Below are 512,172 nucleotides of genomic sequence, written 5' to 3'. Positions count from 1 at the left end.
TGAGGATGAGGGGGTGGAAAACTGTAGCTTAAGAGACGTTTTCAGAAGTCACCAAAGGCCAGCACAGTGGCTCACGCCTGTAATTCCAGCACTTTGATCACTTGAGGTCAGGAGTTTGAGACCTGCCTGGCCAACATGGCAAAACTTCATCTCTATTAAAAATGCCAAAATTAGCTGGGCGTAGTGGCACACACCTGTAATCCGAGCTACTCCGGAGGCTGAGGCAGGAGAATCTCTTGAACCCAGGAGGCAGAGGTTGCGGTGAGCCAAGATCATGCTACTGCACTCCACCCTGGGCAACAAAGCAAGACTGCCTTTTTAAAAAAAAAAAAGTCACCAAAGAGTTTAATACAAACTGATTTCTTCCTATGGTAATAACACAGAAGTGCTTATAAAGTGGTCACATTAAAATAAAAGCCAATTTCAGTTCCAAATCACCATTTATCTTATCTGCTTCTTAGATTTATAACATCCATTCTTTAAGGTTTTCTGCTGGTACAGATACATTCCCTAAGCTATCCATCTGTGACATTGAGCAGTAGCAATTATGTCTTTTTAGCCAGGCGCAGTGGCTCATGCCTTGGGAGGCCAAGGCTGAAGGATCGTCTGAGGCTGGGAGTTCAAGACCAGCCTGGGCCAACATAGGGAGATCCCGTCTCTTAAAAAAAGTAAAAATAAAAAACTAGCTGGGCGTGGTGGCACACGCCTATAGTCCCACCTACCCTGGAGGCTAAGGTGGGAGAATCGCTTGAGCCCAGTTCAAGGCTGCAGTGAACTATGATCGCACCACTGCGCTCCAGCCTGGGCAACAGAGCAAGACCCTGTCTCTTAAAAAAAAAAAAAAAAAAAAAAAAAAAGTATCTTCTGAGTGTAAGGAAAGTTGAAGAGTTCACCAAGCACTTCTCCACCCCTGTTCCCCTGTGACAGACACAGTCTGGTGTACAGGGCTTTAATTTCCACCACTTTCAGGATAAAACCACTCAAAGTCAGGATGAAGCTCAAAATGGACAGTTTAGTTCTGTTAATTGAGAAACAGAGCTGAGTGCACCATACATCTTTCTCCTTCCTTTCAGACATTCCATACCAAAGCTGCCCGTTCCACATAAACATCTCTGATTATCAAGAAGTGAACAAAAAGGAGCAAGGAGAAATCTCTTATTTCTATCTAAACACTTTTCAGAGGGTCACTAGGAACAGAGAGGTCACGTTTTTCCTGAGCCAGTAGGTCAAAGGGTGCTCTTTAAAAAAAAAATTTTTTTTTTAATAAATAGAGACAGGAGTTTGCTATGTTGGCCAAGTTGGTCTTGGAACTCCCGGCCTCAAGCAATCCTCCTGCCTTGGCCTCCCAAAGTGCTAGGATTACAGGCGTGAGTCTCCACCTGTCTCAAAGGGCATTCTTTGGAAGCACAGGTCTAGAGGGCCCCAGTAGCTACCTCCGCTACCCCCATGTTTGTACCTAACTCTGTCTCTTCTAACCTCTGCAGAAATTCATGTAGCTTCAGAAATCCATTAGAGACCCCGCCAGAAAGCTGTATAGTGTGCTACAACCCTTCTGAAACTCAGTGTCTAGGTATTCATTCAATACATAATTGAGCATCTACTCTGCCAGTGCAGGATACAAACATGACCCCTCCTTCCAGAGCCTCTAGTCTGCTGCGAGGCCTTCACCTCAAACCAGCATGAACAAATATATTGTCTCAAACACTGCAAAGTGCCATGAAGCAAGCAACAGGATAGGCTTAGCGTAGACAGCCAGGGGGCTGAGACAGAGAGGGAACTTGTTAGTGAAAAGCCAGAGGAGATGCTTCATTCCAGACAGAAGGAGCTGTCCCAGGAAGGGCAGAAAAGAGCTTGGAAAAGCCCTAGAGCCGAAGTAGAGTGACACAGGAGGATGGAGGGAAATTAAGTTGATGAGGGGAAACGCCACGACACAAGGAGACTGAGTCTCACCCCGGGTGCAATGGGGAGCAACAGATGGTTCTGGAGAGCAGGCAGTGACGCTGCCATCCAGGAACACCAACGAGGAGCCAGTCACCAAGTCCAGGCAAGCGAAGAGGATGGCTCTGCATGGGGGTCGGGGTGGGTGAAGCAGACAGGTACCGGAGCTCCATTTAGAAGGTGGAAGTGAAAGGTGGCGATGTGGAAGCGCATCTGGTTTTAACAGCTTCTTTACAGGGAGGGACAAGAGGTGGCGTTTGGGCTGCAAAAAGTGTAACGCGTGACTGTTTCACTGACAATCCTATTCCTTTTCCAAGTCCAATTCTATAACCCCCATTTCTCTAGATGCCTCTATACAGCTTTCAGGCCTAGAGCTCTGTGAGGAGTGGGATACTGCAGTAAAAGAATACCTAGGCAATGGTGTTCTCTGAATGTATGTAAAACTGTAAAACGCTTATGAACTCTCTGGCTAGGCACAGGCAGTGGATGAGCTGGTCTAAAAGTGCTTTTGTCAGAAAAAGACCGGCCCCCCTCACAAAGATGTCATCACTCGGTAAAATTCCCCAAGACACGTTATTGGATTCTAAATCACAACTAATTCAAAAAAGTGAAACGGGCCACACTTCCCATAGAAATAATTCCTGACCTCCACTTTTCATTAAGATGCAGCAAGCAGAGATTTATTTCCCAAGACATGAAAATAATTGAGGCATCAGAGAAGAAAAGCATTTAAATGGCATTCCCTTGAAATATTCAATTCACATCAGCTCCCTGGACTCAACAGTTTATGAAATCAGCAAATTCATCTCTACAGACACTCTATGACGTAAATGAGGACAGTGTCCACATGTACTACAAAACTCCAGATGGGGAAAGGCCTTACTTTAAATTCTTGACTATCTATCTCGAAACATAAGAATTTCTTCCCTCTCTAAATGGAAACCATGTTCTGAGACACTAGGTGATTAAGCGGGAACCCATTTATTCAGTTATTCCTTTCCCTATTCTGGTATAATTTTTAGTTTAGACCAAGTGACTAAAAATATAACTAAAGATGTATCCCATGTTCAGAGAAAACTATTTTCCTATCCACTAAGGGCAAACGGGGAGATCTAGACTTGGACACAAATACCTCTGCCTGTCTCCCCACTTTCCCCACCCCTACCCCCAGCCGTCCAGTGTGGGAACAGGAAAGACAGCAAGGCACCTGCCTGGGCTTCCCAGCTGTTTAACATCTGGACTGCTTTTTGGTATCTAATATAAAGAAAGCCACGATGAAAGACAAGTCATTGTTCCAAAGTTGTTTTTTATTTTATATTTGTTGAAAGAAATAAAATTATATTTAAAAAAAATAGAGAAATCTCACAAACTGATGAAAGCCAGGAACAAAAAGAACAAGTTAGTACTTTTTCCTGAGAGGCAGATCTAACAGCTGCAGAATGGACTTCTTCCTTCCCAGCTTTTGTGAAACAAAACAATTCTCCTAAGGCATCAGAAAGCACTGAGTGCAAAATGGGTTGTTCAGGTACAAGGTCTCAAGCCCTCTAATGGGGACTGGGAAACGTGAAAAGCTGCTACAATTTCCTCTCCTTTAATACCAAATGTTAAACTGTCTATACTTCTACTTTTTATGTAAATTTGAGAATTTCACACTCATGACCTGCATTTCGGACCTGGTCGTGTTTGATTAAAATCTTACTACTTAGTGATCTGCACTGGCATCCCAACAACTGATTGCAGGGGCCAGCAGCAGGAAGAGCTGCTCTGATCTCACCATCCGCAGCCAAAACCAGCCAAAGAGCACCCATCCCAGGAGACTCAGATGCAGCTAGAAATTTATGCTAAAGCCTAACTCCTAACTATGCTGGACCTGCCCACAAGGGCAGATCACATCCTAGTGGTTCACAGGTCACACACAGAACAAAAGTTACAAAAGTCACCTCACAATTCCCGAAGCTCTAAATTGATTCATTCCCCACACGTGGTTTCCCTAATTTTATACTGATAAATCTATCAAATTAAAAGCTTTCATTTCCAACCACTTCAATAAGATAGACAACACCATGCTTAACATTTTTGTTCTCTGCCTAATTGCTTGCTTCTGCTAAACTTTGCATTTCCATGGCTAATAGGAAAGCTTGAACCCATTTTTCCAAAAGTTCCAATCTTGTGTTCTGATTTGAAATACTGAGTACACACCCCTGATGCTTTCTCTAAAGTTTCTTTTTCAAGATACTTAAGTCAATTCATATAACTGGTATAAATTCCATGGGAGCATCGAATTCCCAAGAGATTTAAATGTCTGTAGCGCCTACCATAGGTGCTTGCTTATACATTCAAGTGACCTAATGCATCTCCAATTAAGTTAATTATGTAACACCAATCAGCTGCTAAGGAGCCAGTAGGATCCTGTGGGTGTGTCCTGGCTAGTTTTTCAAAACATCTCTCATCCTTCATGGGTAGATTCATACTCCAAGGTAAGCTGGTGTTGGACCCTAGAAACCCCTATCCTGTCTCCTGGCTCTATAGGGAGTTAACAGCCCTCCTGGGACAGCTTCTCCTGGGCTCCAGTTTTACATTCAGAAGGACCTCACGACTCTTAAGAATGGCTTTGCTGAGTTGCTGGACACCATGATGTCTTCTCCTGCCCAGAAACGGCACGGTCAGCAATCTTCCACCAACCGGAGGGTGCAACTTGAGTTTTATTCTGGCTACATCATCCCAAGTCCTAGTATGAAACAGCAATGTGGCCAAAAATGACCATGTTCAAATAAGATACCTGATAACACAAACTTTTAAATCAGTTATGACTCAGTCTCTCATCTCCAGCCCAGGCACACAAAAAATACACAAATTTGAGCTAGAACTGTGCTAAGAAAAAAAGAGAAAGAAAAGAAAGCAAAAGAGAGAAGAAAAAACGTTGACAAAGACAATCTAAACTACCAACACTGACGTAAGCCAGACTCTAGAGTCCCTACTTTAGCGACTGCCATTTTTTAGTCTCAACAAAAATGTCAATATCCTGAGTTTTATCAGCATTTTCTGAAATAATTTATGGGACACAAAAGCATATAAATGAATAAACAGAAGCAGTGGTACAAAGTCTGGAAAGCCCACTAACCAGAAAAAGAAATGTCACAACAACAATATCAAAAGATGTATTTAAGAGAAATAAATTAAAGGTTAAAACCTTACACTTTCAAGTTTTCTTAGACAATTATTTTGGGAGATGGCATGGAGTTGATACATTTCTCTAATAATCACTTGGTTAAGATCAAATACCAAAATGAGCCTTCAGAAGAAAATTTTGACTTTAAAAGTAACAGCCCCATGGCAGCTATTTTGAACACAAGAGAAACTACCTTCTGAATTAATATTCCAAACCCTCATCAGTAGCTTGTGTCATCAAACTGTTAAGATATTTTGTTTACTAACTTGGTTGTCAAAATTGTATCCAAAAAAACACTAGCATCTGCAGAAACTAAAATTTTGGTACACAAGTTTCTCTACACCACTGAGTTGGGTTTTTAGAATAAAACAATGCCAATCTAAGCCCAAAGGTATCTCAAAAACATAATTCCTATGCTTTAGTTTTATTTTTGTGTTTAATCTATTTGCTTCCTAAATGTTATTTGTATTTTTTAAGTCAATTGGCCACACACTACCTATAAGATGTGATGAAGTTTCTTTACTTAACCTGACATTGCTACTCAAAAACTTGTACTTTTGGGGGAAAACAGTACTAATTATGTTAAAACAAAGTTTATGCCATATATAAAATCACTCCAAATTACACACTCATTGCTTTCTATAGCTCTACGAATTTATAATACATAATTTAGAAGAAAATCACAAATAGATTACCATAGGTGGCATTCAACTTTTCTTAATCCAATTCAGCCTATCCATTAAAACCAAGAACCTTCTGCGCGGCCTGCCAGTTCCCCATTCCTTTTGTCAACTTAAAAAAGAAGCATTTCTTGGGAAGTCAGGATTTATTAAGAACATCGGGATCCCAGATATTTCTTTTTTTACCATATACCTTAACATTTGGGGGATTTTGATTCCCACAAAAACCTCTATCATTTAAAACCAGATATTCGAATTACAAGGCTAACATTTTTAGCTAATCAACTCTTCAGTGCTGATCCCAGAAAATAGCCTCCAATGGGTCTTTGAGTCATGGAAATGGACAACTTTCAGCCATTGACATGAGTGGTGTCGGTGGTCACACCTTTAACATTCAAGCCACAAGCTCTAAAGTCTGGAAAGGGTGAGGTCTACTGTCCTGCATTGTCGCCATCTGCTGTCGTATTTTCAGTGCTAATGGACTGTACGTTGTCTGCAAGGTTGTGTGCATGCTCAAGAAACAAATCTTTGAGTACACTTAATTCCTTGGTCAGCAATTTGATTTTTGCTTCCAACCGTTCATTCTCTTCTTTGAGCTGATTGACTCTCTGCAGTGTGTCTTGTGCTTTCTGCTTGCTTTTCAACCGGCTCTTTTTCACAGCCATGTTGTTCCTCTCTCGGCGTTGCCGATACTCGTCACTGTTTCGATCCATGGGCGAACTCTTTTTGCTCTGCTTGCTGGGAGCCACAGCTTTGCCTCCTCCCCCAGGGCCAGCAGGCACCAGCTGAGGAACCTGCTGTAAGCCGCTGGCATGTGCCTGGGTATGGATAACACTAATTCCGTTCACCCCTGGAGTGCTGTTTTGCTGCGATATCTTGCTCATTTGGGCACTCTCCCTTGCCAACACAGAACAGGTAGAAATGAGAGCAGGGTGATCAATGGTTTCCACGCTAAGCTGCCAAAAAATCTTCACATGTACCTAGTTAAAAAATAAATTGCATTAAAATATTTGAAATGACAGGATCAAATGAGATCAAACTTGTACGTACCTAACATCAGGCCAACATTAATTGATTCTGCTGAGAAAAGTCTACAGCAACTGCCAACTGTTCCAATGTTTCTGAAGTCTAAATCATTTCACTTAGAAAGGTAAGTAAGCACAGAAGCACCATCAGGCGAAACTCAGCCCACCTGGATCCCTGAGGGCACTGCCCCTCTGCGATTGTTATCAAAAATGGGAGGAAAACAAAAGACTTCCACTAATTAGGTGGCGCATGTGAACTAACAGCACTTGACAATCTCCCAGGGAGGAGCTGCAGCTGACTGTAGTAGGAGAGACACCTGCAATGAAAGGGGGGAAAAGTTTCCATTGTTGGTTCAAGTCAAAACAGAAGGCTGGGGTTGCGCACCCTGTCTCCAGCGCTCTCATGCTATCACCCCTGCGGGTTCCATGTTCTAATATGCAGAGAGGGAGTCATCGAGGACTTGAGTTCTCTCCCAGAGCTCTCTTCATCGGATATTTTGAAAAGGTAGTTTTTTGCTTTATTTTTTTAATGACCTCAAATGATAATTCCACAGTTTAACCAAATTTACTGAGTCAGTTTCTTGAATTTAGGAGCTCTGACACTCAATTTGCTCCCCATCCCACCAAGCTTGTAAAAAGTGTGTTTTTTCTTCTTGACATAATTAGTAAAACTCAAAACACACTCAACCTGAAACCACAAGGAAAGAAACAGAAGCCCTCATGATGCATCCAAGGAAGTGCGGGTCCTGGGACCCAGGCTGGACAAAGGAGCTGAGCAGCTGCCGTGCCTGTGGCCACTTCGTGCTACCAAATGAGCTCGTGTGAGCTCGGAGGACGCACCAGCTCTGAAGCATCCCTGTGCTGCTGCCTGCAGAAATGAAGGCACGGTTTCGAAAAGCAGTCACATGTGGATTACTCTGAATCCAATTAAGTCCCTACAGCTGCCCCAAGAAGTGTAAAAGTGTGACTATCCTATCAACATGAGGCCACTTCAAGACAAACTAAGTTCAGTGAACGGTGTCCACCAAGGAATCAGGGCACTCTTAGAAATTTAGAAAGCAGTGTTAGGAACATAAAACTATCCTGTTCTCTTTTCACAAAACTGCTAAAATCACATCAGTGGAAAAAATCTGGAGTCAGATTTATGCAGTGATCCCACAATGAGGGAAAGCTCAGTTAGCAAACACCAGTAGCTACACCCAAACCTTCAGCCAGGCAATTCTGTACACTGTTTATTGGTCTCTTTTTAAAAAACATCTTTGCTTTGAAAAGTCCATGTGTCATTACTTTCCATTGTTTTCAAAGCCACACAGCCGACTCTGAGCTAGTAGGTCATCTGTTCTCACGCCAACACTAAGGCAAGACAAAAAGCATCCCTCCAAACCATGAGGGCGATCCACTCCAAGCCTATCTTCAGTAATGGACAGTTCACAATTTCCCTTGGTCATCATTAGGTTGCCTCATTTTTCTTCCAGTAGAAAAGTGGCTGTTTAGTATTAATCTGAGCCACATTTAGTGCCACCTAACATTATTATTATCCATTTGGTGTCAAGTGAGAGGTGCTTTACTCAATTTTTAAGAACTTGTTTAACACCTCCCCTGAGACTGTCTTAACAATCATAATCATGTTCACCTTATTTCTCTACTTTTTTTTTAATATACCAATTATATTTTTAGCCTTTAAAGCTCTCTACAGTCAACTTGTCCATGCTCAGAGATAGCAATGATCCAAAGCGGTAGAGACCAGTGACCAGGCCAGTTCTTGTCTTGGCTGTGGCTCCCCCTATTTTAGTTTGGGCAAATCTCTTTTCTTCCATGGCTGTCTGTTCCCCACATGCAAATGAGGGATGTGGAATAGTAAGACACTTTCCTACAGACAACACACCACGACCTTCAGTCACTAACAAACAGCTCTTACTCACTACAGGGTCCACGTTCAGCAACGTTCACGCCTGTTTCCGTATCCAAAGATACAGGAACAGGGAAGGGCTTTTTCACCTCTGCCTGACTCATCTTGCAAGGTACTAGGCTGAACGTGTGTGGTAGGTGAGGTTTTAAAGGTAAGCCCTTTGGCCTGAAAAGAGTATTCACTGAACCTACAAACTGGTGAAAATGTAAGAAAGAGAAACTTGGAGATAATCAAAATAACTCCAAGAATGTTTTGTTTAGTAAGTTCTTTAACCATATAAATAGCTCTTAAAGTGAAGATTAACCAAGTAAAAGGGGATCAAAGAGCTAAGTGATTTTACACTGAAAAGGCCACTCTCATTTACGCTTTGTTCCTCCACACACATTTACTGAACACCTACAACAGGCAAAAAGTGTTTATTTGAAAGCTGGACACTCAGTCCTAAATTCAAGTCTGGCTCCTCTGTGGACAAACACTATTCCAAAGTTCAGGCTACAGGATGCAGGGCGGCGCCTGGCTTCCTTCCATGTGAATCACTCAAGGAGGAAACAGCAGGAAAGCTGAAGAGCAGTGGTTCTCAAAGTGTGGTCCCTGGACCAGCATCATCATCATCCAGGAACTCTTTAGAAATGTAACTTCTCAGGCTGCCCCAGACTTAGAATCAGGAGTTCTAAGAACAGAGCTGAGTAATCTTTTCATAAGGAGACCTCCAAGTAACTCTGAATACACTGAAGTCTGAGGGCCTCTGCTGCTGATTCCCAATGAATATTGAGAATGGTGGACTAAGTGGGTAATAGGCTTTGTTTTAATTCAAACTTAATTCAAGTAATGTTCATTCACGTCAGTCACACTGAAAGCGCAGAATGTTAGAATGAGTAAAACAAAATCAAATTTTTCTCAAGTTTCACCTGGGAAAATAAACCTATCAAGAATTTTCCTAACCCTTTTGTCCCTTTTCTCCACAGACCTAGAACCCAATATTCCTCCCCTTGCCCACCAAAATAAATTTTTCACTCGATTTCCTCAATGAAGGTCAACATTTCAAAATAGTCACAGATGTTTCTCCTTGGTCCTAACTCTGTTTAGTCTCTGGGATTTGACAATTCCACCTAAAACAAACAAAAAAAAAACTTCCCATCTACTCTTCCTCTCCATCCCAATCCCATCGAAATCACCTTAGGCCACTATCATCTCTCAGGGACACTGGTCTCTGGTCTAGCCTGCTTCCTCCAACCTCTGTCTCCAGAGCAATTGAACACTCAAACCTGAGTGAGTCATTCTCCTGGTGAAAATTCATCTCTGGCTCCAGTCTACAGGATCAAATCCAAGGTCCTGACCCTCTCTCCTCCCTCACACCACATCTTGACAGTACTAAACCACTATCTGTATCCTAAATGGTCTGTGCTTTCTCTTTTCTTTGGGCATCTGGGAAAATTTGTTCCCTAGGTCTGTCAACTCCAGCCGCATCGTGTCTCCCTGCAGATCTTCACAAGCATCTAGCGCAGGGTCCATGAGGAAGGGGACGTCCCCTTTCTGGGAGTACAGAAGTGGGTCACTGGAGCATTAGAAGAACATCAACATCATCTTTCTAACCCAATCCTTTTGAAGTGATTTACAACACACAAAACAAATAGACTATTTGTAAATGAACATCCATTAGGAGGTCATGCTCATTTTTGTCTTTTTTTTACTGATAGAGCTAGAAAGCCACAAACGCAGGAGGCCAGTGTACCTATCAATATAACAACCCATGGAACCAACCCTCCCAAGAACGCACAATACAGCTGGAATCGTGGCTACCTGTATTTACCATTACTGTGACCAAGTGAGGCAATCTTAGACCACGAGACCAAATTCAGCCCCACGAGGTCCTATTTGTCTTTACCAGGGGCTCAGCACATAGTGTTTAATTTCCCAGGGATGAAACCATCTCTCCAAGATCAGACAGCCTTGCAGACAGACATGATGTGATCTTGAGAATTTAAAGGATATTCTCAATGAAGTTTTGTTTCCATCTACTTTTTTTAAAAGCAGGTATTAAAAATAACTGAACCAGCCAAGTGTGCCCACCAAAAGCAGGAATCAAGAAGCTGAAATATGCTTCAGCTCCCTTGTACCCTGTAATTATTTAGCCTTGTTTACAGCAACTTTTTCCAGAAGCAGAATCGACCTTATGAACAGCTTATCCCAAATACTACTCAAGGGCTAACAGATGACCACATCTTAAATATCAAGAGCTTCTAGGTGTAGAATGTCTTCGTAAAGCAAGCCCTTATAGGATTTTCTTTTAAAATTTTCTCTGGGAGTCACATTTCTTTGGGAGAAGTCTGCCTTAAGTGACAACCTATTCATATAAGCAGTCAATTCTGACACAACTACCAATTTTGGTGTCACCCATCAACATTGAGACCTTTCTAAATCTTATACATTTCAGGATGCCAGATTACAGTATAAACTTCAAACAAGAGGAAAACCCAACACGTAAACCTGCGGAAGAGAAGCAACACACCAGCTGCCCTGGAAAACACTCTCCTCCCCCCGCGACACATGCATTTCCATCCTTCGCATCTGGTCACCTCCGCTGGCTGTCGGCCCTGCTCCGCTCCCTCCAACTATGCCTGCGAAGTGCTTCATTTCTTCTCTATTCGACCCGTAGGTGTTGCGTGTTCTTCTAAACTACGTTCAACAGTAAAGTGCAGGACATTCCAACAGCTCCACAAAGAAGCAAAATATTATCTCTGCAAAGTCATGCATTTAAAAACCAGTTGCTTTCCCTATTTTATTGATCAGTCTTTGAACTTCTGAACAGATTTTCGATCACCGCAAGCTGAGCCCTTCTAGAAGATCAGGATTCTAAAGCTCGACTCGGTCCACCTTCTGCTATTCTGGGAACACCCTTCATCCCCAGGGGCCAATGCGAGCCTGGCGGGTCACAGCGCCCGTTTCACCGAGAGGGGGCCGGGCTCCGCAGGGGGCATTCCCCGGCCGTTCGCGCGCTCCCGGCCCGCCGCGAGGGGCGCCCCGGGCAGCGCGGGGGTCGACGGGCGGCGCCGCAGCGCTGGGCCGCGGCCAGGAATGAGCTCAGCGTCCCCGCCGGGTGTTGCCGGCAGGTTGCATCAGACGCCGCGCGGCGCCGCCGCCCGCGCCTCCAGCCTCGCGTGGCCTTCCCGGGCCAGCGGGCCGTCTGGGGCCGGGGCTGGGTTTCCCCGAGCCGGGCCCGCACCCAGTCGAGCGGCCGGCGTCGCCGCGGCCTCCTCCTCCCCGTTCTCAGGGCGCCCGCCGCAGCCTCCTTACCTGCTCCTCTAGCCCGCCTGCCCCCAGGCGGCCTCCACTCCGAGCGGCCCCGCGCGGTGCGGCCCGAGCCGACCCAGGCCTCACAGCCCGCGAGTCAGCGAGGAGGAGCGACGGTTACGAAACCGGCAGCCTCCGCCCGTTCCGCAGCCGCGGCCACCGGCTTCCCCTGCTCGCCGGGGCCGCGCGCGCCGCCGCCGCCATCCCGGCCAATGGGAGCGCCGGCCTGCCGGAGGCACCGCCTTCTCTCGCGACGGGCAGCCCAGTCGACCAATCGTGGGCAGGCTGGCGGCGGGAGGCGGGCCCACGGTGGGGGAGTGGGTTCCGCGCGGCTGGCTCGGCGGGTGTGGCGGGAGCAGGGAGCTGCTTGCTGCGGCGTCCGCGGTCCCTAGGCAGCTCGCCCGGGCTGGCGGCGGCCTAGTGCTGTGGACGACTCAAGTTCGAGTCGGAGGCTGAAAAGCCGTCACCTTGTGGAGGCCAGACGTGCCTTTGGAAGCATTTTCTGAGGTGGTTTTGTGAACCACCGGCGACTGTTTTGGTTTCGCCGCGTCCCTTGGAAGCCCCCGCGGCGTCCCTCACAGAGTTTCTGCGAACGGAACGCCCCGCAGGCGGGCGGGCTTTGTCGCCGCAAAAAGAGTGGAGGCTGACGCGGTGGCTCCCGCCTATAATCTCAGCGCCGAGGGAGGCCGAGGCGGGAGAATGGCTTGAGCCCAGGCGTTGGAGAACCAGCCTGGACAACATAGCGAGACCCCATCTCAGTTACTAATTTTTAAAAAATCGAATGAACCCAGATGTTTCACACATAGGATTAGCATTGATGTCACATGGGTGAAATCCATGTGCTGCAGGCTGTGCTTTGTTGTTAGGGTGAGATGAAGTGAATTTCTTAAAATGATTCTCTTTGGGTGCCTTCCAGGTGCATGGGTGCGAGGTGATCTCTGAAAATAAGCAGCGATCCAGTGTGACTTAAAACTCGCCAGGAGAACCCGAAAGCGTTTTTTTTTTTTTTTTTTTTGAGACGGAGTCTCGCTCTGTCGCCCAGGCTGGAGTGCAGTGGCGCAATCTCGGCTCACTGCAAGCTCCGCCTCCCGGGTTCACGCCATTCTCCTGCCTCAGCCTCCCAAGTAGCTGGGACTACAGGCGCCCGCCACTACGCCCGGCTAATTTTTTGTATTTTTTTAGTAGAGACGGGGTTTCACCGTTTTAGCCGGGATGGTCTCGATCTTCTGACCTCGTGATCCGCCCGCCTCGGCCTCCCAAAGTGCTGGGATTACAGGCGTGAGCCACCGCGCCTGGCCCCGAAAGCGTTTTAACACCAGGAAGCAGCAGCTCGCTGGGCGGAGGGCAGAACTCGCCTGATAGGTTTAATTGCTTCCTCTTTAGCAACGCGTATCGTTCAAACAATTGAGGCTTTGAAAGAGGAAATGTTTCTTCAGCGCCCATGGAACCGGCTCGCCCCGTAAGATTGTTTCGAGGAATCAGTAAGATGATAAAGCAATAAATAAAAATTAAAAGGGGTCACAACGGTGAACAATGGGCTGGGCGCGGTGGCTCAGGTCTGTAATCCCAGCACTCTGCGAGGCCGAGGCAGGCTGATCACTTCAGGTCGGGAATTAGAGACCAGCCTGGGCAACATGGAAAAACCCCATCTCTACCAAAAATACAGAAGATTAGCCGGGTGTGGTGGCGCTGTGCCTGTGGTCCCAGCTACTCTGGAGTCTGAGATGGGAGGATGGCTTGAGCCTGAGAGGCGGAGGTTGCAGTGAGCTGAGATTGAGCCACTGCACTCCAGCCTGAGCCACAGAATGAGATCCCTGTCTCCAAAAAAAAAAAAACAGGTAATAATGCTCACAGATGCACACTTAGGAGAATAAGTGTCATTGAAACAAGTGTGTTTCTTCACGTTGGCTCTCAGTATTCTCAGCTTAAATTTCTTTTCTTCTTTTTTTTTGAGACGATCTTGCTGTGTTGCCCCAGCTGGAGTGCAATGGCACTGCCACAGCTTGATCACAGCTCACTGCAGCCTCGACTTCCTGGGCTCAAGCCATCCTCCCACCTCAGCCTCCCAAGTAGGTGGGATTACAGGCATGCACCACCACACCTAGCTAATTTTTTAAAAATGTTTTGTAGAGACAAGGTCTCACCATATTGTCCACTCTGGTCTCAAACTCCTGGGCTCAAGTGATCTTTCTGTCTCGGCCTCCCAGATTGCTGGGATTAAGGGTGTGAGTAACCAAGTCCTGCCTGAACTTGCTTTGATCAAGATTTTAGTACTATTAAAATAGGATTGTGATTTATTGCTCACAAAATCATAATTTTACCCTGAATATTTCCTAATCACTTAAAAAATGTGTAAGGGGGCCAGACACAGTGGCTCACGCCTGTAATCCCAGCACTTTGGGAGGCCGAGGCAGGCGGATCACCTGAGGTCAGGAGTTTGAGACCACCCTGGCCAACATGGTGGAACCCTGTCTCTACTAAAAATATAAAAATTAGCCAGGCGTGGTGGCGGGTGCCTGTAATCCCAGCCACTCGGGAGCCTGAGGCAGAAGAATTGCTTGAACTCGGGAGGCAAATGTTGGCAGTGAGCTGAGATCACGCCACTGCACTCCAGCCTGGGTGACAGCAAGACTCCATCTCAAAAATAAAAAAATAAAAATAAAAAAGGAAAGAAAAGAAAAAAGAAAAATGTGTAAGGGGAAAAAAAAGAACTTGCATAGGTATATTCAGTTATCCTTTGGTTTGCAAACCGCCCTGCCAAGCTGTTCCAGCATTCTTTGTATCTGTGTCTGGGCAGGCCTTCTTACACACCCAGCAAGTCTAGTCAGTGCCCAGGACACTCGGGTATTTATTTTCTTTTCAGCTGGTAGCTGGTAGTTTTTCTTCTACTCAGTTTACAAGTATGCATTTGGTGCCAACTATGTACTAAGCCGTAGGCTAAGTGTTGGAGATTCAGCAATGAGCAAGACAAACACACAGTCACTGCCCACATGGAACTTACACTTACAGCCAGGCAGACAGGCGTTTGGTAATTACACAATTTTTCTTTCTGTCACCTATGCTGGAGTGCAGTGGGGCAAGCATGGCTCACTGCAGCCTGGACCTCCTGGGCTCAGGTGATCCTCCCACCTCAGCCTCCCAAGCAACTGGGACTACAAGGCATGCGCCACCATGCTTGGCTAATTTTTGTATTTTTTGTAGCAATAGGGTTTCACCATGTTGCCCAGGCTGGTTTCGAACAGCTGAGGTCAAGTGATGCACCCACCTCGGCCTTTTAAAGTGCTAGGATTACAGGCATGAGCTACCTCCCCTGGTCCACAATTTTTCAATTACCATTTTCATAGATACTACAAGAAAGCAGTACAAGACGCTGTGAGAAATCAGAAGCGAACCAGACCTAGTCTGATGGGTCCGGGGAAGCCTGAAAAATTGACAGGATTTGGCTAGGCAATACAGAGGACGTGGGTGCAGCAGTCACAGGGAATTCTTGTCCGGGGCCCTGTGATGGGAGAAATTTAAGGCTAAAGTGGCTGAAAGTAAAGTGGAGACCAACAAGATAGGCAGGGCCATGTGGGCCCAAGAAACATTCAGATTTTTACCCTAAGAGATAGAAGCTTCCGAAAGATTTGTTCTCCATAAGGAAACGAGAGCCTGGTGAAGCCTTGGAGGTCTACTATGTAGCTTTTTTTACAAGTCACAGGGATCCAAGCCATCACAGTAAAAGAAAAATTTCCTGCATATCTCTCTGCCTTACAGTAATCAATATATATTCTACAAATCCAAAGACTGAGTAGCCTCTATAGCACTTTGGGAGGCCGAGGTGAGAGGATCACTTGAAGCCAGGAGTTCAAGACCAGCTTGGGCAACATAGTGAGACCCCTCATCTCTATTTAATTTAAAAAAATTTAAAATAAAAAAACCCTCCAAAGGACTTGGGAAGTAGGCTGTTGTATTCATTGAATATTGTAGTTACCTGACAGCCACTATGATTAACTACATTAGTTACCTAAGAGATATGAACACTAGTGTCCACAGCTTCACCGCTTGCTAGATGTGCAGCCTTGGCCAAATTACTTAACCTCTCTGTCATCTGTAAATGGAGAAGACAACAGTGTCGCTCTGAGGATTAAAGGAATTAGTGTGCTAGACCCCTAAAACAGTGCCTGCTTGGTACCTCAAAAGTATTAGCTACATGGCTGGCTAGAGTGGCTCACTCCTGTAATCCCACCACTTTGGGAGGCTAAAGCTGGAGTGCAATGGCATGAGCATAGCTCACTGCAGCCTTGAACTCCTGGGCTCATGCAGTCCTCCCACCTCAGCCTCCCAAGTAGTTAGGACTACAGACGTGCATCACCACACCTGGTTTATTTTTAAAATTTTTTGAGAGATGAAATATTTTTAGAGATGGAGTCTCACTATGTTGTCCCGGCCAGTCTCAAACTCCTGGGCTTATGATTCTCCCACCTCGGTCTCCCAAAGTACTGGGTGTGATGGGTGGCATGTGCCTATGGTCCCAGCTACTCAGGAGGCTGAGGTGGGAGGATCACATGAGCCCGGGAGGCAGAGATTGCAGTGAGCCTAGATCGGCCTGGGAAACCAAGCGAGACTCAGTCTCAAAAAATAAAAAAAGTATTAGCTATTATTACCACGATGCTCATACATGAATTATAAACAAATTGCATCCATAGAATCATAGTAGACTAAAACACACTGCAAAATGAGGCCAAGCTGTGCTTATACTGCTTTGCTGATTCAGGCACTAAACACACAAAATATTGAAGGTCATGATGTTGACCCTATGTTGTATCCTAAAAGGTGTTATTTTTAGAGCAGTTCCTTAGTTACCACACCTTATTTCATTTGTTTCCACAAGGTAGAGTGGAGGAACAATTTAGTAATTTGATTTTTTTGTATTTGAAAGCCAGATCAATAGAAGTTTACTATGCAAACTGAAATAAATTAATGTATATTTGGAAAGTTTCTGAAAAACTAAACAGCCAAGTTAACCACCTTTGACAGGAGATCCAGACTGTATCTGTAATATTTGAGAGCTGGGAAAATGTCCGTCAGATTTGAGTTTCAGTTGATGTCTTGCAGTATGTTGGTGATAATATGATTATCAATCATTCTGCATTGGTAAAGGCTCTTTGGTTGGAAGTAAGTGAAAACCATCCCTGACTAGCCTAAGCATTAAGCAAGCCCTTGGTGAAAGATGCTAGGCCACTCCATGAAATACCCAGGTCATGTCAGAACCAAGAACAGATGTCTTTGTCTCTCTCTCTCTCTCTCTCTCTGTGTGTATGTGTGTGTGTGTAAGTGTGTATGTGTCTTCCTGTTGATTTCATTATGCTTTCTGCTGGCACATAAACCTTCTTCACACGGCCAATGACAATCTCAGTGTTCACAGCTTCAGTCCCTAAAGAAGGGCCAACTCTCATTTTAAGTTCCTGTTCCAACAGTCCTAGGCAAGGACTCTTGGATTGGCACAGCTGGGTCACGTGCTCATCTAGGAATGATCAAGTGTTAAAAGCAGGTCATGATGGATGAACATGGCTGCTCTGGAGAGGTTGGCAGGGGCTGATCTCGGAGGAAAAAGAAGTGCTGGGCAGACAAACCCATCAATAGGCATTTCAAGTGGCAGATCACACTGTGGTCGCTCTGATGGAAGCCTTACTCACCCTGGCTGACTAATCTGTTCTTTCTTGTGTGATATGATCCCCATGCTTGAGGGCAAAATGTAAACCTCCAGTTTTATCTCTGGAAGCACTGTTTGAAATCCTAACAGCTGTGATGCTAAGTGTTTGTCTTAGAACATACCCACATCTCATAAGGGAGTCCTATGGATGATAGCAAAAAATCTGACACGGTCTAAGCTTGAGCAGTTGGCAAGTACTGTGAATGTCCATTCTAAAGCACTTTTCAGTTTGTCAGATTTCATTATTCCATGAGTTGAGACACATCATCTGTCTTAAGGATAAGTACATGTCATCTCTGCACACAAAGGTATGTGAGCACATGCAAATAGGTACATATCACCTGCACACATGAGGAGAGCTGCATGCATCTGTGCACACACAGGTGGCTGTCATCTTTGCACATAAGGAGAGATGTGTGCCATCTGGGATCACTTGAGGCCAGGAATTCGAGACCAGCCTGGGCAACATGGCAAAACCCCATCTCTACTAAAAATACAAAAATTAGCCCGGCATGGTGACACACGCCTGTAATCCCAGCTACTTGGGAGGCTGAGGCAGGAGAATGGCGTGAACCCAGGAGGCAGAGGTTGCAGTGAGCTGAGATAGCGCCACTGCACTCCAGCCTGGGTGACAGAGCGAGAATCTGTCTCAAAAAAAAAAAAAAAAAAAAAACATGGTGTTTGTGAGGTATGTGACACCAGTCTTTATCAAGGCAGTGTGATGGGCTTTGGAGACAGAACAGAGTGGTGTTGGCTAGCACTCAACCCAGCTACACCTCCAGTCCTCATCTGGGGAGGATTGACAGTAAATATTTCATAGAATTGTTATGAGGATTAAGTAAACCAACATGAAAAGGAGCTAGCATAGTGCCTGGCACATAGGAGGCACAAAATAACTGTTTTCTAGTGTGTCCATCCAAGAATAATTTGCTACCTAGGAGCCTGTTGTTGGTTTCCAATACTATTCTCCAATAACAGGAGCCGGCTCCTTACAGAAGTGGCTGATTCTAGGGCTGGGGCAGGAAATATACAAGGTGAGCCTGGAACATCTTGCAGTGCCAGAAAGTAAGGAAGTCCTCAGAAAGTGAAGCAATTGGGGAGGTGTGTCTCAGTCAGCTGAGGCTGCCATGACAAAATACCATAGACTTGAGGGCGTAAACAACACAACTTTGTTTCTCATGGTCCGGAGGCTGGGAAGTCCAAGATCAAGGTGCTGGCGAGGTAAATTTTACTCTGAAGCCTCTTTTCTTGGCATGGAGGTAGCTGCAATATCCCCGTGTGCTCACATGATCTCTTCTTTGTGCACTTGTTGGGGAGTCTGTGTGGGGAGAGACCGAATTCTCCAGCATGTCTTCATATAAGGGTACTAATCCCATCCCGAGTGCCCCACCCCATGACCTCATCTTAACCTTGATTACCTCCCAAAGACCCCATCTCCAAATATCATCACATGTGGGGCAGGGCTTCAACATATGAATTTGGGGAGACATAAACATTCCATCCATAAGACTATATCAAAGGGCCACAGGAGCCAAATGAAAGTGCCCCCAGTGCCCAAAGCTGGAACTATTTGAGTGGCAAAACAAATAACGTAGTATTGGATTATAACCCAAAGTATGAGATGAATATCCATGAGTCCCTACGGATGTTAATAAATGATGGAATAAATGTATAAATGACAGAGAAGAGGCAAATCTCCCATGCAGAACTCAAAATAATTGATAGTCTGCCCTCAGGCTGGAGAGCTACACTCCCTGATTCTTAACTGTGGGCTACACAGTGACTTCCTTTCGAAGCGTAGAATATGGAGGAGAAGAAAGAGTAACTTTATGGTGCAGAAACCTGACAAAGACTAGCAGGTGATCGAAGTCCACATCAGCAGTCATAAACCGTGTTGATAGCAAGTATCCTTGATAAGATAAGATGAAAATGGCCCTTTACCCTTTGGTCTTCCTCCTGAGAACTCATAACCCCAGTCTAAGAAAAACACCAAATTCCAATAGAGCAGCATTTTGTAAAATACCTACCTAAGACTTCGCAAAACCGTCAAGATCATCAAAACAAGGAAAGTCAGACAAAGTATCACAGTCTAGAGCAGCAGTCCCCAATCTTTTTGGCAAGAGGGACCAATTTCATGGACGACAGTTTTTCCACAGATAGGGAGCAGGAGGGGAGGAGAGATCATTTCGGGATGCAACTGTCCTACCTCAGATCATCAGGCATTAGAGTCTTATAAGGAGCGTGCAACCTGGATCCCTTGTATGCACAGTTCACGATAGGGTTTGTGCTCCTGTGCGAGTCTAATGCCGCTGCTGATAAGACAGGAGGCAGAGTTCAGGCAGTAACTTTTGCTCACCTGCCACTCATCTCCTGCTGGGCAGCCCGGTTGCTAATGGGTCTGTGGCTCAGGAAATAGGGACACCTGGTCTAGAGGATCCTAAAGAGACATGATGACTAAATGTGATGTGGTATCCTAGATGGGATCCTGAAACAGAAAGAGGATATTAGAAACTAAGGAAATCCAGATTTGAAGTACGGGCAATATTTAATAATGGACTTCAATTAATGATAATGTATCAATATATCTTCGTTAACTATAACAAATATATGAATGTAAGGTGTTAGTAATAGGTGAAACTGGGAAATCTATACCTCCTTCTCAATTTTTTATAAATCTTAAGTTGTTTTGAGTCATGCACAGTGCCTGTAATCCTAGCACTTTGGGAGGCTGAGGTGGGAGGATTGCTTGAGGTCAAGTTTGAGACCAGCCTGGCCAACATAGTGAGGCCCCATCTCTACAAAAAAAAATTAAAAATTAGCCGAGCATGGGCGTGTGCCTGTGGTCCCAGCTACTTGGAAGACTGAGGCGGGAGGGTGGCTTGAGCCTAGAAGGTCGAGGCTACAGTGAGCTGCGATAGTGCCATCCCACTCCAACCTGGGCAACAGACCGAGACCCTATCTCTTACAATAATTAATTAAAAATAAAATAGTTCTGAGAAATTTTTTTAAGTATTTGGGATGCATTGCAGTCTTAACATTAACCTAAAACAGTACTGTTTTAAAACATTAACAACCCAGGCCAGATTTTAGCCAAATGGGTAAAGAAGAAAGCAGCAGAAGAGCCTCAGGCCCCACTCCCTCCCTCAGTCCACGAGCGGTGACTGTGCTTCTGCCAGGCAAACCCAAATCATGCAGAGAAATGGAGCAGAGAGGGAGAGTAGATCTACAGGAGCTCCTCCAGGAGGAGAGAGGGATAGAAAGAAGGAAGGGGAGGTGGAGGGGTCCACTTTGAGACTGCAGGGTGACGGAGAAGCCCAGGACACCATTTTTGGGTCTAGTGGGGAAGCCCCATCCTCCGCTGAAGGTCCAAACACCAGGTCAACCCCTGGAAGCCACAAGACTGAGCTGAGAAGGAAATGAGAAGCTTCCCAGACAGAGGGACATGGTTGTCCCTGGCACTCATTCTCCTATTCTCTTTCATCTGTCTCAGTCAATAGATGTTGATTGAATTCCTGCTCTGAGCCAGGCCCTGTCCCAAGTTCTGGGAGTCCTGTGAGGACCAAGCCAAGGGGCTGGAGAAGGGGGCAGGGGGGAGCTGGTGCCCAACAGATGAGACAGGGCCAAGGAGACACAGCCAGGCCAGGTGGGCTTGTGGCCTAGAATCCCTGTGCTTAGCGTCAGGAATCTGCGTCCACTCCTAGGCCGCCGTGACTGCTCCTTTTTCATCTTATTTTTCGTTTAGATTCCCACGGTAATAATCAGTTCCTGTGTCAGCCTCAACTGGGATTCATATTGACTTGGGTTTAGCAGGTGGAGTCGCCAGTCTATTTGCATAAATGTTGGGGTTTTGGCTGGAAGAGGAAGGTGGGGTTGTTGTCTTTCCTTTGCAGAGGTTTCTGGGGGGGAACTGAGGTGCAGAAGAAACTGGGATTTGGGGAGAGACAAGTGCTGTTTTGTAGTCCTTACAAAGAGAGTGACTTTCCCCCCGACCTCCGTGAACGATCCCCTGTGCCTTCAGCCAAGTGGGAACTGGAGTGAATGCAGAAACCACTTTGATGCCTCTAGGAAGTGATTCTTGTAAAAATCAGGAATCCGTGCCCTTGGCATAGGGGTATCAACTTTGTGAAGAAGAAGAAGAAGGAGCTGAAGCAGAGGCTCCACTGAAGCCCTCAGGAGACTTTGGGGGCCTTAAATATGAATGGCCTGGGTACATTATGGGGGGTGCCCAGGAACTCACTAAGGCCGGGCACCCTCAGAAACACTTTGTGGTGGAGGTCAGAGCATTTGTTCTGTTACAGTGAAAAAGATCCAACTGCACCCATAGGTGGGAAGCCCTGAGCCTACTTGAGAGCCAAAAGAGCAAATGGAACATTCCAGTTTAATCTCAGCTAGACGACGGATAAAACTAAAAGTCGCAGCAGCCAGAATGGCTTGTGAGATCGGAGTGTGTCTAGGGCAGAGGGAAGTGGGAGAGGGAAGGAGGAGGATTCTTCCTTCTAGGGAGAGGGAGGTGGAGGATGATCAAGAAAAGCTGGAAATGCCCGCCTCATTCTGATATGCCATCTGGTGGGCCATTTCCTCCCAATTCCATATATCCAAATCCTTCCCATTCCCCAAACTCCAGTCTCAGTCCTGGCCTGTGTGTATACTTTGTTCTTATAGAGAAGATTGTCTCTCTTTCTCTCTCTCTCTCTGTGTGTGTGTGTGTGTGTGTGTGTGTGTGTGTGTGTGTGTGTGCTTTAGAGACAGGGTCTTGCTCTGTCACTCAGGCTGGAGTGCAGTGACACCATCATGGCCTGCTACTACAGCTTTGACCTCCTGGGCTGAAGAGTTAAGAGAGACTCCTGTTTCAGTCTCCTGAGTAGCTGGGACTACAGTTGTGGACCACCATGCCTGGCTAATTTTTCAATTTTTTGTAAAGACAGGGTCTCAATATGTTGCCAAGCTGGTCCTGAATTCCTAGGCTCAAGTGATCCTCCCACCTAAGCCCCACAAATGGGGATTACAGGCATGAGCCCCTGTGCTTGGCAAGACTCTGTTGTATATACATATTACTGTGCTATGTACCTATGAGACTTTAGAAAACACAGCTGGGGAAATGGGTCCCTCCAACCTGAATGTGGGATCTGGGAGGCACACAATGACCTCCACTGCAATCCACTTCTTGCGTCACTCGGATCCACTTCTTACTTACACGTAGTAAGTTAATCCCATCAGTGAACAGCTTCTCTGGGATTCTGGATGGCCTCCTTTCCTGGAGAAGCCTCCAAGAGGACAGCTAGTGGGATGAAGGATGAACAGCAGCTCCTACTGCTACAGCTGACCTCAAGGCTATAGCTGGTTTTCATCATCTGCCTCCCCTACTACCCATTCGAGATTCCCTCACCCTTGGCTAGCACACCTCTCCTGGTCTAAGTAGTTCACCTGTGGGGTGACCCACACCTTCATGTCTGAGAAATCTGCATGCTCTATTACCATGTCCTTCTCAAGTCTTGGCTGCTGCACCTGTTGATTTACCATCAAACTTGGGCAGGGGATCATATCTGCAAAAGAAGTACAGGAAGAATAAATCAGAGGCTAATGAGATGGTTACCTACAAGAGGTATATGGGAACTGGGTAGAAACAGTGAGAGAGTTGCCGGATGATGGCTCAGATCTGTAATCCCAGCACTTTGGGAGGCCGAGGCAAGAGGATCACTTGATGCCAGGAGTTTGAGACCAGCCTGGCCAACATAGCAAGACCTTTTCTCTACAAAACGTATTTAAAAATTAGCTGGGCGCAGTGGTGCACCTGGAAGACACCATCTTAGCCTAAGTGATCACAGTTCACATCACCAGCAATAAAACACGGAGACATCACGGACCCCCTGCTGCAATGCACCAAGAAGTGCACAGTCTCACTCCCATGTGGCATTCTTGCCAAATACACAGTCTCAATCCGATCATGAGGAAATATCATAGAAACTCAAGCTGAGGAACATTCTATGAAATAGCTGCCAGTACTGTTCAAAAATATCATCATGAAAAATGAAGAAAGGCTGAGAAACTGCTCTGTAGTGGAGGAGATGAAGGGGACATGACAACAATGTCCCATAGGCTGCTAGAATGGATTCTGGAACAGAAAGGACATCAGTGGGAAAACGAGAAAATAATCAGATTGGATCTGTAAGTCTGTTAATAGTATTATGTCAATGTTATTTTCCTTAATTTTTTTTTGTCTTTTTTTTTTTGGTGGGTTTGGGTTTTTTGGTTTTGTTTGTTTGTTTGTTTGAGCCAGGGTCCTGCTCTGTTGCCCAGGCTGGAGTGCAGTGGGGCAATCTTGGCTCTCCTGGGCTCAAGGGATCCTCTCACCTCCACCACCCAAGTAGCTGGGGCTACAGGCATGTGCCACCACACCTGGCTAATTTTTAAATTTTTTGTAGAGACGGGGTTTTGCTATGTTGCCCAGGCTGGTCTCAAACTCCCAGGCTCAAACAGTCCTCCTGCCTCGGCCTTCCAAAGTGCTGGGATTACAGGTATGAGCCACTGCACCTGGCCAATGTTATTTTCCTACTTTTGATCATTGTTCCGGTCAGATCAGCTTTTGCTGGGAGTGGGGAGTGGAAGTAGCCTTGTGCTGAAGAGACAGGCACCCCTCCCTCACCACCCTGTACTAGGCAGGGTTATACATAGCACTGGTTAGCATGGCAGAGAACAGGAGATAAGTCTTCCAAGGCACACAAGACAGTATGAAACAATTCCAGGGAGCGCAGCAGCCATGGCCAGCCACCTTGTGCTCAACAATGGCACCAAGATGCCCATCCTGGGGCTGGGCACCTGGAAGTCCCCTCCAGGCCGGGTGACTGAGGCCGTGAATGTGGCCATCAATGTCGGGTACTGCCACATTGACTGTGCCCACGTGTACTAGCATGAGAATGAGGTGGGGGTGGCCATTCAGGAGAAGCTCAGGGAGCAGGTGGTAAAGCGTGAGGAGCTCTTCATCGTTAGTAAGCTGTGGTGCACATACCATGGGAAGGGCCTGGTGAAGGGAGCCTGCCAGAAGACCCTCAGCAGCCTGAAGCTGGACTACCTGGACCTCTACCTTATTCATTGGCCGACTGGCTTTAAGCCTGGGAGGGAATTTTTCCATTGAATGAGTTGGGTAATGTGGTTCCCAGTGACACCAACATTCTGGACACATGGGCAGCCATGGAAGAGCTGGTGGATGAATGGCTGATGAAAGCTATTGGCATCTCCAACTTCAACCACCTCCAAGTGGAGAGGCTCTTAAACAAACCTGGCTTAAAGTATAAGCCTGTGGTTAACCAGATTGAGTGCCACCCTTACCTCACTCAGGAGAAGTTAATCCAGTACTGCCAGTCCAAAGGCATCGTGGTGACCGCCTATAGCCCCGTTGGCACTCCCAGCAGGCCCTGGGTCAACCCCGAGGACCCTTCCCTCCTGAGGGATCCCAGGATCAAGGCGATTGCAGCCAAGCACAATAAAACTACAGCCCAGGTCCTGATCCGGTTCCCCATGCAGAGGAATTTGGGTGTGATCCCCAAGTCTGTGACACCAGAACTCATTGCTGACAACTTTAAGGTTTTTGACTTTGAACTGAACAGCCAGGATATGACCGCCTTACTCAGCTACAACAGGAATTGGAGAGTCTGTGCCTTGGTGAGCTGTGCCTCCCACAAGGATTACCCCTTCCATGAAGAGTTTTGAAGCTGTGGATGCCTGCTCATCCCTAAGTGACCTATACCTGTGTTTCCTGTCTCATTTTTTTCCTTGCAAATGTAGCATGGCCTGTGTCACTCAGCAGTGGGACAGCAACCTGTAGAGTGGCCAGCAAGGGCATGTCTAGCTTGATGTTGGATCTGAAGAGCCCTGTCAATAGAGTAGAAGTCTCTTCCAGTTTGCTTTGCCCTCCTTTTTGCCCCACTGGGGAAAGTACAACCTGAATACCCTTTTCTGACCAAAGAGAAGCAACATCTACCAGGTCAAAATAGTGCCACTAACAGTTGAGTTTTGGCTGCTTGGAACTGTAATCCCTTCAGCAAGACTTCTCTTTGCCTCAAATAAAAAGTGTTTTTGTGGAGAAAAAAAAAAGGACTGATACAGTGAAATATATGTTAAAATATAAAACATTTGAACAAAAAGAGCTTCTTATTTCAAAAAGTGTGAACAACTTTATGATAGTAACAAAAGCTTCTATTTTAAAAAGCCCTTTGTATTTATAGAAAGCATATATTTGCATGTATTCTTTGTAATAGTATATTTGAATGTTGTGGAATCAGAAACTTGCAAAAAATCCAAAATTCTAAATACTATAGAAAATCATCATAAAAAGTCACAGACAGGTAAAAATATGATGTTCACGGATGTTCACAGGTGAACAGATAAAATATAGTATATACACACAATGGAATACTATGCAGCCTTAAAAAGGAAGGAAATCCCATCACTTGCCACAACCTGGATAAACGTTGAATAAAATAAGCCAGGCATAAAAGGACAAATACCAAATGATTTCAGTATAGGAGGTATTAACACAGTCAAATTCGTAGAGGCAGCAGAATGGGGGTTACCAGGGCCTGGGAGCAGGAGAGAGATGGGGAATCATTTAGTGGGTGCAGAGTTTCAGTTCCGCAAGATGAAAACGTTCTGGAGTTCTGCTTCACAACAATGTAAATACACTTAACACTACTGAGCTGTATACTTAAAAATGGCTAAGATGGTACATTTTATGATATGTGTTTTTACCGCAATAAGATGAACGAATGAGTGAATAGCTTTAGTTAAAACAAAAGGTCACAGGTGATGCTGAGTTCTGTGGCTAATAGAGGAGCTATTCGTTCATTTCGGATAGCCATAATCCATCTTCTGTGCGATAGGCACTTGGCTAAATGTTGGAGTTAAATAATAATTAAGAAATGACCCCGTTTGTCAGAGTGTCTTCCATCTAGTTGGAGAGAGAGAGAAGTAAACAGTGTAAGGAATGTTCCACGTAGTGGGAATAAGCGCTGGGTGCCGGGAGAATACAAAGTAGGGGTGTTTCATGTGGTCTTGGGGTGGGGGAAGGAGTGGTAGGGTGGTCACTCGCGTCTTCTTGCTGGAGTACTGAAGGTGAGTAGGAGCTAGCCAGGCAAACGTGCGGAATGAAAGACCAGGTGATCGCATAGTGAGGAAGCCAGGGGCAGGGAAAGGCTTGGTGTGGCCAGGATTTAGGATTGGAAAGGGCTCATGGGATTGAGAAGACTGGAGGCGGAGGCCTTGTCAAGGAGTCTGGATCTTGAGATCAATAAGAAGTCATGAAAGCTTTTAAGGAGGGGAATCATATATCCAAATTTGCATCTTAAAAGGATTATTCTGGCTTCTATGGTGAGAAACAGTTTAGAGGAGAGCAAGACTGGAGACAGGAATATTAGTAAAGATTTAACAGTAAGGAAGTGACCAGCGGCCCTTGCAGTAGGCTGAGAAATGAATGAGAGAAGAAACAATGAGTTAGACAACTTTTTCTAGAAGTGTAGCTTTGAACGAGAGGAGATAGCAAGATGGCTGCAGGAGAATCTGGAGCCTAAAGATGTGTGCGTGAACATGTGTGTGTTCGAGTGGGAGGGACGGGCATGTTTAAACACAGACAGGGAGGACAGAGCCGAGCTGTATCCTAAGGGTATGGGAGGAAACCAGATCTCACTCAATAGAGCTTACTTTAGCTTAGGAGGAAGAGAGAGGGCAGGACTCTACTCTTATTTTAATAATAGGGAAAGAAACAGATGGATCTAAGTGTAAGTTTTTAGGTTTGCCATTAGAAAGTTAAGGGGTTTCTATATCATGGGTTTTGCTCTGTAAAATAGAAGGAAAGTTCATCCTGGAGGAGGAAATGGAGAGATGGTGATTTACAGAGAGAGTTAAGTGTGAAATGAGAGCTAAGAAGAATAGTAGAAAGAATGAGCTGACCCTGGGCCAGTCATGGTGGCTTATACCTGTAATCCCAGGACTTCGACAGGCCGAGGCCAGCAGATCACTTGAGGTCAGGAGTTCGAGACCAGCCTGGCCAACTTGGTGAAACCCTGTCTCTACTAAAAATACAAAATTTATCCCAGTGTGGTGGCAGGCACCTGTAATCCCAGCTACTCGGGAGGCTGAGGCAGGAGAACCATTTGAACCCAGGAGGCGGAGTTTGCAGTGAGCAGAGATCATGCCACTGCACTCCAGCCTGGGTGAAAAAGTGAGACTCCATCTAAAAAAAAAAAAAAAGAGCTGACCACGAAAAAGTGAGACTTCAGGGCAGCATGGGGCTGGAGATAGAATTATGTCCAGTGTATTTGTGTGGTTGTTTCTAGGAACACTACCATCAAAGATATTTCTTGGAATCTGACTTAGGAGCTTTGCCTGGCCTAGGCCAGTGCATCTGGATTTGAAAGGCTTGGGGAAAAAAACTATGAAGAGACACTGTTCTAGCACAACTCTAAATATAGTAGTAAGTTATATTTATTAAAAGAATGTGATATTGGCCCAAGAGTTGGCAAATAAACCAGTGGAACAGAACAGACAGCCCCAAAGCACAGACAGTTACATGTGGGAATGTACAGGATAAAAATTTGGCCCTCTAAGTTACTGGGGGAAGAAAGGCTTAGTCAATAAATGGTAAAGTGACAATTTGCTGTTGTTAGACACCTACCATGCATTGTGCATGAAAATAAGTTCTGAATGAAAATTAAGATCTAAGTATTTAAAAAGCCCTTTTTGTATCATTAGAGGGAAATATTTTTATAAACTTGGGTTAGAGAAAGTTCTAGTAATGATCTCATGAGACCTAGGATCCAAAAAAGAACAAGCAACATATTTGACCACCTAAAATTAAAAAGTAGGCCGGGCACGGTGGCTCCTGCCTGTAATCCCAGCACTTTGGGAGGCCAAGGCAGGCAGATCACTTGAGCCCAGGAGTTCAAGAACAGCCTGGCCAAAATAGTAAAACCCTGTCTATACAAAAAAATACAAAAAGTAGCCAGGGATAGTGGCGTGTGCCTGTAGTCCCCACTACTCAGAAGGCTGGGGTGGGAGGATAACCTGACCCTGGGGAGGTCGAGGCTGTAGTGAGCGGTAATCCCACCAATGAATTCCAGCCTGAGTGACAGAGTGAGACCCAGTCTCAAAAAAATAAAATAAAAATAATAAATAAATAAACTCTGTGTGACCAAAAGAAAAAAGAGTTTTTTTTCTTTGTTATTACACTCTACAGCTATTAAGAAAAAAGTAGAGGTTTAAGTTAAAGGGTTAAAGAATAAACTACCAAATGGGAGAAAACATTTGTAACATGTATAACACGTACGGGGTTACTATTAATATATGAGCTTCTATACATCAAGTCTACCACTCTGCATTTGTCTCCTTAATTATAAATTAAGTGGCCATATATGTGTGGATTTATTTCTAGACTCTCTGTTTTGTTACAATGGTCTGTCTACACTAGTGCTAATATCACAGTCTTTTATGATAGCATAATAATATGCTATGGTAAACATAATAATAAGGTTTGACATCTGGTAGTATAAATCCTCCAAATTCATTTTTCAAAATAAAAAGGGAAAAAATTTGTGATAATGTGTTTTCTCAAATGCAATGGGTAGAAACTCAGATATTTGTTATGCCATTAATATTTAACTCCTATTTTATGAATGTTAATTTATACCTGCTCAATATTTAATAATACCATAATAGAAAACTATACACCTACTAACATCAACAAAATTTTTTAAATGCAAGTTAGGAACCTGAAGAAAAAAATGTACAAAACACATTTTTAGTGGGATACCTTAATATACCTCTCATTCTTTGACAGGCCAGGGAGAAAAATACTTAAAAATACATGAAATTGAGGGAGCCCAGATGGTGAAATAGCATAAAAACCTTCAAAGCAGCTACTATAAACATCCTTAAAGAACTAAAGGAAACCATGCTTAAAGAACTAAAAGAAAGGATGATAACAACATATCATCAAACAGAGAACATCAAGAAAAAGACAAAATTATTTAAACAGAAACCCATAGAAATTCTAGAATTGAAAAGCAAAATTTAAAAAAATTAAAACTTCACTAGAGAGATTCAACAGCAGGTTTGAGCTGGCCGGAGCAAATCAGTGAAATTGAGGCTAGATCAATATAGATTATCCAATCATAAGTACAGGGAATTAAAAAAATGAAGAGCAGAAAGAAAAATTATCAAAGCCTCAGGAAGATGTGAGATGCCATTATATGCACCAAAATACACACAGAAGAATTAGCAGGTAAAGAGGAAAGGCAGAAGCATCAATGTACTCAAAGAAACAAAGGTTGAAACTTCTCATATTTGATGAAAAACATTAATCTACACAGCCAAGAAGCTCAACAAATTCCAAGTATGCCAAACAAAGAGATCCACATCCAGATATATTACGGTAAAGATGCTGCAAGACAAAGAAAAATCTTAGAAGCAACAGGAGCAAACAACATGTCACATGTAAAGAGTTCCCAGTAAGATTAACAGCAGTCTTTTCATCAGAAACAATGGAAGCCAGAGGCAGTGGGTTGATACAGTCAAAGTGCTGAAAATAAAATTTCATCTAGCAAGCATCTTATATCCAGCAAAATTCTCTCTTAAAAACGAAGGCAAGATAAAGATATTCCCAGATAAACAAAACCTGAATTTGTTGATAGCACACCTGCTTGACAAGAAGTGTTCAGGCAGAAAGCAAGTGACTCCAGACAGTAATGTGAACATGCACACACACACAACATACACAAACACACAATACACACATACAAAGAACATTGGTAAAGGAAATTATGTAGAAATTACAAAAGACAGTATATAATTGTATATTTCTTCTCTCTTTTTTTTGAGACAGGGTCTAACCCTGTCACCTAAGCAGAAGTGTGGTGGTGCAAACACGGCTCACTGCAGTCTCAACCTCCTGGGCTCAAGCAATCCTCCCACCTCACCCTTCCAAATAGCTGGGACCACAGATGCGCACCACCACACCTGGCTAATTTTTTAAAAAAATTTTGTAGAGGCCGGGTGTGGTGGCTCACACCTGTAATCCCAGCACTCTGGGAGGCCGAGGTGGGTGGATCAAGAGATCCAGACCATCCTGGTTAATACGGTGAAACCAGTCTCTTCTAAAAATACAAAAAATGAGCCAGGCGTGGTGGCAGGCGCCTATAGTCCCAGCTACTTGGGAGGCTGAGGCAGGAGAATGGCATGAACCTGAGAGGCGGAGCTTGCAGTGAGCCAAGATCACGCCACTGCACTCCAGCCTGGGTGACAGAGCGAGACTCCATCTCAAAAAAAAAAAAATTTGTAGAGATGGGGTCTCACCATGTTGCCCAGGCTGGTCTCGAATTCTTGACCTCAAGTGAACCTCTTGCCTTAGCCTCCCAAAGTGCAGGGATTACCGGTTTGAGCCACCATGTCTGACCTTCTTCTCCTTTCTTATTTTAACTGATTTATAAAGTAATTTCATAGAACAATGTGTATATAATTGTGTTGTTGGGGCTATAATCTACTGAAATACAGTGTACTTGACACTGATGCTACATGGAAGGTGAGAGCAAAGCTATACTGGGAAAAGGAAAGGACATGAGATGGTAGCTGAAACTATAGCAATAAACAAAGACAACCGGAATGGGTAAATTAAAAGGTAGTGGCCGGGCATGGTGGCTCACACTGTAATCCCATTACTTTGGGAGGCCGAGGCGGGTGGATCACCTGAGGTCAGGTGTTCGAGATCAGCCTGGCCAACAAGGTGAAACCCCACCTTTACTAAAAACACAAAAATTAGCCAGGCGAGATGGTGGGTGCCTGTAATCCCAGCTACTTGGGAGGCTGAGGCATGAGAATCTCTTGAATCCAGGAGGCAGAGGTTGCAGTGAGCCGAGATCCCACCACTGCACTGCAGCCTGGGCGTCAAGAGCAAAACTCCATCTCAATAAATAAATAAATAAATAAATAAATAAATAAATAAATAAAATTTTAAAACTCTATAGATATACTTTTGAGACAGGGTCTTGCTCTGTCACCAGACAGGAGTGCAGTGGTACAATCACAGCTCAGTGCAGCCTTGACCTCCTGGGCTCAAGCGATCCTCCAACCTCAGTCTCCCAAGTAGCTGGGACTATAGACGTACGTGCCACCACACCTGGCTAATTTTCATATTTTTCGTAGAGACAGGGTTTCACTATGTTGCCCAGGCTGATCTCCAACTCCTGGACTCAAGCCATCCACTCTCCTTGGCCTCCCAAAGTGCTGGGATTACAGGCATGTGCCACCGTGCCCAACTGTGTAGATATACTTTTTCTCCTTTCTTCTCTCAGTTTCTTTAAAAGACTTCAGACTACCTAATGCATTAATGATACCAAAGAATTGTTGGGTTTTTAACATATAGAAACATAATATGTATAATAATATGTATAACATATTAGCATAAACAATAATAATGCAGGAATGCTATTAAAAATGCATAAATACTATTATACTATAATGCATAATAATAGCATTAGAAGGGAGTATAATGGAGCTATTCAGGATTCTATATTTCACTGGAACTAAGTCGTTATAAATCTGCAAAGACTTTGGTAAGTTAGGCTAAATTACAATACAGTGATTGCTACATGACTCTGTGAATGCACCAAAAAACATTGAACTGCATACCTTAAATCATTGAATTGTATATAAATTATATCTTCATAAGTCTGTTTTTTAAAATAGACAAGGAAGATCTGAATAACAACATACAACATGATTTAATAGAGAAAATACATTAATGCTGTATAGGTCAAATAATATACATTCTTTTTAAGTATCGATAGAACATTCACACACAAAAGAATTTTACCTTAAGCAATAAAGAAAAGTTAATATATTCCAAAAAAGTAGGACTTTCATTGTCCAAAATGCAATAAAAAGGATCTTTTAAATAATCAAATAACTTGCCAATCAAAAGAGAAATCATCTTTTAAAAATCTTTTGGAGGTCGGACACAGTGGCTTACGTCTGTAACCCCAGAACTTTGGGAGGCTGAGGCAGGCGGATCATCTGAGGTCAGGAGCTCGAGACCAGCCTGGCCAACATGGTGAAACCCCGTCTCTACTAAAAATACAAAAATTAGCCCAGCGTGGTGGCATGTGCCTGTAATCTCAGCTACTCAGCAGGCTGAGGCAGGATAATCTGGGAGGCAGAGGTTGCAGTGAGCTGAGACCATGCCATTGCACTCCAGCCTGGGCAATAAAAGCAAAACTCCGTCTAAAAAAGAAAATTATTTGGAGTATAATAAATCTTTCAGATATAATATGGCAATTTCAATTATGTTTAGAAAAGAATGATGAGGGCCGGGCACAGTGGCTCATACCTATAATCCCAGAACTTTGGGAGGCCAAGGTGAGTGGACGGCTTGAGCCCAGGAGGTGAAGATCAGCCTGGGCAACATAGCAAGACCCCATCTCTATAAAAAAATAAAAAATAAAAAAGACAAAAGAATGATGTGAACAGGCCGGGTGTGGTGGCTCACGCCTGTAATCCCAACACTTTGGGAGGCCGAGGCAGGCAGATCACGAGGTCAAAAGATTGAGACCATCCTGGCTAACACGGTGAAACCCTGTCTATACTAAAAATACAAAAAAATTAGCCGGGTGTGGTGGCGGGCACCTGTAGTCCCAGCTACTCGGGAGGCTGAGGCAGGAGAATGGCGTGAACCCGGGAGGCGGAGCTTGCAGTGAGCTGAGACTGCGCCTCTGCACTCCAGCCTGGGCGACGGAGCGAGACTCCGTCTCAAAAAAAAAAAAAAAAAAGAGTGATGTGAACAGTATATATTACAATTTGAGGTTATAGTCAAAGCTTTATTTGTACCTGACCCAATAGGGGAGCCATTTTGCCTACCATGTGACCATTCTGAGGGCTCAGTCTCTTCCTAGCAATGGAGTGGGATGCAAGACACATAAGATAGGTCTACCATAAGTGAAATTGCAGAAGAAGCCAGATTATACACAGCCTGTGAAAGCCATATTGATTGCTTGTATCAGGAGCAAAGCCATTGACAGGTGAATGAGACAAGATTCAGACAGGTTAACAACTGTAGAAGAGAAATCGGTGGATACAGGATACTGACATGAAAGAGAATGAGTTTAATAGCAGAGGATTCGGATGCTCTTCGGAAAATTAATAAAGTGGCTGTCTTTGTGATTACACTGTGACAGTCCAACGGGAAATCCATAGAATATCATCACATGCCTTCATCACGTGCCTTCATCAGAGCTTTCCCCCATCAACACTTGACTCATTCGTCACTGATTTTTAAGAACAATGCATAATTGCAGCTATAACCTAGTTTTCTGAAATATAAAATAAAACTGACTTTTTGTAATGCTTGTTTAATTCTCAAGGCAAAGCTCCAATCATATCTTCTTTCACTGTATATGCAATATGGGTTCCTGTTTTAAGTGGATTCACTCCAATTCCTTTTTTGTTATCGCCATTCTATCTGTTCTAGGATAATGAGGACCTTTGGCAAATGAACTTTTCATCAGCAATTGGTTTCGTCACATGAATTTCTGTATCTGATCACTGAAAAGGTGAAGGCGAAAAGTCGAGGGCCTTTCGGAACAAGTTGGGCAACTGAGATACGGAGTTAGCGGCGGCCCTGCTCCCTGCCCATCCTCAGAAAGATGAGGTGCTGCCAGAGGTTTCAGAGTAGGGGGCACACACAGAGTAGGGGGCACACACTGGCAACTTCAGTTTAAAGCCATTTGTAGCCAAGTCATAGCCCCTGTTGGCAGTATTATACTTGCTCTCAGGCATTCGGGTCCAAATACCACTTCTCCCAGATTCAACAACAATGATCAAGTAGAACTCAGTCTTTTGGCCTGCCGTGTCCAACTTTTTCTTTTTCTTTTTCTTTTTTTTTTAAGTCCAGGTCTCCCTTTGCTGCCCAGGCTGGAATGCAGTGGCGTGATCTCAGCTCATTGCAGCCTTGACATCCTGGGCTCAAGTGATCCTCCCACCTCTCAGCCTCCTGAGTAGCTGTGACTACAGGTGTGCACCACCACACCCAACTACTTTTTGTATTTTTTTTGTAGAGACAGGGTCTCACTATGTTGCCCAGGCTGGCCTTGGACTCCTGGGCTCAAGCGATCTGTCCCCCGGGCCTCCCAAAGTGCTGGGATTACAGGCATGAGCCCCCACCCCCCTCCCCAGTCTGGCCAGTGTGTCCAGCTTTTCTGTCCATTCACCTTCCTTCAGCTGCTCACCCCTCTCTTCCCTCACACAGGGCATCCTCCTCTGAAAAAAACAGATTCTCTTGACTGCAACTGATCCCTGTGGGAAATGGTGTTGGAAGATTCAGCACTGGTCACCGTATGCCTCACGGGGATGGCTTCTTGCCTTTTAGAAACCACTTGAGTCACACAGGAACGTCATCACTGAGCCGCCCACCAGTATCGGCATCCAAGGTTTGGATTGACAAACAGTTGTTTCCTTGGAGCCGTGAATTCCAGACTCCTCTGCCAAAGAAAAGATGCAGTTGACGGTGTGTGGGCATGTTGTGACCTGCTCAAACACTTATTTTTGTATTTGTACCGTAGACCTACATACCACTACTCAACTGTGACTCTGATAAGACATATGGCAGCTTTAAAAAACTGGCGTAATATGTCTTCTTCTGGAGTCAATAGAAAGAATTTGGCTTTCAGCAATGACGGAGGTGTGGCTGCTCCATTCTCTCCTTTGCCTTATTACAGATGACCTCTGCAGCTTTTCCAATAGAGGTTTCAAAGTCAAGTATTTTTTCTCTTATCCTATTTTTATTTATGTATTTAGAGTCTAGGTCTTGATCTATTGCCCAGCTGGAGTGCAGTGCCACGATCACGGCTCACTGCAGCCTCAAACTCCTGGGCTCAAGTGATCTTCCCACCTCCGCTTCCCAAGTAGCTGAGACTACAGGTGCAAATCATCATGTCTGGCTAAGTTTTTAAAAAAATTTTTGTAGACACAGGATCTTGCTGTGTTGCCCAGGCTAGTCTTGAACTCCAAGTCTCAAGGATCTCCCCACCTCAACCTTCCAAAGTGTTGGGACTACAAGCATACACCATTACGCCCAACGAAGTTATTTTAATTTTTTGAAGATAGGGTCTTGCTATGTTGCCCAGGCTGGTCTCGAACTCCCACCCACAAGTGATCCTCCTGCCCAGCTCTTATCCTCTTTCGAAATTTACCAATGCATGGTAAACTAAAAACAATAGTTTGTTTTTTTTTTTTAACTCAAATGCAAGTTTCAGTCAAACTATGTGCTTATTTTTAGAGCATACCGTAGTGCAGTAAATCAACTCCAGTGAACTCTGGTTGGCATGGGTATGTCTCTCCAATGGTCAAAGGTTACCTGCCTTCAGTTTCCTATTGATCCTAAACCAAAACAGACCCCTATCCAGCCTCATGAAGTTTGCTCACCACTGATTTTTCGGAGCCACATCATTCCCTGGGATCTTTCCACCCTGGCTTTTCCCAGCTGTGGGATTTCTAATCTAATTTATGGTATAAAAATATTAATGTGATTGGTTAACCCAGCCTGTGTGTTTTTTGCTTCAAGGTACCACCTCAGGATTTTAAATCTCTTGCATCAGATATTGAATATTTAATGCACGACTAAATCGTTGAGTCACAAACAAACAAAACTTGATTTCCCTGCAGAGGTGCACCTTGAGTTCCTATAACGCATCCTGTACTTGTATCTGTCATGGCCCCAGAGGGTGGGTACAGTTATCCCAGTGTGGGAGAATCTCAGATGATTAGCTGTAACCTCAGTGTTTTGAAGGTGTGACTTTTGTGGGCGCAGCCAGATAATTAATTAGATTTGAACAGCCCGTGTGCCCAACTTCTGTCCTTGAAAATAATTGAAGCCCTTCCAAAAACCAAAAAAGGATTATTTATGTCCTTTAGAACTTTAATCAAAAAACTTTAAAAAAGTTTCAATAATTCTTAAAATGTCAGTAATTGCCCTAGTTCTCCGTGCATAAAGGGATTTATTAAGACTTACTTTCCCATGACGACTTGAAATGGAAAAATCCAAGCTGAAAAAGAAGAACTGGAATAATTGGCTTTGATGAACTGAAGTTACTGCTCCCCATTGGAACTGTGGGTGCAGAGAGTTTAGGGCAGTGGATGGACTCTGAAAATACAGTCAGCGAATTAACACATCATACTGTGGAAGCAACGAGCAGTCCTGGAGCTGGACAGCATTGTCCAGTAACTGGGTCATCGAGGCTTAATTCTCTCATGGTTTCAGCACCAGGCACAGTGCTGCGGTTTTGCAGATAAGATCATGTGCTCTGGGCCAAAATACAGGAAAGCCTCTCCCTGCATCAGTCCACAGATCAAACCCAGCAGGGAGCCCAGGGCCTTGATGCCCAGCTCCTGATGCCTCAGCCAGAACCCCAGCCCAACCCGGAAAGCCTGAGCTCTCCCATGGCAAATTGATGGGCTCTCTCTCTTGTCCTGGTGTGTGATTCCCTAGCTTCGGAAGAATGAAGAAAACACTGAAACCTCCTAGCGTTTTATTATGATAACTATTTTTGGAGACAGGGTCTTGCTCTGTCGGCCAGGCTGGAGTGCAGTGGTGCAATGGTAGCTCACTGTAACCTTGAACTCCTGGGTTTCACCGATCCTCTCACCTCATGCCTGACTAATTTTTAAAGTTGTATTTATTTTCTTTTCGTAGAGACAGGGCCTCACTATATTGCCCAGGCTGATGAAATTTCCCAGCTTTGTTAAGTAAGAATCAGGCAGCCTTCATCAGCCTGTGGAGAAAGCATCAGAGTAGGTAAAGAAAAACTCCTTAAAAGCAGATTTCACCTTCTGATTCTGTGATTGTCCGCAGAACGTCTTTTCATGACCTATATCCATCCATGTTGAATTTCGGATAAAGGGTAAAGGAAAAAGCTTACTTTTCCAGTATAGGCTGGACAACAGGTTTAAGATTGTATTAATTCAAAAGGAGTTGATTGGGAAGCTATTGTAGGCTCACACATTTGGTGGGAGCTGGAAGACAATCCTGTTCTCAGGGAACTTGGTCACCGCCTCATCTTAGGAACAGCCAGTTGGAGATACAGCCAGATATCTTCCGTTATGGCCTCTTCCCGCCATGGCCATCACTGCCTATGGATGCCCCGCCATCCTTGTGAGCAGATGCTCCACCATCTTTAAGATCCAAGGTCTGGGCAGTGGACTGGACCTGAAATTGTCTGAGTATGGGTCACAGGCCCCGGTCCCCAGCATCCCAGAGAAGGAGGATTGGCCTCTCCAGCTTCCACAGAGGCCAGGGGGGCAGCGGGGGACAGTGGGAGACATGGATCTGAAGTTACCTCTCTGCCAAGACCACATGGTACGGGACAGGTCACTGCTCCTGAGGACTGAGGTGCCCCTGCAAGGGGATGCAGCAGCCAGGCAGCCAGACCCAACAATGGCCCCTGCCTGGCTGGGAAGGCCAAGGGACACCATGATTAGGCTTCAAGAGCCCAGCCCATGAGGATCCCTCCCTCTTCCGAACTCCCCAGGCATCTACAATGGCTCTCACTCAGCTGTCACATCCCGAAATGTGCCCAGGGTTCCCGAGTACCTCCCAGCGAGATGCCAAGCTTCCTACAGTGATCTCCAAGAAAGGCTGCACGGTGCCAGGAACATAACAATTACTCAAAACATGTGTGTTGACTGCGAATATGAAACCAATGACACATGTGAAATTGCATTGCACTGTGCTCTGAAAAACCCAGAACGCTGTTTGGGGAGAAATCCGGGAGTGGAGCGAACCCACGTCCTCATCTGAGATCCATGTGACCTTGGCCAGTTTCTTCTTTCTGGGTCCCAACTTTTTCATCTGAGGATGGTAATATTTACCTTGAAGTGTTGTTGGCAAAATTGGAGATAATTTAGGCAAAAATGCCTGGCACATACCAAGCGTTTAATACACAGTTTAATAATTATAATCAGATGTGGACTTTTTCGTATGATCTTCCTCTATCAGACACTTCATGCCATGATTAAAGACAAATGTGTCTTTAAGTTCTTTAGAGAAACTGATTAACCCCAAATTTGCTTTATATCATAGGCTATGTAAATATTGCAGACATAATTTTTTAATGTCCAGGATTTGTATAATTTCATATTAGAAAACTTATTTCTTAATAATTTGTTTTAAATGATATTATGGAAAAAGATAGCACAACTTGACCCTCTGTCTGGAAAATCTGTTTTATCCTTTTGGATAACAGCAAAGACTTTGTTTTTTCTTTAGAGGTGGGGTCTTGCTCTGTTGCCCAGGCTGCTGGAGAGCAGTTGTGCAATCACAGCTCTTCTGGGTCTCAGAGATCCTCCCACCTCAGCCTCCTGAGTAACTGGTATTACAGGCAGGTGCCACCATGCCCAGCTAATTTTTTAAAAATTATTTTGTAGAGACAGGGTAAGACTTTTTAATCAAGGTTTTTAGTTTGATTTGAGGCAAAAAGATTAAAAGCCTTGATACTTGGTTAATTAAGGTACTGACTTTTTAAACTGCCAACAAGTATCTATTGAGTGCTCACTGTATGCAAGGCACAGTCCTAAGCATTTAGTATGAACCAGGGGATAAAAGAGAGGAAACTCCCTGCCTTCCTGGGGTCCCATTCTAGCAGGGGAAACAGACCACAAACAATAGAAAACAGAGGTAAGCTGGACACCGTGTTATTTTTTTTGCGTTAATTAACATATAATAATTGCACATATGTACGAGGAACAGTGTGATATTTCAGTACATGTATGCATCGTACAATAATCAAATTAGGATATTTAGCATATTTGTCACCTCATATATTTATCATTTCTTTGTGGTGACAGCATTCAAAATTCTCTTTTCTAGCTATTTGGAAATATGCAATACAATGTTGCTAAACAAACATAATCATCCTACTGTGCAATGGATCACCAATAGATAGGAGAACTTATTCCTCCTATCTAACTGTAACTTCGTATCAGTCTCTTCCTATCTCCCCCACCCCCTGCCCCCTGCTTCTCTGATAATCACTATTCTACTCTCTACTTCTATGAGATCAGCTTTTTTTTTGAGACAGAGTCTAGCTCTGTCGCCCAGGCTGGAGTGCAGTGGTGTGATCTCAGCTCACTGCAACCTCCACCTCCCAGATTGAAGCAATTCTCCTGCCTCAGCCTCCTGAGCAGCTGGGACTACGGGCGCACTCCACTGCAGCTGGCTAATTTTTGTATTTTTTTGTAGATACGGGTTTCACCATGTTGTCCCGGCTGGTCTCAAACTCCTGTGCTCAGGTGATATGCCTGCCTTGGCCTCCCAAAATGCTGGGATTACAGGCATGAGCCAGAGTGCCCAGCCACATCAACTTTTTTAGGCTCCACATATGAGTAAGGTCACATAGACTTTGTCTTTCTGTGCCTGGCTTATTTCATTTAACATAAGGTCCTCAAAGTTCATCCATGTTGCTGCAAATGACAAGATTTCATTCTTTTTTAAGGCTGAATAGTATTCCACTGTGTATATATACCACATTTTCTTCATCCATCCATTGATGGACACTTAGGTTGATTCCATATCTCGGCCATTGTGAATAATGCTGTAATAAACATAAGAGTACAGAAATCTCTTTGACATGCCGATTTCATTTCCTTTGGATCTGTACCCTCTGGTGGGATTGTTGGATCTTATGGTAGTGCTATTTTTAATTTGTTGAGGAACCTCCATGCTGTTTTCTATTATTTCTGACTAATTTACACTCCCACTAGCAGTGCATGCTGTATTAAAAGGTGGTAAGTATCGTGGGGGTGGAAAGCGGAGGAGGCTAAAGAGGAACAGGCGTGGGATAAAGTACATTTTAAATAGCACAGCCGAGGCCACAGTGAGAAGGCCATGTGGAACCAAAGACTTACACAGTCCCATCAATAGGATCAAAGCCCCCAAAATGGGCCATGAGATTGGACTATCTAGAATGGCTTTCTAGAGATGTCGTATTACTCTGAAAACTGCCAAATTCACTTTTTCTCCTACCACCTGCTATCGTAGGTATAATCACAGCCACTCCCTTGGGAAATGTCTCCTCCCCTCCTCTCCACCTTCTCTTCAAGGATTATATATATAGGATTTGTGCTCACAGAGGCAGCTAGACTCCTACAAAGGAAAATGTTAAGTTCCTTTCTCTTGACAAGAGATGTGTTCCTGCGGGGAGAATTTTACTGTAACTGAAATTTAAGTAAAACTCACCGAAATGACATGCTTAGTGAATTATCTTTTAAAAGGGGCCTCTCCATCCAAAACACGTGCAAACAAGAGCCAGTGGGATCCACCCGAGAGTAGAATGTGTTCTCCTGTGCATGGATTTAGTAACAGCCACACTTATTTCCAAAAACTCACATGAGATCTGCCAGGAGTTTGCTCTCCTTAGAGGGAAGGGAAAAAGAGGCACCGGCATATGAGGAAAACCTCACCTTCGATTACTGGGATATTCATCAAGTCAAGATTGTCATTAAAACACACACACACACACACACACACATACACACACAAAACTGTTTTTGATACAGAATTCTCCCAGAATCACATGAGGTACACAGATGCCAAATCTTGTTAAGAGTTGCAAGGGTGAATCTCCAGCGAGCTCAGTTTCTTTTCTTTCTTTTTTTTTTTTCTCATTTTTCATCCAAAGCTGCATCTCTGAGCGCTCAGCTCTGCCCCGTGGGAGAAGGAAGAGGAGTTGTTGGCGTTGCCTTTGATTATGGGTTTCCATGGTATCCGGGAAGAGAGAGGAGAAGGGAGGGGCTTGGGAATGGCAACTGTAGACTCGGCCAGCTCTGGGGACACCTCATACCGAAATTCTCCTAAAAATCAGCTGGGAATAAGAGAACCATATCCTTAAGAAGAATCCGTGGTATAAATTAGTTTTGGATTCCTAAGGGATCAAGACCACATCTGGGTACGTTTGTTGGGTCTATTTCTGTCTCGTTTACCCAGGTTTTCTGTCCTAATTCTTTCTTCTCAATTCCATAATGAAAAGTAGTCTCTTATCAAAGCTCCTTTTTCTAAAAATAGTCAATTTAATGTTTCTCTGACCATGGAAAATGTAGTCCCTTAGGGGAAATTTTCAGAACTGTTGATGAGCAGCTGAATTAGAAACGCTGTCAGCAGCAAGGAGAGAATCACGCTGATTTGACCTCTTGGCCACCTGCCTGGCAAGGACCTAAGAAGATGGATACTTGCATTGTACTGACAAAAGTGTTTGTTGTTTAATGAGTTGCAAATCAGTATCAGGCTTGTTTGAGGTGCTTTCTTTTTCTTTTTCTTTCTTTCCTTCTCTTTTTTTGAGACAGGATTTTGCTCTATAGCCCAGTGTGGACTACAGGGGCATGATCATAGCTCACTGCAGCCTCAAACTCCTGGGCTCAAGTGATCCTCCTGCCTCAGCCTCCGGAGTAGCTGAGACTACAGGTGTGCACCACTGTGCCTGGCTATTTTTTTTTTCATTTTTTTTATAGAGACAGGGGTCTCACTATATTGCCCAGGCTCATCTTGAACTCCTGGCTCAAGCAATCCTCCCACCTCAGCCTCCCAAAGTGCTGGGATTATAGGCATGAGCCACTGCACCCGGCCTTGCTTTACTTTTCTTTCAAGGAACTAATAAGGGCACAGCTCTGAAATTTCACAAGACTAGCACGCAGATCAAGGAACAGAAGTCCCCTTGTGATTCTTATCCCAGTCTCCACCCTCCCTCCCCCTCAAACACCATGAAGTAGTTTTGCCTGTTTGATAGAAAACTTGATATAAATGCAATTCCATGGAATGTGCAGATGGTCCTCTTTCATATCTGGCTCTTGTCATTCCACATTATGTTCATGAGATTCACCTATGTTGGCAGTAGCAAAAGATAACTCATTTTTGCTACTCCATAAAATTCTACTGTGTGAATATTCCAAGATTTATCCATTGGAGAAGTGGTTAGTTTCCAGTTTGGGGCTATTATGAACACCTCCATGAACATTGTCCTACGTCTTCTGATGTGCACATGTGCATTTGTGTTGCGTATACACCTAGGAATTGAATCCGTGGGTTACAGAATGTGTGTCTGTTCAGCTTTCGTGTTGTCCAATCATTTCCCAAAGTGGTTCTATCAACTTACACTCAAAGCATATGAGACATTCAGTCACCCCATGTTCTGGGCTGAATTGTGGCCCCCCAAATTCATATCCTGAAGCCCTAACCTCTACTACCTTAGAATGTGACTATATGTGGAAATAGGGCCTTTAAAAAGATAATTAAGATTAAATGAGGTTATCAGGGTGGACCCTAATCCAATATGACTAGTGTCCATATAAGAAGAGATCAGGACACAGACACACACAGAGGGATGACTCTGTGAAGACATTGGAAGAAGATGGCCATCTTCAAGCCAAGGAGAGAGGCCGTCAGAAGAGACCAACCCTGCTGACACCCTGATGGACTTCCAGCCTCCAGGACTGTGAAGAAATACATTTCCATTGTTTAAGCCACCCAATCTGTGGTACTTTGTTATGCCCGCAGATCTTACAAACATTAAAAAGAAGAGGATATGATAAACAATGACTCTCTTATGCCAATGAATTTGAAAATTCGGATGAAACTTAGAAAAAAAACACAACCTACCAAAGTAGAAAAATCTGAATGATCTCATTACTCAATTTACTCAATTGAGTAAATTGAATTTATGATTTAACACCTTCCCACGAAGAAAACTCAAGTCCAGGTGGCTTCACTGATGGATTCTATCCAATATTCCAGGAGGATAAATATTTGCTGTTCCAGGGACCACTAAAAGAGGGAGCACCTTTCAACTTGTATGAGGACAGAATGACCTTTATCCCCAAACTAAGAAGGATATCGTAAGAAGAGAAAATTATTAGCCCATCTCTCCCATGAATATAGATGTAAAAATTCTAAAAAAAAAAAAAAGCCAGCAAAAAACAAAACACACACACACACACACACACACACACACACACACACACACAAAATTAGCCAGGCATGGTTGTACACACCTGTAGTCCCAGCTACTTGGGAGGCTGAGGAAGGAGGAGCCCAGGAGTTTGAGGCTGCAGTGAGCTATGATTGGGCCACTGCACTCCAGCCTGAGCAGCAGAGTGAGAGAGTGAGACCCTGTCTCAAAAAAAAAAAAAAAGTCTGAATTTTAAACAGATTATTGGACCGGTGGTTCCTATCCATCAGCTCATTCAACTTTAGCACCGGCCTCATCCCCAGTAGCTTTTCCAGAATTCCTGCCTTCCCCATGAAGCTCCATGTGTTTTCCCAATTCAAACTTGGGCTTTTCCGCATTTTTACTTTACTGATGAAGACATCACAAGGAATATACACAGATTGGCAAGTCTTTCCTATGTCTTTTTCTAACACCATCCGGAATCCATTTATTGACCACTTCTTTCAAGCCACTCGTCTGCACCTCTTGGGTCATGATTTCCATCATCTTCTTCCAGACTTGGCAAACCTGTTGGTACTGAGTATAAGAGGGCTTCCGTATCTGATTGTTGCATTTTTTAAGTAAAACCACACAAAACAGACAAAGCAAATAATCACTGATAGTCTTGACATCAACATAAGCTTCAATCATGGTCTGCCACTTTTTGGCCATTGAACACATCTTGTCACAGGTAAGATCCATGCCATGGAAGTTAGGCAGGCAGTTTTTGCCCTCAACATCTTCAGTAATCAGCTTCAATTTTCTAAGTGCAACTTCATCATTCTGCAGATCAACAGGGCTCGCTTCAAACACATGACGCTTAAGGCCAACTGATGCAATTTTGGTTCCTTGAGTTCTGGTGACTAGTGTCTGTCAAATATTTCTTATATTGAATATAACAGGAGCTTTCACACTTCCACATCATACCAATCTTTCTTTCTCTCTTTCTTTTTCTTTCTTTCTTCTTTCTTTCTCCTTCCTTCCTTCTTTCCTTTCTCTCTTCCTTCCTTCCTTTTCCTTTCCTTTCCCTCCCTCTCTCCCTCCCCTCCTTCTTTCCTTCCTTCCTGCCTTCCTGCCTTCCTTCTTGCCTTCCTTCCTTTTCTCAGAGTCTCCCTGTATCACTCAGACTGGAGTGCAACGTTGTGATCATAGCTCACTGCAGCCTTGACCTTCTGGGCTTGAGAGGTCCTCCCACCTCAGTCTCCCAAGTAGCTGGGACCACAGGCATGCACCACCACACCCTGCTATTTATTTGTCTGCTTGTTTGTCTGTTTGTTTATGTATGTATTTACTTATTTTTTGAAAAGACGGGGTCTCACTTTGTTGCCCAGGCTGGTCTCGAACTCCTTGCCTTAGACTATCCTCCTGCCTTGGCCACCCAAAGTGCTTGGATTACAGGTATGAGCCACCACACCCAGCCCACCAATCTTTCTTAGAAAGTGGATGAGCCAATTTCTTCTTGGCTTCCTTTTTGCTGCCTTTCAAAAGACGCTTGTTCTTGCCAACCACCATGGCGCTGCTCAGAGAGCCAAAAGTCAGACAAGTTTAGAATTATCGTATCTTCCTGGTGATTGATTCTTTTCTCATTACCCCTCTTTAGCCCTAGTCATAACTTCTTAATGCTTTCTGCCTTAGCCTTGTTTTGTCCTATCTGACTATAACTGCGCATCCACTGTGTTTTGGTTGATGTCTACAGTGTCTACATTTTCCTATAGTTTTATATTTAGTTTTTCTATATCTTTATATTTAATGTGTGTCTCTTGTAAGCAATGTTTAGTTGGATTGTGTTTTTTATTCAATCTGATAATTGTATTTTAATTGGAATATTTGATCTTTTTATATTTAATGCAATTAGTGACACATAAGATTAAAATCTATCATCAGTCCTTCTTCTCTCTTCATTGTTTTAACTCTCTTATCTTCATTTTGATTATTCAAGTCATTTTTTTTTAATTCCTCATCTGTAGCCCAGGCTGGAGTGCAGTGGTGTGATCATAGCTCACTGCAGTCTCAAACTCCTAGGCTCAAGGGATTCTCTCTCCTCAGCCACCCGAATAACTGAGACTACAAACATGTGCCACAGTGCTAGGTTAATTTTTAAAATTTTTTATAGAGATGAAGTCTCATCATGTTGCCCAGGCTGGTCTCAAACTCCTAGACTCAAGTGATCCTCCTGCTTCGGCCTCCCAAAGCATTAGAATTACAGGCATGAGTCACTGTGCCCAGCTGTTTTTAATTAACTCTTATTTTTTTTGTAGAGGCAGGGTCTTTCTATGTTGCCCAGTCTGGTCTCAAACGCCTGGCCTCAAGCAATCCTCTGACCTCAGCCTCCCAAGTAGCTGGGATTACAGGCACATGTCACTGCACCTGGCTGAGTCATTTTTATTACTCCATTTCACCACTCTACTAGCTTCTCAAATACATATTATTTTACTATTTGAAATCTGCAGATTGCAATATGCATCCTGTATTTACTAGCGCCAGTATGAGTTGGTACATTTATTTCTTCCCGGATGATTAAGAATACATTTAGAATATTTTAACTTCCTCTTTTCCTGCAGTAGATGCCTTCTATGCCCCCATCTAAATCCCCTGGCACTCCCATTCCTGCACATCCTGGCTCAGTTTACAACTCCCAGCATCTGTGACTCACCTCCGCCCAAGGGCTTCTGTGGAGGCTGAGTATAGCGCTGGCTAGAAGTGCCGGGACATTAAAATTTCCCTGGAGTAGTTTTCAACCCATCACTGGCCACAGTTGCTGCATAACTCGCCCATCTTCTATGTGCTTCAGGTGCTATTAACTCTGAGCTGCATTTTCCACCTTTGTTCCCAGGGTTTCCAAGCAGAATTAAGCTTCAGTTAGCCAGAGCGATACTTTGTGGGATTATGCACAATTTATTGGTTCCCTTCCCTTCCCTACCTCACTTCCCATGTCCCATACTGATGTGATCTGGGTTAACTTCCCAAATAAATCATTTGGACTCAGATCTTTGTTTCAAAGGTTGCTTCTGGTAAAGTCCCTTCCCTTGTTTTGTGATGTTATTGACATATATTCTGATTCTAGGTGTTTATAAAACCCAGAAGTCATTATTATTTTTGTTTGATGTGGCCAGTGTTCACTTAGATTTACCCACATATTTTATGCTTTCTCTTACTCTTTATTCCTTCCTGAATTTCTGCCCTTAACTCTGGAATGGTTTTTCTCATGCTTGAAGAACTCCTTTGGGGCACATTGGCTCACACCTGCAAATCCACATTTTAGGAGGCCAAGGCGGGAGGATTGCTTGAGTCCAGGAGTTCAAGATCAGCCTGGGCAACAAAGCAAGACCTCAACAAAAAAAATACAAAAAGTAGCCAAGCATGGTGGTGCACACCTGTAGTCCCAGCTACTTGGAAGGCTGAGGTGGGAGGATCTTTTGAGCAGAGGAGGTCGAGGCTGCTGTGAGCCATGATCACGCCACTGCACTCCAGCCTGGGCAACAGAGTAAGACCCTGTCTCAAAAAAACAAAAAGAAAAACAAAAAACTCCTTTAGCATTTCTTCTAGTGTGGGTATACAAGTAAATAATTCTCTCAGTTGTTTGCTTAAACATTTATTCATTTCGCCTTCCTTTCTGAAGCATAGGTCACTGAACATAGAGTTCTAGGTTGGCAATTATCTTCTTTTTTACTCTTTTTTTTATTACTCTTTTGATTATTAAAGTCATTTTTGACTTGAAGTCAAAAATTATGTCTTAATATCACATTGAAGACATTATTCCATTTTCACCTGGCTTCTATCCTTTCTATCAAAAACTCAGCTGTCATTTATATTGTTCATTTTTAAGATAATGTGATTTTTTTTCCTCTAGATACTTTTAAGATTTCTCTTTGATTTTTAGTGTATTTGTGAGGATGTGCTTGAGTATGGCTTTCTTTGTATATATGCAGCTTAGGATTCATTCTATTGCTCTCTTTTTTTTTTTTTTTTTTGAGTCAGAGTCTCATTCTGTCACCCATGCTGAAGTGCAGTGGCATGATCTCAGCTCACCACAATCTCTGACTTCCAGATTCAAGTGATTCTCATGCGCCAGCCTCCCGAGTAGCTGAGGCTACAGGCATGTGCCACCAGGCCCAACTAATTTTTTGTGTGTGTATTTTTTTTTTTTTTTAGTAGAGATGGGGTTTCGCCAGGTTGGCCAGGCTGGTCTCAAACTCCTGGCCTCAAGTGATCCGCCCACCTTGGCCTCCCAAAGTTCTGGGACTACAGGCATGAGCCATCATGCCCGGCCTCCTTCTCTCTTTCCTCTTTTGGGAACCCCAATGATAGGACATTAAACATTTTTAACATACCTCTTAAATTACTGTCTATAGTTTCCATGTTCTTCCTCTCACCGTACTTCAGTCTGGACCTATCCTCCAGTTCACTGACCTTCTCATCTCTCCATTCAGCTTTTCAATCCACCTGCCTTCCAGTTTAGTGACCTCTCTTCAATGTGCATTGACTGTTAACTCCATCTATTGAGGTCTTAATTTTGGCTATTGCCCTTTTCACACTAGATTTTCCATTTGATGATATTTTTATAGATCTTAGTCACTGGAGAAATTTTTTTTTTTTGAGATGGAGTCTCGCTGTGTCGCCCAGGCTGGAATGTAGTGGCATGATCTCAGCTCACTGCAACTCCACCTCCCAGGTTCAAGTGATTCTCCTGCCTCAGCCTCCCAAGTAGCTAGGATTACAGGCGTATGCCACCATATCCGGCTAATTTTTGTATTTTTAGTAGAGACGGGGTTTCACCATGTTGGCCAGGCTGGTCTTGAACTCCTGACCTAAGGTCATCCACCCACCTTAGCCTCCCAAACTGCTGGGATTACAGGCATGAGCCATCATGCCAGGCCAGATTTTTTATTCACATATTTTCTTAAACAGTTAAAAAATTATTTGTCAAAGTATAACATACTATATTAGGGCTATCCAGAAAAACAGACCAATAGAATGTGTGTGTCTGTCTGTGTGTTTATAAAGAGATTAATTACAAGGAATTGGCTCACCTAATTACAGAGTCTGAGAAGTCCAAACTCAGGAGAGCTGACGGTTTAAGTTCCATGCAGGAGAAGACCCATGTCCCAGTTTGGAGACAACCACACAGAGAGAAAGAATTTTTTCTTACACAGCCTTTTGTTCTATTCAGGCCTTCAGTGGATTGGATGAGGCCCATCCACATAGGATAGGGCAGCATGACCCACTATTATTTCCATCATTTATCAAAGATAATCTCTCTCTCTCTCTCTTTTTTTTTTTAAGAGATGGGGTCTCACTGTTGCCCAGGCTGGTCTCAAACTCCCGGGCTCAGGGGATCCTCCTGCCTCAGCCTTCTGAGTAGCTGGGATTACAGGTGCATATCACTGTGCCTGGCTGAAGAGTTCATCCTTTCTTTCCTCATTGCAATACAGGTGGCTGTGGTCATAAATCAGTTGACTGTATGTATCTGTACGTGCTTTTCCACTGGTCAGTTTGTCTGTCCTTGTGCTAATACTGATGCAGGGCAGGTGAGCCCCAGATAAGGGCTTAGCCCAAGAAAGTTCTTTGCTTTGCCCGGGAAAGAATTCAAGGGCGAGCCAAAGGTAGAAGAAAACAGCTTTACTGAAGCAGCAGTGTTACAGGATCTCACATGGAGTAGTCTTTGAACAGAGCATCACTTAATTCATAAGACAGTCCCATAGTCATGGCCAGTATTTACTGAAGAACAGTCAAAAATGAAGAGGACAAAACCTTAATATTGTAAATAACTTAATAGGAAAATAGAACTTGACTTGCCACAAGAAAGTGTCTTGCATAGACAGTCCAGGTATTTATCAATTTCATAAACTGGAATTGGGGTCAAAATGGATGGGGTAGATTTGTGCTCTCCTGGACCTTGTCCATTCTCTGTGTGGACAGAGAGGTGATGTCACGGAGGGTGACAGTATTTTAGGGACTGGTTAAAAATTACTTAACATTTAAAAAATTAAAGCCATACCTGAGTCTATATAAGCCAAGTAACGTCCATAAGATGCTAGGTTGGGGCCGGGTGCAGTGGCTCACGCCTGTAATCCCAGCACTTTGGGAGGCCGAAGGGGGGCAGATCATCTGAGGTTGGGAGTTCTTGATCAGCCTGACAAACAGGGAGAAACCCCATCTCTACTAGAAATACAAAAATTAGCTGGACATAGTGGCGCATGCCTGTAATCCCAGCTACTCGGGAGGCTGAGGCAGGAGAATCACTTGAACCTGGGAGGCGGAGGTTGCAGTGAGCCGAGATCACACCATTGTGCTCCTGCCTGGGCAAAAAAAAAAAAAAAAAAAAAAAAAAAAAAAGAAGATGCTTGGTTGGAAGGCACTGCCAAGGAGAAAGGCTCATGAGTCTTTGGGGTGGACACAGCTCGTCCTTGTCATCACCCACTGATTCTTTTGATAATGGCACAAATTCTTCTTTGAGCAGCCAGCCTGGCCGGGCCACAACAGAGTCACTGTGATTGGTTGGTTAAGCAGGCTAGAGCAATATCAGATGTTCCTCTTGCGAATTCCAATGATGACAGCAGGGACAAAGAAAATGGCTGGGCTGGTTCTTCTCAGCAGCAGCGGCACCATAGTAGATGCTGGTCCGTTCCTGCCATCTGGATTCCTGGAGTTGCTCTAGTGACTGTCATTTGTGCAGTTGTTCCAGGTTTTTTCTTGGTTTCTATGAGCTTCTCCATATTTTTTCCATAGATTATTTGGTTTAAGTTAACTAGACTCAGTTCCTCTTGCTTGTAAGTCAGTAAGACCTATAAAACCCTGATGGATTCTGGACTTAACCAATGGGAAAACACGTTAAGAGGCAATTTAGCATATTCCTAAATTGTTATTAAGCAGAATTAGATTTAAATAACCTCAGAGGCCAGGTGCCGTGGCTCATGCCTGTAATCCCAGCACTTTGAGAGGCCAAAGCAGGCAGATCACTTAAGGCCAGGAGTTCAAGACCAGCCTAGGAAATGTAGCGAGACCCCCATCTCTACAAAAAATACAAAAATTAGCTGGGTGTGGTGGCATGCACCTGTAGTCTCAGCTACTTGAGAGGCTGAGGTGGGAGGATTGCTTGAGGAAGTTGAAGTTGCAGTGAGCTGTGCTTTCACCACTGTACTCCACCCTGGGCAACAGTGAGACCCTGTCTCAAAAAAAAATTTCCTTTAATAATAAATGACCTCAGAAAGGCATAATATAGCATAGATATGTACAAATAGTGTATGCCACAATGTCACCTATTAGGAAATGGAGTGGGCCAGGCATGGTGGCTCATGCCCATAATCCCAGCACTTTGGAAGGCTGTGGCAGGAGGATCACTTGAGGCCAGGCCATCCTGAGCAACATAGCAAGACTCTGTCTCTACAAAAAACAAAAAAATTAGCCAGGTGTGGTGGTGCATGCCTATAGTCACAACTACTCAGGAGGCCGAGGTGGGAGGATCACTTCAAGAGTTCAAGGCTGCAGTGAGCCGTGATTGTACCACTGCACTCCAGCCTGGATGACAGAGCAAGCCCTTATCGCTTTAAAGAAAAAAAAAAGAAAGAAAAAAAGAAAAAGAATAAAAGAAATAAAGTGGACCTACCAAGAAGTTATTTCTTACATCCAATTTTAAATTCTCAATTTTTGTCTATATTCATTTAATGCTATTACTTATTACATATTAATTAAATGCTTATTAATAACCAGATGGTGATTATTAATTACCAACAATTAATTAATAATTTATTAAATTATTAATTAATGTGTGTTCACCACTCACTAGGCTCCAGATTTTTTTTTTTTGAGACAAGGTCTTGCTCTGTTGCCCAGGCTGAAATGCAGTGGCTCAGATCATGGCTTACTGCGGCCTTGACCTCCCAGGCTCAAGCGATCCTCCAGCCTCAACCTCCCAAGTAGCTGAGACTACAGGTGCATACCACCATACCTGGCTAGTTTTTTAAATTTTTTTGTAGTGACGAGGGTCTCACTATGTTACCTAAGCTGGTCTCGAACTCCTGGGCTAAAGCAATCCTCCTGCCTCAGCCTCCCAAAGTGCTGGGATTATAGGCGTGAGCCACCACGCTTGGCCCAGGCTCCAGCTTTATAGGTGATAGAGGATGTGCTGCTTTTGTTGTGTGTGATTGAGGGTGGCTGCTAAGACACCAGTCATGAGAGAATTAATGAAGACACAGAAATGAGTTTACCAGAACCCAGCTGGACAGAGGTGGGGTGGGTGGAGGGGCAGTGCCCTGAATGTACATATAAGGAATCCATTGATAAGCTGCTTGGGCTGGGGAGTGAGACCGCCAGGGTGCACGCTCTGGCAGGAGTGGGAACATGAACTGCCTTCTAATGTGTGTGGGTCCTCTTACCTGCAGGACTAGCATAGCCTACTGTTCAGAGTTAGCACTGCCACCAGATGATGGGGTTTGGATCCCAGCTCCAAGCCTTTTTTTTTTTATTTAAGAAAAAGTTTAAATCCTGGTAAAATATGCATAAGATAAAATTCACCACCTTAACCAATTTTAAGTGTATGTTTCAGTCGTATTAAATGCATTCATTTGTTGTGCAACCAATCTCCAGAACTCTTTTAATCTTGCAAAACTGAAACTGTACCCACTGAACAACTCCACTCCCCCCAGCCCCAGCCCCTGGCAACCACCATTTTGCTTTCTGTTTCTATAAGTTTGACTACCCTAGGTACCTCATATAGTATTTGCTTAGAATATACAGTATTTGCTTTTTGCGACTGGCTTATTTCATTTAGCATAATATCCTCAAGGTTTATCCATATTGTAGCACGCACCAGAATTTCCTTCCTTTATAAGGCTGAATAATATTCCATTGTATGGACGTACCATCTTTTGTTTATCCATTGATGCATTGATAGGCCCTTGGGGTGCTTCTACTTTTTGGCTATTGAGAATAATGCTGCTATGAACACGGATGTGCAAATACCTTGTTGAGACCCTGCTTCCAGTTCTTTCAGGTCTGTACTCAGAAGTGAAATTGCTGGATCATATAGGAATTCTATTGTTAATGTTTGGAGGAACCACCATATTGTTTTCTGCAGTGACTGCAACTTTTCACTGTTTTTTTGAGACGGAGTCTTGCTCTGTAGCCCAGGCTGGAGTGCAGTGGCACAATCTCAGCTCACTGCAACCTCCACCTCCCAGGTTCAAGCGAGTCTCCTGCCTCAGCCTCCTGAGTACCTGGGACTACAGGTGCACGTCACCACGCCGGGCTAATTTTTGTATTTTTAGTAGAGAGGGGGTTTCCCCATATTGGCCAGGTTGGTCTCGAACTCCTGACCCCAGGTGTTCTACCCGCCTCAGCCTCCCAAAGTGCTGGGATTACAGGCATGAGCCACCATGCTTGGCCACCCTTTGACATTTCTACCAGCAATATATGAATGTTCAATTTCTCTACATCCTCACCAACACTTGTCATTCTCCTTTTAAAAATGATAACAGTCATCATAGTAAGTGAGCTTGGACATGTTAACGCTCACATGTGATTGGGAAAGTATAGATCTATTTAGTGGAGTCTATAAGTGGCAGAGAGTATGAGTGATAGAGACTGTGGCCGTAGTTGGTGGTAGCACAGTCACATAGAGACACTGAAGAGGCCCTCTCAGGAGAAGGTCACAGACCAGCTAGTGCCAGAGAACCCAAAAAGGCCAGCGAGAGCCATGGCTGCTCAGATGAGGGAAGTACGGTAGAGCCACACCCAGAAAACTGTGCTTAGCTAGGGCAGCTTTCTACCACAAGCATGTAGAGTTTTCTGGCTGGCAGCGTGCAAAGAGGAACCAAAGCTATTAAAAGAATGGAGGAATTGGTCCATCACGAAAGACTAAAGCTCCAAGGGGTAGTTTGGGTCATCTGTGTCCACTGTTTACAATTATATAATGGGCAAAACCAACCAAGCAATTGTTTTTTTAGAAGGAAGAGGATGTCTTCAGTAGGGAAAATATACTAGCTGTATTGCAAAAACTTTGAAAAAGCGGTTGAGTTCAATATTAAACCAAAAAATATTAGTATAAAGCAATACAAAATGAGGAATAGTTTCACCAGAAAGTGAGGAAGTACTATTTTTGGAAATCTCTCTGATGAAAGTAGTTTGTCTTATTGAAAGCAAAGTTTAATTTCTCTACAGATCCATCAAGTAACAGAAGAATGCTCAGTTATGGCTTCTTTGTGGGTTTTTTTTTTTATTATTTGCCATTCATGGCCAGGCACAGTGGCTCACTATGTAATCCCAGCACTTTGGGAGGCCGAGGAGGGAGGATTGCTTGAGGCTGAGAGTTCAAGACCAGCCTGGTCAACATAGCAAGACCCCCCACCTCTATAAATAAATATGCCAATAAGTAGATAAATAAATAAATAAATAAGGCAGGCGTGGTGGCGCACACTTGTGGTCCAGCTACTCAGGAGGCTAAAGCAGGAGGATCACTTGAGCCCACGGGTTTAAGGCTGCAGTGAGCTATGATCGCAGCACTGTACTCCAGGCTGGGGGATAGACTAAAACTGTCTCAAAAAAGTTAAAATACACGTCTGTAATCCCACACTTTGGGAGGCCGAGGCAGGGTGATCACTTGAGGTCAGGAGTTTGAGACCAGCCTGACCAACCTGGCGAAATCCCATCTCTACTAAAAATACAAAAATTAGCCGGGCATGGTGGTACACGCCTGTAATCCCAGCTGCTTGGGAGGCTGAGACAAGAGAATCTCTTGAATCTGGGAGGTGGAGGTTGCAGTGAGCCAAGATGGCACCACTGCATTCCAGCCTCGGTGACAGAGCAAGACTCCATCTCAAAAAAAATAAATAAATAAAAATAAAATAAAATAAAATAAAATAAAATAATTTTTTAAAAAATTATTTACATAATTGGCAAAACAATATTACAATTCAAACAAAACTCCCCCACAGTTCCACGAGCTGTTTAAATCAATATTTCTGTAGATACATGGCACCCTCTACCCTTTGTCCACATACTTAGTCAATGTTTACAGATTTGGAGTAATAGTGATAGAAGTTTGTTTCTTCCTATCTTACTTAACATGACATCATGAGTGATTTTCTGTTTTGGTAGAATCTTTTCCTACCCTCTCCTCTGACTTCTGCCATTGCAAACAGTGCTAAAATGCCATCTTGGTGTAAATATACTTGTAGGCTGGTAATTTTAGAAGATAGATTCTCAAGAATTGTCATTTCTGGGTCAAAGGGAACTTTTTTCCTTTTTTTTTTTTTTTTTTTGGAGACAGCGTCTCACTCTGTCACTCAGGCTGGAGTGCAGTGGCGCAATCTTGGCTCACTGCAACCTCTGCCTCCCAGGCTCAAGCAATCCTCCCACCTCAGACTCCTGAGTAGCTGGGACTACAGGCCTGTGCCACCATGTCCAGCTAATTTTTTGTGTTTTTTGTAGGGACAAGGTTTTGCCATGTTGCCTAGACTGGTCTCAAACTCCTGGGCTCAAGCGATCCACCAGCCTCAGCCTCCCAAAGTGCTGGGATTATAGGCGTGAGCCTCCTTGCCCGGCCACGTGTATGTTTTTTTTATCTGAATGACATTGCCGAATTATTTCCCCAAAGCATTGCTGCAATTCTACCCACAAGGTACAGTGTCTGATTTCATGTATTCTTACCAGCCAGCCACTCTTTAATTTTTGCCAATCTGATGAGTTTTTTCTTTAAAAACCTGCTCTAGTTTCTTTAATTGGCATTTCCCTGATTACTAATGAAACTGATCTTTTCACTTATTTATTGGCTATTTAAATTTCTCTTCCTGTGGAAAACCTATTAAATTCCTCCCCCTCCTTTTCCCATTGAATTTTTTGTGCTTTTCTTCTCAAGGATGTCTGTGCGTGTAGGATATTAACCCTTCCTCTGCCATATGTATTGCAAGTACTTTTCCCAGCATGGGCCTCTCAGCCCCCTTTAGTCCTGAGTCAGAAAAATAAATATCCTTCGTCACTGGAAGGGAGAATGAGTCCAATTTGCTGTCTCTGTGGGCAACTTGCTCTATCATCCACCCGCTCCTCAACTGGTTGATTCTCTTCAAAATGGAAGGGGTCTTTGCTGACACAGAGGCTGAAACTGAAAGACCGAAGTTCCTGCATGAATGAAGGTGTGAAGCTGGGTGGGGCTGGAGAAGGACATAGGTGTTGCTGGAGAGAGAGAAGCAGGGGCTGGATCATGCTGGGCCTTGTAGGGTTTATTTTAAGCGCAAAGGGAAGTTATGCACTGGATTATGTTTTTGCAACAGTGCCTCTGGTTGGAGAATGTATGGTAAGGGAACAGGAAGGCAGGCATGGAGCCCAGTTAGGGTTAGCCCATCGTTGTGGTCCAGGTGGGAGACAGCAGTGGTTTGTACTAGGGTATTGGCAGCGGGGATAAGAAGTTGATAGGTCTATTTTGAGCCAAAGAGGAGAGAATAGATTATAAGAGATTAGGCATGGAACGGTGGGGAAGAAGGAGAGGTAGAGATTGGCTCCTCAAATTCTGGCTTAAGTAGCTGGAAAGAAGGGGCAGATTAGGGGCAGGAGGTAAGTTCACAGGGAAACCAAGATTTCATCTTAGACTTGTTAATTCCGAGATACCTGTGAAATAGACAGATAGAGAGATCAGATGTTAGAGGGTGATGCTCAGGCTTGGCCTCTGGGCTGAAGACATGAATTTGGTACTAAACAACAAGGCGATCAACAAGGTGCCCTTAGAGAGGATTAGAGTCCCCAGAAGAACAGTGCAGATAGAGGAGACAAGTGAGGCTGCCCCTGGGAGAGGAGGAGCTGACGCCGGAGACTGGAAGCAGCAGGTAGACAGCAAGAGAGGAAGCACTTCACCAACGGGAGGCTGCAGCACGCTGCTGAGGACCAGGGGAGGGGCCACTGCTGGGCCTTAAAACAGGGAGGGCGCCTTTCCAACAACAACCTCAGTAAAGTGTAGGGAGCAGATGAAACCGCATTGGGAAATCAATGAAAGGTGAATAGGCAGAGATAGTGTTTACAGAGAACTCTGTCAGGAAGTTTAGTTATGAGTGAAGAGTCAAGAAGTAAGGGCCAGGTGTGGTGGCTCACGCCTGTAACCCCAGCACTTTGGGAAACCAAGGCAGGAAGATCGTTGAGGCCAGGAGTTCAAGAGCAGCCCTGGGCAACATAGCTAGACCCTGTCTCTACAAATAATTAAAAAAAAAAAATTAGCCGGGCGCAGTGGTGCACACCTGTGGTCCCAGCTACCCAGGAGGCTGCCGTGAGAGTATGGCTTGAGCCCCGGAGGTCAAGGCTGCCGTAAGCTGTGATTGTACCACTGCACTCCAGCCTGGGAGAAGAGCTAGACTCTGTCTCAAAAAAAAAAAAGAAAGAAAGAAATAGGGAGATGGGTGGAAAGGTGCGTAGTCAGAGAGAGGCGTTTTGTTTTCTTAAGTGGGGGACCCTAGAGCATAGTTCAATGCAGGTGGGGTGGCACCCCTGAGAACGTGAAAGAAAATGCGTCCAGAGCATGAGAACAGGGCTTGACTGGGGGCAGAAGGAGGGTCACCTCCCTTGTTACAATAGAAGGAACAAAAGAGAAGATGGGTGAAGACTGATGAAGGGAGAAGAATGAAGAGGAAGTTCATCTCATGAAATTTCAGCATGAGAAAGAGAAAATCCTGCCAAACAGAGATGGGAAATCAGGCCCCCACAGAAGAATGACAATCATATTAGCATCATGTCTGTCACTGGCAACACTGGGTGCTGAGATGATAGAACACACTATAGATAGTTCTGAAATAAATACCATTTTTAAGCCGGGTGCGGTGGCTCATCCCTGTAATCCCAACAGGCATTGGGAGGCTGAGGTGGGCTGATCGCTTGAGGTCAGGAGTTTGAGACCAGCCTGGCCAACATGGTGAAACCCCGTCTCTACTAAAAATACAAAAATTTAGCTGTGTGTGGTGGTGCACATTTGTAATTCCAGCTACTCAGGAGGCCTAGGCATGAGAATTGCTTGAACCTGGGAGGCAGAGGTTGCAGTGAGTCGAGATCATGCCACTGCACTCCAGCTTGGGTGACAGAGCATGACTCTCTCTCAAAAAAAAAAAAAAAAAGAAAAGAAAAGAAATACAATTTTTAAACCCAGAGCTCTACACCAAGTCAAACCATCATTCAAATGGAAAGCACAGGCCGGGCGCGGTGGCTCACGCCTATAATCCCAGCACTTTGGGAGGCCGATGTGGGCAGATCATGAGGTCAGGAGATCGAGACCATCCTGGCTAACATGGTGAAACCCTGTGTCTACTAAAAACACACAAAAAAAATTAGCCAGGCGTGGTGGCGGGTGCCTGTAGTCCCCAGTACTCGGGAGGCTGAGGCAGGAGGATGGTGTGAACCCAGGAGGTGGAGCTTGCAGTGAGCCGAGATCGCGCCACTGCACTCCAGCCTGGGCAACAGAGCAAGATTCTGTCTCAAAAAAAAAAAAAAAAAAAAAAATGGAAAGCACAAAATAAAGACATTTTCAGTCATCTAAAGACTCATAAAATTTACCCTCAAAGAATTCCCTGAAAATTTTATTATAAGACAAATTCCAACAAGTCAGAAAATGAATCCATGAGAAAGATAAGTGATACTAAAAACAGTGACAAGCAAAAAAAAAAAAAATGGGGTGGGGACATGAACTTATAATTAAAGATAAATAATTGCTTTTTTTTTAAAGGTAGTCTAAAACTCAAGTTCAGATGACGTAAACATGAGAGATGGAGGGGCAGAGAAGAAGGAGAGGCGTGAAATCCTACTAAGTTCTTTGTCTTGTTCAGGACAGGAAAGATACTGGGCACCACTAAATATTGGTAGAAAAAATATCTTTTAAAAATGTGACTGTAGGCTGGGCACGGTGGCTCACGCCTGTAATCCGAGCACTTTGGGAGGCCAAGGTGGGTGGATCACCTGAGATCAGGAGTTTGAGACCAGCATGGTCAACATGGTGAAACCTCGTCTCTACTAAAAATACAAAATTAGCCGGGCGTGATGGTGCATGCCTGTAATCCCAGCTACTTGGGAGGGTGAGGCAGGAGAATTGCTTGAACCTAAGAGGTGGAGATTCCAGTGAGCCGAGATCACACCATTGCACTCCAGCCTAGACAACAAGAGTGAAACTCCATCTCAAAAAAAAAAAAAAAAAAAAAAAAAAGATTGTAATCCTAGAAGAATAAAAGATGCATAAATTCTATATATCCTAATTCCCAGAGGGAAAAAGAATGGAAGAAAGAAAATCCTATTCTTCAATGAAGGAAACGATTTTTTTTAATGAAAAAAGAAAGACAAAAAAAGAAAAATATTTCTATTTAGAAATAAAAATAGGAAACCTAAAATAAGATGGTATAAACAGTTTCAAACATATCTCACCGAGGACAGTGGAGAAGTGATTTACTAGAATAACATAATTACATTTCTAGGCAAGATTGTCTTCTTTTTTTCACCCCACCTGGAAGGTGTTGAGAAACACCTCTAAAACTGTCTCTCTTTTTTTAAAGAGAGAGATTCTGTCTCTCTCTGTTGCCCAGGCTGGAGTGCAGTGGCACAACCATAGCTCACTGCAACTTGTCCTCCTGGGCTGGACCACAGGCATGTCCCACCACACTCAGCTATTTTTTTTTTTTTTAAGAGAGGATCTCACTATGTTGCCCGGGCTGGTCTTACATATTTGGCCTCAGGTGATTCTCCCACCTCAGCCTCCAAAAGCATTGGGGTTATAAGTGTGAGCCACCATGCCTGGCTAACTCTCTTTATCAATAAATATGCTAGTTACTGTGGCCGCATAATAAATTACCCCAAAATTTAATGGCATCAACCATTTATTTTGCTCACGGATTCTATGGATAGGTAATTTGGGCAGGGTACAACGAAGATGGCCTGTTTTTGCTTTAGGGTGTTTGGGGCCTTGGTTGGAAGACTTATAAGCTGGGAGTTGCAGTCATCCCAGGGCTGGTTCATTTATGTGTCTGGCAGTTGATACTGGCTGTTGGCTGGGAGCCTCCTTTCCTCTCCACGTGGCTTGGGCTTCCTCACAACATGGTGGCTAGGTTCCAAGGACATGGATTTCAATAGGAAAAGAGCCAGCTGGAAGCTGGAAGGGAACACAGCACCAGAGCTACATTCTGCTTGTTAGAAGTGCGTCACTAAGGCCAGCTCACATTCGAGGGCAGGGGAATTAGACTCCACGTTTAGTGAGAGAAGTGGCAAACAATTTGTGGACATGTTTTAAAATCATCATAATGACCAAGTGGAATTCTTTTTGGTCAAACTTAAAATGGGCTGGGCGCAGTGGCTCACACCTGCAATCCCAGCGTTTGGAGAGGCCAAGGGGGGCGGATCACTTGAGGTCAGGAGTTCAAGACCAACCTAGCCAAAATGGTGAAACCCCATCTCTACTAAAAATACAAAAAATTATCCAGGCATGGTAGTGCACACCTGTAATCCCAGCTTCTCAGGAGGCTGAAGCACAGGAATTGCTTGAGCCCGGGAGGCAGAGGTTGCAGTGATCTGAGACTGTGCCGCTGCACTCCAGCCTGGGCGACAGAGCAAGACTGTCTCAAAACAAACAAACAAACAAAAACGTAAAATGTACTATATAAATAAACTTTAATTCTACAGCACATGATAATATGCTAAACTAAGACAATACATGGCCAAATAGACAACTTTTAAACAATTTTAGTGATTTGTCATTAACAAACTGTTAAATTTTGCAAGTTCCCTTTTTTTCAGCTGCCAGATCAGGTAAATTTATAAGAACTTCAACCAAGAAAATCAGCTACTTGCTGTTTACAAGAGCTATGGGTAAAACAAACTAAAAATAAAGCCCTTGAAATAAAAAGATGTAAAAAATACACCAGACAGCCTAAGAAAAATAACTCAGAGTGAAAACATTAGGGAATTTCATATTCATTAACCTTATAAGTAATCAGGAAAATAGAAGTTAAAGCAACAATGAGCTATCAAACAAACAAAATTTAAAAGTATTAATATCCATTATTTGATATTACAAAATGTTATTGAAAGATGTATGTATTTACTGCTGGTGAGTGTGTGAAACTGTGTAGCCTTTCTAAAAAACAATGTGTAGTATCTGTTACATTTTATTTTTCTTTTCTTTTTTTTTTTTTTTTAAGAGACAGGGTCTTGCTCTGTCACCCCTCCAGGAGTGCAGTGGTGTGATCATAGCTCACTGCAGCTTTGAACTCTCGGGCTCAAGCAATCCTCCCACCTCAGCCTCCAAAGCAGCTGGGACCACAGGTGTGTGCCACCACACCCAGCCAAGTTTTTAGACGTAGGGTCTTACTATGTTGCCCAGGCTGGTTTCCAACTCCTGGCTTTAAGTGATCCTTCCACCTTGGCCTCTCAAAGTGCTGGGATTACAGGTGTGAGCCACTGCTCCCGGCCTCTGTTAAATTTTAAACCCCACACCCTTTGACCCAACAATTTCACTACTAAGTATTAAGCCTACACACATCTTTGCTATATAATATTATACCATGCAGTATTTTTTAAAGCAAAGGAAGATCTCTATGTAATAACACAGAGGGATCTCCAAAACACAATGTTAAGTGAAAAAGCAAGCAGCAGAGCAATACATACCACACGAACCCTTTTATTTTTAAAGTCAGAAAACTAAATGATGTATCTACATCTTCTTATTTACGTTCATACCTATACATCACAAAAAAAGGTGAAGAAAGATTTGCATTAAACTGATGACAGTGGCTTCCTCTTAGAACTGCGGTAGGATTCAAAATTTGGGATAAGGGGGTAATTTAAAATGTTTTCCTCTACGCCTTGCTATACTTTGATTTTCTTAAAAATAAAATACACATATATCATCTGTACAACTTAAAAATTAAAAATTAAAAGGGCTGGGCCCACTGGCTCCCACCTGTGATCTTAGCACTTTGGGAGGCCAAGGCAGGAGAATTGCTTGTGGCCAGGAGTTTGAGACCAGCGCGGGCAACAAAGCAAGACTCCATCTACAAAAAAAAAATTTTTTTAATAGCTGGGCATGGTGGTACATGCCTGTAGTCCCAGCTTCTCAGGAAGCTGAGGTGGGAGGCTCGCTTGAGGCCAGGAGTTTGAGGCAGCTTAGGAGTTCGAGGTTGCAGTGAACTAAGAAGGTGCCATTGCACTCCAGCCTGAGTGACAGGGTGAAGCCCCACCTCTCAATAAAATAAAATAAACTCTTTTTCTTGTTTTGTAATGTTATTGGTAACTTCTTTACTGAGATATAATTCCCACACCATACAATTCACCCATTTTAAGTGTACAATTTAATGATTTTTTTGTATATTCACAGAGTTGTGCAACTATCAGTACAATTTTAGAACATTTTCTTCACTCTCCAAACCAGCTGTGTCCCCTTTAGCTATCATGTGCCACCCCCAATCACCCCCTCCTCACAGCCCTAGGCAGCCATTAATCTCCTCTATGTCTCCATAGATTTGCATGTTCAGGACACTTCATATAAATGGACTCATAGACTGTGTCATCTTTTGTAACTGTCTCTGCCACTTTGCATAATATGTTCAAGGTCCATCTGTGTGGTAGCACATATCAGCATGTTATTCCTTTTCACAGCTAAGTAATATTCCATCATGTGGATATACCACATTTTGTTTATCCTTTCAGCAGTGGGTGAGCATTTAGATTGGTTCCACCTTTTACCTGTTATTAATAATACTACTATAAGTATTCATGTATGAGATTGTGTGTGGACATATGATATGGTTTGACTGTGTCCCCACCCAAATCACATCTTGAATTGTAGGTCCCATGATTCCCACGTGTTGTGGGAGGGACTCAGGAGATAACTGAATCATGGATGCAGGTCTTTCCCGTGCTGTTCTCGTGATAATGAGTAAGTCTCACGCGATCTGATGGTTTTATAGAGGAGAGTTTCCCTGCAAGAGCCCTCTCTTCCCTGCCAGCATGTAAGACATGCCTTTTGCCTTCTGTCATGATTATGAAGCCTCCCCAGCCACGTAGAACTGTGAGTCCATTAAACCTCTTCTTTTCTTTATAAATTACCCAGTCTCAGGTATGTCTTTATCAGCAGCATGAAAACAGACTAATACAACATATTTTCATTTCTCTTGCCTATATACCTAGGCATGGAATTGCTGGGTCAAATGGCAGCTCTTTTTGAGAAATTGCCAGAGTGCTTTCCTAAGTGGCCACACCATTTTACATCCCCACCAGCAGGGTATGAGGGTATCAGTCTCCCCACGCTAACACTTACTAGCCGTCTTTTTTATTACAGGCTTCCTAGTGGCTGTGAAGTGAGTAGCCCATTGTGTTTTTACTTGCATTTCCTTGAGGAATAATGATGTTGAGCGCCCTTTCATGTGCTTATTGGCCAGGTGTAGAACTTTTTTGGAGAAATGTTTATTCAAATCCTTTGTCCACTTTTTTTTTTTTTTTTTTTTTTTTTTGAGACGGAGTCTCGCTGTGTCACCCCAGGCTGGAGTACAGTGGCGCAGCCTCGGCTCACTGCAAGCTCCGCCTCCCGGGTTCACGCCATTCTCCTGCCTCAGCCTCTCCGAGTAGCTGGGACTACAGGCGCCTGCCACCACGCCCGGCTAATTTTTTTTTATTTTTAGTAGAGACGGGGTTTCACCGTGGTCTCGATCTCCTGACCTCGTGATCCACCCGCCTCGGCCTCCCAAAGTGCTGGGATTACAAGCGTGAGCCACCGCGCCCGGCCTTTGTCCACTTTTTAATTGGGATAATTTTATTCTTGGGTTGTAAGAGTTCTTTATGTATTCTAGATATAAGTCCCTTATTAGAGGTACAATTTGCACGTATTTTCTGCCATTGTTTAGTCGTTTCACTTTCTTGTTTGTTTTGTTTTGTTTTTTGTTTTTGAGACAGCATCTCCCTCTGTCACCCATGCTGGAGTGCAGTGGCACAATCATGGCTCCCTGCAGCTTCAAACTCCTAGGCTCAAGTGATTCTCCCACATTAGCTCCAGGGTAGTTGGGACTATAGGTATGCACCACACACCTGGCTAATTTTTTTTTTTTTGAGAGACAGGGTCTTGCTATGTTGTCCAGGCTGGTCTCAAACTCTCAGCCTCAAGCAGTCCTTCCACCTCAGCCCCCCCAAAGTGCTGGGACTACAGCATGGGCCACCAAGCCTAGCCAACTTTCTTATTAGTGTCATTTGAAGCATACAAATTTTTAATTTTGATGAAGTCCAATTTATCTATATTTATTTTGTTGCTTATGCTTTGGGTGTCATATCTGAGAAACCATTTTGCCTAACCAAGGTCATAAAGAATTACTTATTTGTTTTCTTCTAAGAATCTCATAGTTTTTGCTCTTACATTTAGGTCTTTGATCCATTTTGAATTAATTTTTGTATATGGTGTGAGGTAGGGGTCCAGCTTCATTCTTTCACATATAGATATCCAGTTGTCCCAGCACCATATATTGAAGAGACTATTTTTTTCTGCCACTGAATGCTTTTGGCACCCTTGTTGAAAAATCAATTTACCATTAATATATGGATTTATTTCTGGACTCTCAATTCTTTTCCATTGATCTATATGTCTAACCTCATGCCAGTACCACACTGTCTTGAATACCTTTGCTTTGTAGTAAGTTTTGGAATCAGGAAGTTTAAGTCCTCCAAACATTTTTCTTCTATTCAAGATTATGTTGGCTATTTTAAGTCCCTTGATTTTCACATGAATTTTAGGATCAGCAGTGTGTCCATTTCTATTACATAAAGAAACCAGTTGAGATTCTTATAGGGATTGCATTGAATAAAATAAACTTTTTAAATGGTAGATATCATTATGTCAATATTGTTTTATGGAAATGGGAATAAAGTATCGTGTCACTAAGTGGTTTCATGAGACTAAACTTGCAGGAGTTAATAGATGTCAATGTCTCTCATCACTTAGATCCAGAATTGCAAAATTCTCATTATTTTGCTTACTATGTACCTTTATTTTTCTTTCTTTCCTTTTTTTTTTTTTTTTTTTGAGATGGAGTTTCACTCTTGTCACCCAGGCTGGAGTGCAAAGGCATGATCTCGGCTGACTGCAACCTCTGCCTCTTGAGGTTCAAGTGATGATTCTCCTGCCTCAGCCTCCTGAGTGGCTGGGATTACAGGCATGCACCACCATGTCTGGCTAATTTTTGTATTTTTAGTAGAGGCGGAGTTTCACCATGTTGGCTGGGCTGGTCTCAAACTCCTGACCTCAGGTGATCCACTTGGCTTGGCCTCCCAAAGTGCTGGAGTTACAGGCATGAGCCACTGTGCCTGGTCCCTACATACCTTTCAAAACCACACTTGTTTTTTCTCCATCTCTGCTCTACTTTCCTGGTTTAGGCCCCCAGCATTTCTAATCTGCATTACTACAGCATCTCCCAGAAGTTACTCTGCCTTCACTCTGGTCTCCTCTAAACCATTCTCTAAGCTGCAGTCAGAATTGTCTCTCTAAAGCCCAGAGAAAATCCTGTATCCTCCCTTTGAAAAACACATTAGTGACTATCCATGACTGTCAAGATAAAGTTCAAATGAGCACACTGATAAGCCCCTTCCACATCTGGCTTCTACTTGTCTGTTGCTCATCTCCCATTCCTCCTCAGTAATACCAACCCAATCCTATATTTCAGACTTGCCAAAAAACTGCAGGACCAGAACACATCAGGCAATTTCATGCCTCCCTGTGCTGGCACACATATGACCTTTGCCTGGAATGCCCTCCCTTACCACCTTTCTGAAAAATTCTTAGTCATCTTTTAAGACTTGGCTCAAATATTATTTTCACTCTTTTGATGATGATGATGATGATGGCAGAATACACATTTGGTGTTAAAATTTAAACCATATGAAGTATAAAATTGAAATTTAAAAAAAAGTCTTCCACCCTCAACCTCCAGTCACACCCTTTTTTTCTGTCCATTTTTACTTTATGTGTTTTGGGGCTCTGTTATTAGGTATATACACATTTACAATGATCACAACTTCATAATGTATTGACCTTTTATCATTATAAAAGATTCCTTTTTCTGGTAATATTGTTTGTCTTGAAAACTATTAATGTTTGTAAAGCCAATTAAGCCTTCTTATGCTTAAGGTTTACATGATATATCTTTTCCTATCAATTTTCAACCCATTTGTGTCTTTATATTTAAAGTAGGTTGCTTATAGGCCAGGCACGGTGGCTCACACCTCTAATCCCAACACTTTGGGAGGCCAAGGCAGGCAAATCACTTGAGCCCAGGAGTTTGAGACCAGCCTGGTCAACAAAGGGAGACCCTGTCTCTAAAAAAAAATACAAAAGTTAGCCAGACATGGTGGTGCATGCCTGTGGTCCCAGCTACTTAGGAGATTGAGAAATGAGGGCCTGGGAGGTGGAGACTGCAGTAAACTGTGTTGGTGTCACTGCACTCCAGCCTGGGTGACAGAACGAAACCCTGTCTTAAAAGAAAAAAAAAAAAAGAAAAAAAAGAAAAAAAAAAGGCAGGTTGCTTATAGACAGCATATAATTGGGCCTTGGAATTTTTTTTTTTTTTTTTTTTTTTTTGAGATGGAGTCTTGCTCTGTCACCCAGGCTGGAGTGCAGTGGCATGATCTCAGCTCACTGCAACCTCCATCTCCCAGGTTTAAGCAATTCTCCTGCCTCAGCCTCCCAAGTAGCTGGGACTACAGGCACGCACCACCACGCCAGGCTAATTTTTGTGTTTCTAGTAGAGACAGGGTTTCATCATGTTGACCAGGGTGGTCTCAAACTCCTGACCTTGTGATCCACCTGCCTCGGCCTCCCAAACATTTTTATCTATTCTGACAATCTCTGCCTTTTAACTACAATGCTATTCCTTCTTATTTAATATAATTATTGATATAATTAGATTTAAGCCTGTAATTTTACTGTTTTGTTTGTCTTCTATTTTTTAATTCTGTTTCTCTTCCTTCCTTTTGATTACCTGAATATATTTTTGAATTCCATTTTAACCTGTCCATTGCTTTACAGCTACACCTTTTTGGCTTATTTTTAAGTTACTGCCCTAGGGTTAGAATATACACCCTTAACTTTTTATAGCCTGCCAAAAGTTTATATTGCACCACTTTGCATAAAATGCAGAAAGCTTGCAACTATATAGGCTCATGTACACCCCCTGTTATTTATGTTATAGTTGTCATAATTACTACACCTACAGAAATTATAAACCCCATAACACAATATAATTTTTGCTTTAAACAATTATCTGTTTTAAAGAAATTAAGAGGACAAAAGTAATCTTTTCTACTTATCCACATATTTACCATTTCTGACGAGCTTCATTCTGTCCTGTAGATCCAGGTTTCCATCTGGTTTCATTTCCCTTCAGCCTGCAGAACTCTTCCTTTAGCATTTTTTTCAACAGAGATGGGATCTCACTATGTTGCCCAGGCTGGTCTTGAACTCCTGGCCTCAAACGATCCTTCCACCTTGGCCTCCTAAAGTACCCTTAGCATTCCTTGTAGCTCAGGTTTGCTGCTAACAAATTCCCCTAGTTTTTTTAAAAACTAAAAACATTTTTATTTCACCTTTTTATATATATATATATAGTTTTACTTTGGATTTGGAGGGTACGTGTGCAGGTTTGTCATGTGGGTGCATTGTGTGATGCTGAGGTTTGGGGTTCGGATGATCCCATCACCCAGGTAGTGAGCACAGTACCCAACGGGTAGTTTTTCAGCCCACACCCCCTTTCCTCTCCCCCCAGTAGTCCCCAGTGTCTATCGTTCCCATCTTTATGTCCACGTTATTTCACCTTTATTCTTTTTTCTTTTTCTTTTCTTTTTTTTTTCTTTTTTTTTTTTTGAGACAGGGTCTCGCACTGTCACCCAGGCTGGAGTGCAGTGGCAGGATGATCTTGATTCACTTCATATTCTGCCTTCCAGGCTCAAACAATCCTCCCACCTAAGCCTCCTGAGCAGCTGGGACTGCAGGCACACACCGCCACACCTGGCTAATTTTTGTATTTTTTTGTAGAGACAGGGTTTCACCTTTTTCCCCTGGCTGATCTCAAACTCCTGACCTCAGTTGATCCTCCAGCCTCAGCCTCCCAAAGTGCTGGGACTACAGGCGTAAGCCACCACACCCAGCCTCACCTTTATCCTTTATTCTTTTTTTTTTTTTTTTTTTTTTTTGCAACAGGGTCTCGCTCTATCACCCAGGCTGGAGTGCAATGGCACAATCTCAGCTCACTGCAACCTCTGCTTTCCTGGTTCAAGCAATTCTTGTGCCTCAACCTCCCAAGAAGCTGGGATTACAGGCGCGCGCCACTACACCCAGCTAATTTTTGTATTTTTAATAGAGATGGGGTTTCACCATGTTGGCCAGGCTGGTCTCAAACTCCTGAGGTCAAGTGATCCCCCACCGCCTCAGCCTCCCAAAGCACTGGGACTACAGGCATGAGCCACCACACCCAGCCTCACCTTTATTCTTAAAAGATATCTTCACTAGATACAGAATTCTGGATTGACTGGTTTTTTTTCCCAGTGCTTTCAAGATGTTGTTTCACTGTCTTCTGGCCTCATTTATTTCTGATATAAGTCCACGGTCATTTGAATATTTGCACCCCTGTATGCAAGGTCTTGTTTTTTCTGACCATGTTCAACATTGTATTTTTATTTAGTTTTATCAATTTGACTCCAATGTCCCTAGGTGTATCGTTGTTGCTGCTGCTGTTTTTCAAATTCTACTTAAGAGTTCCCTGGCCGAGCGACATGGCTCACACCTGTAATCCCAGCACTTTGGGAGGCTGAGGCGGGCAGATCACTTGAGGCTGGGAGTTCAGACCAGCCTGGCCAACATGGTGAAACCCCGTCTCTATTAAAAATATAAAAATTATCCAGACATGGTGGCGGGTGCCTGTAATCCCAGCTATGGGGTGGCTGAGGCATAAGAGTCTCTTGAACCCAGAAGGCAAAGGTTGCAGTGAGCCAAAATCACACCACTGCACTCCAGCCTGGGCAACAGAGTGAGACCCAAGAACTCCATCAATGTCCACCCAGTGTGTGCATTCCATGTCAGTGTCAGATTCCACGTGAGCTGCTTGTCTTATGATGAGTTCCCCTAGAAAAGTAAGAGGCCAGAATAACCCCGTTCTATGCTGACTGCCGGCAAATGTTCCTGCTCTAGAAAAATGCTGAACTCTGAGAGCAGACAGTTTTATAGGAACCTGACTCATGCTGGTTTTCGTTTAACTGTTATTGCACCTTGACTAAGATTAAGAAAAGAAAAAAAAAGAGTGCATTTGGAATGTAAGCTAGATTTTCTAATCAATTATAACAAAAATTGGGTTCTAAAGATATGCTGGTTGAAACTCAATTTGTTCATTGTTACCTCTCCCTGTTGGCTAAGCAGATGAGGATTGGAAACAGCATGCCCCTGGTTCCCAGGGCTCTGCACTGGAATCTGGGCTGTGGAGGGTTATTTGGCCAAAAGGGAGTGTCTGGACAGTTTCGTGGGCTATGTGCCTTCCAAGTGACCTTTGGAATTTTGACTGAAAATGGTAGAGACGAGACTAATTAGAGAGGTGGGATGGGACAATCCTGCCGCACCTACAGTCCCCGAACTGCTAAATCAACACGACAGGAAACCCCAGTCCATGTTTGAGAGAAATGAGCTCGTGTTGTATGAAAAACTTTACTGTATCTGAGTACTGTATAGGTTTCTTCAGGGCCAGCAATAAAAATAAGGTACTGTTGGCCAGGTGCAGTGCTCATGCCTGTAATCCCAGCACTTTGGGAGGCCGAGGTGGGTGGATCACGTGAGGTCAGGAGTTCGAGACCAGCCTGGTCAACATGGCGAAACCCATCTCTACTAAAAACACAAAAATTAGCCAGACATGGTGGTGTGTGCCTGTAATCCTAGCTACTCGGGAGGCTGAGGCAGGAGAATCGCTTGAACCTGGGAGGCAGAGGTTGCAGTGAGCCGAGATCGGCTACTTCACTGCACTCCAGCCTGGGCGACAGAGTGAGACTCCATCTAACAACAACAACAAAAAAGTGATTTAGTGTCTATAACTGTGTATGTTCTTCATATGCAAAAACTCACAAATCACTAAACAATCCAGTTTTAGAGCATATTTCCAGGTCCACGTAGGCAAATCTGTGTAACGATGAATGAATATATCAGAGGTTTTTTTGTTTTAGTTTTTGAGACACGGTTTCACTCTGTCACCCAGGAGTGTGGAGTGCAGTGGTACAATCATAGCTCACTGCAGCCCCGACCTCCCAGGCTCAAGCAATCATCCCACCGCAGCTCTGAGTACCTGGTACTACTGGCGCATGCCAGCATGCCTGGCTATATATATCTTATTAATCTTTTTGTCGAGATAGGGTCTCACTATGTTGCCCAAGCTGGCCTCAAATTCCCGGACTCAAGTGATCTCTCTTGGCCTCCCAATATGCTAGGCATGAGCCACCACACCCAGCCCAGAGATATTTCTTTAAGTGTTCATACAGCCTTTTTCTCCTCCTTTTTAACAGACACAGGGATTATTAACCAGTTAGCCCATGGTCACTTAACCACTCTTCTATTTTACAATTATAAACAATGTTGGCCGGGCGCGGTGGCTCATGCCTGTAATCCCAGCACTTTGGGAAGCCAAGGCAGGTGGATCACCTAAGGTCAGGAGTTTGAGACCAGCCTGGCCAACATGGCGAAACCCCATCTCTAAAAATACAAAAATTAGCCGGGCATGGTGGCAGATGCCTGTAATCCCAGCTACTCAGGAGGCTGAGGCAGGAGAATTGCTTGAACCTGGGAGGCGGAGGTTGCAGTGAGCCGAGATCATGCCGCTGCACTCCAGCCTGAGCAACAGTGCAAGACCCCATCTCAAACAAACAAACAAAAACAATGTTGCAGTCAATATCCCTTGTACCCCAGTTAATATCCAACATGCACCCCTTTGTGTATACATAAGACTTTATGGGATTCAATTTCTATAAGTGGAATTGCAAGTTGAAAGGAAAATGACACTTTAAAATTAGGTAAGTATTGCTAAATTATCCTCCAAAGAGGTTGTATCAATATAGAATTCTACCTATTTGCTCTATTCATTGACCAGTCCAGCATATTATTATACGTTTTCAACTTCACCTGTCCAATGGTGTAGTTTGTATATCATTTAGTATATCATTTTGTATATCAATTTGTATATCATTTTCAGAGAATTAGCATTTTTAAGCATGTTTAAAATCTATTTGCATTTCCCTTGTTTTGATAGACAGAGTCTCACTTTGTCACCCAGGCTGGAGTACAGTGGCACAATCATAGCTCACTGCAGTCTTGAACTCCTGAGTTCAAGGGATCCTCTTTCCTCAGCCTCCCAAGTAGCTGGGATTACAGGGATGCAACACCATGCCTGGCTAAGCTTTTATTTTTAGTAGAGACAAGGTCTCACTATGTTGCCCGGGCTGGTCTTGAACTCCTAGCCTCAAGCAATCCTCCTACCTTGGCATCCCAAAGTCCTGGGATTACAGGTGTGAGCCCCGACACCTGGCCTGTGTTTACTTTTTAAAATAAACTCTCTCTATATTTCAGTTTTCTTTTGGATTGTAATTCCTTTTCATACTGATTTTTAGAAGGTCTTTTTGTTGCTGTTGTTGTTGTTTTGAGACAGAGTCTTGCTCTGTTGCCCAGGCTGCAGTGCAGTGGCATGATCTTGGCTCACTGCAACCTCCGCCTCCAAGATTCAAGCGATTCTCATGCCTCAGCCTCCCAAGTAGCTGGGATTACAGGTGCGTGCCACCACACCTGGCCAATTTTTGTATTATTGGTAGAGACAGGGTTTCGCCATGTTGGCCAGGCTGGCCTCGAACTCCTGACCTCAAGTGATCTGCCAGACTCGGCCTCCCAAAGTGCTGGGATTACAAATGTGAGCCACTGCGCCTGGCCAGAAGTTCTTTATATATAAATAAATGAGCTTTTTTCTTTTAAAATAAAGATGACTTGTTAAATGTAGAATTAAATGTGACTTATTATCTATAACTGCATATGATTCTTCATATGAGAAAATCCACAAATCAGTTTTTAAAAAATCTATTTTAGAGCATGTTTCCAGATTTTTGTTTGTTTTGTTTTGTTTTGTTTTTTTGAGATGGAGTCTCACTCTGTCACCCAGGCTGGAGTGCAGTGGCATGATCTCAGCTCATTGCAACCTCCACCCTCCGGGTTCAAGTGATTCTCCTGACTCAGCCTCCCGAGTAGATGGGATTACAAGCACGTGCGCCCATACCCAGCTAATTTTTTTTGTATTTTTAGTAGAGACGGGGTTTCACCATCTTGGCCAGGCTGGTCTTGAACTCCTGACCTCATGATCCACCCATCTTGGCCTCCCAAAGTGTTGGGATTACAGGCGTGAGCCACTACGCCAGCCTCCAGATTTTTTTATTTGGAAAATACGGTCACTGAAAAGCATTTTGAAGTTATTATAAAAATATGTCATCCATTATAGCATTATATAATTTGTAGAGTAAATTCAAGTGACTTAAAACAATTTACAGTTTATAAAACTATAAAATTGAAGTGACAACATATTTTTATAATTTAAAAACTATAAAATTAATAAATATATACTCATCTCTTTAAAAAGTCCAAAATACAAGAGTATATAAATTAAAAAGTGCAAATTATCCCCCTTCCCACAAAGTGAGAACCCACCATTAACAGTTTGATGTGAAGTCCTCCTAACTTCTTTCTATACACCTAACAAATGTATATTTAAAGAGGTTTATTTTTCCCCCCAGAAAAGTGGAAGCTGCAAGCTATTCTGCAGCTTGCTTTGTTTCAGTTAAGGTTTTATCTTGGATGTCAAGAATGGTAACCTTTGCAATTCGGTTTCTTTTTTTTTTTTTTTTAATCTTTTATTTTCAGTTCAGGGGTACATGTGGTTTGTTACATAGGTAAACTCGTGTCACAGGGGTTTGGTGTCCAGATATTTCATCACCCGGTATTAAGCCCAGTACCCAAAGCTTATATTTTCTGTTCCTCTCCCTCCTCCCACCCCCCACCTTCAAGTAAACCCCAGTTTCTGATGTTCCCTTCTTTGTGCTCATGAGTTCTCATCATTTAGCTCCCATTTATAAGTGAGAACATGGTTTTCTGTCCTTGTGTTAGTTTGCTAAGGATAACAGCCCCTGTAAAAGACAGAATCTCATTCTTTTTCATGGCTGCATAGTATTCCACGGTATATACGTACCACATTTTGTTTATCCAGCCTGTCATTGATGGGCATTTAGGTTGATTCCATGTCTTTGCTATTGTGAATAGTGCTGCAGTGAACATTCGCATGCATGTGTCTTTATGATAGAATGCTTTAATTCCTCTGGGTATATACTTAGTAACGGGATTGCTGGTCCAAATGGTAGTTCTGCTTTTAACTCTTTGAGGAATTGCCACACTGCTTTCAATGTGAACCATTAGTTCAACGGTTGAACTAATTTACACTCTAAAATTCGGTTTCTTAACCTGTAAGTTGACAGTGTGTTTCCACAGGCCACAGCAGGACCTGATACTAGCTTCCTTTGGGAAAAATCGAGTTCCAACTACTGTGCTAGAGCAGATGCAGCCTTTGGAAATGTTCCAAGTAGCCCACTGTGTGCAGCTCGTTCCTCCCGTAGCTTCATTGTCTGCACTTTGGGGCTACTTTACACAGTGTTGAGGGGCTTAGACTTGAGGCAGCTGAGTAGAATCACAAGGAAAAAAGGCTGGAACTGGGGCTGTCATGCAGTCAGCCCCTAGACACTCTTATTTTGATTTTTCAAAAGATTTGGCTTCTCACCTTATTAGGATTTTTTTTTTTTAATTTTAGAGACAAAGTCTTGCTCTGTCACCCAAGTTAGAGTGCAGTGGCACAATCATAGCTCACTGTAACCGCGACTTCCTGGGCTCAGATAATCCTCTGTCTTAGCCTCCTGAGTAGCTGGGACTACAGGCATGCACCGTCACACCTGGCTAATTTTTTTTTTTTAGACAGTGTCTCACTCTGTTACCCAGGCCAGAGTGCAGTGGCGCCATCTCAGCTCACTGCAACCTCCACCTCCCGGGTTCAAGCGAATCTCCTGCCTCAGCCTCCTGAGTAGCTGGGATTACAGGTGCCCGCCACCACACCTGGCTAATTTTTGTATTTTTAGTAAAGATAGGATTTCACCATGTTAGCCAGGCTGGTCTCAAACTCCTGACCTCAGGTGATCTGCCCACCTCAGCCTTCCAAAGTGCTGGGATTACAGGCTTGAGCCACCGCGCCTGGCCCCACCTAGTTAATTTTTAAAATTTTTCGTAGAGACGAAGTTTCACTATGTTGCCCAGGCTAGTCTCAAACTCTGGCCTCAAGAGATCCTCTCACCTTGGCCTCCCAAAGTGCTGAGATTACAGGTGTGAGCTGAGGCATCAAGCTAAAATTTTTTTAAAAGATGCCTCTTGAGGCACAAATCCTTGGAATTCAGCAAAGAGAAGAAATGGGGTCAGAACGGTGGGTGCACAAGAATGGGCTCCAAGGACTCCACCCTATCTCTGGAGCAGTGGGGCCTGCCAAGTCGGCAGGATAGAGCAGTCCCTGTGGCCCCTATGAGCCAGCTGGGAGACAGGCCCATTTCCCTAGGTGGGTCTGATACTCAGCCATGTCCATGCTTCCCTGGGCGCCCCTCCTGGCAGTGCCCTACAGGTAGGGGGAGCTCTGGAGCCATGGTGGAGGGGGCGCTTCAGGTAGGGCCCAACTCAGGTGACCTCTGCTCACAAAGCCTTGTGTCCTGGCTGGACTGCAGCTACCCCGAAAAAAGGCCCCATTTTCCTCCCTACAAAGGTTCTTCTTGCTTAGCCAAGCCCCTGGGGGCCATAACTGCCTGTCAGTGGCCTCTTTGGAGTTACCCTAAAGGCACTGAGCAGGTCCTCCAGGCCCTGGCAGCCTTGCCTGAAACTGCTTCAGGAAGCTCCGGACTGAGTCAGATGTAGTGATCCCTGACCCGGGGGTCAGTCGGGTCTTCTCCAGCATCCTTCAGGGCCACCCTTGAACAACTCTAGGCTTAGGAACAGACTCAGTTCCAGGAGGGTGGCGGGGTAGCAGTTTTCTGCAGTCAAATCCATCTGTGTTCGTTCAACAAATATTTGAGGCTCTCGCATAGGCTGAGGCTGGCCCTAGCTCTGGGAATGGGCAGAACAGGACAGACAAGGTTCCTGCGTTTGTGGAGTTGGCACTCTAGTGGGGAGAAGCTGATAAGGAACACATAAAATACCATTTTTAGAGGGTGCTATGAGGAAAATAAAACACACAGTGGCCTACGGAACAATGGGGGAGGGGTGACGAGTGTGCAGCAGGTCCCTGCGAGGAACCTGAGAGCCCCTTCTCAAATGACAGGAAGGAAGGAGTCGTGCCAACCTGGGAAGAGCATTCCAGGGAACCAAAAGTGCAAAGCGCAGCACCTTGCGGCTGGGAGACGCTCTGCTTGGCAAAGCCAGCTAGGGAGTCAAGGAGCGGATGGGGCATGAGCAGAGACGAGTGCCAATTTAGGCAGGGTCTGTGGCCAGCTGGATGTACACGGGTTTTCTCCCATGCGCAATGGGTGGTGACAGGAGGGTTTAAGTTGGTGAGTGGTGTGATCTGAGTGCATGTTTCACTTTGTTTTTTTAAAAAAACTTTTTTTTGTAGAGAGGGAGGTCTTGCTATGTTGCCAAGGCTGGTCTCCAACTCGTGGCCCCGAGTGATCCTCCTACCTCAGCCTCCCAAAGCACTGGGATTACAGGCTGAGTGCATGTTTAAGGGATAACTCGGGCTACTTTGTGGAGAGAGTGGGGGGCATGGCAGCAGGGAAAGCCACAGGGAGGCCAGTCAGAGGCTGGTGCAGTGGTCCAGGTGAGAAAGCCCCGGGGCTGGAAGCAGGATGTGCATGGTGAGGTGGAGGGAAGGGAAGAAGCAGGATGTGAATGGTGAGGTGGAGGGAAGGGAAGAACTGGGGACACAGGTGTGGAATTATTGCCAACTGTCGTGTCCTCCTACAGAAGCAGGGCCAGGGGCCCCCAGACAAGGCGAGGACCAGTGGGGTCCCTGCTCTCCTGCTTGCCCTGTGAGTGCCGGCCTAGTCCCACCCTTAGACTCAGGCAGGAGGGCCCCTGTGCTGGACCCTCACAGGAGAGGGCGCCCGCTAGTCCCGCTCTGGCTGCTCCTGCCCACGGGCGAAGGAGTTTCCTGCCCTAGCAGCCCAGGGCCAGCTGCCTGGACCTGCGTGGTCCTCTTCACCAGGCCCCCAAGCCCCAGGATGTGGGAAGGAAGAAGGTGTGGCATTTTTCAAGGGGCACAGGCGGCATTTGTGCCCTGTGTTGGGAATCCACACCCCTGACTCAGGACCTTTCTGGCGGGGAATGGAATAGAGGATGGGATGGGAAGAGAATTGGTATGGCTGGGTATCCCCACACCACCATGTTCCCAAACCAGATTCTATCCGGTCTTCTAGGACATGATAAAGATGTATGTGTTAAGACAAGAAGGTAGAACATATTTTCTCTAACGGTTTCTCAGTTTGATTGGTAACTTTTCATATTTAAACAGATGCTATGGGGGCTGCCATTTGTACTCTTGTCTCGGATCTCACAGAAGCATGGGCGACCTGCCACATCCAATGCTTGCCTTCTGCAGTGCTCCCCAAATGCTAGATGCAGAGTTTGGGGACCCATCATTTACCAAAGAAGTTTTCCACCAAAATAGAATGAAGGGCTTTTCCCAATTTGCTCAACAAAATTACTAGATAGAATTTTCTGAATGTTTATTTTTTTTTTAATTATTTTCTTAGAGACAGGATCTTGCTTTATCACCCAGGATGGAGTGCAGTGGTGCCATCATAGCTCACCTCAGCCTCAAACGCCAAGGTTCAAGCAATTCTCCTGCCTCAGCCTCCCGAGTAGCTGGGACTACAGGCTCACATCACCATGCCCGCTAATTTTTTTCATTTTTTTTATAGACGGGGTCTCACTATGTTGCTCGGGCTGGTCTCAAATTCCTGGCCTCCAGACATCCTCCCACTTTGGCCTCCCAAAGTGCTGCCATTACAGGCATGAACTAGTGTGCCCAGCCCTGATTTTTAAATTTTGACTCAATTTTCTTTTTCTAGAATGTTTGGTGCCAGCTACTGCTTACCTGCTAGCAGTTGCAAGCAAATAAAATCAACAAACTGTATTAGTCCTTTCTCATACTGCTGTAAAGAACTGCCTGAGACTGGGTAATTTAAGAAAAGAGGTTTAATTGACTCACAGTTCAGCATGGCTGGGGAGGCCTCAGGAAACTTACAATCATGGCAGAAGATGAAGGGGAAGAAAGGCACCTTCTTCACAAGGCGGCAGGAAGGAGAAGTGCCGAGAGAAGAGGGAAGAGCCCCTTATGAAACCATGAGATCTCATGAGAACTCACTATCATGAGAACAACGTTGGGGGGAAACTGCCCCCATGAATCAATTACCTCTACCTGGTCTCTCCCTTGACACATGGGGATTGTGGGGAATACAGGGATTATAATTCAAGATGACATTTGGGCAGGGACACAAAGCCTAACTATATTATAAACATGAAAAATGACAAAAGAAATCACACACATGGTATAGTAGATGAATATTAAGAAAAAACTGGAGGTTGGGCACGGTGGCTCACGCCTGTAATCCCAGCACTTTGGGAGGCTGAGGCTGGTGAATCACCTGAGGTCAGGAGTTCAAGACCAGCCTGGCCAACATGGTGAAACCCCGTCTCTACTAAAAATACAAAAATTAGCCAGGCATGGTGGCACTCACCTGTAATCTCAGCTACTTGAAAGGCTGAGGCAGGAGAATTGCTTGAACCGGGGAGGCAGAGGTTGCAGTGAGCCGAGATCATGCCACTGCACTCCAGCCTGGGTGACAGAGGAAGAGTCCATCTCAAAAAAAAATAAAAAAAGACAGGACAGAGAGAGAGAGAGAGAAAACTGGAAACAGCTGATTTTTGTGAATTTGACAGTATGGACTCGTTATAGACTTGAGTACTTATGGTTGTGATTTTATGTGGTATACATACAATATAGTTACACTTCCTAATGGTTAAATGATCTCTACCTTATGAAGACAGAATTTGTTATGCCTTGGAACGTTCTGCATAGAGTACCATGCCTTCTAGGTACTTTTCCGCAGAACACACAGAGAACCTCAGCCTAATACACTGCCAGAATATTCCATAACTATGTGTTGAAATGAGTTGCTTAGGCCTGGTGTGGTGGCTCACACCTGTAATCCCAGCATTTTGGGAGGCCGAGGCAGGCAGATCACCTGAGGTCAGGAGTTTGAGACCAGCCTGGCCAACATGGTGAAACCCTGTCTCTACGAAAAATACAAAAGTTAGCCGAGCATGGTGGTGCATGCCTGTAGTCCCAGCTACTCCAGAGGCTGAGGTTGGAGAATCGCTTGAACCTGGGAGACAGAGGTTGCAGTGATCTGAGATTGCATGACTGTACTGTAGCCTGGGTGACACAGCAAGACCCCATGTCAGAAAGAAAAAAAAGAAGGAAGGAAGGAAGGAAGGAAAGAAAGAAAGAAAAGAAAGAAAGAAAGAGAGAGAGAGAGAGAAAGAAAAGAAAGAAGGGAGGGAGGGAAGGAAGGAAGGAAGGAAGGGAAAAGAAAAGAAAAAGAAAAAAAGAAATGAGTTGCTTAATATTCAAAGTTTTGGGGGAAACTAGAACCTCAAAAGTGCACTTATGGAGAGACAAGGAGAGTAGGGAAGCGTATGCCAAGCTCTTATTTACTGAGCAAGTGTGTCCTGCATGCCAGGAACTGGCCTTGGCACAACATTCTCCCTAATCCTCCCAGCAGCTCCCTACACCACCTGCCTCCTGGGGAGACAGGATAAGTAATCTCATGGGTAGAGCTGGGCGCCTGTGGATAAAAAACACTAGGCCGGACACAGTGGCTTACACCTGTAAATCCCAGCACTTTGGAAAGCCGAGGTGGGAGGATCACTTGAGCTCAGGAGTTCGAGACCAGCCTGGGCTGCGTGGTGAAACCCCATCTATACAAAAAATTAGCCAGGCATGGTGGTGCATGCCTGTAGTCCCAGCTACCCAGGAGGCCGATGTGGGAGGATCACTTGAGCCTGGGAGGCGGAGGTTGCATTGAGCTGAGATCCAACCACTGCTCTCCAGCCTGGGCAACAGAGTGAGACCCTGTCTCGAAAAAAAAAAGAAGAAAGAAAAAGAAACACTGGACTTTGGGTTGATTATGCGTTGAGTTCATATGCTTTACATGTCAAGATCTAAAGCCTAAAATGAATCAGTATAAAACCGTTTATGAATCCATTTGTAACAAAAAGTAACTAGTGTTTTTATTTTGTTTTGTTTGTCTAGTTGGAGGAAGGCCTTTGAGAGTATCTTATTGAATGATTGAGACATTATTAGCTATACCATATTAGATACTTGTACCCCTAGCCAGAGCTCAGCTGAGCCTGAAATCATAGTTCTGGACTTTTATCTTATCTGAATTGGTCCTGTTTGGAGCGACCAATCTTACACACACATTTCAGCTTCAGATAAAGTCAGAAAACTACATCAGAAGGGTTAGTTCCGTTTTTGCTCTTCAGAATTTGATTGATTTCCAAACTTACGTACTAATTCTCTCGTGGGCCTTGCATTAGGAAGGTTAAACCAAAGTAAAATAAAACATTTCTAGGGCTCTGTTTGTCTTCTCAAAATGGTTAGTGCTGTGATTGACTCCAGAATCAGGCTTCATCCTGGAGCATCCAAAACTCAGGACCACCGTTTCCCGGGGACTCACGCTCAACCCCCCACACTGGGCCTGTGTACACCCCCATCCACAGCCTCAGGAAGAAGGACCTTAAAGGTGGTCACAGAAGAATTTACAAGCTGCTCTTAGGACTGGCTTTGTCTCAGTTGCACATGAGCCAGAGCCACTTCTCCCAATCAAAGGTGATTTCTCCTTTGCTCCCACTTCTCCAGCCACAAGCCAACTGTCTATGAGACTGTCAGACATCAGCCCCCTCTCCCTTACCCTGTGGGACTCTCCCATGGAAAGTGCCTCCATCGACCCCAGGGTCTCACCCCAACTCCCCAGCTAATTTCCTGCTTTAGGGCTTGGGCAGGACACTTCTATCTAGGGCCCTAGACACCCCCTGTCCTCTGAGAACCCCGCCAGGCCTAGCCAGAGACCTACCACTTGCCCTCAAAACCATTTCCTCCTCATCCCGAGGTACACTTTTAGGCTTCCAAGGAAAAACCAGAACATGGTAGATGGATCTTCGCAACTGCTCCAAGGTCTTCCCCTCCAAAACCACAAAGCAGGCAGGTGAGTATCCTGGAATGAGTCCCCAGTGGCCTCCTGGGGGCTTGGAGAGGGGCCTCCAATTTCCTGGGCATTATATGTGTCAGGGGGTGGTAATCCCAGCCAGAAGCCTGGCATTCAGCCCCCAAGTCCTGACATCTTGTTCTAATCTACCCTGCCCGCTCATTACTGGGGCAATACAAGTCTCCATCCTTTCCCATCTGGTCAACACCCCCTCTCCGTCTTGGCCAGAGTAGATTCTCAGGAACCCAAATCCGACAACGAAGCTCCCCTGCTAAAATCTGGAGGTCAAAAGCCTGGGAGATAAGGGTTCCCCCTTCACCTGCAGTGGCCTTGGCCATCAGCCCAGCCCTGTCTGCGGATCCAGCCTTATCTAGGCCCCACCCTCCCTCACCCCACTCTCCAGCCGGCCAACCATCTCGTTCTTTGTTACCAGAACACATGCACTGGCAGGCTCTCCACCTTTGCACTTACCATTCCCTCCTCCTAGAAGAGCCTTCCTCCCTTATCCTTCCAGCAAATTCCTGCTCAACTTTCAAGGCCCAGCTCAAAGGTCTGCTCCTGCATGAAGCCCTGTCTCACCGCCGGTTCAGTCCAAGCAGGCTGCCATCATAGACCTACCATAAACATTTATTTCTCATGGTTCTGGAGGCTGGATGCCCAAGGCCAAAGCCAAGCTGCCAGCACCCTCAGGTTCTGGTGAGGGGCCTCTTCCCTGCTTGCAGACGGCCACCTCCTTTCTGTGCATGCCCATGACATTGTTCTTCTGATAAGGCCACCAATCCTATCAAATTAGGACCCTACCCATATGACATCATCTCACTTTAATGACTTCCTAAAAGCCTTATCTCCAAATACAGTCACATGGGGGTTAGGCCTTCAACATAGGAATTTGGGGCAGGGACACAGTTCAGTCCATAACACCTCCGCAGACAAATCTGATCTCTGCCTCCTCCACAGCGCCACCTTGTTCAGGGCAGGACTTCTCTTCATCACAGCACATCCACCCTTGATTCCCATTTGTGCCTCGTGTGCATTTGATGAATGAATGAAGTCCCATCCCCTACTCCTTCTGTCTCCTCCTTCCTCCCAGCAGCCTCTGTGTGACAACTTATCCGTCTCTCCCACTGTCCCAGTTCCCAGAGGCAGGAGCCACCCTCTCATGCATCCCTGGGCTCTCGGCACCCTGCACAGGGCAGGCCCGGGTGGGTGAATTCTGGTTCAATTGTAGGAGGACCTGTGGCCCCTGGGGTTGGCGAACCCCGGGCCGGGAGTCCCACTCCTTGCCATTGTCGCCCCCACACATTCATCAGCCCCCTATTGGACAAAGTCTTATTCCCATTACTGAGGTTTCTTCCAGTCCTACGGGGCAGAGTTCCCGATCTCTGGGCAGGCAACAGCAGCTGTGCAAAAAAGGCCAGACATCGCCTTCCTCCCACAACTCCACAGGCCGGGAACCGTGCATGTACAGTGGCGTTTCTTTGTTCCTAGGTAGGAAAAGCCATTAGTTTTAGCACCGCAGAAAAAAACGCAAATCGCTCTTGGTGCTTTTTGATTTCCGTCCAGGTCTCCCTCCACAGGTGAATGCTATATGAATGGGTCCTGCATTTGGCTCAGCAAGCAGCTCTCCGGCTCACATCGGGATATTTATTTAACGTATCTGGTTTTTACTCCCTCCCGTCCAAAAGCGTCAAGCTAAAAATATCTTGTTTATGAGCTCTGGACCGAAAACGAAGCAGTTGGGCTATTAATCACTGGGACTATGTTGAATAGGAACTTGATTAAAGCGCAGTGTGCGTTGCCCAGATGAAACTGCTTCTTTACTGCGATCGTCGTGGAAGCTCGGGGCTCTCCAGCGGTGTTTTTAGCTGTGCCCCCTCCGGGGCTCCTGGGCGGGTCGTGGCGCCTTGCCAGGCCTAAGGCCACTGTCGGTGAAGGGGGTCTTCCCTCACCTGTAGGCAAGCGCGCCTCTAGCCGGGACGCAGGCGGCGTCAGGCCTCAGCGCCAGTGGCGAGGGGCGGCGCGGGCAAGGACAGGAGACACTTGAGGGCTCCCAAGACTCCATCTGGGCCCAGCTGACGGTCCGTAGCCGCCACCCCGGCCCCGGTAAAGAATGCGAGGGACGCACGTGGCTGGGGGTCTCGGTGGCAAGCTCCTTCCCCCGCCGCGGTGAGAGCATTAGCTGCCGCACTCAAGGGGCCCCAGGGCCTGGCCGCCTCGGTCCCTAGGATCCCGGGGACTACAGCGCCCGGCGAACCACTGGGCAGAGTTCTCCCTGTGCGTGCTCGGACCTGGCAGCCCGGCGGCCTGGACACCCTCGCTCCCGCCGTTGGCGCCCACCTGAATGGGGAGGCGGGGGAGGAAGCGGTGGCTTCGGGCCTCGAGGGCTGCGGCCCCCGCCTCGGAATCCCGGCCCCAGAGTTAAGTTTGTCTCCTCCCTCGGTGCGCCCCTCCCCGTGCTCGCCCCGGCGTCCAGCTCCGCTAGTCTGGGGGGCCCCGCGGTCCCGCAGGAAAAAAAATCGGCGACTCCACGCCGGGTAACAGCGCCGGCCCCGCGCGCCTAGCAAGCCGCGCGCTCCGACCTGGAGAAGTAATTATAAAGAAAGTTTTCCAGCCCGGGCGGATCGACCGGCCAGGTCCTCCAGGCTCCCGGGCCGAGGCCGCCTCCGCTCCCCGCGGGGTCCTAGCGCCCTGCGCGGCGCCGCCCATGGGACCCCGGCGTCCTCCGAGAGGTACCTCTGCGCGGAATCACAGGGGTAGCCTGGAGATCAGAGCTAGGAGACGCAGAGCCACCGCGCTCAGGACCTCTCCGCGCGTCCCAAACGGCCCCCCACCGGCCCCAGCCCCGCTGCTCTGCGCTGCAGCCTCCCCGGGACGCGGGTCCGGGACAGGCCTGGTTCTGGCTTTGAAAGAGAATCCGCGCCCCAGCAGCTCAAGACCAAGACTCGCCCTCCGCCCCCCACCCCTACCCCGTGCAGCCTCGGGATACTCCTGGGCTCCCGGCCGTGGCTGGATACGGGCGCCTAGGGCAGGCAGGAGGAGGGGGCCCCCGCTACCGACCACGTGGGCGCGGGGGCGACGGCCGGGCCGGGGGCGGAGCTTGGAGCGAGCGCCGCGGCTCTGCTGGGCGCGCTGGAGGCGGTGGGCGTTGCGCCGCGGCCTGCCTGGGGAGCGCGGCGCTGTGCCGCGCTGGTTCGCCGCCCCATGCCGGCCGCGCGCTAGGACCCAGCAGGCGCCGCGCCGCCGCAGCCCGGGGACAGAGGCCGCCTCGGACTCTAGGGGGCGACGCGGCCTGCCGGGTATAAAAGCTGGGCCGGCGCGGGCCGGGCCATTCGCGACCCGGAGGTGCGCGGGCGCGGGCGAGCAGGGTCTCCGGGTGGGCGGCGGCGACGCCCCGCGCAGGCTGGAGGCCGCCGAGGCTCGCCATGCCGGGAGAACTCTAACTCCCCCATGGAGTCGGCCGACTTCTACGAGGCGGAGCCGCGGCCCCCGATGAGCAGCCACCTGCAGAGCCCCCCGCACGCGCCCAGCAGCGCCGCCTTCGGCTTTCCCCGGGGCGCGGGCCCCGCGCAGCCTCCCGCCCCACCTGCCGCCCCGGAGCCGCTGGGCGGCATCTGCGAGCACGAGACGTCCATCGACATCAGCGCCTACATCGACCCGGCCGCCTTCAACGACGAGTTCCTGGCCGACCTGTTCCAGCACAGCCGGCAGCAGGAGAAGGCCAAGGCGGCCGTGGGCCCCACGGGCGGCGGCGGCGGCGGCGACTTTGACTACCCGGGCGCGCCCGCGGGCCCCGGCGGCGCCGTCATGCCCGGGGGAGCGCACGGGCCCCCGCCCGGCTACGGCTGCGCGGCCGCCGGCTACCTGGACGGCAGGCTGGAGCCCCTGTACGAGCGCGTCGGGGCGCCGGCGCTGCGGCCGCTGGTGATCAAGCAGGAGCCCCGCGAGGAGGATGAAGCCAAGCAGCTGGCGCTGGCCGGCCTCTTCCCTTACCAGCCGCCGCCGCCGCCGCCGCCCTCGCACCCGCACCCGCACCCGCCGCCCGCGCACCTGGCCGCCCCGCACCTGCAGTTCCAGATCGCGCACTGCGGCCAGACCACCATGCACCTGCAGCCCGGTCACCCCACGCCGCCGCCCACGCCCGTGCCCAGCCCGCACCCCGCGCCCGCGCTCGGTGCCGCCGGCCTGCCGGGCCCTGGCAGCGCGCTCAAGGGGCTGGGCGCCGCGCACCCCGACCTCCGCGCGAGTGGCGGCAGCGGCGCGGGCAAGGCCAAGAAGTCGGTGGACAAGAACAGCAACGAGTACCGGGTGCGGCGCGAGCGCAACAACATCGCGGTGCGCAAGAGCCGCGACAAGGCCAAGCAGCGCAACGTGGAGACGCAGCAGAAGGTGCTGGAGCTGACCAGTGACAATGACCGCCTGCGCAAGCGGGTGGAACAGCTGAGCCGCGAACTGGACACGCTGCGGGGCATCTTCCGCCAGCTGCCAGAGAGCTCCTTGGTCAAGGCCATGGGCAACTGCGCGTGAGGCGCGCGGCTGTGGGACCGCCCTGGGCCAGCCTCCGGCGGGGACCCAGGGAGTGGTTTGGGGTCGCCGGATCTCGAGGCTTGCCCGAGCCGTGCGAGCCAGGACTAGGAGATTCCGGTGCCTCCTGAAAGCCTGGCCTGCTCCGCGTGTCCCCTCCCTTCCTCTGCGCCGGACTTGGTGCGTCTAAGATGAGGGGGCCAGGCGGTGGCTTCTCCCTGCGAGGAGGGGAGAATTCTTGGGGCTGAGCTGGGAGCCCGGCAACTCTAGTATTTAGGATAACCTTGTGCCTTGGAAATGCAAACTCACCGCTCCAATGCCTACTGAGTAGGGGGAGCAAATCGTGCCTTGTCATTTTATTTGGAGGTTTCCTGCCTCCTTCCCGAGGCTACAGCAGACCCCCATGAGAGAAGGAGGGGAGCAGGCCCGTGGCAGGAGGAGGGCTCAGGGAGCTGAGATCCCGACAAGCCCGCCAGCCCCAGCCGCTCCTCCACGCCTGTCCTTAGAAAGGGGTGGAAACATAGGGACTTGGGGCTTGGAACCTAAGGTTGTTCCCCTAGTTCTACATGAAGGTGGAGGGTCTCTAGTTCCACGCCTCTCCCACCTCCCTCCGCACACACCCCACCCCAGCCTGCTATAGGCTGGGCTTCCCCTTGGGGCGGAACTCACTGCGATGGGGGTCACCAGGTGACCAGTGGGAGCCCCCACCCCGAGTCACACCAGAAAGCTAGGTCGTGGGTCAGCTCTGAGGATGTATACCCCTGGTGGGAGAGGGAGACCTAGAGATCTGGCTGTGGGGCGGGCATGGGGGGTGAAGGGCCACTGGGACCCTCAGCCTTGTTTGTACTGTATGCCTTCAGCATTGCCTAGGAACACGAAGCACGATCAGTCCATCCCAGAGGGACCGGAGTTATGACAAGCTTTCCAAATATTTTGCTTTATCAGCCGATATCAACACTTGTATCTGGCCTCTGTGCCCCAGCAGTGCCTTGTGCAATGTGAATGTGCGCGTCTCTGCTAAACCACCATTTTATTTGGTTTTTGTTTTGTTTTGGTTTTGCTCGGATACTTGCCAAAATGAGACTCTCCGTCGGCAGCTGGGGGAAGGGTCTGAGACTCCCTTTCCTTTTGGTTTTGGGATTACTTTTGATCCTGGGGGACCAATGAGGTGAGGGGGGTTCTCCTTTGCCCTCAGCTTTCCCCAGCCCCTCCGGCCTGGGCTGCCCACAAGGCTTGTCCCCCAGAGGCCCTGGCTCCTGGTCGGGAAGGGAGGTGGCCTCCCGCCAACGCATCACTGGGGCTGGGAGCAGGGAAGGACGGCTTGGTTCTCTTCTTTTGGGGAGAACGTAGAGTCTCACTCTAGATGTTTTATGTATTATATCTATAATATAAACATATCAAAGTCAATGTCGGTGTCTTTTTAAAACCAGAAAGAAGCTACTTCCAAGGTTGTCTGTGGGCCAGGTCACATTTGTAAATAATACAGCATTTTCCCTGGCGGCAATCCTGACTTTCATGAGCTCTCCATCCATCCTGAGCCCCTCTTACCCTAAGGGGGTGACTTACTTCCCCCAGGCAAGACAAATAAATAGCAGAGGACAAGGCTCCAAATGGAGTATGTCCAGAGCCTGAAGGCAGTCTCTTGGGGTCAGGGGAGGGGGCTGAAGGGGTTACTGGGCTGAGGCCTTGGCGAGGCTTCTTATCTGCCCCGGGGAGGAGGAGAGGGAGTCCTCTGCCTGAGGGGTAGGCCTGGCTAAGCAGCCCTAGGCTCAAGGAGCCCTTTGTGCAGACTTCCTTGCAAATCACCTACAGCTGCAGCCCTGGCCACTCACACACACCGCAGCTCCAGATTCCAGCAGGACCCTCGGCCAGCAGGAAGAGGCCTCCAGTGGTAGGACCCTCCAACCCTCTCCTCTTTCCCTAGACCATGTGGCTACACCCTACCCCTGCGAGGCCCGAAGGCAGCCTGAAGAGAGAGACCCCTCCATCCAGCCCTCCACACCTGCCCAGCCCCAGCCCTCACAAGAAAGGGGGCTGAGGCAGGCCTGCAACAGGGGTCTGGTCCTGCCCCACACACTGGCTGTTCAAGAACCCACCCAGCATCCACACTCCCCACTGCATTCATCCCAGACCCAGCAGGGGACTGAGTGCTGGTGTGCCCCCAACTCCAATGAGCACCCTGTAAGGTCAGGCACTCCGGCACCCCCTTAGCAGCAGTGACAGCCAAGCAAGGGAGGGCAGCCCTTATCCCTGAACTAACAAGGCCCGGGAGAAAGAGGCCCAGGAGGCTGATGGTGCTTTTCAGATTTTACCCTCACGGAGGGTAAAAGATAAATTGCACTTTTCTTTTTTTTTTAACTCTGTACCGAGAGAATGTTCACTGAGTGGCTTACTGTGTGTACCAATGCGGGCTGGGGCATTTTCGAGAAATTACACATTCCTTTTACACTCTGGAAGCTTAGCTTTACCTGCCTGCGTGGTTAGCTGGCACCCCTTCCGGCCCCCCACTCTGTCCTGTGTCTGGCCGCCTCCTCACCCACGGCCGCCCTTGGCAGAGGAGAGGCCACGAGCCCAGTGAGGAGGCGGCGCCTGCCCCGCCACCCTGGGAACAGAGGAGGCAGAGCCCCGCCGCGTGCCCCGAGGCCTGGGGCAGGTCGCAGCTTGCTAAGCCCCAGCAAACCCTCTGAGTTCAGTGCTAATTCCAGTTTTTCTTGTTTGAGGGGGCTGATCCCTGGCTTCCCCCTTTCCCCCCAGAACAGGTCCTAGGACGGGAGGGGGTGGGGCGACCCTCCTGCCCTCACTCCTTCCCCTCCTCTCTGCTGTGCCAGCCCGCTAGGGGCTTCCTCTTTTAAAGCTGATGGCTCCCGGAAGGGATCCCTCCTACCCCGAGTCCTCCTCCTGGTCCTGAGTTCCAGGGTGGGCTTTGTTAGGGACAAGAAGGATCCAATCACATCCAGCCCCAGGAAAGGGATGAGGAGGGCGAGGCCCCCGGGGGGGGCCAAAGTAGAGGGGAGGAAGGTCTTTTGGGCGGCATGGGGTGAACCTGCCCAGCATGTACCCCGTGTCCAGCTGTAGGGGCTTCCCGGGAACAGAGTCACCCTTGGCCACCCACCGCTTCCTGCAGGGTTCCTCACAGTTCCCCTCCTGACTACAGCCTTCAGGAAGAACCATTCCAAGAGCCCAGCACTGAACACACCTCAAGTATTTATCAGATGCCTACTGTATGCCAGGGCCTGCGCCAAAGATGGGGCACTGGGCTGGGAACAAGCCGACTCTGCTCTGGCTCTTGGGGAGCTCACACCCTTGAGGCCCTAAGCTGTGGTTTAAGGTTGCCAAGTGCAATGAAGGGGATCTCAGAGTGTGAACAGGGTCCACCAGGGAGGGCTTTATGGAGGCAGCAGCTTTGATGAAATACCTGGGGAGGGTGGCCTCCTGCTGGCCCCAGTCCCAAGATGCCTGGATGCTTCTCCTTTGCCCTGATCGATCTCCCCTTGACATGTAGCACCTGACTGCAGGGACCTCGCCCCCCTTGCTGCGCCACTCCTGAGCCCTGTGTCCCGTGACAGCGCTGTTCAGGGTTAGCTGGCCTTCAAGGAAAGGGCAAGGGTAGAAGGGAGGGAGGCATCTCCTCTGCTGCCAGATGCGTCCTGATGGCTTAGTGCTGTCACGGATATTACTGTTATCTCCTGGATCTCCTGGGAATCTGTGAACGTGGGGTTTGGCCCTGACACCTGCGATGAGCCACTGGGCCTGGTGAGGAGTGTCTGCCCCTCCCAGCTCTCCCACCTGCTCCTTCCCAGGCAGGAACCTGCCAGGCCTCCTCCAGGAGCTGCTGGTCTCACAGGAGGGGAAGGGGCCACTCATGGGGAAGGACAAGGGATAGCAGAAACCCCTGACTTTGTTTAGCCAAGAGGGGCCTCCAAGGCACCCACAGGCCTTCTCCAGGCATGGGGCAGAGTCCTTGCCTAGATGGTGTTGATATTCCAGCTGTTTCTTTCCTATACTAGTGAGGACGGGAAGGCTTTTCTGTTCTTTTCTTTTTTTAGAGACAGGGTCTCACTTTGTCACCCAGGATGGTGTACAGTGGTGCAGTCACCACTCCCACAACCTCAAACTCCTGAACTCATACAATCCTCGTGCCTCAGCCTCCTACTCAGCCTTTAAGTAGCTGCTGGGATTAATTTTATTTTTCGTAGAGGTGGGGGTCTCACTGTGTTTCCCAGGCTGGTTCAGAATTGCCGGCCTCAAGTGATCTTCCCTCCTCAGCCTCCCAAAGTGCTGGGATTACAAGCGTGAGCCACCCTGCCAGGCCTCTTTTTCCTTTCTTTAGATAAAACTAACCCACTAGCACCTTTGAAAGCTTTCTTGATTCTGTGAAAGACTCTTGCTATCTCTTCTCTCTGGACAACCCCACCTCTCCCCCTCCCCCACGCCCCTCTCTGCCGATGGAGTGTTTGACGTAAGCTGAGGCCCAGGGAAGATACCGATTCACTATCAAAGCATCCTAGCCCCATCCCAGAGCAATTAAAAAGCCAGATGGAATCTCTGGGAAAACGGCATTAATAACACGAACAATCTGTGTTGGCCGGGGGAACCCAGGAGCCCCAGGCAGGGGTGGGGCTGTGAGGGGAGGGAAGCTGGGGTGCCGAAGTGGAAGCTCGCAGCGACATCTCCACCCTGTTGTGGCGGCCGGGGATGGGGCCGCCGTAAGGGTATGCTAGGTCCAGCTGCAGCTGCACTGTCCCCTCCAGCCCTTGCAAGGCCCACAGTGCACCCTGGATCCTGGTGGCTGCAGACCAAGCCAGACAAATGTGGAACCCATTACTCAGACAGCTGCAGCCCTGGCCAGCCCCGTTCTGGCACCCAAGAGCTTTGCTTCCCTTCGGTTTGTTTTTATTTATATTTTTCTAGCCTTCTGGCCCCACCCACTAGGAACAGGCCTCTCCGGGTTTGGCTGGCATAGACACCCTTTCTCTCCATTTGCTGTGCCCACATCCGCTGCCTGTGCTTGACAATAGCAGAAGACAGTGTTGGGGAACTCCAGTAGGCCTGAAGTCCAGAAACTCCCCTTAGAATGCAAAGGCTGGGTGCAGTGGTTCATACCTGTAATTCCAGCACTTTGAGAGACTGAGGTGGGAGGATTGCTTGAGCCCAGGAGTTCAAGAACAGTCTGGGCAACATAGTGAGACCCTTTGTCTCCAAAAACATTATCCAAGTGTGGTGTCACATGCTTGTAGTCTCAGCTACTCGGGAGGCTGAGGTGGGAGGATCGTTTGAGCCTAGGAGTTGGAGGCTGTAGATCACACCACTGTACTCCAGCCTGGACAACAGAGCAAGACCCTGTCTCAAAAATAAGAAAAAACAGAATGCAAAGTGGTAGACACTTTGAGCAAGACCAGCTGAGCTCTCAAAAGCCAGCATGATTTCTGGGGCAGCGGGGCACAGGGTTCACACTGCCCAGCTACCTCGAGGGGCCCAGAAGAGGCTGGACCAGGGCGACAGGCAAAGAATCCTCTACGAATTCAAAGCCTTTTCTAGGCAGAGCCAAGAAGTGAGACTCTTCTATAGCAGCCCCGTTTTTCAGACTTGTCTGCAGGCTCACCCGACTTAAAGACGTAGTTCTCCTGCAGCCATCAAGCTGGGGTGGGAAACTAGCTTGTTTAAGAAACATCCTTTGTGGTTGTCACATAGCCAGAGAGCCATTTTCTGACACTCATCCTCACTGTCCCCTCATCCTCATCCTCCACCTTTATCCTCCCTGGAAACTCTTCTCCTCAAGGTCACACCAGCCCCTAAAGCCAAATCAAATGACCACTCCTGGGGTCCTTCCTGCCTGTCTTGGCCTCCTACTGAACTTGGCCGCAGCAGATTTTCAGTGTCTGGCTATGCAGATCTTGAACATACGTGTTTGAATGCAAGGATCTCTCTCCTTCTTTACAAGACATCCTCACCCTCTCCTTTCTATCCAAGGGTCCATTGGGTTGGCCCAAGGTCCGCCAAGCAAGCCGCACCATTGTCAGAGGCAACGCAAGAGCACAGTAAATAAGGCTCCCCCGTGGTGGCCCACTGAGTTGCAGCTTCTACAGTTACTTTGTTGTTTGGTTTTGTTTGACAAAGTCTCACTCTGTTGCCCAGGCTGGAGTGCAGTGGCGCAATTTCAGCTCACTGCAACCTCTGCTTCCCAGATTCAAGTGATTCTCCTGCCTCAGCCTCCTAAGTAGCTGAGATTACAAGCATGCACCACCAAGCCTGGCTAAATTTTTTTTTTTATATTTTTAGTAGCGATGGGGTTTCACCATGTTGGCTAGGCTGGCCTCGAACTCCTGACCTCTAGTGATTCGCCTACCTTGGCCTCCAAAAGTGCTGGGATTACAGGTGTGAGCCAACACGCCTGGCTTTTTTTTTTTTTTTTTTGAGATGGGATTTCACTCTTGTCGCCCGGGCTGGAATGCAATGGTGCATTCTCAGCTCACTGCAACCTCCACCTCCCGGGTTCAAGTGATTCTCCTGCCTTGGCCTCCTGAGTAGCTGGGATTACAGGCACACACCACCACACCCAGGTACTTTTTGTATTTTTAGTAGAGACAGGGGTTTCACCATGTTGGCCAGGCTGGTCTCGAACCCCTGACTTCAGGTGATCCACCCTCCTGGGCCTCCCAGAGTGTTGGGATTACAGGCGTGAGCCACCATGACTGGCCTGTTTTGTTCTTTTGAGTCAGGGTCTCTCTCTGTTGCCCAGGCGGGAGTACAACCTCCACCTCCTGGACTCAAGAGGTCAAGTAGCTGGGACTATAGGCACATTCCACTACACCAGGCTAATTTTCAAATATTTTTGTAGAGAAGGGATTTCACTTTGTTGCCCAGGCTGGTCTGGAACTCCTGGGCTCAAGCGACCCTCTCTCTTCGGCTTCCCAAAGCACTGGGATTACAGGCATGAGCCACAGCACCCGGCCCCTGAAGTTACTTTTAACATTCAAGAATCCTAAGAAAGGTAACCCATCCGGTCCTAGATAATCTTCCCTGCCTTCATGTGATTAGTTTATCACCAGAATCAGAGGTCTGGCCAGGCCCCAGAGAGACAGTCATGCTCTGCAGGAGACTGTGCGGGGAGGAGGTAAGATTTCCAAAAGAGAGGACAGGGTAGGGGAGAAGCAGCCCTGTCTGCCCCCAAGCTGCAGGAGCCGCAGGTGAGCACGGGGGAACGAGAACGGCCACATTTCTGCTTTAAAAGCTATTTCAAGGCTTCATGTCTCTCCTCTTATCTCCACTCTAGGACGACTGGCAAGGTTGTTATTGAGGGACTACAGCCTGAGGGTGGGGAGGCTAGGGACCAAATGTGGTGGCCTAGAGCCAGGGCATGTCACACAGGGACCCGGACGGGGCTTGAGGGAGCCCTCACCGCCTGTCCCAAGCCCTCTTGGATCTGAAGATCTTTTCTTCAGCCAAATGGCAGCCCAACCTTTCACCAGAAACACAGCCTCTCTTCCCTGAGCCACCGCCGCCATTTCTTCTCTGCCTCGGCCATGGTGGCCTCGGAGACTCCCTCACCTCCCTCCAGCCAACCAGAGCACCCTCCCCAGCACCCCCCAAGAATGCCATGCCCTCCCGCAGATGCGGAAATGTGGCTGATTTACAGCGGCCTTTCCCGTGCACATGTTGGGCAATGGTCTCAGCCGGCTCAACCCCTGCTCAGAGAAAGGGGGTGGGGATGGGTCAAGGGGGCGTCAGGGCTGGGTGTCTGCTCCAAAGGGAGCCGCCGTGACCTTCAGCATCAGGTTAGGACCCGTCTGAAGTAGCCTCCTGGAGCGATTTACAATTTGCAAACACGTTTTATTTGATTCCTGAGTTTTGCTAGAGCAATTACCGTGACTAAGCATGACAGATCACTCCCAGCACGGTGTCTACTCGCTGTTAGGAAATGTGTGTTTGCTTCACTCTTTTGCCTGGTGCGGCAGTGTTTTAAAAATAGACTCATTCACTGTACTTGAAGGCAATTTGTTCCAAATTTTCCCACTAATTTGATTTTAATCTGATATTTAAAATTCATGTGGCCACATTCCCACTGATTTATAGGGAATAAGCCCTACCTGGCAGCTGTTTAATTGGCCTTAGCCCAGGAGGCCACAGGACAAAGGATTTATCCCGGAACAATCTGAAGGCACTGTGGTCTGTCATGCTGAAATATATGCCTCATTCAGCATCACAAGTGCTACTTGCCTGGAGCCAGGACCACTGGGCATGGAGCTGAAGGCTACAGAACCCTGGCTCACAGTGGGCCTTCAGTCTCGTACCGGACACGTAAGTGAAGCCCGGGCACCCTGACAGAGTGCACACTCGAGGTGTGTGCTGAGTCGGTTTCTGGAGCAAAGCAGTTTGTTCACGGGTGACAAGGAGGCGTTTCCCGTTTCTCCCATCCCGTGATGAGGATGGCCCATGGGAAGAGGGCCGTGCCATCCTGGCATCAAACCAAATCCTGGCCTTGCCTCCTGCTGACTGGGTGGCCCCGCACTGAGTCTGTCAGTTTCTCCGAGCTTCAGTTTCCTTTTATGCAAAATGTATGCAAAACAAGTAGCATGTCATGGAGTTGTGAAAGATAAACAGGGAAAGCTTATGAGACACTTGGCTCCAGCTAATGATTCCCACGTGCTGGGGCAGAAGGCAGAGTGGGAGGCTAGGGCACACCTTGGTCCCTGAAAAACGCAGTGGAAGGAGACAGCCTTCTTAAGAATTTAGGGCAAAATGCTTGTTCCAAATAACCAAACAACTGAAGTCATTTTAATGTTGCTTAGATTTCCACACCCCCTCCCCCCCACAAAGGATGCCTTTCATTTGCTTAGAAAACACTTAATGAGCTCATTCTGGGGGCAGAGCCCCCTTGCCAGTGACTTTGAAGGCTAAGCACAGTGGTCAAAGCCTGTACGACACTCAGATGAGCAGGCACAGGTGCCCCGTGTGCTTGTCGAAGTAAAATGCTCTTCGTGGGCCAGGCGCAGTGGCTCATGCCTGTAATCCCAGCGCTTTGGGAGGCCGAAGTGGGAGGATGGCTTGAAGCCAGGAGTTTGAGATAAGACTGGGCAGCATAGCCAGACCCCCATCTCTACAAGATTTGTTTTAATGTCCTTCATACAAGTGCAGAATCCCAGGTGACGACCCATGGGGAGTTCAAGAGAGAACAAGTATTCTCACTGGGGTGGCAGCCTCCCCAGGTACTGAGAGAGTCCTCGGCCCCAAGGGCCTCCCAGTTAACTTCTGTTTGGAAGGCTGTGACCTCAGCAAGTAAAGGGGTGAGGGTGGGGGTCCTGCCTTCCCCTTGCTGGTGAGAAGGGAGCCAGAGACATGTGCTGTGTGTGTCAGGGGTGGGGGACACATCCTGCTCCCTTGCCCCCTCACTTCTCAACTGTGTCATCTCAGCACTTGGCATCACAGCTGGTTTCCATTTGCCCAACCCAGCTCGGGCCCAGGAGGTCAGCGTGAGCCCTGCAGGAGAGCCACCCAGGCAGGGCTTCCAACAACCAGGGAAGCTTCTGGGGTCCTGGGGTGTCCTGGAGGAGGGGCAAGAAGGCAGGTAGGAGGAGGCCTCAGCCAAGCTTCCCTAGCGCCGGGGCCGCCAACAGGAAAAGGTTCTAGAAACCAACCCTGCTCTTCCCTGCCCTGCCAGGAATGCTACCACGAGGGTAATTCAAGTTAATAAGCAAACTCCTCAGGCAAGGAAGGCAGGCAGCTCTTGGGCCCCTTCGTCTCCCTGTTCAAGCACAGGAAGCTGTTGGATTCCACTTGCCAAGGCAAAGGAGGGCCACAATTATGAAGAGGGGCTGGGAGGCCTTAAATCATTGGCTTCTTCACCCTGCAGATCAGCTGGGCTCGGTGCAGGGCAGCAGAAAGGACAGAGGAGAGGCTGGGGTGTGGGTGACTCCCAGAGCAACCGGGGAGAGGGGCGATGTGGGGGTGCTGGTGCGGGTGCAGCCACGTGCCACCTGCATGTGATCTCAAGGCCGATGCAGGGCTGGAGGGGTCAGACCCAGGGGCTCAGGGTCCCCTCAAGTGCAATTCCCAAGTTCACCAAGGCCTGTGCTCCTTTGTTCAAGGAGCAATCTTGTCTGGGAGAGGTGGAGGCATGAGTCACAGGCCAGGCCCCTGAGCCGAGGGGAGGTGGGGACGATGGCTCCAAGCCTGAAATGTGTCAGAGGTGAGGTGAGCATCTTGAGTGAGGCAGTGATGTTGCTATATGGGGCAGCGCTGCCTGGGGGCGGTGCGTGAGCCACGCTGGAGGGACAGCAGCCTGCTCTGGGTTCCTCTGCCTCCCTGGGAAGCATCAGACTCCTCAGGGTCCCAGCCGCTCACCCAGGAGCCAGGCATCCTAGGAGATGCCCCAGCCAGGTGCCCAGTGCCATAGAGCCTAGGCCCCTCAGGGACCCTTCTCACCGGAAGCAGTGATAAGACCAGGGCTGGAACACAGGCAGGAGCGGCACCTGAGCTCCTAGACTCCCCATCCAGTGGGGTAGTTTAACCCTCTGTACCCCCAAATCCACCCAGGGGAGTGAAATGCTCCTGTTTCCCCAATGCCCTCATGATTGGCTCAATTCCATCACACCTCCCGCCACTGCCTCCACTCAACATTCTTCAACTCAATTTCCTTTAGTTTTCAATTTAAAAAATTAAATCAACTGCATGCTGTTTGGAACATCTTTGAGAATTTCAAAATCGAACGGCATGTCTGAGACATTGCAGAGCCAGATCTGGGAGACCACATGACACCCCAGGCTTTGCTCATTAGGGGCTGAGAGATCAACCACCACTTGGCCACCCCTCTCTGCTTTTGCCCTGGGACTGGTGTCCTGCCCAGCACAGGGGCCTGGAGGGACCTGCTGCTGGGGGTGGGGGAATCTGGCACATGCCTGAGGACAAGGGTGGGACCAGGGCCTCCCTGAGCTCCACCATGAAGCTGCTCACAGTGCCCAGGCCCTGACGCTGGTTACACAAGGGCTGGGCCTGCCTTCCCGCCCACTGGGGGTGTGGGACTGTGTGTGCGCCCTGGCCTCATCACACACCTGCTGTGTGACCCGGCACAGGTTTGGCAGCCTCTCTGTTTGAGCATGTCTGAGAGGCGTGCCGAGATTCCCAGAGGCAAGATGATGAATGGTGTCCCTCCAGAACAGAGCAACTGCAGGAACCTGATTCCAGGACGAGTCACCATGAGGAGGCCAGGGACCAGGCCACCTGGCCACCAAGGTGGGGAGCGTGAGTCACAAACAAGCTACCCACCTGCCAGCCAGATCACTCGCCTGTCCAAGAAAGCACAAGGCTGGGAGGTAGAGGATGGTAGGACCCAGGGTTGGGTAATACCCTGCCTGCCCCTGGAGCCCAGCTCCTAGGTCTTTGACAGCCAGGTCCCAGGTGATGCTGGTGTGCTGGGAAGCGAGGGACAAAGCTCCTTTGGACCAATTCATATCAGTCAGCTAGTGAATGAGTCTCCACCAAGCACCCTTAAGGGCCCAGGCACAGAATGGGGAGACAAAGGTCGGTGGACAGAAGAGGAACAGTGTCTAGGAGGAAGATATCAGCATCAGCACTGAATCAGGGTGGGAGAGAGGCATTCCTCACCCACCCACTCATGCCACTGGACCCCCAGTTGCCTGTGGAATGTTGTCTTGCTATCTCCTAGTGCTGGTCAGCAAGGCCCATGGGAGGGAAGAAGGAACAGGAGGACACAGCTGTGGTCATCTCAGAGTGGCCCAAATAGTTCCTAAGAAGGCAGGGGTGAACCACAGAGGCAGGAGACAGGCAAGAGTTGATTTCTCACTCCTGATCTTGTTTTCATGTGTCATTTGCTATATTTTACTTGGTATTGTACAACACTGTGGCCTTTGACCAAGAGTAGACTAGGTCCAGAATCTCCCATTAGTATGTTTTGAATTCTAGGTTGTCTGAAACATGGGAGATGGATTGATTGTCACCAAGGCACAATGACTCAGTTTTTCTTCTCACACAGTCATGTATCAGTTCCAGAAAATGTTTACCCATATTCATCCTTAAAACAATGGCTCCACTCCATTTCCTCTCTCCTCACCTTCAAGGACAATATGAAATATATTAGGTCTTATTCTTTATCTCATATCTTCTCTTTTGTATTTTCTTTTTGTCTTTATGTACTACAATTGTGATAATTTCTTCTGACATCCTTTCTAGTTTACTAATTCTCTTCTCAGCTGTGTTTAATCTGTTAAACCTGTCCATTGATGTTCTTGGTCTTGGTTATTGTAGTTTTCATTTCTAGAGATCCTACTTGATTCTTTTGCAGATCTGATATTTCACTTTTTATAGATTCCCATTTCTGCAGTTATTTTTAAGCATGTCTTATTTCTTTAAACATCATAGGCACAATTACTTTATAGTCAATAATTTGAAGTCTGTGTATCAGTTCTTCCAATTTTTACTCACAGTGTCTTGTGTGTGTGTCTGATTATCTTTGACTATGTGCTGGTCATTGTTTTGATAAATCGTTTATAAGAAAGATTTAGGACAAAGGTGCCTTCCACTGGAGATCATTTTCATTTTCTCCTGCCAAACACCAAGGAATACTGACATTCCAGGGACACCTTAATCAACTATTAAGGTTTAGTGGTCCCTATCCCATCCAGGAGATGAGAACTTAGATTGGAAGTTCATATGAGGGCTGGTTTACTTCTGGTTTACTTCTGGTTCACCTTTATCCCGAGGGTGTAGCCCTTTGAAGTTCTGCATCAACATGGGATGGGTGTCCTATTATATGCCCCACCTTGTATGAGCCCCAAAGTCTGATTTCTGTCTCTTTCATTCCATGAAGCTATCAAAACAAGATTTGCATTTTTGGGGTGCAGAATGTGTCCCAGGGAAAAAGTGGCTTCTTCTCTTGCTCACCTGTCTGGATTCCTTTTCTCCTCAATTTTGGCCTGGTGGTCCCCTTCCTTCCTTTTAATACATTTTAATTTTTTTTAATCCAGCTGTTTACAGCAAGAGGATAAGCCCAAATAATCAAGTGTGCCTGTACTGGGAACTGGAAGTCCTCCTTTCATTCATTCATCAAGTGTTGGTGGAGTGCCTCCTATGTGCCAGGCACTATGCTGTGAACACAGCAGTGAAACAGACAGACAGACCAGGATCTTGGGGAGCTCCTAGTTTCTCTGGGGAGACAGACAGTAAACAGAGAGTGACACAATTTATTAGCTAATTGCAGTTGTGACACATATTGTGAAGTAAGGAAATTCAGGGGTGGTGAGAGTGTCTGCCCAGAGTCCTCACCTGCTTTGTAGACTCAGGGAAGTCACTCTTAGGGGTGTGTTTTCTTAAGCTGAGATCTGAAGATCTGAAGTGGTATTTATAAGTAGCTGGGGTTGGAGCAAAAGAATCCCAGCAGAGGGAACAGCATATACAAAACTCAGAATTGAGAAGGAGCATGACATTCTTAGGTCCTGAAAAATATCCAGTGTGGCCACAGTGCACAGAGCAGGGAGTGGGGCGTAAGGGAGGTGGAGGACAAGAGGCGAGGTCAGAGGGTCAGCTGGGTCAGACTACACAGGCTCTCACACGCAGGGGTTCAGATTTAGTCAATATCCCAAGAGCAACAGGAGCCATACAGAACATGGAGGACAGGTTTGCTTTCTGTTTGTTTGTTGTTGTTGTTGTTGTTGTTGAGACAGGGTCTTACTCTGTTGCCCAGGCTAGAGTGCAGTGGTGTGATCATAGCTCATTGCAGCCTTGACCTTCCATGCCCAGGCTATCCTCTTGCCTCAGCCTCCCAAGTAGCTGAGACTACAGGCATGTCCAACCATACCCAGCTAACTTTTTAATTTTTTGTAGAGACGGAGTCTTGCTGTGCTTCCCAAGCTGGTCTCAAACTCCTGGGCTCAAACGATCCACTCCCCTCAGCCTCCCACAGTGCTGGGATGACTGGCCTTAGCCACCGTACCAGGCCAGGTTTGCTTATTAAGATCACTCTGCTGGTGTGTGGAGCATGGGTTGTAACCAGCAAAAGGACCTCTGTCAGCCCAGTGAGGAAGCTCTGTGGCCAGAGGTGGATGGAGCCACAGAAAAGGAGGATTTGCACCAAGACTGAGCATAGACTTGTTCCCGGTTGCCTTACCCGCCTGTGCTGGTTTTCTGCCCCCATCCCCTCTACATCCTGCCCTGGGCCCTGGAGTCTGCTCTGTGTGGGCCGCACTCAGGGCCTCCCAGGCCGTCTGGCTTCCTGTTGGGTTTGGCCAATGGGCGGCACCAGCAGGAAATCAGACGGAGGAAGGAGAGAGAGGCTGCGGTGTTTCTTCTCTGCTCTCTTCTGCGTCCATGCCCCATCTGCACCCGCAAGACTACAACCCCTGTCAGGTGGCCTGTTCTCCGCCCTCCACGAGGATCCAGTAGCATCGATTCCTCCCCTCGCCCCTTCAGCCTGATAGGTGGTGATGATGGTTGCCATGGCCAGCTTCTGGGGCCTCAGCATCCCATCCTCATTCCCTTACCCCTGCTCACACCTCCATAAACTGGCCCCCTGGTTAAATAAAGGGATCTTTATTGGAATCATCAGGGTTGAGTTTGGTTTCAGCCAGGACCCTGAGGGATCCCTGCTACTCCAGTCCTTTTGCTTTAAAGAAGGCAGAGAAGGCCGGGTGCGGTGGCTTACCTCTGCAATCCCCACACTTTGGGAGGCTGAGGTGGGCGGATCACTTGAGGCGAGGAGTTCAAGACCAGCCTGGGCAACATGGTGAAATCCTGTCTCTACTAAAAATACAAAAATTAGCTGGGCGTGGTGGTGCATGCCTGTAGTCCCAGCTACTTGGGAGGCTGAGGTTGGAGGATTGTTTCAGCCCAGGAGGCAGAGGTTGCAGTGAGCCTGGGCAACAGAGCAAGATCCTGTCTTGAAAAGAAAAAAAAATTAGAAGGCAGAGAAGCAAATCTGTCTGGGGATCCTGGAGGCCAGTCCCCAGGGCCAGTCCCTCGTGGCAGCCAAAGGGGTGGTGTCTGCATTCTATAAACAAACACCCACAGGTGTGCATGGAAAGCCAGAGCCAAATGACAAACACAGCTGGGACAATGTTACAGAGCCCCAATAGCAGCAAGGACAGAGGAAATCGGGAAAATGAGGAACGTATGTGGTGGCCTCTGTGGCTGCACAATTCCTGCATGTGTCTACAGGAATTCCAGCCATGGGGCGGGGCAGGGGGAATCTGCATTCAAATGCCGCTTCCAAACACATCTTAAAAGAGGTGCCCCAGGCCGGGTGTGGTGGCTCATGCCTGTAATCCCAGCACTTTGGGAGGCCGAGGAGGGTGGATCACCTGAGTCCTGGAGTTCAAGACCAGCCTGAACAGCATGGCGAAACCCCCTCTGTACTAAAAATACAAAAATTAGCCGGGTGTGGTGGCAGGCACTTGGAATCCCAGCTTCTTGGGGGGCTAAGGCGGGAGAATCACTTGAACTCCGGAGGCAGGGGTTGCAGTGAGCCGAGATGGCTCTATTGCACTCCAGCCTGGGCGACAAGAGTGCAAAACAAAACAAAAAAAAGAGGTGCCGCAGTGATTGAGGTCAAAGTGCATCTGATTTCTGGAGTGGACTCACTGGTTTTGAAGCTGTGCATAGAGCCGTGACTTGGCCTCTCTGCCACAGGCTTCATTTCTTCTTGCCTTTCCTTTGTCTTTCCTCCCCTTCCACCCCACTTCTGCGCTGACACTGGCTTCACTTCACTTTCCCTTTGAAGACACGTGCTGGGCACACAAGCACCTACTCGGAGGATGACAGAAGCTTGGGAGCTGTGCCCTGAAATTCAGTGCTCACTCCCTGCCTGCCTGCATAGAGTCCAGGGCAATGAGGAACAGGAAACACAGCCTATTGGTAGAGGCTGCCTGGGTGAGGATGGGTGTCAGAAAAGAGTTCTTTGGGTAGGTTCTTTGAGTAGGTGGTGTGCAGTGGAAACCGAGGTGCCAGAAAAGACTGAGCCACTCAAAGGACTTCTCCAGATAGAGAAACAGACAGTGCGAAGTTCTGATGGAGGGTCGGTGTGGCCCGTGACTCGGAGGGCAGAAAATGAGGCTGACGCCTGGGACAGAAACCAGCATCCCGGGGGGCCTTGGATCTGGGGAAGGCATGCATCCCACTTTGCCTGGAATAATTCTGGCTTGCTCCCATTGTTCCAGCCTAATTGGTAGCATTCCCTTTGACCTGCAAAAAAAATGCCCCTGCTTGTTCAACAAATGACACAGTCACTCTACTTAGAGGGCAGAGCAAAAAGTATAGCTTTTATATATTTTAGCTGCAATAGGAAGGCATTTGAGTGTTTCGAGAAAGAGAGTGACAGCATCACGCCTTTTCCTCATTCACCAAGTATTCACTGAGTGCCGAGAGCTCTCCTAAGCCGCAGACACAGCAGTGAGCCACTTTTTGCAGGAGTTCTGCCATCGGGAGCTTACATTCCAGTGTCAGGAAGGCTGACATCTGACAAAATTAACCGGTTCTCCACAGCTCAGTGCCCTGGACGTGTCAAGGTACCCATTGGAAAGACAGAAAGATGAAGGCAAAGAGAATGTTCTGCTGGTTCTTTTTCTAGGTTTAATAATTGGAAAATCATGAGCTACTTCCCATGAAGTCTTCTCCCAAACTCACCCCCGAGGACAGGCCTTTGCAGGGAGCTACCTGACTCCCATTCTCACCCACGTATCCAGCTCCTGTAGTTGGTGAGCCCAGCTGTGTGCTGGTTGCCCTGACAGGCCCCTCACCCCACGCAGGTTCTAGCTCTCAGTAACCGGCTTATGCACACAGGATCCCAGCTCGAGTGGCCTGATCAGAAAAGGGCACACGACACTGACACATCTCACCAAAAATTCTGCCTCTAGATGGAGATTCAGGAACAGAGCCGGGCACAATGAGGAAAACAATCAGGATTCATCTTCAGGCGTGGCTGGATCCAGCAGCCCAAATTATGTCATCTAGAGTCCTTTCCCATTCCATCTCCTGCTTTTGCCATCCTTTGCGCTGGCTTCAGCCACTTGTTGGGGATTCCCAGTAACTAAGGCTTCCAAACAGACACCCAACAACTTGGACTAAAGCTTCCATTTCTTTCTTTCTTTTGAGACAGGGTCTCACTCTCTCGCCCTGGCTGGAGTGCATGATGCGATCTTGGCTCAACTGCAACCTCGACCTCCTGAGTTCAAGCGATTCTCGTGCCTCAGCCTCCCGAGTAGCTGTGATTACAAGTGTGTGCCACCATGCCGGGCTAATTTTTGTATTTTTAGTAAAGATAGGGTTTCGGCATGTTGGCCAGGCTGGTTTTGAACTCCTGGCCTCAAGTGATCCGCCCAACTTGGCCTCCCAAAGTGCTGAGATTACAGGCTTGAGCCACTGCGCCCGGCCGTAGAGCTTCCATTTCTAAATAATTCCATTAGAAATTCCAGAATTGGATGCTGTTGGACCATGGGCTCATCACTGAACCAGCCACTGTATCCAGGAGCATAGAAGACGCTGATTGGCCAGTCCTGAGTCACGTCCTTACCCCACACTTCCAACACACACACACACACACACACAGTTTGGGGGCTCAGCCCCACCCACACTGCAAGGAATGAGCGTGGGGGAGGGAGGTTCTCCAAGGAAAATCCATGTGTTGGTTGGAAGGAGAGAAATGGATGCTGAGACAGGCAAAACAGTGGGTGTCCACTGTGCCTGGCCTTGGTCCCAGGAAGAAGCAGAGCCCATGGTCAGTGGGGATGGCTCAGGGAGACCCCTTTACTGCAGCTTCAAGAGAAGGGTGGAGGGTTTCTGGAATCAGCCAGTGTGGTTTGGGCCCCAGATTTCTTCCCCATTTCTGCCGGCCTCAGGCTACCAGGGGTCTCCCTTCACAGGCAGCGTGGGCTCTTGGACCCCAAGCTGTTCATGGGGCCTGTGACTCCAGCCCAGGGAAGGCAGGGTTCAGGGGATATGCATGGCAGTGGACAGCAGCCCCCAGCGAGGCAGAGGGCATGGGAGGCTCCAGGCGGAGCCCTCCCTACGGGTCCCACCCAGTCCCTGCCTTGGGTGGTGGGACCTGTACCCTGAGGCCTCTGAAGCCACCAGGTCCTGTCCTGATGGGCATCTGGAGTCCCTGACCCTAGCCCCTCTGAGGTCTCTGGTCGCTGAGGTGGGGACTCAGCGTCCTCTTCCCTGGGAAGACTCACTTCCCACAAAGCTAGGTCCGCCGCCAACCCCCAGCCCCAACATTTAGAGCTTTTATTTTGAAAAATAAAAAAATATGTTGAACATTTCAAGATGACTTTTCCCCTGAGCCACCACTGCCCCGCTGTGGTCCCAGGGAAGATGCCGTTGATAGCGGAGATTAGGGGAGGACCCCTGCGCCTCTGGCTTTAGGAAGGGTCTCCAAAGAGCCTAGTTGCCCCTTTTGCCCTTCATTCATTCACCTGCACTCAAGGATGTTCTTGGAGGTGGGAGGGCACCCACTTGCCGAGCCCTGACGGCCTGCAAATGAGTTCTCAAATCCCTCCTTTCATGCTGGTGGCTGTTCTGGGAGGTGGTCCCGCCATCAGCCTATCCATCAGACGAGGGGTTGGGGAGGGTCCCCAAGGCATACTTTACCCAGATTCTCTGGCATGGCACAGCCAGTACGAGGCCCCACCATGAAGCCACGACCTTCCCAGCCTCACTCTTGCCTAAAAGAACGGGATGTGAGGTCAGGGAGGGAGAGGGCTGATGAGGGGTCCTGGAAGGGCAGGAGCCCCCATCTCAAGAAGAGAGATCAGTGCTGAGGCCCAGCAGCAGGCAGCCCCACCAGGGACCAGGAGGAGGGCTTCCTCCTGGCGTCTCCATGCCACAAGATGTAAAATAATCCCCTCGGCTCAGAAAAACACATTTTATGGCCATCTGACTCACTTCCCACAAAGCTAGGTCCACCGCCACCCCCCAGCCCCAACATTTAGAGCTTTTGTTTTGAAAAATAAAAAAATATGTTGAAAATTTCAAGATGACTTTTGAACATAAATTGTTCCTTTCCTCACCCTCGTCCCAGGCCCCCCTCACCTAATTTCCCAAACCTTGGCTGCCAGAGCCACGGGAGGACCCAGTCCAAGTGGGTGTGGGAGGACTCTGGAGTCACCGGGCAGCACAGCCCGCAGGGCCCAGCTGGCGGATGCCTGACGGCCGCTGAGACGGGTCAGGGGCCCTCCAGGGAAGTCCAGGCTTTGGTGAACCTGATCCTTTGGGTTCCGGGTCCCACATGGACCCCTCTAGTGCCCGGCAGTCTCTTCAGGTCACTTCCAGGGATGCAGATAAAGTCTGCCTGGTGGCTCTCCAAGCACTGGGACAAGGGCGGCTGCAAGCGTGGCCTTATTCACTGAGCCCCAGACCTTGCTAGCCACTGGCCTCCCCAGCAAAGAGCAGGCCTGACCCCCATCATCCCGAGACCCCACAAGTGATGCGTGGCGGTCCTTTGATCCCCCAAATCCAGCAGGGCTTTCGATGCCCCCGCACACACCGAGACATGGCCTCCCAACTCCCTCTGACTCTTCCATTCCTTGAATTTCCCCAACAGCCCTGACAATGGCTGTCCGCATCCCCATTTCTCAGGCCCCAGGCAAGCCCAGACAGCACGTGACCCCTGTCAGCTGACAGAAGGCCGAGCTCAGATGAGCCGTCTGCCCGGGCTCCTGCTGCCTCCCCAGTAGCCCAGGGCTCAGATGGAGGGCCAGGGTGGAACGCACAGCCAGGGGGTCTCTCGTTCCTGGCACACGGTGTGGCCGCAGGGGAAGGACCCAGCGCCCACAGAGCTGGCCTCCACGCCCCACCTGCAACTGGCACCACTTGGCACCTTCAAGGCTCTCCCCACGGCACTCAGGTGGCCCGCCCCGTCATCTCTCCGCCTTCCCCCACAACAGCCTCTGGCACCTTCCAAAAGGTCTCCCGGGGAGGAGGCAGCCACCTGCAGCCAGGGTGGGGCACCCACCAGCACCAGCCTCCCTCCAGCCAGAGCCCCGACTGGGCAAGGCTCTGCCACACCTGGGCCAGGTGCCTTGGCCTGCAGGCTCAGACTCCTAGGATCCAGAATGAAACAGGTTCCATCCCTGGTTGCCATGAGCCCAACTGGGTCTGAGATCTAAGCAGGGCCTGGCACCCAGCCCCTCCACTGCCCATCCACTAGGAACTCATTCCAAGCTACCGGCTCCTTGGGGGATCTGTGAGCTGCTGAATGCTGGGAGACTGGGCTCCTGATACCGACCTCGTGCTAAGAGCTGCCCAAGCTGGGGACACAGGAGCAGAGTGTCAATCCACAGGAGGCCTCTATCCTCAAGGGGCCACCATCCCCGACAGGAAGCGCAGGCAGACCCCAGGCCTGTAGGAGCTGCCCCTGGTGACCTGGTGATCAGTGACCCTGGATCCTGGTTCTTGGGGGTCTGGACTCCCACTTCAGCACAGGAAACAGTGGTGAGAAGCAGCCCGGGGTGAGTGGGGTGACTTACAATCAAGGGCCCTGCAGGTTTGCCGGGATGGGCATGCCCCCTGCCAGGGCGGGAGTGTGGACTGGGGTCCCCCAAGCTGGCTAGGCCATGGGCATCAGGGGAAGGGCCAGAGGTAACCCGGACTTCCTTAACCACAAGAAAATGACTCAGCTAAATTGAGGAAGACTTCCGTTTCGGCAGAATATTTTTTCCACTATGGTAAGAGCTTTTCGCCCACAGGCTCCAGAGGAGCTGGGTACCCCAGAGGAGGGTTTGGAGTTTCAGTTTGAGTAGTCAAGGCTGGTTCTTAATCATCCTTTTCAAGAGACAGCTCTTGGTTTTCCAGCAGGTGGCTGGGTAATGGGAAGCCAAGCCAGGTGTGTGTGTGTGTATGTGTGTGTGTGTATGTGTATGTATGTGTGTATGTGTGTGTGTGTGTGTGTGTGTGTGTATGTGTATGTGTGTGTGTGTATGTGTATGTGTGTGTGTGTATGTGTGTGTGTATGTGTGTTGGGGGGGGCGTGCAAGTGCACATTTGTGCCTTGTGGACTCTGGGGGCCAGGAAGGCAGAGATTTAGTCCCAAGCCTTCCCCTTGTCCAGCAGTAGGCCTTGCCCTGGTCTGCAGAGATGACCTGGATCCTCCAGTCCTCACAACCCTGCCAGCCTGAGCAGGGCTGATGGCTGCATTCATTGAGGGTTCAGTGTGCGCCAAGCAGCAGGCCAGGCACTTGCCCACATTGTCTCATTTGAGTGCTCACAACCCCTGGAGGTGGCCTCCTCCCAGATATCAGTGGAAGTGCCCAGAGAGGAAGGCAGCAGGTGGACACAGCCACAGTGAACCGCACACCGAGGCAGCCGACACCGCTGGAGCCCTCTTTGTGGCTGCCCCACCTGCCCGTTCTCCAGCTTCCGGAGACGTTGCCCCAGGTTGTCTGCTGTAGCAACAGCGGCAGCACTGGGCTCAGTAAGGCCTGAGGACTTTTTCCCAGGGGCCTTGCTCAAACATCAGCCCAGGGGTTATCAGAAGCTGTGCCTTGCCCTGGACTCTGGGGTGGAAAGTCAGGCATTTTCAATGCAGCCCTGAGCCCCAGGCAGGCTGGGTGCAGGTGGGGTCTTCCAGAAGTGGGAAGCTGGAAGCCCCCCACTTCCAGCCTAATCAGTGTGGCGAGGGGAAGCCCCGGTCCCGGTGTGTGGTGGGGAGGAAGGCCGGCTGCTTCAGGCTCCTGCCTCTTCTGGTCCAGCCCAGGTGGGCTTCCTGGAGGAGGGCACTGGCAGACTCTGACCTGGACAGCAGCAGTGAATGCTCTGAGAGCATGGGAAGTGCCGGACGTGATGCCCCACACCTGTAATCCCAGCACTTTGGGAGGTCAAGGCAGGTGGATCACCAGGAATTCGAGAATCAACAGGAATTCGAGACCAGCCTGGCCAACATGGGGAACCCCCATCTCTACTAAAAATACAAAAAATTAGCTGGGTGTGGTGGCACACGCCTGTAATCCTAGCTACTTGGGAGGCTGAGGCTGGAGAATTGCTTGAACCCAGGAGGTGGAAGTTGCAGCGAGCCGAGGTCGTGCCACTGCACTCCAGCCTGGGTGACAAAGTGAGACTCTGTCTCAAAAAAAAAAAAGAGAGTGTGGGAAGTGCTGGCCCCCAGAAAGTGACTGCCTAGGCAAGGAGGGGCTGCTCCCCACCCCCAGAGACGCCCCGTGCCTGCTCCCACCCAGCATGCTCCAGAGCTGGGAAACTGCTCCTGCTTCTCAGTCCCCTGCCAGGGCAGGTTATTCCCTGGGGCCTCACACTGTGAGGGGAATGACAGGGTACAGGGTCGTCCTTCCCCCGACATGGCCGGCTGGACCTCAGCTCTGCTAGAGGCCCTTCCACATCCTGCCTCCTGCCCTGGGCTGGGGGTCAGTTTTCCCAACCTGGAGGTGAGTGGGAGTCCGAAGCTGCCCCAGGGAGTGGGTGGGGGGGGCTTGCCCTGGTCTCCAGGGATTTCAGAGGACAGAGTTGACCTGGCTGGTGTGGCTCTGTGGCCAGGGCAAGGGTTCTGCCTGGGGCCAGGACATGTGTCCTGGCTGTGTGGCCTCCCCAGGGCCCAACTCTCTGGCCAGACTCCTGTGGGGAGGAGCAGGGGCTGCAGGGGGTGGGGGAGGTGAGGCCATCAGTTCCCCCAACCCCGAGGTGCCGCAGCTCCAGGGCAAAGGGCAAGTCGGCTCTGGCCAGAGTAAGGAAGCAGGGCAGGGGACAGACAGCAGAAAGAGGAAGGCCTGGCCCAGCAGCCAAGGGGCTTAAGCCCTGAGGCCTGAACCTTGCCCCTCTCCTGGGATGCCCCCCTAGAGAGACAGAAACTGGGACCAACAGAGACAGGAGGAAGCAGAGAAAGAGTCAGAGTCATCCCAGCACTTTAGAAGGCTGAGGCAGGAGGATCCCTTGAGGCCAGGGGTTGGAGGTCAGCCTGGGCAACATAGCAAGACCCCATCTCTACAAAAAAAAGAAAAAAAGAAAGAAAAAAAGAAAAGAAAAGAAAAAGGAATGTGATGTGGCCTGAAAGTCCAAAAGCAAGGCACGGAGAGGAAGAGGAGCAGGAGGGGAAGACAGAGCTTTGGGGGAAGGGCTTTTAGCCAGCAGCAGGGAGCCAGGGTTATCTCCAGACACCTGATCCAGCTATTCCTGCTGCTGGCTGAGAGCCCTTCCCCAGGCTAGAGCCCAAGGGGCCTGGCAAGAGCCAAGCTGTGGGGTGGGGCCTTCCCAGGAGGGCCAAGGGGTTCCTCTGTCGCCATTGTTCCCTGTCCACAGAAAGCTTCTCCTTTTCCATCCGCAGAGCTCACACAAGATAGCTGTGCCTGCGTGTGCCCATATGCATCTGTGTGCGTGTCTGCGTGTGCATGTGGTATGTGCAATATGCCTGAAGCCATCTGCATCTAGGACCCTGGACTACCCAGTGTCATAAAGGCAGCCTGGGCTCCAGAACAAAGCCTCTCCCCCAGTATAGCCCCATGAGGCCAGCACTCCTTGGAGAACTGGGGAGGCCCAAATGAGGCGGATTCTCTGCTCCTGCAGAAGGCCCTGGTGATCCTTCTATCCCACAGTGGAGCAGAAGAGGCAGTCCCTTCTCCTCGGGTTGCCCCCACCCAGGTGGCCCTTGAGCTCCCAGGAACCACACAGTCCCAGGGTGGAGGAGGGCCCGACTGACCAGAGACCCCTCCCCGACTCACTGAGCTTCAGGCCTCTGCAGTGGGGAGGGACTGAAAGTGCTCCCCGAGTGGGCCACAGCATGTTTCTTGCATGCAAAGCTCAGCGTGCATGTGAACACACGCACACGTGCAAACAGGAGCATTCACCTCTGTCCCTGGCCAATCAGCTTCAGCCTGCCCACCTCAGCCGCCATTCGCCCATCATCCACAATGGCCGGCTGAGGGTTCTGGACGTGGGGATGATGGGCAAATGGCGGGTGAAGTGACAGGGAGAGAGCTTGGGTCGGCACCCTGGGCCCACATTCTCCCACCCCCTGCCACCCTTGCTCACTGCGGCCAGCCGGGTTCCCTCCCCAGCCCTGTTTGTCACGCACATTTTCTCCACAGATGTTTCGCGGTGCGTGTGTAACGGTGACAACTGTGCATTTGTAGCCTCTGTGCCTGCATGGTGTGAGTCCAGTGTGTGAATGTGTGAATCAGGGAAGAGACCCAACTCTCACTGGTTTGAGCAGAAAAGGAATCCACTGGTTCTTGCCATGGAAAAGTCCACAAGGTGCCGGTTCGGGCACAGCTGGGGCTCCGTCGTCAAAACCCGTGTCGGGTCCTCAGCTCTCCTTTCCTTTGTGCCCAGCAAGATAACCATGGGGCTCACATTCTCCTGCTTTGCTAGGGAAGAAAAAATGATTTTTTTTTCTCAGTATTTCCAGCAAAAGTCTCAGGGCAGACACCCATTGGCCAGGCCCAGGTCATATGACCCACTTCCAGAGCCCCAGGCAGGGGCTGCCCTGCCTGAAGCCCCTGGTCTGAGAGCTTGAGGGCTGGTCCTCCAAGGGAACACAAGGGGCTGCCCCAGAAGAAGGAAGTGAGTGTGGGCAGCCAGGAACTTGGAGGTCCACCCCAGTGACTCTTCGGGAAGGGGTCCTCTGGGGCGGGGTGGGGACATATGTTTTTCCTATCCTCAGTCTCACTCCAAACCAGACTGGCATCTAGAATTCTGGGATTAGAAAGCCCTGGGATTCCTGCTCTATTTTTTATTGTGCAGATGGGGAAACTGAGGCCCAGAGAGACAGGGCATGGTCTAGGGGTCACACAGCCAGTGAGACCAGAGCTGGAGCTAGAACACAGGTCTTCTGACAGCCGGTCCTGACTGTCTACACAGCATGCTCCACGCGGCCAGTCTCAACAAGCCCCAGCAGTGTGGACGCAAGGGGCTGAGGTCAGGGCTTGAGACACCCCAGTGGGCAAGCCCCAGTCCAAGAAGAAAAGCCCACCTCAAAGGCTCCAAAGAGAATGGGCTGGGGCCAGGGGCAGGAATCAGCGGTAGGCTGATCCAGGGTGGGGGTGAGAAAGGCCAGCGCCTCTAGACCGCCTGCCACTGCTCCACCTCAGCAGCAAAGGTGGGTGAGGGAGGCCAGGACCAGGAGGGCAGGAGAGGTCAGGGGGTGGAGAGGCCATGAGGGGCCCGGCAGGCTCCAGCAGGCCTGTTTACTCAGAGGCCCACGAGGTCAAGGCCCAGGCCCCAAGTTAATCATTAATGGCGGCCCGGCCAGCCCTGCTCGTGGCCGCTCAGCGTGGTGGGGGCCAGCACCCAAAGCCCAGGCACTGCCCCCTGCTGCCACCCTGATCAGGGGGACCCAGGCATGCTTCGGAGGACACCGCGTTCTCTGCAGTCCCAGGGACTCTGACATCGTCTTTCCCCACTCAGGGCAGGCCTATGCCAGGATCCCGGGGTCCCCAAGGCAAGAAAGGGGGTCTAAAGCTCTCCAAGCCAGCTCCATGTTTGCCTCCCACAGCCCGGTTTCTGGGTGTCACACCCAGCAGGGAGGGGACAGGGCAGAAGCAGCAGTGGGGACAGGGACCTTGTGCAGGAGAAGAGTCCCAGTGGGTGCAAGGGGTCAGGGGTGCCCACATCACTGGCAGGGGACAGGTTTGGTGGCAGCACGCAGGGCTGGGGTGGTGTCTACAGTGGGACAGGCACCTAGGCCTGAGTCCAGGGGTCTGGGCTAGAGGTTCTCGGGGGCCCCCTTGGGGTTCCTGCTTGGGCTGACCCAGCTCAAGGATAGCTGAGCTCCATGCCACCCAGCTGTGTCTCCATCATCCCTAGAACCAGCTGAGACCAGCGGCTCCCAACGCCCCAGGGACAGTGTCTTTCCTCTACGATAAGCGGGCACTGACAGAGGAGCAGCACCCGCATTAGCAGCTTTTAGGATGCAAATCCCTGTTTTGTCCTGGGGATTAGGCCTGAACCTCCAGCTGGAGAAGGCAGCCCCTGTGGGGCAGGGGGACAAGGACATGGTGGCTGTGCTGGCTGCCCACCCCACTCAGCCTCCCTGCCTGACCCAAGACCCAGGGCCACCCCGGGAGGAATCCAGGTGGTGGGGACAGGGAAGGTCCGGCATTTGCACAGTAAGTGGCTGCTGTCCTTGGGCCCTGGGCTCACTCAGCGTCTCTCAGGGACAGTGGCGCCTCTGGGGGACCTTGGTACAGCCCAGATGTGGACGCGGCAGATGGGTGCCGACTAAGATGCTGCATCTCTCAGGCGTACCCAGTGAGGCCAGCCCTCCCAGCCCCTGAGAGAAGCAGCGCTTCTAGAAGGCTCCTCCCAACATGGCAGAGAGCTCTTGGAGCTTGAATAGACTCTTAGCCTCAAAGAGCTTCATTTTTATTTGTTAAGGCTTTGGGGGATGGGGCGGTGCAGGGGTAAAGCTGCCCACTGTGGAAGGGAACCTGGGACAGCTAGTGCCTGGGGACATTGGGGGCCCCCATTTCTCTTGGGGTACCTCTTGTGGGGGTGCTGTCCCTGCCTCCACAGCAGTCAGAGGAGTGTCCAGCTCCAGAGCCCCCACCCCGGGCAGCCCAGATCAGGAAGCATTTAGAAAAAGCCTGAGGGCACATCCTATGGGCCACCCTAGGGGCAAAGCTTTCTGGGACCCCCACTGTAAACCCAGGCAAGGAAGGCACAAGGTCTCTCGGCCTTGGGCACCCTAGAGCACTGCACTGTGTGGACCCTCAGCGTCCACTTTAGCACGAGATTGTTCCCTTTTCAAGGCACCACTTCTGCCTGACCAGGAAATCCTGAACCAAGGCTGCCTATCCCTCCCTGAGTCAACACTTGCCGAGGAGGGAGGTGGAGCAGGAAAACAGGCTCCAGGAGTGCAGGCCAGAGAGGGCTGTGTCCACACACACACACGTGCACACACACAGTCACACACACTACAGTCACATGCGTACCCACAGACACACTCATAACCACATGCACACACGCTCACAGACATGCACACACATGTGCACAGACACATAGGTACACCTGCACCAACTGTGTGCACTCATACACATGCTTGTAGTCACACGGGTACACACACACATGCACACACAGACAGACACAGACTCACACAGACCTTCCTGCTCCCAAGAGACATCATGAAGCCCAGGCCTGTGTGAGTCACACCCCACACCCACACAGACACACGCACGCACACACACACACACACACACACAGACTCAGCCACTGCACACTCTGCTATGCTTTCCCAGTGGTCTTCACGTTATTCAGTGGCCTCCCTGGCAGACACCAGCCACACAGCGCCCAGGAAATCTGACACGCCCAGGAAATCCGAGCCTGGGACTGAGCCCTTGAACCTCACACCATCTTCTGTCTTTGGGGCCACCCGGGAAACAGGAACCTGGAGGAGGAGAGGCAGCCTCAGGCTCCCTCAGAGCCTGGCTGGGCTGGGGCTGGAGCCGGAAGGTGCCCGTGGCCCTGCTGCAGGAGAGGACACCCACCTTGAGGTTGGCCCCGGACCAGAGACAGACACTCGTTTCCCCATGGCCCCTGGGGCAGGGCTGTGTCTGGCTCCCAGTGGTCTCACCATACAAAGGGGGGGGATGAATGAACAAGGACCTGGCAAGGGAGTCCTCTGTCCCCCGGGCTGGCCTTGGGGCCCTGTAGGTCCCTGCCACCCTGCGACCCGCCTCGTCATCCCTGATCACCTCCACCACGTGTGAGCCAGGCCCAGGGGAGCCAGCCTGCCTATGGCTGTGTCTCTGGGGCAGCGGGGGCGGCAGCACAGGGACGTGCCCACACACGGCTCCCCCGCGGCTGCACGCTAAGCCAACGCCAGAGCCAGGCCAAGAGCAGCAGTCCTGGGGCCTGCCCACCGCCCACGTCCGGCCCAGCCTTCCATGCTGCTCCAGCGGGAGACTTGGCCCCCGACTCTTATCCACACGGCAGCCTCCCAGGAGCACCGGCCTCCCGCCCTGCAGGTCCTGCCCTCCACCTCTCAACAGCAGCCAGGGATCCTTGCAAAAGTCAATCAGATCGTGTTCCTGGCCCAGCCCCCAAAGCCTTTCCAGCCTCTTCTGCTTGCAGCCACCCCATGAATTCTGTGAGGCCCTCCTGGCCACCCACCTGCCACAGACCTCCGTACTCTGCACCTCCCTTGGCTGTGGCGGTTCCTTTCTGTCCCTCAAACAGCTGCCTCCTGCCCCCAGGACATCACATGGCAGCTCCTGCTGAGTCTTCCTTGGCTGGTCTTTTTCCTCATCGGGGAGGCCTTCCTGAAGCCACCCCTGGTCACTGCCCAGATGCATAGTATTGCGGGCACCTCTCGTGCTCTGAAATGGCACTGTACCTGTCAGTCATCCCTGCTGGATTGTCAGTTCCACAAGGGCAAGGACCGTGTCTGTCTCATTCGCATCCTGGAAGGGGTTTATCTGGCAGGTTGTTGGCACCAAGGACCAGTGTTTGTAGAGTGAATGAATGACCGAGAGAGGGCAATGCTGAAGAACCCAAATGCAGGTCGGAAATAGGAATGGCCACATGTCCGGCCTGCCCATCATCCATGCCCTGCCCAGATTTTTTGGAAAAAATAATCTGAAGAATAATAGTGTTTTGTGACACATGAAAATCATATGAAATTCATGTTTCGGCAATCTAGGAGGGGGATGTGGGGGCCTCCTGGCGTCCTCCTGACCCATACCACATAGGCAGGTCCAGTTGCATGGGTCAGTGCTAGGATAGGGATGTAGGGCCACAGCCTTTGCTCCTGGTGGGCTTAGCTCTGCCCTGGCTTTTGGCCCTACAAGGCGAGAAGCCCCTTGCGTTTAGTGTCCTGGATTTACAGGGACCCCGCACTCCGCCAGCTCCCGCTTCCGCACCTTTGTCTAGGACATTCCACTGCCTGGAATGTCTCCTCTGTCTGCCTGGCCATTCCCTCCCCTTCTCCAGGTGCAGCCAGACACCCCTCCCAGTCCCAAAGCCCCCTTCCCCATCACACACAGCCCTGAGGCTGTACACATCTCCTCTGCTAGCCTGTACCAGGCTGTAGGCCAGGCCACACCACATCAGTAGTGAGTGGTCGTCGGCAGCTTTCAGGCGCTCAATGGGCTTCTCTTGAGGTTCCCACCACCTTGGGCAGGTTGAGGGGGTGAAAAGATACCTGGCCAGGGGTCAAAGAGATAGGTCAGACAACAAGGGGTCAGTCGGGTCTAAAGAAGCCCACAGGACTGGGCACAGTGTCTCATGCCTGTAATCCCACCTTTCTGGGAGGCCGAGGCAGGAGGATCACATGAGCTCAGGGTGTAGTAAGCCATGATCGTGCCACTGCACTCCAGCCTCAGCAACACAGTTAGACCCCGTCTTCAAAAACAAACAAACAAACAAACAAAAAAAAAAACAGAAAAACAGAGAGGAGGCGGGGGTAACTCTGAATCCAGGAGATAAGGGCTTAGTTAACTGGTTAGTTGGTTAGATAGTAGGTGAGTTTGTTCACTCATTTGTGTCCTCCACTTGGGCTGGAGATGGAGTGACTCTGCTTCCTCCTCCGAGCAGCTGCTGGGCCCTGAGGGAGGACTGACCAGGCTGGCCCTGAACCAGGTGGGAAAACATATTTAATTCTCACCCTGCACCAGGAATCAGCCCATTACAGTCCCCAGGCCAAATACAGCCTGCCACCAGATTGGAAAACAATCTAAAGAAGATTTCATGACACATGAAAATGATATGAAATTCACGTTTCAGTGTCTATAAATAAAGTTTTATTGGAACACAGCCACACCCATTCATTTATGGCTGATTTTGCCCTGCAAAAGCAGTTGAAAAGCTATAGCAGTGACTGTCCGGTCCACAAAGCCTAAAATGTTTACCATCTGGCCCTTTGCAGAAAAGGTTTGTTGCCTGGTATCCTAGGCTCTCCAGCCACCATGCACCCAGCTGTCGCCTCTGCTCCAGCGCTGTTTCCGGTTTATGATGTGGAGTGAACAGAACCTCCCTCAGAGCATGGCGGTGAGGACTCCAGGTTTACCGTCGGCTGCTGGGCGGCATGGGTATCCCCAGGTCATGCTTTCTTAACTCCAATACACAGAAGCTGAGCACTTGTAGAGGCTGCTCTGGGCCTGGTAGAGGGCTGGCCTGATACCCAAGGTCTGCCCCCCAAGGGACACACACGGAGTTGGGGCATGGAGACCATGAAGTTGGAGGGGCACAGAGGAGAGACAGGAGCCTGACCTGGAATGCACAGATGGCTCCCAGAGGGAGTGATACTCAAACTAAGTCTTCTTTTAATTTTTAAAAGACAGAGTCTCTCTCTGTTGGCCAGGCTGGAGTGCAGTGGCTCACTGCAGCCTTGAACCCCTGGGCTCAAACAGTCCTCCCACCTCCACCTCCCTAGTAGCTAGGACTACAGGCATGCACCACCATACCCAGCTTATTTTTTAATTTTTTGTAGAGATAGGGTCTCACTATGTTGCCCAGGCCAGTCTTGAACTCCTGGGCTCCAGCAATCCTCCCAATGCAGCCTCCCAAAATTCTGGGATTACAGGCATGAACCGCCACATCTGGAAGCTAAGTCTTAAAATATAAGCAGAAATTATCCAGGAGGAAGGAGCAGGGACAAGCCTTGCAAGTGGAGAGAACAGCTTCAGCAAAGCTCAGAGGCTGAGAGTGGCAGGTCTGGACCTGGTTGGTGGGGAACTTGTAGAACCAGGTGATGGGGGGCTGTGGGCAATGAGAGCTCACCCTTCATCACCAGCCCCACCCACCACCTGGGTTTGGCCCAGGCTGGCAAGGGTGCCTGCCGAAGGCAGATATTGGCATCTGGCAGGGTGAGGTGGGGCATTGAGGGCAGAAGAGGGGGTGCCTTCAGGACCCCACCGCTGGCCAGCAGGGACACTGCAATTGGAGGAGCCAGATGGTGGGCAGGGCCTGGGGGCTCATCCCAGCAGGGCTGGGGTGCCAGGGCTGGGGCCGCCTGGTCCTGCCCCTGCCCCTGGGGCAGCCGGCAGAGTCCAGAGATGAGGCAGGCTGCCACAGGCGGGTAGCTGGCAACAGAGGCCTATTCTTCAGGATTTAAAAAGTCTCAAAAGGCGTCCAACTTTCCTTCGTTAGATGCTCCGGGATGTTTCCCCGTCAGAGGCTGCTCAAGATACCGGGCTGATAAGGGCCCGATTGAAGGAAGCTTAATTATGGCCCCGAGATGTTGGGGTAAACAGTCGGGAGTGTTTGTTTTACCGCCTCCTCTCTGTGCTAATGGGGGCACAAGCTAGGTGCCAGCTAGGGGGACCCAGTGACCCCAGGCTTTGTGGGTTCCCCTCACTGTCTCCCCATGGAGCGGGCCTTGGGGAGGGAGGCCGCTGGCCAGAGTTCGGCATCTCTGCAGTGTGGGTGCCAGGCTCCACAACCTCCTGCCCATTTGGCCACAGGGTACTCACCTGTCCGTGACAAGGATGGACATCGGGCATTAAAGGAGCTGTCCGTGTTGGTGCCTGGCATGGAGTGAACGCTGGGTGAATTCTGGACAGCAGCGGCAGCCTGGGGCTAGGGGCAGCTGGTAGCAGGAGTTTCCCTGGCGCTGTCCTGACCTTGACCCAGGCCACAACCCCCCAGAGGATGCATCTGGCTCCTCAACTCCATCCCGGGACCCCTGGATGGGCAGGGAGGTAGACCGGGGCTCGGCCTCTCAGCACCGTCCCCCATTTACCCCCACACCCCATCCCAAGGCCAGGATGTTCCTGGGGTGCCCAAGCCTGGTAAAGCACCCCTCCTGTGGGCATCACAACTCCAGGGGATCAGGGGCCACCATCCTGTGTGCCCTCCCTGGCGTGTGCCCACCTCCTACGCCCTCCCCCAACACCCACCACAGGCTCCCCCTGAGTGAGGAGTCCCAGGAGTAAGGGGAGCCCACTCTGTCACCCTGCACTCCCTCGAGGGCCCAGGGGCTCCAAAGGGCACAGCTCAGCTTTATTTAAGGGAGCAGCTCTGCTCAGGGGAAGGGGGCAGGGGGAGTGGGAGGAAAAGGATGGTGCCCCCTAGACATGCGTAGAGGCACACTCACCCAGACACACACACACACACACACACACACACACACACCCTCACCATGTACTGCCCAGGCCGGGCCAGGCCTTCTATTCCCTCGGCATCCAGGAATCTGCAGCTCTGCTCCCTGGCAGGCAGGGGTCACCGGCTCAGGGGGTCACAGGCTCAGGGCACCCCCCTACCCCGTGTGTGTGTATTTGCTCATCCACACACATAGGCCAACACGGTGCCCGTAAGTGTCTGCACCATGTGCCTGGGAGGGAGCAGGAGGAAGGGGAGACCAGGCAATCCATATTTTGGGTCCCTTGCGTGAGGCGGGAAGGGCACAAGGGGGCCGTTTAGGGTCACTCCAGCAGGACCCAGGCCCTCCGTGGCCTGGGCAGGTGCTCACATGACAGGCTCCATCGGAGGAGCTGTGGGAGTCTCTTGGGAAAGGGCCACAGTTCACCCTTTGGCAGATGTCACCGCCCCCAGAGGCTCGGAGCCCCCCTCGCTCTGTGGCTGTCCTTCAGGCTGGGGTGACCAGCCCCCCGCCAGGCCTTCAGCTGAGACCAAGAAGCCATTTTGGTCCGTGATGAGAAGAGGAAGTTCCTGCAGCCCCAAAACAGAAACAGGAAGCTGGGAGGGGGGCACAGGGATAGGGAACGGGAAGGGGACGCAGGCACCCGGCAGATGCACCCCAAATATGGGGCCTTCCTGGGGCCCACAGCAGCAGCCATGTCTGGGTGTCTCTGCCCAGTCCCAATGCTGTGGGCCTCATCTGGGCCCAGCTGTGCCCACCAGGAGGGCAGACTCCCTGGGGACCTCAGATGCCCGCCCGCTCCCTGCCTGAGTGGCTCAGTTGCCCAGGCTTATCTGGCTCTGACTGAGAGGGCTCTGTGAGTGGCTGGAACCCCTCTGTCCACCCAGATGTGCCTGGCCACGTGCCTCTCCTTGGCCCCCAAGCGTAGCCCTGTGGGATTCTCCGCAGCGCTGGCCTGACTCCTTGACTCAGCAAGTCCAGGTCACCCTCTGTCCCCACCTCTGACCGAGCCCCCTGGTCGTGAGTCTGTGCGGCCGCCTGTTGGGTTCTGCTGTTCGCCACTGAGTCCCAGCCCTGGCCGTTTCCCCAGCTGTGATGTGACAGGGTCCCAGGCCCTCACCCAAACTTGGTAACAACACTCAGGACTGCCTGCTCAGCAGAGGTGGAGCCTGGACTCTGTTCCCCGGGGCCCCCTGCCTCACACTGTGTCCTGACCAGCCTGCCCTTTGCAGACCCCTCCTGCTCTGTGAGATGAGAGATGGAGTGTCTGAGAAACGTGCATGGGTCCCAGCCCGTTGTGCCCCCAAGCGGAGGGACGACAGGATCTAGAACCACGCACCAACCTCCGGAAGTGGGGCAGCTCCCAGTTCACGCAAGGGCGAGCTAGGCTGGGGCCACGTGGAAGGCAGGACAGCAGCTCCCACTCAGGGTGGGCATTGCCTGTGGCTCCTCGCTGGGTCTGGAGGCTCCTTCAGGAAGACTCTGGGGGTGAGGGAGCGGGGGCGGGAGTCAAGGGACCAGAGAGGCACATGTCACCAATTTCAGTTCTGCCCCAGCTGGCCTGAGGCAGCTCGGGACTTCCCAGGGTGGAAGGATAGGTCCGGGGGCCAGGCTACTTGGAGGCAGGGCCAGGTCTTGAGGACCCCCTCCCCAGCCCAGCTGTCTGCCGGGGAGGCAGCTCTGGGTTCCTGGAGTGGGCTGGCTACGGAGGTGTGTGCCTCCCTGGCGGCCCTCATCTCTCCCGGAGCCCTAGAGCAGGTCTTTCTAAGACTTCCCACTCATCAGCCCCGGCCCAAGATTATCACTACAAAAGACGTCCTTGGCCCACTGTCCCCTCAAAATGAAAGCTTTAAGAACAGCTGCCCAGAGGTGTCTGAGAAAAACTCCAGGATGAGAGTGAGGGGTACCAGGCCGTCAGCTCTCCCCAGGCTGAAGGATGAGGTGGAAACCACGAAAGCCCCCAAAACAAAGCCATCTTCTCCACACCTCCAGGCTGTTCCCTAAAGAAGGAAAGCGGGGAATGGGGTGGGGAGGGCGAGTGGAGCCCCCGCCTCGGGCGGTCAGCACCGGCGTCAGCAGGGAAGCAGGCCCCTGGCCAGGGAGCGCATCTGACCGGACCGACCGTGTTCTTGGGAGATCAGTTGTGAAACTTGCATCAAACCCCCAAACCACAAAAACGGCCAGTTTTCCCAGCTCTGTTCTCATGCTTCTCAGACCAGCCGAGGAGTCTTCAGCATCTCCAGCCGAGAGAAGCCAGGCCAGCTGCCAGCGCCGGGGGAGGAGAAAACCCCAAGTGCCTGGAGACCCGAGCCCCAAGTTTGCCTGAAGCACCCTGCTCCCTTCAACGAGCCTGGGAATGTGAGGTCTGGAGAAAGGGTGAGGCCTGGGCCGGCTCCACTGCACCTGGAGCCGGGTGCAGTGGCTCACGCCTGTAATCCCAACACTTTGGGAGGCCAAGGTGGGAGGATCGCTTGAGCCCAGGAGTTCAAGCACAACGTGGGCAACATAGCAAGACCCTGTCTCTACAAAAAATACAAATACTAGCCCAGTATGGTGACACATGCCTGTAATTCCAGCTACTCAGGAGGCTGAGGTGGGAGGATCACTTGATCCCACTAGTCTGAGGCCAGCTTGGGCAACATAGTGAGACCCTATCTCTATAAAAAATTAGCCAGGCATAATGGTGCTCACCTGTGGTCCCAGCTACTCAGAAAGCTGAGGCAGGAGAATCACTGAGTCTGCTAGTTTGAGACCAGCTTGGGCAACATAGTGAGACCCCATCTCTATAAAAAGTTAGCCAGGCATGGTGGTGCATGCCCGTAGTCCCAGCTACACAGGAGGCTGGGGCGGGAGGATCACTGGAGCCCAGGAGTTTGAGGCTGCAGTGAGCTGTGTTCGTGCCACTGCACTCCAGCCTGGGCAACAAAGCAAGACCCTATAATTAATAAATAAATAAATAAATAAATAAATAAATAAATAAATGGAAAAAGAAAACTGGAAATCAGAATAGAAGGACCCAGAAGCTGCCAGGGCCACCTCAGAAAGAATTCTGGAACACTGTTGCCTTGGGAAGATAACATCTGGCTGATGGAAGGTCAGAGGCAGGTTACCAGGGAAAGACTCCTGTTTGAAAAGAAGGTCACCGAGGCATCCCTCGTGTCTTCCCACTGCATTTGGTGCACAGCACATGACTCTGGTTCTCTCTCATTCAGGGCCTGGTTATAGCAGAAAGTCTGGCTCTCACTGAGCAAGGACCCAGATGGGGACACTCAGAGAGGTGGGAAAGAATCTCCCCCACCCCGCCAAGGAGGGATGCAGCTGTGCTGTAAGTGATGGTTAAAGCCATCTTTAAGAGAGGCAGGGCGCCATGGCTCACTCTTCTAATACCAGTGCTTTAAGAGGCTGAGGCAGGAGAATTGCTTAAGGCCAGGACTTTGAGACTAGCCTGGGCAACACAGCCATCTCTACAAAAAATACAGAAATTGGCTGGGCATGGTGGTGCCCACCTGTAGTCTCAGCTACTCAGGAGGCTGAGGTGGGAGGATCACTTGAGCCCGGCAGTTTGCAGCTGCGGTGAGCTATGATCGCACCCCAGCACTCCAGCCTGGGAGACAGAGTGAGACACTGTCTCTAAAAAGAAAGAGGGAAGAGAGAAGATGCCCGTAGCTGCTTTAGGTGACAAACGGCCTTGAAGCCGTGAAGGCCCACTCCCTTCCACAGGGAATGCAGCCCCATCTCCGCAAGCCAGTCTCTGAGGCCACCCCTTCTTGCTTCCTCCGCCAGATACCCTGCCCAGCCCCCTCCCCCAAAATGAAGCCAGGTGGGGACCCTCTGTGCTGCTGGCCTCCAGGCCCTGCCCTGCTGCCCCTGCCTTCAGCCCCTACCACCCACACCACCCTGAAACCCTTCCTCTCCCTGGCCACTGTACCTCTCCCAGACCGGCGGTTTGCCTCCAGCTGGAGCCTCCTGGAGGCTGGGAGAGAACCCCTCGCCTGGGTTAACTTTAGTGGTGATTCTAGAAGCAGGACGCTGCTGAGGAAAAGGCCAAACTGTAGCTTTGTCCGCTCCACCCCAAGCCTTTGCCTGAGCTGGAACTTTCCTCTAACAAGCCCTGTAAGAGGAGCTTCACACCATGCTCCCTGTGTGAACCATGGTACCTGTGAGTATTGGCAATGATATTATGCCAATGTGCTATTATGTGCATTTAGCATAAAAGCCACTTGTAAGTAGTCACGTGGCAAGACCACGGCTGGGGCCCAGAGAATCCTGCTGGGGGCCCATAACATGGGATTGGCCCCCTGGAGCTAAGGCCAGGGCTGCAGTGCAGGAGGCCCACACCCGCAGGGGATCCTGCCCGAGGGGCAGGGCTGGATGAGAGGCAGTGAGCCCAGAGCATAGACAGAAGACAGTGGGCGTGTGTGTGTCTTGGTCACTGCGTGCGTCTCTAGGTAACTTTGGTTTGCACGTTTGTGAGGTTGAGCGTCTGTCAATGTGAGTTTCCGTGCATGGCTGGTGACTGCATTTGTGTGTCTGTGCATGGGCCTGGGTACATCCGTGTCTCTCGGTGTGTTTATGGATCTGTTCATTCAATCACTGCCTGGTGCGGCCAGGCCCTAGACAGACTGGAGGGCTCGGTCCCTGCCCCATCAGGCCCACAGTCTGGCAGGAGGTGAGCAGGAAGTAGGAATTACACCCATAATCCCTAGGCAGGATGGTGACAGGGGGAGCTCACGCCTCGAGGGTGGAAGCCCCGAGACAAGGGACCTGCTGCAGCTTGGCACTCGGGGACCCTGGATGCTTTCATGAAGGACAGGAAAGCCGAGTGCCATAGGAGGCATGGGAGTTGTCATGGGGAGGAGAGTTTTCCAGGCAGAGGGGAGAGCATTTGCAAAAGCCGGGGCACTGAGGAGGGGTCGAGGCAGAACTGCAGGTGCTAGGAAGCCAAGGGGTGTGGGAGGTGAGGGCAGGAAGGACAGGAGCTAGACACGCAAGCCTGGAGGCCACCATGATAATGGTGGCTGCTTCCTAGAACCGTGGGAAGGTGAAGTTCGGAAAGCAGCCCGATCATGTGGTCATTTAATAATACGACCATTCTGGGCCGGGCACGGTGGCTCACGCCTGTAATCCCAGCACTTTGGGAGGCCAAGGCGGGCAGATCACGAGGTCAGGAGATCGAGACCATCCCGGCTAACACAGTGAAACCCCATCTCCACTAAAAATACAAAAAATTAGCCGGGGGTGGTGGCGGGCACCTGTAGTCCCAGCTACTCGGGAGGCTGAGGCAGGAGAATGGCGTGAACCTGGGAGGCGGAGCTTGCAGTGAGCTGACACTGCACCACTGCACTCCAGCCTGGGCGACAGAGCAAGACTCCATCTCAAAAAAATAAAATAAAATAAAATAATAATAATAATATGGCCACTCTGTTGGCTAAGAGCCTGGATGAGGCCAGAGCTGCCATCCCATGAAGAGAGATGGTGGCTGGGGACGTGGGGCGGCAGGGGAAGACGTGGACAGGTGCGGGCATGCAGAGGCAATGGAAGGGTGACAGGCAAGGCCTGGCGACGGCTCAGGTGTCAAGGGCCAGGAGGTGTACATGCTGTGTGTGCACACGTGTGCACGTGAGCCTGTACAAACGCCTGCCAGGAGCTCAGGCCAGGCCCTCTCTCCTCTCCCTCTCCCCTCTCCAATCTCTTGCCCGTGTCCCCCACAGCCTCGCCGCGGACATGACAGTGACGGTAAGAAGGACTCAGTGTTGCAACTGCATTTCCTCTCGAACCCAGGGCCGCCAGAGATTAGCTGAGAGCCCCGTGTGCACTGGGCGATAACACCCCCACCACTCCCCCCGCTTCCTAATCTCTGATTCATTTCCAACTGATAACAGCATGAGGGCCCATGGGCGACGAAGAAACACCCCAGTGGGTCCTACCAAGGCCACTGTCAAGCCACGTGCAGGGACTCCGGGGAGCAGAGACAGGGAGGGCGAAGACCAGGGGTGATTGCAGAGGCAGAGACAGAGAGAGGAAGAAAGAGAATGAGAAGAGAGAGAGAAAATGAAAATGGGGAGAGAATGAGAGAGGGGGAGAAAGAGAGGGAGGGGAGGGCAGCGGGAATGGTCGACGGGTGCAAAAATATGGTTAGGTAGAATGACTAAGATCCAGGATTGATGCATGCAGGCCTTAATACCCAGGTGATGGGTTGATCTGTGCAGCAAACCACCATGGCACGCGTTGACCTATGTAACAAATCTGCACGTCCTGCACATGTATCCCAGAACTTAAAATAATTTTTTTAAAAAAAAGATTCAGTATTTAATAGCACAACAGGGTGATGACAGTCACCAAGAATTTACTGTACATTTAAAAATAATTAAAAGAGCATGATGAGAATGTTTGTAACACAGAGAAAAGATAAATGCTTGAGGGACGGAGACCCCATTAACCCTGATGGATCATGACACATTGCATGCCTGTATTAAAGTATGTCATGTACCCCGTAGATATATGCACCTGCTATGGACCCATACAAATAAAATAAAAAGAAAGAGGAAAGGAAAGAGAATGAAAATGAGAGACAGACAGAGAGAGAGTGAGGATAAGGGGGAGATGGAGACAGGCGGAGAGAGACAGAGAGACACAAACCCCCCAGGTCAGGGCAGGGTGACGAGGAAGAGAGAGGAAACAAGGACAGTGGTGGAGGGACAGACTGACAAATGTGTGCAGATACAGAGAGGGGCTGGGGGGTCCTGGGGGCTAGAAGGACTTACTAAAGTGATAGAGAAACAGAAAAACAGGCCAGGCACAGTGGCTCATGCCTGTAATCCCAGCACTTTGGGAGGCTGAGGCAGGCAGATTACTTGAGGTCAGGAGTTCAAGACCAGCCTGGTCAACATGGCAAAACCCCATCTCTACTAAAAATACAAAATTAGCCAGGCGTGGTGGCGCACACCTGTAATCCCAGCTACTCGGGAGGCTGAGGCAGGAGAATCGCTTGAGCCCAAGAGGTGGAGGTTGCAGTGAGCCAAGATCGTGCCACTGCACTCCAGCCTGGGCAACAGAGTGAGATTTTGTCTCAAAATAAGAAACAGAAAAACAGAGAGAAGGGACTGAGTGAGAGCAAGAAAGGGAAGAGGTGACCCAAGGTCAGGAGACAGAGGGAGTGAAAAGGAGAGAGCAAGACGGTGAGTGGTGGGGTGCGAGGCTGGATGGGCCCTCCCTGGCCCTGCCCATACTGCCTAGACACCATGGGTTAGGGCAGGACAATGATTTTACTGGCTCGACCCCTGCCAGGTACAGGCCTCAGCTGGGGCAGGGTGGCAGGGACAGCACACACCCCTGACCAGTCCAGAGAGCCCCAACCCTCAGGTGGGGCAGGCAGGGCTGTGGGCTGCACAGAGCTGAGCGGGGCGGATGGAGCCATGCTCCTTGTCCATGGACTCGGCCAGAGCCAAGGAGACAGAGCAACCCATCGGGTCTATGTGGATCCTGACGGGGTCTGGCAGGGCTGGACAGTCAAGGTTCGGGGGTCTGGGCTCAACCCCAGGGCTGTGATGGCGTGGCAGCCATCTGTGCTTTCCCAGAGCAGGCAGGAAGTGCCTGCAGGGAGCTGGAACCGCAGTGCTGGTGCTCAGGGCTGGGACAGGAGGGAGCCGGTTTCCCTCCACTCCCCTCCCCAACCGAGCACTCCCCTGGGTTCACAGTCTGGGTCATGTGGTGATGCTGAGAGTTTAGTGGAAGAGGAAATGGGAGCTCCAGGAACTACAGAGGCCCGGCCACCTCCCTTGCTCCTAAGCCCCTGCACCAGATCCCCCCTAAGTATAGAAGAGGGGTACAGACAGCTGCCCACCAGAGGGGCGCCAGGGCCTGGGAAGGATCTCACAGGCTCCTGGGCTCAGGCCTTCCTTTGGGGATGAAGAGGGTTCCCAGAGCAGCCAAGCCAGGGGCTCCGGGCTTAGCAGAGGGGAAGGGGCAGGGGGTGCCCCCTCCACCGACCCCAGTGCTCAGAGCTGGTGGGAGAAGGGGGCCCTATGCAGAGGGAACTTGACGAGCAGGTGCCAGAGAAGCAGAGGCTGAGGAGCAAATCACGAAGCCCAGGGGGACTTCACTCTGAGTGCAGAGAGGAGCCCAGGGGCACTCCCAAGCAGGGGAGCTTCAGTGCTGTTGGTGTTCTAGTATGTTCCTCCATCCCCCCCAGGCCTTCAGCCCAATGCATGAAGGCTGGCAGCACATGGGGCCCAGCCAGGGACCCCAGCTCCTTGCCCCTCCAAGCTAGGGCAGTCACCCCTCTGATTTGCCGTGCCCGCCCTGATGCCCTGCCTGCCGCGACCACAGGAAGCACTGCCCCAGCTCAGCACTTCCCTTTTCTGAAATCTGCCCCCAGCAGCCCGGTGGCCAGGGAAGACAGACTTCCCGCTGCCCCCCCGGGCTCTTCCCACCGGTCACAAGTGGTTTGTTCCTGAGCTTCCCTGGGCAGAGGTGACCTTCTTGCCTCAACCACAGATCAGTTATTTATCAGAACAGGAAAGATGGCACCAGAGATATGTCCTCACCGCCCCCAGGAGGGCCTGGCCTGCTCCAACGACCACACGCCCGTTCCCCACATCATACGGGGCCTGCTCACCACATCACACAGGCGTGCGTGTGGCTGGCGCGTGTGTGCAGGGCTGCACCAGGGAGGGGCCGGGTGGGAGGCCTCGTGGGCAGATCGGGTGGGATGTGGGATGCACCCTGGCTCGTGGGCTCAGATGAGGCTCCCTGTGCCAGCCGGGAGCAGTCAGGATATCTGGCGTCCTCCAGATCTGATGAAAGACATCCTTCCTCCAGTCCCAGCCTCAGCTCCAAGCTTCCCCACAGGGAATACCCTGGGATAGGGCCTTAGCCAGCTTCTCTATCCCTCTACCCAGAGCGGACAGAGGGCTCACCCCCTCGGGATTCAGGACTCACTGTGGGTGTTTGGGGTTGGATACTTCTGTGTTGTTAGGGCCATTCCGTGCATTATAAGATATTTAGCTGCATCTCTGGCCTATATCCACTAGACACCAGGAACAATTTTCCCATCACCACCACCAATTGCAATGATCAAAAATGTCTCCAGGGCACGGTGGTTCATGCTTGTAATCTTAGCACTTTGGGAGGCAGAGACGGGAGGATCTCTTGAGCCCAGGAGTTCGAGACCAGCCTGGGCAACATAGCAAGACCCCTCTCTCTTCAAAAAATATAAGTATTAGCCAGGTATGGCGGGGCACACCTGGAGTTCCAGCTACTCAAGAGGCTGAGGCAGGAGGATCGCTTAAGCCCAGGAGGTTCAGGCTGCAGTGAGCTAGGATCATACCACTGCACTCCAGCGTGGGTGACATAGTGAGACCCCTTCTCTTAAAAGAAATGTCTGCAGACATGTCAAATGTCTCCTGAGAGTACAAGACTATCCTAGGTCAAGAATCAGTGATCCAGGTGCACCAAAAGACCCTGGCTTCCATGACTAAAAAGTTCTAGGTCTCAGTTGGCCTGCGTCACAATTTTTTTTTTTGCTAGAAAGCTATGGACTAAGTTGACTAATGAGTCAGAGCCTGGAGTTCTTGGGAGGTGGAGGCTGTGCCCGTCTGCAGGATCTGTGCTGTAGGGCCTGCTCTGGGGCTCTGAGCACAACTGCCTTGCAGAGCCTGGAGCCGGAAAGAGCACCCTTGTGACCGGAAGGGAGATGGTGAAACTGGGAGGTTTTATTCAAGAGCAGATCCAGGAGCTGTATCATGGAACGTAAGTGAGGCACCTTGGAGCCACAAGGCCCAGGGTTGGGGGCTTAGGCTAGAAAGAACGGGAAAAACTTCAGAATCAGGGCAGAACACAGGGCCAGGATATGAGTCCTGGACTCCCCGAGGTGGCGAGCTGGAACCGACCCCCTTCAATAAACTGCAGGGCTGGAAGGGCTGCTCTGTACAAAAGGGATGTGTAAAGCTGATCCGAAAAAAGTAGTAGCAAGGCCAACGTAGTGGCTCATGCCTGTAATCCCAGCACTCTGGGAGGCTGAGGCAGGTGGATCATTTGAGGTCAGGAGTTCAAGACCAGCCTGGGCAACATGGCAAAACCCCATCTCTACAAAAAATACAAAAATTAGCTGGGAGTGGTGGCACATACCTGTAGTCCCAGCTACTCAGGAGACAGAGGTGGAAGGATCTTGCTTGAGCTTGGGAGGTGGAGGTTGCCATGAGCCAAGATCACATCACTGCACTCCAGCCTGGACAACAGAGCAACACTCAATCTCAAAAAAAAATAATAAAAAATTAAAAAAAAGAAGTGCTAGTGAAGCTTTCTATCCTCCTGAGGCAATGGCAGGAAAAAGTTAAGTGTGGATTCAAATGTACACAGTCCAATAGTTCTAAAACTCCAAATCCAGAAATTAACATAAAAATGTATATACAGCCATGGCTGGGTGTAGTAGCTCACACCCATAATCCCAGCACTTTAGGAGGCCGTGGTAGGCAGATCATGAGGTCAGGAGTTCAAGGCCAGCCTGGTCAACGTGGTGAAACCCTGTCTCTACTAAAAATACAAAAATTAGCCGTGCGTGGTGGCACACACCTGTGGTCCCAGCTACTTGGGAGGCTGAGGCAGAAGAATCGCTTGAACACGGGAGGTGGAGGTTGCAGTGAGCAGAGATGGCACCACTGCACTCCACCCTGGGGGACAGAGCGAGACTCCATCTCAAAAAAAAAGAAAAATGTATATACAGCCATGAAAGAAACTTACTTCCAAGCTACTTTGCATGGACACTTTCACAGCCCAGACACAGATCCACAGGAAAATTAACCCCGATGAAGATGAGCTCACAATAAAAAGTAATCATGAATGACGCAAAAAAGCAAGCAACTATGTCAGTGGGAGATCTTAGATCTAGAGATATTAGAACAATTTGTAAAAGACTACATAATAATAAGTATACTTACATAATAAGTATACTTACATAATAATAAGTATACTTAAAATAATTAAGATAGAAAAGAGAGTGGAAGACATAATAAAAATATTATTTTAAAATAACAAGTAGATTTCAAAAGAAATCAAAGAGTCCTTCAAAAAATACTCATTGCAGTATAATATAGAAGCTCAGCGAATATAGCAAATTAGTTGCAGCTCAAAGGGGAATAAGAAAAATATAAAGCATATCTGAGGAAATTTCATGACATGCAGCACACAGATATGAAAACAAGGAATATATGAGAGTCTAAGATTCTTGGAGATATGAATGAGAAGGGCCAAGAAGGGCTAACACACATATAATAGGAATTGCAGAAGGTGAAAACTGGAAAACCTCAAAACCTAATTAATAGTTGAGAAATTTCCAGAACTAGGGAATGAAGTCCTCACATTGAAGATGCACACTGAGTCCTAAGAAGGATAAATTAAGAACAAACACACCACAGTAAAACTAAAGACCACTGACAATTAGCCAGGCGTGGTGGCGCACACCTGTTGTCCCAGCTACTTTGGAGGCTGAGGTGGGAGGATCTCTTGAGCCCAGGAGGTGGAGGCTGCAGTGAGCTATGATTGTGCCACTGCACTCCAGCCTGGGTGACAGAGCAAGACCTTGTCAATACATAAATAAGCAAACAAATAAATAAATAAGTAATTTTTAAAAAGCATTAAAGACAAAAATACTACCTTGAAAGTACCAGGAGGAAATGCATACTACAAAGGAATGCATACTACAAAGGAATTTGCCTCACAATAGACATGTCAGCTCAGCAACTGGTCAGAAGACTAGTGGGTAACACCTTCTAGGTGCAAAGGAAAAATTTCCACCAAGAATCCTATGTAGCCAGGCACTGTGGCTCACGCCTATAATCCCAGCACTTTGAAAGGCCAAGGCAGGTGGATCACCTGAGGTCAGGAGTTCCAGACCAGCCTGACCAACATGGTGAAACCTTGTCTCTACTAAAAATACAAAAATTAGCTGGGCGTGGTGGTAGACGCCTGTAATCCCAGTTACTGGGGAGGCTGAGGCAGGAGAATCTCTTGAACCTGGGGGATGGAGGTTGCAGTGAGCCAAGATCACACCGTTGCACTCCAGCCTGGGCGACAGAGCGAGACTTCGTCTCAAAAAAAAAAAAAAAAAAAAAAAGAATCCTTTGCGATGCTTGCAGATGCTTTCTTTTGGAAAAAACCAAAAAGAATACTATCTGTACCTAAACTACACAGTTTATACAGAAATAAAGAATTGAGGCTGGGCAAGGTGGCTCATGCCTATAATCCCAGCAAGTTGGAAAGCTGAGATGGGAGGATAACTTGAGGTCAGGAGTTCGAGACCAACCTGGGCAACATAGGGAGACCCTGCCTCTACAAAAACATGTTTAAAAAAAAAAAAAAAGAATTGGGATACAAAGACATGTGCTTGAAGCAGAGTGTGCAGTGAGAAGACTGGGGTCTTTACAAAAAGTCATGGGTGGTGAGACAGATGTCAAGGTGTGTTCATCTGGGCTTTTGGAGGATGGCTTCGCTTTGGATGGACACTTCAGATAGGAAAGTGCTGAAGGCCAAGGTCAGACTCTGAGCTACGTTCCTGAGAAGAATGAGATAAAGTAGCAAGAGAGTCCCAGCCAGCCAGCCCTGTGTCTGCTCCCGGCAAGGTGGTGAGAGTGTGTCAGAGGCTGCGAGGGACCCCTTTAGCCTTGGACCCGCTCTGGCTTGACACAGCCACGCTGTCCCTGCATCTCTGCCTGGGCCGTCGCCTGCCCTCAGGGCTTCTTTCCAGGGCTTCCCCGGCCTCCTCACCCACTGCAACTTCTCTCCTCTATGCCAGCTCAGATTGTTTTCCTCTGGGCCTCTATATTCCCTTCCCCTCTGAAACACCCACCCCTGGCTCAGTGGAAACTCGTCAGTGCTTTCCACCCAAGCCTCCCATGGCTCACTTTCCCTGGGGAGAGTGCCAGAAAGGGTGGATTTCTCAGTCCTCAGAGGCTGTTAACAGGCTTGGCTGCATCCAGTCAGGGCAGGCTGCAATGGGTCCTGAGAGCTGGCGTGCCTCCCACTGCCCCAGGACCACCCTCCATGCCTCACACAGAGGGTCAGAAGGCCCTGTGGGTCGGCCTGGGGCACAGCGGGGAATGAGTGAGCCATCTGCTACGGTCGTGTCAAGCTGCCATCAGTGCCTGTATTCCCCCGGCCCGTCCTCCCAGGAAAAGTCACAGGCCTCCATCTATTGGTCCGTGGCAGCAGGAACCCTCCACACACTTCAAGATCCAGGGCATCCTCCGTTGACCGGAGCTAGACAGAACCCAACCCCACTCAGATCCGGGGCAAAATTCAGGTCATCTGCATGGTGGGGGTGGCTGCATCTGAGAACCACATCATCTGGTCCCTGTCTGTTCCTGAAATACACCAAACCCATTCCCGCCACAGGGCCTTGGCACTGGTGGCTCCCTCTGCCTGGTACACTCTTCCCCTTCTAGACTCTTGGTCAGCTCCTTCTTGTCCTTTACATCTTCGCTGAAGTATCACCCCACCCCACCCCCACCAGGGATCCTTTTCCTGACCTCCTTACCTACAGTCTTCACCCTTACAGTCACTCACTCACTCATCACGCTGATTTATGTCTCTTGTGGCCTTTATTAAAAGCTAAACTGGCCAGATGTAGAGGCTCATGCTTATAATTGCAGTGCTTTGGGAGGCCAGGGTGGGAGAATCACTTGAGGCCAGGAGTTCAAAACCAGCCTAGGCAACACAGCAAGACACTGTCTCTAAAAAAAAAAAGTAAAATGAAATGGTAGCTGGATATAGGGTGCACACCTGTAGTCCCAGCTACTTGGGAGGCTGAGGCAGGAGGCTCGTTTGAGCCCAGGAGGTTGAGGCTGCAGTGAACTGTGATTGTAGCACTGCACTCCAGCCTGGGTGACAAAGTGAGACCCTGTAACCAAAAAAAGCTGCAATAGATACCAGAGCTAACGCCAGCCTCCGGTGCCCCTGATGCCAAGCCCTGCCCCACTCTGGTGACCCCTCCCCACAGAGCTCCCTGGCCTCATTTTCCCGCTTCTCCCTGCACCAGACCTTGGATGGCTGGGCCTCACTCTCCTCACACTTTGATCCTGGGCTCAGATAGACCCAAGTTCAAGTCTCAATACCACTCGTTCCTGGCCATGGACCCTGGGCAGGTCACCTCTTCTCCCTGGGCCTTGCCTTCCTCTTCTGCAACACAGGCTTGCCTTGCAGAGGTCCTGGGAAGATGAGCTGGAATAACGAACTCACGCTTTCAGGACGTGCTGGCTTCTAGCAGTTGCCCCAGCAGGGCTGAGGGCTGGGGCTGCAGTGGACAGACCTGCGACCTCGGGCAGTCAAGGTCTTCTCCAGCCCAGCAAGCTGTGTTTGAGGGTGGGGACATTCAGCAGAGTCTGGGGGCAATGACAGGGATGGAAACCCAGAGCCTGGCCCCCATGCCTCTGCCCTTTCCCTCTTAGGGCCTCAGTTTCCCCATCTGTGAAATGGAGCACTCAACACCTGTTTGGCGTGGTGGCTGCATCCTGCGGTGTCTGGGGAGGTGTGAGCAGTCAGCATAAAGGGGCTGCTATCTACATCCCCTTATGGGGTTAGAGAAGGAGTCCCCTGTGCTGGGGAGCTGGGAGCCACAGCCCCAAGCTAGGAATGGGGAGGACTCCAGGCCCTGGTCTGGCCTTGTCCTCACACCAAGGACTGTGGGTACTGACTGGGCTGAGCCTTGGTGCCCTGTCTTCAGCATTGCGACTGCAGAAGAAGGGGCTGGGCTGAGCTGCACGTGACCTGCAGAATTTGGCTCGGCCCAACCCTGAGCCCAGCCTCTCTCTACCAGCACAGACTAACTGTTTTGGGGCCTGGCCACTCCCTCACACCAACGGCTCCTGCTGCTCCCCACGGCCCCCACCCCGCTGCCTGTGGGAGCTTGGGCTCCTGAGTCTCCCTTTACCAGGCTCGCTGCGCAGATCCTCCACAGTGGGGGTCTGCAGGGTTCTCGTGGGGGCCGAGGTCAGGGAACAGAGGTGGAGACCTTGTGCAAGGGAGAGTGGGGCTCTGGAGTCAGACACACGTGCTTCTGGCTGTAGATGTATCCAGGTGAGAAGGCCGCGTGGGGAGAGGGGACAGGGCCACAGGCTGCATGGCACCCTTGGCTAGAAGTGCCTCTCACGGAGGGTGCCCAGCCCCGGCCTGATTCCTCTTCCCACATGGGGAAGCTGGCTCTCCTGGACCCCTCTCCCAGCCACCGCTGCTGGCCAGGGAGGAGTGAGAACACAAAGATAGCATTGGGCTAGACTGCAATAGTAGCCATGACAGTAGCTAGCACAGACGGAGCACCTGCTATCTACCCAACACTGTTCCAGGCCCCTTGCATACGAACCGATGTCACTGCTGTATGGTGTGTGCACAAACACGATCCCCATTAGGTGCAGACAATGAAAGGGGGACACAGGCGGGCTCTCAGGGCTGCTGGGACCAGACGAGCTGGGAATCAAAGTCAGGTCATCGGCCTCCAGGGCCAGCCCCCTACCCACCCCACAGGGAGGCGCAGCGGCCAGGGAGTGCCTGAAGAGGGATGGCGGGCTTCAGAGCTGCGGGGAGGGACTCCTGCCAGCCTGGGCTTCAGTGAGCCCCCAGTTCTCAGTGGATGAACAGGACTAGACAGGAGATCTACAATCTTCCAGTCTTCCAGGGAGTGTGCTATGCGCTGGTGGGATGGCCGCCCCTCACCCAGATGTTTGGGGCACCCTAGAGAGACAGGACAGCCATGGGACCTGCAGGCTAGGGAGGGGTGGGTGGGGCTGACTCTGTTGATGTCTCGGGGGTAGGACAGAGGGAGGAATATCCAGGACCGCTTGGCTGAGGCAGGGGCCAGGAACGGAGGGGGGTGGTGACAGAAGTCGGCAGCATGGAGGTGGCAAAAACCCCGAGTGTCAGGCCTTATCCTGGGTTCTTGGGAGCCAAGAAGGGCTCTGGAGCCAGGCAAGTGCAGGTCAAAGCTCTGTGCCCCACACGAAGGGTAGGCAGAGGCGGTGGGTAGCTTGGCAGTCAGCCTGGGGGCAGCAGGGACCCTGGAGAGCCAGCCTGGCCCGTTCCCAGCAGGTGTCTGCACCGTGGTCCTTGGGGTCCACCCCAGGGCAGGGTGGGGGGGTCCCGCTGGAAAAACCTGTGATGTTTCCCAGAGACTGGGCACCGGGTTCCCGGAAGCCGCTGCTGGGTGACTAAGGCCCTTCCCAGAGGCAGCCGCCCCCACAGCCAAGAAGAATGGCTGGCACCCACCAGGCACTGGGGGCCACTTCCCATTTTCAACCCATCCTGGCCATGAGTGTGACTCCTGCCCAGACAGCCCAGCCCACTGTCCTCTAGAAGGATCAGAGCCAAGGGTTGGGGACTGTGGCCTGCAGCTGACCAGAAGGAGGGCCAGGGTTCAAAAGGAACCAACTATGGGCACTGTGCCCTCACCCTCAATACCTGCCAAGGCTGCATCCTCCCCTAGACCCTGTGCTGGGCAGGGGAAGCCTCTCAGGAATCTGGGCGCCTTTGCTGTCTTTATCCAGGTCATTACTCTAAAGACCTAGTGGCCACTACCACTGCCAATGCCAACCTTCTTCTGCCAGTAAAGCCCAGTAGGCAATGATTGGCACTGGCAGTTGTGAGTCTGAATGGGCAGTGATGCCCAGTCAGGAGTGCTGGCCACTAGGCCAGGTGTGGTGGCTCATGCCTGTAATCCCACTGCCTTGGGAGGCCGAGGTGGGAGGATCACTGGAGGCCAGGAGTTCGAGACCAACCTGGGCAACATAGCAAGACCCCATCTCTACAAAAAATAAAAAATTAGCTGGGGACATGGTGGCACGTGCCTGTAACCCCAGCTACTGGGGAGGCACTTGAGCCCAGGAGTTTGAGTCTGCAGTGAGCTGTGGTGGCACCACTGCTCTCCAGGCTGTGACAGAGTGAGACTCCCATCTCTAAAAAGTAATAATAATAATTAACAAAGAGTTGGCCAGGTGCGGTGGCTCACGCCTGTAATCCCAGCACTTTGGGAGGCCGAGGTAGGTAGATCACCTGAGGTCAGGAGTTCAAGACCAGCCTGGCCAACATGGCGAAACTCCGTCTCTACTAAAATACAAAACTTAGCTGGGCATGGTGGCAGGCGCCTGTAGTCCCAAGCTACTCAGGAGGCTGAGGCAGGAGAATTGCTTGAACCTGGGAGGGGAGGTTGCAGTGAGCCGAGATCGTGCCACTGCACTCCAGCCTGGGTGACAGAGCGAGACTCTGTCTAAAATAATAATAATAATTAAAAAAGAGTGATGGTGAATGACAGTGGTGACCTTGGTGAGCAGGGACGCCCCTAGGCAGCGACTGCCCTGCTCTGCCCAGGAGGGCAGGGCATCCACCCTAAAAATGCCTCAGGAGATGGAGCCCAGCACCTGCGCATTTGCAAGCCTGTTCCTGCCGTTCTGGGCCACCTCCCGGGAGGGAGGACAGCACTGGGGCTTCAGAACCCCACTGCCTAATCTCTGCAGCCTCAGGGAAGAGCCCCACCGGACTAGGGAGAAGCGGCTCCTTCCAGGACCGTGCCCCACCCCCTCCAATCCCATCACAAGTAGCCCAGGAGTATTCATATCTTCACGTCTTCATGGCGCCTTGGGCACTTTGCAGAGGAAGAATCCGGCTGGAGTGGTGGAATGTCACACGGAGGCAGCAGGTCAGAGGTCCCCGGCGCCCTGATGGCCAAGATGGGGCTTCTGCCCTGACCAGCTCAGAGTCAGAGAACTGGGTCTGGCCTGGACGAAGAGCCTGGGGAAGGCGTCTCCATGGCCTGGAGCAGATGGTGGGTCTTGGCCCAGGCCAGGGCAGCCCCGATGGGCCAGGCCCCACACGGTGTGGGGGCCCCTTCATCTGAACTCCCTCATTCCAATCCAGGACATCAGTGAGGTGGGGCCCGCAGGCCACCCTAGGCCAGCGTGAGGGGAATATGGAGAGTCAAAGACGAGGGCCCCCTTCGTGCCCACCCAGACCCCAGAGGGTGCAGAGGGGGACTTGGCTCTAGAGGGGGCAGGAGGTTCCTCAGGGCAGCCCCAAGGAGGTGACAAGCCCCATGCTGGAGGCTTCAGGGGGCCGGCATCCAGCTCCCCGTCCATGAAGCCACCGCAGCCCTGCCCCCCGGGAATCCCCTGGAAGTGCTCGTTTGCCCTGCACATCTCCTAGGGCAAAGGGAGGGGCACCCAGCCCAGGAAGCCTGCCTGGAGCTCCAGCCTTGGCCAGCGGGGGCTGACGGGGCTGAGGGGTGGGGGAGGGGACGCATGGCTGAGGACCCTTGCAGGGTGGCTGACTGCGAGTCTATGTGGGTTTGTGCAGCCAACGAGGAGGCATGGTCCGTGAGTATAGGTGGACAGGGTCAGGGTGGCGTGTGTGTCTGCCTGTGTGTGTCTGTGTGTGTGGTGTGTGTTTGCTTGGTGTGTCTATTGAGTGTGGTGTGTGTGTTTATCTCTGTCTGTGAGTGTGGTGTGTGTGTCTGTATCTGTGTGTGTGGTGTGAGTGTGGTGTCTGTGTGTGGGGTGTGGGTGTGTGGTGTGTATCAGTCTCTGTGTGTGGCCTGTGTCTATCTGTGTCTGTGTGGTGTCTGTGTGAGGTGTGTGTCTATGAGTGTAGTGTGTGTTTATATGTGTGTGTTGTGTGTATGTGTGGTGTGTTTGTGTGTTTGGTGTCTGTATGCTGTGTGTGTGTCTGATGTGTATCTGTGTGTCTGTGTGTGTCTATGTCTATGTGTATCTGTCTACATCTGTCTGTGTGTGCCTCTGTGTGTGGTATGTGTGGTGTGTGTATCTGTGTCTGTGTGTGTGGTGTGTGTGTCTGCGTCTGTGTATGGTATGTATGTGGTGTGTATCTGTGTATCTGTGTGTGTGGTGTGTGATGTATGCATGTGTGTCTGTGTCTGTGTATGGTATGTATGTGGTGTGTATCTGTGTATCTGTGTGTGTGGTGTGTGATGTATGCATGTGTGTCTATGTGTATCTGTCTATGCATGTCTGTGTGTGCCTCTGTGTGTGTGGTGTGTGTGTCTATGTCTGTGTGTGTCTATGTCTGTGTGTGTTGTGTGTCTGTGTGTGGTATGTATGTGGTGTGTATCTGTGTGTGTGTGGTGTGTGTTATGTATCTGTGTGTCTGTGTGATATGTGTGTGAGGTACATATCTGTGTGTCTATGTCTGGTGTGTGTGTGGTGTGTATTTGTGTGGTTTGTGTGGTGTTTGGTGTGTGTGTTGTGCATCTGTGTGTCTGTGTGATATATGTGTGAGGTGTGTATCTGTGTCTCTGTGTGTGGTGTGTGCGTGTGGTGTGTATCTATGTGTGTGTGTGTGGTGTATGTGTGAGGTGTGTATCTGTGTGTCTGTGTGTGGTGTGTGCATGTGGTGTGTATCTGTGTGTGTGTGAGATGTGTGTGTGAGGTGTGTATCTGTGTGTCTGTGTGTGGTGTGTGCGTGTGGTGTGTATCTATGTGTGTGTGTGGTGTGTGTGTGAGGTGTGTATCTGTGTGTCTGTGTGTGGTGTGTGCATGTGGTGTGTATCTGTGTGTGTGTGTGATGTGTGTGTGAGGTGTGTATCTGTGTGTCTGTGTGTGGTGTGTATCTGTGTGTATCTGTGCGTGTCTGTGTGTGCCTGTGTGTTGGAGCATGGGTCTTCAGGAGCCCCCATCTGGGGCGGGGGTGTGGTGTGTTGTGCACAGCCCAGACCCCCTAGGACAGAGCCCAGACCCCCCAGGGCACAGCGAGGGGGACTAGGAAGTCCTCTAGGGCTCGTGGGACTAGAAGGAGGCTGAGACCCCCGGGTGGCACCGGGCCCCAGCCCTCGTGGGTGCCGGGCAGCGCGGGCACACGTCAGGACCCAGCTCCACGCCCTCTGCTCCTCACCTCCTCCTTCCCTCCAGATGTTGCCCAACAGCTGCGGGCTGGCCGCCCGGGGCGCACTTCCCCTCTCTGGCCAGCCAGGCAGGGGTCCTGGGCACCGGGTCGGAGGAGCTGGGTGCAGACCCGCAGCCTCCTGGGCACCCGCACAGTGCACTCTTCCGGCAGGATTTTCCTGGCAGCGGCTGGAATGTCCAGCCCCAGCTCCCAATGCGGTTCCATCTCCTGGGTCACCTCTGTGAGTCACCTCCCCTCTCCGAGGCTCAGTTCCCCGTCAGTGGCATGGTTGTCACACAGGCCCGGGTGGGGTCATCAAGTGCAAGGCTGAGCCCAAGGTAGGCAGAGAGGCTCCTTGGGCGCCCCCCGCCTGCTGCTTCTCCCACCTCCTCCTCTGCACCAGGCCCCCCGTGGCTGCTGGCTTTTCCCACCTGACTGGCCCAGGTCTCAAGTGGAGAAGAAACCAAGGCTCCCAGAAAGCCCAGAGGACTGCTTAGGGGAGAAGGGACGGCCAAGGTCATACCCGAGGCCAGTGTGAAATGTAGCCTTAGAATGACGTGTTGCTCTGTAGGGGCCTCCTGGACAATCCCCACCCCTGACACACACCCAGTGACCTCAGGGCCGGCTGCCCACACCTCCACCTGGCCTGGACTCGTCCAAACAGTCCCCTACCTGGGTTGGTCCCTCCTGGCTCCTGAGAAGGCCCCCGTAAGCAGAGAGGCGGGGCCCGAGGGGCTCTGCAGTGCGTCAGCACTCTGCCCTGACCCAGCATACCCAGAGGTCAAGGTCGAGTCTGATGCAGTCAGGAGAAGCGAGGACCCTGGAGTCAGGCGCACTGGAGCACACATGCGTGGCTCTGCCTCTGACTACCTTCTCTCAGCCTCAGTTTCCAGCATAGTCTCCACTCCAAGCACCCCTCACCTGCCTGTCCCATTTTAGTGGGGGGCCCTGACCATCCTCCCTCCTCTCCCTCTCCTTCCTCCTCCTGCTCCTCTTCTTCCCCTCCTCCTGGGACAGGGAAGTGTCTCACTGCTGGAGTCTCTGAGCCACTGCCCCTTGTCCTACCGCAGACCCAGTTGGTGCCAGCACAGGACTGCTGGAACCCATGGCCTTCAGAATGCCCCATGGGGGAGTGGAGGTGGAGGCATCTCTTCCTAGGAGCAGGAGCAAGGGAAGGCGGGCCAGGAAAGGGCCACATGGTGAGCTGACCTGGACACCAGAGGGGCAGGTCCTGTTGTCCTGGCCGGATTTCCTGAAGGCAGGGTCCCTGGTCAGTGGTGTCTGCCAGGGAGCGCAGGACTCCCGAGGCTGTATCCCAGGGTGGTTCGGGATGTGGGGCTCCCAACAGCACCACTGGGGTCCACCACGGTTTCTGCGAGACAGTGGGCTAGACCCTTATCTGGGGCAGGATGGGTGGGCAGGACAGGGACCCTCCCAGCTGAGCTGCAAGGAACAGGGCTCAGGAAGCAATCTGTACAGGCCCCTTTGCATTCTCAGGTCAGGGCTGCAAGGCTGCTGGGTCCCAGATCGATCCGGAGGGCCCAGAGCAGAAAGGGGTGGGCACCTTTGTGGGCCTTGGAGAGAGGATGGGAAGCCATCCTCTTCGCTGCTGGCTCTTCACTCATGGCTGGAGCTCCCAGGGCCCCTGGGCTCCAGAAGGAATCCCCGAATCCTTCATCACAGCCTGCTTGGCATAGGTGGCACATCCCCCACTGCATCCATCCCCCCCCCAACAACACCAACCACTGTGGCCCTGAGTGTGGAGTGAAGGGAAGAGGCCGGGCTGGTGGGGACTGATGGCCTCACCCTCTCCCTGCCCCTAACAGCCCAGGCCAGAGCCAGGGTGTCAGCCCCTCACCCACCCCAGAGACTAGAGCAAGGGTTGGTGGAAAGACCAACAGGTTCAGGGGTCACTGTGTGTGGCCAGGTCAGAGGTCAAAGATTTGCTGACAGCAGTCTTGGAGGTATTGATCTGGTGGGGGAGGGGGCAGAACTGTGTCCCCTGCCAGGGACTGTGGGCATGGGCTGGTGGTTAGCAAGCTGGATTCAGCAGAACCCACCACAGCTGGCCTCCTGGGCTGAGGGGATGGGGGTGTCAGCTGAGGACCAGTTGTCATGCTGAAAATGAGCTCAGGGCCAGCCCCGGGCTGACACTCCAGGATGGCCAGGGGACAACAGGGATCAGGAGGCCTCTGAGGCTCTCACAGGGTCGAGATGACTGAGGAATGAGGGGTTCAGAAACCCCAGCCTGCCAGCAGGGACAGAAGCCAGGAGGGAGCATCTTCAAAAGGGCAGGAGGCTATGGCTGGGCTGGCTTCCTGTGGGGGGGGGTGCCGACTGCAGCAAGCCTGGAAGGCCTCTCCCAGGCTGACCTGCTTCAGGGATGACCCCGGGTCCCTTCAATGCCTGACAGTGACCACAGCACCCACCTCGGCCCTCTGCCCAGTTTGCTTCTATGGGATACAGGAACCATCCCAGTGCCCCCCACCCAGAAAGATGCAGCCAGGGAGTCCAGCAAAGGCGCCATCCCCTGCCTCTGCCCAGAGCAGCTCCTGGGGGTGGTAGGACATTCCTGCTGCCCCTTCCTCCTCCCATACACATATGCCAACCAGTCCAGACAGGGGAGAAGCCTGGCCCAGAAGGGAGGAGCTGCCAGGACTGGGGAGGCAGGGAAGAGGCCCCTCCCCCAGCTGATCTCACCCCAAACACATTGGATGCAAAGGCGTTTCTCCATTCCTGGAGCCTGCCTGGGGAGGCAGAGTGGGGAGTGTTTGTCTGTGTGAGTGTGTGCACATATGTGATTTGTGCACACATCCCTGTGCATTTGCACGTGTGTGCATTCATGCGCTTGTTAGTGCATGTGCTTGCATGTGCATGTTATTTGTGTGTGTGTTCCTTTGTGCATGGAGTACATGTGTGAACATGTGTTCATGCACATGTGTATTTGTGTGTGCCTGTGGACACGTGTGTGCACGTTTGCACATACTCACATGTGTTTGGCCCCAGGTCTGAGGCTGGGCTGGCCCCCTTCCAGGTGCTGACTGGAGAGACACTGCAGCTGTCCCTTGGAATGGCTTGGCCAGGACTTAGCCAGAAACTCTTACCAGTCCCCATGGTCCACACCCTGGCAGCTGTCCTGAAACTGAAGGCTTCTGATCAGCCCTAGCCAGCTGGCGGCGTGGCCAGAGGGCAGCTCTGTCCACTGGGGGGGCATGTAGTGGCGCCTGGCTCAGAGCAGACTCAAGCTTGAAGTCACTGGCACTGAGGCACAGACACAGGCACATGGGCCCACTTGGGCCTGGAGCCCTCCTTGATTACACCAGGGCCTGGCAGAGGCTTCCTCCTAGAAGTGACCCCTACTGGGGACATCAGGTACTGCAGACTGGCTCTACTAGCCATTGTCATAAAAATAGGCCTCAGAATGTGGTTCCTCCCTGCAATGAGGATATCTTGAGTTTAATCTGTGGTTTTCAAATTATGCTCCAAGAAATCCCTGGGGTTCCTTCAGGTCCCTTCAAGGGCTCCCAAAATTTGAGGCTCCCCACCTCTCACCTTAAAAAGAGCATTGAGCTTTTCGAATACATTTCTCTAAAAATGTTTTTCAATATCTAGGCTAGATTTTGACCTTTCAGCTCTAGGAGTCGCTTTATAAGTATGTCTCAATCAGATCTTTTTTTAGAATGATTAATTGGGCTCTAATGCATTACTGACCCCATCTTCTCCTAAAAGGCACACAAAATTAATTTAGGGAAACTGGATAAGCCAAAAGCAAGAGGAGGCTGGTCCTGGTGGCTTACACCTGTAATCCCAGCACTTTGGGAGGCTGAGGCAGGAGGATAGCTTGAGCCCAGGAGTTCGAGGCTGCAGCCAGCTGTGATCATGCCACTGCCCTCTAGCCTGGGTGACAGAGTGAGAACTTTTCTCAAAAATAAGTAAAAAGCAAGTAGAGATCCGCTTTAAATACCTCTTGAGAATCAGAAGAGGCAATTCAGAGAGACAGGGTCCATCTCAGAGCTGCGCAGCCTTGGGCTGGAGTAGATTTCATGCCCTCTAGTGAAGGGGCAGGTATGTGAGAGGCTCCCAGGGGAGGCCCTGCCTTGCCACTAGAAACTTGGCACGAGGGGACCCTGATAGCAGGACATCTTCACTCAGTAGTCCACTGACACCTCCCCCAGGGGAGGCAGGACAGTTGAGGCCTGTCTCTCCCCAAGGCATCACCTCTTCCCTGCGATGCAGTTTCCTTCATCCTCCTACATGTCCCCAGTGCCTCCATGTAACATGTGTGGCACAGCACATTGCCCACGTTTCACGCCTTGCAGTGTTTGCCTGAGGTGACTGAATGTGATTTGCTGCAGGTAAAACGCAGTTCCCAGGACCATCAAGCAGGAGCAGATGTGCTGTGGTCAGTGGCTCGGCCGTCTTGAGGCACACGACACCTTGCTTAGGCCTTGGCCTCTGCTGGAGATGGGTGGATGCTAAGGCCCAAATCCTGGTCCTACTGTGGCCAGATGAGGTCAGGAAGGATGGGGGAGCCTTGTCCTATTCAATCCCATTCATTCATTCAAGTATTTGTTGCTGTGTTTGCGGGCACTGTGCTAGGTGGTGTGGATGCCTTGGTAAACAAAACAGACCATTCAGCTTGCAGCCTAGTGTGGGTAGTGGGAGAGATGGGCCATAAAAATAAACAAGTAAAAGATCTAGAAGTTCACATGGTGGTCAGGGGAGAAGCAGGGCAAAGAGGATAGAAAATACCAAGGTGGTTGGCCGGGCGCAGTGACTCACACCTGTAATCCCAGCACTATTGGAGGCCAAGGTGGGAGGATCCTTTGAGGCCAGGAGTCCGAGTCCAGCCTGGGCAACATAGTGAGACCCTGTCTCTACAAAAAAGAAAAAAAAATCTTAAGAAATGTTAGTCAGCCATGGTGGTGCTCACCTGTGATCCTAGCTACTCAGGAGGCTGAGGCGGGAAGATTGCTTGAGCCCAGGAGTTTGAGACTGCAGTGAGCTCTGATGGCACCACTGCACTCCAGCCTGGATGAGAGAGTGAGACTTTCTCTAAAAAATAAAAAAGAAAGAAAGAGAGAAAGACAGAAAGAGAGAAACAGAGAAAAGAAAGAAAGAGAAGGAGGGAAGGAAGGAAGGAGAGAGAAAGAAAGAAAGAAAAGAAAGAGAGGAAAGAAAGAAAGAAAGAAAGAAAGAAAGAAAGAAAGAAAGAAAGAAAGAAAGAAAGAAAGAAAGAAAGAAAGAAAGAGAAAGAAAGAGAGAGAAAGAAAGAGGGAGGGAGGAAAAAAGAAAAGAAAAGGAAAGGAAAGAAAGTGCTGAGGTGGGGAATGTGCTTTTCAATGGAACGGGCAGAGAAAGCTTCCTGGGAAGGTGGCATTTGGCAGAGTCCTGCAGTGGGGTGAAGGGGTGAGGAGCTCTGAGGGTTTTGGGGAAAGGGCATTCCAGGCAGAGGTGCCACCAGCACAAAAGCCCTGGGGCAGGAGCGTCCCTACTTAAGGAGTAGTGTGGTGGTGCCAGCTGGGTGACAGGGAGAGTTGATGAGGTGAACGAGCTTCTGGGGCTGCGTGTAGGGTCACTGCTGTGGCAAGGTCTTTGGTTTTACTCTGGGGTGTGCAGATACTGCAAAGAGCTGAGCAGCAGAGGGGTGCTGGGACAGGACCTCTGCCGCCCTTCCCTCTGCCCTACCTCAGCCAACCTTGCCCCCCAGCCAAGAAGACCCTGTCTAGGAGCCTGGCAGCTGGGACAGACCAGCCATGCCCTGCCTTGGGGACCGCTCAGCCAGTGAGGAAAGGGCCCCTCCATGATTTTTTTTTTTAAGCAGGGTCTCACTCTGTCACTAGCGTGCAGTGGTATGATCACAGCTCACTGCAGCCTCAAACTCCTGGGCTCAAGCGATCCTCCCACCTCAGCCTCCTGAGTAACTGGGACTACAGGCACACACCACCATGCCTGGCTAAGTATTTGGGGGGGTTTTCTTGTTTTTCTTTCCACCTGTTGAGACAGGGTCGTGCTACGTTGCCCAGGCTGGACTCAAGAAATCCTCCCACACTGGCTTCCCCAGGTGCTGGGATTACAGGCGAGAGCTACCTTACCCAGCCTCTCTTGGGATTGTATCTGCTCCTCAGCCTACAGGGATGTGAGGGTTGGATCCCGTTTGACCCCCTGAGCCATGGCATCTTCTCCTCACCAGCCAGGACCAGCCTCGGCTAGGACAGCCTCATGTGCCAGCCAAAAGGCTCCACTGTGGCAGGGATGGTCCCTGAGGGCCTGGGGAGAAGGCAACACGGTCCAAGACCCTCTGTTTCCTCCCACCTCCCACCTGCATCACCGCCCCAGTCCACACAGGTCCTGGTGTTTCACTGACAGGTTTGGCTCGTTCCTGCCTTGGGGCCTTAGCACGGACTGTTCCAGCTGCCCTAATGCCTTTCCCTGGGGTGCTCACCTCACTGATGCTCTTCCTCACTTTCTCACAAGTCCCTCCCTGGGGGTGCTCCCCTCCCCCAAGCCCCACCAAAGCTGCCACCTCACCCACGGCCCTTCCAGTTCCTCCATGATGTTTTCCTGTGTGTCACTGTCTCCATTACAAATTCTCTGGTTTAGGCCAGGCACAGTGGCTCACACCTGTAATCCCAGCACTTTGGGAGGCCAAGGCGGGCGATCACCTGAGGTCTGGAGTTCGAGACCATCCTGGCCAGTATGGTGAAACCCTGTACAAAAAATATAAGTGTTAGCCGGGCACGGTGGCTCATGCCTGTATTGGGAGGCTGAGGCAGATGGATCACTTGAGGTCAGAGTTTGAGACCAGCCTGACCAACATGGTGAAACCCTGTCTCTACTAAAACTACAAAAATTAGCAGGTCATGGTGGCACATGCCTGTAGTCCCAGCTACTCAAGAGGCTGAGGCAGGAGAATCACTTGAACCCAGGAGGCGGAGGTTGCAGTGAGCCCAGATAGTGCCACCGCACTCCAGCCTGGGCAACAGAGCAAGACTCTGTCTCATAAATAAATGAATAAAAACAAATTTTCTGGTTTCTATATTTGGCGGCTGACATCCCATCACACGTGAGCTCCGCCGGGCAGGGCCCTCCCAGCACACAGTAGGTCCTTGCTGTGCTTTGGATGAGTGGATGCACAGCAGGAGGGTGGGGACCAGCTCTGAAAGGCTGCAAAAGGCCCCCAGTGGTCTGGGCAGGGCTTTGGGACCCTAATTTGCTGAGCTGGACCTAAGGGGGATGGGGGGTGGTTGTGAACGAGGACCCTTCCCTCCTCCATCCTGAGGCCGGCAAGCACGGCAGGCATAGGTCCAAGCTGCTCCCTTGGAGGGGCTGGCACGAGGGGGCCCCTGCCGCAGGCACCCGGGCATCAGAGGGGCTGGGTGGGCTGGGAGGGATGCTGCATCCCCACCTGTCACTGGCTCCGTCCTCAGTCTGGGTCTGTATGGGCAGGAGGTGGGGACGGGGTGCTTCCATAGAGCATATGGCCTCCTGCACAGGGCAACGCCGTGCCACCAGCTCCCCACTGCGAGTGGACCCTCAGACACCGTGACAGACCAGGGATTCCCCCCAGCTGCGGGAGTGGGCATACCTGGGAGGTAAGGGGCTCCGACCCCTCCCCGGGGGCGGTGGGGGGGACCTGCTTCTGTCCCATGGGCTCCGGGTGACACCTAGTGGCCAGGATTTCCTCTTGCACTGTGGGCCCCCAAGCCCCCAAACTCCTTGGCCTGGGACATCCCAGAAAGGAAGGGCACCCCTGCCCTAGGTCTCCACCCACAGACTGGTTCTCACGGTCCCCCGCCCCCGTGCCGGCTCTCCGGGCCTCACCCACAGGCGCACTCACACCCGCTGTGACACTCATCCCTCCCTCCCTCCCACGCACACGGCCACAGAGCCGTGTGGGCCTATGGGAAGGGGTGTCCTGGGGCCCTCTGGGCAGAGGGTCTTCTCCAGTGCCCTACCGGACCACATGCACCCCCCAACCACCCCTCACCCCCAGGAGTGCCTGCCCAGGAGCACCCCCCGTGATCAGCTAGTCCCCCCGGGGAGGGAGGCCTAGAGGAGGAGCCTTGGACTTTCCACCCACCTCCTCCCAGCCAGGCCTCACGGTTGCTGCTGTGAAAGCCAACCTGGGACAGAGCCAGGAGCCCCAGGTGAACACCCAGCCAGAACCCAGTGGGGAAGGAGGTCACCAACCCAGCCAGAAGCCCAGGAGGGACCAGCCCCAAGGCGACGTCTGCCCCAACCAGGGCCCGTCTCCTGGTGGCCCTCGAGGACATGGGCATGGGAGAGGGCCCAGGAGCCAGGCCAGGCCCAGGAGTGGGCATGTGAGCATCAGCCAAGAGCGGCCTCCCTTCCGGGCCAGGGCCAGGCCGCCTGCATCACACAGGGGAGCCCGAAGAACGGGGGGAAAGGCCTGTAGGCGGGGCTGCCCAGAACCCTGCCAACCAAGGCACGGGGGCACACGTGGCCAGCAGCACCGGGCAGCACCAGGCATCTGAGACCCCAGACCCAGCCTGCCTAAAGGGGCTGCCTTCAGGTGACACCACTGGCTTTTTCCTTCCAGAGCCACCAAGAGAGGAAGGAGAAGGTGACTTGCCCCATTTCCCAGTTGTAGGCACTGGGACTTGGCAGGAACTGACAGAAACAGAAGATGTGGGCACTTTGCTTCCCAGGCTTGCGCGGGGAAGCTGGCAGGGCCTCGGGGTCTCTACCTCCTGTGCCTTCCCAGGACCCAGGCGTCCCTCACTGCCATGCACTCAGCCCTGCCAGCTGGGAGGTGGCCTCATCCACTAGAGAGCCCCCTCCCCTGCAGCCTTCACCTGACCTCTAGTCCCCGCTTATGCAACGGAGGTGTCACAGAAGCCGGGCACCCACAGGGCAGGCTGGGGTCTCAGCCAGGGTTGGGCTAGGGGCCTAGTGGGCTGAGGACCTGCCCGGGGGGCCAGCTGCAGCCTCTGTGTGCTCTTCCCCACAGCACTCACCTGTGTGCATGGTATGGACCTTGGCTAGAGATGGGCAGGCATGGGCAGGATGAAGAGTGAGTGGGCACCCCAGTGTGCCTGCAGCTGCTGCCCAGGCTGTGCTCAAAGCCCGGAGGCTTAGGGGCTGGAAGTTCATACTCCACAAGTGGTGTGTGCCAGGGAGCTGGCCTGGAGGCCTGGGCCCCTAAAAGGGTTCTATGGGTGGAGTTAGAGGGTCCTTGCATCCCCAGTGCCCTCCCTCAGCCCCAGTGCCCATCGGGATTGGCGCAGTTCTTCCCTGGTGGGCACTTTCAGATGGAGAAACTCCTATGTCCACCTGAAGGGACTCCCATTCCTGTAGAAGGGGCAGAAGCCTTGGGCAGGCAGATGAGATTCCAGGTGGCTCACAGATGGGTCTCCTCCAGCGCTGGGACCCTGTCCACCCCGCCTCCACTGCTCCTCCCTCTGGTCTGCCCCACTTTAGATGGGGGAGGGGCATTGGAATCTTCAGTGAATGAACACAGAATTGAAGGGCCAATTGAATTGAATTGAAGTTCACACTCGTAATCCCAACACTTTGGGAGGCTGAGGCGGGACAGTTGCTTGAGGCCAGAAGTTCAAGACCAGCCTGGGCAACATGGTGAGACCCTGTCTCTACAAAAAAACTTTTTTTCTTTTTAATTAGCTAGGCACGGTGGTTCACACCTGTAACCCCAGCTACTCAGGATGCTGAGCCGGAAGATTGCTAGAGCCCAGAGGTTTGAGGCTGCAGTGAGCTATGACTGCACCACTGCACTCCAGCCTGGGTGACAGAGTAAGTAAGACCTTGTCTCTTTAAAAAAAAAAAAAAAAAATTGAACTGAGTGTCACAGCCTCAACTTTGCCACCAATATTTATAGTGCCTTTTAGGAGCCAGACTCTGGGCCAGGACTGGGATGCTACAAAGAGGAATGACTCTGGCTGGGTTAAGGGATGGTATGGGGGAGCAGGAGGCAGGGAAGGAGGAACACAATGAGTGGATGCTGCCTCCCATGGGCTAAAGAAGCCGGGGAGGGAGTGCTGGCCCCAGCCTATCAAGGGAGGGACATTTCCGGAGGGCTCCCTGGAGGAGGAGGATACCTGGGCTAAGAAGGTTCCACCAACCCAAGCACTCCCCTGGAATTCCAGGGTAACTGCAGAGGAAAAGCACTGAGGACATTCCAAGCAGCTGGAACAGGGAAGGTGGAATTAAGGGAGGCAGAAAGGCCCAGCACACCGGGGCCGCTGGGAGCCACGGCAGGGACACGTCCCATGTCCCCACAGGGCCAGTAAGGATGCAGCTGTTACAGAGTAGCCAGGCCTGGGAGAAATGAGGACCGCAGATCTTGCAGTGTGTGCTGGGAAGGGAAGGAGCTTCTTGGCATCACTGCCCCCACACCCACCCAGATTAGAGAATCAGGGAGGTCAGAGGCCCACAACAGTGGTTTTGCTTCTCCCCTGGGGTAGTTTAGAAGTGTGAGGGGGTTCACTGGCTGCAGTAATGGGGTGCTGTAGTCATGGGGTGGCAGGGACCTGCTGTGTGAGGGGCATCCCGCCTGGTGGCAAGTTGCCCCGCACCCCACACAAGAGAGGAGGGAGTTCTGTGTGGGCAGGAGGTGGGGATGGGGCGCCAACTGGGAACAATTTTGCCCCTCAGGGGACATTTCTCAGTGTCTGGAGCCACTTCTGATTGTCATGACCTAGGGGTACTGCTGGCATTTAGAGGGTAGAGGCCAGGGCTGCTGCCGAGCATACCCCACTGCACAGCAGTTATTCTGCTCAACATATCCACAGCGCGGGGCATGAGGAACTCTGATGTAGGATTGCTAATAAACCCTATCGGTAATGACCCTATCGGGAATGACTACTTCTGTTCGGCGTCTTTTCCAGATGCACAATTTCTAGGGATGCAATGAGCATGAAAGCTGAGGGGAGATGGAGCTTTGTTTTGTTTGGAAATTTACCAAGAAGCATTTGCCATTTTGGAGAAACACATCCCCAAGATCACAGGGTGGCCCCAGCAGGCACCTGAGCCCTGAGGGTAACCCTGCTCCCGTCTGTGTCTGCAGCAGTGACAGCCTCTGCCATTCTGTGCAACCCACATCTGAGTCCACTGTAGGTCACACCCAGGCCTCTTTCCAGTTGAATATACATAATGAAATTATAAATTACTTTCCTTTTATTTCTTCCTTATTTTATTTATTTATTGTTTTTAGAGACAGGGTCTTGCTCTGTCACCCCAGCTGGAGTGCAGTGGCGCAGTCGTGGCTCACCGCAGCCTTGAACTCCTGGCCTCGTGTGATCCTCCTCAGCCTCCCAAAGTGCTGGGACTACAGCATGAGCCACTGTGCCTGGCCTATTTCTTCCTTATTTTAAAGCTACGACATTAGATGGATTTTGAAAGTCTGGCTGGGATTCTATGATCTATGAATTTTACTTTGGGGTGGTAAGGAGATACAATAAGATTCTTTACAGCAGGAGAAGGAGTCTGGTTAGATGAACCAGGTTTAGATGCTCACGGGGGGCAGGGGATAGGGAGGACCACCCCAGGGTTCTTGTCTGCAGAAGGAGGATGTCCCATGGCTAAGGGAAGGGAGGTGAGACCTGGGAGTGAAGGAAGATCAATGTCTGGACCCTCAGCTTGAGCGAGGCCGGGTGCAAAGGTCTGAGGCCAGGAGGAACATCTGGGTGTGGGCAGCAAGGAGTGAAGATGGCAGGCCCATAAAGTGTCAAGAGTGAGGGAGGCCAGGCACAGTGGCTCATGCCTATAATCCCAGCACTTTGGGAGGCCGAGGCGGGGAGGATCATTTGAGGTCAGTAGTTCGAGACCAGCCTGGCCAACATGGTGAAACCCCATCTGTACTAAAAATACAAAAATTAGCCAGGCGTGGTTCTGCATGCCTGTAATCCCAGCTACTCAGGAGGCTGAGGCAGGAGAATCGCTTGAACCCGGGAGGCGGAGGTTGCAGTGAGCCAAAATCCCACCACTGCACTCCCGCCTGGGCAAGACAGTGAGACTCTATCTCAAAAAAAAAAACCAAAAAGTGAGGAGATGGGAGCGCTGGAGGGAGCCCCAGGGCACTGCAGGGGCAGGTGGAGGACGAGGGGCTGTGGAAGGGACTGAGAGCAACCAGGTAGTTTGGTCCAGGGAGGCTCAAGAGAGGTTTCAGTGGTCCTGGGGCATGGGGTTAGCACAGCAGCGCCCACATCGGGTCTCACCTATGGGGGTAGCCTACTTTTGAGATCAAAGGCAGCTCTGGGCAGAAGCCACCGGGCCCCGCTCAGTTCACGAGGCTGGCCACACCCAGCCATTGGCAGGTCTGGGTCTCTGCCCATCAAATCAACGGGGCTGGGATGAGTGCCTCAGGCCAGGAGGGGGCCAGGAAGCCCCAGGACCACGTGGCCAAGCCTCCCAGGATCACGGTTACCAGACCCCCAGGATTCAGGGTCTGGTTACTCCAGCTCCCCGCTTACCAGATGTGAGGCCTTGGGCCGATGATTCCCTCTCTCTGTGCCGGGTTTTTCCTTCTTTGAAAAGGGGAGATAACATAGGGCTGGCCCCACTCCCCTCTCCCCCAGACAATGTCCCATTTCCATCCCATGGTCAGGCCAGGCTAGTGCGCCCCTTCTGGCAGGGCCCAGCCCCAGCTAGGTTGATTGGGGTCCCAACCCATGGTCAGGGCAGAGCCGGCTGGTCAGCCTGGAGAGTCCTCATCCACAGTTCTCCATCCCTGTGACATGTCGCTGTGAAAGTGCTTCCACAGACATCCGTCTGCAGGGCCTGAGTGGTGGCGCTGGGTAGCCCACTGGTGACTCACATAAGCACAGGACTGGGGGCCAGTTTTGAACCCTCCTCCAGCAGATAGCTCAGTCCCCTGCAAGTGGCTGGTACCCTGCTCTCAGAGAGGCACTCTGCAGGGAGGGTCACCCAGGCCCGAGCTGGGGTGGAGGTCTTCTGACCCTGAGACTGCTTTGCCTTAGACCAAGGGGGCCTAATCTTCTGGCTTCCCTGGACCACATTGGAAGAAGAATTGTCTTGGGCCACACATAAAATACACTAACACTAACGATAGCTAATGAGCAAAAAAAAAAACAAAACCAAAAATGTTGTTTTTCTTTTGAGATGGAGTCTCCCTCTGTCGTCAGGGCTACAGTGCAGTGGTACAATCTCAGCTCACTGCAACCTCCGCCTTTGGCTGTTAGACTTTTTTCTGGGGTCCCTCACCGACCTTCCACGCACAGTCCCCCAGCCACCGGCAGAGCTGAGGATGCCGCCACCCAGGGGCCACATCCAGCTGGGCCTCCACCCACAGGGTCCCGTGAACCCATGCGTTCTCGGATCCGAACAGCCCCGGTGGTGTGCAAAGTCTTGTTTTTACGTTACAAGCATTCATTTGTTAGAAGTAAACACGTAGATTGCCCCAATTTTTTGTACCCGGTTTTGACGTGTCTTGGAGCCTGTGGGGGGAGCCCGCCGCAGCGCGCAGCCCCACGGTGCCCGCTCCCCTCCAGCAGTGGCCGCCCGCGCCTTTCCCAGGCTCAAGGCCTCCCTGCCCACCAGGCAGGTGGGGAGGCTGAGCCCACGGGGCCTGCGGAGCCCCGACCCACCGGCCAAGATGGGCCTGGCAGGGCGGCTCCACCGAGCTGTGAGAAAGGCCAGGCCCATCAGATAAGCGCCGGTCCCTCCCGCAGCCACCGCCACCACATGGGCTCTATCGCCTCCCCGTGCCTCCCAGCCCTGCCCCGAGGCAGGTGCGCTGCACGAAATGAATCTCACTGCAAGATCTCTCTGGTTTCACTATGAATGTCCTGACCCAGGCCAGCACCCACAGTCCCTGGGGCCTCCCCTGCATCTCTTCTCTCGGGCTACAGCAGAAAAGAGCCTGAGCCGCTCTCAGGAAGGACTTCCCTGGCTCCCAGCTGACTCTAGTGGTCCCCGGAGAAGCCCAGGAATCCTAGCCTGTTCTCCCCAGCCCTCTAATACAAGATCCAGCAGAGGCCCGGACTCTGACATCGGGAGAGTCAGGCCACTAGGTCCAGCTCAGGCACCTGGTCTCAAGGACCAACGCGGAGGCTGCCCTCTGGTGGCACGTTTTGGAATGGCGGGTGTCCTTAAATGGAAGGATATGGGTAAAGGTCCCACGGAGAGGGTACCCTGGTCCCGGAGGCTGGCCCCACAGGATGCAGGGCTGGGAACCCCTGGAAGGAGAGGAGATCCCGGTTCCAGATCAGAAGTCCAAGCCCTACCTTCTCGTGTTCCCTACTGGGCTGCACAGGGCCGTGAATGCAGTGGCTTCAGGGGAGGACATGGGATAATAGGAAGATACAAGAAACCTGGCCTCCCTGACAGGTCACCCCCTCCTCCATGCCCCTTTTAGGACCCCAGGACCTGGGGAGCAAGAAAGGCGAGTTCAGGCAAACTGCCCGTCCAACAGCTGTGGGCAGCGAGGGATCACATGCTGCCCTTTTCCTCTCCACCTCACAGGGAAAAACTGAGACGCTCCATGTCCAGTCTGTAAGTCAATGGCAGAGCCGGGACCAGAACCTGCATCTCGCAGCTCGTGAGGCAGACACTTGGAACCTCCATGGAGAACCTGTGATGTGCTGGGGGCAAGGCCAGGTCTCTGCCTTTGAGCCTGGGGAGGTGGCAATGTGGACACAGAATGGGCACGTCTTCCATTCTGGGGACCAGGAGGCTTCCTGGCCAAGGTGATGCCTGGCCTGACTCATGAGGGACAAGCATGAAGGTGTGACAAGGTACGGCCAAGGAGGCAGCAGGAGCAGGCAAGGTGTGACAAGTTACGGCCAAGGAGGCAGCAGGAGCAGGCAAGGTGTGACCAATGCCTGCTGTATTTGGGCACACAGAGTCGGAGTTATTGGCTTGAAAGAGAGTGACCATCCATCCAGTTTGCTGGGACGTCCTGGTTTATATCTGTCAGTTGTACTCTGCTGTGATTATAAATAGTGCCTCCTTTCACTTGCAAACCTGTCTCAGTTTGGACCATGAATTAAATGATCTCCCTCCTGACACCTGCCTGTGGGGTCATTCACAGCCTGTGGCTGCGCTGAAAGAAGAGGATCCGAGACAGGGAGGGTTCCATTTGTACCTCGGAGCAGCAGCCCTGGGTTGGGGAGGAGCTGTTTCAGCCCCCAGGACAGGGTGGGGGTGCAGTGCACGGGGGAGTGGGGAGGTGGTGAAAGGCCCAGGTGGGGTGGTCGGAGCTCTGGGCGTGGCAACTGGGATCCCGACCCCACTCACAGGAGGGATGGGTTGGGGCTGGGTGGGATGTCACAGCCTGAAAATTACAGGGAACAACACCCTGTGGTCATTCTAGAAGCCCCACCAGCTATGCAGGCCAGGCCAACCTTAGACCTGGGCAAGGGGGTCTCTGCTGTGGACCCCGTGCCCTGGAGAGCCAGGACGTCACCAGCAGCAAATGCAAAGAATTTTTTTTTTAATTTCAGTCTCGTAAGAGTGTTTTAAAGGTTGATAACTGAACAACAGTGAGTTGTCGGAGAGGACAGATGCGAAAAAAAGACCCCACAGGCCCAAAGATGTGGGGCTGAGTGTTGAGTGCGTGTGTGGATGAGTGTGTGAGTGGTTGTGTGTGATTGCAAATGTGTGGTGGTGTGAGAGGTTCTGTATGGTTGTGTGTAGTTGTGAATGTGCGGTTGTGTGTGTGGTTGTGTGTATGAGTGTGTGAGAGTGTGTGAGTATGCAGTTGTGTGTGTGGTTGTGAGTGTGTAGTTGTGTGTGGTTGTGTGTATGTCACTGTGTGAGAGTGAATATGAGTGGCCGTGTAGGTGGTTCTGTGTGGTTGAGTGCATATGGTTGTGTGTGTGGTTGAGTGTGTGGTTGTGAGCATGAGTGTTTAGGAGTGTGTGGGGTTGTATGTGGTTGTATGTAGTGTGTGGTTGTGTGCATGTGTGTGACAGTGAGTGTATATGTGGTCATGCATCTGGGTATGTGAGTGAATGTGGTTGTGCAGGTGTGTGAGTGTGTGGTTGTGTGTGTGGTTGTATGTAATTGTGTGCATGTGAGTGTGTGAGACTGTGTCTGTGATTATGTATGTGTGGTTGTGCATGTCAGCGTGTGAGAGTGTGTGAGGTATGAGTGTGTGGGTGTGTGCATGTCAGTGAGAATGTGTGGTTGTGCATGTGTGTGTGGTTGTGTACGTGTGAGTGTGTGAGAGTATGCGGTTGCACGTGTGTGTGATAGTGTGTGGTTGTGTGCATGTGAGAGCGAGTGTGTGGTTGTTCGTGTAAGACAGTGTGTGAGATATGAGTGTGTGGTTGGGTGCATGTGAGTGTGTGAGAGTGTGTATGTGGTCATGCATGTGGGTGTGTAAGTGTATGGCTGTGCATGTGTGTGAGTGTGTGGTTGTGTGTGGTTGTACGTAGTTGTGTGTGGTTGTGTGTGTGTGTGTCTGGGCAGCCTGGTGTCCTGGTACCTGTCTGCGCTCCTTCCCTGTCCTGCTCCTTGGTGAGATTTTGGGGAGGAGATTAGAATGCCCTGGAAATGCCAGGTTGGAAAAGCGAGGTGGCGAAAGGGTGCCCAGGCCAGCCCCCAGTCAGGAGCGTGCTCACACCCAGGGTTCTCGGGCACTGTCTTAGCTCCCACCCCAGTGGATGACGGCCATGAGAACCAGGGGAGACCACGCCCCAGGGGCGGGCTGCAGGGCCGGGTGTGAATGAGGGCTGCATCGTGGGTGCAGTTTCATCTCTAACTTGGAAATATGTAGGCCTCCCGGGTGAGGGGCTTGCATGTGTGTTTGCGCCCTTGGCCCACCAGTGCAAGGGTTGAACATGGTTGTTGTTGGGGAGGTCCAGGGAGGGTGCAGAGAGGAGGCAGGAAATGCAGGGCAAGGCCAGAGAAGGTGGGGAGAGAGAAGGAGGCAAGCACGACAGAAACAATGTCCAGGGCTGAGAATCCATGAGACAGAAGCAGAAAGGAGGCCATAAACTAGCAGGTGCTTGCAGCTTGGAGAGGGAGTGGTTTGGGGTCAGGATGGTAGAAACCAAGGAAAGACTGGGGCTGCCTGAGGAGATACCTGGGCTGGACGTGGGAGTGTCAAAGAGAATGGAAGTGGCGTAGGAGTGCTGAGTGAGTTTAACACCCACGAGGGAGTCAGAGCAGGCCGCAGACCCCCTCCCAGCATGCAGATCCTGACCCTCCCAGGACCCTGCCCAGGCCATGTGTAATGTCCCATGTTTGTCAGAGTGTAACCTACACACACAAACATGCACCAATCATCTAGTGTTCCCCTTAATGAATTTTCATAAACTGAACATACTCGTGAAACCAGCACCCCGATCAATAAGTCAGACATGATCTGCACTCCAGGGCCCCTCCTCAGTTCCTATCCCCAAATTGCTGCCCAGTTCCTACCCCCAAGAAGGTAAGGATAAACCTCTATCTTGACTTCTAACATCAGCATTCATTTTGCCTATTCTAGAACTATAAATGCAATCATCCCAGAACTGGATCTCTTGAGCCCAAGAATTCAAGACCAGCCTGGGCAACAGAGCCAGACCCTGTCTCTACAAAAAAATTTTAAAAATTAGTCAGGCGTGGGGGTGCATGCCTGTAGCTGTAGCTGCTCAGGAGGCTGAGATGGGAGGATCACTTGAGCCCAGATGTTGGAGGCTGCAGTGAACTACGATGGTGCCATTGCACTCCAGCCTGGGCGACAGAGTCTCCGTCTCTTAAAAAAAATTAATGGAATCATCCCAAAATGTAATCTTGTGTCCAGCTTCTGTTGCTCAACATTGTTTATGAGATTCACCATGTTGCAACATAGTAGTAATTTGTTCATTTCCTTTGTAGCACAGAACTCCGGAATTTACATGTACTCTAAACATGTTCATCCATTCTACTGTTAATGGCTATCTGGGTTGTTTCCAGTTTGGGGCTACTAGGAAGACTGCTATGAATGATATCGTAAATGCCTTTTAGTACATTTATATATTTATTTCTGTTGGAGACATACCTAGGGGTGTATCTTAGTTCGTCCTCTCCAGAAAGCAGTGCCTGGGGCAAAAGCTTAGAAGGTACTTCTGTTTCGTTTTGTGTTTTTAGAGATAGGATCTGGCTCTGTCATCCAGGCTGGACTACAGTGGTACCATCATAGCTCATCACTGCAGCCTCAAACTTCTGGGCTCAAAGGATCCTCCTACCTCAGCCTCCTGAGCAGCTGGGACTACAAGCATGCACTACCACGCCCAGCTAATTTTTAAATTCTTTGCAGAGATGGGGTCTCACTATGTTCCCCAGGCTGGTCTCAAACTCCTGGCCTCAAACGATTCTCCCCCATCAACCTCCCAAGGTACTGGGATTACAGGCATGAGCCAGGGTGCCTGGCCTTAGGTAGAACTTAACTGGGGGATGCAATTGCAGGGAAGCAAGAGTAAGGGGGAAAGGAAGTGAACAGGGATGGCATGAGAGCCAATATGAGGGTGAGTTTCAGAGTTGGCCACCACTTGGTGCCAAAGGCAGCTGATGCTGAATCTTGTAGTAACATCTTCCAAGAGGTTTTTATAAGGAATATGATTCATAAGGGTCCATCTGGGATGAGGTAGAGGGAAGAATTTATCCACTGACTCCCATCTGCCATTTATCCATCTGCCATTGTCCAAGTGAGATAGGAGAACAGGGAAAATGAGGCAGGAAAGTAGCAAAGGGAATTGAAAGTTGGATAAAGGGCAGAATAAGTAAAAGCAGAGAGCAGAAGAAGCAAGGTGAAGGGGCAGGTGAGCAAGAAGCCAGACAAAAAGCAGAGGTTCAGCAGCCAAAACAAAAGTAAGATAAAAAAGTGAGCAGGGCCGGGTGCCGTGGCTCATGCCTGTAATCCCAGCACTTTGGGAGGCTGAAGCGGGAGGATTACCTGAGGTCAGGGGTTCAAGACCAGCCTGGCCAACATGGTGAAACCCACTGTCTACTAAAAATACAAAAATTAGCCGGGCGTGGTGGTGGGCGCCTCTAATTACCAGCTACTCAGGAGGCTGAGGCAGGAAAATTGCTTGAACCGGGAGGCAGAGGTTGCAGTGAGCCACCGAGATTGCGCTACCGCACTCCAGCCTGGATGACAAGAGTGAGACTCCGTCTCAAAAAAAAAAAAAAAAGCGAGCAGTATCCCATGGCCGGCAGGATCCTGACCAAACCAGTAAGGGGCTGCGCTTCAGAGATGGGCATGTGCATTGGAGAGAAAAGGTATCCTTAACATAACCCCGTTATGATAATCAGCTACTTAAGGTTCATGCATATGAGCTGCATATCATGTATGTACTTAGGATTATGGGATGGAGGCAAGGTGCAAGCGCACGGGGGCCAAAGTAACTAAGCAACACACCTGTCAATCAAAAAGATAGACACTGGCTAGAGATTAGGCAGCCTTGGGAAGAGGGGGAAAAAAACAACATATAGAAAGACCCAAAGTACACCAAACTAATGCCGATCTCATCTCACAAAGATCAGTCCACTCTTCCTCTCCAAGAGTGGAATACTGCACTTAATACACTTTTTGCTATCTGTATATGTCTCTTCCAATTCTTTGTTCAAGTCGCCCAGATCCTGGAACTGTGTGGCACCATTCAGTAACACAAGGATAGGCCCGAGTGTGCTAACTCTCCTGCATTTCTGATTGCAAGTTTGTGGGTGCCAGATTGGTCCCTTATTATCTCATTCCTCAGGGGCATCAGAGAATCCCTGAGGGTGATGGGGGGTGCTGGCAGGTTGTACCTGCACCTGAAGTGGGAGGAAAGGTGGCAAAGCCTTGACACCAAGGTGAGGCTAGGGGCTGGGGAGGTGGCGTGATATCCAAGAGGCATCTAATACAGAGTGGAGATGCTGGATTTGGAGGTACTGCCAAATGGTTTTCCAAACTGGTGGTACCAACTCCACATCCTTGCCAACATTGGGTGTGTAATTTTCACCATTTTGGTGGCTACTCAGTGGTATCTTATTCTCGTTTTAATTTGCATTTCCCTGATGGCCCATGAGGTTTGAGTGCCTGTTCAGGAGTTTAACAGTCATTGGACATCCTCTTTTGGGAAGCACCTATTTAAAGTCCTTTGTTTTTTTTTTTTTTTTTTTTTTTTTTGAGATGGAGTCTCGCTCTGTTGCCCAGGCTAGAGTGCAGTGGCATGATCTCAGCTCACTTCAACCTCCGCCTCGCAGGTTCAAGCGATTCTCCTGCCTCGGCCTCCTGACTAGCTGGGACCACAGGCACTCACCACCACCCCCGGCCAATCTCTGCATTTTTAGTAGAGACAGGGTTTCACCATGTTGGCCAGGCTGGTCTCGAACTCCTGACCTCAAGTGATTCACCTGCCTTGCCCTTCCCAAGTGCTGGGGTTACAGGCATGAACCACCATGCCCGGCCTATTTTAAAACTTTTTCCTATTGATTTGATACATATTTTTCAATACAACTCATATGCTTATATTTTTAGATAGAAGTCCTTTATCGGCCATATGTATGGAAATAACTTCTCTCATATGTGGCTTACTCTTTCCTCTTTAATCATGTCTTTTGACTGACAGAAGTTTCTAATCTTAATGTAGTCCAATCTGTCACTTTCTTACTGTGTTTCTTATGTCTGTTTAAGAAAATGTATCTATTCTCTCCCCTGAGTTTTCTTCTAGCAGCTTTGATGTTTCACCTTTCACACGTACATTTCACATGTACATCACCTGGGACTGGTTTTAGGGTATAATGGAAGGGTGACATTAAAAGGGTTTTGGTTTTTTTCTTCAATATATAGATCCACCACCACTTATTGAAAAGCCCGTCCTTTCTCCACTGTTCTGCAATATCAACTTTGTCATAATAAACCAGGATGGGTCTGTTTCTGGATTTCTGTTTTCTTCCACCAGTAGATTTGTTTATCTTTGCATCAATGCCACACTGTCTTCCTTACTGTAGTATAAGTCCTCCAGATTTGTTCTTCTTCACATACTCTTTAGAATCAGCTTGTTGAGTTTCATCCCTCCAAAAAAGCCTTGTAATCAACAACAAAGTTGTCTGGTGCTTTGATCAAAATTACATTGGATGTATTTATCAATTCTATAAATCAATGTGGAGACCAACATTTTAAATTCCAATCCATGAACATGGTATATCCCTCCATTAGCTTATGTCTTTAACAATTTCTCTCAGAAATGTTTTGTAGTTTCTTGCATAAAAATTGTACACATCATTCACTAGAATTATTTTTAGGTATTTGATTTTATGCTATTATTAATTTCATTTTCTAATTATTTCTAGTATATAGAATACAATTAGTTTCTGTATATTAAACTTCTGTCTAGCGACTTTGCTAAATGAACTTATCTTCCTTAAATTAACCTGTAATTTTTTTTCTACATACTGAATCACATCATATGTGAATGGCAGCTTTATCTTTCCCTTTACTATCTTCATACCTTTTTACTTATTTTTCTTGTCTTATTGCTCTGGCTAGGACCTCCAGTACACTATTGTATAGAATATTGACAAGTGCCAACATCCCTTCTCATTTTCAATCTCAGTAGAAAAGCATTCACACTTTCACCACTAAACATGATGTCAGCTGTAGGGTTTTTGTTTGTTTCTTGGTTTCTTGGAGATTTGTTTTTAGGTAGATACTTTTATCAGATTAAGGAGGTTCTCTTCTGTTTCTATTTGCTAAGAGTTGTTTGTTTACATCACGGATGACTGTTTTTTGCATCTGTTGAGGTTTTCCTTTTTTCTCTCTATTAATGTGGAGAATCATGCTGATTGGTTTTTGGATGGTAAACCAATCCTACTAACCTTTTGTTCCCATTGAAATTTGCAGGTTCTAGTTCAATTCCACGAAAAGGACCTCCTGAGCTATGGGGCCTGGCTGACAACATACAAACTCCATCCTGTGCAAAGCCCTAGGCCGACCTTTCCCCCACAAACGCATACTCCACATTCCAGGTCCCAGAGAGACACCCTCGAAAACCACAGGCTTCAGAGCTGCGAGGCTTGCGCCAGCCCCTGCCCCTTGGCAAGCTGCCCCTGATTGCACCAGCCCTGGCTAGACCCTCTCCCAGCAGACCCTAGAATTGCGAGGGCAACTGGGGGGCTGGGGAGAGTCAAACCAGAAGGTCGAGGCCTCTGGCCCCTAACACCCGCGACAATCAGGGGTCTCCGGAGCCAGGGCTGCCCCTACCCTGCGCGAGGCTCCTTTAAGAGAGTCGGCCTCTGAATGGTCTCTGGGGCTGGAGGTGGAGGGCGCCAAGAATGCCGGTCTCCGACGACAGAAGCGAGAGGGATGCAGCTTCGCCGGGTGGCCTCCCCCTCGGCGTCCCACCAGCACGTCCACCCTGGATCCTCCCGCTCCTACTCCTACCCCAAGTCCCCGCCCCCAACTTCGAAGCTCCTGTGTGCCTGCAAACGCCGGCCCCGCCCCGCTCCCACCTCCAGGCCCTGCCGCTGCCAGGGACCCGCCCCTGCCAGGGACCCGCCCCCGCCCCGTCCCACCCCGGTCCACCCTGCAGCCGTCGGACCCCTGGCAGGGCCCCAGCAAACCCGGAGGCCGCCACTGGGGGGAAGGACGGGGCGCCCGGCGAGGCCTCATCCACATGCAGGGGACGGCGCGTCGCGGCGGCCGCCAGGAAGAAACAAAGGCTGTTCCGCCGCCGGCCGCACAGTGCCAGGCTCGCCCCGCCCGCCGCCCCGGTGGCCCCGACGCGGCCCCCCTGGATCTTTTCCGCCGGCCTCGGCTGCACAGTCCGGACGGCTTCCGGGAGGAGGCAGCCTCCCTCGGATCCCCGCACTCCCGACCCTCTCCCGCGACCACAGCCTCCTTCTCCGTGTCTCCCGGGCATTCCAGGTCGCCTGGCCTTCTTGAGCCGGGCTGGATCGCGCGGGACCTGCACCAGAGACCCGAGTTCTAGTCCGCTGAGCCCTCACTCTGACCTGGGACGAGGAGCCTGTAGTGAAGATCTCAGGCCAGAGGTGGCCCAGAGCCTGGTAGGGTGGGCGAGCCGTGTCCAGGACTCGTCACAGGTCTTGGGTCCCCGTGATGAGGATGAGAGCCCCCGGGATCTTCACCTCGACCCTCAGGCCTTTGATCCAGGGTGCATAGGACACCCAGACCCCTCAGAGGAGTTCCAGACCTCAACCCCCACCCCTCCTGAGGTTGTCCGCCTGGGAGCCTCAGGAGGCACGAGAAAGGGTTTGGTCTCAGCCCTGCACTTGCTCGGCGATCGCTACTGATCTCTGGGCTTCAACTTCCACCTGTAGAATGGACTCACCCTGGGAGCTGTCTCCTACACACACACACACACACACACACACACACACACACACACACACATCGTGCAGGCATAGAGTACTAAAGGGAGCACACACTGCATCCCCACACGCGGCCAGCTGTTATTCTTGCCGTCCCCCTCGGCCTCCCTGAGAGCAGGGATTGTCTTGTCTCGGAGCTCTGCTCCCCAACCCGGCCCCAAGAATGGATGTAACTCAGGCAACTGGAGGGTCCCTTCCTTCGCCCAACTGGGAAGTCCTTCCTAGATCTGCCCCAAGTCCTCTCCTTCCTTCCCAGGCCGGGACTGGGGGAGGGGGCGTTCCCTTTAAGGGAGGTGGGGGAGGGGGCTGTGGGCCGGCCCTCCTTCCGCCCCTCCCGGGCCCCCGCCGCCCGGGGCCCCCAGTCCCGGGCCCGGAGCCAGCGCATGCGCCCGCCTGTGGGCGCTGTCCCGGCTGCGAGGGCCGTGAGCTCACGGACCGACGGACCGACGGGCGGCCGGCCGGACAGACGGGGCAGCGCAGGGAGCGGGGACGCGGCGGGACAGCGACATGGCCGGCCACACGCAGCAGCCGAGCGGGCGCGGGAACCCCAGGCCTGCGCCCTCGCCCTCCCCAGTCCCAGGGACCGTCCCCGGCGCCTCGGAGCGGGTGGCGCTCAAGAAGGAGATCGGGCTGCTGAGCGCCTGCACCATCATCATCGGTGAGCGGGACCCAGGCGGGCGGGCGCCGGGCGGAGGCCGAATGAGGGGCGCAGCCGCTCCGAACGAGGGGCGTCCCCTCTCCGGGCGCTCGGACGGGTCTGCCTGGGGAACCTGCAGTCTGGCCTCAGAGAGCGCTATGACCGCGGGGAGGTCAGGGGCTGCTGGCCCAGGGTGCCAAAGCTCCGTGTTCCCACCTCCCGGCCGCCTGCACCTGGGGGAGTTTTGGGTCCCCTCCACCGCTGGACTCTTCCTCCTGACTCGATTTTGCTGCGGGGCTTTTGCAAGGCAGTTACCCTCAGTTTCCTCATCTGTGAAATGGCCATGACTGCAGTCCTGCGATTAGCGCAGGAACTTGACCAGTGTAGGGGCTGGTCAGGCTGCGGCAGGCTGAGCTCCCCAAGTTCTGTACTGTGGGTCAGTCTGAGTACCTACTGTGTGCAGGGTCCAGGTGCCACGCAGTGCAGTGACTTTATTCTTGGAAAGCAGGAGGGCCTATGAGCAGAGTGAGCAAGCGCAGCCTGCGCAGAAGGGACGGAGGTTCAGAGCAGGCAATGACTGCAGGGTTTGGCAGCAGGACCCAGGAGAGGGGGCGGGTTAGCCAGCAATTGGGGGCAGCAGTGGGCAGACCCAGCCTGCAGAAGGCCAGCTGCTCCCTGAGCTGGGATCCTGGTGGGCACTGGACACTCGCCTGGTCTGGAGGCCCTGGACTCCAAAGTCCCCACCTGAGAATGGGTCCATGTCCTGCCCCCACATAGGGGTTTCTGGGCAGGCAGAGAGCTCAGAGGTCATGGGAATGGCAGTGGTATTTTTCCACTCTCTGTCCCAAGTCATGGATACTGACTTGTTTCTTTGTCTACACAGAGTGCCTCTGAGCCCCTCCAGGGAGGGACAGGAGAAGTGGTTTGGGGGGTGAGTGACTGGGGCCTCGACTGTTCTCACCTTACCGCCAGCCAGTCTTCCCGGTCCCCTGCCAGTGAGAGCCACTTGTGTCTTCACTGCCTTCCCACCCTCAGACCCCTGGAGATGGAGAAAGTTTGGGGGCTCAGTAGGGCAGACCCAGGGTCTTCACCTCGTCCTCTCCCACCCCCACATTAGCAGCTCTTCACATCCAGAGTTGCCCCTGAACACAGCCCCTGGCCAGGTCACTCCGCCATCTCACCCCCTCCCCTTAGAATGCTGTCTCCCAGAGCCTGGTCCTGACCTGGCCCTGGGAGCTTCTTGGCCTAGGATGCCCCTGCCTGATGGACGGTCTGCTGGAAGGAAGGGCTGGTTCCAGGGATTTGGCCAGGGTGCTGGTTAGAGCTTTTTCTTGGCCCACACCCTCTCCAGGAACTGTCCTCCAGGGAAGGGGAAGCTCACACCATGAGTGGGTCATAGGATTGAGACCATGCCTAGAACCAGCTACAGTGCCAGGCAGGTGCAGAAAGACACAGCTCTGCCTGGGCTCCTCAGCTAAGCCCAGCATCCTTGACCTGTCTTCCTACTCTATCCCCTCCCCACATCCCATCCTCCCCAGGCCACAGGGAGGCTGCCTGGCTCCTTTCTCCCCAGAAAGGGGCCCTGGTGGTGGTGGTGGTGGTGGTGGTGGTGGTGGTGGTGGTGGTGGTGATGGTAGAGGTGGTGGTGGTGGGAGTGGAGAAGGCCAACTCCACTATCACCCTCCTTTTCCAGGACAGACTCTGTAAGTTTCCCATGCAGCCCAGGTCTGCCCTGACAGCTCCCCTACCCTTCAGTTCCTTCCTGCTGTGCCAGGTCCACTACCTTGGCCTCCAAACCTTGAACACTGAGCCAGGGTGAAGGGCCACTTAGCTAACCAAGGATGCTGGATTCAGCTACAGAACCCAAGCCCGGGGCACTCAGTGGTGGTCTTGGGGAGCCTTGATCTTGGCCTGGCCCGGGGAGCCTTTGAGGATTACAGCAGGCAGGAGGCTGGACGAGGCAGGAAAAAACAAGGAGATCAACCTCAACCAGAAGGTGATAGGAGGTGGGGACTGGGCAGGTGAGGACTGAGCTGGGGTCTGCACTGCCTTCCCCACCTGATGTACTAAGGGTCTCCCCTCCCCAGCCCACCCCACCTTTCTGCCCCAGGTGGGCTCACTCTCTCTCCACCAATACCCTGGGGAGCCTGGTCAGAATCAAAAATGTCTGCAAAGTGTCATATTTTAGCTCTAAAAGTCAAGAACTTGACGTCCTGCTTCCTTTCCTTTCCTTTCTTTTTCTTTCTTTTTTTTTTTTTTTTTTTCTGAGACAGAGTCTGGCTGTGTCCCCTAGGCTGGAGTGCAGTGGCACAATCTCAGCTCATTGCAACCTCCACCTCCGGGGTTCAAGTAATTCTCCTGCGTCAGCCTCCCAAGTAGCTAGGATTACAGGCACACACCACCATGTCCAGCTAATTTTTGTATTTTCAGTAGAGACAGAGTTTCACCATGTTGGCCAGGCTGGTCTCGAACTCCTAACCTCAAGTGATCTGCCTGCCTTGGCCTCCCAAAGTGCTGGGATTACAGGTGTGAGCCACCCTGCCCAGCCAACGTCCTGCTTCATAATCTACCTTGGTTTGTTATTGTTATTGAACATGTTATTTCCAAAACTTCCACAGCGACCCTCCTAGGAGATCCTGTCACTCTCTCCCTCGTGTATACCCTCTGCTCCAGCTCAGACTGGGAATTGAGGCTTTTGAGAATGGGAAGACCTGGAAGGGTGGGCTATGGGCTGGCGTGAGACTCATGTATAGTGTGTTTAGGGCAGTGCCCGCCGGCCACTGCAAGCACAGATGGAAGGGAATCGGCCAGGCTGGAGGAAATAGAACTGGCTGGGGCAGGGGCTCTGCAGGACATCATCACATCCAATATCTGTTCAGAAAAACACCTCTTACTGCCTTATGAAAACATGTTCTTCCTTTATCTCATTTGAATCTCATGCCCACCTTGCAAGGTAGGAATTTTTATACCCATTTTACAGAGTGGAAACTAAGGTTGGAAGTGAAATGATACTGCTCCAAGGGGTAGGCTCAGGATTTGGAACCAGATTTGGGCTCTGTTCCCAGTCCAGTGCCTATTTTATTTTATTTTATTTTATTTTATTTTATTTATTTTATTTTATTTTATTTATTTTATTTTATTTTATTTTATATTTTATTTTATATTTTATTTTATTAAAACAAACTCTTGCTCCATAGCACAAACTATAGTGCAGTGGCATGATCATAGCTCACTGCAGCCTCGACCTCCCAGGCTCAAGCAATCCTCCCACCTCAGCCTTCCAAACACCTGGAACCACAGGTGCCCGCCACCACACCTGGCTAATTTTTGTATTTTTTGTAGAGACTGGGTTTTGCCATGTTGCCCAGGCTGATCTCAAATTCCTAGGCTCAAGTGATCCTCCCACCTCAGCCTCCCAGAGTGTTAGGGTTACAGGCGGGAGCCATCATGCCCGGTCCCAGTGCCCTTTATACTGTTCTGATGCTGGGCAAATTGGGGCCAGAGTCAGAGCCCTGACGGGGGAGGGTTGGGGACCAAGCTGGGAGCTTGTCCAACTAGGCTTCACTGAGCTCCTGCTCCACTATGGGTGGACAAACAGACAGACGGCCAGGGAAGTCTGCCTCCCCATCGGCGGCTGGACTCACAGGGCCTCTCATACTGACCCAGGAACCTCGGCCAGCTCCCTTGCCGGATCCACAACCCAAGGAACACACCCAGATCCTCCAAAGTGGGAGTCCCCCCTGGGTCTGCTGACCAGGCCCTTCCTCTGCTCTCTCTTTGACTTGAGAGTCCGGCTCCTGCAGGGGTTTGTGGGCCAGATGTGTGTTCAGTGACTCAGGAGTTGACATCATGAACCTCAACTCCTCAGGAACCAATCCCTGCTCACCCAGCCTCAGCCAGGACCCTCCCTGGTCTCCAGGGCTGCAGGTGGCTGGGCTTCCCAGAGGGGTGGACCTCTGCAGAACCCCAGCCCCTCCTCACCGGGGCCCTGAGGAGCCATACAACTGTGCAGGGGCTTAGCTGTTCCCCACTACAGTTCCATTTACAGGTGAGGAAACTGAGGCAACCTGCCCTGGGGTCAGATGCCCTCGGTGTGCTCCAGGACCCCAAGGGAAGCCCCAACTATAATTTCGGGGACCTGTCAGTCCTGGGCACACTCATCCATTTATTCAACCACTACATACTGAACGGTGTCAGGCACTGGCTTACATGCCAGAGACACCATGGGGGGGTCAAGACAGACAAAATCCATCTTCTGGTGTGGGAGTCCCGCAACAAGATGAACAAGCTGAATGTGTGTATTGTTAAGTGCTAAGACCAGACAGTCCAGCCAGGAAGGAGGATGGAGAGAGCCAGGGTCGGGGATTGCAGCTTGGAAATGAGCTGAGATCTGGGGTGGGGTTCAGTGTGAGCAAGGCATTGCAAGCTATGTTAAGGGCATTGCCTTTTGCTCTCTGTGAAGCAGGAGCCCTGGGCTTTGAGCAGAGGGATGATGGGATGGGGCTTACAGGGCCCACTATGGAGAAGAGGCAGTGGGGGAAGAAGTGGGAGGAGGAAGGCCGGTCAGGAGGCTACCTGGGTCTCCCCGGGCAAGAGACCACGGTGGCTCAGGGCAGGGCGGTGGCCATGGTGGTGTCAGAGGAGGTTCCATTCCGGATGAGTTTGGAAGATGAGAGCCGAAGGATTTGTGATGGAATAGAGGTCCTGGGGGAGAAAGAGAGGAACCATGGGTGACTCAAGGTTGTGGCCCAAGCAATTGGGAGGACGTTTTGCCATTTATTCATCAGGGAAGATCGAGAGGAGCATTCTGGGGGCAAGGAGGTAAAAGTCGGGAATTCCGTTTTGAACACGGAAAGTCTGTGATGTCCGCGGCTGAGTGGTTCGTTGCATATACAGATTTCATTTAGCAGAGCAGTCTATGCTAGGGATATAAATTTAGGAGTTGCCAGCAGAAGTCAAGGTAATAGATGAGGTCTATCTATCTATCAAGAAAGCATAGAAAGAAAAGAGAAGAAGCCCCAGGACTGAGCCCTGGGCACCCAGTGTCTGGAAGTCAAGCAAGATAAGGGATTCTGAAAAGGAGAAGCCGGTAAGGCCGAGGGGAGGCCAGGAGGCCGAGTGAGGAGGAAGCAATCCACTTGCCACATGTTGCTGATGCGTCAATAACGTGGCCTAGGGCTCGACTGTTGCGTTTGGCAACGTGGAACTCACCGGTGACCATGAGAAGCCTCAGCCAGGAGACAGGGCCCTGGGCGAGGTTTGCTTGGCTGGGCTGGCTGAGCCGAACGAGCCGGAGAGGGCCGCACACTTCCGCTCATCTCCTGTCTCCAAAGGAAAGTGGGTTAGGCTGGAGTCGGGTGCCGGCCAAGTGGCAGTTCCAGGCACATCCTGGATGTCCCCACTCACCTCCTTGGGGTGCTGCCCAGACCTCAGTAGTCACAGTCAGCATCCCGGAGAGGTACCTGACACAGGCTTACCGTGAGGATGTGAGGACACCCGTGCGCTTGAGGCGAGTAGGCTTCACCCAGGCCGCAGCCGATCACCCCGGGGTGTTGGGGTCCCGGGTGGCTCAGGTCTCAGAGGAAAGATGGGGCTGCCTAGGGGGTCTCCAAGGCAGATGGCAGTGCGTAGGGAGATCCAAAAGCACTTCCCATGGCCTCTGATGTGCCAGACGGGATCAAGAGAATGCCTGCATCAAATAAAAGCATCCCTTCCCAGCCATCATCCAGGTACCGTGGCCGTGGGGCGATGTCCAGATTGCAGGGGCCAGGGTGGCTGGTCAGGAAGAGCTTCCTGGAGGTGGTGCTGCTTCAGGGAGACCAGTGAGCTGGGCAGAGGCCTGCCACAGTGAGGGACATGTTCCCTGAGCAGACTGTTTCCTTGGCCCAGCACAGATATGCAGGGTGCATCCCCTCTGCTGAAGTCACGGTTGGACTAGCCCTCTGCTGCCCCCTAGCCCAGTGGCCCCACCTGGCAGATGGGGAAACTGGGGCTCGGAAGGGCAGCACTGGCCTGAGTCACACAGTCGGGTCCAGAATGTGCTTCAAGGCATGAGGACTGGTGCCAGTGTCCTGGCCTGACAGGCCCTCCCTGCCCCCTCCCCAAATCAGACTGCACATTCCCCACACACCACAGGAGGTGGCTCACTCTGCGACTCGACCTCCGTGGGCCGCCCCTGTGACCTCAGTGGTCTGCCGCTGCCTCCAGAAATAGGTCAGCATGCACCGCAGCGGCCACGGGGAACAATGGCCCTTTCTTCGTTCCTCCAAGAAGCTGAGTAAGCCCCATCAGGCCAAACATCTTAATGTGATAAAAGCTACCCAGCGAAGGCTCAGGGAAGAGGGGCGGGTGGTGGAGACTCTGGGAAGGCCGACTTGGGGGGCAGTCACTTCCTCGCCTACCTGCCCGGAGCTCTGGCCCACGGAGGACCTGCAGGGACCACTGAGCTGTCATCCCACCGGGTGGACAGGAACGTGGAGGCCTCAGAACCTACATCTCTCTGGTCAGCCATGGGTCAGACACCCAACAGGGGCTCAGCGGTATCTCCAGGCCCATCCCGTGCCCCCTCATCCTGTTCCACTCTGAGTTCCTGCCCCTCTAAACCAGGTTCCCCCAACGGCTGGGCTTCTTCATTGCTGCTCCCCGAATCAGGTAGATCTGCTTGGCTGAAATACAGAGTCTGGGAAGGGAGACCCTCCGACCTTCCCACACCACTGGGAGGAACCCAGGGCAGCCCCCTTCCAGCTCCACTAATCTGGCCAGGTGTGGTGGCTCATGCCTGTAATCCCAGCACTTTGGGAGGCTGAGGTGGGTGGATCACTTGAGGTCAGGAGTTCGAGACCAGCCTGGCCAACATGGTGAAACCCCATCTCTACTAAAAAAAAAAAAAAAAGAAAGAAAGAAAGAAAGAAATCCACCGGTCCCTCCCATACCCCTCCTATAATCATTAGAGCATTGGAGGCCCCCATCCCTGTCCACAGCCCCCTCCCTCCTCCGTGCCCAAGCCCGCAGCCCCGGCTGCTCCATGCAGTGCCCCACCCATCCTTCATGGTGCCGGGAGCAGCCAGTGTGCGGAGTGCGTGATGCGATTTTCTGCCACCTTCAAACATGATCCTGAGGGAGATGCTGCGAGTGGTCTAGGCCCAGAGGGAGAAACCCCTGAGGACCTCAGAGACACTGGCTAACGCCTGTGGTCCTTTGAGCCACAAGGGAGAAAGTCCTGAACTGTGGCCTGAGGCCACGTGTTCCAAACAATAGTGGCCTCTCCACCCCTGGCAAGCCCAGTATCTGAGTCTTCAGCCACTGGGCACAAGGCTAGTGATACAGCCCTGGAAGATAGGGTGCCAGATGTGGCTTACCCCGGAGCTCCACCCAGGAGGCCCCACCAAGCAGAAGCATGGTGGGCTCTCTGCAGGGTGGGTGGCTCAGGGCCTGGGATGCTCCCAGCGTGAACATGCTCAGCTCCTTCCAAGGCCACCCAGCCCCCGCTGGCTTCCAACCTCCCTGGCTTTCGGCAAATCCCAGTCCGCCAGGTCCTGAGAACAGAGGCCCTGCTGCCGGATGGAGGGAACTCAAAGGCTCTTTAGAAACCTTACAGCCCACCCAGGCCTGGGCCCCTCTGCTAGATGAGAGAGGCGCTTCTCTCTCTCCCCCGAGAAGTAGACTAAGGGTACAGCTTACCTCTGGGGGCTGGGGCACAGGAATTAGTTCGTCCTTATCTGGATGTATTTAGGGCTCCTGGGATGTGACTGGAAAACTGAGTGGGGCGTCGTAGCTGTCCAGACTGGAAATCTGTGTCGGCTGGGGGTGGGGGCAGTGGGGGAGCACCGTGGACAAGGAGTGAATACAAATTGGCAGCTACAACCGTGTCCTTATCCAGCCCCCTGCGGGCCCGGCAGGTGGAGGAGGCGGGCTCCCGCTCTGAGGGAGATGGACCCGTCCTCTCAGGACCCGGTCTGGTGTGGCCATTGCATAGAGAACGATGTTGGTCCTACCAGGACCTACAGGTTCTACCAGGGCTGTTTGTTCATATGGTCTGAGGTTCTGGGTTTATTTCTTCTTGGACAGGCCCTAGTGCAGATCTCTGGTGAAGTTACCGGATTCATGTGCACAGATGGTGAGACCCATATAACCCAGAACATTGTCCCTCTTTGCGGAGCTCAGGGCTCAGCAGGCACTCAGAGTCTTGCTCATCCTGGGAACCTACTCTACAGACCATAGTTGGCCCCCCTGAATGTTTCCCATCATGTCAGAAAGCAGAGGGGCTGGGCACAGTGGCTCTCGCCTGTAATCCCAGCACTTCGGGAGGCCGAAGTGGGTGGTCAATTGAGCCCAGGAGTTCGAGACCAGCCTCAGCAACATAGTGGGACCCCTCAACTCTACAATTTTTTTTTGATTAGCCGGGTGTGGTGGCACTCACCTGTAATCCTAGCACTTTGGGAATCCAAGCAGGGAGGGTCACTTGAGCCCAGGAGTTGGAGACCAGCCTAGGCAATATAGTGAGAACCTGTCTCTACAAAAAGTAAAAAAAAAAAAAACCTGGGTGTGGTAATACACCTGGAGTCCCAGCTACTAGGGAGACTGACGTGGGAGAATCTCTTGAGCCCAGGAGTCCCAGGCTGCAGTAAGCTATGATCGCACCACTGCACTCCAGCCAGGGTGGCAGAGCGAGACCCTGTCTAAATGAAAGAAAGAAGCTGGGCACAGTGACTCATGCCTGTAATCCCAGCACTTTGGGAGGCCGAGGCGGGTGGATCACTTGCAGTCAGGAGTTCGAGACCAGCCTGATCCACAGGGTGAAACCCCATCTCTACTAAAAAAGTACAAAAAATATTAGCCAGGCGTGGTGGCTCATGCCTGTAATTCTAACTACTTGGAAGGCTGAGGCAGGAGAATTGCTTGAATCCAGGAAGCGGAGGGAAGGAAAGGGAAGGGAAGGGGAAAAGAGAAAGGAAAGGAAAGGAGAAAGGAAAGGAAAGGAAATTGAAGTAGGAAGAGAAGCCCAAACCTGATGTGGTCAAGGAGGGCTTCATGGAGGAGATGCTATTTCCTGAGCCACTCCATGAGTCTGGACTTTGGCCGGTGGGAAAGTGGCAGGAGAGTGGTTGAAGTCCTGTGTTAGGGGCCAGCTCTGGCCAGTGGGCTGGATGGAGGCAGGACAAGTGGCTGCATGCTGATATGCCTGGGGCTCTGAGGTAGACGGGAGGGCTGAGCATGGGCCTTGTGGGGTGCCTGAGGAGCCACCGTCTGCCGTCGCTCAGGTGGTTCAGCCTCCTCACTTTGCTGGCCCCGCCTCACGGGGGCAATGGAGGGCTGAGAAAGTCAAACAGGGCCTGTCTCTGGCAGAGGGGCCTGGCCAGCTGAACGAGGTGCCATTTCCTATGTGAGGGACTGAGGAAGGGGCAGATGATGAGCCCAGAATGGCACTTGCTGGGCTTGGGGGCCAGTGGCATTCAACACCTCCAGCCCACCTCCTGCCTCCTCCTCCTCCGGGAAGCACCCCGGGCTGTCTTCCTCCTGGCAGCAGGCAGATCCCCACACAGAAGGCCGGGCTGCGAAGGGGACCCCAGGCCTGATGCCTCCCCATCTCTCCCCCTGCAGGGAACATCATCGGCTCGGGCATCTTCATCTCGCCCAAGGGGGTCCTGGAGCACTCAGGCTCCGTGGGTCTGGCCCTGTTCGTCTGGGTCCTGGGTGGGGGCGTGACGGCTCTGGGCTCCCTCTGCTATGCAGAGCTGGGAGTCGCCATCCCCAAGTCTGGCGGGGACTACGCCTACGTCACAGAGATCTTCGGGGGCCTGGCTGGGTGAGTGTGGGGCACCAGCGGGCAGGGGGACACCCTCTTGGGAATGGGATGGCCAAATGAGCCCTGGCATCAGTTTCCACTCCTGCTTCCGGCTTCCTAGGGAGGTCGTGGGGGTGGATGGAGAGAAGGTGTGGGGGGTGGATGGAGAGAAGGTGTGGGGGCTGGATGGAGAGAAGGTGTGGGGGTGCTGGACAGCCTTCTGAGGACAGGGCAGGTGGAACTGAGGCCCACTCCACCCCACTGATGTGTGCTGGGCACTCCTGCAGGCCCCTGGGCCTCTCTGGATCTCCTTTTAAATAGAGGTCCCTCTGAACCCCACCCCCTGCCTTGTACTTAAGGAGGGGGGATTCTTACTGTCTGAAAACCCTAGGTAATGTGAGTGCCCAGGCGAGGAGGGGCCTCAATTTTGGTAAACCCATATGTTGCATGAGGAGCAAGGAAGGAAGTGTGATATTCTTACCATATACCCTGCATAAGGTCCTTTTTTTTTTTTTTTTTTTTGAGACAGAGTCTCGCTCTGTTGCCCAGGCTGGAGTGCAATGGCGTGATCTCAGCTCACTGCAACCTCTGCCTCCCAGGTTCAAGTGATTCTCCTGCCTCAGACTCCCGAGTAGCTGGGATTATAGGCGCCCGCCACCACGCCTGGCTAATTTTTTTGTATTTTTAGTAGAGACGGGGTTTCACCATGTTGGCCAGGCTGGTCTTGAACTCCTGACCTCAGGTGATCCACCCGCCTCAGCCTCCCAAGTGCTAGGATTACAGGAGTGAGGCACTGCACCCAGCCAGAGGTCTCCTTTCCTTAGCACCCTGCTATCCTTCCTTCGTTCACCAGGGAATATTTGCTGAGCACCTACCGTGAGCCTGGGGGTGGGGAGGCAGTGATAGAAAGGTCTGTCCCTGTACTCAAGCTGCTCACAGAACAGAGAGGAAGCAGCCCCTTAAATGGGATTAAGGCCTGGATGAGCCTTGCTTTGAGAGTGTGTACAAGAGGCAGCAGCTACACAGCAAAGAGAACGGTGTGCGCCATCTAGGGAGGACTCCCAGGAAAGCAATGCTTGCCCTAAGGCTGGGAGGAAGAAGATTTTCCCCACCGGGCCTAGCTGACCAGTGAGGAAAGCATCCCAGGATGGGGGAAGTGTGAACAGAGGGTGTGGTGGCCCAGGTGAGCGCAGGGAGTCTGCTGTAGCTAGAGGTGAGGTCAGGTTGGGTTTACGGCAGGTGCCGGGGCTTGGAGAGCATCAGGGGATTGAAGCTGTTGTATTTGTCCAGCTGCGTTGTGCCAAGAGCTGCAAAGGTACAGGCAGATTCTAAAATCGTTTAGGAGCCTGATTCGAGAGGATAGGGCAGCCAGCATAGCAGAGGGAGAGGTGGGTGCAGCGGAGGTGGCACCCACTTCCCTACTGAGAGGCTCCTAGATGGTCTGGGGCTCAGAGGAAAAGTCTGGGCTGAAATTTACAAAGTTTGGTTCTGAGGGATATGGGCCGGGGACCCTTAACTGGGCAGCCTTGGATGGGGAGACGTGCCAGGGCTTGCACGCTGCTGTGGGTGCATCTGTGGCAGTCTCCTCTGGGGAGAGGGTCCTCAAAGGGGCTGGGACCCAAGAAAGCAGAATAATCATGCTTCGGGCCTGGAGAGGACGTTCGGGAGGGAGAAGAGGGCCAGGACCTCATCCCTGGGCACGGAACATGCGGGGATGGGCAGAGGGGATGCCTGGCAGGGGAGGAGGGCCATGGAGCTAGGATGTCCCAGAAGCCCAGCAGGGATGGTTGTGCAGAGCAAGGGGCAGGTGATCCAGAGATGGCTGATGTCCCCGATGAGGCAGTCCTCTCCCTGGAGGGCTGGCCAGGGGCTAGGACCACCCCCAAGGGCAGACCCACCCCTGGGTGCAGGAAAGCCCCTGAGAACAGGTCAGACTCACAGTCTGGGTGCCCTGCAGAGGCAAGATTTAGGTAGAAGGGGCATCCATCACTCTCCACCCCCAGCTAGGGCTCTTGGTAAGGTCTAGTCTCTGCACCCCATAGGTCTCCCTCAGGGGGAACACAGCTCAGAGTCACCCATCTTCAGCCACAGTACTCTGCGAGAGCCAGGGCTGAAGCCGAGAGGTCTGGGGACAGGGACCCTGGCTCAGGAGACAGCCTCCGTCCAATGGGGGGCCTAGTTGTTATTAGAAAAGCATTTGGTGACTGGGCGCAGTGGCTCACGCCTGTAATCCCAACACTTTGGGAGGCCGAGGCGGGTGGATCACGAGGTCAGGAGATCAAGACCATCCTGGCTAACACGGTGAAACTCCGTCTCTACTAAAAATACAAAAAATTTGCCAGGCATGGTGGCAGGCGCCTGTAGTCCCAGCTACTTGGGAGACTGAGGCAGAAGAATGGCATGAACCCGAGAGGTGGAGGTTGCAGTGAGCCGAGATCATGCCACTGCACTCCAGCCTGGGTGACAGAGCAAGACTCCGTCTCAAAAAAAAAAAAAGAAAAAAGAAAAGAAAAGCGTTTGGTGCCTATGTTGTTCCCAGCGCCTGCCCCACAGCAGCCTTGTCAATGTTTAAGTACGGGTAACACCTTCTCTGTTAAAACAGTCTATCAATGCAGCCGCAAGACCTCAACAAGGTCAACCCTGCCTCCCTGGACCGGTGCTGGCCTCTGGCAGCCTCGCCAGCCCCCGGGCGCCAGGCCCAGGGCAGCCCTGCTGCACACATCAGGGCCAGGTTGGCCGGGAAGGGCTCTGGGCAGCTTGAGCCACTCCCGCCCCTGCTCCTTCCAGCTTTCTGCTGCTCTGGAGCGCCGTCCTCATCATGTACCCCACCAGCCTTGCTGTCATCTCCATGACCTTCTCCAACTACGTGCTGCAGCCCGTGTTCCCCAACTGCATCCCCCCCACCACAGCCTCCCGGGTGCTGTCCATGGCCTGCCTGAGTAAGCATCCCCTTTGGCCCACTGTCCCCAGATCAGCCACCTGCCCGGGCTCCATCCTGCCCTGAGCAGGAGGACAGAGGGGTGAAATTTCCCTTCAGAAAATTCCAGCTGCTATAGGGGATGCCATTCTCGGGCCGCCTGGGCTGGACTTGGCCATGGTCCACTGTGAAAGGTCCCGGCCTCGGCGCCCACCCCCGCCTTCCCTCCGCAGTGCTCCTGACATGGGTGAACAGCTCCAGTGTGCGCTGGGCCACGCGCATCCAGGACATGTTCACAGGCGGGAAGCTGCTGGCCTTGTCCCTCATCATCGGCGTGGGCCTTCTCCAGATCTTCCAAGGTAGGGCCGAGTCGGGGTAAGGGCCGGGCTGGGGAGATGGTGCTGACCCCCGACTTCTGGGCCTCCAGGACACTTCGAGGAGCTGAGGCCCAGCAATGCCTTTGCTTTCTGGATGACGCCCTCCGTGGGACACCTGGCCCTGGCCTTCCTCCAGGGCTCCTTCGCCTTCAGTGGCTGGAACTTCCTCAACTATGTCACCGAGGAGATGGTTGACGCCCGAAAGTGAGTGGGGCCCCCAACTGGGCCCTGGGAAGCAGCCAGGCCCTCTGGTGGGACAGGCAGCCTCTCCGCCCAGCCCCACTGCCACCCAAGGCTCGGGCTGGTCCTCGGTGGCCCACGCCTGTTGCCCTGCAAAAATGGCCCTGGGAAGAAAGCCGGGGGGCTTGCATTCTAGCCTGGCCCTGTTCTCTCTGGCTATGGACACGTCACAGCCCCTTGCAGGGCCTCAGAAAGGCTGAATATCATCATCCTGCTGTAAATAGATCCAGAGATTTGCATTTGGCCTAAAATTATGCATATACACACAATATGGTCCCTACAAATGAAGCCAATGACTGCGTCTGATGCTCGGCCAGGGATCTCGACAGTAAACCTTTGCAGCTGAGCGAGCTGGGACTGGAAAGTTCCAGGAAGACTCTGGGTCTGTGGACTGGGCTCTGGGGCCATTTTGGGGAATTTTCCAGGCTGATTTTGGCTGTATGCGATTTTATCTTTCTGCACAGACATCAGACCCTGTCCTCAGGATGTGATGGGGCCCCTCCCCCATCTCCCATCCTACCAGCCTGTGTCCAGGTGGGGGTGGGGCAGGGCAGACAACAGGGTCCCTGTGTCTCGGGCAGCAATGCTGCCCCCTTTCCTGCCCCAACATCCCCAGCAGACACAAGAGATGGAGACTATGAGCTGCTCTCGTGGCTGGGTCTCGGGGGTCCTGCACCCTCAGGAGCTGACGCTGACGCACTCCACTGCCTGTCACCAGGAACCTACCTCGCGCCATCTTCATCTCCATCCCACTGGTGACCTTCGTGTACACGTTCACCAACATTGCCTACTTCACGGCCATGTCCCCCCAGGAGCTGCTCTCCTCCAATGCGGTGGCTGTGGTGAGTGGGCCCCTGCTCGGTCCCTGGCTCCTGCCCAGGCCCCTGCCCCGGCCTTACACATGGCCTCTCTACTGTGCCCACCCAGACCTTCGGGGAGAAGCTGCTGGGCTACTTTTCTTGGGTCATGCCTGTCTCCGTGGCTCTGTCAACCTTCGGAGGGATCAATGGTTACCTGTTCACCTACTCCAGGTGACTGCACTGGGGAGACGTGGGCATGGGGAGGGAAGGCTGGGGTGCAGGTGTGCACCAGTCATGCCGTGGGCCAGAGGAAGGGACACCTGCCGGGGGAGGGGTCTGCCTGAAGCTGGGATGATGATCCCACACGGTAACAAGTGTCTGATCACAACTGGGAGGCAAAGAAAGCAAGAGGCAGGCAGGCTGGATGAGGGGGAGAACTGTCCAGTGGGGCTGCTGGGCCCGGAGCAGGAGGTCAGAGGCGACAGCTTAAGAGGGACATCAGGTCCAAAGCTGAGACCCAGGATGTGGCCAGTGCCCATATCTGTCCCCAACGCTAGGCTGTGCTTCTCTGGAGCCCGCGAGGGGCACCTGCCCAGCCTGCTGGCCATGATCCACGTCAGACACTGCACCCCCATCCCCGCCCTCCTCGTCTGTGTAAGTTGGGGGACCTGGGCCAGGCAGGGCGTGGAGGCAGGGCTACCCGGCAATGCAGGACCTTCCGGGTAATGGCAGGGGTGAGCCATTCCAGGGTGGGGGTTGGGGGTGGGGCCAGGGCTCATCCTGCAGGGGCGTCAGGAGGCAGGCTAGGGGCCAGCCGTCAGCCCCAGGTCCTCTCCCAGTGCGGGGCCACAGCCGTCATCATGCTCGTGGGCGACACGTACACGCTCATCAACTATGTGTCCTTCATCAACTACCTCTGCTACGGCGTCACCATCCTGGGCCTGCTGCTGCTGCGCTGGAGGCGGCCTGCACTCCACAGGCCCATCAAGGTGAGGCCCTGGGACAGCTGGCCCTGTGCCGGGTGCTGCCAGAGCCACCCCTGCATCCACAGTGGGCACCAGGGGCAGGTGGGATGGGAGGTGCCAGCTTTTGTGGAGTGTTGGGCCCTGCTCAGGGCTCTCTGTGCACTGAGGCAGCCATTCCTCATAGCAGCCCCATGAGGACAGAGCTTTGAATGCTCCCAGTGTACAGATGGCGAAAATGAGGCTCAGGACTGGGCACAGGGGCTCATGCCTATTCCAGCACTTTGGGAGGCCGAGGTGGGAGGATTGCTGGAGCCCAGGAGTTTGAGACCAGCCTGGGCAACATAACGAGACTTCCTCTCTGCAAAAAGTTAAAAATAAAAGGGTTAGCCTGGTGTGGTGGTGCGCACCTGTGGTCCCAGCTACTTGAGAGGCTGAAATGGGAGGATCGCTTGAGCCCGGGAGGTTGAGGCTGCAGTGAGCGGTGCTAGGGCCACCGTACTCCAACCTGGGTGACAGAGGGAGACCCTGTCTCAAAAAAAAAAAAAAATTAAAGAAAATGAGACTCAGGAACTGTTCAAGGTCACAAAGGCTGCCAGGATTTCATGAGCCCACACAAAAACAGAAGACCATAGCCTGAGCTAAAAGCAAAGCCCCCCATGTGTGTATAAATCCTTAAGTGGAGAAGTGCTCAGTGCCTGAAATGTGAAACACCAAAAAATCACTGACCTCCAGCCAAGTGCAAGCCTCAAGTCCACACGCAACCGCTGTGTGGAGCTCGGTGCCGCTGAGACTTTGAAAAATCCTCAGCAAAACTGGCCAACGGCCTGACCCATGAATTGGCCTCCAACACACTGGGCTGTCGCCAAGAGGGGGTGTAGTGGGTGCAATTGCCCTTCAGGCCTCAGCTCCCAGGGAAGGGAGGAAAATTCCCCAGACCCCCAGGGGTCGGGGGTACAGACAGCTGGAGGCCCTGCACCATCGGTGTTTCTGCTCCCCCTTCCCCAGGTGAACCTTCTCATCCCCGTGGCGTACTTGGTCTTCTGGGCCTTCCTGCTGGTCTTCAGCTTCATCTCAGAGCCTATGGTCTGTGGGGTCGGCGTCATCATCATCCTTACGGGGGTGCCCATTTTCTTTCTGGGAGTGTTCTGGAGAAGCAAACCAAAGTGTGTGCACAGACTCACAGGTGAGCCGGGCAGCTGCAGGTCACCCAGCACAGGGGGCCGGGGCCTGGAGACCAGACCTCCCTCTTAGAGGCTCACCCCAGAGCAGGGTGTCCTAGCAGCTGAGGTGGGAACACAGGGCCCAGCCGCCACCAAATGTCTCTTCCCAAGATGTACCCAAAGTTTCCAGAACCACGGGTACCGACGGAGCAACTCCCTGAAGACCCCTGCCCAAGGGGAGGTGTCCGGAGCTGGGGGTCACCCCTATCCCGAGAGGTCAGGCCCCAAGGTCCATCTGTCTGTCCTCAGAGTCCATGACACACTGGGGCCAGGAGCTGTGTTTCGTGGTCTACCCCCAGGACGCCCCCGAAGAGGAGGAGAATGGCCCCTGCCCACCCTCCCTGCTGCCTGCCACAGACAAGCCCTCGAAGCCACAATGAGATTTTTGTAGAGACTGAAGCAGTTGTTTCTGTTTACATGTTGTTTATTGAGGAGGTGTTTTGGCAAAAAAGTTTTGTTTTGTTTTTTTCTGGAAAAAAAAGAAAAAAGATACGACTCTCAGAAGCCTGTTTAAGGAAGCCCTAAAATGTGGACTGGGTTTCCTGTCTTAGCACTGCCCTGCTAGCTCTTCCTGAAAAGGCCTATAAATAAACAGGGCTGGCTGTTCGCTCGTGCTATGGGGAGTCCCTGATGGGCACAGATGGGAGTGGCTGGGGCGTACCTCGGTGGGTGCACACATGTTGCTGGCCAGGAAGATGCCGTGGCAGGCCCTGGAGGAGGCTCTTGACATTAGGGGGCTTTGCTGCTTGACACAGGCGCTCCCTACCATGGCACCCAGAGTCCCCCTGCCCTAAAGGGATGTCGAGGATGGGGTAGCAGCTCAGTCCGCCCCTACCCCAGGCCCCTCGATGCCAGTCTGAGCTCGGCCACCCAGGAGAGCTCAGGGGCTCCAGGCTGGGATTGTCTTTCTTCCCGTAAATCACCACAGAGTGAAGGTCAGGACTTCAGAGCCCACAGTCTCACCCTGGCTTACAGGTGGGGAAACCGAGGCCCTGAGATAGGATGGAACAGACGTGGCCACTGCTGTTGGTGCCTCGGCCTCTCTGTCCCCAGAAAGCACAGAGCAGCATGTCCTGGGGGCTTTGAGGCCTGCAGGGAACTCCAGGGGCTTCATGTACAGCAGGCACACACCCCAGCCCTTCCACGGTGCCCAGGAGATTGGACCTTCAGGGAGGGCAAAGGGCGCCTGCCTGGCCAGGGGCATGAGGGTTTGGCAGGAGCCACCCAACCCAGGTCCTCCAGAGGCCTTGCTGGACAGGAAGAGGGTGAGGCGTGAGCAAAATAGTCACCACGGATGAGACCCAGCGTCCCCATGGCCCGGCCCCATCCTCATGACAACTCCCAGCTCTAGGGGCAGCTGTTGCCACTGCAGGGCAGATGAAGCAAAAAGGCTCTGGTCCCCTGCTTCTCTGGAAATGGGTTCCCAGAATGGAGTGGGGGGAGAGAAGTGAGACCCCAGGGTGCTTGTGTACAATGGGACCCTGCAGACGGGCTCACCACTCCACTCTTCTCCCCCCCGCCGTTCAGTCCCACAGCTCCCGCCCACCAGTGCAGCCAGCTGGCTTAGGGGCCAGCCCCTCCGCTGGGGTCCCCGGAGGGCCTCTCCATAAGAAAGGACGCAGAGGCAGGGTAGAAATGACTGTGTATTCCCTGGTTACAAAGCGGGGCTGTGGCGGTCACCAGCGAGCCCAGCGGTCAACAGACCAACAGGGCCTCATCATCGCTGGCCTCCAGCATTGGGGAGCAGGGGGGCGGGGGGTTCCTGCAGACCCCCAGTGGCTCTGGCGAGTGGGGGCCCAGGGTGCTGCTGGCAGTGGAGACCTGGGGGTGCGGGTCCTGGGCTGAGCAGGGCTCCCGAGGTGCATCTGCAGGAGCTGGGCCGTCTACCAGTGGCTCCCTGCAGACCTTTCTGTCCTTGTCCACGGGCCTGCACTCTGGGTCTCGCAGGCCCGAGGGCAAGGGTGGCCCTGAAGGTCCCACCTCCGGTGCACGGCCGGGGGCACTGGGGGGCCTGTCTCCGGCCGCCCTGGTGCTGCCTGTGTCCATGAGCGGTGCTGGGGGGTCGGGGGCAGCCCCTGGAGCAGGCTGGAGGAAGCCATCGCCCAGCACGGTCTGTGAGGGGCGTGCTGCGGTCAGCAGTGGGATCTGGCCTCGGGGCGCCCGCGGCCGGTGAAAGAGCCGGTTCCAGAGGCGGCCGAGGCGGCGGCGGGAGGGCCCCCGGCGGGAGGCGTGCCGACGCATCTGTCTCCGCATGGCTGTGCGAAGATTCTGCAGCACAGAGGCCTGTGGGGTGGAGCAGGGTAGGGGCGGGGGGATGCGGCTGAGGGGGCAGACAGGCTGCTCAGGGGCAGGAGACAGCACACCCCCAAGGGACCTGAGACCCGAGAGACCACCTTGTCCACCCCCCCCACCTGGCCATGGGCCCTCAGGTCACCCTGCGCAGGCCTTGCCTCCTGCTCCTGTGACCCCTGGACCAGCCTCCTCCGCACACTGTCCCAAGTGGCCCCGGAGGGGCCTCACGCCCTCCGGGGGCTCACCTGGGACGCACTGTAGACAGGAAAGTCCTCCACGGGTGGAATGAGGCCCTGGGCGATGAGCTGACCATAGGATGGGGGTGCCTCCCGCCGCACGAACTCAGCCTCCAGGCGCGTCATCTGGGTCTCGAAGGCCCTAGAAGCAGTGGGCGGAGGGCGACATGACTGGGCTGCCCGGGACCTGCAGCAGGAACAACAACAGGATTCCAGGACGACCCTCCACCCAGACACCCCAAGATATAGGGACCCCAGTGTGCACCAGGGCAGCCTCCATGTAGCTAGTCCAGGCCCCCGTTTGCAAACCCACAGCTACGGGGACAGCAAGCCTGGGTGATGAAGAAGCCCGGTCCCCTGGCTGCGGGCACAGCGCCCACCTGTATTCCTGCGTGCGCAGTGAGTAGAGCTTGAAGGCGCAGCCCAGCGCGATGACCAGCAGCAGGCCACACACCAGGCTGCCAATGAGCGCCGCCGTGATGACCTTGCGGGGCACGGCGGCCAGGCACCCATGCTCATCGCTGCCGTCCTGGCAGTCTTCCTGGCCGTCACAGCGCCACGTCTCGAAGATGCACAGGTTGGTACCGCAGTGGAAGGTGCCGGGCTGGCAGGAGAAGCAGTTCTTCTCGTCGGCGCCGTCGGGACAGCTTTTCTGGTTGTTGCAGCGGTCGGCAGGCGTGTAGCACAGACCACTGCCACCCTCGCAGGGGTACTGGTCGGGCGGGCAGGCAGGGCAGCCCTGCTCGTCTCGGCCGCTGGCACAATGCCACCAGCCATCACAGCGCTGTGGCTCTGAGAAGCAGCCCTGGTCGCCCAGGCTGCCCCCGTCACTGTCACTACTGCTCCCGCACGGCTGCTCCCAGGGGAGGCAATAGCCCTTCACCTGGTAGGTGGCATTGAAGCCGTGGCCGGCGCTGCGGGCGCGCGCGTGGTAGGCCACAGTGAGGCGGCCCTGGGCGGCCTCCAGGCTCACGGGCCGGTGGTTGCTGCGGTAGGACAGCGTCTGCAGCAGGCGGTCCCCGCGCTCGCCCAGGCCCTCGTATACCTGCACGTAGTCGTCATAGCCCAGCCGCAGTTCCAGCTGCAGCAGCACCCGCCGGGAGTCCTGTGTGTCCACCAGCCACGTGCAGTGAAGGTCTGAGGGCCCGCGAGCGGCGCCGAACAGGTCTGGGGAGGCAAAGGAGCCGTAGAAGCTGCCCAGCCGCCGGCCGCACGCCAGGTCGGGGCAGCCCGCCTCATCCGAGCCGTCGCCGCAGTCCTGCAAGCCGTCACAGCGCCGCTCCACAGGCAGGCAGCGCGTGGAGCGCGCCCCGCTGCATGGGAAGGTCCCCCCGGGGCACAGGCTGCCTGGAGGCTCGGAGGCGGGCGCCGAGCAGTTGCCCTCATCAGAGCCGTCTCCACACTCGTCCACCGTGTTGCACTGCCACGGGCCGGGCAGGCACTTGCCGTTGTCACAGCGGAACTCATCTGCCTGGCAGGATGCCTGGCCCAGCTTCCCTGTGGGGTGGAGACGTAGCAGGGGACAGTCAGGAGACAGAAGAGCCTCCCTTCGGCCAGGGGGCCTGGGGCCAAAAGCGGGCAGGTGGTTCCCCATCACTGTGGCAGCAGAGACCCCTCCAACACCAGGGTGGGCTCTGTCCCTGACCTGAGCCTGGGGTTAGGGGTGAGTTCCCAGGACTAGCCAAGACTGGGAAGTGGGGCCAGTGACCTTGAGAGGTCCAAGGCATCCGCATGCCCAGTCCTGCCACTGTCCTGAGATTGACAGGGCGGTCAGGGGACATCCCACAGGGAGCCGGGGCCCTGTGGAGGGTGCCGCCCCTGTGGGCCGGGAGCCTGTGGGCATGCACGGTGTGCTCCGTGGTGTCCTGCCTGCCCTGCAGCCTCCATCACCTCGGATGTAAGACAGACGGAAGCCCTGGGCCTGGCCGGAGCTGGAGGCGTCTGAGTGGAAGAAAATCCAGACATGGTCGCGGGCAGAGATGAAGGCAGGTGGGATGGCGGAGCCACAGAGGCGGAAGGCCTCCTGGCGGGGTGGGGCTGCTGGGCCCAGCAGGAGCCAGTCCAGGGAGCACTGGTGGGACTCCTCCACGTCAAAGTTGCGGAAGCTGCGGGGGGGCGGAGAGGACCCAGACATGAGGCAGTAGGTGGGATCTCCATGGCCGAGGACCAGCAGGGAGTGGTCAGGCTGGAGCCACGGCCAGGACAGCCAGCCCTGTCCCGGCCGGCTGCCCCCACTCCTCATGTTCCAGACTGCCTGGTTCCTCCACTCCCAGCCACTCTGTCCCCACACTGTCCCCATCCAGGTGTGCACGGGAGGCTCCATGAAGAATTGCGACATCCACGCAGGTCATTTCCAGCTCTGCTGCGGCTCCCCTTCCCTCCATCAGTGCACACAGTACCCCCAGCCCGAAGCCGAAGTGGAGCAGGAAGTCAAGAGCCCCCTGCCCCGACACCCTCCCCAAAAGGGCAGTGGCCCAAGGGCCCAGAACCCTCCACCTCGGGACCACTGGGATGGGCCCAGCACAAAGTCCCAGGCATGGGAAGTGAGGGTGAGACTGCCCACGGGGCTGGCTAAGGCTGCAGCAGGTTGACAGCTTGTCATCTCCGGAGATACACTGGCCCTGAACCACCTGGCCCTTGGGGAAACTGAGGCACAGAGACTAGGATAGACCCTGCCCATGCCCATCACATCCTCACGCATTGCAGCTATGGAGTAAGTCAGGGGTTGCGCTTTTTGGGCTCTGGCATTTAGGAAAACTATGGCAGATGGAACCTATAGTGACTCCCCAGCCAAATGTCCCTGTGACCACCCCTGGCCAGGACCACCGCTCACTGCCTGGCCCCCTTTCCCTCTGCATGTCCCTGCAGCTCAAGCACCCGGGCTTTGCCTGATTCACTCCCCTCCCCAAGGCCCCCTCCAGAAACCATGCTCTGGGCTCAGTGCCAGCCTGGCCCCCAGCCACCCCTGCAGGACAGAGAGGACACCTCTGCCACCTCAGAGACATCAGACCATGCCCACCAGTCCCAGGCTGTGTTCCCAGTGGCCTGTGTGCTGGCCCTGCCTTCCTGGCAGAGCTGAGTGACTGAGACCCCCCACACCCCATGAACGAGGCTCAAACCAGGAAGAGGTCCAGCTTGGGCACCTCGCCACAGAGGCCCGTGGAGACCCAGAGCACTGGACACACTTGCGTGCATGCATTCACATGTGCACATACATGCTTACGGTTCACACATGGTTACACCTGTTATCTTACATGCATGCGCACATACACGCTCTCTGCACCTTTGCAGGCATGGCTCGTGCACATACATGTGCTCACACATGCAGTCTCTCACATGTGTCCTTTATGTCTTCTCCGACATGGGCTTTTCCATGTACACAAGCACACATGTGTTCACATACATGCACACACACACATATGCACACACACCTACTTACATGTGTTCACATGCATGCACACACCACATACCTGCTCAAATACCTACACACGCCTACCTCACACACACACATCTGCATGCACACACACCTACTCACAAATGCTCACACACATGCACACACCCATACACCTGTTCACACGAGTGCTCACACACGCCTCACTCATATGCTCACACACATGCACATGATCCCACACCTGCTCACACACATGTACACCCTCAGGCGTGTGCCCTCCACACCTGCTCACACACACACATTCTCACCCACCCCATGCACGTGGGCCCACATTGATTCCTTCCGACACCCCCGGGTGCCCCTACCTGATGGTAATCATGTCACCACGGTCGCCCTGGATGTACCAGCTGCAGTTGGTGCCTGGCGGGTAGTTGAGGGGCCAGGCCGGGCTGTAGATGACCCCACGCCGCTCCGTGTGCTGCTCCAGCTTCCCACTGCAGGCCGCTGTCGGGAGAGGAGGCCGAGAAAGGCCGGCCCATCTTTGGTTGGGATGCGGGTTGCAGTGGGGGGAAGGGGGCTTCAGCACAGGCCTCCCCCATGGTGGGATCGAGTCCAGCCAAGGGTGGCCATGGCCAAGGGCAAGGCCACAACTTGTGACTTCATGGAGGTGGTGTGTACGGGAGGCCAAGGAGGGCCCCCTAGACTTGAGGCAGCTGTAGCCCCCAACCCTATGCAGTGGACTACAGCCTAGGTCCTGTCCCCCGCATCTCTGGCAGAGCTGGGAGAAAACCCACCAACAACCCGTCCTGCCAGCCGGCACCTCCAAGGTGTAGCCTCGTGGCCTCGGGTCAGTGGAGAATCCCACACCCCTAGGCCTGCCCAGCCGGCATAGCCCATCCTGCGATGGCCCCCTGCCTGCCTTCCCTGAGGCTTTGCTCACTCAACAAGTATTTACTGAGCACCTACTACATGCCAAGCATGCATGGTAGGCACACTGAGTAAGGTGGGAATAAGGCCTGCTCTATGGAACTCATAGGCTGGGGGTGGGAGCAGACGAACTTTACGCAGAACCCCTCAGTGGAATGAAGATACTACAACAGGCCTGAAGAGAGGTGGCAAAGTCCAGCTGTGGCTGGAAACGCCACCTGGATCTGATCACACCTTGTGCAGAATTTGAGTTTTATCCTGAGTACAAGTGCAAAGCCGCCAAAGGTAGATCTCGGAACCAGGTGAGGAAACAGGCTCAGAGAGGGTCAGCGACTTGCCTGGGGCCACACAGTTAGGGAGGGGCAGAGTCAGGAATCACTGTAGGCCTCTGGGGGCCTCAGCTTCTTGCTGCAGCACTGAGCCAGCATGCACTCATGGAGTGCCAACTGTATACCGCTCAGGTTGAGCAAAGCATCACGCCCGCCAGCTCAAAGGAGGAGCCCTCCATGCCCAGCCCCATGGGCCTCGCTTTAATCCATCCATTCTCCATGCTCTCTGCTTCTAAACCATCCAGGGCAGTGTGGTGAGCCTGCCCTGCCCCGCTGTGCCCTGACCCTCCCAGGACCAGGCGGCTGGCCCCTGCACTTGACCACACCTCCCACCCCACAGCACCCTGACCCTTCCCCACGCTGGTCCATCTGATTCTCACAACAGCCTGAGATGAAGGCAGGGCCCATTTTGCAGATGGAAAAACTGAGGTGAGGGACGACCCCTTTCCCGAGCCCAGTGACACTCTCTCCTCACTCTCCCATGGCTGGCCCCTGGCACCGTGACCTTGCAAGCCAAGTTCTCTCTGGTTCTCAGCAAGACTCTCTGGCACCCAGCTGCAGGAAAGGAAGGAGAGCCCTCTGGCTGCCTCCCATGCTCTTAGGACAAAACCACAATTCACTACAGCAGCGCCAGCCCCCTCCCTGCCCCACACTCTGCCTCATCCCTCCCATAACCCCTAGCCCCCCGGACCTCTCCGATCTCTCACATTGGAGGGGACTTTGCCCTGGAGGCCCTGGTGGTCCCTAGTGGGTGCTATCCCCACCTTCTTATCCCATTCACGGACTCCTCAGCTTCCACCCCTAGCTCCAAGGTCCCTTCCCAGGGAAGCCCTCCGGGATAGCCCCCACAGAGCTCCAACCCTCCATCCCTCCCCCCAGCCTCGGCCACAGAGCATTTCCCTTTTGTTGTTGGGACTGATGGATGAACATCACACAGGCAGGTAGGGCCGTGCCATGTCCCAGGGCCCTGCACAGTGCCTAATGCATGGCAGGTGCTCCAGAGATGTGGGTCCCTGAGTGGACGGGTCCATCTGAGGACCTGCTGGGCAGCTGGAGCCATGAGCTGAGAGCTGAAGCCCCTTCCCCTGGGGGCCTACTAGGACCATGAAGGCCCAGGTGAGTCGGGACTGTGACAAATAGGGAGCCAGTAACCCCCACGGACAGCTCGTGAGAGCATCAAGGATAAGAACAGAACTCTTGGTCCTAAAGCAAGGCTGGCCACCACTGCGTCACCATCAGACCCTTGACAGTCCCAGGTCAGTGAGGTGCAAGCCAGCACCTCTCCACCTGGAACTCATGCATGGCCCTGGGAGGCAGCCCCCACAATGAGCCTCTGATCCTGCCCCAGAAATAGGGCACTGTACACCCTGCTCCCAGCCAGGAAGGGCAGGAGATAAACTATCAGAAAGGAGTCTCAGGGTGCAGCCACCCAAACATGCAAAGTGGCCCCGGCCCCAGCCTGGTTCCCTTTGCCGGGTGAGGCTACTGGCCATGAGGACCTCACAGAGCCCTGAGGTCCTGAACTGGGATTCCTTGGGAGGTGTAGGGTGAAGAAATCCAAAAGAGACCGGGTGCAGTGGCTCACACCTGCAGTCTCAGCACTTTGGGAGGCCAAGGCGGGGGGATAATTTGAGGTCAGGAGTTTGAGATCAGCCTGACCAACATGGCAAAACCCTGTCTCTACTAAAAGTATAAAATTAGCCAGGCGTGGTACTGGGCGTCTGTGATCCCAGCTACTCAGGAGGCCGAGGCAGGAGAATCGCTTGAACCCAGGAGGCGGATGTTGTGGTGAACCAAGATCACACCACTGCACTCCAGCCTGGGTGACACAGCAAGACTTTTTCTCCAAAAAAAATTAAAAAAAAGAAGGAAATCCAAAAGAAGAGATCTTTCCCATTGGAGGGGGCCGAACAGGAGGTTCCACAGAAGGGAAGGCCCAGTGAGGCTGAAGTGGTATGGTCCCCCACATTGCATCTCTAAAGCGCATGCTAAGCTGAAGTGTCAGCCTCTGAGTCAGCGTGGCTGGGAACCTCCCATGTTCACCTTTTTGCTGAGGGGTAAAAACCTGTGAGGTCCCCTGTCCTGGAGGACAAGGCCAGGGGCAGGGCAAGGCGCTGTCCATTCCTACTCAGCCCCAGAGGCCTCCCCTAGGGGACAGACATAGACCTGCCCCTCTCCTTGGGGCCCTTGGGGGCCAGGTGTCTCACCCACGCTTTCTGGGAAAAGCCAGGTGTCACCTGCCACCTTTCTCTCTTCCCACTCACTTCAGCCAGAACCCTTCTCCCTCATAGACCTATGTCTGACCCCTTCATCAGGGGTTGGGAGGCCACCAGCCACATCAGGAGCAGAGGAAGGGACAACTGCCAGCTGCCCTGCCTCTCAGCAAAACCCTGACAACGGGTGCCTCCAAACAGCCTCACCCCTGGGGGCCCCCCGGAAATTTCCACATCAGGGAAACTTGGTTAAACTGTTTGCTCTTCTCCAAAGCGGGTTGGCAGAGACCATGGTGGGTGCAGCAGCAGCCCAGCCTCATGCAGAGGGGATGGGAGGCAGGAGGGAGGCTGGGCTCTGTGCAGGGAGCTGCAAGTTCTAGGCAGGGACTCCTTTTTTTTTTTTTTTTTCTGAGACAAGATCTTGCTCTGTCTCCCAGGCTGGAGTGCAGTGGTGCGATCACAGCTCACTGCAGCCTTAACTTCCAGGCTCAAGTGATCCTCCCACCTCAGCCTCCCAAAGTGCTGAGACTACAGGTGTGCCCCACCATGCCCAGCCTAGGCAAGAACCCTGCTTGACCTGAGGCAGACGTGCATGTGGTAGGGCACAGGGTCAGGGGTTGCCAATGAGGAGGGGGATCTCCAGGAATGCTCCATGGAGGTGAGGTTCATGACAGGCTGTGTAGCAGCGGGCAGGCAGTGAGGGCAGATGGGAGGACTGCATGATTTGCGGGATAATGGGGAAGAGGGAGGGGTTCGGAGGTGTTGGGGGCTGTCAAGAGGTCTGTCTGAGCTTCAGCTGGAGGTGACCTGACTTCTCTCAGGCAGAAGATGGCCTGGGCCCTCGGAGCCATGGTGGCCCACACAAGTAGGGAAGGAATGACCAGGTACTTTCGGGCCAGTGTCCTTTCCTGGTCCAAAGAGTCATCAAATATTCCTGAGAGGACACTGCAAGGCCTGAGAAAGCACAATTTGCAGATCCAATTTCCAAAGTTGATCAATACCCCCGCCAACCTGCCTGGTGTAATCCGACGACGGGGAGCTGGGAGTCCCACCCCAGACGTGCCGGGGAAGCTGCCAGCTGCCTGCAAACTGCATGAAGCCCCTGCCCAGGCCCTCCCCGTTGGAGCCACAGTAGCTTCAGGGCTGAGCCCAGAGGCTGGGGGGATGCAGGAGGTGTTCTGACCAGTCAGGGCCCAACATACCTGGGCTTAGGATGGGGTTTGCTGAGGGGTAAAAACCTGTGAGGTCCCCAGGTAGCCCTGCTAGACCCTCTGGAGCAACTGAGCCTAGTTAGGGTGGAGAAGGGGCTGGGGGAATGTTTCCCAATCCAGGGTCCCACACAGCAGGAATCCCAGGGAAAGCTCTGGAAATGCAGAGTCATGGAGCTGTGGTGGGAGGTGGGTACCTTGGGCCACCTGCAGGTGGTCAGTAATGCTGGAGGTGTCAGAAGTGGACTCTAGGACAGCTAGGGTCCCAGATCACCACCCATGGCCTTGCGCGCTGGGCGTGCAGCTCCCATCACAGAGGGCACCAGGGGTGAACAGCAGCCGTTGGAGTTTGGCAACGTGGACCCTGCTGGGGCCTGAGGTCTTGACAGCTAAGGACAACCAAACGCAAGGACCTGGACAGTGTCCTCCTCGCCCAAGCTCCATGACTGGCCCTAGTCCCCAGGGAAGCACTTTTCTGAAAGTGGAGTATATACACATTTGGGGTGACACACCCACCAGCAGGAGGGTGTCCTGGGGCTCACATTCATAAGCTGTGACACCCTCATTCCCCCTTCCCCTGACTCTACCATGGCCACAGACATCTGACCCAGGCTGGGCCAGTCAGCCTTTTCCTGGAAATTGGGATGGGAGACTGGGCCTCCATCAGTTGTGTGGACCAGGACAGCAGACAGGGCTGGGGCTAGGTCAGCGCTGAGCAAGGCCCGGCCTTGAGCCAGCCCGAAGCATCAGAGGAGGCCGGGCTCCTGAGAGCACAGCTCAGGGCAGAGAGAGAGGGAAAGAGGCCCAAGCCTGCCAGAGGAGCCAGTGAGCACAGCTTCTGTGCACCCTGGGCCTCCCCTTTGACCACAGCAGGGGTCCCGCTGCCTGACAGCTCCGGGTCCTTTCTCCAGCAAGCCGGGCCCTGCACAGAACTAGAAACCCAGGCACCTCCTGCCCCACCGAGCAGAGCAGCAGGCAACGAACAAGTCAGAGGCCCCCATTGTTCTCCCGGGCTGCACCTTGACCTCAGGTTTTGGTTTTGGTTTTACAGACAGGGTCTCGCTCTGTCACCCAGGCTGGAGCACGGTGGAGCCGTCATAGCCCACTACAATCTCAAACTCCTGGGCTCAAGCAATCATCCTGCCTCAGTCTCCCGAGTAGCTAAGACTACAGGCACATGCCACCGTGCCCAGCTAATTTTCAGATTTTTTTTGTAGAGATGGAGTTTCACTATGTTGCTCAGGCTGGTCTCAAACTCCAGGGCTCAAGCATTCTCTTGCCTCAGCCTCCCAAATGCTGGGATCACAGGCGTGAGCCACAGCACCTGGATGTCGAGACTTTCCCACGGAAGCTGTGATGCAGCTTCTAACTTACACCTTTCTTCCACCCCTGCTCCTGCTTGTCCAAATCTAGTAATTCCCAGGTGGCCCTGCATGGCGTGGCATGTCCCCTCCTTTCAAGAAAATTAATAAAGCCTTCTTTCCCTGGCATGGGCCTCTCTGTGTCACCCCTCAGTCATACTCCTATAAATTAAATCCTAGGAAGCTCATGGCCTGCAATGAGGCACAAGATGTCAATTCCACGGGACCCTCGGCAGCTTGCCGGTGGTATAAAGCCACCACGTGCCAGGCACCACACTAAGAGCTTGCCTCACTGGCTCATGGAATACTAAGAGACAGGTTTTGAGTAGACCTTGTTATTTCACCCACTTTACAGATGAGGAAACTGAGGCTCAGACAAGTTGAAGCCTGTCCAAAGCCAAACAGCTCCTTTGTGATGTAGAAAAGATGCACACAGGAACTCGGGGTAGTGCCAGGACCCTGAAGGCCTGTCTTCAGGGACCACTCACCCAAAAGGGACTGAAGGAGTGGAGGAAGGAGAGAAAGTGCTTACTTACCTAAGGCAGGAACCGCACTGCTGAGTCTCCCGGTGAGAAAGATGTTCACTGTGGGAGATACAAAGAAAGGGTCAGGGGTCCCACATACCTGCTGGGGACCAGCAGCAGCCCATGAGGGACACCACAGCTAAACCCAAGGCTGGCCCGCTGGTCCCCTTCCTCTTACAGGGCAAGGCCCAGAGCGCAGCCCAAGACTGCCCATCAAGAGGGTCCCTACCACCTCACCCCCACCTCCCTGCCTCCATGTTCTGTTATCCAGGCTGGAGTGCATAGCTCACTGCAGCTTCAAACTCCCGAGCTCAAGCAATCCTCCCACCTGAGCCTCCCAAGTAGCTGGAACTACAGGTGTGCACCACTATGCCTGGTTATTTTTTTATTTTTTATTTTTGTAGAGATGAGGTCTCACTGTGTTGCTCAGGCTGGTCTTAAACTCCTGGCCTCCAGCAATTCTCTTGCCTTGGTCTCCCAAAGTGCTGGGATTACAGGCACCTGCCACCGCACCCTGGCCTGCTCCTACAACTTTGAAGGGCTTCCCCCTACCAAGGGGCTTTGCTCGCCCAGCAGCAGCAGAGGCAGGAGGGGAGGCAGTTCTGATAATCCCCATTTACAGGGCACGCAGCTAGTGACGGAACCATCCTCTTCCCCCGTGCCAAGCTGACTTTGAGGAGGAAAGCAGAACTCCCCAGCCACCCCTCAAGCACCCACCTCCGTGGGGTTTGGCCCTTACTTTCACCTTCTGCTCTGGCCCGGGGGGTTACGGGCCCAGAGTCGGGGGGTGGGGGGAAACCCAACTTCCCGGGGTTCAGGATGTGTGTCAGATCCCGCCTGGCCAGGAAGCAGGAACCGCTGCCCCCACCCAGGACACCCAGGCCCCCTGGACAGAGCCAGGCCAAAGCTCCTAAGCATGGAGCGCCTGTCCCCCTGCTCTGCTCACCAGGGATGCCAGCACCCAGCAGCTCAGAGCCCAGCACACATGACCCCGCACTGAGGTTGGGGTGGGCGCGCTGGGGTTACACCCTCAATGCTCCCCAATGGCACATTCCCACTGAGCCAGGCTCACACAGCTGGGGCAAGGGCCTGCCAGAGCCTCGGAGCTCCCTGAGGCCTGGGGGTGATTACTTTGTCATTTCAGTGGCTTCAGCAAACCTGTCAGGTTACAGAGCCCTCACTGGTGACATCACAGGGTGTCCCCTAATGACCCCCAGTTCTTATAATGGCCTCCCTCCTTCATCACAGTAAATAAAGGAGCCATGTGGGTTGGGGATTTAACTCCTCCTCTCGCCTACACAGAGCGCTGGAAAGCTGGACAGAAAAACTCCCGGACAGGGCGGGAGCCCCTCCCACCCCATGCCTGGCCTTGACCGGTCCCTGGCCCAACCCAAGCACCCTCCTAAACTGAACAGGCCTGCCTGGGGGCTGAGAGACACAAAGGGAAAACAGGAGTCCCCTGGAAGCCGCCTCCACACTGGCACCCTCCTCCAGCCCTGCCCCGCACCCCGAGTCCCCATCTGCGGCTTACACCAGCCCCCACCCCAACTCCGGGCCGGAAACAGTTTCTTCTTCAGGGGACAGCCGGCCTGGCCTTTGTCCCCAGCTCCCGGGGCCCCCTCGTCTCCAGGCTCAGCGCGGGCGGGCCGGGTTGAAGGCTGCCGCCTGCACGAAGGGCCTCCTGCCAGCGCTCAGCCCGGGCTCCGGGCGCTACTCCGAGCGGGGCGGGAGCCGGGGCTGCGCCACCAGAGTCGCCCTCCCAGGCCCGGGGCCAGGCGGGCAAGCGGTGCTGGCCCCTCTCTGGGTCTCCGCGCGGGAGCCACCGCGGTGGGGGGCTCGGGATGCCGCGGCCGGAGAGGAGGTCGGTCAGGGCGCGGCGCGGACTGCCATGCGGGGGACCCGGACCTGCCCGGCCCGCGCGGCCCACTCACCCAGACAGACGACGGCCAGCTGCGCCCGGGCGCCCGGCGCGCCCTCCAGCCCCGCGGCCGCGCGCTTCTCCATGCCGGGCCCGGCCGCCCGCGGGCGCCGCCTCCTGCCCCGCGGCTCCGGCTCCGGTTCCGGCTGCGGCTCCGGCTCTGGCTCTGGCTGCGGCTCGGGCTCGGGCTCGGGCTAGGGCTCGGGCTCCGGCTGGCGTGGCTGCTGCGGCCCGGGTGCAGGCGGCGGCTCCCGAGGCGTCTTTGTGCGGTGGCGGTGCAGGCCCGTAGGGCGCGCGCGGCCACATCGGCCGCGGCGTCACGGGCCCTGCGGGGGCTCAGCGGCGGCCGCCAGGGAAGACCCCCGCCCGCCGCTGCCCCCGCGCCCCGGGAGCCCCGCCGCGGCCGGCCTGGGCCCGGGGACCCCCGGCGCGCCCATGCCCCGCGGCGCGCAGCCCGCCCGGCCCCGGCGTCCCCGGGCCGCCCCGCGCTGCGCCCAGCCCGCCCGGCCGGGTGCCGCCGGTAGAGCGTCCGTGGGTCTGTCAGTCCTCCCGCCCGGCCCCTCGCCCGCGCCCGGAGCCTGGAGGCCGCGCTGCGCCAGCCACGTGACGCGCCCGCCGAGCCGCAGTGGCGCTGGCTGGGCGGGCGGAGGCGGCTGGGGCGGGCCGGGGGCGCACGCCCCGCCTCGGGGTGCTGGACAGCTCTGCGCACCAGCCCCGCCCCGCCCGCGCCCCCCGCCGCGCTCCCCGCGCTCCAGCCCAGTGCTCCAGGCAGCCGGTGCTCGCCTGGCCTCCTCCCGGGCCCACGAATTGATCCCTCCTGGAGCCGGCTGTGCTGAGGAGGACCGGGGAGCGAGGACTGGGAAAAGGTGGGAGAGAGAGGACGGCTTAGGGACCTCATAGGGGTGGCACAAGGCTAAGGCCTGTCTTCTTCGCAAGGTGTCCCTGTTCCTGCCCCTCCGCTTCTTTCATTTGCCACAGTCCAAGTGCCCTGTCACGTCTCTAAGAGGAACCCCCTGTGCCAAGCAAGACCTGTCAGGGGACATTGGTGAACACACCAGAGGCCTCTGGAGATCTCCCAGGGCCCCCTGAGCCCACCCTGTTACCCACTATCCTCGTGAGGCTGGGGACTTGGGAGGAGGCCTGCTTCTTAGGCTGGGGGTGCCCTCTGGAGAGCTGCCCACCAAGAGGTTGAGTCCAATGAGGCAAGAACCAGGAGAGACAGGGGGAAGGTTTGAGAAGGCCATTTAGGGCCAAGACGGATGTGAAATCAGAGGTCCCCAAAGGCTCCATGGCACAGCGGGCCCACCAACCTGAGCTGAGGCTCCCAACCCTTTTCTAACACCCCCAGACCCTCATTTGATATTCTCCGTTTATGGAGAGAAGGTTGAGAGAAACTGATGGTCCGTTAGTGAAAGCGTAGACAGTCACTCACTCACTCGCACTGTGCAGGTTGATTGGATTTTAATAAAAAATGGGGGGAAGAAAAATCCTTTTAGTTTTTCTGGGTTTTCTTATTCTCTCTCTTCTAATTCCTTTGGTGATTTTTCCAAAGCAGACTTCTTAGGAAATGTATTAAAGGACGTAAAAATCAAATAACAAGATACATTACAGATTGATGGCATAGAGCACTAGCCTATGTGTAATTTGGTTTCAGAATTTCCTCAGACTGCTGACTGCGGATGAGCAGGCATTTATTTACGCATGGCAAAAATGCTCAACAGAGGCAGGGGCAATGGTAGGGTGGATCTGCGGTTTGTTCGTTTGTTGTTGTTGTTGTTGTTGTTGCTGCTGCTGCTGCTGCTTCTTAGTTTTTTTAGAGACAGTCTCACTTTTTCACCCAGGCTAGAGTGCAGAGCTGCAACCATAGCTCACTGTACCCTCAAACTCCTGGGCTCAAGCAATCCTCCCACCTCAGCCTCCCAAGTAGGTGGGATGACAGGTGTGCACCACCATGTCAGGCTAATTTTTTCATTTTTTTGTAGAGACAAGGTCTTGCTCTGTTGCCCAGGCTGGAGTGCAGTGGTGTGATCACGGCTCACTGCAACCTCAAACTCCTGGACTCAAGGGATCCTCTTGCCTCAGCCTCCCAAAGTGCTGGAGTTACAGACAGGACCCACCACACCTGGCCAAAATATGCGGTTTTGTTGAAGATGCTGCCTGCTTCAATGCATGTTTTGCACGTTATGTAAGGAATCTAGGGTCCAGACCAATGACCAATATGGGAATCATGTTGGAGCCTGAAGCAAAAGAAAAATGTGAGCCCCTAGACACACTTATCAAAATATCCTCCCATATTTTGAACCAAGTGGAAAGGCTAAGAAAAGCTCTACAATCACATGACTATATCTAAATCTCCATGCTCCCCAATCTATGCACATCCCATTGTGAACCCTCATAAACCCATAAGGCAAGAAACGGCCAAGGTACCCAGGAACCTTGGGCTGATTGGAAACAACTGTCCCCATTGCACACACACAAAAAATTTGCATTAAAGTTGATTTATCTTCATTATTGAGTTTTTTGGCACTTCCTTCAATTCTGTGCCCAAGGTGAGTGCCTCACTGCCCTATCCTACTCCCGGCCCATATTGAGACCCCGGCCCATAACTGACACCCCATTTCCCGTTTGTCTCATGATGGTCTAGTGCCCCCTAGAGGTTGCTGTGCCAGGCAAGACCCTTGCTGGGGGTCCCCAATGCAGCTCTGGCCCAGTCCTCTCCCCCACCGCCCTCTCACCACATCTGGAAAGGTTCCTGGTATTCCTGTCTCTGCTTCAACACTCTTCCACGCTAGCTGCAATCGCCTGGGTCTCTCCACCTCTGAAACCTTTTCGTAAACCTCCCTCATTGACTCAAGCTATATCCAGAACGTGTCTATTCATCACAACCCAAAAGCTTCTAACCATTGGAGAATTCAGTACTGGGAAGGAGATGGTGGGCATGGACCCAGAATATGGGAACTGACTGGCTGGGGCAGGTGAGGGAGCAGTGGTGGGGCAGAGGGCTCAGACATGAGAGCAGGGGCTTCCTGGCAAGAAGCTGGCCTTCCCAGTTAGGAGGAAGCAAAGCTGCTGTCACAGTCACTGTGGGCCAGTGACGCCTTCAGGAATCTGCTGCAGGAGTGAGGAGCCACAGGACATGCAGAGAGGAGACGGAAGGGACACAGAGGCATCCCATGTAAGTCCCCACTCCATCCCATACGAGAGGGCCACCACCATTGCCCACTCATCAGCCACATACCCCGAGCCCTCGTGGGACACAGAAGAAACCAATGACACAGGAGAGTCCCACATCCTCCCCCAACATTCACCCACAGGCAGATGCAAACTCAAGCGCTCTCTTATCCAGTTGCTTACCAGACACTAATGAAGAGGACTCTGTGTTGAATGGTCAGTGTCTTTCCTGATTTCAAATAACTAGAACCAGCCAGGCACAGTGGCTTACACTTGTAATCCCAGCACTTTGGGAGGCCGAGGTGGGCAGATCACTTGAGGCCAGGATTCGAGACCAGCCTGGGCAACACAGCAAGACCCTGGCTCTACAAAAAAAAAAATTTTAATGTGCTGGGTGTGGTGGTATGCATCTGTAGTCTGAGCTACTCAGGAAGCTGAGGTGGGAGGATTGCTTGAGCCCAGGAGTTTGAGGCTGCGATGAGCCATGATCGCACACTGCACTCCAGCCTGGGCAACAGAGTGAGATTCTGTCTCAAAAACAACAACAACAAAAATCCTACAATCTATTTGAAGGTCAAAGGCCAAAAGTGGCTTTGGCAAATAAAACTGAAAAAAATTGTTTTATGATCACCTTTATGCCCAAGTTTATCACAGGTGACTTCCAAGAGGGCAAACCTCTCATTATTCTAGCTGAGCCATAGACCAGACACCCCTCACCCCCACATCTGCCCCTTCTCTACTGTGCCCTACTCAGTTCATGGCCACGTCCATTACTGAGTTGATCATTTTTACTCCAATCTCCCTACATCCAATCCATCACTACAACCTGCTGGTCCCCATGATGTATCTCAAATCTACCCACCTTTCTCCATCACCGTGACCACCTCCCTGGTCCCAGCCACCATCTCCTGTCTCCTGGACCTCCACAGAGGCCTCCCTCCATGTGGTCCCTTGCCTCTCAATTCATTGCTCACGTTTTTAACATGCAAATTGGTTCATCCCCACTGCTGAAAATGCTCCAGAACAGACTTCAAAGTTTTTAGCTCAAGCTGCATGATCCTGTGAACAGCCCTGCCTGCCACCTTCTCCAAGCCCCACTCATCACCAGCTTGCTCTGGCCTCAGAATGTTTCCGCTCCCCCCAGAGCTAATTTCTATCCTTCTGCCTGTTCCATCAGGCGAATAGTCAAGCCAGAGAGCGTTTGGAGGGAAGTTCTTGATCCTGCCAGCAGCCGCTCCAGCACATGGACATACTGATGGACCCCCAGGTCTCCAGGGCCCCCTTGGAGAGAACTGCAAGCACCTGGGGCCAGCAGTGAAAGAGGAAGGTCTGTCTGCCCAGTCTCTCCTTGGGCAGAAACTGTCCTGAAATGCTTTGCGCAGTGGTGTGATCATGGTTTGTTGTAGCCTTGATCCCTCCCGGAACCCTAGCAGAGGTGCCTCACAGGATGATGTCTTCTAAATGGCTATTTTGCTCTCGTATACATTTTTTTATTATTGTTTGTTTGTTTGAGACAGAGTCTCATTCTGTCACCCAGGCTGGAGTGCAATGGCGTGATCTTGGCTCACTGCAACTTCTGCCTCCTGGGTTCAAATGATTCTCCTGCCTCAGCCTGCTGAGTAGCTGGGATTACAGGCATGCACCACCATGCCCAGCTAATTTTTGTATTTTTAGTAGAGACGAGGTTTCACCATGTTGACCAGGCTGGTCTTGAACTCCTGACCTCAAATGATCCACCCGCCTTGGCCTCCCAATGTGCTGGGATTACAGGAGTGAGCCACCGCACCCGGCCATCGTATACATTAAAATCCATGTTTCTCCAATGACATTTGAAAAGCTCAGCCATTTGGGTAGAAATTAACATGAGGGCCTGTGACTGTGGGATTTCTGAACAGAAGTTAATGTCCAACTTTGGAGTAAGATGGTGAAAGGACAAGAAAGAAAAGAAGAGAAAAAATGGAGCTTTTGAGAAAGGGTGTTGATATGGTTTGGCTGTGTTCCCATCCAAATCTCATCTTGAACTGTAACTCCCACAATTCCCAAGTGTTGTGGGAGGGACCTGGTGGGAGGTAATTGGATGATGCGGGTGGGTCTTTCCCATGCTGTTCTTGTGATAGTGAATGAATCTGATGAGATGTGATGGTCTTATAAAGAGGAGTTCCCCTGCACAAGTCCTCTCTTGCCTGCTGACATGTAGGAAGTCTCTTTGCTTTTCCTTCATCTTCCACCATGACTGTGAGGACTCCCCAGCCGTATGCAACTGTGAGTCCATTAAACCTCTTTCCTTTATAAATTACCCAGTCTCGGGTATGTCTTTAACAGCAGTGTGAAAACGGACTAATACAGGTGCTAAGGTTTATTTGAATTAAAAATATCAAAATCACAGAGAGATACCACTTTGCCTCCATTAGGATGGCTACGGTGGGGGGCAGGGGTGGAATACACAGAAAACAACACATGTTGGCAAGGATGTGGAGAAATTGACATTTTTGTGCATTGCTGGTGGGAGTGTAAAATGGTGCGGCTACTGTGGAAACCAGTATACGGGTTCCTTAAAAAATTAAAAATGGAATTACCATGTAATCCAGCCATTCCACTTCAGGGTATATACCCAGAAGAATTGAAAGCAGGGACTCAGACAGATCCTTGTACACCCATGTTCATTGCGTCATCATTCACAATGACCACAAGGTGGGAGTAACCAAGTGTTCCTTGATGGATGATGAATGAATAAGCAAAATGTGGTCCATCCATACAGTGGAATATTATTCCGTTTTTTGTTTCTTTGTTTTTTTGGGTTTCTTTTTTTAGACAGAATCTCCCTCTGTCGCCCAGGCTGGAGTGCAGTTGTGCAATCTCAGCTCACTGCAACCTCCACCTCCCAGGTTCAAGCGATTCTCCTGCCTCAGCCTCCTGAGTAGCTGGGATTACCGGCACGGGCCACCACACCTGGCTAATTTTTGTATTTTTAGTAGAGACAGTGTTTCGCCACATTGGCCAGGCTGTTCTCAAACTCCTGTCCTCAGGTGATCCACCTGCCTCGGCCTCCCAAAGTGCTGGGATTACAGGTGTGAGCCACCTATTCAGTCTTAACAGAAGGAAATTCTGACACATACTATGACATGGATGAAACTTGAGGACATTATGCTAAGAGAAATAAGCCAGTCACAAAAGGACAAATATTGTCTGATTCCGCTTACAGGGGCATCTTGCATAGTCAAATTCATACGGACAATAAACAGAATGATGGTTGCCAGGGGCTGAGAGGAGGGGCAAATAGAGAGTTATTTAATGGGTAAGGAGTTTCAGTTTGGGAAAATTAAAAGTTCTTGAGATGGATATGTGGATGGTTGTACAACAATGTGAATGTATTTAATGCCACTAAACTGTACAGCTACAAAGGGTTAAAATAGTAAATTCCATGTGTCTTTTACCATAAAAAACAAACAAACAAACAAAACAAAATCAAACAAAAATACAAGGCCAGAAGAAGTGGCTCGTGCCTGTAATCCTAGCACTTTGGGAGGCCAAGGTGGGCAGACCACTTCAGGCCAGGAGTTCGAGACCAGCCTGGTCATCATGGCGAAACCCCATCTCTACTAAAAATACAAAAATTAGCTGGGTCTGGAGGCACAGGCCTGTAATCCCAGCTACTCAGGAGGCTAAGGCAGGAGAATCACTTGAACCTGGGAGGCAGAGGTTGCAGTGAGCCGAGATCGTGCCACTGCATTCCAGCCTGGCAACAGAGCAAGACTCTCTCTCTCAAAAAAAAAAAAAATGATAATAATAATAATAAAAATAAATTTAAGGCCAGGCGCGGTGGCTCACGCCTGTAATCCCAGCACTTTGGGAGGCCCAAGCGGGCGGATCACAAGGTCTGGAGTTTGAGACCATCCTGACCAACATGGTGAAACCCCATCTCTACTAAAACTACATAAAATGAGCCAGGCCTGGTGGCGCGCGCCTGTAGTCCCAGCTACGCGGGAGGCTGAGGCAGGAGAATCACTTGAACCCGGGAGGTGGAGGTTACAGTGAGTCCAGATCGCGCCACTGCACTCCAGCCTGGCGACAGAGCAAGACTCCGTCTCAATAAATAAATAAATAAATAAATAATAAAAATAAAAATAAATTTAAAATACTACAAATAAACTGGCAACATATATGGTAGCAATCACAGCATTTCCTCCTGAGTTCAGTGGGGTGGGACAGCTGGCCGGGGTTGCTGCTTTGACTTCAGTGCAGCTTCCTAGCATTTCTGCAATCCCGGGGCAGTGGCGGGGGGGCAGGGGGCAGGAGGGCTGGTAGAGTTTGGTCAGTCCAGGTGGGAACTGCAAAGCTCAGAGCTGAATGCCTGCTCGCCTGTGGGAGTGCCCAGACACACCCAGCCACAGTGCACCCATCCAGCCTGCTGTGTCTGCAGGCACGTCCAGGGCAGTCGGCACGGTGTGTCCAAGTGCATCCAGCCATAGACACTCTCCAAGCTGCAGCCAGTTCCTAGAACCTTAATAGACCAGCGGCAGTAAAATCATTTCACCTTCAATATTGTGCAGTAATTTTAAAATTATAGGCCTGAAACGGTGATAGTAAGTATGTCATAAAAGCACCATTCCAAAAAAAAAGTGTTTTATTGCAATGAAAATGTTAGCAGCAGGTCGCCCCTTGGTTTACATAACCTTCTCTGCAGGAACTTCCAGTGCTGAGTGCAGTTCCCATTTTCAACCAAAAAGCTCCCTCGGTCTTGCTGAAGCACTCAGAAGTACCCTCAAGCAATAATCATTTGTGTATTGATTTGGGGGAAGAGTCAGTCCAATCTCGTCCACCTCACTAAATTATTAATGAAGCCAAGCACATCAGAAACCCCAAGATGGGCTAACAGGTAAGGTTTGTTATTTAACCCTGTTGGTGCCTGATATGGTTTGGATATTTGTCGCTTTCAAACCTCATATCGAAATGTGGCCCTCCAGTGTTGGAGGTGGGGCCTCGTGGGAGGTGTCTGGGTCTTGGGGTGGATTCCTCACGAATGCCTTGGTGCCCCCCACACAGTAATGAATGAGTGAGAGCTGATTGCTTAAAACAGCCTGGCACTTCCTCCCACTTCCTTCCTCTCTTGCCACATGGCACTGGCTCCCCCTTTGCCTTCCGCCTTCATTGGATTTTTTTTTTTTTTTTTTTTGAGACCCAGTCTCACTCTGTCGCTCAGGCTGGAGGGCAGTGGTGCAATCTTGGCTCACTGCAACCTCCACCTCCCAGGTTCAAGCAATTCTCCCGCCTCAGCCTCCAAAGTAGCTGAAACTACAGGCACCTGCCACCACGCCCAGCTAATTTTTGTATTTTTTAGTAGAGATGAGGTTTCGCTATGTTAGCCAGGCTGGTCTCGAACTCCTGGCCTCAAGTGATCTGCTTGCCTCGGCCTCCCAAAGTGTTGGGATTACAGACATGAGCCACCATGTCTGGCCTTGATTGGAAGCCTCCTGAGGCCCTTGCCAGAAGCAGATGCTAGTGCCAAGCTTCTTGTACAGTCTGCAGAACTGTGAGCCAAATAAACCTATTTTCTTTATAAATGACCCAGCCTCAGGCATTCCTTTACAGCAACACAAAACAGGTTACTACAGAGCCACAGGAATAAAGGTGACACCCTGAGACAGCCTGAGTCTCGAGGCCTAAGTACAGATTGTGGGAATGCAAGGCTGGAGGGGTGGATGAAGAAAGCCATGGACAAGCCCCTCCGTCCCAAGGAGTGGCCCCTCCTTAATCATAGCAGGTGAGAGGAGCAGACCAAGCTCACTTTCAGCCAAGCTCAAAGCAGCTGGCAGAGGGGCTCCAGGTGTCTGGTAGCAAGACCACCAGCCCTGAGAGAGAGAGAGAGAGAAAGACACACACACACACACACACACACACACACACACACACACACACACACACACCCTGGAATTCCCTGGGGGATGCAATAGGAAGCAGGCAGTGCTACCCACTTGCTGGAGCTCCGTGGGCCCCTCCACCACCACAGACAGCCCATCTTTATTATGAACTTAATCACTGTATTTAAATCCATTCATTTTTATATTATTTAAGAACAGTGTTATGTTGGCCCAAACCAAATGAAACAACATTACAAAGGGGGAAAGGGCTGGGCATGGTGGCTCACGCCTGTAGTCCCAGCACTTTAGAGGGCCAAGGCAGGAGGATCACTTCAGCTCAGGAGTTTGAGACCAGCCTGGGCAACTTAGTGAGACCCCCATCTCTATAAAAAAAAAAAAATAGCCAGGCACAGTGGTGCATGTCTGTAGTCCCAGCTACTCAGGAGGCTGAGGTAGGAGGATAGCTTGAGCCCAGGAGTTCAATGCTGTAGTGAGCCATGATTGCACCACTGCAGTCCAGCCTGAGGGACAGAGTAAGACCCTGTCTCTAAAAGTGGGGAGGGAGAGGATTATTATGAAACATGAATTAAATTTTTTAAAAAGAAAATAAAGTAGGCTGGGCACGGTGGCTCACACCTGTAATCCCAGCACTTTGGGAGGTCAGGGTGGGCAGGTCACTTGAGGTCAGGAGTTCGAGATCAGCCTGGCCAACATGGTGAAATCCCATCTCTACTAAAAATACAAAAATTAGCCTAGCATGGTGGTGCACGCCTGTAGTCCCAGCTACTCAGGAGGCTGAGGCAGGAGAATCGCCTGAATCTGCAAGGCAGAGGTTGTAGTGAGCCGAGGGATCACACCACTGCACTCTAGCCTGAGTGACAGAGCGAGACTCCGTCACACACACACAAAAAGGAATTCAATTTCCCACAAATGAAGTGCGGCGATGTTTATGGAATTCACTGGTGTTGCCATGTTCCCCACCAATCTGAAGCAGCTGGCTTGATAGAACAGTGGAATGGCTTTTTTCTTTTTTCTTTTTTTTTTTTTTTTTTTTGCACTCTGTCGCCCAGGCTGGAGTGCAATGGTGCGATCTCAGCTCACTGCAACCTCTGTCTCCTGGGATCAAGCGATTCTCATGCCTCAGCCTCCCGAGGAGCGCACGCCACCACGCCTTGCTAATTTTTGTATTTTTAGTAGAGACGGGGTTTCACCATGTTGGTCAGGCTGGTCTCGAACTCCTGACCTCGTGATCCGCCTGCCTCGGCCTCCCAAAGTGCTGAGTATACTGGCGTGAGCCACTGCGCCCGGCCTGGAATGGCCTTTTGAAGACGCAGTTACAGCATCAGCTCAGAGGCGATACCTTGCAGGGTTGGAGCAAGGTTGTTCAGAAGGCGGCATAAGCTCCGAATTAGCGTCCGATAGATGGCGCTGCTGCTTCTAGCCAGGATTCGAGGGTCCAGGAATCAAGGAATGGAAAAGGAATGGCACCGTTCACTATTACCCTTAGTGAGCCACTAGGTAATTTTGTTTCCTGTTCCTCCCATCTCATGGTCTGCTGGCCTAGAGGTCTTAGCTCCTAAGGAAGGAATGATTCCGCCAGGAGTCACAGCACTGATTCCACCGAACTGGAAGTTGAGACTGACTCCTGGCCACTCTGAGCTCCCCATGCCTCTGAATCAATGAGCAAAGAAGGGAGGGACTGGGCTGGCTGGGGTGATGGACCCTGCCTGCCAAGGGGAAATTGGAACACCACTCACGCTGGAAGTGAGTAAGACTATTTGGAACTCCGGAGATCCCTTAGAGGGATCTCGGTGTACGTATTCCAAATTTCTCTCCCCATCTATGGCTTCCTTTTTTTTTTTTTTTTTTTTTTTTTGAGACAGAGTCTTGCTCTGTCGCCCAGGCTGGAGTGCAGCGGCACAATCTCGACTCACTGCAACCTCTGCCTCCTGGGTTCAAGTGTTTCTCCTGCCTCAGCCTCCCGAGTAGCTGGGATTACAGGCACCCACCACCATGCCCGGCTAATTTTTGTATTTTGGGTAGAGACGGGGTTTCACCATGTTGGCCAGGCTGGTCTCAAACTCCTGACCTCAAGTGCTCTGCCTGCCTCGGCCTCCCAGAGTGCTGGGATTACAGGCATGAGCCACCACACCTGGCCCTATGGTTTACATTTTTACTTTCTCTTTTAAAAAATGTAGGCTGGGTGTGGTGGCTCACACCTGTAATCCCAGCACTCTGGGAAGTCAAGGCCGGCGGATCAGTTGAGCTCAGGAGTTCAAGACCAGCCTGGCCAACATCGTGAAACCCCATCTCTACTAAAAATACAAAAAAATTAGCCGGGTGTGGTGGTGGGCGCCTGTAATCCCAGCTACTGGGGCGGCTGACGCAGGAGAATCACTTGAACCTGGGAGGCAGAGATTGCAGATCGTGCCACTGCACTCCAGCCTGGGCGACAGAGTGAGACTTCATCTAAAAAAAAAAAAAAAGAGCTTTGGGATTCACTGAAAGAGGGAAATCAGAGGTGCGCACTCCAGCATCAGAGGAATCTGATCAGCCTGGCCGTCTCCAGGGCTTGATTCTCCTAGGTGTGGATTTACTGAACATCACCTGCTGGGCAGCCATCCCAGATGTCCACCCCGAAGCCTGCAGTCACCCTTAGCTGTGTGCCTGTGGGACTGAGCCAGAGAAGCTCTGCTGAGGAATTCAAGAGCAGACAGGCTCCTGGAGCATCAGCTGGCCTCCAACCCATCCTTAAAGCAAGGCTCCCAACCTGCTTATGCAATTCAATCCCAGATACGCACACGTGCCCCAGGTGATCTGCCATACACAGCATAGTAAGCCCAGCCAGTGTCCAGTTTGGCATCATTTTATTTTTTTAAATAACTGATCACAACTGCTTCTTAGGAGCCACTCTAAATTCAGAAGAAGGTGTTACATTATCTCAGAGGCACAGATCAGTGAAGAACAAAACAATGCTGAAAGTCAGTCCACACTAATTCCAACACCACCCTTCTCTCCCCGCCTGCCTGAATTTGCCTATCCTAGGCATTCTTTTCAGGGGCGGACGTGCGGCAGGGAGAGACCGCTTCTGGTAGAAACCAAAAGCACGCTCCTGTTCAGCCCCCAGAACATGTAGTAAATTGTCTTACACTTCATAGACATCCCATGTTTGCTAAAGTTCGATTAAATTTTAATTAGTTTTTTGTATTAAAGTATAATCTAATTGACTGTAGGAAATAAAATGTGGTGCGAAATGATGTTTCTGTTTCCACACCAGTCAACCTTTTAAATTAAATGATAGAATCTTGTAAATATAGTTTGTACAAATACATTCACCATTACATTTTGATTTATAAAACTCACCCATCACTGGCCAGGCGCAGTGGCTGATGACTGCAATCCCAGTGCTTTGGGAGGCCCAAGCGGGAGGATCACTTGAGCCCAGGAGTTTAAGACCAGCCTGAACAACATAGCAGTACCCTGTCTCTACAAAAAAATTAGAAATTACCCTGGCATGGTGGCTCATGCCTGTAGTCTCCACTACTCGGAAGGCTAAGGCAGGAGGATGGCTTGAGCCCTGGAGTTAGAGGCCGCAGTGAGCCGTGATTGAATCACCACACTCCAGACTGGACGACAAAGTGAGTGAAACCCTGTCTTTAAAAAAGCAAAAAATTGGCCTGTCGCTGTGGCTCACACCTGTAATCCCAGCACTTTGGGAGGCTGAGGCGGGCAGAGCACTTGAGGTCAGGAGTTTGAGACCAGCCTGGCCAACATGGTGAAACCCTGTCTCTACTAAAAATACAAAAATTAGCCAGGCAGTAGTGGCACATGCCCATAGTCCAAGCTACTTGGGAGGCTGAGGCAGGAGAATTGCTTGAACCCGGGAGGCAGAGGTTGCAGTAAGCTGAGATTGTGCCACTGCACTCCAGCCTGGGCAATAGAGCAAAACTCCATTTCAAAAAGAAAAGGAAAGATCACCATCATTGAACAGAGGTGGGTGAGGGAAATGGATGAGTGATTCTGCCTCCTGCAGCTGAGAACTCAGCATACTGGAGACCACACTCTCAGCCTTCCCCGGCAGTGAGGAGGCCCTGCTCCTCCGGAGAGGCTGTAGGAGGGTTCTTCCCCAAGGCTGAGGCCACCTCTCAGTCATTAAAGCTGAAACCCTCTCCTGGAAGCAGCTGATGGTATGTGCGTATCTCTGCCCTCCTAGCGCAGATGAAACCTCTCTTTCCCTGTCTGGAGCCCTTCAGGCCACAGTTGCATGGGAGGTAGAAACAGAGGGAAATGGGACAGTCCACCGCCCAACAAATGCAGGCTCTGCCCTACTGGAAGAGCACAGGCCATGTGCAAGAAATAGTTAAATCCACGTGGAGCTGGTGGGGACAGGCTGGGAAGACGAACCAGACTGCTGTCAACATGACTTTTATTATTTTAAGTTTTTTTTAGAGAGAGGAAGTCTTGCTATGTTGACTAGGCCAGTCTTGAACTCTTTTTATTCATTTATTTTATTTTTTATTTTATTTTATTTTGAGTTAGAGTCTCGCTCTTTCACCCAGGCTGGAGTGCAGTGGCGCAATCTCAGTTCACTGCAACCTCCACCTCCCAGGTTCAGGCGATTCTTGTGCCTCGGACTCCCAAGTAGCCGGGACTACAGGTGTGCACCATCATGCCTGGCTACTTTTGTATTTCTAGTAGAGACAGGGTTTTGCCATGTTGGCCAGGCTGGTCTTGAACTCCTGAGCTCAAGTGATCCACCCGCCTTGGCCTCCCAAACTGCTGGGATGACTGGTATGAGCCGCTGTGCCCGGCCTTTAATATTTTTATTTAGATTAGATTGACTTTTGTGCTGTGAAATGCATAGATCTTAAGCATACAATTTAATGAGTTTTGATAAACACACACCCAAACTCCTACAAAATAAAGAGCATTTCCATCAACCCCTCGAAGGTCTTTTTGTACCCATTTTCAAGAAATCAATCTCTGCCACCTATGCAACCATTGCTCTGCTGTCACTATAGATTAATTTGCATTTCCTAGAGCTTTATGTAAGTGAAATCATAAATGATGTACTGTTTCACTGTACACGACGTGAGATTCCACCCACGTCTGTGTAAGTGTCAGCATCCCATCCCTTTCTCTTGCTGTGTAGTGGTCCATTGCCTGGATAACCCACAGTTTATTCATCTCCTGTGGACACCTGGGCTGTTCCTAGTTTTTTACTATTGTATTGAGAGCATCTGTGGCATTTTCTTATGGACGTTGTTTTCATTTATTTTGGATAAATACTGAAGGCTGGGATTGTTCATAACCCAGCTTTTCAGATTCTGATAGAATGCGGTAATTTTCACTGCTTTGCTATACCCCTTGGGCCCTTCCTCTGCTAAAAATTATTTTGTCACTTATATGTGTTGTAGATATCTTTTTCTTGTTTGTAAGTTGTCCTTTTTTTCCCTTTAAGATCAAAGTTATCATTCACCATCCCAATTTGCACAATTCAGAATCTGCCCAAAAATCAAACAAGCAATCAGCAGTAATAAGACAGTCAAGACAGTCAGGCAAGAGGGCTGCTTTAAGGAGCCACATTTAAACATCAAAGGCATTCCTATTTAGCAGGAGCATGCAATTTTTAAAAAATGGAATTATCCCATTCACAGTATCTAGAAATAACCCCAGCAAGAAATATATGGGACCCAGGCTGGGCACAGTGTCTCTTGCATGTAATCCCAGCATTTTGGGAGGCCGAGGCAGGCAGATCTCTTGATGCGAGGAGTCGGAGACCAACCTGGGCAACATGGTGAAACCCTGCCTCTACTAAAAATACAAAAATTAGCCAGGCGTGGTAGCACACGCCTGTAATCCCAGCTACCTGGGTGGCTGAGGCAGGAGAATTGCTTGAACCTGGGAGGTGGAGGTTGCAGTGAGTCAAGATCGCACCACTGCACTCCAGTCTGGGCAATAAGAGTGAAACTGCTTCTCAAAAAAAAAAAAAATCTACTTATAATGGTATCAAAAAAAGAAAATACTTAGAAATGTGCTTAACAAAAGAGGTGTAAAACTTATGCTCTGAAAACTAAAAACCTTGTTGAAAGAAATTAAAGAAGACCTAAATAAATTGAAAGCCATTCCATGTTCATGGATTAGAAAACTTAACATTATTAAGATAACAATATCCCCCCAAATGATTTATTTCTATCAAATGCAATTTCTATCAAAATCCCAACTGGATTGTTTGCAGAAATTTACAGGCTGATTCTAAAACTCATGGAAATTCAACAGACCCAGAATAGCCAGAACAATCTTGAAAATAACAACTTTGAAGTCCTCATACGTCCCAATTTGAAAATTTAGTACACAGCTATAGTTATCAAGAGTGTGGCACAGGCATAAAGCTAGACATGTAGATTAAGGTACTAGAATTAGAAAACCACAAATAAGCCCTCATATTTATGGTCAATTGATTTTCCACAAGGGTGCCAAGACCTTTGGGAACAGAATAGTCTTTTCAACAAATGGCGTTTGGATGAATGAAAATCCACATGCAAAAGAATGAAGCTGGACCCCTCCTTCACATCATATACAAAATTGACTCAAAGTAGATCCAAAACTTAAATGTAAGAGCAAAAGCTATAAAACCCTTATAAGAAAACATTAGTGTAAATCTTTATGACCTTGAACTTGGCAATGGAGTCTTGAATATGACATCAAAAGCATAAGCAAAAAGGAAAAGTAGATACATTAGACTTGATCAATATTGAAACGTTTGCACTTCTAATGACAGTATTAAGAAAGCAAAGAAGGCCGGGCACGGTGGTTCACACCTGTAATCCCAGCACTTTGGGAGGCCAAGGCAGGCGGATCAAGAGGTCAAGAGATCGAGACCATCCTGGCCAACATGGTGAAACCCCGTCTCTACCAAAAATACAAAAATTAGTTGGGCGTGGTGGCACGCGCCTGTAGTCCCAGCTACTTGGGAGGCTGAGGCAGGAGAATCGCTTGAACCCGGGAGGTGGAGGTTGCCGTGGGCAGAGATCACACCACTGCACTCCATCCTGGTGACACAGTGAGACTCTGTCTCAAAAAAAAAAAAATGCGGTGGCTCACACCTGTAATCCCCACACTTTGGGAGGCTGAGGTGGGCGGGGCGGATCACCTGAGGTCAGGAATTCGAGACCAGCCTGGCCAACATGATGAAACCTCGTCTCTACTAAAAATGCAAAAATTAGCCGGGCGTGGTGATGTGCACCTGTAATCCCAGCTACTCGGGAGGCTGAGACAGGAGAATCGCTTGAACCGGGGAGGCGGAGGTTGCAGTGAGCAGAGATCACACCACTGCACTCCAGCCTGGGCGACAAAGACTCCATCTCAGTAAATAAATAAATAAATAAATAAATAAATAGCAAAGAGAAAAGGAAACGGAGAAAAGATTTCAAACCCTGTATCCAATGAGGGACTTTTTAATTTTTATTTTTTCTTCGAGATGGAATCTCGCTCTGTCGCCCAGGCTGGATTGCAGTGGCGTAAGTATGAGCCAGAAATAAACCAGCTCCACAATGACGCAAGCCCAGTTTCCAATAAATTCATCCCTAATTGGATCCAGGTGAACGCTCCTATCAGCACTGCAAAACGTCAAAGTCTCCTTACAAGCTTTCCTAGGCAATGTCAGTCAAAAACAACCAAGATACAAAAGCGCGAGAATTGACTAGAAAACGACAGAAATAAACAAACAAACAAAAACAATAAACCCAGATCCATAGAAGAGGCAGGAAGAGGAACTGCTTCTGGGGCAGGTGAATTTGACTACACAGCCTATGCCATGACTGCAATTTCTGCACTGGGACTGTCCTGTCGGGTTTGACATGTGAATCCCTGGAGAATGTTTGTAAAAACTCCAATGCCTCACCCCACCCTACCCCACCACCCCCAAAGCCTCGAATGCACTTGCTCAGGAATAGGTTCCCACATACAAATGTGGGTAGAACCCCAGCGCTGAGCAACCAACCCCAGCCCAGGCAGCTGGCTTCAGCCCACACCCGGCCGTCTGCAGCTGGGGCAGAGTCCCCTGCCTGGCCTGGAGTTTCCACGCAGTCATCGGACTGAGGATCACGCTAACCGGACTCAGTCCCGCATCCCTCCACACGGGGTCCCCTTGGCCTCGCCGCCGGTCCAGGTCTTGCATTTGTGAAAAGGCTGCACCCACTGCGCGGCTGCAGGGAGACGGGCAATCTTCAGGCCTTTGCGAGGCTCAGCTAAGCCCGGCGAACGTCGAGGATCGGCACCCGCGTGGGCTCCCCCAAGTGGCAGCTTGGAGCCAGGAAGACTAGCGCGAGGAACCCACGCCACAGAAGGCGGCGTGGGAGAGCGCGTCCACCGCCCGCCCTGAGGAAGCAGCCTCGGGGCGAACACCGGCTCCTCGCTGGACTCGCACAGCTGCTTCCCAGCCCGCCGCTCGCCTCCCACGGCCAGCCAGCACCATGGCAACCGCGGTCGCCTGGGTCCCCGCGCCGCCTACGCCCCACAGAGCCTGAGACCCGAGAAGGTGGAGTCCGAAGCCCGCCTGCACCCGCCCCCGTGGCCGAGGCCACGCCCCGTTGGGGGGCCCGTCTACCTAGGCCTCTCGGGATCCCGCTCACACCCTCATAGTATCGGGCAGCCGGGTACAGAGCACAAAAGTGCAGGAGCAAAAATGGAAAGAGCTTGGACGCTCGGTTGAGGCACCGCTGGGATTCGAACCCAGGATCTCCTGTTTACTAGACAGGCGCTTTAACCAACTAAGCCACGGCGCCACCCGTACAGGTACTTTCCTAAACTATTCTTCATTACTATTTACCATATGGGCCGCGCGCATGCGCACACATTCGGCCTGTTGTGGCGCACGCGTAGTGTAGCTTCCGATTCACACAGGCAGCTGAGACTGAGACCGGAAGCTTGGGCTGCACGGAGCGGGCGGAGCCTGGGAAGGCCAGACTTCCTGGTCACGGTAATGTCTCTTCCAACGTGGAGCCAGGACGCTCCGCCTTTGGGGAACGCTGGTGCAGGGCTTGGGACTCAGGGCAGTGCGGTCGAGCCCCTACCCACTCCGGAGAACCCCCGGCCCCGCCAGCGCGGCCGGGCTGCTGGCTCCCCTGGCGTCCGGTCGAGGCGCACACCCGCCTCGGTCCGACTGTGACCCCGGTGAGCTTCGGACCATTCTGCCCCGCGACCTCAGCCTGAGAAGACCCGGGGCCCTGCCAGCTCCCGGGACTATAACTTCAGTTGAGTCGCTACTTCCGCGGATCCTGAGCTGGGGGAAAGTCGAGGGGTCCGGAAGGCTCAGGAGGGATCGTGGACTTCAGGGTTCCCAGGCTGCTGGCGTGGAGCACCAACACCTTACATGGAGGGGTTTCTGCTGCCAGAGCAGGCAAGGCCCTCCCCTCCCTAGTTTCTCACTGACCCCTTCTGGGTGTCCTCACGCAACTACACCAGCCACTGGTCTCCGCACTTTCCAGAGGGCCTGTGGGCAACTACGAAGCCGAACACTGCCAACCCATCCACCCAGCATCCCTGCAGCATGCACAGAAAGGTTCACCCAGCATGGTGTGCAATAGGAAACTAAGCTCCTATCTCAGCCTATTTCTGGATTGATGCACGCTGTGCAAAATGCCGTGGCAGCAGGAAGAGGGCTGCACATAAGCAAGGGGTTCTGGAAATTAAGACGTCTAGAGGAGAAAGCGTGAGACATCCCGTGATGGCAATGCCACCGCCACCCCCTTGCCTAACCAAACCGTCCTCTGCTCCGGGCAAGTGGCCATCTGGGAGCATTAGCCAGGGAGGCACTCATTGTGTCTTGCCATCACGTCCACAGAGGGGGCCCCACACCTTGTCATACTCATTTGACAAACTCTCCAGAACTGCTGGTGCCAGCCCCCACAGGTCACCTTACAGGGCAACTCCAGACTCCACAATGTGAGTCTAATATGTGTTCCAAGAATCAAACAGGATGAGCACCAAGACATAAAGCTTAGAAATAGCAAGACTGCTTTTCAGATGCACATGCACGCTTGTTTTCCAAAGGAATTAGATTTATTCTGCATGAAAACGGAAAGTGTTCACTCCCCAAGCTGAGAGCTGAGGAGGTGGCACTGTGCTGAGTCCAGCCAGGGCTTGGGTCCTGCCCCAGTCTGACAGGCCTGCTGAGCCTGGGAGGGGCCCAAGAGAAAGCCCCTGCAAAGCCCCGAAACCTACATGCTAGGTAGCCTGTGCTGGAGTCACTCAAAGGGGCCTGTGGCTGTCAGTCATCCTTGCTTCCCCTTGGCGGCGGTGAGTTCTCCCTTTCCGATGATGATGATGACGATGAAGTATCTGCTGGCAAGCCCCTTGTATCTATCCGGCAGAACACGCATTGGGTGAACATTTCAGAAGAGGTGTCACTCTTGAAGATGGAGAAAGGCCTGTCACATCTTTCGCACTGACATGGGATATTTTAAAAGAGCAGAAAGGAGGTGCTGGTCAGAGGTGATCCAGGCATGCCATTAGAATTCTCCCAGCTACCTTGAGCTGGGGCAAGGCAAGGGTTCCCCTCTCTGGAATCTCTTTTTGGTTTGTTTGTTTGTTTTTGTTTTTGTTTTTGAGACAGAGTCTCACTTTGTTGCCCAGGCTGGAGTGCAGTGGCACCATCTAGGCTTACTGCAACCTCCGCCTCCCAGGTTCAAGCAATTCTCCTGCCTCAGCCACCCGAGTAGCTGGGATTACAGGCGTGCACCACCACATCCTGCTAATTTTTGTATTTTTAGTAGAGATGGGGTTTCTCCATGTTGGCCAGGCTGGTCTTGAACTCCTGGCCTCAAGTGATCCACCCACCTTGGCAGCCCAGAGTGCTGGGATTACAGGCGTGAGCCACTGGGCGCAGCCCCTCTCTGGAATCTCTAACCCCACAAAGGCGGAAATTGCAGAGAGAATGAGCACAGGCTGCTTCCCCACCAATGGCTAAGCAGGTCCTGCCAGCTCATGTCTCCTGCCAGCTCATGTCTCCTGCCAGCTCATGTCTCCTGCCATGGGGGTCCTGAGGACATGCGTGGCAAGCCCCTTGACAGTTGGGAGGATGGGGGTGAGTGTCCCGCCCCATCCATTGTTCTGTGCCGAGTAAAATTGTGGGACTAAGAGGATGACTCCCTGACATCCTGAGAACACCCAACTTTTACAGAACCATGAGACGCAAGTAGGCAAGATTTCTGAACAAAGCAGGGGTGTGAAGCAGATTGATGCAGGTGCTAGGTGCCCTCCTGCGTCCCTGAGCCTGTTTCTGGCCAAAGCTCACAGAGTACACTGAAAACAAATGGCACAGCTCACCCATCACGTCTGCTTCCCACTAACAAGCAAGAGTGCCATGGGATGAGGTCTCCTAGGCCATGGGCAGAGGCCCCTCAGGGGTTCCCACCATGCATGGTCCCCTGGAGAAGAGCCTGCAAGGTGGCCGCGCCCCTGCCCTGGCTCTCCCAGCCCCTGGGCTTTGCTGTTCTGCCCACTCCAGGACACTGAGGCCTGCTGGAGAGGGGGGTAAACCCTACCTGGGGCAGGCCTCGGGGAAGCCTGGCCTCAGGCTTCTCATGTTGATTGATTCAGAGCAAGTCAAATGCAGCAGGCTCATCCTTGCTTCAGCTTCAGGTAGGCCTCTTTCTTTTCCTTTTTTGCAAGAAATAGATTAGATCCCAGTTTGGGTGCGGATAGCTTGCGCCTGTAGTCCCAGCACTTTGGGAGGCTGAGGCGGGCGGATCACTTGAGCTCAGGAGTTCGAGACCAACCTGGCCAACATGGTGAAACCCCGTCTCTAATAAAAACACAAAACAATTAGCCAGCGTAGTGGTGGGCGCCTGTAGTCCCAGCTACTCGGGAGGCTGAGGCAGGAGAATCGCTTGAACCCGGGAGGCGGAGGTTGCAGTGAGACGAGATCGCGCCACTGCACTCCAGCCTGGGCGACAGAGCGAGACTCCATCTCAAAAAAGAAATAAAAAGAAAAAAGGAAATTTGATCCTTTACCTACCTTATCCTACATTCCTACATCCCACGGTCCAACCCCAGAACAACAGGGCTCACAGAGGAGGAGGCTCCCAGGCCTTGCCCTAGGTGGCCAGTGAAAAACAAGGGCCATCACTGCTCTGTAGCAAGTCAGCTTTCACAGTTTAAGGGCCAAACAGGGACAAGGTCCATGTGAGTCCCACCCCTCACACAACTGCCTTGCAGTGCGGCTCCCAAATTAGCCATTCCCAGAAGCAGTGGCTCCCAGCCGAACCTTCTGAGAGGAGGCCAAGTCTAGGCAGCTCCAGGATTCCCAGGGAAGGACTTAAAGGGGCCCAGCCTGCACTCCAAGGCAGCAGCCAGGTGTGTGCACAGAGAGGCTCCAGCGGAGAGTTGCCTCCACTGCCCAGGGACAGCCTCTGTGGCCAGCCCCAGCTGTGCCTGGTGAAGCAGAAAATATGCTGGCCTGACCACCAAGCTCTTGCACTAGAGAAGCGCAGGCACCTAAGCCTTTTGCATGGGAAGTGGGGCACTGGGGACCTGCCCAGGGTAGGAGGCTGACGCAGTGCCCAGCTGTGTACCCGGCCATTCCTCCACTGACCAGTGCTCCTGCAGGTCTCATCCCCTCCAAGCCCCCTCACTCCACCCCTCCGATGCACCAGGCTGGCTCCTGCCTCTCAGGCTCTCTCTGCATTGGCTGTTCTCTATGCTGGGAAGTTCTTTCTTCTCTTTTTTTTTTTTTTTTTTTTTTTTTTTTGAGACAGAGTCTCGCTCTGTCACCCAGGCTAGAGTGCAGTGGCGCAATCTCAACTCACTGCAACTTCCATCTCCCAGGTTCAAGGGATTCTCCTGCCTTAGCCTCTCGAGTAGCTGGTAGTACAGGTGTGCACCACCAAGCCTGGCTAATTTTTTTGTATTTGTAGTAGAGACAGGACTTAACCATGTTGGCCAGGCTGGTCTCGAACTCCTGACCTCAGGTGATCCGCCTGCTTCAGCCTCCCAAAATGTTGGGATTACAGGCGTGAAACACCGCATCCAGCTGGAAGTTCTTTCCTCTAAATATCTGCATGGCTCACCCCCTCACCACCTTCAAGTCGACACAGCTGTCAGTCCTCAATGAGACCTATCCTGACCACCCTTTAAAATCTTGCAACCTCCAGCACTCCTACTCCTGTTTGCTATGTATTTTTCTGTCAATTACTTATCACCATGAGACTTACTACACATTTTTCTTGTGTCTTTCCTCTTTGTTTCCTCTCTTAGAATTTAAGCTCCCCTGGGGCAAAAATGTCAGTCTGTTTGTTCACGATTGCATCTCCAGGTGCCCAAAGTTCATTCAAATGATAAATTAATTTATAGAGGGAACTAACGAAAGCCTTCACTGGGCTTAATTTTACCCAATACCAACCTGTTTCAACTTTAAGCCCACGGCCTTTTTGTACTTGATTACCAAAGGAATTTCATCAATTTCTTCAATATTCCACAGTCTCATGGTCCTATCCTAAAACAAATAGCAAACCAGCGGTCACAAAACAGGCTGTGGTACATCCATACAAAGGAATGTCATTCAACAATCAAAAGACATGGGCTGTCAAGGCACAAAAAGACAGAGGAACCTTCAATGCACATTGTTATGCCATAGAAGCCAACCTGAAGAGGCTACAGAGTATAATTCCAACCATATGACATTCTGGAAAAGGCAAAACTGAAGAATATAAATAGATGAGTCATTGCCCAGGATTATAGGGAAGAGGAGGAGGGATGAATAGTAAAACTATTCTGTATGGCCAGGCGCGGTGGCTCATGCCTGTAATCCGACCACTTTGAGAGGCCAAGGTGGGTGAGGTCAGGAGTTCAAGACCAGCCTGACCAATATGGTGAAACCCCGTCTCTACTAAAAATACAAAAATAGCTGGGCACAGTGGCGTGCACCTGTAGTCCCAGCTACTTGGGAGGCTGAGGCAGGAGAATCACTTGAACCCAGGAGGCGGAGGTTGCAGTGAGCCAAGATCGCACCACTGCACTCAAGCCTGTGCGACAGAGTGAGACTCTGTCTCAAAACAAACAAACAAACAAAACTATATGACACTGTATTGGTGGATATATGATATGCATTTGGCAAAAATATACAGTAACACAAAGCATGAAACTATAAAACCATGGACCTTAGTTAATAATAGTTCCTGAAAGGAATGCAGTCCTGTTGATACCTAGATTTTAGCCCAGTGAGAGCTTATCAGACTTCTATCTTACAGTACTGTAAGATATTAAATTTATGTTGTTTAATGTTTAAACAGTACAGTCTGGTAACTTATTATAGCAGCAATAAAAAAATGGATACATTGAGTATGTTACATTTCTTGATTCAGCAGTTGCAACTAAATATCCTGTGGGAGAACAAAGGGGTCATTTTTGTAACAGATGTGTTGACTTCATGCTGCCTAAAGCTGTCAGATCTTACCAATAAGCATACTTCCTACAGTATAGCAAGTGGTTTGTCAAATCATGACAACAAAAAACATCCTCCCAGCTCTTAGATACTTTAATTCAAAAGTTAGTTTCAAGCTGGGCATGGTGGCTCACACCAGTAATCCCAGCACTTTGAGAGGCCAAGGCAGGCGGATCACCTGAGGTCAGGAGTTTGAGACCAGCCTGGCCAACATGGCGAAACTCTGTCTCTACTAAAAATACAAAAATTAGCCAGGCCTGGTGCTGCATGCCTGTAATCCCAGCTACTCAGGAGGCTGAGGCAGGAGAATCACTTAAACTTGGGAGGCAGAGTTTGCAATAAGCCGAGATCGCACCATTGCACTCCAGCCTGGGTGACAGAGCGAGACTCTGTCTCAAAAAAATAATAATAATAATATTTTTTATTTAGCTGGGTGTGGTGATACACACCTATAGTGTGTTTGGGGCCACTTTTCACCTTCCTCGAAATGTACAGAAGCACTTAATGAGATTTTTTCTTTCTTTTTTTCTCTTTTTTTAAGACAGGGTCTTACTCTGTCACCCAGGCCCGAGTGCAGTGGCATGCCCTCAGCTCACTACAACCTCCGCTTCGCAGGCTCCAGTGATTCTCCTGCCTTGGCCCCCCGAATAGCTGGGACTACAGGCATGCGCCACCATACCCCACTAATATTTTGTATTTTTAGTAGAGATGGGGTTTGGGCACGTTGCCCAGGCTGGTCTCAAACTCCTGAGCTCAGGCAATGTGCCCATCTCAGCCTCCCAAATTGCTGGCATTACAGGCATGAGCCACCGTGCCCAGCCAAGATTTTCAATTAGAGAAATGGAAAGAGATATCTTCCTTAAACATGTGCCTACAAGATGGCTATTATCATTTCTGACCATAGAAAAGATGTCAAAATGGGCCGGGCACAGTGGCTCATGCCTGTAATCCTAGCACATTGGGAGGCCAACGCGGTCGAATCACTTAAGGCCAGGAGTTTGAGACCAGCCTGGGCAACATGGGAAAACCCCGCCTCCGCTAAAAATACAAAAAATTAGCCAGGCATGATCGCGGGCACCTTGTAATCCCAGCTACTCGGGAGGCTAAGGCGGGAGGATCGCCTAAGCCCGGGAGGTTCAGGCTGCAGTGAGCTGAGATCATGCCACTGCACTCCAGCCTGGGCGATACAGCAAGACCCTGTCTCTTTAAAACATAAATAAATGGGCTGGGCGCAGTGGCTCACGCCTGTAATCCCAGCACTTTGGGAGGCCAAGGTGGGTGGATCACCTGAGGTCGAGAGTTCAAGACCAGCCTGACCAACATGGAGAAACCCCGTCTGTACTAAAAATACAAAATTAGCCAGGCGTGGTGGTGCATGCCTGTAATCCCAGCTACTCGGGAGGCTGAGGCAGGAAAATCACTTGAACCCGGGAGGCGGAGGTTGCGGTGAGCCAAGATTGTGCAATTGCACTCCAGCCTGGGCAACAAGAGAGAAACTCCATCTCAAAAATAAAATAAAATAAAATAAATAAATAATGCACATTTTAGATAGATATAGCCTATACCGTGAATTTATAGTGCAAAGGACTTCATTGACAAATACCTGGTCTTTCAAAGCAAGCTTATAGATTTAGTACATTGAACACTTTTGGAGTGCTGGGAAATAAAGCCTACAAATCAAAAAACCTGTTGTTGCCAGTAAGTAAAATCTTTTTTTTTTTTTTTTTTTTTTTGAGACTGGGTCTCACTCTGTCACCATCAGTCAGGCACAAGGGTTCCAGTTGCTCCACATCCTTTGCCAACATTCATTATTTTCTGAGTTCTTTTATTATAGACCCCCTAATAGATGTGAAGTGATACCTCACTGTGCTTTTGATTTGCATTTCCCTAATGACTAATGATGTTGAGCATCTTGCCATATGCTTCTTGGCCATTTGTATATCTTCTTTGGAGAAATGCCTATTCGAGTCTTTTGCCCATCCTTGAAATGGGTTGTTTGTTTTTTGTTGTTGAGTTTTCGAAGTTCTTTATGTATTCTGCATATTAATCCCTTATCAGATACATGATGTGCAACTATTTTCTCCCATTCTCTAAGTTGTCTTTTTGCTTTCTTGACAGTATCCTTTGATGCACAAAAGTTCTTAATTTCAACGAAGTTTAGTTTGTCTGTTTTTGCTCTCATTGCCTATACTTTTGTTGTCATATCCATGAAATCACTGCCAAAGTCAGTATCATGAAGATTTTCTCCACTGTTTTCTTCTAAGGGTTTTATAGTTTAGCTCTCAAGTTAAGGTGTTTGATCCTGAGTTAATTTTTCTATACAGTATTAGGTAAGGGTGCAATTTCATTCTTTTGCATGTAAATTTCCAATTTTCCTAGCACCATTTGTTGAAAAGACTGCCCTTTCTCCATTGAATGGTCTCGGCACCCTCGTCAAAAATCCCTTATTTCTGGGCTTTCTATTCTAAGCCATTTGTCTATATGTCTGTCCCTATGCCAGAACTACACTGTTTTAATTACTGTAGACTTGTAGTAACTTCAAAGTCAGAAAGTGTGAGTCCTCCAATTTTCTTCTTCTCCTTCTCCCTCTTATTCTTCTCCTTCCCCTTCTCCTTCTTCAAGATTCTTTTGGCTATTCGGGGCCCCTTGCAATTTCATATGAAAATGCTGTTGGAATTTTGATAAGGATTATGCAGAATCTGTAGATTACTTTGAGTAGTACTGACATCTTAATGATGAGTCTTCCTATCCATGAATATAGGATGTCTTTCCATTCATTCAAGTCTTCTTTAATTTCTTTCAGCAATACTTTATAGTATTAATTGTGCCAGTCTTTCACCACCTTTGTTAGATTTATTCCTAAGTATTGTTTTATATGCCATTGTAAATGGAATTGCTCTTCCTTTTCAGAGTGTTCATTGCTGGTGTATAGAAACACAACTGCTTTTTTGTGTGTTGATTTTGTACCCTGAAACTTTGTTGAATTCATTTATTAGCTTTAGTAGCTTTCTTGTTAATTCTTTGGGATTTTCTATATTTACGATCATGCCACCTATGAATAGAAATAATTTTGGGGCCGGGCACGGTGGCTCATGCCTGTAATCCCAGCACTTTGGGAGGCCGAGGCGGGTGGATCACGGGGTCAGGAGTTCAAGACCACCCTTGCCAACATGGTGAAACCCCATCTCTAGTAAAAATGCAAAAATTAGCCGAGCATGGTGGCACATGCCTGTAATCCCAGCTACTCGGGAGGCTGAAGCAGGAGAATTGCTTGAACCCAGAAGATGGAGGTTGCAGTGAGCCAAGATCATGCCACTGCACGCCAGCCTGGGTGACAGAGCAAGACTCCATCTCAAAAAAAAAAAAAGAAAGAAATCATTTTGGCTGGGCATGGTGGCTCACACCTGTAATCCCAGCACTTTGAGAGGCCAAGGTGGGCAGATCACTTGAAGTCAGGAGTTCAAGGCCAGCCTGGACAACATGGTGAAATCCCGTTTCTACCGGGAGAATTGCTTGAACCCAGGAGATGGAGGTTGCAGTGAGTCGAGATTGTGCCACTGCACTCTAGCCTGGGTGACAGAATGAGACCCTAGAAAGAAAGAAAGAGAGAAAGAGAGAGGAGAGAGGAGAGGAGAGAGGAGGAGAGGAGAGAAGAGAAAAGAGGAGGGAAGGCAGGAAGGAAGGATTGAAGGAAGGAAGAAAGAAAGGACAGAAGGAAGGAAGGAAGAGAAGGAAGGAAGGAAGGTTGGGAGGGAGGGAAGGAAAGGAAGAGAATTTTACCTCTTCCTTTTCAATTTGGATGCCTTTTATTTCTTTTTCTTGTCTGATAGCTCCGGCTAGCACTTCCAGTACAATATTGAATAGTAGCAATGAAAGTAGGCATCCTTGTCCTGATCCTGATCTTAGGGAAGAAAAATTTTAGTCTTTTACCACTGAGAATCATGTTAGCTGCAGATTTTTTCTAAACACTCTTTATCATGTTGCGGAATTATCCCTTTATTCCTAGCTTTCTGGGTTTTTTTATTATTATAATGAAAGGGTTTTGAATTTTTTCAAATGCCTTTTCTGTGTCAGTTGAAATGATTGTATAGGGTTTTTTTTCCCTTTGTTCTATTAATGTAATATATTACATTGATTTTATGTTGAGCCACCCTGTATCCCTGGGATAAATCCCACTTGGTCATGGTAAATAATCCTTTTAATGTACTGTTGGATTTTATTTGCCAATATTATGTTGAGCATATTTGCATCTATATTAATATGAGATATTGGTCTGTAATTTTCTTTTATTGTCATGTTTGTTCTTGGCTTTGGTATCCAACTTGTGCTGGCCTCATAGAATGAAGTCACTGCTTTACATTAAATATAAGTAATATGTATTTAATCAATCCTATTTTATTTGTGTTCTCTTTTTTAAACAGTCTTACCTCTATATATCTTAAGAATATATAATATAACCTACAAAATTTATTATTTATTTATTGGAGACAGGGTCTAGCTCTGTCACCCAGGATAGAATGTAGTGGCATGATTGTGGCTCACTGCAGCCTCTGCCTCCCATGCTCAAACCATCCTCCCATCTCAGCCTCCTGAGTGAGTAGCTGGAACTACAGGTGTGCGCCACCACTCCTAGCTATTTTTTGTATTTCTGGTAGAGACAGGGTTTCACCATGTTGCCCAAGCTGGTCCCAAACCCCTGGGCTCAAGCAGACCTCCCACCTCTGCCTCCCAAAGTGCTAGGATTACAGGCATGAGCCACTGCGCCTAGCCAAAAGTTTAAATATTCAATAATTTTTTTTTAAAGAGACAGGGTCTCACTCTGTCGCCCAGGCTGGAGTATAATGGCATGATCACAGCCCGCTGCAGCCTCAACCTCCTAAGCTCAAGCATTCCTCCCATCTCAGCCTCCCAAGTAGCTGGGCCTGGAGTAACTGAGAATATAGGCTCATATCACTATGCTTGGCTAATTTTTTATAGAGACAGGGTTTTGCCACGTTGCCTAGGCTGGTCTCAAACTCCTGAGCTCAAGCTATCTGCCTGCCTTGGCCTCCCAAAGTGCTGGGATTACAGACGTGAGTGGCCACCACACCCAGCTTTTTTTTTTTTTTTTTTTTTTTGAGACCACAACCAGTCTCACTGTTTGGCCCAGGCTGGAGTGCAGTGATGCCATCATGACTCACTGCAGCCTCGACCTCCCAGGCTCAAGCCATCCTCCCACCTCAGCCTCCCAAGTAGCTGGACCTGGAGTGGCTGGGACTACAGCCACACACCACCACACTCGGTTAATTTTTTAAAGTTTTTCTGTAGAGATAGCGTCTCACTATGTTGCCAAGGCTGGTCTCCAACTCCTGGACTTAAGCGATCCTCCCACCTTAACCTCCCAAAGTGCTGGGATTACAGGCATGAGCCACCATGCCCAGCCAAGATTTTTTTTAAAGTAACACTAAAGTACTGTATCAAAGAATAGAAAGAAACATAATTTTTTTTTTTTTTTTTTTGAGACAGAGTTTCGCTCTTGTCACCCAGGCTGGAGGGCCATGGCTTGATCTCGTGATCTCGGCTCACTGCAACCTCTGCCTCCCGGGTTCAAGCAATTCTCCTGCCTCAGCCTCCCGAGTAGCTGGGATTACAGGCACCTGCCACCACGCCCGGCTAAGTTTTGTATTTTTAGTAAAGACGGGGCTTCACCACGTTGGCCAGGCTGGTCTCGGACTCCTGACCTCAGGTGATCCACCCGCCTCGGCCTCCCAAAGTGCTGGGATTACAGGCGTGAGCCACTTCACCTGGCCAATATTTTTATATTTTTCTCAAACATATTTGTTTAATTTGCCCTACTGTTAATTACTACTAATTGTCGCTGTTCACTAGTCCTGTTGTTTTGCTTAAATAATAATATTCATGGAACAAAAAAGTAAAAAATATAAAATAATGTATAATTTCAAGTAAACCTTTACTTCTTATTTTTATATTAAAGTAGTAACATATAGGCATATAATCTTTTGCTATATATTGTATTATTATGGGTTTGTTGTTTTTTTTTTCTGATATGTTTGTATTCCAAGTTGGCTCTCTGAAAAGTTGATCATGCTAGGCAGCGCCTCTCCCACAGTCTCCTGGATTTAGAAACCTCTAGCCTAGAACATGACATGCTCAAATAAAGGGGTCCCCGACCCCCCAGTCTGTGGCCTGTTAGGAAATGGGCCACACAGCAGGAGGTGAGCAGGGGTGAAGCTTCATCTGTATATATAGCTGCTCCCTGTCACTAGCTTTACCACCTGAGCTCCACCTCCTGTCAGATCAGTGGCCACATTAGATTCTCACAGGAGCACGAAGGCTATTGTGAACTGTGCATGCAAGGGATCTAGGCTGTGTGCTCCTTATGAGAATCTAATGCCTGATGATCTGTCACTGTCTCCCATCACCCCCAGATGGGACCATCTAGTTGCAGGAAAACAAGCTCAGGGCTCCCACTGATTCTACATAATGGTGGGTTGTATAATTATTTCATAATATATTACAATGTAATAATAATAAAGTGCACAATAAATGTAATGCTCTTGCACCATCCCAAAACCATCCCCCGCCCCCCAACCATGGAATAATTGTCTTCCACGAAACTGGTCCCTGGTGCCAAAAAGGTTGGGGACTGCTGCTCTAATATGGGTGGAGGGCGGAGTAGGTCCCCACTTCTCCGGGGTTCACACCTGCAGGACAGCTGTTGGGATATCCTGGGCTGGCTGCTATGTGCCAGTGGAATGGGAATCTCAAGATGCAGTGCTGCAGGAAAGGGAGACCCCCCCGGACCTTGGGCAGTGTCAAAGGCTTATCCATGAGTTGATGCTTTCCCTTCAAGTCCCCCATTGGCTCCATTGCTCACTGATCCAGCCAGACTCTTTTTCCAACAAAGTTCAAATGTCAACGGTACAGACACAGAAATACCTGGAAACTCCAAACTCATCGCGTTTGCGCATAGAAGGACATGCTGTCCACATTCCCAGGCAGCTCCGTGAACACGATGGCCCGGTCAGGTACAGCTCACCGAACCCACCCAGGAATTTTATACTTGGCAATAACTCTTCCACTATCACCAATCCTGGCGAACGTGATCGATATTGTAAGCTTGACCACTTTTACCTTGGAAGCAGACAGGATCCATTTCTTGTTGTTGCTAATGGCAACATCCATCACCCAGTCATTATGGCCCTGAAGAAATATCAAATTTTAATGAAAACGTGGAGAAAATAATTTTGAAAGAACAACAAAAACAAGCTGGGTGTAGTGGCTCACACCTGTAACCTGCCTTTTGGGAAGCCGAGTCGGGAGGGTCACCTGAGCCCAGGAGGTGGAAGCTGCAGTGAGCCATGATTGCACCACTGCACTTCAGCCTGGGCAACAGAGTGAGGTCCCATATCTAAAAAAACAACAAAAAGTCAAGAACCCAGTGTTGCTTACATTTAAGAGTAGCTGGCTGAGTGCAGTGGCTCATGCCTGTAATCTCAGTACTCTGGGAGGTTGAGGTGGACAGATTGCTTGAGTCTAGGAGTTTGAGACCAGCCCGGGCAACATAGTGAAACCCCATCTCTACTAAAAATACAAAATATTAGCCGAGCATGGTGGCATGCGCCTGTAATCCCAACTACTCAGGAGGCTAAGGTGGGAGAGTCACCGGAGCCCGGGGAGGTTGAGGCTGCAGTGAGTCATGATCATGCACTCCAGCCTGGGCAACAGAGTGAGACTGTCTCAAAAAAAAAAAAAAAAGGAAAGAGCAGAGCAGCTCATTGTACTTCCTCGGTTTCATCAACAACATTTAGGGTGGAATACAAAGTGTAAAGACATGTGATATATGTACATTCTATTTTTTTTGTTGTTGTTGTTTTTTGGGGTTTGTTTGTTTGTTTGTTTTGAGACAGAGTTTTGCTCTTGTCGCCCAGGCTGGAGTGCAATGGTGCAATCTCCACTCACTGCAACCTTCACCTCCTGGGTTCAAGCAATTATCCAGCCTCAGCCTGCCAAGTAGCTGGGATTACAGGTGCCCATCACCATGCCCAGCTAATTTTTTTTTTTTTTGAGACGGAGTCTCGCTCTGTCACCCAGGCTGGAGTGCAGTGGTGTGATCTCGGCTCACTGCAAGCTCCGCCTCCCAAGTTCACGCCATTCTCCTGCCTCAGCCTCCCGAGTAGCTGGGACTACAGGCGCCCGCCACCACACCCGGCTAATTTTTTGTATTTTTAGTAGAGACGGGGTTTCACTGTGTTAGCCAGGATGGTCTCGATCTTCTGACTTCGTGATCTGCCTGCCTCGGCCTCCCAAAGTGCTGGGATTACAGGCGTGAGCCACCACACCCCACCTAATGTTTGTATTTTTAATAGAGATGGAGTTTCACCATGTTGGCCAGGCTGGTCTCGAACTCCTGACCTCAAGTGATCCACCTGCCTCAGCCTCACAAAGTGCTGGGATTACAGGCATGAGCCACTGCGCCCTACCCATTCTATATTTATTTATTTAGTTATTTTTATTTGACACAGGGTCTTACTCTGTCCCCCAGGCTGGAGTGTAGCAGCTCAATCATAGCTCACTGCAGCCTCAACCTCCTGGGCTCAAGTGATTCTCCTGCCTCAGCCTCCCGAGTAGCTGGGACTACAAATGTGTGTGCCACTGTGTATGGTTTTTTAAAATAGTACTCGGGTGTTTAGCAAGATTGGGGGAGAAATATTATATTCCCAGCTGGTCTCAGGTTTTCATTTGCATTCTTTGTTCTAGGAAATACCCCTCAGAGGCCCTGTAAGTGAGGGGGCTTTTCGCTTCCAATAACTGCAAACTCGATCCACTGTGGCTTAAGCAGAGAAGGAGTGGGGTGTTTTCTTTGGGTACATAGGAGCTCAGAGCAGGCCGGGCGCGGTGCTCCATGCCTGTAATGCCAGCACTTTGGGAGGCCGAGGCGGATAGATCACGAGGTCAGGAGATCGAGACCAGCCTGGCTAACATGGTGAAACACCATCTCTACTAAAAAATAAAAATTTAAAAAAAAAAAATTAGCCGGGCATGGTGGTGGGCACCTGTAGTCCCAGCTACTCAGGAGGCTGAGGTAGGAGAATGGTGTGAACCCAGGAGGCGGAACTTGCAGTGAGCCAAGATCATGCCACTGCACTCTAGCCTGGGCGACAGAGCGAGACTCCCGTCTCAAAAAAAAACAAACAAAAAAAACAGCTCAGAGCAGATAGCTGCCATTGCTGCCTCAGACACTGAATGATGTCTGGGCTTTATGCCAGCATCTCTGTCCTTCTTTGGCCTTCCCCGTATGGAAAGAGGCAGAAAGTGAGGCCATAGTGTGGTTAGAGAAAAAGGAATCAGAGGGAAGGTTAAACCGCTTAGTGTAATTAAAGGACAGGAATTTGAGGATGGGAGCACAGAGAAAGAGGAGAGAAGAGGAGAGAGAATAGAACAACCGGCTCTGTCACCCAGGCTGGAGTCCAGTGGTGCAATCTCAGCTCACTGCAGCCTCTGCCTCCCAGGCTCTAGAGATTCTTATGCCTCAGCCTCCCAAGTAGCTGGGACTACAGGTGGGCATGACCACACCTGGCTAATTTTTGTATTTTTAGTAGAGATGGTGTTTCACTATGTTGGCCAGGCTGGTCTCGAACTCCTGACCTCCAATGATCCTCCAGCCTCAGCCTCCCAAAGTGCTGGGATTACAGGCATGAGCCACTGTGCCTAGATGACAGAGGGACTTTAAGCACAGAGAGGTTTAACATTCCATTTTAATCCGTTTATTTGCTGTGAGGAAACTCGCTTTGTCTCCCCAAGTCCTAGGAGAAGACAGCTCAGATAGACCAGCCCCAGGGACCTGAATATGGGCTGCTCAAGGACACATGTCTACTTTGTGTCCCTGGGAACAGAAAGACCAAGAATCAGGGATGCACGCATTCACAGCCAAAGGTGACAGTGAGATCGTGAAACCAGGGAGTATGCAGAAATCCTGGGGTGTGGGGCCCCTTGGGGGAACAGGGGCACAGCATGAGGCAATTGTGGGTTCTTGCTGTGTTGGATAACACATCCCCGTATCATAGAGCCACTCTGAGTTGGGGCTCCTCTCATCCTCTCACTTGTAGCCCAGAGCATTCAGTTGACATCCCCATTTTGGAACCCCAAGCTTTCTGTGCATGCCTCACTAGGGCATGCGTCTCTCTTCAAGGTAATTTCTGTTTTTTGTTTTGTTTTGTTTTGTTAGAGACAGAATCTCAGTCTATCGCCCAGGCTGGAGTGCAGTGGCACAATCTTGGCCCAGTGCAACCTCCGCCTCCCGGGTTCAAGCGATCCTCCCACCTCAGCCTCCCAAGTAGCTGGGACTACAGGTTTGCACCACCACACCCGGCTGATTTTTGTATTTTTAGTAGAGACGGGGGTTTCACCATGTTGGCCAGGCTGGTCTCAAACTCCTGACCTCAGGTGATCCGCCCACCTCAGCCTCCCAAAGTACTGGGATTACAGGAGTGAGCCACAGTGCCCAGGCCTGCACAGTAACTTCTGCTGTTCTTAGACACTCCCACCTCAGGGTTTTTGCATCAGCTGTTCCATCTGCCTGGACTGCCCTTCTTCTTCAAGATCCCCACTTATGTAGTCCTTTCTGTTCTCAGCTCAAACACCTCCTTCTCCAGGAAGCTCTGCCCATGCAATGTGGATGGGTCCCCCGCCTCTGTCCCCATCATGTCACCCTGTTGTGGTTTCTCCATTTCACTCCTCACAGTCGGTGGTGTGTTTGCTGGCTTCCTGTCTGTCCTTCATCAGCCCACAGAGGCATCAAGGCCTGTGTCACTCACAGCTGTGTCCCCAGCAACCAGCATTGAGCACAGGAAGGACTCGGGAGGGAAGTTCAGATCCTCAATCTCATGCTGGCCACATGTACCTTCAAAGAGAGCTTCCGGTAGCCTTCTGCTACATCCCAAATAGCCACAGTCCTATCAAACCCTCCAGAAATGAGAAAAGAGCCTGCAACAGAAAATGAAAGGGTGGAGATGGGGGTCAACTTTCCAAGCCAAGTGAGCCCAAAGCCAGCTGAAGATGCCTTGGCGAGGCACCACCTCATCTCACTCTGACAACACTGAAACCCCTTCCTGGAGTGGCTCCACGACCCCAAGCCAATTACAGCTGATTCTTATCATTTACAGTAGTCATGTTCTATGACAGGGGTCCCCAGTCCCTGGGCCACAGACTGGTACCAATCCATGGCCTGTTGGGAACCAGGCCACCCAGCAGACAGTGAGTGGTAGGCAAGCAAGCCAAAGCTTCATCTGTATTTACAGCCACTCCCCATCGCTCGTATTACCACCTGAGCTCGGCCTCCTGTCAGATCAGCTGCAGCATTCGATTCTCACGGGAGCATGAACCCTATTGTGAACTGCGGATGCGAGGGATTAGGTTGTGCACTCTTTATGAGAATCTAATGCCTGATGATCTGTCACTGTCTCCCATCACCCCCAGATGGGACCATCTAGTTGCAGGAAAACAAGCTCAGGGCTCCCACTGATTCTACATGATGCTGACTTGTATAATTATTTCACTATATATTACAATGTAATAATAATAAAAATAAAGGGCACAATAAATGTAATACACTTGGGTCATCCCGAAACCATCCTCCACAGCTCCCATTTGTGGAAAAGTTGTCTTCCATGAAACCTGTCCCTGGCGCCAGAAAGGTTGGGGGCCTCTGCAGTTTTTGCAGACACTGAATTAGTGAATACTGAACCATCGCTCCTAGGGGAAATACAGGGTCAGTTTCCTGCGAGCTCTGGTCACATTCTCATCAGTTGATCAGTACGTAACTTTGTTTTATGTGTGTTTCTGTTTAAAGACACCTTATTGCATATATACTGTTGATTTGTTTACATTGAACTCACAACCAACAGCTGTAACTCATGCCTGAATGGATGCATGCATTTTCCCCATCATAGCACTCTCGCGCTTAGGAACGGCAAACAGCACTTCGGCACTGTGGTTAGGGATCATTTTATTTGTTATTTATTTATTTATTTATTTATTTATTTATTTATTTATTTATTTATTTTTAGAGATAAGGTCTTGCTCTGTCACCCAGGCTAGAGTGCAGTGATGCAATCAGCTCACAGCAGCTTCAAACTCCTGGTCTCAAGCAATCCTCCCACTTCAGTTACCAAGTAGCTGGGACTACAAGCAGGTGCCAGCACACCTGGCTAAATTTTTTTTTTTTGTTTTGGTAGAGATGGGGTCTCACTATGTTGCCCAGGCTGATCTCAAACTCCTGGGTTCAAGCAATACTCCCGCCTCAGCACCCCCCCAGCACTGAAATTAAAGCTGTGAGCCACCACACACGGCCAAGGGAGCCATTTTACACAGCAAAATCACTAACAAAAAGCAAAAGAAAGCCCAGGTGTGGTGGCTCACGTCTGTAATCCCAGCACTTTGGGAGGCTGAGGCAGGCAGATCACATGAGGACAGGAGTTCAAGACCAGCCTGGACAACATGGCGAAACCCCATCTCTACCAAAAATACAAAAATTAGCCAGGCATGGTAGTGCGCACCTGTAATCCAAGCTACTTGGAAGGCTGAAGCAGGAGAATCGCTTGAACCCAGGAGGCAGAGGTTGCAGTGAGCCAAGATCGCGCAACTGCGCTCCAGCCTGGGCAACAGAGGGAGCAAAACAAACAAACAACAACAAAAAAAAATGGTGGCACTAAATAGACCACAAAAAGGACATTTTACCACGTGGGAGGTGAAACAAGAAGGCAGAGTGTTGCCTTGTCCAACCTCAGCTGGGAGGTGACTTAGATTTTTTGCTGCTCTTCACATCTGTGAGTGACCTTGAAAGTGCCATGAATGTTGACTTTAGGTTTACAAATAAATATCAGCAAGTAGGTGACTTCACAAATACAGAATCAGGAATAATAATGATTAACTGCATGTGATTCTTTTTTTTTTCTTTCTTTTTTTCTTTTTTTGAGACAGAGTCTCACTCCGTCACCCAGGCTAGAGTGTAGGAGCGCAGTGGCACAATTTTGGCTCAACTGCATGTGATTCTGAACCCCATAAAGCCAAGGACAGAAGCTGGCAGGGTGCCTCACAGTGGGACTTAGACAAGGGGTGCTGCTGAAGAGGGAAAGTTGCCCAGAAGCACCCTAGTGCTTCTCAAGCCAGGCCCCAGTGGCATGTGTGCCAGCTGAGGCCCCCAGACACACAGAGCAAGCCCCACTTCTCACCAGGATAGGGGAGCATATGTTTGGCTCCTGAGTGTCAAGAGCACCCACTTCCCTCCCTGGAGCTGGCTAGCCGCGGTGGCTTCCTGTCACTGCCCCCATTCACCTCTATGTCCCTTTATCTGGCAACAGCTCCCAATTTCCTGTGGGGAAACACTCCTTGCCTACTCTTAGTCCCTCTGCATCAGGGGGTTCTGACCCCAACCCTAGCTCTGCAGGTGGGCAAGTCACCCAGACCTGGCCAATCAGAGGCTTTCGTTGCCCCCTAAGTGATTCATTAAGAGATGGACATGTGTCCCAAGCTGAGCCAATGGGAGTCTTCCCTGGGACTTGTTCTGGCACCATCAGACAGAAGGTCTCTTTCTCCAGGACTGCCAGGGGCCAGAACTAGGCTGAGCTGGACCACTAAAGGTCCTCTTTACCTCTTTAATTTTATATATATATATATATATATATATATATATATATATATATATATATATACATACATACACACACACACATACATACATATATACATACACACACACATATATACACATACATATATATATACACATATATATACATATATACACATATATACATATATATACACATATATACATATATATATACACATATATATACATATATATATATATACACATATATATACATATATATATATATTGAGACAGAGTCTCGCTCTGTCACCCAGGCTGGAGTGCAGTGGTGCAATCTTGGCTCACTGCAGCCTCCGCCTCCCGGGTTCAAGCGATTCTCCTGCCTGAGGCTCCCGAATAGCTGGAATTACAGGCATCCACCACCACACCTGGCTAATTTTTGTATTTTTTAGTAGAGATGGGGTTTCACCATGTTGGCCAGGCTGATCTTGAACTCCTGACCTCAGGTGATCCGCCCACCTCAGCCTCCCAAAGTGCTGGGATTACAGGCATGAGCCATTGTGCCTGGCCTTTTTTTTTTTCTTTTTAGACACAGGGTCTCACTCTGTTGCCCAGGCTGGAGTGCAGTAGCACAATCATAGCTCACTGCAGCCTCAAACTCCTGGGCTCAAGTGATCCTCCCACCTCAGCCTCTTGAAGAGCTGAGACTACAGGTGTGCACCACCACACCCAGCTAATTTTTTAATTTTTTTGTAGAGACAGGGTCTTGCTGTGTTGCCCAGGCTGGTCTTGAACTCCTGGCTTCAAGCAGTCCTCCCACCTTGGCCTCCCAAAGCATTGGGATTACAGGCATAAGGCACCTCATCCGGCCATCTTTGCCTCCTTGGGGGTAAAGGCTGATACAGAGGGAAGCTAGGTTGAAAGACAGAGTGGAAGGGTTGGGTTCCCAACAGCATTGACTCTCTTGTCCCATCCATGCCTGAAGTCAGACGTGCTCTTGGACTTTTCCATTACAGGATTAATCAATTTCTTTGGTTGCATACGCCACATTGAGCTGAGTTTCTACCACTGTAAACTGGTACCTGTGGTCTTCCCTCTTGGGTTTTTTGTTCTCGTGGGGAAGAATCCGCCCTCCCTGTCAGCATCATTGGAAATTGCCTCTCTGTCCATTTGAACGGAACATGGAGAACTCTGCCCAGCACTCCCACAGGAATGGAGGCCTTCTGCATGTTAATTACTCACTGTCTCTGGCAAAGTGACAGGAACTGACAGAACCTTCATGGCCCTGCATCAGAGTCACACAGGCTCCACAGTTTCGAAACTCCCCTGTGTGGACGTTCCATATTTTTAAGTTTTTATCCCAGGAGCTTGTACACAGGAAATGGCCACTGAAGGTAAAACAGCAGTTTGAGATTGCATTGGAATGTGCCCTGAAACACAGATGGTGGGGTGCACACATTAGCGCTTTGCTCCTGGAGGACCTGAAGACATACCTAAAGCCGGGGGTATTTTCTCCTGTGAGCTCATGGTCGGGCTGCACATGCTAGCACTTCGCCCCAAGAGGACCTGAAGACATACCTAAGTGGGGGTCAGCATCTCCTGTGAGCTCATGTTCATCATGCCTTTGATCACTGCCTACCATGGTCCAGATGTGAATTGCTCAGACTGTCACGCTGTTCCAGCATTTCTCGACTGCACCAATTTTTAGAAAAATAATAATAGAGACAGTGTTTCGCTATGTTACCCAGGCTGCTCTCAAACTCCTAGGCTCTAGTGGTCCACCTGCCTTGGCCTCCCAAAGTAGTGCTGGGATTACAGGCGTGAGCCACGGCACTGGGCCAACCACACCAAGGTGGACATTTTGAGCTGGGTCACTCAGAGTTGTGGGGGCCGTCCTGTGTTCTGTAGGAGGTGGAGCAGCATCCCTGGCCTCTCCTGGCTAGATGCCAGGAACCCCCACACCCAGTTGTGACAACAAAACATGAGTCCAGACATTGTCAAATGTCCACTGGGGCACAAATTGCCCTCATTTGGGAAGATTCTGCAGTATTCCCTTGGCGCTGGAGGGAAAAGCAGCTGGTGTCAGGAGTGATTGATTGACAGACAGCCTTTGGGGCTTGGTGCTGGGTGGCGCTTACACAGAGGCTCTCTCCTGCTCCCCATCTTTCCCCCAACAATGTCAGGCGTGGTCTCCCCCTGTTCCACCCCTCTCTTACTTACTCCTCTGCTTCTCCACCCCAACTATTCACTCTCCCTTTTTCTCACTCCTATCCTCATTTGTCTTCAGTGCTATTCAAGTATATTTCAGTGTTGTATATTTAATTAATAAAATTGTGGGTTATTTGGCTGGGTGCAGTGGCTCATGCCTATAATCCCAGCACTTTGGGAGGCCTAGGTGGAAGGATTGCTTGAGCCCAGGATTTTGACACCAGCCTGGGCAACATAGCAAGACCCCATCTCTACAAAAAATATAAAAATTAGCTGGGCATGGTGGCACATGCCTGTAGTCCCAGCTACTCTGGAGGCTGAGGCAGGAGAATCACTTGAACCCAGGAGGTGGAGGTTGCAGTGAGCCAAGATTGTGCCATTGCACTCCAGCCTGGGCAACAGTGCAAGACTCTATCTCAGAAAAAAAATGAAGTTATTCATTCCAATTTTTAAGCATCTTCTTTTTCAGAAAAATAATAATAATAAAAAGCCTGTCTGTATTTTGCCACTTTTTGTTTGTAACCCTCAATGTCTTTCTCCTGTGATTCTCACCTCCTCTTGTAAGCAGAGTTTTCTCTGAGTAGCCTGGATCATAAAATCAATCATTTGACCTGAAGAAAAGGTTGAGCAAAACAATTTTCTAGAGCTCAGATCAGAGTTTTGGAACCCATTTTGGTTCTTTGAAAGGCACAAACTGAGCAACGCCAAAGGAGAAGAAATGTCAACTTCGCAGGGCCATCCGGGATAAACCTCACCAATTCCCAGTGCCTGGTGAGCTAAGAACCATGCTGGCATATCATGGAGGTTTGACTGCAAGCTCTCCCAGCAGCCAGACACTGTCATTGAGGTTTAAACCAGAGGTATACCCAGAGGATTATAAATCATTCTTCTATAAATACACATGCACACGTATGTTTATTGCAGCATTATTCACAATAGCAAAGACTTCGTGTCAACCCAAATGCCCATCAATGATAGACCGGATAAAGAAAATGTGGTACATATACACCATGGAATACTATGCAGCCATGAGAAAGAATGAGATCATGTCCTTTGCAGGGACATCATCCTCAGCAAACTAACACAGGAACAGAAGACCAAACACCACACGTTCTCATTCATAAGTGGGAGTTGAACAGTGAGAACACATAGACACAGGGAGGGGAACATCACACACTGAGGCCTGTCAGGGGGTGGGAGGCAAGTGGAGGGAGAGCATTAGGGCAAATACCTAACACATGCGGGGCTTAAAACCTAGATGACGTGTTGATAGATGCAGCAAACCACCGTGGCACATGTGTACCTATGTAACAAACCTGCACATTCTGCACATGTGTCCTGGAACTTAAAGTAAAAAAAAAGACATAGCAATTTCTAAATAAATAAATACATAAATAAATAAATAAATAAACCAGAGGTATCTCTATGGACTCTCATTTCACATAAATCCCACTTCTCGTAGAAGGCCATTTCACCTGTACAGAAGTTTGGGGAAAATGGCTATGCTGCACGTACAGTTCTGGACAAGATGGAGTCAACTTTAAAAGTAATTTTTTTAAATGGCTGAAATTTTACCAAATTTGGCAAAATATATAAACCTACAGATTCAAGAATCTGAGTAAAACCCAACAGGATAAATCCAAAGAAATCTACACCCAGACACATAATTACACTTCAGAAAACTAAGGACAACAAAAATATCTTCAGAGCAGCAAGAGAGAAATGACTTTTTACCTATAGGAGAAAAACAATATGAATGACAGTGTAAATGAAAACCACAGTGTGGCCAGGCACTGTGGCTCATGCCTGTAATCCCAGCACTTTGGGAGGCCGAGGTGGGTGGATCACAAGGTCAGGAGTTTGAGACCAGCCTGGCCAATGTGGTGAAACCCTGTCTCTACTAAAAATACAAAAATTAGTTGGGCATGGTGGCGGGCGCCTGTAGTCCCACCTACTCGGGAGGCTGAGGCAGGAGAATTGCTTGAACCCGGGAGGCGGAGGTTGCAGCGAGCCGAGATTGCACCCTGCAAATGATATAGCTGATCTTGCTAGAGGATTTAAAAAATTCATAATGTCGGTCGGGCTATATCATTTTCAGTTCTCAGTGCAAAATTAATAAGCAAGATCCCCACTCCTGAAAAAGCTAAGCACAGTATTACCATATGATCCAACAATTCCACTCCTGGGTATACAGAGTAAAGAATTAAAAACAGGCCAGGTGCAGTGGCTCACACCTGTCATCCCAGAACTTTGGGAGGCCAAAGTGAGAGGATCACTTGAGCTCAGAAGTTCAGGACTAGCTTGGGAGACATAATGAGACCCCGTTTCTGCAAAAAAAAAAAAAAAACAAACTTAAAAATTAGCCAGGCATGGTGGTGTGCACCTGTAGTCTCAGCTACTCAGGAAGTTGAGGCAAGAGGATCACTTGAGCCTAGGAATCCGAGGCTCCAGTGAGCTATGATCACGTCACTGCACTCCAGCCTGGGCAACAGAGCAAGACTCTGTCTCGAAATCAAATAAAATAAAAAGAATTGAAAGCAGGAACTCAAAGTTACATGTACATGTGTTCATAGCAGCATTATTCCCAATAACTAAAAGGTAGAAACAGCCTAAGAGGTCATCAACAGATGAACAGATAAACAAAATGTGGTATGTACACCTATAATGCAGTACTATTCAGTCATCAAAAGGAATGAAGTTCTTAATCCCAGCACTGTGGGAGGCCGAGGTGGGTGGATGACAAGGTCAGGAGTTTGAGACCAGCCTGGCCAACATGATGAAACCCCGTCTCTACTAATAATACAGAAATTAGCCAGGTGTGGTGGTGGGCGCCTGTAATCCCAGCTACTCAGGAGGCTGAAGCAGGAGAATCACTTGAACCCAGGAGGCAGAGGTTGCAGTGAGCCAAGATGGCACCACTGCACTCCAGCCTGGGGGACATAGCGAGACTAAGTCTCAAAGGAAAAAAAAGGAATGAAGTTCTGATGTTCTGATGCAGGCTACAACACAGATGAACCTTGAGGACATTATTTTAAGTGAAATAACCTAATCACAAGAGGACAAATAATGTATGACTCTACTTATATGAAATATCTAGAATAGGCAGATTCATAGAGACAGAAAGTAGAATAAACATTACCCAGGGCTGGGGGCATGGGGAATGGGGAGTTATTGCTTAACGGGTAAGAGCTTCTGTCTGAGATGATGAAATCATTTTGGAAATAAATAGTGGTGATGGTTGCACAACACTGTGAATGTAATGAATGGCAGAGAATTGCACACTTAAAAATGGTTAAAATATCATGTTTTATGTTGTGTGCGTGTATATATATATATATATATTTTGAGACAGAGTCTCACTCTGTCACCTAGGCTGGAGTGCAGTGGCACAATCTTGGCTCACTGCAACCTCCACCTCCCGGATTCAAGCTATTCTCCTTCCTCAGCCTCCTGAATAGCTGGGATTACAGGTGCCCGCCACCACGCCCAGCTAAGTTTTGTATTTTTACTAGAGGTGGGGTTTCACTATGTTGACCAGGCTGGTCTCGAACTCCTGACCTCAGGTGATCCGCCCCACTCGGCCTCCCAAAGTGCTGGGATTACAGGCATGAGCCACCGAGCCCAGCCCCAAAATTTTTTTAAATGATAATGTAATATCTCCAAAACGACTGAATTCACTTTATTTATTTATTTTTTTTAGACAGGGTCTTACTTCATTGTCCAGGCTGGGGTGCAGTGGTGCAATCATAGCTCACAGCAGCCTCAAACTCCTAGGCTCAAGCAATCCTCCAGCCTCAGCCTCCTGAGTAGCTGGGACTACAGGTGTGTGACACCACACCCAGCTAATTTTTAAATTTTTTGTAGAGATGGGGTCTTGTGACATTGCCCAGGCTGGTGTTGAACTCCTGGCCTGAAGTGATCCTCCCACTTTGGCCTCCCAAAGCTCTGGGATTATAGCCATGAGCCACACGCCCAGCCAGACCTTCCCATTTTACAGGAGATGCTGGAACTTCACCTTTTGTGGACTTCTCTGCACAATGATTTCCACTAGTGGCTCACATTGAAACAAATGCATCTGAGGCCCAGCCCAGCCCACAGGCCACAGCTGATGGCTCCCTCCTGCCTGCCTGTCCCCAGCCTCCTCAGAGCACCTATGACCAAGCTACAGACGTGTCCACATGGATGCTGGCTTATGTGGAATTCAGGAAGTCATGAATGGGGACGCCCCACCCAAACTCCCTTCTGGCCTCCTGGGGTCCAACTCACTTAGTGATGGTGAGCAGCGTGGCCTGGGATGTAACATCCCAGATCTTGATGCACCTGTCCAATGAGACAGAAGCCACCCTCTGGCTGTCGGGGTCAAAGCAGCATGACGTGATGGACCTTGTGTGATGATCTGCAGAACACGGAGGAAAGGGACTTGAGACCACGCCTTCCACCTGCTGGGCTGGAGGACTCCCACGACTTCCCCAGCCAGTGACGATTACAAAACACAATTCCAGTTTTCATCAGGAGCTACACACCTGCACAAACATTCCTGAGTGACTACTATGTCCCAGGCTTTGAACCGGGAGCACAGCAGGTTCCCTGCCCCCGCAGAGCTGCCAGTCTGATGGAGGAGACACCCCGGACCAGGCAACGACCTGCCACATGCCACAGATCATGAGATGAGTGCACGGGCCACCAAGGCCCAGACAACATAAGCCTGGCCACCCTGAGGGGTCCAGGAAGGGCCCGAAAAGCCAGCAAGGGAAGCAGAAATGGAAGAGCACTCCAGGAAGAAGGAACAGTGCTTGCAAAGGCCTGGGCCGGATCATGGAGCAGTGTGGGGCAAAGCTGGAGTCTGAAGCATGGTGGGGTCAGAGTGTCAAGTGGGCTCTTAGGGGCTATTAGGGAAGCTGTGGGGCAGTGCACATGGCATAGTGCCACATCGATAAAAAGAAACACAAAGCACATATGAGAAGCAGTGTTGTGTGTGCAAACACTTGTACGCACAGGCATACACACAGGGTTCAGGAAGACTGCCCAGCAATGTATGGTTCATAACAGGTGCCTCTGGGGAGGAGACAGGACAGACACAGCAGCCTTTTGCTTTTTTATTTACATAATGAATGATTTTTTTATTTTTGAGACAGGGCCTCATTCTGTCACCTGGGCTGGAGCGCAGAGGCGCGATTTCGGCTCACTGCAACCTCCACCTCCTGGGTTCCAGCAATTCTGCCTCAGCCTCCCGAGTAGCTGGGATTACAGGTGCCCGCCACCACGCCCGGCTAATTTTTGTATTTTTAGTAGAGACAGGGTTTCACCATGTTGGCCAGGCTGGTCTTGAACTTTTGAGCTCAGGTGATCCACCAGCCTCGGCCTCCCAAAGTGCTGGGATTACAGGCATGAGCCACCACGCCCAGCCCATAATGAATGTCTTTACAATGATTACACATTTTTTTAACTTTAATTTTAAGATAATTGTAAACTCCCATGGAGGTGTAAGGAATAACAGAGAAATCACCCATGTCCTTCACCCAGCAGCCCCCATGGGAACATGTGGTATCATCATCACACAGTGTCCCAACCAGGAAACTGTCATACAACAATTACTAAGTCCTATATTTTAAAAATAGGCTGGGCACAGTGGCTCATGCCCGTAATCCCAGCACTTTGGGAGACCAAGGCGGGCAGATCACCTGAGGTCAGGAGCTCGAGACCAGCCTGCCCAACATGGTGAAACCCCATCTCTACTAAAAATACAAAAATTAGCTGGGCGTGGTGGTGGGTGCCTGTAATCCCAGCTACTCAGAAGGCTGAGGCAAGGAGAATTGCTTGAACCCAGGAAGTGGAGGTTGAGGTGACCCGAGATCGCACCACTACACTCCAGCCTAGGAGACAGAGCAAGACTCCATCTCAAAAAAGAAAAAAAAAAAAGATACAGGTAGGCCGGGTGAGGGGGCTTCTCCTATAATCCCTCACTTTGGGAGGCTGAGGCAGGAGGATCCCTCGAGGCCAGGAGTTTGACATCAGCCTGGGCAACATAGCAAGACTCTGTTAATGTTAACTCTGTTAATGTTAATGTTAAGAAGCCTGAGCCTCCCCTCAATAAAAGATTAGGCTGTCAATGACCACATGAGGTTGGAGCCGAACATTGTGTCCTTTGTTAAAAGCACAAGACTGAATGAATGGAAAAGCATTAACTGAAGAGGATCAGTTTTGGTGTGTTTTTTTGTTTGTTTGTTTGTTTTTTGTTTGTTTGTTTGTTTTTTTGAGATGGAGTCTCACTCTGTCTGCCAGGCTGGAGTCCAGTGGCTCAATCTCAGCTCAATACAATCTCCACCTCCGGGTTCAAGTGATTCTCCCGTTTCAGCCTCTCAAGCAGCTGGGACTACAGGTGCATGCCATCACACCTGGCTAATTTTTGTATTGTTTTTGGTAGTGACAGGGTTTCACCCTGTTGCCCAGGCTGGTCTCAAACTCCTGGGCTCAAGCAACCTCCCAAAGTGCTGGGATTACAGATGCAATCCCAGCCACCGCACCTAGCCTAGTGTCCCAGCTTTAATGACGTGCTTCATACCATTACAGTTTCACCAAATAAAGCAATGGAAGGTCACCGTCAGTCAGTGACAAGTGGCTATTCCTATGGCAGACTGAAGATACAGGGAGCCCGCACACCCTCACCTTTGATGACGGAAACGGTGGTGATGTTCTCGGCGTCCATTATGCAGATTCCATGATCCACGTCGAAGCCTGAGACCACGTATTTACCATCAGGAGAAAACTTACAGGAGACGATGAAGGTATCATACCTGACCTTCCACTGAAATGAGCCAGCAATCAAAAGGTTGTTTTAAGCCAGGTGTGGTGTGTTACACCTGTAAACCCAGTGCTTTGGGAGGCCAAGGCTGGAGGATCGCTTGAGACCAGGAGCCTGAGACTAGCCTGGGAAACATGCAAGATCTCCATCTCTACAAAAGTAAAACATGAGCCAGGTGTGGCGGTGCTCGCCTGTAGTCCCAGCTACTTATGAGGCTGTGGCGGGAGGATCATCTGAGCCCAGGAGTTTGAGGCTGCAGTGAGCTACGATGGCGCCACTGTGTTCCAGCCTGGGTGACAGAGCTTGCAAGACCCTGTCTCTAAAAATCATCATCATCGTCATCATAAAATAAAAACTTGGCTTATCTTGTCTTTCTAAAAATGTTTACAATGAATACAAACTGACCTTTGCACTAACAAGAAAGGTTGTTTTTTAAGGAAAGGAAGGAGGAAGGGACAGAAAAGGCCTGCAGGAGCTGAGAGGGAGGGACGGCAGGGGTGAGGCAGGAGACCCCGAGGAGGCCCCTGAGCAGAGCTGAGGGTGCCTGGAAGGGGTGCAGGGCCGAGTGGGAGTCTTGAGCCTGTGGGATGGACGGAGAGTGACCCCCTCCAAGATATAAAGAGAACAGACTGGTAAGGGCCAGAACCCTGGTTCTTGGGGGCACATGGCCTTTGTCCCATGGCCTCAGCCCCACTTCCTGTCTAATCAAATCCAAACATCTTACCGGGGAGCCTGGAATACCAGCCCCCACACCCCACCCCCAATTCTGGCTTCTTTCTGTGTATCCAAACCCATCCCATCTTTCAAGCAGAAGCCTTGGTTCCATCCGCCTCCTCCAGGAGTCTTCCTCCCCCAGTGCCCACCCTCTCACCCTCCAGACTTTTTGCAAGCAATGGCTGTTGTGGGTGCAGTTCACATCTGTACTTCCATCCCCAGGAACATGCCTCCTTCCTAGAAGAATGGAGTTTTATCACCTCCCCCTACCCAGGGTCCAACCCAAAGCTGCCTGAGGCTTGGTCAAGCCCCTGGGCTGCAACCAACGCCCCCACTGGACAGGCATACGTACCAGCAGCTTGCCTGTCTCCAGGTCCCAGGCCCTCACTGTCTTATCATAGGATGCGGCAATGACTCTGGAAATAAGATGACGATGACGAACACTGGTTCTTTTTTTTGAGACAGGGTGTCTTTCTGTTGCCCCAGCTGGAGTGCAGTGGTGCAATACCGGCTCACTGCAACCTCCACCTCCCAGGTTCAAACGACCCTCCTGCCACAGCCTCCTGAGTAGCTGAGATTACAGGCGCCCGCCACCACGCCCAGCTAATTTTTGTATTTTTAGTAGAAACGGGGTTTTGCCATGTTGGCCAGGCTGGTCTCAAACTCCTGACCTCAAGTGATCCACCTGCCTCGGCCTCCCAAAGTGCTAGTATTATAGGCGTGAACCACCGCGCCTGGCCAAACATTGATTCTTAACAACAGAGACAGTTAGGTCTGTGGTCCTTTCCATCCTCCCCCGCCCCCCGCCTTTCCTTTTCTTTTTTGAGACAGGATGTCACTCTGTCATCCACGCTGCAGTCCAGTGGTGCAATCCTAGCTCACTGCCACCTTGAGCTTCTGGGCTCAAGTGATCCTCCTACCTCAGCCTCCTGAGTAGCTGGGACTATGGGCACTCATCATCATGCCTGGCTATTTTTTTCTCTCTCTCTTTTTTTTTTTTTCCTTAGAGACAGAGCCCAGGCTGGTCTCTCCTGGCCTCAAGCGATCCTCCCACCTCAGCCTCCCAGAGTACTGGAATTACAAGAATAAGCCACCACGCCTGGCCTGCCTATGACTTCTATGAAGACTTTTTTTCATTTTTCTAATTTAGGACCAAGATTATAATTAACACAATCATCTTTAAAAGACTGCTCCATCACCCACCCTAGGGACCATTCGGTTCTCACTGAAACTAGAGAGAACCAGCCAAGCACGGTGGCTCATGCCTGTAATCCCAACACTTTGGGAGGCTGAGGCGGGCAGAACACCTGAGGTCAGGAGTTCAAGACCAGCCTGGCCAACATGGTGAAACCTCATCTCTACTAAAAATACAAAAATTAGCCAGGCATGGTGGTGCACACCTGCAATCCCAGCTACTCAGGAGGCTGAGGCATGAAAATCTCTTGAACCAGGAGGCGGAGGTTACAGTGAGCCAAGATTGCGCCACTGCGCTCCAGCGTGGGCAGGAGAGGCTCCATCAAAAAAAAGGAAAGAAGGAAGGAAGGGAGGAAGGGAGGAAGGAAGGGGAAGGAAGGAAGGAAGGAAGGAAGGAAGGAAAGAAGGAAGGAAGGAAGGAAGGAAGGAAGGAAATAGGACCTAACACACAAGGAACCACAGCACAATCATCCCCAGTACTCTTCAGCCACCCACACATGCTCCTTTATATCAAGGGCTTTCAAAGTAGCATTTCTTCTGTTTTCCTCTTCTTCTTTTTTATTTTTTCTTTTAAGACGGAGTTTCACTCGTCGCCCAGGCTGGAGTGCAATGGCGTGACCTCAGCTCACCACAACCTCCACCTCCCGAGTTCAAGCAATTCTCCTGCCTAAGCCTCCGAGTAGCTGGGATTACAGGCATGTGCCACTACGCCCGACTAATTTTGTATTTTTAGTAGAGACCGGGGTTTCTCCATGTTGGTCAGGCTAGCCTTGTTCAAGGCTACCCGACCTCAGGTGATCCGCCCGCCTCAGCCTCCCAGCTGTTTTCCTCTCCTAAAGGGATCTCTACACCCGCAAGGATCAATCGTTTTCCTCTCTGCTCCCATGTCTGTCTTTTCACAGGGATATAGTTTAAGAGACTACTTATTTTGTTCTGAAATGTTTTCTTGTACAAAAAAACATAAATGTATCCTTGTCTTCTTACATGGCACGTTTCTGTGGCAAAGTTTGTCCTCTATATAAGATAAATTCCCATGTGGGCATGGTGGCTCACACCTGTAATCCCAGCACTTTGGGAGGCCGAGGTGGGTGGATCACCTGAGGTCAAGAGTTCGAGAACAGCCTGGCCAACATGGTGAAACCCCTCTCTACTAAAAATAAAAAAATTAGCCAGCTGTGGTGGTGTGCACCTGTAGTCCCAGGTACTCAGGAGGCTGAGGCAGGAGAATCACTCGAACCCAGGAGGTGGAGGTTGCAATGAGCCGAGATCGCACCACTATACTCCAGCCTGGGCAACAGAGCAGGACTCTGTCTCAAAAAAGAAAAAAAAAAAGATAAATTCCCATGAAACTTACATTTTCATACCAGTACACTACAGCGTGGGTGACAAAGCAAGACCCTATCTCAAAAACAAAACAGGCCAGGTACAGTGGCTCATGCCTGTAATTCCAGCACTTTGGGATGCCAAGGCAGGATTGTTTGAGCCTAGGAGTTTGAGACCAGCCTGGGCAACATGGCAAAACCCCATCTGTACAAAAATACAAAAATTAGCCAGGTGTGGTGGTGCACACTTGTAATCCCAGCTACTCAGGAGGCTGAGGCAAGAGGATCACTGAGCCCAGGAGTCCATGGCTTCAGTGAGCCATGTTTGCACCACTGCACTCCAGCCTGGGCAACAGAGCAGAATCCTGTCTAAATAAAAAATAAAAATTCACAAAGCCCAGGTGTGGTGGCTCATGCCTGTAATGTCAACACTTTGGGAGGCCAATGCAGGAGGAGAATCGCTTGAGACCACAGGTTCGAGACCAGCTTAGGCCACATGGTGAGACCCCATATCTATTACTTAAAACAAAAACAAAAATGTCACAGGCATACCTATTTATGGCATGCCTGCTCACCCTCCCTCTTCCCAGTGTAAGACGAGGGAAAGGTCACCTGCTGCTGTCGCCGGTGATGCTGCACTCTACAACAGGAGCTTTGGGCCTGTGCTCAAAATCGCGAACCACAGAACCGTCCACCGGATCCTCAAATCAACGGGAGAGAGAGGAGAAGAGAGTGGTCACTGCCGTGTTTGCTGAAGTCGTAAATCGAGGTCAACATTAGCCCTTAGCTTATCTCTGGTAGCAAAATCTGAGAACTCCAAGGTCCTGGGACTCTCACTCAGCTCCGAAAGAGGAAAGGACTTTGCAACATGTCCGTCCCCTGAGCGGGAAGGACACCCTTGCCATTCCTGGCATCCATGGGAAATTACCCCGCAATTCCAGACACCAGGTGGAAACTGGCCATGCTGGGGGCAGAGCTGCAAACAGATTGTGTTTTCCTTTCCTACTGGCCAAAAAGTCTTTGCAGAATCTAGCAATATCTTCCAGGCCGGGCGCGGTGGCTCACGACTGTAATCCCAGCACTTTGGGAGGCCGAGGTGGGTGGATCACCTGAGGTCAGGAGTTCAAGACCAGCCTGGCCAACATGGTGAAACCTCGTCTCTACTAAAAATATGAAAATTAGCTGGGTGTGGTGGCGCGCGCCTGTAGTCCCAGCTATTCATGAGGCTGAGGCAGGAGAATCGCTTGAACCCGGAAGTCGGAGGTTTCAGTGAGCTAAGATTGCGCCACTTCATTCCAGCCTGGGCGACAGAGCGAGACACCGTCTCAAAAAGAAAAGAAAATGATCGTCTTGGGTTGTGGGATCCAGGCCCCTGCACGCACTCTGGGCGGGCCGGGGCCAACTGAGGGCAGCGCCAGAATGATCAGTGTCCGTGGGGCTGCGCAGTTTTAGACTCGACAGTGACACCAAGTGGCCAAGAGCAGGAACAGCGGCTGTGCAGAGATCGGCCCACTCCCTCCACACTGGGCATTTAGAAGCACGACCCCATCCCTGTGGACCCAGACAATTTAAAGGGGAAATACTGGTTAGACTTCAAATGAACGAGGGAAAGGGGGTCTAATAAACAGTTGGAAAATAAAGGAGATGTGACAATATTTGGCGTCTACGTTTATGGTGAGTACATATCAGTATTTTGGTACAGTCCCAGTTTCATAAATGTATGTGGATGTTCGTGGAGAAGAAAAAAATACCTATGACAACATTTTCACAGCCGTTAACTTTGGGGTCATGGAAAGATGAGTTTTTTTCTTTCTTGTGTTTTCATGTGTTTCCTGTAATAAAATCATATTACCTTTGTAATAATATGAGAAAAACTACCAAACTTTTTTTTTTTTTTTTTGAGAGAGGGTCTTGCTCTATCACCCAGGCTGGAGTGCAGTGGCAAGAACACGGCTCACTGCACCCCTTGGCCTCCTGGGCCAAAGCCATCCTCCCATCTCAGCCTCCCAAGTCGCTGGGACCATAGGCACACGCCACCACGCCTGGCTAATTTTTTTGTTTTTGGTAGAAACAAGGTCTCACTATATTACCCAGGCTGGTCTCAAACTCCTTGGCTCAAGCGATCCTCCTGCCTCAACCTCCAAAAGTGCTGGGATTACAGGCGTGACTCACTGTGACCAGCCTTTTTTTTTTTTTTTTTTTTTTTTGACACTGGATCTCACTCTGTTGTTACCCAGGCTTGAGTGCAGTGGTGCAATTATGGCTCACTGCAGGCACCACCTCCTGGGCTCCAGCAATCCTCCCATCTCAACTTCCCGAGTAGCTGGGACTACAGAAGTGCACAACCATGCCTGGCTAATTTTTTATTTTTTATTTTATAGAGATGAGGGTCTTGCTACATTGCCCAGGCTGGTCTCAAACTCTTGGCCTCAAGCAACCCTCTCACCTCGGCCTCCCAAAGCACTGGGATTACAGACGTGGGCCATTGCACTCAGCTTTCAGGGAGACTTAAACCCTTTCTTAATCCTCTGGGGTGACTGAGAGACCCCAGGGGCAAGGGAGCCTCTCCCCTTGTCATTGCCCAGGGGATGGGATGGTAACTTGCCACCTGTGCAGTCCACCTTGCATCTTCCAATTCTCCCACGTTATTCCCGCCCCCCGGCCTTTTTTTTTTTTTTTTTTTTTTTTTTTTTGTATTTTTAGTAGAGACAGGGTTTCACCATATTGGCCAGCCTGGTCTCGAACTACTGACCTCGTGATCCACCCACCTGGGCCTCCCAAATTGCTGGGATTACAGGTGTGAGCCACTACGCCCGGCCCTTCTTTCCCCTTTTGAGTCGGCAGAAGGGCCCCCCGGGACTGCTGTCTGTGTTGGCCAAAGGGCTCTTGTCTCCATGAAGGGAAAGATGCCTGTTTTCACCTTGGTTGTTGTCCCAAGATTAGAGACCCTAATCTTGGAGAGGCCCTCGGTCCCCACAACAGCCTTCTTGCTCTCATTCCCTGCCTGTTCCATGCCCCATCCACAATGCAGGCACTGTCACCTCTGCCACCTCATATGCCCTCCTTCCCATGAGCCGTCCTTCTCCATGTCCCAGGAAGTGCATCCAAGTGTTCCCCACCCGCACCACAGACTGCTTCCAGCCCTCCTCCCTCCACCACTTTCTCCAGGCAGCCCCTCATCCCTGTGCTCCCTCCCTCTGCCCTCCTAGTGCCTTCGCCCCTTGTCCCATAAATCGCCACCTCTCCTCTGAGCCCCTGCCTTAGCTGGTCCCATTGGCTGCCACTCCAGAGACCTGTCTCCTCCCCTGGCTCTCTTCTTCCATCTTCGTCCCCCCCTGCTGGCTCCTTGAGACCCTCAGCTGTGGCTCCCACCATGCGCTCCATGTCCCTCCGTAGAGGGTGAACCCATAACCCTACACAGTCATCTCCTCTTGTCACAGTATCTTGGCCAAAATCTCCCCTGGCCTCCCCTCTCTGCCTCACCCACTGACCCCGTTTCCAGTCCCTGCCCCCAGCAACACCTCAAATCCAAATACCTTTTAAATCTTTTAAAAGCCCCTTTTCCTCTAGGTGCAGTGGCTCATGCCTGTAATCCCAGCACTTTGGGAGGCCAAGGCGGACAGATCACCTGAGGTCAGGAGTTTGAGACCAGCCTGGCCAACATGATGAAACCCCATCTCTACTAAAAATACAAAAATTAGCCGGGCGTGGTGGCAGGTGCCTGTAATCCCAGCTACTTGGGAGGCTGAGGCAGGAGAATCGCTTGAACTCAGGAGGCAGAGGTTGCAGTGAGCCGAGACCACGCCACTGCACTCCAGCCTGAGCAACAAGAGCAAAACGCCATCTCAAAAAAACAAACAAACAAAAAACCCTTTTCCCCTCATTGGAGATTATTGTGAATAACTTGGAAAGTCCATAAATGTACAGAGAAGCTGGGAAAAATATTCTTCATCCTATGCCCAATCTCCCTCTAATATATTGCCACCTTTTTTCTGGTCATTTAAAAATAAGTTTGGGGCTGGGTTTTGGTGGCTCATGCTGTATCCCAGTGTTTTGGGAGGCCAAGGAGGAAGGACGGCTTGAGGCCAGGAGCTCAAGACCAGCCCGGGCAACACAGGGAGATCCCATCTCTACAAAAAATGATAATATTAGCTGGGCATGGCAGCCTGTTCCTGCAGTCCCAGATACTCAGGAGGCTGAGGTGGGAGGATCACTTGAGCCCAGGAGGTTGAGGCTGCAGTGAGCCATAACTGCACCACTGCACTTCAGCCTGGGCAACAGAGTGAGATCCTGTGTCAAAAAAGAAAAAAAAAAAAACATGCTCCCACACCTGTAATCCCAGCACTTTTGGAGGCTGAGGCAGGAGAGTCGCTTGAGCCAAGGAGTTTGAGACCAGCCTGGGCAATGTAGTGAGACCCTGTCTCTACGAAAAACAAAAAAATTAGCCAGGCATGGTGGTGTGTGCCTGTGGTCCCAGCGACTTGGGAGGCTGAGATGGGAGGATGCCTTTAGCCCAGGAGGTAAAAGGTGCAGTGAGCTGTGTTCTTGCCACTGCACTCCAGCCTGGGTGATAGAGCAAGACCCTGTCTCAAAAAAAAAAAAAAAAAAATGTAAGTTTGGTAGTTTTTCTCATATTATTACAAAGGTAATATGATTTTATTACAGAAAACACAAGAAAGAAAAACATTCATCCTTCCATGACCCCAGAGTTAACAGCTGTGAATATGTTGGCATATGTCTTTTCTTTTTTTTTTTGAGACGGAGTCTCCCACCGTCGCCCAGGCTGGAGTGCAGTGGTGCGATCTCGGCTCACTGCAACCTCCGCCTCCCAGGTTCAAGCAATTCTCCTGTCTCAGCCTCCTGAGTAGCTGGGACTACAGGCACCTGCCACCACACCCAGCTAATTTTTGTATTTTTAGTAGAGACGGGGTTTCACCACATTGGTCAGGCTGGTCTTGAACTCCTGATCTCAGGTGATTTGCTCGCCTCGGCCTCCCAAAGTGCTGGGATTACAGGCATGAGCCACTGCGCCCAGCCGACGTGTCTTTTTTTCTTGTCCACACATGTCCGCATACATCTATGAAACTGGGACTTTGGTGGCCCATGCCTGAAGTTCCAGCACTTTGGGAAGCTGAGGCGGGAGGATTGCTTGAGGCCAAGAGTTTGAGACTAGCCTGGGCAATGTAGCAAGACCCTCATCTCTACAATATAAAATATAAAAAATTAGCTAGGTGTGGTGGTGCACTCCTGCAGTCCCAGCTACTCGGGGTGTTGAGATGGGGGGATTGCTTGAGTCCAGGAGGTTGAGGCTGCAGTGAGCCGTAATTGCACCACTGCACTCCAGCCTGGGTGACAGAGAAAGACTCTGTCTCTAAAACAAAACAAAGAAAAAATTCCTCTAGTGTTATCCTGTGGGCTGTGGGGGTGAGGCTCCCAGAGAAACCAGCAGTTTTTCTAACAAGATCTTGAGGCTCTGGGCTCTGTGGGCCAGGTGTCCATAAGGACAGCTACGGAGGGCGGGAGTGGAGGTGAGTTGAGCCCCGGGGCAGCCCCTTCACACAACTGGTCCTGTGCAGCATGGGCAGACCCAGGGAGGCCCAGGAGGTCATGCAACCCCCCAGGGTCACACAGCTGGTAAGTCCTAAACGTGGGGTCCACCACAAACCCTCCTGCCCAGTTGTCATGCCCTTGGCACAGATTATATCTTGTGGCTGTGTGTGTGTGTGTGTGTATGCATATTTTCTCCCATTTCCATTTCACAAAAGAGCAAGTATGAAGTTATAGGCCAATGGTCTTAAATTCATTAAAAACAAACAAACAAACAAAAACAGACAATAGTGGGGATTGACTGATAATGTCTCAAAAAAATCCTCTGTTCCAAACCCTTAAATCCTTTTGCCTGTACCATCCTAAGAACCACTCAACTGATGTCTTTATTTCCGATCTTCATGCGAGTATCTGTCCCCCTAGCAGGAAATACCAGAGAAAACATTCCCTTGAGGTCGTCTGTAGGGTGAGGGGCTATCCTCTTCCCCGTTACCCAAACCAGAACCCAGGAACCAGCCTCAACTCCCTCCACTCCTGTCCCTGAAGCCAGATGCTGCAAAACTCACAACTGACCGTCCTCTCCCATGAGTCCCAGCCCCAGCCACACAGCCTTCTGCAGCCTGGCCTCATGGCCACTGCCTTCCCCCAGCCCTGCTCCTCCCCAGCCCTCCTGAGTGATCTGCACTGCCTGGGCCTGCTGGCCATGCCCTGCAGTCCCCAGAAGGGCTCCAGGAGCCACCTCTGCAACCTCATGTGAACCTCACAGCCCCATCCCCGGTGCCCCTGCCTGCTGCACCTTGGGGTGCTGATCTGCACCCAGGCCTGCCTCTTCCAACCACCCCTCATGAACAGGTCCCAGGCCTGGACACCTTTCTGTCCTCTGTGACCACACAGACCTGGCCATCCAGTCTCTGTGGATGGAGCTCAGTTTTCCAGATGAGAAGGAGACCCAGAGAGATGACATCCTAGGCCCCAAACACAGCCAGGACTTCCGTTCTCTGACAGGTGTGTGGGGTGGCCGGGCACAGTGGCTCACACCTATAATCCCAACAATTTGGGAGGCCGAAGCAGGTAGATCACTTGAGGCCAGGAGTTTGATACCATCCTGGCCAACACAGTGAAACCCTGTCTCTACTAAAAATAAAAAATTAGCTGGGCATGGTGGCGTGCCTCTGTAGTCCCAGCTACTAGGGAGGCTGAGGCAGGAGAATCACTTGAACCCAGAGGCGGAAGTTGTAGTGAGCCGAGATCGTGGCACTATACTCCAGCCTGGGCGACAGAGCAAGACTCTGTCTCAAAAAAAAAAAAAAGAAAAGAAAAGAAAAGAAAGGAAAAAAAAAAAAGGTGTGGGGGCCAGGCACGGTGGCTCACACCTATCATCCCTGCACTTTGGTAGGCTGAGGCAGGTGGATCATCTGAAGTCAGGAGTTCGAGACCAGCCTGGCTAACGTGGTGAAACTCTGTCTCTACTAAAAAAATAAAATTAGCCAGGAGTAGTGGCACACACCTGTAGTCCTAGCTACTCAGGAGGCTGAGGCAGGACAATCACTTGAACCCGGGAGGCAGAGGTTGCAGTGAACTGAGATCACGCCATTGCACTCCATCTGGGCAACACTTGTTCTCAAAAACAAACAAACAAACAAAAGGGCCAGTCGCTGTGGCTCATGCCTATATTCCCAGCACTTCGGGAGGCCGAGGTGGGTGGATCACCTGAGGTCAGGAGTTCAAGACCAGCCTGACCAACATGGTGAAACCCCATCTCTACTAAAAAACACAAAAAAACAAAAAACAAAATTAGCTGGGTGTGGTGGCACATGCCTGAAATCCCAGCTACTTGGGAGGCTGAGGCAGCAGAATGGCTTGAACTCAGGAGGCGGAGGTTGCAGTGAGCCGAGATCACGCCATTGCACTCCAGCCTGGGTAACAAGAGCGAAACTCCGTCTCAAAAAAAAAAAAAAATGTGTGGCACTCTCAGTCCAGAGGTCTCCATCCCATTCCCACTGTTTCCAGGCCTGCAAGCTGGCAGCAGCCACCCTAACTTCGTCTAGGCTGGGCTCTCACCCTCTCCTCCTTCTGGCACTTTGCTCAGAAGACCTGCAAACCAGGACCCACAAGTGCCTGTGAGTTCAGTGCTGGGGAACTCGACACAGGAGGTGCCTAAGCTTAGGAAAGGTTTTCGCTCCAGGAGTACCTAACAGCCGGCCACCTACCCACAGCTTCACAGTGCAGTCATAGGAGCCACTGAGGAGCTTTGTGTCATCCACACAGAAGTGGCAGGTGCTCACAGCGTGCTCGTGCCCACTCAGAATTTTAAATGGGATCTGAAAAAAGGAGAGACCAGATGAGCTAAACATGTTGCAGGACACAAAATCAATGTACAACAGTTAATTATATTTCTAAACACTTGCAATAAACCACCCGGAAAAAAATGAATTTAAAAAATTCTGGCCAGGGGGGTGGTTCACGTCTGTAATCCCAGCACTTTGGGAGGCCGAGGCAGGCAGATCACCTGAGGTCAGGAGTTCAAGACCAGCCTGGCCAACATGGCAAAACTCCATCTCTACTAAAAATACAAAACTTGGCTGGGCATGGTGGCGCATGCCTATAATCCCAGCTACTCGGAGGCTGAGGCAGGAGAATCACTTGAATACAGGAGGCGGAGGTTGCAGTGAGCCAAGATTGCACCACTGCACTCCAGCCTGGGTGACAGAGTGAGATTCCATCTGAAAAAAAAAAAAAAAATTCTGGCTGGGCACGGTGGCTCATCCCTGTAATCCCAGCATTCTGGGAGGCTGGGGCAGGAGGACTGCTTGAGCCTAGGAGTTCAAGACCAGTCTGGGCAACATAGTGAGACTGTCTGTACAAAATTGGAAAAAAAAAAAAAAGAAGAAGAAAGAAAATGAGCCAGGCATGGTGGCTCACACTTGTAGTCCCAGCCACTCAGGAGGCTGAGGCGGGAGGACTACTTGAGCCCAGAAGGTTAACGTTACAGTGAGCTATGATTGCAGCACTGCACTCCAGCCTGGGTGACAGAGCAAGACCCTGCCTTTAAATAATAAAAATTAAAATTTTAAATGGGCAAAGGATTTGAATAGATATATCTCCAAAGAAGATATGCAAGGGCGGGATGTGGTGGCTCACAATTATAATCTCAGCACTTTGGGAGGCTGAAGCAGGCGGATCACTTGAGGCCAGGAGATTAAGACCAGCCTGGCCAACATGGCAAAACCCCATCTCTACTAAAAAATAAAAAATAAAAATAAATAAATTAGCCAGCCATCGTGGTGTGCTCCTGTAATCCCAACTACTCAGGAGGCTGAGTCATGAGAATTGCTTGAACCCAGGAGGCGGAGGTTACAATGAGCTATGATCATGTCACTGCACTCCAGCCTGGGTGACAGAGTGAGAACTGTCTCAAAAAGAAAAAATAAAAATAGTTGATAGCACATGAAAAGATTCTCAGCATGACTCACCACATCAGGAAAGTGCAAATGAAAACCATAGTGTGGCCGGGCGCGGTGGCTCATGCCTGTAATCCCAGCACTTTGGGAGACCGAGGCAGGCGGATCACCTGAGGTCAGGAATTCAAGACCAGCCTGGCCAACATGGCAAAACCCCATCTCTACTAAAAATACAAAAATTAGGCCAGGCACGGTGGCTCATGCCTATAATCCCAGCACTTTGGGAGGCTGAGGTAGGTGGATCACCTGAGGTTGGGAGTTTGAGACCAGCCTGACCAACATGGAGAAACCCCGTCTCTACTAAAAATACAAAATTAGCCAGGCATGGTGGCGCATGCCTGTAATCCCAGCTACTCATGAGGCTGAGGCAGGAGAATCGCTTGAACCCGGGAGGCGGAGGTTGCAGTGAGCCGAGGTCGTGCCATTGCACTCCAGCCTGGGCAACAAGAGCAAAACTCCATCTCAAAAAAAAAAAAAAAATTAGCCGAGTGTGGTGTTGGGCACCTCTAATCCCAGCTACTTGGGAGGCTAAGGCAGGAGAATCGCTTGAACCTGGGAGGTAGAGGCTGCAGTGAGCTGAGATCATGCCACTGCACTCCAGCCTGGGTGACAGAGCAAGACTTCGTCTTAAAAAATAAAAGAAAAGAAAGAAAGAAAGAAAGAAAAGAAAACCAAAGTGTGATACTGTGTCATATTTGTTAGGATGGCTATCATCAAAGTCCCATAACAAGTGTTGGCAAGGATGCCAATAGTTGGAAACCTCCTACATTGCTGGTAGGAACGTAAAGTAGTGCAGCCACTTTGAAAAACGGGCGGTTCGGCCAGGCGCAGTGGCTCACGCCTGTAATCCCAGCACTTTGGGAGGCCAAGGTGGGTGGATCACCTGAGGCCAGGAGTTCAAGACCAGCCTGGCCAACATGGTGAAACCCCGTCTCTACTAAAAGTACAAAAATTAGCCGGGCATGGTGGCACATGCCTGTAAGCCCAGCTACTGGGAGACTGAGACTGGAGAATCGCTTGAACCTGGGAGGCAGAGGCTGCAGTGAGCCAAGATCACGCCACTGCACTCCAGCCTGGGCAACAGAGCGAGACTCCATCTCAAAGAAAGAGAAAATGTGTCATGGCCATGCAACAGAATATTACTTGGTAATGAAAAGGGAAGGGAGCACTGCTACAGGCTACAACATGGATGAACCTTGAGGACGTTAGCTAAGGAAATGAAGCCAGTCACAAGAGACCACGTATGGCTTGATTCTATCGCTATAAAAGGTCTAGAATAGACAAATCTATGGACAGAAAGCAGAATTGCCTGGTGTCGGCAGGATGGGTATTGGGGAACTGGGGAGTACAGTACTCTGAATACCCTAGAAACCACTACAGCTTCTATGGTTAAATTATATGGTACGTGAATTATATCTCAGTAAAACTGGGGGGAAAAAAAGAGGACAGAGCAGGGAAGCCTGAAGATGTCACCCCCCCCACCCACCCACCCCAGCTCGCGCATGGCGACACGTCCCAGGTTGAGCTGCGGAAGTGTGGGGGTGGGGGAAATGTTGGAGGCAAGACCAGGGGTGTGGCCTGGAAGGCAGTGTCAGGGTGCTGGGCTGAGTTGGCAGGAGGACAGGGGTGAGGGGATGCGACGGTTCAGGGCGGCGGTGGCCTTCCGGTTGCAGGTGATGCGGGGCGGGGGGGGGGGTGTCGGGGACGTGCAGGTGGAGATGCAGGGGATGAGATGATACCCCGCCTCTAGGGGGCTCGGGGACACGAGGACACTGGAACGCGGGCTCCGTTGCCAGGGAGCGTGGAGAGCTGGGACCGGGCTTTTCTCCGGGGGAGTTCGCTAACCCCGTCGGGCCAGGCCGGGGCCGCGCGTGCAGGGTTGGCTCCCTACCCCAGGAGCGGCCCCAGTCCCCGGGACATGACCTGCGCGGCCCTCCCGCACCGCCCCCGCCTCTGGCGACCCCAGCCCCTGCCGCCCCTGCAGGGTTTGGGTTATCTCTCTCATTAGGAAAACCCAACTATCATTAAAAATTGAAATTAAATTGGCTGGGTGCAGTGGCTCACGCATGCAATTCCAGTGCTTTGGGAGGCCCAGGAGTGAGGATTGCTTGAGGCCAGGAGTTTAAGACCAGCCTGGGCAACATGGCGAGACTCCCCCTCTCTACAAAAAAAATCAAAATTAAAATTAATAATTTAAAAAATATATAATTTAATTTAAAAAATAGGAAAACAAAAAACCTAGAACTCCATCATGGAAAAACATTAGCAAGAGGGGGGAACCATTCCGCTACCCCCACCACAGGCTTTTCTGGGGCTCTCGTTTCAGGTTTTTTTCTGCACACAGTCCCTTGGGATCCACTAGGTAAAGGGGTCCCAGGGGCTGCAGAGAGAAGTCCCCAACACATGAGTACATTTCAGAGGTGCTGACAAAGCTCATGCAGAGGACAGAGCAAAAACAAAACGGTTCTTCTATGCGTAGCGTTCATTCACATATTCCACAAATAAACCTCAAGAGCCTCCTCCCCCATGGGGCCTGGACCTGATGCTGCAGCTCAGCAGCCACCTAGGAGCAAAGTCCCTAACCTCGAGGGGCCAGTTGCTGGCAGCCAGAGGACACCTTGAGGACGGAACGGGGATGTCAGACCATGGCATGAGGCACGGAGGAGACAGTGGCCCTGGCTACTTTAGACGGGCGGTCAGGGAGGGCCTCCCCAAGAGCGCAATACCGTGGGGGCAGGGAACCGCCAAGATCCCTGAGGCCAGACCTGCTTGTAGGTCAGCAAGACAGGGGGATGGGGGAGGAGAACATGGAGAGGTGCCAGATTTGAAATGGCCTGGAAGGCCACAGGCAGATCGCCAGACTTCATCTTAAACATGCTGGGAAGCCAGGCAGAGGTTTCGAGGAAATTATTAAAAACACACTCTGACATCTGCATGTGAGTGCAATAAATCAAGGCCAAGCATGAAACGCTACTTATTGAGAATGTTCTTTATTGGGTTTTTGTTTTGTTTTGTTTTTGAGATGGAGTGAGATGATCTCAGCTCACTGCAACCTCTGCCTCCCGGGTTCAAATGATCTTGCTGCCTCAGCCTCCTGAGTAGCTGGGATTACAGGCACGCACCACCATGCCTGGCTAATTTTTGCATTTTTAGTAGAGAAAGGGTTTCACCATGTTAGCCAGGCTGGTCTCGAACCCTTGACCTCAAGTGATCTGCTCATCTCGGCTTCCCAAAGTGCTGGGATTACAGACATGAGCCACTGCACCCAGCCAGTTTTTCTTTCTTTCTCCTTCTTTCTTTCTTTTTCTTTTTCTTTCTTTCTTTCTCTCTCTCTCTCTATATTTATTTATTTATTTATTTATTTATTTATTTATTTATTCTGGAGACAGTCTCGCTCTGTTGCCCAGGCTGGAGTGCAGTGGCACAATCATAGCTCACTGCAGCCTTAAACTCCTGGGTTCAAGGGATCCTCTTGCCTCAGCCTTTCAAGTGGCTGGGACCACAGGTGCGCCCCATCACACTGGGCTAAGTTTATTTCTTGTAGAGACGACCTCTCACTATGTTGCCCAGGCTGGTCTCAAACTCCTGGGCTCAAGTGATCCTCCCACCTGGGCCTCCCAAAGGGCTGGGATTACAGGTGTGAGCCACCTTGCCTGGCCCAATTCATTGTTGTTATTATTATTCTGAGTTTCCCGTTTCTTCTGACGCTAACTGTATCTCCTGGACGGGGAGAGCTGAGCCACCGACCCTTGGGCTGCAATTAGGAGCATCACTGTGGGTGGGCCTACCTACGGAGACTCCAAGGTCTAGATGGGGTCACATGGTGGGGCAGAGCCTCCTCCCAGCGAAGAGTCCTGGTTCCCCAGCAGGTGGCAGTGCGGGGAGCCCCCGCCGGCATCCCCAGCACGCCCTGCTCAGGTGGGTCTGACCTTTGCCCACAGATGTACCACAGATGGGGAAATGGGCCTAGGGCCTCGCTGGGGGTCCTGGTGAAGCCAGGTGGGTTTTCCATGGGTCCCCCGACAGCTCGAGCGCCTTCCTCCCGTGTGGGGAACAGGCCAGTGCCCCCTCACCCCAGCGGCGGTTCTGACCTTGGAGAGAGGGTCCTGGTCGCCCCAGATCAATTTCTCCGGCACCTGGTGCTTCTCAGGCAACAGATGCGGTGGTGGTTCCCTGTCCAAGGCCAGGGGGTCGAGGGTGGCCAGCAGGTGCGTGTGCGGGATCGACAGCTTGAAGCGGCCTAAGGCCCTCGCCATGGTCCCCCAGGACAGCTTGCCGGGACAATACTCGCTGGCGGGGGCGGAGGGTGGCGGCAACTTGCATTCCCTGTCATGGGCTGTCGGGGAGCACCGCGGCGGGGAGGCCATCTCGAAGCCCGGTCCGCCGGTGGCCGCCGACAAGCCTGGATGGGAACGGTGGCGCCGCGCGCCCGCGCCCGCGCCCGCACCAAGCCCTTCGGAGGCGCGCGCTACGCTGGGCCCGCGACTTCGCTGCCTCCTCGCCCGCTGGGTGAAAACTAGTGCCACCCCGCGCAGCACAGGTTACCTATAGAAAAATGGGCTTTGCAGCCGGGCGCGGTGGCTCACGCCTGTAATCCCGGCACTTTGGGAGGCCGAGGCGGGCGGATTACCTGAGGTCAGGAGTTGGAGACCAGCCTGGCCAACAGGTTTAGTGAAACCCCATCTTTACTTAAAAAAAATAATAACAAAAATTAGCCAGGCATGGGGGCGTGCGCCTGTAGTTCCAGCTACATGGGAGGCTGAGGCAGGGGAATGGCTTGAACCCAGGAGGTGGAGGTTGCAAAAAAAAGAAAAATGGGCTTTGCATTCTGGGAACCAGGCCGAGCCAGCAAAACCAGCACCCCAGCCTCCAGCCCTCCGCTGTGGTTTCCCTGGCTCCTGTCACAGGGCAATTTCTTCATGTCCTCTGCCTGGGTACAGCTCCTGGCCAACCCACTTCATGACAAAACAGAAAAGGTCAGTAAGTTATGGGGTAGCCCCTGCATGAAATAAGATGCAGTTATTAGGGGTGGGTTTACAACATTTATAATAGATGAGGGAAATATCTGTCACAACCCCAACAACAGTGACAGGGAATAAAATGCTACCACCAGTCAGATAACAGCCCCATAGCTAGAAAAGGACAGGGTGGAATTATTCAAAATATTGAAGAAGGGTGTCATCTTTGGATGATAAAACTAAAAGTGATTTTCTTCCTTCTTTTTTTTTTTTTTTTTTTTTGGTGGAGACAAGAGTCTGTCACCCAGGCTGGATTGCAGTAGCGCAATTTCGGCTCACTGCAACCTCCACCTCCAGGGTTCAAAGGATTCTCGTGCCTCAGCCTCCCACACAGCTGGGATTACAGGTGTATGCTCACCAGACCTGGCTAATTTTTTTGTATTTTTAGTAGAGACAAGGTTTCGCCATGTTGGCCAGGCTGTTTTTGAACTCCTGGCCTCAAGTGATCCGCTGGCCTCGGCCTCCCAAAGTGCTGGGATTACAAGCATGGGCCACCGCACCCGGCCTCTTCCTTCTTTCTGCTTTTAAAATTGTTGTGATCTATGATGCTACTTTCATAATGTAAAATACAAATGCTCAATACTTTATTTTTTGTGGAGACAGGGGTCTCTATGTGGCCCAGGCTGGTCTGGAATTCCTGGGCTCAAGCAATCCTCCCGCCTCGGCCTCCCAAAGCTCTGGGATTACAGGCATTAGCCATCACACCTGGTCTGCACTTTATTTTTCAAAAAGGTCTCCTTGGTACACATGAGGTGGCCTCAGAGCAGGGAGCTGCAGCCGTGTAACCCAGGCTGTGGGTGCACATTCTCCTGCCTGGTTTCCCTGCCTGTCTCAGACACTTTAGTGACATCTACCCTGAGAGGCTGAGGCCCCCTGCCAGGCCCTGGCTCTGCCCTCCCATGGGGCTTCCTGGGCACCAACAGTAACCCAGCCACCCAGAGAGGGAAGAGCTTCACTCCCAAAAAACGGCAGGAGGGGCCGCAACCGCCCCTTCTCACACGCTTGTCCTTCAGTGAGTCCAGGCTGTCTTCATCACAAAACCAGAGAGAAGCCTTCACTTTTAACTTCTTTTTTAACGTCCCAGGAAATTTTTTAAAAATCAAGAAGAAAATAGAAAAATTCCACTTTAATTAAACTGTTCAGTCTGGATTTTTTTCCCCCGATACTAACTGAAATTAAAAATAGAAATCAATTTCTGCGACCTTTCAAGGCAGTCTTTGAAATGTCAAGGTTTTAAAAATTATTTTACAGCAGGAATTTACATATAAATACACTCTGTACAATGCGTTAACTGAACAATCACTGGGCTTCCATCATGGAGGAGAAATGATTCTAGGACGAGCCAGGGCAGCATTCAATTACTGCCTTCTTAGTGGAAGACTTTTCAGCCTGGAAAAGAAAACAGAAAAGAGAGAAATGGAAAGTTAGCTAAAGTGAAAAACCAAACAGCTCCGTGGAGGCTGAGAATGCCAGGCCTCCCCATATCACAGCAGCATGTCTGCACCTACAAAATGCACTCACAATAACCCACAATGAAGTACTGCCTAATCTGTGCTTTTTTTTTTTTTTCCCCCGAGATGGAGTCTCACTTTTGTCGCCCAGGCTGGAGCGCAGTGGTGCGATCTCAGCTCACTGCAACCTCCGCCTCCCAGGTTTAAGCAAGTCTCCTGCCTCAGCCTCCAGAGTAGCTGGGATTACAGGCACATGCCACCATACCCAGCTAATTTTTGTATTTTTAGTACAGATGGGGTTTCACCATGTTGGCCAGGCTTGTTTCGAACTCCTGACTGTGATCTGCCCGCCTCGGCCTCCCAAAGTGCTGGGATTACAGGCATGAGCCACCGTACCCGGCCAATCTGTGTTCTTAAAATGCTTCTTCTATTACCCTGAAAACACACAGAGACTCACTCACCCACACCTCGTATTAAGACCACTTATAAAAGCAACTTTTTTCCCTAGTCTTATTTAGCCTTGAGAATACAAGCAATTTTTAATCTCAGTTTCACTCACCTACCGCATCCGTTGCATGACCCTTGGGAAGGAACTAAAATACATTCACTCCAGGGCCCAAAGCATCCAAGTTGTCTTTTTTTTTTTTTTAATTTTTTTATAGAGACAGGGTCTCCCTATATTACCCGAGCTGGTCTTGAACTCCTGGGCTCAAGCGATCCTCCCATCTTGACCTCCCAAGGTATTGGGATTACAGGCATGAGCCACCATGCCCAGCCCCCAAGTTGTCAGTCTTAAATCTGAATTTCTTTTCTTTTTTTTTTTTTGAGACAGAGTCTCTGTCACCCAGGCTGGAGTACAGTGGCGCGATCTCGGTTCACTGCAACCTCCACCTCCCAGGTTCAAGCGATTCTCCTGCCTCCACCTCCTGAGTAGCTGGGACTACAGGCACGTGCCACCACGCCTGGCTAGTTTTTTTAGTAGAGATGGGGTTTGGGGTTTCATTGTGTTAACCAGGATAGTCTCGATTTCCTGACCTCATGATCCGCCTGCCTCGGCCTCCCAGAGTGCTGGGATTACAGACGTGAGATACCGCACCTGGCCTAAATCTGAATTTCATACATATAGGAATGTTCGTGGCAGTTCTATTTGAAACAGAGCTGGGTCACACTGGCTGAAAATCCCTGCTCCACAGACTCAAAGTAAAAAACCCAGTATCCACACAACAGAAGAGATAAACATACCGTGGTGTGCTCACAAGAAGGAATCTTCCACAGCAATGACTACAAGCCCCTCACTGCTGCCTACCATCATCTGAAGGAATCTCAGAAGCCAGACACTCAAAGAATTCACACAACACCCTTCTTCCCAATAAAGATAAAACTGGCAAGAGCAGGCCTGCGCAGCGGCTCACGCCTGAGGCTGAGGCAGGAGGATCACTTGAGGCCAGGAGTTCGAGACCAGTTTGGGCAACATAGGAGATCCCATCTCTACAAAAAAGATTTTTTTAGGCCGGGTGTGGTGGCTCACGCCTGTAATCCCGGCACTTTGGGAGGCCAAGGCAGGCGGATCACCAGGTCAGGAGATTGAGACCATCCTGGCTAACACGGTGAAACCCCGTCTCTACTAAATATACAAAAAATTAGCTGGACGTGGTGGCGGGTACCTGTAGTCCCAGCTACTCAGGAGGCTGAGGCAGGAGAATGGCGTGAACCCAGGAGGTGGAGCTTGCAGTGAGCCAAGATCGCGCCACTGCACTCCAGCTTGGGTGACAGAGCAAGACTCTGTCTCAAAAAAAATGATTTTTTAAAAAAATTAGCTGGGTGTGGTGGTGCACACTTACAGTCCCAGCTACTCTGAAGGCTGAGGTGGGAGGATCCCTTGAGCCGGAGAGGCAGAGTTTACAGTGAGCTGTGATCAGGCCACTGCACTCCAGCCTGGGTCACAGAGCGAGACTCTGTCTCAAAAAATAAAATAAAATTCATACCCTATAAATATATGCTATATAAAATTATATTACTTATATTTAAAATGTGCACAAAAATCTGTATATAGGCCAGGCATGGTGGTTCACACCTGTAATCCTGGCACTCAGAGGCCAAGGTGGGTGTATCACCTGAGGTCAGGAGTTTGAGACCAGCCTGGCCAACATGACGAAACACTGTCTCTACTAAAAAAATACAAAATACAAAAATTAGCTGGGTGTGGGGGCGGGTGCCTGTAATCCCAGTTGCTTGGGAGGCTGAGGTAGGAGAACTGCTTGAACCCGGGAGGCAGAGGTTGCACTGAGCCAAGATCGCACCACTGCACTCCAGCCTGGGTGACAGAACGAGACTCGTCTAAAAAAGAAACAAACAATGTGTATGTGCATCCATGTACGTGAGTGTGTATGTGTGTGTGTGTGGTTGCACAAAAAAGGTCTTAAAGGTTACATATGAAACTGATGGCAGAAGTTACTGTGGAGAAAGTAGAGGTTTGGAGAACTAGTCAGGGCTCCTTTAAGCATTGGCTGTAAGGTCTGAATTTTCTTTTCTTTTTTTTTTTTTTTTTATTGAGACAAGAGTCTCGCTCTGTCGCCCAGGCTGGAGGGCAGTGGCACAATCTCGGCTCACTGCAAGCTCCGCCTCCCAGGTTGACGCCATTCTCCTGCCTCAGCCTCCCCAGCAGCTGGAACTACAGGCACACGCTCCACGCCCAGCTAATTTTTGTATTTTTAGTAGAGACGGGGTTTCTCTGTGTTAGCCAGGATGGTCTCGAGCTCCTGACCTTGTGATCCACCCGCCTCGGCCTCCCAAAGTGCTGGGATTACAGGCATGAGCCACCGCGCCTGGCCTGAATTTTCATAATGATAATATATTCACATATCACTTACATAATTAGATATTCAAACTTTTTAAAAAGCCTAGTTAATACACACATTTTTTTTTTTCTTTTAGGGAGAGGGTCTTGCTCTATCACCCAGGCTGGAGTGTAGTGGTACGATAGTGGCTCACTGCAACCTCCAACTCCCGGGCTCAACAGATCCTCCCACCTCAGCTTCCCAAATAGCTGGAGGCACAGGTGTGCACCACCACGCCCAGCTAATTTGTTTTTTGTTTGTTTGTTTGTTTGTTTTTGTAGAGCTGGGGTCTCACTATGTTGCCCAGGCTGGTCTCAAACTCCTGGGCTCAAGCGATCCTCCTGCCTCAGCCTCCCAAAGTGCTGGGATTATAGGCGTGAGCCACTGCACCCGGCCTACCAGTTTTTCATTTCTGATATTTGCCTCTAAGCAAACACATCAAGCACTCAATAAGCCTCTAAAGGTTTCTGAAAAACCCTCCATCTCCCACTACCCACCGTCTCAGCAGCTCCTGGGGCGACACGTCTGCGGTTTCCTCGTCACTCTGGCTGTCGCTGCTGTCGGAACTCTCGGAGCTACTACTTTTCTCTGGTTTTTTATTCTTTTGCTTGCCTTTGTGTTTGTGCTTCCTGTGTTTCTTTTTCTGTAAAAAACAAATAGTGGTGGGGGAAAACAAATGTATTTTTTCCTCCTTAATTCAATACAATGAAAGGTTAACAAGGCTGCAGTGATGGAGTCATTCAAAAAAATGTTTAAACCTCATTTAGAGTGAGTGAGAGTGAGAGCCTAACAAGACAGCACAGGGCAGACGGCTGTGCCACTCTCAACTGCGCACCCTGACCCAGCTGCGCCTCCAGCAACAGACACAGCAGAACCAAGAAGGCGCAGACAGGACCTATCGTAACACTTGGTGTCATAAGACGTGACACCACACATCTTATGCATGGTGACCTGTGCCACCTCCGGTGAACCTGACTTGTTTATTTTGTCAGACCCCTGGGAAACTTCATGTCAGGATGACGGGCACCCAGGAAAACCACAAGGAAGAAACTGGCAGAAGGTTACCGAACAGCAGATACACTGGTAAGGACACACAGATTTGGTCGGCACACATTTTCTTCCTTTCACTAGGAGGGAACGCCCGTCATCCGCCATACGTGGGAGTGCTTCCCTCTGGTGGCCAGTAAGGAAACTGTTTCTAATTTCTTCAGCACCTAGCCCAGACTACTTTGGGTACCCAACAAGAACATTAACCTAATTAAAAGCCTGTGCTGAAACCCAAAAGAAGACATGGTTGATGAAATAAGAGACGTCAACAGTGGGAGCACATGCCTGCCTTCCATTCGAATTCTTTTACTTCAAACGGCAAGTGACGGACTAAAATCTCAAACTAATAAAGACAAAGTAGCTGAGAAATGCTGAAAATAATACCTTCACTTAACATTGAATAAATAAGAAATAAATTGTTTTATTATTTAATATTCACCCATTGCTCTAAGATCCCTAAATGCCCTTTTTTCTGCTTTTTAATGTTCACAAAAAAAGTTTTTTTAAGGGCTGGGCATGGTGCCTCATGCCTGTAATCGCGGCACTTTGGGAGGTAGATCACCGGAGGTCAGGAGGTCAAAACCAGCTTGGCCAACATGGTGAAACCCCATCTCTACTAAAAATACAAAAAATTAGCCGGGTGTGGTGGTGCACACCTGTGGTCCCAGCTACTCAAGAGGCTGAAGCAGGAGAATTGCTTGAACCCAGGAGGTAGAGGTTGCAGCTGAACTCCATCCACCCTAGGCAACAGAGTGAGACTCCATCTCAAAAAAAAAAAAAGCGGGGGGGCGTTTAAGTGCAAAAGAAAATGTTTCTGAAAAATCAAGCATTTGAATTGAATGTCAACATTTCTGTTAAGTCTCAGAGAGAACTGTGACTTGGCCACCAGATCCGCTCTTCAGCTGCAGTATATGACACTCCTGGGGGCTGACCAGCGGGTCCCACCCCACACTGATCCTGGGGTACACACAAGTCTCTCACCTTCTCTTTCTTCCGCCTGTGCTCTTTCTTGGCCTTGTGCTTGTCTTTGTTCTTTTTATGTTTCTCTTTTTGAGGAACCTCAAGTGTCTGACGAGCATCTGAAACACAAAGGTAATAAACACAGGACCTATATAGCACGAAAACAAAGACTATCCAAAACTAAGCTCCTAAACTGCTGAATCAGGCATCTAGTGTAGATGGAATGTTTAACACTGAGGAAGAACTCCTGCCCTTGGATTAGCTTCTGCCTCACTGAGAAACAGATTAGCACACCACCTTGCAGAGTTGTACTTAGAAAGCTGTCAGAGACCTCAACAAAGACCTGTGTGATCCAATCAGTATCCTGCCGTGACCCCAGCTGCCAGATGCAGATAAAGTCGGACCAGAAAGCCCACAAAGCCTTTTGTAATCCAACATCATCAGATAAGCTCAGAAACAGACCAAAATTGGAACTCAGCTCTGCTGCCAGCACTGTGATCTTCGACACGTCGCCTAACCTCTCCCACGCCCAGTTTCCCCAACTATAAAATGGGGACAATAAGAATCCCAATCCTTTTAGGGACACAGACTAGACTAGACAGGGCCATGTCCATGATTCTCGAAGCTCAGAATCTGGCACCTAAATGTTAGCTCTTCTTATATCCTCCTCTCTCTACAAAAACGTATTTTATAAGAATTTGTCTTACAAGTGGAAACACTGAAAAAACTACCATCAAAACAACATAATGGGCTGGGAGCGGTGGCTCATGCCTGTAATCCCAACACTTTGGGAGGCCCAGGCAGGAGGATCCTTGACCTCAGGAGTTCAAGGCCAGCCTGGGCAACATAGTGAGACCCTATCTCTACCTAACTTTAAAAAATAATAATAATGTATATAATCATTAAAAATCATTAAAGAATTTGCATGTGCCTCAATTCTCCATCTCCAAATTCAGACCAAAATGTTTTCATAGGTCATTAATTTCTGGGTAACTAAATCAACAAAATTTCACAATAGTAGAAGCAGTGAAAGGCATTAAATCAATTTTTTTCACCTAAAGAAAAGTTTCGGCCAGGAACGGTGGCTCATGCCTGTAATCCCAGCACTTTGGGAGGCTGAGGTGGGCGGATCACTTGAGGTCAGGAGTTCAAAATCAGCTTGGCCAACACGGTGAAACCCTGTCTCTATTAAAAATGCAAAAATTAGATGGGCGTGGTGGCATGCATCTGTAATCCCCACTACTCAGGAGGCTGAGGCAGGAGAATCACTTGAACCCAGGAGGCAGAGGCTGCAGTGAGCCGAGATCGTGCTACACTCCAGCCTGGGTGACAGAGCAAGAATCCTTCTCAAAAGAAAAAAAAGAAAAAAAGAAAAAAAAAAGGAAAGTTTCAAGATGTTTTGTAAGGGTGAATATTTTCTCAACTCAGTTAACAGATGCCTGCAATTTTGTAGTCCTATTTCTTTATTTATTTTTTTTTTTAGGTTCTCGCTCTGTCTCCCAGACTGGTGGGCAATGGTGCAATCACAGCTCATTACAGCCTTGACCTCGGTTCACATATCCTCCTACCTCGGCTTCCCGAGTAGCTGGGACTACAGGCATGTACCACCATACCCGGCTAATTTTTTAATTTTTTTGTGGAAGTGAGAGTCTCCCTATGTTGCCAAGGCTGTTATCGAACTTTTGGACTCAAGGGATCCTCTGACCTTAGCCTCCCAAAGTGCTGGGATTACATGTGTGAGCTACCATGCCCAACCAGATTTTTCAAAATTCAACCTCCCAAAACTTTTTTTTTTTCCAAAATTCTTTTAATTTTTTTTTTTTGAGACAGAGTTTCACTCTTGTTGCCCAGGCTGGAGTGCAATGGTGCGATCTCAGCTCACCCCAACCTCTGCCTCTCAGGTTCAAGCGATTCTCCTGCCTCAGCCTCCCAAGTAGCTGGGATTACAGCCATGTGCCACCATGCCTGGCTAATTTTGTATTTTTAGTAGAGATAGGGTTTTTCCATGTTGGTCAGGCTGGTCCCAAACTCCCAACCTCAGGTGATCCGCCCACCTTGGCCCCCACAAAGTGCTGGGATTACAGGCGTGAGCCACCGTGCCCAGCTATTTATTTATTTATTTATTTATTTATTTATTTATTTATTTATTTTTGAGACAGCATCTCGCTTTGTCACCCAGGCTGGAGTGCAGCAGTGGGATCATAGCTCACTGTAGCCTCCACCTCCTGAGCTCAAGCAATCCTCCCACTTCAGCCTCCTGAGTAGCTGGGACCACAGGCATGTACCACCACACCAGGCTAATTTTTTTCTTTTTTATTTTTTTAAGAGATACAATCTCTCTATGTTGCCCAGGCTGGCCTCAAACTCCTAGACTCAAGTAATTTTCCCACCTCAGCTTTCCAAAGTGCTAAGATTATAGGCGTGAGCCACCGCACTCAGCCCAAAACTTTTTTTTAACACTAGTTTTTTTCAAAAATCATTTCCCTAAATAACCCATAGACCAAATTAAGTCACTATTACGAGGGTATCAAAGACATTATGGTAAAGGGACATAAAAGACTTGGCTTTCAAGTGCTGATACCAGTTTGAAACTAAAGAGCCGGCCGGGCGTGGTGGCTCACGCCTGTAATCCCAGCACTTTGGGAGGTTGAGGCGGGCAGATCACAAGTTCAGGAGATCGAGACCATCCTGGCTAACATGGTGAAACCCCATCTCTACTAAAAATAAAAAAATTAGGCAGGCGTGGTGGCAGGCACCTGTAGTCCCAGCTAGTTGGGAGGCTGAGGCAGGAGAACGGCGTGAACCTGGGAGGCGCAGCTTGCAGTGAGCCAAGATTGCGCCACTGCACTCCAGCCTGGGTGACAGAGCGAGACTCCGTCTCAAAAAAAAAAAAAAAAGAAACTAAAGGGCCGAACAACCAGGCCACAGTGGCTCACGACCGTAATCCCAACACTTTGGGAGGCTGAGGCAGGTGGATCACTTGAGGTTAGAAGTTCAAGACCAGCCTGACCAACATGGTAAAACCCCGTCTCTACTAAAAATACAAAAAATTAGCCAGGCACCTGTAATCCCAGTTACTCCAGAGGCTGAGGAAGGAGAATCACCTGAACTTGGGAGGTGGAGGATGCAGTGAGCCGAGATCGCGCCACTGCACTCCAGACTGGGTGACAGAGTGAGACTCTGTCTCAAAACAAAACAAAATAAAACAAAAGTGCTGAACAACTATAGCAAATAAGAAATACATTCACTGCAATTTGTCAAAACTTCATACTTTTTTTCTCTGCTTTTTAATCCTGTCTTTGAAAGCAGTTAGCTAATCAAACCAGTATTCACATATGGGCACCATGAGAAACTATAAAGTGAATAATGATATTTTTATGTTAGTTATATATCTGGGCCATGTTATAGATGTTTGTAAACCCAGCCCTCAAAGAGATGATAAACCAGTGTAAATGTTTTAACTTGAAATGCCAATTTAAGATGCAACTAAATGGAAGTTGTTGACAGATATTTGGGGAACAGAATGGGGGATAGATTGTATTTACTTCTGAGAGGACCATTTTATTGTATTTGCTACATTAGCTAAAGTAAAAAGGAGACTTGGCGGCCGGGTGCGGTGGCTCACGCCTAAAATCCCAGCACATTGGGAGGCTGAGGCGGGCAGATCACCTCAGGTCAGGAGTTCGAGACCAGCCTGACCAATATGGAGAAACCCCATCTCTACTAAAAATACAAAATTAGCCAGCCATGGTGGCACATGCCTGTAATCCCAGCTACTTGGGAGGGTGAGGTAGGAGAATCGCTTGAACCCAGGAGGTGGAGGTTGCGGTGAGCCGAGATTGCGCCATTGCACTCCAGCCTAGGCAACAAGAGCAAAACTCCATCTCAAAAAAAAAAAAAAAAGAAAAGAAAAGAAAAAGAAAAAGACAAAAAAAGGAGGCTTGGCTGCGTGCAGTGGTTCACGCTTGTAATTCCAGCACTGTGGGAGGTTGAAGTGGGTGGATCACTTCAGCCCAGAAGTCATGCAGTGAGCTATGACAGCACCACTACACTCCAGCCTAGGTGACAGAGTGAGACCCTGTCTGAAAAATAAATAAATAAATAAATAAAATTTTAAAAATATATTAGTCTTAAATACTCTTCTTGCAATTCCCCTCCAATTTTGTATACTATTTTTTTAATTTCTCTTTTTCTTTTTTAATTTTTTTTAAATTAATTAATTTATTTATTTTTTGAGACGGAGTCTTGCTCTGTCGCCCAGGCTGGAGTGCAGTGGTGCGATCTTGGCTCACTGCAAGCTCCGCCTCCCAGGTTCACGCCCTTCTTCTGCCTCAGCCTCCCCAGCAGCTGGGACTACAGGCACATGCCACCACGTCCGGCTAATTTTTTTGTATTTTTAGTACAGATGGGGTTTCACCGTGTTAGCCAGGATGGTCTCGATCTCCTGATCTCGTGATCTGCCCACCTCGACCTCCCAAAGCGCTGGGATGACAGGCGTGAGCCACCGTGCCCACCCTTTTTTTTTAAATAGAGATGGGTCTCCCTGTGTCACCCAGGCTGGGCTTGTCTCGGACTACTGGGCTCAAGCGATCTGTCTGCCTTGGCCTCCCAAACTGCTATTACAAGTATGAGCCACCGCACCCAGCCTCTTTTACCTTTTTTTTTTTTTTTTTTTGAGACAGAGTCTTGCTCTGTCACCCAGACTGGAGTGCAGTGGCGCGATCTCGATCTCGGCTCACTGCAACCTTTGCCTCTCAGGTTCAAATGATTCTGGTGCCTCAGCCTCCTTACTAGCTGGGATTACAGGCACACACCACCATGCCTGGCTAATTTTTATATTTTATATTTTTATAAAATTTTAATGTATAAAAATATATAATTTTATATATAATTTTATATATCATTTTTATGTATAAAATATATAATTTTATATATAATTTTTATATATAATTGTTATATATAAAAAATTATAAAAATATATTAAAATTTATAAAATATCTAAATATATATATTTATATGAATATATTTTAATATGTATTTATATATGAATATATATTTATTTTAAATATTTACATATTTTATTTAAATATATTTAGAAATATATTTAAATTAAGTTAAAATATATTTATTTTAAATATTTAAATTTATATTTTATATATATATAAGTATAAATATATAAAATATAAATATATAAATATATAAATATATAAAATATATAAAATATAATATATAAATATATAAAATATATAAATTTGTAAAATATATAAAATTTATAAAATATAAAAATATATATAATTTTTATATATAAAATATATAATTTTGTATTTTATATTTTTATAAAATTTTATAATTTTTATAAAAATTATAGTAGAGATGGGCTTTCACCAAATTCACCAGGGTGGTCTCAAACTCCTGACCTCAAGCAATCCTCCCACCTCGCCCTCCCAAAGTGCTGGGATAACAGGTGTGAGCCACCAGCCCAGCTAGAGCCATTGTGCCTGGCTGCAGCCCCTTTTTTTTTTTTTTGAGGCAGAGTCTCACTCAGTCACCTGGGCTGGAGTGCAATGGTGCAATATCGGCTCACTGCAACCTCCACCTCCCGGGTTCAAGCGATTCTTCTGCCTCAGCCTCCAGAGTAGCTGGGACTACAGGCGTGCGTCACTACGCCCAGGTAATTTTTGTATTTTTAGTAGAGACGGGGTTTCACTATGTTGGCCAGAATGGTCTCGATCTCTTGACCTCGTGATCCGCCCACCTCGGCCTCCCAAAGTGCTGGGATTACAGGCATGAGCCACTGTGCCCGGCCAGGCTCTTTTTCTTTAAGCTCTGTTGGGAAACTTATATTTCTATAACAAAACTTAAGATACTTAGGACCCTCCTGTAAACATGTGGCAGGTAAAGGAAATAAAGTTTGGAGGTCTCTGAAGGTGTATAGAAACAACTATCATTTCAGGCACTAGGTGGAGACAACGGGTTTAAAATATGACTGAAAACATATAAACCAGAAGCAAGCACGTATGTTTGGTCGGCTCTAAGTCACACTGTCCCCATCTCAGGGCAATCACACACTGATAAAAATGGGCGAACCAAAGGGCTCTGCACTCACTGGGGCAGAAGACGGGAGGCAGCCGCGGGCCGAACTCTTCTCTTTCATCTATCTGCATCTTTTGTATCGGGAAGGAAGGTGGCGGCTCCTGGGGTGCTGGCACAAGAGCTGAAAAACAGCGGGGTGTTCATGTCATTCGTCTGCCCCATGTTAATGTCTCTGAGTCTTTCATTCATGTCTTTTGCCACCAGATAACATATGCTTGCCCACACCACTTCACTCCTGCCAGGTGCTAAGGATGCAGCAGTGAACACGCAGACCCCGGTGCTGCCCTTGTGAACTCCAGAGCTGGAAGTCAGTCACACGAGGGCACCTGCAACCAAGGGCAGCAATGGCTGAGGTACAGCGTGCCAAGTGCACCCGTGGGCACGTAGCCTAGCGCCCCTAAGACCTGAAAAGTAGAAATGTGTCCCCAAGAAAGGGCCATCTGAGAAGGAAAATCTTACAAACCATCAGGAATGTAAGACTATGTATGTCCCATCACAGAGAACTGCGGGAGACAAGTTTCACTCAAAATAAATTATCAAAGAAAAAACCTTGAAGATAAATGATCATATTCACGTTAATAATCTTGTTTTTTAAGCAGATTACTATATATTCAGATAGAAGAGATATAAAAATTTTAAAAGTCTGGAAAACTAGCCGGGCACTGGGATTATGCCTGTAATCCCAGCACTTTGGGAGGCTGAGGTGGGCAGATCACCTGAGGTCAGGAGTTAGAGACTAGCCTGGCCAACATGGTGAAACCCCATCTCTACTAAAAATACAAAAATTAGCCAGGGGTGGTGGCACATTCCTGTAGTCCCAGCTACTCAGGAGGCTGAAGTGGGAGGATTGCTTGAGCCCAGGAGGTGGAAGCTGCAGTGAGCCGAAGATTGCGCCACTGTACTCCACCCTGGGGACAGAGCCAGATCCTGTTTCCAAAAAAAAAAAAAAAAAAATTATATACATATAAAAGATTACATATCATTGATTGCTAATCATTCGGGTTTAAGATTATAGAGTAAACAGAGAAGCAGCTGTCCTAGAGTCATTGTCTTCTCCTTTAGATCCCCGAGTCTGAAATACTGACATACCGTGAGCCACAGATGATGTTTCCCCCAAGTCAGTGTCTTGGGAGCTTTGGAAGTTGGCCTCCCCAGAGCCTGCCTGATCATCTTCACTGTCACCTTGCTCATCCTCGGAGGATGAGGACTTTTCATCTGAGGAACTGGCAAAGATGGCCCTGAATAAGTCCATGGATGGGCGGCTCCCTTCTCCTTCAGCCTGTGCGTCCACATCTTTGTTGACGGTCTGTATTGACAGTGAAATAAGAGTCAGGGATACAGAGGCAAGGGTAAAAGGGAGGAGACATTCTAGAATACACTCCCAGACACACATATTTATGTTTATGCTCATGTACATGGGTATCCATAGCCACACACCACCCAACTAAACAGTGATCACTCACATAGCTTCTATTTTTGTGGTGTTTCCGAGTCAACAACTGTACAATGTGCTGATGAGGTCAAAGAAGCAAAACCGGGCCAGGCGTGGTGGCTCACCCCTGTAATTCCAGCACTTTGGGAGGCCTAGGCGGGTGGATCACAAGGTCAGGAGATCGAGACCATCCTGGCCAAAATGGTGAAACCCTGTCTCTACTAAAAGTACAAAAATTAGCTGGGCATGGTGGTGGGCGTCTGTAATCCCAGCTACTAGGATCCCCAAAAATGCAGTAGAGCACTGTGCCTCTGTTCTATTTCCAAACTCAGATTCAGGCAACTTAACAAACCCCAAACAAAATAAACTCAAAAGAATTCACACCCAGATACATCATAATCAAACCGCTAAAATCCAAAGACCAAGTAAAAATCTTGAAAGCAGCTAGGAGAAAAATCACATCATTATGTACAGAGGAATAATAATTTGTTTTGGGGTTTTTTGAGCCAGGGTCTCACTCTGTCACCCAGGCTGGAAAGCAATGGTGCGATCATAGCACACTGCAGTGTTGACCTCCTGGGCTCAAGTGATCCTCCAACCGTAGCCCCTTGAGTAGCTGGGACCACAGGTGCATGCCACCACACCCAACTAGTTTTTTAATTTTTTGTAAAAGATGGGGTCTCACGATGTTGCCCAGGGTAGTCTCAAACTCCTAGCCTCAAACAAGCCCCCTGCCTCAGCCTCCCAAAGTGCTGGGATTATAGATGTGAGCCAACACACCCAGCCTGAGGACAATTTGAATGGTTGAAGATTTCTCATCAGAAATCACGAAACCCCGGAGGAAGTAGCAGTTTAATTTAAAAAAAAATTGGCCATGCGCAGTGGCTCACGCCTGTAATCCCAGCACTTTGGGAGGCCGAGGCGGGTGGATCACGAGGTCAGGAGATCGAGACCATCCTGGCTAACACAGTAAAACCCCGTCTCTACTAAAAATACAAAAAATTAGCCAGGCGTGGTGGCGGGCGCCTGTAGTCCCAGCTACTCGGGAGGCTGAGGCAGGAGAATGGCGTGAACCTGGGAGGTGGAGCTTGCAGTGAGCTGAGATCGCGCCACTGCCCTCCAGCCTGGGTGACAGAGCGAGACTCCGTCTCAAAAAACAAACAAACAAAACAAAACAAAAATTATCAACCCAGAATTCTATATCCAGCAAAAACATCCTTCAGGAATGAAGACAAAATATAAGACATTCTCAGATAATGGCAATTTAAGAGAATCACTTGTTGGAACTGGTCTAAAAGAAATGCTAAAGGAAGTTCCTCAGACAGAAATGATAGGTGAGGGGAACGTGGAACTTCAAGGATGAAGAAAGAGCAACAGAAATAGAAAATATCTGATTAAACAGAGTAGGCTATTGTCTCTGCATCGGTTCTTTTAAAATATGTTTAATGACTAAAAGCAAAAATGATCACCACTGGTTTGATGGCATTTTCATTGTGTGTACATGTAATATGTAAGACAGCATAGAGGGAGGAGAGTAAAAGGACCTACATAGTGCTAAAGCTTCTCTATTCTACTGGAAGTGGTAAAACATTTAATTCTCAGTAGACTGTAAAAAGGTAAGTAGGTATACTATAATCCCTAGAGCAATCACTAAAAAAAAAATACCAAGAGAAAAAAAATAGAAAAATTCAAATGGAATATAAAAATTATTCAAGTAATCCAAAAGAAGGCAGAGAAGGGGAAAAAAAGAAACAAAAAAGAGTGGTAATAAACAGAAAATATAACATCATACACGTAAATCCAAAAATATCCATGATCACATTAAATGCAAATGTCCAATATAAATTATCAAAATGTATTTTAAGAAAGACTCAGTGACACGGTGTTTATAAGAAACCCACTTTAGCCAGGCGCGGTGGCTTATGCCTGTAATCCCAGCACTTTGGGGAGGCTGAGGCGGGCAGATCACCTAAGGTCAAGAGTTTAAGACCAGCCTGACCAACATGGAGAAACCCCGTCTCTACTAAAAATACAAAATTAGCCAGGCATGGTGGTGCCTGCCTGTAATCCCAGCTACTCAGGAGGCTGAGGCAGGGGAATTGCTTGAACCCGGGAGGCAGAGGTTGCGGTGAGCCGAGACAGTGCCATTGTACTCCAGCCTGGGCAAGAAGAGTAAAACTTCATCTCAAAAAAAAAAAAAGAAACCCACTTTAAATATAATGAAACAGATGTGTTAAAAAGAAGATGAAAAAGATATATACTACGCAAACACTAAAGAAAATTACCAGGGATAAAGATGATATTACATAATGTTAAAAGGGTCAACTGGGCATGGTGGCTCACGCCTGTAATCCCAGCACTTTGGGAGGCCAGGGCAGGAGGACTGCTTGAGAGCAGAAGTTTGAGACCAACCTGGAAAAACATAGCAAGGCCCTTTCTCTGAAAAAAAAAAAAAAAAAAAAAAAAAAAAAAATTAGCCAGGCATGGTGGTGTGTGCCCGCAGTCCCAACTACTCAGGAGGCTGAGGCAGGATTGCTTGAACCTGGGCGTTCGAGCCTGCAGTGAGCCATTATCACAACACTGCACTCCAGCCTGGGCACAGAGTAAAAGCCGGTGTCAGAGAAAAAAAAAAAAAGATCAATTCACTGAAAAGAAATAGCAATCCCAGTTCAAGACCAGCCTGGCCAACATGGTGAAACCCCATCTCTACTAAACATACAAAAATTAGCCAGGCATGGTGGTGCGCACCTGTAGTCCCATCTACTTGGGAAGCTGAGGCAGGAGAATCACTTGAACCCGGGAGGGGAGGCAGAGCTTGCAGTGAGCCGAAATCATGCCACTGCACTCCAGCCTGGGGGACAGACCAAGACTCCATCTCAAAAAAAAAAAAAAAAAAAAAAAGAGAGAAATAGCAATCCTAAATGTATATACACCTAAGAAGTGCACTTCAAAATACATAAGGCAAAAATAACTTTGGAATACAGTTTGACAGCTTCTTATAAAGTTAAATATACATGTACATATTTTCCAGGATTCCCACTACTAGGTTTGTACTCTACAGAAATGAAAACTTATATTCACACAAAAACTTGCACATGAATGCTCCCAGCAGCTTTACTTGTTATAGCCAAAAGTTAGAAACAAGCCAAATGGCCTTTAAGGGGAAATGGATCAATAGTTGGCTGCCTCTGCTGGTGAGTCACGAGGAGAAAGTGTCACCAAAGAGAAAAGCAAGGGCCACACTCAGCGTGGCAAAGAGAATCTGGAAGCCCCAAATACCTGATTTGCGGATAATTCTGGTGCATGCTCTTCCTCTTTGTTTACTAAGGGGCTGGACTGTTGTTTAGGTGGCTCGGCTTTTGATCTAGCCAAACTTAAAAATTCACTAATGGAATCTTCTTTCTTTTCGTGTTTAGAGGTATCCCATCTGGATGGTTTTCTTGATTCTGAAAGGCAGGACATAGATATAAACTCCAGCATTAGCAAGGAAAAGGCCAGTTCTTCACCACTGCTCTTTCATTCACTCAGAATGTCAGCGTGCCTACTAGGGGCCTGGCACTGTGTAGGGTCCTGGGGAGGTAGGTGGCAGAGGCAGAGACAGAGCCCCAACCCCAAAGAGTAAACATCTGGACCATTACAACATGAGCTAAGTTATTAGTAAGAGTAATTCCCTCAATGGAGGGAGAATATGCACCATTCACATTGTTAGGACTAAACTACCCTTTAATTCTGTCTTCCTACAGGCTAGGGGTTGAGGCCCTGGTCAATCAGAGACCCCGGGGACGCCCTACTCACTGTCGGGACCTCGGTGCTGTGATACTTTTTCACTTGATGCTTGAGTGGTGGGCAAGGAAGCTGTCTCTGGGAGCGTCAGAAAGTTGAAGACTGAGTACTTGTCACGCTTCACTCTTGGTAAGCCAACTAAAGTTGAACTGGGAATTGAAAAAAGAATCATTTTAGTAACAACCAGTAGGACAAAATCCACCTCCTGAAAAGCTTTCCATCTCAAGTTTTCCACCTCTTCTGCATGACTAAAAAGTCTCCTAAGATGCTTTCACTTCTCAAAGCAGTTCGAGAATCTGGGTGACTGATTTTAGGTCCCATGAGATTTTCCTTATTATGATAAGGACAAGAATTTAACTTTCAAAATGGATTTCCATTAAGGAAAAGCTCCACTGATAAAAATATACCTAAAGTTTCTGACAGTCTCTGGTTTGACCACATATGCTATCTTTTTGTTTTGTTTTTTTTTCTCTTGAGATTGAGTCTCGCCTTGTCACCCAGGCTAGAGTGCAATGGCACAATCTTGGCTCACTGCAACCTCCGCCTCCCAGGTTCAAGCAATTCTCCTGCATCAGCCTCCCAAATAGCTGGGACTATAGGCACGCACCACCACGCCCAGCTAATTTTTTGTATTTTTAGTAGAGACGGGGTTTCACCATGTTGGTCAGGCTGGTCTTGAACTCCTGACCTCAAGTGATCTGCCTGCCTCAGTCTCCCAAAATACAGGGATTACAGGCGTGAGCCATTGCACCCGGCCTACTATCTTGAAGTGTTCTGTTTGTTTGTTTGTTTGTTTGATTTTTTAGAGATGGGGTCTTACTATGTTACCCGGGCTGGCCTCGAACTCCTGGGCTCAAGCGATCCTCCTGCCTTGGCCTCCCAAGCTAGGATTACAAGTGTGCACCACCACACCCCACCTCTTGAAGTGTTATTAATCAAATAAGAAAGTGTTTAACTTTTATAATGATAATTTAAAAACATAAGTAACATTATAAATGTAAACCACATGAGCAGCAACAAGAAGGTGGCAAATGAGAGAGGCATAATGCTTTTGTAACTTGACATATCTGAGTTTCATAGCTTCAATATGGAATAAAGTTTGCTATCCAGATTTTGTTTTAGTAACAAATTATAGAAGTAATTTATCAAAGCAAATCTATAAAATGTGTAGATTTGTATATCCAGTGATATGCAAATAAGTTCATGTAGAAAAAATAAGAATTTATATGAGTATGTAAGGGGAAAATTAGCTTTAATATCAAGAATACATTTTGTACTGATGTAAAGGTTTATCCAACTTACTCTGGATAAGGGTCAGGGACATTAAATCTCTTACATAGAAGCTTGTCAGGGTGCCACTCAAACGTGTCTCGGGTGAGCTTCCCAAACATCTTCATCTTCACAGCCGACTGCTTATCCCCGACATCATTCTGGAAAAAGACATGCATTCTGTTCCATCAAGTGGCCGCACCACTGACCTGACTGCTCTCCCATTTAAAATTTTCAAGCAATCTTCTAGAACTGTGAAAAAAGTTTGTGCTATAACATTTATGCTCCAGTACATTGGAAACTAAGGCATAAAATGGTTTCCTATTCTCCTATACATGTATATTTTGATCTTCTCACCAAGGGATTAAAAATATTTGGCTCGGCCGGGCATGGTGGCTCATGCCTGTAATCCTAGTACTTTGAGAGGCCGAGGCGGGTGGATCACCTGAGGTCAGGAGTTCAAGACCAGCCTGGCCAATATGGTGAAACCCCATCTCTACTAAAAATACAAAAATTAGATGGCTGTTGTGGCGAGCGCCTGTAATCCCAGCTACTTGGAAGGCTGAGGCAGGAGAATCGCTTGAACCCAGGAAGCGGAGGCTGCAGTGAGCCGAGATCACACCACTGCACTCTAGCCTGGGCGACAGAGAGAGACTCCGTCTCAAAAAAAAGGAAAAAACTATTTTGGCTAGGCAGTGCTTTAATATTAAAGTTCACCAGGTAAGGGACATGGTGACAACAGACCTCTTGGTCTCGAGGGACTTCAACCTGATCTGAGTCATCCTCCTCCTTGGCGTGAGTGAACCTGGAGGACAAGGTCGAATGGGAAGATGCGTACAGCAGGGCCGCCCGGGCAAACTCATCCCGCTCACGGCCTCGCTCCCACTCTGTCATGCTGGGGTCCAGACAGCGTTCCAGAGCATCTGCGGGGGCAGAGAACAAGAAGCAGCTTCACTTTTCAGGAAAACATGGGGCTTACAAGAGAACATCTGCTGGGCACCACTGTATCCCTGTATATTTCATAAGTCCTTATCCTTGTTTTTATGACTATGGGAATGGTGAGGTATTTGGCAGGTAATATTGCTGTTTCCTTCAAAATTGTGCTTTTTTAAAAAAAATTTAGGCCAGGCGCAGTTGTTCATGCCTGTAATCCCAGCACTTTGGGAGGCCGAGGCGGGTGGGTCACTTGAGGTCAGGAGTTCGGGACCAGCCTGGCAAACATGGTGAAACCCCATCTCTCTTTTTTTTTTTTTTTTTTTTTCTGAGATGGAGTCTCACTCTGTCTCCCAGGCTGGAGTGCAGTGGCATGATCTCTGCTTACTGCAAGCTCCGCCTCCCACGTTCACACCATTCTCCTGCCTCAGTCTCCCGAGTAGCTGGGACTACAGGCGTCCGCCACCATGCCCGGCTAATTTTTTGTATTTTTAGTAGAGACGGGAAACAAAAAATTACCAGGCGTGGTGGCACATACCTATAGTCCCAGCTGCTCAGAAGGCTGAGGCAGGATAATCACTTGAACCTGGGAGGTGGAGGTTGCAGTGAGCTGAGATTGCAGTGAGCCAAGATCCTGACACTGCACTCCAGCCTGGGCAACAGAGCAAGACTCCGTTCAAAAAAATAAATAAAATATGATGTGTGTATATATATATATAATATATTTTATATATACATATATATCTTTTTTTTTTTGGTAGAGGCAGGATCTCACTATGTTGCCCAGGCTGGTCTTGAACTCCTAGGCTAAAGCGATCCTCATCTCAGCCTCCCAAAGTACTTGGATTACAGGCATGAGCCACCATCCCCAGCCAAAATGATGCTTTTATTGAATTCTGTCTACCAAACATAACAGAGAAAACCATTTGAGAGGCTAATGGTTGGTTAAATCTTCAGCAGTAAGGAACTTGTCACCACTCCCAGGCAGTGATAAGTTCACCTCAACCACATCCCTATGTTTTGGCAGAAAAACACTCTTTCACTAACCGTTTTTTTTTTTTAAAGCAAATAAACATTAGTGATGTAGGTTCTTAGTAGAGAGTTAAGGCACAGTAAATAGACTTTACATTCCGCAAAGATCTGTTTTTAAAAAACAACCCTGTAATTTACTGATAACCTCTCACGAGGACTACTGCATACAACAGCAACCCCTTTCCTCATTCTTGCCTCATTCTTGCCCTATTTACTTCACAGATCACAAAGTGATTGTTTTCCCTCTGTAACGGTTCAATAGCTAACTATTGTTTTAAGTCATATTTTAGACTATGAGTCAGGAATGGATGGTTAGGATCTTCGGATGAGGTGGAAGATGATGCTGATATGAAATGTGAATGCAATGCTTGTAGCAGTCAAGCACTTGCAAACACCAAACGGCCTGTAAGTACCGGCCACCGCCAGCTGTGTTCTCTACTTAAACAGCTAGCTTTGGCCTGAGATATGGAGGAACATAAGCCAACTGTTCTTGCTTTCTGAGGTCAAGAGCCAAGGCCTGAAACCTTTGCACTATTTGCAGCAGGATAAAGCAAAAACACTGACAGAACAGGATACCTCAACTGTAAATATGGGTCTAGGATGAGAACAGTGAGAATATGACCCCGCCCGGGCCGAGATTTGGGACACCCAGGCCCAGCACCCACCTTTCTGACCCTGTTTCATGTGTACTAAGAACTCGTCGTATCGCTTTTGCTTTTCCGGATCTTTGGCGAAAGGCTTGAAGTTGCTGGCTTTTAAGGTGGCCGTCCCACCACCTAATGCCATGTTCCAAGAGCAGTGCCCAGCAGCCGCTGCAGGGGAGAGCTGGGCTCTGCTGCTCTGAGCGTTCTGGGCCAGACTCCTGGCCTTGAGCTGAGCTGCTTTCAGGTCAGTTGCCTGCTTCATTTCTTTGATTCTCTCTTTGTCTTTTTGGGACAGAAATTCTAACACTGAAGTAGCTGAACCTAAATAAAAACAGTAATTAGAAGAGATGAAAAGAGCCATGAGACAACCACATTTACGTTTCTCTGTACATACATTTCAATAACACAAATTTACATAATTGGGGATGAGGATTTTATGTTTAGTGTTTCATTTATATTAATATGTCCCTGTGGACTAGACAGTGATAAAAATTGAGATTCTTCTTCTTATTATTATTATTATTTTAGATGGAGTCTCGCTCTATTGCCCAGCCTGGAGTGCAATGGTACCATCTCAGCTCACTGCAACCTCCTGGGTTCAAGCAATTCTCCTGTCTCATCCCCACCGAGTAGCCGGGACTACAGGCATGTGCCACAATGCCTGGCTAATTTTTTATATTTTTAGTAGAGACAGGGTCTCATCATGTCGGCCAGGTTGGTCTCAAACTCCTGACCTCAGGTGATCCACCCGCCTCGGCCTCCCAAAGTGCTGGGATTACAGGCGTGAGCCACCACGCCTGGCCAATTCCTATGTTTTTTTTGAGACATGGTCTCGCTGTGTCACCTGGACTGGAGTACGGTGGTGTGATCATGGCTCACTGCAACCTCCACCTCTCAGGCTCAAGTGATCCTCCCACCTCAGCCTCCTGAGTAGCTGGGACCACAGGTACACACCACCATGCCCGACTACTTTTTGTATTTTTTGTAGACGGGATTACGCCATGTTTCCCAAGCTGGTCTCAACTCCTGGGCTCAAGAGATCATCCCACCTTGGCCTCCCAAAGTTCTGGGACTACAGGCATGAGCCACTGTGTCCAGCCAAGATTCCTGTTTTATAGTCAGCAAAAATGGAAGTTAATACATGCACACTTACAGGGCACGTGAGTGATTCCAGGATGGGGAACCTGACATCCCCGGCTCCAGACCTGCAGTCCACCACCACTAGCCCTGGTTCCGAGTACAGCTCCCCAGCAAGCCCTCACCAATGGGACAAACACTCATGAGTGCCAGCTCTATGCCAGGACCTGGCCCAGGAGCTTGGAGGGCAGTGGAGACACGAAAGAAGCCCAGGAGCAATACGCTGGCCCTCAATAGAGGAGGGCTATGAAAAAAACAGGACGATGTGACTGAGGGGGGCTTGTGTGAGCGGGCTGGTAGAGGGGACAGGCAGATAACCAGATTATATGGTGGTCGGGGAAGGCTGGAAGAAAGTAACATTCGAGATAAGTCATAAGCTAAAAAAAAAAAGAGCCAGATTCACAAAAATATGAGGGAAGAACAGAAAGGGAGGTACAGCAAACACAAAGGCCCTTAGGCAGTGTCATGGATGACGGCGTGTTCCAGGGGAGGAAAGGAGGAGGAAGACGCTACACTGTGGGAGGGTAAGGGAAGGTGGTGGATGGTGCAGCCTGAAAGGCGGGCAGGGGCGGGGCCGCACAGGGCCTCGTGGGGAGCCTGGAGGTTTCTGTAGGTGGGAGAGGTGTTGGCTGGTATAGTTGGCCTCATCCAGCTGCTGGTGAGGGGAACAGTCTACGGGAGATGGACAGGAAACAAGGAGACCACCAAGGAGACTGCAGCAACGGTCCAGGTGGAGGGGTGGGGCTCAGACCCGGGAGGCCACGGAAATGCAGATGAGTAGTGGACAGAACCCCCACACGTGTGGGTAGAGCCGAGAGGACTCACTAAGGGCCAAGGAGGGTCAGGGAGGGTGCGGGAGGACCGAAAAGAGAGGAGCTAAGAATTAGGCCTCCCGGGGAAGCGGGGAGGGATAGCATTAGGAGATATACCTTATGTAAATGACGAGTTAATAGGTGCAGCACACGAACGTGGCACATGTATACACATGTAACAAACCTGCACGTTGTGCACATGTACCCTAGAACTTAAAGTATAATAAAAAAAAATAAAAATTAAAAATTAAGAAAAAAAAAAGAATTAGGCCTCCTACATCCTGGTCCGAGCAGTGGATCATGGTGGCACCACTTCCTGAGATGAGAAGACTTAGATGAGGAAGCGCAGTGTGTGATGGGGGTGGGGAACCAAGGGTTCTGTTTGCCAATTATACGAGACACCTATTGAGTTCCCCATGGCAGTGAGACCCGAGCCCCTAAGAGTCCAAGTCCACCTCTCATGGTGGGACTTTCCTGCTGCACCCTGCAGGGGATTCTCCATGTCTTTCCAGACTTTCAGACACATTCATCCCTTTCAGACTTTCGGGAGAAGAGTTACACAATGCGATCCCCAGGAGGAAGAAAACATACTCTCCCAGGCTGTGCAGAGAAGGGGAAGGCACCTTAACCACATTCCCTGATAATTATGACAAGTCTGAAAACAGCTGAGCTTACAACAAAAGTTGTGATTTGAATGACATCAACCAAACTGAAGGTGGAAAAACAAGCCTTGGCTGGGCGCAGAGGCTCACACCTGTAATCCCAGCACTTTGGGAAGCCAGAAGTTCCAGACCAGCCTGGGCAACATAGTGAGACCCTCATCTCTATTTAAAAAATGTGCCAGGTGTGGTGGTGGCACATGCCTATAGTCCCAGCAACATGGGAGTCTGAGGTGGGAGGAACGCTTGAACCCAGGAGTTCCAGGTTATAGAGAGTTACCACTGCCTTCAGCCTGGGTGACAGACCTAGACATTATCTCAAAATAAATAAGTTTAAAAATAAAACTTAAAAAAAGAAGTAAAAGATATGCACACTATTATGTATGCCATTTACAATAAATAGTGGTATTTCCACAGTTTGGGAATACAAATTCATGTAAAAAACTTCAGTGGGAAAACAACAACTTTCCATTTTGATTTTGATAACTCGAATTATGTGAAATGATTTCCGTCTTCTCCATGGCACATACCTTGAATAGGCGTCTCTCCAAGCAACTCAGCCCGTTTGGAGGCATTCAGTTGGTGCTTACTGTGTGTCCCTGGGTCAGGCGTTGCCTTTCCAGCTGACTCTGATAATACCTGCAGTAAGTGTGAGTTCTCGGAGGTGGCGGCCACCATGGGTCTGAAATAATGCACTGGTCGATAGTCTCTTGGCAGCTCTGGAGGTGGATAGATCTTAACAAACCAAGACAAAACCCAGAAAATACAGGCTGCAAGATCATGTTTGATTTAATCAGGAAAACCTGTTACCTCTGAGCCTTGTTAACCCCGCCCCTTCCCGGGTTAACACTCAGCAGGCAGGTAGCACAAGAACAGGCTGGCCAGAGGTCCAGCCAGCATCCCCTCTGGACCTGGAGGGTCACAAGAGCCACCGTGTTCCAGTGGTCAGGCATTTCGAATATCCTCCCACCCATTTCTACAGAAAGAAGCTAATGTGCCTGTTTTATAGGATAAGAACTATAAAGATGACAATAGATCATAAATGTCAGGGCCTACAGGTAGGGCTGGCCCACTGTACATCAGAAAATTTAGAAAAAGTACCATTCAAAGCATGGAGGAAAATAATGGCTGGGCGCAGTGGCTCACACCTATAATCCCAGCACTCTGGGAGGCCAAGATGGGAGGACTGCTTGAGCCTGGGAGTTCATGACGAGCCTGGGCAACAGAATGAGACCCCATCTCTATAAAACTAAAAAAAAAATTTTTTTAAATAATAGTTGGGGCCGGGAACAGTGGATCATGCCTGTAATCCCAGCATGTTGGGAGACCAAGGCGGGTGGATCACCTGAGATCAGGAGTTCAAGACCAGCCTGGCCAATATGGTGAAACCCCATCTCTACTAAAAATACAAAAATTAGCCAGGCGTGGTAGCGCACACCTGTAATCTCAGCTACTCGGGGGTGCTGAGGCAGGAGAGTCGCGTAAACCCGGGAGGCAGAGGTCGCAGTGAGCTGAGATTGCGCCACTGCACCCCGGTGCAGAGCTGAAACAGAGCGAGACTCCGTCTCAAACAAAAAAAAAAGAAAGACAAATAAATAATAATAATAGCTGGGCACAGTGGCTCATGCCTATAATCCCAGCACTTTGGGAGGACAAGGTAGGCAGATCACTTAAGGTCAAGAGTTCAAGACCAGCCTGGCCAACATGGTGAAACCCCGTCTCTACTAAAAATACAAAAATTAGCCAGGTGTGGTGGTGGATGCCTGTAATCCCAGCTACTTGGAAGGCTGAGGCAGGAGAATTGCTTGAGCCTGGGAAGCAGAGGTTGCAGTGAGCTGAGATCGCACCACTGCACTCCAGCCTGGGTGACAGAGTGAGACTCCATCTCAAAAATAATAATTAATAATAATAATAACTGTAGTTATTTTTAAATTCATAATTATTTTTTCTAGTTATGTTTCAGTTGCAAATTGAAGCTTCGGGCTTTCTTTTTTCTTTTTCTTTTTTTTTTTTTTTTTGAGACAGAGTCTTGCTCTGTCATCCAGGCTGCAGTGCAGTGGTGCAATCTCAGCTCTGGGTATGCAATTCTCCTGCCTCAGCCTCCCAAGTAGCAGGAATTACAGGCACGCATCACCATGCCTGGCTAATTTTTGTATTTTTAGTAGAGACGGGGTTTCACCATGTTGGCCAGGCTGGTCTCAAACTCCTGACCTCAAATGATCCACCCGCCTCAGCCTCCCAATGTGCTGGAATTACAGGCGTAAGCCACCACGCCTGGCCTATTTTTTCATCCAAGATATTACTATGAATAATGTGAGTAGAGCCAAGAGGACCTGGCCCAGGAGCTAGGAGGGGAGTGGGGACAGGAATTTAAAAACTTTAATTTAAAAGTTGACGGAAGTGAAATGAAAATCTGTTTGGGAAATTTGGGGATTTTTAACACTGACAGGCATGAATGATGGCACAGCAGACAAGGTAAAGGAAAGTACTAAATATTGTTAAATAACTGCATTAAATGGTCTCCCTTGCTCTTGGTCTAACAAATCCACACGTGTTTGTTATTTAAGCTATTTTCTAGACTTTTCTTTACTATTTTTTTCCCCCAAATTCACACTGAAATATTCTCTAGATTTTTAAGCTACATGAAAGCTGAAGTCCATGATGAAGTAACCCTGTGGCTGAAAGCACTGACCCCTCTCTCCCGGCCCCTCTCTCCGCTGGCTCTCAGGTCCAGGTGCATGCTGGACTCGCCTGAGGAGTTGTAACTATACTGATGCCTGCGCCCCACCCCAGAGAGTCTGCTATAACTGGAGTTCCCCAAGCTCCCCAGGTGGTTGTTAAAATACACAGCCTGGGTCAAGCCCCTGGCACAATGAAAGTCCATGAAAGAGTGGTGTTATCATTGTCAAGAAATCCTGTTTTTTTATCATCTTAGCTTCATCACCTTCTGGAGACACACCCCCAAATCAGCCAGAAAACACTCTCATGTTACCACCACACAAAAACCCAGAGGAACATGGCAGAAAGGAGGAGTGTGTCCACAACTTCTCTATATCCTCCATGGGATTCAAAGTATTTCTTTCTTTTTTTTGAGACAGGGTCTCACTCTGTTGCCCAGGCTGGAGTGCAGCAGCCAATCACAGCTCACTGCAGCCTGGACCTCCCAGGCTCAAGCAATCCTCCCACCTCAGGCCCCCAAGAGGCTAGGACTACAGGCACATACCACCACACCCAGCTAATTTTTTTTTTTTTTTGTATTTTTTGTAGAGATGGGGTTTCACCATGTTGCCCAGGCTGGTCTCAAACTCCTGGACTCTAGCGATCTGCCCGCATTGGCCTCCCAAAGTGCTAGGATTACAGGCGTAAGCCACCATGCCCAGTCTTGGATTGAAAGTATTTCTCTCTGTCTGTCTGCCAAATCATTGTTCTGTTTGACCTCTAGATTCAGATCTAGAGAACCATCTAAATCTGTGTGTGAAAGGCTAGATGAACACAGCCCTCCTCTGAAGTGTTCCTGCCCAAAGCCCTACTCCAGAGAAGCGCCAGGAACCCCCAGGACTGTGTCTCTCCACTTAGGGATGTTTGCCCACGACTCTGTATTTGTGTATCTGCTACCTTTGTTGGATGGGAGCTACCTGGGGCCAGGCTGGCCTATTTATCCTAAGGACCAGTGAGTGCTTCTCCATCATTTTTAAACTATGCTTCCTTTTCTTTTTTTTTCTTTTTTTGAGATGGAGTCTTGCTCTGTCACCCAGGCTAGACGTGCAGTGGCACAATCTTGGCTCACTGCAACCTCCACCTTCCAGGCTCAAGTAATTCTCCTGCCTCAGCCTCCCAAGTAGCTGGGTTTACAGACACGTACCACCATGCCTGGCTAATTTTTGTATTTTTAGTAGAGGTGGGGTTTCGCCATGTTGGCCAGGTTGGTCTCGAACTCCTGACCTCAAGTGATCCATCCGCCTCAGCCTCCCAAAGTGTTGGGATTATAGGTGTGAGCCACCGTGCCCGGCCTTATGCTTCCTTTTCATACATGTAAAACACCTGCATTTTCCTTTAATGTTATTTGACATTTCTGGTAATAATAGCAGCTTACTGTATGCCCGACACTGTCCTAGATATATTCTGCTGGCTATCACAACACATGAACTATCACAATGAAACAAATCAAAACTGTCCCCTGGCCTCCCGTGTCCCAGACAAGCACAGGCCAATCCTTAGAGGTACTGAACAAATGTTTGCTGAATAAAAAACAAAAAGCTGATTAAAGCGTGAAACAATCTAAAACAGGAATGCTGACAAGGCAGATGGCCAGACACCCCTCCTGGGCTGGCCAGCACCCTAACTCCCTCCTGAGTGTGCCTGTGAGCATGTGACTTTGGTGGTGACAGGAAGAGCGCCATGTGGCCTAAGAGCTTCACATGTGGCTGTGACAGCATCTCACAAAAACAAAGCAATCTGCAAAGGCACGCAGAGCTCTCCTCCAACTTCACCCACCTGCACACGGCTTCTCTCCCTTCTGCTCGGCCCCAGCTGAGGAGGCCAGGGAACCTTGCCCCTGCTAGCTTCAGAGCATGGGGAGGAACCAGGGCTATGGGTTATCCAGCTTTCTGAATGTTTTCTACTTTTCCTTAACCTACATTTCCCCTAGAATCATAGCAATTTCATTCTCTTTCTAATGTATGTCTCTTTTCATGTAAATAACCACTCACTTGAAGTTTGAATTTGAAATATTAGCGGCCGGGCGCGGTGGCTCACGCCTGTAATTCCAGCACTTTGGGAGGCTGAGGCAGGCGGATCACAAGGTCAGGAGTTCAAGACCAGCCTGACCAACATGGTGAAACCCCATCTCTACTAAAAATACAAAGATTAGCCAGCCGTGGTGGTGCACGCCTGTAATCCCAGCTACTCAGGAGGATGAGGCAGGAGAATCGCTTGAATTTGGGAGGCGGAGGTTGCGGTGAGCTGAGATTGCATCACTACACTGCAGCCTGGGTGACAGAACAAGACTCCATCTCAAAAAAAAAAAAAAAAATAGAAATTAGATATTTTTATCACAATGTAGCTACTGACTGATATTTCTTTTCTTTTCTTTTCGATACGGAGTTTTGCTCTTGTCGCCCAAGCTGGAGTGCAATGGTGCGATCTTGGCTCGCTGCAACCTCTGCCACCCAGGTTCAAGCAATTCTCCCTGCCTCAGCCTCCCGAGTAACTGGGATTACAGGCGCCCACCACCACACCTAGCTAATTTTTGTATTTTTAGTAGAGATGGGGTTTTGCCATATTGACCAGGGTGGTCTCAAACTCCTAACCTCAGGTGATCTGCCAACCTTGGCCTCCCAAAGTGCTGGGATTACAGGCGTGAGCCACCACGCCTGGCCAACTGATTTTTTTTTTTTTTTTTTGAGACAGAGTTTTACGTGTTGTCCAGGCTGGAGTGCAGTGGTGTGATCTTGGCTCACTGTAACCTCCACCTCCTGGGTTCAAGTGATTCTCCCACCTCAGCCTCCCTAGTAGCTGGGATTACAGGCATGCGACACCACGTGCGGCTAATTTTGTATTTTTAGTAGAGACGGGGTTTCTCCATGTTGGTCAGGCTGGTCTTAAACTCCCGACCTCAGGTGATCCACCCACCTTGGCCTCCCAAAGTGCTGGGATTACAGGTATGAGCCACTGCGCCTCGCCCTGGTATTTCTAATGTAGAATGTTTTTCTAGACAATCACTAGTAACCAGGCTGTTGTTTTTTGAAAACAGAATTTACTTATCTTTCCTGTTGTTAATAGAACTCAGATCACATAGCAGCAAATATTTTAAGAACTAAACCAGTAAAAAAAGAAAGAAAAAAAGTTTTTCTTACTTTCTTAGAAGATAAAGGTTTAGAAGCCAAGGAAAATCCATCCAAAATTTTGCCAACGTACCGAAGGTCTTTCTCTGATTCTACAAAATGATGTCATAGATTAATTCCAGAAGTAGAGATGATTAGAATAAGACAGAACACATCAGCATTTTACGTTCTTATCTCTAAGAACATAAATAGTACGTGTCATACATGCTATCACTCAACAGCAGCAGTAAAGGGAAGAACAAGTGGTAAGCAAAGCCCCACACCTCTGTTGACTCAGTGACTAAGGCCCGGCCCACACCGCCCTGGACAGATTGGGCTACCCAGGTCACAAGGCTGTGGTCCTCCAAGACAAGCATATTGACGTGATTTTTAGAAGAAGTACCTTAGGGGCACCAAAGGATATACCCCGTGGAGTAAAAGATCAAGAAAAACCACCAAAAGGACAAGCATGGAGGAAAATACAAATCACAACTGTGAGAGCGTCATGTGTAAAACTAGGTGAAGAACTACAGGGTGACTACCTGGCCATCTCCTTAGCAACAATCCAAATAGGGATGAAAGGCAATGCCACCAGGTCAGCCTGTAATCTTTAACAAGACATAAAGATCACAGACATAGGAAACTGAATGACCAATGCCCTCTGACCTGGAGGTGGGGATCGTCTTCTGGTCATAGAGACAACCCCACCAACAAAAGCTCTTTGATTTGATTCTCAAGGTTTTCCTGCACGTACTGGTTACGCCAAAAGTCCGTATAAATGAACTGTATTCTCTGCACTCAAAAGCCCCTTCTGAAAAAAAAAAAAAGCCCCTTCTACATGACCATCAAAAGCTCTTTCACAGGCTAGGAGCTCAGGCCTGAAGCAGGAACAGCAAGCAGTGCAGATGAGCTAAGGCTTTTAGCCACTCATCATTCAGCACCACCACATCTCTCCCCTCCCCACAAAACCATTCTTTGTGCTTTGACTCCTGTTGGGCTTTTTTTTTTTTTTTTTTTTTTTGAGATGGAGTCTCGCTCTGTCACCAGGCTAGAGTACAGTGGCACAATCTTGGCTCACTGCAACCTCTGCCTCCTGGGTTCAAGTGATTCTCGTGCCTCAGCCTCCCGAGTAGCTGGCATTACAGGCATGTGCCACCACACCCAGCTAATTTTTGTATTTTTAGTAGAGACGAGGTTTTACCATGTTGGCCAGGATGGTCTCGATCTCCTGACCTCGTGATCTGCCTGCCTCAGCCTCCCAAAGTGCTGGGATTACAGGTGTAAGCCAATGCACCTGGCATGTTGGGCTTTTTTTAAAGCTTCTAGAACTTACTAAAATTTCTTCAGGTAATGTGGGATTCAATTTCACATTCTTGGAACTTGTATTATCTCAAAACCCAGAAATTTCATGTTTATGAGTTCATTCTGAAGAATTCTGAAGAAATAAACAAATGTACATAAAGACAGAATCAGAAAAATATTCATTATAGCCCTATTGATCATGGAAAAAAAAAATGAGAATTTAAAAATCAACCATGGCCAGCCATGGTAGCTCACGCCTGTAATTCCAGCACTCTGGGAGGCCGAGGCGGGCGGATCACCTGAGGTCGGGAGTTCAAGACCAGCCTGGCCAACATGATGAAACTCCATCTCTACTAAAAACACAAAAATTAGCTGGGCGTGGTAGCAGGCGCCTGTAATCCCAGCTCCTTGGGAGGCTGAGGCAGGAGAATTGCTTGAACCCGGGAGGCATAGGCTGTGGTGAGCCAAGATCAGGCCATTACACTCCAGCCTGGGCAACAAGAGGGAAATTCCTTCTTCAAAAAAAAAAAAAAAAAAAAATTAGCTGGGCGTGGTGGTGCACACCTGTAATCCCAGTTACTCAGGAGGCTGAGGCAAGAGAATCGCTTGAACCCGGGGGACGGAGGTTGCAGTGAGCCGAGATCATGCCACTGCTCTCCAGCCTGGGTGACAGAGTGAGACTCTGTCTCAAAAAAAAAAAATTTAAAAATGTAAAAAATCAACCGTGGAGACTAGGTAAAATAAAGATAGATTCACCGAATAGAAAATCATACAGTCAAAACTACAGATGCTGTGACCCTGCAGGGGGGGAGAGAGGAAGCTGGGGGAGAGAGGCCACAGCAGAGAGGGACAAGGACAGGCTCGGAGCTCAGTGGAAGGAGTGAGAACCAATCAGCTGGGGGCAAAGCTGGTGCACGAGGGAAAAGTGAAAGATGTGGTTCAGCAGGCGGACTTAAATATATGTCATTACATATCATTAATTATTAAAGGATTGATATATTGTTATTAATATGTTGTATATTAAATATCATTTATATTAACAGATATAGGATATTATCAATTTCATACTCCCACCACTTTTAATAAATAATGAATAATTAAAATAGATCAATACATTACTATGTAATAATGTATTGGTATGTTACATAATATACCAATAGTATTGATATATTAATTATATAAAATATAAATCATATACAATATATAATGGTATATTGATTATAATATAGTATTAAAATTAAATAGTATATTATGATATATTAATATATCTTCATTTAAGTTATATAAAAATAATCCATAGTTTGGGGACAGAAATCAGAAACTATAGGGAGGCAAAAGGAAGAAGGCTCAGAAGCTAAATGACTCAGGGGAAAAAAAAAGAAAAACATTGGAAGGAAAAAAAAAAGGAAGTAAGTACTAGCAGCCCACTGACCACCCGGAGGTTAAGTCTCCTAACACTGGGTACACATGCCCTTCCAGTGTCCTGTGTAAAACCCTGGGTTCCCTGTCATACCATCCCAGTCAAGTGACACATGACTGTATGATAACCAAAGAATAGTAGGTGCCACTTCTTCAGTCTTTGGGACAGGTGCTTTGCCAGACACTGAGTTATGCCACTTAATCCTCACAACCACCTCTGGAGTGGATTTTATCCTCACTTTACAAATGTGGACTCCAATGCCCAGAGAGGTTATGAGCCTTGCCTAAGGTCACAAAGCTGGGCAATGGAGAGCTGGCATCCAAACCCAGGTCTGACTGACTCCAAATCACATGCTGCTAATACCGACTCTACACTGTCTGGCCCTGCACCTTTTCTGGAAACAACTGAAATGTGACTTCAAACCACAGGATCTGATTCACCTTGAAATTTCAACACAGCATGAAGTTAAAGTTGTGTTGAGAGATGTCAGCCTCTTATCCCAACAAGAGCCTCCTCAGAGCCAGGGACTCAAGGGAGAAGACGGACTGGGCGCCCAGCTCCATCTTGCTGCAGGCTGTTGGTGTACCTGCCTCCTGGTCCCCTGGCTTGACCTTCTGACCTGCTGCATGTGTTGGCCTCCTTTGGCCACCTGCCCAGTTCCTCGAGCTCTGGGTGCTTCCCTTTGACCCACTGCCAGCTCTGACCAGCCATGTGGTCACTGGTCCAGGCATTCCTCTTTCCCTGATTACAGACCTCTCCCTCCCTCCCACCTGGGCCCCACCTTGACAGCTGGCTTTGGCCTTGGCCAGGTCTGAATCCTGCATTTGTTTCACTTCCCATGCTGGGCCTCGCTTCTTTGTTTTGTTTCTTACCGTGACTTTGACCAACAACAGAGGCTGGTGCTCCTGTATCGCTCTTGCAGCCCCTCCTTCCTGATACCCTGACACTTGGTCCTGCCATTAGGTTTGTGGCTGTCGAATTACCTTTCTGGTTTTTATACTGCCTGGGTGCTGTCCAGCCATAGAGTCCGTCTCCAGGCTCCTCGTCCTTCAGAACAGTGTCATACTTGGATAGAGTTTCTGTGGCATAGATATCATCATCTTCCTCTTCCAGGGCACCTACACCAAAAGCCTTTAAAAAAACAAGGTTTCAAACTGAGCACAGGTGTTAGGGTATGTCTGGGATCTTCAGGGATAAAGCTACTTTAAGGATGTGATTGGAAACCATGTTAGCACTTCAAGATCACCAAGAGAGAAGTGAACGGGGGTCCCAGATCGACCAACACACACACAAGTTTTCTGGAAAACAGTGACCAGAGGTGAATGCCATGTCCCTACTGCCAACACTGCCCTCCAGTCCCCACAACAGCCATGGCTCCAGGTCCCAGCACAGGAAGAGGAGTGGAGAACAAAGCCAAGCAGCAGTGCAGGGGTGGAAATGTGGCTTCCAAGAGGAGAAAGGAAGAAATGTTCATCAACTGATCAATGCGGCCTGGGCCAACGCTGGTGGCTGGGGTCTAAGGGCCGCTGCTACTCTACTGCCCGCTGGAAGAACTCCTACTCTCTGCGGAAAGGAGCCTCTAACAAGTAGCATTTTTGTTTAAAAGACTGAAAAAAAAACACGTTTATAAAAAGAAAAGGTGGGCCGGGCGCAGTGGCTCACGCCTGTAATCCCAGCACTTTGGGAGGCCGAGGCGGGTGGATCACCTGAGGTCAGGAGTTCAAGACCAGCCTGACCAACATGGAGAAACCCCATCTCTACTAAAAATACAAAATTAGCCGGGGTGGTGGCGCATGCCTGTAATCTCAGCTAGTCAGGTGGCTGAGGCAGGAGAATCGCTTCAACCCGGGAGGTGGAGGTTGCGGTGAGCCGAGATCGCGCCATTGCACTCCAGCCTGGGCAACAAGAGTCAAACTCTGTCTCAAAAAAAAAAGAAAGAAAGAAAGAAAGAAAAGGTGGCCAGGCGCAGTGGCTCATGCCTGTAATCCTAGCACTTTGGGAGGCCGAGGCAGGTGGATCATCTGAAGTCAGGAGTTCGAGACCAGCCTGGCCAACATGGTGAAACCCCGTCTCTACTAAAAATACAAAAATTAGTGGGGCATGGTGGCACATGCCTATAATCCCAGCTATTCAGGAGGCTGAGGCAGGAGAATCACTTGAACCCAGGAGACAGAGGTTGCAGTAAGCCAAGATCGCACCACTGCACTCCAGCCTGGGTAACAGAGCGAAACCCCGTCTCAAAAAAAAACAGAAATGGTAATAATGAAATGGCAAAGTCACCATTTTAAAAATGCATTTTAAGAAAGAATCTTTGACCTGATTCCACTTGAGGATTAGGGGGAAAAAAAAAGAAAATAAAGAACCTCTAAAAAGAAGAAAGAAAGAAAGTAGACTCATTTATCAATGACTCCCCCTTTATAAAATAGAAAATAATTTTACCTGGCCTGAAATTCCCAATTTTCTTCCTTTATTCAGTCCAATTTCTCCAAGATCGCCAGCTCTCTCAGAACCACCACTGAAAAGATTAAAATGTTCTCCCGAAGTTCCAAACAGTGCCTGGTGGGGATCCAGGCCCTTGTAAGCTAGACCATGCACATTATCTTTAGGTGTGAAATCCACAGGTGTGACATCTTTGGGTGCAAAGGTCACATTATCAGGCAAGTAGTCATCATCTTCACCCTATTTCCGTTTAAAGTGGAATTAAGGTGAGTCACTGAAGGATGCAAAGTAAACCCACAAAATACTAATTGAAAACGCAGTGATTAATGCCACACAGAACAATTAGCAAACTTTCATTGGTGCTGTTATAAATGACTAAATCACTTTCTGGCACAAAGGATGCTAACACCAACTCCATTTTATGAAGCTGAACAGACCTGGGTATCTGTGGTGCTGGCATGTTGCTGAATATGTATGCTGATATAATGAGGATAGCTTTAGGGTATGAGTATTTAACTGTATAGTTATTGGATCTGATTTCTAAAATTGTCTCCAACCAAATTTCACAGTCATACAGAAACAGGTGCTGTTGTACCAAAGTGAAGGTCAGTCACACCATGCAATACCTCAGATCCTTCCGAGCTTCCAGGGGGTAATGCACAGCCATAGATTTTGACTCCAGGATCTAGAAAAGAGATTTCAAATGCAATAGTCATGAGTGACTACAAATAGAAAACCCCGACCAGGCCGGGCGCGGTGGATCACACCTGTAATCCCAGCACTCTGGGAGGCTGAGGTGAGAGGATCGCTTGAGCCCAGGAGTTCAAGACCAGCCTGGGTAACATAGTGAGATTCCGCCTCCACAAAAAATTTAAAAAAAAAAAGGCTGGGCGCAGCGGCTCATGCCTGTAATCCCAGTACTTTGGGAGGCTGAGGCGGGGTGGATCACAAGGTCGGGAGTTGGAGACCAGCCTGACCAACATGGAGAAACCCCGTCTCTACAAAAAATACAAAAAAAATAGCCAGGCATGGTGGCGCAAGCCTGTAATCCCAGCTACTCAGGAGGCTGAGGCAGGAGAATCGCTTGAACCGGGAAGCAGAGGTTGCAGTGAGCCGAGATCGCGCATTGTACTTCAGCCTGGGCAACAAGAGCGAAACTCCATCTCAAAAAAAAAAAAAAAAAAAAAAACCTCACTGATAACTCTTCAGAGGTACATGGGTACATTTATAAAATGTGCTACAGCATTACGGTGAGAGGAAGATAACTGGGAATTGTTTTAGAAACAGGGTCTCGCCCTGTCACCCAGGCTGAAGTACAGTGGCATGATCATAGCTCACTGTAGCCTCAACCTTCTGGACTAAAGCCATCCTCCCACCTCACTCTCCTGAGTCGTAGCTGGGACTACAGGTGCGCTCCACCACACCTGGCTAATTTTGGTATATTTGGTAGAGGCAGGGTTTCACCGTGTTGCCCAGGCTGGTCTCAAACACCTGGGCTCAAAGATAATCTCACCTCAGCATCCCAAAGTGCCAGGATTATGGGTATGAGTCACTGCACCCAGCCAGGAATCATTTTCTACCAGCACCTGCCCTACCTAGCAGTAATGTGCTCAATGAGTAACCAATACTGCCCCACAGCATAAGGAACCCAAAAGAAATGACTGTTACCCTCAAAGAGTCACTTACAGTCTGGCTGGGGAGACTCAGGGCAAGAAATAAGGAACAAGTAATAATGTTAAACTGTGACAGCTTGGGGGAGGGTAGGAAACATGAACTCTCACATGCTGCTGGCAGAAGCATAAACTAGCACAGCCTTTCTGGAAGCTGTCATGCATTACACATAAAAAGCCTTAGAAGACACACATACCACTGGGCCCAGCTATTTCGTTTATTGGAATTTGCTCAGGCAATCCTCAGCCTGGGCCTGGGCAACATGGCAAAACCCCGTCTCTACAAAAAATACAAAAAATTAGCCTGGCGCAGTGGCACATGCCTGTGGTCCCAGCTACTTGCGGGGCTAACGTGGAAGGATCACTTGAGCCCGGGAGGTCAAGGCTGCAGTATGCCGGGATCGCACCACTGCACTCCAGCCTGGGCGACAGAGCAAGACCCTGTCTCAAAAAAAAAAAAAAAGTACGCTGCAGCAGTGATAACAGTTAATCAATTAACATACACACCAGGTTTCTGTCGGCGTGGCCGTCTCTTTACTCGAGGACCAACTCCTTGTCCTTCTTTCCAACCCATTTTTCTTAGCAATTCGAAACCAACAGATAATCTAGGATAGCAAGGCATTGAAAATGAACTTTTCAAAATAACATTAACAAAGAATATGAAATAAGCGGCTTCTGAGTTCCTGCTCAGTTCCTAGGCCTGTCTTGCCTGGGCCCTTGCCCTCACCCACATTACATCTGGCGTGACCCTGCCATTCCAGCCACAGCAGGCTGCACTGGGGTGCACACCTGAACTGGGGAAGTCAATCAGATGACCTTTCTCCTGGGCCTTTACGATGGGATCACAGGGACTCTAGACAGTCTTTGCTAAGCATGTGGCCTGGGAATCCCTGAAGGTCTAAGGCTGCCATATCAGGCCACAAGCCCAGGAGCACAAGGAGATACACAGAAAGTGAGGGTAGAAGGAGGCAGACAGAGGCGAGGCTATAAGGTCTGGAGGGGTGGTGGGAGAAGTCACTGTAATTCCTAACAGCTCTCCAGCCTCTGAGAGCCCCAGCAGCACAGCTAGTGGCTGGAGTTCTTAATCTCTCCGTGCAATGACAGTGCAAGATCCTTTACGCAAAACCCCCTTTTTCACTTAGACTTTGAGCCTAAGAAGGCTTGTCTCACTTGCAATCAAACTATCCCTCAGCAAGAGAATCACACATATGCAAAACACCGGTGCTAAGATCATGACAGTCAGAAGGAAATGCTCACTTTGCTGGCGTTATGAGGTCATCAAGGAGGGTGGCTCCAGGAATAGGGGCAGTAGCAGCGGCCAACTGCCTAGCCTTTTCTCGTATTCTGTCTTTGGTTTTGGAGGCAAAATCGTCTGTGGTGACAATCGCTTTAGGTGCTATCCCAAATTCACTAAGATCCTTCAAAAAAATTCAAACAGAATTACATTATTTGGAAAGTGACTATACACAATACATCACATAGTTTTATTTCTGTTAAAAAAAAAAAGTTAAAACTACAAAATTTAGTTCTGGATCAGCAGAGTGACAGACATACACACTGACTTTATTTTTTATTTATTTATTTTTTTGAGACAGAGTTTCTCTCTTGTTGCCCAGGCCGGAGTGCAGTGGTGCAATCTGGGCTCACTGCAACCTCCGCCTCCCGGGTTCAAGTGATTCTCCTGCCTCAGCCTCCCAAGTAGCTGGGATTACAGGCACACACCACCATGCCTGGCTAGCTGTTTGTTTTTAGTATAGATGGGGTTTCACTATGTTGGTCAGGCTGGTCTCGAACTCCTGACCTCAGGTGATCCACCCGCCTCAGCCTCCCAAAGTGCTGGGATTACAGGCATGAGCCACCGTGCCCCGCCTCACACTGACTTTAGAACCTCATCCTCACACAAGGTAAAGCCAGTGGCCAAGGGCAGGGCATGATAGTCGCTGCTCATTAGGGCCACCCCGAGCATGACCAAGCTGGGAAGACAGGAAGTAATGGCCGTGTTCTTCTCGACAGTATCTCAAAGGTCAGCGTGAAAGAGACAAAGCCTGGAGTTCCAGCCAGCAAGCATTCACAAGTGTGAGTGCCAGGCCTAGAGTCAGGTGCCTTTGCCTTTACTGGAGCAGATGTTGCTGGCTGCCTGTCCAACCATTGGCACGTTTCCTCTTTCCTTGCAGAGTCCTGACGTTGTCTAGGCACCTGCCTTCCTCTGCACCGCCACACATTGCAGGAGTGGTACTCCCAGTGTTGGGGAGGCAGGATTATGAAGTGGGGCTTTGTGTCTTATCTAAGCCAGTCATTTTGATCCCACTTTCCTTGCCAGGGACTGCGTTAGGAATGGGCATGTAAAACAATTTGTGCAAGCAAATGTAGAGAAAATTCATGGTAGGACTCATATGAAAGGCTACTTTGCTTTTAAGAAAAGAGACTGCCGGGTGCGGTGGCTCACACCTGTAATCCCAGCACTTTGGGAGGCCGAGGTGGGTGGATCACCTGAGGTCAGGAGTCCGAGACCAGCCTGGCCAATATGGTGAAACCCCGTCTCTACTAAAAATACAAAAATTAGCCAGGCATGGTGGTGCACACGCCTGTAATCCCAGCTACTCGGGGGAAGCTGAGGCAGGAGAATCACTTGAACCTGGCAAGCAGAGGTTGCAGTGAGCCGAGATAGCGCCACTGCACTCCAGCCTGGGCAACAGAGCAAAACTCCGTCTCAGGAAAAAAAAAAAAGAAAAGAAAAGGGACCAAGAGGAAAGTTCTCTTGAACAACGTCATCCTGGATGTGCCACCTGGAACTACTACAGCCATTTTGCAATCATGAGGAGAGGTAGTATAAGGACAAGCTGCCAACAGAAGACTGAGAAGAGAGAGCCTGGGGTCTCAGCACATCTAGACTTCTTGCTACATGAGATATGTTTCCTTCTAGATGATGCTACTCAAAAAAAGAATGAGACTTCCTTCCCTCTTACCTGCAGCCTCGCACATGCTGATATAAATGTTTTATTTAATCTTTTTTTTCCTTCAACTTTTAAGTTCCAGGGTACATGTGCAGGATGTGCAGGTTTGTTACACAGGTAAATGTGTGTCATGGAGGTTTGCTGCACAGATCAACCCATCACCTAGGTATTAAGCCCAGCATGCATTAGCTATTCTTCCTGATGCTCTCCCTCCCTATTTAATCTTTATCATGGGTGAATCCGCGACCAGGTTTTAAGGTAGCAGAAGTTTAATTTTAGTTCAGTCACTCACAGTTCTTTACTGCAGTGTGCCTGAGAGTTACTGTGGAAAGCTGCAGACCCAGCACCATGGATACTGAGCTTTTGAGGCAATAGAGGCTTTACTTTTTTTTTTTTTTTTTTTTTTTTTGAGACGGAGTCTTGCTCTGTCGCCCAGGCTGGAGTGCAGTGGCGCAATCTCAGCTCACTGCAAGCTCTGCCTCCTGGGTTCACGCCATTCTCCTGCCTCAGCCTCCCGAGTAGCTGGGACTACAGGCACCCGCCACCACACCCGGCTAATTTTTTGTATTTTGTTTAGTAGAGACGGGGTTTCACCGTGTTAGCCAGGATGGTCTTGATCTCCTGACCTCGTGATCCGCCTGTCTCGGCCTCCCAAAGTGCTGGGATTACAGGCGTGAGCCACCGCACCCAGCCACGAGGCTTTTCAAGTAAATTGCCTGTATATGACTTTCCCCTTACACTCTTGATTTTAGAAATTGGCCCCAGTATAAAATGCTCCTCCAATGAACAAGACTCTACTGATGTACAGGACACTGCACATCAAATACCTAAAAGATAAAGCCTTACAAACAAAGAGGAAATCGTACATTGGACCTTCTGGGGAGAGAGAAGGCAGTTACAGCAACCAACTAGACCTGTCCCACCAGCTAATTGGCAATTAAAGTTTTGCACACGCACCTCTTCATCCATAAAATCTTCAGGACCAAGAACAGATTTGTCTGCTCTGTTCTGTCGTGAAGACACAAAGGTAGAGGGTGTCCATCCTGAAAAAAAAAGAGTTTAGAACTTTACAATCCTAGAGAGTATTTGGGTCTATGAGTAAATGATTAAATAACATGTATGGACTTGAAATTCCCAATAACTATAAACTCTTAGCTACTTCCCATCTCAGTGCTTATATAGACGTAATTATTCCACATAAATTTCTTATTAATCCCTGTATCCCCTGATGTAAAACTTAGTGGATACATTAAGGTTTCCCCATAAGAAAGTGAAACCAAGAGATATAGAATTACACATTGAAAGTTAAACTGTGAAATGAACACAAGCAGATCTGAGCTGACAGATGCAAGGTCACCTTAAAATGCAGGACGTGAGACCAGCAACCTCCACTGGCATATTAACATATCTAAAGAAATGATGTCATCGCTTCTAGGCCTTTTGGCTAAGATCAAGTGTAAAGATATGATGTCAAGGTGTTTTAATCAGTCAGAGTGGATAAAGAGAGAGTAACAGAAGGAATCCAGGCAACATTCACAGTACCCTGACCAAAGACTCAACCTGGCAGGTCCAAGGGCAGCGGCTCTGCCAGTCCCCCAGTTTCAACAGACACTGGAATCCTGTAACCAATGGCCTTGTTCCCTGACCACGGTTACCGAGCATGTGCCACGTCCACAAACAGGGAATGCTCTGGAGGTCACATATGTCTGTAACCTCTGCACATAAAGTTGTTTAGTTTTCTCTAAGAGGGTTGCACCTCCTTCCTGATTCTCTCCAAGGGCCCTGTGAGCTGAGGCATCTGGGGAAGGTCTACTCTCAGTAGGTGCACCACTGCACTAAAGCCTGGGCGACAGAGTGAGACCCTGTCTCAAAAAATAAATCAATTAATTAAATAAAATGGTAAGGCCGGGCATGGTGGCTCACGCCTGTAATCCCAGCACTTGGGGAAGCTGAGGCGGGTGGAACACTTGAGGTCAGGAGTTCGAGACCAGCCTGAACAACATGGTGAAACCCCATCTCTACTAAAATACAAAAATCAGCCGGGTGTGGTGGCGGGCACCTGTAGTCCTAGCTACTCGGGAGGCTGAGGCAGGAGAATTGCTTGAACCCAGGAGGCGGAGGTTGAAGTGAGCCGAGGTCATGCCATTGCACTCCAGCCTGGGCGACAGAGTGAGACTACATCTCAGGAAAAAAAAAAAAAAATTATAAAAGATCTAGCCCATCTTTTTCTTGATAATTGCTATGTGAATTAATCAGTTCATCTTCCGTGCTCACTATGGCAGCACATATAATAAAATCAGTTCATCTTCCATTCATAACTGAGATATAGAAAGCCATTTCTTCCAGTTCAAAAAAATGCTTCTAGATTAATATATCTTAAAACATACAATACTTTAAACAACTTGGCATTTATAAAAGTACATAACATAAAAGATTTAACTGACTTTTCCCCAGGTAGAGAGCACTGAGGAGCCAGTCTTGCTGTGGTCCCCAGTGTCTGAAGAGGGCACCTGGTGACTCTTCCCTCAGCACTAACGCCATGCTGGCTCCTTAACCTCTCTGACCCTTGGTGGCATCATCTGCAAGATCCCTGTGACACCTGCCCTCCTCACTCACTCAGTCACGAGAGACAGTCAATGATTAACTGAAAGACTCTGTTTAAGAGTATTTCGTGAATGGCAAGACACAATAAAAACCAAAGTCATTATTATCATTTAATCATCTGATTAGGAGGTATGCATTTTTTTACAAAGTGAAAGAAAACTCTTTAACCATAAGGTTGCAATCAATGAACAAGATACAAGTTGACTCTGGAAACATCCAAATATCCAAAGAACACAAGAGGTTACAGTGTATGTTCAGAGAAAGCTGAGCGCAGTGGCTCACACCTGTAATCCCAGCACTTTGGGAGGCCAAGACAGGCGGATCACTTGAGGCCAGGAGTTAGAGACCACACTGGCCAACATAGTGAAACCCTGTCTCTATAAACACAAAAAAAATTAGCTGGGCATGGTGGCAGGCGCCTGTAATTCCACCTACTTGGGAGGCTGAGGCAGGAGAATCGCTTGAACCCGGGAGGCGGAGGTTGCAGTGAGCCAAGATCACACCACTGCCCTCCAGCCTGGGCAACAGTGCAAGACTCCATCGCAAAAAAAAAAAAAAAAGCAAAGGTGGCCGGGTGCAGTGGCTCACACCTGCAATCCCAGCACTTTTGGAGGCCAAGGTGGGCAGATCACTCAAGGTCAAGACTTTGAGACCAGCCTGGCCAACATGGTGAAACTCCTGTCTCTACTAAAAGTATTTTTTTTTAAATTAGCCAGGCATAGTGGCATGCGCCTGTTATCCCAGCTAATTGGAAGGCTGAGGCAGGAGAATCGCTTAATCCAGGAGGCGGAGGTTGCAGTAAGCCAAGATCACACAACAGCACTCCAGCCTGGGCGACAGAGCGAGACTCTTGTCTCAAAATTAAAAAAAAAAAAAGCAAGGGTGAGGGAGAATCAATATTTTGATCATTTGCTTTAATGGTATAATAGCTACAATTAGGAAAATGATACCTTCTTTTGAGCCAACAGTATTGAAGTATCCAGCAGAGAAACCTCCACTAAAGGCCCCGTGGAATCGTTTATACCTTCCTTTTTCATCTCTGACAGTCTGATCCTGAAGAGGGATTGGTTTCTTTGGTCTTTCACCTAAAAAAAAAAAAAAAAAAAGTTTTTTAAATGAAAAAGAGAGGAGATGGTCGGTTCAAATTTAGGGAAAATGTCACTTTTTAAATATCATAAATTGTTTACTTCTTATAATTCAAATATAATCATTTAAATTGTTATTCCTAGACTTTACTGCTTTATATAGCCTAGAAAACAATATATTTTATAAGCTTATGTAATAATGATTGCCCTCTTTTCCCACTAAATTCCATTACAAAACCTGGTCAACATGGCAAAATCCCGGCTCTACTAACAAATACAAAAATTAACCGGGCGTGGTGGCAGACGTCTGTAATCCCAGCTACTTAGGAGGCTGAGGCAGGAGAATCGCTTGAACCCGAGAGGTGGAGGTTGCAGTGAGCCGAGATCACACCACTGCACTCCAGCATGGGAGACACAGCGAGACTTCTCCCCCAAAAAAAAAAAAAAAAATTATAATGTCAGGAGAGTTCCGACAGATGAAACTGAAATCTCCTGGCTTCAAATGAAGGGCGCAGAAGCTGGGGTGGCACTTGGCAAGGAGAGATACACTTCCATACCTCTTCTAGAACGTCACACCATCCCTGAATCCGGCATTTTTCCTTTGGTATTGCCTATTTTCCCCGACTCCTAAGAGTTTCCTTAATTTCTGTGAATCTCCTGATTCCACAGTGTTCTTTAAACCTATTCCTTTTCCTACTTTGTTGAAAGGGCTGGGTTGAGACATCACACAAGCAAGGGAATTTAATCTAATACATTTTAGGCCTAGCCTAACAATTCCTTAGGTTTAAACTCCCAGGTACTATGGCACAAATTACTGCCTCGTTTTATCAACTACAATTCAAAATCCTGAATTTATTTAAATTTTTTTAAAAAATAAAAAAAATCAAGTTATTTTCAAAAGTTCACAAGAGGAAGTAGGTTATACAGTGGTTAAGGGTATGAGTTAAGGGTGAGAGTCACAGTGGAGTTTCAAGCCAACTCCCTTTACTAGTGCTGGACTTTGGTCAGCCTTGACTCTCTGTGCCTCAATTTACTTATCTGTAAAATAGAAATGGCATTAATGGTAACAGCTATTTCATGGAGTTGTTATGCAAATTAAATGCCTATGAAGTACTTAACAAGAAGAGGGAGACACAAGAAATACTTTATTTATTTTTTTTTTTTGAGATGCAGTCTCTGTCACCCATGCTGGAGTGCAGTGGCATGATCTTGGCTCACTGCAACTTCTGCTTCCTGGGCTCAAGTGGTTCTCCTGCCTCAGCCTCCCAAGTAGCTGGGATTACAGGTGTGAGCGACCGCGTCCAGCCAAGAGCCCAGGTTTAAAGACCTAGAGATCTGAATTCAAATCCCCTTCTACTACTTGTTAAGATTTGTCATCAGCCTGGCGCAATGACTCATGCCTGTAATCCCAGCACTTTGAGAGGCTGAGGCGGGTGGATCACCTGAGGTCAGGAGTTTGAGAACAGCCTGGCCAACAGGGTGAAACCCCGTCTCTGCTAAGATACAAAAAATTAGCCAGGCATGGTGGCAGGCAGAACTACTCGGGAGGCTGAGGCAGATGAATCGCTTGAACCTAGGAGGAGGAGGTTGCAGTGAGCCAAGATCATGCCATTGCACTCTAGCCTGGGTGACAGAGTGAGATTCTGTCTCAAAAAAAGAAAAAAAATTTGTCATCTTGAACAAGTTACTTCATCACTCTAAGCCTCAGCCTCCACAACTGTAAAATCAAGGTAATAAAGAAGCCCATCTTTGTAGGGTGGTAACGAGGATTAAATATCATACGTAAACAGCTGAGCACAGTCCCTGGCCATGGGGGAAATCAGTTAATATCAGCTACAATGTCTTTTCCCTCTAAAGGACTAAATTACAACTTGGGTCCCACAACCCAAGATGTTCACCATTTCATGGAAATGCAGTACACACACTACATTACATATATGCACTTGGCATCATTCTTGGCTATGGCAGAGCTTCTCAATCTCAGCATATTTTGTGCTGGAGAATTCTTTGTTGCAGGGGAATGTTCTGTACATTGCAGGATGTTCAGCAGCATCCTGGGCCTATAGCAGCAGCTTATGCCCCACAGGCATGACAACCAAAAAGGTCTCCAGGCATTGCCAACTGTCCCACTGGGCTACGGTAAGAGGGAACAGGTGCTGCCAGTGCTTGGTGCTATTCTTGGTGCTTCTGATCTCAAAGGGGAGATAAGATCTGCAGACAACTGAGTGCAACCTGTGGCGGCAGATGATGAGGGCCAAGCAATGTGGCCAACTAGCTCCCACAGGTCTCCTGAGCAGAAGGCACCACCTCTAACCAGTGACGGAACAACTCCAGAAAGGAGGTGGGTGGCATTTTAGCCAGGCCATGTCCTAATTACTGCTACTAATGACAACTAATTCCTTCCTTTAGTACATATCATCTCATTTATCATACCCTGATAAGGATACTGATTAAGTAACTTCCCTGAGACTCACTGCTAATAAGCACAAAGGTGAAACCAGATCTCAGCTCTGTCTCCAAGCCAGAGATGCCTCCTATACTGTTCCTTCCTCTCATTCCCTGACCAAAATTTCAACGAGCCCCTGGTTGGCTAATGGTTACATTTTTTTTAAAGGGTGGGGGAGTCAGGTGCAGTGGCTCACACCTGTAATCCCAGCACTTTGAGAGGCCCAGGTAGGAGTGGTTCGAGTCATTAGAAGCAGTGGTTTGAGACAAACCTGGGCAACATAGTGACGCAATGTTTAAAATTAGCCGGGCATGGTGGTATGCGCCTATAGTCCTGGTTACTGGGGGCTGGGGGGTGCTGAGCTGGGAGGATCGCTTGAGCCCAGGAGGCCAAGGCTGCAGTGAGCCATAATCATGCCACTGTACTCCCGCCTGGGGGATAAAGCAAGACTGTCTCAAAAACAAAAACAAAAAGTTGATGAGGGCCTTGCCATGCAAGCAGCCCTTCTAGAGCTGGGGTATAGAAAACTGAACAAAACTCTGCTCCCGTTCTCAGGACACTCCGAGCCCAGCAGAGAAGACCTGCACGTACTGGAGCACTTCTGACAATGAGAAGGTCTGCAACATCAGCCACCGTTAGGAATAAGCAGAATTTTGATAGCTGCAGATAGGGACACAGAGCCACTGACTCCCACCAGTAAACAGAAGGAGGGATAAAAGGGCAAAGTCGCTGGGCACAGTGGCCCACGCCTGTAATTCCAGCACTTTGGGAGGCCGAGGCGGGCGGATCACCTGAGGTCAGGAGTTCAAGACCAGCCTGGCCAACATTGTGAAACCCCGCCTCTACTAAAAATACAAAAATTAGCCGGGCGTGGTGGCATGCGCCTGTAAGCTCAGCTACTCAAGAGGCTGAGGCAGGAGAATCGCTTGAACCTGGGAGGCGGTGGTTGCAGTGAGCAAAGATCGTGCCATTGCACTCCAGCCTGGGAGGCAGAGCAAGACTCCATCTCAAAAAAAAAAAGAAAAAAAAAAAAAGGGCAAGGTCAGGTGTATTGAGAAAGTCCAGTCTAACGGGAGGCCAAGGAATGAGCGGAAGATGGAACCAGAAAGGCGGACAGTGCAGGGGGCCTTGAACATAGTGCTGCAGGGTTTATAGTGTGTCCTGGGGGCGAGGGAAGCCACGGTTAGTTTTAAGTGTGAGAGTCACAGCATCAAGGAGGAGAAAATTGGCCCTAAAATTAATCTGGGTATAGAATGAGCTGTAGATAAGAATTCTAGAACCAAGTGGAAGTGTCTAAGGAAAGAATAGGTAAGTATCTGGCCCCCTTCTTTCCAGATTAGAAGGCCTATGTGTCTATAAAGTTCAGCCACTGTCACTAGGCTCCCTGGTTAACTCTTAACTAATAAACCTTTCTGTCAGGGCCAGCAACTTTAATTAAAATGGAGTTCTCCTCTACCAATGCCTGTCTAACCTGTCACTAAAACTTCAAAGCAGGGAGTAAAAATAATTATTAGTCTAGTGTGTTATATCGTAAAATACAGACAGAGTGCATTTAAATTTCAAAGTGCTTAGAAAACTGGCTGGGCATGGTGGCTCACGCCTGTAATCCCAGCACTTTGGGAGGCCGAGGCAGGCAGATCACCTGAGGTCAGAAGTTCGAGTCCAGCCTGGCCAACGTGGTAAAACCCTGTGTCTACTAAAAATATAAAAATTAGCCGGGCATGGTGGTGGGCACCTATAATCCCAGCCACTCGGGAGGCTGAGGCTGGAGAATCTCTTGAACCTGGGAGGCAGAGGTTGTAGTGAGCCGAGATCGCACCATTGCATGCCAGCCTGGGTGACAAGAGCGAAACTCTCAAAAAAAAGTGCTTAGAAGACAATGAATCAATCCTCAAAAACTTGTATTACTGAGAAGTTAAAGAATGTTTTTAGTCCAGAAAAACAAAGTCTACAAATCCATGTCCTTTCCTTCCACTTCAAAAGCAAGGTTGGGGGCCACATGCAATGGCTCACGCCTGTAATTCCAACACTTTGGGAGGTGAAGGCAGATGGATTGCTTGACCTAAGGACTTCAAGACCAGCCTGGCCAATATGGCGAAACCCTGTCTCTACTAAAAATACAAAAATTAGCCAGGCGTAGTGGAATGTACCTATAATCCCAGCTACTTGAGAGGCTGAGGCAGGAGAATCGCTTGAACCTGGAAGGCGGAGGTTGCAGTGAGCCGAGATCGCGCCACTGCACTCCAGCCTGGACAACAGAGCGTGACTCTGTCACAGAAAAAAAAAAAAAACAAAAACATGGTTGGGGCCAGGCGTAGAGAGTCACGCCTATAATTCCAACACTTTAAGAAGCTGAGCTGGGAAGACTACTTGAGGCCAGGAGTTCAAGACCAGCCTGAGCAACATAGAAGGATCCCATCTCTATTTTTTTTTTTTTTTTTTTTGAGACAGAGTCTCGCTCTGTCGCCCAGGCTGGAGTGCAGTGGCGCCATCTTGGCTCACTGCAAGCTCTGCCTCCCAGTCTCACGCCATTCTCCCGCCTCAGCCTCCCGAGTAGCTGGGACTACATGAGCCCCCCCCCACCACGCCCAGCTAATTTTTTTTTGTATTTTTAGTAGAGACGGGGTTTCACCGTGTTAGCCAGGATGGTTAGGATCTTCTGAATTCGCGATCTGCCCGCCTCGGCCTCCCAAAGTGCTGGGATTACAGGCGTGAGCCACCACGCCCGGCCTCATCTCTATTTTTAAAATAAAAAATGTTGGGCACTGTGGCTCATGCATGCAATCCAGCACTTTGGGAAGCCAAGGTGAGAGCATCGCTTGAGGTCAGGAGTTTGAAACCAGCATGGTCAACACAGCAAGACCCTGTCTCTATAAAAAAAGAACTTGGGATAGTGAGTGTAGAACAGAGATGTCTTAAGAAAATGCAACAGCTGACTTCAAACACATAAAAAGCATTCGGAAGACTAGCCTTTCTCAGCCTTTTGTTTCGTTTGTTTGTTTGTTTGTTACAGACAGAGTCTCACTACAATGCCCAGGCTGGTCTCAAACTCCTGACCTCAAGCAATCCTCCCACCTCAGCCTCCCAGAGTGCTGGGATTACAGGTGTGAACCACTGTGCCTGGCCCCTTTCTCAACCTTTTGTAAGCCGAGGGTAGAAGAAGGGCCAGTATCCAGCAGAAGTTTCCACCAGAACTGTTTGTAGGAAATAAAGGGGGCATAAGTGGAGATATCCCAGAAGTACAATCAACCTGGCAGGATGTGGTCAGGGTGAAAAAAGGGAGGGGACCCCCACCAACAGGAGGTCTGCAAATAAATTGTGGCCCAATGATTCCACCATTCTTCCTCTGCCTTCCCTACAGGGCTAGCACAGCCAACAGCCCTTACTGGACACTCAATACATAACTTGCTGAACAAGTCAAGTCGTTAAGTGGAACAGACCAGAAACACAGGAGAGAACCTTGATTCATCTTGCCCCTCACCCCCACATTCCACCAGCAAGTATGGTCAGCTCTGCTTTCAAAATATATCTCCACCCAGACCACTACACACCACCACCACTGCTGTCCCATCCATGCCACCATCATCTCCTGACCTCTTTTTGCTAATCTCCCTGCTTCACTCTTACCCATCCCCAACCAGTGTATTCTCAACATCAAAGATAGAATAACATTAAAAATTGGCCGAGCACAGTGGCTCAAGCCTGTAATCCCTGCACTTTGGGAGGCAGAAGCGAGAGGATCACTTGAAGTCAGGAGTTCAAGACCAGCCTGGGAAACAGAGCAAAACCCTGTCTCTAAAAATCATATATATATCCCTCCCTGTGTAATTTCCCATGACCCTAACCCTAACCCTAATCCTGCACTTAGTACAAGATCCAAACTCTTTACCCTACCAAGTAAGATCCAGCCCCTGTCAGCCCCTCTGACATTCTTTTCTACCTGTCTCCCCCGCTGTCATCTGCTGCAACCATACCCGTCCTGCCTGCCCCTCAATTTCCTAAACTGGCTCCCACTTCAGGGCCTTTGCCACTTTATGTTCCTTCTGCCTGAAATGCTTTCCCTCCAGATTTGCTCATGGTTGTTTTCTTCCTCGGTTTCAAGTCTGAGCTCAAACGTCCTCTCTCGGGGAAGACACTGCCTGAGCACCCCCCGCTCTCACACTAGCTATTCCGTCATTTTCTTGTTTCTATCTCGCCGCCCCCTTGTTCGGCCACGCTTGTGTCTCCCGTCCCTGTAAACCTCTCTCTGTCGCTGCAGAAGGTGAGCACCCCGAGAGCGCGGCTAACGCCTCCCTCGTCGCCGTGTTCCCAGCGCTGGGAACGATCTAACAATGGTCCAGCACCGACTTGTGCTTTTGTGGCCCGAATCCTGGGCCCTTGGCCTGTTTTCCACAGGCTCCGCCGGCCCACGCGGCCCGCACCTTCTTCCAGAGGCTCCAGCCCGGTCCCATAGCTGACCAGATCTTCTTCGCTGTCACTGTCCCGCGCCGCCATCCTGCTCTTCCGGGCCCCGCCCCCTCGCTACGGCGGCCTTGGCAGGCCAAACGCCTTTCCTCTTTCTCCTCCGCGAACCCCGGTGATGCTGGAAGGCTGGGTCCGCGGGCGGGGGAAGGTGTCCTAGCGGCCCGAGCCTGCGCTCCGGATTCTCAGGCCCATCCTGTGGTAGGCCGTCCCAGGCAGGAGTTGCCTCGGAGGATTTGGCAGCCACGACATCCCATCCTAGCCCCGCGATGTGCGGGTGAGGAGGAGACTCCTGGCATAAGCTGGAAGCCACCCAACTGTTCCCTGCGAGGCGACACCGATGCCTGCCCAGCCCCCTACCCCCGTCCCTCGCGCCAGCCCCCTGCCTTGGCAGCAGTCACTGCCCAGCCCCGTCCACTCCCACCGCCCACCCAGCCACCTCCAGGGAAATGGCTGAGCTCCCAGATTTCATGCTCGCCCCGTGGGGCTTCGCTTTATTTTTATTATTATTATTTTTTACTTTTATTTTGGGTTCAGGGGTACATGTGCAAGTTTGTTATATAGGTAAATTGCATGTCGCAAGGGATTTGGGTTACAGATTATTTCCTCCCCAGGTAATAAGCATAGTACCCAATAGGTAGTTTTTCCGATCCTCACCCTCCTCGTACCTTCCACCCTCAAGTAGGTCCACCCTCAAGTAGGCCCTGGTGTTATTCCCTTTTTTTTTTTTTTTTTTTTTGAGACAGAGTCTCGCTCTGTCGCCCAGGCTGGAGTGCAGTGGCCGCGATCTCAGCTCACTGCAACCTCCGCCTCCCAGATTCAAGTGATTCTCCTGCCTCAGCCTCCTGATAGCTGGGATTATAAGCGTCCACCCCACCACGCCCTGCTAAATTTTTGTTTGTTTGGTTGGTTGGTTGTTGTGGTGGTTTTTTTTTTTTTTTTCTTGAGACAGAGTTTCACTCTTGTTGCCCAGGCTGGAGTGCAATGGCACGATCTCGGCTCACCTCAACCTCCGCCTCCCGGGTTCAAGCGATTCTCCTGCCTCAGCCTCCCTAGTAGGTGGGATTACAGGCATGCACCACTATGTCTGGCTAATTTTGTAATTTTTTTTTTAGTAGAGACGGGGTTTGTCCATGTTGGTCAGGCTGGTCTCGAACTCCCCACCTCAGGCGATCCATCCACCTTGGCCTCCCAAAGTGCTGGGATTACAGATGTGAGCCACCGCACCCGGCCATTTTTTTTTTTTTTTTTTTTTTTTTTTGTATTTTTAGTAGAGACTGGGTTTCACCATGTTGGCCAGGCTGGTCTTGAACTCCTGACCTCAAGTGATCCACCCGCCTCGGCCTCCCAAAATGCTGGTATTACAGGCGTGAGCCACTGCGCCTGGCACCTGTCATTCCCTTCTTTATGTCCATGTGTGCTCAATGTTTAGCTCCCACTTATACGTGAGAACATGCAGTATTTGGTTTTCTGTTCCTGCATTAGTTTGTTTAGGATAATGGCCTCCAGCTGCATCTATGTTGCTGCAAAGGACATGGTCTTGTTGTTTCTTTTTTTTTTTTTTTTTGAGACGGAGTTCGCTCTGTCCCCCAGGCACGCCATTCTCTTGCCTCAGCCTCCCGAGTAGCTGGCACTACAGGCGCCTGCCACCACACCCAGCTAATTTTTTGTATTTTTAGTAGAGGCGGGGTTTCACCGTGTTAACCAGGATGGTCTCGATCTCCTGACCTCGTGATCCGCCCATCTTAGCCTCCCAAAGTGCTGGGATTACAGGCATGAGCCACCACGCCTGGCCAGTCTTGTTCTTTTTTTATGGCTGTGTAGTGTTCCATGGTGTATGTGGACCATATTTTCTTTATCCAGTCCACCATTTGTGGGCATGTAGGTTGGTTCCATGTCTCTGCTATTGTGAGTAGTGCCTCAATGAATATATGCATGCATTTGTCTTTATGGTAGAACAACTTATATTCCTTTGGGTATATACCCAGTAATGGGATTGCTGGGTCTAATGGTAGTTCTGTTTTAAGTTCTTCAGGAAATCTCCCAACTGCTTTCCAGTTGTAATTGTAATTTAATTGTAATTTTCTTTTTTTTTTTTTTTTTTAGTTTATTTTCTTTGTCTAGACAGAGTCTCACTCTGTTGCCCAAGCTGGAGTGCAATGGTGCGATCTCGTCTCACTGCAACCTCCAACTCCTGGGTTCAAGCGATTCTCCTGCCTCAGCCTCCTGAGTAGCTGGGACTACAGGCGTGCGCCACCACACCTGGCTAATTTTTGTATTTTTTTAGTAGAGACGGGGTTTCGCAATGTTGGCAAGGCTGGTCTCAAACTTCTCACCTCAGGTGATCCACCCACCTCAGCCTCCCAAAGTGCTGGGATTATAGGCATGAGCCACCTTGCTCATAGATCCTCTATAGACAGAGGATCTCTGTCTATAGAGACCCTGTCTCTAAGGGGAAAAAAAAAATAAAAAAGATATGAAGCAATTAGCCAGGTTTAGTGACAGTACTTGGGAGGGTGAAACAGGAGGATCACTTGAGCCCAGGAATCAGAGGCCAGCCTGAGCAACATAGCAAGACCCTGTCTCTAACAACAGCAACAAAAAGATATGGGATAATTCATTAACAGCAATACGTAATCAGAAAAACCTATAACCTGTGACAATACTATGAGTATTTTAAACTCCCCATGAGTTATCTGCAACATATGTTGATAAATGAGTTGTGGAATTAAATAATTCAAACTTAAAGCTGTTGGAACTTTATTGTTGATATTATTATTTTTTAGAGGCAGGGTTGGTGTGCAGTGATGCAATCATAGCTCACTGCAGCCTCAAACTACTGGGCTGAGGCAATCCTCCAGCCTCAACATCCCTGGTACTGGGACTACAGGCACCAGCCACCACGCCCAGCTGCTGTTGGAATTGTAAATGATCCTGAAACTTGAGAGGAATGTGGTTATGCAGCATGAATCACATGGCGAGCAGCTGTACCTTCTGCCCCTTTTACCCTAGAAATAACTAAGACCAAACAGGGCAGAGATAAGACTTCCTCAGACGGGTACACCCCTCACAGAGTAATAAAGCAATCTTCCTTGGAAGGTAGCATCCTATAGCTAGTCAAGTCACTGTAAGGATTGTATGTCTCTGCCTATATAAGTGAAACCGTAACTTCTCCACTTTGGAATGCTTTTTTTGTGTGTTTTTGCTTTCGTTTTTGAGACAATATCTCATTTTGACACCCAGGCTGGAGTGCAGTGGCAGGATCATGGCTCACTGCAGCCTTCCTCTCACCTCAGCCTCCCAAGTAGCTGGGACTACTAGTTGACAACGCTCAACTAATTATTTTATTTTTTGTAGAGACCAGGTCTCACTGTGTTGCTAAGGCTGGTCTCAAACTCCTGGGCTCAAGTGATCCTCCCACCTCAGCCTCCCACAGTGTTGGGATTATAGGCGTGAGCCATCGTGCCTGGGCTCCCCTTTGGAATGTTGACCCTATACATTTGGAATTGGTGTTTCTGGGTGGCTATCCTCAAGCTTTGGAATGTTTGAGGATAAATAAACATAGTAAACTATACTTAATCAGGGTGGGTGCAGTGGCGCACGCCTGTAATCCCAGCACTTTGGGAGGCCGAGGCAAGTGGATCATCTGAGATCAGGAGTTTGAGACCAGCCTGGCCAACACGGTGAGACCCTGTCTCTACCAAATGTACAAAAATTGGCCAGGTGTGGTGCCTCATGCCTGTAGTCCCAGCTACTTGGGAGGCTGAGGCATGAGAATCAGTTGAACCTGAGAGATAGAATTTGCAGTGAGTCAAGATTGTGCCACTGCACTCCAGTCTGGGCGACAAAGACTCTGTCTCAAAAAAAAAAAAAAAAAAAGAAAGTAAAGAAAGTTGGGCGAAGTGGCTCAAGTCCATAATCCCAGCACTTTGGGAGGCCATGTAAGGAGGATCACTTGAGCCCAGGAGTTCAAGACCAGCCTGGGTAACATGCCAAAACTACCTCTACAAAAAATACAAAGATTAGCCAGGCATAGTGGTGCGTGTCTGTAGTCCCAGCTACTCCAGAGGCTGATATGGGAGAATCAATTGAGCCCCAGAGGCAGAGGCTGCAGTGAGCAGAATTTGCGCTACTGCACTGCAGCCTGGGTGACAGAATGAGACGCTGTCTCAAAGAAAAAGTAAAAGAAACCGGGTGCAGTGGCTCACGCCTATAACCCCAGCACTCAGGCAGATAACCTGAGGTCAGGAGTTTGAGACCAGCCTGACAAACATGGAGAAACCCTGTCTCTACTAAAAATGCAAAATTAGCTGGGCATGGTGGCGCATGCCTGTAATCCCAGCTACTCGGGAGGCTGAGGCAGAAGAATCACTTGAACCCAGGAGGCAGAAGGTGCAGTGAGCCAAGATCATGCCATTGCACTCCAGCCTGGGCAACAAGAGCAAAACTCCGTCTCAAGAAAAAAAAAAAAAAAGTAAAGAAAAGAAAAAGTAAAAGAAAGTAAAAAAGATTGGGGACAAATTCATATATTCAGACAAAACACCAAAGTCCATGATTTTATTTCTATATTACTCGTAATTTTCTTACAGCTTGTAGCTTCAAAATAGGCAAAGAACACCCAATAACTTTTTTATTTTATTTTAGTTTATCTTATTTTATTTTATTTTATTTTATTTTATTTTTGAGACTGAGTCTTGTTCTAGCACCCAGTCTGGAGTGGCGGCATCGTGGCTCACTGCAGCCTCCGCTGCCCGGGTTCAAGTGATTCTCCTGCCTCAGCCTCCCGAGTAGCTGAGATTACAGGCGCCACCACGCCTGGCTAATTTTTGTTTTTTCAGTGGAGACAGGGTTTCACCATGTTGTCCAGGCTGGTCTCAAACTCCTGACCTCAAGTGATCTGCCCTCCTCGGCCTCCCATAGTGCTGGGATTACAGGCATGAGCCGCCGCACCTGGCCACCACATAGCTTTTCTTTTCTTTTTTTTTGAGACAGGGTCTCATTCTGTCGCTGGAGTGCAGTGGCACGATCATGGCTCACTGCAGCCTCAACTTCTCCAGGTTCAGGGAGTCCTCCCATCCCAGCCTCCCAAGTAGCTGGGACTGCAGACATGTACAACCATGCCTGGCTAATACTTGTATTTTTTGTAAAGAAGCAATTTTGCAGTGTTGCCCAGGCTGGTCTCAAGCTCCTGGGTGCCAGTGATCCTCCTACCTCAGCCTCTCAAAGTGCTGGGATTACAAGCATAAGCCACCACACCCAGCCCACAAACCGTTCCTTTCTTTCTGTTCTATTTATTTATTTTTTAGAGACAGGGTCTCAGTCTGTCACCCAGGCTGGAGTGCAATGCAGCCTGGAACTCCCGGGCTCAAACAATCCTACTAACCTAGCCTTCTGAATAGCTGGGAATACAGGTATGTGCCACCAAGCCTGGCTAATTTTTCTATTTTTTGTAGAGACGGGGTCTTGCTGTGTTGCCCAGGCTGGTCTTGAACACCAAGGCTCAAGTGATACTCCTGCCTTGGCCTCCCAAAGCACTGGGATTACAGGTATGAGCCATGGTGCCTGGCCTCTTATTTATGTATTTATATTTATGGCAAGGTATAAGCCAATATAGGCTTGCTTGCTTTCTTATTCAGACATGCAAGAAAGTGCAAATCTCAGGACCTTATGAGGAAACTGCAGATAGGAAGATGGGCTGAATCACCTGGGCCCAGTGTCATTCCTTCCTCTGGGTCCATGCATGGGTGCTGGCAGTGTGATGGTCACTCATAACATGCACGGAAACCCACCCAATGTGCTTTGAAAACAGTTATCACTCTTTTTTTGTTTTGTTTTGTTTTTGTTGTTGTTGTTTTTGAGACCGAGTCTTGTTCTGTTGCACAGGCTACAGTGCAGTGGTGCGATCTCTGCTCACTGCAACCTCTGCCTCCTGGGTTGAAGTGATTCTCCTGCCTCAGCCTCCCGAGTAGCTGGGATTACAGGCACCTGCCACCACACCTGGCTAGTTTCTTCCCATTTTTAGTAGAGACGGGGTTTCATCATGTTGGTCAGGCTGGTCTTGAACTGACCTCAAATGATCTGCCCTCCTTGGCCTCCCAAAGTGCTGGGATTACAGGCGTGAGCCACCGCACCTGGCCAGTATCACTCATTTTTATCATTGTTTTCCTTTTTTTTTAGATGGAGTCTTGCACTGTTACCCAGGCTGGAGTGTAGTGGCGCGATCTTGGCTCACTGCAACCTCCGCCTCCCAGGTTCAAGCGATTCTCCTGCCTCAGCCTCCCGAGTAGCTGGGATTACAGGCGCCTGCCACCACACCCAGCTAATTTTTTGTATATTTAGTAGAGACGGTGTTTCACCATGTTGGCCAGGCTGGTCTCAAACTCCTGACCTTGTGATTCTCCCGCCTCAGCCTCCCAAAGTGCTGAGATTACAGGCGTGAGCCACTACGCCCAGCCCATTATTTTCCTTTTTAAAATATAACATGTATGTTCAGTAGGACATGGACTAAAATTTAAGAAAATTAAAAAAAAATAACGTGCATAAATCATGAGCACATGGTTCTATGCATTTTTGTTGTTTATTTAATTAATTTATTTATTTATTGAGATGGAGCCTTGCTCTGTCACCCAGGCTGGAGTGCAGTGGCGCCATCTCAGCCTACTGCAACCTCCCCACCTCCCAGGTTCAAGCGATTCTCCTGCCTCAGCTTCCTGGGTTGCTGGGACTACAGGCATGTGCCACCATGCCTGGCTAATGTTTTGTATTTTTAGTAGAGATGGGGTTTCACCGTGTTAGCCAGGATGGTCTCCATCTCCTGACCTCGTGATCCGCCTGCCTCAGCAATCCCAAAGTGCTGGGATTACAGGCATGAGCCACCGCGCCTGGCCCTAAAGAGATAGGGCTACTCGGGAGGCTGAGGCAGGAGAATCGCTTGAACCTAGGAGGCAGAAGTTGCAGTGAGCCGAGATGGTGCTACTGCACTCCAGCCTGGGCGACAGAGCGAGACTCCGTCTCAAAAAAAAAAAAAAAAGAGATAGGGTCTTGCACTCTTGCCCAGGCTGTAGTATAGTAGCGCCATTGCAGCTCACTGCAGCTTTGACCTCCTGGCCTCAAGTGATCCTCTCACTCGGCCTCACAAGTAGCTAAGACTACAGGCGGGCACCATCATGTCCAGCTAATTTGTTTATTAATTGTAGAGAAAAGGTCTCTTTATGTTGCCCAGGCTGATCTTCAGCTCCTGAGGTCAAGCCAATCTCCCGTCTCAGCCTCCTGAGTAGCTGGGATTACAGGCACAAACCACCACACTGGCCTGGTTCTGCGTATTTTCACAAAGTAAGCATATCTGTGTAACAAGTAGATCAAGAAATAGAAAATTTCCAGAATCCCAGAAGCAATAACCCCATAATGGGTTAGTTTTGTCTATTTTGTACTTTATATAAAATGGAGGCTGGGCGTGGTGGTGGCTCACGCTTGTAATCCTAACACTTTGGGAGACCAAAGCAGGTGGATCACCTGAGGTCAAGAGTTCAGGACCAGCCTGGCCAACATGGTGAAACCCCATCTCTACTAAAATTACAAAAAATTAGCCAGGCATGGTGGCACGCGCCTGTAATCCCAGCTACTCAGAAGGCTGAGGCAGGGGAATCACTTGAACCCGGTGAGTGGAGGTTGCAGTGAGCAGAGATCTTGCCACTTCACTCCAGCCTAGGCGAAAGAGCAAAACACAGTCTCAGGAAAAAAATAAATAAATACAAATAAAATGGAATGATACAGTATTTGTGTCTAGTTTTCTTTGCTCAATAATATTTTTGTGACATTTATCCATGTTGTTGCACATAATAGCAATGTGTTAATTTTCATTGTGTGCAATTTTCTATTGTGTGAATATACCACCATTCACACTCATTTGTTCTATAGTGGATTGGCATTTGGGTACTTTCTAGTTAGAGGCTTTTTTTTTTTTTTTTTGGTTTTCAGAGATGGGGTCTCACTATGTTGCACAGGCTGGTCTCAACACCTGGGCTCAAACGATCCTCCTACCTCTGCGTCCCTAAGTGTTGGGATTACTGTCGTGAGCCACCGCATTTGGCCACGCTATTTTGAATAGTGCAGCTGTGAATATTCTGATTCCTGTTTTATAGTAAATAGATGTATGCATTTCTGTTGTGTATCTACCTAGAGTTGGAATTTCTGGATCATAAGTTGCATGCATATTTTCTTTTTTTTTTGAGATGGAGTTACACTTTTGTTGCCTAGGCTGGAGTGCAATGGCATGATCTTGGTTCACTGCAATCTCTGCCTGCCGGGTTCAAGTGATTCTCCTGCCTCAGCCTCCCGAGTACCTGGGCTTACAGGTATCCACCACCATGCTCAGCTAATTTTTGTATTTTTAGTAGAGACAGGGTTTCACCATGTTGGCCAGGCTGGTCTTAACTCCTGACCTCAAGTGATCCACCCACCTCGGCCACCCAAAGTGTTGGGATTACAGGCATGAGCCACGGCACCTGGCCCACATATATTCTTTAGTAGCAAATGTCAAACAATTTTCCAGTGTGGTCATCCCAATTTACACTCCCATAAGCAATATATGAGATTCCACAGTCTCACCAGTACTTGGTATTGTTTGCCATCCCTGTAATTCATTTATTCTTTATTTATTTTTTTATTTTTTTTGAGACAGAGTCTCACTTTGTCCCCCAGGCTAGAGTGCAGTGGCACCATCTGGGCTCACTGCAGCCTCCACCTCCCAGGTTCAAGCAATCCTCCTGCCTCAGCCTCCCAAGTAGCTGGGACTACAGGCACGTGCCACCACACCTGGCTAATTTTTGTATCATTTGTAAAGATACAGTTTCACCATGTTGCCCAGGCTTGTAATTCATTTATTTTTAATCCACAATCACTTCCTCCCTATATGTCAAAACACTTTTCCTTTTAAGTACTAGGGAAGAGTGTAATACAGTATAGTGTATAGCATAGCATCAGACAGCCCTGACTCTGCCACTTAGGAGGCTGGTGACCTCTGAGGCTCAGCTTCCTTCTCTGTAAAAAGGGGATGATAAAGTACCTACCTCACAGGGTTGTGGGAGAACTGAGCTAATGCATGCAGTGTACTTAGGACAGCACCTGGCACGGAATAAGTATGCAGGAAATGACAGCTATGTGTAAGAATTTATTGTAGACTGGGCGCGGTGGCTCACGCCTGTAATCCCAGCATGTTGGGAGGCTGAGACGGGCGGATCACTTGAGATCAGGAGTTCGAGACTAGCCTGATCAATATAATTTAGCCTGACTAAAAATACAAAAATTAGCCAGGCATGGTGGTACATGCCTAAGATCTCAGCTACTCGGGAGGCTGAGGCAGGAGAATAGCTTGAACTCAGGAGGCAGAGGTTGCAGTGAGCTGAGATCACACCACTGCACTGCACTCCAGCCAGGGGGACAGAGCAAGACTCCATCTCGAAAAAAAAAATATGTATATATATATTTAGTAAAGTGGGGAAAACTGAGACTGTGAGGGCCAAAAGGGTGTGGCTAAGGGGACTTTGAGCCTGCTGAACTTGATGTGGTCCTCTCTAGTTGGTGTTCCTCCATGGCACCAAATGGCTTAAATTTCTGAGAATTTTAATTTTTTTTTTTTTTTTTTTTTTTGAGACGACGTCTCACTCTGTCGCTCAGGCTGGAGTGCAGTGGTGCCATCTCAGCTCACTGCAACCTCCACCTCCCGGGTTCACGCCGTCCTCCTGCCTCAGCATCCTGGGTAGCTGGGACCTTACAGGCGCATGCCACCACACCTGGCTAATTTTTTGTATTTTTAGTAGAGACGGGGTTTCACCGTATTAGCCAGGATGGTCTCGATCTCCTGACCTCGTGATCCACCCACCTCAGGCTCCCAAAGTGCCGGGATTACAGGTGTGAGCCATCGCGCCTGGCCAATTTTTTTTTTTTCTTTATAAGACAGTATCTTGCTCTGTAGCCCAGGCTGGAGTACGGTGGTGTAATCTTGGCTCACTGCAGTCTTGAACTCTTGTGCTCAAGAAATCCTTCTGCCTCAACTTCCTGAGTATCTGGAACTGCAGGCATGTGCTACCACTCCTGGCTTTTTGTGTGTGTGTGTGTGATGGAGTCTCACTCTGTTGCCCAGGCTGAAGTGCAGTAGTGCGATCCTGGCTCACTGCAACCTTCATCTCCTGAGTTTAAGAGATTCTCTTGCCTCAGCCTCCTGAGTAGCTGGGATCACAGGTGCCCACCACTAAGTCCAGCTAATTTTTTGCATTTTTAGTAGAGACAGGGTTTCACCATGTTGGCCAGGCAGGTCTCGAACTTCTGACCGCAAGTGATCCCTCCGCCTCAGCCTCCCAAAGTGCTGGGATTACAGGCGTGAACCACTGCGCCCGGCCACTCCTGGCTAATTAATTAAATTTTTTTGTAGAGATGGATGTTTCAGTATGTTGCCCAGGATGGTCTTGAACTCCTGGGCTCAAGTGATCCTCCTGCCTTGGCCTCCTAATGTGCTGGGATTACAGGTGAGAGCCACTGGGCCTGGTAATTTCTAAGAATTATTTTTACAAAAATTGCAAAATGGGCCAAGCATGGTGGCTCATGCATGTAATCCCAGCACTTTGGGAGGCCGAGGCAGGTGGATCACCTGAGATCACGAGTTCAAGACCAGCCTGGCCAACATGCTGAAACCCCATCTCTACTAAAAATACAAAAAATCAGCAAGGCGTGGTGGTGCGCGCCTGTAATCCCAGCTATTAGGGAGGCTGAGGCAGGAGAATCACTTGAACCTGGGAGGTGGAGGTTGCGGTAAGCTGAGATCGTGCCACTGCACTCCAGCCTAGGCAACAGAGGGAGACTCTGTCTCAAAAAAAAAAAAAAAAAATTGCAAAGTTGAGTTTACTATTTGCAGTGAATTTTATTCATTCAAGGATTATCTTATAATTTCTGCATTTAATTTGGCAAACTTCATCAGATTCCCCAAGAGAGGATGTTATTTCAGGCTGCCCTCAAAAACCAACATTCCTTTGTCAACAAGAAGGTCTTAGGACGTGACACTTGAATTTTACTTGGAGGAACTGGGTCCCTGGACAGGCACCCAACTGGGTCCCTGGACAGGCACCTGCTGACCTAAACCAGATGGTAAAATGAGACTTAACAAAACAGTTGTTTGCAGTTGAGATTTTAATCTTTTGCATAGCTCAGAAGTTCCCACCCAACTCTTTTGTTAGTAGCACAGGGGCTCATGGGTGGTTCTTGTTGCACAGACCACCAATGGGGTTGACAAATAGGAGGTGAGATGCTGCTGTCCTGTTGGGTCAGCGGCGGCAGTTCTAATTGCCTGGTCAAAGTGGGATCAGAGATAAAAGAACAGACCTGTGGGTACCAGTGCAATGAGTCATGAGAATGTCTAAAGATGTCTGGTTCTGCGCAGATGTAGCCCCAAGCACTGACACTCAGATGGCTCACATGGCCAGGAAATGCCCCGCTGGGACTTACACAGAGAGGAGCCCGTTTTCCTCTGAAGATGCTCAGGAGGTAGTCTTTGGGTGGGCTGGTGTGTGTTTAACACCACGCGTCCTTTTCTTACTCTTCATCCTTTTTATTTTTTACATTATTTATTTATTTATTTACTTACTTATTTGAGACAGAGTCTTGCTCTGTTTTCCAGGCTGGAGTGCAGTGGCGCAATCTGGGCTCACTGCAACCTCTGCCTCCCGGGTTCAAGTGATTCTCCTGCCTCAGCCTCCTGAACAGCTGGGATTACAGGCACATGCCACCATGCCCGGCTAATTTTTGTATTTTTAGTAGAGACGGGGTTTCACCATGTTGGTTAGTCTGGTCTCAAACTCCTGACCTCCTGATCCTCCTGCCTCGGCCTCCCAAAGTGCTGGGATTATAGGCGTAAGCTACCACGCCTGGCCTATTTATTTATTTATTTTATTATTACTATTTTCTTGAGACGGAGTTTCGCTCTTGTTGCCCAGGCTGGAGTGCAATGGCGCGATGTTGGCTCACTGCAACCTCTGCCTCCCAGGTTAAAGCAATTCTCCTGTCTCAGCCTCCTGAGTAGCTGGGATCACAGGCCTGTGCCATCAGGCCCAGCTAATGTTTTGATTTTTTAGTAGAGACGGCGTTTCACCATGTTGGTCAGGCTGGTCTCATACCCCTGACTTCAGATTATCCATCAGCCTCGGCCTCCCAAAGTGCTGGGATTACAGGCGTGAGCCACCGTGCCCGGCCTATTTATTTATTTTTAAACAGGGTCTTGGTCTGTTGCCCAGGCTGGAGTGCAGTGGCAACGATCATAGCTCACTGCAGCCTCCACCTCCTGGGCTCAAGGAATCCTCCTGCCTCAGTCTCCTGAGTAGCTGAGACTACAGGCATGCGCCACCATGCCTGGCTGTTATTTTTATTTACTTATTTATTTGAAACAGGGTCTTACTCGTGTCACCCAGGCTGGAGTGCAGTGGTGTGATCTCGGCACTCCAGCCTGTGCCTGGTCTCTTCTTCCTTTTTAACAAAAGGAACAACTCAAAAAGGCAATGATATCTGGCTAGATTTAATAATATATTTTGCCCTTTATTGTATTCACTTTTATGTTTCTCCTCTAACAGGGAAAGTATCACTGGTTTTCCCCTTATGGTTGTGATATAGTTGCCTTTTAAAATAAAATTTGGGCCAGGCACAGTGACTCATGCCTGTAATCTCAGCACTTTAGGAGGCCAAGGCAGGAGGATCACTTGAGCCCAGGAGTTTGAGAACAGCCTGAGCAATATAGTGAGACCCCATCTCTACAAAAATTTAAAAATTAGCCAAGTTAGTGGTGCACACCTGTTGTCCCAACTACTTGGGAGGCTGAGGCAGAAGAATCCTTCAAGTCCAGGAATTGGAGGCTGCAGTGAGCTATAATCATACCAATGCACTCCAGCTTGGGCAACAGGGCGAGACACTGTCTCAAAAACTAACTAAATAAATTTAATTAATTTGTTTAAATAAAGTAATTTAAAAAAAAGATTATTGGCCAGGCGTGGTGGCTCATGCCTGTAATCCCACCACTTTGGGAGGCTGAGGTGGGAGGATCACTTGAACTCAGGAGTTCCAGCCCAGCCTGGGCAACATGGAGAAACCCCGTCTCTACAAAAAATAAAAAAAAATTAGCCGAGTGTGGTGGGGCATGCCTGTGGTTCCATCTACTTGGGAAGCTGAGGTGGGAGGATCATCTGAGCCCGGGAAACAGAGGTTGCAGTGAGCCAAGATTGCACCACTGCACTCCAGCCTGGATGACAGAACAAGACCCTGTCTTAAAAAAAAAAAAAAAAGATTATTAAGTTAACAGCAGTACAGATGGCATTATGTGCGACAAATTGTAAAGGCAATTTGAGCTTTAAGTTGGCAGAAAAAGATGGCAAAAATCCAAAGGTGGTAGGCAATGACCTCAGCCAGCAAGGGGAGTGCTGGTGGCCACTTCATTGCTCTGAGCCTTGCTCTTCTCATCTGTTGAATGAAGGTTATTGCTTTTATTTGCAGAAGGGTCTCAAGAACGAAACATAGTATCTATAAACTCCCTGGCTAGAGTAGAGGCTCTATTATTGATACGTTTATTAGTATTATGAAGGTAAGAGAGTGGCCCACAACTTCCTGATCCTTGAAACAGTAGTAGCTGTTTACAAGTAATAGTGTGACCTGTGAGTGCTGAAATTAGATTGATAGTTGTTTCTTCTTCTTCTTTTTTTTTAATGTAATTTTTTTTCCCCGGAGGAGTTTTTCTTCAATCCTCAAGGACTTAGCTCCTAAGGGGCTTTGGTGGAGGTCCTGGGGCAGCACCTGCAGGATTAAATCTGGATGAGGGTGTTCTGTCCTTTCAGGCTACAGGAGCTGAATTCCTGATTACATTTCTGTGACTGGCACAACTCACCCAGTAATTGCAATTACCTTTGGACCAACCCAGTAGCTTCACGTGCGGTTTAGGAAGCGCATAGGCTCGAAGACACTGGCTTCAGAAACGTCCCTGACAGCTGCAACCTCTACTATGTTTCCAATGACTAACGTTTTTTGTTGTTTTGAAACAAGGTCCCACTCTGTCGCCCAGGCTGGAGTGCAGTGGGCAGTCTCAAGGTCTCGGTTTGGCTCACTGCAACCTCCGCCTCCCGAGTTTGAGTGATTTTCCTGCCTCAGCCTCCCCAGTAGCTGAGATTACAGGTGCCCACCACCACGCCTGGCTAATTTTTGTATTTTTAGTAGAGACGGGGTTTCACCATGTTGGCCAGGCCGGTCTCAAACTCCTGACCTCAGGTGATCCACCAGTCTCAGCCTCGGCCTCGGCCTCGGCCTTCCAAAGTGCTGGGATTACAGGCGTGAGCCTCCGCGCCCGGACTTTTTTTTTTTTTTTTTAAAGATATGTTAACGCTGGGCTGGTTTTGCAGCACATTGCATTCTGTTCCACCTGTGGCATCTATCGCGACCGCTGAGGGCGGTCCCTTTGCTGGGGGAGAAGCAGTTGTAACAGTAAGCAGCGGCCGGGAGGAGCATGGCCCGCGGGCTGGGTGTCCCTGCTTAGGTGGCAAGGTCCTGGCTTCACGTGCTGCCAGGCGTCTGCCCACAGAGTCTAGCAGCCAGCAGGAGGTTGGTGGCAGACTGATACAAACCCTGTCCCCATGGGTCACCCTTTCCCTCCTAAACTAAGTTCATCCCTACTTTCCAACACTCACTTTTGTCCTACTGCCCTCCATCAGCCCGAGAAAAAAAGAATCCAAGAATAATAAAAGAGCCCCATTTTGCAGCCTAGAAAACGGAGGTGGTTAAGAACCGTGCTCCACGGCCGGGTGCGGTGGCTCACGCCTGTAATCCCAGCACTTTGGGAGGCTGAGGCGGGCAGATCACGAGGTCAGGAGATCGAGACCATCCTGGAAAACACTGTGAAACCCCGTCTCTACTAAAAATACAAAAAAATTAGCCGGGCGTGGTAGCCGGCGCCTGTAGTCCCAGCTGCTCGGGAGGCTGAGGCAGGAGAATGGCATGAACCCGGGGGGCGGAGCTTGCAGTAAGCCGAGATCGCGCCATTGCACTTCAGCCTGGGCGACAGAGCGAGACGAGTGAGGATCACTTAAGGTCGGGAGTTCGAGGCCAGCCTTGATATCATGGTGAGACCCCGCATCTATTTAAAAACAAAACAAAACAAAACAAAACAAAAGCTGTAATCCCAGCACTTTGGGAGGCAGGCCGAGGTGGGCAGATCACAAGGTCAGGAGTTCAAGACAAGCCTAGCCAACAAGGTGAAACTGTCTCTACTGAAGATTAGCTGGGTGTGGTGGTGGACGCCTGTAGTCTCAGCTACTCGGGAGGCTGAGGCAGGAGAATCGCTTGAACCCGGGAGGCGGAAGTTGCAGTGAGCCGAGATCGCGCCATTGCACTCCAGCCTGGGCGACAGGGCGAGACTCCGTCTCAAATAAAAAAATAAAAAAAATAAATAAAAAGGCCGGGCGCGTTGGCCCGCGCCTGCAGCCCCTGCTACTTGGGAGGCTGAGGCTGGAGCATCGCTTGATCCTGGGAGGTCGAGGCTGCAAAGAGTCGAGATCGCAACACTGCTCTCCAGCCTGGGCGACAGAGCGAGGTCCCATCTCTTAAAAAAAAGAACTGTGCTCAAGGACATCTGCCGTGTCTGGGGCGCAAAACCCCTCCTGGTCCCCTCTCTCAGGGCAGTCCGCGAGCCCAGCGGATCCCACTCGTCTTTGCAGCGCGGACAGGGAATCGGCTGAGTTGATCCCATGCCAACAAGCCCGAGTAGTCCGGGCAAGGCGCTCGGCGGGGCAGTCAACGCTCCCTCCGCCATGGGCTCCCCTCTTGGGAAAAGCTTTTCCAAACCGCCGGGCCCAGGGCCCAGAGCTCCCGCCGCGCCCTCGACGTGGCGTCGAGTCTGGCCCCTTCCCCCGCGGCGCACGGGCTTCACCCAGGAGGGACGCGCCTGGATCCACGCCTTCCTCACTGACTCCCCGGGCTCCAGGGCAGGGTGCAGGTCCACAGCCAGGGCTTCGCTGCGGCCCCTGAGACCCCAGTGCCTTTCCTGCGCTCTCGCGGCACTCGCAAAGTTGAGTCAGCCACGACGCCCACAGACAACCCCGAGGCGCCGCGCCCAGGGCGCAGCTCTCCGGGTGACGAGCGCCTCAAGGGGCGCGGGTTCGGGGCCCGCGACGGGGCGGGGCGCGTCTCCAGGGCTCCAGTGCTCGGCCTCAGGCGGGGCTAGAAGGGCCGCGGGACGGGGTGGGAGTGGAGGGGCGGGGAAGGGCGGGGACAGGGGCGGGGCCGCACGTCCTCTCGGGCCAGCCTCAGCCGCCGCGCCTCAGTCCGCCGTCCGCCCTCCGCGCCCGCGCCGCTAGCATGACCGACGCGCTGTTGCCCGCGGCCCCCCAGCCGCTGGAGAAGGAGAACGACGGCTACTTTCGGAAGGTGGGCGGCTTCGGGCGGGCGGGCGGGGACCTGCGGGCTCCAGACCTCCTTTCCCCCGGGCCCTGCAGGGGCCGTGGGAGCGCGCAGTCGGGGTCCACTAGGCCGGGAGGGGGAGGGGGCGCACTGGGCCGGCGCTGGCCGGACGGAGGCTGGCGGGGAGGAGTGGGGGCGGCGATGTCCCCGGCGTCCCGGGCAGGTGGCATCCGGGACTGGGCGGGGAGTAGGGGAGGCGCATGTGGCCGCTCCGCGCAGGTGCGGGCGGAGGACCTGGAGGGGTGCTTGGGTCTCCCCCCTCCCACCCCCCGCCACCCCTCGCTTGCGATCCCTGGTGCCTGGGGAAAGGACCCGTTCCTGGCTGCGCTGGCGCCCTTGGCCTCTGGGCGCGTTGCAAGAGCGCTTGGTGGGAGCGCGGGTGGAGACAGACCATCCCAGGCGTGTTGGCGGTCTCATATTTATTTTAGGCGCTCTGTCGCCCAGGCTGGAGTAGAGTGGCGCGATTATAGCTCACTGCAGCCTCGACTTCCTGGCCTCCAGCGATCCTCCCGCCCCAGCCTCCCGAGTAACTGGGACTGCAGGCGCGCCACCTCGCCACGCTAATTTTTTGTAGAACTGGGGTATCGCTGTGTTGCCCAGACTGGTCGCGAACTCTTGGGCTCAAGGGATCCTCCCGCCCCGGTCTCTCAAAGTGCTGGGATTACAGGCGTGAGCCACTGCGCCCGGCCGGCGGTCTCTTTTTGCCTCCAAAATGCTTCCAAAGTCCGCCTGTGGGACTTTTCAGGGAGCAGGGGAGAGCTGCTGGTGGGAGGGAGCCTCCGGCGTTGCACCCTCCTCCGCTCCGGGTCGTCCAGGAGGGCGTGAGCACCGCAGGTGAGGCCCACGGTCTTGTGCGTCTCACTGTGTGCCAAAGCGGATTTGTCTTGTTGTCCGGGAGACTTGGCGGGGGCTGGCGGCGGGCGGCGGGCGGCGGGCGGCGGGTGGCGGGTGCCGGCCTCGCAGGTTCTTGGCATGTCCAGGAGCTCTTGGGCCCAGAAGATAACAGTCAGGGAGCTCAGTCCCTCAAAAGCGACCCCAGCCTGTGGAGCAGGGGCCCTGGGATACCCGCAGGCGGCAGGGCCTGGGCTACAAAGATGCTTTGGAGCCGGGAGTCATGGTGATGCCTTCCAAGCCTTCCTCCCTCTAGGTCCTGAGCAAGTCTAAAAATAGCTTTTGGCCCTTGGCCAGGGATCACTGAGAGGGTGGAGAGATTGTTGTTGATTTTCGTTTTTATAATAGATACGACAGTGCATAATTATAAATAGGGAAGTGAAACTTTCCCATAAACGAATCAATTCTTAATTGTTCAAAGCCTTAGGATCCAGTTCTTAAATGGTCTTGGCATCTTCCTCCTTCTCCCAGGTGACACAGAGAGACTGTGGGCTTTGCTCACTGGTGAGGAGCCCTGGGCAGGACAGTGTGGGGCAGAGTGGGAAAACTTCTTTTTTGTGAAGTTGCTTTTAGCATTAAAAAAAAAAAAAGTAGTTTTGAGGTATATTTAAGTTTAAAGATGTCATCATGGAATTACAGGATTATAACTTCTAATTATGTGTGGCGTTTGGGACAGAGGATCACAGGCCATGGAATTGCAGGAGGAGGCCTGGCCTGGGAATTCCTATGTCTGTCCTCGGGCCCCGGGGCCTGACTGCCACTCCCACAAAATTGCTGTGTGGCCTCCCGCAAGTTGCTGCCTCTTTCTGGGACATTTCCTCCCCAGATTGTTCTCTGAGCAGGTGTAGCTCTGGAACTCCAGCAGCACCTGGGGGAAAATGGCAGCAAGAGAAGCACACCTGTGAGGGGTGGTCCCAAGCCTCCCAGAACACATTTTCCTGTGGGAGCCCTCCGTGTCTGTGAGCCCAGGGGAGGACTTCTTGCTCCGCACTGGGAAAGAGTGGATGGCAAGAGAGCTAGGAAAGGTGCACAGTTGGGTGTTTTTCATTTATTAATTATTATTATTATTATTATTATTATTATTATTATTATGAAACAGAGTCTCACTCTGTCGCTCAGGCTGGAGTGCAGTGGTGTGATTTCGGCTCACTGCAACCTCTGCCTCCGGGGTTCAAGCAGTTCTGCCTCAGCCTCCGAAGTAGCTGGGATTACAGGCGCCTGCCACCACACCTGGCTAATTTTTTGTATTTTTAGTAGAAACGGGGTTTCACCGTGTTGCCCAGGCTAGTCTTGAACTCCTGACCTTAAGTGATCCACCTGCCATGGCCTTCCAAAGTGCTGGGATTACAGGTGTAAGCCACTGCGCCCGGCTACAGGTGTTTTTTTTTTTTTCCCCCTGAGATGGAGTCTCGCTCTGTCACCCAGGCTGGAGTGCAGTGGCGCGATCTCGGCTCACTGCAACCTCCATCTACCAGTTTCAAGTGATTCTCCCGCCTCAGCCTTCCCAGTAGCTGAGACTACAGGCGCATATCAACCACGCCTGGCTAACTTTTGTATTTTTAGTAGAGGCAAGGTTTTGCCATGTTGGCCAGGCTGGTCTTGAACTCCTGACCTCAGGTGATCCACCCACCTCGGCCTCCTAAAGTGGGGTGTTTTTTAGATGCAGTTTCTCTGGTGTTGGATGAGAGAATCAGGGGTGCAAAATAAGAGGAATCATTGTTTTACAATTAAAATCATCAATTTTGAAAATGAGACCTTGTAACAATTGTTGTGCTACTCCATGTTAAGTCATACCAGTTCGAAGAGTCTATTTATCCTAGGAAAATAAAAGGTGTTGATGCTGAATCTTTCCTGATCTATGACCTGAGCCAGTTTGACCTAAAGCAAATGAGGGTCGGGTGTGGTGGCTCATACCTGTAATCCCAGTAGTTTGGGAGGCCGAGGCAGGCGGATCTCTTGAAGCCAGGAGTTCCAGACCAGCCTGGGCAACATAGCAAGACCTTGGCTCTATAAAAAATTTTAAAAATAAAAATGAAAACAAAACAAAACCAAATGGCCGAATGAAAGGCAGGTGCTGACCAGGCGTGGTGGCTCACACCCGTAATCCCAGTATTTTGAGATGCTGAGGCAGGTGGATCACTTGAGATCAGGAGTTCGAGACCAGCCTGGCCTACATGGTGAAACCCTGTCTCTACTAAAAATATAAAAATTAGCCGGGTGTAGCGGCAGGCGCCTGTAATCCCAGCTACTTGGGAGACTGAGGCAGGAGACTCGCTTGAACCCAGGAGGCGGAGGTTGCAGTGAGCTGAGATTGTGCCACTGCACTCCAGCCTGGGCAACAGAGTGAGACTCCGTACCCCTGCAACCCAAAAAAAAAAAAAAATCCCAGCACTTTGGGAGGCTGAGTCTAGTGGATCACGAGGTCAGGAGATCGAGACCTTCCTGGCTAACACAGTGAAACCCCGTCTCTACTAAAAATACAAAAAATTAGCCGGGCGTGGTGGCGGGTGCCTGTAGTCCCAGCTACTCGGGAGGCTGAGGCAGGAGAATGGCGGAGCTTGCAGTGAGCCGAGATTGCGCCACTGCCTGGGTGACAGAGCGAGACTCCGTCTCAAAAAAAAAAAAAAAAAAAAAGAAAGGCAGGTGCTGTCCAGGTGAAAGGAGAGAAAGAGCCCTTCAGGAAGAGGGAACAGCTTGGACAGAGCTGTGGACTTGTGAGTGCTTTGTAGGCCCCCCCAGGGTGTGGAGGTGTTTGTGGGAGCCAGGCAGTTCAGGGTCATGCATCTTGCTTGACCTGGGAACTGTGGAATCCATCAAAGTATTTAAAGCAGGACCAGACCTGTGAGATTTGTGTAAGAAAAAGACCGCTTTGACACGTGAATGGTGAATGGGTGGCGAATGGGAAAGAAGCTATGGTGGAGCCAGGCAGGGAGGCATTGGGAGGATTTAGCCCCTTGTAATACCTATCATCTTTGCCCTTCCTTCTCTTTTACGGACTACTGATGATGCAGTCAGTGACAGTGCTGTGAGTGGGGTGCAGTGCCTCACACCTGTAATCTCAGCATTTTGGGAGGCCAAGGTGGGAGGATTGCTTGAGGCCAGGAATTCAAGCCCACTCTGGGCAATAAGCAAGACCCCATCTCTATAAGAAGTTTAAAAATCAGCCTGGCATAGTGTTGTGTTCCTGTAATCCCATATACTCAGGAGGCCTAGGTGGGAGGATATCCGGAGCCCACGAGGTTGAGGCTGCAGTGAGCTGTTATCATGTCACTGCACTCCAGCCTGGATGACAGAGTGAGACCTTGTCTCACAAAAAACAAACAAACAAACAAAGAAACGGCCGTGTAAACACAGCCTCAATCACCCATTCTTTCCACCAGCTTGCACCCTTAGCTCAGACCAGGGGTCCACACAGAAGGCAGGGATTCTAGTGATGAGGAGGTTGGAATGATAGAGCTGGAGAAAGGGCAATATCTGGCAGAGAGGGAAAGAACTGATGTGATTGGCAGGGAAGGAGCTGCCAATGAGAATCCAAAATGCCTGCCTATTAGCCAGGTGTGGTGGCACCCAGCTATGGTCCCACCTACTCAGGAGGCTGAGGCAGCAGGATCGCTGAGCCTGGGAGATGGAGGCTGCAGTGAGCCGAGATCACGCCACTGCATTCCAACCTGGACAGCAGAATGAGACCCTGTCTCAAAAAAAACGTCACAATGCCTGCCTGAGGTGTCTGGTCATGCGCCTCCTCAAGATCCATGAATGCGGGTGAACGCGGAGGCTAGTGTGTAGACTTGATGGCCCTCATGGGATATCCATGTGGCGGTCCCAGCAGAGAGCCCACTCCATGGGCCCAGCAGCCATGCAGGCGCCCTGGCTGGAGATGCAGTTTTGGGTGGCACCAACTGGGAGGCAGTTGGGGTATTGAGTGAAAGGATCTGGGCTAGAAAGGATCCTCCGCTTAAGAGGTGGGTAGAGAGGTGGGAGGAAAGCCAGAAGGGTGGCCAGGTCTAGGAAGCTGAGAGGTCAGTCTTGTTAGTCGAGCAAGGCGTGACAAGTCAGAAGAATGCTGGAAGGTCCTAGATTTAGTTCTTTAGGAGTCGTTAGGAAATGCATGGTTGGAGAATTGGGGACAAAAGTCAGTGTGACAGGGTACAGGGGGAGAAGGGCAGGGAAGATATTGCTGGAGAAAGAGGGGAGCTGAGAAGAGAGAAGGCAGCTTTGTTTTAGAATGTGGAAGTCCAGAGCTGGTTAAAGACAAAGGTGTGGCAGGGCACAGTGGCTCACACTGTAGTCCCAGCACTTTGGGAGGCCGAGGCAGGCGGATCACCTGAGGTCAGAAGTTTGAGAGCAGCCTGGCCAACACGGTGAAACCCTGTCTCTACTAAAAATACAAAAAATGAGCAAGGCGTGGTGGCGGGCACCTGTGATCCCAGCTACTCGGGAGGCTGAGGCAGGAGAATTGCCTGAACCTGTGAGGTGGAGGTTGCAGTGAGCCGAGATCGCGCCACTGCACTCTAGCCTGAGCAGCAGAGCGAGACTCCGTCTCAAAAAAAAAAAAAATGATAAAAGAAAAAAACAAAAGTGAAGAAGTTGGGTGGGGAATGGCTGGAGATTCAGGGAGAAGGTGAGCTGGGGATGGGGCCCAGGAGTCGAGGCGGGGGGTGAAGATTGCCAACAGCTGCTGCATTGATTGGGTGGCTGAGCCAGCCGGGGGCAGTGAGTGAGAACCCATGAGGCTTCCCATCTTGTATTATTATTATTTTTTTTTGAGACAGAGTCTTGCTCTGTCCCCCAGGCTGGAGTGCAGTGGCACAATCTCAGCTCCCCGCAACCTTCACCTCCTGGGTTCAAGCGATTCTCATGCCTCAGCCACCTGAGTGGCTGAGACTACAGATGTGCGCCACCATGCCCGGCTAATTGTATTTTTTAGTAGAGACAGGGTTTCACCATGTTGGTCAGGCTGGTCTTGAACTCCTGACCTCAAGTGATCCACCCACCTTGGCCTCCCAAAGTGCTGGGATTATAGGTGTGAGTCCCTGCACCTGGACCTGTATTTTGACTATTGGGATTTCTTTGTTGTTATTGAGACGGAGTCTCGCTCTGTCGCCAGGCTGGAATGGAATGGCGGGATCTTGGCTCACTGCAACCTCCGCCTCCCGGGTTCAAGTGATTCTCCTGTCTCAGCTTCCTGAGTAGCTGGGACTACAGGCGCGTGCCACCACGCCCAGCTAATTTTTGTATTTTTAGTAGAGTTGGGGTTTCACCATGTTGTCCAGGATGGTCTCAACCTCTTGACTGCGTAATCCACCTGCCTCGGCCTCCCAAAGTGCTGGGATTACAGGCATGAGCCACTGCGCCTGGTGACTATTGGGATTTTATGCACACTTAAGGATCAAATGAATTTCCACTGAAGTCAGGCTTCTCTTTCATCCTGTTCTCTGTGTCATGCCTTCCCTCCCCTTTTCTTTAAAATGACATTATGCTCCATTCATCCGAAAAGGATTTATGGAGCGACAGCTCAGTGCCTGACCCCTCCTCAGGTTCTGGGGCATTCCAGACCCTGACTCGATACAGTTTCTTTGGCAGCAGTTCCCAGCAGGTCTCGTTTCCTGGAGTGCTGAGCAGTGCTGGGAATTGGTGCTTTGTTGGGATGGCTCCGGCCATGCTTGAAAAGGAATCAGCCTCTTGGCTTTTTTTGTTTCTGAAATGGAGTCTCGCTCTGTTGCCCAGGCTGGAGTGCAGTGGTGCACTCTCGGCTCACTGCATCCTCCGCCTCCGGGGTTCAAGCAATACTCCTGCCTCAGCCTCCCAAGTAGCTGGGATTATAGGCACCCGCCACCATGCCCAGCTAATTTTTGTATTTTTAGTAGAGATGGTGTTTCACTATGTTGTCCAGGCTGGTCCTGAACTCCTGACCTCAAGTGATTTGCCCGCCTTGGCCTCCCAAAGTGCTGGGATTACAGGTGTGAGCCACTGCGCCGAGCCCAGGAGTCCCCTTGTTAATTGGTCTTTTTGGAATCAGGTAGGATGACTTGGCTGTACAGAGCCTCAAGACATAACTTAGCCTCAGGTTGGAAATGGACACCCGCAGTACAGATCTCCTGGTCTGGGCTGGTACCTTGGGAGGTCTCTGAAAAAAGAAACCTTTCAGGTCTATTTTTTTTTTTCTATCTTTTTTTTTTTTTTTGAGATGGAGTTTCGCTCTGTCACCCAGGCAGGAGTGCAGTGGCACGGTCTTGGCTCACCACAGCCTCTGCCTCCTGGGTTCAAGTGATGTGCCTCAGGCTCCTGAGTAGCTGGGATTACAGGCATGTGCCATCATGCCCGGCTAATTTTGTATTTTTAGTAGAGACAAAGTTTCTCCATGTTGGTCTCGAACTCCAGACCTCAGGTGATCTGCCTGCCTTGACCTCCCAAAGTGCTGGGATTACAGGCGTGAGCCATCATGCCCAGCCTCAGGTCTATTATAAAATCATGTCTCTCACTTTTTTCTTTTCTTTTCTTGTCTTTTCTTTCTTTTTTGACAGGGTGTTGCTGTGTCATCCAGGCTGGAGTGCAGTGGCATGATCATAGCTCACTGCAGCCTCAACCTCCCTGGCTCCAGTGATCCTCCTGTCTCAGCCTCCTGAGTAGCTGGGACAACAGGCATGAGCCACAAAGCCTGGCTAATTTTTAAATTTTTTGTAGAGACGGTCTCACTGTGTTGCCTGGGCTGGCCTCGAACTCTTTTTTTTTTTTTTTTTGAGACAGAGTCTGGCTCTGTTGCCCAGGCTGGAGTGCAGTGGCACCATCTCGGCTCACTGCAAGCTCCACCTCCCGGGTCCACGCCATTCTCCTACCTCAGCCTCCTGAGTAGCTGGGACTACAGGCGACCGCCACCATGTCCGGCTAATTTTTTTTTTTTTTTTTGTATTTTTATTAGAGATGGGGTTTCACCATGTTAGCCAGGATGGTCTCAATCTCATGACCTTGTGATCTGCCCGCCTCGGCTTCCCAAAGTGCTGGGATTACAGGCGTGAGCCACTGCGCCCGGCCTGGTCTCGAACTCTTTGGGCCCAAGCCTCAGCCTTCCACAGTGCTCGGATTACAGGCATGAGCCACCGCACCCAGCTTTCCCTGGCTTCTCACTATATTTTTTCTTTCTCATTATGTTACTGTGTTTAAACAGAGGTACAGCTCTATAAGATTATTATAAATTACTTTCTCAACTTATATTACTATAATTTCTCAAGAAGTGGAAATGCAACTTCTTTTCCCCAGATTTTTATGCTCTTCCTACTGAAAATCTTGGAAGAATTATTGTTCTCTGGCCTGTAGTTAAATGCAGAGTAATGTAATTTTCTAGAATGCTGCATCCTGATAGAGATTCCTTTTCTGCAACTGCCCCTGTACCCCACAGTACTAAAACTCACAGGAAAATCTGTTGTGGCCATGAAGAAAAGCAGCTGGAAGGCCGGGGGTGGTGGCTCATGCCTGTAATCCCAGCACTTTGGGAAGCTGAGGTGGGTGGATCACCTGAGGTTGGGAGTTCGAGACCAGCCTGACCAACATGGAGAAACCCCGTCTCTACTGAAAATACAAAATTAGCTGGGTGTGGTGGTGCATGCCTGTAATCCCAGCTACTCGGGAGGCTGAGGCAGGAGAATGGCTTGAACCTGAGAGGCAGAGGTTGCAGTGAGCTGAGATCACGCCATTGCACTCCAGCCAGGGCAACGAGCAAAAAACTCCGTCTCAAAAAAAAAAAAAGGAAAAAAGAAAAAAAAAAGAAAAGAAAAGCAGCTGGAAACAAACTAGAGAAAGCCTTTCCCCAGGGCCATTGAAAGGCCCAAAATGAAAGGTCTTGGCACTATGTGGAAGAGGAGAGTGAGTACACAGTGAGGCATTGTCACTTCTTATCTCTGCCTCTTCATCCTTTGGGAATGCTAATGCCCCAAAATGAATTTAGCTCCATTGTTTTTACTCAAGAGCTGTAGGAGAAGTTGTTTCTTGTTCACAGAAACCTCCAGCCTGGACAGGGCCTCCGGGTTCATTGTGTCCTGGTTTATGGTCCCTGTTGACTCTGGGCTTCCTGGAGGCTCCGGCAGAGAAGGAAGGAGAATTTTTGTTTGTTGTTGTTTTTTTTTTTTTTTAACCCAGAAGCTCCTTGCAGTCTTCTCTCTGCAAGGAGCAGGGATCTACTCTTTGATGAATGAGCAGCATTCATCTTAGTGAGGGCTAATTTCGTGTTAGACACTTGTGTGCATCTTTTATGAACGCTTGTGTGGATGAGGAAGCCTTCTGATGGGCTGAGTCCACCAGGAACAGCGTGGGTCATGTGGGATCAGCAGCTCCAGCTCTATTGGTACTGATACTACCCCTCCGGCTGTTTAGATCCATCCCCTTGGACCCTTGAGTCAATTCCCAGGTGGAGAGGGAGGGAGGCAGAGGAGAGTAAAGGTTGGTGATGCTGACCCCACTCCTGATTCCCCATGATGGTCTAAAACAGCTTTTTTTTTTTTTAAAGATGACAGAATCTGGCTGTGTCACCCAGGCTGGAGTGCAGTGGCACCGTTGTAGCTCACTGTAGCCTTGACCTCCTGGGCTCAAGTGATCCTCCTGCCTCAGCCTCCCAACTAGCTGGGACTAGAGATGTGATTAAAAATTGCCACACCTGGCTGATTTTTATTTTTATTTTTTGTAGAGATGGGGTCTTACTGTGTTGCCTAGGCTGGTCTTCAACTCCTGGCCTCAAGCAATCCTCCCATCTCAGTGGTGGGCTATTACAGGTGTGAATCACTGCACCCAGCCCTAAGCCAGATCTTAAAGGCCAGGCTGGATCCAGGCTGACTGTGGCCTTGGAGAGGGGAGGGTCTGCCCAGCTGCATGGTATCCACCATCAGCCCCGAGGGTCTGCCTGACCAACAGTCTTCAACTGTGGGATCCTGGCTGGGAGGTATCCCCTGGCAGAAACAGAATTTTCAGGGTGACTCAGAGGAGAGACAACGTGATGAACTATAACACTGTAAATGTCCCTTGTTTCCTGGGGCCATTTGGATGGTTGCCACGACACCACCTGATGCTACTGGGCGTTGGCTTTAGCCTGATCAACACTTCCTCCTTTGGCTCAGGTACCAGCGTCCCGTGACACAAAGGCTGCATTGGAGGTAGCCATAGGACACAGTCGAACTGCAGGTACCGCTCAGCCAGAGGCTGGGTGTCTGGCAGAGCAGCAGTAATGGGTGCCAAGTGAGGACAAGGTTCCCCACTTGGAGCACCAGGGACGGAGACACCACGGTGAATGATGTGAGTCCCTCAGGGCTGCCCATTCAGACCCTCGGAGTTCCCTATGGCCAGGTTTCCATTTGATTGTAACAAGAGAAAAGGGGACCAGCACAGTGGCTCACACCTGTGATCCCAGCACTTTGGGAGTCCGAGGCAGGAGGATCATTTGAGGTCAGGAGTTCGAGACCAGCCTGGACAACATGGTGAAACCCTGTTCCTACTAAAAATGCAAAATTAGTCGGGTGTGGTGCTGCGTGCCTGTAATCCCAGCTACTCGGGAGGCTGAGGCAGGAGAATCGCTTGAACCTCGGAGGTGGGGGTTGCAGTCAGCTGAGATTGTGCCACTGCACTCCGGCCTGCTGGGTGACAGAGCAAGATTCTGTCTCAAAAAAAAAAAAAAAAAACAAAGAAGAAAAAAGGGCAGGTGGTAAAAAAACAAGGCTGGATGTAGTGGCTCACACCTATGATCCCAGCACTTTAGGAGGCCACGGTGGACAGATCACATGAGCTCAGGAGTTCAAGACCAGCCTGGGCTGCATCGACAAAACTCTGTCTCTACAAAAAATACAATAAAATTAGCCAAGTGTGGTGGTGTGGACCTGTAGTCCCAGCTTCTCGGGAGGCTGAGGTGGGAGGATTGCTTGAGCCCCAGGATATTGAGGCTGCAGTGAATGGAGATCACGCCACTGCAGTCCAGCCTGGGCAAGAGAGTGAGATCCTGTCTCAAAAACAAGAGACTGGGCGCGGTGGCTCACACCTGTAATCCCAGCACTTTGGGAGGCTGAGGCAGGTGGATCACCTGAGGTCTTAGGAGTTCAAGACCAACCTGGCCAACATGGTGAAACCACGTCTCTAGTAAAAAATACAAAAATTAGCTGGGTGTCCAGGTACAGTGGCTCACGCCTGTAATCCCAGCACTTTGGAGGCCAAGGCAGGTGGATCACGAGGTCAGGAGTTCAAGACTAGCCTGACCAACATGGTGAAACCCCATCTCTACTAAAAATACAAAAATTAGCCAGGCATGGTGGTGTGCGCCTGTAATCCCAGCTACTCTGGAGGCTGAGGCAGGAGAATCGCTTGAACCTAGGAGGCAGAGGTTGTAGTGAGCCAAGATCGCACCACTGCACTCCAGCCTGGGCAAGAGAGCGAGACTCCATCTCAAAAAAAAAAAAAAAAGCAAAACTGTTAAAACTGTTGTTGAGTGTGTCCTACCAGTTGAAATAAGCAGATCATTGGTCTGGAAATACAGTTGATTCATGGAAATGTTCACGATTTGATGTGGTGGGAGGCACAGTAAAAGCCTAGTTATTCAAGGCTGGGCGCAGTGGCTCACACCTGTAATCCTAACACTTTGGGAGGCTGAGGTGGGTGGATCACTTGAGGCCAGGAGTTTGAGAGCAGCCTGGCCAACATGGTGAAACCTCGTCTCTACTAAAACAAAACAAAACAAAACAAAACAAAAATTAGCCAGGTGTGTTGGCACATTCCTGTAATCCCAGCTACTCAGGAGGCTGAAACAGGAGAATCGCTTGAACCCGGGAGGTGGAGGTTGCAGTGAGCCGAGATCACACCACTGCACTCCAGCCTGGGCAACAGAGCAAGACTTCGTCTCAAAAAAAAAAAAAAGTTATTCAGCATATTGAAAAATAACTGTGATTGGCACACAGTAGGGGTTTATAGAGATTTCTGGAAGAGACTGAAGGGAGCTCGTAACTAAAGATTATGGCTGTGTTGACTCATATCGAGCCCCCCTCCACCCCTGTGTGAATGGATTGGGATTCCCGGGGGAGGCGGCTGGGCCCTCACCTCCAGCCCTGACACCTGGCAGAGATCCTGGAAGGGCAGGAGGGCTGTTGACAAGTACTGAATTCATGTTTTTATTTTTATGGACATGGACAAGCTAGATTCTTTCCACCCAGCCTGCCCTGAATCTCCAGTGTGGTGAAAAGTTAAATTAGATGTATGTGTGTATTGCAGTGTACTGCATGCTATTTTCTGTGCTTTCTCATTGATTGCTCTGGCTGACTTATAAACAAGCAATTCTGTTTTCCAGAGTTTGGTGGTTGAGTGAGGGATTGCGTAACCAGGAAGGAGTGAGAAAGGCAGAGAAAATAATCTTTGCTGGAGAAGCAGCTAAAAACACCTGCCTTCCTGTATCCCGTGGGAAGGTCTCTCTGGCTGGGAGCTGGCCCAGCCCTACCGTGTCATCTCTCACTTAGTTTTACGCCTGAACCTTTAGATCCCAAGCTTGCACATTGCCCTAAATTTGCTGGAAACACCTCTGCATGTGTGAGCTTTATCTTTGGCTGTGCAGAAGAAGGGCCCATACTATTGCCTATAGTGGAGGGGAAGCAGGTGCCAGGCACTGCCCAGAATGGAGCAGGGCCCCCATAGGGGAAGAAAAACTGCCCTGTTCCAGGAGTAGCTTGACCACCCTTTCCTTTCTTCCTAATTAAGTGCCTGCCTCCAGTTTTATATTTTTTTTTTAACTTAACATAAATTTATTTTTCACAGTTCTAGAGGCTAGAAATCCAAGATCAAGGTGCCAGCACGGTCAGTTTTTGGTAAGGGCTCTCTTTCTGACTTTAATTCTTTTTTTTTTTTTTTTTTTGAGACAGGGTCTCACTCTGTCACCCAGGCAGGAGGGCAGTGGCAAGTTCTCGGCTCACTGCAACCTCCGACTCCCGAGTAGCTGGGACTATAGACACACGCCACCACGCCTGGGCTAAGTTTTGTATTTTTTGCTTGAGACAGGGTTGCACCATGTTGGCCAGTCTGGTCTCAAACTACTGACCTCAAGTGATCCGCCCACCTCAGCCTCCCAAAGTGCCATGATTATACACGTGAGCCACCACACCAGGCCTTTGTCTGATTTTAGACAGCCACTTTCTCACTTTGTAAGAAACTTGTAACAGTGGCAGAAATGTCACTGTAGCTGTGATCTGTCTGTTCACTGAACAGATTTCACCTAGGATAACATTCTGAGGCTTTTCTCTGGGCACACATTTAGTTGTTACACCACATTATTTAGCTGTTTTATGAGCTTAAGAACAGTAGTTACAAGCAAGGTGAATCCGCATTGCTGCACTCAAAGCTTTCAGATAGGTGTGTGCCACACTAATATAAACGGTTGCTGTACACGTACAGAGAAACTTCTCTAGTAACGAACTGTAGAAATGATCCCTGGAAGTACAGTCTTCCTGCCTGTGGGCTTTGTCTAGGTGCTGCTCTTAAATACGTGTCTTACAGGTGAACAATCTGACTGTACATTAAGGGCATGTAAGTGACCTGTAAAGAGAGTTTTCACTCTAGGCCAGTGCGGTGGCTCGCACCTGTAGTCCCAGCACTTTGGGAGGGCGAGGTGGGCAGATCACTTAAGTCCAGGAGTTTGAGACCAGCCTGGCCAACATGGCAAAACCCTGTGTCTACTAAAAATACAAAAATTAGCCGGGCATGGTGGTGTGCACCTGTAATCCCAGCTACTCAGGAGGCTGAGACAGGAGAATCGCTTGAGTCCAGGAGGCGGAGGTTGCAGTGAGTTGAGATCATGCCACTGCACTCCAGCTTGGGTGACAGAGTGAGACTCTGTCTCAAAGGAAAGAAAAGAGTTTTCACTCTAGGTAAACTTATTTGAGTTAGTACTTTTTTAGTTGCAGGTGCTAGAAAATTTAATCCAAAATAACTTTGGCAGATAAACACACCCTAGTATGTTCCTCCAATAGAATTCTATCCCACAATAAAAAAGGAACACACAAATTAGCCGGGTGTGGTGGCGGGTGCCTGCAATTCTAGCTACTCAGGAGGCTGAGGCAGGAGAATCGCTTGAGCCCGGGAGGTGGAGTTTGCAGTGAGCCGAGTTCACGCCACTGTGCTCCAGCCCGGGCAACAAGAGCGAAACTCTGTCTAAAAAAACAAAAAAAGGAACAAACTACTGGTAAATGAAACAGCATGGGTGAATCTGAAAACATGGTATTGAGCAAAATAAACCAGACATAAAAGTCTACATCCTATCTGATTACATTTACATAGTTCAAAAGCAGACAAAAATATGTGGTGATAGAAATCAGAGTATTGGTTGCCTGGGGATGATGGAAATGTTCTGTGTTCTGTATTTTGATAGGAGTGATGGTTACGCAGGTTTATATGTTTGTTCAAACTCATTGAACTATATACTTAAAATATGTGTATTTTATTATATATAAATTGTATCTCAATTCAGAAAATTGAGATACAAAGAAGGGAATGAATTGGTTGCTGTAAATGAAAAGTACAGAGGGATGGCTTCAGGCCTAGCTTGATCCAGGGCTCAGATGACATCGCCAAATCTGTTTCTCAGCTCAGCCCACCTGGGGTTGGTTCCCTGTCTAGGGAGACACTCTTCTGCTGGTGGTAAGGTGGCTGCAACTGCTCAGTGTCACAGCCTCCCAGGTTCAAGGCCAATGAGGACCTCTTCCTGATGGGTTTCGATTGACCCTGATCTTCAGGCTTTGGTTTTCCAATGGGCCAGGCAGAAGTCAGATGTTCTTCCCTTTGGAAAGGATGTTGGGGGAGCATGGATTTACACACACACCCCTGCCCCCCACCAGGCCATCATGGGCTATGAGGCGGGAGAGTGGGCTGGCATCACTGTTCCCCCAAAAGATGTGGGGTGATGGTGGGCAGCCATCACCCATGAAGGGGTGTCTGGGGGTTGCATGCATTCCTACCGCTCACACCGCCTCACCGCTCATCCTGGAGCAGCAGGAAGGACAGGGTCTTAAATCCCACCCCAACTTTTACTGCCTGCCTCTAGGATCTCAAGTTGCTCATATAGCCTCCTTGCTGCAGAACCATGGGATCCGAGATGCTGTACCAGGGTCCACATAAGCGGGCCGACCCCAGGAGTTGCCTGTAAAGCTGGTGATGACACGGGGGTTCACTCAGTACTTGCTTTTCTTGGGTGTTGGCTGTTTGCCCACTCTTCAAGTTTCGGGACTGACGGAAATGTCCGAACCTTAGTGTGGGAAGGGAATAGACTCTGTGGAGGAGAAAGTCTCACTTCACTGTAGAACTTGTCAACAGCAGATCCCGAGGTCAGGACAGCTCAGTTGGCCCCACAGGTGTGAGAGGTTTAGCCCCAGTCCCTGGTGCAAACCCTCACTCCAGTCTCAGAGCGGCTTTGTGTTCTGTTGAGAACCAATCCCTGTCTCTGAGTTGCAGAGGCTATTCTGGAAGCTGTTTGTTCAGGGCTAAGGTCTCGTTATTACACAAGATAGGGGGTGGGGTGAGAAATGTATGGGTGGGGATGGTGGACCCGCCACCTTGTCCCCTACAGAGCAGCCCCTGGCAGGGGCTAGTAGATGGCCAATAGTTTCTGGTGATGCCAGGGAGTCTTTCTGACAGTCTTGTCCAGATTTACCTCTCAGGGAAGTTTCCACACACAGCCCCGTGGGTGTTTCTTGTGTTCCCCAGCAAAGCCCAACATTCCTACCTGTCAGGAATAAGTAATGTGGTTTCGGGCCCAATTACTCAGTCAAATCTAACCCTAAGTGTTCCTATGCCTTATCTAGAAACCTGACCACATATCTATGGGCTGGTTAGGGCGTACTGATTCCAGGCCAGCAGAAGTTGGGGAAAGTATACGAACAGAAAAAAAAACATTCTTATCCGTAGTTTGGAATGGCTGCTTATCTGAGCTCTGGGAATGTACGTAAAGGAATTAGTTATTCAAGCTTCCCTGTAAAATGAAACACAGCAGTGGTGATCCAGGTAATTCAGAGTCAAACTGAATCGTCGTCATTTTTGGAAGTGGAAAGGAAAGAGATGAACAGTTATTTTAGTTATTTAATATTTAATTATAATAGCTTAACATTAAAGTTTTTTTTTTTTTTTTTTTTGAGACTGAGTCTCGCTGTGTCACCCAGGCTGGAGTGCAGTGGTGTTATCTTGGCTCACTGCAACCTCTGCCTCCCGGGTTCAAGTGATTCTCCTGCCTCAGCCTCCAGAGTAGCTGGGATTATAGGCGCATGCCACTACGCCCAGCTAATTTTTATATTTTTAGTAGAGACAGGGTTTCACCATGTTGGCCAGGCTGTTCTCGAACTCCTGTCCTCAGGTGATCTACCCGCCTCAGCCTCCCAAAGTGCTGGGATTACAGGCGTGAACTACTATGCCCGGCCAAAGATATTTTAATCTTAAATCTGAAGAAAGACAAAATTGGAAACCGTTTAATGCTTTAAACGATATTAATTTTAAAATCCATTCCAGGGCTGGATGCCATGGCTCATGCCTGTAATCCCAGCACTTTGGGAGGCCGAGGCGGGTGGATCACCTGAGGTCAGGAGTTCGAGACCAGCCTGGCCAACACGGTGAAACCCCATCTCTACTAAAAATAGAAAGATTAGCTGGGTGTGGTGGTGGGTGCCTGTAATTCCAGCTACTCAGCAGGCTGAGGCAGGATAATCACTTGAACCCAGGAGGCAGAGGCTGTACTGAGCTGAGATCGTACCACTGCACTCCAGCCTGTCTACAGAAGCCAACTCGAATTCCGAATATCTGTGCAATTTGAACTTGGGGGAAAGTGTCCTTGCGAGACAGGGAAAATTAGGTTGTGGGGCTATGTGGGGGATGGGTGGTGGTGACCTGATGGGAAATGAGAATGAGAAGTCTTTTATTTTTATTATTATTTAAAAATTTTTATTATTATTTGTAGAGACAGAGTCTCACTCTGTTATCCAGGCTGGAGTGCAGTGGCGCAATTGTAGCTCACCGCAGCCTCAAACTCCTGGCCTCAAGCGATCCTCTGGCCTCAGCCTCTCAAAGTGCTTGGGATTACAGTTGTGAGCTACCATGACCATTCTGGCCAAGAATGAGAAATCTCTGTGGAAGGAGAATACTGGGATTCCTGAGGAGGTTTCCGCTATAGATAACTCACATCTCCCTCCCTGGGGTCCAGGCCATGGGTGTGGCTTGGGCAGAGGTCGGAGAGGCCAGGTGTGTGCAGGCCTGAGATGTGACTCAGGGAGAGAGAAAGGGCAGTCTCTTCACCACGTAATACTACCCGCCAGACCGCTCCCAGGGAGTAACCGCAGTGGGCAGGACCTAGAGATAAGCGGCAAAGAGGAATGTGGGCGTATCCCAGGTCCTGAGGCTTCTACCTGTCTGGGGTGGGAAGAACACCATTCAGCTAAAATGCAGCTTTTATTCTGATCTTAAACTTTTAGCGTGAAGCGTTGTAATCCAAATACCCCAGGGCACAATGGTCAGAGAACACAGACAATTTGTTGAAAAAGAAATTAAAGTGTCAAGATTATATGGAAAAACCTTTACCTTCACTGTTATAATAAACATACAAATTAGAAGAATGAGCTATCTATTTTTGCATGTCAACTTGACAGAAATTAAAAATAATTTTCAACCAGACAGATAAAAAGACAATCCAGTTTAAAACTGGGCAAAGGAGAGCTGGGTGTGGTGGCTCACACCTGTAAGACTAGCACTTTGGGAGGCCAAGATGGGCAGATCACTTGAGGTCAGGAATTCAAGACCAGCCTGGCAAAAAAATGGTGAAACCTTGTCTCTACCAAAAAATGGAACAATTAGCCGGACGTGGTGGCATGCACCTGTAGTCCCAGCTGCTCAGGAGGCTGAGGCAGGAGAATCACTTGAACCCAGGAGGTGAAGGTTGCAGTGAGCCAAGATCATACCACTGCAGCAGTCCAGTCTGGGTGACAGACTGAGACCCTGTTTCAAAAAAAAAAAATGGGCAAAGGATCTGAATTGATATTTCTTCGAAGAAGATATACAGTTGGCCAATAAGTTCATGAAAAGATATTCAACATCATTAACTGTCAGGGAGACACAATTCAAAACCACGATGTGAGACAGCACACACATAAGGTAGCTGTAATAAAAAAGATAGACCAGCACCTGTATTGGTGAGATGTAGATGAATTGGAACTCTCATCCTGTTAGTTGGGTTGTAAAATTGTATAACCACTTTGAAGAGCCTGATAGTTCCTCAAATCATTAAACATAGAATAAATCATATGATCTAGACCGGGCTCAGTGGCTCACGCCTGTAATCCCAGCATATTGGGAAGCCAAGCCAAGCGGATCACTTGAGGTCAGGAGTTTGAGATCACCCTGGCCAACATCATGAAACCCGCCTCTCTACTAAAAATACAAAAATTATCTGGTCATGGTGGTGCACGCCTGTAATCCCAGCTACCCGGGAGGCTGAAGCAGGAGAATCGTTCGAACCTGGGAGACAGAGGTTGCAATGAGCCGAGATCGAGCCACTGCACTCAAGCCTGGACGACAGAACAAGCCTCTGTCTCAAAAAAACAGAATCAAAAATAAAAACAAAACAAAAAAACCACCTGATCTAGACATTTTATTTCTATATTTATAGCCAAGAGAAACAAAAGCACATATCCATATAAAACCTTGTACGCACATAAACAGCCTTATTCGTAATAGTCAAAAAGTGAAAACACTCCCCATGCCCATTGTATGATGAATGATGAATGGATAAAGTACACAAGTGTGGTGTATCTATGTAATGAAATCTTATTCAGGGACAAAAACGGACAAAGTTCTGATACATGCTACAACCTGGATAAACCTTGAGAACATCATGGCAAATGAAAGAAGCCAGATGCAAAGGCCACATATTATATGATTCCGTTTATATGAAATAATCTTGAATAAGCAAACCTGTAAAGACAGAAAGTAGATTGGTGGTTGCCTAGGGCTGGGGTTAAGGGGAAAAGGAAATGAGGAGCGATGCTAATGGCTACTTGCTTTTTTTTTAGGCTGATGAAAATGTTCTAAAATCAGATAGTGGTTGATGGGCGTGGTGGCTCGCGCCTGTAATCCCAGCACTTTGGGGGGCTGAGGTAGGCAGATCACTTGAGGTTAGGAGTTCAGGACCAGCCTGGCCAACATGGCGAAACCCTGTCTCTACTAAAAATACAAAAATTAGCCAGGCGTGGTGGTGGGCACCTGTAATTCCAGCTACTCGGGAGGCTGAGGCAGGAGAATCACTTGAACCTGGGAGGCAGAGGTTGCAGTGAGCCGAGATTGTGCCACTGCACTGCAGCCTGGATGACACAGCAAGACTCCATCTAAAAAAAAAAAATCAGATAGCACTGATGGTTCTGTAACTCCTGAATATACTAAAAACCAATGAATTGTTTATTTTAAAAGGGCAAAACGTATGGTATATGGATTATATCTCCATAAAGCTGTTACTAAATAAAAAAAGTAGGCCAGGCGCAGTGGCTCACACCTGCCATCCCAGCCCTTTGGGGAGGCCAAGGCAGGTGGATCACTTGAAGTCAAGAGTTCAAGACGAGCCTGGGCAACATGGCGAAACCCTGTGTCTACTAAAAATACAAAAATTACCTGGACATGGTGACATGCACCTGTAGTCCCAGCTACTTGGAAAGCTGAGGCATGAGAATCACTTGAACCCAGGAGTCGGAGATTGCAGTGAGCCGAGATCGCGCCACTGCACTGCATCCTAGGCACGCAGCGAGACTCCATCTCCAAAAAAAAAAAAAAAAAAAGTAGATACTCAGTAACAGTGAGGGGGAAAGCGGTCACAAGGGTGTGGGTGCCTTTCTGTCCTGGAGGATGATTGGGCTGGCCCATGGGTAGCCCTGAAAGGTTTGATCTTATAACTCTGCCCTAGAGATATGTCTTTAATTAATTTATTTATTTTTGAGACAGCGTCTCACTTTGGTTGCCGAGGCTGGAGTGCAGTGGCATAATCTCGGCTCACTGCAACCTTCAGCACCCAGGTTCAAGCGATTCTCGTGCCTCAGCCTCCTGAGTAGCTGGGATTATAGGCGCCCACCACCACACCTGGTTAATTTTTTGTATTTTTAGTAGAAACAGGGTTTCACCATGTTGGCCAGGCTGGTCTTGAACTCCTGACTTCAGGTGATCCACCCGCCTTGGCCTTCCAAAGTTCTGGGATTACAGGCATGAGCCACAGTGCCTAGCTCAGACCTTGTCTCTAAAATAAATTACATAAATAAAATAGATGAGAAGGAAAGACCAATTCACAGTGGCTGTTTTGCAATTGTGTTGTTATGAGCGACTTTTCTTTATACTTTTCAATATTTTCTATGTAGATGCTTTGTTTTCAGAAAAGATTATTTTTAAAGTTAAACATTTTCCATTATATTAAACCCTGTCATCATTTTTAGAGTGGCCGACCTCTGAAGGGGCATCTCTTATTTTTCCTCAGGGCTGTAATCCCCTTGCACAAACCGGCCGGAGTAAATTGCAGAATCAAAGAGCTGCTTTGAATCAGCAGATCCTGAAAGCCGTGCGGATGAGGACCGGAGCGGAAAACCTTCTGAAGTAGGTGTCTTCTGGCTTCCCTGCCTCTCCTGAGTCCTAGTCATCTGTTCCCTAAACTCCCAGGCCAGGCTCTTGGTTTCAGCTTTGGGTTTCCTCCTCATTTCTGGCATCTGGAGTCGTCCCTTTCTTGCCTATAGCTTGGTTATGTTGAAAACAGATATTTTACCCCGCCTGTTTGTGTGTTTGGGGATTGGGTGGGTGGGAGATAGATGCAGACGGTGTGGCATTTGGCTTCAATTCAGTCAGCCATCTTGATGGGAAGCCCAATTTTTGTCTCGAGGTTTGTTTTCTGGCTTTCTCTGGGACTTGTCTATTTTCTCCACTGCCTGACACTATGCCTGGTGCAGAATTTGCTTGGTAAATGTTTATTGAATATATAAAGGAAAGAAAAGCAGAAAGGAAGGAGAGGGGATATTTCTATTGCCAGTGTCCACCTTGCTAATGAGAGGGCTCAGTACACCCCCGTGATCTAGGGCACTCATTAGTATGCTCTCGTGGTAAAACAGTTACTTACCCAGCATAGAACTCAGAGAAGCCTTACCTGTGTCTAGACCTCTATAAACCCTCTCCAGGCAACGAAATGCAACAAAAGACAATGTGCCAGCACTCTGTTTACAAAGAGTGCAGAGTTTCTTCTTCCTTCAGAGTTCTACTGGAGACCATGGTTAGCCCCGTGCCGCCTTGTTTTTTGTTTGTTTGGAGACAGTCTTGCTCTGTCGCCCAGGCTAGAGTGCAGTGGCGTGATCTCGGCTCACTGCAACCTGTGTCTCCTGGGTTCAAGTGATTCTCCTGCCTCAGCCTCCCCAGTAGCTGGGACCACAGGCATGCACCACCATGCTTGGCTAATTTTTTGTCTTTTTAGTAGAGACGGGGTTTCACCATGTTGGCCAGCCTGGTCTTGAACGCCTGGCCTCAAGTGATCCGTCTGCCTCCACCTCGCAAAGTGCTGGAATTACAGGCGCGAGCTACTGCGTCTGGCGTCATGCCACCTTTTTTCTTTTTTTTCAGATGGAGTTTCGCTCTTGTTGCCCAGGCTGGAGTGCAATGTGCAATCACAGCTCACTGTAGCCCCCAACCTCCTGGGCTCTTCAAGCAATCCTCCTAACAGCCTACTGAGTAGCTGGGACCACAGGCATGCACCACCATGCCCGACTAATTTTTTTTTTTTTTGAGACGGAGTCTTGCTCTGTCACCCAGGCTAGAGTGCAGTGGCGTGATCTTGGCTCACTGCAACTTCTGCTTCCCAGGTTCAAGTGATTCTCCTGCCTCAGCCTCCTCAGTAGCTGGGATTACAGGTGCCCGCCACCGTGCCCGGCTCATTTTTGTATTTTTAGTAGAGACGAGGTTTCACCAACTTGGCCAGGCTGGTCTCGAACTCCTGACCTCGTGATCCACCCGCCTCAGCCTCCCAAAGTGCTGGGATTACAGGCGTGAGCCACTGTGCCTGGCCAATGCCCGACTGATTTTTTAAAAATTATTTGTAGAGACAGGGTCTTGCTGTGTTGCCCAGGTTGTTCTCGAACTGTTGTCCTCAAGTGATCCTCCTGCCTTGGTCTCCCAGAGTGCTGGGATTACAAACATGAGCCACTGTGCCTGGCCTGTGTTGCTTTTGTTACTCACGGAATACCTGATGACTTGAGGTCCTGGGTGGGAAGTTTGTCTGGGAATCTCTTCTCCAGCTCCTTTTGCAACTGGGTGCAAAGCAGGTTGTTACTGGAGGAGGCTGGGAAAAATACTGTAGCGTTTTGGCTTTTAAAAAGTCAAGCAGTGTCCCTATCCCAAGACAAGTTTGGACATGGGAATTGTCCACTCCCATAGCAGAGAGCAACTCATGTCATCTGTGTGACGTGAGAGAGGCCCCCGATTTTGGGACTCCCTGTCATGTGCTGGGAAGGCCGTGGTATGTTTTGTGGCCTAGGGTTCTGGTTGACCCTTGGACAGGCCTGCTCTGTGGCCAAGGGGGCAGGTGGGCAGCCTTGATGGTGTATGGCTTTCCTAGGAGTGGACAACAATTGATTTACCTATTCATGGATTCATTGAGCACCTTTTTTTTTTTTTTGAGATGGAGTTTCACTCTTGTTGCCCAGGCTGGAATGCAATGGCTCAATCTTGGCTCACTGCAACCTCTGCCTCCCATGTTCAAGTGGTTCTCCTGCCTCAGCCTCCCAAATAGCTGGGACTACAGGCACGTGCCAGCACACCTGGCTAATTGAATTTTTTAAAGTTTTAGTAGAGACAGGGTTTCACCGTGTTGCACAGGCTTGTCTCAAAGTCTTGGCCTCAAGTGATCCTCCTGCCTCAGCCTCCCAGAGTGCTGGGATTTCAGGAGTGAGCCCCTGTGCCTGGCTATTGAGCACCTGTTAAGTGGCAGGCACAGTTGAGGTGCCTGAAGATCAGGCGAGGCTCTGCTTTTGTGATTTCTCTTGTTGGAGGATGGGAGGAGACTTTTATAGACAAGTAAACAAATCAGATCACCTAGGGAAGTGATGTTTTCTAGGGAATAATGAACTCTGAATATCATAGAGGTTGGCCCAGGATGGCCAGCCTTAGAGACAGAGGGTGGTCAGAGAGGCCCCTGTGAGCAGGGAACTTGGACTTTCTCAGGCAGGAACTAGGGCAGTTTTGTGTGCCTTGTTCTCTTAACGACAACAGCAGTCACCCTTTCTGAGGCCCGAGCCTGACTCAAGCTCATTGTTAAACTGGCAGTGGTTGGGTTGGCAGGGGCAGGAGTGGGGGGTTGTTAATGATTCTCACAGTGGCCTAAAGGTTCAAAGTACCCCTTGCTGGAGAATGTTGTCAGAGGAAACCCTGAAGGTATTTATTAATCTGACTCAACAAGCACCAACGGTTTCCCGAAAACAAATAGGGCATTTTGCCAAGCTCCGCTCTGGCCCCTCAGTGTCCCTGGGCGACCCATTACGTGGCTGTCTCTGCAGGCCATGGGTGGTTTCAGTTGTAAATTAGGCCCTGCTTTCCTTCTGTTTGTCTTCTGGTTCCCAGGTTTCCTACCGCAGCCCCCAAAGGAAAGTAGATCTGTTGGAATAGGGGTGGGGGATGTTTGGAGGTGTCCCCAGAAATGCAGGAATGGAAATGGGGGTGCTAAGCCCTTATCTGAGGACTGTCAGAGGGTATCGTGGCTAGGCAGGCACTTGAAAAACCAGATTTTATGATCCTTCAAAGTCTTCCCCTTCTCTGATCCATTCCAGCTGGGAGTCCATGAGCTTCCTGGAGTTTTTTTAGGAAGCCATCAAATATTTCAAATGCACTTTTTTCAGGTTTGTTTGTTTTTTTTGAGACAGAGTCTCATTCTGTCTCCCAGGATGGAGTGCAGTGTCGAGATACCAGCTCACCTGCGCAACCTCCACCTCCTGGATTCAAGTGATTCTTGTGCCTCAGCCTCCCGAGTAGCTGGGATTATAGGCATGTGCCACCATGCCTGGCTAAATTTTATACTTTTAGTAAGACAGGGTTTCACGGTGTTGGCCAGGCTGGTCTGGAACTCCTGACCTCAGGTGATCTGCCTGCCTCAGCCTCCCAAAGTGCTGGAATTACAGGTGTAAGCCACCATGCCTGACCGTACTTTTTCATTTAGGCCAACCAGAGACAATATTCTGTCTTCTCCCAGCTTCCCTCCCTTGAGAAAAGCTAGGGTAGAAATATGATGAAGTTTATCTGAAATTGAGGCAGTCCTTGTGAAATTTAAAGCAGGGCCGGTGAGCACTGTGGCTCACTTCTGTAATTCCAGCATTTTGGGAGGCCGAGGTGGGCGAATCACAAGGTCAAGAGATCGAGACCATCCTGGCCAACATGGTGAAACCCCATCTCTAAAACTAAAAATAAAAAAATTAGCCGGGTGTGGTGGCACGTGCCCGTAATCCCAGCTACTCGGGAGGCTGAGGCAGGAGAATGGCGTGAACCTGGGAGGCAGTGCTTGCAGTGAGCTGAGATCGCGCTACTGCACTCCAGCCAGGGCCACAGAGCAAGACTCCGTCTCAAAAAAAAAAAAAAAAAAAAAAAGGCAGGTTGCCTAGTTTTAACTAGTTTTAGCTAACTAGTTCTTTGATTCTTTGAACAAGAGCAGGTCATTTAACCTCTCTGGGCTTCAGGTTCCCCTGTTGTGCTGAGAGTTGTTGGGCTAGATCAGAAGTGACCTGCTCCGAGGTTTACAGGGATCAGGTGGGCTTTAAATGAGTGAATGGGGCTGGATTCTGTGCTGTGAGACAACAGGGAGTGGTGGGGACTGTGGTGAAGTGCACAGCATATGCCCTGTCTGGATGAGGCAACTGCAGTTTGCCTCATGGAGGGTAGGGCCAGAGTTGCTGTATCTTCTAATTTTTTTTTTTTCCAGGAGAAGTTAGGAATTTTTTTTTGTTTTTAATCTGATTGTTGAATTTTTTTTTTTTTTCTTTTTGAGACAGAGTCTTGCTCTGTCACCCAGGCTGGAGTGCAGTGGCGTGATCTTAGCTCACTGCAACCTCTGCCTCCCAGGTTCATGTGATTCTCCTGCCTCAGCCTCCTGAGTAGCTGGGACTACAAGCATGCGCCATCATACCCGGCTAATTTTTGTATTTTTAGTAGAGACGAGGTTTTGCCATGTTGGCCAAGCTGATCTCAAACTCCTGACCTCAAGTGATCTGTCTGCCTCAGCCTCCCAAAGTGCTGGGATTACAGGCATGACCCACTGTGCCTGGCCGATTGTTGAATTTTTAAGTTTTGGGGACTCGTTTCAGAGGGGGGATAGTAACATCCTGAGAGCCAGGTGAACAAGTCCCTCGGGCCTTCAGTTTAGTTTGTGACCTCTGGACGGGGGTGATGAAATTCTGGGTCAGGAGTGACGTGAGGTGGCCTTGGCTGTCATGAGAGTGACTTGAGGTTGATGACAGCTCACACCGTCAGTTGTGGGAGGGCTGGTGTGTGTCTGTGGTGGGGTTTGCAGGCCCTCCATAGCCTTTGGGGCTGACATCAACATCAAGGCCCACCTTCCTCCATTGAGAGACAGGCTGGGAGCAGATGTCCTGCCGGTCTGGCTGATCAGCCACCTCAGCAGGGGATGGGACAGTCCTCGCTCCAGCCTCCTGAAACCCTGGCAGAGCGGGATTTGGGATCAGATGGACTAAGGCTAAGCTGCTCTAATAAGGTCGCTGAAGCTGCGGCAAGTCACTATGTCAATGTGGTGCTTATTCCTGGAAGGATAGTTTTATTAAAAGACTTGGGAGAAAAATAATTACACTAAAACAAATGGGGACAGAATGCAACATACACATGTATTACTTTAAAAAAAAAACTTTTTAGACCAGGCGTGGTGGCTCAAGTCTGTAATCACAGCACTTTGGGAGGCTGAAGCGGGCAAATCATTTGAGGTCAGGAGTTTGAGGCCAGCCTGGCCAACATGGTTAAACCTTGTCTCTACTAAAAATACAAAAATTAGCCACGCGTGGTGGCACACATCTGTAATCCCAGCTACTCGGGAGGCTGAGGCTGGAGAATCCCCTGAGCCCAGGAGTTCGAGGTTGCAGTGAGCCGAGATCGCGCCATTGCACTCCAGCCTGGGTGACAGAGTGAGACCCTGTCTCTTAACAAAAAGAAAAGAAAATTAGCTGGGTGTGGTGGTGTGCGCCTGTAATCCCAGCTACTTGGGAGGCTGAGGCAGGAGAATTGCTTGAACCAGGGGGACGGAGGTTGTAATGAGCTGCAATCATGCCATTGCACTCCAGCCTGGGTGACAGAGCGAGACTCCGTCTCAAAATAAATAAATACATAAATAATAAATAAATAAAATTTTTATATTTATTCATTTTGAGGCTGGGTCTTGCTGTGTTGCCCAACCTGGAGTTCAGTGGTATGATCACAGCTCACTGCAGCCTCAACCTTCTGGGCTCAAGCTGTCCTCCCGCCTCAGCCTCCACAGGTGTGTACCACCATAGTAGGCTAATTTTTTTTTTTTTTTGAGATGGAGTCTCGCTCTGTTGCCTCCTGGGTTCAAGCGATTCTCCTGCCTCAGCCTCCCTAGTAGCTGAGATTACAGGCACGCACCCCCATGCCCAGCTAATTTTTGTATTTTTAATAGAGAGGGGGTTCACCATGTTGTCCAGGCTGTTCTCAAACTCCTGACCTCAAGTGATCCGCCCACTCGGCCTCCAAAAGTGCTGGGATTACAGACATGAGCCACCACACCTGACTGGCATTCGGCTAATTTTAAAAATTTTTTTGTAGAGACTGGGTCTCCCTATGATGCTCAGGCTGGTCTCAAACTCCAGGGCTCAAGCAATCCTCGTGCCTAGGCCTCCCAGAGTGCTGCGATGACAGCTGTGAGCCACCATGCCTATTTATTTATTTTTTGAGAGGAGGTCTCACTCTGTTGCCCACACTGAGTGTAGCAGTGCAATCCTAGTGTGTCCGGAATTGGTGGGTTCTTGGTCTCACTGACTTCAAGAATGAAGCGACGGACCCTCGCGGTGTTACAGTGCTTAAATGCAGCGTGTCTGGAGTTTGTTCCCTCTGATGTTCGGATGTGTTTGGAGTTTCTTCCTTCTGGTGGGTTTGTGGTCTCGCTGGCTCAGGAGCGAAGCTGCAGACCTCTGCGGTGAGTGTTACAGCTCTTAAGGCGGCACGTCTGGAGTTGTTCGTCTGGAGTTGTTCCTTCCTCCCGGTGGGTTTGTGGTCTCGCTGGCTTCAGGAGTGAAGCTGCAGACCTTCGCAGTGAGTGTTACAGCTCATAAAGGCAGTGTGGACCCAAAGAGTGAGCAGCAGCAAGATTTATTGCAAAGAGTGAAAGAACAAAGCTTCCACAGTGTGGAAAGGGACCAGAGCAGGTTGCTACTGCTGGCTCAGGCAGCCTGCTTTTATTCTCTTAACTGGCCCCACCCACATCCTGCTGATTGGTAGAGCCCAGTGGTCTGTTTTGACAGGGTGCTGATTGGTGCATTTACAGTCCCTGAGCTAGACACAAAGGTTCTCCATGTCCCCACCAGATGAGCTAGATACAGATTGTCAACACAAAGGTTCTCCAAGTCACCACCAGAGTAGCTAGATACAGTGTTGATTGGTGCATTCACAAACCCTGAGCTAGACACAGGGTGCTGATTGGTGTGTTTACAAACCTTGAGCTAGATACAGAGTGCCGATCGGTGTATTTACAATCCCTTAGCTAGACATAAAGGTTCTCCACGTCCCCACCAGACTCAGGAGCCCAGCTGGCTTCACCCAGTGGATCCCACACCAGGGCCGCAGGTGGAGCTGCCTGCCAGTCCGGCGCCCTGCGCCCGCACTCGTCAGCCCTTGGGTGGTCGGTCGATAGGACTGGGTGCCGTGGAGCAGGGGGCGGCGCTCGTCGGGGAGGCTCGGGCTACACAGGAGCCCACAGAGGGTGGCGGGGGGGCTCAGGCATGGCGGGCTACAGGTGCTGAGCCCTGCCCCACGGGAAGGCAGCTAAGGCCAGGCGAGAAATTGAGCACAGCAGCTGCTGGCCCAGGTGCTAAGCCCCTCACTGCCCGGGGCCAGCGGGCCGGACGTCGGCTCCTAGTGCGGGGCCCGTCCAGCCCACGCCCACCTGGAACTCGCGCTAGCCCGCAAGCACCGCGGGCAGCCCTGGTTCCCGCCCGCGCCTCTCCCTCCACACTTCCCCAGAAGCTGAGGGAGCCGGCTCGGGCCTTGGCCAGCCCAGAAAGGGGCTCCCACAGTGCAGCGGCGGGCTGAAGGGCTCCTCAAGTGTCGCCAAAGTGGGAGCCCAGGCAGAGGAGGCATCAAGAGCAAGCGAGGGCTGTGAGGACTGCCAGCACGCTGTCACCTCTCACTAGCCCACTGCAGACCCAAACTCCTGGGCTCAAGTGATCCTCCTGCCTTAGCCTCCTAAGCAGCTGGGACTATACACGTATACCACCATTCCCAGCTAATTTTCATTTTCAAATTTTCTGTAGAGATGGGGGTCTCCCTATATTGCCCAGGCTGGTGTTGAACTCCTGGCCTCAAGTAATCCTCCTGCCTCAGCCTCCCAAGATTGTGCCACTGCACTCCAGCCTGGGCAACACAGCAAGACTCCCGTCACCAAAAAAAAAAAAAAAAATTAATTTTCTTTCTTACTATATTTTGCAGGAATCGATATTATTATCTTTTTTTTTAATTTTTTTTTTTTTGAGATGGAGTCTGGCTCTTTCACCCAGGCTGGAGTGCAGTGGCCTGATCTCTGCTCACTGCAAGCTCTGCCTCCCGGGTTCATGCCATTCTCCTGCCTCAGCTTGCCGAGTAGCTGGGACTACAGGTGCCCACCACCACACACAGCTAATTTTTTTGTATTTTTAGTAGAGATAGGTTTTCACCGTGTTAGCCAGGATGGTCTATATCTCCTGACCTGGTGGTCTGCCCACCTCGGCCTCCCAAAGTGCTGGGATTATAGGCGTGAGCCATGGCGCCCGGCCCGATATTATTATCTTTAAAGCAAAATTGAGGAATGCCTTTGTTCTCCAGATATCGGGATATCTGGACACTCCCAGGTCTGGGTCTGTTTTAGAAAACATTATTAATTTGTTCCCTTTACTGTAAACATTTAGAGGCTAGGAATGGCTAATTTTCTGAGAATGCAGCCCAGCAAGTCTCAGCCTCTTTTTCCAGCCCTCACTCAAAATGGAGTCGCTGTCCTTCGAACGCCTCTGACCTACACCTGTGCTAGCAACGAAGCTCAGACGCCAGGGTTGATTTCTGAATCATGGTTGCACCAAAGGTCAGCATTACAGAAACCAACCCTGAGACCCCACCTGGCTGCCAACAGTTTCAAAGTGACCAACCTAAAGAGGTCTACATCTTAAGGGCAGCTCATTGATTTGTTGGAAATGTATTTAAAAAAAATTTTTAGGCCAGGTGTGGTGGCTCAAGCCTGTAATCCCAGCACTTTGGGAGGCTGATCCTCAAGAATCACTTGAGGCCAGGAGTTTAAAACCAGCCTGGGCAACATGGTGACACCTTGTCTTTACTAAAAATACAAAAATTGGCTGGGTGTGGTGGCTCACGCCTGTAATCCCAGCACTTTGGGAGGCAGAGGCAGGTGGATCACTTGAGGTCAGGAGTTCAAGACTAGCCTGGCCTACAGGGTGAAACCCCATCTCTAGTAAAAATACAAAAAATTAGCTGGGTGTGGTGGCACACACTGTAACTCCAGCTACTTGGGAGGCTGAGGCAGGAGAATCACTTGAACCTGAAGGTGGAGGTTGCAGTGAGCCAAGATCGTACCACTGCACTCCAGCGTGGGTGACAGAGCAAGACTCCATCTCAAAAATACTCCATCTCAAAAATAAAAACTAAAATAAAAAACATATTTGTTTTAGAGACAGGGTCTCACTATGTTGCTTCGGCTGGTCTTGAACTCCTAGCCTCAAGCAGTCCTCCTGCCTCAGCCTCTCAAAGCACTAGGATCATAGGAATGACCCACTTCACCTGGCTTTCTTGTAAATCTTTTTTTTTTTTTTTTTTTTTGAGATGGAGTCTTGCTCTATTGCCCAAGCTGGAGTGCAGTGGTGTGATGATCTTGGCTCACCACAGCCTCCGCCTCCCAGGTTCAAGCGATTCTCCTGCCTCAGCCTCCTGAGTAGCTGGGACTACAGGGGTGTGCCACCATGCCCAGCTAACTTTTGTATTTTTTTTTTTTTTTTTTGAGACGGAGTCTCGCTCTGTCACCCAGCCTGGAGTGCAGTAGCAGGATCTCTGTTCACTGTAAGCTCTGCCTCCCAGGTTCACGCCATTCTTCTGCCTCAGCCTCCCGAGTAGTTGGGACTATAGGCGCCCACCACCACACACAGCTAATTTTTTTGTATTTTTAGTAGAGACAGGGTTTCACTGTGTTAGCCAGGATGGTCTTGATCTCCTGACCTCGTGATCTGCCCACCTCGGCCTCCCAAAGTGCTGGGATTATAGGCATGAGCCACCGCGCCCGGCCAACTTTTGTATTTTTAGTAGAGACGGGGTTTCACTGTGTTGGCCAGTCTGGTCTCAAACTCCAGACCTCGTGATCCGCCCACCTTGGCCTCCCAAAGTGCTGGGGTTACAGGCGTGAGCCACCGCGCCTGGCCTTGTGGCAAATCTTAAATCAAAAATTGTTGCCAGGCCGGGCGCGATGGCTCACACCTATAATCCTAGCACTTTGGGAGGATGAGGCAAGAGGATTGCTTTGTCTTAGCAGTTTGAGACCAGCCTGGGCAATATGTTTAGACCCCTGACTCTATTAAAAAAAAAAATGTTTTGCCAAGATGGGAGGGGGGAGACATGGCAAATTTATATATAAAGGTGGAAAAATAAAGAGTTGGCATTACGTGGAAGCTCTCTAGGGATTTTGGTGGGGTTCTTAGGGTCTCAGTTTTTATTTATTTTTATTTTATTTTATTTTTTCTTTTTTGAGACGGAGTTTCGCTCTTGTTGCCCAGGCTGGAGTGCAATGGCGCGATCTCGGCTCACCGCAACCTGTGCCTCCCGGGTTCAAGCGAGTCTCCTGCCTCAGCCTTCCAAGTAGTGGGATTACAAGTGCCTGCCACCATGCCCGGCTAATTTTGTATTTTCAGTAGAGACGAGATTTCTCCACGTTGGTCAGGCTGGTCTCCAACTCCTGACCTCAGGTGATTTGCCCACCTCGGCCTCCCAAAGTGCTAGTATTATACGTGTGAGCCACTGTGCCCGGCCTATTTTAATTTTTATTTTTTTTGAGATGGAGACTCGCTCTGTCGCCAGGCTGGAGTGCAGTGGCGTGATCACTGCTCACTGCAATCTTCGCTTCCCAGGTTCAAGTGATTCTCCTGCCTCAGCCTCCCGAGTAGCTGAGAGTACAGGCGTGTGCCCCCATGCCCAGATAATTTTTGTATTTTTAGTAGAGATGGGGTTTCACCATGTTGGCCGGGCTGATCTTGAATTCCTGACCTCAGTTGACCTGTCCACCTTGGCCTCCCAGAGTGCTGGGATTACAGGTGTGAACCTCTGTGCCCAGCCTTAGTTTTTATATTTAAGTCGAACCTACTGTGGTACTAAGCACCAATCAGCTCCCTCACTGCCTAGAGGGAGTAGTCTTCACTCTGTCATTTGTTCTTCCATGAACTAAAATTTGTTCAGCGCCCCCATGATGTGGAAAGGGCTATGCCAGATTCTAGGAAAAAAATACCAAGAGAAAGAAGGCTTGTCCTCTAGGAATTATAATTGAATTATAATTATTTATCTTCCCTCATTTTAAAGTAGATTTGAAGTACCTTAACATATTCATACAACATGTAAGATTAAATCAGGAGTGAATGAAGATATGAAGGCAAGAGAAAGAAGAATAAAGGAGAGATTTAGCTGGAGGTAAGGCTAGTGCATGCCACAAAGTCCTCTATACTTTGTGAAATGTGAGCCATGGTTTGTCTCTGAGCTTCCTGGCAGGCAATAGGAGGAAGGGAATATATTTGGAACACATTTTATATTCACTAGACAAAAGGAATCCCATTTGTAAGAAGAAATGAACCCATTCCTGATACTGAGGGATGGGAGGATTCCGCCCCCACCCCAATCCTTGTGAACATTATCAGCTACAGGATCAGTCGTTTTCTCAATAAGCTCTTTGTAGCACAGGTTTTACAAGCTGCAGATTGTGACCTGTGGTGTGTAATGACATCAATTCAGTGCTTTGCTGTGGCATAATAAAAGATAAATATTTGGTCTTTGTCCTGTTCCTGTGTTCCTGGCACAGAGCTCCTGAGTGATAAAAGTATCTTTTGTATGCTAATGAGATCACTCTTGGTGGGAGGCTTTAGAATGGATGCTGATCCCCAGAAAGCACAAGCCATGGTGAGAGGGCTGGAAATTTCAGCTCCTCCCTACACCACCTCTGGAGAAGGGAGAGAGGCTGGAGATCGAGCTCAGTCACCAGTGGCCAATGATTTAATCATCTATACGTAATGAAGCCTCCATAAACCCTGCATTAGGCTGGTCACGGTGGCTCACGCCTATAATCCCAGCACTTCGGGAGGCCGAGGTGGGTGGATCACCTGAGGTCAGGAGGTGGAGACCAGGCCAACATGGTGAAACCCCGTCTCTACTAAAAATACAAAAATTAGCTGGGTATGGTGACAGGCTCCTGTAATCCCAGCTACTCGGGAGCCTGAGGCAGGAGAATTGCTTGAACCTGGGAGGTGGAGGTTGCAGTGAGCTGAGATCGCACCACTGCATTCCAGCCCGGGGGAAAGAGTGAGACTCTGCCTCAAAAAAAAAAAAAAAAAAAAAAGACCGGCCCGGTGGCTCACGCCTGTAATCCCAGCACTTTGGGAGGCTGAGACAGGTGGATCACGAGGTCAGGAGATCAAGACCATCCTGGCTAACATGGTGAAACCCCTCTCTACTAAAAATCCAATAAATTAGCCGGGCGTGGTGGCGGGCGCCTGTAGTCCCAGCTACTCAGGAGGCTGAGGCAGGAGAATCACTGTCCCAGCTACTCGGGAGGCTGAGGCAGGAGAATCACTGGAACCCGTGAGGCAGAGCATGCAGTGAGCCAAGATCACGCCACTGCACTCCAGCCTGGGCGACTCCATCTCACACACACCCACAAAAAACCTACGTTAGCCAGGCGCAATGGTGCATATCTGTAGTTCCAGCTACTCAGGAGGGTGAGGGAGGATCACTCAAGCCCAGGAGCCCAGGAGTTGGAGACCAGCCTCGGGAATATAGCAAGACACCATCTATACAAAAAAATAAAATAAGGCTGGGCGTCGTGGCTCACGCCTGTAATCCCAGCACTTTGGAAGCCTGAGGCAGGCGGATTGCTTGAGCCCAGGAGTTGGAGACTGGACTGGGCAACATGGTGAAAAAATACAAAAATTAGCCGGGTGTGGTGGTGCATGCCTGTAGTCCCAGCTACTTGGGAGTCTGAGGTGGGAGGATCATTTGAGCCCTGGAGGGCAAGGCTGCAGTAAGCCATGATGTGCCACTGCACTCCAGCCTGGGTGACAAAACAAGACCCTCTCCCAAAAATAATAGAATAGAATAGAGTAGAATAGAATAGAATAGAATAGAATAGAATAGAATAGAATAGAAAGAATAGAATAGAATAAAATTCTGAACGATGAGGTTCAGGGAGCTTCTGGGTTGGTGAACACATTGAGGTGTCTGGAGTGAGCATGGAAGCCCTGCCCCTCTCCCACCATAACTTGCCGTGTACACCTCTTCCAATTGGCTGTTCCTGAATTGAATAACATAAACCAGTACTGGTCCATCAGGTGCTTTCCTATGTTCTGGGAGTCTTTCTGGTGAATTACCAAACCTGAGGAGGTGGCAGTGGGAACCTTTGATTGACAGCTCATCAGTCAGAAGCACAAGTATCCCCCTCTCTCCCAGGATGTGTGACTGGTCCCTAAAATGGGGGCAGCCTTGTGGGACCGAGCCCCTACTCTGTGGGGTATGTGCTTACGCCGGGAGCTGGGGTCAGAATCGAATTGAATTGTTGGATACCCAGTTGGTGTCAGATAATCAGAGAATTGGAGGGTTGCAAACATAATTGTGTTTTAAAAAGAAGTTATTAGAGTAGACTAGACTATGCTGGAGTGGATCACGCCTATGACTTCTGTGAGACTTTTGTTGCAGGGGCATGTGTCTGTGTGTGTGCATGCATGTACTGAGTTGTAAAATAAAATGTATTTCTTTTTTCTTTTTTTTGTGATGGAGTCTTGCTCTGTCACCCAGGCTGGTGTGCAGTGGTGCGCTCTCAGCTCACTGCAACCTCCACCTCCCGGGTTCAAGCGATTCTCATACCTCAGCCTCCTGAGTAGCTGGGACTACAGGCGTGTGCCACTATGCCTGGCTAATTTTTGTCTTTTTAATAGAGACGGGGTTTTACCATGTGGCCCAGACTGATCTCGAATTCTTGGCCTCAAGTGATCCGCGTGCCTCGGCCTCCCAAAGTGCTGGGATTACAGATGTGAGCCACTGCACCTGGCTTAAAATGTATTTCTTACTGGTGCCATAGCCATACACACACAAACATCTCTAAATTGATGAAATTCATCAAGCTGAGCCTCCAGTATCTTATTTTCTGGGGCAGTCCAAATGTGCGTGTGTGTGGACTTCCAGGGCCACAAGAGGAAGAGTGTTGTCACACGTGGTGAGGGCAGAGACTTCGATTTTACGAGTGTTCTCACCATTCCCAGACTGATAAGATTGACTCACTGTGCCTGAACTGTTTGTACAAATGGTGTGGTTTATGTGGAACCACTTGCCTTCCTTCTGGGAATCCAGAATTTTGGAGCATGCTAGGCAGAGGTGCCTATGCTATCAGCCCCCAGTAAAAACCCTGGACACGGAGTCTCTGAGCTTCCCTGGTAGATGGCATTTTACGTGTGTTGTCACAACTCTTTGCTGGGGGAGTTAAGCACGGTCTGTGGGATTCCACTGGGAGAGGACCCCTAGAAGCCTGGGCCGGGCCTCCTCCCAATTTCACCCCATGTGCCTTTCCCTTTGCTCATTATGCTTTGTGTCTTTTGCTGTCGTAAACCATAGCCATGGCTTTTGCAAGTCCTCCTAGATTAACACTGAACTTGGGGGTGGTTTTAGGGACCCTGACGTACCTATGGATGTCAACCTGCTTTAGCGCTATTTGTTGAAACAATAATCTTTTCCACATTGAATTGATTTGGCACTTTTGTTCAAAATCAATTGTAAAGATTTACTACATAAATGTAAACATTTATTCCTGGACTCTTCTTCTTTTTTTTTTTTTTTTTTCTGAGATAGAGTCTCGCTCTGTCGCCCAGGCTGGAGTGCAGTGGTGCTATCTCAGCTCACTGCAAGCTCCGCCTCCTGGGTTCACGCCATTCTCCTGCCTCAGCCCCCCGAGTAGCTGGGACTACAGGTGCCCACCACCATGCCCAGCTAATTTTTTGCATTTTTAGTAGAGACAGGGTTTCACTATGTCAGCCAGGATGGTCTCGATCTCCTGACCTCGTGATCCGTCCGTCTCGGCCTCCCAAAGTGCTGGGATTACAGGCGTGAGCTACCACACCCGGCCTATTCCTGGACTTTTATTCTGATTCATTGCCTATCTTTATGTCAGTACCATGCTATCTTGATGACTATGGCTTCTTAGTAAGTTTATTTTTAATTTTTTTTTTGGGGATGGAGTTTTGCTCTTGTTGCCCAGGCTGGAGTGCGGTGGCGCGATCTTGGCTCACTGCAACCTCTGCCTTCCGGGTTCAAGTGATTCTCCTGCATCAGGCTCCCGAGTAGCTGGGATTATAGGTGTCCGCCACCACTCCCAGCTAATTTTTTGTATTTTTAGTAGAGATGGGGTTTCACCGTGTTGACCAGGCTGGTCTTGAACTCCTGACCTCAGGTGATCTACCCACCTCAACCTCCCAAAATGCTAGGATTACAGACGTGAGCCACCATGCCCAGCCCAGCTTTTTAGTAAATTTTAAAATCAATTGTCTTCCAACTCTGTTCTTATTTTTCAAAATTATTTTGCCTATTGTAGGTTTTTTTTGCATTTCCATATGAATTTTAGGATCAGCTTGCCGATTTCTATTAAAAAGGTTAGTGGGATTTTGATTGAGGTTGCATTGAATGAATGTACCAACTAAGGAGGCTTGATATCTTGACAATAATGAGCCTTCCCATCCATAAACATAGAATAGCTCTTCTTTTAATATATCTCAGCATTGTTTTGTAGTTTTCAGTTTACATGTCTTGTGATTCTTTTGTTTATTCCTGAGTATTTTATTCTTTTTGATGCTATTGTGAATGGAATGGTTTTCTCAATTTTAAGATTGTTCATTGCTAGTATATAGAAATAGAATTGGCCAGGCACAGTGGCTCATGCCTGTAATCTCAGCACTTTCGGAGGCTGAGGCAGGAAGATTGCTTGAGCCCAGGATTTCTGGGCCAGCCTGGGCAACATAGTGAGACTCCATCTCTACAAAGAAACACAAAAATTAGCCAGCGTGGTGGTGTGCACTTGTAGTCCCAGCTCCTTGGGAGGCTGAGGCTGGAGGATGGCTTCAGCCTGGGAGGTTGAGGCTGTAGTAAGCCATAATGGTGACATTGCACTCCAGCCTAGGTGACAGACTGATACCCTGTCTAGAGAAAAAAAAAAAAAAAGAATTGATTTTTGTATATTGATTATGCCCTGTGACCTTGCTAAATTTATTAGTACTAATATTTGTTTTATGGATGCCTTAGGATTTTCTATATATAAGATAGTGCCATCTGTAAATAAAGACAGTTTTATTTCTTCCTTTCTAATCTGGATGCCTTTAATTTCTTTATTTGCCTCATTGATTAGAAATAGCAAAAGTGGGCATCTTTGCCTTGTTCCTGGTGAGAAGAGGAAAGCAGTCATTCACCACTAAGTGTGATGTTAACTGTGGGTTTTTGTAGGTGTCTTTTATCAGATTTCATAAATTCTCTTTTATTCCTACTTTGTTGAGAATTTTTATTATGAATCTGTGATGGATTTTGTCACAGTGTTTTCAATATCTGTTGAAGTCACCATGTGTTTTTTTGTCCTTTATTCTGTTAATATATTATATTATATTGATGTTCAGATGTTAAACCAACCTTGCATTCCTGGGATAAATCCCACTTAGTTATGGTGTACAATCCTATTTATATGTTGCTAGGCTTGGATTGCTAATACTAGTCTTACAGAATGAATTGGGAAGCATTACCTCTCCCTTCATTTTCTCATTCATTTATTTTATTTTACTTTCTATCTTATATATTTTTATATTTTATTTCATTTTATCTTATTTTAGCTTTTAGAGACAGTGTCTTGCTCTGTCACCCAGGCTGGATTGCGGTGGTGTGATCATAGCTCACTGCAGTATCAACCTCCTGGACTCAAGCAATCCTCCTGCCTGGGACTATAGGCATGCACCACCATGCCCAGCTATAATCATCCATTTCTTTCTTTTTTTAAAACAAATTTTATGTTTATTTATTTATGTACTGTGATTTCTCCCACCGAAAGGAATCATTCATTTCTTTTTTTTTTTTTTTTTTTTTTTGAGAGGGAGCCTTGCTCTGTTGTCCAGGCTGGAGTGCAGTGGCATAATCTCAGCTCACTGCAACCCCTATCTCCCAGGTTCAAGCCTCAGCCTTCTGCATAGCTGGGACTACAGGCATGCACCACCACACCCAGCTAGTTTTTGTATTTTTTAGTAGAGACAGAGTTTCACTATATGTTGGCCAGGCTGGTCTCGAACTCCTGACCTCAGCTGATCCACCTGCCTCGGCCTCCCAGAGTGCTGGGATTACAGACGTAAGCCACCATGCCCGGCTGGAATCATTCATTTCTTTTCAAGTGGGTATCTTATGGTATTTTAGGGCATGGCTGGGAGCAGTTTTGTTTTCTCTTCTCAAGACTGAGTGTTTGCAGGATGTCATAGAGTTCATGTCTGCAGCTCACAGTGTCATTGCCTGTGTCCCCAGCTCCACGTACTGGCAGGTGTGCTGCAAGCTGGGTAGGTGCCCTGTGTCCCTGGGATACCTTAACCGACACTCCTGGCCCTCCTCTGCAAGCTGTGCCCTGATCCTCCCTGCAGGGACTGGGGATTGGGTCTGCTCACCTAGAAGCCAGGATACCTGGCTGAGGGCACTTCTCTCCCTCTTCTCTTTGAACAGAGTGGCCACAAACTCAAAGGTGCGGGAGCAAGTGCGGCTGGAGCTGAGCTTCGTCAACTCAGACCTGCAGATGCTCAAGGAAGAGCTGGAGGGGCTGAACATCTCGGTGGGCGTCTATCAGAACACAGAGTAAGTGGGAGCAGCACACCTTCCAAAAGCCTCTGAGCCAGAGATCCTTCGTACATCCAGGGTGCTGCACAAAGAGGTCAGATAGCGTTCTAGACTGGGGTGTGGCAGCCCCCACTTTCGGAAGTGAGAGAACCATCAGGTTTGGGGTTGAGTGAGGTGCTAGACTGGAAGGGATGAGCCCATTTGTTGGGAAATACCTGCAGTGTTGGACAAAAAGGCATTTGTGAGGCCGGGCACGGTGGCTCACTCCCGTAATCCCAACACTTTGGGAGGCTGAGGCGGGTGGATCACCTGAGGTCAGTCTGGCCAACATGGTGAAACCCCGTCTCTGCTAAAAATAAAAAAAAAAATAGCCAGGCGTGGTGGTGCACACTTGTAATCCTGGCTTCTCAGAGGCTGAGGCAGAATTGCTTGAACCCGGGAGTTGGACGTTTCAGTGAGCCGAGATCACACTACTGTACTCCAGCCCGGCTGACAGAGCAAGACTCTGTCTCAAAACAAACAGACAAAAAAAAAAAAAAACAAATGAACACAGTATAAAATCTAGTGTAAATATACGTGATGAGCCAAGATAAGTTTAAAAGTTAGATGCCTTGGATTTTATAGTTAATTTTCAGTAATTCCGCGTAGTCACATTTCATAGACACGCAAACATTAGCAAGATATGTTATTAAATTCAACTGAACAGACATTAAGCAAGGATATTTTAGTGGGTCACCATAACTTTCCTAAGAAATATTAAAGGGACATTGTTAGGACAATACCTTTCCAATGTTGGCTAATTATTTCCTCATTTATTTGCCAAGGAACAAAAAGCATACACAAATACTTTGGGATTAAGGCCAAAGGCCAAAATTGACCCTGTAAGGGGAGGCCACTATGCACACACAGAGATTCTGTGCACTGTACTTACGTTGGACTGCAGTCTGTTTCCTAGCTGGAGGGACAAACTGAAACAGAAAAATCCAAATTAAAGTAACACACCAGTCTCCTTTTAAGGTTGTATTTCCTTTTTTTTTTTTGACACAGAGTCTCCCTCTCTTACCCAGGTTGGAGTGCAGTGGAGCGATCTCAGCTCACTGCAATCTCCACCTCCTGGGTTCAAGCGATTCTTGTGCCTCAGCCACCTGAGTAGCTGGGATTACAGGCACGCACCATCACACTTGGCTAATTGTTTTTTTTTTTTTTTTTTAAGTAGAGACAGGGTTTCATCATGTTGCCCAGGTTGGTCTTGAACTCCTGGTCTCAAGTAATCTGCCCGCCTTGGCCTCCCAAAGTGCTGGGATTACAGATGTGAGCCACTGTGCCTGGCCCCTAGGTCAATTTTGAAGGCACTCTATTGTATCATTCTCCATAACTCAATTTTGGAATCGATTTCTTCAACGTGAAAGCCAACAACACCATCCCTCAGAATTGCAATACATCTCCAAAAATGGAGATCTAACTATGAAAGAAATGCCCCTCTTGCCTTATGCCTGTAATCCCGGCTCTTCAGGAGGCTGAGGTGGGGGATCGCTTGAGCCCAGGAGTTCAAGGCCAGCCTGGGCAACATAGTGAAACCCCATCTCTACAAAAAATAGGAAAATTAGCCGGGCATGGTGGTGCACACCTGTAGTCTCAGCTACTCAGAAGGCTGAGGTGGGAAGATCACTTGAGCCAGGGAGGTCGAGACTGTAGTAATGGCAACAGAAAAAAGTCCTGTCTCAAAAAACACAAAAACAAAACAGAACCCTAAGCGAAATGCTTCTTTTTAAGGAGAAATAACTTTGAGACAGTTCAGAGAAGGGTTTACGTGCTTCTTCAGTGTGGGCATGAGACTTCTCAAAAAGTAGGTGGGCCCCAGGGGAAACTCAGTCGGAAAATAGCTCCCGGGATTTGGGAACCTTGAGTCACCTATGGAATGTGTGTTTCCTGGTGCTGGTCCTCTGCAGGGCACCGGGGTGGTTTCAGAGCTGGAGGGGAGGCGTCAGTGTGTGAAACCTCGCTGGCTCTTCCCTTTGTGACACCACATGCCTGGCTTACCTGTGGGCTCCTGTACGGTTTTTATTGTTTGTTTGTTTTATCTTTTTTTGAGATGGAGTCTCTCTCTGTCACCCAGGCTGGAGTGTAGTGGCATGATCTCGGCTCACCGCAACCTCCGCCTCCCAGGTTCAAGCAATCCTCCTGCCTCAGCCTCCTGAGTAGCTGGGACTACAGGCGCATGCCACCATGCCCAGCTAATTTTTTGTATTTTTAGTAGAGACGGGGTTTCACCATGTTGGCCAGGCTGGTCTCGAACTCCTGACCTCGTGATCCACCCACCTCAGCCTCCCAAAGTGCTGGGATTAGTCATGAGCCACCACACCCGGCCTCCTGTGCAGTTTTGAACGCCCAGTCAGTGCGACAGCTAATGGAAGGTTCTCCCAGCCTATGCTCTGGTGTTCAATTCCAGTGTTTGTCCAAAAGGTTCAGGTTCTGGAGGAGGCGAGATGGGGCCAAGGTTTGGGAATAAATGTCGGCTGTTCCACACTCGCATTTGCCATGCCGAAGAGCAGGGACGTGCAACACAGGGCTTCCCACAGAGTGAACCGAAGGTCTCTGGATTGGTCCCTGGGCTCTAGAGTGGCCAGTCACTGCCCTGTGTCATTGGGAAGAGGGAGAGCTGTGCAGATTCAACACGGCACCATGCATTTGGGTCCTGCGCTCTTCTGTTTTCTTTTTTTTCTTTTTTTTTTTTTTTGAGATGGAGTCTCACTGTGTCGCCCAGGCTGGAGTGCAGTGGCACGATCTCGGCTCACTGCAAGCTCTGCCTCCCGGGTTCACACCATTCTCCTGCCTCAGCCTCCCGAGTAGCTGGGACTAAAGGCGCCCGCCACCTTGCCTGGCTAATTTTTTGTATTTTTAGTAGAGACGGGGTTTCACCGTTAGCCAGGATGGTCTCGATCTCCTGACCTCGTGATCCGCCTGCCTCGGCCTCCCAAAGAGCTGGGATTACAGGTGTGAGCCACCATGCCTGGCCCTGTTTTCAAAGTAGATTGTTTCTTTCTTAGCATGGTTGATCTTTTTTTTTTCTTTTTTTTTTTTTTTCCTGAGATGGAGTCTCGCTCTTTTGCCCAGGCCTGGAGTGCAGTGGCGTGATCTTGGCTCACTGCTACCTCCACCTCCTGGTTGAAGTGATTCTCCTGCCTCAGCCTCCTGAGTAGCTGGGATTACAGGCACACATCACCATGCCCAGGTAGTTTTTGTATTTTTAGTAGAGACGGGGTTTTACCATGTTGGCCAGGCTGGTCTTGAACTCCTGACCTCAGGTGATCTACCCATTTCAGCCTCCTAAAGTGATGGGATTATGGGCGTGAGCCACTGCACCTGGCCTGCACTACTGTGTTTTCAAAGTAGACTGTTTCTTTCTTAGCATGGTTGATCTTTACAGTCTTCTAGGAGGTAGGTGGGAAAGAAATAACCTCATGGTGCAGATGGGAAAACTCAGGGAGGCCAGAAGGCACCTAGAGGGCGCTGTCATTGCCACATTGGGGCTGGGGTACCCTGGAGCTGGGACTCAGGACACTCGCTCCTCCTCTTCTCATTGCCTGGACAGCTGCAAACCTGGCTTCCTGCCCTGAGTAGCCTGGAGGAGCCTTCAGCAGGATCCGGCTTTCCATGCCCCCGGATGGGACTCACCTGGCTGTAGCACAGCTGCACTGCAGAGCCAGGTTCAGCTTACAGCTGCATTGTCCCCTCGCCCTGCCCAGCCTTCCTGGCCTTCTTGTGGGGCTGGGCTGAGCAGCCCAAGGAGGTCTCCTGTTACAGGTCAGGGAGCTAAATCCTTGTTTGCAAAACACAGCCTGAGCTTCATTCACTTCCTTCTGGCCCTGCCCCTAGGAATGTAGGCTCAGGGAGCACTCCCCAGGCGACCTGTGGTTACGGAGTGGTCAGCTGGGGGAGAGGAGGTGGAGGGTGTCTGACCCTGGGCTGGGAGGCAGGTGCATTTCGGTGTCAGATGGGGCTTCTGCCCTGACGGCATCTCCTGTGCCGGTGGTGGGACGCCTAGACACTTCCCAAAGAAGAGGCCCCTATGAACCCAGAGTTGCAAATGTGAGGGTATTGGAGAGCTTCCACAGCTGTGGGGCCCGCTGAGGGGGGCAGAGGAGGTGGGGGTGAGGAGCTGACAAAGGAGGCAGCAGGGTGGTGCACCCAGGTGGGAGCAGCAAGTGCACCAGGCACAGACCCTGGCACACAATAGACTCTCAGCACAGCTGCCGAAAGAAGCATTGAGACTGAGCTGGGCTCAGAGGCTCACGCCCGTCATCCCAGCACATTGGGAGGCCAAGGTGGGCGGATCGCTTGAGGTCAGAAGACCAGCCTAGCCAACGTGGTCAACATGGCGAAACCCCATTGCTACTAAAAAAATATACAAAAATTAGCTGGGTGTGGTGTCGTGTGCCTGTAATCCCAGTTACTCGGGGGGCTGAGGCAGGAGAATTGCTTGAACCCGAGAGGCAGAGGCTACAGTGAGCTGAGATTGCGCCATTGCACTCCAGCCTGGGCGACAGAACAAGAGTCTCTAAAAAAAATAATAATAAAATAAAAAAGGAACCATTGAGGCATTGAAACTGGAAGATAAATCAGTGTCAAGATGCCAGGGGCCTGATGTGTTAGGAGGGGTGGTCCAGCAGTCTTAGGGAGCGGGGTCAGTTTTAGAGCAGAGGGTGGGGCATGACCAGAGTCATCCTTATGGAAAATGAGCCTGTCAGCCAGGTGAGTACAGGATGGGGTAAGGAGGGGGCACACACCTGAGCTTGGGCTGCTGAGGGCAAGGCCGTGGGGTGCACAGGGGTCCGGTTGGGGGTGTTCATACATACCTTGTTGTGTTCCTCATAGGGAGGCATTTACGATTCCCCTGATTCCTCTTGGCCTGAAGGAAACGAAAGACGTCGACTTTGCAGTCGTCCTCAAGGTAAATCTCAAAGCCATGGGCACCAGACTCAGTGTTTAAAATGGAAATAGGCCATTTGCAGTGGCGCATGCCTGTAGTCCCAGTTACTTGGGAGGCTGAGGCAAGAGGATCGCTTGAGCCCAGGAACTGGAGGCTGCAGTGAGTTGTGATCATACAACTGCACTCCAGGCTGGGCAACAGAATGAGACCCTGTCTCCAAAAAAAAGAAAAAAAATGGAGATAGAGAAAATATGTATCCCTTGCAATGGCCTTAGGCTCAACAGGCAGAGTCAGTTGATATCTACAGAGTGACCCTGAGGCCCTTCTCAGCCAGCTACATGCATAATTTATATGTTTATTCCTGCCATATTTTTGTTGTTGCCTTTGATGGCTTCTGAAGCTCCTCCTGGGTCTTGGACAAGGCAGGTTGGAAACCCAGGAGGGCCTTTCCCAAGAGGCCAAGTCAAAGAGGGTCTGTAGTGGACATGCTTTGAAATTTAAAACTTATATCCTCTTTTATTAATAGTGTATTTTTTTCTTAAATCATATAACCAGTTTAGGTTATGTCTTTAGAAGAATAGCTAAAGTTTTTTCTCTAACATTTTATTATGAAAATTTCCAAACTTTTCAAAAAATTTTAAGAATTTTATAGCAAACTCCTGTGTACTCAATTCTTCCAAGAACATACTGCCAGCATTGCTTCCTGACATATTTGTCCATCTGCGCATTCTTGTGTCTGTTAGGTTGGTTTGAAGGTAATTGCAGTTTTTCCATTGAAAGTAATGGCTAAAGGCCGGGCACAGTGGCTCACGCCTGTAATCCCAGCACTTTGGGAGGCTGAAGCAGGCGGATCACTTGAGCTCAGGAGTTGAAGACCAGCCTGGCTAAAATGGTAAAACCCCTGTCTCTACTAAATGTACAGAAATTAGCTGGACGTGGTGGTGCACACCTGTAATCCCAGTTACTTGGGAGGCTGAGGCAGGTGAGTCGTTCGAACCTGGAAGGTGGAGGTGGAGGTTGCAGGGAGCCGAGATCACGCCACTGCCCTCCAGCCTGGGCGACAGAGTGAGATCCCATTTCAAAAAAAAAAAAAAAAATTAGCTGGGCATAGTGGCATATGCCTGTAATCCTAGTTACTCGAGAGGCTGAGGCACGAGAGAGTCGCTTGAACCCAGGAGGCAGAGGATGCAGTGAGCTGAGATTGTGCCACTGCACTCCAGCCTGGGCAGCAGTGAAACTGTGTCTCAAAAAAAAAAAAAAAAGAGAACGAAAGTAATGGCTATTATCAGTCTGTCTTATTTGTAATGCAATTTCAAAGGAAATCAAAGATGTCAATTCACTCCCCTTAAATATTTGAATAACCAGAGTCTTTGCTTGTGTGTCCCCCAGCCACATTCCTGGGTATCTGGACTCCTCTCCCATTTGCAGATCCTCATAAGCCCACCTGTGCCTGGCACTGTGCTGGGTGCCAGAGATGCCACAAGCCCTGCCTGCGGGGCCTTTGGGTCAGTGGGGGTTTCAAGTGGGAAGTGGAAGAGGTGCTTCAGTGGAGAACACAGGAGAGACCATGCCCCGATGCTGGGGCTGGGAGACCGTCCTGTGCCTGGAATACCCTCCTCTTCCTTCCCTCTTCAACTCCATCAGTTTGAGTTTTTAACCAGTCACCTCCAAATTCCATCAAGGAGGGGAAAGGGGATGAGGTGCAGGGTGGCCCAAGTTTGCGCCATGCAGCCCAGGCATTGGTTATAGGAATTAATCCTAGTATCATGAAAATTGCTTTGAAGAAATATTTTACGTTCTTTTTTTTTTTCTTTTTCTTTATTATTTTGAGACAGAGTCTCACTTTTTCACCCAGGCTGGCATGCAGTGGCATGATCTCGGCTCACTGCAACCCCTGCCTCCTGGGCTCAGGTGATCCTCCCACTTCAGCCTCCTGAGTAGCTGGTACTATAGGCGTGTGCCACCGTGCCTGGCTAATTGTTGCATTTTTCTTTCTTTCTTTCTTTTTTATTGAGATGGAATTTAGCTCTCGTTGCCCAGGCTAGAGTGCAATGGCGTGATCTCGGCTCACCGCAACCTTCACCTCCCAGGTTCAAGCGATTCTCCTGCCTCAGCCTTACGAGTAGCTGGGATTACAGGCATGTGCCACCATGCCTGGCTAATTATGTATTTTTAGCAGAGACGGGGTTTCTCCATGTTGGTCAGGTGGGTCTCGAACTCCTGACCACAGGTGATCCACCTGTCTTGGCCTTCCAAAGTGCTGGGATTACAGGCGTGAGCCACCATGCCTGGCTAATTTTTGTATTTTTCGTAAAGACAGAGTTTCCCACTGTTGCCCAGGCTGGTCTCAAACTCCTGGGTTCAAGCAGTCCTCCTGCCTTGGCCTCCCAAAGTGCTGGGATTATAGGCATGAGCCACTGTGCCTGGCTTATTTTACTTTCCATGATAATCCTCTTAATTGGCTCATCTTGGACTACTTTTAGTTTAGAAAAGAAAACATCTTATGACATTTTGACTATTACTATTTTTTTCTTTCTTTCTTTCTTTTTTTTTTTTTTTTGAGCTGGAGTTTCGCTCTTGTTGCCCAGGCTGGAGGGCAATGACGGCATCTCGGCTCACTGCAACCTCCGCCTCCCAGGTTCAAGTGATTCTCCTGCTTCAGCCTCCTGAGTAGGTGGGATTACAGGCACCCGCCATCATGCCTAGCTAATTTGTATTTTTAGTAGAGATGGGGTTTCACTATGTTGGCCAGGCTGGTCTCAAACTCGATCCACCCGCCTCGGCCTCCCAAAGTGCTGGGATTACAGGTGTGAGCCGCCGCTCCCGGCCAACTACTACTTTTAAAAGCAATTGGTTAATACTTTGGAAGCACTTGACGTTCATTCTCAGAGACAGTGAGTTGTTTGACATAAATAGAGGCCTTTTTGACTGCTGCCTTGTTTAAATCCTGTGAGTTTGGGGTTTATTTTGGAATTGGAGAAGGGAAGTTGGTATTCTGAATGTTTCAGGACTCAAGTTTACTGGAAAGTTTGTATTCTGGGTAGAAAGCAATGAAAACAATTCGGGAATTGCAGCTTTATGCCACACTGCCACAGCCTGCCTGAACTTTTACCTGAGACTTATGCCCAGATGCAATGGCTCATGCCTATAATCTTAGCACTTTGGGAGGCTGAGGCAAGAGGACAGCTTGAGGCCAGGAGTTTGAGACCAGCCTGGGCAACAGAATGAGACCTTGTCTCTCTCTCTCTCTCTCTTTTTTTTTTGAGACACAGTCTCACTCTGTTGCCCAGGCTGGAGTGCAATGGTGCGATCTCAGCTCACTGCAACCTCCACCTTCTGGGTTCAAGCGATTCTCCTTCCTCAGCCTCCTGAGTAGCTGGGACTACAGGCATGCACCACTATGGCCAACTAATTTTTGTGTGTGTATATATATATTTTTGAGATGAAGCCTCGCTCTGTTGCCCAGGCTAGAGTGCAGTGGCGTGATCTCGGCTCACTGCAACCTCCACCTCCTGGGTTCAAGCAATTCTCTGCCTCAGCCTCCTGAGTAGCTGGGGTTTCAGGCACCCACTACCACGCCCGGCTAATTTTTGTATTTTTAGTAGAGACGGGGTTTCACCATCCTGGCCAGGCTGATCTTGAACTCCTGACCTCATGATACACCTGCCTCAGGCTCTCAAAGTGCTGGGATTAGAGGCATGAGCCACCGTGCCAGGCTAATTTTTGTATTTTTAGTAGAGACAGGGTTTCACCATGTTGGCCAGGCTGATCTCGAACTCCTGACCTCAGGTGATCCGCCCACCTCGGCCTTCCAAAGTGCTGGGATTACAGGCGTCAACCACCATGGCCAGTCATCTCTCTCTCTCTTTTTTTTTTTTTTTTTTTTTTAAGAGATGGGGTCTCCTCACTATGATGCCCAGGCTGGTCTTGAACTCTCCTGGCCCCAAGTGATCTTCCTGCTTCCACCTCCAGTAAAAGTGCTGAGATTATAGATGTGAGCCACCACACCCAGCCGCATCTCTATTTTTATTTAAAATATATGTGTAATGTGTATATATATAAATGCAAAAATAGATGTGACTTGCCACTGGTCTGTGGGACTCAAAACAATCCACATGTCTAGAAATGTCTGTTGCTGCTGTTGTAGAAGTTTCTTTACGATTTAATTTGTCTGTTGCTTGGTGCTGTGCTACAAGAATGTAAGCATTTTTTTTTTTGAGATGGAGTTTCACTCTTGTTGCGCAGGCTGGAGTCCAATGGCACGATCTCAGCTCACTGCAACCTCTGCCTCCTGGGTTCAAGCGGTTCTCCTGCTTCATTCTCCCAAGTAGCTGGGATTACAGGCATGTGCCACCACACCTGGCTAATTTTTATTAGTAGAGACATGGTTTCACCATGTTGGCCAGGCTGGTCTTGAACTCATGACCTCAGATGATCCACCCGCCTCAGCCTCCCAAAGTGCTGGGATTACAGGTGTGAGCCACTGCATCCGGCCAAGAATGCAAGCATTTTAAAGGAAGAGTCTCTTGGAGAAACTTAGGAATTTTATAGGCATTTTTAAGGATTCAACTGGGTCATGTTCTGAATTCCACATTAAAGCAAATGAAAATATTCACATGTTGTGGACATGGCCAACTGCCATTCGGCACAGGCTTCCAACCATGTCATTTTAGCCTAAAAGAGACTCTACAAATGTCAGTCATATGAAAATGAGAACGTTTGACGGACTTTCTGTTGTATTTTTTCCCTTCCATATTTGATAGAAACACAGGTACTGCAGAAGTGGTTCAGCAGACTGAATTACGGCAGTTCCATTTCAAATCTGACTTGTGTGTCCGTGTGATGTTTTATAATCAGTGAAGCTTCACAGTGTGATTTTGTTTTATTTTATTTTATGTATCTATTTATTTAGAGAGGGAGTCTCACTCTGTTGCCCAGGCTGGAGTGCAGTGGCGCAATCTTGGCTCACTGCAACCTCTGCCTCCCAGGTTCAAGCGATTCTCCTGCTTCAGCCTCCTGAGTACCTAGGATTACAGGCACCCACCACCACACCCAGCTAATTTTTATATTTTTAGTAGAGACAGGGTTTCACCATGTTGTCCAGGCTGTTCTCGAACTCCTGACCTCAAGTGATCCACCCTCCTTGGCTTCCCAAAGTGTTGGGATTACAGGCGTGAGCCACAGCAGCTGGCCGATTTTGTTTTATTTTAAAGAAATAGGGCCAGGCACAGTGGCTCACACCTTTAGTCCCAGCTACTTGGGAGGTTGAGGTGGATTGCTTGAGCCCAAGAGGTCGAGGCTGCAGTCAGCTATGATTGAGCCCCTGCACTCCATCCTGGAAAACAGAATGATAACTTGTCTCATTTAAAAAAAAAAAAAATTTCGAATCAATGAAAGAAAATGAAATAACATCTGTTCTTCAGTAAAGTTTAACAGTTTTCTGCTTAATTATATTAATTTTATCCCTAGAAATGTACTTTTGTTGCTATTGTGAAAGGTATTATTTCTCTGTTAGGTTTTGTTTGTTTGTTTGTTTGTTTTTGAAACAGAGTCTCACTATGTTGCCCAGGCTGGAGTACAGTGGTACAATCTTGGCTCACTGCAACCTCTGCCCCCCAGGTCCAAGTGATTCTCCTACCTCAGCCTCCTGGGTAGCTGGGATTACAGGCACCTGCCACTATACCCAGCTAATTTTTTGTATTTTTAGTAGAGACAGGGTTTCACCTTGTTGGCCAGGCTGGTCTCAAACTCCTGACCTCAACTGATCCGCCCACCTCAGCCTTGAAAACTGCTGGGATTACAGATGTGAGCCACCACACCTGGCTGTCTGCTAAGTTTTTCTAATTGGTTATTGCTTGTATAAGAAAGGAAGAATATTGACTTTTCTTTTTTACTATTGACTTTCATGTGTTAAATTCTTTGCCACTTTATTGAATTCTTATTAATTTAGTAATGTTTCAGTTGATGCTATTGGGTTTTATAAACATGCTGTTACGTTGCAAAAAATTATTTTGATTGTTTCTTTCTAATATTTTATGTCTCTTATTTTTCTTAATGTGTGGGCTAGAGAATGTTTGGAATTAGGCTAAGTAATAACAGTGATGGTAGAAATTCTCATTTTGTCCCTAATGTTCACAGTGGGTTTCAGTTAGGATTTTTTTTTTTTTGAGGCGAAGTCTCGCTCTGTCATCCAAGCTGGAGTGCAATGGCTCAATCTCAGCTCACTGCAACCTCTGCCTCCTGGGCTCAAGCTATTCTCCTGCCTCAGCCTCCTGAGTAGCTGGGATTACAGGCACCTGCCAGCATGCCTGGTTAATTTTTGTATTTTTAGTAGAGACAGGGTTTCACCACGCTGGCCAGGCTGGTCTTGAACTCTTGGCCTCAAGTGATCCACCTGCCTTGGCCTCCCAAAGTGCTGAGATTACAGGTGTGAGCCACCGTGCCTGGCCAGTTAGATAATTTTTTTATCCCACTAAGTACGTTAATCTACCCTAGTTTACTAAGTTTCAAATTCAGGATCACATATAAAATTTAATCAAAATCCTCTTTGACTTTCATAAGATTGGAGTGCAGTGATGTGATCATGGCTCACTGCAGCCTCAACCTCCTGGGCTCAAGTGATCCTCCTCCTGCCTCAGCACGCCTGGCTAATTTTTTATTATTTGTAGAGATGGGGTTTCACTGTGTTGTCCATGCTGGTCTCAAACTCCTGGTCTCAAGTGATTCTCCCACCTTGGCCTCCCAAAGTGCTGGGATCACAGGCATGAGTTACTACACCTGACCCCTTTTAACCACCATGCCCAGCTATTTTATTTTTTTATTTTTTAAATTTTTAATAGAGTTGGGGTTTCACCATGTTGGCCAGGCTGGTCTGGAACACCTGACCTCAAGTGATCTACCTACCTCAGCCTCCCAAAGCACTGGGATTACAGGTGTGAGCCACCATACCCAGCCCATGGCCAAGTTTAAAGAAAAGAGGCATAGTCAGCTGGGTGCAGTGGCTCATGCCTGTAATCCCAACACTTTGGGAAGCTGAGGTGGGAGGATCACCTGAGGCCAGGAGTCCGAGACCAGCCTAGGCAACATAGGAAGACTCTGTCTTTATGAAAAATAACAATATTAGCTGAGTGTGGTGGTGCACACCTATAGTCCCCTCTCCTGGAGAGGCTGAAGTGGGAGGATGACTTGAGCCCGGGAGTTCAAGGCTGCAGTGAGCTATGATTGCACCATTGCACTCCACCCTGGACGACAGAGCAAGACCCTCATCTCTTAAAAAAAGAAAAAGAAGGCACAGCAAAGTTGTGTATTTAGTACAAATCCATTTTTGTAAGACAAGTGTTTGTCTGTTTGTGTGTCTGTATGTTGAACACACAAAAACAGGAGGAGCTTTAATGTAAAAGTTGTGTAAAGAGGTTACTCACAGTCACTTGGGAAGACATAATTGAGCGATCTATGTGATCACCTTTCTTGCAGCTTGGGGGAGCCAGCACTTGTAGGGGCGGGGGTGGGGCGACAGGGCAAAACCCCATCTCTATTAAAAAACACAAAAATGAAATTAGCTTGTGGCACGTGCCTGTGGTCCCAGCTACTTGGGAGGCTGAAGTAGGAGGATTGCTTCAGCCTGGAGAAGTTGAGGCTGCAGTGAGCCGCGATCGCACCACTGCACTCCAGCCGAGGCAACAAAGTGAGACCCTGCCTCAAAGATAAAATAAAATAAAATAAAATAAAGTAAAATAAAATAAAATGCCTTTATAACATGGTTAAGGGTCTTCTTGGCAAAGGAAACCTGTATCTGGAGACTGTTATTGACAGTCCTACCCTCAGGATCTGTGCTGGGAAACTTGTCCGGGTCCTGAGGGAGGCCCAGAATTGCAAGTCTGAGCCCCTGAATAGCTGCAGTGTTTGCAGTATAGTTGAATGTATAGGCCATAGACTGGTCTCGAACTCCTGGGCTCAAGTGATTTACCTGCCTGGTCTTCACAAAGTGCTGGGATTACAGACGTGAGCCACGATGCGCAGACACAAAGACATTTTTAAGCAAAAAATTTACTTCAACTCTCACTTTTACTGAAGCAGCACAACATTTAAAAACATAGGCGTGTGTTGCAGTGGCTCACACCTGTAATCCCAGCACTTTGGGAGGCTGAGGCAGATGGATTGCTTGAGCCCAGGAGTTTGAGACCAGCCTGGGCAATGTGGTGAAACCCCATCTCTACTAAAAATACAAAAATTAGCTGCGCATGGTGGCACATGCCTGTAATCCCAGCTACTTGGGAGGCTGAGGCACGAGAATCACTTGAGCCTGGGAGGTGGAGGTTGCAGTGAGCCGAGATCGCAAGATTGCACTCTAGCCTGGGCAACAGGAGTGAAACTCTGTTTTTTGTTTTTTGTTTTTGTTTTTTTAAAAAAAAACTATGGCCGGGCACGGTGGCTGACATCTGTAATCCCAGCACTTTGGGAGGGCGAGGTGGGGGGATCACCTGAGGTCAGAAGTTTGAGACCAGCCTGACCAACATGGTGAAACTCTGTCTCTACCAAAAATACAACAATTAGCCAGACATTGTGGTGGGCGCCTGTAATCCCAGCTCCTTGAGAGGCTGAGGAAGGAGAATTGCGTGAACCCGGGAGGCAGAGGTTGCAGTGAGCCGAGATTGTGCCACTGCACTCCAGCCTGGGCTACAAAGAGAGACTCCGTATTAAAAAAAACTACATAAATTAAGAAAATAAATTCCCCCACTTTGAAAATCACTATAAGTTTTTCTTTATTCTGCCTTTTTAAAAATGGGTTCACAATTGACATATTACTATTATGCACACATATGGTTTTCAGCCACACTTTATAACATCTGACCTCATTTTTCTTTAAGGATTTTATCCTGGAACATTACAGTGAAGATGGCTATTTATATGAAGATGAAATTGCAGATCTTATGGATCTGAGACAAGTAAGTTTTTGTGTGCAGCAGAGAGGGGAGGGTGGCTTTTCCGAGTCTTCAGGGAACCCCATTATTGCACGCTTGTGGTCTTAACAGAATCGCGGGTGGATAGAGGTGATGGTTGGGGGGTGCTGGAATCATCCATTCCACTTGCTGCATAAGAAAACTGTAGAAGGAGGCCAGGCGCGGTGGTTCATGCCTGTGTAATCCCAGCACTTTGGGGTGTGGAGGTGGGCGGATCACCTGAGGTCAGGAGTTCCAGACCATCCTGGCCAACATGGTGAAACCCTGTCTCTACTAAAAATACAAAAATTAGCTGGGCGTGGTGGTGCATGCTGGTAATTCCAGCACTTTGGGAGGCTGAAGCGGGTGGAACACCTGAGGTCAGAAGTTTGAGACCAGACTGGCCAACATGGCAAAACCCTGTTTCTACTAAAAATACAAAAACAAGCCAGGCATGGTGCTACACGCCTGTAATCCCAGCTACTCGGGAGGCTGAGGCAGGAGAATCACTTGAACCTGGTAGGTGGAAGTTACAGTGAGCCAAGATCGCACCACTGCACTCCAGCTTGGGTGGGTGACAGCAAGACTCTGTCTCAAAAAAAAAAAAAAAAAAAGAAGGAAAACCATAGAAGGGGAGAGCCCTGCCTCAGGGCTGGGACTGGATTCCAGGATTTCTGACTTCCTCCCAGGTTCTTTCCACCCCTCCCAGAGTTTACGATGCCAGTAGCGAGGTCATCATACTGCAGAAATAGTTACAGGCACCTGCTGGTATGTGCAGGGCACCTTCTGGGAAGGGCCATCAGCTGTGTCCTCCTCTGCTCATGCCCTCTTGGGTTCTTTTCCTTGCAGGCTTGTCGGACGCCTAGCCGGGATGAGGCCGGGGTGGAACTGCTGATGACATACTTCATCCAGCTGGGCTTTGTCGAGAGTCGATTCTTCCCGCCCACACGGCAGATGGGACTCCTGTTCACCTGGTAGGTGCTTGAGGTCTGCGCTGGCGCTTCACGTGTTATGGCAGCCACAATTTTGGAGCCTCAGCATCACAGACGCCCCTCTGCGGGTGCCCCTGTGCACCTCAGCCCCCTTTCCTATCTTGCATTTATCTGGGGAAGTCTCAAAAGATGTCAATACATTGGTATTTATTTATGAAGGTGATCCGAGGGGAGATGGCTCCAACAGACTGTGGCCTCTTGCTTCTCAGAACAAGCGAGCCAAGGAGAAGAGACATTTTTCTTGCTCGTTGTATCACTGGGGAAGCACGGGGGCTCTGAAGTGGAATTAGCCAGAAGCGAGATTCTTATCTCAGATTGGACAGGGGCATGCATGTGTATGTGTGAGTGAGAGAGAGAGAGAAAATCAGGTCTTATCCAGTGAGGCAAAAGCACCAAACAGAAATAGATCAGGTTTCTTTTGAAATGGGGTCTCACTGTGTTGCCCAGGCTAGTCTTGAATTCCTAGGCTCAGGTGATATTTCTGCTTCAGCCTCCTGAATAGCTGGGACTATAGGCATGAGCTACTCACTCAGCTTAGATCAGATTTAAAAAAAGGAAGTAGAGCATTTGATTCTTCTCCACAATTGGTATTTTCAGACAAGATCAGGCACGTCAGGGTGGTATGGCCGTAGACCCAATTGGTATTTTCAAAGGTTAGTATAGTTTAAATACTTGGGAGGCCGGGTACAGTGGCTCACACCTGTAATGCCAACACTTTGGGAGGCCGAGGCAGGCAGATCACTTGAGCCCAGGAGTTTGAGACCAGCCTGGACAATGTGGCAAAACCCCATATCTACAAACAATACAAAAATTTGCTGGGTATGATGGTATGCACCTGTTAGTCCCAGCTACTTGTGAGGCTGAGGCAGGAGAATCACTTGAGCCCGGGAGGCGGAGGTTGCAGTGAACCGAGATCACACCACCGTACTCCAGCCTGGATGATAGGAGTGAAACCCTTTTTCAAACAAGAAAAAAAAAGGCTGGGCGTGGTGGTTCACACCTGTAATCCCAGCACTTTGGGAGGCCAAGGCAGGCAGATCACGAGGTCAGGAGTTCGAGACCAGCCTGTCCAATATGGTGAAACCCTGCTTCTAGTAAAAAGTACAAAAATTAGCAAGGCATAGTTGCGCGTGCCTTGTAGTCGCAGCTACTTGGGAGGCTGAGACAGGAGAATCGCCTGAACCCGGGAGGCAGAGGTTGCAATGAGCCAAGATCACACCACTGCACTCCAGCCTGGGTGACAGAGTGAGACTCTGTGTCAAAAAAAAAAAAAAACAACCTAAAAAAAAGTACTTTGGAGATGCTGCACCCCTTCTCTGAGTGTCGTTAGGAGTGTCAGTGAAAGGAGAACACATCCTAGAAGATCAGGGGCATATCAGAATTCAATGTTTCTACAGCTGATGGGTGGCTACTAATGCCTTCCTCATGGAAAGCAAAGGAAAGGGGGATGACTTTTCCTAACAATGCACCAGGCTGTCTGCATGGCCGAAAAGGCGAAAGGTGGTTTCTCCTTAGTCATGAATTAGGGAGAAGCTGTCTGCACACCCCCTGGTTCATGAGTAAACTTTAAAACAAGTCCTAGGGCCAGGTGCGGTGGCTCACGCCTGTAATCCTAGCATTTTGGGAGGCCGAGGTGGGTGGATCACCTGAGGTCAGGAGTTCAAGACCATCCTGACCAACACGGCGAAACCCTGTCTCTACTAAAAATACAAAAATTAGCTGGGCATGGTGGTGGGTGCCTGTAATCCCAGCTACTTGGGAGGTTGAGGCAGGAGAATTACTTGAATCCGGGAAGTGGAGGCTGCAGTGAGCTGAGATGGCGCCACTGCAGTCTAGCCTGGGCGAAAGAGCAAAACTCTGTCTCAAAAAATAAAAAATAAAAAAAATAAAAATAAAACAAGTCCTAGGCTGGGTGTGGTGGCTCATATCTGTAATCCCAGCAGGTTGGGAGGCCAAGGTGGGTGGATCGCTTGAGCCCAGGAGCTTGAGACCAGTCTAGGCAACACAGTGAGACCCTATCTCTACAAAACAATTAGAGAAAATTTGCCGGTCATGGGTGGTGCATGCCTGTAGTCCCACCTACTTGGGAGGCTCAGATGGGAGGATCTCTTAAGCCCAGGAGGTTGAGGCTGCAGTGAGTCATGATCATGCCACCGCACTCCAGCCTAGGCAACAGAGTGAGACTTTGTCTGAAAAAATAAAAAGTAAAACAAATTAAAACAAATCCTGAGTTTTTAGATTTCAGAAAGAATTATGAGGGGTTAGTAATTGCCATATTTCATTTAGGAGAAGCCATACCGCCTTGGCCTCCCAAAGTGCTGGGATTACTGGCATGAGCCACCGCTCCCAGCCCATTTTTTTTTTTTATAATTGAAGAACTTACCTGACACATCATTATCACCCAGAGTCCATAGTTTCCATTAGGGTTCATTCTTGCACTTGTGTATTCTGTGGCTTTTGGCCAACATAGAATGACAGTGATCCACCTTTGCAGTGTCATACAGAAGAGTTTCACTACTGGAAAAATCCTTTGTGCTCCCCCTCCCTCCCTCCCCCTAAGTCCTGGCAACCCCTGATCTTTCTTCTGTCTCCAGGGTTTTGGCTTTTCAGAATGTTGGAATCACACAGCGTATACAGTAGGTAGCAATGTTCAGGTTGGCTCTTTCACTTAGTAATGTTTCCTCTGCATCTTTTCATGGCTTGCTGGTTCATTTCTCCATTTTTAGTGCTGAGTAATATTCCATTGTCTGGATGTCCCATGGTGTGTTTATCCAGTTACCCCGTCAGATATTTTTGTGTGTGGCTGTGGCGGTCAGTGTGATTAGTCCTGTCATCTTGCTTGGAAACAAAAGCCTCAGTGCACATGCATTCTTGACTTTTACTGAAGAAATGAGTTTGTTGTTGTTGTTGTCGCCCAGGCTGGAGCACAGTGGTGCGATCTCAGCTCACTGCAACCTCCGCCTCTCGGGTTCAAGTGATTCTTCCGCCTCAGCCTCCTGAGTAGCTGAGATTACAGGCGCCCGCCACCATGCCTGGCTAATTTTTGTATTTTTGGTGGAGACTGGGTTTCACCATGTTGGCCACGCTGGTCTCAAACTCCTGACCTCAGGTGATCCACCTGCCTCGGCCTCCCAAAGTGCTGGCATTACAGGCGTGAGCCACCGCACCCAGCCAACCCAGGAGTTTGACAGCAGTTTGGGTAACATAGACCCCATCTCTACAAAAATTAAAAAAAAAAAAAAAGGCAGGTATGGTGGCATGCACCAGTAATGCCAGCTATTCTCATGAGGCTGAGGTGGGAGGATCAACTGAGCCCTAAAGTTGAAGGCTGCAGTAAGCTATGATCACACCACTGCACTCCAGCCTGGGCAACAGAGTGAGATATTGACTCTTAAAAAAAAAAAAAAAAAGAATTTTTTCCACTTGTAGCATTAACTAGCCAAGTAATCTGTATTCTCGGAATGCATTTCTTTCACATAGGTATGACTCTCTCACCGGGGTTCCGGTCAGCCAGCAGAACCTGCTGCTGGAGAAGGCCAGTGTCCTGTTCAACACTGGGGCCCTCTACACCCAGATTGGGACCCGGTGTGATCGGCAGACGCAGGCTGGGCTGGAGAGTGCCATAGATGCCTTTCAGAGAGCCGCAGGTATGTCTCCTCCAGGGCTGACCAGACGGAGCCTTGGCCCCACCCGGTGGCACCAGGGGACCCCCCACTGAAGAGAATCTACAGGTCATCCCTCGCAAGGGCCAGACCAGTCTCCAGCTCTGGTGTAACTTCCCATTAAGAAACTTGCTCCGGCCGGGCGCGGTGGCTCACGCCTGTAATCCCAGCACTTCGGGAGGCCAAAGCGGGTGGATCACAAGGTCAGGAGATCGAGGCCAGACTGCATCTCAAAAAAAAAAAAAAAAACTTGCTCGGTGGTTCAGACCTCAGTCTGGGATGGCTGATGTACATGGTGAATCCTGTGGCTGACGATCTTTTCCAGACAAGTGGCCCCTGGGATGGCAGTGCATAACTGTTTCTTTCAACACTGTCATGAAGAGCAGAATAACTTTTCCCAAATAGTGAAACTGTAGGCTTCTTTTTCTTGTATTAGGTGTACCTTATCAGTGCGTATTACTCTCCGTGCCTTTATTTATTTATTTATTTATTTATTTATTTATTTATTTATGAGATGGAGTTTTGCTCTTGTTGCACAGGCTGGAGCGCAGTGGCATGGTCTCGGCTCACTGCAACCTCCACCTCCTGGTTTCAAGCAATTCTCCTGCCTCAGCCTCCTGAGTAGCTGGGATTACAGGCACCCGCCACCACACCTGGCTAATTTTTGTATTTTTAGTAGAAATGGGGTTTCGCCATGCTGGCCAGGCTGGTCTCGAACTCCTGACCTCAGGTGTTCCGCCTGCCTCAGCCTCCCAGAATGCTGGGATTACAGGCATGAGCCACCGCACCCTGCCCCTCCATGCCTTTATATCACCTGCATTCTGCCAACTTCTCCAGCATGAGGTGGGTGTTCTCAACCCTTTGTCAAGTGATGCATTCAAAGGATGTCTCATAGCTCAGTTCCCTTCTTCTGGGAACTGTCTTTTGTTATTTTATTTTATTTATTTGTTTATTTTGAGATAGAGTCTTGCTCTTGTCACCCAGGCTGGAGTGCAGTGGCACAATCTCTGCTCACTACGACGTCTGCCTACTGGGTTCAAGTAATTCTTCTGCCTCAGCCTCCCAAGTAGCTGGGATTACAGGCGCCTGCCACCATGCCTGGCTAATTTTTGTATTTTTAGTAGAGATGAGGTTTTGCCATGTTGGCCAGGCTGGTCTCAAACTCCTGACCTCAGGTAATCTTAGTATGAGAATGAGGTGCGGTGTTGAGGAGAAAAGCAGCCTAGTGCTTACACCTATAGAGGACTGGGGTCAACAGACCCAGCGCTGTGGGTGAGCCTGGCTTGGCTCACCTGTGCCTGCGGGTTCTGCCTTGCTCCCCCATAGCAGGGCTGTGTCTGGGTCAGACTCCACGTGGGGATGGATGCAAGAGCAGGGCACAGTGTAGACCACAGTGTGTTCCCCACGCTAGCTCTATAGCGTGTTGCCTTCTGGGCTGATCATCGACATTCTGCTTTGGGGTGTGATCCCCTTCCACCCGTGTGGATCATTGTTTGATATCACTTTGCCCTGCAAGCTTGTGAAGAACCATAGCTTTGCCACTTTGACTCATCGTGAAATTTCTGATGTTATAATGATTGGTCCTACCAGCCTGGGCCACACAGGAGGACCCCATCTCTACAAAATATTTAAAAATTAGCCAGGCGTGGTGGTGTATGCCCGTAGTTCCAGCTACTCCAGTGGCTAAGACGGGAAGATCACTTAAGCCCAGGAGTTTGAGGCTGCAGTGAGCTATGATTGCACCACTGTACTCTAGCCTGGGTGACAGAGTAAGACTCCATCCCTAAAAAGAATTTTTTTTTTTTAAATTAATGAAATAGGCTGGGCATGGTGGCTCATGCCTGTAATCCCAGCACTTTAGGAGGCTGAGGTGGGTGGATTGCTGGAGCCCAGGAATTTGAGATCAGTCTGGGCAACAAGGCGAAACTCCATCTCTACAAAAAGTACAAAAGTTAGCTGGGCCTGGTGGTGCATGCCTGTAGTCTCAGCTACTTGGGAGGCTGAGACAGAAGGATCAGCCGAGGTTGTGGTAAGCCAAGATCGCGCCATTGCACTCCAGCTTGGGCGACAGAGCAAGACCCTGTCCCAAAAAATAATTAATTAATTAAAAAAATAAAAGATTGGTCTATCGGGATGAAGCGATATGCTAAGATTCCAAGTATGAGTTGATTTCTTTTGCTGTAAATCTTTTTTCTGGACTCATCTTTCTGAGGAATCTTAGGCAGGCACTCTGTGTCCTGTCTCTGAGATTATATCAATGGAGACAAACTATAGACGAAATGAAGCAAGTAGGAGAACAGTGGGGAGTGTGAGGGAACCCCCATGGAGCTCGCAGCTCAAAACAGCAGGTGCCATCCCTCCGCAGGGCAGGGCTTTTTTTTTTTTTTTTTTGCTCAGCAACAAAACCAGAGGAACCAGTTGGATGGGATTCATATGAGAGATTCTATTTCAGTTCCAGATTGATTGTCAGTTAGCGCTTTGGACAGTTAATTTTCTAAACTACAAAGAAGTCAGAGGAAGGCTGCAGCATGAAAATTTCCATTGGAGCAGACGGATTGAGATTTTTTTTTTTTTTTTTTTTTTTTTGAGACAGAATCTCACTCTGTCGCCCAGGCTGGAGTGCAGTGGCGAGATCTCGGCTCACTGCAGCCTCTGCTTCCCGGGTTCAAGTGATTCTCCTGCCTCAGCCTCCGGAGTAGCTGGGATTATAGGCGTGCACCACCACACCTGGCTAATTTTGTATTTTTGGTAGAGATGGGCTTTTGCCATGTTGGCCAGGCTGGTCTTGAACTCCTGACCTCAGGTGATCCGCCCACCTCGGCCTCCCAAAGTGCTGGGATTAGAGGCATGAGCCACCACGCCTGGCCAGAATAGATCTTTCTTGAGGTCCAGGGGAAAAGCCCTGGACTGCTGAATGACTCAGATCTTATGTGTGAGCCTGGTCCCCTGTGAGCCCCTTAGTCCTTCTGCCTGCCGTCTGCTTGCATCTCCATACCTGTCGTGATGGAATTTTGTCCCAGGTGACACAGGAGTTGTGGGGAGCAGGCTGGTTTCTTTACTCAATAGAGATGTGTTTTGGAAGGTAATCCAATTTTTAAAAATTGGGTTAAAAGGCTGGGTGGGGTGGCTCACGCCTGTTATCCCAGCACTTTCAGTGGCCGAGGCAGGCAGATCACCTGAGGTCAGGAGTTCGAGACCAGCCTGGCCAACATGGTGAAACCCCGTCTGTACTAAAAATACAAAAATTAGCTGGGTGTGGTGGTGGACACCTGTAATCCCTGCTACTTGGGAGGCTGAGGCAGGAGGATCGCTTGAACCTGGGAGGCAGAGGTTGCAGTGAACTGAAATCACACCACTGCACTCCAGCCTGGGTGTTTATTTATAAATAAATAAATAAATAGTGTTAAAATATACATATATAACTTAAAATGTACTATTTTAACCAGTTTTTTTATTATAGTAAAATAACACAGAACATAAAATTACCATTTTAATTATTATCTTAAATTTTAAAAATTTTAAAATTATCCTGCCAACCAGAAGCACATTTTAACCATTTTTAAGTGTGCAGTTCAATGGCATTAAGTGCATTTGTACATTCATAGTGTTGTGCAGCCATTACCACTAAACATCTCCAGAAGTTAAAAACTTTTTTTGTTGGTTAGGCAAGGTGGCTCACACCTGTAATCTCAGCACTTTGGGAGGCTGAGTCAGGAGGATCACTTGAATCCAAGAGTGGAGACCAGTCTGAGCAACATAGGGACACCCCATCTGTACAAAAAATTTTAAAATTAGCTTGGTGTAGGGTGGCACATGGCTGTAGTCCCAGCTCTTCAGGAGACTGAGGTGGGAGGACCGCTTGAGCCCAGGAGTTTGAGGCTGCAGTGAGCCATGATTGTGCCACCGCACTCCAGTCTGGGCAACAGAGTGTGATCTTGTCTCAAAAATAAATAAAATAAATACATTTTTAAAAAGTATATATTTTTTAAGAGACAGGGGTCTCAGTACGTTGCCCAGGCTGGTCTTGAACTCTTAATGTCAAGCAACCCTCCCACCTCAGCCTCCTTTATAGCTGGGATTACAGGCAGCAGCCCCTGTGCCCAGCTATCTCCGGAACTTTTTCATCATCCAAAGCAAAGCTCTGTACTCAGTTAAACAATAACTTCCCATTGCCCGCTTTTCCAGCCCCAGCTAACCTCTATTCTCCTTTCTATTTCTGTGAATTTGACTATTCCGGGTACCTTATCTAAATGGAATCCTACAATATTGGTCCTTTTGTGACTGGCTTGTTTCACTTAGCATAATGTCCTTATTTACACTGTACCATGTGTCAGAATTTCATTCCTTTTTAAGGCTGAAAAATATTCTGTTGTATGGATAGGCCACATTGTGTTTAATCATTCATCTGCTCATGGACGTCTGGGTGGTTTCCACTTTTCAGCTCTTGTGAATAATGTTGCTATTAACACGGGTGTTCAAGTGTCATTTAAGCCCCCACTTTCAATTGTTTGGGGATATATATCATAGGAGTGGAATTGCTGGACCATATAATTGAGAATCAAATTTTTTAATATGTTGTAGGACACCGGTTCTTTTTTTTTTCTCCTGTCTTTTCCTTTTTTTTTTTTTTTTTTTTTTTTTGAGACAGAGTCTTGCTCTGTCACCCAGGCTGGAGTGCAGTAGTGAGATCTCAGCTCACTGCAACCTCTGCCTCCTGGGCTCAAGCAATCCTCCTGCCTCAGCCTCCAGAGGAGCTGAGACTATAGTCGCACACCATCACACCCGGCTAATTTTTGTATTTTTTGTAGAGACAGGGTTTCACCACGTTGCCCACGCTGGTCTTGAATTCCTGATACAAGTGATCTGCTCACTTCGGCCTCCCAAAGTGTTGGGATTATGGGCATGAGCCACCGCACTCGGCCTCCTATCTTTCTCTATAGCAACGTGATGAAGTAAATATGAACCCGAACTAATGGGCAAAACATTTTCCACTTTTAGGGGTTTTAAATTACCTGAAAGACACATTTACCCATACTCCAAGTTACGACATGAGCCCTGCCATGCTCAGCGTGCTCGTCAAAATGATGCTTGCACAAGCCCAAGAAAGCGTGTTTGAGAAAATCAGCCTTCCTGGGATCCGGAATGAATTCTTCATGCTGGTGAAGGTGGCTCAGGAGGCTGCTAAGGTAGGACTCCCTGGTTCCTGTGACTTTGGGGAGTGGGCAGGAGATGCTGGCACAGGAGCACTGGAAGTAGCGGGGCCTTCCCATGGGAGCTTGCCTGTGACCTGGGCATTGTGCCAGCTCCGGCCAGTACTGCTGGCTTGAGTTTTCTTGGCAAGTGTTGGTGTTTCAGATACAGATCACTGATTCCATCTGCAGCTTAACCTAAAAACCAGCATAATGACAGCAGCCTGATCCCCCTGTTAACTGTGACAATGACAGAACGAGGGGTCTCTTGGAGTTGCTCCCAGATTCTGGAGCAGCCCCTGGCAGGGGCTGTTGCATGGGAAGAAGAAAGGGCTCTTTCTCTGCAAATGGGTTCATGAGGGCCCTTGTGCCGGGCTGCCCCTTCCCAGTGTCCCTTCTATTTCAGGTGGGAGAGGTCTACCAACAGCTACACGCAGCCATGAGCCAGGCGCCGGTGAAAGAGAACATCCCCTACTCCTGGGCCAGCTTAGCCTGCGTGAAGGCCCACCACTACGCGGCCCTGGCCCACTACTTCACTGCCATCCTCCTCATCGACCACCAGGGTAAGGCCTGGGGGGTTCGGGAGTTTGGCGAGGGCTGTGGTCCAGCTGCCCCAGGGGCGATTCTGAGCTGAGTGAGAGCTAACTGCCTTCCCTGGAGATGCTCACAGGCTGAAGGCAGAGGATGGGAGTGACCCATGACTGAGGCAGCTGCCGCACAGGCCATGGTGGGGTTAGGGGTTATAAGCTTCTTTAGAGGGAGGAAGAAGAGGCACCTTTAATTCTGCCTGGGTGCAAGAGGATGAATTTTCACCTGGAATCTAGAATCTAAGGGAAGGCCAAAAATGCTGGCATCAAGATAAGTAACATTTTAAGGTAATATTTTAAAAGAATCAAAATTAATGCAGGCCAGGTGCTGTGGCTCATGCCTGTAATCTCAGCACTTTGGGAGGCCAAGGCAGGCAGATCATTTGAGGTCAGGAGTTTGAGACCAGCCTGGCCAACATGGTGAAACCCTGTCTCTACTAAAAATACAAAAATTAGCAGGGCATGGCACGTGCCTCTAATCCTAGCTACTCGGGTGACTGAGGCAGGAGAATGGCTTGAGCCAGGGAGGTGGAGGTTGCAGTGAGCCGAGATTGTGCCACTGCACTCCAGCCTGGGTGACAGAGCAAGACTCCATCTCAAAAAAACTAATAATAATAAAATAAAAATTAATGCAAAAAAAATCTGTGATGATCGGAATTTTATTTTATTTTATTATTTTATTTATTTTATTTTATTGTTAGAGATGGGGCTGGAGTGCAGTGGTATGATCATGGCTCACTGCCTTCTTGAACTCCTGGGCTCAAGCGATCCTCCCAATTCAGCCTCCCAAATAGCTGGGAATACAGGCACATGCCACTACACCAGTTAATTAAAAAAAATTTTTTTTTTATAGAGATGGAGTCTCACTATGTTGCCTAAGTTGGTTTCAAACTCTTGGCCTCAAGCAGTTGTCCTGCCTTGGCCTCCCCAAAGTGTTGGGATTACAGGCATGAGCCATGGTGCCTGGCCAGGGATTTTTGATCTAATGAGTACTAATCCAGGCAGCCTCCCAAGGAATTAAAAAGACAGCCTCTGGAGCCAGACTTCCTGGGTTCATATCTCAGCTCTTCCATGAATGAGCTGTTTTACCTTGGGCAAGTTACTTAGCTGTCCTCTGCCTCAATTTTCTCATCTGTAAAATGGGTATATGGAGAGAACCTGCCTCACAGGCTGTCATGAAAACGAAAACGAAGGGCCTGTACGCAAAGCTCAATAATGCTTTATATACTGTAGGTTCTCTGAAAGTGTGAGCCGCCACTCCTAGTACTATATAGTCTATTAGGTGAGACAAGATGTGAAAACAAATAGAAATACCATATAGTGCCTCGGTGATTGCTGTAGAGACACAAATGCAGCAGCAGGTGGACTCCATGGTACAGTCATGGATGGCTTCTTAGAGGCAGTGACATTTGAGTTCAACTTTTCCATCTGCACAGGAGGGAAGGGTCAGCCTAGAGGGAGTAAAGTGTCTGAGCACAGAACAGAGGCGGAGGGTGCTGGGGAAGTGGAGAGTGGTTTTGTGAGGTTTGAGAGCAGGATGCGCGCCACGAAGGGTGTGGTTGAAGCAGGAAGGGGCTCTGCTGCAGGTGTGCAGGCCCGCAGAGGGGTGCAGGCCGGGCATGACAGGGTCTGGGCTATGCCAGGAGGTTCTGTGTGGTGGGTGAGTTGGAGGAGGTAGCGTGTGGGGGCTCAGGGTCAAATTACAAACCTTGCCGGGTGTGGTGGCTCACGCCTATAATCCCAGCACTTTGGGAGGCCGAAATCGGTGTGGATCACGAGGTCAGGACCAGCCTGGCCAAGATGCTGAAACCCCATCTCTACTAAAAATACAAAAATTAGCCGGGCATGGTGGCATGTGCCTGTAATCCCAGCTACTCGGGAGGCTGAGGCAGGAGAATCGCTTGAACCCGGGAGGTGGAGGTTGCAGTGAGCCAAGATCACACCACTGCACCCAAGCCTGGGTGACAGAGCGAAACTCCATCTCAAAAAAAAAAAAAAAAATTATGAACCTCTGGAGTGTGACTGGTCCCAGTGAGCAAGAGCTTTGGGGTAGCCAGGCATAGTGGCTCACACATTTGATCCCAGCACTTTGGGAGGCTAAGGCAGGAGGATCGTTTGAACCCAGGGGTTTGAGACCAGCCTGGGCAATGTAGCAAGACCTTGTCTTTACAAAAAAATTTAAAAATTAGCCTGGCATGTGGTGGTGCATGTCTGTAGTCCTAACTACTCAGGAGGTGAGGTGGGAGGATCACTTGAGCCCAGGAGTTCAAGGCGGCAGTGAACTATGATTGTGCCATTGCACTCCAGCCTGGTAACAGAGTGAGACCGTCTCAAAGAAAAGAAAACCTTGAGGGTTAGACGGCCTGGGGTGTGTCCGGGGGCAGAAAGGAGACCCATGATCCCAAATGCCTTGTGAAACTGCAGAAAAAAGGAAGCTGGAGACATGGTAGAGAAATCTCTACGTGGGTCTGTGGCCAGGTCCATGAGAGGGGATTTAACCTGTGGTTCTCTTTGCAGTGAAGCCAGGCACGGATCTGGACCACCAGGAGAAGTGCCTGTCCCAGCTCTACGACCACATGCCAGAGGGGCTGACACCCTTGGCCACACTGAAGAATGATCAGCAGCGCCGACAGCTGGGTGCGTGTCCCCCTGCACCCAGATGTGGGCCCCACTTGGTGCCCAGCTGGTCCTGCTCACAGCCAGCCACAGAGAGGTCCCTGAAGAGGGCCCGGGAGAGGGGGGTGTTCCGAGTCATCGTGGCCACTTTGGGTTCAGAAGTCATGAGGCGCGGTCCTGAGCCTCAGAGGGCTTCCCAGGCTGTGTTCTCATGGGTTCCATAGCACCCAGGCCTCCCACTGTGGAGCCAGGACTTTAACCATCTCCCTTGGGGTCCACAGGGTGGCATGTGTCACGCTAACAGGGAAGGAGACGTTTGTTGATTTCCTTATGCATGGCTGAATTACCAAGAACACCTAATGACTGGTAATGCAGTGTCCTGGTTTGGTCTCTGCCATGTCTCAGTGTGAATATCTCTTCCCATGTGCAGACCTCACCTCCACCACCCTAACCTGCCCCTCTGCGCACCACCCATGCACACATACGCAGCTTCTCCGTCTCAGTGATGGCAACTCCCACCCCTCTAGGTGCTCAGGCCAGAAACCTTGGACTCACTCTCCACGCTTCTTTTCTTTCCTCCTCTTTCCCATCCCCTCCCCTCTGCTCCCCTCCCCTCTCCTCCCCTCTGTTCCCCTCCCTTCCCCTCCTCTCCTGTTCTCTCCTCTCCTCTTCCCTCCCCTGTTACCCTCCGCTCCCCTTCTCTCTCCTCCTCTCTTCTCCCCTCCTTTCCTCTCTCCTCTGGTCCTCCCTCTCCCTCCCCTCCTTCCTCTCCTCCCCTCACCCTTCCCCTCTCCCCTCCTCCCCTCCCCTCTCCTCTCCTTTCCTTGTTCCTTGTTGCTTTCCTTTTCTCTCCCTTTCCTCTCCTCTCTCCTTTATTCTTTCCTTCTTTCCTTTCTCTCTCTCTCCTCCCCATCTACCCGTCCTCCCTCCTTTCCTCTTTCCTTTTCTTTCATTTGTTTTCTTTGACAGCATCTTGCTGTCCCCCAGGCTGCAGTGCAGTAGTGCAATCACAGCTCAGTGCAGCCTCGAACTCCTGGCTTCAAGTGATCTTCCTGCCTCAGCCTCCTGAGTAGCTGGGACTACAGGCATGCACCACCACGCCCGGCTAATATTGTAAAAAGGTTTTTGTAGAGATGCGGTCTCACTATGTTGCCCAGGCTGGTTTTGAACTCCTGGCCTCCAGCGATCCTCCTGCCTCTGTCTCCCAAAGTGCTGGGTTTACAGGCATGAGCCACCACACCTAACCTCTTGTCTTACTTTCTCACCCTACATTTGATTAGCAAATCCCTTTGGCTGTACTTAGAAAACATATCTCAAATCTGGCCACTTTAATCCTGCTGCCCTGGTGGAAGCCACATGTGTACAGTGCTTATTTAACAAACATTCACTCACTTAAACCCCACACAACACTATGAGGTGCGTCTCGTGGCATCCCCATTTTACAGCTGAGGAAACTGAGACCCAGAGAGGTCACGTGGCTTGCCCTGCTCATAGCGGGTTTTCCTGCTGCCCCTTCAGAGCCTGGTCGTGCAGGTCAGATCACATCAGTCCCCTGCTCTCACTCCAGTGGGCTCCCGTCTCACGCAGAACAGGAGCGAGAGCCCTCATCTCACACGCGTGAGGTCCGCCATGATCTGGCCTGGCTCTTTCTTCCCTGCACTCATTCTCTCCCACCCTCCCTGCCTCCAGGCACACCCTAGCTCCTCCTTGCCCTTGAAAACCTGCACGTGCCCCTGCCCCAGGGCCCTCGCACCTGCTGCTCTTTCACATCAATCAGGGCTCTGCTCAAAAAGGACCATATCACAAAGCTTTCCTTGGCCGGGTGTGGTGGCTCACACCTGCAATCCCAGCACTTTGGGAGGCAGAGGTGGGAGGATGGCTTGAAGTCAGGAGTTTGAGACCAGCCTGGGCAACATGGAGAAACCCCGTCTGTACCAAAAATACAAAAACTTAGCCAGATGTGGTGGTGTGTGCCTGTAGTTCCAGCTACTTGGGAGGCTGAGGTGGGAGAATTGCTTGAACCTGGGAGGTGGAGGTTGCAGTGAGCCGAGATCGTGCCACTGCATTCCAGCCTGGGTGACAGAGCAAGACTCCGTCTCAAGAAAGAAAAAAAAAAAGCCTTTCTCTGTCACCCATCATAGGACAACCCCATTCCCAGTCTTCTCTTACCATCTCCGCTTACCCTGCTTTATTTTTCCCTATAACCTCATCACCACCCCATCCATTACATATTTCTTGTCTTGTTAGTTATCTGTCGTCAACCACTACATGTAAACTCCATGAATGTGGGGGCAGTTTGTTTACTCGTTGCTTTATCTCTAGTGCCCAGCACATTTGGTAAATATTTGTTGAGTGAACATCTTATGGACACAAGTGAGGTTATTACATACGCATTGAAGGGAGGCTTGGGCTGGGCGCGGTGACTCACGCCTGTCATCCCAGCAGTCTGGGAGGCTAAGGCAGGCAGATTGCTTGAGGCCAGGAGTTTGAGACCAGCCTGGGCAACATAGCAATGATAATGAAATGATGATGATAGTGAAAACATTATCCAAGTGTGGTGGTGCATGCCTGTGGTCCCAGCTGCTCAAGAGTCAGAAGAGGGAGGTTCAGTTCAGCCCAGGAGTTTGAGGCTGCGGTAAGCCATGATTGCACCACTGTACTCCAGCGTGCGAAACAAAGTGAGACCCTGTCTCTAAATATAAAATATAAAATGAAAAAAATAATATTTTAATAAAAGGCTTGTTGTAACCAAGCGAGTTATAGAGAAATGCCACACTTTGAGACTAATTCAGGAGTCCTTTATTAGCCGGTGACTGAGAGACGGCTAACGCTCGAAATTCTCTCGGGCCCGAAGAAGGGGCTAGATTTTCTTTTATACTATGGTCTAAATAGGGGAGGGGGGTTTAACTGAAGCAATTTTACAGAAGCAGAATAGGCAAAAAGTTAAAAAAAAGTAATTGGTTATAGAAGCAGTTACAAAAAATACACAGTTCCAGGTGCAGGGGCTTAAACTATCACTAAGAGATAAATGCAGGGGCTTTAGGTACCTGCCACTGAGCACATCCCCAGGAGCTGCTGGTACAGCCTGCCTCAGTATCTTATCAGCAGTTTGCATTCCTGGGTGTGCTTGGAGTCAGCTTACACTAGTTATTCTCTTAAGGGGGATAAGTGGGGGCTGCAAGTGAAGAAACTAAAATGGAGTCTGTCCGGCTCTCTCTGCTAGGAGAGAGTCACTCAGGTTAAAACAAGGTAGGGTATCACAGGCTCTAGCTATCCAGGCAGATCCTTTAGAAAAGAGAACATCCAACCTCTTGGGCTGCCCCTTGGGCCTTTATGCTCTGCTTGGTGGATCTGCAAGTCACGTGGGTGCTGGCTTCCGTCTGCAGGGAAGTCCCACTTGCGCAGAGCCATGGCTCATCACGAGGAGTCGGTGCGGGAGGCCAGCCTCTGCAAGAAGCTGCGGAGCATTGAGGTGCTACAGAAGGTGCTGTGTGCCGCACAGGAACGCTCCCGGCTCACGTACGCCCAGCACCAGGAGGAGGATGACCTGCTGAACCTGATCGACGCCCCCAGTGTTGTTGGTGAGTAGCCTAGACTGTGTTCCCTCTGTGGGGGTGCCTGTGCCGCGGAAAGAGTACGCCTGGCCTGTGGGGGTTGAGCGAGCCCTCGCTGTGTGCTTGGCACAAGGAGAGCTGCACAGGGTAGGGACTGAGGTGCTGCTTTTGCCCTGGAGTTCTCTTTTCTTTTTGAGATGGAGTCTCGCTCTGTTGCCCAGGCTGGAGTGCAGTGGCGTGATCTCGGCTCACTGCAACCTCTGCTTCCCGGGTTCAAGTGATTCTTCTGCCTCAGCCTCCCGAGGAGCTGGGATTACAAGCACCCACCACCACACCCAGCTAATTTTTGGATTTTTAGTAGAGATGGGGTTTCACCATGTTGGCCAGGCTGGTCTCGAACTCCTGACCTCAAGTGATCCACCTGCCTTGGCCTCCCAAAGTGCTGGGATTACCAGGGTAAGCCACCACACCTGGCCTAGATACACTTTTTATGCTGTTTGTTCTCGTGTAGAATCAGCCTGCCCTGGGATCCTTTGTTAGAAATTGACCAGCCTTATGTTAAGGGTAGTCCGAGCCTGCTGTGAAGATGCTGGTGGGGGTATGTAGCTGTCAGTGGTCATGATTTGCCAAACCTCCTTTTCACTGGGAAATCCTCATACCACATTAATAATGAAAAGGTCAAGCACGGTGGCTCAAACCTGTAATCTCAGCACTTTGGGAGGCCGAGGCAGGAGGATTACTTGAGCTCAGGAGTTTGAGACCAGCCTGGGCAACATAGTGAGACCCCATCTCTACAAAAAATTAAAAAAAAAATTCATCAGGTGTGGTGGTGCATACCTATAGTTCCAGCTACTCGGGAGGCTGAGGCAGGAGAATCATTTGAGTCCAGGAGGTCAAGCTGCAAGCGAGCTGTGATCCCACCACTGCACTCCAGCTTGGGCGACAGAGCGACACCCTGTCTCAAAATAGTAATAATGATGAAAACAGAAAGCACGGTATCCCAGGACTGTGTCCAGTGAGGCATGGAACTTCCATAACAACAACACTTGAAACATAGATGACTTCTCAATAGGTTTTTTTGTTTGTTTGTTTGTTTTTGAGAGGTCATTTCGCTCTTGTCTCACCCAGGCTGGAGTGCAGTGGCGTGATCTCAGCTCACTGCAACCTCTGCCTCCCTGGTTCAAGCCTCAGCCTCCCAAGTAGCTGGGACTATAGGCGCATGCCACCACGCCTGGCTAATTTTTTGTATTTTTAGTAGAGATGGGGTTTCATCATGTTGGCCAGGCTGGTCTTGAACTCTTGACCTCAGATGATCCTCCCACCGTGGCCTCCCAAAGTGCTGGGATTACAAGCATTAGCCACCGTGCCTGGCCTCCTCATTAGGGTTTTATGAGTGCCAGAGAAGCCCACTAAGCCCCTTAAGTATCAGGAAACCCCATGGGAATGTGTCTGGTTATCACTCCTTGGTCCCAGCTCGGGAAGGAGTTATACCTCCCATGGCTCACTGGAGGCACCCAAATGGAAGGTACAGTTCACCCTAGGTCGGGGGTTGAGCTCTGTTCCATCTTCTTCTGCTACTTGTCTAAACCGAGGGGAAGGATGTGTGACTAAGAGAAAGTTCTGTACTGTCTCCTTCCCAAGGATCACTTTTTTTTTCCCCCCGGAGTCTGACTCTGTCACCCAGGCTGGAGTGCAGTGGCATGACTTCAACTCACTGCAGCCTCTGCCTCCTGGGTTCAAGTGATTCTCCTGCCTCAGCCTCCCAAGTAACTCGGATTACAGTCACCTGCCACCATACCTGGCTAATTTTTGTATTTTTAATAGAGATGGGGTTTCACCATGCTGGCTAGACTGGTCTTGAACTTATGGCCTCAAGTGATCCACCTGCCTCAGCCTCCCAAAGTGCTGGGATTACAGGCGTGAGCCACAACACTGGACTATTAGGATCACTTTCAATTACAGAAACGTTTATCCTCCCATTTCTAATCCTCTATTCTAGCTAAAACTGAGCAAGAGGTTGACATTATATTGCCCCAGTTCTCCAAGCTGACAGTCACGGACTTCTTCCAGAAGCTGGTATGTTGAATGCTCTCTACATTCAAATGACCTAAGGGGACAGCTCTTCACTTTGGCGAGTATGGTGTCTTAGTCCATGTGGGCTGCTATAACAAAATGCCTCAAACTGGGGGGCTTATGACAGCAGAAATATATTTCTTAGTTCCGGAGGCTGGGAAGTCCAAGACCAAGGTATGGGCAGATTCGGTATCTGCTGAAGGCCCATGTTCTGGTTTATAGGTGGGGCCTTCTACCTGTGTCCTCATGGCAGAAAAGGTGATGAGCTTCCTTGGGCCTGTTTTAAAAGCATGTATCCCATTCTTGAGGGTTCCACCCCAAGACTGAATCACCTCTCGAGAGGCCCCACTTCCTAATAATTACATTGATGATTTTAATATACATTTTAAATTTTAATAAATATTAATAAAATTTTAATATTTTAATATACAAACTTTGGGAGGGTACAAACATTCAGACCATAGCATATTTTATTTTATTCATTTATTTTTATTTATTTGTTTTTTGAGACAGAGTCTCACTCTGTTGCCCAGGCTGGAGTGCAGTGGTGCGATCTCAGCTCACTGCAGCCTCCGCCTCCCAGGTTCAAGTGATTCTCCAGCTTCAGCCTCCCGAGTAGTTGGGATTACAGGCCTGTGCCACTACGCTCAGCTAATTTTGTATTTTTAGTAGAGACGGGGTTTCACCATGTTGGCCAGGCTGATCTTGAACTCCTGGGCTCCAGTGATCCGCTCACCTCAGCCTCCCAAAGTGCTGGGATTACAGGCCTGAGCCACTGTGCCCGGCCCCATAGCATATTTTAAAGGTAGTTTTTAGGTATTGTCTATTTAAAATTTTTTAAAAATATTTTTTAGTTTTTTTAGAGACATGGTCTCACTGTGTCACCTAGGCTGGATTACAGCGGCATGATCATAGCTCACTGCAGCCTGAACCTTCTGGGCTCAAGCGATCCTCCTGCCTTAGCTACCCTAGTAGATGGGACTACAGGTACACACCACCATGTCCAACTAATTTTCATTTCTTGTAGAGATGGGGTCTTGCCTAGGCTGGTCTCCAACTCCTGGGCTCAAACCATACTCCTGCCTAGGCGTCCCAGAGTGCTGGGATTACAGGTATGAGCCACTGTGCCTGGCCTGAGATTTTTTTCCTTTTTTTTTTTTTTTTTTAAGACAGGGTCTAACTCTGTTTTCACCCAGGCTGGAGTGCAGTGGCACAATCATAGTTCACTGCAGCCTCGAACTCCTGGGCTCAAGAAGTCCTCCTGCCTCAGCAGCCTGAGTAGATGGGAGCATTGGCGTGCACCACCATGCCTGGCTAATTCTTTTATGTTTTTAGTAGAGAATGGTTCCCACTATATTGCCTAGGCTGGTCTCAAACCCCTGGCCTCGAGCGATCCTTCTGCCTTGGTCACACAAAGTGCTTAGGATTACAGGCATGACATGCCTAGTCTTACATTTTTTATATTAGAGATTTTATTTATGATAATTTTGGCCGGGTGCGGTGGCTCACGCCTTTAATCCCAGCACTTTGGGAGGCTGAGGCGGGCGGATCACCTGAGGTCAGGAGTTTGAGACCAGCCTGGCCAACATGGTGAAACCCCATCTCTGCTAAAAATACAAAAATTAGCCAGGCATGGTGGTTCGCACCTGTAATTCCAGCTACTCAGGAGAATTACTTGAACCCGGGAGGCAGAGGCTGCAGTGAGCCGAGATCATACCACCACACTCTAGCCTGGGCGACAGAGTGAGACAATGTCTCAAAAAAAAAGAGAAAAAGATAATTAATACAATGCCTAAAAGATAATTTTATTGAAAATATATTGGGTATGTTTGAGAAGATGGCTTTCCAGGTTCTCGCATGACTGCTGTAGCATGTATGCCCCCAGATGTGTCATTTGTCCCTGAACAAGGCCAAGTGAGATCTTCAAGGACAGCAGGCAAAATTCCCTTTAGCTTTCAAGCGTCTGATCCAGCCTTCAAATCCTACACCTAACGATGCTCTCTTCCAAAGGGCCCCTTATCTGTGTTTTCGGCTAACAAGCGGTGGACGCCTCCTCGAAGCATCCGCTTCACTGCAGAAGAAGGGGACTTGGGGTTCACCTTGAGAGGGAACGCCCCCGTTCAGGTTCACTTCCTGGATCCTTACTGCTCTGCCTCGGTAAGCACATGCTTTTCTTGATTGGCAGCAAACACAGATATCTGGGTGATTGAATTTAGGGTGGGTTCACCCATGTCAAAGGCCTGACTTGATGTGAAGGGCCTCATGGGTGCTACATTCCCTAAAAGAAAAGGATTAATTTTTACTGTCTTTCTTTTGTTTGTTTTATGTTTTTAGTTTTTTTTAGACTTTGGGAGGTGGAGGCTGCAGTGAGTCGCGATCGTGCAGTGGCGCGATCTCAGGGCTCACTGCAGCTTCTGCTTCCTGGTTTCAAGTGATTCTCCTGTCTCAGCTTCCTGAGTAGCTGGGATTACAGGCACGTGCCACCACACTCAGCTAATTTTAGTTTTTGTTTTTGTTTTTTGAGACGCAGTCTCACTCTGTCGCCCAGGCTGGAGTGCAGTGGCGCGATCTTGGTTCACTGCAACCTCCACCTCCTGGGTTCAAGTAATTCTCCTGCCTCAGGCTGCTGAGTAGCTGGGATTACAGGTGCGTGCCACCATGCCTGGCTAATTTTTTGTGTGTTTTTAGTAGAGACGGGGTTTCACTGTGTTAGCCAGGATGGTTTCGATCTCCTGATCTTGTGATCCGCCTACCTCGGCCTCCCAAAGTGCTGGGATTACAAGTGTGAGCCACCTGGCCCGGCCTAATTTTTGTATTTTTAGTAGAAATGGGGTTTTGCCATGTTGGCCAGGCTGGTCTCGAACTCCTGGCCTCAAGTATTCTGTCTGCCTTGGCCTCCCAGAGTGCTAGGATTACAGGCGTGAGCCACTGTGCCTGGCCAATTTTGGCTTTTTTTTTTTTTTTTTAATTGCACCCAGGCTGGAGGGCAGTGGCACGATCTCGGCTCACTGCAATGTCTGCCTCCCGGGTTCAAGCAATTCTCCTGCCTCAGCCTCCCAAGTAGCTAGGACTACAGGTGCCCACCACCACACCTGGCTGATTTTTGTATTTTTAGTAGAGATGGGTTTCACCGTGTTGTACAGGCTGGTCTTGAACTACTGACCTCAAGTGATCTACCCGTCTCAGCCACCCAAAGTGAATTTTTGCTTTCTTGATGCGAACTTACGCAAATACCTATTTTGTTAATGGGGACTGATTCAAGGATTTGAGTGAACAAAACGTTGACTTAATTTCAACAATACTTTTTCAGGTGGCAGGAGCCCGGGAAGGAGATTATATTGTCTCCATTCAGCTTGTGGATTGTAAGTGGCTGACGCTGAGTGAGGTTATGAAGCTGCTGAAGAGCTTTGGCGAGGACGAGATCGAGATGAAAGTCGTGAGCCTCCTGGACTCCACATCATCCATGGTGAGCGCTGACACCTCCCTGGGCAGTCAGTGGTGGCGTGGAGTGAAATCTGCATGAGTTCAGCCCCAGAGGTGTTTACCAGACCCTCTGTCTCCTGCCTGTGTAACATGGTACAAATGACTGGACTCCCAGGCTTGTAATCACTGTAATGTGCTCACCTTGGGTCAAAGAGAAAATTGGCAAACTTTTTCTTTTTAAAGACAGCGTCTTGCCCTATTGCCCAGGCTGGTTTGCAGTGGTATGATCATGGCTTACTGCAGCCTCTATCTCTTGGGTTTAAGTGATCCTCCCACCTCAGCCACACGAGCAGCTGGAATTATAGGCACCCACTACCACCCCTGGCTCGCTCTTTCTTTCTTTCTTTCTTTCTTTCTTTATTCATTTTCTTTTTTAATTTTATTTTTTTTTTGAGACGGAGTCTCGCTCTGTCACCCAGGCTGGAGTGCAGTGGTGCAATCTTGGCTCACTGCAAGCTCTGCCTTCCGGGTTCACACCATTCTCCTGCCTCAGCCTCCCAAGCAGGTGGGACTACAGGCGCCTGCCAACATGCCTGGCTAATTTTTTGTATTTTTAGTAGAGACGGGGGTCTCACCGTGTTAGCCAGGCTGGACTCGATCTCCTGACCTTGTGATCTGCCAGCCTCGGCCTCCCAGAGTGCTGGGATTACAGGCGTGAGCCACCATGCCCAGCCTATTCTTTATTTTTTTGTAGAGACAGGTTCTTGCTATGTTGCCAAGGCTGGTCTTGAACTCCTGGGCTCAAGCCATCCTCTCACCTTGGCCTCCCAAAGTGCTGGGATTACAGGCGTGAGCCACTGCACCCTGCTAGCAAACTTTTAAAAATATCCTGTAGATAAAATAATCAACTGATCTATTTTTCTGATCAAATTGTTTAATTACAAAAGTAATACATACTCATAGTGAAAAAAATAAAAAACAAAAAAAAATTCTAATGGTACAGAAGTGCTTAAGACAACCTGTGAAAGTTAAGACAATCCCTCTGTACGCCCTAGAGGCAGTGTCAGCCATGTCCTGGGAGATTTGGGAAGCATTTGAGTGTCTTCAAGTTCACCTGCACAGTTACCGCCTTTAATTTTCCCCACGTGAGGCCAGGCACGGTGCTCATGCCTGTAATCTGAGTACTTTTGGAGGCTGAGGTGGGCAGATTGCTTGAAGTCAGGAGTTGAAGACCAGCCTGACCAACAAGGCAAACACTGTCTCTACTGAAAATATAAAAATTAGCTGGGCATGGTGGTGCACGCCTGTAACCCCAGCTACTCAGGAGGCTGAGGCAGGAGAACAGTTTGAACCTGGGAGGTGGAGGTTGCAGTGAGTGGAGATCGCGCCATTGCACTCCAGCCTGGGCAACAGAGTGAGACTCTGTCTGCAAAAAAACCCTAAAATTTTCCCCAAGTGCTAGGATTCATGCCATACTTAATGACGTTCTCCTCTGCACTTTGCCACACTTAATGATGTACCCTCGACCTTCCCTCTGTAACAACACTCATTTATTCATTCAACAAATATTGATTGAGGATCAGTTGGGTGCCAGACACTCTCTTAGGTGTCAGAGCTCCAGTTTACATTACACAGATAAGGTCCCTGCCCCCCAGCGAAGCTGGCATTAAAGTCAGCAAATAAATGTTCAGGATTTTGATAAGTGCTGTAAAGGAAAAAAGACCTGTAACAGGGTGGAATGACTGGGGAGGGGGCGAGGCTCTATCTAGGCAGGGATGGACCAGACATGAGAGTGACCAGGAGGTTCGAGCCAGTTGCAGAGGGACAAGAAAGGCCTTCTGGGCAGGGGCACTTACAGGTACAGAGCCCCTGCAGCAGAATAAGCTTCTCCTACCGGAGAGGCAAAAAGAAGGCCTTTTGGCAAGAGCACCAGGACAAGGAAGGGAGCCATGGGAAGTGAGGTAAGAAGGAGGCCTTGGCGGCAATGGTGGGAGCTTGGAAGCCACTTGGAAGCCCCTTTCAGAAGGGGAACGGCGTGGTGTGATGTTTGTTTTAGAAGGGCGTCTGCTGCCGGAGACTGGCCATGGCACTTGTCCAGGCTGGTGACATTAGTGGCTGAGGTGATGGGGGTGGCTGTAGAGTTAGAGAGACATGAGTGGCCCTGGGACATAGTTTGGAGGTAGAGCTGATGGGGGATTTGTGGATGATTTGTGTTAAGGAGACAGTGGACAGGGAGGTGAGGCCTCAGTTTTTGGCTTGATCAATCTCATGGGTAGTGGTTATTTTTCTACCTTTAATTTCTTTTTTCTGTTGTTGTTGTTTTGTTTGTTTTGTTTTTTTTTTTGTTGTTGTTGTTTTTGAGACAGGGTCTCACTCTGTTGCTTGGCTGGAATGCAGTGGTGCAATCGTAGCTCACTGTAGCCTTGACTTCCTAGGCTCAGGCAATCCTTTTGCCTCAGCCTCCCGAGTAGCTGGAACTACAGGTGTGTACCACTATGCCTGGCTAATTTGTTTATCTATCTATGGTAAATTTTTTTTGGTAGAGATGGGGCCTTTATATATTGCCAAGGTTGGCCTCAAACTCCTGGCCTTAAGCGATCCTCCCACCTCCGCCTCCCAAAGTGTTGGGATTACAGGCATGAGCCACCATGCCTGGCCTGGTTATTTTTCATAATGATGGGTAATGGGTGTGAGGGAGGTGAAGGAGAGAGAAATCAAGAGTCATGTTTTGAATGTTCCAGATGCTATTAGCAGTCAGACGTAAGCATAAAGGAGGAGATCGAATGTGAAGTCTTACAGTTCGAGGAAGAAATCAGAGCTAGAAATAAATATTTGAGAATCATTGCACAGGGATGATATTTGAGGCTGTGAGACAAAATGCAGCTCCCTGCAAGGGGGCTAGGGCTGAGGGCTAAACATTTAGAGATCAGTTGGAAGAGAAGCAAGTGCAAAGAAAATGGAGGAGAGTTCAGAGATGTCGGAGGAAAGGAGCTTCTCAAATTAAGAGGAGAAAGCTTTGCAGTGAGAGGGTGATGGGTTGCATTGAATGCAGTTGAGTGGTGGAGAATGAGGTCGCCTTAGCTGTGCCTATTGTATTTGGCAGCAGGATGAAAAGACACTTTGGTGGAGAGGTGGCAGCAGAAGTCAGTTGAGAGAGGGCCAGAGAGCCAATGGATTTTGAGTCCATGGATATAAAATGCTCAGCATAGGCAAATCCAGAGACAAAAAGTAGATGGTGCTGGGGCTGGGCAATGGGAGTCGGGAGGGACTGCTGAAGGGTCATAAGGTAGAAGGTTTCTTTTTAGGGGGATGGAAATGTTCTGAAATTAGGTAGTAGTGATGGTCACCTAACTTTGTGAATATACTAAAAATCACTGGTGTCTTGGCATGCTGGCTCACACCTGTAATTCCAGCACTTTGAGAGGCTGAGGCAGTATGTTCGCTTGAGCCCAGGAGTTCGAGACCAGCCTGGGCAACATGGCGAGACCTTGTCTCTACAAAAAATAAAAAAAATTAGCGAGGCATGGTGGCGTATGCCTGTAGTCCCAGCTGCTTGGGAGGCTGAGGCAGGAGGATCACTTGAGCCCAAGGAGGTTGGGGCTGCAGTGAGCTATGATTGTACCACTGCACTCCAGCCTGGGTGTCAGAGCAAGACCCTGTCTCAAAAATAAAAATAATAAATAAAAGCCACAGAAGGGTATTAAAATGGTGAATTTTATGCATGTATGTGAATTATATCTCAAAATTTTTTTTTTTTTTTTTTGAGACAGAGTCTTGCACTATTTCCTAGGCTGGAGTGCAGTGGCGTGATCTCGGCTCACTGCAACCTCCGCCTCCTGGATTCAAGTGATTCTCCTGCCTCAGCTTCCCGAGTGACTGGGATTATAGGTGGGCACCACTATGCCTGGCTAATTTTTGTATTTTTAGTGGAGACAGGGTTTCTCCATGTTGGTCAGGCTGGTCTCGAACTCCTGACCTCGAGATCCATCTACCTTAGCCTCCCAAAGTACTGGGATTACAGGCGTGAGCCACCTCACCCGACATACTTCAAATTTTAAAAGAAGATAAAGTCAAGGGACTCAGAGCATCTTGGGAGAAGGGATCATAAGAAATCATATTTTTAGGGACAAAATCCATGGAGTTTCTGGACAAGTGATTAAGGTCCCCAGCAGAAACAGAAAAGACGTTTGTCCAAAAGGAGGTTAGAGAAAAGAGCCAAGCCACACACTGAAGGTTGGAGTAGGGACCCCATCAGCAGAGGCCTGAGTTTCTGGGGCATGCCCTGCCCCCTGTGAGAGGTGCAAAGGCTTGACTTTCAAGCCTGTGACATCGTTACACCAGGCCAAGGAAGGGGCTGCTGTAGTAGCTGAAAGCAAGGGTTCTGCACTCAGACAGTCTAGATGTGTATCCTGGCTTTCCACCACCAGTTGTGTGGCCTTCAGCAAGTCAGGGAATAGCTGTGAGCCTCAGGATAAACTGAGTTTACATAAAGCCCTTACAAGAGGGCCAAACAGGAGCTACATTTCAATCCACAATAGACATTATAATGATGATAACCATGATCATGATGTTTATTCTTTTCACCTAGCAGGTCCTCTTTAATTTTTTTAAAAATAATGTTTTTAGGCTGGGCACAGTGGCTCACTCCTATAATCCTAGTACTTTGGGAGGCCAAGGCCGGCGGATCACTTGAAGCCAGGAGTTCGAGACCATCCTGGCCACCGTGGCAAAACCCTGTCTCTACTAAAAATACAAAAATTAGCAGGATGTGGTGGTGCATGCCTGCAATCCCAGCTATGTGGGAGGCTGAGGCATGAGAATCACTTGAGCCTGGGAGGCAGAGGTTGCAGTGAGCCGAGATCGAGCCACTGTACTCCAGCCTGCGTGACAGAGTGAGACCCTGTCTAGAAAAAAGAAGGTTTGTTTTTTGTTTTGAGACAGGGTCTCGCTCTCGTTGCCCTGGCGCAATATCGGTTCACTGTGGCCTTGACTCTTGGGCTTACGTGATCCTCCCATCTCCGCTTCCTGAGTAGCTAGGACTACAGGCATGGAACACCATACCCAGCTAATTTTTCGTATTTTTTGTAGAGACGGGGCTTCACCGTGTTGCCCTAGCTGTTCTCTAACTTCTAAGCTCAAGCAATCCGCCTACCTTGCCTCCCAAAGTGCCGGGATTACAGGCATAAGCCAGCATGCCCGGCCAAATAATTTCTTTTGTTGTTGTTTTTTGTTTTGTTTGTTTTGAGACAGGGTCTAACTCAGTTGCCCAGGCTGGAGTGCAATAGTGCAATCATAGCTGACTACAGCTTCGAGTTCTAGGACTCAAAAGATCCTCCCTTCTCATCACCTGAGGTCAGGAGTTGGAGACCAGCCTGGTCAACATGGCAAAACCCTGGGCGTGGTGGTGGCGGGCGCCTGTAATCCCAGCTACTTGGGAGGCCAAGGCAGGAGAATTGCTTGAACCCAGGAGGCAGAGGTTGCAGTGAGCCGAGATTGTGCCACTGCACTCCAGCCTGTGCAAGAGAGGGAGACTCCATCTCAAAAAAAAAAATCCTACCAAGTAGCTGGGACTATAGGCGTGCACCACTATACCCAGCTAATTTTTAATTTTTTTGTAGTGACAGTCTCATTTTGTTGCCCAGGCTGGTCCCAAACTCCTGGGCTTAAGCAATCTGCCTGCCTCCGCCTCCCAAAGTGTTAGGATTACAGGAATGAGCCACTGCACCAGGCCAAAAGTAATTTCCTTTTGTCTTTTATTAATTAATTTTGTGGTGACGAGGTCTAACTAAGTTATCCAAGCTGATCTTGAATTTCTAGCCTCAAGAGACCCTCTTGAATCAGCCTCCCGAATAGTTGGGATTACAGGCGTGAGCCACTGTACCTGGCTCTTTTTTTTTGGAGACAGAGTCTTGCTCTTGTCATCCAGGCTGGAGTGCAGTGGTGCAATCTTGGCTCACTGCAACCTCACCTCCCGGGTTCAAGCGATTCTCCTGCCTCAGCCTCCCGAGTAGCTGGGATTACATGCACCCACCACGATGTCTGGCTAATTTTTGTATTTTTAGTAGAGATGGGGTTTCACCATATTGGCCAGGCTGATCTTGAACTCCTGGCCTCCGGTGATTGGCCCGCCTTGGCCTCCCAAAAGTGCTGGGATTACAGGAGTGAGCCACCATGCCCAGCCCCTGGCTTTTTAAAAATAATTTTTTAAAAATTATTTTTGTCTATTAATTTTTATGATAAGGATTTTAGATAATGACAGTCAAGCACTGTTTTTAGCGACTGAGCCTTTCAAACAAAATCAAATAAAGAGAACATTTAGCCTAGCACTCTGGCTGAACTGATGACCTGCTGCCCTTGGCTACCCTCTTGACTACAGTGGGGATCCCTAGTTGAACAAATCTAAGCTTGGAATCAAGCTCTGGAATTAGGCCCTGACTGCCGTTCACAAGCTGTGTAACCTTCAGCACGTTCATACCCTCCTTGGGCCTCGGTTTTCTCATCCAGAGGATGGAAGAGTTAGGCCTACACAGTGGTTTTAAACTGTGCTCTGTAAAGCCCTAAGAGTTCTAGAGGGGTACCCCAGGTGGATTTGAGTGAGGAATGGGTGGTGGGGAAAGAAACAGTAAATGGAGCTGGGCACAGTGGCTCACGCCTGTAATCCCAGCACTTTGGGAGGCTGAGGCAGGTGGATCACTTGAGGCCAGAAGTTCAAGACCAACCTGGCCAACATGGTGAAACCCTGTCTCTACTAAAAATACAAAAATTATCTGGGTGTGGTGGCATGTGCCTGTAATCCCAGCTACTTGGGAGGCTGAGGCAGGAGAATCACTTGAACCTGGAGGTGGAGGTTGCAGTGAGCCAAGATTGGGCCACTGCACTCCAGTCTGGTGACAGTAAGACTCCGTCTCAAAAAAAAAAAAAAAAAAAGGCTTTTAAAAGAAAGTAGTGGTACACATTGCAGGAGTGAGAGAGTGTGTGTGGGTATGATACTGGGGTGGACCTGGAGGGGAACAGGGTCAAGAAAGGCTTTACTTTTTTTTTTTTGAGACAGTCTCGTTCTGTCACCCAGGCTGGAATGCAGTGAGTGGCGCTATCTCAGCTCACTGCAAGCTCCACCTCCTGGTTCATGCCATTCTCCTGCCTCAGCCTCCCAAGTAACTGGGACTACAGGTGCCCGCCACCACGCCCGGCTAATTTTTTGTATTTTTAGTAGAGACAGGGTTTCACCATGTTAGCCCCGATGGTCTCAATCTCCTGACCTTGTGATCTGCCCGCCTTGGCCTCCCAAAGTGCTGGGATTACAGGCGTGAGCCACCACGCCCCGCCAAGAAAGGCTTTTCAAAGAATGTGATGGTACGCATTGCAGGAGTGTGTGTGTGTGTGTGTGTGTGTGTTTGTGTGTGTGTAGAGATCTGGGCCAAGAAAAGCTTTTCAAAGAATGTGATGGTACGCATTGCAGGAGTGTGTGTGTGTGTGTGTGTGTGTGTGTGTGTGTGTGTGTAGAGATCTGGGAGGCAAGGGTGCCTGGAGGAGAGAGGGAATGGGATCCAGGCACACAGAAGGGCTTGGTCTTGGGGGACGGATGCCATGAAGTATACGGCAGGGATGTCAGGAGGGTGCGTGAGTGGCTTCAGGAGGAGAGCGAAGATAAGAAACAAGTATACAGGAGAAAAGGAAATGAAATTACTAGGGACACACAGAAGTGCCAGGAAATGGGTGCCTATTAGAGGTTTGGGGTCAGGTTAGAATTCCAAGGGAAGCCTTGGTGAGTGTCCTCCAGCAACGCACAACCTTTCAGATACAGGCCCTAGGGGAGGCAGAGGGTGGAGATGAGCGAGTGGGGGCAGATGGAAGAGAACTGAGGGTATTTATAAGGCAGTGGTTTTGATACACAATGGACTTTGAGCAGCTGAGGGTTGGGAAATGCTTTCAGGCCTCACATCTGTCTCCAGGATTATTCGTTTTATTATTGTTTTAAATGACATTGTGTGTGCTCCGTAAAACATGGTGGAGTTAGCGGTCAGTTTTCCAGAAAAGGAAGAGGCATCTCCATCCTTAGGGGCTCGAAGTACCCCCTACTTTATTGCTGCATAACTCAGATTCCTCTGAGGGTTTATTTTATTTATTTATTTATTATTTATTTATTTTTTGCAATAGCGTCTCACTCCATCGCCCAGGCTGGAGTGCAGTGGCGTGATCTGGGCTCACTGCAACCTCCGCCTCCTGGGTTCAAGTGATTCTTCTGCCTCAGCTCCTGAGTAGCTGGGATTACAGGTGTGCACCACCACACCTGGCTGATTTTTGTATTTTTAGTAGAGATGGGGTTTCACCATGTTGGCCACGATGGTCTTGAACTCCTGGCCTCAAGTGATCTGCCCAACTCAGCCTCCCAAAATGTTGGGATTACAGGTGTAAGACACTGTGCCCGGCCCCTCTTAGGGTTTATATTAGGAACAATGTCCTCAACTATTGCAGCGATATATTGTATGCCTAATTTTAGTGCCAGAACATAGTAGACCATCAATAAACATGTGGCGAACTAAACAATCTCAATGTTAGGCAAACCTTAGAAGCCGGTGATAGCCCATGTGGAAGTCTTCAGAAAGCAAGCTTCCTTAGATTTCCAGTTTGAATCCTACATGATTCTTGGAAAGTTAATAGTAGAGAGTGTTTAATGGTACAAAGTTTCAGCTGAGGAAGATGAAAAAGTTTTAGAGATGGATGGTGGCAGTGGAGCATAATGATGTGAATGTAATTAATGCCACCGAACTCTACACTTGAAAATGATAAAAATGGCACTCCAGCCTGGGCGACAGAGCGAGACTCCATCTTAAAAAAAAAAAAAAAAAGGAAAAAGAAAAAAAAGAAAAAAAGAAAATCAGGTGTAGAATAGTGTAGTATATTCCTTTTAAGAAAATGAATGGTAATATACTTAGGTACATATAGAAATACTTGTACATCATCTCTAGAAGTATAACATGGAGGGCCTTAGAAGCCCAGGTGACAGGGAGACCTATTGCTCACTGCATACTCTTTTTTTTTTTTTCCCTTCCCTTGCCCTCTTCCATTCCCTTCTCCTCTTCCCTTTCCTTCCCCTCTTCCCTTCCTTTCCCCTCTTCCCTTCCCCCCGCCCCCCCCCTTTTTTTTTATTTTGAGACAGAGGTCTCACTCTGTCGCCCAGGCTGGAGTGCAGTGGCACAATCACAGCTCACTATAGCCTCAACCTCCTGGGCTCAAGCAATCTTCCCCTCTAAGCCTCCCAGGTAGCTGGGACTGTAGTTGTGAGCCACCGCGCCCCACCCTGTACTTTCATATTCGTGACCATGAGTATTATTACTTTCTCAAATAGAAGAAGAACCTTAAAATATGAGTTGTGGCTCCTAAGCTTAAATTGTTACTATTGAGTACATTCCTTAAAAATTATCCTTGTTGGGCCGGGCGTGGTGGCTCACGCTTATAATTCCAGCACTTTGGGAGGCCAAGACGGGCGGATCACGAGGTCAGGAGATCGAGAAGGGGTGAAACCCCGTCTCTACTAAAAATACAAAAAATTAGCCAGGTGTGGTGGCGGGTGTCTGTAGTCCCAGCTACTCAGAGAGGCTGAGGCAGGAGAATGGCGTGAACCCGGGAGGCGGAGCTTACAGTGAGCCGAGATCGTACCACTACACTCCAGCCTGGGCGACAGAGTGAGACTCTGTCTTAAAAAACAAAAACAAAAAACAAACAAAAAATTATCCTTGTTGGACCTGGTGGTGCACACCTAGAGCCCCAGCTACTCAGGAGGCCAAGGCAGGAAGATCGCTTGAGCCCAGGAGTTTAAGACCAGCCTGGGCAACATAGCAAGACCCTGTCTCAAAAAAGAAAAAAAGTTTGTCCTTGTTTTAAGAACCTAATTCTATATAAGCATTGGTCACCTGAGTTTCCGAATTATGTCTGTTCAATTTATTTTTTGGAGACAGAATCCTGCTCTGTCACCCAGGTTGGAGTGCAGTGGTGTGATCTCAGCTCACTGCAACCTCCACCTCCTGGGTTCAAGTGATTCTTGTGCCCAGGCTCCAAGCAGCTGGGACTACAGACATCCACCACCACACCTGGTTAATTTTTGTATTTTAGTAGAGATGGGGTTTCACCATGTTGGCCAGGCTGGTCTTGAACTCCTGACCTCAAGTGATCCGCCTTCCTCGGCCTCCCAAACTGTTGGGATTACAGGTGTGAGCCACCGCGCCTGGCCAAACTTCGTAGTTTTTATCATCTATCTTGATGATGCCTGACGCCCTTTTTCTTACTTTTCTATGTGCAGCATAATAAGAGTGCCACATACTCCGTGGGAATGCAGAAAACGTACTCCATGATCTGCTTAGCCATTGATGATGACGACAAAACTGATAAAACCAAGAAAATCTCCAAGAAGCTTTCCTTCCTGAGTTGGGGCACCAACAAGAACAGACAGAAGTCAGCCAGCACCTTGTGCCTCCCATCGGTCGGGGCTGCACGGCCTCAGGTCAAGAAGAAGCTGCCCTCCCCTTTCAGCCTTCTCAACTCAGACAGTTCTTGGTACTAATGTGAGGAAACAAACATGTTCAGGCCCTGAACATTTCCGGTGCTGACTCGGCCTTAAACGTTTGTGCCATAATGGAAAATATCTATCTATCTGTTCTCAAATCCTGTTTTTCTCATAGTGTAAACTCACATTTGATGTGTTTTTATGAAGGAAAGTAACCAAGAAACCTCTAGGAATTAGTGAAAAAAGAACTTTTTTGAGGTGTGTTACTATACTGCTGTAAGTTATTTATTATATAAAGTATTGTAAATAGAATAGTGTTGAAGATATGAAATATGGCTATTTTTAATGGTGACAATTATGACTTTTAGTCACTATTAAATTGGGGTTACCTATATCAGTACAATTTGTAGTTGTTTCCAGGTTTGGCTAATAATCATTCCTTAACCTAGAATTCAGATGATCCTGGAATTAAGGCAGGTCAGAGGACTGTAATGATAGAATTAAATTAGTGTCACTAAAAACTGTCCCAAAGTGCTGCTTCCTAATAGGAATTCATTAACCTAAAACAAGATGTTACTATTATATCGATAGACTATGAATGCTATTTCTAGAAAAAGTCTAGTGCCAAATTTGTCTTATTAAATAAAAACAATGTAGGAGCAGCTTTTCTTCTAGTTTGATGTCATTTAAGAATTACTAACACAGTGGCAGTGTTAGATGAAGATGCTGTCTACAAGGTAGATAATATACTGTTTGATACTCAAAACATTTTTCATTTTGTTTAAAGTAGAAGTTACATAATTCTATATTTTAAGTCTTGGGTAAAAAAGTAGTTTTACATTTTATAAAGTAAAGATGTAAATGATTCAGGTTTAAAGCTCTATTTGACTTCCTTTTTTTGTTTGAGATAGCGTCTTGCTGTGTTGCCCAGGCTGGAGTGCAGTGGTGTGATCTCAGCTCAGTGCAACCTCCGCCCCCTGGGATCAAGCGATTCTCCTACCTCAGCCTCCCAAATAGCTGGGACTACAAGGTGCCCTCCAGCATGCCTGGCTGATTTTTGTATTTTTAGTTGAGGTGAGGTTTCACCATGTTGGCCAGGCGGGTTTCGAAATCCTGACCTCAAATGATCCACCCACCTCAGCCTCCCAAAGTGCTGGGATTACAGGCATGAGCCACCACAACCGTCCCACTATTTTACTTTTTAAAATGACATTCCTACTGATTGATTTTTATCTTGCTATAAGTTCGATGACACCGTGAATCTAATAAGGTTCACTGTTGACACAGTACAAGTTACATAGCTAAAATACATAGCATTGAAGACTAATTTTAAGGATTGACAAGAGTTTATTTTCTATTGTGCAATATCTTAAAGGAAGCAACCACCTTTGGGAAAGTGTATCTGCTGCTCCTAGGGCCATGCTTGTATACATATTTAAATAAACATATTCATTTACCCGAGTTAATATTTCTTTTTACTTTTATTTCATTTTCATTCCCTCCTCTTTCAAATTGTTTCTCCCCAATGCACACAGTTTCTAATGTTCTGATTTTTTTAGTTACTAACATTTCACAAAGCAGAACTTAAAAAGCTGTCAAGTTATCTTAGTATTTTCTAAGACAGATGGTATCTTTGTGCTTATTTTTTGTTTTTGTCTTTTTTTCAAGACAGGGTCTCGCTTTGTCACCCAGGCAGGAGGACAGTGGCGCAATTGTGGCTCATGGCAGCCTCAACCTTCCGGGCTCAAGCAATCCTCCCACCTCACCCTCCTGAGTAGCTGGGACTACAGGCATGAGCCACCATGCCTGGCTAATTTTTTTGATTTTTTTGTAGAGATGGGGTCTTGCCATGTTGCCCAGGCTGATCTCGAAATCCTGGACTCAAGCAATCCTCCCACCTCAGCCTCCCAAAGTGCTGGGACTACAGGTGTGAGCCACTGTGCCTGGCCTGTGTCTATTTTTTGAATGGGCAATTTGTACCTTTTGATCCCCAGCCCCTGCTTCCCTCACTAGATGCAGCTGCTGCCATCATTTTCTTGTATCCTTCCATTGTTGGGCCTTTCATATACAAACACAGCCTGTTCTGCCTCATGCATGTTGAGTTTTCAACTTTAAATTTTTTTTTTTTTTTTTTGAGATGGAGTCTCACTCTGTCATCCAGGCTGGAGTGCAGTGGTGCAATCTCGGCCCATTGCAACCTCCACCTCCTGGGTTCAAGCGATTCTCGTGCCTCAGTCTCCTGAGTAGTTGGGATTACAGGTGTGTGCCACCACACCCAGCTAATTTTTGTATTTTTAGTAGAGACAGGGCTTCACCATGTCGGCCAGGATGGTCTGGATCTCCTGACCTTGTGATTCACCCCCCTTGGCCTCCCAAAGTGCTGGGATTACAGGTGTGAGCCACTATGCCCGGCCGTTGAGTTTTCAACTTTAAGTGGGAACTTCAGACTTCATACTTTCTGTGTGCAGAAGACATATGCAGTGATTATAAACAAACTGTACATCTGCCAAAAAAAAAGGCCGGGGGGAGGGAGGAACAAAGGAAAGGAGGAAGGAACTGTTGCGCAGTTATTTATTTACATTGGAAACAGCCCTCGCAGTACGGGTATATGAAGGCCAGACCTGATGAACAGCAGGTGAAACTCTGGGAACCCAGGGCTTAGGATACACAGTGCTTCCTTGTACATTTGTTTCCTTCAGATGGTCACATCCACCACTGAAGCTTTTTAGAAGGCACTTTCCATGACAGATGCAGGTCAAGGTCGCACATTAAAATCGGCCCTAATGCTTTTTGCTGAGTGTGAGTCCCTGACTCTCTTGCGAAGATCCCACCAGCCCTTTTCGTCTTAGCAGAATGAAGGCAGTGCCCTCTGCGGCCCACTAACTTCACAAGCTGAACTCAGACGCTAAGGCAGGACGACCCACGGGCTCCATTCAAGCCTCGCCTCATCTTTCACTGGTTGCTGCTGGAGAAAATCCTTTTTCTTTTTTTTTTTTTTTTGTTGTTTTCTTTGAGACGGAGTCTCGCTCTGGTGCCCAGGCTGGAGTGCAGTGGCACGATCTCAGCTCACTGCAACCTCCGCCTCCCGGGTTCAAGTGATTCTCATGCCTCGGCCTCCCAAGTAGCTGGGATTACAGGCACCTGTCACCATGCCTGGCTAATTGTTCCTATTTTTAGGGGTTTCTCCATGTTGGCCAGGCTGGTCTTGAACTCCTGACCTCAGATGATCCGCTGTCTTCGGCCTCCCAAAGTGCTGAGATTAGAGGCGTGAGCCAGTGCACCCGGCCCATTCTCTTGGTTTTTAAAGCTGAAAACAAGATCCTGGTGTTTGTGGTCTCAGGAGAAGATGCCGTGGCCCTGAGGCCAGCCCTCACCTGGGCTGCGTGAAGAAGGCATGGATCTGCTGTGCCACTGCTTGTCCGACCACCTGCTCCAGTTCCCCAATGGAAGCATTACTCAGTTGCTGGATGCTTGGAAACTTCTGGAGGAGAAGGGGAGCTTTAACTTTTCCAACTCCTGGGATCTGCTGCACGGTTCGAAGGAGCGAAGGCTCAGACAGCAGCAGGGCCCGTTTCTTCCCGAGAAGAGGGTTCTTACTGGGCTCTTTGGTTTGCTCTTGAACCTGAACCACAATGAAAGCAACAGCACGTGAGCGCCCTCTGGAGGACTGGCCGTTTTCTTAAAATATGTTTTGTAGAAATTGCGTTTTTCCATTTGGCTCAGCTTGACTTAAGGGAACAAATGTTTTCATGTATCATGAATATAATTTCTCAGACATCAGTAAAATTATTGAAAGGTGAACCACACAAAGGAGTTAAGACATTAATTTACAAAAATGTGCGTTTTCAGAATGTTTAGAAAAACACACAGATGAATTCAAACACTTTCTGTTGGTCCATTAAGAAACATTTCAGTTGTGCAGGATTAAATGATGGCTACACCTAAACTAGGCCTACTTCACGCAGGAGCTGCAGGAAGCCTGCCTCAAAGGAGAAACCTGGTCTAGTTAGTGGTGGTTATACTAAGGCAGACAACAGTGTTATATCAAGGAAAGTTAGGAACGGTGACGCAAGGGATATAGTAGAGAGGGATCTGTGAACCATTCATGGCTGCTTGCATCTTCAATGTGGCTCTCAACTCTAGCTCCACATCAGAGGGGGTGATTTAAAAACAACACACACATAACAAAGAAAACAAAAGTGAAAAAAACAAACAACACACACACACAATTGATGTTCCCCATGCTGGGATCAGAGGCGTAAGCTACTAAACTGATTTTAAAAATAAGTGTTGGCGGCCGGGCGCGATGGCTCACGACTGTAATCCCAGCACTTTGGGAGGCTGAGGCGGGCACAACACCTGAGGTCGGGAGTTCGAGACCAGCCTGACCAACATGGAGAAACCCCGTCTTTACTAAGAATACAAATTAGCTGGGCGTGGTGGCGGGCACCTGTAATTCCAGCTACTCGGGAGGCTGAGGCAGGAGAATCACTTGAACTCAGGAGGAGGAGGTTGCAGTGAGCCGAGACTGCATCATTGCACTCCAACCTGAGCAACAAGAGCGAAACTCCATCTCAAAAAAAAAAAAAAAAGTGTTGGTTGGTGCGGTGGCCCAGAACTTTGGGAGGCTGAGGCAGGCAGATCACCTGAGGTCAGGAGTTTGAGACTAGCCTGGCCAACATGGTGAAACTCTTATCTCTACTAAAAATACAAAAATTAGCCGGGCATGGTGGTGGGTGCCTGTAATCCCAGGTACTAGGGAGGCTGAGGCAGGAGAATCGCTTGAACCCAGGAGGCAAAGGTTGCAGTAAGCCAAGATTGCACCACTGCACTCCAGCTGGAATGACAGAGCAAGACCCTATCTAAAAAAAAAAAAAAACTGCCCAGGCATGGTGGCTCACACCTGTAATCCCAGCACTTTGGGAGGCCAAGGTGGGCGGATCATGAGGTCAGGAGTTTGAGACCAGCCTGGCCAATATGGTGAAACCCTGTCTACTAAAAATACAAAAATTAGCCGGGTGTGGTGGTGCGTGCCTGTAGTCCCAGCTACTCGGGAGGCTGAGGCAGAAGAATGGCTTGAACCCGGGAGGTGGAGATGGCAGTGAGCCAAGATTGTACCACTGCACTCTGGCCTGTAGGACAGAGCGAGACTCCGCCTCAAAAAAAAGGGAAAAAAAAAAAACTTGCACAAGGTGCTGATGCTTAACAAAAATACGGGATGAGACAAAGCAGCTTCTAGTTAACATTTTCTTTCTTTCTTTCTTTTTTTGAGACAAAGTTTCGCTCCTGTTGCTCAGGCTGGAGTGCAATGGAGCATCTCCACTCACTGCAACCTCCACCTCCTCAGTTCAGGTGATTCTCCTGCCTCAGCCTCCGGAGTAGCTGGGATTACATGCACCCACCACCACGCCCAGCTAATTTTTGTATTTTTAGTAGAGACAGGGTTTTGCCATGTTGGCCAGGCTGGTCTCGAACTGCTGGCCTCAAGTGATCCTCCCGCCTCCGCCTCCCAAAGTGCTGGGATTACAAGCATGAGCCATCACGCCTGGCCTCTAGGTTGACGTTTTCACCAGCGAAAGGGCAGGATAATGACTGATGGAGCCATCACACCCTGAGAATCTAAAATCAGGTCTCCAACTTGTATACTTTGTGATACACTTGCCTGGAGTGTGTGACAAGCTGAGCTGGCTGCAGAGGCAGCTTCCGCATTTAAATTCCTCGAAGAGATTTTATAAACCAAGTCAGAGAATGACATAGATTGGATTGATGGTTGCTTCTGGAGAGCAGCTGAGTGTCCATGAGGACAGGACTACCACGAAGGTGTAGGAATCGGTACTCACCAACTGGATGACGAGGCAGGATGCTTCCATCTGGCTGGCCACTGGAAGCAGCACCATTCCAAGGTCCAGCACAGTAAACTTCTGTAGGGCTGGGAAGTATTGTTCACTCATCCGGGTTTTTTCAACGACTACAATTCCTTTAAGATTATTGGACTTGAAAGGAAAAAAGACAGTAAGTCATTTTGCAACCAAATTGCTTTTCAGGTTAAGAATGCTATCACTTCGTGCCTGACCTGGCCAATGATTTTAAATAAATGATACCAAGGGATGGAGGGAAGGGTGGGGTGAGACAAATCAATGTTCGAGTTTCTTTAATCCAATGCTTACATTTCTTTTTTGTTTTTGTTTTTTGTTTTTTGAGTTGGAATCTCACTCTGTCGCCCAGGCTGGAGTGCAGTGGCGTGATCTCGGCTCACTACAGCCTCTGCCTCCCAGGCTCAAGCAATTCTCCCGTCTCAGCCTCCCTAGTAGCTGGGATTACAGGCGTGCGCCACCATACTCAGCTAATTTTTGTATTTTTAGCAGAGACAGGGTTTCACCATGTTGGCCAGGCTGGTCTCCAACTACTGACCTCAGGTGATCCACCCGCCTTGGCCTCCCAAAGTGCTGGGATTACTGGCGTGAGCCACAGCACCCAGCCTAATACTTACATTTCTAACCCGAACAAGCCTCTTTCTGTAGCCATTTCCTGCCACCAAATCAGCTTCGGTGACATAAAGAATGCAGCATCTGTTCGACAGATAAAAGTCTGGTGTCAAGCCATCCTCGAAAATGAGCTTAATTTTCCCTTAAAATACAGAGAAGAAAATGAGTTCCATAAGCTTTGGATGAAAAGATGGCAATAATAGGCAGATTTTTTTTTTTTAATATGTCAGGGGAGGAAAGGGCTGGCAGAGGGCAGGCCACCGACCTTGCATCTCCTGCGCCAGCTGTGACCCGCGCCATTTCTCATTGGCCACAATATGCCCCAAAGGCACGTGCACGGGGCCCGTATCATCAGGGGGGTTCTTTTCCATGGATGGTCTCCACCTAAGGAGGGAAAAGCCAGGCGGCACTTGAGCAGGCTCTCCTGCACACGGCCCTGCATTCCACTCCAAGCCAGGGCCTCTGGGGCAGGATCCCCTCTGCAAACTGAATTATTTGTCAAAGAACTGTCAAATAAGATTCCCTTTATAATTACTAATAAGAAAACACAGGCTGGGCGCGGTGGCTCACACCTGTAATCCCAGCACTTTGGGAGGCCGAGCGAGGCGGGTGGATCACAAGGTCAGGAGTTCAAGACCAGCCTGGCCAAGATAGTGAAACCGCGTCTCTACTAAAAATACAAAAAAATTAGCCGGGCTTGGTGGTGGGCACCTGTAATCCCAGCCACTTGGGAGGCTGAGGCAGAGAATTGCTTGAATCCGGAAGGCGGAGGTTGCAGTGAGCCGAGATCGCGCCACTGCACTCCAGCCTGGGCGACAGAGCAAGACTCGTCTCAAAAAAAAAAAAAAAAAAGAAAAGAAAAAGAAAACACAAAGGCCTGAATGAAGGCCAGGGTGGCTGGAGACGGGATGTGTGGTGGTGGAGGTGGTAATGGCATTGGATTCCAATAAGGCCAGAGGCACGATCAGATTTAAGTTTTAAAAGAATCCTGGGCTGGGCATGGTAGCTCACGTCTGTAATCCCAACATTGGGCAAGGCTGAGGCGTGAGGATCGCTTGTGCCCAGGAGTTCGAGACCAGCCTGAGCAATACAGCGAGATCCCGTTTGCCAATTATTTGTGGCGAAATAAATTCTCTAAGAACCAGGAGATTCCTGTCCTGGTGTCCGCGTCCTTCATTTTCATCACGTGCCTAGCCCCTGATACCCCAGCTGGATCCGCACCGTAGCTTCTCAGTCCAGTCCAAGGCCCGAATACAGCCGGCAGGAACCCCACCGTCCCAGTCTAGAGATCATGTTACTGGTGGCCGCGCCACCTTCCGGGTTCACGCCCTCGGTGCTCGCCCAGTCCTTCATCCAGCCCGCCCTCCGCCTCCCGCAGCGCCGGATAGGCTGTGGCGTCAGAAATGGACGTCTAACCTGACCAATAAGAGAACGGATAAGGGCGGACGTTTCCGCCCTGGCGGGGATTTGAACGGTACCCACTGGTTGCCAAGAACGACCGGTGTGGAAGTAACCTTAGCTCTGATTGGTCGAGGGCCGAGCTGAGCCAATGGCCGACGTGGTTGCTGCAAAGTCCATTGCGAAGAGAAAGCGTGAGGGCTGGGCCTGCGGCGGGCTTTAGGGAGTGGTCCCTGGCTGTGGATAGATCTGCTGATGAGTCCAGGCCCCGGTCCATTCTCCTCGCGCTGCAAGGATGCTCCTGGGATTTCGGAGAGGCCGCAGGAGTCATTTCGTAAGTAGATGCTCGCCCGCCGCGCGTGGGGCTCTGTGGGGCCGGGAATTAGGGGTAAAGTGTTGGGGCGGGTTGGGGTTTGGCCTGAGATCCAGTCAAGGGGGCGGCACAAGAGAAAGTGGTTTTCAGTTGAGGAAGCCTTGATTTTTCGTGTTCTAAACTTTTTTTTTTTTTTTTAAGAAACAGGGTCTCGCTCTGTCGCCCAGGCTAGAGTGCAGTGGTGCGATCATAGCTCACTGCATCCTCGAACTCCTGGGCTCAAGCGATCTTCCCACCCCAGCCTCCCGAGGAGCTGAGACTACAGGCGCGCGCCACTACTCCCGGCTAATTGTTCAATATTTTTGTGGAAACAGGGATCTTGCTATGTTCCTATGGTGGTCTTGAGCTCCTTAGCCTCCTAAAGTGTTGGTATCACAGGCGTGAGCCACTGTGCCCGGCGTTAACAATCTTCTGCCCCAGGGTCGGCCACAGTTGGACAGGAGCACCCTGCCTCCCCTGTAGCATTCGTCCCCGTGCCCGGAGTTAACTCCTGGACGACGTACACCTGCTGCACTGCTGGATATAGCCATTCTTCATTTTTCCCTCCTCCACCCACCATGTACACCCCATCAGCAAGTCCCATCCGATATACCCACTACATACATCTGCCAGCTGTTCCCATCTCCACCCACACCCCGGCCTCCAGCATCTGTCTGGACTGCTGCGGCAGATCCTCACTGGTTTCTCTGCTTCCACTCTCGCCCTTCCCCTAGGTCCATTCTCCACGTAGCAGCCAAGGGGATTCTTATATTTATTTATTATTTAATTTAGTTTTAGAGACAGGGTCTTGTCCTGATGCCCAGGCTGGAGTACAGTGGCATGATCATAGCTCACTGTGGCTTCAACCTCTTGGGTTCAAGTGATCCTCCTGCCTCAGGCTCCTGAGTAGCTGGGACTACAGGTGTGCACCACCACACCTAGGTATTTTTTATTTATTTTATTTTTTGCCTCACACTCTGCCAAGTCTCAATGCCTGGCTAATTTTAAAAATTATTTTGTAGAGGCCACGTGAGGTGGCTCTCACCTGTAATCCAGCACTTTGGGAGGCTGAGGCAGGCGGATCATTTGAGGTCAGGAGTTCAAGATTAGCCTGGCCAACATGGTGAAAACCCATCTCTACTAAAAATACAAAAATTAGCGGGCGTGGTGGTGGGCACCTGTAATCCCAGCTACACGGGAGGTTGAGGTGGGATAATCGCTTAAACCCGAGAGGCAGAGGTTGCAGTGAGCCAAGATTGTGCCACTGCACTCCAGCCTGGGCGACAAAGCTAGACTCTGCCTCAAAAAAACATAATTTTTTTTTTTTGGTAGAGATGGGGTCTGGGTATGCTGCCCAGGCTGGTCTTAAACCTTGGCTCAAGCAATCCTCTCACCTTGGCCTCCAGAGTGTTGGGATTACAGGTGTGAGCCACTGCATCTGGCTTGAGTTTTTATTTAAAGCCCCAAACATTAATGAGTCCCTGCTGTGTGCTGATACCCACAACTGACAGCTTATGGCCACACGGTCTGTAGGATAGACAAGCCCATAAATAATTCTGTACACAATGGTAAAACAAGAACTGCTGTTGATGTGTGTACCAGAAGGGCAGTGACGTCAGCCTGGAGAGTTGGCCTGGGCCTGGCAGGGAGTAAGGAAAGAATTCTGGGTGCAGAAGACAGCAAATACCAAGGCCTAAAAAAGAATGAATTATTTGCTGTTTGGGAAATGGAAGCCCACGCTGAGTGCTGAAGCACAGGGACTCTGCGCAGGAAGAGGAGGGGAAGCAAGAAATGAATTTGGGTCCTTGTGATGGCAGTGGCTGCTGCCATCACGCTGTGTGGCTAGGGCTGCACACTTCATGGAGCCGGTGGAAGCCCCGTCCCTCATGAGTTGGGACTGGAGCCGCAAACCGCTGCTGCAGACCCAGGCCTTCTGCTCTATGGAGCAGGCAGGAGCCCCACCCTCTTGGGCAGGGCTACAGCCACCCAAACTGCAGCTGTGGATCCGAGCCTCTCTGCTCCTGGGGGAGCCGGGAACAGGCAGAATTTGCCCTTCCAGATGCAGCTGCAGCCGCGCAGGCAGGAGCCAGGGACAAGTGGGAGCCCTGCCTCTTCCAAGTTGGCGGGGTGGGAGCTCCCAGGTGCAGCTGTGGCTGCCCCCCCAGGCACAGGACGAGGGCATCTCTGTAGCCTGCACCATCGGCCATCCCAGGAAGGACAGCCCCCTTCACCCTCCATCCCTGCAGGCTCAGGGGTGTCTGCTTCCACTGCCTGGCCTCTCTCCACTCCAGCAACTGCTCTGATCTTGGAGGGGAGTCGGAGCCAAGACCTGCAGCCATGAATGGCAGCAGGAGGAAGGGGGTGGGGTCCCCAGTAAGGCCCCACCCTCAGGCCAGGGAGGGCCTGAATTCTGGGGGCTGGGCTGCCAGTCCCTCTGACCAGAGTGGAAACTCGTGGAGCCTTTTCTGGGCCTGCCAATGGCCCAATCAGCACACACTTCTTCCCCGCTGAGGTCCATAAAAACCCTGGGCTCAGCCAGAGCAGCGCAGAGAATAGCCAGAGGATGAAGATGGTAGAGACGAGGGGACAGGATGACCAGCTGCAGAGAGCAGTACCCTCTCTGCTGATAGCTGGAGACGGTGGGGTGACCAGCTACAGAGAGGAGTACCTTCTCCGCTGAAAGCTACAGAGACCACCTGCCAGCAGAGAGGAGCTACACTCTGCTGCGAGCTTCAGAGACCTGCAGAGACATTGGAATGACTTGCCTGCGGAGAGGAGCCACTCTCTCCAGGGCCTCCTCTCTGTTGAGAGCTGAATGGTTGAGCTCATGGGACAATCTGTCTCCAGAGAGGAGCTACCCACTCCTCTGAGCTCTTCTAACACTAAATAAAACTCCTCTTCACCCTTCACTTGTCTGTGTACCTCATTCTTCCTGGATGCAGGACAAGAACTCAGGCAAAGGCACTGTGGCCACAGAGGTTCCGGCCAGAAAAATCGACACCCCAAAAATCCCATAACACTTGGTAGGAACCAACCTATATCAGCCTGATAAGCCATGCTGGACATTTGCCTGCCGTTGAGAGAGTGGTGCTGCCCATGAGGGTTTTTATGCCCAGTAGAGACAGGATTGATGAGGGGACCATAGTTAGGAATGATTGTGATGGTATGAGGGGGGATTCACTCTTTAAAAAAAAAAAATCTTATGCAGCCTTTTTGGAGGACCTGCTGGACGCCAGCCCTTGGGATTCAAAGGTTAAGAAAACCTTTTCTGGCCAGGTGCAGTGGTTCACACATGTAATCCCAGTATTTTGGGAGGCCAAGGCAGGCGGATTGCCTGAGGTCAGGAGTTTGAGACCACCCTGGCCAACATGGTAAAACCCCATCTCTACCAAAATACAAAAATTAGCTAGGCATGTTGGCACATGACTGTGGTCCTAGCTACTTGGGAGGCTGAGGCATGAGAATAGCTTGAACCCAGGAGGTGGAGGTTGCAGTGAGCCAAGATCGTGCCACCGCACTCCAGCCTGGGTGACAGACAAGACTGTCTCCAAAACAAGCAAACAAACAAAAACCATTTCTTGTCGTGTAGCAGGTGGTGGAGGGGGGCAGGGTGGAAACATGGAAACTGTGGAATCACTTGACAAATACAGGGTGGCAGGTGCCACACAGAGGTAAACAGAGTGGGGGTATTGGGTAGAGACTGCTTGGAGCTTCTGCTCCTGTGGGTGGCTGTGCAAGTCGGTGGTGGGGGCTGTAGGAGATGACTGGAAGGTGTGCCCATCCCTCACTCCTGAAAGATGCCCCCACTCTGTGCCACCCTTCCCAGCCTTGTGTCTCGTGCTGACCACTACCTAACATTCCTGGGGCCACTGTCAGTGGGTGCTCCTCACTAGGCCTTGGGATTTCCTCCATCTGCTCTGGAAGCCCTTCCCATGGGAATTGTCCCCACCATGCCCCCAAGCCCCACCCTCGAAGATGCCTCTAGTCTAGCAAAACGGAGAATCGTGCTTATGATTTCCGAGCACTGCAACCAATGTCTTGCTCCATTCCTTTGTTCATGCCGTTCCCTCTTCCTAGAATGCTGTTCCGTCACATTTCCAAATGTGGGACCAGTGGGCATCTCTGAAAGCCCAGTCTAAACGCCTGTGTGATTTTCTCGAAGGAAAGCATTTGAAATTCCCAGGCTGGCCCCAGACCTGGAGGAATCTTCCCTCCCTGCCCACCCCAGCACTTTGTGCTAATTACTGGCTTCAAATAGAAAACAATAGTGTTTTTATCCCACATCTCATTGATGCTCTTTTTTTTTTTTTTCATTTTTAGTGAGAGCCTTTCTCCCGGCTCATTCCATAATTCTATGTTCTGTAATAATTATTTGGGTGTTTTTCCTCCCTTCTCACCACTTTGGGGATGAAGACAAGGTTTCTTCATTGCTGTCATGGTGTTTTGCCTCTAGTAGGTGTGAATGAATGGCTCGTGCCAAGAAAATGATTGGACTAGACCCAGAAACGTCTCAGAGACTCCCAGTTACAGTTACCTAAAGCGGAGCTCTCTGACTTTCATTGTGTATAGGAGCTAGTTTTCATTACTCTCGTCTTGGAGATAAGCCACCTAAAAGCTTATATTAAGCCCCTATGAGGTGTGAGGCAATGTGCTCAATGCTAGAGTTCCAGGATTGATAAAGATAAGAGAGTGGGCCAGGTGCAGCACTCGCACCTATAATCCCAACACTTTGGGAAGCTGAGGTGGGAGGATCACTTGAAGCTAGAAGTTCGAGACCAGTCTGGGCAATGTAGTGAGATCCTGTCTCTACAAAAAAATACAAAAATTACCTAGGCATGGTGGTGAACATCTGTAGTCCCGTCTACTCGTGTGGCTGAAGCGGGAGTTTGAGGCTGCGGTGAGCTATGATCGTACCACTGCACTCCACTCTGGGCAACAGAGCAAGACCCCATCTCAAAAACAAAACAAAGCGAAAAACAATAAGGATATCACTTGCTTCTCAGGAAGTCGCCCTGCTCTGCAGGGGGAGCCACATGAGACATCACTGGGGGGAGTGCTGTGGGACACATGGAAGAGCTAGAGGGTGACTCTTGGGGACAGCCAGGGAAGCTCTGAGGAGGGAAGGACAAGAGGGCCACACAATGAGCAGCTATCATGATGCTCCTTGGCTGTGTGCACTTGTCTGGCCTGATGGGGACTGGGGATGGCAGGGGAGGAGTGGGCTTCTGATGGGTTTGGATCCATGGGTGGCCAGTGCAGGTGTCCCCTTGCAGGCCCAGGGAGAGTGGTGACAAGACTCAGGTGATCCAGTGACCCAACCCAGTGACTTCTGTTGGATTTCATTTGTGCAGAAACACATCATCCATGGCCTTTTACCTGCAGCCAGCGTTGCTCCGAAGGCAGCTGTGCCACGCACACCTCCTCCCCGCAGCCCCAACCCATCTCCAGAGAGACCAAGGTGAGTATCAGATGAGCAGGCACTGAGGTCACCCCTGTGCTCAGCCTCCAAGTACTGGATCCTGGAACTGCTCAAACTGCCCAGAAAAGTATAAGTAGGGTGGTTAGAATCATGTCCTTCAAAATGTTTACCACGATTCCATAATGATGCAATTAATATGGTGTCTCTGAGGATAATGGACTGACTTGAGGTCTCTCCTTTTCAGGTGCATGAACTTCTCACATTTCATGATTGAATGCAATGAGTATTTAAAAAAAAATGTAAAGCATTAAAGCCCAAGTATTCAGGTTAACAGGGAATTTTGAATTATACACATAATTTTCTTTCTTTTTTTTTTCCTTCGAAACGGAGTCTTGTTCTGTTGCCCAGGCTGGAGTGCAGTGGCGCAATCTTGGCTCACTGCAGCCTCCACCTCCCAGGTTCAAGCAATTCTCCTGCCTCAGCCTCCGGAGTAGCTGGGATTACAGGCACATGCCACCACGCCTAGCTAATTTTTGTATTTTTAGTAGAGATGGGGCTTCACCATGTTGGCCAGACTGGTCTCAAACTCCTGACCTCTTTCTTAATCCGCCTGCCTTGGCCTCTGAAAGTGCTGGGATTACAGGCATCAACCTCCGCACCCAGCCCATTTTCTTTTTTTTTTTTAATTATTAATTTTTTTTTCAAGGCAAGATCTTGCTCTGTTGCCCAGGCTGGAGTGCAGTGGTGCAATCATGGCTCACTGCAGCCTCCACCTCCCAGGCTCAATCAGTTCTCCCATCTCAGCCCGCCGGGTAGCTGGGACTACAGGCATGTACCACCATGCCCAACTAATTTTTCTATTTTTTATAGAGATAGGGTTTTGCCATGTTTCCCAGGCTGAAATCCTGGGCTCAAGCAATCCACCTGCCTCTGCCTCCCAAAGTGCCTGGGATTACAGACGTGAGCCACTGTGCCTGGCCAAAACAAAAAGTTTTTTCGAGATATGGTCTCATTCTGTTGCCCAGGCTGGAGTGCATTGGTGCGAACGTGACTCACTGCAGCCTCAACCCCCTAGCATCAAGCGATCCTCCTGTCTCAGCGTCCTGAGTAGCTGGGACTACAGGTACACACCACCATGCCTGGCTAATTTTTTAAATTTTCTGCAGAGATGGAGGTCTCACTATGTTGCCCAAGTTGGTCTTGAACTCCTAGGGTAAACTGATCCTGGGAGGCTGAGGCAGGAGAATTGCTTGTGCCCAGGAGTTTAAGATCAGCCTGGGCAACATAGCAAATCCTTATCTATAGCAAAAATCAAAAGAAAATAAATTATCTGAGCATGATGGTGCATGTCTGCAATCCCAGATACTCGGGAGGCTAAGGCTGGAAGATCACTTGAGCCCAAGAGGAAAAGGCTGCGGTGAGCTATGATCATGTCACTGCACTGCAGCCTGAGCAACAGTGAGGCTGTTGTGAGTGAGGCCCTGCCTCTAAAAAAGTTTATTTTAAAAAGATAATTAATAGGGTAGCTCCTGAAAAAGAAAAAAAGATAATAAATATATCTATCATTCTGACAAGGGTCCTCATGCTCCTTTGTAATTCCTTCCCCCTGCCCCTCTCTGCCACCTTTCATGCTCCTGTTCATCCCCAGGCAACCTCTCATCTCCTTTCTCACACTATGGATTAGCTTGTATTTTCTAGAATTTTATATAAGTGGAGTTACATAAAATACACTGCCTTCCTTCACTCAGCATGATTATTCTGATTAACGCGTGTTCCGAAAGTCAATAATTCATCCTTTTCCTTACTGAGTAGTATTTCATTATATGAATATGCCACAGTTTGTTTATCCATTCTCCTGTTGATGGATATTTAGTTTGTTTCTAATTTTTGGTTACTAGAAAAAGGCTGCTGTAAACATTTACACACTGGCTGAGTGTGGTGGCTCATGCCTATAATCCCAGCAATTTGGGAGGCTAAGGCAGGCAGATCACCTGAGCTTAGTAGTTTGAGACCAGCCTGGTCAACACGGTGAAAACCTATCTCCACTAAAAATACAAAAATTAGCTGGGTGTGGTGGTGCACTCCTGTAGTCCCAGCTACTGGGGAGGCTGAGGCACGAGAATCGCCTGAACCTGGAGGCAGAGGTTGCAGTGAGCCCAGATCGCACCACTGTACTCTAGCCTGGGCAACAAAGCGAGACTTATATCTCAAAAAAAAAAAAATGTATACACAAATGTTTGGATACATACTTTCATTTCTCGGGTAAATATCTATAACTGGGCCTTATACTAGGCAGGTATTTAATTTATTAAGGAACTGTCAAACTATTTTCCAAGGTCATTGTCCCATTTATGTTCCCACCAACAGTATATGAGTCCAGTTGCTTCATATTCTCACCAACACTTGGTTTGGTCAGAGTGTGTGTGTGTGTGTGTGTGTGTGTGTGTGTGTGTGTGTTCATGTGCATGCGTGTGAGTGCGTGTGTGTGTGTGTGTGTGTGTGTGTGGTCTTTTATAACTTGGACAGTCAGTGGTTAGTTTTCATCCACATTGACTGTAGGTTTTTGAAAGTGGTGACAGTTGCATAGCTAACCAATGTACAGAGCTTGTTTGATCAATCTTCATCTTCATTACGCTTTCTGGACAGTGGTACACAGATAGGGTGAGGGATATTCCTTACTCCTTTGTCTGAGACAGCTTTGTTGAGCCCGGCATCAATGCACACATCTCGAGTTCCTAGCTCTTTCATGGAAAATTTCCAGATCTCTTTGTGTATGCCAGGGGCAGTGTCTTAAAGCACACTCCATAGGTGTGCTCATGAGTGCTGATAGTGTGCTTTCTGGTCACAACCTTGTTGACGACAGAACAACCCTTCTTATTGCCCTCCTTTGTGGAATCCATTCTCATAGGCCCAGTTTAGAATAAAAGAGCACAAGGGGTTGTCTTGGTCAGTTTTTAAAATTTTGGACATTTCATGAGCGTGTACTAGTATTTCATTGTGGTTATTTTTGTTTTTTTGTTTTTGAGATGGAGTCTGTTATTTTTGATCAGAGTCTCATTCTGTCACCCAGGCTGGAGTGCAGTGGAACGATTTCAGCTCACTTCAACCTCCGCCTCCTGGATTCAAGCGATTCTCATGCTTCAGCCTCCTAAGTAGCTGGGATTACAGGCATGCACCACCACACCCGGCTAATTTTTGTATTTTTAGTAGAGATGTGGTTTTGCCATGTTGGCCAGGCTGATCTCAAACTCCTGACCTTAAGTGATCCACCCGCCTCGGCCTCCCAAAGTGCTGGGATTACAGGCGTGAGCTACCGCGCCTGGTCTTATTTTGCATTTCTCTAATGGCTAATGGTATTGAGCATTTTTTTCATGTGCTTATTTGTCATCTTTATATCTTTTTTAGTAAAGCATCTGTTCACATCTTTTGCCCATTTATAAAAATTGGGCATTCCTTGTTGGTCACAAGTCCTGTTGCAGATCTAAGAACCATCTTGGGAAGGCCGTTGGACTCAGGATCATGTTCAGTTGGAGGCAATGACATTTTTCATCCAGGAGACGTAAGCAGAGACCTGGGTGAAGACTGTGGGTTTCCTGGAGACATCACAGCCCTGGCTTGTTTTCCATTATTGCATCCTGAGGGTTCATTATATAGTATCAATACAAGTCTTTTATCAAATATGTGATTTGCAAGTCTTTTCTCTCTATCTATGGCTTGTCTTTTCATTCTCTTAAACAGTGCCTTTCAAAGAGCAGAAGTTATTAATTTTTATGAAGTCCAGCTTACAATTTTTTCTTTTATGGATCATGCTTTCAGTATCTCATATTGAAGAAATATTTACCTAACCTAAGGTCACAAAGGTTTTCTCTTATATTTTCTTCTAGAAGTGTTATGGTTTTCGGCTTTACAGTTAGGTCTGTAATCCATTTAGAGTTAGTGTTTGTAGATGGTGCGTGTATTAGTCCGTTCTCACACTGCTGTAAAGATACTACCTCAGATGTGGTAATTTATAAGCAAAGGAGATTTAATTGACTCACAGTTCTGCATGGCTGGGGAATCCTCAGGAAACCAACAATCATGGCAGAAGGGGAAGCAGGCATGTCTTACATGGCGGCAGATGAGAGAGAGCGAGCATGTGAGAGCTCAGAAGAAACTACCATTTGTAAAACCATCTGCTCTTGTGAGAGCTCACTATCACAAGAACAGGATGGGGGAAACCACCCCCATAATCCAATCACTTTCCTCCTTCGACACATGGGGATTACAATTTGAGAGGAGATTTGGGTAATGGCACAGAGCCAAACCATATCAGTGTGTAAGGTATAGATCCATGATTTTTTTTTTTTTTTGCATATGGAAATTTGATTTTTCCAGCACCATTTGATGGTAAGGCTATTAGTTATTTATTGCTGTGTGACAATTGCACCAAAATGTAGTAATTTAAAACAAAACAGCAGCTGGGCGTGGTGGCTCATGGCTGTAATCCCAACATTTTGGGAGACTGAGGCAGGAGGATTACTTGAGCCCAGGAGTTCCAGACCAGCCTGGAGAACATATTGAGACCCCATCTCTACAAAAAATATAAAAATTAGCCAGGTGTGGTGGCGTGTGCCTATAGTCCCAGCTATTCAAGATACTGAGGTGGGAGGATCACTTGAGCCCAGGAGGTTGAGGCTATACTGAGCTGTGATTGCGCCACTGTACTCCAGCCTGGGCAACAGAGTGAGATCGTCTCAAAAAAAAGCCCCAAAACCAAAATATGAAAAATGGTGGTTTTTATCCCACATCTGATTGATGCTCTTTTTTTTTTTTTTTTTTTTGAGATGGAGTCTCGCTCTGTCGCCCAGGCTGGAGGGCAGTGGCGCGATCTCGGCTCACTGCAAGCTCCACCTCCCAGGTTCACGCCATTCTCCTGCCTCAGCCTCCCAAGTAGCTGGGACTACAGATACCCGCCACCACGCCCACCTAATTTTTTTTTTTTTTTGTATTTTTGGTAGAGACAGGGTTTCACCATGTTGGCCAGGATGGTCTCCATCTCTTGACCTCATGATCCGCCCTCCTCAGCCTCCCAAAGTGCTGGGATTACAGATGTGAGCCACTGTGCCTGGCCGGGTCTTTCTTATATGATTTGTTAGGTGGGGTGTGGAGCAGTGCCCAGCCAGGGCTAATTATTCCCCAGTACCCAGGCCAGACCTTTCTGAGTGCTGCACCCGGCATCTTGTGAATGATAGGTTTCTCCAGTCTTCCTGGTGGGAGCAGCTGCCGTCTTGGGCTGTATGTAAGCACCTGGCACTGCTCCTCTGATCCTGGTGAATGGTTCTTCCTCCACTGTCTGGTAATTTCCTCACACTTGTGTGCTGCACTGTATCCCGCTGAAACTAGGGGACCTTCTGCAGATCTCCTCGTTCTCTCTGTGCAGTTCTCTCCTTTCCGGCACTCTATCCTACACATTCTCTCAGCTCCATCTCTGCAACTCAGGGAGTCTGCCTGGCTCCACCCATTCCTCCTCCCTGTGCTGTGACCTGGAAATTTTCCTAGGCAGCAAGCTGGGACGGTGGTCTTTTGTTTTGTTTTACTATTTTTTTTTTTGAGATGGAGACTTGCTCTGTTGCCCAGGTTGGAGTGCAGTAGTGCAATGTAGGCTCATAGTAACCTCCACCTCCCGGGTTCAACCGATTCTCCTGCCTCAGTCTCCTGAGTAGCTGGGATTACAGGTGCGCGCCACCACACCTGGCTAATTTTTTTGTATTTTTAGTAGAGATGAGGTTTCACCGTGTTAGCCAGGCTGGTCTCGATCTCCTGACCTCGTGATCCACCCACCTCGGCCTCCCAAAGTGCTGGGATTATAAGCATGAGCCACCGCGCCTGGCCTTGTTTTACTTTTTTAGGCAGGAGGGTAAATCTGTTTACTCTAACTTTCCTGTAAAATATTCCTGAGTAATTCACAAGTATTTTTAAAGTCCCCTTTTAAATCTTTTAGTCTTTCTATATCTCATTTTCTTTTTCCATTCTGATCTTCCATTCTAATAAGAAAACTACTTGAATGTAGGCTTTTGTGTCTGCCTGGATTAGAGGCCCTGTTCTACCTCCTATTGGCTAGGTAATCTTTACAAGTCATTTAATTTCTATGGAAAATGGGATGACAATAATATGTAGTCATACAGTTGTGTGAGAATCAAATGAGATTGTCTGATGGCCTGCGGTAGATGATGGGTGCAGAGTAAATGCTCAGTCGACACTGTCCAGCAGAAGGTAAGCCTTGATGAGTTTATGTACCTTGTTCAGCATTCACCTGGAATGTTCATGTCTCACTGTCTCCATGGGATGTTTTTGTCCGCAGATCTGCTCTGGCAGCAGCCATTCTGGCGACAACATTGACTGGGCGGACGGTTGCTATTCCTCAGCCTCGCCAGAGGTCCCGGTCTGAGAGTGATGTGAGCAGTGTTGAACAGGACAGCTTCATCGAGCCCTATGCCACCACCTCACAGCTGAGGCCTCGGTAGGTACCAGATCGCCGCCTCTGCTTCCTCTGAGAGTGGAAGAGGGGCAGGCTCAGCCTGGTCTCTACGTGTATGTGTGCATGCGTACATGTGTGTGCATGTGTACCTGTGTGGGTGCGTGGGTGCTCATGCATGTATTTATGACTAGAGTCTTAGTCACTGGGTTTTCATCACCAATGTCAAATGGACACTGTCCAGCAACCTAATTGCTCTGCGATCTGGATTTCCTCCATAGTGGATCTTGTTAGATTTTGACTTGTATGGGTCCTGGCCATTTTCACAGCGGCACAGAGCTAATGAATTCAGCGCTGCTTCCAGCCCTTAGTAAGTTTCTTTGTGCAGCAACCTGAACAGTGAGAGTGGTCCCTCCTTACCTCTCACGTGTATCTCTGGACATTCACATTAATTTGATCTTCTTGGCAGCTGCAGTTTAGCCTTTTTTCTTCATCATCTTTTCCTTTGTTGCTTGTCCTGGGTTTGAGCTGACACAGGGCTAGGGGGTCAGGAAGGTTTCCTCCTGAGGAAGAAAGGGTCAAGGGGAGAGCTTAGGATGTACAGGAATCATCTAGGAACAGCTCAAGGGCTAGGCATGATCTTTGTGGGGCTGGGATGAGCTTTCCAGACAGAAACGAGGGAGTGTGACACAGGTGGCAGTGGAAAGAGGATGTTTGGGATGCGAGATGGGGCTGGAGGAGTGGGCAGGGACCAGGCTGGGGGTGCCTTTGGTGTCCTGTTTAGAGGGTTGGTGTCTGCCTTTGGAGTGGTGGGAAGACACTGGAGGTCTCTAAGGGTGCATGGGGCAGGGATGGGAGTAGGGATCCACGATCACATTTGTCTGTTTTTTTTTTTTTTGTTTTGTTTGTTTTGTTTTGTTTTGTTTTGAGACAGAATTTCACTCTTGTTGCCCAGACTAGAGCACAATGGCACAATCTTGGCTCACTGCAACCACCGCCTCCTGGGTTCAAGCCATTCTCCTGCCTCAGCCTCCTGAGTAGCTGAGACTACAGGCACACGCCACCACACCTGGCTAATTTTTGTATTTTTAGTAGAGACGGGGTTTCTCCATGTTGGTCAGGCTGGTCTTGAACTCCCGACCTCAGGTGATCCACCCGCCTCGGCCTCCCAAAGTGCTGGGATTACAAACGTGAGCCACCATGCCTGGCCACATTTGCCTTTTTAATTGTCACGTATATTCACCTTTGTGTTGGGTTGACTTTTTTGAGACAGAGTCTCACTCTGTTGCCCAGGCTGGAGGGCAGTGGTGCAATCCTGGCTCACTGCAACCTCTGCCTCCTGGATTCAAGCGATTCTCCTGCCTCAGTCTCCTGAGTAGCTGGGATTACAGGCGTGTGCCACCTCTCCCGGCTAATTTTTGTATTTTTAGTAGAGATGAGATTTTGCCATGTTGGCCGGTCTGTAATCCTGACCTCTGGTGATCCGCCCACCTTGGCCTCCCAAAGTGCTGGGATTACAAGTGTGAGCCACTATGCCTGGCCTGTGTAGGCTTTTTTGATATACTAAATATTCTGTATTTTATATTTAGTAAAATCTATCCATTTTTTCTTTACATTTTCTGTAATAATTGTAAATTTAGTAAGACCCTTCCTACTATTAGTATTATATAAATACTTAATGTATTTCCTTCTAGGGCTTGTTTTTATTTTTGTTTTGGCCAAAAATATTGCTACCATTTTGAGATATTTGAATTTAACCTTTTTTTTTTTCCTGGTAAGCATTATACTTTGGCTGAGTAAAAACTAAAAACGAGTAAATCGTTCTAAAATTCAGTGGAAAAAATAAGCACGTAAGACCATCAGAGGAGATGGTCTGACCCACAGGAGTGCTGGACTATCCCCATTGTATTTTATTTTTTGGCGGGGGGGGGATTTTTTTGTTTTGTTTTGACACAGGATCTCATTCTGTTGCACAGGCTGGAGTGCAATGGCACAATCATGGCTCACTGCAACCTCCTCTTCCTGGGGTCAAGTGATTCTCCTGCCTTAGCCTCCCAAGAAGCTGGTACCACAGATGCTTGCTACCGTGCTTGGCTAATTTATTTATTTGTTTTTATATTTATTTATTTATTTTTGAGCCAGAGTCTTGCTCTGTCACTCAGGGTGGAGTGCAGTGGCATGATCTCGGCTCACTGCAACCTTTGCCTCTTCAGTTCTAGCAATTCTCCTGCCTCAGCCTCCAGAGTAGCTGGGACTACAGTTGTGCGCCACTACACCTGGCTAATTTTTGTATTTTTAGTAGAGACAGGGTTTCACCATGTTGGCCAGGCTGGTCTCAAACTCCTGGCCTCAAGCCATCTGCCCACCTTGACCTCCCAAAGTGCTGGGATGACAGGCATGAACCACTGTGCCCAGCCCAGGCTAATTTTTATTTTTATTTTGTAGAGACAGGGTTTCCTGATATTACCCAGGCTGGACTTGAACTTCTAGCTTCAAGAGATCCTCTCTCCTTGGCCTCCCAAAGTGCGGGATTATAGGTGTGAGCCATGCTCATGCACGCACATACACTCAATTTCAAGAACTATTTCCGATTAAATCCACAACCACCCCATCTCTGACTTTTCCATCAACCTAGGTAAACCTACCTTTGCCAAACCCTAAAAACAAGAGACTAAAAAGCAACCCAGTCAGAGCCCAGAAATTATATTTTAACCACGAACATCCCAACAGCTACCCCTCAATTGATGCAATAAAAAGCCATTGTGCCCAGCCCTGTCATATTTTAAAACATATAGATAAAGTAGCAAGAACAGTGTAGGACTAGTTGAGTGATACAGAGGTGCCCAGGAATGCCCTGAGGTGAACGTAGTGTTTCTACAAGCATACTGAATCTTTAATAAAGCCTGTCCCACAGCTCAAAGGGGAAGGAAAGCATTCAGTGCTATATTGATTAGCAGTATTAGAAATCAGCTTTGAGCCTCGCCTAAGTCATACACTAAAATAAATTCCTAATGAATGAAGGACTATACTCTATAGACACACAAATAAGACTGTGAAATCCAATATCCAGTCTTATCACACCTCTTCAGGGATATGACTGCTATTTGCTTTTACACCAAGAATTTAGAAAGTAAAAAAACCTTTTTAATCGCTTTTATGTTTAAGAAATTTATATAAGCAAAATAATATTAATAGAACAGAAAAAACATTTATAGTAAAAGCAAAGTCAGGACTTTAATTTTAGTAGATTAATTTTAGTAATTTCAAATTGGAATGGAAGTCAAGTGTGGTGGTTCACACCTGTAATCCCAGCACTTTGAGAGGCTGAGGTGGGAGGACTGCTTGAGATCAGGAGTTTGAGACCAGCCTGGGCAACAAAGTGAGACCCCCATCTCTACAAAAAAATACAAAAATCATCCTGGCATGGTGTTGCTCACCTGTAGTCCCAGCTGCTTGGGAGGCTGAGGCAGGAGGATCACTTGAGCCCAGGAGGTCAAAGTTGCAGTATGATCTTGTCACTTCACTCCACCCTGGATGACAGAGTGAGACCCTGTCTCAAAAAAAAAAACAAAAATAAAAAAAGAAAAAACAGGCCGGGTGCGGTGGCTCACGCCTGTAATCCCAGCATTTTGGGAGGCCGAGATGGACGGATCACGAGGTCAGCAGATCGAGACCATCCTGGCCAACATGGTGAAACCCTGTCTTTACTAAAAATACAAAAAATTAGCTGGCGTGGTGGCGGGCGCCTGTAGTCCCAGCTACTCAGGAGGCTGAGGCAGGAGAATGGCGTGAACCCGGGAGGTGGAGCTTGCAGTGAGCCAAGATGGAGCCACTGCACTCCAGCCTGGGGGACAGAGCGAGACTCCATCTCAAAAAAAAAAAAAAAAAAAAAAAAGAACCAAATTGGAATGGACATACCAGAAGTAAAACAGACAAAGGACCTGAACACAAGTATATGGAAAAACATTCAGTCTCAGTAACAAATGCAAATTTAGACAGTGGGTTTTAAGTTGTTTTGGCAAGTTTTAGAAAATTATTACCAGTGTATTTATAGCTTGGAGAAATGATTTTGTGCAGTATGTATGTAGACACAAAATGTTCACACCATTTGACTCAAGAATTTACTGTATGGGCCGGACACAGTGGCTCACGCCTGTAACCTCAGCACTTTTTGAGGCTGAGGCGGGCGTATCACTTGAGGTCAGGAGTTCAAGACCAGCCTGGCCAATGTGGTGAAACCCCATGTCTACTAAAAATACAAAAATTAGCCAGGCATGGTGGCAGGCGCCTGTAGTCCCAGCTACTCGGGAGGCTGAGGCAGGAGAATCACTTGAACGCGGGAAGCGGAGGTGGCAGTGCACTGAGATCGCGCCACCACACTCCAGCCTGGGTGACAGAGCGAGACTCCATCTCAAATAAAAAAGATAAAGAAAAAAAGAATTTACTCTATGGCGGTTTGTTTTATGTGAGTAACCTTAAATACAGTAGGGGTTATCTGCACACAGATGTTTATTACAGGGTTATCTACAACAATGGAAAGTGAAGGAAAAAAACCCCACCTAAGCAAGGAAAATGGCTGGTTAAGCTGGTATATCTAGTGGATTCCTACCTTTTAAAATGTTGACTATAAAAACTCATTAATAGGCTGGGGACAGTGGATCATACCTGTAATCCCAACACTTTGGGAGGTTGAGGTGGGTGGATCTCTTCAGCTCTGGAGTTTGAGACCAGCCTGGGCAACATGGTGAAACCCCTTCTCTACTAAAAATACAAATAAACAAACAAACAAAAAATTAGCTGGGTATGGTGGAGTGCATCTCTAGTCCCAGCTACTCGGGAGGCTGAGGTAGGAGGATCACTTGAGCTGGGGAGGTGGATGCTGCAGTAAGCCAAGATTGCACCTCTGCATTCCAGCCTGTGTGGCAGAATGAGACCCTGTCTCAATTTAAAAAATAAAAATACTTATTAATAGCAGGCTGGGGCCAGGCATGGTGGCTCAGGCCTGTAATCCCAGCACTTTGGGAGGCCGAGGTGTGCAGATCATTTGAGGTCAGGAGTTTGAGACCATCCTGGCCAACATGGTGAAACCCCATCTCTACTAAAAATAGAAAAATTAGCCAGGTGTGGTGGCGAGTGCCTGTAATCCCAGCTACTCAGGAGGCTGAGGCAGGAGAATCACTTGAACCCGGGAGGCAGAGGTTGCAGTAAGCCAAGATTGCACTACTATACTCCATCCTGGGTGACAGAGTGAGACTCTGTCTCAAAATAATAATAACAATAATAATAACAACAGGCTGGGCTCAGTGGCTCATGCCTGTAATCCTAGCACTTTAGGAGGCTGAGGCAGGCGGATCCCTTGAGCCAAGGAGTTCAAGACCAGCCTGGACAACATGGTGAAACCCCGTCTCTACAAAAAATACAAAAACTAGCTGGGCTTGGTTAGTCCCAGCTATTGGGAGGCTGAGACTGGAGGATCACCTGAGCCCAGAGAGATTGAGGCTACAGTGAACCATGATTGCACCACTTCACTCCAGCCTGGGAGACAGAGTGAGACCCTGTCTCAAAAAAAAAACAAAAAAACAAAAAACCCTTATTCATAACAAGACAAATTGTATATGTATGCAGTAACTCTAAAAACAGAAACTAGAAGGATATGCCAAGTGTACAAAGAGATGGGACGGTGGAAAATTTAATCTTTTAGCTTCTGTGTACTTTGTAGTATCCCACATTTATGGTAAGGACTTGGAGGCAGTGCATTTAATACATGATACTGGCCGGGCACAGTGGCTCACGCCTGTAATCCCAGCACTTTGGGAGGCCGAGGCGGGCGGATCACGAGGTCAGGAGATCGAGACCACCGTGGCTAACAGGGTGAAACCCCATCTGTACTAAAAATACAAAAAAAAAAATTAGCCAGGCGCGGTGGTGGGCACCTGTAGTCCCAGCTACTCACTAGGCTGAGGCAGGAGAATGGCGTGAACCCACGAGGCGGAGCTTGCAGTGAGCCGAGATTGTGCCACTGCACTCCAGCCTGGGCGACAGAGCAAGACTCTACCTCAAAAAAAAAAAAAAAAAAAGATATTTATCAGTGTCAAGTGTTAAGTGACTTTTTGTTTGTTTTCCCCATGAATATTCTAATACAGGCCAAATTGGCAGAGTGAGATGGGAAGAAGATCTTCTTTGCCATCCTTTGAAACACTGGACTATGGGGACGAAGAGGACATTGAAACTCAGCTGTCATCCAGCGGCAAGGAATTGGGGGATGTCAGTGCCCGGGAGGACAGAGGAGGCCACAGTGATGACCTGTACGCTGTGCCACACAGAAATCAGGTGTTTTCTATGTTCCCAGTTTTCTTCTTGACATTCACCCTGATGTTAACTTTTGGTAAATTAGTGCATTGCTAAGGATTTCTTCTCTCTATTCTGCATTTGATAGCATTTGCTTTGGGGCTTATTTTTTTAAACGTGTCCAGCCTCATTTCTATCTGGTTAGATTAAAACATAAACTTCTTTCCTTTATCTTGCAAAAACAAAGATTAACATCTTCATATTGTTAATGTGGAGTTCCATTCACAGCTTAGCAATCTCGTTCTTTTCTTTGACCTTGGAAGCTAAATTTCCTATCACTTTTATGGTATCATTTTGCACACTGCAGCCTTTCTTTAAATTCATGCCTGACGGGGAAGATCGTCATGCGTGTCTCAATGGGAGCTGACGTGCTTTGAGTGTTTACTGTGAGCGCTCCCGTTTCTAACTCCTGTGTGCATTTATCTTAGCTGACCCCCACTGACTCGCTGAGGAATTCCCTTCATTGCCCTGTCACACATCAGGGCACTGCACACAGAGAGATTCAAGGAAACATACTTCTCCACTGCCAGCTGCTCTGCGAATCCCGATTTTTAAACTGCTCCCAGGGTTTTGGAAACTAGATAATGACATTTCTTTAATGGCAAAATATAGCACCATATCCCTTTTTCCTTTATTTTTTTCTTTCTTTTCATTTCTTTTCTTTTTCTTTTCTTTTTTTTTTTTTTTTTTTTTGAGACAGAGTCTTGCTCTGTCCTCCAGGCTGGAGTGCAGTGGCACCATTATAGCTCACTGTAGCCTCAACCTCCTGGACTCAAGTGATCCTCCCACCTCAGCCTCCCAAGTAGCTGGGACTACAGACACACACCACCATGCCTGGCTATTTTTTGTGCTTTTTGTAGAGACAGGGTTTCTCCATGTTGCCTAGGCTGGTCTTGAACTCCTGACCTCAAGCGATCCGCCTGCCTCAGCCTTTCAAAGTACCTGGATTACAGGTGTGAGCCACTGTGCCTAGCCCCTTTTTCTTTTTTTCACCATCATTATAATGTGTTATTCATAGTGTCTGTACATATAGACCAGCAGCATTAAGCTACACCGGTATTGATTATATGTATATTAATTAGCCCCTACTATATTAAAACACTTTTTTTTTTTTAAATTGAGATGGGGTCTCACTGTCCCCAGGCTGGAGTGCAGTGGCACGATCCTAGCTCATTATAGCCACCTCCTCCTGGGCTCAAGTGATCCTCCCACCTCAGCCTCCCGAGTAGCTGGGGCTTTAGGCACGCGGCACCACAACTGGCTTTTTTTTTTTTTTTCTATAGGGCCAGGGTCTTGTTATGTTAGCCAGACTGGCCTTGAACTCCTGGGCTTAAGCAATCCTCTTGCTTCGGGCTCCCAAAGTGTTGGGATTACAGGCATAAGCCAACGCCCCTGGCCCTAAAATACATTTTAAATGGTCTTCAGGAGCTTATTTTGAGGGATCCTTATGTGGCTGTTTCATGAACTCACCATCATTTTCCCACATATACAGACTTTCACACATAGAATTAGGCTTCTCATAGCAAGCAGCTCTGGAATAGGCAGACACTGCCCAGAGCTCAATATGGACAACTGTGCTCCTGTCGAGCTCTGCAGGGCTCAGAATCAGTCCCACTGCTCCTCACCCGCACACTTGCCGGCTGGTTATTTTGTACCGATGTTACACATAGAGTCATATCTCTCCACTGTTCTAGAGGGAAAGCTTACTACAATATTTCCCTTGGAAGAAAGAGATACAGTGACCTACAGAGACTCTTTCCTTGCTAGAAGGACAGATATTTTGTTTTTTTAGGCAAGTCTGTTAGGGTGGCTTTAGGAGCCATGTGTAGTAGGAAAATTTTTAAATTTTAACATGTGAAAAGTAGAAAATAATAAATAATAAAATGTTACCATTAGGGTAGATGTTGCCTTGTCCCCTAACCCCACTCCCTCCTTGGAAACTCATCTTTTCTTGGATTTGGAGTGCATCCTGGAAGTTTGTGTTTTTATTCTTTTACTACAAGTTTAAGTAAACAACTGTAGTAGTGTGCGTGTGTGTGTGTGTGTGTGTGTGTGTGTGTGTATATATATATATATATATATATAATTTTTTGTTGTTGTTTATTTCTTTTGAGACAGAGTCTTGCTCTGTCGCCCAGGCTGGAATGTAGTGGTGCAATCTTGGTTCACTGCAACCTCCGCCTCCTGGGTTCAAGTGATTCTCCTGCCTCAGCCTCCCAAGTAGCTGGGACTACAGGTGCCCGCCACCATGCCCAGCAAATTTTTGTATTTTTAGTAGAGATTGGGTTTCATCATGTTGGCCAGGATGGTCTCGAACTCCTGACCTCAGGTGATCCTCCCAAAGTGTTGGGATTACTGGCGTGAGCCATTGCGCCCAGCCAAGCCTTTTAAAGTATGTTTATATAAAGTATCACAAATTCTTTATGAAGGTATGTTTTTAGTAGACTTATTTATTGATATATAAAATATGCACAAGAAGTGAGTAAATCATAAGTGCACATTTCGATACATTTTCAAAAAGTAGCCACCACTCAGATTAAAAAAAAATTACTTGTACCCTAGAAATCACCCTTCTTCTTAGTCACTACTTCCCACAGAGTTAACCATTGCCAAGATTAGCTTTAATCTTTAAAAATAACCTGAGATTAGCTTTGCCTGTTCTGAAAATTTACATGCATTTAATTAGACGATATGCATTATTTGGAGTTTGGGAGTCTTCAGTTATTGTGTATAGCAGGGGCGGGTTTGTTCTCATTGCTGTATATTTTACTGTACAACCGTGCCACTCAGTTATTCATTTTACTGATGACAGAGACTTAATTGGTTCCAGTTTGGGACTCTTAGGAATAGTGCTGCTGTGAACATTTGGCGATGTGTCCCTTGATGTACATATTTGTGTATTTCTGGTGGGTATATACTGAGGAATGGTATGTGTATGGTCATAGGGTATATGTACCATCAGCTTTAGTACCAGTAGATACTGCCAAACGATTGTCCATATTGAGCATCTTCTTAATGCTTTTTTTGTGGGGGTGAAGGGGGCAGAGTTTCACTCTTATTGCACAGGCTGGAGTGCAATGGCACGATTTCTGCTCACTGCAACCTCCGCCTCCTGGGTTCAAGCAATTCTCCTGCCTCAGCCTCCTGAGTAGCTGGGATTACAGGCATGTGCCACCACACCTGGCTAATTTTATATTTTTAGTAGAGACAAGGTTTCTCCATGTTGATCAGGCTGGTCTTGAACTCCCGACTTCAGGTGATCCGCCTGCCTTAGCCTCCCAAAGTGCTGGGATTATAGATGTGAGCCACCATACCTGGCCCCTAATGCTTTTTAAGTCATCTTACCTATTTCACATTTCCTTGAGAATAGTGAGTCACTTAATATATTTTTGACAGGTTGAACAAGGAAGTTTGTTCCTGGGAGATAAAAAAGCTTGAGGTCGGCCTTGCGTGGTGGCTCACACCTATAATCCCACCACTTTGGGAGGTGGAGGTGGGAGGATCATTTGAGGACAAGAGTTCAAGACTGGCCTGGACACCATAGTGAGATCCTGTCTGTATTAAAAAAAAAAAAAAGTACGGGGCCATTTACTTTTTCTTTCTTCAAATGATGAGTATCTTGGGAGACCTGTTTGCTTCTCTTGAGCCAGGTCATCTTGGAACCATGTCCACAGAGACAGGTGGACGTAGCAGCCTTAGCTCTTACTCTGAAATGCCCCTTCTCATGGGCGTCTTGCTAGTCCCTGCCACCACCTCCTTGTCAGCCCCAGGGACAGCCCTTCCATTGCCTGCAGTGCAGCCCAGCTAAGCCAAACTGATCACAAAAGCAAGATTTTACTGAAGAATCAGGAGAGCCAAAGGGCAGCCCACCCAGACAGCGCCAGTCACAGTTTACCATGTAACAACTGGTTCAGGTCGAGTGCAGTGGCTCATGCCTGTAATCACAGCCCTTTGGGAGGCCAAGGCAGGAGGATCACTTGAGGCCAGAAGTTCAAGACCAGCCTGGACAACATACTGAGACCCCATCTCTACAAAAAATTTAAAAATTAGCTGGGCTTGGTGTCATACGCTTGTAGTCCTAGCTACTGGGAGGCTGAGGTGGAGGATTGCTTGAGCCCAGGAGGTAAAGGCTGCTGCAAGCCATGATTGCGCCACTGCACTCCAGCCAGGGTGACAGAGTGAGACCATGTCTTAAAAAAAGAAAAAAAAAAAGACCTGCTTCACTGTTCTTTCTCTTCCTCTTAGGCAGCCTCTGTCCCTACCCCCAGGCTCCTGCCAATGGAAATATCTCCTCCTCATCAGCGGCAGGTCCCATTCCTGGCCCATGGGCCTCTCTAAAGGACAACTCTGTGTCCCTGCCATGTTGGGATGAAACAAAATTTCAGCAGCTCCTATATAGCTAACATGAATGGTTACCTATATAGGAGCTACTCTCAGTCAGTAGAGGGGAGTCCCTCAGTAAATGAAATTTACAGTGGACTTACATAATTGGTGAACATAGGAGGCTTCAATGAGAGTCCTCCCAGGGGAGGTCAGCACTGCTTGTCCCACATAGAAATGATTAACACAGGCTGGGTGCAGTGGCTGTCATCTGTAATCCCTGCATTTTGGGAGGCTGAAGCAGGAGGATCGCATGGGCCCTGGAGTTTGAGACGAACCTGGGCAACATAAGGAGACCTTGTCTCTACAAAAAATAAAAAAAAAATTACCTGGTTGTGGTGGTGCACGCCTGTGGTCCCAGCTACTCCAGAGGCTGAAGTGAGAGGATCGCTTGCACGTGGGAAGTCAAGGCTGCAGTGAGCTGTGATCACACCACTGTGCTCCAGCTTGGGTGACAGAGGAGACCCTGTCTCAAAAAAAAGGGGTGGGGGGAAACTAGTAACATGGTGTCAGTACCAGGGTGGAGTGGCATTGGGTGGTCCCTGGCAGGGATGAGGAAGGGAAGCTGCCCTGGCAACATGGCTGGGATGTGGAGCTCTCAGTGGCCTTAGCATAACTTTAATGGTGTTGCCTTTGCCCCCTAAGCTTTTCCTGAGGGCCTGGAAGTGTCATCCAGCCCCACCTGATATACGCCTTTTGTGTGTCACTGAGGAAAGCAGCTGAAGTGCCCATGGAGGAAGCTCCCAGTGGGGAAGGTTTGAAAGATGTTGGAATTTGTTAGGAGGACATGCTGTATATAAAGGTTACCTTTCTCACTTTTTTGCTCCTTTGTCTTTTATAACAAAAAGGTGCCATTGTTACATGAGGTGAACAGTGAAGACGATGAAAATATTTCTCATCAAGATGGGTTTCCAGGCTCCCCTCCTGCACCACAGCGGACACAACAAAAAGGTAGAAAAAAAAAACCACAATTTTTATAAAATATAAGAACATTTTTTCATAATGAATATTGCTTATTTTTAGGAAAACATACCCATTGCCCCTTCATGCTGTAGCTCTGTGATTTTAACTAGGAATATAATTGAAATTTATTTTTTATTGAAAATGAGGGTCCAGGTGTGGTGGCTCACGCCTGTAATCCTAGCACTTTGGAAGGCCAAGGCTGGAGGATCCCTTGAGCTCAAGAATTTGAAAGCAGCCTGGGCAACACAGGGAGACATCGTCTGTACAAAAAGTAAAAATAAAAACATCAGCCAGGCAAGGTGGTGCACGCCTACAGTCCCAGCTACTCAGAAGGGCGAGGTGGGAGGATCACTTGAGCTCGGAAGGTCAGGGCTGCAGCAAGCCATGATTGCACCATTGCATTCCAGCCTGGGTGACAGAATGAGACCCTGTCTCAAGAAAATAAGGCTGGGTGTGGTGGCTCGCTCCTGTAATCCCAGTACTTTGGGAGGCCAAGGTGGGTAGATCTCTTGAGCTTAGGAGTTTGAGACCAGCTTGGGCAACATAGACTCTCTCTACAAAAAATGGACATCCCATCTCTACCAGAATACAAAAAAGTAGCCAGGTATGGTGGCATGTACCTGTGGTCCTAGCTAGTCAGGAGGCTGAGGTGGGAGGATTGCTTGAGCCCTGGAGGCAGAGGCTGCAGTGAGCTGAGATCGCACCATTGTACCCCAGCCTGAGTGACAGAGTGAAACCCCATCTCAAAAAAAAAGGAAAAGTTATTCTGCAGTCAATTGCTTCTGGATATTAGGTTGTTTTTAAAGTACAAGGTGCTGTTTTTTTTTGCCATGTTAACTAGGCTGGTCTTGAACTCCTGGGTTTAAGCAATAGAGGTAGGGATAGGATAGGGTCTCCCTAGTCCCAGTGCTTGGGGAAAGACCTGGCCCACAGTGGCCCACTAGGAAAGATCTGTTGGGTGAATGAGTACGTGGACATATATCTATTTGATTATCCCAATGAGAGAATTCAGCATGTTATAACAAAGGTAGGGAAAAGTTTTCAGTTTCCTAAGAGGTGGCTCACATTTGAGAAGTGACAAGGAGAGCCAGGCATCAAGTGGACAACCAATAACTACTTTATCAGCAGCCCTAGAGTTGCTCGGGCTCAGGGAAACGTTTCTGTAAATCATTTCTCAGGGAACACAGAATGCCAGCCTCATAATCCTGGGGCCAGAAAACACCTGTTGGTCAGTTGGCGTATTTTTTAAATATTAGATTTATGTAAAAGGTGCATCTCTTTTTAAATTACAAAAGTAATACTGTCTCACTGTAAAAAAAATACATAAATATATAAAGTGCATTAGTCCGTTTTCACGCTGCTGATAAAGACATACCCAAGACTGGGTAACTTATCAAGAAAAAGAAGTTTAATGGACTCATAGTTCCCCGTGGCTGGGGAGGCCTCACAGTCATGGCAGAAGGTGAAAGGCACATCTTACATGGAAGCAGACAAGAGAGAATGAGAACCAAGAGAAAGGGGTTTCCCCTTATAAAACCATCAGATTTCATGAGACTTATTCACTACCACGAGAACAGTATGGGGGAAACCGCCCCATGATTCAATTATCTCCCACTGGGTCCCTCCGACAATATGAGGGAATTATGGGAGCTACAATTCAAGATGAGATGTGAGTGGGGACACAGCCAGACCATATCATAAAGCTAAACACACTTAATTGTGCTCCCACAGATAAGATTTTTAACAATTTAGAGAGTATATGTATATAAAGTGCATGCTGTTTTGTTACCTTTCTTTCATCTCACAACACATGCCAAATGTCTTTCTATGTCCCCAGATTTGGTTCTCTCCTGCCTTGTGTAACATCTGCATTGTGTGGCCTGATGTAGCATATATCAGTCAAGGTCCAATCAGGAGTCAGAACACACACAATGACTTGAAGAGGGAAAATTTACTATAAAGAATGATTAATAATAACAGGTTTGGGAGCTGCGCATGGTGGCTCACACCTGTAGTCCCAGCTATGCAGGAGGCTGAGATGGGAGGATCACTTGAGCCCAGGAAGGAGGTCAGGGCTGCAGTGAGATGTGATAGTGCCATTGCACTCCAGCCTAGGTGACAGAGTGAGACCCTGTCTCTAAAAATAATAATAATAATAACAACAGGATTGCCTACTAAGGAGTAAAGAGAATACTGAAGAATTCAGGAGTAGCAGCTCAGGGGAGCAGCCACTGCTCCTAGGGCTGATGCTTCAGGAGGAAGCAGCTCTGGAGGAGCCTCAGCCAGAACCCAAGATCCACACCTTCCTGGAGAGGATGTAGCTGTGGCCTGCCGGGTGGCCAAGAAGTTTGCTGAGGGGCTGCCCTAATGAAACTCACTGGGATAGGGGGCCAGGAGAAGCCACCATGGGGAGGTACTGCATGTTGCTGGCCACCCAAAAAATTAAAGAAAGGATCTGCGCATGAAATCCCATTTGTAATCCCAGCTCCTTGGGAGGCCAAGGCGGGAAGATTACTTGAGCCTGGGAGTTCGAATCCAGCCTGGGTAATATAGTGAGACCCTTGGACTCTAAAACCAGAAATTAAAAAAAGAAATTAATGCATGGAAGGAAGAGCCAGAGGAAGCTGGAATCAGAAAGCAAAGCCCCAGCTCCTCCAGCGTCTCTCCAGCACCCTCTACAGAGGAAGCCTTCCATGGTACCAACTGGCTGGGTGGAAATGCTGCAGTAACATGAGCTGGCCATGAAGGTGGATTTGGAGATGAGAGGCCGTGGCCACCCACATACTTGGGAACGTGCACCTGGCACACAGGTGGTGGTTGGGAGGGATTGCAGCTCCTGCAGTGATGCCTGGTTTGTGGTGGGCATTAAAAGCCCCTGCATACTTCTGAAAAACCCCAGACCCCAAACTGTAATTTAGTGGCTCAGGGCTGGGCCCAGAGGTCTGTACTTTTTTTTTTTTTTTTTTTTTGAAACATAGTTTCACTCTTGTTGCCCAGGCTGGAGTGCAGTGGCGCGATCTTGGCTCACTGCAACCTCCGCCTCCTGGGTTCAAGCCATTCTCCTGCCTCAGCCTCCTGAGTAGCTGGGATTACAGGCATGCACCACCACACCTGGCTAATTTTGTATTTTTAGTAGAGACAGGGTTTCTCTGTGTTGGTCAGACTGGTCTCGAAGGGTCTGTACTTTTCACAAGTACACAGAGGAGTCTGTTGTGGGTGATCCTTGGACAACACATGAGGAACCCTGGCTTTTGGTGGTTTGGTCCTTGACTCTGTCGTTTCTAGGCATGGCTAACTTACTTACCTCATTTTCTCCTCAATCTAGAGTGTCTGTCTCATAAATGAAGTGACAATGTAAAGTGCAGTGGCTTCCATCAGTGCTAGTGATGATTAGTGTCTAAAGCCTGAAGCTTTCATCACCTGGTGCATCCCTCTGCACTCTAGCGAGACCTCTGCCAAGAAGACCAAACACACTTTGGGCAAGGCCCTTGTACCGTTGGTCAGAGCTGCCAAATTCATGCTCGTGGACGCTGTTCCCCTTTCCTAGATTCTCTGCAGACCCTTCTTTGATCCCACAGTCCCCTCTTGCTAGTACTTCCTCCTTCTTCTCCTTAACAGCTTTGTCAAGTGATACACCTCTCCAGGCCTTCTCCCTCTCCATGTCTCCTCATACCTCTCCAGCTTGGCTTCCCTCCCCATCGCACCACTGGACCAGAGACCTTCATGTAGTTAAGTGCACTGGATGGTTTTCTGGCTTCATCTGATGATGTCTCAGGAGCATACCACGTGGTTAACATACCTTCTCCCTGGGCTCAGGACATCTCGTTTCCTCCTGCCTTCCTGGGCATCCACCCGTCATCTCCTCAGTCTAGGCCCTTTACTCTTCGAAGCACTCACAGCCTGCTCCCCAGTTTGCTATCATTCGTTGTGTGCTGCGCCCAGGTTTCCTTTCGCAGCTTCTATGCCATGTAACCATTTGACTTCATTCATTCATCCCCTCAGTCAGAAGAAGAGTCTTTTTTTTTTTTTTTTTACAGGGTCTCACTCTGTTGCCCAGGCTGGAGTACAGTGTTATGATCATGGCTTACTGCAACCTCAACCTGGGTTCAGTTGATCCTCCCACCTCAGCCTCCTGAATAGCTGGGACTACAGGTGTGCATCATCATGCCTGGCTAATTTTTGTATTTTGTTAGACACAGGGTTTTACTATGTTGCCCAGGCTGGTCTTGAACTCCTGGGCTCAAACATTTGACCTGCCTTGGCCTCCCAAAGTGCTGGGATTACAGGCATGAGACACCTCATCTGGCCCAGAGCCATCTTTTCAAAGCACAAAGCTGGTAGTGTCCCCTTGCACGTCCACGGACCCCCACATGCGTCCCTTCACACCCCCACATACCCCAGACCCTTTTAAATTGGATCTCTTCCATGGTGTCCCACCATCTGCTTGGCCTGCCAGCCCCTGCTGACTGCTTTCCAGCTACTCTGCTGTTCTTTTATTTCCTCAACTCTGTGGTGTTCCTTCCTGCCACTGGACCTGTGCACATGCTACTCTCCCTCCCCACTACCTAATGTCTCTTATATGTAGGCATGTGAAACGTGGTGAGTTGTGGGGTTTGACTTTTTTTTTTTGAGACAGGATCTTGCTCTGCCACCCAGGCTGGAATACAGTGGTGTGATCATAGCTCACTGCAGCCTCTACCTCCTGGGCTTAAACCATCCTCCCATCTCGGCTTCCCGCAGTGTTGGGATTACAGGCATGAGCCACTACATCCTTATATGCTCAAATATATCTGAAAAGAACCATACCCAGTTGATAACCATGGTTACCTCTGGAGAGGGGAAGGTTTCGAGGGATTATGGTCATGGGTGAATTTTGATTTATCTGTGTCATTAAAATTTTTGACAGCAAGAATGTGTTCATGTCATGTGAATTTTCTTTCTATAAAGATTGGAATAGGGCCAGGCACAGTGGCTCAGGCCTATGATCCCAGGACTTTAGGAGGCTAAAGCAGGAGGATTGCTCGAGCCCAGGAATTTGAGACCAGCCTGGGCAACACAGGGAGACCCCGTTTCTACAAAAATGTAAAAAATTAGCCGGCATAATGGCACACACCTGTAGACCCAGCTACTCTGGAGGCTGAGGCAGGAAGATCACTTGAGCCTGGCAGCTGGAGGCTGAGGCAGGAAGATCACTTGAGCCCGGCAGCTGGAGGCTGAGGCAGGAAGATCATCTGAGCCCAGCAGCTGGAGGCTGAGGCAGGAAGATCATCTGAGCCTGGCAGCTGGAGGCTGAGGCAGGAAGATCGCTTGAGCTCGGCAGGTTGAGGCTGCAGTGCAGTTTCCACCACTGCACTTCAGCCTGGGTGACAGAGTGAGACCCTGTCTCAAAAAAAAAAAAAAAAAAGACTGGAATAGACCCAGCATGACACCTTGTATGCAGCAGGAGTATGCCCAGTATTGAAGCCTTTTGCTGTTATTTTATGTCTATCCCCCTCACCCATATAGGTAATAGAAATGAGGAGGGTGAGGACTCTGGAAATCTTTTTGAGAAATGATAAATAAGAACACAGGACACAAAGTAGATTCACAGAACCAAGTGAACTGCGTGTACATTAAATGTACATTAAATACAACATGAATTTGGGATGCTGTAAATTGTAAGTTTAATCTTTATGAGACTCTTTTTCTGAAAAGTTCATGACTAAGATAAAATAGCATGATTTCCTTTGGGAAAATTGAATTGCCCCTTAAAAACTTTTTATTGTGATCATTTTTAATGTGTACAAAAGTAGAGAGACTAGTAAAATGAACTCCCACTTGTCCACCTATGCATCTCCCCACTTCTATAGCTGTCAACAATTTTCTTATTTTTTTGAGGCGGGGTCGCTCTTGTTGTCCAGGCTGGAGTGTGGTGGCGTGATCTCAGCTCACTGCAACCTTTGCCTGCCAGGCTTGAGTGATTCTTCTGCCTCAGCCTCCCGAGTAGCTGGGACTGCAGGTGTGTTCCACTGCACCCGACTAATTTGGTATTTTTTGTAGAGACGGGGTTTTGCTCTGTTGCCCAGGCTGGTCTCAAACTCCCGGGCTCAACCGATCTACCTGCCTCGGCCTCCCAAAGTGCTGGGGTTACAGGCATGTGCCAGTGTGCCCGACCAGCTGTCAACCTTTTGCCATTCTATTTCATGTAACTCCCTGCTCCCCCAATTTTATTTTGTGAAGAATTTAAGGGGGACATAGAAGACTCCATTAAATATGAAAGCAGTCAGATCTGAGGTAGCATTGTGTGATACCAAATCAAGACTATTGTAAAGGTGTTATTAAAAATATATATTTTTTCTTATTGTATCACTTTAAACATTTGCTCATTGGAAATTTGTTCAGTGCCAGCCGTGTGTCAGAGATGATAGAGCCACAGGCCTTTCCCCTCGCATCCCAGCTGCAGAGGAGGAGATGCAGATTGCAAACCGTAGTCTGGGGTGCTAAGGTGGGCAGTAGAGGTGGTTGTCTCTCAGTTAGGGAAGGTGGTAGGGAAAGGAGGGTTCATCAAGCTGAACTCAGAAGGACAGGGCAGGATTTCACCTGGTGTCCAACGCAGGAGAGCAGTCCAGGCTGCCCCTGGACATTTGACTGAAAGCAGTTTGGTTAAAAACAGTTGATCAAGATGACTTTGGCCAAAAATGAGCTCTTCAGTGACGAGTTGCTCAATGCATCAGGGAGTAGATTTATTATTTATTTACTTATTTCTTTTTTTGAGATGGAGTCTTGCTCTGTTGCGCAGGCTGGAGTGTCATGTTACAGTCTTGGCTCACTGCAACCTCTGCCTCCCAAACTCAAGCAATTCTCCTGCCTCAGCCGCCCAAGTAGCTGGGATTACAGGCAAGTGCCACCATGCCCGGCTAATTTTTGTGTTTTTAGTAGAGATGGGGTTTCACTATGTTGGCCAGGCTAGTCTTGAACTCCTGACCTCAAGTGATCCATCCACCTCAGCCTCCCAAAGTGCTGGGATTACAGGCATGAGCCACCGTGCCCAACCAGGAAGTAGATTTAGAATCTTGTATGTATCTCTAGCATTTTCTTCTGTTGTCTGAATTTTGTAGGGTTTTTTCACCTATTTTTTGCATGTGTTTCCAGTTTATTTTCAGCTGGTTATTTCTGCTCTGCAAATTAATAGTAGAAAGTTAAAAGCAACTCAGGGCCAGGCACAGTGGCTCACGCCTGTAATCCCTGCACCTTGGGAGGCCGAGGCAGGTGGATTATCTGAGGTCAGGAGTTCAAGACCAGCCTGGCCAACGTGGGGGAACCCTGTCTCTACTAAAAATACAAAAATTAGCTGGGTGTCGTGGCGCATGCCTGTAATCCCAGCTACTTGGGAGGCTGAGGCAGGAGAATCATTTGAACCTGGGAGGCGGAGGGTGCAGTGAGCCAAGATTGCACCATTGTACTCCACCTGAGGGACAGAGTGAGACTCCGTCTCAAAAAAAAAAAAAAGCAACTCGATGTCCAACTTTTTACAACATGAATGTGTACAGGCAAACTGGGGTGTAAGATCACCTGCTTCCTAGGGTACCTGGATTACAGATGTGTGGAAGATGAGTAAGTGGGTGAGATTTGTTTTCCTCTCTGTCGTTGAGACAGTTTGCTTCAAGGAACAACTATTTTTCTGACCAGGTTGGATGATGCATCTAGGGAGGGTAGGCCAATAGGAGTATGCGTTGGCCCATCCAGGGAGTGGTGGGCAAGATGTGTGGAGCGTGATGGGGAGGAGTATTGGAAGGAGAGGAGGAGCCCGGCATGGGAAGATGTGTGGAGCGTGATGGGGAGGAGTGTTGGAAGGAGAGGAGGAGCCCGGCATGGGAAGATGTGTAGAGCGTGATGGGGAGGAGTGTTGGAAGGAGAGGAGGAGCCCGGCATGGGAAGATGTGTGGAGAGTGATGGGGAGGGGTGTTGGAAGGAGAGGAGGAGCCCGGCATGGGAAGATGTATAGAGCGTGATGGGGAGGAGTGTTGGAAGGAGAGGAGGAGCCCGGCATGGGAAGATGTGTGGAGAGTGATGGGGAGGGGTGTTGGAAGGAGAGGAGAAGCCTGGCATGGGAAGGGCTTGGAGACACTGAAGAGTTTGGCTTTGGTTCTGCAGCCACGTGAGCCACGGATGGTGGTCAGGCATGGGTATGGGAGAGAGATGACAATTTAGAGTCAGGCCCCAGCCTGGCTCTGGGACCCACTTGCCCTGTGACCCTGTGAATTTTATCCCTGTTCTGGGCCTTGTCGAGCTCCTCTGTAGAAGGTGAATTTCTATGATTGTACTTTCTGAGTTGTCATATTTCATTATCTACTTTAAAAGTTTATCTCTCTCTCTTTTTCTTCATCAGATGGTAAACACCCTGTTCTGAATTTAAAGGTAAGATCATTTTTTTTAAAAACTGATTTTCTCAATAAATAGAGTTTTTATCATAATTTTTCATAAATTTTCAACAACTTTGGTGTTGAAACTTTGGCGGTGATTTTGGGGCAAAAATAAATCTTCCCTTAAGAGTTCTTTCCTGTTGAATATTTCTTTTAAATGCTTTTTTTTTTTTTTGAGAAGGGGGTCTCACTGTCACCCAGACTGGAGTGCAGTGGCGCAATCTCAGCTCACTGCGGTCTCCGTCTTCCAGGCTCAAGCGATCCTCCCACCTCAGCCTCCCGAGTAGCTGGGATCGCAGATGCATGCCACCACACCCAGCTAATTTGTTGTATTTTTGATAAAGATGGGGTTTCACCATATTACCCAGGCTGGTCTCAAACTCCTGAGCTCAAGTGATCTGCCCATCTCGACCTCCCAAAATGCTGGGATTACAGGCATGAGCCACTGTGCCTGGCCTTAAATACTTTTAAAACATGAGGAAATTGATATTTTCCATAGTTTAATGATGAAAGTAATGTATTAAAGGGTTAGAAACTACTTTATAATTAAAATGAATGTGGAATGAATAGACAATTTTATCTTTTGTTAAAATTATTTTTTGAGACAGGATCTCCCTCTGTGACCCGGGCTGGAGTGCAGTGGTGTGATCATAGCTCACTGTAGCCTCAATCTCCTGGGATCAAGTGATTCTTTTGCCTCAGTCTCCTGAGTAGCTGGGACTACAGGCACATGCCACCACTCCTGGCTAATTAAAAAAAAATTTTTTTTTAGAGATGGGGTCTTGTTATGTTGCCCAGGATGGTCTCAAGCTCCTGGGCTCAAGCGATCCTCCTGCCTTGGCCTCCCAAGGGCATTGGGATTGCAGGCATGATGTGACGTGCCTAGCCTGAGATATTTTTCTGAGATGGAGTCTTGCTCTGTCACCCAGACTGGAGTGCAGTGGCGCAGTCTCGGCTCACTGCAACCTCCGCCTCCTGGATTCAAGTGATTCTCCTGCCTCATCCTCCCGAGTAGCTAGGACCACAGGTGCATGCCACCATGCCCAGCTAATTTTTGTATTTTTAATGGAGATGAGATTTCACCATGTTGGCCAGTCTGGTCTCAGACTCCTGACCTCAGGCGATCCCACCTGCCTCGGGCTCCTAAAGTGCTGGGATTACGGGTGTGAGCCACCACACCTGGCCTGGCCTGAGAATTTTAATAACTAATTTGCAAACATGGAAATAGTTCTAACTTAAGTTTTTCATTGTGCGATGTCATAGGAACTTAAAAATTAAACATTTCTCTGCAGAGTTAATTTATAACCTTGTCTACTTTGTCAGCAGAAATTAGAAACTTAATATCACACCACCATGTAAGGAAAAATTAACAAAAGTTCACAGCCTTCCCTTTCCTCTAGGTTTGGGGTTGAGAAGCAATATCTTACTGTTCCTTTCTCAGCATTTTGCAAATGTGCTTCCCTGCAGTTGATGGGGTCCTTTTTGCCCATCCCAGTGAGAAGAGGCCTGGCTGGAGTTTGCTGAGGGCATCTCTGCTCAGCACTTGCAGCCCTACCTAGCACATGCTTTTCAACGTGAGCCCACAGCCCGCTACTCACGGGATCTACCTGTAAGGACAGTCACTGAACTCAGTGCAGAAAGGCAGGAAGAAAGCTCAGGCAGGACTTCCTTTATAGCCTCAGAGAGCCCACCAGAGGGGAAGACACTTAAGGTCTCAGATTCAGGTATAAGAAACAGTGTAATCCCAGCATGTTGGGAGACCAAGGTAGGAGGATCCCTTGAGCCCAGGAGCTCAAGGCTAGCCTGGACAACAGGAGACCCCATCTCTACAAAAAAAAAAAAAAAAAAATTAGGTGTGATGGCCCATGTGTAATCCCAGCTACTTGGGAGGCTGAGGTAGGAGGATTTCATGAGCCCAGGAGTTGGAGGCTGCAGTGAGCTGCGATCACACCACTGCACCCTAGCCTGGGTGACAGAGTAAGACCCTGTCTTAAAAAAGGAAAAAAAGAAATAGTACATATTAAAGTTTTGAAAGCTAAAACAAACAAAGAACAAGAGTCAAAATGAAGGAAATAAAGCATGCTTATATACCTGCTGTCTAATGACCTAGCTGCGTGTGTCCACTTTATAAAACACTAATGCTCTGCACTTATTCCTCTTATGTTCTTTCTTTCCTAGGATGAAAAACCTCCATTATGTGAGAAACCTCCACCCTCCCCAGGTATTTGCCTTTTGAATTATATTATGATTGAAAAGCTTGTTTTGGAGAATATCCAGATTAATTTTATCTGAAAATAAAGATTACATTTTCTTTTTCTTGTATTAGTTGTTGAACTTTCACCCTTGCCTCAAAAGAGAGGGTCCAAACACTAGGTAGTGGACGTATGTCCATACAGGATGTGCTTGGGTCCTGGGAGGGTGGGGGTTGGACCTGGGGGGACGTGGACCTGTGGGATATGCTGGGATCCTGGGGGAAGGGAGGTGGACCTGTGGGATGTAATGGGATCCTGGGGGTGGAAGGAGGACCTGTGGGATGTGCTGGGATCCCAGTGGGAGGAGTGGACCCATGATGTACTGGGATCCGTACTGGGAAGGCAGGTGCAGTTATGGGCTCTGCTCTGAGGCTGAAGGCAGAGGGAGAGGTCTAGAGATGCTTTATGGGTTATGCCCCCTGAACAGTTTGGGGAGCTTCAGTGGCTTCCAAAATGGAGGTTATAATTTTTGCTGTTAGGTCCCACATTGTTACAAGATCTTTGGGGTGTCGCTTTTCTGGTCGGAAATGTCTGTGGTGCCAGTGTGCCTTTGCCTGAGTTCTTGTCCTGCGTCCAGGAAGAATGAGGTAAGCAGACAAGTGGAGGGTGAGCAAGACGAAGAGGAGCTTTACTGCATGTTAGAACAGTTCAGAGGAGACCCACAGTGGGTAGCTCCTCTCTGTAGGCAGGTCGTCCCGTTAAGTGTTCAGCTCTCAGCAGAGAGGAGGTCCCCTGGAGTCGATGGCTCCTCTCTGAAGGCAGGTCACCCAACTGTCTCTGCAGCTCTCAGCAAAGAGGAAGCCCTGGAGAGGGTTGTTCTTCTCTGCAGCTGGTTATTCTGACCAGCTCCTAGTAGAGAGGAGGCCCTGGAGTGGGTTGCTCCTCTCTGCTGCTGGTCCTCTGACATCTCCAGCTATCAGCAGAGAGGGGAACTCCTCTCTGCAGCTGGTCATCTCATCTGCTCTGCTCCAACTAAGCCCAGGGCTTTTATGGGCCTCAGAAGGGAGGAAGTGCGCACCGATTGGTCCATGGGTGGCCATGGGTGGGCCTGGAAAAGGCACCATAAGTTCCTACTGCAGTCCCACGGGACAGGCAACCCGGTCCCCAGCCTTCAGGCCCTCTCCGACCTGAAGGCGGGGCCTCACCGGGGACCTGCCTGCTTCTGCCCAGGAACCTGTCTCCCTCCTGCTGCCCAGTCCATGGCACCCAGGCTGCTCACACCAAGGGGCAACTGCAGGCCAGTGCAGAGCCATCCTCAGCACCCCCTTGTCTTTCCCTCCTGTGCTCATGGGTGCCCAAAGTCTGGAGGGGGCTGAGGCGGCAGGGCGCTGTCGTGTCAGTACTGCCCTGAGTATGCACACTCCCAGCCAGGCTGTGACAGTGCCCAGGCTTGGCCTAAACCCCGCTCCAACCCTGCTGCAAGACTGGAGCAGGCACCAGGAGCAGGGAGAGACCAGGCAGCTAGAGCAAACACCCATAAGCCTGCGGGGACACGGGAGCCTTCCCAGGCCCCCGAGGGTGCAGACTGCAGAGACACCCAGGTCCTACACATGGGAGGGCAACTGTAGCAGCACCCCATGAGCTCCTGCCCCACCAACTCAGAAGGGGCAGGGCTCCCGCTTGTCCCCGGCTCCTGATGGCTCTGTGGAGCATGCAGCCCTGACCATACCTCTGGAGCAGGTGCCCACAGTGGGGTGAAGCCAGGCAGTGGGATCAGGCACTTCGGAGCCTATGGTGGGTGGTGGGGGCCTTCTTGGGCCCCCAAGAACACAGAGATTCTCGGGTCTGCAGCCGGGCTTGGGCAGCTGCAGCAGCACCCAGGGAGGGCCGGGGCTCCTGCCTGCTCCATGGAGCAAGAGGCTTGGGCCACACCTCCCTGCTCTAGAGTCTGTGCGGTGGCCACTCTAGATGGGCCACTGCTGCCATCAGTGTCACTGCTCTGAAAATCCTGGTTTAAGTCTCCTCCGCGTCAGATTAACTTTATTTGCACCCTTTCAATCTCAGCATTTTCAATGCTGTATTCTGGGCGATTGCTGGGGCTCCAACTTCTGCGCCATGCATTCATTTTTCATGATGTGTATCCTGCGGCTCAGCCCATCCTTTCAGTTTATGGTGTTAATCAAACGTTAACTTCCATGATTTCTGTGACACTGACTACGTCTCTCTGAAAGTTGTAACCATGCGCATCCAGTCTTAGGGTTTGTGTTGCAGCCCCTTCTCTTCTCTCACTTGCCATTGGTGTTCTCTGGCTCTGCTGTTTGATACCTCTTGGGGTCTCTGAGATTCCCTGTGGCCCACATGGGGATGCTACCTCTGTTTACTGCACCCTGCCTGAAGAGGGAGAGCCAGCAGGCTGCCAGGCTGTACCGACTGCTGCCTCCAGCAACTGATGGGGATGGACAGGATGTGAGGCCCACCGGGATCCGTGGGGACCCCTCTTCCTCCTGGCTTTCTCCAGCCCCCTGCCCTGCCTTTCTGCCCTCAGGGCCTGTGTGTTCTGCCTGAGGAGGGGCACACATTTCTGCTGTTGCTGCCTGGGTCAGGTGGGTTAACCCCTTGCTATTCCCACTCTGGTTATCTAACTCAACAGCTCATCAGCTGCTTCAAGCTGCTTCTTTTTAAATATAATTTTATTTATTGATTGATTTTTGTAGAGATGGGCTCTTGCTATGTTGCTCAGGCCGGTCTCGAACTCCTGGCCTCAAGCAAGCTTCCTGCCTCAGCTTCCCAAAGTGCTGGGATTGCAGGTGCGAGCCACCAGGCCCAGCCTCATCAGCTCTTTCTAGGCCACTTTGTGTCTCCACTCCTACCAGGGCAAGGTGTATCCCTGGAGCCACCCCTCCCCATTTTCTAGCTGCCCTCTCTTGGCACATTTCAGGCTTGGCACCCATCTTCATTCTCATCTCAACTGTTTTATCTCTGGGATTTCTCAGGGTTCCCTTGTTTCTATGTAGCTGTGGAGTTTCCCATTTCTGAGCCTCACCTTTTGCATGTTAGGGATTGGATATGTGTGTGTCAGAGGTTGGGCCAGGCTCTCTGGAGCCACCAGCCATCCTGCCCTCGTCTGTGTGGAAGCTCTGCTTCCGCCTCTCCCTCCCCTGGGAGGTGCGCTGGCCAGGGCCCATGGGAGCCTCACCTCCTGTGACCTTTCGGAGCACATCTCCCCGTGGAACAGCGCTGGTTTCCACCCCACTTTCTTGCTCTTCCTTCTTAAGGTCCTATGTGACCTCGGTTTTCTCCTCACCCTGGTGCCTTCAGGTGCTGCCCACAGGCCAGTGGCTCGTCAGTCTCCCCAGCAGAGGCTGCCCTGGGACTCTGGGCCTCTGTACCAACCCAAGCCTGCCTCTCCTCATCTTCCATCCCCACCTGCTCTTCACAGTGTGCTCCTCATCTGGGGGAGCATCTGCCAGACACAGACCTGGGTGGTCATCCTGGGTCTGCTTCTCTCTCACTGCCCGCACCCAGCCAGCCACCAGCCCCTGAGTCCTGCTCTCATGTGTCCTTTTCTCTGTGTCCCCACTCTAGTGCTGCCCCTCAGCTGTTGGGCTAGGCCTCATTCTAACCTGCCTTCTTCCCTGCTGGCCTGAGGGATTCACCCAAGAGCAGAGCCTCTTCCTTCTCACACCTTTGCTTGAAAGCCCTGCTGGCTCCTGCTGCCCTGCAAGATGAACTTTCCATGCCACATCACAATAGGCACGGCCTCCTGCAGCTCTGGCCTCCCTTTCTGGCCTCCCCTCAGTACCTCTCTTCCTGCCACCCGCTGTGACTTCATCAGGCCACTTACTGTTTCCTGTAGAAGCCATTCCCTTCCCAGGGACCAAAGAACATGGCACCAGGCCTGATGTGGTTTTTGGAACAAAGTCAGTTGATTTTGATGTAACATTGTCAACATCAATTAACATTGTAAAATTTTCCCCTGAACCCTTTCAGATATAACTGGTAGAGCACGTCAAAGATATACAGAAATAACCAGAGAAAAGTTTGAGGCATTAAAAGAAGAAAATATGGACCTAAACAATATGAATCAAAGCCTTACCCTTGAACTAAACACAATGAAACAAGCAATGAAAGAACTACAGTTAAAACTTAAGGGAATGGAAAAAGAGAAGAGAAAGCTCAAAGAGGCTGAGAAGGCGTCGTCACAGGAAGGTGGGGACAGACAGAGTGCCTTTATTAGAGGAATGAGCAGGACTTCACTCAATTATTTTGAGAGTTAATATTTTATGTTGTGATATTTGTGTTGGTAATTTATGTTGTAATATTTCAGGTTTTTTTGTTAATATCCTTATGTTTGTTGAGATTTGATTTCATCTGCTATATCATTATTACACTAAAGAAATTCCTCAGGTTGGAAAGAAGCTGAATTTACAAAAACAAAACAGAGATTCCAATACTTCTTTTGGAACTTGATGCTTAGCTTACATATATTTCACTTCAGTTTTTATCCCTAAGAGAAGCATAAAAAAGCTCCTCCTTTACCGTAGACTTACCAATGATTATATTTTCCTTGCTACTTTTATAGGTTAAAAAAAGAAATAGTATTTTAATTTGTATTTCTGTTATTATTGAACTTGAATATTTTTTCATATCTTTGCAAGTCATTTTCTTTTTCTTTCATAAAGCTGCCCACTTTATTTATTTATTTTTTAGAGACAGCATCCCACTCTTGTCACCTAGGTTGGACTACAGTGGGGTGGTCAGAGCTCACTATAACCTTGAACTCCTGGGCTCAAGTGATCCTTCCACCTCAGCCTCCTGAGTAGCTGGGACTAAAGGCAAACGCCATCATGCCTGGCTAAGTTTTTTTTTTTTTTAATTTTTTTTATAGCAGTGAGGCCTCATTGTGTTGCCCAGGCTGGTCTCAAACTCCTGGCCTCAAGGATTTTTCCTCCTTGGCCACTTAAAGCACTGGGATTTTAGATATGAGCCACTATCATGGCCAAGTTGCCCACTTTACAATGAGACACTTGACTTCTTTTTATTGATTTGCAGGAACTCCTTACATATGAAAGATTTTATCCCTTTGTCATAGGTGTAATATTTTCTTAGTTTGTTGATAATTGGGCTAAATCAATAAAATGTTTTTCTTTTATGACTTACACTCTTGGTATTAAGTCATTTTTAACTCTAAGGTTATATAAATATTCACCAATATTTTCTCTATACCTTTTTCTATTTATATAAAACTAATATAGCTTTAAGTAAGGTGGTGTCAGTTTTTTTCACATAGACCCTGCATAATTCTTATCTTAGGCACATTTATTTTTAGATACTATATATTATTTGTGCTGTTACCTTGTGGGATCTATTTTCTGTTTTGTTTTCTAATAGGACATTGCTATTATGTGGGAAGGTTATTAGCTCTAATACATTTTCCATGTATTCTATATGATTTTTCTCTTTCTTTTTTTTTTTTTGTGAGATGGAGTCTCCCTCTGTTGCCCAGGCTGGAGTGCAGTGGCGTGATTTCGGCTCACTGCGAGCTCCACCCCCTGGGTTCACGCCATTCTCCTGCCTCAGCCTCCCAAGTAGCTGGGAATATAGGCGCCCGCCATTACGCCCGGCTAATTTTTTGTATATTTAGTAGAGACGGGGTTTCACCGTGTTAGCCAGGATGGTCTCGATCTCCTCACCTCGTGATCCACCCGCCTCGGCCTCCCAAAGTGCTGGGATTACAGGCGTGAGCCACCGCACCCGGCCTCTGTATGATTTTTCAAAGCACATATTCTTATGTCATCTGAAACAATGACTATTCCTTTCCAACTTGAAATTTTTATTTTACTTTATTGTACATGCAAAAACTTCCACAAACTTTCAATATAACGTTAACTATTCAGTGTTAAAAAACGTTGTAACTTTTATTCATTCACACACACAGACACACATACACACACAGACACACACGCACACACAGTTCATTGCCTCTGAGCGTGAAAGAGGGGAGAAAAGCAAACGATTTGCAATTTAATAAAATCTGGATAAATTGGATGTTATTTCTTATAGTATAATATTAAATTTTTTTCCCTAGTTGCTGCACCTGAATTACTTTATCTGCGAAAACAAGCTCAAGAACTGGTGGATGAAAATGATGGATTGAAAATGACTGTCCATCGTTTGAATGTAGAACTCAGTCGATATCAGACAAAATTCAGGCATTTGTCCAAGGAAGAGGTAACGTTTCCGATTGTGAAAATCAGCTTTTCAGATTTTTAAGCCTTTACTGTTGAATTGATTTCCAATCTTGAGAGGTTCTTATTTATTATAATTTGATGTAAGAAAAGCTCTGTCCAAGGCACAATGTTTCTAAGGACCATTCTGTTTCTTGCCTCCTTCCCTTCCTTCTTCCCCGTAATAAAGGCAATAAAGACTGTAAAACATTGGGACAATACAGAAGTGTACAAAGTAAAAGAGGCCGGATGAGGTGGCTTGTGCCTATAATCCCAGCACTTTCAGAGGCTGAGGCGGGAGAATTGCTTGAGCTCTGGAGTTTGAGACCATCCTGGGGGACATGGCGAGACAGTCTCTACAAATAAAAAATTTAAAAAAATTAGCTGAGCATGGTGGCGCATGCCTGTAGCCCCAGCTACTCAGGAGGCTGAGGCAAGAGGATCTCTTGAGCATGGGAGGTCAAGGGTGTGGTGAGCTGAGATTGCGCCACTACACTCCAGCCTGGGTGACAGAGCAAGACCCTGTCTCAAAAATTAAAAAAAAAATAACAAAAGTAAAAGAATGAAAGTGTATGTCGGCTGCTCCCTTCTCAGTCACGTTCCTGAAAGTTGCAGCTGTTGTCAGTGCATTAACTTCGAAAGGAAAGCAGAGTTTTCAGTTCTAAGAACAGTTGCAGAGTCCAACTCCACACACTCTCACTGAGCAGGTCACTGCATGAGATGCCGGGAGGAGTGCCAGATGAACCGATGCTCAGGTCCTTACTCTTACAGAACTTGGGGCTGTGAAGATGTGAGTGACACTGTGGACACAGGAGAGGGAGGCACCGCTGGCTGGGCTCTTGCTGGGGTAGAAGGCGGGAAGGCACACGGTGTTCTCCCATGGCTCCTGGGAGTTCAGGCCTCATGGGCTTCTGAGTTGCTTTTTGAAGGAGGGCTTACGTTTCACTTTTTTTTTTTAATAACAGCTTTGAAATATAATTCACATACCATCCAATTTATACCCATTTTAAAAGTGTACCATTTAGTGGTTTTTATTGTAGTCACAGAATTATGCAACCATCACCACAGTCAATTTTAGAGCACTTTTGTTAAATCAAGAAATGTTGGCTGGGCATGGTGGCTCACACCTGTAATCCCAGCACTTTGGGAGGCTGAGGTGGGCGGATCAGTTGAAGTCAGGCGTTTGAGACCAGCCTGACCAACATGGTGAATTCCCATCTATGCTAAAAATACAAAAAAATTAGCCAGGCATGGTCGTGCGCACCTGTAATCCCAGCTACCTGGGAGGCTGAGGCAGGAGAATCGCTTGAACCTGGGAGGCAGAGGTTGCAGTGAGCCAAGATCATGCCACTGCACTCCAGCCTGGGTGACAGAGAGAGTGAGACTCTGTCTCAAAAAAAAAAAAAAAAAAGGAAAAAAAAGGAAGTGTCATACCTGTTGGGAATCACTCCCTATGTTCCCCTGCTGCCCAATTCCTCCAGCTCAGCCCCTGGTAACCACTAATCTATTTTCTGTCTCTATGAACTTGTCTGTTCTGAACATTTCATAGAAATGAAATCATACAAGACATGACTTTGTGTGACTGACTTCTTTCACTTAACATAATACTAACTTTTAAACAAAAACAAATAAAGTTCTTAGGGTCCTATAATTCAAAACCTGCTTGCTAGGTCAGGGCCTTCTGCAGGACCATGGGGCGGGCAGACAGGCCCAGGGACAGCCTTCTCCCATGTTGTCTTCTGCCCTGTGCAAATGCCATGTTCTCCAAGACAGTCTTCCCTGATCACCCCAGCCAGAAGTGATTGATCTCTCTCTCTCTTTTTTTTTTTTTAGACACAGTCTCTCTATGTCGCCCAGGCTGGAGTGCAGCATGCACAATCTCAGCTCACTGCAATCTCTACCTCCCGGGTTCAAGTGATTCTTGTTTCTCAGCCTCCTGAGTGGCTGGGATTCCAGGCGTGTTCCACTGCGCCCAGCTAATTTTTGTATTTTTAGTAGAGATAGGGTTTCACCATGTTGGCCAGGTTGGTCTCAAACTCCTCACCTCAAATGATCCACCCTCCTCAGCCTCCCAAAGTGCTGGGATTACAGGCATGAACCACCATGCCCGGCCCTCTCTCTCTTTTAAACCATTGCAGACTTTTGTTTGTAATCACTCTTAAGGCACTTATAGCATTCTACCCTATACTGTTTTTGTATATCACGTACATTTGTGTTAGTGGATTTTATTTCTGTTACTAGGTCATAGAATCCTTGAAAACAAGGGTTGCGTTGCAGTGTCCATAATGACTTAGTGAGTTGCCAATGTTTGCAGAGTGAGTGAGTAATTACATAGATATTAAGGTGTTCACATTGTAAAGCTTTTGTGAAATAAATAATTATTTTGTCTAGGCCATTGATTCTGTACTAGATTTTCCCTCCTAATCTAAACAAATAGAAAACCAGACAGAATATGTAATGCAAATGTTTACAGATGTCGAACAGCAGGCAGCACCAGCCTATGACCCTCAAGAGTAGCAGGATAAATAGATGAGCCTGTGATCTGCTTTCTGTCTGGAGGCAGTCTCAGATCACAGAGCAGGGAGGAAGGGCCTGAGCTGAGCCCTTCCCTGAGTTCAACAGAGATGAGAGTCTGGGGAAGCTGAGGAGACTAGAATTCGTAGGGCAAGAATACCAGAAAGAATGGAGTCCTGGAGAGAAAGAGCTACTTATATAAATCTGCATGGGGCTCCTTGGAGTCTTGTGGAATACCACCCTGCACATGTGTAGGATGAGACTGCAAGATACTGGGCAGAAAATAAGAACAGGGAGCTGTGAGCTGCATGGTTCCCAGAGCTCACACAGCACCGGGAACCTTCGAGTTCTGCCCAGCCACAATGGAGAGACCTTGCATTGAGTCAAGAGCCCAGGAGGGCCGTGCCTGAGATGTATGGCTAAAAGAGCTTTTTAGGAAAGGTTACTACAGACCTACCATGACCAGGGTGAAAAAACAAGCCTCAGAAGCATGAAGGTGATCCACAAGCAACTTAGGAGTTGAAAGAAAAAGAGAGAGAGAGAGAGGAGGGAGGAAGGAAGGGCGGAAGGAAAAGAAACCAGTACTCTTTAAAGGAAGATAACAAAATCCAGACACTCAACAATGTGACATTAAAAAGTTCCATATCCAGTGAAAACAGTCACTAGATATGTTCTAGATTTTAAAAGACTAAAAAGGGCTGGAGGCCAGGTGCAGTGACTCACACCTATAATCCCAGCACTTTGGGAGGCTGAGGTGGGCAGATCACTTGAGGTCAGGAGTTCGAGACCAGCCTGGCCAATATGGTGAAACCTCGCCTCTACTAAAAATACAAAAATTAACCAGGTGTGGTGGCACACACCTGTAGTCCCAGCTACTCGGGAGGCTGAGGCATGAGAATTGCTTGAACCTGGGAGGCAGATGTTACAGTGAGCCGAGATCATACCACTGTACTCCAGCCTGTGCGACAGAGCGAGACTGTCTCAAAAAAAAAAAAAAAAGAAAAAAAAAAAAAAAGCCAAGTGTGCTGGCTCACACTTGCAATCCCAGCACTGTGTGAAGCTGAGGCAGGAGGATCACTTCAGGCCAGGAGTTCAAGACCAGCCTGGGCAACATGGTGAAACCCCATTTCTACAAAAAATACAAAAATTAGCCAGGTGTGGTGGCATGCACTTGTAGTCTGAGCTGCTCAGGAGGCTGAGGTGAGAGGATTGCTTGAGCCCAGAAGGCAGAAGTTGCAGTGAGCCATGATCTCACCACTGCACTCCAGCCCGGGTGATGGAATGAGACCCTGTCTCAGAAGGAAAAAAAAAGGACATAAAAGACTTGACAGCTAAATGCAACATGTGACCCTGAATTGGATCCTTGATTAGAAAAGAACATTAGTGGGAAAATAGATGAAATTTGAAGATAACATATAGGTTAGGTTAGGTTAAAAAATAGTATTATAGGCTACTCTAGGCACACTGCCTATGGGGTACCCCTGCTCTGCAAGGAGCAGTAATATATATATATATATGAAAATAGTATTGTTATCTGTGTTGATTTCCTGATTTTCATGACAGTACTGTGGTTAAGTAAATGAATGTTTTTGTTTTTAGGAAATACAAGTATTTAGAGGAAAAGGGGCATTATATCTGCAAATTACTCTAAAACATTTCAGAAAAAATATTTCTCTCATATATACATATATACATATAGATAGATAGATGGGTAGGTGTATGGGAAAGTGGATGGATGGATGGATGGATGGATAGATGGATGGATGGATGGATGGATGGATGGATGGGTAGGTGGGTAGGTGGGTGGGTAGGCAGATGGATAGACAGATAAATGCATAGATGGGCAATGCCCAGTCTAGATTAAGAATATCTAAGACTTGAAAATTCAGAGGAAGTGTGGTTTAACTTGTCTTCAATACATGTTTTGTTCTTAGAGCTTAAATATTGAAGGCCTCCCATCCAAGGGCCCTATACCACCCTGGTTGGTAAGTGAAAGTTATTTAATTTCAGGCCCATATTTTCAGGGTATATTTGCATAGCTATTAAAAACCATTTCAGGCCAGGCGCGGTGGCTCATGTCTGTAATCCCAGCACTTTGGAAGGCTGAGGCGGGTGGATCAGTTGAGGTCAAGGGTTCAAGACCAGCCTGGCCAACATGGTGAAACCCTGTCTCTACTAAAAATACAAAAATTAGCTGGGCGTGATGGTGCATGCCTATAGTCCCAGCTACTTGGGAGGCTGAGGCAGGAGAATCGCTTGAACCCGGGAGGTTTAGGTTGCAGTGAGCTGAGATCGTGCCACTGCACGCGAGCCTGGGCGGCAGAGTGGGAATGGCTTCGGGCAACGGAGCTCATTCTGACCGCAGGAGGTCAAGCCTGTGCGGGTGTTGTAGATGCCTCCTGTGCCTCCTGCATGCCTCTGGGTTCCTCATTTAAGTGGCCATATAGATCCCTGAAATTGGAAGGATCCAAGGAGAGAAATGTTGGTTGTTCTGGGATCCTGAGCTGGGAGAGTCGTTAAAAAACAATAACAACTGCAACCAAAGAAACCATTTCAAAAAAGTATAACTTCTTGCCATTTAAAAATTTTCTGGTTGTGTTTAGATGTAAGAAATATATTAACCTTCCTTTACTCTCTATCTTCAGTTGGATATAAAGTACCTGTCACCATTGTTGCTGGCTTATGAAGATATGATGAAAGAGAAGGACGAGCTCAATGCCACCCTCAAGGTAGGCTGGCAAATGTCCCAGAAGACACAAGATTTATAAAAATATAGGACCGCTTCAAATTTTATAAAAACATTTTGAATGTAGGTATACCCAGCATATTATAGATAACCAAATGTTTATTAGAGGACAGAAAGGAGGAAGGAAGGAGTGTGGCAGGGTGGGAGGCAGGGAAAGAAGGAAGAGGGGAGGAAGTAAGGGAGTGATTGGCAGAGCAGGAGGGGTGGATAGGGAGCGAGGGGAGAGGTATGGAGGGTCAGAGCAGTGCTGCATGAGAAGCCATGGCTTTCTGGACAGCCAGCCCATATGGGCTGAGATCTTGGGGTGCAGGGAAGACAGCAGGGGGGAAGTGCTTCTTTCCTGTTACTGTGCAGCTGCAAATACCACCATTAGAAGGGACATTTGGGCTGGGCGCGGTGGCTCACGCCTGTAATCTCAGCACTTTGGGAGGCCGAGGTGGGTGGATCACATGAGGTCAGGAGTTCAAGACCAGCCTGGTCAACATGGTGAAACCCCGTCTCTACTAAAAATACAAAAATTAGCTGGTGTGGTGGCACGTACCTGTAATTCCAGCTACTCAGGAGGCTGAGGCAGGAGAATAGCTTGAACCAGGGAGCTGGACGTTGCAGTGAGCCGAGATTGCATCACTGCACTCCAGCCTGGCGATGGGGCCAGACTCCGTCTCGAAAAAAAAAAAAAAAAAAAAAGGGCTATTTGGGCAGACATGGGAAGGAAAGGCTGGAGATGTTTTGGGCAAACTTAGATGCTTCTTAATTCTAGGATGAGCTGACCCCAGGGAAGTCTGATTGCTGAGCTGTTGGAAATGGAGAAGTGAGGTTTTTATCCATTTCTGCCTTGTCCACCGCCGTTTTGTGGGAATGACTTCGCGCAGCGGAGCTCGTTCTAACTTCAGGAGGCCAAGCCTGTGTAGGTGTTGTAGATGCCTCCTGTGCCTCCTGCATTCCTCTGGGTTCCTCATTTAAGTGTCCATATAGATCCCTGAAATTGGAAGGATCCAGCGAAAGAAATGTTGGTTGTTCTGGGATCCTGAGCTGGGAGGGTCCTTTAAGAGGCTCCCAGCTTGTTCCTAATCAGTGATGCTGTCCCGTGTCCATGTCCCATGGAAAGGAATTTTAATCCTTTTCATTTAGACTGAGTGTTGGATGCTTAATTTTCTAAGAGCATGAATGAATCTTGTACTAATTGAATATATAACAATCCTAATAGCTAATAATATTATTTTTTTGGTGCTCCTTCTAAGTCAGGGTCAGCACAGACTTTCTGTCAAGGGCCAGTTAATAAGCACTTTAGGCTTTGGAGGCCATGCAGTTTCTGTTTGCACCTGCTCAGCCCTGCTGTTGCAACATGAAAGCAGATGAGGATAACATGTAAATAATGGGCGAGGCCCATTATTTTATTTATAAATAAATAAAACTTTATTTATAAAAACAGGCAGCTGGTTTGCACACTTTAGTTTGCCTGACCCCTGTTCCAAAAAAGAGTCACATGGACTGCCAGCAGTGAGTGAGTGTGTCTGGGTGGAGAGATGAGAGGAGAAGTTACTTGGCAGTGCTGCTTTAAGTTAAAAGGGTGTAGGCATAAACACCTGACAGCTGGGAGTAGAATATTTTACAGGCACACCAGAGTAAATATTGGCACCTCAGATTCTCACCAAAGGACAGCGCAGGACACGGAAGCTGGAAAAGCCCTGATGGAGGAGGCTCAGCTGAAGTGTCACACACACAGACTGTTGGGAGCTGAAACAGACATAGACTGTTAGGCATCAAAACCGGCCCAGCGACAGACCTCGTGTTGTGGCTAATGGCCAGTGAAGCTCTGCAGACTGATGACGCTAGTAAGACACTTTCTCATGGTTGTCATGGACAAAACTAAGAGCCTTGGCTGGATGTGGTGACTCATGACTGTAATCCCAGCATTTTGGGAGTCTGAGGCAGGAAGATTCCTTGAGCCTAGGAGTTCAAGAGCAGCCTTGAGTAACATGGCGAAACCTCGTCTATACACAAAATACAAAAATTAGCCAGGCATAGTAGTACAGGTACTTGGGAAGCTGAGGTGGGAGGATCGCTTGAGCCTAGGAGGTTGAGGCTGCAGTGAGCTGTGATTGCAGTACTGTACTCTAGCCTGGGTGACAGAGCGAGACCCTGTCTCAAAAAAAAAAAAAAAAAAAGAGCTTCCTCCAACTCCCACACTAACTAACCCCTTCCCCACCAAATCTAGCTTTAATTAAGGATGAAAAGTCTTATTTTTTATATTAAAAACCTCCAATTTATTCTCCTGCATCTTCAAACAAAGGAAAAATGTCAGCGTTGATGGGCATCTCTGCCTTTTCTATCAGTATTCGGCAGTTATAGAACAATGTTAGCAAATTAGGAATCTAATACTCGAAAGCCCAGGTTCTTTGCCTCTTGTACTTGGCCTTGCATTTGGTCCTAGTGCTTTCTCACTAGACCGTAAGCTCCCTGAGAGCAGGCACCACTGGTGCTGGTACCGAGAGTTGAAGGCTGGCCTGTTGTGAGACCTTGCTAAATGGCTGTTACCATTTGATTTTAGCCACAGCAGCAGCACCAGAACTGAGAAATATAGATGCGTGGGTATGTGTGTGTTATAATTTACGTACATTTTATTTCAGGAGGAAATGAGAATGTTTAGGATGCGAGTCCAAGAAGTGGTGAAAGAAAATGAAGAATTGCACCAAGAGTTAAATAAGAGTAGTGCTGTTACCAGTGAGGAATGGCAAGTGGCATTGTGTTTCTGCTCTTTTGCTAATTTAAAACAAATGGTAACAGGAAAATATGTTATAAAATTATCAAATACATAATTACATTCTTAACTAAAATATTTTACGGGAGAGTTTCTAAGAAATTAATAAGGTACAATAAAACCCTAATAAATTATTCTAAACTTACATTTTCAAGATGACTTTTAAAATTCTAAGTAGGTTCTCAAACCTGAAATACAGTTGCTTTCTGCTTTTTATTTTCTGAGTTGGTATTTTTCTAGGGTGATTTTTCCATCTCAGACCTGGAGAGTCTCGTCCCTTCTTAGGCCCCAGCGATGGCTCCCAGGGTTTCAGAACAGAAAGCTCAAAATGGCCTCCCAAAACAGAAAGCTCATGAGGCTTGCACGACCAGCTTCCATCCGCCTGCCCTGGCAGATTCCCTGACAACTGAGGTTGCCCCACTTCCAATCTGTCCTTCCTCCGAAAGCCCCTTCTGCACTCCTCATCCTCTAGGGTCCTACTGTAATGGCACTTGTCTATAGCACTGCCTTCAGGAGAGGCCATTATTGCTCCCTTGTCTCTGTTTCTTTTCTTTTTTTTTTTTTGAGACAGAGTCTTGCTGTGTTGGCCAGGCTGGAGTGCAACGGTGTGATCTCGGCTCACTGCAACCTCTGCTTCCTGGATTCAAGCGATTCTCCTGCCTCAGCCTCCTGAGTAGCTGGGATTACAGGCACGTGCCACCACACCTGGCTAATTTTTGTATTTTTAGTAGAGATGGGGTTTCACCATGTTGGCCAGGCTGGTCTCGAACTTCTGACCTCATGTGATCTGCCCACCTTGGCCTCCCAAAGTGCTGGGATTATAGGCGTGAGCCACTGCGCCTGGCGTCTCTGTTTCTTATGTTTTTTTAGAGTTAGGGTCTCACTCTGTCACCCAGGCTGGAGTGCAGTGGCTCAGTCATACCTCACTGCAGCCTCAACCTCCTGGGCTAAAGCCATCCTCCCACCTCAGCCTCCCAAGTAGCTGGGACTACAGGTGTGTGCTACCATGCCCAGCCATTTTTTAAAATTTTTTGTAGATACAGAGTCTCACTGGGTTACCCAAGCTGGTCTCGAACTCTTGGGCTCCAGTGATCCTCCCGTCTTGGCCTCCCAAAGTGCTGGGATTGCAGGCTGGAGCCACTGCACCCGGCCCCTTTGTCTCCGGTTCTGATGTAGCCTTAAACACATGCCCTGTCCCGGTACCTGCCACACTGCGCCTGCCTATCCTGTCTGCCTCCACATCTGCCTCCATCTTCTCCTTTGTGAACTCCTCAGGGGCAGGAACCAATGTCCTGCTCATTTTTGTGTGTGGCCCCGCATCTAGCACAGCAACAGCAAATGCCTGTTAACTGAATTAGAGAAAGTACATGTCTTGAAAAGCCTAAAAGCAATATCCAGGCAGGACTAAGAAAACAAAAATTACTCACTTTGAATAGCTATGTTATATTTAGTGTTTTCAAATGTCTTAACATCACTGGAAAAAATGAAGTATTTTCTATATGTGATGTTTAGAAATCTGGAATTGAGTCAACAGCATTCTTACCATTGGCTCTCCCTGATTTTGTGGTCACCGATGCGTCAGGTGGGACTGGCTCAGGCAGCTCCTGGGTCTTGGTGCTCTGTGACCTCCCTGGCTGAGCTTGGATTTTCTTCCTTCAGGGTTCCTAGTGTGTCTCCCCTCGCACCCTCCTTGAACAGTGGACTGGAAAGCAGCTTAGCCAGGCTGGGGCTCAAGAGACCTTGGCAGATTCTGGAACCCCAGATTCCTTCCCTAGCATTGTATACAGCCACAAATCCAACTTGTCTGCGTTTCCTTAAAATAAAACCAGTGAAAGAAAGGAAAGAAAGGCAGGCCCTGCTTTCAAATCCACAGCCCCGCAGTGTTCCCCAATCCTGCATTTGTTGGGATTTGAAATCTGCCCTTTGCTCCAGTGTGATGGCCCACGCCAGCATGGGGAGAGTGTCAGGCTTGCTCAGGGCCTCCCTGGCCGCCAGCCTCTTACTTTGAATTCACTGCCCTCCAGCTGCAGGAGGGTCTCTGGGCTCTGGAGCATCACACTTGGTGGGCAGACCTTGCCGCTCTCGGTACCTGCACACCTGCACGGCTGCTAAACCTGCATGCAGCACTCGGTACACGGACTTCACACTTCAGCAGACACTTTCTTTCTTTCTTTCTTTCTTTTTTTTTTTGAGACAGAGTCTTGCTCTGCTGCCCAGGCTGAAGTGCAGTGGCGCGATCTCGACTCACTGCAACCTCCACCTCCTGGGTTCAAGTGATTCTCCTGCCTCAGCCTCCTGAGTAGCTGGGATTACAGGCGCCCACCACCACGCCTGGCTAATTTTTTTTTTTATTTTTAGTAGAGACGAGGTTTCACCACGTTGGACAGGCTGGTCTCCAACTCCTGACCTCAGGTGATCTGCCCGCCTCGGCCTCCCAAAGTGCTGGGATTACAGGCGTGAGCCACCGCACCTGGCCCAGCAGACGCTTTCTGCTTGGTTGCCAGTAATTTCTCAATGAACTTCTGGGGTGCAACTAAATTTTGTATATTTCTTTTCCTAACTCCCCCTGAATCACTGGGTGACCTCAGGCTTAATGGGTCTGTTTCTTTCTCTATAAAATAAGAGGGAGGCTGGGCACAGTGGCTCACGCCTATAATCCCAGCACTTTGGGAGACTGAGGCAGGAGGATCAGTTGAGGCCAGGAGTTTGAGACCAGTGTGGCTAACATGGTGAAACCGCATCTCTACTAAAAATATAAAAAATAGCCAGGTGTGGTGGTGCACGCCTGTAATCCCAGCTACTCAGGAGCCTGAGGCAGGAGAATCACTTGAACCCAGGAGGTGGAGGCTGCAGTGAGCCTAGATCGTGCCACTGCACTCCAGCCTGGGCAACAGAGCGAGACCATGTCTCAAATAATAAAATAAATAAATAAATAAATAAAACAAAATAAGAGGGAGTGTTAAACCAAATCTGAGATTTTGAACTCTTTTTTAGGAATGGGGGATTGATCCCTTTCATTTTAAAAAGAAATGGCTCAGGCTTAGTGGTTCACCCCTGTAATCCTAATGCTTTGGGAGGCCGAGGTGGGAGGAGCACTTGAGGCCAAGAGTTCGGGGCTGCAGTGAGCTATGATCACACCACTGTGCCTAGGTGACAGAACAAGACCTTGTCTCAAAAAAACAAAAACAAAAACAAAACAATTAAAAATTAGCTGGGCGTGATGGCATGCACCTGTAGTCCTAGCTATTCAGAAGGCTGAGGCAGGAGGATCGGTTAAGCCCAGGAATTCAAGGCTACAGTGAGCTCTGATGGCGCCACTGTACTCCTGTCCTGCCTGGGTGACAGAACAAGACCCTGTTTCTAAAAAATAAAAAGTGAAATGAATGAAGGAAGGGAGGAAGGAAGGCGTGAACAAATGAATGAATGAACAAATAAAGAAAAAGTCTTATAAATTAGTCCAAAATGCGGCTGGGCATGGTGGCTCACGCCTGTAATCCCAGCACTTTGGGAGGCCAAGGCAGGAGGATCACCTGAGGTCAGGAGTTCGAGACTAGGCTGGCCAACATGGTGAAACCCTGTCTCTACCAAAACATACTAATACAAAAATTAGCTTGGTGTGGTGATGCATGCCTCTAATCCCAGATACTCAGGAAGCTGAGGTGGAAGTTGCAGTGGGCCAAGATTTCACCACTGCACTCCAGCCTGGGCAACAGAGTGAGACCCTATCTCTAAATAAATAAGTCTAAAACATAAAACAGACCATCATGGAGCTGCCCAGTTTGTGGCGGGAATGAGGAGGCTAGCACAGACCAGTTTTGGGCGAGCCCCCTCCCAACAGCATGGCAGCCCACTCCCTGGGTGCTGGTAGCAGGCAAGAGGCACCCCCACAGTGCCCAGGAGCCAGTGCACACCACTGTTGGGGCCACACCATTGTTACAGCCTGACTCCTTTCATCTTGTCTCTCTCCTTCCTCCTCCTCACCTGTAGGGTTTCAAGTGGAAAATCGAGATTATTTACTGCTTTAGTAAATAAACTTAACGCCCAGTGTACTTTGGGTGGTCAGCATTTCACTAGATGATTTCTAAGGTCCCTTCAGCTCATTCTAATCAGAATTTGCGATCTTGAGGGCTGAGCTGGGCTGGGTTTTACATTGCACTGGAAGGAGAGGATTTGTTTGTGCTGAGAGGAAAGCTGGGGCAGATTCATACAGTTTTAAGAAACCATTTCGGCTGGACGCGGTGGCTCATGCCTATAATCCCAGCACTTTGGGAGGCCGAGGCGGGCAGATCACGGGGTCAGGAGATCGAGACCATCCTGGCTAACATGGTGAAACCCTGTTTCTACTAAAAATACAAAAAAATTAGCCAGGCGGCGTGGTGGGCATCTGTAGTCCCAGCTACTTGGGAGGCTGAGGCAGGAGAATGATGTGAACCCGGGAGGCAGAGCTTGCAGTGAGCCGAGATTGCGCCACTGCACTCCAGCCTGGGCAACAGAGCAAGTCTCTGTCTCAAAAAAAAAAAAAAAAAAGAAAAAGAAAAAGAAAAAAGAAAAAAGAAACCATTTCAAAGCCTGCTAACAGAGTCAGTTTTTTTTGTTTTTTTGTTTTGTTTTGTTTTGCAAATATGCTACTGATTACAAAGGAGTATTTTAAAATTGAAATGGGAACTTTCTAAATTCTTTAAACATGTTCCATATGGGCTTCAGAATAATATAGTGGGCAGCAGGACTAGAGGTTTATACAGATGAAACCTCATCAGCCATTTAGTGACTGTTCAAGCTGGGTATTGTGCACATAGGAGTCTCCTACTCTATCCTCTTTACTTCTGTACATGTTTGAAATTTTACATCTGAAAGCGTTTTCTGAAGCAGTCCGTAATTCAGACTTCACGGCTGTCCTTCCTCGCCTGACTGCAAATGGCAGGATTTGCTGCTGTGTTAATATGTTTAACATGAAGACATGACTTGATATTCATTACCTGTAATGCAGCCATTGCTTCCTTTTAGATTCCAGAGTGTTTCTGTAACCATTCAGCACCTGAATCACAGTATTTCATCTTGTAAATCAATTGCAGGCGTCAGCTTCAGACTCAAGCAAAACTGGTTTTAGAGGAAAACAAGTTGTTGCTGGAGCAGTTGGAGATTCAGCAAAGGAAAGCCAAGGACAGCCACCAGGAGCGCCTCCAAGAAGGTGAGGTCCTTCCAGTGAGGACTGGTCATGCATTGATGTCACTATTGTCATTTTACCCTTCTATCTCTCTCCTGCCGGGGGCCCCAGTTGAAAATGAGAGAAGTCATGTTTTGCATTTTTGACTGGAATGTGGCTGTTTATAACCTTTCCACGTCACTACCCTCAATGCATAGATTGCTTTTTCAGACTCCACAGTGTCTCTCATCATCCCATGGGTTTGTAAATCACTCGTAGGTAATAGTGCTAGACTCAGCAGAACTGGTTTTGGGGTAAAATAGTACCTTAGAAATGGGAATGATCACGTGAGGTAAACATCTGAAATAACACAGGGTCTCTTCCCAGATGTTTGTTGGATGCGTAAGCAGAACCATTCACTTTCTAAACAGTTCCCCTGTGTCCTTCCTTCCTTCAGAGCTGCGGGCCTGGGAGGCGACATCACTGCAGGTTAGATTTCCATCAAACACCTTCCGAGAGTGTCCCTCTTCCCATCTCTTCCCATGCATTCCCCCAACCCCTAGGAGCCTCATAGTCTGTGACAGTGCACAACTGTAAGGGGGCCAGGTTAAGAGTCATCGCTTCTGCTTTAAAACCGTAATTCATGAGTACAAAAGATAGTGGCATTTTTTCCCTTTGCTTTACTGATTTTTCTTTCTTAGTGAAGAATGGCATAGGCTGGGAAGCTGAAACACAAGCCATCTTGCATGAGGCTGTGGCACCCTGAGAAGCAGATGGAGGTTTTCCCTCTCCAGCTGCTTTTGGAATGGCAGCCCCTTCCACAGCATGGCAGGTCCATGAACAGCCCCTGCTGTTGCTGCAGTTGCAGGGCTAGCACTTCCTGTTTCTGAGAACCAGGTCGTGTTTAAAGATGAGAGCATCTCCCAGAGATGCACACAGGAGTTTCCTCCATGTGATTTCTCCTGAGACCTGCATGGCCCAGGAGTATTTGCCTTTACTCCGGCATTGTTAAGAGGAGAGGGGAAACAGAGTTGTGGAGCCTCTTATCTTTGTTTTCAGGGTTAGGGATGACATTAGTTTCCTATTTACTGAGCTTAATTTTCTTGAATATACCAGATCTGAACAGAAAGAGGATTTCTGGTCACATGGGGCAGGGAAAACCTTTTGACCTCTATGATTCAGTGAGTTGCCTGTGCTATTTTCCCATTGCCCAGAAACAGCGATTCACTTTGACCAATTAGATATTTTCTTTTTATTTTTTTTGAGACAGTCTCACTCTGTCGCCCAGACTGGAGTGCAGTGGCATGATCTAGGCTCACTGCAACTTCCGCCTGCCAGGTTCCAGCGATTCTCCTGCCTCAACCTCCCGGGTAGCTGGGATTACAGTCACGCGCCACCACTCCCGGCTAATTTTTGTATTTTCAGTAGGGGTGTTTCACCATGTTGGCCAGGCTGGTCTTGAACTCCTGACCTCAAGTGATCCACCCACCTTGGCCTCCCAAAATGCTAGGATTACAGGCGTGAGCCACTGTGCCCAGCCACCAATTAGATATTTTCATAGAGTAGAGAGATGTACAGTTTTATGCTATAATAAATACCTCTAAGTGCTAGTGTCGGCAGACGCTTGGGAATTATTACATGCAACCATGTAACACAGGATGAAAATATTTATGACTTACTTTAGATACAAGACATAAAATAAAAGTTTAATGACGAAAGGGAAGGAGAATAATAAATCCAGTTCTTAGTTTGGCCATGTTTGATGTCCTTAAAAATCTTGAAAATTTTGCAGCTTTAGGGACAACGTTATGACATATACTTACACACCTGGGTGTGATTTAAGGCTTTACTCTTAGGAAAGTCAGTTCCTTGAAGACTGGAATCATGTTTGGTAAAATATTATAGTGGATTTTATTTTAAAAAGTATATATTTAGTGAGTGCTTAATGTAGAGATAGTAATTTCTTTTGGCTTTTTTGGTTTTTGTTTTTGGAGACAAGGTCTCGCTGTGTCATCCAGGCTGGAGTGCAGTGGCCCAGTCACGGCTCACTATAGTCCTGAACTTCTGGGCTCAAGCAGTCCTCCTGCCTCAGCCTCCCGGATATCTGGGACCACAGACGCATGTCACCATGCCCTGCTAATTTTTAAATTTTTATGTAGAGATGGGGTCTCACTATGTTACCCAGGCTGGTCTCAAACTCCTGACCCCAAGCAATACTCCCCTCAGCCTCCCAAAGGGCTGGGGTTACAGGTATGAGTCACTGTGCCTAGTATGGACAGTAACTTCTAAGGACAAAGCCTTTGGTGTTAATTTATAACACTCCAAAATATCTTTTTTTTTTTTTTTTTTTCTGAGAGAGTCTCACTCTGTTGCCCAGGCTGAAGTGCAGTGGCGTGATCTCAGCTCACTGAGCCTTCTCGCCTCCTGGGTTCAAGTGATTCTCTGCCTCAGCCTCCTGAATAGCTGGGATTACAGGCGCCTGCCACCACGCCTGGCTAATTTTTGTATTTTTAGTAGAGACAGGGTTTCACCAACTTGGCCAGGCTGGTCTTGAACTCCTGACCTCGTGATCCACCCGCCTCAGCCTCCCAAAGTGCTGGGATTACAGGTGTGAGCCACCACGTCTGGCTCAAAAGATCTTTAAAAGGTCATTTTTATCAGCTGACTCTCATTAGTATTTCCTAATAGCCCATAATTGTGTTTTGTGAGGTCTTCTGTGCCAAGTTTTTATCTTCCTCTTTTGATTTTCAGTTTCTAAGCTGACTAAACAACTAATGCTCCTGGAGGCAAAAACCCACGGCCAGGAAAAGGAGCTGGCGGAGAACAGGGAACAGCTGGAGATTTTACGTGCCAAATGCCAAGAACTCAAAACACACTCGGATGGCAAAATCGCAGTGGAAGTTCATAAATCAATTGTGAATGAATTAAAAAGGTAAGGATTTAATGTTTTTTCTTTTTTTTTTTTTTTCTTTTTTCGAGACAGGGTCTTGCTATGTTGCTCAGGCTGGTCCCAAACTCCTGGGCTCAAGTGATCTGCCCATCCCAGCCTCTCAAAGTTTTGGGATTACAGGCATGAGCCACTGCGCCCAGCTGATTTAATGACTTTTTGAGTATAATGAGTCACTCTGCCTGTGGTTATAGGCAGAATGGAGAGAGGTTGCTCAGTTCTTTCTGGGTTTCTTCACCTATGGTCATGCACAGCATAGTGGCACAGGTGTCTGAAAGTGAGACTGGGACTTTTTTTTTTTGGGACGGACTCTCACTCTGTTGCGCAGGCTAGAATGCAGTGGTGCAGTCTCGGCACCTGTAACCTCCACCTCCTGGGTTCAAGTGATTCTCCTGCCTCAGCCTCCTGAGTATCTGGGATTACAGGGGCGGCTCACCACACCTGCCTAATTTTTGTATTTTTGGTAGAGACGGGGTTTCACCATGTTGACCAGGCTGGTCTCAAACTCCTGACCACAAGTGATCTGCCTGCCTTGACCTCCCAAAGTGCTGGAATTACAGGTGTAAGCCATCACGCCCAGCCTGACTTTTTTTTTCTTTTAATAACTTTGGTAATAAATGGTAAATTAAAGTAGAGCCTGGCTCTCCTTGAGGGCTGCAGTCTGCACTTTGGGTGTTTGTGATTTTTTTTTCATACTGTTTTGGCCTGTGTTAGTTTTAGAACCAAAGGCAATTTAAAATAGTGGAACTGGGCTGGGGGTAGTGCCTCATGCCTGTGATCCCAACACTTTGAGAGGCCAAGGCAGGCAGGTCACTTGAACCTGGAAATTTGAGACCAGCCTGGGCAACATGGCGAAACTGCATGTCTACCAAAAAAAATAATAATAATACAAAAACTAGCCAGGCGTGGTGGTATGCGCCTGTGGTCCCAGCTACATGGGAGATCGAGGCTGCAGTGAGCTGAGATCACGCCACTGTACTCCAGCCTGGGCAACAGAGTAAGACCCTGTCTCCTATCTCAAAAAATGATAAATAAATAAAATAGTAAAACTGGAAACCTAGATATCCAGTAATAAGGAATTAGTTAAATGAAAGGATATATCCTTGAAATGGAAGGAAATGCAGTCATTAAATATGATGTGACACAAGATCCTTTTTGACATAGGAAAATAGCCACCATATGTCTGTTTTTTTACAATGTTGCTCAGGCTGGTCTGGTCTCAAACTCCTGGACTCAAGCAGTTCTCCTACTACCTCAGCCCCACAAGTAGCTGGGACTACAGGGGCGTGCCTGCCTGGCCACAATATATTTTAAGTAATGAGTTTAGGTTTTAAAACAGCACATAGAAAATGATTACAATTTTATTTTTTAAGACGTGTGTGTGGCCGGGCACGGTGGCTCACACTTGTAATCCCAGCACTTTGGGAGGCCGAGGCGGGTGGTTCAGCTGAGGAGGGGAGTTTGAGACCAGCCTGGCCAACCTGGTGAAACCCTGTCTCTACTGAAAGTATAAAAATTAGCCAGGCATGGTGGCAGGCACCTGTAATCCCAGCTACTCGGGAGGCTGAGGCAGGAGAATTGCTTGAACCTGGGAGGCGGAGGTTGCAGTGAGCTGAAATTGCAATACTGCACTCCAGCCTGGGGGACAAGAGCGAGACTTTGTCTCAAAAAAAAAAAAAAAAGTGTGTGTGTATGTGTGTGTGTAACCAACCATAACAGTTTGCCTGGGACTGAGGGGTTTCCCAGGATGTGGGACTTATAGTGCTAAAATTGGGAATGTCCTAGGCAAAGTGAAATGAGTTGATCATTCTAGTATGTATGTATAAATGTATGTGTTTGTATAATTACATGTGTATGTGCGTGTATATATATACCTATGTATGGTATGTATGTAATTGGTAATTGGCCAATTGGTAATAGTCCGGGTAGGAGGATTGCTTGAGCCTAGGAGTTTGAGATCAGCCTGGGCAACATTGTGAAACAACAACAACAACAACAACAACAACAACAAAAAAATATATATATATATATATGGTGGCTATTTTCTCATGTCAAAAAGAATCTTGTATGTGTGTGTATGTAAGAGAGAGAGATATGGTATATATACATATGGTATATATGATAATTATGTATAGGAAACATACATAATTAATATGTGTAACTAATATATGTATAATTATATAATATTTTGTATAATTATATATGAATATTTTATATATTTATATTTTTTATTATTATATATTTATATATTCTATTTTTTAAATTTTTTTTAATTTTTTTTGAGACGGAGTCTCACTGTCGCCCAGGCTGGAGTGCAGTAGCGCTATCTCGGCTCACTGCAGGCTCCGCCCCCCGGGGTTCACGCCATTCTCCTGCCTCAGCCTCCCGAGTAGCTGGGACTACAGGCGCCCACCACCTCGCCCGGCTAATTTTTTGTATTTTTAGTAGAGACGGGGTTTCACCGTGTCAGCCAGGATGGTCTCGATCTCCTGACCTCGTGATCCACCCGCCTCAGCCTCCCAAAGTGCTGGGATTACAGGCATGAGCCACCGCGCCCGGCCATATTTTATATAAATTATAAAATTATATGTGTGTAGCTATATAAAATTACATATGTACTGTAAGTACATAGAAAAAAGGCAGAATGGGAAAATATTAATAGAACATATCTTTGGCAGATGAGATTGTAAGTGTTTCAACCAGGGTTTTCGAGAGAAGCAACCAATAGGATAGTGAGAAAAAGAGAGAGAGTGAGATTTCTTTTAAAAATTGGCTCACACAATTGTGGGGGCAGGCAAGCTCAAAATTCATATGGCAGGCCAGCCCATTGGAAACCCAGGCAGGATCTCCATCTTACAGTTTTGAGGCAGAACTCCTTCATTGAGAAACCTGTTTTTGATCTTAAGGCCTTAGATTAGGCTCACCTACATTACTGAGAGTAAATCTCCTTTATTTAAAGTCAACTGATTGTAAATGTTAACGACATCAACAAAATACTTCACAGCAACGTCTAGTGTTTGAGCAAACAACTGGGCACCATAGCCGAGCCAAGGTGACACATAAAATTAACCATCACAATGAGTAATTTTAATTTTCTTTTTTTTCCTTTTTTTTTTTTTGAGACAGAGTCTTACTCTGTCACCCAGGCTGGAGTGCAGTGGCGCGATCTTGGCTCACTGCAGCCTCCACCTCCTGGGTTCAAGCAATTCTCATGCCTCAGCCCCACTCATAGCTGGGATTACAGGCATGTACCACCACATCCGGCTAGTTTTGTATTTTGTTGGCCAAGCTGGTCCTGAACTCCTGGCCTTAAGTGATCCGCCTGCCTAGGCCTCCCAAAGTGCTGGGATTACAGGTGTGAGCCACCAGCCTGGCCTTTTGTATGTTTTTATATTTCCAAGTGTCCTATTCACTTTTGTAATAAGGGGGAAATAATGTTTTAAACGGTGAGCCTTTCAGCTCAAAATGGTTGACTGAATACCTATTGACTTCTGTTTCTCTCCAACTCCTCCTTCTCCCTCCATAGCATTGGTGTGGGGCAACAAATGAGCTAGTGCATGTGAAGCTTGGTGCTTAAGTAAATGCTAGTGATTCCAATTACTGGAGCCTGGTTTTGACTCTGCTATTACATGCTGACTAAGCCAGACTCGTGCTTTTCTTTTTCTTTTTTGAGATGAGATCTCCCTCTGTCACCCAGGCTGAAGTGCAGTGGTACGATCTTGGCTCACTGCAACCTCCACCTCCTAGGCTCAAGCTATCCTCCGCTTCAGCCTCCTGAGTAGCTGGGACCACAGGCACGTGCCATAGCACCTGGCTATTTTTTGTATTTTTATTAGAGACAGGATTTCACCATGTTGCCCAGGCTGATCTTGAGCTGGGCTCAAGCAGTCCACTCACCTTGGCCTTCCAAGTGCTGAGATTCCAGGCATGAGCCACCATGTGTGGCCAGACATGTGCTTTTTTGTTGTAGTAGAGGAAGGAAACATTTTTGAAATCATGTTCATCTTTATAATTTTATTTTTCTCAAACATCTGCTCCTGCGACCAATGTGTTTTTGTGGCAGTGTCATAACTACAAAAACATACAGCCATGTACCACATAACAATGCTTCAGTCAACAATGGACCACATATACGACAGTGGTCCCATACAATTATAATGGGGCCAAAAAATTCCTATCACTTAGTGATGTCACAGCCATTGTAACATCGTAGAGCAATGCATTACTCTCGTGTTTGTGGTGATGCTGGTGTAAACAAACCTACGGCACTGCCAGTCCTGTGAAAGCCTAGCACATGCAGTTATGGACAGTACATAATACTTGATAATGATAGTAAATGACTGTGTTACTGGTTTATGTATTTACCCTACTTTTTATTGTTATTTTAGAGTGTACTCCTTCTACTTATAACAAAATAAAGTTAACTGTAAAACAGGCTCAGGCGGGTCCTTCAGGACGTGTCCAGAAGCAGGCATTGTTATCACAGGAGGTGACAGCTCCATGTACGTTACTGACCCTGAAGAGTTTCCAGTGGGATGAGACATGGAGGTGGAGGACAGTGACATTGATGATCCTGTCCCTCTGCAGGCCTAGGCTCCTGTGGCATTTGTTCTTCATTTTTTTAAAAAATGTGTAGAAAGTTTAAAAAAAATTTAATAGAAAAAAGCTTGAGAGTAAGAATATAAAATTAGAAAATATTTGTACAATGTGTGTTTTAAGCTGTGTTATAAAAAAGTCAAAAAGTTAAAAAATTAAAAAGTTTATAAAGTAAAAAGTTACAGTATACTAAAATTAATCTATTATTGAAGAAAGAACAATTTTAAAAATAATTTAAATGTAGCCTAATTGTACAGTATTTAGTCTACGAGAGTGTACAGTAATGTCCTAGGCCCTCACATGCACCCACCACTCACTGACTCACCCAGAGCAATTTCTTTCCAGTCCTGCAAGCTCTATTCATGGTTAAGTGCCCTGTACAGGTGTACCATTTCTCTCTCTCTCTCTCTCCCTCCCTCCCTCCCTCTCTCTCTCGCTCTCTCTCTCTCTCTCTCTCTCTGAGGCAGAGTCTCGCTCTGTCACCCAGGGGCTGGAATAGTGCAGTGGCACGATCTCAGCTCACTACAACCTCTGCCTTCTGGGTTCAAGCAATTCTTGTGCCTCAGCCACCTGAGTAGCTGGGATTATAGGAGTGTGCCACCACGCTTGGCTAATTTTTGTATTTTTAGTAGAGACGGGGTTTCACCATGTTGGCCAGGCTGGTCTTGAACTCCTGGCCTCAAGCATTCTGCCTGCCTCAGCCTCCCAAAGTGCTGGGATTACAGGCATGAGCCACTGCATCTGGCCTATCTCATCAATCTAGGTTGACTGGTATTTCATTAGAATATGTGTAGGTGTGGGGGTCTTTTTTTCATTCGCTGCAGTGGGTACCTCTGCAGTGAATCCACCAAGGTCTTCAGAGGTCTGCAGATGCCCTTCAGCTATTCACTTCTTCCTTTCTGGTGTCTCTCGTATCCTTCTGAGGTTCCTGATGACCTAAGGCTGGACCTCCTGGATGGGTCCTCCACTTCTAGTACCTTTTCTCTCCATTTCCCAATCGTTTGTTTCCTTAGTTCTGAGAGATTCCTCAAATATATCTTTCAGCCCTTGTGATATTTTTTAAATTCTGGTAATCATGTTTAGTCTGGCTCTTATTTAGTGACTGTACTTTCTTTTCTCATGGCATTTTGTTCTTTTAAAACTTCCTTAGTCCTCTGTTATCTCAGTTTCCCTTGAGCTTCTCTGCTTATCTGGATCTCTCTTTCATGTTGCAATTTCTTTCATCATGCCTAATGACCCTTGTTGCTTGTTCACATCTAGTCATCTGTTCTGATTTTAGGAAGAGGAACTACTGGTACTTGGTGTGTACTGTGTCAGTTGAGGGATTTTCTGCCCTGGTGGTTCCCTGTGCAGGCATCTCCCTGGCTGCTGAGCAGGCCTCTGTGTATATAGATAAGGTGCATGCAATGGTCAGCTTTACTTTAGGATACAGGTCTCCCACAAGCCAGGATAAAGGCTTCCCTTTGTAGATACAACCTGTCCCCTTAAATCTTTAGCTCTCCCCAAAAGAGTTTGCTAAATTTCCTTAGAGAAGTGGGTTGACACCTTGTTTTTCTCCCACCTTCATCTTGAGTAAGCCCAATCTTTCTAGAAAATAGTAAAAGCAAAGAGAGCCATCTCTGCTTCCACATGTGACCGCCAGTCCAATCCAAAGCCAACTGACAGCTCACCAGGAACATGAGCTTGTGCCATTTCCCGCATCATTGTTCCTTCCATGCAGGGTTGCCAATGGGCAGAGAAAGCAAGACAAAATACCCATTATTTGCCTTCTTTTCAACCAGGGTAGGTGAAAGAACACATACACACCACACCTCGAGGCTTGCCCCACACAAGTTCAATGAGCCCTTTTATCCCTACACAAAAATCTTGTCCTCATGACCTCACCTTTGCCTGAGGCATAACCCTTTCCCAAACTCCTCCCCAGACATTCCCCCGGTGTGAGCGCTGGTTCAGCAGCTGCTTTGCTGATAAATCAGTGAGTATTCTGCATGTGGCCTATCTCTATTATGATGCCAACATGGGAAGGGGCTCCCTAGTGGAGGCTGTCGGAGGGCACTTCTGCTCCCTTGCCCTCCGAAGTGCCCTCCAAAGCTCCAAGGTGTCCTCAGCTTCTGTAGCCAAAACAAAAACACTCAGTTTCCTACTCCTCATTTTGTCTATTTTTCACTAGGTCTTCATGGAATTCCACATATTCGAGCTCTGATGAATTCCTGCCCCTCTTCCATGTTATAAATTCTCTCTCCAAACACCGCCCCTTCCGCGGGACAGCCCATTAGGGTCACACTCCCGGCTCCATCCTTCTCATTCCTCTACCCTTGACCCATCTATCGACTCTGAGCCCAAAGCTGTTCAGCCAAAGCTGCCATAAAGGCTTTCCCTCCCCAGCCAGTTCATTCTGAGCCACAAAGGTCTTTCTCCAATTTCCACTGAAAAAAGATTTGGTGGCATCTTTGTTATTTTAAAATGGTCATTTCTCCCCCTGCCTTCACCATTAATGACTTCTTTTTAAACTTTTTATACCTTCTTTACTTACATCTAGGGGGCTATCAAAACACAATCGTGTGTCACTTAATGGGGATACATTCTGAGAAACTCATCATTAAGTGATTTCGTCATTGTGTGGGTATCACAGAGTGTGCTCACACAAAGCCACATGGCATAGCCTCCTGCACACAGAGGCTAGATGGTGGAGCTGTTTGCTCCTAGGCTACAAACCTGCACAGCATGTTACTGTACTGAACACTGCAGGCAACTATAAACCAATGGTAAGTATTTGTGTATCTAAACATATCTAAACAGAAAAAGTACAGTCAAAATACAGTAGAAAAGATAAAAATGGGGCCGGGCACAGTGACTCATGCCTGTAATCCCAGCACTTTGGGAGGCCGAGGCAGGTGGATCAGTTGAGGTCAGGAGTTCAAGACCAGCCTGGCCAACATGGCAAAAGCCTGTCTCTACTAAAATTACAAAAATTGGCCAAGTGTGGTGGCATGCGCCTATAATCCTAGCACTTTGGGAGGCTGAGGTGGGCAGATCACTTGAGGTCAGGAGATCAAGACCAGCCTGACCAACATGGTGAAACGCCATCTCTACTAAAAATACAAAAATTAGCCAGGTGTGTTGGCACATGCCTGTAGTCCCAGCTGCTCAGGAGGATGAGGCAGGAGAATGGCTTGAACCCAGGAGGTGGAGGTTGCAGTAAGCCAATATCACGCCATTGCACTCCAGCCTGGGCGACAAAGTGAGAATCCGTCAAAAAAAAAAAAAAAATAGAGAAACCACAGACATGTTTGGAGGGAAAGCATTTATGGACTGTCCTCAGAATGTTAGACTAAAATGTGTTATCTTTATTCTCTTCTTTTAGTTTAAGATATGATCTCATCTTGTCTCAGGCTGGAGTGAAGTGGCTCAATCATGGCTCACTTGCAGCCTTGAACTCCAGGCTCAAGCGATTCTCCTGCCTCAGTCTCCCCAGTGGCTGGGACTATAGTCACGCGCCATCGTGCGGGGCTAATTATTAAGTATTTCTGCAGCGATGGGGTCTTGCTGTGTTGCCCAGGTTGGTCTTGGACTCCTGTTCTCAAGTGACCCTCCTGCCTTGGCCTACCAAAGCGATGGGATTATAGTCATGAGCCACCATGCCTGGCCCCTGGTCTTTCTTCCTTAAGCCACAGGGAATAAAAGTGTTTCATTTCATCTGGGAGGGTTTTAAGAAAGTCCTGGGTGAGGCCAGGCGCAGTGACTCAAGCCTGTGATCCCAGCACTTTGGGAGGCCAGGGCGGGAGGATCTCTTGGGCCCAGGAGTTTGAGACAGAGAAGCTCTAAAATTTCTTCAGGGAACTACAAAACATGACATAGTGGATTTGAAAAAGAAACAAATAGAATTTTTAGAACTGAAACACACAATAGCCAAAATTAAGAATTCTTACTCTTAAAGATGTTGTTTATATATATATTATATGTATGTATATATATTTATATATGTAACTATTAGTATTTATATATATATCTATATATGAGGATAATAAGATGGAGAGAGACTTGCAGTCAGGAGGACTGCTTTAGATACAGTGTTCAAGGGAGGCCCCTGAGGAGGGGATGGTTGATTCAAGGCAGGATGCCTGAGAAGCAAGAAGGAAGTAAAATGAAAGTAAATGATAGTGGTAAATATATAGATAAATGTAATGAACACTAAGTCTATAAAATGATAATATCTTTGGGGATTTAAGAATACATAAAATTAAAAGGCACAACAATAATAGCATATAATCAGGCACAAGGCACATGGAGTTTGTGTTCTAAAGTCTTTATATCATTAGAAGAGGATAAAAGTGTTGACTAATTTTATAATTTGAAAATATGCATGATGAAATTTCTGGAAACAATGTATATAACTTTTAAACTAGTATGGGGGTAAAAAGAATGATTAAAAAACAATCCAAATAAGAGCAGGAAAATGAAAGGTGGGCAAGGGGCGAATAGAAAACAAAAAGTAAAATGTTAGATTTAAAGCCAAACATACCAGCAGTAGATACGCTAAATGGATAAAATGCTCCAGTTAAAAGACAAAGAATGTCACAGTGTAAACTAAAGCACATCTGTGTTGTCTTTAAGATATATGTCCCAAGCATAAGGATAGAGAAAGGTCAAAAGTAAAAGGGCAGGAAAAGCAGTACTACTCAAGTACAAACCAAAATAGACATGGTAGATCTTAATCTCTAACAAGGTAGATGTTAAGGTAAAAAATACTACTTAGGCCAGGCATGGTGGCTCAGTCCAGAGGTTCAAGACCAGCCTGGGTAACATAGGGAGACCTTGTCTCTGCCATAAATTTAAAAACTAACTGGGTGTGATGGCTTACCGTCTGTAATCCCAGCTAATCAGGAGGCTGAGGCAGGAGGATGACTTGAGCCCAGGAGTTTGAAGCTGCACTGAGCAGTGATTGCACCACTGTACTCTAGCCTGGGCAACAGAGTGAGACCCTGTCTCAAACAGAACAGACAACAATACTAAGCAAAGAGGATGATTCACAAAGATAAAAGGCTCAATTTACCAAGTAGAATTCACACAAATTTAAATTTGTGTGCACCTAGAAATAATTTATGTCAATACATTTGAAAATTTAGATGAAATAGTCAAATTCTTTGAAAAGCTTACCTTAAAACTGACTCAAGAAGAAGAAGAATACCTGAATAGTCCTATAATCATTAAAAGAATTGAATTAAAAAAAAAAATCTTCCTTTGAAAACTCCAGGCCTGGATACCTTCACTAGAGAGCTCTACAAATATTCAAGGAAGAAATAATTTCAGTCTTACATAAACCTTTCTAGAAACAGAAAAAGAATTAATGCTCCTTAATCTAATGAGGTTAGTATAACCTTGATACCAAAACCCAACAGTGATCATATAAGAAAGGAAAATTACTTTTCATTTCACTTATGAATGTAGATGTAAAACTTCTATTAAATTCTAACATTCTAAAGTTCTATTAAAAAATACAGCTACAATAAAGATCACACCAAATAGGGAAATGTTGAAAGCTTTCCTATTGAGATTGGAAACAATACAAGGTTGCCCTCTGACACCATTTCTGACAACATTAACAGCACTGGCTACCAAGTGGTAACTGACACACGTGGCATGAAAAACTTAGAAGGTTTGGGAAAAGGGAAAACAATAGTGTCATTATTCATAAATGACATAATTCTATCTGTAGAAAACAAATCTACAAATCATTAAAAATAAGAGGTTTTAGCAAAATTGTTCAAAACAGAAAATTTATAAAAATTAATTGTATTTCTTTGTAGGAAAAAAATGTGTAGAAAATGGTATTTTGGGCCAGGCCTGGTGGCTTACACCTGTAATCCCAGCACTTTGGGAGGCTGAGGCAGGTGGATCATGAAGTCAAGAGATCGAGACCATCCTGGCTAACAGGGTGAAACCCCATCTCTACTAAAAATACAAAAATTCGCTGGGTGTGATGGCGCATGCCTGTAGTCCCAGCTACTTGGGAGGCTGAGGCAGGAGAACCGCTTGAACCTGGGAGGCGGAGGTTGCAGTGAGTGGAGGTGGCGCCACTGCATTCCAGCCTGGTGACAGAGTGAGACTCCATCTCAAAAAAAAAAAAAAGGAAGAAAGAAAATGATATTTTGAAAACTAAGGTAATGATAGGCTATCATCATGAGAAAAAATTTTTTTAATTAAAAGGAAGGAACCATCGACAAAGCTTCACAAATAGATGTGGAAAGATTTACAGTACTTCCGTTGGGAAAATTATGAAACTTTATTGATTACATGATTTCACTGGGTGAAGAATTCCAAGCTGACAGGTTTTTGGTAGTTTGTGGGTTTTTTTCCATTCAGTTTTAAAGATGCTGGCTGTTGATAGTCTTTTGGCTTGCGTCGTTTATGATGAAAATCTGCTGTCACGGTTATCTGTATTCTTCTGAAGATAACGTGTGTTTTCTCTGAGGCTTCTTTTAAGAATTTTTCATTGTCACTGTTTTTCAGCATTTTAATTGGGATATGCCTTAGCATGGTTTCTTTCTTTCTTTCAGACCCTTTTTTGCACAGGGTCTGGCTCTGTTGGACAGGCTGGAGTGCAGTGGTGCAATCACTGCTTGCTCCAGCCTTGACCTCCTGGGCTCAAGTGATCCTCCTGCCTCAGCCTCTCGAGTAGCTGGGACTACAGGCATGTGCCACTGCTCCCGGCTAATTTTTAAATCTTTTGTAGAGACAGAGTCTTGTTACGTTGCCCAGGCTGGTCTCAAACTCCTGGCCTTGAGGGAGCCTCCTGCCTTGGCCTTCCAAAGTGCTGGGATTACAGTGGGGGACCCCACACCCGGCCAGCATGGTTTCTTTACTCTACATGAAGTTCATTAAGCTTCTTGGGGCTATCAGTGTGTATTTTTCATCAAGTTTGGAAATCTTTTGGCTATTATTTCTTGAACGGTCTCTTCTGTTTTTCCCTCTCACCTCTCCTGGACTGCTTGATGTTGTCCTGTTGACTGTTCTGTTCACTTTTAGCCCACACTTGTTTCTCTCTGGGCTTCAATCAGACAGTGTCTATTACTATCTCTCTTCAACTTCACAAATCTATCCTTCTACAATCTAATCTGCTGTTAGTCCCATCCAATATATTGTTCACTTTGTGTAATGATTTTTCCCATCTCTGTAAGAAAGATCCATTTGAGTCTTTTTTGTATTCTCCGTCTCTGTCCCCAGCATGCTATTTTTCTCTTCTTTCTCAAATGTAGGAGCATGTTTTTCTAAAAACCTTTGTTTGCCAACGCCATCATCTCTCTCACTTCTGAATCTGTTCTGTTGATTTTTTCCCCTCCTGATCATGGATCATATTTTATTGCTTATTCTCATGCTTGATTGGGTGCTGGATGGTGTAGATTTTATGTTACAGGATGTTAGACATATTGCATTGCTTTAAATAGTGTTAGATTTCATTCTGGTGCACACTTAAGCCACTAGAGAATTGTTGGATTATTTATTTATTTGTTTACTTTCTTTTCTGTTTTCTTTTTTTTTTTCTTTTTGTAGAAACAGGGTCTTGTTATGTTGCCCAGGCTGGTTTTGAGGTCCTGGGCTCAAGGGATCCTCCCACCTCAGCCTCCCAAAGTGCTGGGATTACAGGTGTGAGCCACCGCATGTGGCTAAGCTGGATTCTTTCAAAGCTGATTTTTGTTAGGGTGGGCCCAAAGCAACCTCTAGTCTTAGGGCTAAGTTAGCCCCACTGCTAAGACAGTAACACTCTTCTAAGGATTCTATCCAATATCTCTTTTATTATAAGGCCTTTCCATTCTGACTGGTGGGGTATGAACTATTTCCTGTTCTTTGTGCATGTCAGAAATTGTTCTGCCTACTGTTTGTAGTGTTTCTTTCCTAGGCTTTACGCAGTTTCCTCTCACACACGGACAGATCAGTACCCAGCCAAAGACCCTTCAAGGTCTCTAGAGCCCTTTCTCGCTCCGTGAAACGCCCTCTGCCCTGCCCTGGAAATTCCAGCTGCCTTGACCTTCCTGCTCTTGGATCTCTGGCTCCTGGGCTCAGCAGGTGTCTGCCAGACAAGAAGGTGGAGGGAGCAGTTGCAGCACTCACCTTGTTTTCCCTTCCCTTTGGGATCACAGTCCTGCCTCGCCTGTTGTCCAAAGTCCGAAAACTGTTGTTTCTTCTGTTTTGCCTGGTTTTTTAGCTGAGGAGTAAATCTGGTCTCTGTAACTCTATCTTGGCTGAAAGCAGAAGTCTTGGTATTTTCAACATTCTTCTTTAACCTTTTATCGTTAATCCAGTTCAACAATTTATCCAATAAAATAATAGTTAAATAAGTTTTCAGTGAAATAAATGAATCTTGGATTTTGTATGTTTTACAGTTACAGTTGACAAACCTTAAAATCATATATTGTTGTGTATTCCTGCTGCGCTGGTAAAGGATGCAGCCCCTATCCCAAGTTACTCTCTATGCAAATTCGGTAACACCCAAGCTGGTGTTCAGCAAAATAAGTGCCCCTTTGTTCTTTGTTTCTTTTGTCTTAAAAACATGTATTTATAATTACATTATTATGGAAAAATTGTTTTAGCAGGTTTTTTTTAAATAAATCTGGCATTTATAACCATGTAAAAAATAGAGCTATCTTAGATTTTTTGGAAGGAATAGGGTATACACACACATACACACACACACACACACACACACACACACACACAGAGAGAGAGAGAGACAGAGAGACAGAGACATAAGCCAAAACTGTGGGAGAAAAAGAGGTTAGATCATCACCATCAAAGAAGTTTGTGGCCAGGTGTGGTGGCTCATGCCTGTAATCCGAGCTCTTTGGAAAGCTAAGGCAGGAGGATCACTTGAGCCCAAGAGCTCGAAACCAGCCTGGGCAACATAGTGAGACTTCATCTTTACAAAAAATACAAAAATTAGCCAGGTATCATGTGTGCCTGTGGTCCCAGCAACTTGGGAGGCTGAGGTAGGAGGATTGCTTGAGTCCAGAAGTTCGAAGCTGCAGTGAGCCATGATTGTGCCACTGCACTCCAGCCTGGGCAACAGAGTGAGACCCTGTCTCACACAGACACACACGTAGTGTGTGCCCAGCCACACCCTCTCTCCGGTGGTCTAGCAGCTTGGTCCCAGGTCCTCTAGGGCCCAGGATGGGGAGATGTTTCCACAGAGGCATTCCAAGTGACCCACCCAGGGGCTGGAGGGCTGGGCTGTTATCACTCATCTTCCTCGTTATGTGACTGCCCCATTTTAGCTTCATTGTGCTGGATACGAGCATGTAATGTTTTTGTCCTTCAGCCAATTACAGAAGGAAGAAGAGAAAGAAAGGGCTGAGATGGAGGAGTTGATGGAGAAGCTGACAGTCCTGCAAGCGCAGAAGAAGAGCCTGCTGTTAGAGAAGAACAGTTTGACAGAGCAAAACAAAGCACTGGAAGCCGAACTTGAACGAGCACAGAAAATCAATAGGTTTGTGTCTTTTTTTCCTTTAAGTTGCTTTTATTTTCAATAGTTAAAAAAGACAAATGGTCTGGGTACAGTGGCTCACTCCTGTAATCCCAGCACTTTGGGAGGCTGAGGCAGGCGATCATTTGAGGTCAGAAGTTCAAGACCAGCCTGGCCAACATGGCAAAACCCCGTCTCTACTAAAAATACAAAAATTAGCCAGGCGGTAGTGGCACGCACCTGTAGTCCCAGCTACTCGGGAGGCTGAGGCAGGAGAATCATTTGAGCCTGGGAGGCAGAGGTTGCGGTGAGCCGAGATCACGCCACTGCACTCCAGCCTGGGCAACAGAGTGAGACCCTGTCTCAAAAAAAAAAAAAAAGACAAATGAAGAATATTCCATTTCATTTCTTTTAATCTTTTCTTTTTCTAATAGTGGCTATAAAATGGAAAAGGGTAATTGAAATTACTGGATATCAGATTATAATAAGTATTGTTGCTGTTAACCAATGTTAACCAACATTTCTAAAGTCTATAATTGAAATATGGTTGATGGTCATATTGATAACCCTAAGATTCAAAGTTCTAGGAGCTCTTTTCTAACCATTTCCTAAAAGTCTACTTTGGAATTTCTGGATCTTTTTTTCGAAAGTGCCTTTTAGAACATAAGCCAGAAAGTTAATAGAATAATACTTAATGAGCCTATGGGCCAGGTGTGGTGGCTCACACCTGTAATCCCAGCACTTTGTAAGGCTGAGATGGGCAGGTCACTTGAGGTCAGGAGTTCAAGACCAGCCTGGCCAACATAGAGAAGCCCTGGCTACTTAAAAAAATATATATATGTATATATACAGAAAATTAGCTGCGTGTGGTGGCGCATGCCTCTAATCCCAACTACTCAGGAGGCTGAGGCATGAGAATCACTTGAACCTGAGAGGCGGAGGTTACAGTGAGCCATGATCATGCCACCGCACTCCAGCCTGGGTGACAGAGCAAGACTGTGTCTCAAAAAAAAAAAAAAAAATGAACCTATTCATTGTTAGACATTTGCAACTCCTCTTATTCACTTGAGTTGGGGTCACTAATTATGCTTGGTTTCAAATTAAATTCAGTTACCTCTTCTCACCTTGAAACTTAATAGAAGATTTAGGTTGCTGAAGAATAGCATTTAAATGCTAACATACTTGCTGTTTTTGTAATACAGATATTCACCATGCCCTAGCCATGTAAACTAATGGGCTTTTTATTCTACCATTTGGGGTAACTCTCTAGGAAATCTCAAAAGAAAATTGAGGTCCTCAAAAAGCAGGTGGAAAAAGCCATGGGGAACGAAATGTCTGCTCATCAGTACCTGGCAAACCTTGTTGGCCTGGCAGAAAACATAACCCAGGAACGTGACAGTCTTATGTGTTTGGTAAGTTTCCTGAAGGTTACATCAAGTAAACTGCGAGTTAATATGCAAATGTGATTTTAAGAGTATTTTAAAAAATGATCTATTAAAAGCTTTATCCAGGCATTCCCTGACTTACGATGGATGGTTCCACCTAGGAATTTTCGACTTTATGATGTATTTATTGGGAAGTAATCTTATTATAAATTGAGGAACTCCTTACAACTCATAATGAAGTTACCATTGATACTGAATGCCCATTGCTTTTACACCATTATAAAGCTTAAAAAATGTAGATTGAACCATCATAAGTTGGGAACCATCTGCTGTATTGCCAGGATTAAATGCATTTTTGATATACAGTTTGTTCAATTTATGATGGGTTTATCAGGATGTAGCCCTGTTGTAAGTCTAGAACCATCTGTATTTTAAAATTTCAACTGTATTACCCTGGCATGGTGCTGTGTGCCTGTAGTCCCAGCTACTCAGGAAGCTGAGGCAGGAGGATCATTTGAGCCCAGGAATTCAAGACCAGTCTGGGTAACATAGTGAGAACCCATCTCTACAAAAAAAAATTTAAAAATTAGCCAGGCATGGTGGCATGCACCTGTAGTCTCAGCTACTCAGGAAACTCAGGTAGGAGGTTCATTTGAGTGTGGGAGTTGAAGGCTGCAGTGAGCTATGACTGTACTACTGCACTGCAGCCTGGTAGACAGAGAAAGACCCTGTCCCTAAAAAAAAAAAAAAAATGCTAATTAAACCAGTCTTGAGATACCATTCTCAAAAAATGTTACAAAACATTTTTTTCTTTTTAAACAATTGTATCTTTTTATTAATGCATAATATTTTTACATTTTAAAAAATATTTTAAATATATTTACATGCACATGTGGGGGTACATGTGATATTTTGTAATGTGCATAGAATGTGTAACAATTAAGTCAGGTATTTGGGCTATCCATCACCACAAGCATTTATCTTTTTTTTTTTTTTTTTTTTAAGATGGAGTCTCACGCTGTCACCCAGGCTGGAGTGCAGTGGCGTGATCTCGGCTCACTGCAACCTCCGCTTCCTGGGTTCAAGACATTTTTGTGCCTCAGCCTCCCGAGTAGCTGGGACTACAGGTGCATGCCACCACACCTGGCTAGGTTTTGTATTTTTACTAGAGACAAGGTTTTGCCACATTGGCCAGGCTGGTCTTGAATTCCTGGCCTCAAGAGATCTGCCCACCTCGGCCTCCCAGAGTGCTGGGATTACAGGTGTGAGCCACCACACCCAGCTGAGCATTTATCATTTCTGGGTGTGGAGAATATTTCAAGTCCTCATTGCTAGCTATATTGAAATATACAATACTTTGTTGTTAACTTTAGTCAACCTACTCTGCTGTCGAACATGATAACTTATTTCGTCTATCTAACTGTATGCTTATACCTATTAAGCAACCTCTCTTCATTCAGCCACCTGCCCCCCAGCCCCCCACAAACACACCCATACCCACATGCATCCTAGCCTCTGGTAGCTATCATTATAATCTCCACCTCCATGAGGTCAACTTTTTTAGCCCCCACATATGAATGAGTACATGCCATATTTATCTTTCTAGGTCTGGCTTATTTTACTTAACGTAATGGCCTCCAGTTCCATCCATGTTGCTGTAGATGACATGGTTTTGTTCTTTTATATGGCCAAATAATATTTCATTGTGTAAATAGAGCATATTTTCTTTATCTGTTTGTCCATTGATGGACACTTAGGTTCATTTCATATCTTTGCTACTGTGAATTGTGCAGCAATAAACATGGGGGTGTAGATATCCCTTTGATATACTGATTTCCTTGCCTGTGAATAAATACCCAGCAGTTGGATTGCTGGATCATATGGTAATTGTTTTTAGTTTGTTGAGGAACCTCCACACTGTTTTCCATAATGGCTGTACTAATTTACATTCCCACCAACAGTGTATGAAAGTTCCCTTTTCTCCACATCCTCATCAGTGTAATAAAATAAAGTAAAATTTCAGGCCAGGCATGGTGGCTCACTCCTGTAATTCCAGTACTTTGAGAAACTGAGGTGGGAGGATCACTTGGGTCCAGGAGTTTGAGACCAGCATGGGCAAGATAGGGAGAACCTGTCTCTACAAATAACGAAAAACTTAGCCAGGCATAGTGGTGCATGCCTGTGGTTTCAGCTACTCAGGAGGCTGAGGAAGGAGGATCACTTAAGCCTAGGAGGTCGATCATTCCACTGTACTCCAGCCTGGGTGATAGAACAAGACCCTGTCTCAATTTTAAAAAAGAAAAGAAAAAAAATTTCAGGACCCTCTAAATGTATTATGCAAAGGGGGAAGTTAAGCCCTGGAGACTGAGCAATGTAGCTTGTTGGCTATTCTGCTTCTTATAGGTTAGTTCTCTTCCTCATTGCTGTTGTTTTGTAAATGACTAGGAGAAACCAGAGACCAGACCTTCTCCTCCTTCCAGTCACTCATCTATCTATAAAGATGAACTGCTTGCTTCCTTTATTGTTCTTCTACCTAAGACCAGATGGCACCCATGACCCCATGACTGTTATATCTTCAATGTGGAATGTTAAATATACCTTTCCTGAAAGAAAAAGACTGCCTCAACTAATTAGATTGTTGTAACTATGCATTCAGTCTTACATAGAAAGACACTGAAATTCTGTTAAGCTTTCCTACATGTGGTCCTATTAGCGATCCCAAACTTGTGCACTTCAGAACACAGACTTCTGTTCTTTGGAATCTACTTCCTGGGTGGCCTGTCCTCAAACTTTGTGCTTGAATAAACTCTCTTTAAACTAGAGTCTCACCCTTTTGATTATTTTAGGTTGACATCAGCCTCTGTTATTTTTTGTCTTTTTAATGATAGCCATTCTAACTGGAGTAAGATGATATCTCATTGTGGTTTTGATTTGCATTTCTGTGATGATTTGTGGTGTTGAGCATTTTTTTCATATGCCTGTTGCCCATTTGTATGTCTGCTTTTGGGGAATGTCTATTTAGATTCTTTGCCCACTTTTTAATGGGATTGGTTTTGTTTGTTTGTTTGTTTGCTATTAAGAGTTGTGTTCCTTAAAAAAAAAAAGAGAGAGAGAGAGACAGAGAGAACTGAGTTCCTTGTATATCCTGGGTATTAGCCTCTTGTTGAATGAATATTTTGCAAATATTTTGTCTCATTCAACAGGTTGTCTCTTCATTCTATTGATTGTTTCCTTTGCTGTACAGAAGCTTTTTAGTTTAATATAGTTCCATTTGTCTATTTTTGTTTTTGTTGCCTGTGCTTTTGGGGTCTTAGCCATGAAATTTTTGTCTAAAGTCCTAGAGTGCTTCCTCTATGTTTTCTTCTAGTAGTTTTATAGTTTCAGGTCTTAGATTTAAGTCTTTAAACCATTGTGAGTGGATTTTTTGCATATGATGAGAAATAGAGATCTAATTTCATTTTTCTGTATATGGATATCCAATTTTCCCAGCACCATGTATTGAAGAGGGTGCCCTTTCCCCAGCGTATGTTCTTGGTGCCTTTGTTGAAAAGCAGTTGGCAGTAAATATGTGGGCTCGTTTCTTGGTGCTTTATTCTGTTCCACTGGCCAATGTGTCTGATTTTGTACTGATACTGTGCTATTTTGGTTACTATAGCCTTGTAATGTATTTTGAAGTTAGGTAGGGTAATACCTTCAGCTTTGTTCTTTTTGCTCAGGACTGATTTGCCTTTTCAGGCTCCTTTTTGGTTCCATATGTATAAAGTAGGATTGTTTATTCTATTTCTGTGAAAAACGTCATTGATGTTCTGATAGGGATTGCACTGAATCTGCTGATTGCTTTGGGGAGTCTGGTCATTTTAATGATGTTAATTCTTCGCATCCATGATCATGGGATGTCTTTCCATTAGTTTGAATCAGCTTCATTGTCTTTCATCAGTGTTTGTAGCTTTCCTTGTAGAAATCTTTAACTTCTTTGGTTAAATTTATTTCTAGGTATTTTTTTGTAGCTATTGTAAATGGGATTGCTTTCTTGATTTCTTTTTCAGGGAATTCATTATTGGTGTATAGAAACACTACTGATCTTTATACATTGATTTTGTATTCTGCAACTTTACTAAACTTTTTTTTTTTTTATCAGATCTAAGAGTCGTTTGGTGAAGTCTAGTTTTTTCTAAATATAAGATCATGTCATTGGCAAAGAGAAAAAATTTGACTTTCTCTTTTCTAATTTGGATGACTTTTATTTCTTTCTCTTGCCTGACTGCTCTTGCTAGGACTTCCAGTACTGTGCTGAATAAGAGTGGTGAAAGTAGTCATCCTTAACTAGTTTCAGTTCTGAGAGGAAAGGCTTTTTGCTTTCCCCTACTCGGTATGATGTTAGCTGTGGGTTTGTCATATATGGCCTTTATTATGTTAGGTATGTTCCTTCTATGTCTAGTTTATTAAGTGTTTTTATCACGAAGGATGTTGAATTTTTATCCAATTTTTTTCTGTTTCCATTGGTGTGCTCATATGGTTTTTATCCTTCATTCTGCTGATGTGATCTATGATGTTTATTGATTTGTGTATGTTGAACTGTCTTTGCATCTCTTGATCCCACTTGATCATGGCATATTATTTTTTTGATGTACTGTTGAATTTGGTTTGCTAGTATTTTGTTGAGGATTTTGCATCTGTGTTCATTAGGGATATTGGCCTGTAGGTTTCTTTTTTTATTGTGGCCTTGTCTGGTTTTGGTAGCAGGGTATTGCTGGCCTGAAAGAATTAGAGAGAATTCCTTCCTCTTAAATTTTTTTGGAATAGTTTGAGGAGAATTTGTATTAGTTCTTCTTTGTAAGGTTTGTAGAATTTGGCAGAAAAACCATCTGGTCCTGGACTTTTCTTTGTTGGGAAACTTTTTATTAATGATTCAATCTCATTATTTGTTAATGGTCTGTTCAAGTTTTCTATTTCTTCCTAATTCAATCTTGGTAGTGTTGTCAATGGGCCAGTTCAGGTTCTTGACTTCACAAAAGAATTTGAGAGCTAGTCCAAAGTAAGAGCAGGTGAAGAAGTCTATTGCATAGCAGAAGTCACTCTGAGAGACAGAGTAAGAGACAGACCCTAATATTTTAAGGGGATGCCCTTTACAGGAGCTGTGCATGCATATTCATAAAGTATTGGTGAGGTCAAGTGTGAAAGGTGGAACTATGGTTGGTGCATGCACTCAGCATGTACATGCTCTAACATGTATCACATGTATAATTAGCATATAAAACCTCCACCTAGGGTGTGTTTTTTACTATTAAAATGAGGAAAAGCTCACTGTAAGCTAAACCTTGTGCCTAGCTGTACATGCAGGACCCTGGAGATATCTTTAGCCCTGCCCAGGCAGGAATTGGTAGTTAATAGCTTCTTGGGCTTTTGGTGTTGATTGGCTGGAGATTGGGGAAGCTACATTACGATTAAGGGATTTTTGTTCTTTTTCCTAGGCCATATTGGGTATCAGGAACGTGTAACCACCTGGTAGTTGGCTGGGATCCTGTGGGACTACTTATCTTGCTAAGATAAGTTAGGTGCTGACATACAAGGGCGCACATGAAAGGAGCCCACTGAGAAAGGAGCATGTGGGGCTTCACTAAAGGGGACAAGTCAGTATGGTCTCATAACTTTACTTATCCTGCCTCTGTAGGTTGTATGTTGTCCAGAAATGTATCCATTTTCTCTAGGTTTTCAGTTTGTTAGCAGTGGATTTTCACTATGTTGCCCAGGCTAACCTTGAACATCTGGATTCAAGCAATCCTCCTGCCTCCTGCGTCACTGGGACTATAAGAACGTTTCACCCTGCCTCACTTAGTTCTGCTCTGATCTTTGTTTTTTCTTTCTTTCTACTAATTTTGGGTTCTGTTTGTTCTTGTTTATCTAGTTCCTTGAGGTACATCATTAGGTTGTTTATTTGAAATCTTTCCACTTTTGTGATGCAGGCATTTATTGCTATAAACTTCCCTCTTAGCATTGCTTTTGCTGTATCCCATAGGTTTTGGTATGTTGTGTTTGGTATGTTGTGTTTCAGTTTTCATTTGTTTCAAGAAATTTTTGATACCCTTCTTAATTTCTTCATTGACCCAATCATTGTTAAGGAACATGTTGTTTAATTTTCATATGTTTGTACAGTTTCCAAAGTTCCTCTTGTTATTGCTTTCTAGTTTTAGTCTACCATGGTCTGAGAAGATACTTGACATGATGTCAGTATTTTTAAATTTGTTGAGCTTGCTTTGTAGCGTAACACACAGTGTATGCTAGACAATGTTCTATATCTGATAAGAATGTGTATTCTGCCGTTACTGGATGAAATGTTTTGTAAATGTCTATTAGGTCATTTTGTCTAAAGTGCAGTTAAATTCAATGTTTCTTTGTTAGTTTTCTGTCTTGATGATCTGATTGCTGAGAGTAGGGTGTTGAAGTCCCCAACTATTATTGTATTGTAGTCTATCTCCCCTTTTAGATCTAATAATATTTGCTTTATATACCTGGATGCTGTGGTGTTGGGTGCATATATGTTTAGAGTATATGTCCTCTTATTGAATTTATCCCTTTATTATTATAATATTACCTTCTTTACGCAGTTTTTGACTTAAAGTTTGTTTTATTTCATGCAAGTATAGCTACTCCTGCTTGCTTTTGGTTTCCAGTTGCATGGAATATTTTTTTATCCCTTTACTTTCAGTCTGTATGGATCTTTACAAGTGAAATGTGTTTCTTGTAGGCAGCACATAGTTGAATCGTGTTTTTTTTTTCTGATATCCATTCAGCCAGTCTGTATCTTTTAAGTGGAAAATTTAATTAATTTACATTCAAGGTTACTATTGATATGCGAGGACTTACTCCTATCATTTTGTTGATTGTTTTCTGGTTGTTTTGTGTATCATTTTTCCTCTTATTTATCTTATTATTCTATAGTGATAACATTTGAGTTCCTTCTCTTCCTCATTTGTGTGCTTGCTCTACTAGTTAGTTTTATCATTTCATGTGTTTTCATGATAGTAGATATCGTCCTTTCAATTCCAGGTGTAGGATTCCCTTAAGCATTTCATGTAGGATGGGTCTAGTGGTGACAGATTCTCTCAGTGTTTGCTTATCTGTAAGTCTTTACTCCTTCATTTATGAAGGATAACTTTGCTGGGTATAGTATTCTTGGCTGGCTGACAGGTTTTTTTTTTTTTTTTTTCTTTTAGCCCTTTGAATATATCGTCTCATTCTCTCCTGGCCTGTAAGGTTTCTTCTGAGAAATACACTATTAGCTGGGCACAGTGGCTCACACCTGTAATCCCAGCACTTTGGGAGGCTGAGGCAGGCAGATCATCTGAGGTCAGGAGTTCAAGACCAGCCCGGCCAACATGGCGAAACCCTATCTCCACTAAAAATGCAAAAATTAGCTGGTTGTGGTGGTGCACATGCCTGTAATCCCAGCTACTTTGGGGGCTAAGGCCAGAGAATTGCTTGAACCCAGGAGGCAGAGGCTACAGTGAGCTGAGATAGTGCCACTGCACTCCAGCCTGGGCAACAGAGTGAGACTCCATCTCAAAAAGAAAAAAAAAGGAAAAAGAAAAAAGAAAGAAATACGCTGTTAGTCTTATGAGAGTTCCTTATATGTAACTAGACATATATATATATATATATATATATATATATATATATATATGTCTAAATATATATTCTAAATATATATGTCTAAATATATGTATGTCTAAATATATATATGTCTAAATATATATGTCTAAATATATGTATGTCTAAATATATATATATATATTTAGAATTCTGTATTTGACTTCTGACAGTTTGACTATAATGTCGTCGGGAGAAGACCTTTTTGGGAACCTGAGCTTCCTATATCTGGATTTCGAAATCTCTTGCTAGACTTGGGAAGTTTTCAACTTATTTTGTTGAGTAGGTTTTTTATGCCATTAAACTTCTTTTCACCCCTTGGAACACCAGAAGGCATGCTTCATTTTTTTTTTTAATTTTTCTCTCTTTCTTTTGCTCCTTTTCTCTCTCTCTCTCTGTTTCTCTCTCTCTTTCTCTCTCTCTCTCTTTCATCTCACTGAGTATTTAAAAAGCAAAAGAAATTCTTTCTCCTGCTTGATCTAGTCTATCACTGAAGCTCTCAATTGTATTTTTTATTTTATTCATTGAATTCTTCAGTTCCAGGATTTCTGTTTAGTTCTTTTTTATATCTGTCTCTTCGATGAATTCCTCATTCATATCCTGAATTGTTTTTCTGATTTCTTTATAGTGTTTATTTGTGTTCTGTTATATTTTACTGAGCTTCTTTAATATCATTATTTTTAATTCTTTTTCAGGCATTTCATAAATTTCTTTTTGTTGTTGTTGGAATCTGCTGTTGGAGAATTATTATGTTCCTTTGGAGGTGTCATATTGCCTTGCTTTGTCATGTTTATTATGTCCTTTCATTGATTTCTGCAAATCAAGTGTAACAGTCACTTATTCTAATTTTTTGTATTGGTGTATGTGTGTGTGTGTGTGTGTTTGTGTGTGTGCCTGGGGCAACCAACATGGTGGGACACTCCCTGCAGGCTGTGGTGAAGAGGATGGGGTGATCCCCAGGCCCTGGGTGGTGTGCTTGGGTTGCTTTGGCAATGGAGGCATTGGGCAGGGGAAGCCTGTCTTCAGGGCACATGCACGTGCGCAGGGCTCTGCGGCTGGAGGGGGTGGGGTTGCTGTTAGTGACAGGGGCCCCAGCCAGGCAGGTTTCAGGATTGGGGAGCACTTGCTTCGGCTCCCTTGCTCTCATGGGCAGCCTCTTCAGTGCACTGCACCACACTCTTCTGGGTATGCAGGACACTGTAGGGTAGAGTGCTGGGGACCCGCTGCTCCACTGGGTCCACCTGGTGCCTCGCCGCTGCAGCCTTCCGGGTGCATGTGGGGAGATGTCCGTGGCGCTCCAGGGATGTGGAGATGCAGGGGCTGCTGGGTCCCAGGGCAGGATGTAGTCTGGTGGGGGCTGGACTCTCAAAATGATGCCACTGTGCTGCAGCTACCTGGAACCTGGGTCAGTGTGGGACCCAGCGTGAGCCCCCGCTCTGGAGCAGTGGGGTCACACAGACTCCAGGGAGCTCCCTGCACCAGTCTCAGGGCCTGCAGGGGTTGAGGGGCTCCCCTGGGGCTGGGATCACAGGAGTGTGTGGTGAGAATGTGGACCCCTGGGGATCTCTCACCCTTTCCCGACACAGGGGAGCCTCTCCAGGCTCCCGACCAAGACCCATCCTGTCTGGGCTGTCGTCTCCCTCTCCTTCATTGCGCGGGTGCCGCCCAGCCCTCCCCTGTCGAGTTCCCGTGGTCTCCGTTAGATGTTCTCCGTGCGATGACTGACTCCTGTTTTGGTTCTCCTGTGTGGAGGAGTCTGACATCCTGTGCCTCCAGCCAGCCACCCTGAGCCTTCCTCCTGAAAACAGGTTTTTGTTTGTTTGTTTGTTTGGTTTTTGAGATGGAGTCTCGCTGTGTCACCCAGGCTGAAGTGCAGTGGCACAATCTTGGCTCACTGCAACCTCCGCCTCCTGGGTTCAAGTGATTCTCCTGCCTCAGCCTCCTGAGTAGCTGGGACTATAGGCGCATGCCACCACACCTGGCTAATTTTTTTGTAGTTTAGGTAGAGACGGGATTTCACCATGTTAGCCAGGATGGTCTCGATCTCCTGACTTTGTGCACCTCAGCCTCCCAAAGTGCTGGGATTACAGGCGTGAACCACCGTGCCCGGCTGAAAACAGTTTTTTAAATTACAATAATTGCTGATAAGAGTGTGGTCAGTCTGGCCATACTTTACTGGTGACTTCTGAGTCCTTTCCAGAGCCTTCCAGAAAGCAATTTGACTTTGACACAGCATGGATGGAGCCTTGAAGGCACTCAAGTGTCTGGCCCAGCGCTGCCCCTCTGAAAGGCAGCTGAACCCTGGCACTCTCTGTGGTAGCATTAAGTGCCCATTTTCCCTTCTGCTGCTGTGTGTGCTGGCCTTCCTCACCGGGACATGGAGAGGGCAAGAGAAAGCTTGCTGAAAAATCTAAAGGGCCGAACAAACCCTTTCATCCAGAGATTTCCTGGGAACCTGCCCGCCACATGTTGAGGCCACTGTAAACGCAAAGCCGTCTTGTTTGTAGGGCAGGACGTGCAGGGAATCCCGGTCCCTGGGGTGCAGGCCCCATGCCTCTCCCATGGGCCAGGGAGTATCACAGGCTTCCACAACGAAGTCAGGATCCTCCCAGACCCTCAGACACTCTCCTCTCGGCCCACCCCCAATATTTGTGGGCCCAGGATGGAAATACAAATGGAGGCCACTGACTGTCTCCAGATATTTAAAAGTTACTTGTTGAGCCAACAAACTGTTAGTAAAATGTGTTCCCTTCTCCTGCCTTGACCTTTATCATGGCCTGGCTGTCAAGTTTAGAATCCTCAGGCCCCTCAGAGTCAAAGCGGAAATGTAGGGTGTGGGAGAGCTGCTTTCTTCCATCCTGGCTCCACCTGTCACCAGGGACTTTTGTGTCCAAGCAGACACCCGCTATCCATGCAGGGAGAGGCATGGGAGCTGCCAGGATGTCTGGGCAGGGCTCTTGGTCCTCTGTAGCCAGGTCTGGAGTGGACACATCCCTACAGCCTTGCAGGCCCCTTGACCCTGGGAGTGCCTAGGCCAGCCCCTCTAGCCAGGTCCAGGGGTGTTAGTGGCTGCTCTGCCAGTCTCTGCCCTGTCCTAGGACTGAGCCACGTACTCCTGCCCTACCCCATCCTGGTCTCCAGGAGCTCGTGAGAGCCCTTACCCAACCCTGTACATACACCAACAGTGGGAGGACTCCACTCTGCCTTGGGAAGTTTCTGCTGATGACCTCTGGCTACAAATCACTTTCGGTTTCCCCAAATTAGCTGGGCATGGTGGCGCGTGCCTGTAGTCCTAGCTACCCAGGAGGTTGAGGCAGGAGAATCTCTTGAGCCCAGGAGGTGGAGGTTGCAGTGAGCTGAGATCGCACCACTGCACTCCAGCCTGGGTGACAGAGCGAGACTTTGTCTCAAAAATAAATAAATAAATAAATAAAACAAAAAGAAAAAACAAAAATCACTTTCAGTTTCCCCAAGTATGACTGCACCATCTTGCATTTATTACATTTTTGTGGGAGACACAATAGTCTTAGGTACTGAGATCTTTTTTTTTTTTTGAGACAGAATCTCGCTATGTTGCCCAGGCTGGAGTGCGGTGGCGCGATCTCAGCTCCCTGCAACCTCCGCCTCCTGGGTTCAAGCCATTCTCGTGCCTCAGCCTCTTGAGTAGCTGAGACTACAGGTGCACACCACCAAGCCTGGCCTGAGATCTTTTTAAATCCTGCTTCTAGGGTGGATTTTCCATGTGACCTGGAGCAATTTCTCTGTGACTTAGCTTTCCTTCTGGAAAATCAAACTTGTCACCACTAGCCTACCTTGGAAAGAATGCTCACCATTACTTATTTTATTTTAGCATCTGAAATAGTTAATTTATAGAATGTAGCAGGTCACGTCCAACCTGGATATTAGTTTAAATCATTCGACTTCAAATGATGTCATCTCTGCTGGATGTATTGCCTTTCATGTATGGCTTGGAGAAACGGCATTGTGCATTCATATTATGTTATCCTTAATTTTGAAATTGTTCAAATGAGTCAAGTTATGAGTTGATTGGCCTCTTGGCACTTATTCCTTGGATGCGATTGAAGGAAAGATAGATTCCATAAGAGTAGAGATGCATTCTGGAAACCTTTGCAGCCTCTCCCGTTCCCCTGGTCTGTGGGGCTGGAATTCTTCTCTTTGTGTCGAGCAGGGCACCCCACATGCCCTGTTCCTGCCCATCCTCAACTGTTGGCCTGAGGCCCAGGCCCTCACACAGTGGGTGGGGAAGGGGTTGAGGCAGGACAGGTTGCAGAATGAAGATTGTGAGCAGTAGCAGTAACACTCTTTGCAAAATAATTGTTTGTTATTTCAATTTTTCTGTAAAACTGAGAGCCCATTTATCACCCTTCTCCCTAGGCAAAATGTTTAGAAAGTGAGAAGGATGGAGTGCTTAATAAAGTCATAAAAAGCAACATTCGCCTGGGAAAGTTAGAGGAAAAAGTCAAGGTAAGTGGTTATTTGGCCTCAGAGATTTCATTTTCAGATGGGAATGCAGGCTCACTGCTGTGGATTTTTGTGTTTAAGAAAATGACACCTTTTGCATGTGCATCACTAATAGTCCACAGAGTAAAAGTATTGTAAGGTTTTGCTGGCAGAATAGCACCTCTCACCTCATTCAATAAACTTTGGTTCATTCACACAATAAAATACTGCATAGCTGTTTAAGAAAAAAGGATATGAAGCAAGGCACAGTGGCTCACGCTGTAATCTCAGTGACTCAGGAGGCCCAGCCAGGAGGATCGCTTGAGGTCGAGAGTTTGAGACCAGTCTGGTAACATAGCAAGACCCCAATCTCTACAAAAAATTTAAAAAGTTAGCCAGGCATGGTGGTGCTTGCCTGTAGTCTCAGCTTCTCTCGAGGCTGATGGGGGAGGCTCCATTGAGCCCAGGAGTTCAAGGCTGTGGTGAGCCGAGGTCACACCACTGTACTCCAGCCTGGGTGACAGAGTGAGACCCTGTCTCAAAAAAAAACCAAAACCAAAACAAAACAAAACACCAATAAAAGGAGAGACAGGATCTCACTCTGTCATCCAGGCTGGAGTGCAGTGACATGACAATGGCTCACTGCAGCCTCGAACTCCCGGGCTCAGTGGATCCTCCTGCCTCAGCCTCCCAAGTAGCTGGGACTACAGGCAAGCACCATGGTGTCTGGCTATTTTTTTTTTTTTGTATTTTTTTTTTTTGTTTAGAGATGAGGTCTTGCTATGTTGCCCAGGGTGGTCTTGAACTTCTGAGCTCAAGTGATCTGCCTGACTCGGCCCTCCCAAAGTGCTGGGATTACAGACATGAGCCACCTCACCTGGCAGGGACCCTGTCTCTTTAAGAAAAAAAAAAAAAGAAAGGCTGAAAGGGAAGGGGCTATGCCATGCTGTTTATGAGGGGACTCGGCATGGAAGTATTGAGTAATTTAAAATCCCCCTGTGGGGTTTTTCTTTTCTCTCTTTCTTTCTTTTTTTCTAATTTTCCTGCTTTTTACTTCCAAAAGAGAAGGAGTGATCCTCGGAGTAGTTGGCCTTGCTTGGGGAATCCATAGCGTTACCATTTATCTGAACAGGAATAGTAAAACCGGCTCACCCGGAGGAGACACCTGTGAGCAGGCCCCAAGGTAGACAGGCCAGGGCCTCGGGGGGAATGAAGAGAAAAGGCTTGAGAAATCAGAGGTGACATTTCAGGAAATCCCTGCAAAATATCACTCTTCAAAGGGAGGACATCACCTTGGAAATCCGGGGCTGTGACGAGATCTGGGAACTGAGGGATGCAGGCAGAAGCCCCTCCAAACCAGGCTGAATTCAGAGAGTGGGAGATGGGGCTGCGAGGTGGAGGGTGGTGGGAACATGGGAAGTCTGGAAGGACACTCTGGCCCAACTGTCGCTCCCACCCTCCCAGGAACCTCCTCTCATTCCAGAGGAATTCAGAGGCCTTCATATAAAAGCAGTTTAAGGAAAAGGAAGAAAAATAGAAGCATAAGTTCCTACTGACGGAAACTGCTGAAAACTTACCAGGAAAAGTGTTGCCGCAAAGGAGATCAAAACTATACTCCAAAGTGAACCACTAGGTAGCTGGCTAGAGAGCTGGAGATAGCTGGAGAGACAGGACTTCAGGAGGCAGTCAGAGCCAGGAAGAAATGTCACAGAGCAGACACAGGACCTCAGGAAGAGGCAGCAAGGCCTAGGAGGGTGTGGGAGGGAACTGACATGACCCAGGGAAGAAATAGAAGGGACAGAGAAGCGGTTTAAGAAATGCAGTCTGAATTCTATGGAGACAGATGTCATAACAGCGCAATAAGGGATATGCAGCTAGAACCGAGAAAGACAGACAGGAAAGTGGAAATGGAGATGTGCAAAGGATTCGGTGGACAGTGATGGAGATCTAAGAGACTGACTTCTAGAGCCTCCAAAGAAGAAACCAAAACAGTGGCTTATTCTGCTCTAAACTGTAACTCATAAAAACCTTTCTGAAATAAAAGAAGACTTGAATCTATGTCCTGAAAGGGCACATTATGTACCTAGGGAAAACTGACACAGAATGGACCCAGAAAATTGACACCAAGACATACGACTTTAAGATAAAGAAAATGGCCAGGCACAGTGACTCATGCCTGTAATCCAAGCACTTTGGGAGGCCAAGGCAGGCAGATCACTTGAGCCCAGGAGTCTGAGACCAGCCTGGGCAACATAGGGAGACCCCAGTCTCTACAAAAAATACAGCAATTAGCCAGGCTTGGTGGCACATGCCTGTAGTCCCAGCTACTCGGGAGGCTGAGGTGGGAGGATTGATTGAGCCCAGGAGTTTGAGGCTGCAGTGAGCTATGTTCGTGCCTCTGCACTCTAGCCTGGGCAACAGAGCAAGACCCTGTCTCAACAATGAGTCCTGCCAACCAAGAGTTAATTGGGGAAACTTCGGCAAAATTAACTTGTAGTGAGCGAAGAATATATTTAACTGTAAAATAAGACTTAGAGCGGGAATAAGGCTGATAGAATTGTATGTAAATGTTTTCTGACAATGTAGTAATAATACAACCAAGGAAACTGATGGGCAAAGGGGGAAGGAAGGTAGAAAGTAGATTGCACTTGCTGATTTCTTCGTAGGTAATAAGAGTCAAGGGATATCATTAAAGCTGAAAAACCAAGTGGTACGAGCTTAAGCATACTTAAGCAGGTGAACAGAAGGAGGGGAAAAGTGAAGAAAACGTTGTCATGAGCTAATGTATTGTTACTTTTGTTAGGGAACCAATGGATACGATCTAAAAACAGGGGACTAAGAACATGTAATATAAAGGCGTAAGAATAAAGCCAACTACAAGAATCGAGCTTTATTCCTAAATAGTGGAATTAGAGCTGGGCAGAGTGGCACGTGCCTATAATCCCAGCTCCTCAGGAGGCTGAAGTAGTAGGATCGCTTGAGACCAGGAGTTCAAGATCAGCCTGGGCAACATAGAGACCCCATCTCTAAAAAAAAGTTTAAAATTAGCCGGGCTTGATAGCCAGCGCCTGTACTCCCAACTCTGCAGGAGGATCTTGAGCCCAGGAGTTTAAAGCTGTAGTGAGCTATGATCACACCACTGCACTCCAGCCTGAGGGACAGAGCATGGAGCAGGATCCTGTTTCTAAAAAAAATTGTTTTAATTTTTTTAAATGGTAGAATTATAACAGCAAAAAAGCAAAGAAAAAGACTATATTAGTTTAAAATCTTTTAAAAATATGTACATAAAACAACCAAACATAAAATAACAAAATTGAGACCAAAGAAATGTGTCCTATAGGTAAATGTAAATTAGCTTAATTCACCTATTAGGGAAAACAATATTTTTTGGATTGGCTCATAAAGCAAAATGCTATTCCACACTAGACCCAAGAGCCAACCTAAAACAAAGTATTCATGAAGGATTTAAATTGAAAGGATGGGTAGAGATAACCCAGATTTCTGCAAACACAAAGAAAGTAAAGGTCGAAATCTTAACATATGCCAAGATAGAATTCAGACCAAAAGCACTAAATGACACCAAAAAAAAGGGGGAGATTTTTATAATACTAAAAGACTACAGTTAATAATATATAGTATGAGCTGGGTGTGTGGGTCCCTGTAGAGGAGGCTGAGCAGGAGGATCACTTGAGTTGAGTCTGAGAGTTCGAGGCTGTAGTGCAGAATGATCAGGTCTGTTAACAGCCACTGCACTCCAGCCTGGGCAACATAGTGAGATCCTGTCTACATCATCATCTATAGTAATTGTGAGTATCTATGCGCTAAATAACACAGCAGCAAATTTATGAAGTGTAGACTACAGGAAATACAAAGAAAAATGGAAACTTGGTAATAGGAGCTATAATCCACCTCTCTTAATCCAAGACTGATCAAGATGTTAAACAAAATAAGAAAATAGAAGATTTAACAACATAATCAACAGGGTATATTTACATATATATAAAAGACACAAAAATTGATCATTGCTTGGCTACAAAGAAAGCCTCAATAAATCCCTAAAGTAGAAATAATGTAGGCATTTGTTTTTTGTTTGTTTGTTTTTAGACAGAGTCTCACTTTGTCGCCCAGGTTGGAGTACAGTGGCGTGATCTTGGCTCACTGCAACCTCTGCCTCCCAGGTTCAAGCAATTCTCCTGCCTCAGCCTCCCCAGTAGCTAGAATTACAGATGTGCCACCACGCCCAGCTGATTTTTGTATTTTTAATAGAGACAGGGTTTCACCATGTTGGCCAGGCTGGTCTGGAACTCCTGACCAGGCTGGTCTCGAACTCCTGAACTCAGGTGATCTGCCCGCCTCAACTTTCCAAAGTGCTGGGATTACAGGCGTGAGCCACCGCACCCGGCCAGCATTTGTTGGTCACAAATATTAAAAACAGAAATTAATAAGCAAAATCAAAAAACAAAAAGTTATTTCACTTGGAAGTGTAAAAACTGTGCACTAAACAATTCTTGGGTCAGAGAGAATGTATAAACTGAGTGTCAGAGCTTCTTATAAAAAAATGAGTCTGTGGGACTACATGTCAGACTCTCTGTGACAATAATTTTAGAAATGCTCGGCCGGGCGCGGTGTCTCACGCCTGTAATCCCAGCACTTTGGGAGGCCGAGGCAGGCGGATCGCGAGGTCAGGAGATTGAGACCATCCTGGCTAACATGGTGAAACCCCATCTCTATTAAAAAAAATACAAAAAAATTAACCAGGTGTGGTGGTGGGCACCTGTAATCCCAGCTACTGAGGAGGCTGAGGCAGGAGAATGATGTGAACCCGGGAGGCGGAGCTTGCAGTGAGCTGATATTGCGCCACTGCACTCCAGCCTGGGCCACAGAGCAAGACTCTGCCGTCTCAAAAAAAAAGAAAAAAAATGCTCACAGGAAAATTCAGAACCTTCAGTACTATACAGTAAAAACGAAAGAAGGAAAGTAAATAGCGGGCTTTCATCTCAGCTGTCTGTTTGGTGACAGAGAGTGACAGCCCTTGTTGGATTCTTCAATGAGGCTGTCTTGTCAAGGTGAAACAGTGCTGACCAGTGGCAGCATTAGTTCTTAGGTTACCAGTTGATGCAGGGATAAGAGTTGTCCTGGAAAAAATACAGTTGTAGATTAATTTGCAAGAACATCCAGTTTGTTCTGTGATGGTAATTTTTTTTTTTTTTTTTTGAGACAGGGTCTCACTGTGTCACCCAGGCTAGAGTGCAGTGGCGTGATCACACTCACTGCAGCCTCCGCCTCCTAGGTTCAAGTTATCCTCCCACCTCTGCCTCACAAGTAGCTGGGACTACAGGCATGCACTACAACGCCTGGCTAATTTTTGTATTTTTAATAGAGACAGGGTTTCACCATGTTGGCCAGGCTGGTCTTGAACTCCTGACCTCAAGTGATCCGCCTGCCTCAGCCTGTAATAGTGCTGAAATTAGAAGCATGAACTGCTGTTTCCAATGGTGATATTTTATGTTTTCATTTATTTATAGCATATAAAGAACTAGGCTTTATATACATTAAAATTTGGTTTTATTGTACCTGAAATTCTTTTGTCACTTTTTATGACTTTTATGATCCAGACTTGCAATCCCAGACCAAACTTATCCGGGGTTGCTAGATTTTAAAGGCTCTGACACACAAGGAGTGGGTAGGGAGCACAGCCAGGAGGCACTGTCCACCCTGGCCTGGCAGCGTCCCCTCATTCACAGAGTCCTTCCCCCGACCAGGGCTACAAGAAGCAGGCAGCACTGAAGCTGGGGGACATCAGTCACCGTCTGCTGGAGCAGCAGGAGGACTTCGCCGGCAAGACAGCCCAGTACCGGCAGGAGATGCGGCACCTGCACCAGGTGCTGAAGGACAAGCAGGAGGTGCTGGACCAGGCGCTGCAGCAGAACAGGTGGGGCATGCGCCCTGCGCCATGGCCCGCAGAGATGTCTGAATGTCTGATTGAGGGTTCTGCTAAAACCCTCTGGGCCTGTTTTATTTGTTCCATTGTTTAATTTTGTTTCTACATTTTACTCTGATCTGAATGTAATATTGGTCTCAAGTTTTATTTGCTCCTCATCTTCTTTATTCTTTTAAAAATTCCTCTTGTTTGAACTGGACTTCCGGAATCAATGCACACCTCTAATTGCCTTTCTCTTTTTTTCTGCTGCCTTCCATCTCACTGATATTTTTATTTTGTCTCATTTTCTTTTTATTTTATTTTTTGAGACAGCATCTCACTCTGTCTCCCAGGCTGGAGTGCAGTGGCACGATCTCGGCTCACTGCAACCTCCGCCTCCCGGATTCAAGCGGTTCTCCCACCTCAGCCTCCTGAGTATAGCTGGGATTATAGGCATGAGCCAGTTTTGTTTCATTTTCTTGAGAGATTTTATTAATTTTTGATTAGGTATTTTATTTCTGTTATTTCTATTATTATTATTATTATTACTACTTATAGACAGGGTCTGGCTCTGTTGCCCAGGCTGGAGTGCAGTGGTGTGATCATAGCTTACTGCAGCCTCAAACTCCTGGGCTCAAGCCATCCTCCTGCCTTAGCTTCCCAAGTAGCAGGGATTACAAGCATGAGCCACTGTGCCCAACTTTTTTAAACTCTTCATTCACTGCAGTCAGGGCCTGGGGATCCCCACTCATGGGGAACAGTGTAGACTCACTCCAGATCCATTTGAGAGCAGGCCGGTGGCTCTAGTCCCCAGGTGATGCCTGGCCTTTCAGAACAGGTTTCCTTTGAAGATCTGCAGGTCTCCCACCCACCCCTCCTTTCTTTGAGGGTCCTTCACATCCTCCACTTACCTACCTTCACAGTGCCTCTAGTAGGAAGAGAAACTTGGACAAGAGTGGGTCCTGAGATTTTCTGTCACTCTTGATCTGCACGATCTCTCAGTCTACAAACATCCAGGGTTTGGCATTGACTTTTGTCCTCAAAGCAACTGATACTTTGTCTGCCTCTTTGGTTTCAGTTTAGGCTTCATTTTTTCTGCCCTTAGAGACTGCCTGTTCTTTCGAGTTCAGCCATACATTTAAACATGATTGCTATAATTTACCAAATATCTTCAGAAAACCAAAGTCTGGGGAATTTTTTTTTTTTTTTTTTTTTTAAATACAAGGTCTTGCTCTGTTGCCTGGGCTAAAGTACAGTGGCACAATCTCAGCTCACTGCAGCCTCAAATTTCTGGGCTCAAGTCATCCTTCTGCCTCAGCCTCCCGAGTAGCTGGAAATACAGGTGCATGCCACCACGTGGGCCCAGCTAATTTTTAAGTTTTTTGTAGAGATGAGGTCTCACATGTTGCCCAGGCTGGGGCTTTTTTAGACATAGTTTAATTAAGTTGTTCTTACCACACAGTGGGCATCAGGGGCCTTGGAAGGAAGGAACGTTCACAAGAAAAGTGACTCTGGCCAAGTGGGCACATCACTGGCCTCCCTGAACTTCAGTGTCCTGCTCTTTAAACCGTGGTGCGAAGTCCACCTGCAAATCCAGTTTCCAACATTTTCCAGAACCATCTGGCAGTGTCCGGGAAGGAGCTGGCCTCTCCAGCCTGGCCATGCTCCCCGATGGGGCTAAGCACCTTGTGAGGTGTGGCTCGTGTCCTGGTCTATTCCCAGTGGACTGTGGCCCTGTGAGGATGTGGCCACCTTCATCTGTCCTGTCTCCCCAGCACACCACAGGGCACTGCATCCTGGTTCTGGAAACGCTGCCCTGTGGCTCTTTCCAACCTCACATGCCTCGGCCCCTCAGGGCCTCCCCATCCCGGCACATGGGCCAGGCCAATCTTCTCCATCTTGGCAATGAGTCTTATCTCCTCAGGTCCCCCACCTCACCCCCTGACTCGCTCTTAGCTCTGGGCTGTATGGAGCGGAAGACCTGTGGAAGGTCACTGAGTGCTGGCCAGGTCACAGTGGACAAGCAGACGGGACACAGGAGGGGCTGTGTGGGTGCCTGTGGCCAGGCCATCGTGCTAGAGCGTCTGGCTGGCCAAGGCCAGCCCTGCAGTTCCTGCAGTTCCTTATTCGACACGCCCAAGTTCATTCTTGAGAGAAAACAGGGATTGCACTGGCGCCAAAGTCAAGGGCAGAACATAGAGGGAAGAGAAATGCCTGTGCCGTCCTGCTGCTCCCCATTCCCAGGGCACTGGCCGCTTCATTCCACACTGAGCCCCAGCCTGGGCTGTCCTGCTGCTCCCCATTCCCAGGGCACCAGCTGCTTCATTCCACACTGAGCGCTTGCTTCAGAACCCAGGCACCGAGGGCTCTGTTCCCTGCTGATAGCGTTCTTCTGTTTTGAGTTCTTGCTACTTTGGGATTCATATGGGCTCTATATTATTTTTAAAATTGTGCCATTTTAAACTTATTTCCCTCAGAGAAATGGAAGGTGAACTTGAAGTTATTTGGGAATCTACCTTCAGGGAAAACCGAAGAATCCGAGAACTTCTCCAGGACACACTCACGAGGACAGGCGTGCAGGACAACCCCAGAGCTCTGGTTGCCCCCAGCCTCAATGGCGTCTCTCAGGCAGACCTGCTGGACGGCTGCGATGTCTGCTCCTATGACCTGAAGTCTCATGCCCCCACCTGCTAGAATCTGCGGGAGCCCGTGGTGTAGCCTCCTCTGGCCTGAAAGGTCTGCCTCACACAGGCCTTCCCTGCAGGGCAGCCCATGGTGGCAGCCGGAGGTGCGTAAGCCCACTGAACGCTGCAGGGCAGGGAAGAAATAAATGGTCTCATAGTTTAATCCATTGATAACATTTTGCTTTATTTTTTAATTTTTTTTTTTTTTTAGAGCTAGGGTCTCACTCTGTTGCCCATGCTGGAGTACAGTGGTGCAATCATAGCTCACGGCAGCCTCAAACATGTTTGAGATCCTTCTGCTTCAGCCTCCTGAGTAGCTGGGACCTCAGGTGTGCACTGTCAGGCCCAGCTAATTTTTTTCTTTTTTGTTGAGATGAGGTCTTGCTATGTTGCTCAGGCTGGTCTTGAACTCCTGGCCTCAATCTGTCCTCCTGCCTTGGCCTCCCAAAGTGCGGGAATGACACGTGTGAGCCACTGCGCCTGGCCCATTGTGCTTTATTTTAATAACGTGCTGCTGAAATCTGTTTTAGCCAGGGCATGTTCTCTGGCCACATTGCCACTGAGATGAGTTCTATGACACCCACTGCTCTGGTGAGTAGGTGGCCTGCTGAGCAGGCCTGCCTTCCAGCTCCTAGATCTGCAGCTGGGAAGTGCTGGAAGGGTTGGGCGGGCAGCTGAGCCCTCGTGCCATGTGTCAGATGGGGAAGTGTCACCCGAGGAGCCAGGCCATGGCACCGGCCCTGATGATAGCTGTGCGTGAGCTCTGGGGGCCTTTTCTTGTTTGGTCAAAAAAAACAAGGTGCTGCTGCTGTTCATGCCCTCTAAGTTGTACAAACCTTTTCTGCCCTCTCCCCTAGCCCTTCTCTATCCTCCTGAGCAAGTACTTTATTCTCTTTTGTTTAGTTGTTACTTTTGTTTGTTTGTTTTGAGACAGGGTCTCACTCTGTTACCCAGGCTGGAATGCAGTGGTGCAATCACCACAGCCTTGACCTCCAGGCTCAAGCGATCCTCCCATCCCAGCCTCCTGAGTAGGTGAGATGACAGGTATACACTAACATGCCTGGCTAATTTTGTAAAAAAAAAATTTTTGTAGGCCAGCCATGGTGGCTCACTCCTGTAATCCCAGCACTTTGGGAGGTCGAGGCAGGCGGATCACCCGAGGCCAGGAGTTCGAGACCAGCCTGGCCAACATGGTGAAACCCCATCTCTACTAAAAATACAAAAATTAGCTGGGCATGGTGGTGGGTGCCTGTAATCCCAGCTACTTGGGAGGCTGAGGCAGGAGAATTGCTTGAACCTGGAAGGCGGAGGTTGCAGTGAACCAAGATCACGCCATTATACCCCAGCCTGGGCAGCCTGGGCAACAAGAGCGAGACTTTGTCTCAAAAAAAAAAAATTTTTTTTTTGGTAGAGATGGGGTCTTGCTATGTTGCCCAAGCTGGTCTCAAACGTCTAGCTTCAAGCAATCCTCCTGCCTAGGCCTCCCAAAGTGTTGGGATTATAGGTATGAGCCACCGCGCCTGGTCTGGGAAGGTAATTGATTCTGGAGCCACACAGCTCCCCACCCATGTAATGAGAGCCCTGGCTTTGAGCTAAGATAGAGTCCCTGCCCCACTGCCACCACCAAGAAGCATACCAGGGGGCCATGGTTCTGTCCCATGTGTGTTAGATGACGTGCCACCTCCTCAGGAAAATTACCCCAGCCGCTCAGGACCATTCAGTCCCAGGCATGCTGGAGGGACTTGGGGACATTGGGCTACAAAGGACCCTAACTGTGGGACTCAGGGGTGGCACCCTGCAGCATCTCCTTTTCAGAGCCCCTCGCAGTGAAGTCCTGCCTTGTTTCAGGTGGGAAGGAGGCCCCAGTACTGGTCCTTGGTCATGTGTAGAAGTTCTACGTGTGATCTTTGATTGCCAGACGGAAGGGTGAGATAGAAAATCATAGTTCTTTTATGACTCTATAAGCTTGTTCAACAGTTGAATCATTGTAATTTAATTTTATTTTACAAGCGGTAGAAAGACTCACTGGGATTGAAAACTGTGTATCATCTCCCTAGGAGATGACCTAACAAATAACTGTGATGCTATTTCAAAGGCATTTACGGCCGCTCTGCAGCCTCCTGTAGACAGGCTGACAGGCGGCGGCAGCCCAGCGTGGCTGCGCGGGGCAGGAGTGCTTGTCAGCAGGAATGCTGCTCCCGCCATCGTGACCTAGAGAACCACTGTTGACATCCCTGTCTTTCTGCCTTTTATGCAAACATTTTATTCTTTTGAGAAGTGTCCACTTTTGTTCTTATGTTTCTGCTTTAAGTTTTTCACACAGTGCAAACATACTTTGCAAGTATGGGGACTCCTGGATGGCACTGTGACCAGGGCAAGGGCAGGTGTCCCACAGACACTATCTTCTGCCCAGCCTCCTGCTGGGTGCCATAGGAAATGGGCAGAGAAGCCACGAGTCCAGGATGCCAAGGAGGGCGGGGCAGGCAAGGCAGAGAGGCACCTGGGTGCTTGTGAGATTCCAGGAAAGGACAGAAACATTGGGGTGCTTCTGGGAGGAACTGGCACGCCCCGGCCCTTGCAGAGTGGACAAGGTTTCAGGAGCTACAGAAGGGTGGAGAGGGCCCCCAGGAGCACAGCAGGCACTCAGAGCAGCAGGAGGGGGTTTGGTCAGAGCTTGGGTGGGAAATGAGGCCGGACTGCACAGAGGAGAACTGGGTCTGCTGGGAGGGGCTCCTCCTTCCCCATGCTGCAAGTGTCTGGTCTGAGCAGGGAACCCTTCTCTTTCTTGGTCCTGGTGAGGTTTCATACGGCATTGGAAGATTCCTGGTCAAGCAGCTGTAGAACATGACCCAGGCACGCGAGTGAGCCTTGCTGGCTTTGCCATTATTTAAAAGCAGCCCTGGGCATGGTGATGGCGCCTATGGTTTCAGCTACTCAGGAGGCTGAGGTGGGAGGATCACTTGAGCCTGGGAGGTTGAGGCTGCAGTGAGCTATGATCATGCCACTGCACTCCAGCCTGGGCAACCAGGTGAGACCCTGCCTCAAAAATAATACAATAAAAAGTAAAAGCAGCCCTGGGGAAATGGAGACAGTGGACAAAGCAGGCTGGGGCACCAGGTGTGCATGTGGGTGTGAGTCTGTCATGAGAGCTGTCCTGAATGCCCTTAACGCCACTGAACTGTATGCTGGAAAACAGTGACAACAGTGGATTTTGTTATATAGACAATTAAAAAAGAAATAACACCCAGGCCTGCTTCCTGAGTGTTTGTGTCATTTTACTTTCCCACCACCAACCTCCGCGCAAGTTCCGGTTGCTCCGCATCCTCATCAATGCTTGGTGGTGTTGTCAATAACTGTGTTGAGAGGACAGAGATTTAAGGCCGAGGGTGGCCTAGCATTTAGCCTCGAGCGCAGCTGTCACTGGCTCCTCACCCCCTCCCCTACCTGTATCGTTGGCGGGAATGAAAGGCACAGTCCCCAGTGTGGGTGGCTCAGGAGAGCCCTCCCTGGGCCCAAGCAGCTCTTCCAGCAGGGAGGGCTTGAGCCGGATACAGATCCCACAGCAGGAGGCTGAGCCTCTTGGGATGGGGCTGGGCTGACATCTGAATTCTTGAGTAAGACTGGAAACATCATCCACTCAAAACTTGGCTGGGCGGCATGGGGAGGGCTCAGTGTGCCCAGGTTTGTGGCACCTCTCTGCTGGGTCACAGCTGGGCAGGGGTCCACAGGTAAGGAGTGGCTGCAGCCAGGAGTGGGAGAGGGGATGGGTACAGCTTGTTAGGCCTCTCTTGGTTTTCTCAAGGTGTGAGTCCATGGCCCCAAAGCTGGGCAGGAAACCTGCTGCCCTTCCAGCCTCCCAGGCTTGGCTTTTTTTTTTTTTTTAGTTGAGACAGTCTCGCTCTGTCACCCAGGCTGGAGTGCAGTGGTGCGATCTCGGCTCACTGCAACCTCCACCTCCTAGGTTCAAGCAATTCTCCCACCTCAGCCCCCCGAATAGCTGGGATTACAGGGTGTGTCTCACCACGCCCATCTAATTTTTTTTATTTTTAGTAGAGACAGGGTTTTGCCACGTTGGCCAGGCTAGTCTCAAACTCCTGACCTCAAGTGATCCGCCCACCTCAGCCTCCCAAGGTGCTGGGATTACAGGCATGAGCCACCATCCCCAGCCTCAGGCTCGGCTCTTTTCCTCATTTTTGACTAGGGGTGGACTGGGTAGGAGGGTTTTGGAGAGAAAGAAGAAGGGCGGCTTTTGTAGTTGATATTCACCTGCAGGGCCCCGCTGGGCTGCTTTGCAGGCCCAATGTCTGCAAACAACAGGACAGAGGTAGTGAGGACCCAGGCTGGGCTATGGAGACTTCAAACCTACGGAGCGCATGAGGCTGCTTCCTGGAACTGGGCATGCCACCTGCTACTGAGGACCCAGGCTGGCTCCCCGCGTCTGTGCTGGGTGCTCTGGGCCGCCATCCCCTTGTTCCACAGTCCACCCGTGTGTCAGCACTCTACAGAGGGTATAGATGAGACAGGGAGAGTGCACTGAGGTGACAGCATTGCTGCCTTGGGTCATCAGGAGCCTGGAGCATCTATTTCACCTGGTCAGGAGGGTCCTGAGTATTTTATTAAAGAATAATTCTTTGAAAGTGAAGGGTCTGTGTGTAGTATATGTAGCATACCAGGGCTGGGTTGCAAGCAACAGAACTATACTGCCCAATGTTAAGGGAAAGAAGGAAATATTTTGGAAATGTACACTCTGTGGCTTCCACCATGTTTTGAGAAGGACAGAAGCTGGAATAGCCTTGGGGTGAGGGTCTCAGTAGTTGAACACCGTCAGCCTACCCTGTGCTTCACTCAGGTAGCAAATCCTGGGAGACAATGGCCTCTTGGCTGACCTGACATCCTGAGCCCTCCTGTGTGGCCAGAGAAGTGAGGTCTTTTGGTTGGTAGCCCACCAGTGTCCCACAGAAAGGGACAGTTCCCCCCAAGTTGTGGATGCTGGGCAGACAGAAACAAGATTACAAAAAATGGTAACTTCCTATGTTAGAGTCTCCATCTGTCACCCAGACTGGAGTCCAGTGGCACGATCGTAGCTCACTGCAGCCTTGAACTCCTGGACTCAAGCAGTCCTCCTGCCCCAGCCTCCCAAGAGTAGCTGGGACTATAGGTGCACACCATCATGCCTGGATAATATTTTTAAATTCTTTTCGTAAAGACAGGCGCTCGCTATGTTGCCCAGGTTGGTCTCAAACTCCTGGCCTCAAACAGTCTCCCTGCCTCGGCCTCACAAAGTGCTGAGATTACAGGCGCACAGCCACAGCACCCGGCCCCCAAAATAGTAACTCTTTATTAAAGATGTTTGATGACACAGAACCCTCTTTCCCCAAAATCAGCAGCGATCACAACTTTCATCATGTGTGGCCACCGTGGTTGAGAAAAGAG

The 512,172-nt window shown here is 48.9% G+C and overlaps 9 protein-coding genes, 2 long non-coding RNA genes, 1 other non-coding gene and 4 pseudogenes across 36 annotated transcripts, besides 77 other annotated features; 6 read left to right on the top strand and 10 right to left on the bottom strand.

Moving 5' to 3' along the window:
- On the bottom strand, positions 3,225-12,202 carry CEBPG (CCAAT enhancer binding protein gamma). 2 transcript variants are annotated; one of them, NM_001806.4, is made up of 2 exons: positions 12,016-12,202; positions 3,225-6,767 (listed from the first exon to the last, which is right to left on the bottom strand). In NM_001806.4, the coding sequence occupies exon 2, from the start codon at positions 6,669-6,671 to the stop codon at positions 6,219-6,221; it is 453 nt and encodes a 150-aa protein (NP_001797.1). In that variant the 5' UTR covers positions 6,672-6,767; positions 12,016-12,202; the 3' UTR covers positions 3,225-6,218. The 2 variants fall into 2 exon arrangements, with proteins under 2 accessions (NP_001797.1, NP_001239225.1); NM_001252296.2 differs by lacking the exon at positions 12,016-12,202 and adding an exon at positions 11,298-11,798.
- Positions 7,415-8,108: an enhancer, noted in NCBI's record as "H3K4me1 hESC enhancer chr19:33868709-33869402 (GRCh37/hg19 assembly coordinates)". NCBI's record gives its function as "activates a minimal SCP1, AML or CMV promoter by ChIP-STARR-seq in naive and primed H9 embryonic stem cells {active_cell/tissue: H9 hESC(naive and primed)}" and the evidence as "EXISTENCE:reporter gene assay evidence [ECO:0000049][PMID:30033119]".
- Positions 11,606-12,415: a silencer, noted in NCBI's record as "silent region_10497". NCBI's record gives its function as "represses an Ori minimal core promoter by ATAC-STARR-seq in GM12878 lymphoblastoid cells {active_cell/tissue: GM12878}" and the evidence as "EXISTENCE:reporter gene assay evidence [ECO:0000049][PMID:35858748]".
- On the top strand, positions 24,446-25,785 carry AKR1B1P7 (aldo-keto reductase family 1 member B1 pseudogene 7; annotated as a pseudogene).
- Positions 34,593-35,792: an enhancer, noted in NCBI's record as "BRD4-independent group 4 enhancer chr19:33841025-33842224 (GRCh37/hg19 assembly coordinates)". NCBI's record gives its function as "activates an origin of replication core promoter dependent on BRD2, P300/CBP, MED14 and CDK7 cofactors, and independent of BRD4, by STARR-seq in HCT116 cells {active_cell/tissue: HCT116}" and the evidence as "EXISTENCE:reporter gene assay evidence [ECO:0000049][PMID:35650434]".
- Positions 43,927-44,708, bottom strand: RPS3AP50 (RPS3A pseudogene 50; annotated as a pseudogene).
- On the bottom strand, positions 80,854-83,090 carry CEBPA-DT (CEBPA divergent transcript). The gene has a single exon (NR_026887.2). It is a non-coding gene; the product is annotated as a CEBPA divergent transcript (long non-coding RNA).
- Positions 82,637-82,896: a silencer, noted in NCBI's record as "silent region_10496". NCBI's record gives its function as "represses an Ori minimal core promoter by ATAC-STARR-seq in GM12878 lymphoblastoid cells {active_cell/tissue: GM12878}" and the evidence as "EXISTENCE:reporter gene assay evidence [ECO:0000049][PMID:35858748]".
- Positions 82,977-83,546: a silencer, noted in NCBI's record as "silent region_10495". NCBI's record gives its function as "represses an Ori minimal core promoter by ATAC-STARR-seq in GM12878 lymphoblastoid cells {active_cell/tissue: GM12878}" and the evidence as "EXISTENCE:reporter gene assay evidence [ECO:0000049][PMID:35858748]".
- Positions 83,377-85,977, top strand: CEBPA (CCAAT enhancer binding protein alpha). 4 transcript variants are annotated; one of them, NM_001287424.2, is made up of 1 exon: positions 83,377-85,977. In NM_001287424.2, the coding sequence occupies exon 1, from the start codon at positions 83,392-83,394 to the stop codon at positions 84,571-84,573; it is 1,182 nt and encodes a 393-aa protein (NP_001274353.1). In that variant the 5' UTR covers positions 83,377-83,391; the 3' UTR covers positions 84,574-85,977. All 4 variants share the same exon structure in this region, with proteins under 4 accessions (NP_001274353.1, NP_004355.2, NP_001272758.1 ...).
- Positions 91,559-92,509: an enhancer, noted in NCBI's record as "H3K4me1 hESC enhancer chr19:33784308-33785258 (GRCh37/hg19 assembly coordinates)". NCBI's record gives its function as "activates a minimal SCP1, AML or CMV promoter by ChIP-STARR-seq in naive H9 embryonic stem cells {active_cell/tissue: H9 hESC(naive)}" and the evidence as "EXISTENCE:reporter gene assay evidence [ECO:0000049][PMID:30033119]".
- Positions 93,767-94,350: an enhancer, noted in NCBI's record as "H3K27ac-H3K4me1 hESC enhancer chr19:33782467-33783050 (GRCh37/hg19 assembly coordinates)". NCBI's record gives its function as "activates a minimal SCP1, AML or CMV promoter by ChIP-STARR-seq in primed H9 embryonic stem cells {active_cell/tissue: H9 hESC(primed)}" and the evidence as "EXISTENCE:reporter gene assay evidence [ECO:0000049][PMID:30033119]".
- Positions 98,396-99,383: an enhancer, noted in NCBI's record as "H3K4me1 hESC enhancer chr19:33777434-33778421 (GRCh37/hg19 assembly coordinates)". NCBI's record gives its function as "activates a minimal SCP1, AML or CMV promoter by ChIP-STARR-seq in naive H9 embryonic stem cells {active_cell/tissue: H9 hESC(naive)}" and the evidence as "EXISTENCE:reporter gene assay evidence [ECO:0000049][PMID:30033119]".
- Positions 106,813-107,370: an enhancer, noted in NCBI's record as "H3K4me1 hESC enhancer chr19:33769447-33770004 (GRCh37/hg19 assembly coordinates)". NCBI's record gives its function as "activates a minimal SCP1, AML or CMV promoter by ChIP-STARR-seq in naive and primed H9 embryonic stem cells {active_cell/tissue: H9 hESC(naive and primed)}" and the evidence as "EXISTENCE:reporter gene assay evidence [ECO:0000049][PMID:30033119]".
- Positions 109,670-109,814: an enhancer, noted in NCBI's record as "145 bp enhancer 13 fragment used in the MPRA reporter construct; PK_construct_115". NCBI's record gives its function as "activates an SV40 promoter by MPRA in HepG2 and K562 cells {active_cell/tissue: HepG2 | K562}" and the evidence as "EXISTENCE:reporter gene assay evidence [ECO:0000049][PMID:23512712]".
- Positions 109,735-109,748: a transcriptional cis regulatory region, noted in NCBI's record as "HNF1 motif; enhancer activity is reduced when this motif is scrambled". NCBI's record gives its function as "necessary for full MPRA enhancer 13 activity {active_cell/tissue: HepG2 | K562}" and the evidence as "EXISTENCE:site-directed mutagenesis evidence [ECO:0005528][PMID:23512712]".
- Positions 111,101-111,668: an enhancer, noted in NCBI's record as "H3K27ac-H3K4me1 hESC enhancer chr19:33765149-33765716 (GRCh37/hg19 assembly coordinates)". NCBI's record gives its function as "activates a minimal SCP1, AML or CMV promoter by ChIP-STARR-seq in naive H9 embryonic stem cells {active_cell/tissue: H9 hESC(naive)}" and the evidence as "EXISTENCE:reporter gene assay evidence [ECO:0000049][PMID:30033119]".
- Positions 111,692-112,252: an enhancer, noted in NCBI's record as "H3K4me1 hESC enhancer chr19:33764565-33765125 (GRCh37/hg19 assembly coordinates)". NCBI's record gives its function as "activates a minimal SCP1, AML or CMV promoter by ChIP-STARR-seq in primed H9 embryonic stem cells {active_cell/tissue: H9 hESC(primed)}" and the evidence as "EXISTENCE:reporter gene assay evidence [ECO:0000049][PMID:30033119]".
- Positions 111,731-111,923: a silencer, noted in NCBI's record as "fragment chr19:33764894-33765086 (GRCh37/hg19 assembly coordinates)". NCBI's record gives its function as "represses an EF-1alpha promoter that drives an FKBP-Casp9 reporter gene in an ReSE screen in phorbol 12-myristate 13-acetate-treated (for megakaryocytic differentiation) K562 erythroleukemia cells {active_cell/tissue: K562(+PMA)}" and the evidence as "EXISTENCE:reporter gene assay evidence [ECO:0000049][PMID:32094911]".
- Positions 133,798-134,680: an enhancer, noted in NCBI's record as "H3K4me1 hESC enhancer chr19:33742137-33743019 (GRCh37/hg19 assembly coordinates)". NCBI's record gives its function as "activates a minimal SCP1, AML or CMV promoter by ChIP-STARR-seq in naive H9 embryonic stem cells {active_cell/tissue: H9 hESC(naive)}" and the evidence as "EXISTENCE:reporter gene assay evidence [ECO:0000049][PMID:30033119]".
- Positions 134,681-135,564: an enhancer, noted in NCBI's record as "H3K4me1 hESC enhancer chr19:33741253-33742136 (GRCh37/hg19 assembly coordinates)". NCBI's record gives its function as "activates a minimal SCP1, AML or CMV promoter by ChIP-STARR-seq in naive H9 embryonic stem cells {active_cell/tissue: H9 hESC(naive)}" and the evidence as "EXISTENCE:reporter gene assay evidence [ECO:0000049][PMID:30033119]".
- Positions 136,328-136,377: a silencer, noted in NCBI's record as "silent region_10494". NCBI's record gives its function as "represses an Ori minimal core promoter by ATAC-STARR-seq in GM12878 lymphoblastoid cells {active_cell/tissue: GM12878}" and the evidence as "EXISTENCE:reporter gene assay evidence [ECO:0000049][PMID:35858748]".
- Positions 136,769-137,270: an enhancer, noted in NCBI's record as "H3K4me1 hESC enhancer chr19:33739547-33740048 (GRCh37/hg19 assembly coordinates)". NCBI's record gives its function as "activates a minimal SCP1, AML or CMV promoter by ChIP-STARR-seq in naive H9 embryonic stem cells {active_cell/tissue: H9 hESC(naive)}" and the evidence as "EXISTENCE:reporter gene assay evidence [ECO:0000049][PMID:30033119]".
- Positions 144,195-144,294: a silencer, noted in NCBI's record as "silent region_10493". NCBI's record gives its function as "represses an Ori minimal core promoter by ATAC-STARR-seq in GM12878 lymphoblastoid cells {active_cell/tissue: GM12878}" and the evidence as "EXISTENCE:reporter gene assay evidence [ECO:0000049][PMID:35858748]".
- Positions 150,568-150,717: an enhancer, noted in NCBI's record as "active region_14445". NCBI's record gives its function as "activates an Ori minimal core promoter by ATAC-STARR-seq in GM12878 lymphoblastoid cells {active_cell/tissue: GM12878}" and the evidence as "EXISTENCE:reporter gene assay evidence [ECO:0000049][PMID:35858748]".
- Positions 151,655-151,824: an enhancer, noted in NCBI's record as "experimental_51216 CRE fragment used in MPRA reporter constructs". NCBI's record gives its function as "activates a minimal promoter by MPRAs in K562 erythroleukemia cells, with activity observed for both the introgressed and non-introgressed 19:33725078 or rs1559182 variant alleles {active_cell/tissue: K562}" and the evidence as "EXISTENCE:reporter gene assay evidence [ECO:0000049][PMID:34662402]".
- Position 151,739: a transcriptional cis regulatory region, noted in NCBI's record as "Neanderthal adaptively introgressed variant 19:33725078 (GRCh37/hg19 assembly coordinates) or rs1559182 in the experimental_51216 CRE". NCBI's record gives its function as "modulates activity of the experimental_51216 enhancer by MPRAs in K562 erythroleukemia cells {active_cell/tissue: K562}" and the evidence as "EXISTENCE:reporter gene assay evidence [ECO:0000049][PMID:34662402]".
- Positions 152,961-153,128: a silencer, noted in NCBI's record as "fragment chr19:33723689-33723856 (GRCh37/hg19 assembly coordinates)". NCBI's record gives its function as "represses an EF-1alpha promoter that drives an FKBP-Casp9 reporter gene in an ReSE screen in HepG2 liver carcinoma cells {active_cell/tissue: HepG2}" and the evidence as "EXISTENCE:reporter gene assay evidence [ECO:0000049][PMID:32094911]".
- Positions 160,061-177,247, top strand: SLC7A10 (solute carrier family 7 member 10). 6 transcript variants are annotated; one of them, NM_019849.3, is made up of 11 exons: positions 160,061-160,358; positions 169,938-170,142; positions 172,909-173,060; positions 173,272-173,397; positions 173,466-173,619; positions 174,374-174,497; positions 174,583-174,686; positions 175,013-175,109; positions 175,295-175,444; positions 176,426-176,603; positions 176,890-177,247. In NM_019849.3, exons 1-11 carry the CDS (start codon positions 160,208-160,210, stop codon positions 177,018-177,020), a joined length of 1,572 nt encoding a protein of 523 aa, NP_062823.1. In that variant the 5' UTR covers positions 160,061-160,207; the 3' UTR covers positions 177,021-177,247. The 6 variants fall into 6 exon arrangements, with proteins under 6 accessions (NP_062823.1, XP_024307378.1, XP_006723347.1 ...); XM_024451610.2 differs by lacking the exon at positions 169,938-170,142; XM_006723284.3 differs by lacking the exon at positions 175,013-175,109 and having other exon boundaries at positions 175,435-175,444.
- On the bottom strand, positions 177,047-191,581 carry LRP3 (LDL receptor related protein 3). Of its 2 annotated transcripts, none has more exons than XM_005258945.2 (7): positions 191,053-191,581; positions 189,134-189,181; positions 182,925-183,063; positions 181,059-181,273; positions 179,549-180,665; positions 179,178-179,355; positions 177,047-178,923 (listed from the first exon to the last, which is right to left on the bottom strand). In XM_005258945.2, the coding sequence occupies exons 1-7, from the start codon at positions 191,123-191,125 to the stop codon at positions 178,336-178,338; spliced, it is 2,358 nt and encodes a 785-aa protein (XP_005259002.1). In that variant the 5' UTR covers positions 191,126-191,581; the 3' UTR covers positions 177,047-178,335. The 2 variants fall into 2 exon arrangements, with proteins under 2 accessions (XP_005259002.1, NP_002324.2); NM_002333.4 differs by having other exon boundaries at positions 179,178-179,310.
- Positions 178,293-178,794: an enhancer, noted in NCBI's record as "H3K4me1 hESC enhancer chr19:33698023-33698524 (GRCh37/hg19 assembly coordinates)". NCBI's record gives its function as "activates a minimal SCP1, AML or CMV promoter by ChIP-STARR-seq in primed H9 embryonic stem cells {active_cell/tissue: H9 hESC(primed)}" and the evidence as "EXISTENCE:reporter gene assay evidence [ECO:0000049][PMID:30033119]".
- Positions 180,903-181,072: an enhancer, noted in NCBI's record as "experimental_51194 CRE fragment used in MPRA reporter constructs". NCBI's record gives its function as "activates a minimal promoter by MPRAs in K562 erythroleukemia cells, with activity observed for both the introgressed and non-introgressed 19:33695830 variant alleles {active_cell/tissue: K562}" and the evidence as "EXISTENCE:reporter gene assay evidence [ECO:0000049][PMID:34662402]".
- Positions 182,347-182,516: an enhancer, noted in NCBI's record as "experimental_51187 CRE fragment used in MPRA reporter constructs". NCBI's record gives its function as "activates a minimal promoter by MPRAs in K562 erythroleukemia cells, with activity observed for both the introgressed and non-introgressed 19:33694386 variant alleles {active_cell/tissue: K562}" and the evidence as "EXISTENCE:reporter gene assay evidence [ECO:0000049][PMID:34662402]".
- Positions 186,977-187,146: an enhancer, noted in NCBI's record as "experimental_51179 CRE fragment used in MPRA reporter constructs". NCBI's record gives its function as "activates a minimal promoter by MPRAs in K562 erythroleukemia cells, with activity observed for the introgressed 19:33689756 variant allele {active_cell/tissue: K562}" and the evidence as "EXISTENCE:reporter gene assay evidence [ECO:0000049][PMID:34662402]".
- Positions 188,308-188,367: an enhancer, noted in NCBI's record as "active region_14444". NCBI's record gives its function as "activates an Ori minimal core promoter by ATAC-STARR-seq in GM12878 lymphoblastoid cells {active_cell/tissue: GM12878}" and the evidence as "EXISTENCE:reporter gene assay evidence [ECO:0000049][PMID:35858748]".
- Positions 195,263-195,432: an enhancer, noted in NCBI's record as "experimental_51171 CRE fragment used in MPRA reporter constructs". NCBI's record gives its function as "activates a minimal promoter by MPRAs in K562 erythroleukemia cells, with activity observed for the non-introgressed 19:33681470 variant allele {active_cell/tissue: K562}" and the evidence as "EXISTENCE:reporter gene assay evidence [ECO:0000049][PMID:34662402]".
- Positions 208,135-208,254: an enhancer, noted in NCBI's record as "active region_14443". NCBI's record gives its function as "activates an Ori minimal core promoter by ATAC-STARR-seq in GM12878 lymphoblastoid cells {active_cell/tissue: GM12878}" and the evidence as "EXISTENCE:reporter gene assay evidence [ECO:0000049][PMID:35858748]".
- Positions 208,265-208,324: an enhancer, noted in NCBI's record as "active region_14442". NCBI's record gives its function as "activates an Ori minimal core promoter by ATAC-STARR-seq in GM12878 lymphoblastoid cells {active_cell/tissue: GM12878}" and the evidence as "EXISTENCE:reporter gene assay evidence [ECO:0000049][PMID:35858748]".
- Positions 208,495-208,854: a silencer, noted in NCBI's record as "silent region_10492". NCBI's record gives its function as "represses an Ori minimal core promoter by ATAC-STARR-seq in GM12878 lymphoblastoid cells {active_cell/tissue: GM12878}" and the evidence as "EXISTENCE:reporter gene assay evidence [ECO:0000049][PMID:35858748]".
- TRT-AGT1-3 (tRNA-Thr (anticodon AGT) 1-3) lies at positions 208,781-208,854 on the bottom strand. Its single transcript has one exon. It is a non-coding gene; the product is annotated as a tRNA-Thr (tRNA).
- On the top strand, positions 209,033-226,140 carry LOC124904691 (uncharacterized). 2 transcript variants are annotated; one of them, XR_007067228.1, is made up of 2 exons: positions 209,033-211,711; positions 225,256-226,140. It is a non-coding gene; the product is annotated as an uncharacterized LOC124904691 (long non-coding RNA). The 2 variants fall into 2 exon arrangements; XR_007067227.1 differs by lacking the exon at positions 225,256-226,140 and adding an exon at positions 213,326-214,408.
- Positions 209,055-209,214: a silencer, noted in NCBI's record as "silent region_10491". NCBI's record gives its function as "represses an Ori minimal core promoter by ATAC-STARR-seq in GM12878 lymphoblastoid cells {active_cell/tissue: GM12878}" and the evidence as "EXISTENCE:reporter gene assay evidence [ECO:0000049][PMID:35858748]".
- Positions 209,197-209,961: an enhancer, noted in NCBI's record as "H3K27ac-H3K4me1 hESC enhancer chr19:33666856-33667620 (GRCh37/hg19 assembly coordinates)". NCBI's record gives its function as "activates a minimal SCP1, AML or CMV promoter by ChIP-STARR-seq in naive H9 embryonic stem cells {active_cell/tissue: H9 hESC(naive)}" and the evidence as "EXISTENCE:reporter gene assay evidence [ECO:0000049][PMID:30033119]".
- Positions 209,415-209,484: an enhancer, noted in NCBI's record as "active region_14441". NCBI's record gives its function as "activates an Ori minimal core promoter by ATAC-STARR-seq in GM12878 lymphoblastoid cells {active_cell/tissue: GM12878}" and the evidence as "EXISTENCE:reporter gene assay evidence [ECO:0000049][PMID:35858748]".
- Positions 210,112-253,797, bottom strand: WDR88 (WD repeat domain 88). Of its 6 annotated transcripts, NR_135565.2 has the most exons (12): positions 253,466-253,797; positions 248,124-248,234; positions 240,979-241,067; positions 238,203-238,266; positions 237,001-237,139; positions 234,601-234,730; positions 229,369-229,556; positions 225,415-225,497; positions 221,646-221,714; positions 213,471-213,563; positions 211,615-211,729; positions 210,112-210,515 (listed from the first exon to the last, which is right to left on the bottom strand). NR_135565.2 is itself a non-coding variant. In XM_011526449.3 (11 exons), exons 1-11 carry the CDS (start codon positions 253,739-253,741, stop codon positions 211,830-211,832), a joined length of 1,287 nt encoding a protein of 428 aa, XP_011524751.1. In that variant the 5' UTR covers positions 253,742-253,797; the 3' UTR covers positions 210,112-211,829. The 6 variants fall into 6 exon arrangements, 4 of the variants coding, with proteins under 4 accessions (XP_011524751.1, NP_775750.3, XP_047294122.1 ...); XM_011526449.3 differs by having other exon boundaries at positions 210,112-211,874; NM_173479.4 differs by lacking the exon at positions 211,615-211,729.
- Positions 224,486-224,655: an enhancer, noted in NCBI's record as "experimental_51151 CRE fragment used in MPRA reporter constructs". NCBI's record gives its function as "activates a minimal promoter by MPRAs in K562 erythroleukemia cells, with activity observed for the non-introgressed 19:33652247 or rs8113143 variant allele {active_cell/tissue: K562}" and the evidence as "EXISTENCE:reporter gene assay evidence [ECO:0000049][PMID:34662402]".
- Position 224,570: a transcriptional cis regulatory region, noted in NCBI's record as "Neanderthal adaptively introgressed variant 19:33652247 (GRCh37/hg19 assembly coordinates) or rs8113143 in the experimental_51151 CRE". NCBI's record gives its function as "modulates activity of the experimental_51151 enhancer by MPRAs in K562 erythroleukemia cells {active_cell/tissue: K562}" and the evidence as "EXISTENCE:reporter gene assay evidence [ECO:0000049][PMID:34662402]".
- Positions 224,999-225,408: an enhancer, noted in NCBI's record as "active region_14440". NCBI's record gives its function as "activates an Ori minimal core promoter by ATAC-STARR-seq in GM12878 lymphoblastoid cells {active_cell/tissue: GM12878}" and the evidence as "EXISTENCE:reporter gene assay evidence [ECO:0000049][PMID:35858748]".
- Positions 234,460-234,629: an enhancer, noted in NCBI's record as "experimental_51137 CRE fragment used in MPRA reporter constructs". NCBI's record gives its function as "activates a minimal promoter by MPRAs in K562 erythroleukemia cells, with activity observed for both the introgressed and non-introgressed 19:33642273 or rs12327849 variant alleles {active_cell/tissue: K562}" and the evidence as "EXISTENCE:reporter gene assay evidence [ECO:0000049][PMID:34662402]".
- Position 234,544: a transcriptional cis regulatory region, noted in NCBI's record as "Neanderthal adaptively introgressed variant 19:33642273 (GRCh37/hg19 assembly coordinates) or rs12327849 in the experimental_51137 CRE". NCBI's record gives its function as "modulates activity of the experimental_51137 enhancer by MPRAs in K562 erythroleukemia cells {active_cell/tissue: K562}" and the evidence as "EXISTENCE:reporter gene assay evidence [ECO:0000049][PMID:34662402]".
- Positions 237,712-237,881: an enhancer, noted in NCBI's record as "experimental_51126 CRE fragment used in MPRA reporter constructs". NCBI's record gives its function as "activates a minimal promoter by MPRAs in K562 erythroleukemia cells, with activity observed for the non-introgressed 19:33639021 or rs13345755 variant allele {active_cell/tissue: K562}" and the evidence as "EXISTENCE:reporter gene assay evidence [ECO:0000049][PMID:34662402]".
- Position 237,796: a transcriptional cis regulatory region, noted in NCBI's record as "Neanderthal adaptively introgressed variant 19:33639021 (GRCh37/hg19 assembly coordinates) or rs13345755 in the experimental_51126 CRE". NCBI's record gives its function as "modulates activity of the experimental_51126 enhancer by MPRAs in K562 erythroleukemia cells {active_cell/tissue: K562}" and the evidence as "EXISTENCE:reporter gene assay evidence [ECO:0000049][PMID:34662402]".
- Positions 238,833-239,002: an enhancer, noted in NCBI's record as "experimental_51125 CRE fragment used in MPRA reporter constructs". NCBI's record gives its function as "activates a minimal promoter by MPRAs in K562 erythroleukemia cells, with activity observed for both the introgressed and non-introgressed 19:33637900 variant alleles {active_cell/tissue: K562}" and the evidence as "EXISTENCE:reporter gene assay evidence [ECO:0000049][PMID:34662402]".
- Positions 249,322-249,461: an enhancer, noted in NCBI's record as "active region_14439". NCBI's record gives its function as "activates an Ori minimal core promoter by ATAC-STARR-seq in GM12878 lymphoblastoid cells {active_cell/tissue: GM12878}" and the evidence as "EXISTENCE:reporter gene assay evidence [ECO:0000049][PMID:35858748]".
- Positions 250,904-250,953: an enhancer, noted in NCBI's record as "active region_14438". NCBI's record gives its function as "activates an Ori minimal core promoter by ATAC-STARR-seq in GM12878 lymphoblastoid cells {active_cell/tissue: GM12878}" and the evidence as "EXISTENCE:reporter gene assay evidence [ECO:0000049][PMID:35858748]".
- Positions 251,034-251,153: a silencer, noted in NCBI's record as "silent region_10490". NCBI's record gives its function as "represses an Ori minimal core promoter by ATAC-STARR-seq in GM12878 lymphoblastoid cells {active_cell/tissue: GM12878}" and the evidence as "EXISTENCE:reporter gene assay evidence [ECO:0000049][PMID:35858748]".
- Positions 253,791-253,960: an enhancer, noted in NCBI's record as "experimental_51096 CRE fragment used in MPRA reporter constructs". NCBI's record gives its function as "activates a minimal promoter by MPRAs in K562 erythroleukemia cells, with activity observed for both the introgressed and non-introgressed 19:33622942 variant alleles {active_cell/tissue: K562}" and the evidence as "EXISTENCE:reporter gene assay evidence [ECO:0000049][PMID:34662402]".
- On the bottom strand, positions 255,369-304,730 carry GPATCH1 (G-patch domain containing 1). 3 transcript variants are annotated; one of them, NR_135270.2, is made up of 21 exons: positions 304,645-304,730; positions 297,643-297,777; positions 295,046-295,131; positions 292,392-292,552; positions 291,642-291,739; positions 290,091-290,149; positions 289,465-289,704; positions 288,009-288,156; positions 284,337-284,416; positions 279,012-279,216; positions 275,895-276,194; positions 274,009-274,187; positions 273,298-273,425; positions 272,008-272,144; positions 271,492-271,658; positions 268,244-268,364; positions 267,870-268,086; positions 266,794-266,901; positions 260,709-260,806; positions 259,178-259,323; positions 255,369-255,781 (listed from the first exon to the last, which is right to left on the bottom strand). NR_135270.2 is itself a non-coding variant. In NM_018025.3 (20 exons), exons 1-20 carry the CDS (start codon positions 304,715-304,717, stop codon positions 255,751-255,753), a joined length of 2,796 nt encoding a protein of 931 aa, NP_060495.2. In that variant the 5' UTR covers positions 304,718-304,730; the 3' UTR covers positions 255,369-255,750. The 3 variants fall into 3 exon arrangements, 2 of the variants coding, with proteins under 2 accessions (NP_060495.2, XP_006723318.1); NM_018025.3 differs by lacking the exon at positions 268,244-268,364; XM_006723255.5 differs by lacking the exons at positions 255,369-255,781; positions 259,178-259,323; positions 260,709-260,806; ... (2 more) ...; positions 268,244-268,364; positions 271,492-271,658 and having other exon boundaries at positions 272,105-272,144; positions 273,332-273,425.
- Positions 256,718-256,862: a silencer, noted in NCBI's record as "fragment chr19:33619955-33620099 (GRCh37/hg19 assembly coordinates)". NCBI's record gives its function as "represses an EF-1alpha promoter that drives an FKBP-Casp9 reporter gene in an ReSE screen in K562 erythroleukemia cells {active_cell/tissue: K562}" and the evidence as "EXISTENCE:reporter gene assay evidence [ECO:0000049][PMID:32094911]".
- Positions 258,429-258,598: an enhancer, noted in NCBI's record as "experimental_51091 CRE fragment used in MPRA reporter constructs". NCBI's record gives its function as "activates a minimal promoter by MPRAs in K562 erythroleukemia cells, with activity observed for both the introgressed and non-introgressed 19:33618304 variant alleles {active_cell/tissue: K562}" and the evidence as "EXISTENCE:reporter gene assay evidence [ECO:0000049][PMID:34662402]".
- Positions 267,292-267,461: an enhancer, noted in NCBI's record as "experimental_51054 CRE fragment used in MPRA reporter constructs". NCBI's record gives its function as "activates a minimal promoter by MPRAs in K562 erythroleukemia cells, with activity observed for the non-introgressed 19:33609441 variant allele {active_cell/tissue: K562}" and the evidence as "EXISTENCE:reporter gene assay evidence [ECO:0000049][PMID:34662402]".
- Positions 279,984-280,153: an enhancer, noted in NCBI's record as "experimental_51043 CRE fragment used in MPRA reporter constructs". NCBI's record gives its function as "activates a minimal promoter by MPRAs in K562 erythroleukemia cells, with activity observed for both the introgressed and non-introgressed 19:33596749 variant alleles {active_cell/tissue: K562}" and the evidence as "EXISTENCE:reporter gene assay evidence [ECO:0000049][PMID:34662402]".
- Positions 295,583-295,752: an enhancer, noted in NCBI's record as "experimental_51032 CRE fragment used in MPRA reporter constructs". NCBI's record gives its function as "activates a minimal promoter by MPRAs in K562 erythroleukemia cells, with activity observed for both the introgressed and non-introgressed 19:33581150 variant alleles {active_cell/tissue: K562}" and the evidence as "EXISTENCE:reporter gene assay evidence [ECO:0000049][PMID:34662402]".
- Positions 302,230-302,399: an enhancer, noted in NCBI's record as "experimental_51021 CRE fragment used in MPRA reporter constructs". NCBI's record gives its function as "activates a minimal promoter by MPRAs in K562 erythroleukemia cells, with activity observed for the non-introgressed 19:33574503 or rs7250177 variant allele {active_cell/tissue: K562}" and the evidence as "EXISTENCE:reporter gene assay evidence [ECO:0000049][PMID:34662402]".
- Position 302,314: a transcriptional cis regulatory region, noted in NCBI's record as "Neanderthal adaptively introgressed variant 19:33574503 (GRCh37/hg19 assembly coordinates) or rs7250177 in the experimental_51021 CRE". NCBI's record gives its function as "modulates activity of the experimental_51021 enhancer by MPRAs in K562 erythroleukemia cells {active_cell/tissue: K562}" and the evidence as "EXISTENCE:reporter gene assay evidence [ECO:0000049][PMID:34662402]".
- Positions 302,370-302,870: an enhancer, noted in NCBI's record as "H3K4me1 hESC enhancer chr19:33573947-33574447 (GRCh37/hg19 assembly coordinates)". NCBI's record gives its function as "activates a minimal SCP1, AML or CMV promoter by ChIP-STARR-seq in naive H9 embryonic stem cells {active_cell/tissue: H9 hESC(naive)}" and the evidence as "EXISTENCE:reporter gene assay evidence [ECO:0000049][PMID:30033119]".
- Positions 304,506-304,835: an enhancer, noted in NCBI's record as "active region_14437". NCBI's record gives its function as "activates an Ori minimal core promoter by ATAC-STARR-seq in GM12878 lymphoblastoid cells {active_cell/tissue: GM12878}" and the evidence as "EXISTENCE:reporter gene assay evidence [ECO:0000049][PMID:35858748]".
- Positions 309,809-309,978: an enhancer, noted in NCBI's record as "experimental_51016 CRE fragment used in MPRA reporter constructs". NCBI's record gives its function as "activates a minimal promoter by MPRAs in K562 erythroleukemia cells, with activity observed for both the introgressed and non-introgressed 19:33566924 variant alleles {active_cell/tissue: K562}" and the evidence as "EXISTENCE:reporter gene assay evidence [ECO:0000049][PMID:34662402]".
- Positions 319,568-319,737: an enhancer, noted in NCBI's record as "experimental_51002 CRE fragment used in MPRA reporter constructs". NCBI's record gives its function as "activates a minimal promoter by MPRAs in K562 erythroleukemia cells, with activity observed for both the introgressed and non-introgressed 19:33557165 variant alleles {active_cell/tissue: K562}" and the evidence as "EXISTENCE:reporter gene assay evidence [ECO:0000049][PMID:34662402]".
- Positions 319,989-320,488: an enhancer, noted in NCBI's record as "H3K27ac hESC enhancer chr19:33556329-33556828 (GRCh37/hg19 assembly coordinates)". NCBI's record gives its function as "activates a minimal SCP1, AML or CMV promoter by ChIP-STARR-seq in primed H9 embryonic stem cells {active_cell/tissue: H9 hESC(primed)}" and the evidence as "EXISTENCE:reporter gene assay evidence [ECO:0000049][PMID:30033119]".
- Positions 320,636-321,135: a silencer, noted in NCBI's record as "silent region_10489". NCBI's record gives its function as "represses an Ori minimal core promoter by ATAC-STARR-seq in GM12878 lymphoblastoid cells {active_cell/tissue: GM12878}" and the evidence as "EXISTENCE:reporter gene assay evidence [ECO:0000049][PMID:35858748]".
- RHPN2 (rhophilin Rho GTPase binding protein 2) lies at positions 321,023-407,319 on the top strand. The gene is made up of 15 exons (NM_033103.5): positions 321,023-321,127; positions 341,547-341,662; positions 359,279-359,407; positions 364,265-364,340; positions 373,187-373,264; positions 374,108-374,232; positions 377,731-377,897; positions 382,911-383,098; positions 383,508-383,664; positions 386,206-386,325; positions 389,691-389,885; positions 391,858-391,934; positions 393,942-394,088; positions 395,242-395,397; positions 405,655-407,319. The coding sequence occupies exons 1-15, from the start codon at positions 321,059-321,061 to the stop codon at positions 405,913-405,915; spliced, it is 2,061 nt and encodes a 686-aa protein (NP_149094.3). The 5' UTR covers positions 321,023-321,058; the 3' UTR covers positions 405,916-407,319.
- Positions 321,196-321,415: a silencer, noted in NCBI's record as "silent region_10488". NCBI's record gives its function as "represses an Ori minimal core promoter by ATAC-STARR-seq in GM12878 lymphoblastoid cells {active_cell/tissue: GM12878}" and the evidence as "EXISTENCE:reporter gene assay evidence [ECO:0000049][PMID:35858748]".
- Positions 321,701-322,329: an enhancer, noted in NCBI's record as "H3K27ac-H3K4me1 hESC enhancer chr19:33554488-33555116 (GRCh37/hg19 assembly coordinates)". NCBI's record gives its function as "activates a minimal SCP1, AML or CMV promoter by ChIP-STARR-seq in primed H9 embryonic stem cells {active_cell/tissue: H9 hESC(primed)}" and the evidence as "EXISTENCE:reporter gene assay evidence [ECO:0000049][PMID:30033119]".
- Positions 328,383-328,906: an enhancer, noted in NCBI's record as "H3K4me1 hESC enhancer chr19:33547911-33548434 (GRCh37/hg19 assembly coordinates)". NCBI's record gives its function as "activates a minimal SCP1, AML or CMV promoter by ChIP-STARR-seq in naive H9 embryonic stem cells {active_cell/tissue: H9 hESC(naive)}" and the evidence as "EXISTENCE:reporter gene assay evidence [ECO:0000049][PMID:30033119]".
- Positions 328,907-329,430: an enhancer, noted in NCBI's record as "H3K4me1 hESC enhancer chr19:33547387-33547910 (GRCh37/hg19 assembly coordinates)". NCBI's record gives its function as "activates a minimal SCP1, AML or CMV promoter by ChIP-STARR-seq in naive and primed H9 embryonic stem cells {active_cell/tissue: H9 hESC(naive and primed)}" and the evidence as "EXISTENCE:reporter gene assay evidence [ECO:0000049][PMID:30033119]".
- Positions 330,564-331,064: an enhancer, noted in NCBI's record as "H3K4me1 hESC enhancer chr19:33545753-33546253 (GRCh37/hg19 assembly coordinates)". NCBI's record gives its function as "activates a minimal SCP1, AML or CMV promoter by ChIP-STARR-seq in naive H9 embryonic stem cells {active_cell/tissue: H9 hESC(naive)}" and the evidence as "EXISTENCE:reporter gene assay evidence [ECO:0000049][PMID:30033119]".
- Positions 334,407-334,508, bottom strand: LOC124904805 (uncharacterized; annotated as a pseudogene).
- Positions 336,913-337,631: an enhancer, noted in NCBI's record as "H3K27ac hESC enhancer chr19:33539186-33539904 (GRCh37/hg19 assembly coordinates)". NCBI's record gives its function as "activates a minimal SCP1, AML or CMV promoter by ChIP-STARR-seq in primed H9 embryonic stem cells {active_cell/tissue: H9 hESC(primed)}" and the evidence as "EXISTENCE:reporter gene assay evidence [ECO:0000049][PMID:30033119]".
- Positions 342,041-342,591: an enhancer, noted in NCBI's record as "H3K27ac-H3K4me1 hESC enhancer chr19:33534226-33534776 (GRCh37/hg19 assembly coordinates)". NCBI's record gives its function as "activates a minimal SCP1, AML or CMV promoter by ChIP-STARR-seq in naive H9 embryonic stem cells {active_cell/tissue: H9 hESC(naive)}" and the evidence as "EXISTENCE:reporter gene assay evidence [ECO:0000049][PMID:30033119]".
- Positions 343,777-344,278: an enhancer, noted in NCBI's record as "H3K4me1 hESC enhancer chr19:33532539-33533040 (GRCh37/hg19 assembly coordinates)". NCBI's record gives its function as "activates a minimal SCP1, AML or CMV promoter by ChIP-STARR-seq in naive H9 embryonic stem cells {active_cell/tissue: H9 hESC(naive)}" and the evidence as "EXISTENCE:reporter gene assay evidence [ECO:0000049][PMID:30033119]".
- Positions 344,410-344,554: an enhancer, noted in NCBI's record as "145 bp enhancer 165 fragment used in the MPRA reporter construct; PK_construct_167". NCBI's record gives its function as "activates an SV40 promoter by MPRA in HepG2 cells {active_cell/tissue: HepG2}" and the evidence as "EXISTENCE:reporter gene assay evidence [ECO:0000049][PMID:23512712]".
- Positions 344,476-344,489: a transcriptional cis regulatory region, noted in NCBI's record as "HNF1 motif; enhancer activity is reduced when this motif is scrambled". NCBI's record gives its function as "necessary for full MPRA enhancer 165 activity {active_cell/tissue: HepG2}" and the evidence as "EXISTENCE:site-directed mutagenesis evidence [ECO:0005528][PMID:23512712]".
- Positions 352,972-353,843: an enhancer, noted in NCBI's record as "OCT4-NANOG-H3K27ac-H3K4me1 hESC enhancer chr19:33522974-33523845 (GRCh37/hg19 assembly coordinates)". NCBI's record gives its function as "activates a minimal SCP1, AML or CMV promoter by ChIP-STARR-seq in naive and primed H9 embryonic stem cells {active_cell/tissue: H9 hESC(naive and primed)}" and the evidence as "EXISTENCE:reporter gene assay evidence [ECO:0000049][PMID:30033119]".
- A 362-nt stretch (positions 407,320-407,681) lies between the features above and the next one.
- FAAP24 (FA core complex associated protein 24) lies at positions 407,682-413,669 on the bottom strand. Of its 3 annotated transcripts, none has more exons than NM_152266.5 (5): positions 413,565-413,669; positions 412,609-412,727; positions 412,349-412,485; positions 411,699-411,851; positions 407,682-409,480 (listed from the first exon to the last, which is right to left on the bottom strand). In NM_152266.5, exons 2-5 carry the CDS (start codon positions 412,712-412,714, stop codon positions 409,229-409,231), a joined length of 648 nt encoding a protein of 215 aa, NP_689479.1. In that variant the 5' UTR covers positions 412,715-412,727; positions 413,565-413,669; the 3' UTR covers positions 407,682-409,228. The 3 variants fall into 3 exon arrangements, with proteins under 3 accessions (NP_689479.1, XP_005259450.1, NP_001287907.1); XM_005259393.4 differs by having other exon boundaries at positions 412,349-412,427; NM_001300978.2 differs by lacking the exons at positions 412,349-412,485; positions 412,609-412,727.
- Positions 413,496-413,545: an enhancer, noted in NCBI's record as "active region_14436". NCBI's record gives its function as "activates an Ori minimal core promoter by ATAC-STARR-seq in GM12878 lymphoblastoid cells {active_cell/tissue: GM12878}" and the evidence as "EXISTENCE:reporter gene assay evidence [ECO:0000049][PMID:35858748]".
- Positions 413,686-413,815: a silencer, noted in NCBI's record as "silent region_10487". NCBI's record gives its function as "represses an Ori minimal core promoter by ATAC-STARR-seq in GM12878 lymphoblastoid cells {active_cell/tissue: GM12878}" and the evidence as "EXISTENCE:reporter gene assay evidence [ECO:0000049][PMID:35858748]".
- Positions 413,926-414,145: an enhancer, noted in NCBI's record as "active region_14435". NCBI's record gives its function as "activates an Ori minimal core promoter by ATAC-STARR-seq in GM12878 lymphoblastoid cells {active_cell/tissue: GM12878}" and the evidence as "EXISTENCE:reporter gene assay evidence [ECO:0000049][PMID:35858748]".
- CEP89 (centrosomal protein 89) lies at positions 413,953-509,986 on the top strand. 5 transcript variants are annotated; one of them, XM_005259344.4, is made up of 19 exons: positions 413,953-414,075; positions 419,445-419,551; positions 425,853-426,011; positions 432,110-432,296; positions 437,543-437,645; positions 446,026-446,054; positions 448,238-448,280; positions 452,242-452,460; positions 454,340-454,482; positions 458,927-458,977; positions 459,638-459,721; positions 467,572-467,687; positions 468,100-468,131; positions 470,394-470,574; positions 484,499-484,666; positions 485,913-486,054; positions 498,070-498,159; positions 503,898-504,067; positions 506,533-509,986. In XM_005259344.4, exons 1-19 carry the CDS (start codon positions 414,037-414,039, stop codon positions 506,747-506,749), a joined length of 2,280 nt encoding a protein of 759 aa, XP_005259401.1. In that variant the 5' UTR covers positions 413,953-414,036; the 3' UTR covers positions 506,750-509,986. The 5 variants fall into 5 exon arrangements, with proteins under 5 accessions (XP_005259401.1, NP_116205.3, XP_016882887.1 ...); NM_032816.5 differs by lacking the exon at positions 468,100-468,131 and adding an exon at positions 462,369-462,472; XM_017027398.2 differs by lacking the exons at positions 468,100-468,131; positions 498,070-498,159; positions 503,898-504,067; positions 506,533-509,986 and adding exons at positions 462,369-462,472; positions 493,242-493,628.
- RPL31P60 (ribosomal protein L31 pseudogene 60) lies at positions 422,046-422,403 on the bottom strand (annotated as a pseudogene).
- Positions 449,291-449,790: an enhancer, noted in NCBI's record as "H3K4me1 hESC enhancer chr19:33427027-33427526 (GRCh37/hg19 assembly coordinates)". NCBI's record gives its function as "activates a minimal SCP1, AML or CMV promoter by ChIP-STARR-seq in naive H9 embryonic stem cells {active_cell/tissue: H9 hESC(naive)}" and the evidence as "EXISTENCE:reporter gene assay evidence [ECO:0000049][PMID:30033119]".
- Positions 449,791-450,292: an enhancer, noted in NCBI's record as "H3K4me1 hESC enhancer chr19:33426525-33427026 (GRCh37/hg19 assembly coordinates)". NCBI's record gives its function as "activates a minimal SCP1, AML or CMV promoter by ChIP-STARR-seq in naive H9 embryonic stem cells {active_cell/tissue: H9 hESC(naive)}" and the evidence as "EXISTENCE:reporter gene assay evidence [ECO:0000049][PMID:30033119]".
- Positions 509,870-510,755: an enhancer, noted in NCBI's record as "H3K4me1 hESC enhancer chr19:33366062-33366947 (GRCh37/hg19 assembly coordinates)". NCBI's record gives its function as "activates a minimal SCP1, AML or CMV promoter by ChIP-STARR-seq in primed H9 embryonic stem cells {active_cell/tissue: H9 hESC(primed)}" and the evidence as "EXISTENCE:reporter gene assay evidence [ECO:0000049][PMID:30033119]".

This window comes from Homo sapiens, chromosome 19, assembly GCF_000001405.40.
Source record: "Homo sapiens chromosome 19, GRCh38.p14 Primary Assembly".
Lineage (NCBI taxonomy): Eukaryota > Metazoa > Chordata > Mammalia > Primates > Hominidae > Homo > Homo sapiens.
The sequence above is the reverse complement of the archived record's forward strand: the minus strand, read 5'-3'. Positions and strand labels throughout refer to the sequence as shown.

What these genes read in the sequence shown, in the direction of transcription:
- WDR88 (NM_173479.4), bottom strand. Translation starts at nt 253,741, where the DNA reads ATGGCCTCCCCGCCGCGGTGCTCCCCGACAGCCCATGACAGGGAATGC. An exon ending in ACCGGAAGCTCTCTTTGAAG is followed by an intron (nt 221,715 to 225,414) that starts GTACATGTGGCC and finishes ATATTTCTTCAG; the next exon opens with GGCCATAATGACTGGGTGAT. An exon ending in GGATCCTGTCTGCTTCCAAG is followed by an intron (nt 213,564 to 221,645) that starts GTAAAAGTGGTC and finishes TATTTGTTTTAG; the next exon opens with GATAGGACCATGAGACTGTG.
- RHPN2 (NM_033103.5), top strand. Translation starts at nt 321,059, where the DNA reads ATGACCGACGCGCTGTTGCCCGCGGCCCCCCAGCCGCTGGAGAAGGAG. An exon ending in CGACGCCCCCAGTGTTGTTG is followed by an intron (nt 389,886 to 391,857) that starts GTGAGTAGCCTA and finishes CCTCTATTCTAG; the next exon opens with CTAAAACTGAGCAAGAGGTT. An exon ending in TGGACTCCACATCATCCATG is followed by an intron (nt 395,398 to 405,654) that starts GTGAGCGCTGAC and finishes TTCTATGTGCAG; the next exon opens with CATAATAAGAGTGCCACATA.
- FAAP24 (NM_152266.5), bottom strand. Translation starts at nt 412,714, where the DNA reads ATGGAAAAGAACCCCCCTGATGATACGGGCCCCGTGCACGTGCCTTTG. An exon ending in GCTGGCGCAGGAGATGCAAG is followed by an intron (nt 412,486 to 412,608) that starts GTCGGTGGCCTG and finishes CTGTATTTTAAG; the next exon opens with GGAAAATTAAGCTCATTTTC. An exon ending in CCTGCCTCGTCATCCAGTTG is followed by an intron (nt 409,481 to 411,698) that starts GTGAGTACCGAT and finishes ATTGTGGTTCAG; the next exon opens with GTTCAAGAGCAAACCAAAGA.
- CEP89 (NM_032816.5), top strand. Translation starts at nt 414,037, where the DNA reads ATGCTCCTGGGATTTCGGAGAGGCCGCAGGAGTCATTTC. An exon ending in GAAGGCGTCGTCACAGGAAG is followed by an intron (nt 452,461 to 454,339) that starts GTGGGGACAGAC and finishes TTTTTTCCCTAG; the next exon opens with TTGCTGCACCTGAATTACTT. An exon ending in GCCCTATACCACCCTGGTTG is followed by an intron (nt 458,978 to 459,637) that starts GTAAGTGAAAGT and finishes CTCTATCTTCAG; the next exon opens with TTGGATATAAAGTACCTGTC.
- CEBPG (NM_001806.4), bottom strand. Translation starts at nt 6,671, where the DNA reads ATGAGCAAGATATCGCAGCAAAACAGCACTCCAGGGGTGAACGGAATT.
- SLC7A10 (XM_011527119.2), top strand. Translation starts at nt 160,208, where the DNA reads ATGGCCGGCCACACGCAGCAGCCGAGCGGGCGCGGGAACCCCAGGCCT. An exon ending in CGCCTGCACCATCATCATCG is followed by an intron (nt 160,359 to 169,937) that starts GTGAGCGGGACC and finishes CTCCCCCTGCAG; the next exon opens with GGAACATCATCGGCTCGGGC. An exon ending in GTGTGTGCACAGACTCACAG is followed by an intron (nt 176,604 to 176,889) that starts GTGAGCCGGGCA and finishes GTCTGTCCTCAG; the next exon opens with AGTCCATGACACACTGGGGC.
- CEBPA (NM_004364.5), top strand. Translation starts at nt 83,497, where the DNA reads ATGGAGTCGGCCGACTTCTACGAGGCGGAGCCGCGGCCCCCGATGAGC.
- LRP3 (XM_005258945.2), bottom strand. Translation starts at nt 191,125, where the DNA reads ATGGAGAAGCGCGCGGCCGCGGGGCTGGAGGGCGCGCCGGGCGCCCGG. An exon ending in CAGTGCGGTTCCTGCCTTAG is followed by an intron (nt 183,064 to 189,133) that starts GTAAGTAAGCAC and finishes CTCTCCCGACAG; the next exon opens with CGGCCTGCAGTGGGAAGCTG. An exon ending in CTGCGCACGCAGGAATACAG is followed by an intron (nt 179,356 to 179,548) that starts GTGGGCGCTGTG and finishes TTCCTGCTGCAG; the next exon opens with GTCCCGGGCAGCCCAGTCAT.
- GPATCH1 (NM_018025.3), bottom strand. Translation starts at nt 304,717, where the DNA reads ATGGCGGCGCGGGACAGTGACAGCGAAGAAGATCTGGTCAGCTATGGG. An exon ending in AAGATTTTATGGATGAAGAG is followed by an intron (nt 292,553 to 295,045) that starts GTGCGTGTGCAA and finishes ATTTTTTTGAAG; the next exon opens with GATCTTAGTGAATTTGGGAT. An exon ending in CATGAAACAGGGTCAGAAAG is followed by an intron (nt 274,188 to 275,894) that starts GTGGGTGCTGGG and finishes CTGCCCCCGCAG; the next exon opens with ATGCTCTGGAACGCTGTCTG.